Below are 513,529 nucleotides of genomic sequence, written 5' to 3' on the forward strand. Positions count from 1 at the left end.
GGAACACAATTCAAGTACACATGTTTGAGCCTGGCTCTCGCTGACAGCCAGGAGCTAATGACACTTGTGAGCAGAAGAAGTCAATTCAAACAAATCATGACCAGAGCTGACAGAAGGGTAAGCAGGACCCTGCGCAATGTGGCCAGCGGGTTTACTCAGGGGGAAGCCACAGCTAACGTGGCTTCAGGATGTCACCATACATTTGGTGAACTGATGGCAGGGGTTTCCTCGCAGTGGAGGGAAAAAAATCAACAGAGGTAGTCTAGATAGAATCCTTTATTATTCATTACCATGCCCCTAGCACGTGAAGCTGGGCTTACACTGAGGTCAGCTATGGAGAGGGGTGTGTTTACAATGAGAGCAGTTTCTCTATATGCAGTAGGTTAAGCCATCGTCTCTGTTTCTGGAATACTGTGATGACCCACATCCATGGGCCAGCTGGTTCCAGGAGCCCATCTGGCCTTGCTGACACTGGGCTGCCTGAAGGATTAGCCGCACTTGCACAGGGCGGGCTGGGGAAGGGGAGTCCCGGGTTTATAAGCAGGAGGAGGCAAGGCCCATGGGAGGCAGGGAGCATGGGCTGGGCCATGTGCTGAAGCAGGAAAAGGGAGGCAGGGCACAGCGGCTCATGCCTGTAACCCCAGCACTTTGGGAGGCTGAGGCAGGAGGATCACTTGAGCCCAGGAATCGGAGACCAGGCTGGGCAACATAGGGAGACGCTGTTTCTACAAAAAACTTTAAAAAAGTAGGAAAAGGGAGCAACAAGGATGTTGTCGTGCCTCTCCCAGGGCACATAGGAGGTGGTGGGAAAGCAGGCTGGGGAGTGTAATCTGTCTCCTTCCAGGAAGGGACCCAGCCACCGGGTCTCCTGGCCAAGGCCACAGACCATCCAAGAGCCGTCCAGGGCAGGGCAGGGCAGGGCAGGCGCCGCACAGATGCACAGTGCGAAGGCTTTCCTGGTCGGCTGTGAGCGACCATAGCGGCATGCTTCATCCCCAACCCCACGATGGAGGTAGGGGGACAGTTGCAGCTGGGCAGCCTGAGGGACTTTTAAACCCTGAGGGGGGTGGCAGTGTCCCTGGGGCGTGGTCTAAAGCAGTGGTTCTTAAAGTGTGGTTCCAGGGCCAGCAGCAGCCCCTGGGGACTTGTTAGAAATGCAAGTTATTTGCTCTGCTTCTCCTGATTAGAAACTCTGGTGGTGGAGGCAGCAATCTGGAAAAGCATCCCCCCCCAGGTGATGCTGACTCAAGTTTGATCACTCCTGGCTTAGACGCTTGGTCACGACGTTCTCAGCAGATGTAAGCACCACCCAGCGGCGGTACCAGAGACTGGTTGTCTCTGCAGCCAGTCAAAGCCCCTTTCCTTCCTCAGGCTCAGAGTGGCCAGTACACGGAGCATGTTTTCAAGGCAGGTCCTAGGGTGGGTGGTGGTGATGGTGACTGTTCCACCTCACTGCCCCTGCCTGAAATCCTTGAAGAGGGGCCCGGAGTGGCAGACTCTGAGACCAAAGCTGGCAACAGGGCTGGAGGGTCCCGGGCACATCATACTGACATACCATGGCCCCCCTGCCCCCAGGGCCACATTGGGCCCTTCTGGCTGTCAGGGCCTTTGGCCGTGCACAAGGTGAACTTCCCAAAACAGAAAGTAGTGTCCACCCCAGAGCCCCGGCAGCAGCAGGCGCTTCGTATAGCATGGAGAAAGAAGGCAGAGAGGGGTGTCGCCTGAGGGGGAGGTGGTCAACACACCCCCAGGCGTCCCCTCCCTGCCCAGGCTGGCTCTGGCAGGGGGCGTGACCTGAGGTTTTCTCCAACCCCCAGTGATCTCCACACGGGCATGAGATTCCACACCCTGTGTGAAGGCTCCGAGGGCTGAGGGCCAGTCCCTGCTCTCACTGCGGGGCCAGCATTGGCACCTGAGACGATGGGCCGGGCTGTTGCCAGGCTCGCTTGCTGCCTGAGCCCCTGCTCCAGGGGGGCCCGGCTGTCAGCCTGAAATAAGCTAGGCTTCTGCACCACGCACATGTGCAGGGCAGCTGGCACCTGGCCCAGATGCCAGATTCCGTTCAACCTGGTGGGAGGGGGTGCCGAAGCTGCTGCTATCGGATGGTGCCCTGAGGGACACTTTGTTTCTGAACCTCAGCCTGAGCACTTGTTACAGAGATGGAGAACCATGGGACGCGGAGGACAGGGGGCTCCCAGCTCAGCTTTGCTTCTTTCTACCCGGCTGGGGTGGCAAGACAACAGCCATTATTGCTGACCAGCAAGCCTCTTAACCCTGCTGAGCCTCAATTTCCTCACCTGTAAAATGGGGGAAATACCTTTTTGTTGGAGTAACTGCAAGCGAATGTACTGACGGCAAGTAGCACGTTCTAAGTGCACAGCAGGCCCTCAGTAAGTACAAGGCATTCGCCAGACACCCCGCAGGTGGCCCTGCCTGGAGGGCTCCCGGGGTTGAGGCTAGACTGTCGGGGAGTGTGGCGGGGGAAAGAGAGGAATGGGCACACACACTTCATCCCCTCCCCCAAGGCCAGGTTCCATCCCTGTCCACTCCCTGCCTCCCACCAACACTCGTCATGCGGGGGACACAGGGACGGACGTACCCTTCTGTCTTGGTGTCCGCCCCTTGGGGAATGGTGGCATGGCGTGTGCAGGGTGTGGACGTGCTGGCCTGAGCTGTGTGGGATCCCAGTACCTGTTGCTTCTCTGCCCAGGCCCTGGTGGGCAGGAGGCTTTTGCCCTATACAGGACTGGTGATGACTTTCCACAGGCATGTCCTCTCTCTCCAAGGAACTCAAGACTGCTGGCCTCCAAGCAGGGGCCCGGGAGGACCTGCCCTGGGCATCCATCTCCACCCTGGGCAGCAGGAGGGCTACACCCAGCTGGGGCTGCATCCTGGGCTCTGGACTCCAGCCATTGTGCATTCCTAGGCAGAACCTGCCCTGTCTTGGGCCTCTGTTTCCTCCAACCCTGTCTCATCTCCCAGGCTGCTGGCCTGGACATGGAGGTCGTATTTCCAAGAAGCTCTGGGCTGTCCTACCACTTTCTGCAGCTTGGACCAGCCAATCTCCCCAACGGAAATCTGGGCTGGACAACCGCCAGTGCAGGAATCACAGCTAATCCTGCCTCCAGTCAGGCTGGCCCAACCCAACACATGGGGCTGGGGCCGACGGGGCAGGCTCTCCTGGGCTGCCACCTTTGTCTCCCATCCCTGCCAGGGCAGACAGGTCAAACCATAGCCCTCCTACCCACTGCTGCCTCTCTTGGTGCCCCACCAGGAAGAACAAGACCCTGGCCCAGCACGCTCCCTCTTTCTCAGCCCTCAGTCTGTAGGTCTTGTCAGTTGATATGCAGCACTTCAGAGCTCTGGGGAGTCACGATCAGTTTTCGATGATCTGCACGAAGCCCAGCTTGGAGGGCAGCAAGGATAATCACGTCACACTGTTTCTCTTGGCCGTGGAGCAGTCATTTCTGGGAAAGCTGGTTTTCCTTTTAATGAGTTCACATTGGCCACCCCAGGCCTTTCTAGGCAGAGGAGATAAACCAGCCCAGCCTCTCGGTAGCCCCTGGAGAATCCTCACAGTAGAGGCGGCAATCTGCCCCGAGAGGCTGGCTTTCTCTCTGTCCACGTGGGCACTTCCCGCTCTGAGGATACAGTTTCTGGACAGTTTAGGGCTGTGTTTGTGACCACAGTGAGGGGCCTTCAGGTCACTCCTGTGTACGGGAGCAAGCACACCCCTCCTCAGGGCCAGCCCAGGTCAGCAAGGGCTGTGCTCAGCAGGCTGGGAGCTGGAACATGTGGAGAGACCAGGTGTGACCTCTCCCAGCCTCGGCCTTCGCATCACAAGGCGCTGTGCTTTAGGGGGAAGAGGGCCCACCTCTGGGGAGAAGTGCAGGACCTGGGAGGTATGGAGGCCAGGCGTGGGGTTCCCGTGTTATGCTCAAGGTGCCCACTTGTAATAGCCATTTAGGGGGGTACCTATGGTTGTCGCAAAAGTTGATACCTACCCTTCATGAGACTGCCAGCATGAATACTCTGTATTTCATAGGATTTCCTCTCTGTTCTCCCTTAGTATTTGGGAAAGTTCTTCCTGAAAACTCCCTGCCTAATTCAAGACAGATGCAAGACAGGACCAAAGGAAGGGACTCTATCCAGCCTGGGACGGGCGGAAAAAGGGAAGGAGAGCGAGACCCTCTGGAAGCAACACGGTGGTGGCCCCAGGGTTGGGGAGAGGGGCCCCAGGAAAAGTGAGGTTCGGGCAGATCCCCTGTATTCAGAGCTGCCCCTTCTCAGCCCTCCAACTCTGCAGGGCCTGTGATTTAGTCCACGCTGGGATGAGTTTTACACCCACCAACATTAAGAGCTGAAGATAGTTTTGAAACCAGGCATGCCTCAGCTGGGCGAAGTGGCTCACATCTGTAACCCCAGTACTATAGGAGGCCAGGGTGGGAGGATGGCTTGAGCCCAGGAATTTGAGGCCAGCCTGGGCAACATAGGGAGACCCCATCTCTACAAAAAGTTTAAAAAATTAGCCAGGTGTGGTGGTGCCTGCCTATCATCCCAGCTGGTCAGCAGGCTGAGCTGGGAGGATCGCTTGAGCCTGGGAGGTCAAGGCTGCAGTGAGCCCTGGTCACGCCACTACCCTCCAGCCTGGATGACAGAGCAAGACCCTGCCTCAAAAACAAAAACAAAAAACCCACTGGCATTCCTGAGAATCAGGCCCCAGACCAGGAGATCCCCGAGGGGCATATTACTATAGAGGCCGGGGCTTGGAGCCAGGGTCTCCCAGAGGGGTTTCTCTTGGGAAAGCCACTAGGCAGGGTGCAGGGCTCTGCTCCTGGTGCAGCATGTGCTAGTGTGGCCAGCATACCCCACATCCCTGCCCTGGCAGCTCCACCCAGCCTGTGACTGCCCTGCCTCTGGCCTCCCCACCTCCAGGCCCTGCAGGAAGGAGTGAGGCCAGCAGGACACGGCTTTCCAGGTGAGGCAGTGTGGGGAGTAGGCAGGTTGAAGGGCTAGCTAGGTCATCTAGGGGAAGAGCCACTCCTACCTGTCCCACCCCATGCATTTCCCAGAGGGGACAGCAAAGCGAGGGCTTCTGAGCACTGGTGGGGATCCTGCCCAGAATGCAGGCATCCCAGGGGACCCGGGTTTTCAGCCTTGTCCCAGGTTTGGGAGCTGGGAGGGAGCAGAGGGCCCAAATATCACCCTCCTGTGGTCCCCGGCACCCCCGTGCCTGGTGAGGGTCCTTCTCCTGCCAAGGCTCTGGCTGTGAGGGCTCAGAAATGGAGGGGAGGGGGCTGAGGGTCCCCGCCTAGGTGGGGAGCCATGGTCTAAGGCACTTGGTGCATTTGCAGGGGCTGGACACAGAGGAGGGGGCATCTGTGGCCCTAGTGGAGCTGGTGCTAATGCTGCAGGCCTGGCAGGTGGATGTGGCGCCTGTCCTTCGAAGGGCAGTTGGCAGGGGACGCAGTTGACCATGAGTAAAAATGTCGCTGGAGCCTCGGTGCAAGCAGCAGATGAGACCCATCCTGCAGGTGGAGAGGGCAAAGGAGCAAAGAGAGATCAGAACTCCCTGAGGCTGTCAGCCATCAGGGCTCTGGAGCAGTGCTGCTCATGCCCAGTGCACATGTGAGTCCCCTGGGGCCTGGAGAAAGGGCAGCTTCCCGCTTAGGTTGGGGTGGGGCCTGCGGTTCCACACTTCTAACAAGCTCCCAGGTGATGCCCGTGAAAGTGGGGGAGCCGCACTCCAAGAACTACTGTCCAAGAGCAGGGTGTCACACACTTTAATGGACATAAACCACCCGGGGACCCCCTTATTACAAGTTTGCAGGCCTGGGTGGGGGCCTAAGGGTCTTCGTTCCTAACAAGCTCCCCGTCGATGCTGTGGGTCTGTGGTCCTAGGGCTTCTCCAGAAATGGCCTAGTTTAATGAGATCCCGAGTGAGTATTTCTGCTCCCTCATCAGAGCTGTCTGAAGCCGCCTTCTTCTCTGGGAAACGGCCTGTATTTTGCTGCCCTCAGACTCCGGAACAAAACTCAGGTCCGTTATGGATGCTCTGCCATGTGCAAGAGCCATGGGGGAAACGGAGACTCTGGGAGGAGCCCCTAGAGCTGTCATCAGCTCTGACAGTGAGCACAGAAGGCAGCGCCAAGCCCAGCCGCAGGAGTCCCGCCTGCCAGCCCCTCTGTCGGCAACCAGGGGCCGAACAGGAAGGGGCTGGAGCATCCTACCCAAAGCACGCGCAGGCTTGGGAAGGTCGCTGTCCGCCCCGTCTCACTTCCCATTTCTAAAACACAGAGGACCTTTATTCTCCCACCTTGCTCTTCATGGACACCCCCTGCCCCCCGCCACCTTCTTCTTCCTCTCCTCCCTCCCACTCAAGGATGCACTGGGATAATGTCATCATGATCCTGATAATGATGATGACCTGTTGTCAGGTCTCGACTCTGTCTGCAGGAGAGGGGCACTGGGCTAGAGCAGCCCCGTGAATGTCCCGTGCCACCTGGGGTGACAGTAGATTCCCCTAAGTATAGAAACAACACCCCGACTTTCCCCAATGTTTCCAGCTGCTGCTGCCGCCCTGACCTTGCGAATCTGGATGTAGAGGGCAGGCTGGTGGAGGTGCCTGTGGGCCGTACCCACTTGTCTCTCAGCAAGGCTAGTGAAGAAGGTAGCTTCTTCCCCTCCTCTCTCCTCTCCATCCCTCCAAACCTGGAGGGCAGCAGGGAGTGTGACCACTGCCTTCAGCTTGGAGACTCGGTGCTGAGGGCTCTGTTAATCCACCTCGGGGCCTCAGGGTCACAGCTGAAATGTGGCTTAGGAGGTTATTTCATGTCCCACCAGCTTAAGCAAGTGGCTGTCACAGCCCCTCCACCCACGTAGGTGTTATGCGGCATGCCCTCTTCCCCTGTCCCCACCTCATGGGTTGATGATTTTCCTGTGCACTTTCTGGATCTTTCTGATCCATGCTAAGGGGGAGGCCAGAAGGGAGCTGTTAGGCCAGCACAGATTTGTGCTGTAAGCAAAATTCACGTCTCGTACAGTGTACATCTGATGCTGGGGGAGGACAGGAGGAGCTAGGCTCTCAAGAGACACACTTCTGCATGAGATGTGTGTTCCCAGGGTGCTCCCAGGAGAGGTCCAATAAGGGTGGAGGTGTATGGGCCAGACTCATCAATGTGGGTCCACATGCACACACACACGCGCACACCCCCACCCTGAATCGTGCAGAGGGCACAGGATACTGACCCGCCGGATCCCTGAGTAAGCATCAGCATCTCTCTCCTGACAGAAGACGCGAAGAAACCAGCACGGAATGGCTCCAGGCAGCCAGCAGGGGGCGAGCAGAGACAAGACAGGACAAGTTCCCTGCAGGTGCCGGAGAAGGCCAACCGGGTTGGGCCGGGCCCTGGGGCCCAGCTGCATGGTGTCTGGTGCTTTTTTTCGGCAGCTGCCTGGGTGTGGCACTCGGCCACACGTGGGACATTTTTTTTTTAACAGGGAAGTCGTCATGCCTTCAGCTTCTTATGAGGTTTCTGAGTCAGCTCCTGGCTGTCATCAGAGAACACGAAGGAGGGGCCAGGGAAGTTCCAGGAAGTCATTCCAAAGTGATTGCTTGGTTTCCCTTTTCACGACCTGCAGATCCCAACACTCCAGGATGGTGCAGGACATCAGTCTCAAGGTAATTGGTCACAGAGGTGAGAACCTTACTGAAAAATCAGAATGTGAACCCTGGAAGGTTCCTGAAAGATGAGCTAGACGGTTTTGAAACTGTATTGGGAATCCCAAGTGTAGCTCAAGGCTACTGGTCTTCGAGGTACCAGGCTGGGTATGTCGGGGAGGTAGGTGCCTGGTGTCTGCCTGCTGGCGACGATGACTGCGAGCCCTTTCTCAAGACTTCGGCCCACCTGGGTCTTGGGCAATGTAGTGCCCAGCATCGGCCGCGAGAGGGAGCTCTAACCTGAGACTTGGCGGCCGCAGGGCTGGCTCAGTGGACCGCAGGGGAGAAAACAGGGCAAGGGGTTGAGCGCCATCAGGAGCCATTCCACAGTGACCATGGAGGAGCAGAGACTGCATGGTGGGGGTTGTGAGTGGGGAGAAAGCGTCCACTCACCTGAAAGCCCAACGACCTGGTCTCCTCGGCATCAGACTTACACAGCAGTTCCATCCACCTTGACCTTAGGGCTCAGGGCATCTGCAGCCCTACTGCCGGCCCTCGGCCTCACTGCCCTCATCTGGCAGCTTCTATGTGCTCTCGGGGCTGGAGAGGTCAGGAAGAAATAGACAGAGTGGGCCAGGCTTGGTCGGAGTCCATACAGAGCAGGCCCCCTCTGCACGGGGAGTCACAGATTTCTGGAAACCTCAGCTGAGCCTGGTGCAGTGGCACAGAGCAGCCCTGCCCCAGTTCCCAGTGGTGACTCCTCTGGGGTTCAGCACATGGGACAGAAGACCTGCCCTGGGGAGGTGCAAAAGAGCGGCAATGCTAACGCCACCTGGGCTCCCTGGCCCTGCAGGTGAGTGAGGATGAAGGGGAGCAGGCTGGTCTGGCCAGGGAGAAACTGGGGCTTTTTTTTTTTTTTTTTTTTTTTTGAGAGACAGTGTGCCCTTGCAGAGAGAATACAAATGATGGTGTCACATGTTGAGCACCTGCTATCTGCTCAGCAGTGAGCCAGACACTTCCATGGGTGTTGCTAATTCCCATCACCAGCTACCAGATGAGGTCCGGTCAGCCCCATTTCACAAATCAGTGACTGAGGCTCAGAGATGAAATAAATGGCCCTAGGTCACACAACTTGCAGGTGGCAGAACCAAGGTGAGTGTCCCTCCAAAGGCTAGAGACCCTCCTCCCAGCATGTTAGGCTGTAGCTGGACCCTCCAGGCCCACAGACCATGTGGGTAGCTGGCACCATCATCTGAAAGGACCCTATGCTGGGAGTCTCTCCAAGCCAGCCAAGGCCACCATCCCTTGCTTCTCTTTCCCACAGACCTCTGAGTCGGGGTAGGGAGTTTGCGAAAGCGAAGGGCCAATATCAGGAGATCGGGGCGCCATTTCAGGGGGTGAGACCCTGGGCAAGTTGCCTCTCTGGGTCTCAACTTTCTGATCTGTAAAGTGAGAACGCTACTCGTTGTCTGGCCTGGGTCTCAGGTTGTTGTATGGACCCAGTGAGAGGAAGTATCGGAAATCCTCTGAAGTCTGCGGACAGCTGGATAAAGGCTTACGGAGGCTTTCATTTGTGCCATGTGCTGTAAGTGGGTCACAGGCATCACCTTATTCTTATTTAGACCTTAGGAGGTTGAAGAAATTATTCACATTTTGCAGATGAAGGGTTGAGGGATAGGGAAGTTAAGTAGCTCGAGGTCACACAGGAGCAAAGCCAGGACTGGACTCAGGTCTTCTGAGGCCTAAGCACTACTCTTCCTCTTCCCTAGACGGTGCTCATAGCACTGGACGGGGAAGGGCTGGGTAGGACAGCAGGACTGCTGGGCCCCTTCTAGAAGGACAGCCTACACTTGCGGGGGCTCTCACCTCTGAGGATTCCTTCCTGGCTCCCCTCCCTTGGACCCTTGACTACAGCAGCCTGAGAGAGTGACCTTGACTTCCTGGGTGGCAGCAGGGGGACTGGGTGGAAGGGAGAAATGGGAGCCAAGGGCATTGCTTATCCTCAGGGAGAGAGCTGGATGTACACAGGGGAATGTGTGTGCACAAGCACACGCACACGCACGCGCACGCACACACACGCACACGCGCACTTATATACAGTTGTTCTGGATTCCAAAATCCACTGATGCTCAAGTCCCTGATATAAAATGGTGCAGTATTTGCATGTGACGTCTGCACATCCTCCCACATTCTTTAAATCATCTCTAGATTACTTGTAATTCCTAATACAATCCACATGCTATGTAAATCGTTGTCACGCTGTATTGTTTAGGGGGTAATGACAAGGATGTTCAGTGCAGACATAACCATCCTTTTTGTTAGTACTTTTATTCCATGGTTGGTTGAATCCAAGGATACAGAACCTGTGGATATGGAGGGCTGATGGTACACACACACACACACACCCACACACACACACACACACACCCACAGACACAGACACACACACACAGACACAGACGCAGACACACACAGGAATGAATGCAGATATGTACACACTCACACATGCACAAGCACCCTAAACACACACAGTGCATACCACCCCACCCACATAGACCCGGGAACATGGGGACCCCCACGGACCCACACACACCACGGCAGGCTTGCACACTGACCCCCACATGCACACACTCAAGGTGCATGCCCGTACCTGAGCCCACATCCACACTCCTCCCAGGCCCCTGTTCCTGACAAGTTAATGTTGTCCCTCAGGCATCTTCCTTCATGTTCTCTGGGGGAGAGACTGACTGTGGGAATCAGCCTTGGTTGCAAAGGGAAGCTGAGAGAAGAGAGCAGCGCAGGGCACGGACATGCCAGCCCAGTTACTGGAGATATCTGCCGCTGGAGACGGGTTCAGAGCCTAGTTTAATATCCCGAGTGAGTATTTCCTCCTAATCTCCCAACTGCAACATACCTTCCTCCTAATCTCCCAACTGCAACTCACCTCCAGGCAGGCCACCCTGATGCCCATCGCCCCCATGAGTAGCAGGTAGCTTGGTGAGGCAGCCTCCCTGCAAGGGAAGGGCAGGTGTCATGGCTTTGGCTCAGAAGCAGGCACAGGTGGGGAGGAAGGGCTGGCCGTCCCGGTGCATATGGCAGAGGCAGAGGGTGGACCAGAGGACTCATGGGCTGGACCTGGCCTTGAGTGGCTCACAGGTTTCGTGGGTGGCCCCAGGAGCATGCCATGGTGCCCTGGACTCTCTCAGCAGGAGCTGCTTGTCCCAGGGCTTTGTAGAGCGTCTGAGGGGCCTGGCACTGTGGGCTCATGGCCAAGAATCATGTGTGCTCTGCTATTCCCACACCCATCTGCCTGACCCCAGCCCTTTGGGGGCTCCTGGAGGCCAGGCTGGGGCCCTTTCCTTGTCCCCAGCTTGCGCTGGGGCACTTACCACCCCCTTGCAGATGTTGGAGGGGTGGGCCGGCTGGCTGCAGAGCGCCACCACTGCCTTGCAGCCGCTGTCGGGCACTGGTGGCTCTCACCTCCCACGACAGCAGGTACGTGCTGCGCTGCCAGTCGCTGAGCTATTGCATCCGTAGCACTTGAACTGCAGGGGGAGGCAGAGGCTGGAGGTGAGAAGCCTGTGTGGGGTTCCAGGGCCGACGACACAGGATTCAAATACCCAACCCCTCTTTGCTCTCCCTGCGATTTCTGCCTTCCCTGTTTGAGCAGAGAGCTGGTCTCTGGGGGCCAGCACTGCCCGCAGGACACCTATCTGCTACCTGCAGTCACCCAGGTCCTTTAAGGAGATTATGCTGGGTGTCCTGGGGGCAGGGTAGGTCTGTGAGGTGGGCAAGATGGAGGGGGGGGTCCCCAGAGAGGGGGGCTGTGTACTGCTGCCTGACAGAACGCAGGCTGGTGACAAGCCACAAGGGGCAAGGAGGCCCTGGTCATCCAGGAGGCAGGACACGGGGACAGGGACCAGCCTTGCCAGGGGTTCCCAGGTGAAACCTCAGAGCCCCAGACATGCAGGGACACAAAGGGTGTCCCAGAGTCCACGGTGTGGGCAGGTCAGTGTTGGCCAGAGGGGCCGGTGTGAATGCTGAGTGAGGCCCGGGGTCGTCGGCACCACTCCAGGGCAGGAAAGTGCCAGCCAGGGTGGAAAGCAATTCAAAGGCAGCGGACTCAGGCCACTTCCTGCCCTTCTGAGTCAGGGCCCTGAGACTCCAAGTCCCTACACGGGCCACAGAACACAGCGGCTGGGAGGCTGTCTCTGGTGTGGGAATGGGGCTGGGTGGGCGGAGCGGTATTAGTTCATTAGTTCAGCTACCAGCGTTTTGCTAGGTTTGCCATGTGCCTGGAGTGAACAAACATGAGTCAGGCACCAGTCCTGCCCTGAAGTAGTGTAGCATTTACTGTAGTTTAGTAGAAGACAATGGAAGCTTGTGTGTGAACCCCAGAGAAGGAAGGGGTGAATCCTCTGTCCAGGGCTAGGAAACGTCCACAGGGATGGACGGGGGTGCTGGGCGTCCTGGCCGAACATAACTGCAGCAGACAGGGCAGGGACTGGCGCAGCGAGGGCAGGGAGTCACGCGGCCTCACACATCCCTGTGTCTCTGTCTGTGTGTGCTGGCGCCGCACGACTGCTGGGCCACTTGCTTGTAAAATGGGGCCAACAAAAGGACCTGCGCCCTGGGCCATCGTGCGGACTGAAAGAGGTGATTCATGGAAAGCAATTAGAAGAGAGCCTGGCGCAGCACCCGCAGTTAATGAGAGACACTTTTGTGATCATCGTCGTGTGAATGCAGGTGCGCGTGCCCGTGTCATTTACATCCATGGGGTGCTGCTGGGAGGCCTGACGCTAGCCCTGGCTCTGCAGCCACTGCTTTCTGGGGGTCGGTCTCCTGCCTGAGATGCAGGTTGGGGTTCTAACTGTTCCCGGCCTGTGTGAGGGCCTGCGTTCGCGTGCACTGGTGCCCTGCAGGTCTTGGTCGGTGACACCGCCTCTGCTCTTAGCGGTACCTTTCCTCGTGCCACTCCCACCCCTCCACCTAAGCAAACCCTGCCCCTGCCCCACGGAGCCCTCCCCCCCTCCCCTGCTCCCTATTCTGGGGGTGCCCCAGCCTCACACTGTCTGCACGTTGCCTGCTGTGTGTCTGGCTTTCTGAGCGAGCCCGCGGGTGGGATTCTGTCCTATTCTTGTCTCGCCCAGGTCCTCACAGGCGCGGCCCAGTGACTGCACACTTAGTCTTGCACAGGGCTGACCAGTGGTGTGTGCTGCCCCATCCCAGTCCAGGGCTAAGTCTGTGGGGTACACGTGTGCCTGTGGGTGTGCACCTGTGTATACACGTGTGCCCTAGGCCACTATTTCAGAAAAGAGACCCCTCTGCCAACTGGGAGCTGAGCCTGAGTCTTGGGGAGATGGGGTGAGGGCTTCCGCACTGAGCCATGATGCCCCTGGATCTTGGAGCTCATGACGTCTATGTCTTCCACTTGCCTGACGTTCCCTGGGCCAAGACCAAGGCCCCAGGCCCAGGGGGTGAGGGTGGGGAGTGGGGTGGCAGAGAGAGGGGGACCAGAGCAGGTGGGTAGAGCAGACTTGGATTTTCTGACACAAACCCATCAGGATCTGGAACAGTGGCGTCCAGGAGAACTTTCTGCGATGGAGGCAGCGTCCTGCATCTGTGCTGCCCAGCTCCGCGTTCACTCACCATCTGGGGCTCCTGAGTGCCTGAAATGTGGTTGGTGCGAGCAAGGAACTGGATTTTGTTTAATTTAACTGTAAATAGCCACATGTGGGCGGTGGCTGCCGTATTGGACAGCACAGCTCTGAGGTCCACTGCCCGCCCCCTATGTCTGGCAGGATGGTGGGCCTCGCTGGAGGGATCTGCCGCATCTTTTCTTGGAAAGGAGACCACCTTTCTGTCCCTCAGCATCCTGCCTGCTGGCTCACAACTGGGGAGTTCTGTTGGTGGCTTAGCTGAAATACCCCCGTCGGGTAGCGCTCCCTTTTATGGGGCTTCAGCTCCCCGCTCCCCAGGGAAGAAGGAAGGCAGCCTTACAGACAGGAGAAACCCGGAGAGAGGCTTCCTGGCCCAGATCCTGGCAGGAGATGGAGTTCTCCTGGTACTGCCAGCTTCCTGCCCACCAGGACCCAGAACGGGAAGACAGCAGGGGTGGGTTTGGAGGAGGGAGTCAAGGAGAGGGAGGGAGAGGAACCAGGCTTCAGCAGGCACTTCTCACGGTGGTAGGGACTTTACAGGTGTGACCGAATTTAATGCTCACATACCCTAAAGAGGCTTCATTTTAGGGATGTGGCAACCGAGGCTCAGAGAGGGTAAGTAACTTGCCAGGGCCACACAGACAGGAAAGAAGAGAGTCAGGATTTGAACCTGTGTCTGCTTGGCCTTCAAGGCCATAGGGCATGGTGTACCTCCTGCTGCAGCCGGTCTACTGAGGCGGGGATCTGTGTGGCTCTAGCCTGCCCGCAGTTCTTGGTCAGAGTCTGGCTCAAGTGCTGCTTCTGTTCATCACTCAGCTGAGGAGTGATAAGATGGCATCAGCGGGACCACCCCACCCTTGCCTACCACCCAGGCCTGCTGCCAGGCCTCCCCAGCTAACTCTAGAGCACTGTGGCCTGTGGATGGTGCGATGACTATCAGTGGGAAACAGGGCAGAAGATGGCCATAAAGAGGAGGTTACAGAAGCTGGGCCCTGATTCAGGGCGCAGGTGCACTGGGCAGAGCTGAGGGAGGCTGGGAGGCTCAGGTAAAGGGTGGCAGCCAGAGGTGGTGGGAGGCGGAGGTGAGGCTAGACACCAGAAACTGAAATGTCTATTGATCTTAATTTTGATTAAGAGGTGATATTCAAAATACTTACAATTGTTACCCTGTGAGCACCACTCCAGCATGGCTTAAACAGCCAGCAGGGTTGTGTTGTCTCTACCAGCTGAACGTTACCCTGGTCATGGCCTCAAACTCTCGATTCAGAGGGCAGCAGGGTGGGAGCAGATGGGACTGGTCACTGCGTCTCTGTTCAATCCAGGCAGGCAAGACCCGATCCTGTCTTCAGGGTCTTCCATGTGATCCTGGCCCAGGCCTTTCTTCTTGGATGCCTCTGACAGATGGATTCATTCTCTAGACCATCCTTGAAAGGGGAGAGGGATGACCTAAGCTCCCACGGGAAGCCCCCCTCCCCAACTCCCATGCAGAAGACATCAGCATCAGTGGAGTCAGGGAATTGCTGAAGCCAGGGCCAGCAGCTGGGATCCAGATGTGTGGAAGATTGCCAGGGTGGAAAGCGGGACCACCCCTGTGCCTGCCGCAGCTTCCCCCATCACCATGCACCCCCCTTATCCCCGCGCATGGCTTCATCGGGACACAGACAGAGAATGGAGGAGGAGGAAGCATCCACTCACCCTCTGGTAACACACATGGGCCGGGACTCCCGCCACCAGCTCAACCAGATAATAAGTGACAGGCAGAAATACTAGGAGCAAGGAGAGAAGAGGGTCACCACCAGGGATCAGGACACGCCTATGACCGATGTTTCCCCAACGTGGTGGGGGTGGTAGAGATAGCTGCTAGGGACCCCCATCACCTGTGCCATCTACCTTCTCTCGCCAGCAGCTCTGGACATCCCAGCCTTGCTGGCTGCTGGCAGCGAGTTTCCTACTCATCCCTTTGCTCATTGGACTGGCAGCAATTCAGTAATCCACCTACCCATCCAATATGTATAAATACCTGCTGTATGCCAGGTGCCAAGTAGCGTAAGACAACTATTGTCCTCAAAGTTATTAATGGTGGGGAGGACAGGTGAGTGATTACAATCAATGTAATTGCTATCAGTGTAACTGTGGGTTAAGCCCTAGAAATGATGGGAGGCTCCTGGCGGGGAGGGCAGTCAGAGAAGGCTTCCTGGAGGCGGTGACACCTGAGGGGCATCTCTAAGGACAAGCAGGCATTAGCCAAGCGAAGAAGGAGGGAAGTGCATTCCAGGCAGACGGGAGCGCACGTACAAAGCCTGGAGCCTGAGGAAAGCATGGGGCACTTGTGTTCAGGGAGCAGAGTGCGCCCACATGGCTGGAGTGCAGGGCTGGGCAGCAGCAACCAAGGCTCAGGAAAAAGCAAAGGCAGAAATCAGAAAGGTGATTCGTGTGTCCTCTTCCAGCCCCGATGCCCATTCCCTGTCCTGCGTGGCCCCGCAGGGGTTCTCAGTTCCTCTCACCGCTGCCTGGCCACCTCTAGGCTTGGGGTTGCCCTTCTTGCTTTATGGCCCCGCTGCAGCCACTGCCTGACTTCCTGGCCATGCACACACGCAGGGAAGGTGTGACCCTCCTCATTCCCAGCTGGCTTTCCACCTCAGGGAGGCTCGTGCTCCACCCTGACCCTGGCGTGTTCTTGCAGCAGCCAACAGGTCTGAAACGCATGTCAGTCCCACTTGGGCTGGAGGGGGCAGGGAGAGGGGGATGAAGCCAGATAAGTTCAGGCAACCGAGGAGCACTGGGCAGGAACAAGGGAAGAGAAGGGAGGAGAGAAGACGGGGGAGGACTGTTGATGGAAATTGGCCGTGCCCTGGGGGAGTTCAGCCGCACTCATGAGCACCTCCCCCCGAGCTGCCCCTGGGCACTGCCCACCCCTCTGGCCACAGCAGGGTAGCTGCCCATAGTCACTGGGATGGCTGGGTTCTAGGGAAGGCCCAGGCTATGGGTGACACCTGACGCTCTAGGGCTCACCCAGCAGGGAAAGGAGGGTGGGCTGGAGGGAGACAGTTGGGGGTGGGGGGCTCCTTAGGATGGACTGGGGCTGTGGCCAGTTTCAGAGGCAAGGCCAGTGCAGGGGCCCATGGGGCTTATCCAATCACCTCCTGCACCATTCGGCAAGGAGCCTGGTATGAGCAGGGCTTAAGGAACACAAGGAGAGGGGACATTTCTTCATACAGGGAAAGAGCCTCAGCCCAAGAATAAGGCTTTTAAATGAAGCGAGTTACTCGCCCCCTGCTCCAAGTTTACTGCGCCGTATTTGTTGTCTCCCAGCGTTGGAGCTGGCCAACAGTGGGGATAGCGGGGGAATTTTCCGTCTCGGAATAACGGTGTCAGGCCTGCCCCCATCACTTGAGGGCCTGAGGCAAAGCCTATGAAACAGGTCCCTACCTCACTCCTTTTCTACCCCAGGCTCTATGCTGCACCAGGAAAGGCCTCCTGTCCGCCCTCCCCCAGGGGGAGATGCCCCTTAGCCGAGCCCGTGGAGAGGGCTGGGTGTGGTGCTGTGTGGGTACAGGTGAGAGGGGCACGTCCCAGGGGTCCCGTCAGCTCCAGGACACCTGTGCAGATGCTGCATGCATAGGCTGAATGGACAGAGGATTCCAAGCTCCTGGGTTCCTGGGAGGAGGTCTAGAAGTGGGGAAAGGGAGCCGCAGGTTCCACAAAGGGACATCTCTCAGCCCCACAGACTTTCCGCTCCATGGGGAGAGGTGTGGAGGAAGGAGGGCTGAGTGCGGCCCAGGCAAAGGCCCCGCTTGCCTGGGTCTGTGGGTGGTATTGAGTGGTATCCCCAGGAAGCTGAGGCAGGAGGCTGACGAGGGTTTGTGGATGGTTCCTCTGCTGGGGGAGCCCCTGAAAAGTAGGGCCTGAATGCCAAGGGAGGCTGGCAGAGATGCCCATGAACTGGCCTTGGGTCTAGTCTCCACCATCTGCTGACTCCAGTCGGGTGGCTGCTAGTGCCTTGGTGTAAATTAGAAAAATGTGCTCCAATGAGAAAAAATGTGGCTCAGAAAGAGTCGAGTGGCCCGCATTTCAGCCTTCTCTGGTCCCCTTGCATAGGACGCAACGTTTAGGGCCATCCACGGTGGCCCTGACTGTGGGCTGTGCCTCCCTGTCCTCATCAGCAGATGGGGAAGATGTCTACTGCCGGTTCTGCCCACCCCAAGTGGATGGGGGCACCCAACAGGGAAGTGGTGGGAGGGACAGGCTTCAGTGGTCTGCCCTGCCTCCTGACTTCCCTGAAGTTGAGGTCCCATAGCATGAGGTGTGTGGTCCTTGTCAGCCAGTGGCAGGTGCGGTTGGTGCAGCCCAGCACTCACCCTCCTGGGAGCCGCCTGGCCCATCAGACAGAGTGTGGCTGCTTCCACCCGCACCCAGGGGCTCTCCCAGACCCCCGCACTGCTGGGCCCCACAGCTCCTCTCTGACATGGGTGCCTTTCCCGCTGGCTCCAAATTGCCCTCCCCTCCCACTGTGGTGCACAGGCCGACTCCCTGCTGCCGCCCAGAACCTAGAGGGAGTGAGGTGCTGCAGCGTCTGTAACTGAACGGGAGACCCAGGCCGCTGGCAGCAGGGAGGGCTGCATCCTGGCATCTCACCACCTTCCTTCTATTACCACCATGGGCTGGGAGTCAGGCCCAGAAGATAGTCCTGAAGAGGTGGCAGCGTCACGCTGCTCCCCTGGGAGTCCCTGCCCTGGTTGCTATTCAAGACAGGGTGGGGAACAGGGAGGATGGGAAGGGAGAGACACAACCTCACCGCTTAAGTTTAATGGCAGGCTGTTAGCACCCGCCAGTGCTGCAAAGTCCGGTCAGAGGCATCACACAGGCTACCGACCTGCTGGAGGGGTGAGGAGGAGGGGGGGGCGAGTGCTGGGCAGGGGTGAGGGGTGTGGGGACAGCCTCCCGAGTAAGGGGCTCCAGCATGTAAGGACACCTGGGAGGGGAGCGAGGGGCTGGCCTGGGACTTCAAGGGACTGAGGCTGGGTGGCCCCAGCTGCTGGCTCCAGGCAGCAGCTTCCGCAGCGGGAGGGCTGCAGGTGTGTGACTCACCTGGGTGGGGGAGGCCCTGAGTCACGGCTCCTGGTGTGACAGCCCCAGGAAGCAGGCCAAGAGCCCTGCTCATCTGGATCCCGCACTGAGGCTGGCTAGAACTCCCGGGCAGTGGGCCGGGCTGTTGGGCCTTTAGCTGTGTGACAGCACAGATGCCAACAAATCCACCTTTGCCCCGCTACCCTGCATTTACCCAGCGTTTCCCGGCTCCCTCCGTGCATCGGAATCATCTCAGGGCTCCCGCGGCACATGTTGGCTGTCTGCAAAGCGGAGAAACATCCCTCGTGTTGCTTTATGAAGCTCCTTTCATGCAGGCCAGGCATCTAGCCTTCAGGCCTTTGCTCTCTCCGTCCCCAACTGCCTGGAAAGCCGGTGCCTCCTTGTCCTTCAATACCCAGCTCAGCTCAGTCATGGCTCCACTAAGCCATGCCAGGTAGCAGCGATGGCTACTCCCTGCCCTCCAATGCCTGCAGCGTGTCATCTGCTGTCTCCTGACACCAGCACTTTCTGCTTTGCCCCTTCTCTCCTCAGCTAGGCGGGGCTCCGCCTCCGTGTCCCTCCGCATGCCTGCTGCATGATTCCTGGGTGTAGGTCTCCACTGGATGAACGGCACAACTTCCCCCACTGCCCTGTATCAGTTGCTTTTGTTTCAGGTGTTACCACTGTCCCCCCAGAATGACTGTGAGCTTCTGGGCATGGGGACCAGCACACTCCTCCACGGTGCCTGGTGCATGCTCAGTGTAGAGGCATGCTTGGTGAACATCCCCTGATTAAGGTGTGGGCGTGCGCTGTCTTACAAAGCACACCTGGGAGGCAGCAGGAACCCGTGGGAGCGTGCCAGCCCCACACTGAGGGCAGTAGTTTCATCTTTTTCTGGTACTTCCGAGAGTACCATAGAACAATTACCTTAGTTAAATTTATACCAGTGCTTCTCAACCTGGCTGGATTTGGCCCTCAGGGGACATTTGGCAATGTCTGGAGACTTTTGCTGTTGTCATTAGCTGGGGAAGGAGTATTACCAGTGGGTAGAGACCAGGGATGCTGCTGAGCGCCCTACAGCGCATGGGGCAGTCCCCTGCGGCAAAGAATCATCAGGCCCCAAATGTCGGTAGCGCCGAGGTTGAGAAACCCTGGGCCACACATTGACAGCTGACGCTGGGACTTGATTTGTTTATGTGCCCCTATACACTACGGGAGGCACAAATGGAAGATCCGAGGAGCCAGGAACGGAACACGGACAGAAGCATGCACGGCCTTGTGCGCTGTGCCTGCCTGGGAGGGCAGCTCTGTGGCAGGAGGCTGCTCACCTGGACACAGGAAGGATCAGGGAAGCCCGTACTGCTCCAGCTCACATCCTCACGGGACCTGGAGGCTGGAGAGGGAATTCCAGGAGTCCAGGTACATCCTGTCTGGTCCCAAGATCTCTGAAGGGTTCCCTGGGGACAGTCTGTTTCCTGAAGCAGCTGTGGAGTCCTCCAGCTTCCTTCGTGAGCTAGGGAGGGGGGTGCTGCCGTGATTCTGTAAGAGCTTGACTCCAGGAAGCACGAAGAAGGCTCCAGAGACAGCTTTTGCCTTGATTAAGTTTGATTTGATGTGTTTTTGAATTATTAAACAAAAGTCAGTAAGAAATTCTCAGGTGCCCTGTAATCTGGAGGAGTTCTATTTCCACACGGTTAGTATCACTGGACCCCATGCTGTCCTGCTTCTCCCAGCTCACCAGACCAAGGAGGGTCCATGCTGCACCAGCAGAGCCCCGCATTCTCTTCAGCGTCCCCACCCCCCCCCCCAGAATTGCTGGCCAGTGGCTTAGGAGGCAACACCCCAACTCAGGGTGTGCTGGTCTTGCTTCTCAAGCCTAGTAGGAGAAGAGCAGAGGGGCACGCAGTGTTTTCAGGGCGGGAGCAGCAGAAAGCATCCCTTTTCTTTCTCCAAAAGAAAAAAAAAGCACCCTTCCTTGGCAGAGTCAGCACCTTGCTCATGTGAGCAGCCCAGGAGCACCAAGCAGAGCCCGGCACACGGTGGTGCTCCATGACAGTGACAGCCAACATGTATGAGTGCTCCCAGGTGCCGGCCCCCTTGCAAACACTTTGCGTGTCTCTCCCATCCACCCTCAGAGATGAGTACTAGCATTACTCATCACATTGCCACGTGGGCACGAGCATCAGCCTCGTTTTCTAGATGAGCACACGTGCGTGGAGAAGCTAAGTAGCTTGCCTGAGGTCACACAGCAAATACGTGGCTGGGTGAGGCATGGAACCCAGGAATTCTGGCTGCAGAGCCTGTGCTCGGACCTGCTACGTGCTACTTTCCCCACTGAACAACGGATGCGCGGATGGATGGATGAGCACTGGGCTCATTTAGCGGGGATTCAGCACGTTAGGGCTGGTGTGGTTCAGGTGGACACAGGGGTGTTAGGTGCTCCCCCAAGGGACAGGGTGTCAGGAGGGGTGAGGGGTGAGAGGGTGAAGATGGAGAAAAAAAAGGGAAGCCCAGGGAAGCTTTCCCCAGGCACACGAGCATCCCTCACTGCCCTGCGCTCAGCCTCTTGCCAACTGTCCAGGGCACCAGCCTTCTGTGGTCCCCTTGCATAGGACACAACCTTTAGGGCCATCCATGGTGGCCCTGTGGGCTGAGCTTCTGTATCCTCGCCAGCAGATGGGGTAAGTCAGTGATGCTCCAGGCAGTACCCCCTTGGGCAGGCTGCCCTGCTCCTTGCCAGCAGTGGTGGAGCATCTCCTGCCTGCTCCTCCACCCCCGTGGCTTGTCCTGGGTTCAGGGCCACGGGCTGTAATGTGGGTCTCTGCCCCCTCCACCCTTCCCATTACTCAGCCCAGCCTACTCTGATCTCAGAAGCTAGTCACTGTCTCTACAGCCTGTGAAGCATTCCCTGTGTGTACACAGATCCTCACACAGCAAAGCTTCCAGCCTCCCTGCCTTTGCTCTCTGGCTGTTCCTCCTGCCTGGAATTCCCTGCCCTGGCCCCATCTGTGTTCCGTTTATTGGCTGCTCAGCCACCAATATTCAGCTCAGGCATGGCCTCCATAAAGCCTTGGGCCAGAAGCTTCTGACCCGTGAGCTCACTGCTGGCATCGTTGTTTCCGAGCCTCCTTCTGGCTCCAGGCCTCTCTGCTTGTCTTGCTCCCTGGGCTGTGTACACTTGGATCCCTGCTTGCCCTCCTGGCTCTCACCTGTGCCTTGTTGTGCCTTCGTGGACCCTGTGCACCAGGGTGTGAACTGAACCTACCCAATGAACTCCAGTCTGACCCCCAGCTCCACTCTGGTTTTTGTGACCGGTCTGCCCCCTGCAGACTCAGGGCTGCACCATCCTTCTAGAAGCAACCATCTAATGGCCTGGTCTGATGGAAACGGGTAATGAGAATCCCAAAGAAAGCTCCTCTAGCATCTGCCTTCCATAAGAACGACTCAATTTCAGGCTCAAAACATAGAGGGAACCAGTGTTTTAGGCACAGAATGGGACCCAAACGTTAATTCCCACCCCTTCCTCATACCATAGTGGGGTTTTTTCCATTAACTCTTTAACAGGGCAGCTTAAACTAGAAGCAGAGTTGGATACTTTCTAAAACTATAGATCCAAAGTGAAGCTGGAACAGCATAGCATTTTCTGAATCAAACCAATACTTTCTTTAATGAGACGCTTTGCAGGAAATATGCAGAAATATTTCTCATTGTGACATTGAGACGAGTAACTAGAAATGGAATCTTTGGAGGGACTTATACCACATGGGGGCAAACTGAGCCCCAGATAAGAGTTTCTGGGGCAGATGCACTGGTGCATAAGAGACAGGGCAACTGAGCTTCAGCTGGTGCCATCCTTGAGGTAAGTTTGAAGAACTTTGTAAAACTGGAATTTCAGAATTTCTCCATTGGACTGATTCTGCCACAAAGAGGGAGCTTCGTGGAAGCATTCATTTTCCTCTTTTGTCTCTCCAACCATCCTGTATGATTAGAGAGACACAGGGTTTGCAAAATTTCCTGCAAGTGATAGCCTGATGGTGGAGGCTCGGTGTCCAGGCAGGTCACGACAAGGTGGAGGGACTAGCCTATTCCCAGAACAGCCTCGCATCAGCACAACACAAGGATCAAGACGTCGCCAAGTTAAGCTGGAGGGAGAAGAGCCCAGCCTGAGGCTCCCAGCCGGCTGTGTTTGAGAGGATCACAGAAGCAGGTGGAGGGAGGGCCAGGGAGCCCAGAACGACCGGCCAAACAGGAAAAGACGAAGCCAGCTGTTTAAACGGCAATGACCTCAGGGCGAATTATTTTCTGGCAATTAACCATGGACTGGAGGCAGCTCAGAGGTGCAGCTGCCTGGCCTGTTTGTGCAAACCAGAGGATGTGAATTTGGAAGCCTCAAGCCATTCCTGTAACAAGATGTCATTGTCGGAAGGCTGAAGGTGACCTCTACCCCTCCTGGCCCCAGCCCAGGGCTCACACCCTGGGCTATCCAGCCGCAGCTATGGTGGAGGTTGGGACTCAGCCATTCCACTGGGAGCAGCTCTACAGTGAGGACAAGAGGATGAGCTCTGGCCAGTTTCTGATACTAACATACATTCCTGACCCGGGGGGCTGGGAGCAGAGAAGAGGACCAGGGCTGGGGTAAGGAGAGCTGTAGATGCGATGGAGTGAGGGTTAAGTTGGAAGAGGCAGGGAGGGAGCAAACTGGATGCTGGGGAAGCAGGAGGTATTCTACAAGCACATCAAGGAAATGCAGCTGAGCAGTTGCACTTGCTCACACCTGTAAGCCCAGCAACTTGGAGCTGAGGCAGGAGAACTGCTTGAGTCCAGGAGTTTGAGACCAGCCTGGACAATATAGCAAGACCTGTTTCTCAAAAAATAAAATAGGAAAAAAAGAGAAAATGTGGCTGAGGCCATCCAAAGCGCCAGCCCAAATGTTGGGGTCTAAGAGGAACGTGTGTGTGTGTGTGTGTGTGTGTGTGTGTGTGTGGTGGGGGGTGGGCCTGGAAGGAGAACAGAATTCCAGAACTACACGCCCAAGACAGGCGTCCACTGAGCTTCAAGCTGGGACTATTAAGAACTTAGTTGGAATGGGCTGAGTCAGGGCAGCACCCAGAGAGGGCAGCAGGGCCTGGCCAGCAGGCTGGGGGGATGGGGGCCAGGTGCCCCATGGGGAGACACAGAGCAGGGGACTCAGAGGATGCTCAGTGGATTCAGGTATAGGGAGGTGACCAATTGCCACTTCTTCCCAGCCCCCCCTGGAAAGCACTAGACATTCCCGTGGCTGTCTTCTTACAGGCTTTGGACAGAGATGGTGCAGCCTGCAGATACCTGTGCACACAGGTGGACAGAAGGGACTGTGCAGGTGGTGAAGGTGGGATAAGAGCAGTGGCAAGGGCCCCAGGGCAGGACTAGTGGTGTGTCCCTCGCAGTGATAATTCATCCTAGGACAAAAGTGGCTATGGGGGGTAGGGAAGGCTACCAAGAACAAGAGTGAGGAGATACCAAGAACAGGGCAGCCTAAAGGTTAGGAAAAGTCCTGAGGCCCAGAGAGGTCAGAGCCTCTGACCAAATCCAAACACAAATTCAAACCACCTGCACGGTCCTTTACCTTTTAATGCAGGCACCTGGTGTTCCTCGCTAGACTCCAAGCCTAGAACTGGGCCACAGTCCCGTTCTTCCTCTCCCCTTCTCACCCTGTGTTTTGCCCAGCAGAGCAGGAAAGCTGAGAATGTGCTGGAAATGCTTGTTGAGGCCGACGTGTCAGGCAGCCCATCAGTGCAGGATGGAGCCTCGGTTGCAGAGAACTGCAGGGAGGTGGTGTGGAAGCTCATTGGCTGTAAGAACTGCTCCGCTGCGACAGTGCTGCTGGAGGTGGTGGTGAACAGGTACACCCACTGCAGCCTGGAGAGGTGGATGTTGACGCAAAGTCTATGAGTCTCTTGTGCAGCCAGCTCAAGGCTGGCTCTTCAGGATGTTTGTGTCCTGCTTCCCAAAGAGCCTTCAGGCTTCAGAGGTCATCTTCTCCATTCCCCTGGCTCTACCACACAAGCCACCCTGGATGAGGAGAGGTTCATGCCAGAGAGGGGTCGGGATTCTCCAAGCCCTGGCTGCAGGAGAATTTTTGGAGCATGGGGGCTGTCATCTGACCAAAGATGAAAATACCACCTAACAGACGAGGCAAGGCCCACCGTGGGGCTGGGTGGCTGGTGGAGCAACAGAAAGGAACATGTGGGTGAGAAATGAGGGGAGGATGCAGTCCAGTTCCCGGGTCCAGGGACCCAGGTTCCCCCGAACTTCCCACCAGTCCCAGCTTCTTTAGAGGATGTGGCCCAGCCAAGGCTGTGGGGGTCTGGGGGCAGTGGGCCCAAGAATAACTCTTACTTATGTAGGTCTCTTCTCAAAGGAGCTTGGCCATGGTGACGGTGATGAGAATGTTCACCAGAGCCACATTTTTACAATCTTTATATAATGTGGTGACTCGTTTCCTAAGACCTGAAAATACTTCCTCCTTATCCTCACACCTCGTCCCAGATAAAATGGCAATGCCAAAGTGGCAAAGCAGAAAGCAGTGACTTACCTGAGGCCCCAGAGCAAGCTGGGCAAGCTCCATGAAAACCAGCTTTTCAGCCTGAGCCCAGATATTATCTTTGATCCTGGACCCCATTGCCCTGGCTGACCAAGCCTCGGCATATTTGATGGAAGTGTTGCAATTCTGGCTCCCCTCATTTTCAGAAATTAGTTTCTAGGACTTCTTACTTTTTAATCCATCCCCTGATAAAGACCCAGTTAAGTCTGAACCATCCATCATGATGTTCATTTGGCTTAAGATATAAAAGTTTTCAGAGCCCACATTCAAAACTCTAAAAATATCTTCCTCTTTTGATCTAGGTGGCATCTGTCCTGGTCATCGGCCTCGGGTCCAGATGGCCTGAATTATCTGTCTCTCTCATGCAGTCTTTGCTAAAAGAGAAGGTCTGGTGTAAATAATTTAAACCCCATTCCCTTCCCCTCTCTGCAGATTTCTGATGCCAAGCTGATCATCGTCTCAGCACCAGCAAAGACATGCTATTCCCGTCCCTGACGAGCATTTCCTTCTTGAGAAAGTGATTTTGAGGGGCTGCAGATGTACTTGGAGGAAGGTTTGGGCCGGGACAGATGACGTGCCCATGTGGGAGCTGGACGGCCCCTCTCTGGGTAGCTCCCTGGGAACTCCCATGTCCGCCTCCCGCTGCCTCCTGATCCAAGGTGGATGCACTTCATTTGAGGCCTGGTCTTTCGTCCTTCCCTCTCCTCTTCGGGGACCACTTTGTCTAGTGCTAGACTCATTGTGCTTCCCCCTTGGGGCTTCCTTCAGCCCTCAGCCGATTCAAGACTTCAAAAGGAAGTTGGACATGGAGAGGAAAAAAGAAATGAAACCAGGAAGGAACCGCCAAGAAGCACACAACGCGTTTATGCTGCCTTAACCACACGCTTGACTCTAAATGGGTTTAAAAATTCTTACTTGTGTTAGCCCAAGAAAGTTTCTGCAGCCGTCTTTTTGGTTTAAACAATCAAATACTCAATAATTCTGGGGCTGGTGGGCCAGGATATGGGTTACTCAGATCTTCTGCTTCACCCCATGCTCGGTCCCTGAGCCAGTTCTGTCATTGGTTCTTTCAGACCAGGGCAGGAAAAGTCAAGAAAGCAAAAGCGGATTCTAGGCTGTGGGGTTTGCTGTTTGCTAGCCCCCTGGCAGAGATGCCTGTCCTTGCAGTCCTGAACTGGTGGCCAAGTGTGCATGCATGCACGTGCAGGTGTGTGCATGTGCAGGTGTGCATGCGTGTATGTGCGCACACACATTCATGCTTGTACATGTTTGTGTACACGCACACTTTTTTCTGCTTTCAATTTCAAGCTGTTGCCTCCCTGATGTGTCTGTTTAGTGACTTGAGCCAGAAAGATTCCCGGTTCTATGTGGGATGAGAATGAACGCAGGCAGGTCTCCACAGAAGTGAGTAAAGTAGAGCTGAGAAGAAGGACATTGTCTCATGCCAGCCTGTCCAATAGCCACTTTGCCCCAGCCCTGCCTCAAGCCCCAGAGAGATGACAAGGCTCTCTCTGTTTGTCGACTCCTTGAAGCTCAGAAAGGTGGGTCAAGAGGTGCCCGTCAAGCGTTTAGGCAAGCACAGGACCCTGATCTTTACTAAGTCTCCACATCTCTCTTGCACAGCCCTGGGCTCAGGGCTTGGTCCCCTCTGGGCAGGCCATCCAGACTAAGTGACAGTCAGATTGTGTGTGGGGAGGCTAGAGACATCCATTCTTCATGGATCAGCCTGAATGGCTGGACAGATCTTGCAAATGGATTGTGTAAGACAGAGTGTGGAAGAGGAGGCTGTGATCAGTGGCTTGGAGAGCAGAGTGTGGTCAGGCGCTAAACCTAAGGCTTTTCTGGGAAGAGCTGTTAAGATTAGACTGTTCTCCCAAAAAGCCAATAATTCTGAGTGTCTCCATTAATGCCTAGGTAGCCCATACTCTCACCCAGCCGGTGCCCTTCAGCCTGGAACCTTTGGATGGAGGATTGGACCTTGTGACCTTCAAGTTCCCTTCCGAACCAAATATGCTCTAACCCAGGTATGCTGTTATTTTCTTATATAATGGGAGCAAGGAGGCACTGGGATGCCCAAGGCGTCTAGGGTCTCACCATGACACCCCTGGTCTCCTGCCCTAGTGGTCTGGCTGGGTCCTGCACAGAGCCCTCTCTTGTAATCAGCCAGATCTCCAAGAGCCACGGCTCCACACAGACCTACCCATAGATGGACGGCAGGGTGTGCCCTGCACACATTCATCCCTGCCCCGCTCAGCTTCCTGCCCCTCTGCCTTCGTTCAGCCTTGGTCCCCAGGAGAAGCAGACTCTTGGAGGCAATTCCAACAGGCTGCAATTCCCAGTCCAGCTCCGGCCCTTACTTCCTGCACGTCTCAGCCTGGCCTCCTCATCTGTAAAGCAGGGGTGAATACTACCTCTTTGGATGCAGTGGAGTGTGGTGGGTCATGGTGGATCAGAGCATGGGCTTGGAGCTAGACCACATGCCACTCGCCAGCAATGTGTGTCGCACATTTGAAAACTTCACATTTTCCTGCTGCCTCCACATCCCCAGACACAGGTGGTGTGCACCTGCCTGGGTGACCCAGTGCACTATTGTCACGGGGCCGGCCGTGCCACAAGTTCCCCTGACTGTGACCTAGTAACGTTCAAATGCACTGGTGGAATTCCCTCGTGTCTGTTTTTGGTGTGCTTCACTCTGATCCCCAATAAAAAAGCCTCACCCGCTCTCTGCCCCCCACCTGCTTGGTGGAGCCTGGGCCCTGGGTGCTCCTCCCATGCGACCCCTCCCAGCGGAGTGTGCAGTGACTCTGTGGGGCCTGTGAGTCTGGGAACACCTGTTGCCCTGCGCCTCTCCTGTGCCTCCTCTTGCGGCTGCCCCCGATTGACCATTACCTAAAATAATCACACACACAGTGTGGTTCTGGACAAATCACTTCCCTGCCCCTGCCCTCTGTTTCCTCCCCTGTCAATGCACATAGTAAGAATAAGCTGCTCTTTGGGGCACAGAGAGGACAGAGTTGATGTGTGAGTGTTGAGAATGGTGCTTGGCAGAGAGTTCAGATTATTGGGACTTTGCAGGTTGCTATAGTAAGGACAGAGGTAGGTGGCTCTCGGTGAACAGTGGCCATTTGTGTTCTAATCAGGCCCCAGGAGGAATGCAGGGGGCTGTTTCCCTGTGCTGCAGGGACTACTGGCCTTTAAGGGCTCCTCAGAACCAAGGGTCTGGGTCAGAAGAAAGGTTCCAGGTGAGGGCTTCTGCCTTCCCTCTTGTGCTGTCCAGAGGTGAGTCCTGTCCTCCCTCAACAAGATGACCTGGTGGAAGGAAGGAGGCAGCGGAGACCACGCGGCTTGGCTGCCTGCCTGTGGGCAGACCTGCAGGTGTGAGGGGCGGAAGCTTGGCCTGAAGCCTGAGGCCAAGCTGAAGGCCAAGCCTGCTGGGGGGCACAGAGCCAGACAGGACACAGTGGGCTCGCCAACACTGCAGAGGAAAGGGGTTCTCTCTCTGGGCCCAACAGCACTGGTCCCGCAAGCCTCAGGCCCCCTAAGGGCTGGTCGGTGCTGCACAGAGAGAGTGTCTCCACCCCAGGCCATGGTACGTGCCCGGTTCACTGTCCCACCACGTGCCTCCATCCAGCTACGTTGGTCAGGTCTAGGATGTGCCACTCGGCTCTCGGGGACCTCAGCTGAGCGACCGCATTGCCCAGGATGCTGGAAATCCTCACGATAGGCCCCAGGCCGGAGGGCTGGGTGGGGGTATGGCTGGCCCCCTGGCACACCAGTCCCCAGTGCTGGAAAAGAGCTCAAAGCCCATGCCCTGGGGCCTTCACCCTGCAGGCCTATCACATCCACTCTCCCAGCGCCCTGGCTGTAGGCTCTCCCTCTCTTCCAAACGGGAGGGCCGTCCTGCAGGCCCGTACACAGGCGCTTCATATCCACAGCTGGAAACTAGGTCGCTGCTGGTGAGAGGCAGCAGGGGACGGTCCACAGGCTTTCGCAGCACCCTTCCTCTGCCACTGGTTCCCTGGGTCACTGTGCAAAAGCAGAGGCTGCAAAGTCTGTGGTGGAACCCGGGAAGCCGGAGAAGGAACACGGGGGCCTTTGAGGCTTCTTCCCGCTGCCCGATTCCTTTCAGGCTCGGCCTGATTTCTCTTTGAGACTTGGGCTGGTTCTGCCCCTCACACTTCCTTGCTGGTCTGGACATTTTTCAGCCTCATCTGTCCTCTTCTTCTCTTCCCACACACTAGGCTTTGACCCTTGGGAGGGGCTGTGGGGTGAAGAGAGGCCCCAGGCAGCAGGGAGCTTGCCTCTGCCAAGAGGGCATGGAAGTTAGGGAGTTGGGGTCTGCCTGAGTCCTGAGCTGGGCTCCAGGCCTCTGGTCCTGCACATTCCACCCCAGCCTCCCCTCCTGACACTCTGGGCAGCTGCGGATCTTCCCAGCTTCCCAGGAAGAAGGCTGTCAAGGAGGCTCTGGTGCCTGTAACACCAGCCATGCACCAGGCGATCTCCAAACATTCAGATCAGTGGGATCTGATCAGGCCTCTAGATCTAACCACCAGGTGGGCATGTTAGACAACATCATGGGGGTGTCATCAGAAAATCCAGACTGGGAGAAACGTGACAGGACAAATGACGTGGTTCTTCAGCACATACATTGCAAGAGGAGAAAAAAGGAGAGAGAGAGATTGATGGTGGAACTTAGAGGCTACAGGAGACTTAGGAGACCAATTAACTGATTTTAACACATGGATGTAATTTAGATTCCGACCCCAAAAACTTTTTTAAAAAGAACAGTTTATGGGTCAGTTGGGGAGAGCTGAAACTGCCTGGTTATTTCGTGATATTAAGGAATCAACTGTTAATAGTTTTTAGGTATGATAATGGTAATGTTACTATGTTTTCTAAAAGAGGATCCTTAAGTTTTAGAGGTACATACTGAAATATTTGTTTTTTAAATGTTTTAAAAAGTTTATTGCTCTTTCAGAAATATGCTGACATATTGACAGATGATTTGATATCTGGGATTGCTTCAAAACCATCCTGGGGTGGGGAGAGGGAGGGATGGAGGGGAGGGTGCAGGCCAGCGAATGGAGATGGACTATGAAGTGGTAACTGTTGAGCCCTGGGTGATGGGAAGATGGAGGTTCATTAAAGCACTTTTTAAAATTTTTGCATATCTTTGAAAATTGCCATGATAAAATCTGGAAGGAGCAGGAAGAGAAACAGGAAGAGAAAGGATGAAAGAGAGGGAGAGGAGGACGAGGGGAAAAAAGAGGAGGAGGAGGAGGAGGAGGAAGAGAAGGCAGAGGAAAAGGGAGAAGGAGGAGAGGAAGGAGAAGGGAAGGGAGAAGGGGAAGGAGAGGAGGGAGAAGAAGGAAGGGGCAGAGGAGGAGGAGAGGGAGGAGGAGAGACAGATGAGAGGGAGCTACTACTGCAGCTGCCGAGGCTGGCCTCCTGGCCTGTGTCCTAAGATCCTGGAGAACACCAGGCTGGCGAGCAGCCACCCCCTCTCTGGCTGCCCCATGGCCTCAGCCGCTTCCCACTCCAGGACTGGAGCCCTTCTTCCTTGCTGGGGACCTCACTGGGAAATAGGGTGGTAGTGCAGGGTCCCCCTCCCTGCAGAGCATGGAGAGGCAGCCCTTCTGCTCCTAGGAGATGGTGCTGTTGCCCAGGAAGCCGGTCACCATGACGAGAGTACCCGCTCAGATGAGGATGCAGGCGGAGGCGGTGAAGGTGCTGGAGGCCAGGATGCTGAGGTAGCTGCTCCTCTCCACCAGGGTCCAGATGCCCATGGCCAGGACAGCTGCCCCCCTGACCTGCAGGAGACCACCAGGTTGGAGCAGGGGGTGGCGGGGGCCTCAGGAGCTGCCATTCCTTGAGTGCCCGCTGGGTACCAGGCACTTCTCGTGCATTGTCTTATTCAATTTAGGCCTCCTAAGAGCCTGTGAGAACAGTGTGGTGGCCTAGCTTTACAGATGAGGAAACGGAGGCTGAGAGAGGTTTGCAGGCTTGTCCAAGGTCACACATGTAAGCGAGCTGCAGATTTTGAATCTGGGTCTGACTTCTGATTCTGTGCATCTTACTATGGTTCCTACTGCATATGAGGCGGGGAGAAATGACTTCAGTTTTGGGGATGACTAATATACCTGAGTCCCTTCGCCTCCCCTCCCCTCAGAGCGCTCCCTCCCTCTGTCCACGTTTCCCTGATGGATGTGGAGGTGCCATTTTGAGCACCTCCCCTTGTTCAATCCTTATATTTGCCCATTGGGGAAGCACGGCTGGGCCCCTTATCCCTCCCTGTTCTACAGAGGAAGGAACTGAGGCCCATGGAGGAGAGGTAAATGGCCCGAGTTAGGGGCAGGGCCAGGACCAGGACTCAGAGCCCAGGGCCTGCTTGCTCAGTCTCGCTGCCTCCATGATGGAAGGGCCACTGTGCTGGACAAGTTGGAGCTCCCTGGGACCACAGGAGGAGGGAGGAGAGCCTTCTTTGCTGTCTGACTCCCTTTCAGTCCTGAGAGGGGGCAGGGACGGGACACTGCTGATTTGCAGGTCTGGGGGATGCCTTCTTGGAAATAGAGTACCTGGGAAATGTAGCTGGGGTGGTGGGGCTTGACTGTTCTTTCCTGCCATGAAGCTGAGGAGCCTTTTAGTGACTGTTATCCTCAGCAGAGCATAGTGGGTGGGTGCAAGTGTCCTCAAGGTGCCAGATGGGGGCTGTTTGGAGTGTTTTCCCAGGATTTGGGTCCTCTGGGACCTCTGACCATCTCTGTCATTTGCTCCTGGGAAGGTGGACTTCTGTCTCCCAGTCTCTCTGCCCGCCATTTAGGGACGGGTCCATTTCCTCTGATGGTCAGTAGATGCTTCCTCAAGGGGTCTTGGGTGTAGCCAAAGCTAGAGAAGCCCTCCCGGGCTCTGTTCACATCCCCTGATGCTTTTCCCTGCAAGTTGTCTCCCGTCTGCCCCAGGAAGACTCTCTGTATAACCTAACCTGTCACTTCCCAGTTCTCTGTTCCGGGGAGTCGCAGACCTTGGCTGAGTAAATGGAAGGTGGTTCTTAGCAATGAACAGGCACCTACATTACTCAACTCGCAAGTATTTTACCATTTTGCCATTTTCTCTTCTGAGCTTTGCAACAGCTCTGTGAGGATGGGGCCGGGCAGGAGGGGCCAGGCTATCCCTGTCTTGCAGATAAGAAAATTGAGGCTTGGAGAGAATAAGAATGTGCCCAAGATGACACCATCAGAGGGTCAGAATTGAGGTGCAAACCCAGTTATTTGAGGGCAAATCCAGGCCTCTGTCCTTGGATCCCCCAGAGTAGGCTGGGCCTGCTTCTCTCTTACTTCTACGTTTTTAATAGACATGATTTCTTCAAAGTGCCATTTTATCTCCATAGGTACCTCCAGACACCACCCAGGCTGCAGCAAATGGAATGGGAGAGGCTAACACACCATAATTTTTCAATTCCATGATGCCCATTTTTTCTCACATTTTAACGTCTCTAAAATTGGGGCACATCTTATGATTGATGGCATCTTACAATTACACTTGGCAGTACTTTTTCTTGGTGATACAAAAAAACAACAGTGTATCTTACAACTGATAGCTTAGATTCAGTGAAATCCTAGAATACAACAGGTTTGAAAATTCTCTGTGGGTGAGTGTTATCTGTGGCCCATACAACCTCCATGACCAGTGAGGGATTTCCTGAGTCTGGGTTCCAGCAAAATATCCTGGACAGAATTCTTTTTGACCCTCTACAGCATGCCTGGAAGGCTTGGGCACGGGTCCCAACTGTGTATAACTAGCTCCGTGACCTAAAGAGAGTCCCTGAACCTCTCCAGACCTCAGTTTCTTCACCTCTCGAAGAAGGGAGTGAGTTATATTAGACCAGTAGTTCCCAGCCTGTAACTACCAAGGACCGTTTGATTATTTTTTCCCATGGGTTTTATGTTTTGAGGGCTTTTGCCTATCAACGTGCATTAATTAAGTAATAATTCACTTCTCATTTTTTATTAATCAAAGGCACATATAGTGCCAGGAAGAGATTCTGAACAGCATGAGACAGTCAACTTGACCACACTGAGTTGATCTAACTCCAGCAAAAGGCCAAGAATCTTGGCTTTTCATGAGAATAGCCTCTTTATAGAAATATGCACATTATCTGTGATCTGTTAGGCTTCTTAAGCCTGTCCCTCAAACCAGAGTGGGGGCTGAGCATATGGCTCTGGGGCCACCAAAAGACATATGTTTGGACTGGTCTGGGGACCATCTGTTGGGAGACACAGAACCTCACTGAAAGCCTGATGAAAAGCTTTGCATCCTTTGCCCAGAGAAATGGTCATTCACACAAAACAATACCCTTGGGGCCAGGGGCTGAAGTCTATTTTGCACTACCTAATGACCTGTGGCCTTTATGGTCTGTAGGCCTCCTGCACCCCTATGGTGCCCTAAGACCTGGCTGTACAATCACCTGGGGAGCTTTGAAAAACCCAGGCCCCCCTGCAGGCCCATCCGTGTCTGTGGGAGTGGGACCCAGCCATGAATTTTTTATGAAGTTCCTGGGTGATCCCAGCTGAGAACCATTGCCCAGAATTAACGAATGGGGTCCAGGTGTCCTGCCCTCCTCTTCCCAGTTGGTGACGCTGTGCTGAGCCTCGCAGAACACAGCGGCTTCCCGGTCGCTCAGTCCCAGGAGGGGCCCCTTGAAGCTCCAGGTTCCCTCCCCTGGGAGGAGTTGCCTGGAGGGCTACTGAGATTTGTTCAGGACCTGAACCCCATCCTTTCCTTCCGTGTGTTTGTTAGGGTGTTTGCTTTGGCAGAAGCTTTAAGGTAGAAAGTGGGGTAATCCTGAGGAACAGAATTTTCATCTAAAGGGGCAAAAATCAGATTATGCAAGAAAGGAAAAAACCATGGCTCCCAGGGGAGTCGGAGGCTATGAGAAATGCAGCCCCGGAGAGGAGCAGTGTGGATCTGGCCGACGGAGGCCTGCTCTCTGCCAGGGCACCTGCAGGCCACACAAATGGGGCTGGGATCTTGCAAAGCTTGCAAAGTGACGCCGGATCCTGGGCCACGGGGCAGGGTCTGGAAGGGGTCTGGAGGGACACATTTCCCTGATTCAGGTCTAGAGAACAACAAATCCACATGCATTGCTGTCCAGAAGAAATCAGGAGATGAGTCTGGGTCAACGGGGCCTGGTTATACTTAGCCAGGGGTCTGCAGGAGCCAGAGTGCTGCAAGTCCTCCGGGAAGCTCCTGCCGGGGACGTGGTCAGCTCTTTAGAAAGCAAGCTTTCCTCTGAGCAAGGGAAGGAAAACTGCTCACTGTTGGAATGGGTCACCAGAGGGTGCCACGGGAGGGCGGAAGTCAGCAGGTCTGCATGCCAGTCCTGGCCGTGCCCTTGACTGGGTATGTGACTGTGGACAGACAGTTGGCCTCTCAAAGCCTTAGTTTCTTCATCTGCAAATTGGGGGCACTGGATGGGAATATCTCTGAGGTCCCTTCCACATGGTTAAACTGTCCCTGTTAGTATTGGGCAACAGTGTTCTGCCAAGACACCACCAGCAAGATGCTTCTGGACCAGCGGCTCATGGCTGTCACTCAAACCACTTGGAAACTGCCCAGTTCAACAGAAAGCAGTGGAAGACTGGTGGGGCAGGGAGAGCGCTGACCCCAGTGAGCGGTTTTAACAACCATTGGCGTAGAGTTGATTCAACAGTATTTGGCTCTTTGTAGAAACTGGGTTGGTTTTCTGTGGAGTATTAACTGCATTTCTCAAAACCATAGCCTGTGGCCGATTAGCCAGCAAACCCTGCATAGGGTGAAGTCAGGCAATGAGGACGTGAGCAGACCAGTAAGGGCAGAGCAGGTCACCCATGCCGTGTAATTTTAGGAACTTCTCATTTATAGGAGAGAAACATTGCCAAAGTGTGGCCCACGTCATCATGGGGAGAAGCGTTAGCTTGAACTGCCACACATGCCTGGGGCTGGATAGAAATAAGGCAGCAGGCTTGAAGGAAAGCAGGCAGTGGCGTAACAGTAAATGTAGGATTTTTCTTTGTCCTGCTAGCTAGGGCTTCTGTGTTGACAGCTGGGGGGAGGATGGGGTGGGGCAGGAGCCAGGACCATGGGACGCCCAGTAAAGAAGGATCCCCCGGGCAGGGGAGTTCTCTACCTTCGGTGCTGGGGTTGGGTGGGGGAGCCCATGGCATGGGAGGCAGAAATGCACTGGCTGACAGTATAGTTCATTTGTTTGATGTTTGCTACTAGGAACCAAGCATCACGCTGGACTGAAAAGGTTTTTGGCCTGGACAGGAGTTCCCCCACTGGGAACCACACACATCATCCGTGTCTCTCCTTCCAGGTCGGTCTGGTCAATGGCACCATCACCCACCCACCCTAGACCAGACTAGACACCTCAGGGTCATTATTGACTCCTTCCTCTCCGCTCAATGACAGCCAGTTCTCCTCTGCTCTCAAACCTGTCTCCATCTCCCCACCGTCAGCTCCCAGCTCCTGCTCTACCTGCAGGCTGGCAGGCTGTGCCCCAAGGCACTCCCTGCTGAGCAATCCCCACAGGCTCCAACAGCCAGAGCCCCAAGCCCAGACTCTTTTGCATGGCCTCAGGGCTCTTACGTGTCTGGCCTTAACCTATTTTTGGCTTTATCTTCTGCTACTTTCCTTCCTCCGTACCTGGGCTTTAATCACCATGAACAAAGTAGTTGCTTTTCTTGTAAACATTGTAGATACCCATTAACTATGGCAGCAATAGTAGAGTGGTAAAGAGGGTGAACTCTGGGGTGAAGTACCGGTGTCCGAGTCCAAGCCCCTCTGTTTACGGCTGTGTGGATTTGGATAGGTTACCAAACTCTGGGCCTCTGAGAGGCTCTCTCCTGTCCCTTCCCAACCTGCTCACATTGTTCTCTTTGCCGTTCCTTTTCCACTGAATTCCTACTCACCCATGAAGCCCCATCTCCAGTGCGGCACCTGCTCTGACTCTGCTGGGCAGGTGAGCTTGTCCCTCTCGTGCACACCTGTGGCACTGCTCCCCTCACAGCAGCCCTCGGCCCGGGGGTGGGAGACTCCCCCGACTCCCCTCAGAACCCCGGGCCCAGCAAACCACCTGGCACCTGGCAGCCGCCCACATGAGCATGGGACTCCACGAACGGGGCTTTGTAGGGGGCTTTGGAAATAGCGGCATCTGCTCCCCTCACCCGTCTGTCTGCTGAGCTCCTGAGGCAACAACGAGTATCCCCCTTCCCTGTTTTATGGCCGTTTTTATTTTTGGAGGGGCAGTCTGCAAAGTGCCAGCAGTCCCCGAGGGCAATGGACTTTCCTCCAGGTCATTAGGAAGAAGCCCCTGGAAAGGATCTTCATGCCAGACCAATGCTTGGCTATTCTCGTTCTTTCTTTCAACCCACACCCACTGTGCACTTGCTATGAGGACGCCAGGCTCTCAGGCCATAGTGGGGTCCACACCTGTCACTTCACCTGCCCTCATGTCGCAGGCCAGTGACTAGATGGGAAGGCCCAGCAATCACCAGGGTGATTTCCATTAGAAAGAGAGGAGAATGGGTCTAATTTCAGGGAGGGGGGCTGGCAAACACAGCCTGGGGGCTCAGGAGAGGACTGGGAGGCCATGTCTGAGCAAGGCTCGGTTGCTTGTAAAGAATGGTACCCCGTTCCCACATCAGAAGAGTCAGCTGAACCCCGGGCTGCAGTCCCAATAGTGCACTGCTGAGCCTGGCGCTCACCTGCAGGGTAGATGGCACCTCAGTGCCACACCTGAGCCTCTGAGCTCTCCAGGAGGGCATAGGCAGGCATGTATCAGGCACCACTGCTCACCCTGCTCGTGAGTGACGTTTTTCTGAGCACCAGGCAAGCACTTCTCCCCGGCTCTGTCCATGCTGCCATTGCCTTGGTTTGACTGAATCTTCAAGGACAGGCTTGTCATGCTAAGGGCCATTTTCCACTTTGAGGCATTCTTTTCTTGGTTCTCTGGTTTTAAAGAGCACTTGATAAAATAAATCAGAGCACTGCTTCCCCCTCTGTCTTCCCCATCCCATCTACCCTTATAACAAGAGCAGAATCTCATGGGGCATACCGAGGGGTGGAGCTGGAAAGGAACATAAAATCACCTTCCAAACCCAGCTCAGTATCCAAGGGAAACCTTCCTTGGAGCTGTCTCTCCCCACTCCTCAGCAAACCATTCTGTCCTCTGTACCAGCTCCATGTCTTGCCCATGTTTTTGTAATTATACTCATCACTGCCTATTTGTTTTATTTGCTACCTTGTGTGTCCTCTTTTAGCCTCTTGATAAAACCTTATTCATCTTGGTGTCTCCAATGGAGTCCTACATGTGGGAGGGAAGAAAGAAGGAAGAAAGGAAGGGAGGGAGGAAGGAAGGGAGGAGGGAATCGAGTTCAACCCCTTTTATATTCTGGAGGGAGAAACTAAGGCCCAGAGAAAAGTGACTTTTCCACAGTCACACAACTAGCCAGGGGAAGCATGGAGCTAGAACTCAAGAATCCTAATGCTCAGTTTAGTGTCCATTTTACCAATTGGGCTGCTGACCCACACGAAGCTGCTTGGCCCAGGAAGCAAGTTGTGCGGTGCCTGGGCTACAGTAGATCTAGAGTCCCTGAGCTGCAGATGGGCAGCTAGGAGGGGTGACCACAGCTTCATCCTGACTTGTCTCACTCACCATGGCCCCGAGCAGACCAAATGCACATCCCTCTTGATATGGTTTGGCTGTGTCCCCACCCAAATCTCATCTTGAATTGTAGTTCCCATAATCCCCACATGTCGTGGGTGGGACCTGGTGGGAGGTAATTGAATCATGGGGGCGGGTCCCCCATGCTGTTCTCATGAGTGAGTTCTCATGAGATCTGATGGTTTTGTAAGGGGCTTTCCCCCCTTTGCTTGGCACTTCTCTCTCTCCTGCCACCTTGTTTGCTTCCCCTTCCACCATGATTGTAAGTTTCCTGAGGCCTCACCAGCCATGCTGAACCATGAGTCAGTTAAACCTCTCTCCTTTATAAATAACCCAGTCTTGTGTATTTCTTCATAGCAGCATGAGAATGGACTAATACACCCCTCAGCCATGGCCCTGTCCCCCAGCAGATCCTGACAGCCAAGAGGGGTAGAGGTGCCCCGAAAGCCGTGGGGAGTCCCATGCCATTCAGCATCTCAAGAAGCGGTGCAGCAGAGAAACCAGCTACGAGGTCCCTCACCTGTTTTTCCTCAAATGGCAAGCCCAGGAAGGGGGCAGAGGCCACGTTCAGTGGGGTGATGCTGTCCGAGGTGAAGGGCTTTCTAGCTCTGGCAAAGAGGTGAGCAGAAGGCCCCACCAGGGCCTCCCTAGATCCTGAAGTGATGCTCCCAAGCCACCTCATTCCCCTGCCAGGCTCGGTCCTCCATCTTCTCTGCCACCTGTCTTGGTCCCATGCCTCCTTTAAGGGCTCCCAAGCTTCCCTGTAGGCTGAGCCCTCCTGGCGGCCTGGGAAGGAGCAAGGTCTCCGCTTCAGGAGCAGAGGCAGCCTCTCCAGTCACGGAGTGCTTCCCATTGCCTGGCAGAGCTCCTGGGAGGCTGGAAAAGTTTTGATTATGAACACAGCCAAGCAGCTAATTAAAATAATAAATTAGAGAAAAACATTGCAGGGGTAATGGTAGCTGCAGGGAGCCGTGGAGGAAAAGGGAGGGGAAAGAAACACATCTTCTAGGTGGCCGCCTAGGAAAGCCTGGGCCACATTTTCTTTTTAGGGCCATGAAAGAGGCATGAAAGTGTGGCATTTTGGTTCCTCCTCTGCTCAGCAGGATCATCCCATAATGATTATGGCTTAACTGAAACCCTAGGTGGGGTGGGGCGGTGGGAGTCAGAGATAGGGTGACGGGGAAGAATTGCCACCTGAATCCTGCTTCGTGTTTTGCAAACTTTGGAATGTGACCCATTTGGGTGATAAAATAAATTTAGTGGGTTGTAACCTGCACTAAAAAAAGTGAGCTAAAATAGTAGAGAAAATATCAGCATGCATCTGTATTAGGATTTTCTAGATGGGTAGAACTAATAGAATCTACGTATATATGAAAGGGTGTTTATTAAGGAGAATCGACTCACAGGATCACAAGGTAAAGTCCCACAATAGGTCGTCTGCAAGTTGAGGAGCAAGGAAGCCAGTGGTGGATCAGTCCGAGTCCCGAAACCTCAAAAGTAGGGAAGCCGACATTGCAGACTTCAGGCTGTGTCCAAAGGCCCAAAAGCCCCTGGCAAACTACTGGTGTAAGTCCAAGTGTCCAAAAGCTGAAGAACTTGGAGTCTCATGTTCGAGGGCAGGAAGCATCCAGCATGGAAGAAAGATGAAGGCCAGAAGACTCAGCAAGTCAAGTCCTTCCATGTTCTTCTGCCTGTTTTATTCTAGCCATGTTGGCTGCTGATTAGACGGTGCCCACCCACATTGAGGGTGGGTCTGCCTGCCCCAGTCCACTGACTCAAATGTTAATCTCCTTTGGCAACACCCTCACAGACGCACCCAGGAAAAATACTTCACATCCTTCAATCCAATCAAGTTGACACTCAGTGTTAACCATCACAGCATCATATACCGTAAGGGTAAGTTTAGTTTTCTGAATGTTTCGTGTGAGCATTTCTTATGCTTCCATGCATATCATGAGTCACCATCAGAAAAGTCTCAAAGTCAGCACTATGGACAGAGAAAGTCATTAAAGAGACCAGGCATGCCCATCAGTCTAATCATAATAGTTATGCATAATAGCTAAGCACTGAGTATGTGGCACAAATTGTGCTATTTTTCTAAATAGTAACCTCTAATTCTTACAGGTATTGGTATTCTCATGTAGCATATGAAAAAACTGAGGCTCAGTGAGATTAAGTGATTTGCCTAATGTCTTAGTTCAAGCTGCTGTAACAAAATGCCACAGTCTGGGTGGCTTAAACACCAGAAATTAATTGTCTCACAGTTCTGCAGGCTGGGAAGTCCAAGATCAAGGTGATCTGTTCTGGGTGGGGCTCTCTTCCTGGCTGGCCAATGGCCGCCTTCTTGCGGTGTTCTCACCTGGTGCTTGTCTATGGAGAAAAAGAGAGCTCTCCCTCTCTTCCTGTTCTTAGAAGACCATCAATCCTAGCAGAACAGAGCCATGCCCCTATGGACTCATTTAGCCTTACTTACCTCCCTGTCTCCAAATACAGGCACATTGCTGGTTAGGGCTTCAACATATAACTTTTGGGGGACACAATTCAATCTGTAGCACCCAATGTCCCAGGGCAAATAAATAATGGAGTCTGAATTTGAATCCAAACTTGAGTCTGAGCCTTCCCAGCATGCTGTGCTGCCTCGTTAATTCATGAATGCCCCGAGGACACTAGGAAAGTGTGCAATTTAGAGCTGGGGCTGCAAAGCGTGGTGACCAAGCACACAGGCCTGGGGCCAGGCAGCACTGGGCTACAGCTCCGGGACAAGGCACAGTGCTTCCCATTCCTAAAGCAGGGCTCTAAGAGAGCCATTCACAGCTTCAGGCAGGGCTGGGAGGATTAATGGGATGATGCACCTGCAAGGACAAGCACAGAGGCCCACCATAGTGAGTTCCAGGAACGCTGGGAACTTTGTTTACTGATAGACCCTATGGGCCTAGACCCATGCCTGGCACTTACTAGGTGCTTCATACAAATTGTGGACTGAGTTTTTAATTGTCATTTTCATCACTGACCTGGTATTAGAATACCTGGGTGCCAGTGTTAGCTTTAGCAACACTATCAGACCTTGGGTGAGATTCAGAACCGGGTGGCCTGTTCCCTGTCTGTAAAGTGAGGATAATAATGACAGTGACCATCCAACAGCTCCTGTCAAATGCTGGGCTCAGAACTGCATTGGGGCCAACCCAGGTTTCCCCTCTCTGTGCTGGGTTTCGATAAAGAGTGCAGGGTGATAGACTAGAGAGGACCTCGTTCTGGGGGAGAAAGGAAGCTTGTGTTTCCCCTGTGCTGTGCCTCATACCTCGGCAGGCTCAGGCAGGAGGACCGCGATTGGACGCTGGGGGTGTCTGTGTGGGAGGGAACCTTCTCTTGTTGGAAGGGATCCTCACTGGCCAACGCCCCCTCCTGGGGAATTCTGGTGAGTTCCTAGGGACTTGGTGCTCTGTCCCTAGGGACTGGGCCTGCAGGCTGCCCAGTGTCTACCCCGGAGGAGATTGCAGCAGGTCTTGGGGACCGGACGCCAGGAACCCCTGTGTTGGAGACTGAGGTCTGAACCTTCAAAATCCAACCATCCCCCACCAGGGAAAGAAGTCTGAGCTGAGCTGGTCCCTGGGAAGCTGGTCCACGGCCAGCCAGGCCCTCGGCAGGGGTATTTTTAACTGGAAGCAGGGAGCGCTGCATGAAGGAAGCTCCCCTTGCTGGCAACTGCACCAGTAACACACTTGCTGCGCAGCTGTGTGCACTGCCACCCACAGGCCCTTCTCCTTCCCTCCCCAAAAGGATGCACACACCCAACAGGCCCTGGGTCCTCCCCAACCGTGGTCACCATGTCTGCTGCCCACTCCCACCTACGGGACCTTGGCACAGGCAGGAGCGCAGGGTCCGAGGCCTTCCACAAATATTTGGGCAGAGCACCTCAAGACAGCCCTAGGGACTAAAGAGCCGATGACCCTCTGGCCCCATCTGCTACTGCCCAGCCCTCTCCTGGTGCCCGGCCGGTGGTGTCTACACGGAGTCCACCTCCTCTACCCTCCCGTCTCTGCACTTTCCTGAAAGTGCTTTCCCCACAGCTGCCCCTCTGTTGCTAAGCCCAGTGGCCTCTCACCGCTGACCTTCTCAGGCCCCTGGCTTCCCTCCCACCTCGCTGACTGTTCCGCCTCAGGCTCCCCTGATCAAACTGTAAGCACTGATCAGCTTGTCTGGGGCTCTCTTGGTTTTAGACTAAAAGTCTCACATCCTGGGAACTCCCTCAGTTCAGGGCAAACTGGGACTGTGGGTCACCCCAGACTCACCCTGACCTTGGGGACACCCCAGATCACCCTGACCTTGGGGACACCCTAGACTCACCCTGACCTGTGGGGACGCCCATGTCTCCTTCTTGCCTCTCGTTTCCTCTTGATCTCCATGCTCTCCCTAAGGGATCTCCTGTATTTCTGTGGCTGCAGCTGCCATTGGGGTGGGGATGATCCCCAAGTCTGGGGTGCCAGCCTAACTTTCTCCTGAGATCCAGACCTGTAAGCTAACTGCCTACAGGGCATCTCTGCTCAGAGGTCTCCTGGCACCTCGAAAAGTCACCATGTCTACATCTGACCTCACCATCTGACCCCAAACTTCTCTCTCCAGTCTCTGGTTTCAATGAAGAGCTCTACCATCCATCAGGAGATTCATATCCCAGGCACCTCTTCCAGCCAAAGGAATCTCTTCTTGTCAATTTCACCTCCTAAGTCCCTTGACTCCAAGTATTTCTGTCCCCGCTGTCATCCCCACAGTGCAGGTCATGACCATCTCTCACTTTGATCGGTGCGAAGTCTAGAGGAAGTGTCAACAGTGGCCATTCCTGGGATGGCCAGTGGTATGGGTTGGACTGTGTCCCCCCAAATATATGTTGAAATCCTAACCACCGGAACTGTGAACATGGCCTTATTTGGAAATAAGATCTTTGCAGATGTAGTCAAGTTACAATGAGGTCAGAAGGGTGGGCCCTAATCCAACATGACTGGCGTCCTTGGAAGAGGAAGACGTCACGCGAAGACAGAGACACACAGGAGAGCAGCATGTGACAGCAGAGGCCTTAGAGATTGGAGGGAGGCAGCTGCAAGTCAAGGAGTGCTGAGAATTGCCAGCCACTCTCAGAAGCTGGAAGAGGTGATAAAGGGTCCCTCCCCTAGAAGCTCCAGAGGAAGCACAGCCCTGCTGATGCCCTGATTTTGGACTTGTAGCCTCCAGAACTGTGAGAGAGTGAATTTCTGTTGCTTAAAGCTATCCAGTCTATGGCACTTTGCTACAGCAGCCCTGGGAAGCTAACATAGGGAGATAAGGACAATTTTCATTTTCTTAGCATACTTTTCAGTATTTTAGAGGTGATCTGTAGTGGATACACAAGACTTTTATGATTAGGAAAAACATAGTCATTCTTAAAAAGAAGTGCTCATCAGTAGGAATCCTAAGCGTCCTATTGGATTTGTCCCTGAGAATTGAAGCCATCTATGCCACACAGTTTACTGTCCTCATCAACACAGCTTTTTTATTCCACAGGAGACTCTTGCCCAGGAAGATAAAAGCTGAACATAATTTTATTGTTCATTTCGGGGACTTTGCAAATAACATTTACACAAACAGCAGATTGTACAACTTTTTAATAGCATCTAATGACTGTCTTTTCACCAAGACTCTTCAAAAACTCTTGCCTTGCCATGTCTTCCCATCCCAAACTCCTAGGTCATGGCTCTTCCCAATCTTAATCAAGTCCCTGCAGGAAAGATGCTCAAAACTCAGACATATCCCATTTGCATTTGGTTTTCTGAGATGATTCTAAGACTCTGTAAAGGGTCTTCTCCCTTACCATGGTAGCAGGAAACCTGGCTGCCTTATCTGAGGGTTGATTTGGTGGTATTTTCAGGCATTTGACATCTGATATTCAAAATATTGCATTTATGGAATGCAACCCCAATCATCCCTGAATTGTAGCCAGGGAAACAGGCTCCTCGAACTTCAGTTGCTCAAGGCCACACCATTAGTAGCTGGCAGAGCCTAGGTCCAGCTGCCTGCAAAGCCTGCACTCTTACCCTTCTCCTACTTTCCCAAATTTAGTGAGACTGTAATACAAAATACTTATATTCTGGTGTCTGGCTATTTTTGGGTGGTATTCGGCTCCCAATTGTCCAGATAATGGCCCCAAGCGGACAGGCTATGGTCCTCAGGAAGACATCACCCAGGCAGGTTTCCTGCGGGGAGTCACCATAGAGACCATTTCCATCACAGGCAGCAGCAGCCTGAGCTTCCGGGACTTCTGTTTCCCTGCCCTGGGCCTGGAGAATGTTAACCATGAAAGGCAAATGGGCTTCGGTTGGAAACAAGCCATTATTAGCCACTATTTCAGGCAGTCACATTTCCCACAAGGCACTTGTGCAACAAGTTAGCAGGGAAGAAAGAAGCCGAGCCTTTGTACGGCGGGGCCAGAACACAAAGCTCATTGTGATGTTTGTGCTTCTATTCAGACGCCACGTGGTACGGACTCCACGCCAACCTGCAGACTGGATTCTTTTCTTCCCCCTCAGTAACAAACATACACATTTGCTTTAAAGTAGGCAGAATTTGCCCATGGGTGGTCTTTGATTTGGAAGAAATCAACTTCAAAGTGGTGACTCACAAAAAACAAAGGTGGCTTGACTCATTCAGTGCTCGGGAAAGGGGATGTGTGTGCAGAATTCACTCATCCAGAAGCAGAAGTTGAAGACAAGGAGTAAATACTTCAGGTAGACAATCAGCCAGTCATCCTGCTTGGTCTTGTAATGGGCCATGGCTGCTGAGTCTAGAGAAGGCACACAGGCTGGGCTGGGGAATTACCGAGAGCCACCTCACCCCTCCAGGAGCCAGGGCGCCTCAGCCAGGTTCCCTTTGAAGGGCTTATTTGCCTGTCTTGCCAGGGATCTTTGAGGCTGTGGGTGTGCAGCATAGAGTAAAGATCAGGGAATCGCAAAGGCTACTGGATGCCTTAGTGGAGGTGAATTTGGGCAGAATTTTCCAGACCTTCAGGTGCCGGTTTTGTTCTCTTGACAAAGGTCTAACCCACAAATCTTCCACAGATTTCCCTGGCCTTGTTGTGTTCTTATTCTCTTTCCCTGTCTCATCAGGGTTGCAGGACACAAGTTTATCTGTCATAGACACACACTCTTTCTCTCTCTCTCTCTCTCTCTCTCACACACACACACACGTTCAGCATGGCTGCTTTGCAGTGGAAACCTGTACTGCACATCCACAGGTGTGGCAGGAGTCCCATATCAGAGCATCTGTGCCGGAAAGACCTCAATGATGACCCATTCTACCTTACCTGGCCTCTACACCCCTTGACTTCCCAGATGAGGAAGCAGGTCCAGACAGGCCCAGACTGTTTGGCAGAAGAAGTCTAAGAGCCTCTGGAGTCTTAACTCCTTGGGTTCAAACCCTGATCTGTCACAAGGTGTGTGACACTTTGGGCAAGTGACATGACTTCCCATCTCTCAGTGTTCTCATCTGTAAATGGGGATAATGATACCTACATCACAGGGTTGTTTTGAAGATTGAATGGGATAATCTATGTGACGTGTTTAGCATAGTCCTTGGCACATAGTAAGTATTTAATGTTAGCTTTTATTATTACATGCCATAGAGCTGGTACTAGAACCTACGACCCCAATCCTAAAACTCCACTCTTTGCCCCAGCACCATGCTCTGTCTCTTGTCCGGACACCCGTCAATGGACTTTCTAGGGAAAGTCAACATTGGTGATAAAGGCAGAGAAGGCCCACTGTACTCAGTAATCGCATTTGCTTCTTAGTCAGTCTGAACCTCAGTAAGTCTGAAGCCTCTATGGTTTCCTCTTCACCTGGACCTACTTGTACCCCTGGGCACCTGCACACTCACAGAGTAGTTGCTCTTTAAGAAATTGTCCCCATTTTGGGAAGCTCTTTTATTTCAGAACCATACGCAATGAGGCATTGGTTTTGCCCATGACCTTCTCTTCCTCTATCATTCCCAACCCCCCATCAGGCCCTCCTCCCCGCTTGCTCTTGCCTCTTTGGCTGGTGCTGGGCCAAAGCCCAAATTACTTCCCTGAGCCACTGCTCTGCCTTTTATTTCAAGCTTATGGGCTCATGGAGACAGGGAGAGAAGAGGAGAGAAAAGAAAAGGTGGCTGTCTTATTTGGGATTTCTATTTGCAGACCTTGAAGAAGGTAATTTAAGACTGTTAGTCTTCTCATTAAAAAAAGACAAAACCCATTTTTCTTCAATTTAGTTTGAGAGATAGGGTGGTGGAAGAGATATAGGAGAAAAAAAGGAAGCCTGTCAAGAATGGCGATGGATGGGGGTGGCCAGGCAATCGAGCAGAAGGTGTTTGGAGGTCATTCTGCAGTCGGCCCTGACAAGAGACTGGGTGCAGCGTCCTCTGGGTGCCATGGGTTTTTAGTAAGCTGAGGGATTTGTGGGGGCCTGGGCGCTACTGTCTGCAGTTTCCCTCCCTCTGCACGTCCCTCCCCTCCCAGCCAGGGCCCACTAGACTCCTAACACAGAACCTTCTCTCGATCTGCAGCAGAGGGGCACGATTCACTCACTCAAACCAAGGGGTCAGGGCCCCTGAAAGGAAAATTGTATTTTTTAAAAAGGACTTCAGGCAGAAGATAGGACTTAACAAAGAAAAACGTAATTCTAATGGTAAAATTTTAGCCATTATTGGTAGAGAAGATAGAACCACAGAATGTCAGGGTTAAGGGGAAACCTTGGGGCTCACTTAATTCAATCTTTTGCAGACAGAATGAGGAAATTTACCCATCGGAGCTAAAACGCACATCTTAAAATGACTTCTCTAGAAGTCTGTAATCGATGGTTGCAGTTTTCTATCCCCCACTATTCAAGGCTCCATCTCCTGTAATATCCCACCACACTTGGGTCCCTGTGCTGGGAGTGGCAAAGGCCCCAAAGAAACTTGGAGCCGGATGCCTGGATCTCAAAGCTAGCCTTGCCATTTTACTGGCTGTGTGACCTTGGGCAAGTTACTTAACCTCTCTGTGCAGGTCACATTTATGGAACACTTTCGCGTGCCAGATGCAGACCTAAGTGCTTTACGTGCATTATTCTGGTGCCTCTTTCCAATACCCCTATGAAGTAGGGCTAGTCCCATTTTGCAATATAACCGAGGTTCACACAGGTTAAATAACTTGTCCAAAGTCACACAGCAAGTAAATGGCAAAGCCAGAGTTGAATGAGGAATCCCTGGCTCTGGCCTCAAGCTCTTACCCACTGTGCAGTACTCTCAGGACCAGGGAACCCAGGGCAAGGCAGGAAGGGGTGGGGGGCAGAGACTGATGGTTTCCCTCATACCCACTGTGCAGTACTCTCAGGACCAGAGAACCCAGGGCAAGGCAGGAAGGGGTGGGGGGCAGAGACTGATGGTTTCCCTAATATTTGTTCTCCCCTTTTTCATTGGGAATAGAGCATCTCCATTTTAATTGGGTACTTGGTCACCTGGAGCAAAAGACATTTCCCAGCCTCTCTTCCGGCTAGGCATAGCCAGGATTCCCTGTTTGCCGGAGAGCGGTATGTAAGCAGAAATGGTATATGCGGCTTTTTAGAAGGATCGTTTTTTGGTATCTGTTTCATGTTCATTTACAAAGAATGTACATCCTGTCATTGTAGAGTACAGAATTCTGTATGTGTCGATTAGGTCAAATTTGTTAATTGCGCTTTTCACATCTTCTGTATCCTTACTGATCTGGTGTCTGATTGGTCTATTGGCTATTGAAAGATGCCTGTTACAGGCTCTCCCTACAAGTGTGAATTTGTCTATACCTTATTTAAGTCTCTTAAATTTTGCTTCGTATGTTTTGCAGATATTTTATGGAGTACAAACAGATTTGGAGTTAAGATATTATTCTGGCGGATTAATCCCTTTATCGCTAATAATGTCATTATCTGTCTTTTAACAGTTAGAAGTATATATATATATATTTTTTCTGAGACAGAGTTTCATTTCGCTCTTGTTGCCCAGGCTGGAGTGCAATGGCGCAATCTTGGCTCACCGCAATCTCTGCCTCCCAGGTTCAATCGATTCTCTTGTCTCAGCTTCCCGAGTAGCTGGGATTACAGGCATGCACCAACACACCCGGCTAATTTTTTGTATTTTTAGTAGAAACGGGGTTTCTCTATGTTGGTCAGGCTGGTCTCAAAGTCCTAACCTCAGGTGATCCACCCGCCTCGGCCTCCCAAAGTGCTGGGATTACAGGCATGAGCCACCGCACCCAGCCAGAAGTATCTTTAGAGTGGTGGGGGCATGTCTCTCTTCACCCTTTCCTTCTTCCTGTTGGTTGGAATGCTGATGTTGTGGCTGGAGCTGAAGCAGCTCTATTGAACCGTGAGCTGAAAACTATGGGTTGAAAAGGAGTAACAATTAGTTCAAAGATTCTGGGTCTCAGATGGTTTCAGAGCTGCCGTTCATCCCTGAGCTGCTTACCTCCAGACTTAGTTTACATTAGAGAACAACAAACTTGTAGCTTCTTTAAGCTACATGTTTGTGCCAGGGGCACTGCAGTGGGGGCAATAAGACCAGAGGCCCATGGCAGGCAGTGGTCGCCGAGCTCTTCTGACTGTACACCCCCTCAAATTTCTTATTTATAATTTTTATTCATGTACTATTGTCCATTTATATAGCAGGTATTCATCAAAACTTCATTTTGCAGTTTTGAAAGTTAAAAAATAATGAGGGATAGGGATTTCAGTAAGTTTTCCCTGTATCCCAGTATATTGTCTGTTGCCACCTTGGAGACCACTGGTGCAGAGTGTGCATGGAGTGGGTGAGAGCTGAAGGTTAGGTGGGGTCAGGTCAAGAGTGACCTTACATGTGAAGCTCGGGGACTTGAATTAATGTCCTGAAAGTGATGCTGACCCCAGGAAGGTGGTGCTTAAGTTCGAGAAAGAGATGGTGGAGGAATGGAGATAGGGGACAGACACCTGACTGGCGCAGAGGGAGGCCCCATCAGGCAGGCAGTGTGCTCCAGGAAGAGGCAGGAGAGGAAAGACCCCAGGAGTGGGCAGAGGAAGAAGCAGCCAGGTGGGAAGTTGAAACAGAGGCGGGGGTAGAAGGAGAACCAGGGGAGTGGGGGTCCAGGTAGCCAAGGAGGACAGGGTGGGCTGCAGTACTGCATGCTTGCTAAGAGGTCCAAGCAAGGGCTCACCTTTGTCCATGAAGGATACATGGGGATCATAGGGATGCACCATGAAGGGAGGGGAAACGGAGACCTGGAGGTGAATATTTTCAAATGAGAAGGCTGGGAGGGAAGCAGCTAGAAGGTCAGGGAAAGGAAGTGCTTTTGTGTGATGAGGGAGGGCGGCTCGGGCATGCCTAGTGCACTGGGAAAGGCTCCAAAGCCTGCTTAACTCTGCTGCCTCCGGGGAAGGGGACAGGGCTGAAGGAAGGTGAGTGGAAGAGCTCCAGCCACCACTTCCAGCCCTCCTCCTGACTGTCCCAGTGGATTCCCCTCTCTGGGACCTCATTGTACCCCAATTTCCTTTTCCCTGGAGAGTGATATATCAGGGGAGGTAGGTGGGGGAACATGGCAATGGCTGCAGCTGCCCCTGGAGAGGAGAAAAGCAAACATAAGCCACTTGATGTGAGCTTATCTGCCAGCGAATGGAGGGGCCAGGGCTTTGGATAATCCCCCAAATCATTTTTCATTGAGCTTTGAGTGTCTTATGATTGCTGGGAAGCCGACTGGCCTTCCTAAGTGGGTGTTATTTCTGTTCATAGCAGTTGGGAGCTGGGCTTGGGAACCAATTGAAGGAAGTGTTCCTGAGGGGCACCAGCTAGACAGCAGGGGGCAGGCAAGGCAGAGACTCCCACTACGGGTGTAACCAATGCTGGATGCAGAATCACGGACAAGCCTCTGAAGACAAAGGAGAGGGACCGTACCTCCCAGATCCCTGGCCTCGCGACGCTGATCTCTTCCTTGGCCTCTAAAAGGCACATCTGTGTCCTCCCTTTGGCCCTTTGTTCAGGCTGTGGCCTGAATCTGAAACCCCTGCTACTCTGTCCCAATGCTCCAGGGCTCAGGGGGACTCTACCCCTCCCTGAAGGTGGCTATTTCCACCTTCCCAGACCCCCAGGGCAAAGCCCAGCATCCACGGACTGCAGCAGTTGGCCTGGGTGCTTCTCAGCATCTTATTTAACAGACTGACTGATTTGGTTACCTTCCCGAGCTTGTGGACTGAGATGGGGACAGCGGTGCCACACAGTGGGGTCCAGACCCTCTTTCTGGCTCTGCCCTTTACTTGCTGCCTGTGCTTGGCGAGGCAAGCTACTTCCCTCCCTGAGTGTTTGGTTTCCCACCTGCAGGGAAAAGCAGCGGCTCTCCTGCTTAGGTCTTAGAATTACCTGGGGGACTCGTTAAAGTGAAGATCTCAGGGCCCACCCCCAGAGTTTCTGATTCATTAGGTTTAGTGTGAGACCCTGAAGGATTTGCTCCCAGGCAGGGTGACTGATAATCCCCATTTGCCCGGGACAGAGGGATTTCTTGGGATACAGGAGTGCTGTTCAGGGTTAAACCTGGGCAATCCTGGGAAACCAGGATGGCTAGTCACTGCTCCCAGGTGCTGCTGGTCTTGGGACCACACTTTGCATCAATGTTCTCTAAGGTCCCTTCCAACTCTGAAAGTCCCTGTGCCTGCAGTATAAGTACCCTTCACCTCTGAAACAGGCATAACTGGGTGGGACATGAGGGTGGGCCCGTCCTCTCATGCAAATTCACATTTAGGACACAGTTCCTGTTGAAATGATAAAGATCTCCCAGATTGCCCGGCAATGAGCCTCAAGGTGCCTTCCCCCCAGGAAGAGGTTCTGACTGTAGCACAAAGGTGGGATTCAGGGGCAGCCAGCAGGTGCGGGGGCGGTGAATGTCATTGTCAGGATCCATGCCATAGGACATCTCAGAAAGGCAACCACAGATGCCTTGAAGGTGAACTGATGCATTTTGGGGACTTTCATCAGGGCTGGATGTGTAATGGCATGGCTGTGAGACTTGAGGATCATTGTCCTCCTACTGCATCCCCCCGCTCTCCCAAGCAGATGAGGCTCAAAGCACAGAGATGCAGGATGTGTAGGAAGAGCCCAGCTGGCTGGCCAGATGTGCTGGGAGTCCTGGTGAGCAGGGCAGGCTCCAGCCGGGGCCAGTGCCCAGGAGCACAGGGTACCACAGGTGTTGGCTGGTGGGCAAGACCAAGTCCTTTAATAGTGATGGGGAGCAAGGGGTGGGAGCTGGCTGTATAGATCATACATAAACACATGGCGTTTTGAGGCCCTGGGTGAGCTGCATCCTTCACTCCCTCAACAAACATGTATTGAGTGCCTGCTATGTGCTATGTGCTGGTACTTGGAACAACTGGACTTGCTCCTTCAGGAGGTCACAGCAGTCGTGAGGGTGGGGCACATGCATGCAAACAACTTCCAGACACTGGAGAGCACTTTCAGAGATGCTGGCCCGTCCTGATGGGAGCGCAGAGGGACAGGCATTGATTCTGCCAGACGAGGGTGGTGGGGGTGGATGGCAAAAGAAAGGGGCATTTAATTTGGTCCTTAAAAACAGGCAGGGTTTCTGCGGGCAGAAAAGGAGGGAGGGCTGCCCAGGGAGAGGGGACAGTGTGAGCAAAGGCCTGGCGGCATGGCTGGGCAGGGTGGGCCGGCGGGGGCAGGAAGGGCTGGGAAGCCATGTCTGGGCCTGGAACAAACTTGGCCTCACTAAGTTGTGACTTTCCGCTTTCCCCCACATTCTCTACTCCTGGGATCTCACCAACCTCTTATTCTTTGTCTGCTCCCATTAGCAAAAGCTGAGGTTGGGAGGGACCTGACTCTCCGTTCCCTAAGGGAAGAGCACCCCATACCAGGGGAGGGCTTTTGGGGCGCCTGATGTTTCTGAAAACAAACAAGCAAACAAACAAAACTGGCATATTTCACTTAACATAACGTCCTCCAGGTTCATCCACATGTCACAGACAACAAGATTCCCTTCTTTTATAAGGCTAAATAGCATTCCATTGTATATATATGCCACATTTTCTTTACCCGTTCATCCCCTGATGGCCGCTTAAGTTGATTCTGTATCTTGGCTATTGTGAACAGTAATGAAATGAACATGGAATGCAGATAGCTCTTCAACATACTAATTTCATTTCCTTTGGATAAATACACAGTAGCATCTTATGTTAAGTGAAATAAGCCAGGCACAGAAAGACAAATACCACATGATCTCACTCATACGTGGAATCTAAAAAGTTGATCCCATAGAAATAGAGTGTAGAATGGTGGTGGGGGGAAGTGGGGAGGGGAAGAGATGTTGGTTAAAGGGTATAAAATTTCAGTTGGACAGGAGGAATAAGCTCAAGAGATCTATTGCATGTCGGGACTCTGTATGGTTAATAACATTGTATTTTTTTTTTTATACTTTAAGTTCTAGGGTACATGTGCACAACGTGCAGGTTTGTTACATACGTATACATGTGCCATGTTGGTGTGCTGCACCCACCAACTAGTCATCTACATTATGTATATCTCCTAATGCTATCCCTTCCCATGACAGGCCCCGGTGTGTGAAGCTCCCCACCCTGTGTCCAAGTGTTCTCATTGTTCAATTCCCACCCAATGTATTCTTTTTTTTTTTTTTTTTTTTGAGATGGAGTCTCACTCTGTCACCCAGGCTGGAGTGCAGTGGCACGATCTTGGCTCACCGCAAGCTCCGCCTCCCGGGTTCACGCCATTCTCCTGCCTCAGCCTCCCAAATAGCTGGGACTACAGGCGCCCACCACCACGCCCAGCTAATTTTGTTTTTGTATTTTTAGTAGAGATGGGGTTTCACCATGTTAGCCAGGATGGTCTCGATCTCCTGACCTCGTGATCCACTTGCCTCGGCCTCCCAAAGTGCTGGGATTACAGGCGTGAGCCACTGTGAACACATTGTATTCTTAAAAAATGCTGAGTGATGATATATGTTCTCACCCTAAAATGCTATTAGGTTGGTGCAAAAGTAATTGCAGTTTTTGCCATTAAAAGTAATACATGAAATACATATGTTAATTGGCTAGATTGTCACTCTATGATGTATATGTACTTCAAAATACCATGTTATACACAGTAAATACTTATAATTTGATCAGTCAATTTTTCAGAAAGCAAAAATAAAGATCCCCCCTCCCCCAACAAAACCAGTGGCCCCTCCCCCCGCCCAACACACACACACACCCGTGCCCCTTCAGTTAAATAAGTGTCAGTTTCCACCTTTGAGTTTCTGGCCAACAAGAGGCCACGCCTGCCTGATGGGCAAAAACAGTAGGAAAGGAAAAAAAAACAGTCTACGTGGTTGAATGTATGACTTCATTTCGGTTTTAATGAAACTTAGTGACAGTCCCCGCACGGTGGATTTCCTCTCTCCATCTAGACAGCCTCGCCCTTCTGTGCCTTTGCTTCCCTCTGGTTTCATTCCACTTGTCTGTGGTGGGTGTACAGTGCGACTATTCTTCTGAAGCGGAGAAGTAGGACTTCTTCAGACCCTTGAAATTGGGCAGCTGGAAGGAGCCAGAAGGATTCTGAGCTCAGTCCTTTTGAGAACTGAGGCAGCTGGGCCCTCGTGGGGTGGGAATTGGGGTGGGGGACCAGGAGGTCACACTGTGGTCAAAGCCACACTGCAGATCAGTGGCAGGGGAGGACCTGGTCTCCTGTCTCCCAGGCCAGTGTTTTTTCCATGGCCACCAACAAGATTTTGATTGGCTGATACAATAATAAACATTTACTAAATGCTAGCTCATGCTAGCCACTAACCTAAGTGCCAACCGTGCATTAGTTAATTTAATACTTATAATAATCCCACGATGGGATTATCTTCCCCTTTTACAGAAGAGAAAACTGAGGCACAGAACACTATTGGAGAGCCAGGCACATGAGTTATGTGCAGAACAGATATTTGACTTTTCCCAGCACAGGTCTAGTTTGGATTTCCTGTAGCTTGGGGATCTGTGGTGAAAACTAAGAGCTGGGGGATCTGTCCAGGGCAGAGACCCCAGTTGGGGGCTGGGAGGCACAAGGCCAGTATTTTCTGAAAGGATCCTGGGTCAGGAGGACCATGATGGCTGTCAGTACAAAGAGACCAACTGTTTGGAGAACCCTCTGGAGGGAACCATACCTTCTCCCTAGTCCTCTATCTCTCTGATTTTGAAGCTGGGGATCCAGTGGCTGCCAGTGCCACCACTGAGGCACAGGCTGGGCTGCGGTCTCTGGGCAACTGCCTTTCCTTCCTTCCTTCCTTCCTTCCTTCCTTCCTTCCTTCCTTCCTTCCTTCCTTCCCTCCCTCCCTCCCTCCCTCCCTCCCTCCCTCCCTCCCTCCCTCCCTCCCTCCTTCCTTCCTTCCTTCCTTCCTTCCTTCCTTCCTTCCTTCCTTCCTTCCAGGGTATACCCAGACTGGAGTGCAGTAGCGCAATCGTGGTTCACTGTAACCTCCGCCTCCCAGGTTCAAATGATTCTTGTGCCTCAGCCACCACAGTATCTGGGATTACAGGCAAATACCACCATGCCTGACTAATTTTTGTATTTTTAGTAGAGACAGGGTTCCACAATGTTGGCCAGGCTGTTCTTAAACTCCTGACCTCAAGTGATCCACCCGCCTTGGCCTCCCAAAGTGCTGGGATTACAGGCGTGAGCCACCTCGCCTGGCCGGCAACCGCCTTTTCTTTTCCATTACCGTGTTTGTTGTGTGCAGGTAAATGAGCACAGGCAACTCTTTTGGACTAAACTTAGGATTTGATTGCTAACTATAGAGTCATGTGGATGGTGCTGTAGGTGGAACTTGAATTAAAACCCTAGCACTAAGAATTCCTAGTCTTTATGCCCTGAGAGACATGGTTTCCTAAGTACATGACTATTTTTTACTTCATTTGCAAGTACCAGATTGCATTTTTGTATTAGTCAGGATTCTGCTCCTACTGTCAGGCAAGTGGTTCAGCTTCTCTCATCCTCTAGGTGTATACATACACAGGGAGTCTCTGGAGGTGCCTGTACGCAGGATCACAGTTTGCTGTTTTTCCTAGATCCTTTTTTTTTTTTTTAAATTCTGTCTGACCTATGAAATGAGGACTTCTCCAGCGCTTGTGACAAGAATCGGTGACCAAACAAACACAAACCCAGCGCTAGTCAGCAGGTTAGGGGATCTGGGTGTGAGTACCAGTTGCCACCTACAGCAGTGTGACCCTGGGCAAACCCTGTGACCTCTGGAGCCTTAGCTTCCTCCTCTGTAAGATAGAGATGACGCTGGGCTGGCTTTGTCTCCCTTGCATGGTGGCTGTGAGGACTAAATGGGATGGAGAGTTGCAAGAACTATGTATACTGCAATTTTACAGCTTCATTGCCAGACAAGGGTCATGATGAAACTCACATCTCTAAGAGCTTCCCAAATGAAGGACAACAGGCAAAGGTTGGGTAACCCTAAATAATACACCGGCCAGGCTCTGTGTCTGATGGTTATGGATGGAGTCTCAGGGCCTCTGCCCCTCAACCCTCTCGGCCCGCTTAGTGGACTCTATACAGATGATTGAGAGGGGACCCTGTCCCCAGGTGGCCGTGAAGAATTCACCTGCAGAAAACCAGGACCTCAATTTAACAAAGCAGATTGGTTCAGACAGGAAAGCCATTTTAAAAGAAGAGAAAAAAGGCCACGGCTGCAGTGAACATTACGCACCTCATCTCTATTCTCAACACGACAGCAAGGCACTGCAAAAGGACACCCTGGGTGGAGTGGGGGGGTGGGAAGAGGTGCCCCTCAGCTGGGGCTGCAGGTGGGGTGCCCTGTGGGTAGGGCTCCAGGAGGCAGCACCTGGGCCTCTGCCATCCCAGCAGGGCTAGTGAGGTCATCGAGTGCAGAAGGTGACAGCTGTCTTGGTGCTTGGGTCACCCCTACACATTCCTTCTCTTCTGATCAACCCTATCCCCAATTCTGCAATGTAAGGGGGGCTGAGCTTATATCTAGGAACCTGGGTTCTGGTCTCGCTTCCATTTCTAACCTGTTTGTGACTTTCGGCCTTGGCTCTTCTCATCCATAAAACTGGAATGACTATCTTCTTTACCAGGTTGGGTAAAGATACTTCCCACTCTAAGACTTACTGCAAGCGCAGGAGTTGTGGGCCATTGCTCTATCACTTAAATCTTTGCGCATTTCCTTGTGAGCCCGGGAATAACTGTGGTGTGTCAGGTATGGTTTTAGTACAGTTGTTCCTCGGCGTACATGGGGGATTGGTTCCAGGACCCCCTTGTAAATCAAAGTCCACACATGCTCAAGATCTGCAGCCAGCCCTGCAGAACCCACATACATGAAAAGCCGGCTCTCCATATAATTGGGTTTTGCATCCCGTGAATACTGTATTTTCCATCCATGTTTGGTTGAAAAATAGAAGTGGATCTGCACAGTTCAACAAGCCCGTGCTATTCAAGGATCAACTGTCCTTTGTAAGTAATATCTCTTTTAATCCTCACAACCCTTTAAGGTAGGCACATACATCTTCCCCACGTTACAGAAGGGGAAAGAGAGACAGAGATTAATCCTGCTTTGCACCTATTGTCAACATAATTAAGAGCAGTGCTCCAGTTCACTTCAAAAATGTCCCGGCTGGGTGTTAAGTCCTGGCTCTTCATCATGATGTTACACTGCTTGTCAACAACATTCTGAATCTTTCTGCCCCATCTCCTCCATATTCTAAAGGTATCTCCAACCCACTTCCTGCTCTTATACCCCATGGTCACCAACCCCCACGAATGAAGCCCAAGGCATGCCCCTTAACTACATTACTTGACAACATCTGAGCTAAGTTCTGGGGTCCTGAGCACCCAACACAGCACCCCATGTATTGGTGTCCGATGCTGAATGAATGAGTGAACGAATGAGCAAATGCACTGAAGAGCCACGTGAATGCTCATGAACTCTGGGAGAGCTACATAAATACCTCTCACCCCATCTTGCTCTCACCCGGTTCCTCAGGAGACCTGTCAAAGAAAACAGAAAGAGGAGCTTTCCCTGAGCTTTCTCTGCCTTCTTTGCATCTTCTTCTTTTTTCCCTGCTTCTTCCATGTCAGCCTCAGATGAGAAACACAGACCTATATCCATTGTACATCAAAGTAGAATATCTTTTTGAAAATAATCCAAACGAGGCACAAATGGGAACAAGACAGTTTCCTTGATGGGAAACACCTGAAGGCACAATCAGACACTTCCGTAGAGCAGTCAGACCTCAGAAGAAACCCACAGCAGGAGGGGACAGCTCTGAGAGGTATCGGAAATGAACATGCAGTGGACCCCCTTCTCCTAGCTCTACACCTTCTTTTCTTTGCCTTTGCTCCAGGTCTTAATGATGGACCCACAGCAGAGGCTGGGAAAGCCCAGTGCCCCTAAGGCCCACCAACAGTGAGATCTCAGTGTGGCAAACACAAGTGGCTTCCTTCTCCTGCTGCAGAACCCAGCATCACAGACAGCTGGTAGAGAGAGACAGTGTGCGTGTGTCGGATCTGAAAGTAGCTCATTAAGTAAACACATGCCAGATCCAAGGAAGGCAGGTCACCCTGCCTGTTCCAGAAATGTATGATTTCCTAGTCATGCAGACAAGGTGTTTTAGGGCCCCGAGAAGCCACCTTGACCCCCTGCACGTCCTCCAGACACTGGCCAGTAGTTGGAAAGCCCAGCCCCCTGCAGCTTCAGCCATAAATAGTGGTGGGGCCCTCATATGGGCCAAGTTTCTCATTTAACTGTTTCAATAACTCACTAAGGTAGTTGCTATTGCTTCTGTTTTATAAATGAGGAGCTGAGGCTCTGCTGGCAGACCCAGGAATCAAGCCCAGGTGTTGCTGATGCCAAGGTCAAGGCTTCTCAGGTTTGGGCTTTTAGTAGACTTGGAGGAGGGAAGAAAAGCTGCCCCCATGCAGAACTGATTTATCTGTCCAGGCTTGGTCCATGAAGCACTGAGACTCCTCCTGAGAAGCTGTTCAGAGGAAGGATGGAGGCTTCAGGAGTGGCCCATTCAGGGTGAGCCTGAGCTCACCCTGATCTGTAAGGCAATGAGCAGCAGCAACAGGAGTGCCCAAGACCCCAGCGTGCTGAGGTTCAGCAGAGGGTGGGACATGGCTGAGACACAGGTGCCTGCATCACCCTACTCCAGGGGGAGCTATCCACATCAGAGTGACTGTGAATGGCTGCCCCTGGAATTGTGCAGTGCACAGTCTGTGCAGGTGTGCATAAACGCCCAGCAAGTACCTAGCTGCTCACTGGACAAGCTGCTTATCTTCTTCTAGCTCTCATTTCCAGCAAACCAACACCTCTTTACCACCCATCCTTCCCTGCCAAGCCGGGGTGCCTTCTTTCGGATGGGGCCAGCTGGATGAAATCCTTTTATTGGATGTTTCCAACCAGGAACTGGGCAGCACAATGTGTCTCGGATGAGCAGGTAAGGTAGGTGACTAAGGGTTGGGCTGCTCATGTCCAGTGAGGGTTTGGAGGCTGGTACACCTGACAAGAAAACCCTCATGGATCCCTTTAAATAGATAGGCCTTAACTGTGATCTGTAGGTAGATCTCTTTCTTCCAAAGGATGGGAATTGGCATTAAACTTAACTTAAGTTTGATTCAAGTAGCCAAGACTGTTAGTGATCTCCCAAAATTTGTTCTTCTCTTCTTCCATTATAATGGAGCTGTAACTGGGTACATGGCCACCTAACCAGTGACTGCATTTCCCAACCCTTCAAGCAGCTAGATCTGGGCATATAGTAGTTCTTGACAATGGAATGTGAGTGGAAGTACGTCTCCATGCCTGGACCTTAAAACATTGTCCCTACACATCACCACAATCTTTTCCCTTCCTGAGAACTGCGACAGAGATATGTCTGAAATCCAGCTTCAACCATGCAGACAAGGACAGCACCTCAGAGAAGTGTTTCTAAGCTTAAGGGTACATTAGAATCACCTGAAGGACTTCTGAAACCGCAGCTGGCCCCACCCCCAGCGATTCTAATTCAGTAAGTCTGGGGTGGTGCCTGAAGTTTGCATTTATGACAAGTTTCTGGGTGACACTAGGGCTGCTTGTCTGGAGGCCACATTTGGAGACACACGCTGTCCTCGGGGATGGTACAGAAACAAGATGGCAGGATCCGGGATCCCTGTATGACTGTGTGGAGCAGAACAGCTTGCCTACCCTGACTGTAAGATGAGAGAGAGAGAGAGATAGAAAAACTTTGTTTTTTCTAAGCTACTGTTTTATTGGGTCTCCGAGTTAGTACCTTAGCCTTTGCTCTAAACTGACCCATACCCTTGGTGGTCAGAGTCTTCTCTGTATAAATGTTCCTCTCAGAAAAGAAAAAGAGCTCCTACTCTAGCTCCAGCTCTAGGAGCAACAAATTAGTCCTTAATCAGACTAGTACATAGAGCCGGGATAGAATCTCAGCTGTAAGACTGCAAAGCTCAGCCTCATCAGAATGCATGCTGTCTCTCAAGTCACCCACAGTTTCCTGGATCCTGTCTCCCTCTTGAGTTACTGCCAGATCTTTCTTCCTCTGAAGCTTTACTTCTTTGTCCAGTCATCCTGCACCCCACCACTGTCTGACCTCCGCGCCCACTCTACTCATCCCAAAGTTACTGTCATTGCCAGAGCCAAAGGTGGCTTTTCAAACCTCCTCCCGCTTCACCTCTGCTGAATTTGAAGCACTGATCACACCTTCCTTTTGAAGACCCTCTCTCCACTGCTGGTTTCGTGGTACATTCTCACCTCGTTCTTCTCCTGAGTTTCTAATTTGCCTTGATCTGAACATCATGACCTCCAAGTCTCCAGCTTTGTCCTCTCTTCCTTGGCCTCAACCACTCGTCTTCTTCCTGGCTTACCCCTTTAAGGCTGGCACTCCCTCCAGGGTGAGGTGGGGAACATTTTTTGTTCTTTGCCACCCCCATTCATGCCCAACCCCATCCACCTCCAGCAATCTGATGACTCAAAACCCTGCTGAGCTGCAGGCTCCCTCCCATGGCTGCAGGTCCCTCCCATTCAGCACGCCCAAAACGCAGTCAACAACATCTCCCTGCGACCCATTCATCCCCTATTCCTAATCTCAGTAAGTGACGCTCCATCGCCTGTGAAATGCTCACCCCTTTTTCTCAGTGTCACCACTTCCCTCCCCAACATGCAATGCTTTACCAAGACACCCCCTTCTGCAGCTCTCCTCAAAGAACACCCTGCAAATCTGCCTATTGCACTCTTCTCACTGCTGCCCTGCTTGCGTCTCCCCTCCTCATTCAGCATTGCAGAAGGTCTGCTGAAGGTTCATGTATCTGTTTTCCCCTCTGAGATTAACTAGTTAATTAATCTATTAATTTATTGAACATCCTAGGCCTCACTATGTGGCATAGGTCCTGGAGATGAAGAGAAGGGAATGAATGACGCTGTCTCTGAACTCCGATAGCTCACAGCTGGAAAAACGGACACGTCAACATCACAATGGATGAAGTTCAGGGGGAAACGTGTGCAGGAGGGATGAAGAGGGAACTATGGACGTAGGTTTTTAAGGATGAGCAGGAATTAGGCAAAGAAGGTGAAGGGAAGGTATGGTTCAGGCTCATGATCGTGGACTTTGTAAGCAAAAGGGGACCACCAGATTATGAGAATTAGAGTCACCAATTATGAGGTTAAATGAAAGAAATCCAAATGGCCCAGTGGGTTATAAACCAGAGTCTGGGGTTGGGGAATGAGCATTTATTTAAATGAATTCTAAAAATACACTTAGCAGCCCAGCTATCTGAAGGGAGAATTGGGCATGTATTAATCGATTTCCTGTAATTCTGCAAGACCACAGCGGAGGCCAAGTTGTCTAGGACAGTCAAGGGCTGTCCAGTCTGCCCTGCAGTCAGTCCATGGAAGCTGGCCCAGGCTGCCCACCTGCTGGGGTGGACCTAGCTAGAGGGGCAGAGGAAACCGATGGTGAGAAGACAGACCCTAAGCTCACTCATGAAAATCACTGGCTTTCTACACTAAGAGCACAGAGTTTTAATTCTGACACACTGGGTCTTCAAAACACCTTTCAGAAATATACTAATATGCTTACTGCTCCCTTGAATGAGCTTAAATATAGGGAAGGAAACAGTCTATAATTTTTCCCATACTTGGAGAATGGATCTACGATTTCCATAGAGAAGAGCCCATCTTTTCTTCACCCGTGCGGAGCCACATGTAAAGAGGCCCTGTCCATGTCCATGCGGGAGCTGCTTGCTCACCTCCCCTCCTCGCCCCCGAGTGAAGGCCAGTGCTTGGCAAGAGGGAATCTGGTTGGGGAAGAATGTGTGCTTCTGGATCCCAGGGGAGGGGCAGGGGCTGAGGAAGTCCTCACTTCCCATGATGATCAAAGAAAGGGGAATTGCCAAAGTGATGCTAGGGACAGGGCCGTCCGCTAACTGATGTGCTGTGTTTATAAAGGCAGAGGACACGATCGCAGGGGCAAGCAAAGGCCCAGGTGTTGGGGATGGGGTCTAGATTCAGGAGGCCTTCTCTACTTGCCAGCACCTTGAGCAAGTCACCACCTCCCTCTGTGCCTCAGTTTCTTTATCTGTACAATGAGAAAGTTGGTGTTCTAGTAGATTCTTTCAAATAAGTTTTTATGTAGAGCCTCGATATATCAAAAAGATAAAGCAGAGCCCCTCTGGTTGAAGGGGTGTGTTAAGCCCCTCTCCACTCATTTAAGCTCCTCTCCACTCATTTAAGCTCCTCTGACCACTGTCTCCCTCCGCCACCGACCCCAAAGCTGGGACCACAAAATTCCTGCTTGGACACTCTAGGAGACCAACAGGCAGCCAGCAGCTTTTCCATTCTTCAATTGCCTATCATCACTCCACACTTGTTTATGGTTAAAATGTGGGGAGAGTTGGGACCATATCACAGACTCACAAGACACTTTTAGAACTGAAGGTGGCCTCCAAGACCATGGAGAAGCCCTTCATTTCATAGACAATATTCAGCTTCTGCTGACCTCCAACCTGGTCCCAACCCCTTTCCATTTCTTTCTTTTTATTGGGATAAAATACACACAACATAAAAGTTACCATTGTAACCATTTTACAATGGGAGTCCTTTCAGATCAGCTCTGCTCTGCTCCTCAGACCTGGAGCTAGGACAGAAACATCTGAAGGGGGTCTTCCCTGTCACTCTGCTGTCCATCCAAGCTGGTCCAGCCAGTAGCCGGAGGCTGGTGCCTTGCAGAAACTCCAGAAGGCCAGAGGGCTGGGTAACCATGAGGCTGACAGCAACATCCACAGTCCCCCAGGAAGCCAGGCAGAAGCAGACAACACTGCAGGCCCAGCAGCCTCCCAGGCTTGGGTTTAGGACCCAGACTGGAGCTGGAGGCCCACATGCGTCTCTGTTCTCAGGGGCCAAGGTGAGTGTTCACTGCTGTGTACAGGGGTGAAGGGAAGGCACAGAGACCATGGATCCTCAAGGCTGTCTAGAGGATGTGGGAGGCACGTCCATGCCCCTGATCAACAATGATCCCAGCTTTCAGACTGGTCTGAACCAAGAGCTCTCCACTAGGCTTGATGCAGAGGACTCAGAGCCTAGGACAGGGGGCCCTCAATAACACTGCTGCCCCTTCTAGGGTGGGGTCTCCAGAGCAGCACCCCCCAGGTCCACAGCTGCAGCCACTGGGAAATGACTCTGGTTGGATGCTGCAGAGGACACCCACAAGCTTCAGGGAGAGGTCCTCTGTAGGGCAGCTCATACACCATCCTGAGCACAGGCAGAAGTGTGGCTTTTGTCCCCTTCCCCATCCCTGGTGCCAGGAGGTGGGTGAACATAAATGTGAGCCTGGCTCTCTGGTGTTTTCTTCAGGGGCTGGGATGTCACACACATGGAGGGAAAATTAATGTCACCCTTGCCAGCTGCAGGACCTTGGGCAGGTCTTCTGATCTACCTGAGCCAGTGTCTTCTGCCCAGTGGGGATCAAAGGCTGAGGATCCCCGAGAGAGTGACCGTGATGCCCCAGCCGGTGCCTGAATTCAGTAAGTACTGGCTGGATGTGCAGCTGCCCCTCCCCAGCACACAGCAGCAGCCCAGCAAGGGATAGTGGCAGTTTGGATGTTCTGTGGCTTTGGCAGGATGGGCCAGGCTGGAGAAGAGTTTACTGCGGGGTGGAAGGAGGAGCTCTCCCACAAAAGCCTTCCTCATGCACGACATTTCATGCTTAAGGATATTCATAACCTGCCCGCTGGGAATAGGAAAGGCAGCGACATTTCCTTCCTGGCAGCAGGAATTGAATAAACAATGTCCGAATAACTTAAAAACTCATCTTCTTTCCCAGACAGAAGGATTTGTACAATTTCTCATTTGCTTTCAAAATAGTGCCTGTCTTGTCTCTGGAACAGGATACCATGGCTTAGCAATGAGACTAAAAGACCATTCCTTGCAGGGAATTATAACTTCGGGGCCCCTGAGATGGTATGAAGAGTTTTACTATGTATGTGCTGCAGTTCCACAGGTTTTAGCAGATCTCCAAAGGGGTTTGTGACTCCCTCACTCAAAAAGGGTAAGAACCACTGATGTGGAACCCTTCTTTTTTTGTGTAGGCCTGAACTGTCAACTCCCAAGAGTAGACTATTTTCCTGGTGCAGGCTCAGAAACCCAGTGGGCTCCAGAGATGTTACTAGAGGCCGAGCTGGAGCTAGAAGCCAGGTAGCCCAGGTGTCCAGACTCCTGGCCCAGCCTGCCTTCTCCCACACCACTCTGGCTGATAAATCTGTGTTGAGGGTGAGGGAGAGAACACTGATGCATCCAGATTTGAATTCCAATGTTCACTTTGGGACTTGGATGTAAATCTGTTAGGTCTTAAGTCCGAAGGTGATGTGATTTATTGAAAAGAGCTTGGAAGTTGCTAAGCTCCCTGACAAATAAACCATGTCTCTCCATCTCAGGTCTGTGAAAACATGTATTTTAGGGACTTAGAAATCCCTTTGGAAAGCATTAGAATCTTCTGCTTGCAAGAGAGCCAAGCACACAGATACTTGTCTGGTAAAAAGATGCTTGACCTTTTTGGGCAAGGAAATAATGAACGCACATGGCGATTAACCAACGACTCCCACACTGTTACCCCAATTCTTTCCAAAAAAAGGAAGATTTTTAGTTCCATGAGTTGTTGAGGGAGGATGTTATAGAAACCAACTTGGCATCAGAATACCCTAGAGAGTGCCCAAATCAGCTCCTTCATCATGTACTCGTCACACCACCACCACCATCATCACTCACGCCCCATTGTTTCCAAGGTTTAGAAAGCTGCCTGCCTGTCTCACATGGAGAAGGAACCTTAGAAATCAGCCCACTCTCATATTTTGGCTAAAGAGACCAAGAGGGTGGATGTCATTTCTCCATTCTCAAGTCGATCAAGTCTGAGAAGAGTTGAGATGCAAATCCGTATCTCTGATTCTCAGCCCAGTGCTCCAGGCTAGGGAGGACTGTGGACTTACAGTGTTACCCCCCCGGGGTCATGGCCTTTGTGCTCCCATTGTCTGTGGCTGTAACCAAGGATAACGATACTAAGCCATCAGAAGCTAATGAGCACACAGCGCTTTGGAGACACGAAGATCTGAAAGGCTGCCTCATTATTATTGACGAGGATGATAATGTGTAATATTTATACACCACCTTGACTGCTAATTTCCAAAGTGAAGGAGGAATTTAAGGACCCAGTCAGCTCTGTTGGTAGCGATGGCATTCTAGACAACCTGGACAGAAGATCTCTGGTTGCTCCAAGTGCCTCTGGTCCCTGGATTCTAAGATGAGCACATCAGCAATCCAACCTTTGTATGGTGTGGACTCACTTCTTGCCAAGGAAACCCAGGAAAATGGGCAAGACTTGGGAGGGCTGGGAAAGATCACTTTGCGTATTCATAAACTCAACTAGTGTAGATTAACTGAAATGCCATATCACGCCTGATCACAGGCAAGCTTCCCTACCTCCAGTCCCGCCTATTTTGAGGCCAGACCTCCCTGGGTTTGAATCTCAGCTCTGCCATTTATTGGTTTTGGGATTTGGGGAAGGTCTTTAAGCTCTCTGTGCCTCAACATTCACAACTATAAAATGGGGATAATAACGCTGACTTTAGAGAGTTGTAATGATTACAGGAGATAATGTATGTTAACACCTCGTACTGTGCCTGGCACGTGGTAGGCCTTCAGTGTAATTCTTATTACATTCTTATAACTGCCCCACAGGCTACATCACTGGAGGGCAGGAAACTGGGGCCAAGTACCCTGTGGGAATCTGTCCTCCCATAGGGGGAGGTTAGGAGAACAGAATTCACCCATCAATTACGAGGTGAAAGTCAGCAGTCCAATTTTCCTACTTCCCAGGCATGTATAACATTTATTTAAATTATTTCAAGATAGTTCAAAGTTGTGTTTAAATCCTTGTTTACCAAGTGGGTACCTTCTGTAAATTAATATACTAACATTAAAAGATAAATATACATGTAATAATGAAAAATAGAGCCCAATGTTAAAAGTATTATAAATGATAATTTTCTAGGGAGGAATTCATTATTATCATTGGTGGAGTTATTTTGTCCCAAGCTTTGGTTCCTGCAGCTCACTTCACCTCCCAGGGCCTCAGTTATGTGTAAGAGAACAACTGTGGTTATTTCCAAGCTCAGACCTGAAGCCTTTCGGTTCCCCCTCGTCAGCTTCCGTGCTTTCAACCTGACCCATTCGTGAGGTTTGCCTGCCATGAGCAACCATGAGCACGGCCTTTAAGTTTGAAAGGCCAAGCCTTAGAGCAGTGTTCTCAAACTTGAACGTGCTTCAGAATCACCTGAATGCACACTGGTAGGTTGCTGGACCCCTCCCAAGAGTTACTGAGTCAGCAGGTTTGGGGTAGGGCCTGGGATTTTGCGTTTAACAAGCAATGTTGATGCTGCTGGTCCCAGACCTCACTTTGGGAACTACTGTATTAGAACTACTTTTGACCTCAGATGTCCACTAGAACCACCTGAGGGTTAAAAAAAATCAATTCCCAGGCTGCACCCCAGGCGAATTAAATTGGGACCTCAGAGGCTGGTACTCAGAGAGACAGCAGTGTCATGCACTGAACTGACTTAGGTGTTGATAACCCCAGGCTGATGCGGGAAAGATTAGGGGTCAGCAAACTTTTTCTATAAAGGACCTGTTAGTATATATTTTTGGCTTTGCAGGCCACATACGGTTTCTGCAGTATATTCTTCTTTGCTTTTTGTTTGTTTGTTTCAAATCTTCGAATATGTAAAAAATAATTCTTAGCTTTCAGGTCATAGCGTAAAAACAGTTTTGGAGCCCTGGAGAATTTGCATCAACCAGGCACGTATCTGTCAAATTTAATGGTGAAAATAGCTACTCACAATTAGCATTATTTATACAATAAATTAAAACCAAGGTGAATGTGGATAATTTAAACGAATTAAAGGTACAATGCAAATGTGGCTTCTCCTTACCAAACTTTTACTGTTACCCATCACTGCTCTTTCTAACCGAGTTCTCCTTTCTGAAAAAGAGGAGAGGGGTTTCCTTCTGCCTCCGCCCCCTTTCTGGTTCAGTGTACTAGCATTTGATTCCCTGTACTTGCGAGTTGAAAGCCCTTAGCTATCTGCTCAGTGCTGTCAGAAAGTGTTAATTGCCTTTCTAGGATTTCATTCTCTCCCAGTGCTTCCAGTTCTAACTTCCTGTCTCACCCTCTCTCTCCACACAGAGGAGTTTCTTTCTTCTGGAAAGCCTGGCTTAGAAGCCTCTGCATGTACAAAAAAGGATCCCCAAATGCGGAGTTATCTGGCACTTTCTCACATCCTCTTCCTTGTGCCTCTCTTCTCTCCCAAAGAGTACTCCCTCAATAACTAAGCCACTCCCTCCTTCCCTCCTGCCCTGCCTCATCCCAACCTATCTGCTCAGCTTTGGTATAAAAATGGTCATGCCTAGAACAGCAAGTGAGTATCTGAATGGGCCTAAGAACTCCTAGAAGTTTTTTACTTTTCAATCTGTTCCAAATCTCAGACAGACAAAATGGACAATTCCACCTCTACTCCGATCATTTGCTTTTAGAACCTGTTAGTAAAACACCTAAGCTCTTAAAAATGTAAATGACGTAAAGCAGGAGGGTGGAGATCTGGATATATTAATAGAAATGGAAGCCTCCATCATTTTCTAAACATACAAATGACTAACTTGAATCCTAGGGCCCTTGGATGGCCCACCTGTTGAAAGGACTTGTGTTGCCTTAACTGGGCCACCATTTAAAAATGTGACCACAAAGCCTTGAGGCAGGGCTGGCTTCATGGGTGTGCAACATGTGTGGGCTCACAGGCTCACATTTGGAAGGACCCTGCATTTGGTTTAATGTCCTGCTGTTGGCATCTTGAAATTCTTGATAATTTCAAATTTGAACTTGTGTCTCATAAGTGAAGTCCAGTGGGACAGTGGGACATGAACATTAGCTGAAGACATGTGCATATGTGTGTCCGTGCCTTCCTGCTCTCTATTTGCATATGGTGTTCACGATGCCTGTGAGCACAGAATTCCAGGGATCCACAGTGCATGGGAGCTCAGAGAACCTCAAAGTGAGCCCAAGACAAGATCTCTGCGACAGAGTAAACAGGTCGTTCACAGCACTGAAAAGCCACACTCTATGTTGGAATCAGAACTTTGTTCAAATGCAGAAAGATATACATTCTAAGAAACACGAACAACCGAGGAATCTTATGATATCCTATCCTTTCTCATTTGTGTTGCTTCCTGCTTTAACCAACCACTAACGCCAAAATGATGACATAGAAGGAAAAAAAAATAGGGTCATGGATAGTTCCCTTTTCCTTTCATCCCTCTTAACTTATTGTTAGGCATTTCAAGGAATTCTTTAAATTAGTTGGGCGTAGTGGCACATGCCTGTAGTCCCAGCCACTCTGGAGGCTGAGGTGGGAGGATGGCTTAAGCCTGGGAAGTTGAGGCTACAGTGAGCCATGATCAAGACACTGTGCTCCAGCCTGGGTGACAAAGTGAGACTCAAAAAAATTTTAAGAAAAAAAAAAAGGTTCAGAAGAAAAAAGTACAAAGGATAGAGGTGAGCTGTGTTGTCCTGTTTGTTTGAGGTCAGTTAGAAAAAAAAATTACATTATCTTATTTAACCACATAGCCGGTATGGTAGCTAGACTGTACAGCCTTTTTGGCAAGTAGAAGTTTAAGTTTCCATAAATATTCTTGAAATGCTATAAAGAGATTTCTCTTTCATAGCTGCCTTTCATAGATAAGTAGTAGGGTTTTGACCTTTGTCCTGTACCCTGGTTTTAGAATAATAGTCCTCAACACTACCTGAGAATAGAATTATGTTTCTTATTGTGGAGACGGGGCCTTGCTCTGTTGCCCAGGCTGGTCTTGAATTCCTGGGCTCAAGCGATCTTCCTGCTTCAGCCTCACAAAGTGTTAGGGTTACGGGCATGAGCCACTGCACCCGGCCCCTTTCTGAGCCTTTTAAACACACTGGAATTCTGTTAGTAAATGACCTAAACTGATGTTTTTAAAAATGTAAATGATATAAAGCAGAAAGCTAGACACTGGATAGTAAAACCAAACTATTAGTGATATGGCCTTTCATTAATATTTTAAAGATACAGAGTCAAATTCTCATTTATATGGAAGTCTGGCTGACAAAAGTCTTTCAAACGATGAAGTCCATGTTTAGCAATAGTAAATTGGAACGAGGCTGAGAGCCACTAGGGTTTATCCCACGCCACCATCAATGGGGGCCCCTACTCAATGCTTCAGAACAGACTGGGGAACCATCAAAGCAATTCTCCCGAACATTTCCTGAGCCTCTGTAACATCCTCAATTTTCGGCATTTCACAATAAGGACACTTCAGCTCTAAGCAGGGCCATGCGCTTGCACATGAGCGGTGAGGAAGGGAGAGGAGGCTGTTGGGGTGCAGACACTTTCCTTCCCATAGTTGTCTGTGGGGAGTAGCATGGAAGTAACAGTTGGAAAGGGAAGAAAGGGGGTGCCTGGTTGGCCTGGGGCCTAACCAGCAGGAGGTCACAGACCTCTGGACTACTGACAGAGGAGACCAGCATCAGACAATCCCATAGCGGTCACCATCTGAGAGCCCCCTCCTCACCATGGGCCCTTTTCCAAACCACTTCACTGTGGTCATCAGACACTTGGGTGCTCCATACCCTCTACTGAGTTCAGCTCAGGCAGGCATCCATGCACCTCACTAGGAGTTACAGGTCATTTTCTCCATTTACAGATGAGGAAACTGAAGCTTAGTGAGGTCACATAACACAGGGAAGTTCTCACGGAGAGGAAGGGGCATAGCCAGGATCCACGCCTGGACCATCTACCCCCACAGCTGAGCTCTCCTGCCACCCTTGCTGCCTGCTGCCTTCGCCTGCAGGCTCTGCCCACCTTTCCTTTTTGGGAGCTCCAGGTGTGGCCAGGTGGGTGCCACTCAATCTGCACTGGGCTGTTTTCTCACCTATTCTTGGGTGTAAGTTTAATCTCTTCAACAACTAGCACTCAGCATTCAGGGGCTGGGTCCTGATGCATTTCTTAGGGCCTGGAGGTTCAAGCTTATAGCAGACACTTGGTGAATATTTGTGCACAGTGTATATTTGTTGCCCCCTCTGCAACTCTATCTGTGCTGTGGTGTGTGAGTCCAGAAACACACCAAAGTCAGCCAGAGTGGGGACATGTACAAGAAGCAAAGGAGTGTCAAAAGGAGTGAACAGAGGGCCCAGTTCTTTGCTCCCATATTCTCTCCATTTGTCTCCACAATCTCCCTTAATAGCCCTCCTAAACCAACCAAACAAAACAATGATGCCCTCTTGTCTGTTGCGGGCATGGCCAGTAATGCTCCTCGCATGGGGCTTAGAAAAGGGAGAGGTAATGGCCAGGCGCGGTGGCTCACGCCTGTAATCCCAGCACTTTGGGAGGCCTAGACGGGTGGCTCACAAGGTCAGGAGATCGAGACCATCCTGGCTAACATGGTGAAACCCCGTCTCTACTAAAAAAATACAAATAAATTAGCCGGGCGTGGTGGCGGGCACCTGTAGTCCCAGCTACTCGGGAGGCTGAGGCAGGAGAATGGCGTGAACCCGGGAGGTGGAGTTTGCAGTGAGCCGAGGTCACACCACTGCACTCCAGCCTGGGCGACAGAGTGAGACTCTGTCAAAAAAAAAAAAAAGAAAAGAAGAAAAGGGAGAGGTAATCTAGGTTCTGTGCCCCAAACCTGGGCACAGTGTTGGACACAGCAGTTGCCCTACCATTTCCAAGTGTATTTATAGAAAAAAACAGCACGAGACAATGTTTTACATGGAGACGAGCTTGGAAACCCTAGGATGCATGGCTGCTGTAAATACAGGCCAAGGCTGGTGCACCACGTGGCTGTCCTGCAGGCTCAGCACTCGCCCAGAGAGCAGAGCTCCCCTGCACTGCCAACTACTCAAGCAAGACAATGCTGAGTGGGCATCTCCTGGGGATGAGGCACATCTGGGCAGGCTGCCTGGGAACATACCCAACAGAGGACGACGACAAACACAGTCACCTTAAATAAGGAGCTATCAAATATCCATGTGTGGTTTCTCCACCTTGCAGATGTTTTGTGTTTTTTCCCTGTCCAGGGCCTGTCTCTCCCATGGATCAGAGTTCCCACATAGCCCTTGCTACCGTATTGTATGCAAAATCGTTTTCATATTAACTCCAACCAAAAATTCAGGAAATTAAATCAGTTGCATAAAAATTGCTGTGGATCAATGCCATGGCCAAACCGAAATGAGCCGAGGAACAACCACTCTGTGTGCGTGAATCCTGCCTGTGACCCTCACAGAAGGCCAAGTGTGCATTACTTCCAGGTGCCGTACAACTGTTTCAACTTGGAGCTGAAAAGATGAAAAGACCCCTTGAAGTCTTCTGGTGCAATGGCTTTCTAGTTTTATTTTAGTGGGAGAACACTTTCTTCAAAGGAAATCCTACCTGGAAGCCGGCATGTAACTTAGATGAACCCCAAGCTGCTGGTGTGAGGGATCCAGGGCCATGGGGCTTGCTCTCCCCGTCCAAAGCTCCTAGGAGCACAGTTTGAAAAACAGGCATGCATCATCCCCAGCCCCTTGTTAACCTCTTTGTTCACTCATTCACACAACCATATTTCTTGAGCACCTACTGTGTCTAGGTGCTGGTGAGCCAGCAGGTGACAGGACAAACGCAGTCTCCGCTTTCATTAAGCTCACACTGTAGTAGGACGTGGCAAAGGGAAGTTCAGAAAGGGTGGCCCGTGCCACAGAGGAAACAGATCACGGAAGTGATGTGAACGTGACGAGGAGGTGGCCACTTTAGATGGGGATAAGGACAGGCCTCTCTGAGGAAGTGAAACACAAGCTGAGATCAGAATGACAATCTGGAAAGATGCCCTGTTTTGGACCAATGAGGAAGCAGACCCAGTGAGGCAAAGCAACCTTCCCCAGGACATGGCGGGCAGGGGCACAGCTGGGACCTGACTTGGGTTTCCAGCATCCTCCACCCAGGGCTCTTCGCTTTCACAGACATTACTAAACAGCTACCACATACAAAGATGTCTCAGTGGGCCCTGTGCAATGGTTCACACCTGTAATCCCAGCACTTTGGAAGGCTGAGGGAGGTGGATCGCCCGAGGTCAAGAGTTAGAGACCAGCCTGGCCAACATGGTGAAACTCTTTCTCTACTAAAAATACAAAAAGTAGCCAGGTGTGGTGGCGGGCGCCTGTAATCCCACTCCATCTCAAAAAAAAAAAAAAAATTATCAGTGACAGGTGACATCCAAGGGCAGATAAACCACCAAACCATGTCCTGCTGTTTGGTGCTGTCTGGCGTGACTCTTCCCTCCCCTCCCCTCCCCTCCTCAGCTGGGGCCAGGGCTGGCTCTGGATCTGAAGGCTCTATACCGCAAAAGACAGAGGCCTGCAGTTGACACCCTAGATCTGTGACCTTGGCTGGGAACGCTTCTTCATCTCCTATCTCTCCGGCTGCAAACAGGAGGGTGTTCCTTACTGCTTCATTTGGCATAAAGGTAAAAGCAAGATGGTGGGCATAAGCCCACTGGTTCATCTGGAGGATGGCTCTCTGGAAAGGCAAAGTGCTCCAGGGCGATTTAAAGACAGCAAAGCCAGTTTTCCTCCTGTGCTATAGAAGGCATTCATACAAGAACTATAAGAAACTACACAGGTCTATACATATTTTACACGCAAGAGTCAGACACTCCTGCTGTGCTGAATATGACAGGAAGCAGCCTGCAAATGGCTCGCCTACTATCCACAAACCAAACAGCTCCAGGCCACCCAAGCACTCCCCAGACCACCAATTCTGCACCTGTGGCCCAGCAGTGCCCCTGGCCCTGGGAACCTTACTGCTGCCAAAGCACTTTCAGGCATTGACCAATGGGAGCTTCCAGCCTCCTTGGGAGATAAGCCAGTGATTATCAGTCCCATTTTGCACACAGAGTAACTGAGCCCCAGACGACCTTTCCAGGCAACAAAGCGAATGACACAGTGACAACCACTAAGTTCCAATTCAAATCCAGGTCTCCAGACTCCAGCTGCTGCTTTCCACTACAAGCTGCCCCCAAATCGAACACACCCTGGCCTAATACCACCCTCATTCTCCTGCCACCCCACCCTCCGCCTGCATACACCCGATGCCCCAGAGTGCACTTAGGACTTTTTTCAGAAGCCGCCTCTTCTCACAACCCCACCTCAGAATACTTGCCACACACTGCAGACCCCTGGGACACTATTCCTGTACACACAGCAGCTGAGACCTATGTTAAGATGCTGTCCGGCCGAACCCAATTGAGCCGCCTCCCTTTCACACTTTCCAGCCAATGCACACGTTAACACTGCACATATCGCCTAGGAAAGCTATACACCCCAAAACCTCCAGACCCTCCTCCTTTCATAGGAGCCAGCCAGCTGCATGTGCAGGGATGGGCACACAAACAGGTGACAGGGCCTGCATAATCATGTTGCCACAAATGCACAGACGTGCCCAGGGAACACAGGACCTCCCTGTACAGGCAGCCTGACCCACTGGGAACAACGTGCACCACACACAGCAGGTGCCTGCATTTAGCAGACTCTGTGTTGCGTGGGGCAGGCAGCCACGACCTGTCCACATCTAGCTAAGCCGAGTTTGAGCCTGTCGGCTATGCTTGTGCACAAGAGGCAGCTACTGGAATTCAGGGTGGGCGAAGAGAGTGACATTTTGAAGAGGGACAGCCATGTCCCGGGAGGGCACACGGCCCCCAGAGGCCCAGAGCTCTTCCCAAGGCACAAGTGCAGAAGGCGGACTCAGGCGTGTGGTTAAGGACCCCCTGCTGCGGGCCCCTGCACACACCAACGCGTGCTCCCACGCGCCGCGACTCCCCCGGGATGCCTGCCCCACCCCTATCCGCAGCCAGCGTCCCCCTGCCCGCCGGCCCCGCCACGGTCCATCAGGGACTGCGGGCGGCGGAGGTGGCGGCGCCTTGCCGGGACCCCCAGCCTCCCTCCCCCGCCCCCGGCGCCCCACCCCACGCGGGCGCGCTTCTCCCGCCGCAGCCGCCCGCGCTCACCTGGCCCGGACACGGGCTCCGCCACGCGGTGATGGAAGCTGAGCCTAGAGAGGCGGAGAGCGGCGGCTCGCAGGGCCACCCAGCGGCACACGGCCCGCGCCTCGGCCCGCCCCTTCCTTGCCGGCCGGGGGAGTGTCCGCGCGCCTCCAGCCCGCCCCGCGCCCCGCTGCGGTGCCCAGTGCCCGCCGTCCTCACCTGGCCAGCGGGACGCGCCCGGGAACCCCGCACGCGGGCGGGCCGCCTCTTTGTTAGCAAGTTTGCCTTTCTGTGATTCAGAGCACGCGGAGCGAATTAAGTGGAGTGAGGGGTACTGTGCGACTGTCTGCGGGAAACCTGCGGGGAGCGCGGGAAGGGATGGACTTGATGAGCCGCGGCGCAGCGGCTTTCAAACCTCCCCGCGCTCCGCAGCCCCCAGCCCCCGCCCTACCCGCCCTCTCAGATCCCTCTGTCTCCTGCCTAGGTCGGCCCCTGGGAGAGGTTGGCTCCTGGGGGTTCCCAGGGACTTTAGGGACAAGGTTTGATGACATAGAGCTTCCCCACGCCCCCTTCCTCCCCTCCCCTCATCCTCCGCCCCGCGACTCCCATCACTGCCCTGTCCCTCTCAGGGTCCTGGGGACCATCGGCCCTGCATTCCCTGGGCTCAGGGAGAATCAAGATTCTTCCTAATCTGGAGCAAAAAGAGTAGACGGTAGGGCCCAGCTGTCCCTGCCTGCACCCAGTGGAGGTGCAAAGCTGTCCCTAAGTGGGTCTGTCCTAGCAGTGGGGCGTGCATTGTGGGTTATTTCCCAGAGCAACGGTGGCCTTGTGCTTATCCAACCATGTTCTTTTGAAACTTGACTGCAGCGAGCCGGGTTATCCATATACCAGGTTGCTAGGTCAGGGAGGCCGCTACTGGGGGGCAGGGAACGCGAAGCACGCCACTGTGCCCCAGAGCACCAGTGCTCTCAATGCCGCAGCTGACCGCTGGGAAAGGCTTCGCACAGGGCCATGCGGGAAGGAGATGACAGCCACAGTCCCCTGAGATGAAGACCTGAATGCAGAAGCTGCCGCGAAGGAGTCCCCAGAGCTTGCTGTGCGCGGTGCAGGAGGAGGAGTGTGCTGGGGGTGAGGGGGTAAAAACCTGAAGTCTGGAGGAGACCTGGAGTGATGTGAGGTTGAGTTTCGTGTGGGGCAAGCCGGGTTTGAGAAGCAGGCCACCTTCTTCCAGGGGCACACATCCAGCAAATGCAGTGGGAATGACCTGTGGTTCTTAGGAGAGAGGCTGAGGCAAGAGATGCGATTTTTGGAATCATCTGGAAAGAAGTTGGGCTGACAAGAGAAGAAATGGAGCGAGAGGGTAGAAAAGATAGAGAGAACAGGGCTGAAGACAGAAGCTGTCTAAGGAGGGGAAGGAGCCCATGAGAGAAACAATGTGGGAGGGTCGGGACTGTGCAGAGTGAAAGAACTCAGGAGAAGAGGGATGTTCAGTGGGGGCCTGGGCTACAGAGACACCAGGAAGGAGGTGCCCAAGAAAACAGGTTTAGATTTGGAAATCAGGAGATCTCTGGGGGCTTTCAAGAGAATTATTTGAGTGGTGGGTTGTGTAGACAAGATTGCCACTCCTTGGGGGGCATCAGGATCCTGGATCCAGTTGGTTGATCCAGGGACACAAAGGTTCATTTCTTTGATTTCCTTCACGGGGACTCCGAAGGGCCTCCCCAGAGCCACAGCTTCCAGAGGGATCTGACGAGGCCTCTGTGGAAAGCAACGCAGTTCAAGTTCAGTCTCTGCCTAATCCTGTTTTCCTCACTCTCTCAAGGTGAGTGAGGTCTATGGGGGTAAGCCCCCCCGCCTCCCCGTAGACCTCCTGGAATGCCTGGAACAGCTCAGCAACCTGGGCACAGGTGGCTTGAGACAACCTAGCCATTCGGGCCTGCTGCCAGAGTGAACGCCACAGGGAGGCCTGCCGGGTCTGGGGAGCATGAGCTGGTCAGGCCCCCAGTAGACCCCTTGCAGGCTGATCTCCATCTCCATGCAGAGTCTGTATCCTAGAAATCCAACCTGAGATCCTGCGGCACCGAGAAAGGGTGAGTGAAACAGAGAAAAGGTGGGATGGAGGGAAGAACAGAGGTGGGAACCACTCAGCAGGAGCAAGAAGGGGTGATGGTGGGAGACAGGCAGGAAGGAGTAGGCGTGTGATTTGATGCCTCTCCCCTCCACCTCCAAGGAAGCTGTTTCAAGAGATAGGAATTGTCAGAAAAAGCCGGAGAAGGTGGTGTTAAAGGAAAACATTGAGAATGGGGAGTGAAGACGAGGGTTTTTCGTAGCAGAAGATGGATCTTCGAAAGCCAGGAGGCAGAGGAGAGCAACGCTGTCGGTGAGATAAAGGTGAAGGGAAGCTGATATTCCCTGAAGTTAGTAATATTAAAACAGTACTGAAGAAAGAGAAAGTTGGAAAATGGTCTAGAGGGACCTTTTAGCAACATGAGAGGGCGAGGGATGAATGGAGCTCTGGACCAGGATATTCCCTCTGCAGCACCATCCCTGGGAACGTCAGACGTCTGGGGTAGTGAACCAACAAAAATAGAATATGCAATTAACAATTTCCCAGGAATCATGTTTACACACGTAAAAAAAAAGAGAAATAGGTGAAAGTAATTTCAATGATGTATTTTATTTAACACAATATATTTTAGATATGTTTTAAATAAAATATATCATTAAAATTGATGTGTCAATATACAAAATTAATAATGAGCCGTACATTTTTTTCCTTCTAAGTCTTCCAACTCTGGTGTGTATTTTACCTGTATTGCACATCTAAGTTCAGACACTAAATTTTCTTTGGAAATACCCGATCTGTACTTAGATTTCATAACATTGATGGTTGAAGAAGCTCATTTACAAACCTAAATTGCCCCATATATACCTATGCTTTCTAATAACAGAATAAAATGATCAGTCTTTAAGTTAATTAAAATGAAATGAAATAAAAAACCCCGCTCTTCAGTTGCATGGAGCACCTCTCCAGTGTTCAGTGGCCCCACATGTGGCTAGTGGCTACTAGATCGGACCACACAGGTCTAGAATTGGAATTCTGAGACTTTTGGATTTTGGCTTTTATTTTGTCCTGATTTTCTGTGAAGGAATGGGCTTGCCTGCCCCCAGTGCTGTACCACTAAAAAGATCCTCATCTGTTCCATCTCATTTCACAAAACTCACTTGAAGAAGACGAGGGAGAAGTCTGAGAGTCCATCTATGAATAGGGAAATGGGGCTTTGGCTTGGACTAGAAATGGTATGAAGGAGATGAGATATGAGTTGGAAGTATCCCGTTTTGATTTTTGTTCTATGTTCATAAGAGGAACGAGGTTTATTTGTCAGGTTGGGTGCCCCAAAGAGCGAACCGAGAGTGCGCTGTGATAATGCACGGGGCAACTCTTTCTTGCACAAACTCTCATCTTAGTAGTTTCCGTTGAGCTCTGGGCACTGGCTGCGTCACAAACAGGTGGACGCAGCTGCTATATCTAGGCCTCATTTTCTGCATCTGCAAACTGGGAGAGTAGTTCCTTATTTGGAAAAATAGGAGGGACCAGGGAAATCCCAGATTTGGAGACGGGTGCCTCTCAGCCAGGCCTGTAGCTCATCTGCTGTCCCTAGCTGGGTGCCAGCAGCTTCTGCATTCAGTCCACAGTCTGGTACCATTTGCCTGCCTTTATATCTGATGGGAGAGATCTGTCATGGGATGCAGGAGTGAGGGACGTTCTAGATACTCCTTTAGAAATGTAAAAATAATAATACTTAGGCATCCTTGCTTTTATCTGAAATGGCCTACATCTCTTGCTACTTGGAGGTTCAGGATAGATCTTGTGAGACCTCCTGCATGCCAGCACAGGGCCTGATAGCCTTACCATGCAGCAGCAGTATCTATAACCATCCCTAGAAGTGGAGTCACAGAAAATACCATGGTAATTGTGGCTTTGTTTTGAGGATGGTTACCACACACACACACACACACACACACACACACACACGTGCATGGCATGGAGGAGCCTGACCTGTTATTGTTGGCATCCCCAGGATACATGGCACATTAGCTTAGTGTTCAGGTTGTACATAAACCCTCAAGGTCAGGAGCTGTAACACTTGGATTTCTCCGTCCCCTGGGCATAAGCCTGTCTTTCAAAACAATTTCTGGCCACTGCCTAGAAGAGTTGCAAGATAACAAAATTTCCCTTGACAACCTCTACTCCTGCCTCCCTGACATCCCTGCTTGGTTAAGCTGCTGTCCTGATGTGGCCTTAATAAAAGTACTCTGTGTATAGACTCTTGACAGAGCCATTCCTGGGAAAAACAGCTCCGTTCTTGGAGACAGGAAACAATGCCCTCAGCATACAGATCAGAGACAGCTTGTCTGACTTGGCCCGCTTCCCCATCTTTAAAATGGGGAGGTCTTCCTGCCTCGGCTTACCAAAGCGCTGGGATTACACATGAGCCATGTGCCCAGGAGAGTCGCTTGAGCCCAGGAGTTCGACACCAGGCGGGGAAACACAGGGAGACCTCGTCTTTACCAAAACCAAATATATACATAAAATAAAATAAAGTAAAATACAATAAAATACAATAAAAAATGGGGAGAAACTCCTCCTAGGATTCTTTTTACAGTCTTAGAGAATGGAAACTGGCCTTGGTTTCTTCATCCATGTGAAAAATAGAGCTAAAAAGCCTCTCGTCAGCACCTTTCTCTCTTCTAGCAGGACTGAGGAATGACCAGAGGTTAAATGTTGATGAGCTGAATTAGCTTCAGTTCAATCTGCATTTGACTAGGAACTTGATGACTGAGGCTGCTCATTTTTGCAACAATACCTGGGGTAGAGAAATGACTGTAGAATTGAACCTCACAATCTCAGGTGTAATTCCCATGAGAAAGATATTACACCAGAAATAGGAGGTTTCCAGCTGTTCTCAGGCATGCTTTCAATGACACTAAGAACATCAGTTGCACTAATTGGTGCTTGAAATAATTATTGATCTTCATCAGGAGTGTCAAAAGCATTGCTCAAATGTCCAACTGCTTGTCATGCTCTCTTGGCATTCTACGCGAAGGACTTCACAGACTGTTTCTTTCCCAGGAGAGCATTAGCTAAGGCAAAACATAGAAAAACACATCTAGGATACAGATAACATAAGTACAGACAGCTGAGCAAATATATAAATAACACCCGAAATGACACTTAAATATTTACAGCTGGAGATTTCTGCTACGTGCAGCACATACTGCTAATCCTCTCTCATCTCCAGGAAGTTTTCAAAAACCTGCTTCTGTAACTAGTGGACAGGTCTTCTGGATCCAAGGTCACCTGCTGGGGAGAAAGAGAAGCCTTTGGATAAACATCACAAGTTTTCCTGGAACATGGATTTTATTTAAGATTTTTTGGAAAGAAGGGAATAAGGTTTTTACCTTTGTAATGTTTTTACAAATATTTTCAAAAGTGTAACATGTATATGTGCTCATTTTAGAAAATTTGATCAGTATAAAATATTAAAGAAGAAAGTAAAAGCTCATTTGGAATCTTATCTGTTGGAAGGAATCACTGTCTTGCTATATGTTGGTGAATATCCTTTTGATGATGTGTATGTGTGTCAGTGTGTGTTTGTAACTTGAATTTTTAAAGTTTGAGAATATATTCTAGTCGTCTTTTTATGTCAATGGATATAAGAATATATTACATCATTTTTGATGCAATATTTTGATATACCATGATTTGTTTAATCAATCCCCTATTAATGAATATTTAGGATGGTTTTAATTTTTAAAATATTTTACAATGTGGTTATGAAACATTCTTTCATATATATACTTGCCTACTTATTCAACTATTTCTTCAGGATACATTCAGAAACGGAGCCACAGAAAATATTTCTTTTGGTGGATGGACGCAAACACACACATACATATGTATAGGTGCATATGTACATACATTCACACATACATGCTACATACGTGTGTGCGTGTGTGTATATATACATAGAGGGAGAAAGAGAGAGAGGAGAGTCAGAAAATATATTTTAAACTTAAATATAGCCATTATCTCTTGAGAAGGGACTTGTATTGGGGATGTATTCAAAGAGGAATTTGACCACATTTGTAATGTTTAAGTTTTTTCACAAGTAGAAAATATATGTGTAACTTAAAGTTAGTCAAAATTAAAGGTAACACTAACAGAAAAGGACAAACTAAAATAGTTATCAACCAACAGTCACATATCATTGGAAATTATTTGCTTTCTTCTGCTGAAAAAAAGGTAACTATTAAAAGAATACAAATAGGATATATCAACGTTAAACTGCCAAAAGAAAAGAAAAGGAACCAGAACGCCGAAAGTCTTGATTAATCCAGCAAAAGTAAGGAGTGGAAAAAAAGAAAAGAAACAACAAGAAAGCACAGCAAATAAAAAGTACAAGGATATGAAAAAGTAAGTCCAAATATACCAATATTTAGAATTAATACGATTTGGTTAATATTTCCATTAAAAGATAGCAAGTCTCTAGGTAACAAAACAAAATGCAGTTATATGTTCTTCAAAAGGACACGTACAAAAAGAAAGTGATGGAAAGTTGCAAAACAAATTAATGAAAAATATATACACATTAACCCAGGAAATGCTAGCACCAAGAAAAAGTTGTGCCAATATTAATAGGAAATAAAATGCATTCAAAGCCAAAAAGAATTGATAGTCAAAGAAGACATTTTTTGTTTTGTTCTTGTCCATTCATGAACCTTTGTGTACAGCTTCAAAATGTATAAAGAAAAATGATAGCGCAAGTAGATAAAAAATAACCAAGGATTTACAGGTGCACTGTTGAATGTAGTAGCCACTAGCCACGTAGTACAGCCAATGGTCACTAGGTTATTGACCATTCAGAGATGGCTAGTCCAAATTGAAATGTGCTCTAAGTGTTAAACATACACTGGATTTCCAAGACTTGGTATGAAAAAATAAAGTCAAATAGCTCATTAATATTTTAAAATATTGATTACATGTTGAAAATATCATGTTTTAGATGAGTTAAATCTACTAAAATTAATCTTACCAGTTTCTTTTTACTTAAGGTGGATGCCAGAAAATTTTAAATAACACGTGGTTCTCATTATATTTTTATTGGACAGCACTGAAGAAGATTTAAATTAATACAAATAAAAATACGGACCAATAATTACATAAAAGAAACATTTTGACTTATCAGAGATTTTATGTTCTTTTCAATAATGCAACACTTATAAATTCATCAATTACCTGACCATAGGAAGAGCTCAAAAATGTTTAAAAACTAGCTATTGCAGAGGCTGTGATACCTAACTACAAAGCTTTTCCAGGACTCAAACGGAAATCCCTGTTGCCTATACCAGTTACTGTTGCTCTTCCCAGTGATTGTGGGGAAGTGCTTGTACAGGTGGGGTCTGTGTGTAGCATGACCCTGATGATGGGGACTATATCCTTCTTGGGAGCCCACGTCACCTGAGGTCCTACTCTGCCTGTTGGCCCCACCTCACAGGATTTGTTGAGTCAGAGCTCTCCTTTCAGAGAGCAGTGACAACAGCTTTAGCCTGGGAGGCTATCTACAAATTGCTCTGTGTTTATGGAGGTCTGGGAGGGGATAGACCTGACTGGCCCAGTGGTTCTGAACTATTCACCTGATAACACTGACGTCCCAGGCTCTTTCTTCCACATGGATTTTATCACTCATTACTTGGGGTGCTCTAGAGCTATTCTTGCCTTGTGTAGTTCATCCTACTTATTTTGGCTTGAGGGTTTTTTGTTTTTTACTTCTCTGTGTGTTTTTTTTTTAAATCAATTCAAACCTATTTCTAAAAAAAAAATCATCCTTAATATTTCTAGTCCACAGGTAGAATCCTTCCTTAATTTCCAGCAACAATATAACTCTATTTCTTTTTCAACAATTAATTTCTATTATTTGATGGGACTTTCAGTAGGTGGGGGTATGAAAGCTAGTATGCTATCTGACCCCTTGATCCATGATGAAATGTAAATTTTTGTATATTTATCTCAGAACCAGTCACCTTACTAATGATACTTTTCATACCAAAATAAACACTGATATATCATTAAGAAGAATGCATGCAAAATATGCAAGCATTTTTCAATGACATAGGAACTGAAACAAATTGGACAGTTGTGGAGGGCTGATATACTGCAGCTCCCTCTTGTTATTAGGGAAAGGTTGAGAGGACAACACTTTGGAAGTTCAGCTTCAAAAAGGATATCTTTACTGCCTTGAGTTGGCCTCTCACTCTCTCTCTCTGTCTGTCTTCCTTTTTCATCCAAATAAATCAATTCAATTCCAATAAAATGCTCTAATAAGGCCTCTTGGTTGCCCTCAACTATAGACAAGGCTGTTTGTGTGTGTGTCACACAAGGGCCTGCACTCAGATGGGCCCAGCCCTCATTTAATGCTCTGCTGTTGGTGTCTTGAAATTTTTAATTGCTTTTGACTAAGAGGCCCACATTTCCATTTTGTACTGGGTCACACAAACTAGGTAGCTGATCCTGAATACAGGCTTCTACTCAGCAGAACTTGGTCCTTGGTATTTCTGCCAAATACCTAGCTAGTGTAATGCATTTTCAACCCAAGCTAAAAGATTAAGGCTTGTGGCATTTTGCTGAGCCCAAAGAGGGCTCCATTACGTGTATCTTAGGAAAATTCTTACCCTTTCTTCTGGGTTGGTGGTGGTGGTGGTGGTGGTGGTGGTGGTGGTTTGAATCTGGGGGAAGGAATATAACCAGAGCCACATCGCTAAGATTCTTTTGTGAGCTGGCTTCACCTCACCTCGTGACACTCTGTTACTGATGGTTTCCTCTCCAGTCCGTATCAGGGCTTGCAGTGCAGTACACGAAACTTGTCCTTTCTTCCACACATCTGCCCAGTTGGTTCCCGTTGCTTGACATAATGCCCTTTCTCACCCTGGCTACTTGGTGAACTCCTACTCAATCGTCAAAATTTGCTTTAGTTATCACCTCCTTTAGGTGATAACTTGGCCTCCCTGGACTCTCTGGGTGGAGCTAAGTGACTTGTTCTTATTGATGTGACATCTCCAAGAATAACTTAATCATGGAGCAGAAATTATTTTTTGTATAAGTTGTATTATTGTATAAACCTCTTTTTCACTAGAACCACTAGACGGATGGTTCCCAACCTTTTTTTTTGTTTACTGATTTTTTTTTTTTGGGTGCACACATCAAGGCATGAAAATGCTAAAGCATATTAAACAAGTCAGGAGTCATCACAGTGCAATCACTGCTGCAGTATCACTGGGTCTCACAGCAACTATGAAAGCATCCACTGTGTCCATACTATCACTTGGTCTCCGTTTAATGCTGATTTTTCTGTTCTGAGTTTACGGTCTAGTATATCTCACATGCTACATTTTCTTATGTTGCAGTAAACACCAAGTTGGCTGGATTTTACATTTCTCACCTCATCTCATAGGCAGCTTACCCGGTTCTTCACTGTCATGTGACTCTTTGGGTCTGTGCTCCATTTGACAGACATTACTAACATCTATATCCCATTAGAACAAAAATATACATTAGACATTTATTGAAGTTTGGCAGCCCACCGTAATCACCAGAGTCAGCTGCATAGATTGCAGGCTACACCAGGGTACTCAGCTGAAAGGGCAAAGGGGACCGATGATCCGTTATAATGTGCACCAGGCTTTGTGTTCCCCAGATGGCATCTTCCCAGAAGGGGGGCCCTTTCCTAATTTGTACAAAAGTATCATCTGGACTAATGGTGGATGCTCTGACTGGGCGCATCCAGGGTCAGCTGGGAACTGCTGGAGACCAAGGGCTGGATTCTAGTCGTCTTTTCTTTCCTAGCACTTGCATAGTGCTAGAGAGTAACAGACTTAATAAATGTAGAATAAATATAAAATTATCAAGACACTCTGCTGTTGGTGCGCAGCATGACTTGGGCCTAGTCTGTAACATTGTTAACATGAGTTTCCCAATCTCATCTGCTGCTGGTGCAGATTTAAGTGGTTCTTAAATGTGGTGTTGGGTACAGTGGTGTGACATGGTAAAACTATAGCTGGCCCCCAACTCCCAACCTCCAGCCCCCAAGAATCATTCATAGCCCTGGATTCTTCACATCTGTGCTGAAGTCCAAAAATTTCCCTGGGAATACGTCAAGCTCTCAATCATCCTTCATCAAGTGAACTGCTGTTGAAAGATAGGGTGGGGTCTGCTGCCCTGACAGGCTTTCTTCTTTTCAAACTGGAACCCCTGTAGTCTCTCTCCCCACTCCCTTTCTTGCATAGCACAGATGTGAAGACCACACCTGTAGAAATTAGTACTCACTGAGAATTCAAAAATCCTAGAACTGGGTGATAGCTTAGAGGTCACCTTGTCTAATCTCATTACAATCAGGAGACTGAGAGTTGGGGAGGGAAGTATTGTCACAGGGTTGGTGTTGTCAGAACAGCATCTGGAGCCCAGGTTAAGACCGCCTCTCTCCTGCGCTCATGTGTGTGCCTTATTTTTTCCTTTCGTTCAGGTCTGAAGCAGTTTCCCTTCCCATCTGCCCCCTGAGCTGCTGATATGATTTGGCTCTGTGTCTCCACCCAAATCTCATCTTGAATTGTAGCTCCCACAATTCCCATGTGTTATGGGAGGGACCCAGTGGGAGGTAATTGAATCATGGGGACAGTTCTTTCCCACGCTGTTCTCATGATAGTGAATAAGTCTCATGAGATCTGATGGTTTTATAAAGGGGAGTTTCCCTGCACAAGTTCTCTTCTCTTGTCTGCCACCATGTGAGACGTGACTTTCACTTTCTGCCATGATTGTGAGGCCTCCAGAGCCATGTGGAACTGTGAGTCCATGAAACCTCTTTCTTTTGTAAATTGCCCAGTCCAGTGCAGCACCCAGAGGCCAAAGCCACATGCTTTCTTCAGTCACAGAGTTCCCGCCACGCCCCTCATTATGTCTCCAGCATTTGTTTCTGAAGCCTTGGGAGAGAGAGATGGGGCCAGACACAGGCTTTGCAAAGATGCCTTCTTGGAAGCTTGGTATGGGGTCTGACCCTGCCCCAGGCTCAGAGCCTACGGTTGGTCCTGAGGGTTAGGGGTTTTCTGTCATGCCCTCTGTCTCTCTGCTCCCAGGCTGGCCTGGGGGCCTGCCTGCCTGCTGTGGGACCCTCCAAGGATGTCTGGGCAGCAGAGTCAATCTCTGGGGACACATGTGGGGACTCCAAAGACTGTGTGCTTTGTTCTCCATGATAGATAGATACATGAGACTTCTGGAGAGAGGAGGCAGTGCCCAAGGTCACAACAGGACTGTGAGCCTGGACAAGGGTCAGACCAAGTTTTCGTGCTGCTCTTTGTCTGGGACTCAGGGCCGCCCTGGCTCTTGTCTCACTGTGATTGCACATACTGGATGCCAGGCTTATCTGCTTGCATTCAGGGTCACAGACAGTAGGGCTGAGCTTGGAGGGTGTGGGTGGGGAGGGAGGTATACCGAGGTAAGACAGTGAGTCCCTGGGCAAGTATTTGTCAGAGCAATAGGAGAAGAGAGTGAGGTGGGGGAGAAGTGGAAGAATGCAAATAGCTATTGTGGTCCTTGGCCACTTTAGAGACTTCATCAGGAAGGCCTACCCTGACCCTCATGCTCTAAATGAGACCCCCCCTCATTATTTTCTCTGTTCTTTTTTATTATAGTACATATTACAATGTTTGACTACTTCTTTGTATGTTTGTTCTTGTTTATATCTGTCCTGGCCACTAGACCATATAGTCATAAAGGCAGGAAAGACGCTGGCTTTCCCTTTGCCCAGGACCCAGCAGCGCCTGGCATATAGCAGGTGCTCAACAAATATGTGATAAGAAAATGCAGTGATGGGTTGATAGGTGCAGCAAACCACCATGGCACACATTTACCTATATAACAAACCAGCACATTCTGCACATGTATCCCAGAATGTAAAATAAAATAAAATGAAATAAAGAAAATGAAGGAAGTTTTTTTTAACTTTCCTGATTCAGTTTGGGCAATGATATAAACCAAAATACCACTGACCATTGAATAGCTGCAACTTATCTGTGAGTACTCACCATTAGGTGCAAGTTTAAACCCAAATATAAATTATATAAATGATAGAATATATTTTCTAATGGACATGAGTTAATTAAAAGTACAAGATTATTTTAGATTTTATTATTTCTCGTATTTACTTCATGGCGTAACCAATGATCAAGTCTTGGACATAATGATTTGTAATCTGTCTTACTTTGTGTAGAAAATAATGTTAAAGGGGTTTCTGTTTTGTTCCTTTGATATGAGTACATAGGGGTTGTAAGTATTTTTGAGCATCATAAGGGAACAAAAAAACCCTGACTCACTATGCACAGCCTCAGAGGGTGCTGTTCCTACTGCAGTTTATGTGCAAGGCACTCCTGCAGTTGGGCAGTGCACATCCTGCACAACCTTGCAGGAGCAGCCTTGTGAAAACCTAGGCTTGAGCAGTGCACATCCTGCACAGCCTTTCAGGAGCAGCCTCGTGAAAACCCAGGCTTGACAACTCATCTCTCTGCCTTTACTCTTGCCCTTCTTCTGTTCTTTTCACAGCATTTAGAATGATCTTTTCAAAGCTACAGTGAGAGCGTGGCACTTGTCACCTTAAAACCCTCCAGTGACTTTGTACTGAGAACAAAGTCAAAACCCCTCTCCTGGCCCACAGGACCCGGCAGGACCTGCCTTTTGCCTGCATTTCCTACCTGTTGCTTACCTTCCTTCTCTCCCTTGCTCACTGAACTCAGGTCCCACTATCCTTGTTTTCCTTCCTCATTTAGCCAAGCTCATACCTGACTCAGGGGCTTGCCCCTGCGTGCCCTTGGCCTGGACCAGTCTTCCTACCTGGCTTCTGACCTTCCACCGATCTTCACTGGCTGTTTTCTTCTCATCCTTTCAGGTCTCAGCTTCAATGTCACCCCTAGGACAGCGCTTTCCTGACCCCAATTCTAAAGTGCACTCCTCAGTCACCCTCCATGACATCTGTCTGTCTATTCCCTCCTCAGAACTCATTCCTATCTACTATGTCCTTGTTTCTCTGTATTTATGTACTTGTTATCTTCCTCTCCACTAGGCTATAAACCCCACAAAAGCCGAGATGTTATCTTGGTTGTTCTTTGCTGCACTTCCAGTGCTGAGAACAGTGCCCACAGTAAGTGTGCCAGAAATACTCGTTACATGAATGAGTGAAAATCCACAAGGGGACTTGGTCGTGGTGGCTCCCGATCTGGCTTGCTTATAGATTGGGATCTAGAAAACCAACAGGAGCCTGCTGTGCTGGAAAGAGCAGTGGCCCAGAAGTCTGCGTGCCTTTTCTTGCAGTGGCCTCTCTCTCTCGGGGTCTCCTGAGATTGGGGGTCTCTGAGTCAGGGGCCAGGAATCTTTGTGCCCTTCAACTACACAGTGAGGGCCTGCTTTTTCCTGAGGGCCAGAGGTTTTGGGTAGCCGTGATGACAACACCTCCACTTTCCATCGTCACAATGACTTTTCTATGGGATCCTGATGTTGGGGGAGATGCCTGACTCTTTTAGTCTGAAACTGAAAGTTAAACAGAAAGCAATACTTTTGGAGGCAAGGAGACATACTGGGAAGGGGACTGGCACCAGAACAACCTGGGCTGGGGACTCAGCCCCTCACTTACCAACCAGATGACCTTAAATATTTTCCTTATTTCTCTGAGATGTAGTTTTGGCAAATAGGAATGCTCACCCCTGCTCACATATTTGCAGTGAGGAGTACAGGAGTGGACATACCTGCAGCTGAAAGATGTCAGCTCCCCTCCCAATGCCTGAGCAAGCTCCAGCGTGCCCTCAGGAAAAGCCCTAAGTCCAGGTCACAGATCCCAGCCTGCAGGTGATTCCCATGGAGGCCATCAGGGGCTACAGGTGAGAGGTGGGCTTAGCTTGGTGGAGGGAAACCAAAAACAAGTCACTTGTGAGGAAAGCAAAACAGTTTGTTTATTTATTTTGCGCCAGAATCTTCGGTGCGTGACCCTACGGAAATGGCTCTGCAGAATTGGAAAGGATGGAAGCGTGTTTATCAACTTTCCTGGGTAAACTTCATTTGCATTCCTAGAGTTTTCGTGGTAGTTTTCCAAGAGACGAAGTGGTCTGTGGGCCGGCTTACCTCCTCCCCAAAACAAATCACTTGCACTTTTGCTTGCGTGTGGAGGTAGAGACTACTCTTTGTTGAGCTCTGCCATGAGCCAGAGATGGTGCCGAGTATTTTAAATACTATGTTAGACACAATACAGGGGCTTGCTCAGCAGCAAGCCTTGCCTCATGATTGCAACATAGTTGCTGCACCCTCCAGCATCACAACCACATTACAGGCAGGATGAGGAGGTAAGTAGGAAGGAGACAAAGACTTTTCTCTTCTTGAAACTTTGCCTTTTTAGTTCGGAAGAGGTGCCTTCTCTAAAAACTGTCACTTACATATTACTGGGTAGAACCATGTTACGTGGCCACCTCCAGAGTGCTGGGAAGTTGAGTGTTTAGACTTCCAGGCTCTCTAAAAGAGGACGTTGAGAACAGCAGGGGAATATTACATGAGATATGGGTCAAACGAATACATTAGAACATTATGGGTTTTTAGTGTGTGGTTTAAAGAATTCCTTGAAATGCCTAAGCAGCACATTAGGAAGGGAACTGCTCCTTTGGGAGTGACTCATGTAAAATGGGCCCGGTGCAGAAGCCAGGGTGTGCAGGGTAGAGCAGCTCTTTAAGGCGCCAGGCGGAGAGGCGGAGGCTTGGCTTAATGTAGGACCATGCGTGCTGGCGTTTCTCCTAGGACCTGGACTAAGGGAATTGGGGGTGGAGGGTGTGGTGGGGGCTTTGTGCCATCTCCTCTTCCCCCATCAGATGCAGGAGCAAAGTGGAAAAGTCCTCTGGGGATTTTCTTCTCTGATACAAGGGAAGCACACGCAAATGATCTTTTCCTGAGAAAACCCATTGAGAGCAGTTTCCCACACGCCCTGACACTCAAGTTCCAACCCAGTCCAGGCTGCTGGCTGGAGAAACGACCTTTAAAACTCTTGTTTATGTACAGCCACAACTTCAGCCCAACTCCAGCCTGGCCTGGCATGGAAAACCAGGAAGTTTCTGTAAGAAATATTTTTAAGGGTCTGTGTACCTCACAGGAAGCCTTCAGATTGCAAACATGTGTCCAAACTGCTGACTTGGAGTAAATGGATCAACTTACTCAGTCTGAATTGGAGAGCCTGATTTCTGCACCAGGGAGGCTTGCTGTTTGAATGTGTGCCAGGTTGAATGGAGTCTCTGGCTTCAGATGGATTCAAGCTGAAAGAGGTTTCTTCTGTAAGTCAGCTTGTATGGTAATTTCTTTCCTTTCTTCTTCCTGCAAGTGAAATAGTGCAATTTATCTTGACCCCGTGTGGGCTGTTGGCTTTTTTCCTCTTTGTCATCTGCAGAGCCTGCTCACGTCTCTGTTTCTAAGTTCATAACATGCTGCTCTGGGCTTTGCGGCTCCACAGTCTTGTTGACTGTACACTGGTGCTTTTGTTTCAATTAAACTTTTAATTTTGAGATAACTGTGGTTTCATTTGCAGGTGTAAGAAATAATTCAGAGAGATTCTGCTTACCCTTTACCCAGTTTTCCCTCACCTTGCAAGACTATAGCACAATATTGTAACCTGGAAATTGACCTTGAAGTAATCAAGATACAGAACATTCCATCAGAGGATCCCTCTGTTGCCCTTCATAGCCACGCCCACTTCCCTCCCACCTCCCTAAAAGAGGAGACTCCTTCTTTTATCTTTGGCAACCACTAATTCATTCTCTATTTCTGTAATTTTGTCATTTCAAGATAGCTACATAAATGGAATCATATAGTATGTAACCTTCTGGGATTGACTTTTTTGGTTTCACTCAGCATAATTCTCTGGAGATTCATCCAAGTTTTGCCTGTTATCAATAGTTCCTTTTGTTTAACTGTTGAGTGGTATTCCATCTTGCAGATGTACTATAGTTTGTTTAACCATTCACTCACTGAAGAGCATAAGGACTGTCTCCAGTTTTTGACTTTTAGGAATAAAGGTGCTATGAACAGTCGTGTACAGGTATTTGGGTGAACATGAGTTTTCATTTCTCTGGAATAAATGCCCAGGAGTGTAATTGTGGGGTCATATGGTTGTTGCATGTGTGGTTTTTTGAGGAACCACCAAACTGTTTTCCAGAGTGGCCGTACCATTTTACATTTTCACCAGCAATTTATGAGAGGCCCGGTTTCTCTGCGTCCTCACCTGCATTTGCTGGCCCTACCTTTTATTTTAGCCATTCTGTTAAGTGTGTAAGATAGCTTAACAGCTTAAATTTGCATTTTCCTAATCGCTAGTGATGTTGAATGTCTTTTCACCTTCTTATTTGCCATCTGTACGTCCTCTTTGGTGAAACGTTGGTTCATATCTTTTGCCCGTTTTCTAATTTTTTTAATGTTGAGTTTTAAGAGTTCTTATGTATTATAAATACTAGTTCTTCGTCAGATATGTGGTTTACAAATATTTTCTCCTTGTTTGTGGGTTATTTTTTTCATCCTTTTAACAGGATTTCTCACAGAACAAAAGTCTTAAATTTTAATGAAGTCCAGTTTATCAATTTTTCCTTTTATGAAACATGCTTTTGGTGTCAAATCTAAGATCTCTTGGCCTAACCCTAGATCATGAAAATTTTCTCCTGTGCCTTTTCTAAAAGTGTTATAGTTGTATATAACTCCATGATACATTTTGAGTTAATTTTTATATACCATGTAGGACTTAGGGGAAGGGAGCTTTTTTCTCTTGTAGGAATCCAATTGCTCCAGTACCATTTGATGAAAAGGTTCTCATTCCTCCATTGAATTACTTTTGTAGCTTTTCCAAAAAATCACTTATGCGTATTTGTGCAAGTCTATTTCTGGGCTCTCTATTCTGTTCCAGTGAGCTATGTGTCTATCCTTCCACCAGTACCATCTAGTCTTGGTAAGTGTAGCTGTATATTTTGATATAATAAGTCTTAAAATTGAGTAGACTAATTCCTCCCACTTTATTCTTCTATTTCAAAATTGTTTTAGCTATTCTAGTTCCTTTGCCTTTCCATATACATTTTAAAATAAGCTTGTCTATATCTATAAAAATCTTGCTGGGATTTTGATAGGACTTGTGTTAAATCCATATATACATTTGAGGGATAATTATCATCTTTCCTCTGTTGAGGCTTCTAAACCATGAACGCAATGTGTCTCTATTTTATTTAGAGCTTTGATTCTTTTAACAGTATTTTGTAGCTTTCAGCATAAAAGTCTGCTATGCGCTGAATGTGTCCCCTCAAAATTCATATGTAGTGGTATCCCCAGTGTGGTGGTATTAAGAGGTGGGGCCTCTGGGAGGCGGTTAGGTCATGAGGGCAGAGCCCTCATTAATGAGATTAGTGCCCTTATGAAAGAAGCTGAAAGAGTTTGTTCACTTGGACACAGTAAAAAGCTGCCATTTATGAAGCAGAAAAGGAGTGCTCACCAGACACTGAATCTGCTGGTACCTTGATCTTGAACTTCCCAGTCTCCAGAACTGTGAGAAATAAACTTTTGTTGTTTTAAACTTCTGTTGTTTTACCCGCTCTAGGGCATTTTGTTACAGCAGCCTGAATGGACTAAGACAAAGCCCTTGCACATGTTTTGTTGGATTCATATCCAAATGTTTCCTTTCTGTTTTGAGTGATTGTAAGTGGTATTGTATTTTTAATTTTTGTGTCTGTGTTCATGCTGGTATATGGTGATATACTTGATTTTTGTGTGTTTATTTTGTATCCTGCAACATTGCTGAAGTTACTTATTAGTTCTAGAAGCTTTTTCTGCATTCTTTGGAATTTTCTACATAGACAATCTTGTCATATGCAAGTGGGGAGAGTTTTATTCCATTCTTTCCAATTCACATACCTTTTATTTCCTATTCTTGTCTTATTGCACTGAATAGAACTTCCAGTACTACATTGAATAAGAGTGGTAAGAGAGGATAGTCTTGCCTTCCTTCTGATCCCAAGGAGGAAACAGTCAGTATTTCACCATTAAGTATAATGTGAGCTGTAAATATTTTTGGAGATGCATTTTATCAGGTTGAGCAAGTTCCCCTCTATTCCTTTTTTTTTTTTTCTGAGAGTTCCTCTTTAAAAAAATCAGAATGGGCATTGGATTTTGTCAAATGTTTTTCTGCTTCAATTGCTATGATCATGTTTTTGTTTTTGTTTTTTCACCTGCTTTAGGCCAAACAATATACTATTTACACTATTCTGAATACTTTGAACTGCAAATGATAGATTAAACCAGATTAAAATTTGATTAAATTAAAAGAAATGTATTTTTTTCTCTGAACAAGATATCTGGAGGCAGACAGTTCCAGGGTTGGCTAATTCAGCATCTCAGTATTGTCAGGGCTCTGGGTGTTCTCTGTGATTCTCTGGGCTTTCCCCTCGTGGTTGCAAGTCGGCTACAGAGGTCCCAGGTGCCGCTAGTAGGGGATGTTCTCCTTTTTTTTAATCACAAGGAAAATCTTTCTCAGAATCCTACAGGCTTTTATGTCTTGTTGGCCAAAGTGAGCCCATGTCCAAACCTAAACCAGTCTCGCAAAGAGAATGGAAACGGGAGTGGAGTCCCATGAATAGTTTAATCCAGTAGTTCTTACCAGGGGCCCTCCTGGTGTGTTGGATGACAATTTGTTGTTGTGCAGGATTGTCCTGCTCACTGAAGGACATTTAGCATCCCTGGCCTTCACCTATTAAGTGACAGTGGAGCCCTCCAGTCATGGAGACAACTTCTTTCAAACTTCCCCTGGGTGTGGCGGGTGGGGGGCGGGGGCTGGCAATAACACTTCTCATTGAGAGCCATTGGTTTAAACCAATTATGATTCACTCCAAGGTCAGCCAGTGGAGTGATCAAGCCAGGACTGGTTGAGTTTAATACTATATATTGAATTCCCAATTATCTGCTTTTATTTCTCATTGCTGTGACATCTAATAATTATTGTGTGTTTATTATGAGACACAGTGTGCTAATTGATTTATATCCTTTATCATTTTACTTTTTATAACAACTTTAGGGGATATGCATTCTTATTGTCCCCATTTTACTGATGAGGAAATTGAGGCCTACGAAGATTAAGGAAGTTGCCCAAGGTCTGATTCCAGAATCAGCATAAGCTGCTACACCATACCACTTCCCCAGGAAAGTAAGTCTTTGTTGTCTTTTGCTGTCATTTATTCTGAGTGGTAGCAAGACATTCTTCAAAAGCCAGGTGATTCCTCCCAGACTGTACCCACAATTTCAGTCCTTCAGTTGGAGGAATTACAGAGGGAAGATGAATGCATTTACTCCAGTTATGTATGGCAGAGAAGAGGTAAGAGATGAAAAGCATGATTTAGCCATATTATTTTGCTTTTTCTAAAAAGAAAACTCCTTATTAGATCAACACTTTATTAGGCTATGTCTTAATTATAACTTAGGCTTTACAGTTCTTAAGCAAAGATATGACTAGGGCAAAATTAAAATATGGCAACGAGTATACGTTGTCTCACTCAAGTACTGTTTTCAGTAACTCCTTATCTAAGCCTTGGCTTTCTTTACACTTTTACATATTCTAAGTGATTCCAGGCATTGCAAAGCTCTTTTGCCTGTGCAAGGCTTCCAGGAACCCAGCCACTGGCAGCTTTGGTGTAGGCACATTCTTAAGAAGGGACATTTTCTATTTTGCCTTCATTTGTAGCTATTCATGACTGACTCTCCGTTCTTTTGTCTACTTGTTCATCCGTCCATCCATCCATCCATCCATCCACTCAGCCATTCTTTTGTTCAACAGTGATTTACTGAATTCCTTACTATGACTCTTCTATATTTGACATGCCACACGATGTTCAGCAATGACTTCTACTCAAGAGCTAGTTTTTAGTTTCACACTGCTTTTCTCTTGTTCTTTATCTTTTGCTTTTGTAGCTCAGAACAGAAAAATCTATAGAAAAGATCTTGCTACCAGGCTATGGGACCCTCTTGTCCATGGCGATATCTTACTGTCTTTGTGTCTTTGGGCTGAGCAATCCTGCAGCATGGTGTATGCTCAATAATGCTCATGGAACAAAATGGTGTGGTTCCTCTTCCAGGAAGTGCTGCCATCTCTCTTTTGATTGAGAATAGGTTTACCTAGGTGATTACATCACTAACATTGTATTCCTGTGATTTCTTCCTCATGATAGGACAGATTTTACTAAAAAGTCAAAAATTATTTATTACATTATGCCGTTCCTCTTACTTTTCATGCCAGATTAAATTTTCTTGGTCCTTCAATGCCCACTTCTAATATCAATAAACAAGTAACCTTTCCCCAACCTACTGAAGTCGCCATGTGGAATTGGTCATTCTTTCTGTTGATTCCATATCATCCCCTTCATTCTTCTGTCTGCCCGTTTGTCCATCCATTTATCCATCCACTTAGCTATTCGTTCGTTCAACAATGATTTAGTGAATACCTACTTACTGTGACCCTATTAAGTTTTACAAGCCACACAGTGTTCATCAAGGTGTTCATATGCTTGTCTACCTTCTTTTTTTTTTCTTTCTTTCTTTTTTTATGGAGTCTTTCCCTGTCATCCAGGCTGGAGTGCAATGGCGCAATCGTGGCTCACTGCAACTTCTGTCTCCCGGGTTCAAACGATTCTCCTGCCTCAGCCTCCCGAGTAGCTGAGATTACAGGCGCCTGCCACCACGCCTGGCTAATTTTTGTATTTTCAGTAGAGACGGGGTTTCACCATGTTGGTCAGGCTGGTCTCGAACTCCTGACCTCATGATCCGCCCACCTTGGCCTCCCAAAGTGCTGGGATTACAGGCATGAGCCACCACGCCTGGCCTAATTTCTTGATTATGTGTTTGTTTCCTCCAATAGGCTATGAGCCCTTCAAGCAAAGACAAGAAATAATGTTATTGCTCTTTTTGCATCCCAAGTGCCTGACACAAAGGAAGGTGGAGGAAAGCATGCGGTCAATGTATGTAGAATTGCACTATACATGCAATAGGGCCTGCCTTCTCTTCAACAGGCATTGCTTTTCCTCTTTTAAGCTTCATAGAACATTTAAAAAGCACACAGCAACAATAATTTCATCAGCGGATGAAAGAGGATGTCAAAAGAGAAAAATAAACCAGGGTAACAAATAATCAGAGGATGTCCCCATTATAATTACAGCAACATGGATTGAGTTATGCCAGCTCCTGAGAGGAATTTGATTTCCTTATTATGTGTATACTTTATCATCCTCTCAGCATCCCTTTTTTCTTGGTATTTCACATATGGCTCTGATGTCTCCCTGCTTTGTAGATGGGAAAACTAAACTCCAGAATGGGCTAATGGCTTGAGCCATCTCACATAGCAAGGCAGACACTGAGAGGTGGGCATAAAATAAACATGTTTAGATTTTAATTATTTCAATCAAATCAAGAGATCACCATCACCAGAATATCCTATTAACTATTTATCGAATGCTTATTATGTGCCAAGAACTTTACATGCATTATCCTTTCTCCCCAATCTTTATTTTGAAAACATTAAAACCTGCAAACAGCTGGGAAGAATATACAATGAAACATCTAGTTTCACTAATTGATTTATTTCTTACACCTAGTTTCTTACACTTAGTTTCACATTTTTGTTTTATTTCTCTCTAAATATATTTGAATATATTGAATTACATGCAGACATTATGACTTAGCTCCTAAATATTCCAGCATACATCACTTCAGAAGAAGAGCATTCTCTTACGTAACTAAGATACAATAACCACACTCAGGAAAGTTAACATTAAAATAATTTCATTATCTATTACATAATCCTTATTCAAATTTGCCTTATTTCCTCAATAACTCCTCCCTTCCCTTCCTTTCTCCTTCTTTCCTTCCTTCCTCCCTCCCTCCCTCCCTGTCTGTCTGTCTTTCTCCCCTTTTTCTAAATTCAGGATCTAATTGAGGATCACACATTGCATTTACTTTTCATATTTCTTTAGTCATCTTTGATTAGAATCACTTCCCAGCCTTCCCCCTCAACCCCGTTTCATGACATTGACAGTTTTGAAGAGTTCAAGCTTCTTGTTTTGCAAAATCCCTTTAGTTTAGATTTGTGTGATGTTTCCTCATGGAAAGATTCAGGTTAAATATTGTTAGTAAGAATATTGCATAAGTGACATTGTGTCCTTCTCAATCATCCCATCGGGGGCATAAAATGTCAATGTGTCCCATCACTCACGATGCTATGATCACTTGGCTAAGGCAGTGTTTGCCAGGTTTCTACATTGCGGAAGTACCATTTTCCTTTGTAATTAACAAGTAATCTGTGGAGCGATACTTTGAGGTTGTGTGAATACCCCTCATCAGGTTTTGTCTAATGTTTTTAGTATCCACTGATGATGAGTGTTTATTATCATTTTAGAGTCTCACTATAACCCTGTGAGGTAGACACTATTATGACCCATATTTACAATGAAGAAACTGAGTTAGAGAGATGAAGAAACTTGCTCAATGTCTCACAGCTAATAAGGGACAGAGCTGAGATTTCAGCCCACATCAGGCTGTCTCTAAAGCCTGTGCTCTACCTACTACACTGCACTAGCTGAAAGTAGACTTTCTTATCTCGCTTGCTCCAGGCAAGACAAGAAAAAAGTGATAGTCAAGATCATATAGACACAATTTATTTCGTCTCTCAAGTCTCTTCCCTCTTATTTCCCAAGCACTTTTTTTCCCCAAAGCCTGATGCGTGTCAGTCACTCTTCTCTGACTGTTAACCTGGAATGTGGTGAATAAATTATATTTTATTCCAGTGAACCTTAGGCTGTGGAGTTCTGCTTTGATTCCATCCCACGGTGCCCAGGACCACCTGCTTGCCAGCACCACACTGGGAATGATGCCATTACATTCTGGAATCATCCATTCCAGTGTGAGAAAGACCACTACATACATTCATAGGGAGGATTACAGTGAATCCTTCTGGGTTCTTTCATAAAGGGGAACTTGGGGGTACCGAGAGATGGAGGTGGGGAATACATTTTTCTATTAGTTTCAAAGGAAGAGCTCACCTAGCCCAACTCCCTTCCTTTGTAGATGAAGAAACTGAGCCCTAGACTGGTAAGTGGACTGTCCAGGGTCAACGCTGGTGACAGACAGATCTGGGGCTGGAACGACAGATTCCATGCTTATCGCGCTGCAAAATCCCTAAGGTTACATTCTCGTCCAGCCCTGCTCGCCCAGCCCTTGGTCCTCTGCTACTCCTCCCCACCCTTCCCTTCTCAGACTTGCCCTTTGGAAGGCATTCGCTCATTCTTTCCTTCCTTCCTTCCTTCACTGGGTTGTTCATTCTTCAATAGCATTTGTTGTCCTCCTACCATATGCCAGATCCTGTGCTGGCCTTAATGGGTATGAAGCAAAAAGAAACACAGTGTCAGCCTTGAAGGAGGCCACTGTTTAGGTGAGTGGAGGGGAAGCGTATAATATGACACCATGATCGGATGTGCTAAGCACTAGAGCAACACTCATCTACTGCCCTGGGGACACAGAAAAGGGAAGGATGCTTTGAAATTATGCGGCTGCTTGGGAGTTTGCTGGGGAGCTACCCAAACATAGCTCCATTACTCAGAACACTCCTGGAATTCCCTTTCCGTCTGCTAGTCTTCCCAGAGGAAAGAGAGGGCAAGTATGGGAAGCAAGGGAAGGGCAGAACATGGCTGGTTGATGAGTTTGGGGGGATTCTAAAGGGACCCAGAAACATACCCGATCAGACTCAGGACTAATTGGTGCAGCTGGGTGGCTGCATCCGCTGCAGGCCCTTAGGAGCCTAACGCTGGTTATTGGCTTGGCTCAGTTAAGAGAGCTTGAGCCTCCTCCAAGGCTGCCCAGTGTCCAGAGCCGCCTGTGCTTCTGGGCATGGGGAGAGAGAGTGGGGAGAAGAAGTGGTGAGGATGCTGAGAATCCAGGACGCAATTGCCCTAGGGCACTAATTGCAGCTCCAGCTGCAGGAGGCCCTGTGATCTTCCCACTTGCTGCTCAGTACACTGCATAATGGGCTCTTAGTTATGGGATTTAAACTAAGCCTGAATCTTATTCTGCACAAGGGAATAATCACATCACAAGCTGGAAGGAAGGAGTATGCTGTACTGATTAGACCAACGCAGTGAAAAGTTCTGGCTGCTGTTTTCTGTTCCTCCTGCTGACCGATGGCACAATTCAGGCCAATTAGGAAACATCTGCTTACCTATCAGTGAACTGATGTAATGACTTCATACAGCATGGCTTTGGGCTATGCTGGACCTCCCAAGTGAGCCCTCCTTTCCTTAACAACTGTGACAATTGAATGACATTTTACTGTGCCAGTCTGTTTATGGATCACCTATTTAATCCTCACAGTAACCCTAATAGTAGCTACCATTACGATTCCTGTTCTGCACAGGAAGAAACAGAAGCTCAGAGAAGGTAAGTTACTTACCCAAGGTCACACAGCTAATATATATGGCACTATGACTGAATCAAGCAGTGTGATTTCTGAGCCCACACTCCTAGCCACTAAGGAAAATTGCCTCTTAGTCCCAGGAGGATGTGACTTGGGCAGGAGTTCTAGCACTCGTTACAATTCATGGTCATGTCATTCATTCCTTTTGCTGTTCGTTAGATTATAAGCTCCATAAGGTCAGGGAACAGGCAGACTTGTTCACCACTGAGCCTCCGGAGCCTAGCACCTCCTAGCACATAGTAGACGCATCATTCATGTTTTGGGCTGAGCGAATAGCTCTGGATCAGGCCATATAGCCTATTTAGTATTTTGCCAATTACACTAGTAGGAGAGGCCAATGGTATAGGCCATTCCCTGGGTCTGAATTGTTCAGTTATGGGAACTAACTGGGTTCTAAGGAGTGGGCTCTGAGGGGATTCACCAGAGTTGCTCCTTCTTTTGCCCTTGCTCCCATCTCCTATAGCATGCACTCATCCTGTGATTCATTTTTTTCGGTAGATCTTTAATGAGCACCTATTATGTGCCCGGTGCTGTTCCAGGTAGTTCACTGGAACAAAGCAGATAAAAATGCCTCTGACACAGAGCTTGCAATCCACTGGAGGGGAAAACCATGAGCAATAAATAGGCAAAACGCACAGTGCATACAACAGAATACATGCTTAGGAAGGTAGATATGAAGGATCAGGGAGGTGGGTGGCCACTAAAGCCCTCATTAAGAAGGTGGCATTTGACAAAAGGCTAGAAGGAAGTCAGGGGGCAGCCATACAAATGCCTCAGGGAGAGGGAACAGCCAGCACAAATGCCCTGGGGCAAAATCACTCTGTGTGTGGGACGAGCAGTGGGGAGGTCACTGGAGCGAGAGATGGGAGTGATGGGAGAAGAGTTTGGAGAAGTGACCAGAGCTAGGTTGTGTGAAATCTTTTAGGTAATAGCTGTAAACTTGGCTTTAAATCTGAGTGGAATGCGAAGCCACTAGAGGATTCGGGCGGAGGAGGGATGTGATCTGACTTTCCATGTTATCCTGTACCAAAGCTATTTGCATATCTGTCTCCCCCTCTAGTCTGTGAGGTTCTCAACACTGGGACCATGTATATATTCCCAGTGCCAACACAGTGATGGTACACGATAGATGTTTCAATACATGGCCATCAAATGAATGAGCACATGAAAAATGCAGAACCAGTGCAAAATGAAACCAACTGAACTAGGGTGCAGATGGGGACCCAGAGGGCAGATAAATGCACTCTGAATTGATGAATGAAGGGCATTTAATGGAGCAGGTGCCTTTTAATCTAGGACTAGAAGCAAGAGAAGCCTATCCACAAATAGAGAGAGGAGAAGGATATTGCTCCTGAGCAAGGAACAGGAGCAAAGGGTTGGAGGCATGAAAGTGCAGGGCAAATTAAGAAAATACCAAATAGACAAATGTTTCTGGTATGCAGGATGAGAGGAGGCACACAGTGGCATCAGAGGCCAGAATTACAGCCTGGGGCCAGATCACAGAATCACTTACACGTCAAGCTAAGAAATTTGGATTTTATTTTATTTTTTTATTTTTATTTTTTTAAATTTATTATTATTATACTTTAAGTTTTAGGGTATATGTGCACAATGTGCAGGTTAGTTACATATGTATACATGTGCCATGCTGGTGTGCTGCACCCGCTAACTCATCATCTAGCATTAGGTATATCTCCCAGTGCTATCCCTCCCCCCTCCCCCCACCCCACAACAGTCCCCAGAGTTTGATGTTCCCCTTCCTGTGTCCATGTGTTCTCATTGTTCAATTCCCACCTATGAGTGAGAATATGCGGTGTTTGGTTTTTTGTTCTTGTGATAGTTTACTGAGAATGATGATTTCCAGTTTCATCCATGTCCCTACAAAGGACATGAACTCATCATTTTTTATGGCTGCATAGTATTCCATGGTGTATATGTGCCACATTTTCTTAATCCAGTCTATCATTGTTGGACATTTGGGTTGGTTCCAAGTCTTTGCTATTGTGAATAATGCCGCAATAAACATACGTGTGCATGTGTCTTTAAAGCAGCATGATTTGTAATCCTTTGGGTATATACCCAGTAATGGGATGGCTGGGTCAAATGGTATTTCTAGTTCTAGATCCCTGAGGAATCGCCACACTGACTTCCACAATGGTTGAACTAGTTTACAGTCCCACCAACAGTGTAAAAGTGTTCCTATTTCTCCACATCCTCTCCAGCACTTGATGTTTCCTGACTTTTTAATGATCGCCATTCTAACTGGTGTGAGATGGTATCTCATTGTGGTTTTGATTTGCATGTCTCTGATGGCCAGTGATGGTGAGCATTTTTTCATGTGTTTTTTGGCTGCATAAATGTCTTCTTTTGAGAAGTGTCTGTTCATGTCCTTCACCCACTTTTTGATGGGGTTGTTTGTTTTTTTTCTTGTAAATTTGTTTCAGTTCATTATAGATTCTGGATATTAGCCATTTGTCAGATGAATAGGTTGTGAAAATTTTCTCCCATTTTGTAGGTTGCCTGTTCACTCTGATGGTAGTTTATTTTGCTGTGCAGAAGCTCTTTAGTTTAATTAGATCCCGTTTGTCAATTTTGGCTTTTGTTGCCATTGCTTTTGGTGTTTTAGACATGAAGTCCTTGCCCATGCCTATGTCCTGAATGGTAATGCCTAGGTTTTCTTCTAGGGTTTTTATGGTTTTAGGTATAACGTTTAAGTCTTTAATCCATCTTGAATTGATTTTTGTATAAGGTGTAAGGAAGGGATCCAGTTTCAGCTTTCTACATATGGCTAGCCAGTTTTCCCAGCACCATTTATTAAATAGGGAATCCTTTCCCCATTGCTTGTTTTTCTCAGGTTTGTCAAAGATCAGATAGTTGTAGACATGTGGTGTTATTTCTGAGGGCTCTGTTCTGTTCCATTGGTCTATATCTCTGTTTTGGTACCAGTACCATGCTGTTGTGGTTACTGTAGCCTTGTAGTATAGTTTGAAGTCAGGTAGTGTGATGCCTCCAGCTTTGTTCTTTTGGCTTAGGATTGACTTGGCGATGCGGGCTCTTTTTTGGTTCCATATGAACTTTAAAGTAGTTTTTTCCAATTCTGTGAAGAAAGTCATTGGTAGCTTGATGGGGATGGCATTGAATCTGTAAATTACCTTGGGCAGTATGGCCATTTTCACGATATTGATTCTTCCTACCCATGAGCATGGAATATTCTTCCATTTGTTTGTATCCTCTTTTATTTCCTTGAGCAGTGGTTTGTAGTTCTCCTTGAAGAGGTCCTTCACATCCCTTGTAAGTTGGATTCCTAGGTATTTTATTCTCTTTGAAGCAATTGTGAATGGGAGTTCACTCATGATTTGGCTCTCTGTCTGTTGTTGGTGTATAAGAATGCTTGTGATTTTTGTACATTGATTTTGTATCCTGAGACTTTGCTGAAGTTGCTTATCAGCTTAAGGAGATTTTGGGCTGAGACAATGGGGTTTTCTAGATATACAATCATGTCCTCTGCAAACAGGGACAATTTGACTTCCTCTTTTCCTAATTGAATACCCTTTATTTCCTTCTCCTGCCTAATTGCCCTGGCCAGAACTTCCAACACTATGTTGAATAGGAGTGGTGAGAGAGGGCATCCCTGTGTTGTGCCGGTTTTCAAAGGGAATGCTTCCAGTTTTTGCCCACTCAGTATGATATTGGCTGTGGGTTTGTCATAGATAGCTCTTATTATTTTGAAATACGTCCCATCAATACCTAATTTATTGAGAGTTTTTAGCATGAAGGGTTGTTGAATTTTGTCAAAGGACTTTTCTGCATCTATTGAGATAATCATGTGGTTTTTGTCTTTGGTTCTGTTTATATGCTGGATTACATTTATTGATTTGCGTATATTGAACCAGCCTTGCATCCCAGGGATGAAGCCCACTTGATCATGGTGGATAAGCTTTTTGATGTGCTGCTGGATTCATTCTGCCAGTATTTTATTGAGGATTTTTGCATCAATGTTCATCAAGGATATTGGTCTAAAATTCTCTTTTTTGGTTGTGTCTCTGCCCGGCTTTGGTATCAGGATGATGCTGGCCTCATAAAATGAGTTAGGGAGGATTCCCTCTTTTCCTATTGATTGGAATAGTTTCAGAAGGAATGGTACCAGTTCCTCCTTGTACCTCTGGTAGAATTCAGCTGTGAATCCATCTGGTCCTGGACTCTTTTTGGTTGGTAAGCTATTGATTATTGCCACAATTTCAGATCCTGTTATTGGTCTATTCAGAGATTCAACTTCTTCCTGGTTTAGTCTTGGGAGAGTGTATGTGTCGAGGAATTTATCCACTTCTTCTAGATTTTCTAGTTTATTTGCGTAGAGGTGTTTGTAGTATTCTCTGATGGTAGTTTGTATTTCTGTGGGATTGGTGGTGATATCCCCTTTATCATTTTTTATTGCGTCTATTTGATTCTTCTCGCTTTTTTTCTTTATTAGTCTTGCTAGCGGTCTATCAATTTTGTTGATCCTTTCAAAAAACCAGCTCCTGGATTCATTAATTTTTTGAAGGGTTTTTTGTGTCTCTATTTCCTTCAGTTCTGTTCTGATTTTAGTTATTTCTTGCCTTCTGCTAGCTTTTGAATGTGTTTGCTCTTGCTTTTCTAGTTCTTTTAATTGTGATGTTAGGGTGTCAATTTTAGATCTTTCCTGCTTTCTCTTGTGGGCATTTAGTGCTATAAATTTCCCTCTACACACTGCTTTGAATGTGTCCCAGAGATTCTGGTATGTTGTGTCTTTGTTCTTGTTGGTTTCAAAGAACATCTTTATTTCTGCCTTCATTTCGTTATGTACCCAGTAGTCATTCAGGAGCAGGTTGTTCAGTTTCCATGTAGTTGAGTGGTTTTGAGCGAGATTCTTAATCCTGAGTTCTAGTTTGATTGCACTGTGGTCTGAGAGATAGTTTGTTATAATTTCTGTTCTTTTACATTTGCTGAGGAGAGCTTTACTTCCAACTATGTGGTCAATTTTGGAATAGGTGTGGTGTGGTGCTGAAAAAAATGTATATTCTGTTGATTTGGGGTGGAGAGTTCTGTAGATGTCTATTAGGTCTGCTTGGTGCAGAGCTGAGTTCAATTCCTGGGTATCCTTGTTGACTTTCTGTCTCGTTGATCTGTCTAATGTTGACAGTGGGGTGTTAAAGTCTCCCATTACTAATGTGTGGGAGTCTAAGTCTCCTTGTAGGTCACTCAGGACTTGCTTTATGAATCTGGGTGCTCCTGTATTGAGTGCATATATATTTAGGATAGTTAGCTCTTCTTGTTGAATTGATCCCTTTACCATTATGTAATGGCCTTCTTTGTCTCTTTTGATCTTTGTTGGTTTAAAGTCTGTTTTATCAGAGACTAGGATTGCAACCCCTGCCTTTTTTCGTTTTCCATTTGCTTGGTAGATCTTCCTCCATCCTTTTATTTTGAGCCTATGTGTGTCTCTGCATGTGAGATGGGTTTCCTGAGTACAGCACACTGATGGGTCTTGACTCTTTATCCAATTTGCCAGTTTGTGTCTTTTAATTGGAGCATTTAGTCCATTTACATTTAAAGTTAATATTGTTATGTGTGAATTTGATCCTGTCATTATGATGTTAGCTGGTTATTTTGCTGGTTAGTTGATGCAGTTTCTTCCTAGTCTTGATGGTCTTTACATTTTGGCATGATTTTGCAGCGGCTGGTACCGGTTGTTCCTTTCCATGTTTAGCGCTTCCTTCAGGAGCTCTTTTAGGGCAGGCCTGGTGGTAACAAAATCTCTCAGCATTTGCTTGTCTGTAAAGTATTTTATTTCTCCTTCACTTATGAAGCTTAGTTTGGCTGGATATGAAATTCTGGGTTGAAAATTCTTTTCTTTGAGAACGTTGAATATTGGCCCTCACTCTCTTCTGGCTTGTAGAGTTTCTGCCGAAAGATCCACTGTTAGTCTGATGGGCTTCCCTTTGTGGGTAACCCGACCTTTCTCTCTGGCTGCCCTTAACATTTTTTCCTTCATTTCAACTTTGGTGAATCTGACAATTATGTGTCTTGGAGTTGCTCTTCTCGAGGAGTATCTTTGTGGCATTCTCTGTATTTCCTGAATCTGAATGTTGGCCTGCCTTGCTAGATTGGGGAAGTTCTCCTGGATAATATCCTGCAGAGTGTTTTCCAACTTGGTTCCATTCTCCCCGTCACTTTCAGGTACACCAATCAGACATAGATTTGGTCTTTTCACATAGTCCCATATTTCTTGGAGGCTTTGCTCATTTCTTTTTATTCTTTTTTCTCTAAACTTCCCTTCTCACTTCATTTCATTCATTTCATCTTCCATCGCTGATACCCTTTCTTCCAGTTGATCACACCGGCTCCTGAGGCTTCTGCATTCTTCACGTAGTTCTCGAGCCTTGGTTTTCAGCTCCATCAGCTCCTTTAAGCACTTCTCTGTATTGGTTATTCTAGTTATACATTCTTCTAAATTTTTTTCAAAGTTTTCAACTTCTTTGCCTTTGGTTTGAATGTCCTCCCATAGCTTGGAGTAATTTGATCGTCTGAAGCCTTCTTCTCAGCTCGTCAAAGTCATTCTCCGTCCAGCTTTGTTCCATTGCTGGTGAGGAACTGCGTTCCTTTGGAGGAGGAGAGGTGCTCTGCGTTTTAGAGTTTCCAGTTTTTCTGCTCTGTTTTTTCCCCATCTTTGTGGTTTTATCTACTTTTGGTCTTTGATGATGGTGATGTACTGATGGGTTTTTGGTGTGGATGTCCTTTCTGTTTGTTAGTTTTCCTTTTAACAGACAGGACCCTCAGCTGCAGGTCTGTTGGAGTACTGGGCCCTGTGAGGTGTCAGTCTGCCCCTGCTGGGGGGTGCCTCCCAGTTAGGCTGCTCGGGGGTCAGGGGTCAGGGACCCACTTGAGGAGGCAGTCTGCCCGTTCTCAGATCTCCAGCTGCGTGCTGGGAGAACCACTGCTCTCTTCAAAGCTGTCAGACAGGGACATTTAAGTCTGCAGAGGTTACTGCTGTCTTTTTGTTTGTCTGTGCCCTGCCCCCAGAGGTGGAGCCTACAGAGGCAGGCAGGCCTCCTTGAGCTGTGGTGGGCTCCCCCCAGTTCGTGCTTCCCGGCTGCTTTGTTTACCTCAGCAAGCCCGGGCAATGGCGGGCGCCCCTCCCCCAGCCTCGCTGCCGCCTTGCAGTTTGATCTCAGACTGCTGTGCTAGCAATCAGCGAGACTCCATGGGCGTAGGACCCTCCGAGCCAGGTGTGGGATGTAATCTCCTGGTGTGCCGTTTTTTAAGCCCGTCGGAAAAGCGCAGTATTCGGGTGGGAGTGGCCTGATTTTCCAGGTGCCGTCCATCACCCCTTTGACTAGGAAAGGGAACTCCCTGACCCCTTGCGCTTCCCGAGGAGGCAATGCCTCGCCCTGCTTCGGCTCGCGCACGGTGCGCGCACCCACTGACCTGCGCCCACTGTCTGGCACTCCCTAGTGAGATGAACCCGGTACCTCAGATGGAAATGCAGAAATCACCCGTTTTCTGCGTCGCTCATGCTGTGAGCTGTAGACTGGAGCTGTTCCTATTCGGCCATCTTGGCTCCTCCCTCGAAATTTGGATTTTATACTGCAGGTAATGGGGGGGCCTTTGCAGGATTTTACAGGTGTGGGGCCGTTTTCAAAGGTGGGATTCAGCCCATTAGGTTTTGGTTTGCAACCTGTGAGGACAGTGGAGAACGCCAAAAATGGTGCTGTGTATGGGAGGCAGTGCCTCACAGTGTGGCTACAACACAGCACTGTTTATTGTGTCAATTTAGTGTGTAGAAATACTGTCATGTTCAGAAAGAGAGTTGATCTCATACTTCACAGAAGCCTTTGGGGATTCCCCTTTGAGGAGCCCTCAGACATTGCACAGTGAAAGATTTAGTGGTTTCCTCAGGTGCATTCCAGTAGGAGCCTGCGTCCAGCTCAGGAGTGGTGATGACTTCACTATGCTGCTCATCCAACCATCCAGCCCTTATGTAAAATCAATCAGCCATAAGCTTCCCGGGCTCACTTCATTTTTTCTCCTGTGCTGGAGGAGACTGGTAGAGTCAAGACATGATGTGTTGTGCCCCTGGGTGGCATGTAGCTCCATTACTGTTTAGCCTGGAAGCCCAGGGTCAGTCATGATGACGTTAGGAGGCTCACCAGGCAGGGGGAATGCAAAGGCAGTCATCTGAGTTCATCTGATAGATCTGGCAATGAACCACACTGGGTTCTAAATATGCAGTGGGGCTGCTCATGGTGTGGGGGAATGGCCCTGGGAGGATGGAGATGAAAGTCCATGTCAAAGTGAAAGCTGTCAGCCATTCCTTTGAAGGAATGGGCTTGTTCCCAGGCTGGAGGTTAAGGTGTCTACTTTCCTGCCTTGACTCTGAACAGCTAAGACTGTCTCACCCTCTCACCTTTTCACTCTGACTTAGTCTAAGTTAACTGAAAGGGCTCGTTGGCTCTCCCCACCATACTTCTGTTGCTTCATTGTGGAGCAGGCCTGAGCACTGCTCACTAGTGTGTCTTCAACCTAGGGTTATGGTTACTGTAACTCACTCTAGATGGAACACTTAGGTATCATGAACCCACAGGACACAGATGCAGATGAGCAACCCTTTTACCAGCAAGTAGCTTTCAAAGTTGGCGACTGGGGAGCTGGAGAGGGGCAAAAATAGAGTGGTTCAGAGAATCCCCAGTGTCAAGCTTTCAGGGAGTTTAAGCAAGAAGGCTGCAGTTTGGGGACTGGAGGGAGAAACTTCTACCAGTATCCCCAGTTTTCTTTCAACTGCATTCAGGGGAGAATAACCAGTATTCCTCTGCTGAGATGCAGCAGGTTTGTCTATAATTTACTAAAATGATGTGGTGGAAGGGAGCCGGGCCCCAGAGACATCATGAGCCTCTTGTGTACAGAAAACCATATCAGGAATATAACTGTACCTGAAATGATGTCCTTGGAGGAGTCAATATCGTGAATTGTGCTCTCCCTCACAGTGAAGTTAGGGACAACCATTACAGCATCTCCTCCCTCATTCCTTTGGGAGGGCCCTCAATGACGTAGGCTTATTATCTACATGCAATTTTTATACTTTGGATATTAGTTTAAGTTGGACAACCAGTAGAACTTTCATCATGGATGCAGATTATAAAGATTATCTTCATAATAATACAAGGATTTGGGGAAGGGCATAGGCTAGAGTGAGCATGTGAGTCTGATTCTTAGTGGATCAATGACTATACCCCAAGGCCAGATAGAAGAAACTTTTTTTTGGCTTGGTTAATGAGTAACAGTGTTATGACAACTGTCAAAATCTATTGAAGGCTTTAAAAATGCTCATAACTTTTGACCTAAGAATCCAACATCTAGGAGGAAATTTATAGCACTAAATACCCACATTGAAAAGCTAGAAAGATCTCATTAACAACCTAACATCTCAACTAAAAGAACTAGAGAACCAAGAGCAAACAAATCCCAAAGCTAGCAGAAACCAAGAAATAACCAAGATCAGAGCTGAACTGAAGGAGATAAAGAGACGAAAAACCCTTCAAAAAATCAACAAATCCAAGAGCTCTTGTTTTGAAAAAAATTACTAAAATAGGTAGACCACTAGTTAGACTAATAAAGAAGAAAAGAGAGAAGAATCAAATAAACACAATCAGAAATGATAAGGAGGATATCACCATTGACCCCACAGAAATACAAACAACCATCAGAAAATATAAATACCTCTATGCACATAAACTAGAAAACCCAGAAGAAATGGATTAATTCCTGGACACATACACCCTCCCAAGACAGAACCAGGAAGAGATCGAGTCCTTGAAAAGACCAATCAGGAGTTCTAAAATTGAGGCAGTAATAAATAGCCTACCAACCAGAAAAAGCCCAGGACCAGAGGGATTCACAGCTGAATTCTACCAGAGGTACAAAGAAGAGCTAGTACCATTTTTACTGAAACTATTCCAAAATATTGAAAAGGAGGGACTCCTCGCTAACTCATTCTAGGAGGCCAACATTATCCTGATACCAAAACCTGGAAGAGATACAATAAAAAAGAAAACTTCAGGCCAATATCCTTGATGAACATCAGTGCAAAAATCCTCAATAAAATACTGACAAACTGAATCTAGCAGCATATCAAAAAGCTTATCCACCAGGATCAAGTTGGTTTCATCCCTGGGATGCAAGGTTGGTTCAAGATAGGCAAATTGGCCAAGTGTGGTGGCTCACGCCTGTAATCCCAGCATTTTGGGAGGCCGAGGTGGGTAGATCACCTGAGGTCAGGAGTTTGAGACCAGCCTCAACATGGAGAAACCCTGTCTCTACTAAAAATACAAAAAAAATTAGCTGGGCACAGTGGTGCATGCCTGTAATCCCAGCTACTTGGGATGCTGAGGCAGGAGAATTGCTTGAACCTGGGAGGTGGAGGTTGTGGTGAGCTGAGATCGCACCATTACACTCCAGCCTGGACAACAAGAGCGAAACTCCATCTCAAAAAAAAAAAAAAAAAAAAAAGATAGGCAAATCAATAAACATTATTCATCACATAAACAGAACTAAAGACAAAAACCACATGATTATCTCAATAGATGCAGAAAAGTCCTTTGATAAAATTCAACATCACTTCATGTTAAAAACTCTCAATAAACTAGGTATTGAGGAATATACCTCAAAATAATAAGAGCCATGTATGACCAACCCACAGCCAATGTCATACTGAATAAGCAAAAGCTGGAAGCATTCCACTTGAAAATCGGCACAAGAAAAGGATGCCCTCCTCTCACCACTCCTATTCAACATAGTATTGGCCAAGCAGTCAGGCAAGAGAAAGAAATAAAGAGTATTCAAATAGGAAGAGAGGAAGTTAAATTATCTCTATATTTCTTTGATACAGGATAACATGATCCTATATCTAGAAAACCTAATTGTTTCAGCTCAAAAGCTTCTTAAGCTGATAAGCAACTTCAGTGGAGTCTCAGGATATAAAATCAGTGTGCAAAAATTGCTAGCATTCTTATACGCCAACAACACGCAAGCAGAGAGCCAAATCATGAATGAACTCCCATTCACAATTGCTACAAAAAGAATAAAATACTTAGGAATAAATACAGCTAACAAAGGAAGTAATGGACCTCTTCAAGGAGAACTACAAACCGCTGCTCAAAGAAATCAGAGAGGACACAAACAAATGGAAAAACATTCCATGCTCATGGATAGGAGGAATCAATATCGTGAAAATGGCCATACTGCCCAAAGTAATTTATAGATTCAATAATATTCCCATTAAACTACCATTGACATTCTTCACAGAATTAGAAAAAACTATTTTAAAATTCATATGGAACCAAAAAAGAGCCCAAATAGCCAAGACAATCCTAAGCAAAAAGAACAAAGCTGGAGGCATCACCCTACCCAACTTCAAACTATACTACACAGCTACAGTAATTAAAACAGCATGATACTAGTACAAGAACAAACACTGACTAGTGGAACAGAATAGAGATCTCAGAAATAAGACTGCACTCCTACAACTATTTGATCTTTTACAAACCTGACAAAAACAAGCAATGGGGAAAGGATTTCCTAGTTAATAGGAACTGGGAGAACAGGCTAGCCATATGGCGAAAATTGAAACTGGACCCCTTCCTTACGTCATATACAAAAATTAACTCAAGATGGATTAAACACTTAAATGTAAAACCCAAAACTATGAAAGCCATAGGAGAGGATCTAGGCAATGCCATTCAGGACATAGGCAGGGGCAAAGATTTCATGATGAAAATGCCAAAAGCAATTGCAACAAAAGCAAAAATTGACAAGTGGGATCTAATTAAAGAGCTTCTGCACAGCAAAAGAAACTATCATCAGAGTGAACAGACATCCTACAGAATGGGAGAAAATGTTTGCAATCCATCCATCTGACAAAGGTCTAATATCCATAGTCTATAAGGAACTTAAACAAATTTACAAGAATAAAACAAACAACCCCATTAAAAAGTGGGCAAAGAACACAAACACTTCTCAAAAGAAGACATACATTTGGCCAACAAACATATGAGAAAAAGCTCAACATCCCTGATCATTAGAGAAATGCAAATCAAAACCACAATGAGATACCATCTCATGCCAGTCAGAACAGCTCTTATTAAAAAGTCAAAAAACAATAGATGCTGGTGAGGTTGTGGAGAAAAGGGAACACTTTTACACTGTTGGTCGAGTGTAAATTAGTTCAACCATTGTGGAAGATAGTGTGACAATTTCTCAAAGACCTAGAGGCAGAGATACCATTTGACCCAACAATCCCATTACTGGGTATATACCTGAAGGAATAGAAATCATTCTATTACAAAGATACATGCACATGTTTGTTCACTGCAGCACTATTTGCTAAAAGTGACATGGAATCCACCTAAATGCCCATCAGTGATAGACTGGATAAAGAAAATATGCTACAGATACACCATGGAATACTATGCAGCCTAAAAAAAAGAATTGAGATCTTGTCCTTTGCAGGGACATGGATGGAGGTGGAAGCCATTTTCCTCAGCAAACTAACACAGGAACAGAAAACCAAACACTGCATGTTCTCCCTTATAAGTGGGAGCTGAATGATGAGAACACATGGACACATGAGGGGAACAACACACACTGAGGCCTATGGGAGGGGTTGGGGGAAGGAGAGCATCAGGAAGAATAGCTAATGGATGCTGGGCTTAATACTTAGGTGACAGGATGATCTGTGCAGCAAACCACCAGGGCACACGTTTAACAATGTAACAAACCTGCACATCCTGCACATGTACCCCTGAACTTAAAATAAAAGTTGAAGAAAAAAAAAAAAGGATCCAGCATCTAGGAATTTCTCTGAAAAAAATACACATAGAATAAATAAGATAAGGATGTTTATCATGGTAATGTTTATAATAGAGAAATGCAGTCTTTAGGATGAGTGCGGTGGCTCACGACTGTAATCCCAGAACTTTGGGAGGCTGAGGCGGCAGATCACTTGAGCTCAGGAGCTTGAGACCAACCTAGCCAATATGGTGAAACCCCGTCTCTACTAAAAATACAAAAATTAGCCAGGCGTAGTGGCACGTCTGTAGTCCCAGCTACTCGGGAAGCTGAGGCAGGAGAATCACTTGAATTCGGGAGGTGGAGGTTGCAGTGAGCCAAGATCATGCCACTGCACTCCAGCCTGGGCAACAGAGCAAGACTCTGTCTCAAAAAAAAAAAAAAAAAAAAAAGAGAGAGAAAAAATGCTGTCTTTAAAAATTGCTATTTCAGGATATCTGGTGACATGAAAACATATTTGTAATTTTTTAAACTTAAAAATATGAAATATTTTCTATAGAAAATCACAGGAAATCAAACAAACATCCATACGTCCTTTAGCCAAATTCAACAAATGTTGACATTTTGTCATAGTTACTTAAGAATGTTTTAAGAAATGAAATGTTGTAGATACTGTTGAGGCCTCTTTTGTACTCCTCTCTTCCCTACCTTCCCATTGATAATTATTTTTCTGAAATTGGTATGTATACTTCCTGTTCAGAAGTTATACTTTTACTACACGTATGTATTTCCATAAAATATATATCATTTTTATAATTTACAAACATTTTAGCTTCCTTCAATGTGCTGTTTTCATTCAACAAAATTTCCAAGATTTTACCCAGTTTGATATACGTAGATAAAATAATTTTTCTTGCTATATGTAGTATTCTAACTAAAAAACATATTTAATACACTTTTAAAACTGAATTGTAATGGCTCAATGAGTTATCGCTAAGTGAACATACTCATCTAACTACCACCCAGGTCAAGAAATAGAACATTAGAGAATATCATCTGTACCCCAGAAACTCTCCATTATGCCCATTTCCAAAAACTATCCTTTTCCCGTACAAAAGTAGCCACTGTCATGATTTCTAATAACATCAATTTGCCTGTTTTTGAACATTATATAGTAGGAATCATGTGGTGCTCTACATTTGCCAATTAGTTCAATTGTTAATTAAGTTGTTCGGTTCTTCCCTTTCCTTATTGATTTTATTGGGTCCATTATCAGTGATTGAGAGAGATGTATTAAACTCTCTCTCTATGAGTAGGAATTTCTTGTTTCTCCTTTTAATTTTGTCAATTTTTGTTAAAATATATTAAAACTATGTAGTTGCATGCATATAGATTTATAATTGTGATAGCTTTCTGGTGAATTGACCACTTTATGATTATGAAATACCTCTCTTTATCCTGAGTAATGTTTTTGCCTGAAAGTCTATTTTTTCCCTCTATTAGGATAGCCATAGCAGTTTTCATTTGGTTAGCCTTGGATATCTTTTCCACTTTTTGATTTATGAAGTGTACTCTTCCATTTGCATGCTTCTAATGTAGATATACCCGAGACTGGGTAATTTATAAAGGAAAAAAACTTCAATTGAGTCACAGTTCAGCATGGCTGGGGAGGCCTCAGGAAGCTTACAATCATGGCAGAAGGGGAAGCAAACATGTCCTTCTTCACATGGTTGCAGGAAGAAGTGCCAAGCAAAGGGGGAAGCCCCTTATAAAACCATCAGATCTTGTGAAAACTCACTCACTACAACAAGACCAGCATGAGGGTAATCGCCCTCATGATTCAATTACCTCCCACCGGGTCCCTCCCATGACACATGGGGATTATGGGAATTACAATTCAAGATGAGATTTGGGTGGGGACACAGCCAAACCATGTCATTCCACCTCTGGCTCCTTCCAAATATCATGTCTTCACATTTCAAAATGCAATCATGCCCTTCTAACAGTCCCCCCAAATCTTAGCTCATTCTAGCATTAACTCAACAGTCCAAATCCAAAGTCTCATCTGAGACAAGGCAAGTCCCTTTCGCCTATAAAATCAAAAGCAAGTTAGTTACTTTGTAGATACAATGCAGGTACAGGCTTTGGGTAAATTCACCTGTTCCAAATGAGAGAAATTGGCCAAAAGAAAGGGGCCTCATAGAAGTCCAAAATCCAGTAGGGCAGTCATGAAGCCTTAAAGTTCCAAAATGATCTCCTTTGACACCATGTCTCACATCCAGGTCATGCTGATGCAAGAGGTGGGCTCCATAGCCTTGGGCAGCTCCACTCCTGTGGCTTTGCAGGGTATAGCTGCTTTCATGGCTGGCATTGAGTGTATGGTTTTTCCAGGCACACTGTGTAAGCTGTTGGTGAAGTACCATTCTGAGATCTGGAAGACACTGGCCCTCTTCTCACAGCTCCACTAGGCAGTGCCCAAGTGGGGACTCTGTGTGGGGGCTGCAACCCCCTATTTTCCTTCTGTACTGCCCTAGCAGAGGTTCTTGATGAGGGCTCCACCCCTGCAGCAGACTTCTGCCTGGACATTCAGGATTTCCATACATTTCTGAAATCTAAGCAGAGGTTCCCAAACTTCCATTCTTGTCTTCCACGTACCCACAGGAGCAACACCACCTGGAAGCTGCCAAGTCTTGGGACTTGCACCTTTTGAAGCAATGGCTTGAGCTGTACTTTGGCCCCTTTTAGCCAAGGATGGAGCAGCTGGGATTCAGGGGACAAGGTTCTGGGGCTACACACAGCAGGGGGCCCTGAACTTGGCCCACAAAACCATTTTTCCCTCCTTGGCCTCTTGGCCTGTGATGGGAGGGGCTGCTGTGAAGGTCTCTGACATTGCCCTGGAGACATTTTCCTCATTGTCTTGTTGATTAACATTTGGCTCCTCGTTACTTATGCAGATTTCTGTAGTGGACTTGAATTTTTTCCCAGAAAATTGATTTTTCTTTTTTATTGCATTGTCAGGCTGCAAAATTTCCAAACTTTTATGCTCTGCTTCCTCTTGAATGCTTTGCCACTTAGAAATTTCTTCTGTCAGATACCCTAAATCATCTCTCTCAAGTTCAAAGTTACACAGATCTCTAAGGCAGGGGCAAAATGCCACCAGCCTCTTTGCTAAAATGTAACAAGAGTCACCTTTGCTCCAGTTCCCAAGAAGTTCCTCATCTCCATCATAGACCACCTCAGCCTGGACTTCATTGTCTATATCACTATCAGCATTTCAGTCAAAGCTATTCAACAAATCTGTAGGAAGTTCCAAACTTTCCTACATCTTTCTGTCTTCTGAGCCCTCCAAGTCTCTAGGAAGTTCCAAACTTTCCCACATTTTCTTGTCTTCTTCTGAGACTTCCAAGCTGTTCCAACCTCTGCCTGTTACCCAGTTCCAAAGTCACTTCTTCGTTTTTGGGTATCTTTATAGCTGTGCCCCATTCTTGGTACCAATTACTGTATTAGTTTGTTCTCATGCTGCTAATAAAGACACACCCAAGACTGGGTAATTTATAAAGGAAAGAGGTTTAATTAACTCACAGTTCAGCATGCCTGGGGAGGATTCAGGAAACTTACAATCATGACAGAAAGGGAAGCAAACATGTCCTTCTTAATATGGTGGCAGGAAGGAGAAGTGCTGAGCAAAGGGGGAAAAGCCCCTTATTAAACCATCAGATCTCATGAGAACTCACTCACTATAACAAGACCAGCATGAGGGTAACCACCCTCATGATTTGATTACCTCCCACTGGGTCCCTCCCACAACACGTGGGGATTATGGGAATTACAATTCAAGATGAGATTTTGGTGGGGACACAGCCAAACCATATCATGAAGGATAGCTTTATTGGGTATAGCATTCTAGTATTCTTGGCTGACTTTTTTTTTTCTTTTAGCACTGTGAATATATCTCATCCTATTCTATCCTGCATATCTCATCCCATTCTATCCTGTCTTGCAACATTTCTCCTGAGAACTCTGTTGATGGTTCTAACTCTGTTAATGGTGATTCCCTTATATGCAACTTAATGCTTTTTTCTTGCTGCTTTTAAAATGCTCTCTTTGTCCTTGACTTTTGACTATTTGATTATAATATGCCTTGAAGAGGACCTCTTTGGGTTGAATCTGTCAGGGGGCCCTTTGAGCTTAATGGATCTGGATGTCTATGTCTCTCCCAAGACTTGGGAATTTTTCAGCAATTACTCCATTAAATAAGCTTTTTGTGCCTTTCTCTGTATCTTCTTCTGGAACTCCCATCATGCCAGAGTTTCATTGCTTAATGGTGCATCATAAGTCCTGTAGGCTGTGTTACTTTTTTCATTCTCTTTTCTTTTTTTCCCTCTGACTGGGTAATTTCAAAAAACTTATCTTCAAGTTCGCAAATTCTTTCTTCTGCTTGATCTAGTTTGCTTTTGAAGCTCTCCATTGTACTTTTCATTTCATTCACTGAATTCTTCAGTTTCAGGATTTCTGTTTGGTTGTTTGTTTTTCTTTGGTTCTGTTTTATGATATCTCTTTGTTGCATTTCTCACTCAGATCATGAATTGTTTCCTTGATTTTGTTGAATTACCTATCTGTAGCTTGAATCTCATATCTTGCTGAGTTTTCTTTTTTATCTTTATTTAATATTTCTACTTCCTTTTCCTCTCTCCCTCCCTCTCTTTCTCTTTCTTTCTTTCTTTCTTTCCTTCCTTCCTTCCTCCCTTCCTCCCTCCCTCCCTTCCTCTTTCCTATCCTCTCTTTTCTTTTCTTTTTTTTCTTTCTAGATCATGTCTAACTCTTTTGCCCAGGCTGGAGTGCAGTGGTGTGATTTCAGCTCACTGCAACCTCCACCTCCAGGGCTCAAGTGATCCTCCCATCTCAGCCTCTCAAGTAGCTAGGACTACAGGCACTCAACAATATCCTTGGCTAAATTAAAAAAAATTTTTTGTAGAAATGAGACTTCCCTATATTGCCTAGGCTGGTCTTAAACTCATGGACTCAAGCGATCTTCCTGCCTTGGCCTTCCAAAGTGCTGGGATTATAGGAGTGAACCACTGCACCCAACTGAGCTTTCTTAAGAACATTATTTTGAATTTCTTTTCAGGTGATTAATAGATTTTCTTTATTTTGAGGTCTGTTCCTTTGATGGTGTCATTTATTTTTTGCTTTTTCATGTTTCTTTTACCCCTGCATTAATATCTGTGCATCTGGTGGAACAGCTACCCCTTCAAAACCTTACAGAGTGGCTTTCATAGGGAAAGACTCACCTGCAGAGGGGTCTTCAGGTGCCGGTTGGGCAGGCTGTGGTGGCTCTGGATTGAAGTGGATGCAGTAGTATAGCCCCTGTGCAGTTTCTTCAGCTGTAATCAATGTCAGGGATGATTGTGAGTGCCTCAGTAGTCTAGGCTGCAGAAGTTTGTGGCAGCAGTGTATGCTGTTCTTAGTAGCAAGAGCTTTTGGGGTTTTCCTGTTCTCATTTTATCCACAAGGGTGAGTTTTAGATGAGGGTATCCTTCTTGGTGTTGGGTTAGACATGGCCCACGAGTGGCTGCAGTGGTGCTGGGTTCTGGGGTGCAGGTGCTCAGAGTGGCTGTAAAGCCCAAGTCCTGGGCCCAGGCTCTCACAAACCTACTGTGGCACCTGGGACTTGGGGTGAAGGTTCACTCTCTGTGAAGCATGGGTGAATGCAGATGGCCCACAAAGCTGGTGTCGGTGACTCTGAGGCACACTGCAGCAGCTCAGGCCCTGCTGGATTTTTAACTATGACCCTGACTCTGGGGTGCAGGGCACAGCACTGGCCCAGCTTCAGGGAAGAAGGGGTGCTGTGGAGTTTCGGGTCCAGTGAGCAGAACACAGCTGTAATTCAGGAGCTGGAGCCAATAGGTCACAGCAGCAACTCAGGCCCTGGGGAATAAGGCACCACGTAGTGGTGTCTCTAGACCTTGGGATGGTGGGACATGCCAGTATCTGAGGCTCGGCAAGATAGCAAGGACCCCTGGGTCCTTGGTGAAATTCAGCTGCAGCTTGGGCCTCAGGAAGCATGGAGCAGCACAGCAATGACTCTATTCATCGAGGAGGTGGGGTGCTTCAGCAGCTCCGAATCTGGGGTGGCTAGTCTAGTTCCAGGGAGGCAGGGTTTTCCACTTGTTTGGCCTGGGGGCGGGGGTGAGGTGTCCCATCTCAGTCAATGCTCTGTTTTCCTGGGATGTGGGATGCCACATCAGCTCAGCCCTGGAAGATGCAGCTGCTCAGCTCATCCAAGGCATTTATTTCCTGGGAGGTTGGGAGCCACTTCAGCTCAGGTGCTGGGGTTGTGACTGCTCTGGGTAGCTAAGGCAGGGATTCCCTGGGAATCCACAGTGCCTCATCAGCTTCAGCACCAGGGGGTGTGATTGTTCTGGGTAGCCAAGTCACTGATTCTTGATTTTCCCAGAGATGGGGTGCCGCTTCAGCTCAGGCCAAGAGAGGCAGGGTGTAGCAGCAACTGGGAGGCGTGGATGGAGTGGCTCTGGCCCTCTGGCAGCCTGTTACCTCTGGTTAGCTCCTGATCCTGTAACATATACCTTCAAGTTTTCCAAATGAATTTCTGGAATGTTCACCAAGACTCTTTTTTTTCTGGAAGGTCCTAAATTCTAATCTGTCTTCTCAGCACCATAAAACTGCCAAAATTCTCTCCTTGAAATTTGAGGCATCTGCCATGTGCAGTTACAGAATTTGGCAAACTTATTGAGGCAAAAACAAACCATGTTTTTTAGGTTTCTCAAGTTTTCAATTTTTATCACTTATACCTCATGAGATTTCTGAAGTTCTGATGGTTTCTCAGTCCCCTGGCAGTGACCCACTGCCTGGGCAAAGCTTTCTCAGCTTTTTACCTATTCACAGAATTGACAGAGGCTCCCAGCTTCCTCTCTGCAATTCCCCCTCCCCATAATCAAATCCTGTATAGGTCCCATTGACTCTCAAGATCTCTGATGCCTGTAACTATGACCCTTGCATTTTACTTGCTTTTCTTTGTTGTTGTTGTTGTTGGTTTTCTGTTTGTTTGTTTGTTTTTTTGAGACGGAGTCTTGCTCTGTCGCCCAGGCTGGAGTGCAGTGGCACGATCTCGGCTCACTGCAACCTCCGTCTACTGGATTCAAGCGATTCTGCTGCCTCAGCCTCCCACACAGCTGGGACTACAGGCACGCGCCACCATGCCCAGCTAATTTTTGTATTTTTAGTAGAAACAGGGTTTTACCATATTGGCCAGGCTGGTCTCGAACTCCTGACCTCGTGATCCACCCGCCTCGGCCTCCCAAAGTGCTGGGGTTACAGGCGTGAGCCACCGCACCCAGCTGCATTTTATTTGCTTTTCTAATTACATTCCATGGGGCATTGGTCTGCCATAGCAATCCTGGTAGTAAAAGCCCTCTAGGCTTCTTTATTTTACATTTTTAAGTTCTAAACATTGTGTCTGAAAAATATAGTAGTAATTTGAGGTTCTAGGTGATGTGATTTTCCTCCAGAAAGTACATATGCTTGCTTCTGGCTGTTAGCTAGTCCAAGGGTAGGCCACCTTAATTCAGCCAGGAATCGGCATGCTTTGAGGCTTGGCTTCAGTCTTTGGAGGGCTGGTTTACTCTTGTAACTAGAGCATAGCTCTTTGGGGTCCCAGCTGAATGCCTGGGGTGTTTGCCAGGCTTCCTCCTCCCTGGCAGAACCTGCCCTCCATTTTGGTTACAGCAGTTTGACAAGGCCGCTAAAAGCTCATTCACTTCTCAGCTCCTGATCCTCAGTCACTCTTCTTGCTTATAGAGTCTACCTGTTGCTTTGAGGGGTGGAGAGGCCTCAAATTCTGGGTTCATTTATCTTGATTTCCTTCCTCTTTCAGATTGTAGCACTACAAAATTTCATTGCTTTGATCATCTTTCAGTTGCCTTCAAACAAATATTGTTGTATGTTGTCCAGTTTTTCTAGTTCTCCAGGGAGTCAAGTTCAGCCCCAACCTAGCCAGTACATACTGGAGGTGGAACTTTCAACAATACAAAATTCTTCATGGGAAAAAACCCCTGTATGTGCTGTATGGTACTAGCTTGGTTAAAACTAAAAGCGTGTAATATGTGCTGTGGTTTGAATGTGTCCCCCACATTTCATGTTTCGGAAACTTGATCCCTGAATTCACATGTAGATGATATTTGGAGTTGGGGCCATTGGGAGATAACTAGAATTAGATAAGGTCATCTTATCTAATGGGTCAAGGGGCCCCATGATGAAACTGGTGGCTTAATAAGAGGAGAAAGAGAGATCTGAGCTGGCACGCTCTTGCCCTCTCACCATGCTGTGATGCAGGAAGGAGGCACACACAAGGTGCCAGAACCTTCATGTTAGACTTCCCAGACTCCAGAACTTAAGAAATAAATGTCTTTTCTTTATGAATGACCCGGTCTCAGCTATTCACTTATAGCAATAGAAAATGGACTAACTGTACAGTCAGCCCTCCCTAACCATGGGTTCCTCATTGGTGGGGTCAACCAATCAAAGATTGAAGATACAGGCATGCATTGTTTAACAATGGGGATATATTCTGAGAATTGTGTTGTTAGGTGATTTTATTGTTGTACTAACGTCATAGAGTGTACTCACACAAACCTAGATGCTATAACCGACTGCACACCTAGGCTATCCCTACTGCTCCTAGGCTACAAACCTCTACAGCATGTTACTGTTCTCAATACTGTGGGCAATTGTAACACAATGGTAAGTATTTGTGTATCAAAACATCAAAAAGGTACAGTGAAAATATGGTATAAAAAGTTAAAAATTGTACACCTGTACAGGGCACTTACCATGAATGGAGCTTACAGAACTAGAAGTTGTTCTGTGTGAGTCAGTGAGTGAATGGTGAGTAAATGTGAAGACCTAGAACTACTGTGAACTTTACAAACACTACACTTAGGCTACATTAAGTTTATAAAAAATGTTTTCTTTCTTCAACAAAAAATTAACTTTAGCTCACTGTAACTTTTATACTTTACAAACTTTAAATTCTTAAACACTTTTTGACTCTTTTGTAATATCACTTAGCTTAAAGCACACATTGTACATCTGTACAAAATATTTTCCTTTTTTATATCTTATTCTATAACCTTTTTCTATTTAAAAATTCTCTCTCTTTTTTTTACTTCTTAAACCTTTTTATTAAAAACTAAGAAGCTGATATGGTTTGGCTGTGTCCCCACCCAAATCTCACCTTGAATTGTAATAATCCCCATGTGTCAAGGGTGGGGCCATGTGGAGATAACTGAATTATGGATGCGTTCCCTTATACAAGATTTTTGTATTTTTAGTAGAAACAGGGTTTTACCATATTGGCCAGGCTGGTCTCGAACTCCTGACCTCATGATCCACCCACCTTGGCCGCCCAAAGTGCTGGGATTACAGGTGTGAGCCACCATGCCCAGCTGCATTTTATTTGCTTTTCTAATTACATTCCATGAGGCATTGGTCTGCCATAGCAATCCTGGTAGCAAAAGCCCTCTAGGCTTCTTTATTTTACATTTTTGAGTTCTAAACATTGTGTCTGAAAAATGTAGGGGTAATTTGAGGTTCTAGGTGATGTGATTTTCCTCCAGAAAGTATATACGCTTGCTTCTGGCTGTTAGCTAGTCCAAGGGTAGGCCACCTTAATTCAGCCAAGAATTGGCTGAATTGTTTGTATTTTTAGTAGAGATGGGGTTTTACCATATTGGTCAGGCTGTTCTCATGGTAGTGAATACGTCTCACAAGATCTGATGGTTTTATAAATGGGAGTTCCCGTGAACAAGCTCTCTTGCCTGCTGCCATATAGGATGTGTCTTGCCTCCCCTTTGTTTTCTGCCATGATGGTGAGGCCTCCCCAGCCATGTGGAACTGTGAGTCAATTAAACCTTTTTCTTTGATAAATTACCCAGTCCTGGGTATGTCTTTATTAGCAGTGTGAGAACAAATGAATACAGATGCAAACACGCATAGTATCCTAGGCCTACACAGGGTCAGGAGCATCGATATCACTATCTTCCACTTCCTCATCTTGTCCCACTGGAAGGTCTTCAGGGGCAATAACAGGCAACGAGCTGTTATCTCCTATGATAACAATGCCTTCTCCAGGACTACCACAAACCCATGAGTAATGCATTGTGCCACAATGTTACAATGGCTAAATGTCACTAGGAGATAGAAATTATTCAGTTCCATTGTAGTCTTGTGGGACTACCATTCCATATGCGGTGTGTCGTTGACCAAAGTGTCATGTGGTACATGACTGTATTCGGGGGAAAAAAAACCAATAAAAAATAATGCAAATTAAAAATACAGTATAACAACTATTTACATAAAATTTACATTACATTATATACTATAATCTAGAGATGATTTAAAGTATACGGGAAGATGTGTATAGGTTATATGCAAATACAACACCATTTTATATAAGGGACTTGAACAACGACAGATTTTGGTATTCACAGGTGTCCTGGGACCAAATCCCCCATAGATACAGAGGGATGACTGATTTATGTATCGAAAGACCAAAAAGACATAGGTCAAATTGTTAGTAGTGGTTCTCTTGAATGATTGGAATATAGGTGAGTTACTCATTGTCTCTGTGCTTCTTGTATTTTCTAAATTTTCTATAATAAATATGGATATTTTGTATTTTAAAAATGCTAATTTTGTAAAAGATGACTGCCAGGTAATAGTAGTCAATCAGGAAAGGCAGAAAAGGCAAGAAAGCTGGAGAAAAAGGTGATAATATGGGAATAACAAACCTGGATTCTTCCTGCTGCACTCCCCAAAAGTCTCACCGCACTTCTGACTCCAGATGTCTGGGTGTTTCTCCCCATCGACAAGCAAGCCATCCTCCAGAAGGGACACCTGCTGGTGTCCTCCAGTTCATTTCAATTCCGACACTATCTGAGATTCCCTTGACCTTGACACTCTTAGTGGTGGGAACTGGAGTGGCTTGTTTCACTCAGCCTGTCAATGGCTACTTTTCTTGAGAAGGAGCCTGCAAGCGAGTGTGGGAACCGGAGTGAATGGAATGATGGGACTGGTCAGTTGCTTCTCTCTGGCTGGAGCAGGCTCTGTTGAGGCCCCGCAGCAGCCTCCAAGCCCCTGCTCCCTCAATATCTGGGTTCTTGTCCGGCATCCAGAAAGAATCAGGTCACACAAATAGATTGAAGGGCAGTGTATGCAGAGGATGATATTGGGCGATAGAAGAGGCTCTTGGTGGGATGGGGAGTTGGAAAGGGGATGGTGTGGGAAGAAGGTGATCTTTTCCTGAAGCTGCACCATCCGAAGTTAGGTGAGTCTCTCCACAGTCTCTGATGCTCAGTTGTATCTCTGCTTGCTGCTCAGCCTCTTGTATCCCCACTGCTCAGTCGCTTGTGTTGCTCTACCAGCTGCAGTCTTTTTATGAGCACAGGATTTGGGCATGGCAGGCCAAAACAGCAACATTTGGGCAGAAAAACCAGGTCAGCTGTTTCACTTAGGGCCAAAGTTCCAGGCTTAAGGGTGGGGTTTAGCCAGCCCCCATTTCCAATGCCAAACCCAAGCCCCAGGTTGGTTTACCTGTGCTTCTGACCCACCGGCTATACATTGGGGTTTCCTCAGCCTCCTCCTTAGGTCTGATTAATTGGCTGGAGTGGCTCACAGAACTCAGGGAAACACTTACATTTGCCAGTGTATTGTAAGGGCTATCACAAAGGGTACAGATGAAGAGATGCATGGGGCGAGGCATGGGGAAGGGACATGGAGCTTCCACGCCTTTCCTGGGTGCCACTCTCCAGGTGCCTCCACTTGTTAAGCTTTCTGGAAGCCCCCCGAACCCAGTCCTGTTGAATTTTTATGGAGACTTCAATACATAGGCATGATTAACTAGATCATTGGCCATTGGTGATCAACTTAACCTTCAGCCCCTCTCCCTTCCCTAGAGTCATGAGGTGGGGCTGAAAGTCCGAACCCTCTAATCCTGTCTTGGTTTGAGTGACCAGCCCCATCCTGAAGCTACCTAGGGGCTGCCAGCCACCAGTCAATCATTAGCATACAAAAATACATCACTTTGGAGATTTCCAGGATTTTAGGAATTGCATGTCAGGAAACTGGATGAAGACCAAATAAATATTTCACACTATCACAATATACCAGAAACTGAAAAATTAGATCTCCCATGAGACCCATAGAACAGTGGAGGAAGGAAGGTGGGGCTACAGAGAGATGATTGCAAAATAACATCCAAGAGCTGGAAAGGAATCAGTACATCTTCTCCAAACCCCTCACTGTCGTTGTATGCATGCAGACACGCAGGCTCAGGAGGCCACATGGCTTGCCATCGAGTTAGTGACAGTGCTGGGTCAGGAGCCAGGTCTCCTGATTCCCAGGCCAGTGCTCTTTCCGGAGGAGCTTGTGGAGTAAATGTGAGCTGGGGTAATCACAGGGCTCTCCCCGCAGGACAGGGACAAACTAGGGCTGCCTGTGCAGGATCACTTGATCTAGCCGGACCTTCTCAGGTAGAGGAATTGCCAGAGACATGGCTGTTGGTGGGAGGTCCTCCATTTGGCTGGTGAGAGATGAGCTTCAACAGGGATGGCAGTGTCTATGACGCCTTTCTAGCATAGCACTCAAAAGCCTCCTCGGCCTGCCTAGGTCTCCTCGCTCCACGGGCCTCTCCTCTAACTCCTGTAACCCCCTACAACTCTGTTCTGGTGGCTTCATGCTGAGTTATGACCTTACTGCCCCTAAATAGGTTTGTGTCTTTGCTGACATCATCCCCTATCAAGAGATTTTTTTCCACTCCCTCTCTCCTACCTGAAATCTACCTACCCCTCAAGGTGTAATTCTAATCCTCACCATCTTCAGCTAGTGGAGCCCAAGTGTCTCATGTGGAGAGGATCCTCCAGGCTTTGCATTTTTCTTTGGCTGGTGTCAGTCTTCTTGCAGAGATGCTAAGGTCTGGAAGGCAGGAATCAATTCTCCATTTGGTGGCGTGCTCCCAGACATGGAGGAAAATGTCTTGTATGAGGCAGGCACTAAGTAAACACTTGTGGAGTCACTGGTGGGCTGTTGGAAAGAAATGTGTGAGAGGCTGGGGCACATCCAGAAGGAGCTGACAGAGGATTTTGAAGAGTAGTGGGCAGCACAGAGCTCTTTACAGGAGCCTGTTAAAGGCTTTCTGCTGACTGCTTTTCCTCCCTTGATTCTGATGTCAGTTTCAGAAAGACTTAGGACCCTGAGTCAGGAGAGAGCAGATATTAGAAGGAGAAAAACAAGTTGTGCTGTTGAGGAAAGACAATGTCAGGAGGAAGCACTGTAGTGGAAACCCAGGTCTGGAGAGATTAGAAACTGCCTGGATGGAGATTGCGCTGCTGCAGGCTTAAGTACATTTTCTCAGATGTGGGGCAGGCTGGCCTTGAGAACAAAGAACAGAAATATGAGTTTGGGCAGAGAACAAACAGTATGTGAGATTTTTGGTGGCAAATAATGATAAGCCAATGTGCTTGGGTTTGGAAAGAGGGGCAACTTCCTGTTTAGCAGAGGGAACCTTATTAAGGGAACTATTATACTGATCTGAAGCCAGAGTTTTTCAGGTTTTTGATGACTTCCATTAAGTGCCTGAGCAGAGGCGTGTAATAGAATGGGGAAGCCAAGGAGATTTATAAACCAAGGATGTTTGAATGAGAAATGTGGAGTTCGTAAATTTTGGAGTCTCTTGTTGCCACACAGAGGTTTATTTGGGGGAAAGGATTTGGAGTCTATCATATTAGAATTAGCTGCTGTTGTGATCAGATTTCAGACAGCAACACAGGGGTGGGGAGAGAGAACAAATCTTGCCTTCCCTGGCTGGGGGATTTTGGCAGATTCTCAGAGGCTGGGCTCATAGGAATTAATTTGTGGAAAAGGGAGCCATGCAACATGAATTAATTCAAGGAATTATTGAGAATGCAGAGGAGCGTCCAGCTCTCATGTTATTCACAAAAGAATGAGGACACCGTGGGTTTTGGAAGTAGCTTTTAAAAGGCATCCAAAGCATCTCATGTTGGTGATATAAATGTTTGGGGAGGGTGAGAAAGAGGAGCTGGGTAGGGCAGGAGGAGCTTTATGTATCACTGAAGCAGTGTAATATAATTTAAAGAGGGTTGGTAATTTGACCCCAGCTTAAAATATGACCTGTACTCAGGAACTCAGCTCCTGAAACTTCACCATCAGGTCTTCATTCCATATTGTCACTCGTACTTCACTCCAGTGAGGTTTATGGGATTATTTTTCCCATTATTGAAGGGACTTTGAATGGCACCTGGGAAGAGAAGAGATGAAGAAGAGACAAAAATCCCATGCACTCAACTTGTTTTGCCTTGAGAGTGACCTTGAATGTGCTCTATCTTCAGAGAGGCCTGATTTGAAGCCACCTGCCTGGTTTCATATCCCGGCTCTGCTCCTTACCAGTTGGGGAACTTGGGGCCAGCTATTTAACCTCTTTGTACTTGCATTTCCCCACTGGTAAAATGAAGAAAAATGGTCATACCTACTTCACAGGTTGTGAGGATTAAATGAGTTCATGCATGCAAGATACTTAGAACAGCTCCTGTTACATAGCAAGTACTCAATAAACATTCTCTATCATTCTTTCTAGCTTTCAGGATGGCAGCACCTGCTGTTCTGAAAGATTTTCCCATCTAGGCCCCAGCCAAGTGCAGAAGAGTTCGAGGCTGAGGTTGCCAGGGGAAGCAGACATTTCTGAGTTCTCCATTTCTCAACTGCAAACACCTTGAAAGCCTCTTCAGCCCTTTCCTTAGCAACCTTCACAGCTTATTCTAAGTCCCGTGTTTAAGAACTTGGAATTGCAAGGTGTTTTAGAGGCGGTTTTTTTGCTGAAAAAGAAAAGGGGGCATGGCCTGAGTGTGGCTAAGGCAAATGCTCTGGCAGGACAGTGCCAATCTTGGTTCTTGTCATTCTTTGATGAGCTTCTGCTCCACATGGGTGACAGGATGGGCTGGTCCTATCCTCCAAGCTGGTCCAGCCCATGGCTGCTGATGCCAGTGCTCTAGCCAATCATCAGAAAGGCTTGATACTGATGCTGCAAGGGGCATCCTGCTGCAATCTTCCCCCATTTTGTGGCTTCAGGCCCACTCCGTGTGTGGAGGCGGGGATTACTCTAGTTGTCAACTTTGACTCTAGCTACCTCACCCCACTTTACTGGGTCCTAACTTCCCCTCCCCACCTGAGATGCTCTGCCAGTTTCTCTTTCAGGTCATGGCTGGAGCAGACCCAGGAAAGCAGTGTCTTCGGTGGCTTTTGCCTCCTCTGGAGGAAGGGTGGGTGGGGCTGGGCTGGCTGCTTGAAGAGGAAAAGGATGAGGGTGTGTTGGGGAACAGGTGTGCAGAAATGGTGAAGTGGCATGGAAGATGGAGGATTTAAATGTTAAAGGGTGGGTAGAAAATGTACCAAGATATTTTGAGGGCTAAATTTGTTCTGGAAGTTAAATGTATAGAATGTGATGAATCAGAGGAACAAGAGGCACTTAAGATTTTTAAAGCCGTTGGGTTGCCCAGGCGATACACAGACGTTTTGTGGATGGTTTGTTATTAGCAGTAAACATTTACATAGCACTTCACCTCCTCAAATATTCGTCCATAAAACCCTGGAATGGTAGTGACGGCCAGAAAACCAAGACCCAGGGAGGAGGATTTGCTCAAGGTCACAAAGCTGGTTTACAGCTGAGCTGACGGGAGAGCCTCGGTGTCTTGGCTTTGTGCTGCTACCTGCCAGGGGCTTCCGCCTTGCTTAGATAGCTTGCTTTGCAATACCCAGTGAGGAAGGCGGAAGCAGACTGGCTACAGCCTTCAGCTGGAGGAACAGAGAGCAGGGAAGGGGAGTGATCTATTGACCAAGGAGAAAGCTGTATCTGACCTATCTGCTTCCAGACCTACCTTCTGAGCCCTCGAACCCTGAAGCTGCATGCTTTCTTTTACCTGCTCATCTACCTGGGCTGTCTCTCTTGGAAGATGACACTGCTGAGCTCCCAGCTTCCCAAGCGGCTTGACTTCTCCCCTTTGCCCCCTCGCCACCCACCCCTTGCCTAAGCAATCACCAAGACCTTGAATTCCTTCTGTTTAGTATTTGATTTGCTCACTATTCTCCATCCCCGCTACCACTCTCTGTCTACCACAGAGCCTACTAATTAGCCTCTTCACCTCCACTCTTTATTCCCTCCTATCCATTGTACTTCCAAATACCTAATCAGATCACTCTCCTGCTGAAAACCCTTCCAGGGCTCTCAATGGCCTCGAGTTAAATGAAGCCCAGACACCTCATCACAAGGCTCGCATCCTTTCTCCTGGCTTGTCCAGGGCATGGCCTCACACAGCACCCCAGCCAGAAGGATGCTCAGTTCCCTGACCTCATCATGCTGTGAGTATGTTGGTGATGGAGCCAGAGGGAGCCAAGAAAGATCACAGGAATGGGGGGGTGGTTTGAGGGGGAGAAAGAGGGAGAGGGGGAGAGGGGGAGAGGGGAGAGGGGGAGAGAGGGGAAAGAGAGAGAGAGAGACAGACAGAGAGAGAGAGAGAGAGAGAGAGAGAGAAGGGCTGAGCCTGGCTGTACTGAACCAGTGGCCAACATGGAGGAACCCACCTCATATGGGATGTTCTCAACTCAAGAGCATTGGCACGAGCCTCAGAGGTGGGTGTTGTCCATCAATGCAAGGCGGCAGACTCAAAACTCTCTCTCTCTCTCTCCAGACAGCTCATCCTGATTTGGTGACCAAAGCACAGCGACCCATAACAAGTGGGACATTTCTTACTGGCTGTGTGATACTGAGTGAGTCACTTAATGTAATGAAGCCATGGGCCTCAGTTTCCTCATCTGTGAAATGGGGATAATAGCTGACCTGCTGTGCAGATGTCTTTTTGTTTGTCTGTTTTGGTTGCACAGCCTATGAACCCCCTTCCATATTGGGGACCCCCTTTGTATGAGCCTCCATGGTGGGAGTGGACTGTTTCCCACTGAGAAGCTGAAAAAGCCAGACGCTGTGACAGCCTCCCAGCAGTGAGAGAGTTAGGTGTTCATGTCTAGGTCTTTGCAACTTAAGGGTAATACAAAGGTGCAGGCCCCACTGAGAATCATTCCAGTAGAGGCAGTGGGTTGGGAGGGTGGCAGTGACAATGACGGTGGAGGCGGTCACCACGGTGTCCAGCTCAGTCTCTTGCTGCAGCATGAGCTTGCTTGCTTTCTTCCATGCTTTCTAGTCATGTCTAGAACAGCCTGATTTCCTCCCAGTAAGTTCCATCTGTGCTCTTTAGCTGACCAGAGTCCGTTTCTGTGGATAGATGAAATCGAGTCTTGACTCAAATACTCACCTACTCACAGGGCAGTGAGGGAGAAGCAAAATGTGGAGCTGGGGCTGCTTCAGTGAATCTGGAGTGCAGTTCCGTGGGGAAGGGTGAAGCCCTGGGACGGGGAGCACAGCATCTACTGCATGTTTTCAGTCGAGCTGGAACCTGAGTCAAAAATCACATCAAATATCAGGCATTCCACTGGGAGGAGACGATATTGTGACTATGCTTTGGAAAGGACAAGGAAAATATAAGACTTTCTTACCAATAGAGAGCCCTCCCACTCCTCCTCCTCCATGTCTTAAATTTAGCTTAAAAACATAATTGTTTTTTTAAAATGAGGAAAGGCACATGTCCATTCCCATAGATCGTTAGCATCGAGGAGCAGACATTTATTTCTGTGCCGTGCCTGTCGGGTCTCAAATCTGGCTTTGGCAGCCTCCCAAGTCATTTTTATCTGGTGGGACAGAAGGACACTCCTGCAAGCCATGCTCCAGCCTCGGCTTCCTCTGGGTTAGGCACATTCCACGCTAAGGTCTGGGCTTCACTTGGCAGAGCAGCAGAAGCAGATTCCCTTGCTCTCCAGCCATCACCATCCTGCCGGGGGGTGGGGTGGTGGATCCAGGGGCTTATATCTGTTTGCTTAGATCCTGGGTCCTCAGGAGCTGGTGCCAGGACCGGTGGGAGACTGGGCTCCAGCCATCTGTCACGTGAAATGGTCTGGGCCACATATAAAAGACACGGTTTTCATATCCCATTACCCAAATGCTGTTGTTTTGGCCACTTTGGAAAACTTTGAGACACAAGAGCCTGATATGTGTCCCTGGGGACAAATAGGACTTGCTGTTGAGTCCTCACCCTGGCTCCCCTCCCGGTTGACTGCCATCTCTGGGAAACAGGCACTTTGATGACACCACATTTAATCGCAGCATTTTGGTTTTGTTTTAGTGTTTGAAAGAGCAGGTTGTCAGGCTGACTTATGCAAAAGCAGAACCATTAACCTCACAAAGAACTCAGAGCCATGAGCAACGGGATGGAGGCTGAGGCTGCTGAGGTAGTTTGCAAGGTCTCTCTCTGCTGCTGCAGGGAAACTCACCACTGCGCTGCTGGCCTGCTACTGGGGTGGGCTCCAGCTCTGGGCAGCATGGCCCCCCTCCTCAGTGCACTCCCAGGGGCCAGCCTACATGGAGGCTTCTGGTTCCAGGGGGCAGTGGGTGGGGTGGGGCCATAGGGAAAAGGCTCTGATCTGGGACACTGGAAGGGGTACATGTCCACCTGAGTTATGGAGCAGTCCAGCAGCCTGCATTCCCTTCAGCTCTTTGGGCCTCAGTTTTCTCACCTGTAAAATGATCCCCAAGTGCATTTCTAATTGTAGCTTTTCTTTGGTGCTTGTTATTTCCCACCAGCCTCTGAGGTGTCAGCTCCACCTGCCAACCTTCGTGGTTACCTGGACAGAACTTTGGTATCATGTAGGAGGACAAGCATGGGTTTTGGAATCAGGCAGGGATCTGTGCTTAAATTTTGGCTTTGCCTCAAATTTAATTTGTGTAGCCTCAGCTGTAGCAGCACAAGCTGCAGACAAGAACCCTTCAGACACCAAGTTGTAGAAGGAAAGGGCTTTATTCAGCTGGGAGTGTTGGCAGACTCACATATCCAAAAACCGAGCTCCCCGAGTGAGCAATTCCTGTCCCTTTTAAGGGCTTACAACTCTAAGGGGGTCCGCGTGAAAGGGTTGTGATTGATTGAGCAAGTGGAGATATATGACTGGGGGCTGCATGCACCAGTAATCAGGACGGAACAGAACAGAACAGAACAGAAGAGGGATTTTCACAAAGCTTTTCCATACAATGTCTGAAATCTATAGATAACACAAGCAGTTAGGTCAGGGGTTGATTTTTAACTCCCAGGCCCAGGGCGCAGTGCTGGGCTATCTGCCTGTGGATTCCATTTCTGCCTTTTAGTTTTTACTTCTTTCTTTGGAGGCAGAAATTTGGCATAAGACAGTATGAGGGGTGGTCTCCTCCCTTATTCTCTCCCTTTGAGAACCTCACTTATTAGTGGGAGTTTTCACTTTTATCACTACCCACGTCTTCTTGCAAGACAGATCAATAGTGATTCATATAGTACACTTGTGCTGAAGCATTTTGGTGAACTAAGGTAGCGATGAAGCTTTTTGTTATTTGAAGAAGTACAGGTAGCAAACAAGGGAGCAGTAAGCAGTTCTTATTACTATTATAACTTCTATTACAAGAGTTTTAAATCCTCCTAGCGCTGGGAACCATTTTTCAAACATGGCCCCAGGATCAAATCCATGCCACACTTGCACAGGCACATGTGCCAATTTTGTCATATCTCTAACTATGTCTTCAACTACTTGCCCTGGATCATCTATGTGTAGACAGCAATTAGTAAGGTTAAAATTCCCACAGACCCCTCCTTCAGCTGCAAGTAGTTGAGAGCCAATTTATTTTGATAGATAGCATTTCTCATTTGAGTTTCTTGCCGGGCCAGAATGGTCAAGGCTCTGCCGGTTTTATTAGTGATTATTTCTAAGACAGCTTGTAACCGTATGATTTGGTTGAGCATGTAAATGGGGGTCTGGTATCCCCATGAGCCATCTTGTGCTCAAGTAGCAGGCCCATAATATTGTATGATTTTCTCAGAGGGCCATTTTTCATCTTTCCAATTTCCTATAGCTGTGCTTTTCTTTCCGTGAGAAGCATAGACAGGAAGGCCCAGGAGTTCACCTGTCTTTATGGGCAGTAGGAAGAAAGATGGTTTAATAGTGCCAATAACACAACCACCTGCCCACTGGTCAGGTAATTTGGTGTAAGCTCTATGCCCACATATCCAGTATAATCCAGTGGGGGCCATCCAGTCCCAGTGGGACTCTGGGTGGGTCCACACGGTTTGTAACTTTGGGAATTTACCAAATGGATTCCTTTCTGTGTGATTTGAACTCCACCAAGTGACTGTTTTTGTGGTACCATTATACGGTTTCTGTCCCAGACAACTAAGTCATCCTATGGGGTGAGTGAATTCTTTTCCTTCTCTAGCTATGCAATATTGTCCAATAATTGAGGCTTTCAGGACCCAGAAATTATTAGGGTGATTTTTTTGAGCCGGGAATTCGTCAGGAACTGGGTCTGTAGGTACTAATTCTCAGGCTTCCCATGGCCATTGATTTCCCATTACAGGTTCTCCACATACATAACATGAAGTGACATTGAGAGACTGGGCTACATGCTTGGCTAATTGCAAAACAAATTTCTTATTTTTCCTGGAATTTCTGGTACTGGCACATTTAGTTCATCATAGAAAGTTTGAAACACTGGCTCAGGAGAGTGTTTGTAAACTTCTCCTCAAACTAAGATATTTACTCGAGGATCCAGTCTGGCCCCATCGATTCCTAAGGTCACACGCTCCCCTTTTTTCCAGCGAGGATTAAGGGGATTGGTTATTACTAGCTCTAAGGGGTTACATTGTCCCTTAGTACAGGAAGGGCTACTTGTTCCTTTCTGAAGGTGGACTGGATCCTTTTCATTTTTTATCCAAGTGGCGCAAATGACGCAAGACCAGCATCCACATTCATTTTTACAGAGTCCTAATTCGTGACAAATGTACTTATTTTCGGTCATATAGCCTTTTTTCCAATTAAAAGAGCCATATCCCCTTCCTAACTTACTGCTATTAATGATAGCACAGGCATCAAATTTCAAGATTATGCATTTGGGGACCCCTTTTTCTTCTGTTCTAGCTAATACTTTACTTGTATCATTTACGAGTCCCTACCAGTCTTCAGTCCTTGATCTTATTTTAAAAGCTGTGGACATGGGAGGCTCAGAGGGGTCATAACACACACTGGCCAGTTGTTTCCTGGGCTACATACCTTGTATAGCATTAAAGAAATAATTTCCTTTTAGGGTCCTTGTTCACTTATAATAACCATAAAATAATAGCACTGTAGCAACCTTTTGTCCTGCCTCAGTGACTTGATGTATATACTGGGAACAGTCCTAGATCAGTTGAAGTCCTTACTGTACAAGTCCAAATTTTAAGGAAAATGAGTCCCGCGATGAGTTTCCTCATGCTTTGGCCATGCGTGGACCAGTCAGCTTCCGGGTGTGACTGGAGCAGGGCTCATCATCTTCCTCAGAGTCACTTTGCAAGGGTTGGCGAAGCTGCTCCTGTCCACTTGCTGCTCCCAGTTTACTGATGTTCAAGGATGGTCTTGGAGGTTGGGCCTGCTAGAATAAGCTGGGTCCAACACCTCTACACAGTTATGTTCAACTGGGCTCTCTGATACCGGGAGCAAGGTGGCAGGGTTCAGAGTATTGCAAACTTCGATGGTTATGTGGGAATTTTCACATAGCAAGCTTTGGTATCTAGTTAGTCTAGTACTTGTTAGCCATTGATGTCCTTTGGTATTTATTAAAGTCACCACAGCATGGGGGGTCTTTATGTTTAGGTTTTGCCCAAGAGTTAGCTTATCCGCTTCTTGTGCTAGCAGGGCTATTGCTGGCAAGGCCCTCAAACATGGGGGCCAACCCTTAGAAACCCCGTCTAGTTGTTTAGAGAGGTAGGCCACTGGCCTCGGCCAGGGCCCCACAGTCTGGATTAAAACTCTAACTGCCATTTTTTAAAATTTTCTCTTTGACACAGATAGTGTAAAAGGTTTTGTCAGGTCAGGTAGCCCCAGGGCTGGGGCTGACATGAATTTGTCTTTTAACTCATGAAAAGCTCATTGCTGTTGGTTGTAATAGATGTAGTTTATTTAGTTTACATTTTATTAACTGTCACCTACCAAAATATTGACTTAAATTCTGCAGCTATTTGATTTTGGGCTTTAATTGATCAGGTATTTCCCATGGGACTCCAGCTGCATCTAAATAGATGTGAGTGTCGAAAGGCGAGCTTCTCTCGCTTTACAGTGTCTTGTTTTTCTCCCTCTGGTTGATGAAATGCCAGGGTGAAAGGGATAGCCAATTGGACTAAAGAACAAGTGCCACTCCAATTATTCGGCAGAGTGCCCAGTAAAGGCCTACCACACATCCGCTCAGGGATGAACAAGGGCTGACTGATTGATAAGCTCTTGAAAATTCTTAAGCTCACTGCATCCCTTCAGGTCTCCAAGGAACGTTAAGTTTCCTCCCTGTTGTGAGAGACATGAAGTGAACTTAATGTTGGGAGACGGAAGCTGGATGGCCCTCGGGGGCTGACCCGCAGGGTGCAGGATTTCGGGATATAGCAGAGAGAGAGCTTGGCAAGACTTGTTACCCTAGGCTGTAGAATCTTGGAAAAGAGCTACCATGCAGCCCATGCCTGGGTGACTGGAGGACCACCCTAGTGGAAAGGGGACAATGTGGGCCTCTGGCCTGCTGTGCGCACAAGTATAACAATTGCTTTTGCTTAATGTGTGGACAGAGTATTTGATCCATTCCAACCTGGCATTTGCATCTTGGTATCCTGTCTTAACTGCCAAAGTTTGTTTTAAGTCTTTAACTTCTATGATCCTCTAGTAAAATGAATGTATGATTTTAGGAAACTACAAAAAATGGTGGGGGCAGTCCATCCTTGCTCTTTAGTGGTCCACAGAACGTTGGACCAACTATGGCATAAAAGCTCTACATCTGGGGGCAAGACTACTGGTTGATATCGAGGTCTTTATTGAAATCTCCCTGGATTAAATGGTCCTAATTTACTAATGCCCAGTCTGAGGAGAGTCAGGAGGGATAGAGGTACTTTTCTGAAGTAGAGAGCTGTCTTTGACTTGGCAAGTCCCCACAGGATATAACAAGGCAAGCATTAAATGCAATAGTTTGAGGCGAAATTGACTTGGTTATGTTAATAACTAGATGGTCAGCAATAGAGTGAGGAAAGAAGAAACAATCATAGAATAGATGAAAGAGAGTTAAATTTTTCTTAGCTTTAATTTGGTAGGGTTTTCCCCTGAGACTATGCCCTACAACTCTAGAGGGGGTGGCGCTTTCTTGACTCGGTTGTGGTGAGTCTATCCCCTTTCTGCTGTATGAACAGCAGTCTCGGTGGTTAGCAGCACAAGGTAGGGTCCTTCCCAGGCTGGCTCGAGTTTTCCTTCTTTCCACCCTTTGATGAGAACGTGATCGTCAGGCTGGTGCTGGATTACCAGAAATTCTAGGGGTGGTGCATGTGCTAAACCAAGTATATAATTTTTAAGAAATTGACCTTTTGTTTTAAATGTGGGGACATCAGCAGTGGACTTTATAGTCCTTGGTGTCTTCTGACAAATTTCCTTTAGCACCTATTTTTATTAGTTTTTTAGACCAAAGAAAGCCAAACACCATTTTATATTTGACAATGTTTTCTGTATGATTTTTATACCAGATAAGCTGAATTTCACTTTTATATTAGTGTGTTATTAATGTTAAACTTAGTTTTAATAAAACCTTGTAGACATATTTATTTAATTTTTAATGTTTGACCATAAGGTAAAATTTTTATAGACTCTTTTTAACCTTTTATAATTTTTGTTAAAGAGCAGGTTAGTGCCTTAAGAAAAACCCATTGTGTTTTTATTTTAAAGTTCAGTTCACAGAAAAACTGGATGATACCCCTTTAACTTTAGTCAATATGTTTACACACAGAATTTTCTTTATAATTAACGTTTTAAAACTTGCTTAAACCTTCAAAACAAAATTTTTTAACCATTTAATGTAGGTAAAAATTCACATTCTTATGCCGTCTTGTAATTCTTTTACCAGAGGTATATTTTACTTTCCTTACACACCTTGCACATAAACTGTTTTTTTTTTCAATAGTTTTACATTCGGGAGGCCTAATTACTTTTAAATTATATAACATTTCTTGCATAAATTCTTTTTTTATAACTTTTTTTCACAACTTTTGCAGACAATTTTTTGACATGCCTCAATTTTCTGACTTATTACAAATATACATATTTTAAACAACTAGTTAATTTATTTCAGGACAAGAATTTACCATATAACTTTTTTTTACATAAATTCTGCTCCCCCTCTTTTTTTCCCTTTTTTCGAAGATAATCATTCTTTTCCAAAGTGAACTTCCTTTATGTCTGTGGACTAGACTGTCCAAAGCCACAAGATTAGAAGTTACTATAATACATGTTACATTGTTAACTTTTAGCAAATTTTACTTTTGTTGAAAACTTTGTAAGTTTGAGATTTCAATTATCCTTTGCTGTTAATAAGATCTTGTTTAGTCCAAATTAACTTAGAATTGGTATAGATGGCTTTTTAATTTTTCCCTTCAATTACCCTGGAGGAACCATCTATCATCCTGTCCTGAAGGGAGTTCCTCATAGGTCTGGTCGGACCTTTGTATGGTAATTAAGATTTAGATCTCCTGCTGGGAAACCTGCTGGGTTAAGGGAATTTTCAGTGGCTAATGTTATTAAATCATCTTTTTCTTTCTTTCTTTTTTTTTTTTAACACAATAGCCCTATACTTGAAGATTTTTAAGTTAGTAAGCTACCTTTTGTCCCCGCTTTTTTTTTCCCCTTAAGATACTTCTGAACTGGTGAGCTGTGCTGACAATGATGTTTCCTCTAAAAGTTATTTTTCTACTTTCTTCCGTTAGTGTAGCAGTTGCTTCTACAGACTGAATGTACTGGGGCCAGCTGCGGGTCACTGGGTTAAGGATTTTTGATAGGAAGGCTACAGGTTGTCAACGGCCTCAGTGCTTTCAGGCTATGCCCTTGTTTACACTGACAACAAGGTGGTATTGGAGTGTTATAGGGTCACGGAGAAGACCTTCAATGATCAATTATACGTTTTAAATTTACCCTGGCTTTTAAAGGAATAGGGTACACTTTTTTTTTTTCTTAACTACTTGTATATTTCTCTCTTTCTGTATTTCTTTCTCTCTTTGACTTTCTGTCTCTCTCTCTTTGACTTTCCTTTTGCCTCTGTCTCTTCCTCTCTCTCTGCCTCTCTCTTTCTCTCTCTCTCTCTTACCTTGACTCTGTCTTTGTCTCTCTGTCTCTTCCTCTCTCTCTGCCTCTCTCTATCTCTCTTACCTTGACTCTCTCTTTGTCTCTCTGTCTCTTACTCTCTCCGCCTGTCTCTCTCTATCTCTCTTTCCTTGACTCCATCTTTGTCTCTCTGTCTCTTCCTCTCTCCGCCTCTCTCTATCTCTTTCCTTGACTCCATCTTTGTCTCTCTGTCTCTTCCTCTCTCTCTGACTCTCTCTCTCTCTATCTCTCTTTCCTTGACCCCATCTTTGTCTCTATGTCTCTTCCTCTGTCTCTGCTGGTCTTTCCTTGCCTCTGTCAGCTGCTTATGCTGCTGTTCTCTCAACCACTGTGGGTGGGGCGGAGGGGGATGTCTAAAACCAGCTGTAACCAAGTGTCTATGTACAGGAACTGGTCTGGGTGCCCTGGCTTACAGGTTACCTTGTGCCATACCTTTGAAACAAGGGACCTGTTCAGGCTTCCTTCTGATGGCCAACCCACCTCTAATGCTGGCCAGCCTATTTCACACAAAGTTACTAAGTTTTCCTGGTGTCATGGTAACACCGTAATCTCCCTTAAATCCTTTCTTGAAATTTTTCAACATAGTTTCTAGTGGGGTGGGCCTACTTTGTGCCTGACCCATGCTTCCTTGAGACAAAACACCATGCTAACACCACACGCACACCACAAAACAAAGAACAGGTAAAAAGGGCACACACACACTTTTACAGTTTATACCAAATCTGAACCAAAACCATCAGAGTATCAAGAAATCCAAGCCAGGTCAAAACCAAAACCAAAGTATCAAGCAATCCAAGTCAAGTCACAAACAAAAACCAAAGTGACAGTACAGGCATGTCATGGGTGATCAGGCCACGCTTCCACTCAAATGGAGTGCACAAGTTCCAAAGACCAGTCTTACCAAGTTTCAGATGTCTGGACTCCCAAGTGCCAGTTCCTTCCCGGTGTTCAGCCACTGTGTTGATCTTCCGTGGGGGCCTCCCATGTGCTGCTCTGGTAAGGTGGTCCACCGGGGCAATTGCCTACCCAGGAGTGCTCTTTGGATCCGCATCACTCAGGCTGGTCAGAGTCCCCCACAGGGATGCTCCACAGGGCAGGCCTAAGCTGCCTAAGGGGCTGCCTCAACTGTCTGTTAATCACCTTGCTTCCAGGTCAGGGAACCAAGAAATGTAGCAGGATGAGCCACAGACAAGAACCCCTCAGACACCAAGTTGTAGAAGGAAAGGGCTTTATTCAGCTGGGAGCACCGGCAGACTCATGTCTCCAAAAACTGAGCTCTCTGAGTGAGCAGTTCCTGTCCCTTTTAAGGGCTTACAATTCTAAGAGGGTCAGTATGAAAGGGTCGTAATTGATTGAGCAAGTGGGGATATGTGACTGGGGGCTGCATGCACCAGTAATCAGAACTGAACAGAACAGGAAGGGATTTTCACGATGCTTTTCCATACAATGTCTGCAATCTATAGATAACACAAGCAGTTAGGTCAGGGGTTGATTTTTAACTACCAGGCCCAGGGCACAGTGCTGGGCTATCTGCCTGTGGATTCCATTTCTGCCTTTAGTTTTTACTTCTTCTTTCTTTGGAAGCAGAAATTGGGCATAAGACAATATGAGGGGTGGTCTCCTCCCTTACAACCAAGTTGATTGTTTCATATCTTGTTTCCAAATCTGTAAAATGAAGACAATATTGATTTCAGAGTATTCTTATGGTGATTAACTAAGATAACATTTAAAAAAATGCCTACCAGGAAACCATAAGTAGCTACCAAATAAACCTTAAGTCTCTTTCCCTTACCTTACTCCCTACCCATTTTAAAATTGTCAAGTGACGTAGTTTCACATCACTTAATTGTACTCATATTTTCTCAACCTTTCTAGTTTGGCAGCAAGAATTATTCATACTATAATATACTTGAGGCAGGGTTGACCCACAGAGTAGAACATTCATTCATTCATTTACTCGTCCATTCATTCATCCATCCAACATTTCTGGAGCAACTGCTAAGGCCCAGGCACTATGATAGTTGCTGGAAACACAGAAGCTAAAGACAGGGAGTTTATAGCCTAGTGGGGGACAATCTAATACAGCATCAGCAGGAGTAGAGATCAGTGAGCCTGGGGGACCTCTTGGAGCACTTGGGAAGAGTTTCAAGCCAGAAGCTGGGGCAGTGCCAGGCAGGTGTGCTGGAGGTGAGGCTGTTCGACTCTGGAGAGATGAGAGGAGTTAGCCAGGAGTTAGACATTTGAGGCTTTAGAGACAAGGAATATCCATATCCTGCAGGGCCTTGTGTGTCATGCTAAGGAATTTAGATTTGGTTTTGAAGGCAATGGCTAGCCCTTAGACAGAGGAGTGACATAGATTTTTGTTCTAGAAATACCCTTTTGCATTTCAGAGAATGGGCTGGGAGGAGGCAAGACTGAGACCAGTGAGAAAGTTACAGCAGTGGTTTGACTTGACCAGGGTGGGGGCCTGATCCAAAGCAGTGAGAGTGGGCACAGAGAGAGAGAGAGAGATCAGTAGCAGAGAGGGCACCAAACTGCAGTTACTAGCACTTGGGGACTATTTCAATGTGGGGCCGAAGGCAGAACAAAGATGCAGAATGACTTCCAGAAGGCAGAGGCCTCCAGATAGGCATGGCAGATGATGTTCACTGTGATGAGGAGCGTGGGAGGTCAGGATCAAGGAGTCAGAGGGGGAAGAGCCAAGTGTGAGACCTGGGGACATGCATGTTTCAGAGTTGGTGGAGGGGAGGGACCTGGAGAGGATGAAAAACCACAAGGGAATGGCATCCCAGAGATCAAGGAAAGATGGGATTCCAAGAAGGAGAGGTACGTAGTGTCAAAGGCTGCAGTCAAGCAAGGTAAGGGCTGAAAAATGTTACATATCAAAGGAGAAGCTCCCTTCTAGAGACATTGGCCAGAACTGTTTCCTCAGAGAGTCTGAGCCAAGGGTTGTGAACTGAATAGGGGGTGAGCAAATGGAGAAATGTATAGTGTAGTCTTCCAAGAAGCTTGTCTTGAAAGAGAAGGTGAGATATGGTGTGGCATCGCAGGGAGCTGGCTGAGGCTTGAGCATATTTACCTACTGGGAGGAACCTCGCTGGCAGCAGCAAGGAGGGGTAGAGAATGCTTTCGGCAGGCAGTGAGGGCATTAAAGGAGCAGGAATTTTTGCTTAAAGACAGAGGAGTTTGGAATAGACTGCAGAGTTTAAAGAATGCTGAAGCTTCTTTCTCAGCCTGTGGGGCAAGTGCCCCCAAGTCCCCCTAGAAGGGGTTGCGAGGAGACGTGGGATCCCTTCTCAGAGAAGGCCCGAGTTGAAGTGGAAGACCCAGATCAGAGGGGGTTTGGGCAGAGGCCTGGTGTGGCTGAGATGATGGTGATGGCAGGGAGAAGGCCACAATCTGACAGGGCTGCCCACAGCAGGCCTCACTGCAAGATGGAGATAGGGCTTTTTTTGGTTTCACTTTCCATTTTGCAGGAAGCAAGTCACCTTGCACTTCAGCCTGTGGAGGTGAACCCAGGACTGTGATTCTGCCATTCGGAGCATTGGCTGACTGCAGAGTAAGACACACGCTCAAGGAACTTAACTCTCTTGTTTGGGCAGAATGGAAACACTTTGAAATAATGGTTCAGGGAATTCCACCGGGGAAAGACAAAAGCAGGGTCAGAATGCAGAGGAGATGACATGCAAAGCATGTGATCCCAAGGCAGTGGGCAGTACCTGAGACTCCCGAGAGGGAAATCTGCCCAGCCCAGGCAGGAAGGGCTGGAGGGAGGAGACAGCTCAGGAGGCCGATGGGGCTGGAAAGCAGCAACAGGAGAGGTGAGAAAGGCTCTCTGGGCAAGAGGCTGCAGGTCTCGGTGCCTGCCTGGCCTTCCATTCTAGGTGCTCATCTTTATGGCCCGGTCATGTGACCCAAATTGTTCTCTAGCTCCAAGAAAAAATTCTTTTTTTGTGGTCTTCGTTTTGTTGGTTTTTGTTTTGTTTTGTTTTGAAAAAAGCAATGCAGTCACTTGGGACTCAACACATGAAATGAGGTGGTGAAAGTGTGGAAATGGATTAAAAATAGAGCAGGAACATTGAATCAACAGGTGAAAGGGATCGTCCTATTCCCAGAAGAAATGGCCATTCTCTTATAATCGTCCATAGATTTCTCTGGGACACAGACCTAGCAGTGGGATTGCTGATTTACAGAGTATGTAAATGGCTTCACAGGAAATGCCATACTGCTCTCCAGGATGTGCAATTTACAGCAGTCCCAGCGGCAGTCTTCAGAGATCCCACTCCCCACATCCTCTCCAATGCTTGGTGGTAGCTTACTTCCCACTGGCTGCTCATCTGATGGATGGAAAGTGGCCTCTTGTTTTGTGTTGTGTGTCTTTGATCAATAGTGAGGTTAGCATCCCTTCATGCATTAGTTAGCCTCCTGTGAATTCATATCCTTTGGACGATTATAAGAGGATGCCCATTGCAGTATTGTTTGCAGTAGCAGAGAGCTTTGACAGACATACCCTTCACCAGGGGAATGGAGAAGTAATGATAACAATGTCAGCTAGGGTTTTTCTTTTTTGAGCACTTATGTGCAAAGGATTTCTCAATGCTCTTCAGATACATACATTCAAAATTCATTTAATCCTCGTAACCACCCTGCAGTGTAGATACTCCTACTGTCTCATTTTATATATCAGGAATCTGAGGCACTGAGCAGTTACGTAATTTGCTCAAGATCACACAGCTGGTAAGTGGCAGAGTGGGATACAGTGGGGTGGACATAGTGGAAGTTAGAAACCATGAACTAGATTTAGTGACAAGATTTTTTTTTTTTTAGATGAAGTCTCGCTCTGTCACCCAGGCTGGAGTGCAGTGGCGCGATCTCGGCTCACTGCAACCTCGGCCTCCCGGGTTCAAGCAATTCTCCTGCCTCATTCTCCCGACTAGCTGGGGCTACAGGTGCATGCCGCCATGCCCAGCTAATTTTTGTATTTTTAGTAGAGATGGGGTTTTGCCGTGTTGGCCAGGCTGGTCTCGAACTCAGGTGATCCACCTGCCTCAGCCTCCCGAAGTGCTGGGATTACAGGCGTGAGCCACCATGCCCAGCCTAGTGACAAGATTTTTAAAAGATTTCATGTTGCATGAAAAAGTGAGATGCATAGCCCAACATTACTCTTATACGAGCACAGACATTCACAAAAAAACTGTTAGATGTTCTTCAGTGAAAAAACATTTGAGTGGGTCCCCATAGGCGGGAGCAGGAAGGGAGAATGAAAAGGAACGTGAAGAGCCTTGGACACAACAATGAAATTATTTGTTGTGACCTGGAGAGGATGATGAGCTTTGTGAACTCGAGGTCTAGTCATTAACAAGAAAGCACCACCATTAAAACCCTTTAGGGACTGTTGAGAAATCCGGGGTAAGGTAGCCCAGACAGGAGAAGGCTGAAGCTGAGGTGCTCCAGAGAAACCCCTGCATTGAGCTCGTTTTTCTGAGGGCTACTAGGCACAAGCAAGAAAAGATAGTAGGAAAATGCAGATTTTGTCAATTCCCATTCACTTTGTAGTCTATCCACATGCACAAAACTAAAAGCAGGCCACCGTTCTCCTTGCTATCTAAAAAAGGTTTCTGGGCCACCTTTCCTCATTGCTATTTCCTGAACATACTAATTTTAACATAACCCTAAGCAACATGAAATTAGGGAGCAAGAGCTATTTAAACACACACCATAAAATGGCACAGCGTCCAGATCCCCTACAGATTCATCAGTGTCTTTTCCCTCTCACAATGGGACATGGCTGACAGAGGAAGTTACAGAAGGAGCCCCCCAGAAAATGGAGCTGATGACAGGGCTGTTTTCAAACACTGGTGCCAAGGGCAGGTGTTCCGTGTGTGTTGGGGGTTGGTGGGTGTGTGTTGGAGGGGAGATGGTGAACATGAATGAAGCCCCATCTTTTTTTTTTTTAAACTCAGATTCCAGCTGGGACTCTCACAGGGTGCAAGAGTTTACATGAGGCTGCAATGAAAAGGCAAGATTGATCGAAGGGCCTCAGGAGGAAGTGTTCCCAACACAATGCTTGACTGCTTGTGGCTCCATAGACGCCCTCACTCTCAGGCCAGACAAAGATCTCAGAGGTAGAGGAGTCCCCAGTGAAGTTTGCTTTGCTTTGCTCTTTTTTTTTTTTTTTTTTCAGAAGGAGTCTTGCTCTGTCTCTCAGGCTGGAGTGCAGGGGCGCGATCTCGGCTCATTTCAACCTCTACCTCCTGGGTTCAAGCGATTCTCCTGCCTGAGCCTCCCAAGTATCTGGGACTACAGGCACCCACCACCACACCCGGCTAATTTTTGTATTTTTAGTAGAGATGGGGTTTCACCATGTTGGCCAGGCTGGTCTCAAACTCCTGACCTCAGGTGATCCGCCCACCTCTGCCTCCCAAAGTGCTGGGATTATAGGCATGAGCCACCCGGTCCAGCCTGCTTTGCTCTTTACACGCTGCAGAAAGGGCGTTGAGCTGGTGAGTTGAAGGGTTTCTAGTCTTGGCTCTGCCTGTTCCCAGCTGTTTGAGTCTCTCTGCATATCAGACAGGGATAATTAGACCACCTTGCCTCCTTCTCAAGGGAAAGGGGAAGAGGTTCATGCAGTTCATCCTGCAGAAATGCTTTCAAAACTGCCAAGTGCCATATGGCTGTAGAAATGACAACGTCATGTTTTTTTTTTTCTTCTTTTTTTTTCTTTTTTTTTTTTTGAGAGGGAGTCTCCCTTTGTCACCCAGGCTGGAGTGCAGTGGCGCAGTGTTGGCTCACTGCAAGCTCCGCCTCCCGGGTTCATGCCATTCTCCTGCCTCAGCCTCCTGAGTAGCTGGGACTACAGGCACCTGCCACCACACCCAGCTAATTTTTGTATTTTTAGCAGACACAGGGTTTCACCATCTTAGCCAGGATGGTCTCGATCTCCTGACCTCATGACCCACCGGCCTCGGCCTCCCAGAGTGCTGGGATTACAGGCGCGAGCCACCACGCCCGGCCAACGTCGTGTGTTTTGAACCCCACCTTCTCTGAACCGCTCAGGCTTGTGGGTCCTTTCCTAGTCCTAGGATGGCGAATTAAGCTTGATATATTTCATCTATAGGATACCGAGGGATTGGTCCCTGATGACACCCCGTGTCCGCAAGGAAACTGAGGCTTGATGTCCAATTTATTCCTCCTCAGGAGGGGTGATTTTAGCGGGCAAGGGGAGATGGTATGTGTTCAGGATGGAGAGTTCACACCTGTGGTGAGGTTGGGCAAAGGCTTGGCTCTGGTTGCCCTGTGACTTTGAGTGAAGGTTATTGGGTGCCTCAGGCCCTGCTTACCTGCTTATAAAAAAGTCAAGTCGTCCCCTCCCGTTTGTGACCTTGTGAGGATGGTTAGGATCCAATCACACACTAAGTTCGTGTCAGTCCTGGAGAAATATTTAGTTTTTCCTGTTGCATAGCTCCGTCACCTTCGTTTTTGACACTCACTTGCTTTTCAAACCTCTTAATACAGTTACCACAGACACAGTGAGTGACTTTCAAGTTCATGCCTTTGAAAGGCAAAAGCTCCTCATCTTTTCAGCACCAGCAGCCCCAGGTAAGCCAGGGGCTGAGCTACTGTGATAAAATTCTGGTTTTATCCCTCAGAACCCAGGTAGCTGCTTTCTTTCTTTCTTTTTTCTTTTTTTTTATGAGCTGCTATTGTCAGCGTGCAGAAGATCTCTATTAATAGAGTAAAGATTTCATGCCACCAGTAATTTTTCTAAGAGGAGGCAGGAATGCGGCCGACTGGGCTCCACTGTCCCCTTTTGCGTTGAGAAGTTTCAGCTGGGTGCATGGCCATAATTGGGTTACGGGGCTGCTAATATGATTGTGCTGCCTGGAAATGCAAAAGCCATGAGTCGGTTAAACATCAAGGTGAAGTTATTTCCAGCGGATCGATTGCAGCATCTCCCCGACAGCATGGAGGCCTGGGTGATGGGAGAAGCGGATCCAGCAGGCAAGGCTGCGATTTCTCTCTACTGATGCTGTGGCCTCTGTGGCAGGGCAAGCACAGGCTCTGCATTCCTGCTTCTGGGCAGCCTGCCCAGCTGGTGGGGTGTCCCAGTGGATGGCGAGAGTTTGGTAGGTTCAATTTGATTCAGTTTGGCAAACATTTACTCACCTTCTACTGTGTCCAAAGTACACAAAATAAGGGTCCTCTTTTACCTTTTAAGTCACGAAAATGAAATATTCCAGTTCTGACAATTCAAATGACAGCTGGAAGGCCACCCCTTACCCCTTCAACCCCACCCTCCTGGGGTATCCAACACTGAGTTTGCACTGTAGGCTTCCACAAGTTTTTGATGCTTCTAGAAACTTATCACATACACAGGGCTTTTTATAAAAGAAAAATATATATTTATATATATCTTCTGCAACTTCATTTTTCCCCCTCAACCATATGACATAGAAAGTTTCTAGGTTAATACAAGTAAATCTAGCTGATTTATTTATAATAGCTACATACAGTTACATAGTATGGGTATTGTACAATTTAGTTTTATATATTTTATTTTATTTTAAACTTTTATTTTAGGCTCAGGGGTACATGTGCAGGTTTGTTATATAGGTACATTGTGCGTCCTAGGGGTTTGGTGTACAGATCACTTTATCCCCCGGGTAAAAAGCATAGTGCTCGATAAGCAGTTTTTGAATCCTCATCGTCCTCCCACCCTCTACCCTCAAGTAGGCCTCAGTGTCTGTTCCCTTCTTTGTGTCCATGTGGGTATCTTAAAATTTATGTAATCATTCCCTTTCTGGTGTGCATTCAGGCTATATATATATATATATATATATATATATTGCATTCAGCTACTCTTTCTGGGAGTGTAGTATACCTAACACGGGGGCTTTTGGTGTAGGCAGACCTGGGCCTGAATCCCAGCTTGACCACTGACTGTGTGACCTTAGGGATGTTCTCTAAGGTCGTCTAGCCTCAAGGCCTTCAACTGCAAAATGAGAGCAGCAGACAGCTCACGGTGTCACATGCGGTGATGGAATGAGGTGATGTACAGTGTGTGCTTCTAACGCAGGGCCTGACACACGGCGAGGGCCCAGTTAGCTCGAGCAGTAACTTGGGGTTTGGGAGTCTTCATCTTGCCAGAATTCTCACTGCTGTAATTGAAGAACAGGACTCTTATGGGGTCTGGGGTCCCAAGGAGGAAGTCCTTGGAGAAATGCAGATCCAGCTTGCCCTGAGTCTACGATTCCTGCAGAAAAAGGCACAGCCACCTCCGAGTGGGGAGCCTGGGGAAGTCCTGGGCAGCCTCAGAGCCTCCTGCTTCTGCTCTGTGAGCTGCCAGCGCACCTGTGAGGCATCTGGCTTATCCTAGATGGGGGCATTGTGTTCAGAGAGGTGGAGGGAGGCTGCTCTGGTGGAGAGGGTCTTATGCAAGGTCCTCCTGCAAGGACCGTCTCCCGTTTAGTCATTCGCGGTTTCAGGGACCCTGCTGTCGCCCATGTGGCTGGTGGGCTGCAGCCACTGCCACAACCTGTGTGAAGTGACCAGAGCCACTGGCAGTTCTCCTTAGGGCACGTGGGGTCGGGCCGTCAGCCTTGACAGCTTGCTGCCCTCCAGGGCAGAGTGTTCTTCTCATGACACCTGCTTTCATGGGCAGCTTCCCTTCCCGCCATGATATCAACAAGGTCTTTTGATAGAGCCTCTTCGTCCTAGGGTCCAGAAGTGGGGCGGGTAGTCCCAATGTCTTCTGTTTCTCCCACGAGGCCTCAGAGCCACCAGACAAATGCACTGATGACAAATTCCTTTGCTATCCCAGCAATCCTGGGTGTTTATGTGGATTAGGACCCCTCCGTCCATTTGCACAGGTTTACTTATCTATGCACTCAGAACTTTCTAGGTCAGTAGTTCGAATAGTGACCCAGACTGACTTCAGTCACTGGTTAGCAGTGAAATGAGAAAAATAAGAACAGAGTGGTGAGTTTCATAGAGCTAAGTATATTCTATTTATGGGGATGTTCTTTGCCCTTTGGGATTCAGGGATTACTTTCTTGGCATTAAATGTCCTTTTAAAATTGATGGTCATTTCTTTTTATTTTTTCTTTCCTTTTTTACAAGGGGAACATTTAACTTTCAACAATATTTTAATTTCTGTGATTTTCTGTTCAAGAACACTGTCCACATTTCCACTGGATGTTAAAGTTTTTCACATAGATTTGCAAGATGTATTTTAAAAACATTAACCCCTAAGGAAAATATTTGCAAGAAAATCACAGTTGGCCACATGCCAGTTAATTTTATGTATCATGCATACCTTTGGATGTGTAGTTTACATTTCATTTATATTTTTTGTGACCTAGATAATAAAAGCAGTAAAAATAAATCTAACTCTGTTCTATATTTTATCTCAACTTTGTATGACTTGTTTTCACTTAAACTTGAATAAGTCTTGAATTCATTGGCTCCCTCCACCCATCTGTTTTAATGTTCTTATTTGCACAGATGACACTATTCTAGGTGGTCTCTTTCTCTCCCTGTCTCTCCTGGGTACCGGTGGTCTCAACAGAATGGGCTGTCAGTCATGTTACACCTTGGGAAAGCTTGAGAGATGTCACTGAGACACCTGGCTCTATTGTCTATTGTTCTGTAACCGTTAAAAACAAACTAAACAAACGTATTTTTAAATGACTCCCTTATTTCTCTGAAACCTCACCCTCTCCCTTTCTCAGCTTACATCCCAGTGACTTTCCTGATGGACTCAGCAGCAGAAAAACTCCTTTGCTGGCTCACTGTTACAGTGTTCACTATACAATGTACACTTTTCAAGAGTCAGGAGTTCAATGTTATAACTTCCATTCACAGCAACTGCTGTTGTTACTATTTGACTCAGAGGGGTTCACATGAGAAACAAAGGTGGGGGTGTCTCTAGGGGGCTCAACTTTAACCTAACGGGAACCACAGAGTGCCTGTATTGTCTCTGCTGTGGATAAATTTGTTCTCATCCACCCATTTGCTCTACTGTGTGTGAAAGTGTTGTCTTAATTTTGGAGGATTTATTGTTTTCAGTGAGAATTAGGGGTTTCAAACAGGGCCAGAAATGGAGAGGGTGGTCGTGGCAGAAGTATGAGTCGGGCACCACGGTAGTGTGGAGAGAGCACTGGGTGTTAGGACCTCGGGCTCCAATCCTGACTGTAATCTTTAATTACGGGAACTGGAGCAGGCTGCCACTTCTCTGTGCGTCATCTTTCTGCATCTGGAAAACAAATATAATGGTCTTTACATGGGGGTCCCCACACAGACCATTAAGGTGCAAAATGAAGATATTAGACCTTGATAATTGATGATTATATTATCTTTTAAAAAACCTATCTAGGCCGGGCGTGGTGGCTCACGCCTGTAATCCCAGCACTTTGGGAGGTTGAGGCGGGTGGATCATGAGGTCAGGAGATCGAGACCATCCTGGCTAACATGGTGAAACCCTGTCTCTACTAAATATACAAAAAAAATTAGCCAGGCATGGCAGCACGCGGCTGTAGTCCCAGCTACTTGGGAGGCAGAGGCAGGAGAATTGCTAGAACCTGGGAGGCAGAGGTTGCAGTGAGCCAAGATCGCGCCACTGCACTCCAGCCTGGGAGACAGAGCAAGACTCCGTCAAAACAAACAAAACAAAACAAAACAAAACAAAACCTATTTAGATAGTGACTGGTCACTATCCTTTCCCCAGTAACATACATGTGATGTCAGACAGTCACATCACAGCTATGTTACTGGGGAAAGGAGGAGGTTCATTATACAAAGGTGTGTACAGTGGCCTCCTGACTAGTTTGTTAGCTTTCATATTGCAGTGTTCCACAATCTGCCAATGCTCCATTACATTGTATTATTTAGTTTGAACCAAAGAAACTCTCAAGAAGTGAATGAGTGCTCTAAAGATTCCTGCAAAGAAATGGGGAGGTTGAAGAACAGTAATTATACCAGGACAAGAAAACAGCAAGAAAATGGCAGAATCAACCCTCCTTCTGTGCCTGGAATAATCTTTCCATCAGTGTCATCATGAGCTAAAAACAATGACGATCTAATTGGATCAGACAAGAACTTGCCTTAAACCCCCCAATTCTCTAAAGATAGGGATTTACTTCCTCTTGTTAACAATACTCTTTGTTCGGTGTGCCAATTGCGCCCTTGTGAGTTATCTTTTTCAGCTCTGACAATCATTATTAGCAAGCATGAACATAAATGGAACTTTTGAATTGATTATCAAAAGTTTGATATATGGGATATTTGAATTGATGTATCTCAAAGTATAACTCCAGCATGTAAAAAATGATGCAAATTCTACCACATTGCTCTCACAAATAATATGATTACAGATAATATTTTAACGAGGGCAGACATTTTTATATAATTAATCACTACAGTTATGTATTAAGAACTTTTTTTTACTTTTGTAGCATCTCTTTAAAAGTATTTTGTTTGTTTCATAATGAATGTATTAGTAAGTACATACAGAAAAACCAAGGTCTTTTCATTCTTTCTGAGAGAGTGGGGAAGACATATTTCTGATGAAATAAACAACTCACGTTTCCTCAACGCTGCCAGGGCTCCCCTTTTCCAGAGGAGCCAACCTCCCCTTCCTTTGCACTTGCTGTTCCTTCTGTTTCCAAAATGCCTTTGCTTACTGCCCGCGTGGCCATCACAAGGCCACCTGTAACCTTTGGGCCTCATACCCTGTGTCTCCCCAGTGCCCAGGAAAGGCCTGGCACACAGAGGGTGCTCCGTGCTCCACATGCCTGCAGAGGAATTCATGAGGGAATTAATGATGAGGGACAAAGCCAGCACTGGCCATCCCTGAGGAGTCACTCACAAAGCACTGCTGACGCAGCAGATGGTTCCATTAGGAGAGTTCAGAACTCCTGTGGATGTCGAATATTCGTGCAATGTAATTGGGAATATTTAACAAATGTTTAGCTTTGGGTGACCACATGCCATTCCCCAAAATTCACCCTTAAACTACAAAGAGGACCTAAAAATTGTTTGAAAAGTACAATTCTCTAATGGAGATCATTTTCTGTAATGACATTTCAGTACATTTAGAAACAGGTAACAGAAATTGAAGTAAAAACAGCAACTGTGGAAATCACAAACCTCCCGTCAATAAACTCTGGATCAGAGAATCATCAGAACCCAAACCGAACAACTATCCAGAAAATACTAACCATGAAAACACAACACATCCAAACTCATAGCAAATGCTATTCAAAGAGGAAAATGCATAGCACCGAATTCTTAACATAACTAAAAATGAAAGTGTGAAAACGGATTGGGCAACTCAGCATCAAGCTAAAAAAGCTAGAAATGGGACAAAAAGTAACTCAAGGAAAGCAGAACAACGGAAGTAATATTGGAACAAGATGTTTTGCAACTCAGAAAATCCAAAGGCTTGATAAAGTCAAAGAGCTAACGATAGGGTGGCTGTTATTTTTTCTTTTGAACCGAAAAAACAGAAATACAAGATTGAAAATGAGAAAGAATAAAAAAAAAACAAAGGCATGAAGGACAATGACTTTTCAGAGGCTGCCTCCCAGAACTCTGTGTAGGGAGGCAGAGAAAAGGGGAGCTGGCTGGGGCAGCTCTGCCTGGGCTCTTGGTGACATCTTTCCTGATCTGTCACCCCATGTGAACAGCCCAGTCCCTCCTGGTGCGGCTGCCTGTTCTCCTGGGATGGGAAACAGAAGCTTCCCATCTATGCTGCAAAGAGAATGGGGTACCAGGGCTTGGCCTGGAACGGGTATGAGGCTAGGGAGCCCAGGCCAGGGCCACCGCTTGGATGCATTTCCTAAACTAGGTGATGGCCTTATTTGTATATTTTTCAGATAGAGTCTCACTCTGTCACCCAGGCTGGAGTGCAATGGCATGGTCTTGGCTCACTGCAACCTCCACCTCCCGGATTCAAGTGATTCTCCTGCGTCAGCCTCCTGAGTAGCTGGGACTACAGGTGTGTGCCACCACACCTGGCTAATTTTTGTATTTTTAATAGAGATGGGGTTTCACTATGTTGGCCAGGCTGGTCTCGAACTCCTGACCTGGTGATCCACCCGCCTCGGCCTCCCAAAGTGCTGGGATTATAGGTGTGAGCCACCACGCCCGGCCTTATTTGTACTTTTCTATGTCCATATCTATTAAGAAAGATAATTTTTAAAAAAGTAAAATGATAGATTCTGAATCTAAAGTCCCCTATAGGTCATTTTTTAAATGGAGGGACTTTCTTTCTGGAATTAACACCTATGTGTTTGTGGGATGAATGGATGAATGAATGAGTGATCCTAAGACAACGCTATTGTCTACTGCCCTTGAGGATGACATCTCACACTGTGGATGCTGCCGATGTTTTTCCCAGTGGAACTTAACACCCCAGTGAAAAAGCCACAGTTCCTGGCAGGTGTTATGGATCCAGTGATAGCATTAAACTTTATAAGCTATTAATAACCAAATTCACTATGTCCAAAAACAGAGTTCTTAATGACGGTGCCTCCCCCATCCCCCAAACCGGCTTTGTCTCTCCCCTCCACCCGATTAATGGCCCCACCATTTGCCCAGTGTTGCTTAAGCCAAAACCTTAGAGGTTCATCCTTGATTCCCTTCTCCTGTCTAACTCACATCCAATTCACCATAAAGTCTTGCCAAGAGACCTCTAAAGCATTTTCCGAATGGATACACTTCCCTCCCTTTCCACTACGTCCAGCCTGGCCAAAGCCACCATCATTTCCTGCCTGGAGCACTACAACAGCCTCCTACTCAGTCTTCATGCCTGTGCTCTCTCCCCCTTCAGATGTTCTCCTTAGACCAGCTGGAGTTATCTTTATGAAGTAAATCGATCACATCATCCTCCTGGTTTAAACCTTCCAAGGCTTGTCAATCAGATTTGCAATGAAATTGAGACCCCTCTCCCTAGAGGCTGCACAGGCCTGGACCCTGCCAACCTTATCAGCACCTGGCCTTGCCAACCACCTCCAACCCCTGGACCCCATATGGTTCAGCCACGATTGCTTTTGTGTCTGTCCCCCAAGTTTGTTCCTGCCTTAGAGACTTGCATTAGCTCTCTCTCCTGTAATCCATGCCCCTCAAAAGACAAGGCATTTCTTTCGTCTAAGTTCGGCCTAAACATCATTGCTTTAAACTCGATGTAAGGCTCTCCCTGCCATTCACTCTATCACATCTCCCTGTTATATTTTCATTATATTATGTACAACACCATCTAAAAGTCTTCATGCATTTCTGTATATGTATAGAAATGGCCAGTGATGAGAGGTTCATTGTCCTATCTCCTCTTAGCCCAGAACCCAGACAAGGACTTGGGTTAATTTCCTTTCTCATCAGATGTGCTGTGGAGCTTTTTCCAGCGGTTCTGGATCAAGAAAAGTCCTCGTCCCAGATGCTTAGTAAACACTCCTGACCTGCATGCAGTGCCCTCCTGGCCTAGTGTTGACTTCATCTGACTCTGCCGCCTTGCTTTTAGTACTGTTTTGGCCTGCAGACCTCTAAGGCAAGCAGGAAGAAGGGGAAGGACACTTAGCCCAGGTAACAGCCTGGAGACCACTGTCCTAAGCAGCCCCAGAGCTAGACTTGCTAGGACAAAATCCTAGAGGGGCAAGGAGCTTTCCTCCGAAGTCACCCACTTTTAGTCTTTTTGCAAAACCTGACACTCTGGTCATATTCTGTTTCTTCTAGGCATGTTTTGTGATCAGCAAATGTTGAGCGAAGGTCTTGGTTAGAGGGGAAATTTAGAGGTCAAGTCTATATGACAGGTGAAGGGAAAGGCATCCAGGTCATGCCAGTTAGCACAATTTCTATTTAAGGAGTTAGGCTGGCACATTTAAGAGAATCTGTACAGGCCACTGGGCATCGTGGAGCAAGAGAGTCAAACAAGGAGAAAACCCAGCAGTTCCGTGGGAGATTGCCTTTGCCCAATGGCAAGAGTGGAAGGGACGAATATGGAGGGCCAAGCTGAGGAAAAGCTGCATTGGGGCTGCCCTGCACATGCCCCTTCGGGTGCCTGGCAGCAAACCCCACCCGGGGCTATGGCGTTGCAAGGAAAAGACAGTGGGTAGTGGAAGCCCATGGTCATCTGGAGCTCGACCACCTGTGATCCCCTCGTTCCCTTTAGGGAAGGTTAGGGGTGATGGGGAAGGGAGGGCTTTGTGCCAGAGAAAGGAATGACTGGTAGGAAGGGGAGATTTTGAGTGAAGCATAAAAGGTTATTTGGAGCTGTGGCTTGGAGACAGCCTCTAGTATGGAGACCGCTTGCTCCTGCTTTTAATCAGACCAAGTGTGTAAATAATGAATTCAGAGTTACATCCACATTGCCTCATGGGTTCTCCTCATTGTCGTCACTATTTAAACAAAACTAGCATGTAGAGAGGGAAATGCTAACCCTCCTGGTGCCCAGGGAAAGGTGGCCGGGGAGGAGTGATCCAGGTAGCCTGCAGCTTAGCCACTGCCTCCCCTGGGAGGGCTGGGCCTGCCCAGAGTGTGGTGTAATAGTGAGTTGATGCCATAACCTTTGTGTTTGATTAGTCGCCAAACACAGGTAATTCACTTTATTGATTTAAAGTTGCTTATAAAATGCCATATCAGCTACTGCTAATTAAATGAGTTAATATTTGTAAAACTTAGCCCAGTGCCTGGCACTCTTAGCTATTCCTCAAACAGCAATCGTTACTACTGCAGCTATGGTGTTTCAGCCACTGACTTCAGGTAGCCTGTGTAGACAAATAGCTCTCGGTGTTACTCCACAGGGATCAGGGCAATGCTGATCAGCTCCATTTGCTTGCCTGATGGGCTTAAAAGGCATGAAGAGAAAAGGTTGAAGGAACGGCTCTGCACACAGTCATTTGTTCTGACTAAATATTTCCGACGCTGGAGATTCTGAAAAGGAAATACTCTCCAGTGGCCCCACATACACATGCATGTGTCGTATAATGTGTGCAAGGTGCACATCTGTTGGTGAAACAGGAACCTACTTGTTTGCAATGGTGGAGTAAACACCAAGGCGATATTTACTGCGGTCAGCTGTGAGACCATCAGACTACTTAGGAGAGCCGTCCTGAGCCACCTACCTCCTGGCCCCATTGGTAGGGGGTACCCATATGATTCCACTGGGACTCAGAGACTAGATTGATAAGCCTTCACTATCAGGCCTCCTACAGCATCCTGGATCAGTGGAGAGGGACAGCCAAGGCCCTCCTGGGGAAATGTGGCCCACTCCCCCTCCCCACCCTCAGTTCCTTGGGCACATGCACTGCCCTCCTTGGCCCATAGATGTTCCTAAAGCCCATGAATGACACTAGACCACCAGATTACTGGCAAGAGGGGTTTAAGGCCAGGTCCCTAAGAATGAAATCCTTTATGTTAGGTGGCCTGTTGCTGAATTATTTTGCTTGGAAGGACAGACTCACCTCCTGTCTCTCCAGTCAAATCCTTATTCCTTTCCTGCTTGCCCCCAGTCTGCTCTGAGAGTCCCATCTCAACCTGCTCCTGTCTGTAGAATCCTCTCGACCTGCAGACTACTGTGAGCCGGCTCTCTCTGTGGGCACCGCCTCGGCCCCCAGCCTGACTGCCTGCAGAATCTTGCTCCAGCTGCAGCTGCGCTCCCTCAGCCACATGCTGTTCTGGTAAACACCAGCCGAGGTTGCCACCAACCTGCACAGGCCTTCTGAGGGACCCAAGTCCCTGGTCTGGGGACTTGTCTAGCCCTCTTTAATTCCAGGACTTTCCATCAGACTTCTATTGGAAACGGAGTCCCAGCTGTGTGTCATATAGGTTTCTTCTGCCATCCACCAATGCCTGTTGGAAAGGCCAACTTCTCCCTGGGGATCCCTGGGCAAATGCCGGAGTGTCTTTTGGGTCAGTTCAACCTTTGATGGAAGCTGTTGGTGGGAATAGGTGGGCACGGATTACCATCAGAAAATGTTCCCTTTCTCTTGCCTCTCCTCTTTTATTTGATGTACCACGCGGGGCCTCCCTTTGCCCCATGTGCTTTAGAAGAGCATACTGCTTTTTCAGAATGGTGTTGATCCGCTGCTTCCAAAATAAACATTCAACCACCTTGACTGACTCCTTTGCTGGGAAAAACAATTCCACATGTGTGGTATGAACTAACCATACATCCCCTTTATGAACCATGTGAAGTGAAGTCCTGGGGTCCATGCTGAGGAGCCCTGAGCGGGTGGGCTTTCCTCCTCCTCCCTTAGCTCCCAGGGACCTGTTCACCCACAGTGATCACTCTGGGCAGCCCTCGTGAGCCAGAGACAGAACCCGTGCAAAGACCGAAAAGCACCTGGAAGGGGAAGGGGTGGCAGGAGCATTTCCCTTTTTATCGAGATTCAAGAGCAGAGTCTCATTTTGCTTTCCAAAACAGGCGCTTGTATCTGTGCACCGAAGTTATGAAGCAGCTATTCTCTTCCAAAAACAGAGTAGATGTTTGATGTCAGCAGTGCTGCTCTTTCTTGATTTTCAAACAATCTTAATTTTATTGGGGACATTACATTTGTTTTGTTGGGGGTGCACTCCAGTCTGTTTTTTGTTTTCTCTATCTGCTTTCCTGTCTTCTTCAAATACTCCATGCTGGTTCTCACCTCTGGGCCTTTGCTTATGCTGTTCCCACAGCTGAGGCGCCCCCCTCTCCCGCAGTGCCTCTCGCACTCAGTCACCAAATTCCCACTCATCCTTCAAGACGCAGCACAGACATCTCTTTCTCAGGAAGCCTGTCTTGTCCCCTTGCCTCATCTCTAACCCAAGCCCCTGCCCACTGACCTCCTGTACCCGTGCATCCACCCCGCTTCTCCCTACCACATGTCAAGCAAAATCTCAGTTGTCTCTCTCTCCTTCTAGACAATAGCTTTTTTGGAATAATGAGGAATTTCAGTCATGATTACATTCCTTGTAGCCATCACAAACCCTGACACATCATCAAGGCTTAAATTGGTGTTCACCCCTGCACTGACCTCTTTACATTGCCTCATTTTAGACAATTCTTTTCTTAAGGAGAAAACTACATGTACTTGGGCACACCTGCCATGCTTCTGATTTTTATAGGGACGGATGTGCAGGGAGGCTTAGCACACTGACTTTTCTAATCTCTATGGTCGATTGTCTACATCTAGAGTTAAACGTTTTGGCCTCAGACTCCCTTTACAATTTTTTGTGAGACAGGTTCTTGCTCTGTTGCCCAAGCTGGAGTGCAGTGGTGTGATCGATCATATCTCACTTTATCCTTTAACTCCTGGGCTCAAGCGATCCTCCAGCCTCAGCCTCCTGAGCAGCTAGGACTACAGGCATGTGGCACTATGCCTGACTGATTTTTTCTTTTTTAAATTTTTTGTAGAGGTGGGGTCTTGTTATGTTGCCCAGGCTGGTCTCGAACTCCCAGCCTCAAGTGATCCTCCTGCCTTGGCCTCCCAAAGTGTTGGAATTACAGGCGTGAGCCACCATGCTTGGTTCCCCTTTATAATCTTAAGAATCATTGAGGGCACCAAAGAGCTTTTGTTTATGTGGGTTATATCTATTGATAGTTATTGTATTACAAATTTAAATAAGGAAAATTTAAAAATTAGTTCATTTAAAATAATAAGCTAACATACATATGTTCAAAACAAAAAATTTAGTGAGAAGAATGGCATTATTTTGTATCAGAATTCTCAACCTTGGAACTACTGAAATTTTGGACTAGATACTTCTTTGTTGTAGGAAGTTCTCCAGTGCATTGTAGACGGTGAGCAGCATCACTGGCCTCTACCCACTAGATGATAGTATCCCACTTTGATAACCAAAAAGTCGCCTGATATCCCCTGGACAGATGGAGAGAGAGAAAAACATCACCCTAAATGAAAACCACCGTTTTTTTATTTTGCAAATCTTTTTAAAAATTTTATTTTATTTTATTTTAAGTTCCAGGATACATGTGTAGGACATGCAGGTTTGTTACCTAGGTAAACATGTGCCATGGTGGTTTGCTGCATCTATCAACCCATCACCTAGGTATTAAGCCCCACATGCATTAGCTATTTATCCTGATGCACTCCTTCTCCTTGCACCCCCATAGGCCCCAGTGTGTGCTATTCCCCTCCCTGTGTCCATGTGTTCTCATTGTTCAGCTCCCACTTATAAGTGAGAACACGCGGTGTTTGGTTTTCTGTTCCTGCATTAGTTTGCTGAGGATAATGGCTTCCAGCTGCATCCATGTCCCTGCAAAGGACATTATCTCATTCCTTTTTATGGCTGCATAGTATTCTGTGGTGTATATGTACCACATTCTCTTTATGCAACCTATCACTAGTGGGCATTTGTGTTGATTCCATGTCTTTGCTATTGTGAATGGTGCTGCAGTGAATATACGTGTGCATGTATCTTTATAATAGAATGATTTATATTCCTTTGGGTATATACCCAGTAATGGGATTGCTGGTCAAATGGTATTTCTGGTTCTGGGTCTTTGAGGAATTGCCATACTGTCTTCCACAATGGTTGAATGAATTTACACTTCCACCAACAGTGTAAAAAAGTTCCTATTTCTCCACAGCCTCACCAGCATCTGTAGTTTCTTGACTTTTTAATAATTTCCATTCTGACTGGCTTGAGGTGGTATCTCATTGTGGTTTTGATTTGCATTTCTCTAATGATTAGTGATGTTGAGCTTTTTTTCATATGTTTGTTGGCTGCATAAATGTCTTCTTTTGAGAAATGTCTGTTCATGTCCTTTGGCCACTTTTTAATGGGGTTGTTTTTTTCTTGTAAATTTGTTTAAATTCCTTGTAGAATCTGGATATTAGACCTTGTCAGATGGATAGATTGCAAACTTTTTCTCCCATTCTTTATGAGATCTGTTCACTCTGATGATAGTTTCTTTTGCTGTGCAGAAGCTCTTTAATTAGATCCCACTTGTCAATTTTTGCTTTTGTTGCAATTGCTTTTGACGTTTTTGTCATGAAATCTTTGCCCCTGCCTGTGTCCTGAATGGTGTTGCCTAGATTTTCTTTTAGCCTTTTTATAGTTTTGGGTTTTACATTTAAGTGTTTAATCCATCTTGAGTTAATTGTTGTATAAGGTGTAAGGAAGGGGTCCAGTTTCAATTTTCTGCTTATGGCTAGCCAGTTCTCCCATCACCATTTATTAAATAGGAAATCCTTTTAAATGTCTTGATTAATAGAAGAGAGCTGGATTCTTATATCTCCTTTTGCATTTATTCTGTTGCCATATCTTGTTTTGGTTGAGGTGGATGGTGAAATTACAGCCTTACATAGATAGATAGTTGAAAGCGTATCTTAATAGCTTTTAAAGATAATAATAGTGGATATTCTTCTTTGATACTACACCAAAACTCAAAAAGTGGTGGTTTCTTAAATGTTTGTTGTAATGTGGAATCTGAAACCACATCAATACACTTTTCTTACTCTGTTACATTAAAATGTATTGGTTTATCTTGGATGTTGAATGGATCTTTTACCCATATGAGATTTTGTAACATCGTATACTAGTCATTTGGAAAATATTTATGCTGTTCTTTTAAATGTTGACAAGTCTCATTATACAAGAGAAATTACATTTGTTAACCTTAGAAATGTTTCTAAGTACTGAAAAGCTCTCAAGGACACAATAGCAGATGCAGGTTTTCCAAAATTCCAATTTCCTCTTGAAAGCTCAGGTTGTATCATTGGTCAAATTACTATCAGTTTTCTTTCTTGAAGTGAATGGCTCACTTAATTTTGAGAAAATGGCTATCAAACACCAAAGTCTATATAACCATAGATCATAAATTGTTAATTCAAGTAAAAATAATGTTCCATGTAAAAAGTGGCTAGTTTAGCCTGCAACTCAATTCCACACTGCTTTTCCTCAAGACAACTATCATGCTTTGATATGTTTTATGTGAACTTCTCTTATTGTCACAGAGACTATTTTAAAAAGTGTACTCCAAAGTTGAGATTTAATATAATTAAAATGTTTACTGTTTCATCAAGGACATTTCCAAGTGAAATTGGCTTTCTTTTGCTTCTGCAAGCACTCAGCTGTAAACACTATGATGACTAGAAACACAAGTACTGCCTAGATTTGTGCTAAGGCAAAGCAGTTTCACCACCACTGCTCTTGCAACTTTAGTGCAATGTCAACAAGGGACAAAGGCAAATCACATCTTAGTTTTATTATGAAAGCAGTTTTGATCTTGCTGACACCCCCCCCCCCCCCCCCCCCCCGCCGAAAGGTTTTGGGACCCCAGGGATGCCTAGAACACATTGCTGGTCTACGCCAATGTTGTTTTACTTTGATGGTGAACTAAAACTGCCACAAGAGTTAGAAATGAGGGCACAGGAGCTCTATTTATGTGATTGGCTCACAAACTGCCAAGGAAGTAGTCATGGATTCAAGATTTCAGGCTGGAAGGGCCCTTTGAGATGCTTTAATCTAGCTTCTTCAGCTTACAGATGAGCATATTTAGCCCAGAAAGCGGGAGTGACACACCCAAAGTCTTGCAGCTAGTTGTGGAAGAACAAGATCTAGAACTCAGGTCTTCTGATTCCCAGTGCAGTGCTCTACCACGTCCTGCTGTTTGCAAGCACTCTGTAGAGCGTCTAACACACGTTCATGTGCAGAAAAGATCCTTTTTATGCTCAGCTTGAACAATGTTTTATGATTGTTGGCATATTTGCTCTTGTTTTCTAAGTTGGCTTTTGCCCAGCCAACATTCAGGAGGCTGCCTATTTTCTCTGGTTGCTTGACCTACAAGGACTCAAACTGGCCATGAGGCATACATGGGTGCTTAGCTGTGCTTTCGTGCTCCAACAGTTAGACATCCTATAGAGTTGGTTAGCCGAGAGAGCTATGCATTTTCCCACCCGCTTAGGCCGCAGTGCTGTTGATGATGACGTGAGGACTCTACTTTTCCACCTACATGTTGATTCACTTAAAGGAAACCTCTGGAACATTTTCCATGGGAACTGCCTTAACTGGAGTGTCTTGACGTTGCTAATTTCCTTGATTCCAGTCATATCCTTGATCCATTGTGCCTCATGGTGTTTCAGAAGAAAACTGTGGCCATTTTTCTCTGCCTGGCAGTTGAGGAGTAGAGAAGATAGATGCGGCTTCTCCACATAAATAAGCTGTACAACACCCAGTCAAAAACTATTAGTGACTGTTAGGATGAAAAACGCCTCCCATGGCCTGCAATTTTCTTTAGGAAGAAAGTGCCTGGCCTGCTTGGCTTCCAGACAGCTGAGCTGAGAAAATGGGTACCCTCTTAGTTGCTTTCAAAGACCACAAAGATGGACACACAGAGGGGAAGAACACACACTGGGGCCTCCTTGAGGACAGAGGGTGGGAAGAGGGAGAGGACCAGGAAAAATAACTAATGGGTACTGGGCTTAATACCTGGGTGAGGAAATAAGTGTACAACAAACCCTTGTGATACAAGTTTACCTATTTAAGAAACCTGCACATGTGCCCCTGAACCTAAATTAAACACACACACACACACACATACACACACACACACCCCACAAGGAGACCACTTACTGGCAACATGCAAGAGCACAGGAAACTTTAGAAGTCTTCAATGGAACTTGAGAATTATTTCTAGCCACATTTTTCATACATTTTCCCACCAGATAGATCCGAGAATTAATGTCCTAAGCGGTCTCCTCGGAAGCTGCCCTGGGCTGGGGGATCACCTGTCCAGGGGCAGAACCTGGGTTAGGTGGCCTCTTTTGGTCCCTTCCAGGTCTCTAATCCCCTTGTGGTAACTAACAGCCTCACATCTCAGGATTGTCACCTGCAGGGCAGTTGTATAGCCCAGAAGCACGTTGCTTTATCCTAGGAACAGGGTCTGCTGTCTTCTGGGCCTCTTCCCAGGACTTCTGCCTCACCAGGTTGGGCTTCTCAGGTCAGGCCTCACCAGATGGTGAAGACCTGGACTGGGGAACGTTCAAGGCAGAGGAGAGGTAAAGCCACAGCTTAGGTCCTGCTGGGAAGTGCTGGCTGCCAGGAGGCTGCTGTGGAAATAACTGTAGGCCTGAGAAGTCAGCATCTTTAAGGGCGAGTGGGGTGGTGAGAGGACAATTCGGCAAGTCCCATTGACCGACAGGCAGAGTGGCAGCTTACTTGGCATTTCAAACAAACAAAAAATCCACACAAAGAAAACATTCCTGCCTATTCAGAGCTTACAGCCTAAGAGGGGAGGGAAGCTAAACCCTGGACTGGGATCACATGAAAGGAGATGAAATGAGGGATGCACAGAGGACACTGCACGGGGAATCAGGTAGGCTGGAGAGGAGAGGGGTCAGTCCGGGAGACCGTCCTGAAGAGTGGCCTGTGATGGAAAAGGCCAGCAAGAACCATGGAAGCTGCTGAAAGGGTGCAGGGAAGCCACGGTTCCTTCCCTCCCCACGCCCCTCGCTCACTCTAGTCCTGGCTCCCTTTACACAGGCCTAATATGACCAAACAGCACCCTTAGGACTCCTGGGCCTCGGGCCCCAGTGTTGAGTCTGGCAGCAGATCCCCAAGGGGTAGAGTTTGCACTGGTGGCTGGGTGTCGCCGTCAGCAGGTGAGGGAGCGCATGGGGAATGCAGATTCCCAGGCCAGCCCTGCCAAGTCTGAGTGAGTCCCCTGGAGGCTACTGCTGCTGGGACTGTGCGGTGCCGTAGGACATGATTTCTGACCTCAGAGGCCCTGCTTTCTCCTGGGGAAGCCAGACGCTGCATTCCGCATGCCATCGTGACCTTGAAGTAGGGCTGAGAATGAGGTGTCTGGGTCAGGAACTGGTGAGCGCGGTCAGGGGACACCCTTAGGAGAGGAGCTTGCCCTTCACAGCCAGGGCAAATGCTGGGGCGCAGCCATGCTGGCTGTCTCCTCGTCTGTTCTGCCCACACATCTCCTGCGGCACCCTGTGGTCTGTGTCCTGACGTGGCCCGACTGTGGACCCCCTTGTCCTCCTGCCCGCTGTGTCTATTTCTCAGCTCCTGCTATGCTAGGTCTGGGCTTCCGACGCCGGCCCTGCTCCGGCGATTGAAAATGACTGCAGCCTCGGGTGCAGCCTTGTCCTCAGCGTTCAACACGGGGTGCCTCGTGTGCTCCTCATGGCACATTTACCATGGGCTTTTTCAGGTTTCGAGAAGCAGCGACGTGCTCGGGTCACCTCAGGGCGGAGGGTTTGCAGGAAGGCCAGGCACAGCAATGCGGGCGTCAGCCTAGCCCAGCCTCTAGAGAACTGGAGCACCACGGGGCTCAAAGGGGCCTGGGGCCAAACACGGAGGCCCATCTGACTTGGCTCTGTCTCTGCTCCTAGCCCCTGCTGTCTCTTCACTCTCCTGCAGCTTAATGCCGCCCCCGCCCACCCCGCGCCCTGTGTCTTTTGGCTTCTGTTTTGCCTTCTCCTGAAGCCGCTTCTTCTGACTCCCTGACGGGGAGCCTGCGGATGGATTCCCAGGACCTGGTTCCTCAAGGCGGCTGCTGTTGGCTCAGACATCCCCGGCCAGGGTGTTGGTGCCACAGGGAGCAAGAGGGCAGGCAGCCACCTGGGCTCCCCTAAGAATCACTCACTCCAGAGGGAGAATATTTAAGGTTTGAATCACTGACGTTAATCAGAGGCCACGTGATGTAAAAGCACTCTAGGGGAGGGGGGTGTCTAGGAAGGAAGGGAAACTAAACCACAAAAGAAGCCCGTCATGCCCAGCCCTGGAGGAGAGAGGAGGAGCAGGGGCCAGGGAAGACGGGGCGGGCAAGAGCGGCATGTGGCATTTCTCAAGCGGGAGACCAAGTTCAAAGGGAGCACAGCACTCCCAGTGAAACCACCCCTATAAACTTCATAAAATGAATCAGGACAAAAGGAAGGGGAGGAGTGAAACCAAACCCAGCTTGCAGCGCACTTCGTGTTCACCGCGGGTCGGCCTGCGCTCCCACCTGCTTCCTCGTGTTGTTTGCTGCCTATTGACCTAGAATCCCACAGACCCCGCTACAAGGTTATAGTCACCCTAAGGGTCCTACAGATAACAACTGGAGCAGTACGAAATGTTAAGTCTTCCCTTTGAGATAGTCCTTCAGGTCCTACATACCTGTGAAATTACCACGTCAGCTGGTCTAAAGGACCCCATAGGAGCTGACGCACCAAAGAATGCAGTTTCTACATTCTGGTGAATTCATCCGCCTTACCCCAACCAATCAACAGCTCCAATTCTCCAGTCCCTTGTCCTCCACAGTCCCCTTAAAGACTCCAGCCCAGAAATCCTGGGGGAGATGGAGTTTGGGGGCTCCTCCTATCTCTTAGCTCAGTGCCCTGTGACCATTAAACTCTTTCTCTGCTGCAGCCCTAACTGGTAACTGGTCTGTTACTGTGCGGTGGGCATAACTGGTCTGTTACTGTGTAACTGGTCTGCTCCTGTGCAGTGGGCATACGAACCTGTTGGTCCTATAACACCAGTCCCTCACGAAAGCACCAGATTAATTTTCGCACCCTTTGTGGCTGCAGATTGGAAGTGGAGGATGAGGGTGAGGGGAGGTGCCTTCTAGCCTGGGCTTGGGGTGTGGAAGGCAAGAGGGGAAGAGAACCCACAGACAGGATGGAGGGAGGGGTGAGCTGCTTCAGGCGTCGATGCTGCCCTCACTTGTGCTCTGCCCTCCTTCTCCCTAAGGGGAATTGACTCACGCCCTTTCCCCTTGCCACCCTGAACAAAGAAATGCCACTCACTGCCCTGTGATGCAAGCTCTTCACACATGCATGGGAGTAGGTGTGTGCATGGAGGAGGCACCACGCTAGCCTGCTCTCTGGGCTCGGTCCTGGGAGACCTGGCCAAGGACCTTCACCTCCGAACCTTCTCCCGGAATTGGAGGGTCAGCGGGGGGTGGGGTTGAGCCTGCTACATTGAATTTGGCTTGGTCCTCTTGGCTCTCTTAATTGCTCTTTGACAAATAGCCAGAAAGTGGAGGGAAGGCAGGTGGACTTTATTTCCATTTTCGAAGTGTAAGAACTTGAAGCTCCAAGAGGTCAGGTGACATGTCTGTGCCAGTGCCCCCTACCACACCCCTCAGTGACACCATAGGTGGGACAGGGCCGCGTGATGCCGTGAAAACAGCACGTTCCTTTGACCACGTGGTCCTAGTTCTATATCTATCTCTGTCTCTTTGCTAGCTGTGTGACATAGGGCAAGTCCCTTAACTTCTCTGAGCCTGCGTTCTCATCTGTAAAATGAGGATAGTAAGTCACACCTCACAGGGAAACTGAGGCTGACGCAGGAAGACAAATACAAACTATTTAGCCCAACTCCTGGCCATGAGCTAGGTGCTAAGAGTGCTTTTCTTCCTCACTTAAACCACATTTCCGATGACCACATCCAAGTACGCCAGCGCTGGCACACCAAGCGCCACCTTTGAGCGGGAAATGGCAGCCTCCCCTTGCCTGCAGTTCTTCCGGCCTCACTGTTCTCCATGGCCCAAACTACAGTTCCTCTGGGGGTGGTTCATTTACAAAGTGGAGCTATTAAATAAATGTTCACGACATTTTTCTGGATCGTGGATCCCCTTCCCGAGGGAAAAACCCTAGCACCCACATATCCATCACCCACACTGTTTTCGACAGAATTTCAAGGAACTCCCAGAAACTCTGAAGCCACAAGCAAAACTCCTCTCCCAGGTGGGAGGGCAGGACCCACGAGCACACATTCGGCATCACGAGCGATCTGTTGTGCAGCCCGATCATCCCCCAATTCACCAACAGCCTTCTCCTCGCGAAACGCCCGGGACCATCCGTCTGAATTACCCACAGGGTGAGGATGAAAGGCGAGGGAATGAGTGGACAGTGGGGAAGCTGACCTTAAGCGGGAGGGTGCAGGGGTGAGCTAGTTTGGCCTGGAGGGGAGGGCAGTGAGGAACCCGTGAGAAGGGGCCAACGCCCGGAGCAGCCACCGTTTCTTACACCCTTGACTAAGATTGAACAAGAAAAAAAAAATGTCACCAAACAAAGAGAATCGAACCCCTCTAGCCAGGAAAGCAGATCAACAACAGAACAGCACCTGGGGCTCTCTTAAAGGCTTTAAACACAGAGGACAGGTGCGTCTTTTCTTGCTGTGGCTGACGTCCTAGCCGTGTTAAGGGGGTGGGGGCTCTGGCCTCGCTGACCTCGCCTGCCATGGCAACTGTAAGGCTGGAGAAATAGAGTTCCAGCGCCACCACTGGGACTATTGTGCCACCACTGATTTGAGTGAATAGAAGAGTGCTGTTGTTTTGTTTTGTTTTGTTTTGTTTGCAGAGGAGGCATCTCCTAAAGGGGAGGTGCTGTTTGGTGTCTGCAGCAGCAGTGTCTGAGTGAGCTCTGTGAGGGCAGGCTTGGTGTCCCTGAGCACTGCTGGGCTCTCAGAGCTGTGGAAGGGCAGAGGAAGGCCTATCTAGGCTGCCAGGCTTAGCCACAAGCTCTCAGTTCTCAACTGCTGTTCTGGGAGAATGTCCTGACTTTGCTAAGCATATTTTTTTTTCTGTCTTTTATAGACAGGGTCTCACTTTGTCACCCAGACTGGACTGCAGTAGAGGGATCATAGCTCACTGTAACCTTGAACTCTTGACTCAAGTGGTCCTCCTACCTCAGCCTCCTGAGTAACTGGGGCTACAGGTGCATGCGCCACCACATCCAGCTAATTTTTAATTTTTGTAGAGACGGGGTCTCCCTCTGTTTCCTAGGCTGGTCTCAAACTCCTGGCTTCAAGCAATCCTCCCACCTCAGCCTCGCAAAGAGCTGGGATTGCAGGCGTGAGCCACCATGGCTGACCTATGCACATCTTTGTATCTATAGTACCTTGACCTTGAGCTCATCCTTGCTGCATGAAAAACATTTTTTAAATATAGTTTCGAACCACACATAGTTGAAAATTTGGAGAATATAGAATACCATTATAGCGAAGAATAATGTAGGAAACCAATTCAAAAAAGAAGAAAATAAAGATCTGCAACCCCCCATCTGGATTTGGACATGATTAATTTTGCTTTAGGTCTTTCCAGTTTGCTTTTTTTTTTTTTTTTTTTTTTTTAAGACAGCGTTCTGTTGCCAGGCTGGAGTGCAGTGGTGTGATCTCAGCTCACTGCAACCTCCACCTCCCGGGTTCAAGTGATTCCCCTGCCTCAGCCTCCTGAGTAGCTGGGACTATAGGCATGTGCCATCATGCCCAGCTAATTTTTGTATTTTTAGTAGAGACGGGGTTTCACCACGTTGGCCAGGCTGGTCTCGATTTCTTGACCTCGTGATCCGCCCGCCTCGGCCTCCCAAAGCGCTGGGATTACAGGCGTGAGCATGCCTGGCCCAGTTTGCCTTTTGTTCCCCGCTATTCAGCAGTGTTTTAATCGTGTATCCTCCAACTTACTGGGGCGTGGCGCTCTGTGACTCAGTTTTCATGGTTAGAAAATATGATGGTCACATGCCAACAAAATTCTCCAACTGCTTTCATGAGGTTTCCTCATCCCTGTGGCCAGGAGGGCTGCATATCACTCCATCCTTGGCGGTGAGGACCAGAGAGCCAGGTGCTGATGGGCACAGAGCTGTGCAGCAGGTCCATGGGCCCCAGGGCTCCTCACTCTTAACCCAAGTGGGTGCCAGAGAAAACTCCCACCTTGACGAGAGGAGGCACAGACACCAGCCTGCCAGGGCCACGCACCACAGGTCAGACCCATCCAGGATCTCCTGTGAGCCGTGCTTGTTCCTCTGTGACACAAAATCAGAACAGCAGCCAGTCCCAAAAGAGTTTACATCTTGCTTTTTGAGCCAATCAGACCTTTGAACAAAACTTTACCACAGTATATCTGTCCTGTTCCACTTCAGTTTGGAGAGCTGCCCTGACCTTTCTTAATGAAATCAGACCCTCCTCTTCTTTGGCAAATAATAAACTCAATGTCTGCTCTAACTGGCTTTGGTGCACTTTGTGTTTTTTCTGTGGCATGGGTGTCACCCCAGTCATCACTGTGGCCAGTGGATAGACACTCCCTTCCGAGGGCTGTCACTAAGCCCCTCCTTCCTGTCTGTTCACCTGGGGAGGTTTTCCCAAGCCCCCCACTTCTCAGGGGGAGGCTGCTTTCTTTACCAAGTTGCTCAGAGGTCTCCACTCACAATTCAGTGGCCTCATCGGGTTGGCACTTGTCCACTTGCTTTTCTAGCTGGGACATTCTCTTCTCTGAAACTGTGGATATGACGAGTGGGCAGAGGAGTTTGTTCCTGTTAAGGTGTTGCTGATGGTGGGGCAATGGTTCCACCTCCCATTGTTCATCCAGATTCCTTCATCCCCCAAACTCTTCTGGATTTAACCTAATCTTGGAAATCAGAGCCCTGTTTGGCTAACTAGAAAAATCAGAACTTCTGGGTAAAGTTACCAGACTTTCACTATGGGGAGGAAACAGCTCCAGACTTGAGCTTGCCACTGTCCTTCCTTGACCCCTCTTGGATGGAATAGATGGGCCCTGTCCCCCTTCCCACCTCCCCAGTCTTCCCTCATGGTGAGAAGAGCTTTTTTTCTGCCTATTAGCCACGATTTGAAGCCAACATTGAAAAAGTTCCGATTTCCTCGATCGAGGGGAAGCTCCTGTCAGGGCATCCCAGCCTCACAAACTGAGTGCCTCTCCCAGCCCTGTGTAGCAAATCCAGTGTGCCCTCCTGAAAGCCTCCTTTGACTGCAAGTGCAGGCATGATTTTTTCTCTTACACCATCGGAGTCAGGGTCTCTGGAATCCTACCTGCAAATTTATGCAAACACTATGCCAAAATTTTTGACAAATTTGGCAAAGAAAGGTGTTTTACAGGTGAAGTGCAGCTAACATCTAAAGCGGAACAGAGGGCTGTTTGGGGTGGGGGCCCAGGAGAGAGTTGAAGCAGAGGAGCAGGGAGAAGGGCAGGGGGTTGGTTGGTGTCTGCAGCAGTGATGGAAGACGCTGGAGCCTTCCTCCTCCCCTGTCTTCCAAGGTGGGAGCAGAAAGTGTCAGGGACTCCCTGTCTCTTTCTCATGGTGGAGGCATCTTTAGAGCTGGGGTGAGGACGGAATCTCTTAGTCCCTCTTCAGATGCTCCAGGCACTACATCTGGTGCTGAGAATGAGGTTGAGAGGCCCCCGTGCCCTCCGACCCTCCTATGCCATTACGTTCACGTCAAACCCTACCACACCGTCATTCACTTCACATGAAAGCATTTTAATTGTCCCCTGGGAGGTTAAGCTGTGTGGATCTTACTTTTCTATGATCCCTCTCTATCAAAGAGCCATTTACCCTTGAAGTCTTAACATTGGAAGTTTCTTTACTGATCATCTGGTCCAATCCCTCTGTTTTACACATAAGCGAACTAAGACACGAAGTGGCTTACCCCAGTTCTCAGACCTGGACCCTAAACCAGTCACACCCACTTTTCCAGGTGGCATTACTTCTCGGACCACAGGCCCCCAGCAATCTAGGTGCCCCTTGGGATATCATGGGAGCAAAACATGGTTGTCTTCTTTTAAAGAGTCAAGAGTAACTTTGTGAATACACGTCCCTGTCATTCCTAGGAAATTCTGTGAGATCATGGACATCACCGGCTTCTAAGTTTGCTTTTCAGAAGACCAGGCAGCTGGGCAGACTGCAGTGGTTACTTGTAGACTTGTAAACAACTTCTGGGCTGTCCAAAACTGCCTAGTTTTGTGATTGTTTTACCTTTTGGCTGTTCATAGGCAATGATGAAGTTGGAGGTTTGCGGGAGGAAGAGAAAGAAGGGAATGGCAGAATGGGATGTGGGGGTAATAGAGATACATTTATTGAGCACTAATTATATCCCTGACATTAGGCTTAGTGTATTACCCAATATTATATCCCCATTTTACAGAGCGAGGAAATTAAGGTTAAGTAATTTGCCCAAGTCTCACAGCTAGCAAGTAAGAAGCTATAGGTTTCAAACTTGGGGCTGTCGGATTTCAGAGCCCAAGCTTGTCACCACCATGCTCGTGGGGCAATGGTCAAGAGAAAGCCAGGTTACCAGGAAACTTCTGAATGGCCACAGTGAAGAATGACCGTCTTACATCCTGCTGATTAGATGACCAGTCTTGAAGAGATTTTGAGCATCACAGTGGAAGAGAAGACAGAAGAGGAGGGCAGTTTCCTGTGTTGCTCCGGACTTACCTCAAGTTGCCCACATTTTTCTGGGGCTGACATATCTTTTTCCAGTAGGTGTGGCCTGAGGGTGTCAGGGCTTTACTTTTGTGCTGGTGCAGGCAGTTTTCAGGCTCATATAAACACCCACTCAGCTGTTTATTTATTCATCCAACAAGCATTTCTTAGATACCTCCTCTGTCAATTCTTGAGCTGGTAGGTAAGCATGGTCCCTGACCCAACACATGTAGTAGCTCAGGTTCAGAGATGCACAACCTAATTCTAGCAAAGCTCTTTGTAGATTATCTGGGGCAGCTCTTACAACCCTTGATCTTTCCCACTTCGCAGCTATTCCTGTAGCAGCAGGAAGCTCTACTTTGGAGGAATGGAGAAGAGATGGAAAAGTGAGGCTATGAGCTGGCCTGAAGATTTGGAAAAGGATGTGGAAACCAGAGACTAACAAGAGGATTTGGTGGTGTGTGTGATGTCCCTCTCCCTGCTGTGCCATTTCCTTGGGCACTTAAGTTGGGCTCATGATTTAAGGGCCAACTGCTCATGTAAAAATCCATCCCAGCATCCTCAGCTCAAATAACTGCCACTTGCCACTTGTCTGCCCCAGCGGAATTAACGGAAGCTGCCAACAGCCCTGCTGACCTCATTGGATGGAACTGTGTCCTCAGCAGACACAAGCTCCTTCTTCTGAGCGAGACTCCCTCCTATCTCAGAGCAGGAAGTCCTCTCAAGAGGAGTCCAAGCTTCAGACAGAGAAGCAGGGGCCATTCGTTTATTTACTCTGCTCAGTGTTAACCTAAAAGGAAGAGGCTGAGACACAAAGTATAATTTAAAGAGTTTACTTGAACCAAAACGAGGACAACTGCCTGAAAGACTCTGTCCCAGATACCCTTGGCTGTGAGCTTCCTACAGCCTTTGTTACAAGCAGGTTTTTTAAAAAACCAAAACAAAACAAAAATAACTTTTATTTTAGGTTCAGGATTACATGTGTAGGTTATACAGATAAACTCATGTCACGAGGGTTTATTGTACAGATTATTTCATCACTCAGGTACAAAGCCTAGTACCCAATAGAGTTTTTTCCTCCTCTCCCTCCTCCCAACCTCCATTCTCCGATAGGCCCCAGTGTGTGTTGTTCCTCTCTTTGTGTCCATGTGTTCTCATCATTTAGTGCCCACTTATAAGTGAGAACTTGCGGTATTTGGTTTTCTGTTCTTGTGTTAGTTTGCTAAGGATGATAACCTCCAGCTCCATCCATGCTCCTGCAAAAGACATGCTCTCATTCCTTTTTATGCCGTGAATGTTCATTGCAGCGCTATTTACAATAGCAAAGACATGGAATCAACCTAAATGCCCTTCAATGACAAATGGGATAAAGAAAATATGGTATATGTACAGCACAAGAAGGTTTTTAAAGGCAAAAGAAGGGGGCAGAGTGGGCTGGTACTGGGTTGTTCGTTAACCATCTTACTGATTTACAGAAATAACTTAGATGAATGACTTGCTACTCATTGTTAAACTATAGGTGATAGTGTCCAGTGTGGCATTATTAGAGCTATATGTGGCAATAGCAAGCAGTTTTAAAAAATGAATATATAGCTCAAAAGAAGGAGTGGGACATGATTGCTCTCATTTTACTGTCTCTCCAGGCCTGATGACTTAAAAGGACCCACCTTCCTCAGATGAAAGCTCTTTACTTTTTGCATCAGGAACTCCCTTTTCTGCTTTCGTTGAGTGTCAGGATGGGTCCCATGAAGAGCTGCTGGCAGGGACAGACAGAAGCCAAGGAAGTTGAAGTGCTTGGGAGGGGGCAATAGTCCCCTGCCTGCAACCAACATTTAAAAGCACTGTCACTTCAGGCTGAAAGTGGTAGAAACCAGTCTGTTAAGTCACACCAAAAAGTATGTGTTAGACAGACCTGGCTAGTCCTTTACCCAGAGATCTTGTAGCATAACTGCAGGCGGATGGAAAAGACATGGAAAGCATTAATCACTGCACAAGCTTAGGGCTCAGTCCCTTTTGGAGGGTGGTGAGCGGTAGAAGTGCCTGGAAAATATGTATAGAAACTGTGAAATTGGCAGAAGAAGGCCCTAGAACCTGGGGTTGGGTTACAGTGGGATCAGGGACATCTGGGAGGATGGAGACACAAACATCCAAATTATATCCCTGACATTATGCTTAGTGTGTTACCCAATATTATATCCCCATTTTACAGACTGAGGAAATTAAGGTTAAGTAATTTGCCCGAGTCTCACAGCTAGTCTCACTGATGCTGGAAGTGAGACTTCATGAGTGAAACAATTGTGTTACCCTGAGAATTTCTTTCTAATTCCTGGCTTCAGATTTAAGGTTATGGTTGATGGGGGAAAGTATACACATCCAGACCTGTCTGTCTTGGACTTTTGGAAGATTTTCTCTGGGCTGAAGTTTTTAGCTAGGTTAAATATCAAGAAAGGCTATAATTGCTTTTTCTCCCTATTGCTGGGAGGTTGGACTTGCATAAAACTCTAGTGGAGGTTCACTGCAGCATAGATGGAAAAGCACTGGATTTCCATTTTACTCTTGGCTCTGCTGAGCTGTGTACTCTAGGACAAGCCATTTAACTTTTCAGCTGTGCTCTAGAAAGATTTACACCCATCTTGCAGGACTCTTAAAATAATTAATTTTAGAGATAGGCTCTTGCTCTGTCACCCAGGCTGGAGTGCAGTGGTGTTGAGGTCATAGTTCACTGTAACCTCCACCTCCTCTCAAGCAATCCTCCTGCCTCAGCTTCTCCAAGCACTAGAATTACAGGCATGAGCCACTGCACCTGGCCACAAGACTCTCAATGATTAAGAGGGAGAATAACCAGGACAAAGATATGTGAACTGTAAAGAGCTGTCATCTTACAATGGTGATGGTGATGATCCCTATACTCCTGGGAGGGTTGATGCACATCCTCACCTACAGCATTTGTAAGCAGAGGATAATGCTTCCGTCTTGAGGATTCTCATAGCAAAGTTAAAGGTACCAATATTACCGGATGTTTAATATAACTGGACCCACTGTCTACTGCTTTATGCACAGAAGATACGGGGCGGAGGGAGCCTCTGTTAGCAGCACTGAGGATCTTGGTTACAAATGAGTGGAATGACTAAGCGGGGAGGGGATCTTTAGCGACCTTTGAGAGCAATGTGAACGGCACGTTATTTTTATTAAGGAACACAAAGCAAACATTAGCAGTGAAAGAAATGCAAACCACATCTTGCCTATTTAAAGCAATAAAGGAAGGGAACAAAGTTATACAGACAAAGAGGTGCTTTTGTTTCCCCAGTTATGAATCCTGGTAAAAAAAAAAAACAAACTGCACACAAACCACAAAGACAGTCAGGACCTTCACCTCAACTCCTAACGTGCTGTGTTTCCTTAAGAAAAAAAACAAAAACCCTGAAAATAAAGCAGTGTCACACTTTCTTCAACTTGCTATATAATTTGAGCTTCATGTTTATATTCTTTTGAGAAAATATCAAGACATTACTCGTTCTCTCCTCAGTAGTAGTTGGTTTTTTTCAGGCATGGAGTGGGGGAGGGTAAATGTAATTTTTCCAAGTACACATGCATTCATTTATTCAATATTTATTACTTATCCTGTGCCAAGCTGTCTGCTAGATGGGGTTAACAAAAATAAATCCCTGCCCTTAAGGGAAGAAAAGACCCATACCCCGGTATCTGTAGCCTCTACCCCTTAAAAGAAACATCTGACAGACTTCTGGTTTGGAGCTTGGATACTGACTAATCAGATCTCATCTGCCCTGGCCAACCAGGACTCAACTGTATCAACCAATCAGAACTAAGCAAGTTTCAATCTTTCATTCGCATAAACAGACCTCATGGGAAACCTGGGTAGGAAATTTTGCTATGAAACCTGACTCCTGCTCACACCTGTAATGTCAGCACTTTAGGAGGCCGAGGTGGGTGGATCACCTGAGGTCTGGAGTTCCAGACCAGCCTGACCAACATAGAGAAACCCTGTCTCTACTAAAAATGCAAAATTAGCCGGGCGTGGTGGTGCATGCCAGCTACTTGGGAGGCTGAGGCAGGAGAATCGCTTAAACCCAGGAGGCGGAGGTTGCAGTGAGCAGAGATTGCACCATGAGCCATTGCACTCCAGCCTGGGCAACGAGAGTGAAACTCTGTCTCAAAAAAAATATATATATATATATATAATTTTTTTATAAAAAAATATATATTTATATATATATTTTATAAATATAAATATATTTTTATATATATTTTATAAATATAAAATATATATATTTTTATATAAATATATTTTATAAATATTTATAAAAATAAAAAATATATAATATATAATAAAATATATATTATATATACATTAAATAAAAATAAAATAAACCCGACTCCTCTCTTTGTTCTCTGAACACACCTACATTTTAACACTGAAGGCGGGTTTCCCAAGTGTGCAAACTGTCCACTGGAATAAAGTCTCTTTGCTCCAAATTCCTTTTCTGGGAACTTTTGTTTGTGGGGTTTAGAAAGAGGAGCAGTTATTTCTAGGAAATCTGATGAGTGCCTGGAAAGGAAAGAGTGGGCAATTCTACTGGAAGCAGGTTTGAGCCAGATCACAAGTGGCCCTGGATGATGGGTTAGGGATTTGTGACTTTATTTTGAAGGCATAGGGAGTCATTGAGGCTTATTGAACAGGGGAGTGCCATGATCACCTGGCTGTAAACAGACGCTGAAATTTAGAATCTGATTTTTGAAAACGAACTTATAAGGTAATTACATGGGTGGGTTTGAGGACGACTTGAGGACCTTTCAGAGGGCATAGCCGTTTTGGCTTGCTGTCCTGCTAATAGCATTTGCTGCTTCTCACTCACACTTTATTTTGGATGGAGAACTCTGCACACATACGCAGGAGGGTTGATTTTTTCTAATTCATCTCTGTAGCCGGGATAGCTTCTGACGCCTAAGAAATGTAGTCAACACTCCTACCTAAAATGCCCAGAGAGAAACTCTACATAGCTGAAAGGGGGGAGCTAGCCACTCAGCCCAGAGGTTTCTTCCTAGGAGGAAGGGCACTGACGCAGAAAACTGTAACATGCTGTAGTGACCAGAAGGATGGACCCTCCCTGCACCTGCTGTGGAGGAGGAAGGTGACGCTGCACTGTGCCAAGCTCTGCCAATCTCGGTTTAAGTCTGGGCATTGCCACTAATTTGCTGTGTGAGCTTGAATAAGTCACATTTCTTTTCCAGGACTTAGTCTCTGGATCTGTAAACTGAGAGGTGAGACCGGATGGTGCTGACATCCTGTGGGCTCGTGGGACTGAGTGAGACCTCTGGGAGCTCTGGTGTGGCCGGTCTGATGATCCCCAAGTTTCTCTCCTTTGACTCTTTGGTGCTGAGGGAGGCAACACAATGAGATGTGCTTTTGTTCAGAACCCCGGCCAGGTCTCACAGTCTGAGTGGAGTCCTGGCCCTGTTGTAGGTTAGTAGTGTGAATCTGGGCAAGTCAGTTAACCTCTCTGAGCCTCTGTTTTCTTTTCTGAAAAATAATGAGTCAATGTTCTCTAGCCCAAGAAAAATGGAGGGATGGAAACCAAAATATTAGAGGGAGCTGGCTTCCAATAAGTATGACATTATCACTATCAGGCTAAATGGGTTCTTTTTGTGAAAAAAGAAAAGTTAGAGTAACAGATTTTGACAAATACGCTCAACAGCTAGTGACATTATCTTGTTTTGGACAATAGCTTGGGCCTTTGACAGTTTTATCAATCTGTCAAAACAGCAGCACTTACTAATCCCTGAGGTATAGAAACAAAGGAAAAAGTTTGTTTAATGTCTCCTGCATTAAACAAATCGATGTCTCTTTTCTACAAAACAAACTCTTCATGGAGCTCCTTCACTTATTGCTGTATGGAACCTCTCAAATGAACAATCTCATTCATGTGAAAATTCCCCAGAGTGGCCACTGTAATTTCAAATGGTCTCTTAAGAAATTGTGTCAGAGATGACTGGGCGCGGTAGCTCATGCCAGTAATCCCAGCACTTTGGGAGGCGGAGGCGGGTGGATCACGAGGTCAGGAGATCGAGACCATCTTGGCTAACACACGGGGAAACCCCGTCTCTACTAAAAATACAAAAAAATTAACCGGGCGTGGTGGCGGGTGCCTGTAGTCCCAGCTACTCGGGAGGCTGAGGCAGGAGAATGGCATGAACCTGGGAGGCGGAGCTTGCAGTGAGCCGAGATCGCACCACTGCACTCCAGCCTGGGCGACAGAGCAAGACTCCATCTCAAAAAAAAAAAAAAAAAAAAAAAAAGAAATGTGGCAGAAACATAAGATGAGTTCACACGGCAGTGAGGAAATCTGGAAGCAGCAGGTGTTTGGCCTGGGGAAAAGCCACTTCCGATGAAGAAGGTCGCACAGACACCCGAGCAGTCTGAGAAGAGACTTCTTGCTTCTGGAGCTTGGTCAGAGGCCACAGGCTGATTGTCCCCAATCCTGATTCCAGGCAGAGACAACTTTAAAGTGAGCCGTTCTCAGAAACCACAGAGACGAGGTTGAGGGGAGATCTACCCTTAGCTGTGGAAACCCTTTGGTGAACCTCCGCAAAGCTCATTCCAATGGATGCTGGTCTGAGGAGAGCTCCTGAGTGCTGTGGCCTCCAAGACCAGCTTAAGGACAGAATTCCCAGGCCCCTGTCGACTGTGGACTTTCCACTTAGAGACAACACTTACAACATTCAACCAGCAGATAGACGTAGGAGCATTTCTCAGAAGGCTAGAAAGCAGTTTCACCGAGGAGCAGGGCAAATCTGATCAGATCACCAGGAAAAGTCTCACAGGCACCTCATTCCTAGAACAGAACGCACCTGAAGCGAAGCGAAGGGACCTCAAGGGAACATCAGACTCCATTCAGCCTGAGCTGCCTCCCAGCTGTGGGCCACCTGGCACCTCAGACAGGCAGAGACAAGCTGTGTGTCTCAGTTGTGTCCACCCTAACTGAGGCGGGGGCTCTTGTCCAAGAAGGGAGGGCTTTGGCTGACTCAGGGAACCTCTATTTCTGCCAATCCTCCTGAATTAAAAACCATCAAGAACTCACCTGTGGCTGAACCAAGTTGGGTTTATTAACGTGTTGCACAAAGGAAGAATGTCCAGCAGTAAAGAGGGCCTTCGAAAGAACTTAGTATAGATGTGGGCTTGTGGCTGGTGAGTCTCAGGAGGGCTTAGGAAGCGGGACCTTCTCTGGGCTGGATATCGTGCGTAAGCAGGTGCACTACTGTGATCGTGTTTCCTAATGATTCTTACCTAGAAGACGAGAAAAAATGAAGCAAGACTGAAGATGTGGCTGGGAAAGAGGCAGCAGCCATTCCCATCGGCCAGGAGGAGGAGATGTTTGATAGTTCTGCGATGTGCACAGAGACCTTGTTTTTGTCTGTGCTTAGACAAGATTATAGTCTTGCTTTTTCTCTCACTTTGTCGTCACAGAGTGCCCATCTCTGATATGGGTCCCATGGGATTGTGTATGTGCAACAGAACACCAAGGTCCAGTACCCACGCCAGCTCCTCCCAACACTGAGGCCCAGTCGTTGGCATCAGGCCAATTCCTGGATGTTAGAGGCTGCTTTTCTCTTTCTTCCATACACCAACTCTTGAGTCCTGATGGGAGACTCAAAATAGAGAATAGTTATGAAAGTTGATTTGTAAAAATGTATAGCACAATGGAGATGAAATGAATGAGTCTCAGATTAATACTTATCTGGGGCCCACTTATCCAGAAACCTTAGCCATTGAGAAAATAGCCAAGAAATGGTCAGCAAGCAGGCAATGTCCCTGAAACACCTGAAATAAAAGTCCCCCAATGTCCCACATTTTTACAAGAACTGAAAGTTTTGCACAAGCTCTATGTATGCTGTTTTGCACGCACTTCTCGCGTGCCTTGTTATCCTGCTCATAGAACATTAGAAATAAAGGAAGGCTCCTCTCTCCAGTCCATGCCTCCAAGATGACAAAGAAAAGAAGGAACTAGCGTTATGCCAAAAAGGGCCATGGCCACGTGCTGTCTATTCACTGCATGAACTGTGCACAATGCGTGCCTGACAACAAGGCCATTAAGAAATTCATCATTTGAAACACAGTGGAGGCCGCAGCAGTCAGGGACATTTCTGAAGCCAGAGTCTTCCATGCCTATGTGCTTCCCAAGCTGTAAGTGAAGCTATATTCCTGTGTGAGTGTGCAATTCACAGCAAAGTAGTCAGGAACAGATCTAGTGAAGCCAGCAAGGACCAAACACCCCCATCCTGATTTAGACCTTCACGTGCTGCCTCACGACCCCCACCAAAGCCCATGTAAGGAGCTGAGTCCTTAAGATTGAAGGCAGTCTACTGGAGAAAGATAAAGTGGAAATTGTCCTTAGAAGTGAAGAAATGCTTAGGGGCAGGAGCAAAAAGAGCTTCCAGTGCTGGTTCACGCTACAGCACAGGTGCACCCTGCAGACATGATCCAAATGACAGAAGCCAGGTACAAGGGACCACATGGCCCAGGATTCCATTTCCATGAAAATGTGCAGAACAGGCAAATCCAGAGAGACAGAAGGTAGATTCATGGTTGCCGGGGGTTAGGGGAAGGGAGAGTAAGGAGTGACCGTTGGCCAGAAATTTCCTTTTGGAAGTGTTGAAAATGTTTAGAATGAGATAGTGGTAATGGATGCACAACTTTGTGAATATATACAAAAACCACCTTAAAAGGGTGATTTTTATGATAGGTGAATGATATCTCAATTTTTAAAAAGTGGAAAAAAGAAGAAGGGCCTCAGGATCTGGCAAGTTCATAGCCTGATAGCAAGAGAGGATCTGGAAGACACTAAGGAATGTGTATTCATCAAGCAGAGCCGCCTAGAGCAGCAGGGCTCTGTCGGCCTCCATGTCAGAGGCTCTGTGGGCTTCTGTCAGTGCCACCCCGCAGACACACACACAGCATCGCCACGTGCTGGCCAAGGTGCCGAGGAGCACACAGAGGACTGAGACGTGGTCCCTGCACTCTGGGGGGAATGACACCTCAACACAATAACGGTGTTCGTCATCAGGACCCCAAGTCATGATGGAAAGGTTAAATTATTTTCAAAACGCTCAATTATAAGAAGGCAGAGGAGCGGATTATAACGAATACACATAAAAAAAAATTTCAAAATTGCCAACCTTTTAAAGAAATATTGAAACCCCTGGTTTCAAATAGCAGGGAATGGGATGCTCTGTGTGTGTGGAGAGGCAAACATCCCCATAGTCCTCAGGATCCCCTGAGAGGGGCCGAGTCAGAGGGTGTCAAGGCCTCCAGTCCTCTGGGCATCCAGGGCCTCATGGCAACTGCAGCAATTGTTCTCACTTTGGTTGTTTTTCCATAGGACTCAATGTGCTCTTACACAGGGACTCAGGACAGTGCTGAGTCCAGGTGGAGGGAAGAGGTCGGATGGTAGGGGCTGGGCAGGGGATGTGGTGAGGGCTCTGTTTGAACCTGCCAACCTTCCCCAGGCTGTCTACCATGTTTTTCTCACTAAGTGGGAGGTCTGTGAGCTCCGTCCCTCCAGGGCCTCACTGTGAAGCCGTTGCTGGCGTGGTTCTGCCCACTGGAGTTTGCTGGGTGGGGGGCATGGGGCAGGTGTGGGGAAACCTCCTTCCTGGAACAGGGTCTCCAGAATACGCAGGAGTGAGGCTGGCACACAGCACTGCCTCTGTGGTCCCGGTGTCCAGGGCGGGGGGATGGGAGGGGCCTCAGGGATGGAGGGACAGAACCGGGGCCTGCTTTCAACTCCACACCAGCCTGGTGAATTCAGATTATCTCTTCAGCTGTACATCGCCACTTCCACACTCAGGCGATTTCACCTAAGGTCCCCACTTGCTGCAAGCTCTGGGACACAGGGCCTGCTTTGTAAAGTAAGTATTTTGGAGTTTTTAAAGATGACAATTCAAACCTGCTCCTGCAAAAGACAGGCTTAATGGGACGACTCCCACTCTGACAGTGGGGCTTTCCTTCAGGCCATCCTGGGCGGAAGCTGGGGGTTGAAAATGAAGAGATGGTGACACGTGTCTAAAGCTCTAGGGGCCTGGAACCAAGTGACGCAGCGCTCAGAGAAGCAGAAGGAGCGGTGGTTTCTTCATAGAGCAGCAAGTGGTAGTGACAGAGGTGCCTGTCTGAAGGCTGCACTTTAAGAGATTGGACTGAGACCCAAAGCCTTGACCCAGGGCTTCCTTCTGGGTGGGTGCAGTCTGTCACTGTGGCGGGAAGGAGAGGGGCAAGGTGGAATGAAAACAGGCAAGAGTGGGAGTGCGGTGGCTTGCTCTGCTCCCAGCTCTCCCCTACTCTCTCTGCAAACCCCAGGTGCTTAGAGCCTAAGTATCAGTCAGAATCCCTCAGGGCCACAGAGACCCTTCCAGGTTACTGTCAGCAATGGGGATTTATGGTAAGGATATTTCTGGAAATCAAAAGGCCACCAATCCTCAGGTTTCCATAAACACCAAGGGCAGATTTGTTTTCAGAGCCTGGACCAGGACTCTGGGTCTTCAGGGCTCCGAGGATCTGGTTGTCTCCCCATCTTCCCAGCACGATGCCTCCTCAGTCACCCCCCCTTGGCCCTGAGTCCCCCAACCCCTGGGCTCCCTCAACCAGCATGGGGCATCTGCTCACCCCAACTTCTGCTTGTTCATGGCTCTGCTCTGTGTGGCTTTTAGCCTCTAGTCACACGAGCAGCTGCCTTTTCTCTCACATTCACACTTACTGAGAGAATTTAATAAGGCTGATTGGTCACCATGGCCCTTGTAAGTACCCACTTCCATGCTGGGCCACCAAGACACAACTGGGCTGGAGGCAGGCGCCCGTCCCTGGTGGAATCAGCTGCAGCTGGGATGGTGGGCTTGCCAAAGATGGGCTTTTTTGCCCTGTGGAGGGGCTTTCTCTGCTTACATTGATGGTAAGGTAGCGGGGTGAGGGTAGGAGAATGTTGAATGAGGGAAGAGCGGGTCTCCCAAGACTTGGCCTCTCTGAACCTTTGTCCCAGCAACAGAAGTCATGATGCTCTCGGGTGGGGGCAGTGCTTTGAAAAGATTCCCAAGGCTTCTACAGAGTGCGTGGGCGGGGACATCAATGGCCATCGTACTGTTCCTTGAGTCAGATCTCCCCATCAGGTTGCAGCCAATGTCAGGCGGTTCTGTAACTGAGAACAAGAAAAGGTGATCGGAAAGGTGTGTGGTGTTCCTTCTGGCTACAGGAGGTGATCCACAGATTGCCCTGTGAAATGGCTTCCCCAGGGCCTCTGTTTGCTTGACATTCCGGCTGGCCTCAGCCTTTTCCTTGTTATGCTAAACTTTACATTTCTAAATTTCCAAGTGGTATTGTGAGCATAGTAAATGCTTAACTGTTTGATAAATGAATGAATGGATGGATGAATAAATGAAACATGAATTTGTCCGCAGCCCTTCACTGAAGGCAGGACAGGAGTGGGTAAAGGTGCTTGGCTTTGGTGTAAGAAAGGCCTCACTTTGAATCCCGGCTCTGCCGCTTGCAAGCTGTGTGACATTGGGACAAGTTACTTAACTTCTCTGAGCCTCCTTTCCCTCAACTGTAAGGCTAGGATAATGCCCACTTAGAAGTTCTTTGGGAAGTCCAAGTGACTCTGTGTTTTCTAGCACAGGGCCTGACCCAGTAAGCTTTGATGGCTGTAATCATTAGGCTGACTCAAAGGGATAGGAGGGTCAGAGCATCTCGGTCTCCATATGCAGGGTGCATGGAGAAGCCTGGGACACTTAGCTGCTTGACTGTGGTGGAGAGAGGGAAATGAATGGGAGGTCCAAAGCTCCATGTTTCTCTTCACCACCCAGGGAACTAGGGAGGCTGTGGAGCCACGGCCAGGCTAAAGTGTCTGGCAGGCAGGGGCTGTGTTCCAGAAGCCAGGTCTTGGGGAAGCGCTGGGAAGGACCAGGATCAAATATGAGGGGAATTCTACCAGTGGTGCCCAAACCAACCAGTTCTCGTATTTTATATCTCCCTTACCATGCCATTCCCACCCCACCTCCAGCTCTTCCCCACTGGCATTCAAACATGCCCCAGGCGCTTTCAATGGAATTATAACAAGACCTCCTCTCAGCCCTTTGTCCCTATGAAACTGTGGCCTCATCATCACTTCTATATACAGTAGAAAGTTCTTGAAAGCATCACCTGCATGCACTGTCTTTATGTTCCCCTCCCTCACTTCTCATCCCTCACAATCTGACTTTCACAGCTCCCCTCTCCCCAAGAACATTCCATGCAACCCCTTGGGCTGAAATCCCTGCTGACCTTTGGATCATAAAGCCCAACAGACACGGCTTCTCAGGCCTCACGGACCTCCAGGCTTCTCCATGGGATGCAGCTGATCGCTCCACCCAGAACGGTCTCCTGTTTCGACTTCCCCAATGGTGCTGCCTCTGGTTCTCCTCTGCCTCTCTAGCTGGTCTTCTTCAGCCTTCTTCCTGAGAGCCTCTACCTCTGCCCACCTCACTTAAAGATCGGAGTTTTCCAGAGTCCTGTGCTCTCTGCAGTTCCCAATCAATACTTTCTCCTTGGGTGAGCTGATTCTCTTCAAAGGCCCAACGACCCCTGTGTTGCTGACAACTCCCCACTGGGATCTAGAGCCCAGGTGTGTTTCCTAAGGACCAGGTCTGCACGGCCACCTGTCACCTGGGCATCTCCTCTTGGCCACCCCCACAACAAAGTTCCTTCTCTCACCCCCAAATCCTCTCCTTTATTCTGCTCCTTTATTGCCTATCTTGGTAAATATTGTCTCCAACCACCCAATTGGCCAAATAAATCATCCCATGAGCCCCAGCCCCGCCTTAGTTTAGCTGGGCGTATTCCCTGCTTCTCCCTCTCATCCTGGGCAGTTCCTTCTCCTTCAGGCCGACACCCCATCCTTGTGTCATTGTCCCGTCTGCCCACCTTCTCAATCTCTGTGGAGGTCACCCTTCTCTTCATCCCTGCTGCTCCCATCCACTCCAGACCCTGCCATTCCTTGCTGGGGTTAACACAATGGCCACTCAACTCTTCCTCTTCTGGGTTTGTGGATTCCCCCAGTCCATTCACACAGCTGCCTGAATGAGCTTCTACAAATGCAAATTGGCTCATGCCCTGCCCTCCTCCAGCTTGAGATTCTTCAGGGTAACCCCACTGCCTTCAGGATAAAGTCCACACTCCTTAGTGGGGCATCCAAGTCCCTTCACATCACACGGTGAGGGGCTTGCACTTGGAGAGAGGGGCTCAGATAGGCCCAGGTTCAGATCCTGGCAGCATTTTTGCTGTGTGACTTTGAGTAAGTTACTTAGCCTCTATAAGCTTCTGTGTTTTTTTGTGTATAATGGGGGTACCCTGCCTGCTTCACGAGTGTAAAGAGGATAAAATGCACACTTTTGCGCCTTTGTTCTTCCATTTGCCTTTTTCTCTGCTGCAGCCACCCAGCATGCGGGACCCATGGTTTCTGCTCCCAGCCCATCCCCCACCTGTCTCTTCCTGTTGGCTTTTCACCCGATGCTCTCTGCTCCAGTCATCCTGAGGGGCTTGTCCTCCCCAGAGAAGCTGTGCCTCATCTCCACCAGCTGACACTGTGCAGACTCCATGCTCTCCCCTGGCCTTCCTCCTCTTTGCTTGACTAACCCCTCACAGTCACTGAAGATTCCCTTCAGGAATGACCTGCTGGAAGCTTCTCCTAAGCAGCAAGATGAGCTGCTTCTCCTAAAGGTTCCAAAGCAGTCTGCTTGCCCCCATAAGGCCTTCACTTTCTCATCTTGCAATTGCCTTCCCTCTCATGTGCTCTTCCCCTTGCACGGAATCTCCTCAAGGGTAGGAATCATGTCTTATTTATCTTCATATCCCCAGCACCTAGCATGGGACCTGACATATTAGGCTGTCAGTGAACATTTGCTGGATGGACAAACAAACATGGAATTCAAATCCAGATGGCATTTAAATGCCCTTGCTCTCATTGTTTCTTGGTTATTGTTCTGCTCTTCTCAGGCACGGTGGCTGTCATCCAGCCCACCCTCACACTGTGAGGCTCCCTGAGGGCAGGCTCCTAGCAGCATGGTGACCTGTAGAATTAGCAGACAGGTGACTCTCATCATAGATCTCATGGCTGACTGCCTGGCCACTAAAAGAAGGGAAGTCTAACAGGAGGCGGCTGGGCCCTCACTTCGCCTAGTGCAAACCAAACCCAGTGGCCGTGGAACATCTTGGGTTGGCTTGGAGGTCCTGGAGTGGTGGCAGTCATGAAGGAGAGGGGGACATTGTGGGCAGGAGGCAGAGGAAGTTTGGGAGGGGAAGGGCAGAAAAAAGTCCCACAGGAAATGCACGATTTCTTATTCTGGCTAGCTGATAGAATCGTGGACATTTGCCCCAGGGACTGTCAGATAAGGACTGACTTTTACCACCAAACTGGTTTTAGGTTTTGTTTTTAAATCAGTTTTCAGGCAGGACAGAGAGTCTCAGAACATTACTTTCCAGCAGATCACAAGTGAGCCTGCCTGTTTTTAGTTAGAGGGAGCTCTGGGGACTTTTTCTGCCTCGGGATCCGGGTCAGGCTGGCTCACCAGCCCTCTGTCCGCAGCGTCCTTATGTCTAGAGAACGCTACCACCTCCTGAGTTGTTAGACATCACTGGGGTATTCGCCACTTTTGGTCTGTAACAGAAGTGGAGGCAGATTGCAAGGCCTCTGCAGATAGCTCCCCATTCCTTGTCCTGAAAGGGCCTGAGCAGGGCCTCCCTTCCAGTACCGTGGGGTGTGGAGGGGGAGGGTTGGGATGGGGGGCCTCGGCTGCTGATTCTTGGGGAGGGAGGGGGAAGGCGGCCTGGTGTCCCAGAACACTCTTGTTTGTTATGCTCATTCTCTTCTACATCCTGTGGGTGTATGATGTATGTGGAGAAGGGTCTGAGGAGTCAGGAATTCTATGCCTCCAATTCTGTTTATAGACACCTTTTCCATGTCAGAGCTTTCAAAGTTGCCTTTCTTATAATTTGCTAAGAAATAGCATTGGGCTGGAAACTCAGCAGAGCCTTTAGGATCTGGACACCTTTATAGAGGGACAATCTCATTTGAGTAACAGGTCCTAAGACTGATAATAAAAATGACTTCATTTTCCCTCTAAACACTGAGTTTCCAGAGCAGAGAGCCAGACACTTTCTAGCCCTACTGGGAACCAAGCAATCTGAAGGGAGCTTCAGCTCTAAGTGGGAGTGGTTTAGGCCAGACACACACCAACACTCCTTGCTAGAAGTCAAGATGTTTTTGGAAATCTGAGCGTTTGTAACCTTTCCGCAGAGGTCTTTAAAACAGGGTGAGTTCTCCTCTATGTAGGGTGCCAGACACGTGGGCTTGTTGGGTACTGGGAGCCTGCGTCTGCTGGTCTCAGACAGACCATTTCTTTCAAGGAATCTGATTTTCTGCTTGAATTAGGTTTTGTTATTGGCAGGTACATAAACAGTGAACCAGGGAAGTGCCTGCGAGCTGGTCTGCATCTGTCCAGAAGGCCCACAGGTGCTCTAGGCCTTTCAACAAGAGCCTCATCCCTGGCTCATTAGCAAGCATGTGTTCCCTCTCCCTCTCCCATCTCTCTCTCTTAGGATAGGAGTTTTGCTCGTCGCTCTGCAGAAAGGTCATGAGACAAGGTGGACTGGATGAGTCATTGCAAAAAAAGCTTTCTTAGGCAAAGTTCTCTTCAGGTTGGGCTAAATCAGAATAGCCAGTGGAAGGATGCCTTCCCTGGGAACTTCAACAGCAGCCTCTTGTATTCTTTCTCCTGTCTACCTGTCAAAGTGTCTGCAGCTACATTTGTGGGTTTGGATGTGAGCATCTATGCATGCAGCAAGACTGTGAGCTAAGTAGGCACTGGGCTTCGAGTCTGTCCACTTAGTGAGTGGTGGAGAGAGGAGAGCCCCTCAAGAGCTGGGCCCACAAGGTCCAGGCCATGGAGAAATTGGGAAGCATTTTAGAGAGAATCCGTATCCTGCACTGTTTTGTTTGGGAACTTCTATTTGTAGGGTCAGCCTGGAGTGTGATTGACTATAGGCGAGACCTCATTTTCTTTATCATTGTGATGGGAATGAGGAGAAGCTTAAAGTTGGGGTGATGAGAACTGGGGGGCTGCAGACCAACTGACGCTCTTGAAACTGTGGTCTAGTAACAAGGCTACCTAGTTCAAAAATTATTTTTAGAAACCTGTTTCCTGGTCATTCTCCAAAGTCATAAAAGCCAGTGGGACTAAAATATTAGAGGAAGGAATCAGAACTGAGAGGTGTTCATTCATTCGTTTATTCACTTAACGAGTGTGTAGGCACCTTCTAAGTGCTCCGCACTGGACTGGGCATTGAGAGGGAAATGAAACAGAAGGCATGGCCTGTCCTTTGGAGCTTACAGTGAGAAACCAAGAGGTATAACCTGAAATAGCCAAGCACCTGTACAGCAAGGAAGGGGGAGGTGGCTTGAGTTTTCTTTGTCTTGGCTTGGACGTGAGGTGTCCCAAGCACCTGGATTTTCTTGCATCATGTAGTCTTATTGACGTTGAGTTCTGAAACATTTTATTTGAACACTTCTGATAGAGATTTTTAAAAAGATACCCTCCTCTGCCTCCTAAAAAAGAATTCACAGAACACAATTTTATCTCTTTTTGATAGTGTGCGCCAAACTCGCCCTTCCTTGAATATCTCTCAACCTTTTCCGATTGTTGGTGCTTTTTCCTTCCAAACCACTGGCGGTCGTTTCTCATTACATAAAGTCCCCACTGCTCCTGTACCCGAATGGGCTGTAACCATTAAGACTGAAGATTGACTTGGAGGAACAAGAGAACTATTTTATGAGCAAGCTTAACTTTATATCCAGCTCAAAGTTAATAAGCTCTGGTTTGGTGGTTGGGTGTTGCATGAATAATGGAATAAATATTCTCCTACCTTTCTGAGGATGTTTTCCTTCCTTTCTCTTAGGTTGTATTCTGTATAATCACAGTAGCTGGATGTAACTGCTGGCTAGGGGAGGATGGTCCTCTATAAGATGAGGTGTCAGAATGGGTGGCATCATCTATAATGCTCTAAGAGTGTAAAGAAGAAAAAGAAGATTTCCTGTGGGTTGGGAGGCCCAGGAAAGGTTTGGAAACTTAATCGGACTTTGAGGACAGGACAGGGCCTGGGTGAGTTGAGAGGAAGTAGCCACATAATTAATGAAAAGGAGTAGACTGAACTCTCCAATGGAAAGAAATGGAGTCTTCATCCTATCCATCATATATTTATATCTATTGATCCACCTATCATCTATCTATCTATCTATCTATCTATCTATCTATCTATCTATCTATCTACCTACCTATCTATCTGTCTGTCTATCTAATCATGAGGTTATAGATGATACCCTGTGGTCCACCCTGCCAGGCCATGCAGGGATTTATTCTACAGAACCTTGGCTTGGGCCCCTCCACCTTCTGAAGGAAGCCATGGTTCATTTCTGGTTGTGACTGCTTCCTTGATAGTAAGGGTGAATTGCAGAAGAGAACCTTGTACCTTGGCTTTCCCTCAGATGACATGAAAGGAGACTATATATTCCTGAGCTTCTCTAGGTGCTTCTAAGGCAGCAGAGGAAGAAGATACACTTTCTTCTTGCACTGACAAAGGCCTATTCCATTCCCTAGAATCTGAATTTTCCTAATATTTCAGAAGGGTTAAAAAGTTGAAGTCAGGAGCTACCAATGGGTATTAGCTCATGTGGTCACCTGTTATTAATGGAAAATATTAGGGTCTCTCTCCAGCTTATCAATCCTCAGGGAATCTGAAGAAATAGAGAGGGGCAAGTGCAAGCTGCCCTCCTGGGGCCTGAGATCACCATCATGTCCCAAGGTTGGCATCTACTTGAAATCAGTCACTAGGTCAATGATTCCACAGTTAGTTTTAAAAAATAAAAGTTACAGGGAAGCATTAGGAAGAAAGTAACAGTTGCTGTTGGAGGCTGTACGTGCTGCTGTAAGCACCTGGGTAAGCTTCCTGGGTAGGTGTGAGAAAGAGGAGGCCAAGGGGCGGCCTCACGGGTGACCAGAGTCAGAGTCAGGGTACAGCAGGCTCTGACTGGGAAGTGGCCTGGATTCCCTGGCAGGCTTCTCCACAGAGGATAGTTTGGAGGCTCTTTAAAAATTCGTAGGTTATTAAAGTAATTCTTTCCCCTCAAATTTCTGTCCTCTGCCTAATTGGGTTTGAGAAAACCAAGTGGGACTAATGTTCCCAGGACAGGTTCATGCCTCCCAATGGCTTCCCCCCAGCTCTCACTTGGGCCTGGCCCTCCATGAAACAGAGCCCCCTCGATCTTCCTTCACCTGGGTGGGCATCTGTCTCTTGGCTTTTCCGCCATTGCCCCTTGGCTCTCCAGATAGGAAGGAGACTGGACACTGTGCCTAACTGATTGTGTTCAAAAAAGCCCCATGGACTTGGCTAATTTTTTTTAGTCCTTTTATTGTCATCATAGGATGTACAACCTAGAAGAAGCCCTTGAAGCTGTTATGTCCTGTCTCTTGGCACTGGAGAGGATGGAATTTGAACCAGTTTCCTCAGATAGCCATCGTCTCAATTTTTTAAGAAAAAAAAATACTCCCCTAAAGAAGCGGCTACTGTAGCATCTCTTGGGAAGGCTTTCCTGCATTTCTTGCTGTGGACCAAGAAGGGTTAAGTCACTCTTCTGCAGACCCACTATGACTTATGGAAAGGGCCAGCCTGAGAATTTTCCCCACCCCATAAAGAGCACTCAATGCCCTTGGCCTTATGCCATCTTTGCCTAGGAATAAGAAGGCCTCTTGGTTCTTGAACCTGCTGTAGAGAGTTTTTATTTGTTACATGTTAGTGTCAGTTTCTACTCTCAGATTTTTTTTTTTCATGCATCAGGCACTATATACCCACTTAAAACCAGCTGAGCAGAATGAGAGGAAACTATGGTAGAGGTAGAAAAGGTTAAAACGTGTGAGGGGGAGGATGGGAGAGGGACAGGCTGTTGTTCAGGGTCGCCTGGCAAAATGATACCCAGAAGTAGCAGTCCACAGATGCATTTCATCAGCAAGCCTCTTCCATGGACATGGATAATGGACAAACCCTGATGGGCATATTTCTTTAAAATTTCTATTTAGAAAGACCTTCTCTGCAAGTCTGGCTTGAATGCCATATTTTAAAACAGATGATTTCTGCCCAAAGACCATGAGCATTTGAGCTCTTCATGGGGAAAAGGCGGTATTTAAATTAAAGCTTAAAAAATGTTTTTTTAAAGAAAAACAACCTGGAAGGTAGGTAGGGTTGGTTATTCTTGAGGCCCAAGTGCCTGAGCCCCAGAGCACAGGCTTTCCCAGTACTTCTTCCTTCTTCCCCCTTGCTTGTTCCAAGAACTGGGGACAGTATCTGTACTCTGAATGCCAGTCACAGGGTTCACAATCTTAGAATGGAAGAGTTGAAAGTGACAAATTCAACTTGTCCAAACTTCTCACATTATAGAGGAAGAAATGAAAACCAGGAATACGAGGGACTTTAAGGGCAGAAGCATACCTTAACCACTCCCCACCCCCATTTCTCAGGGGTCTTTTTCTTGACACCCACCTTCCCTGAGGTCTCCAGTAACTTGTGGCAGAGCTGGGACTAGAATTTGATTCTCCTGACTTTAGTTCAGTGCTTCCTCCCCCCACCGCTTTCTTATAGCTTCATGCTTTCTCTGATGCCTATAGTCCACGGCATAACTTACTGGCAGGCAGAATTAAATACCAGTGTAACATGATTTTAAAGAGTGCAGGGTGAACTTCCACCCCCAAAATCATGCTCACACCAGCCTGTAACTGGTGCTTGACCTCCCACCATTAGAGATTCTTTCTCTTGTAACTTGAGCTTAGGAGGCTTTCTTCCAGAATCTCCTTTTGAAACAGAAGTCCCTCTGGGAAAGCTAAGTGTTGATAGCTAATAAACAGGAAAGGCTGTTCCTCTGAGAGCTGATATCCACAAGAGGTGGTGGCGGTCTAGAGGAGGGGCCAGGACAGGGAGTTCACATGGGAGGATGCATGTGAGACTGATTTGAAGGTGGGTCCACTCTTTTGTGGATATTTGATAAACGCTACTATCTGCCTGACCAAATGCAGAAGACAGACCATGGCCCAGGCACACTGCTGGGAAATCCCCTTCCCAGGGAAACCCAGAGGGAGAGGCAGGGCTGCCCACCCCACATACTATCTGAGAGCAGCCAGCCCAGTGCTTTCTCTGTAACAGGTGCCCTCTCTCCTCCCCCAAGGCTTCCCTTGCATGGATTGACCTTTATGGGCACTTTTGTCTATGGCTCAAGAGAGGACAAGTCTGTCTTATTATCCTGTGAGTGGAAGATGGGGCAAAAGACCTAGACAACAGAGGGGAAGGGGTGTCATCTGCACTCCACCCTGACACTGGCTTTTGTGCCCTTACAGAGGAATGGAAGAGTTAGGGCCAGAAACTGAAAGGGCGCTTCTCCAGGAGCCTTGGAACTCTGAACACAGGGAGTGGGGTTAGGGCTCATCTAATTCTGCACAACATCCAGCTCTGAGAGTACTGGGATGCAGCAGCCCTGGCATAGCCCTCGACCACCTCATGAGGGACACTGTTAATGTGAGCAACAGCAGGGCTTCTGAAAGCAACCTCGAGGTTATGGAGTATTGACTGAGGGCAGCCAGAGGTGAAGAAGACGTGAACCTATGATGTGGTCCTGCAGGGTCTCCTGGAAGTCCTTGGTGGCGGGGAGCTTTGTCTCAAGAGGGGCCCAGAAGAGGAACTTTGGACAATTGTTACATGGTGTGACACTAGCTGTCATGGCCTGGTGATACTTGAGCTCCTCTTAGATCCTTAGAAGCTCTCCTGAGATGCTGATGGACCAAAGTGGCCCAGAAGCTCACAGGCCCAAGCTCTTCCCTTCGAATGCAACCAAATTTAGGCTATGATTCTACATGACTAGAAAGTCTGTGCCAAAGTCTGTCTGCAAAAGGATAGTGATGAGAATGGCTTCAGGGACTCTGTTATCCAATCGGGGAAAGGAAGGGAGAGGCCCAATCTTTGTCTCAGCTAACTTGAGATAAAATGAGGCTGAAGGAAAAGGGCAAGATTTGCTCAGAGCCCTCCAGTCACAAACTCTGACTTGAATCTTCCAGGACTTGTTTTATGGGCCAGGAGGAAAAGGTACAGATGTTCAGTTTAAATTAATCCCAGTGTAGCATGGACTATCCTGCCCGAGATGACAATAGATTGGTTTTAAAAAAGAAGGCGAAAGGAAGAAAAGAAAAGACCATCTTTGTAGGTTGGAAAAGAGTTGGGGCATATATGCAAAGTTGTTCTGATACTATTCTCCTCCTCCTTCCTCCACCAGCCACTTGCCAAGGTGCTAGATCTTTCCTTCCTTCCTGTGATGAAGCCCACATTTGCTCAGGATGCACTAACTAAGTCCTGATGTCGTTGCATAGCAGATCTGGGCAGTATGTAAGCCCAGTTTTCTAGAAGTTAAAAAATAAAAAGCTATGTCTTCAACACCTGCAAATATGGTGTGCAAGCTGGAGTGACAGCACTTGGAGAAGTTACTAAGTGGATGTGAAAGAAAGAGCTGCAGCAAGAACACAGGTTGACAGGTGTCACTTAAGTGGAGTTGCCCTGTCAAGAGCCATTGTCAGGCTGACAGATACTCTGGCCTCTGGGGCTGGGGTGTCCTTTTTACACTTGTATGTGTGCCTGAGAGTTGAACAACAGATGCAGTTTTGCTGGGTTGAGCCTGTCACCTTCAGCCATACGCCACATGTCATCACTCCCATTTACTGAGGTCCACAATGAGCCTGGTTTTGGGTGAGGCAATTTACAGCAGCCCATAATAGTAGGTTTTACCAGGCCCATCTCTCTCGGCAAATGGGAATTTTGGGGGCTCAGAGTGGTTGAGCAACGTGTCCAAGATCATAGAGTCAGTTAACTGTCAGAGCCTGGATTTAAGGCCAGGTCTGTGTGGCTCTGAGGTCTGTGCCATCGCTGGTGTCAAGGAGACAAGGTTTTTAGGCAGGGTTCAGACCCACACCTTGCTGTGTGACCTGGACAAGTTCAGCAACCTTTCTGAGCCATCCTTCCGTGATCTGTAAAATGGGGGTAACCATGTAACTAATGCCTGGGGCTGCTGTGGGGATTGGTGGGTGTGCTCCACGGGAAGCACACAGCACAGCACCCGGTCCGCAGTGGGTACTTGGCCTGTGGTCACTCTCCTGATGATACCAGGCTCCCTCTCCCGTCTGCGAGGCCCTAGGCAGAAAGAAGCACAGCACAGGAGACAGTTCTCATACTTGCCTGCAGGGTTTCCATCCCTGGAGACGAAAGCCCTTCCCTCTGTAAATGACAGCTGTGTTGGAAATAAATGGATACCTGGAAGATCCAAGAAATGGAAACCACTCTTCTCTTGCTGTGTGATTTTAAAATGTCACTTAACCATGATAGTTTTTTTTTTCCTGTGGAATAACTTGAGTGGTCCTTAACCCCACTTTATTGAGACTTGAGGTTGAGAGGTACGCTGGGATAAACATGGGTTTTTGTTTCTCCATAGGTGAATAAGCCACAGAGTAGATTGTGTCTGGTAAGATGAGGACTCTGGCTGGCTTCTCCAGCAACCTGGCCCCCTGCTTTAAGGACTATGGTCTGTCGCCATCACTGCGTATGTCTGAGCAGCCCGTTAATTTGAATATATTTTGTAGTCAAGAATTGATAGACAGGTAGAAATTTTATTTGCATGTAAAAATACATAATACATACAATGAGTCAAAGAACAATTTTTTTTCAATAATCTGCGATTTGTGTCATTCATGTATTGACATGGATCATTGAGAGCTATGGGGTTATGCTGACTTACAGCCCAGTAGCCTGTATTGCTGAGAAATTCATTGACTTCCCCATCAAGCTCTGCCTCCTGACAAGTGATGAGGAAATCGAGTGATGACTACTTATAATGGCTGCTTGGCTACTACTATTGAGGCTGCTGGAGCCAAATGGGGCTCTTAAAAAATGGCACCTCTTTCGACCTCTGGAAAAGCTAAACTAGAGCCCAGTGCTGGAATGAACACAGTAATTAACATTACTTACAGGCCTCCTTTGTAAACCCCTGAACTGATGGCAGGCTGACTTCCCTTCCCATCAGTTTTACAGTGGGAAGGAGGGGGCGTTCTGCTCTTCAGCCTTTATTTTGGCCATCAGAGTTGAATTTTGATTTGAGATGCCTCTGACCAGTCTTTGCTGTCATTTGGAGGTGGTTAGCATCATAATCCACATCATGAATGAAATGGCAAACAGAAGGAGGATGCGGGGTTTGTCTCAGGCAAATCTCTTAAAGAGGAGGAAACAGGCCCAGAAAAGTTAAATGACTTTCCTAAGGCCACCTGGCTGCTAAATGACAGAGCTGGGACTAGTAGTGCACAGGCACGCTGACCCCTGCTGTCATGCTCTTTCTCCTTCTTACTCTGTGTCTCTGTCTGCTATGGTTAAATACGGTCTTTTAGGACGAGCTGAAGAAAAGGAAACTCACCTGTGTTAACAATACTATGTCCCAGGAACTGTGCCAGATGCTTCATCTGCATTGGCTCATTTTGTCCTCACAACCCCTTAGCCAGGCAGTGATCACCATTAAGCTGTTTGTACACAGATGGAGAGGTTAACTTACTGTTCTGTAAGACCACAAAGCTCTTTCTCCTAGGCTCTGTTAAACGCCTCCTTCATCTCACTTACTTCCTCTCTCAGCCTCCCTCACACTTTGAAGCACGCTTTGATAGGCTCCATTGGGAGGTTTTAAATGGCAAGGCTTCCTTAGGTTGAGGGCAATGGGTAAGTCACTTATTACAGGCAAGTCTGAATACAGAAAATGTTGGTTTAAAAGGGAGTCAAACAAGACCTTCTGGGGAGTGGGGAGTGTGGTTTCTGAGGGAGTGGGCTTCTACTAGGCACTGGTATGGGCAGGGGTGGCAGGCTGCTATCAATCCAGGCTCTCCTGCAGGCACAACCTCTGGAAGGAAAGGAAAGAGAGGGTGCACCTCAGGCCTGAGTGTCCTTTGTGGTAGTTCTACCTAAGAGACAGGTAACTGATGCCAATTAAGAAAATCTTAAGTTTTTCGGATCACAGTACTTCTTGGTAACATGAAATCCATGCTCTGTTGCCCAGCAATTGGAAGTGATCTGTTCTCTGTAAAGACCTCTCGGAAAGAATGCCCCAGGTCTCAGCATCTCTCATGAGCCTTTCCCCAGGCATTGGAAGACTCTTGCTATAGAAACACATTTAAAACAGGATTACGTCTTTTATTTCATGGATCTTCCTCCTCAAGTGCGTGATCCAGGGCGATGTTGGGTAGGAAAGGGAAAGATAATTAGATTTGCACCTTCTGATTGTTCCAGCTACAGTCTTAGAAATTACAATTTCATGAGGAACTGGCAATGGATATTAAGGTAATATCACTTTGGGGGAAACTATCATATGAAAATAAAAGCTTCTGTTCATAAGGGTATATTTAAAACTCATTTATTAAAATATTGCTTAGAACTTGAAAATTCATCAGTAGGTGAATTGTTTGGAAAGTATGGTTTATCCATACAGTGAGATGTTATACACTTTTAAAAATAACTTGGATCTACATGTAGTAACCTGGAAAGAGGCCCATTATACACTGTTTAATGAAGAAAGCAAGTTTCTGAGTAATGTATATAACATGATTCCATTTATATACAGCATACACCAACAGCACACACTTTTATATATATAACTTAGGTCTTATATATATTTGCATGAGCAAAAAATAGAGAAGAGTACACAGTAAAATGTTAATATTACCTTAAGGGGGTGAAGTTTTAAATGAAAGAAAAATCTAGCAAAGTTTAAATTAAAATAAAATCCCCTGAGAAGAAAGGGATCAGAATGGTTACATGGTCCAGAAAGGAAAAGGTGGACTCAATCACAGCTTTGTTTTACCACCTCCACTCATTATGCGTTTTCAGGTCGGGTTGCCCTGACGCACCAGAGGTCAGCCCTATGCTAAGGCAGATGACAATGTGTTATGCCACAAGTGACATTGGTAAATAGTGCATTTGGAGAGAAAAGGCTATAAAACTTCTCATCTGTAAAAGTTTCCAAGGCATACAAGAACTTTGGTATCTTGGTAAAAAGAATGTGTCTCCAGGCACACTTGGAATCTACCATGCTTCTGGTTGAGGCCCTACAGCCTCCAGGGTCTCCCGGTCCATATCAGTAGATACTTCTTGCAGGGCCTACCTGACTGTAAGCCATTGATTATATTATATATATATATTTAACCTATGAGAACCAATGCATAAGACCCCCGATGGTACCTAAATCTATTATAACAGTTAGTATATTAGAGTTAGTCATTTAACCAACTCTTCCTGGAAGATAAGGGTCACCAGTGCAGAGATAAGTCTCTTCACCTTTTAGTCCAGAATACTTAGCACTTGCTTGGCCCATAGTCATATAAAGTTAACAGAAAAAAATATGTATTAAGTTATTGCACTGGAAAGACTGAATGGCTTCCAGTTGGCTTTCAGGGATTCCAGAGAGATTTCCCATAAAAAGGTGAGCCTTAATGAAAGATTTAAAAAGGAGGAAAGGAGTAGAGTATACAACGTCCACCCAGTAGAAAAAGCTAATTCTGTTGTGGCAGCACAACAGAATCTTTTGGGTCTTTCTCATCCTTAGAGAAAGGTAGGTAACAAGAGTATTCAACTTTTTAGAATAAAACAGCAGGATTAAGCTATAAATGCAGAAGTATTATACTAAGAAAATGCCTCCCAGATATTGTTAAAGCAAATAGTATCATATCCAGCACAAAACCGCAGTGAATTGATTTAATCAGACATTATCAGAGCAAGGAAGAAATAACATTCTGGTTTTAATGGCAAAAGAAAAATCCCACCTCATATTGCTTTGCAGGTATTGGTGGCACTCAGCGAGTTGTTCTTTGGAATGCAGTTTAAAAATATTGGGCCTTGGGTTAGGGAGGAATAGGACCACAGAGGCTTTTGTGTAGGAGAACGGCCCAGGTGTGGGGCTGCCTGGAGGCTCAGCCAGGTAGCTGGCTGCTGCAGCCTTGGCTTGGCTCCCATCTGGCCCAGAAGACACTAAGAACACTGCTGGGGTAGCTGCCATGAGGTGGTGATGGATCATGGCTCTGGCCTGATTCTCGAGGAGTCGTGGATTCACTGCAGTGTGCTGTGGCCATATGTGAACCCTGGCCATGTGTGAGGTCCCCTGGGAGGAGGAGGAGAAAACCACATAATATGTCGCCCCTTTCAGCAGCAACGACCATTGGAACAAGCTAGAGCCTGAGATTTCCCAGGCAGCATGGTCCGCAGTTAAAATGCTGCTTCCTGATTCTAGGGGCCTGGGATTTTGGGCAGCAGCAAAAGGAAGTGTTGGTTGGCCCCTGGAGATGAAGTATGGTACAGTCTTCACCTTCTGGGGTTCCAGCATGGGCTCAGAGTTGACAGGAGACAGAATTACAGAGTCCCAGCACAAGGCAGGTGGAACCTCAGAGGGCTTGCTCAACCTTCTGGCGTTTGTGGGGCCTCTACATCATTTACGCCAACAATTAATCTAACTGAGCCTTTCCAGTAATAGGAAACTCACTTCTTCTGCAGCATCTCACAAAGCTGGATAACCTTTGTAATTGTAACCCTCCCCAAGGGTCTCATCCCAACCATCAACACAGCTTTCCTCCAGTCCAGGCCTCTCAAGAACCTGTGAGTTAGAGATAGACCTCCTTACAGTGTGGGGTTCTTGTTTTGGATCTTCTGTAACTTAGGGATCTTCTTCCTCTGCAGGTGTTTTTGTCTCCAGATATTCTTGTCCAGTTGTCCTCCAATCATCACTGTCCCTTAGAATTAGAGGCTTAAAGAATCCTGATGCCCAAACCTCACTAAATCATACTCTCTGGGGGTAGAACTAAAGCACTGGTATTTTTAAAGCTCTCCAGATGATTCCACTGTATAGCCAAGGTTGAGAACCACTGTCTTGCTCCCTGAACCTGGTCAACTTCTTGAGGTTTATGCTATGGAATCAGGTATCTTAGATTTGAATCTTGCCTCTACCACTTGGGCAATTCCTTGTGTTTTTGTTTTCTCATCTGTTATATGGGGATAATTGTATCTACCTCAAAAAGCTGTTGAACGGGCTACATGAGAACACAGGTAGGTCAAGAATAATCTCTGGCATATAGTAAGTGTTCTATAAGACTTAGCAAGTGTTCTATAAAATTTAACTCATGTGCCTAGGACAGGGCCTAGCGAATGTTGACATAATATTTGTGCACTTGCCATGAGATAGGCATTGTTCTAAGCACTCTACTTTTGTTGTGTTGAAGATCTAGTATAAGAAAAATTACATAAATAAAATGCGTCTTCAGAACCTCTTTACCTGGTAGGGTCTATTGTTTCAAACTACCCATTTGACTCACACACTAGTGAACTCTCTGAACCCCTTATCATCCCACATGTTTTCTTGCCTCCCATGAAAATCTCCTTAAGAGTTCTACAGAAGATCTGTACCTGTAAAAGCATCCAACATGACTACATTAAGAGCTCATCAATGGTCAATTCAATATGTTTTGTTGCCTCTTGTTAAGGCTAGTGCCTATTAATGAGCTGGGCATTTAAGAGATGCCTAGTAAATTATTTGTGGGATGACTAAACTAATTAACCTGGTGAAAGACTATGCTAATATATTTTTGCAAAAGAGATAGAGAAAGACTGAATTCACAGGAATGGTAGGGATGCTGAGAAAATAGTTCTACAAAGTACCTACTATGTGCTAGGCACTTTTCACAATCATAAGATGTGAATGTTCAGGTCATCTCTTGGTGTATAACAAATCACCCCAAACTTCGTCTCTTAAAGTAATAATTAGCTTGCTTGTGAATTTGTTCTTAGGTGGTTACATAGCAGGAACAGCACCTCTTTGTTCTAAGACAGCTCAACAGGGGGCTAGAGTATCCACTTTCAAAACAGTTCACTCCTGTACTCCAGCCTTTATGGAACCACCCTAGTGGCATAGGCTCCTCACTCACAGCCCCAGGCTGGCTCTGGGTTGGATGGGTTGGGACAGAAAACTCTTGCCATGAAAATATAGCTCTCCATCTCAGCCTCTCCACTCCCCATTCCAAAGGGAGACGTGTCTGTGCTTGGGGAGAAGCCAAGCAAAGCAAAAGATTTCAACAGCGAAAGGAGGAAACACACCCACTGAGGTTCTCATAGCAACATAATCACGCACAGGCAGCAGCCTATTTCGGTGGGAGCTTGTTTCAGCTCCCCTCCTCCCTGGTTAGTCACAGAAGGCATGCACAAGCAGAAGCAGTGTTGGGTGGGGGCAGAGTGTCGGACTGAAAGTCAGGAGGCTGGGGAGCTGGGTCCTCTGCTTGCTGATGGACCATGGGCAAATGTCCTCCTCTCTCCAATCTTGGGGTCCTTATTTGTAAAATGAGAGGATTGGACCACAGAGCGGTGAGGATCATTTCTTTTCTGATTTCCTTTGATTGCACAAACACTGAGACACTTTTGGTAGGGAATTAGATGTCTCTCAGAATCTTTTGTCTCTGAGAAGATGCCTAGAGAAAAGGGAATTCAATAGGATAAAAGTCATTCTCCAGATTCACATTTATTTTCCTACCACTTTCTGCATGTTGACAGAACGGGAGGAACGACTGGGTGTTGTCAAGGATTCTGCTCACTCACCCCCAACTCTAACCCAGGTCTGTGTTCTGAGAAGGGAAAAGGTTAAGGAGGTTAAGGTCATCTTTTTATTCAAGTTTTCACACACACACACACACACACACACACGCGCGCACACACACACACACACACTCAAGCCTCTTGCTACATTTTCATCCTTCTCATTCTTCATCCTCTCCTGTCTCTATCCCTCACTTCTCACCTCTACTTAGTGCAATGTATCCTCTCTTTGCCCGAGGACCAGATGATGGAGGCATGTTTCCTACTGAGAATGATTCTAGACCTTTTCTTCAATGGACTCTGGGGTTAGTTGAGGACAGTCAGGCTCACACTTCCCAGTTATCGAAGGTGATGATAAAAAGCAAATAGGGCATTTGGGAGGGACCTCCCCAAACAAGTACAGAGATGAAGTGAAGACAGCCGGGTGCTCAGGGAGCATCTTATAGGTCTCAGTCCTTGACTCGTAGGTTGAAAGCTTAAAAGTACAGCTGTTTTAAGGAGTCAGCCTGAGTGTCCTGTTGCAAAGGGAGAGGCAGAATGGGGTCCCCCGCTTTTGTTCTATCTCCCACTGCCCGACAGATGGCCAGTAAAACAGAGAAAAAGAAGCTCTCAAAGTGAAGACAGGAATGCATTGTATAAAAATTCACACCCCCTGCTGCCGCCCAAACTCCCTTAAAAAAGGATCAAGAGAATCCTGACGGGTACGTGACATCCTCCCTCTCTCCCATAAAAGGGACTTCAAAATCTGGCGATGGTGGGGGAAGGGTGAGGAGGGAGAAGAGAAATGCGTGGGCAGGGGGCTGCCAGGGAAGACTGGAGTGGGGGGGGGGGCACTGCAGTCTCGCATTTGACTTTCTCCCACCCTCTTTCCCAAGCCACTCTGGCCGCCACCTTTGCCCCTCCCTCTCAGCCTGAAAGGGGCTTGGAGTCCCAAGGGCTTTGGGTACAAAGAGAGAGAGAGAGAGAGAGAGAGAGAGAGAGAGAGAGAGAGAGAAAAGGATAAAGAATGACACCACACTTACCCCTAGAGTTGAAGGAGTTAAGGACCCTCCCCCATCCAGACACCCACCCCTTCGTTCCCCAAATCGTAATTCGCCGAGGAAGGATCCAGGAACTGGCAGAGGAGCGGGAGAGCTGGGGTGGGCCGGGGTGGGGAGGGTGCGAGTTAACTGTGGCCCGGTCTCGCCCGGACCTCGCCCTAGGTGGGAGCACGCGCACCGGGTCTGAGAACCTGCAAGAGCCTCGCCCGGCGCCGGCTTTCTCTGGGCCCCCCGCGCGGGCCTGGCCTCCACGTAAGTTGTGTGCAGCGCCAGGGAGTGGAGGCGGCCGAGACCCTCGGAGACTAGGGGAGGGGGCGGGCCCGGGGGCGCTGGGGGCCCTCGGTCTGCGCCCAGCCGCCGCCGGCTCCAGCGAACCTCCTACCCCGCCCCCACTCACCCGGCTCAGCCCCTAGGAGAGACGCGCAGGAAGCGTGTTGCTTCGCCCAGCGGATCGGCAGAAGTTGAGAGGAGTTGGCGGCTGCCTCCGGCCGGCCGGACTTTGCGAGCAGCCTGGAGAGGATCCGCGACCGCCGCCGCCGCCGCCGCGGAGGCTTCGGGGCTGCTTCCCTCGAGCTTAGCCCGCAGCGCGGGTGGAGAGGGGCGGGGAGGGGGTCGGGGGCACGAGAAGAACTTGAAACCGTGTGAAGGAATCCGGAGCAGATGAGAAGGGAGGAAAATAAAAGAAAGTGGAGACTGCAGAACAGACTCCGCTGTGGCTGACTGTGCCGGCCGACGCTCCAGCTGAGGGGCTGGGTTGGATTTTTTTTTTTCTCCCATCCTCTCGCTCTCTCTTTTAAAGCGACACCAGCTCTCTCTCCTCCTCTACTATCTCGGTATCACCAAACCCTTGCCGGCTCTTATGGGCATGAAACACTCCTCCCGCTGCCTGCTCCTGAGGAGGAAAATGGCGGAGAACGCGGCCGAGAGCACCGAGGTAAGGAGGCGAGCGAGCAGGGGCTCTCGGAGACCCCGCCGCCCACCCGGACCACCGCGCCGCCGCCGCCGCTCAGCGCCGAGTGCCAAACTTTCCCCAGTTTCATCCCGCTCGCTTCTGCCGGCCTCCTCCTGTGTGTGTGTGTGTGTGTGTGTGTGTGTGTGTGTGTGTGTGTGTGTGTGTGTGTGTTGGTGGGGGGTGGGGGGGAAGTTCATGTCTCAGGTCCCCTCCCTCTTGAAAATGCAAAACAGTCACTCTCACCCCATCACCCTCTCCTGCCACCCGCTGCTCCCTTCTCCCGCCCCCAAGTCCCAAACCCCGGGCAGCCGCGCTCCCCTGCCCTCTCCTCTGGGCTCCGTGAGGGCTCCCGGGTCCCGGCTTTGTGCAGAGCTGGGGTGGGTAATCCTGGGGCCAGGTCTGCCCCCTGCAGTGCCTTGACCGTCTCCTGCCGCTGCCTCAGCTTTACCCTTCAAGCTCGAGTCGGTTCCCGAGCTCTCCGTCCCCGCAGCCGCGCGGAGAGCCCCCGGCCGCGGGGGCCGAGCCGGCAGGAGGACTCGGGCACCTCCTACAGACCCTCCGGCCCAGATCTGGGCCAGAGAGAAGTCTGCAATCCTCAGATATCAGAGCCGCCTCTGGGTAGCTAAACCCGGCAGGGCACACGGGCCGCGGCCACCTTCAGCACCAGGGACAGCGTCCGCCCCTGCAGCAGCCGAGCCTGCGCGGACTGTGGGGGCTGCGCGCCGCCGGCTGCAGTGAGAAATGGGTCTGCAGCCACCCGTCCCGCAAGGGCTTTTGAGGAGGTCGCTCTAGCTCCGCAAATTGTGTTCTCGGCCCCCGCCTTCGGCAGCCTTTTTCTCTACTCTCCAGCTGGCCCTGAGCCGCAGAGAGCCCTGCTGGGCTTTGCGTCCCGAGACTCGAGGCTGTGATCCCTCGCCTCCCTCTGACCCCGCTGTCATTACAACAACCGGACTATTCCGTAGGCTCTGGGCACCTGTAGTCACGAAGGGGATCAGCGTGGGCAGCCCCCTTACCTTCCTGGAGAAACGGTGCGCCGAGATGGGGGCGGAGTGGGGCATGTGTGTGAAGATCATCCCTTACTCAGTGGCAGGAAAAAGACACAGAGAGCAAACTCCCAGGCTCTATTAATAGCTGGGTGTCTGGTGGGGCTGCCGCACATTTCACATATGGTTACCCATATGCAGCGGGGGGCGGGGATGGGGGTGTGGCGCGGGGATTGTCCCTCTGTCTTGCCGGAATGCAAAAAGGTAGAGAGACCCTTCCTGGTCTTCTTCCCTCGAGTTCTTAACTCTGCGCTAAAACCCCTACCCCACGGCGTAGGCAGCAAAGCTTTATAAATCCCCCTTCTCTGAGAGACTAGAAGCAGCATGCATCTGACAATTGTCAATTTCAAAACAAACACGCTCCGGGACTTGAACGCAGCGGGGCATTCAGTAGCGAATGCTGTCTCCTTGAGTTAGGGCAAAGCCTGCGTGCCCGCCGTCCCCTCACCACTTCCTCTTCCCCAGCCCCCACCTGAGAGCAGACATTCGGAATGATGTGTAGTGCGAGGCGGCTAGCCTCCCAGCAGAAAGCCATCCTTACCATTCCCCTCACCCTCCGCCCTCTGATCGCCCACCCGCCGAAAGGGTTTCTAAAAATAGCCCAGGGCTTCAAGGCCGCGCTTCTGTGAAGTGTGGAGCGAGCGGGCACGTAGCGGTCTCTGCCAGGTGGCTGGAGCCCTGGAAGCGAGAAGGCGCTTCCTCCCTGCATTTCCACCTCACCCCACCCCCGGCTCATTTTTCTAAGAAAAAGTTTTTGCGGTTCCCTTTGCCTCCTACCCCCGCTGCCGCGCGGGGTCTGGGTGCAGACCCCTGCCAGGTTCCGCAGTGTGCAGCGGCGGCTGCTGCGCTCTCCCAGCCTCGGCGAGGGTTAAAGGCGTCCGGAGCAGGCAGAGCGCCGCGCGCCAGTCTATTTTTACTTGCTTCCCCCGCCGCTCCGCGCTCCCCCTTCTCAGCAGTTGCACATGCCAGCTCTGCTGAAGGCATCAATGAAAACAGCAGTAGGGGCGGCCGGGCTCCTGCGAACAACAACAAAACAAACAAACAAAAAACCACGTCGCGTGCGGGGCACCAAGGCGGTGCGGGGAGGGACAGACCCAGCTGGGGCTCCTTGGAGGGGTGTGAGCCAGGTTGGCGGATCGGTTCTTAGCAACTTCCCTGGAGAAGGGGTAGAACCCAGACTTGGTCAAACGTGCCTAGCGGAGGCATCCAGGCAGCGTGACAATCACTTGGTTTCCCTCCAGGAACTGGCTGTTTTTGGAATAAGCCAGGACTAGAGCAGCACTTCCAAAAGTGGGGTGTTGTGGACTTGCCTGCATTTATGGTAGATGAGAGCGGCAGGAGCACGCCTCCACGTGTGTCAGTGGGTGGTGGGGAGCGTGGTAGTGGTCCTAGTTCTGAATTCCACACCTCTTTGTCAAGCACCGGCTCTGTACCAGGAAAGCTAGGTACCCAAGTTCCAAACATGAGGACCACCTGGTCCCTCCTCTGGAGGGGCTCACAGTCTCATGGACAACTATGATGGATAATCCTGTAGCCACCTTTTCCTGCTTTTTGTTGTTTATCTCATTCCATCCTCACAACAATCCTGTGAGATAAGCAAAGATTAGTATTCATTTCTTATACCCATTTTATAGTTGAGGACACCGAGGCTGAGGTCAAGCAATTGCTGAAAGTCTTCTGGTGGGTTAAGTCAGCCCTGAAACACAGACTGCCCCCACTTCTGATTCATTGCTGTTTGCCCTGCCCTTGCTATTTCTAACAAGATGCCATGTGTGAATGGGAGTAGATGAGGAGTGGGCAGAGAGGAATACTTTGGAAGGGAGAGATGCAGTGATGGAGGTGGGCAAGGATGGGAGAAAGTGTTCGTTCAAAAGCTAAAGCTACGGAGAGATACTCTAACCATTGGGCAGGAAGGGAGCAAGTGAAGAATAAAACTACTTACATTTTGACCAAAGCCTCCCTCCACAAAGCGAAGTACCCAGCTAGGGTACGAGAGCATCAACATCACGTGCTTGCTGGACACTGTTGGCAATGGGTGGCCCTGGGGGCACTCTTCAACCGCTCTGACCTCAGTTCCCTTCTCTGTTAACTTGAGCTGATTCTCCTCATGGAATAGGGCAGGTATGGGTATAAGGAAATGCCAGGACAGCCCCTGGCACATGGCAAACACGCAATAGTGTTAGTTCCATGTACGCTTTCTCCTGATCACTCAGCTATGCTTCTCTTCCTCGGCTAAGGGAATCACCATTCTGCCAGCCTCTTCTCCCTCTCCCCTGTTCCCTAGGTGTCATGAGAAACCTCCTCTGTGGCCTTCTGGAACATTTGCAAAGCCTCCAGTCCCACTCTCCTCTTCAGCCCATTGTCAGTGCCCAAGACACATCATCTCACCTCTGCCCTCACTAAGGCACTTTCCTCTGAACTGTTTGTCCTCTTCTCTAATCAAGCCTCATAATCCTACTGTACTGGATCAGCTTTCTGAAGCACAAATCTGCTCATGATCAGGCATCTCTTTAAAAACTTAGGATGCTGTCCTATTGCCTACAGGACGCTAGATAAAGCCCAGTTTCCTTAGCATGGTGTGCAAAGCCCATCAATACCTGCATCATGCAATTCTTGGAAAAGACCTCCGACTGCATATGTGAATGCTTCTGTGCATACTCTTCCCTCTGCCTGTGCCGGTCTTTCCTCCTTCTTCTCTCTGGAAAACAATCTTTTTCAACCTGCAAGACCCAGCTCAAACGTTACCTCCTCTGGGCAGGCTTCCCAGATCTGCCATTTATCCTCTCTCCCCAGGGAGGGGCATTACCCTTTCTTATGTGTTCCTAACGCCTGTCTCTCACTTTTCCTATTGCAAGATAATTGGCTTTTTGTGTGTCTATTTATATGTCTATTAGATAATGCACTTTTTTTTGAATTTGTGGGCCTGACACACAATAAGTAATAAATGTTAATAAATGTTGACTGAATTGATGTATGTGATTGTGAACAAACTCTTGAGCCTAATGGGCTTTAGTCACTCATGGCTTCCTGGAAATTGGGATTCCTATCTCCCACCCCACCTGTCTGCTGTACTTAGTTGCTGTGAACCTTTGAAACTCAAAATGGGTAAATATTCTGGGAATCAAGGTGCTGAAGCCAGTCAAATCATGGGTACATTTTGGTTATTCATGTACTTATTCAATATTCAGTAATTATCGACTCTTACTATGGAGTGCTCATCTGAATAGCAGATAAATGGATTAATCACAATGCCCAATTATGAACCATGGGGGATAATGGACCCTCCTGAGCTACTGCTTGCTTTACTGATACTTGGTGAAAGTCTGATGCATGATGCATTATTTATGGCGATGACTCCCTGATTAGGGTTTTATCACCTCAAAGGAGAGCCCCCAGGAGTTGGGAAACAGTTTTAGCAAAGAGTCACTTTGGAAACTGATATATATATATATATTTTTTTTTTTTTTTTTTTTTTTTTTGAATGTTCTGTTGACTTGCTGGCCCAGGGAGAGGGAATAATTACAGGTTGGAAAAAATCCTACAATGTGACAATGAGATTAGGGGTTGCAGTGAGTTATGGGGATAACTGAGCTGACTTCTTGCATGGTGTATCTTGGTGGTTTTGGCTAATAGATCTTTCTCCTCAGGAAGTTACTTTCAGCTGAAGAATGTGGTCCCATTATTACAGGGGTTAGGGAATTGAGGAAGAGGAGGAACCAGGCATAGTTCTCTGAGGATGGTCTTCATCTATGTCTGTTTCTGCAGAGTGTGTACACTAACTAGTAGGCTATGGAGACAGACTTCCTGGTTTTCAATCCAGTTCTGGACCTAGTAGATGTGTTGCTACATTGAGCAAGTTGCTTAATGTCTCTGGGCCTTTTAAGATTGTTGTGAAGATGAAAAGGGTTAATTTATGCAAAGGAATTAGAACATTGCCTTATACATGGTGAGTTCTCAATAAGCGTTTATGATTATTATCCTGCTAGCTTTTAGGAGTCTTGCCAAAAAAGTGCAAACTGAAAGTATTCTCCCACTTTCTCATTTCTGTAGCTGAAATGATCCATAAAACCATAGTCCATGTGACTTTTTCCTCCCTCCGCAAACACTGATTTCAGTCCTTAAGTGAGCTCAGGAGAATTAAGAAGATACCCAATTTTTTTTTTTTTTTTTTTGCCTGGCTAATTTGGCTTTTCAGAGTCCTAAATTGGCTTTTGGCTGTCAAAGACAGTGAAACACAACACTCCTGTCTCCAATTCAGGAGTGGGTTTCATTTCCTCCTCTTTGCTAACTGCAATGTGAAGTGATTATCACATACCAGTGTGGAACATGCAAAAATCTGTAAAAACAGTCCTTACACCTTGGAGTCTACTCTGCCAGCAGGGGGAAAATGGGCAGCCTGAAAATATGTGAACAGCCAAGGTAACTGAAAGCAGCCTCTGTGTGTGAGAAGCAAGCAGGTGGTGCTGTTGTGAACTGGCTTAGTAACAAGATAGAGTGAGCACAGGCAAGAAGGGACCTCTGAAAGGTCATTCTGTCCATGCCTCTGTCCCTGAGAACCACCTAACCGAAGATGCATTGTTGGCCACTTGGTCTCTTGTTAAAAAGCTTCAGAGAAGGGAATTTCCCCAAACTCCTCGAGTGTCTCAGTAGTCGGAAGTTCTCCCTGAAGTCTGAGCTCAACCTCTTCGATTGCAATCTGAGTCACCTTCGTTTATGTTATTCTAAAAAGAGATGAAAACTGGCTGCTACCTTTTCATTTGGGGTTGTCTCACCATTTTTACTAGTTTTTGTTCCAATTGATTCCAATCCCTTTTTCTGATATTCTGGTATTAGACTTCTAATAGGAATAGCTAGGAGAGGAGTGTTTGAGATTTGCCTCTCCAGTATTATCCAGCCAAAATAGCCACTGGATATTTCACACATCAAATGTCTTTTCTTACTTCACTTGTTATAAGAATTCCCTCAAGCATCACAGTTTTTCCCATATTTGTAATGAGTGGCCCATAAGTAAAGATCTCTTTTTAAAGTGTAATTTTATATTGAGCAAACAGCTTGATGTGCGTATTTTCATAAAGTCATAGAATGTTAAAGTTGGGTGGAAACTCAAATCACTTAAGTCAGGAGATAGGAACTACTTGTCCAATATCACAGAGCTCTTCCGTGTTGGGGTCAAGATCCTGTGGACTCCTGGGTCTGTGCTCTTTATACCTCCTTTAAACGTAGCATCTCATTTATTGTTTTTATTTTTTGTGCCAACTTTCTGGTATATCCTGATCTGTACTGTCTAAGACCAGTGTTTCTCTGCATAAGGTCTAGGAATTGTGCATAGTGAGAGCTCTGACCTTCTTGTAGAACTTAAAATGCTCGCTTATTACATTGCATTGTGTGCAATGCTGTGAATTACATATATCCCCATTGTATGGATTAATAAACTGAAGCACAGAGAGTTACTGTTATTTGCTCAAAATCCCACAGCTGGTAAGTGATGAGGCTAGAGCTCAAAGTCTGGTTTTCTAATCACCAAAATGCTTTTTCTAGTCCGCTAGGCTGCGAAGGCATGAGAAGAACCAGAGTACAAACTTAAAATGTGAAGAGAAAGGGTGGAGAAATTAACAGCAGGAATGTGGAATGGTGAATTTGGAAGAAGCCTAGGAAGAGACACCAGCCCAGCTTTCCTTTTTCCAGGACGTCTTTTCTTGCTTCCACCGCCATCTTGCCATCCTCACTTTCACAGTCTCCAGTACTGTGCCGTGTGAGTGACAGGGGCCTGACATAATTGTGGCAGGGACAGCCATCACCTCACTCTCCCTGCGCATCTAAACTATCCCTAGGCGTGGGTTCCTAGCTGGACCCAGTAGACAATGTACTTGTCTAACAAAGTATAGCTCTTCGGAAGCTTGACCCTAGGCCATCAATATTAGATCTGGACTCTCATCCAGCTACTTTATTGGGATAAAATGAATACTAAAGTCTCCAGGACAGGAACTTTGTTTCTTAAAATTTATCTTTGTAGTTTCATCACCTGTATTACCCTCCTAGGTCTGCTGTAATAAAGTACCACAAACTGGGTGGCTTTAAAACAACGAGATGTCTTCTTCCACAGTTCTGGAAGCCAGAAGTCTGAAATCCAGATGCCAGCAGGGTTGGTTCCTCTTGAAGTCTTCATGGAGAATCTGTTCCTTGCCTTTCTTCTGGTTTCCCGTGGTGGCCAACGATGCTCAGCCTTCCTTGGCTATAGACACATCATCTGGTCTCTGCCTTCATCTTCACAGGGCATTCTTTCCTGTGTGTGTCTATACGTCTTCTTATAAGGACAACAGTCTTGTTGGATTAGGGGCCACTCTAATCCAATATGACTTCATCTTAACTTGATAACATCTGCAAAGACCCTATTTTTATTTTTATTTATTTATTTATTTTTTTTTTCCTTTCTTTTTTTTTTTTTTTATTATACTCTAAGTTTTAGGGTACATGTGCACATTGTGCAGGTTAGTTACATATGTATACATGTGCCATGCTGGTGCACTGCACCCACTAATGTGTCATCTAGCATTAGGTATATCTCCCAATGCTATCCCTCCCCCCTCCCCCCGACCCCACCACAGTCCCCAGAGTGTGATATTCCCCTTCCTGTGTCCATGTGATCTCATTGTTCAATTCCCACCTATGAGTGAGAATATGCGGTGTTAGGTTTTTTGTTCTTGCGATAGTTTACTGAGAATGATGGTTTCCAATTTCATCCATGTCCCTACAAAGGATATGAACTCATCATTTTTTATGGCTGCATAGTATTCCATGGTGTATATGTGCCACATTTTCTTAATCCAGTCTATCATTGTTGGACATTTGGGTTGGTTCCAAGTCTTTGCTATTGTGAATAGTGCCGCAATAAACATACGTGTGCATGTGTCTTTATAGCAGCATGATTTATAGTCCTTTGGGTATATACCCAGTAATGGGATGGCTGGGTCAAATGGTATTTCTAGTTCTAGATCCCTGAGGAATCGCCACACTGACTTCCACAATGGTTGAACTAGTTTACAGTCCCACCAACAGTGTAAAAGTGTTCCTATTTCTCCACATCCTCTCCAGCACCTGTTGTTTCCTGACTTTTTAATGATTGCCATTCTAACTGGTGTGAGATGATATCTCATAGTGGTTTTGATTTGCATTTCTCTGATGGCCAGTGATGATGAGCATTTCTTCATGTGTTTTTTGGCTGCATAAATGTCTTCTTTTGAGAAGTGTCTGTTCATGTCCTTCGCCCACTTTTTGATGGGGTTGTTTGTTTTTTTCTTGTAAATTTGTTTGAGTTCATTGTAGATTCTGGATATTAGCCCTTTGTCAGATGAGTAGGTTGCGAAAATTTTCTCCCATGTTGTAGGTTGCCTGTTCACTCTGATGGTAGTTTCTTTTGCTGTGCAGAAGCTCTTTAGTTTAATTAGATCCCATTTGTCAATTTTGGCTTTTGTTGCCATTGCTTTTGGTGTTTTGGACATGAAGTCCTTGCCCACGCCTATGTCCTGAATGGTAATGCCTAGGTTTTCTTCTAGGGTTTTTATGGTTTTAGGTCTAACGTTTAAATCTTTAATCCATCTTGAATTGATTTTTGTATAAGGTGTAAGGAAGGGATCCAGTTTCAGCTTTCTACATATGGCTAGCCAGTTTTCCCAGCACCATTTATTAAATAGGGAATCCTTTCCCCATTGCTTGTTTTTCTCAGGTTTGTCAAAGATCAGATAGTTGTAGATATGCGGCATTATTTCTGAGGGCTCTGTTCTGTTCCATTGATCTATATCTCTGTTTTGGTACCAGTACCATGCTGTTTTGGTTACTGTAGCCTTGTAGTATAGTTTGAAGTCAGGTAGTGTGATGCCTCCAGCTTTGTTCTTTTGGCTTAGGATTGACTTGGCGATGCGGGCTCTTTTTTGGTTCCATATGAACTTTAAAGTAGTTTTTTCCAATTCTGTGAAGAAAGTCATTGGTAGCTTGATGGGGATGGCATTGAATCTGTAAATTACCTTGGGCAGTATGGCCATTTTCACGATATTGATTCTTCCTACCCATGAGCATGGAATGTTCTTCCATTTGTTTGTGTCCTCTTTTATTTCCTTGAGCAGTGGTTTGTAGTTCTCCTTGAAGAGGTCCTTCACATCCCTTGTAAGTTGGATTCCTAGGTATTTTATTCTCTTTGAAGCAATTGTGAATGGGAGTTCACCCATGATTTGGCTCTCTGTTTGTCTGTTGTTGGTGTATAAGAATGCTTGTGATTTTTGTACATTGATTTTGTATCCTGAGACTTTGCTGAAGTTGCTTATCAGCTTAAGGAGATTTTGGGCTGAGACGATGGGGTTTTCTAGATAAACAATCATGTCGTCTGCAAACAGGGACAATTTGACTTCCTCTTTTCCTAATTGAATACCCTTTATTTCCTTCTCCTGCCTGATTGCCCTGGCCAGAACTTCCAACACTATGTTGAATAGGAGCGGTGAGAGAGGGCATCCCTGTCTTGTGCCAGTTTTCAAAGGGAATGCTTCCAGTTTTTGCCCATTCAGTATGATATTGGCTGTGGGTTTGTCATAGATAGCTCTTATTATTTTGAAATACGTCCCATCAATACCTAATTTATTGAGAGTTTTTAGCATGAAGGGTTGTTGAATTTTGTCAAAGGCTTTTTCTGCATCTATTGAGATAATCATGTGGTTTTTGTCTTTGGCTCTGTTTATATGCTGGATTACATTTATTGATTTGCGTATATTGAACCAGCCTTGCATCCCAGGGATGAAGCCCACTTGATCATGGTGGATAAGCTTTTTGATGTGCTGCTGGATTCGGTTTGCCAGTATTTTATTGAGGATTTTTGCATCAATGTTCATCAAGGATATTGGTCTAAAATTCTCTTTTTTGGTTGTGTCTCTGCCCGGCTTTGGTGTCAGAATGATGCTGGCCTCATAAAATGAGTTAGGGAGGATTCCCTCTTTTCCTATTGATTGGAATAGTTTCAGAAGGAATGGTACCAGTTCCTCCTTGTACCTCTGGTAGAATTCGGCTGTGAATCCATCTGGTCCTGGACTCTTTTTGGTTGGTAAACTATTGATTATTGCCACAATTTCAGAGCCTGTTATTGGTCTATTCAGAGATTCAACTTCTTCCTGGTTTAGTCTTGGGAGAGTGTATGTGTCGAGGAATGTATCCATTTCTTCTAGATTTTCTAGTTTATTTGCGTAGAGGTGTTTGTAGTATTCTCTGATGGTAGTTTGTATTTCTGTGGGATCGGTGGTGATATCCCCTTTATCATTTTTTATTGTGTCTATTTGATTCTTCTCTCTTTTTTTCTTTATTAGTCTTGCTAGTGGTCTATCAATTTTGTTGATCCTTTCAAAAAACCAGCTCCTGGATTCATTGATTTTTTGAAGGGTTTTTTGTGTCTCTATTTCCTTCAGTTCTGCTCTGATTTTAGTTATTTCTTGCCTTCTGCTAGCTTTTGAATGTGTTTGCTCTTGCTTTTCTAGTTCTTTTAATTGTGATGTTAGGCTGTCAATTTTGGATCTTTCCTGCTTTCTCTTGTAGGCATTTAGTGCTATAAATTTCCCTCTACACACTGCTTTGAATGCGTCCCAGAGATTCTGGTATGTGGTGTCTTTGTTCTCGTTGGTTTCAAAGAACATCTTTATTTCTGCCTTCATTTCGTTATGTACCCAGTAGTCATTCAGGAGCAGGTTGTTCAGTTTCCATGTAGTTGAGTGGCTTTGAGTGAGATTCTTAATCCTGATTTCTAGTTTGATTGCACTGTGGTCTGAGAGATAGTTTGTTATAATTTCTGTTCTTTTACATTTGCTGAGGAGAGCTTTACTTCCAACTATGTGGTCAATTTTGGAATAGGTGTGGTGTGGTGCTGAAAAAAATGTATATTCTGTTGATTTGGGGTGGAGAGTTCTGTAGATGTCTATTAGGTCTGCTTGGTGCAGAGCTGAGTTCAATTCCTGGGTATCCTTGTTGACTTTCTGTCTCGTTGATCTGTCTAATGTTGACAGTGGGGTGTTAAAGTCTCCCATTATTAATGTGTGGGAGTCTAAGTCTCTTTGTAGGTCACTGAGGACTTGCTTTATGAATCTGGGTGCTCCTGTATTGGGTGCATAAATATTTAGGATAGTTAGCTCCTCTTGTTGAATTGATCCCTTTACCATTATGTAATGGCCTTCTTTGTCTCTTTTGATCTTTGTTGGTTTAAAGTCTGTTTTATCAGAGACTAGGATTGCAACCCCTGCCTTTTTTTGTTTTCCATTTGCTTGGTAGATCTTCCTCCATCCTGTTATTTTGAGCCTATGTGTGTCTCTGCACGTGAGATGGGTTTCCTGAATACAGCACACTGATGGGTCTTGACTCTTTATCCAACTTGCCAGTCTGTGTCTTTTAATTGCAGAATTTAGTCCATTTATATTTAAAGTTAATATTGTTATGTGTGAATTTGATCCTGTCATTATGATGTTAGCTGGTGATTTTGCTCATTAGTTGATGCAGTTTCTTCCTAGTCTCGATGGTCTTTACATTTTGGCATGATTTTGCAGCGGCTGGTACCGGTTGTTCCTTTCCATGTTTAGCGCTTCCTTCAGGAGCTCTTTTAGGGCAGGCCTGGTGGTGACAAAATCTCTCAGCATTTGCTTGTCTATAAAGTATTTTATTTCTCCTTCACTTATGAAGCTTAGTTTGGCTGGATATGAAATTCTGGGTTGAAAATTCTTTTCTTTAAGAATGTTGAATATTGGCCCCCACTCTCTTCTGGCTTGTAGGGTTTCTGCCAAGAGATCCGCTGTTAGTCTGATGGGCTTTCCTTTGAGGGTAACCCGACCTTTCTCTCTGGCTGCCCTTAACATTTTTTCCTTCATTTCAACTTTGGTGAATCTGACAATTATGTGTCTTGGAGTTGCTCTTCTCGAGGAGTATCTTTGTGGCGTTCTCTGTATTTCCTGAATCTGAACGTTGGCCTGCCTTGCTAGATTGGGGAAGTTCTCCTGGATAATATCCTGCAGAGTGTTTTCCAACTTGGTTCCATTCTCCACATCACTTTCAGGTACACCAATCAGACGTAGATTTGGTCTTTTCACATAGTCCCATATTTCTTGGAGGCTTTGCTCATTTCTTTTTATTCTTTTTTCTCTAAACTTCCCTTCTCGCTTCATTTCATTCATTTCATCTTCCATTGCTGATACCCTTTCTTCCAGTTGATCGCATCGGCTCCTGAGGCTTCTGCATTCTTCACGTAGTTCTCGAGCCTTGGTTTTCAGCTCCATCAGCTCCTTTAAGCACTTCTCTGTATTGGTTATTCTAGTTATACATTCTTCTAAATTTTTTTCAAAGTTTTCAACTTCTTTGCCTTTGGTTTGAATGTCCTCCCGTAGCTCAGAGTAATTTGATCGTCTGAAGCCTTCTTCTCTCAGCTCGTCAAAATCATTCTCCATCCAGCTTTGTTCTGTTGCTGGTGAGGAACTGCGTTCCTTTGGAGGAGGAGAGACGCTCTGCGTTTTAGAGTTTCCAGTTTTTCTGTTCTGTTTTTTCCCCATCTTTGTGGTTTTATCTACTTTTGGTCTTTGATGATGGTGATGTACAGATGGGTTTTCGGTGTAGATGTCCTTTCTGGTTGTTAGTTTTCCTTCTAACAGACAGGACCCTCAGCTGCAGGTCTGCTGGAATACCCTGCCGTGTGAGGTGTCAGTGTGCCCCTGGTGGGGGGTGCCTCCCAGTTAGGCTGCTCGGGGGTCAGGGGTCAGGGACCCACTTGAGGAGGCAGTCTGCCCGTTCTCAGATCTCCAGCTGTGTGCTGGGAGAACCACTGCTCTCTTCAAAGCTGTCAGACAGGGACACTTAAGTCTGCAGAGGTTACTGCTGTCTTTTTGTTTGTCTGTGCCCTGCCCCCAGAGGTGGAGCCTACAGAGGCAGGCAGGCCTCCTTGAGCTGTGGTGGGCTCCACCCAGTTCGAGCTTCCCGGCTGCTTTGTTTACCTAAGCAAGCCTGGGCAATGGCGGGCGCCCCTCCCCCAGCCTCGTTGCCGCCTTGCAGTTTGATCTCAGACTGCTGTGCTAGCAATCAGCGAGATTCCGTGGGCGTAGGACCCTCTGAGCCAGGTGTGGGATATAGTCTCGTGGTGCGCCGTTTCTTAAGCCGGTCTGAAAAGCGCAATATTCGGGTGGGAGTGACCCGATTTTCCAGGTGCGTCCGTCACCCCTTTCTTTGACTCGGAAAGGGAACTCCCTGACCCCTTGCGCTTCCCAGGTGAGGCAATGCCTCGCCCTGCTTCGGCTCGCGCACGGTGCGCACACACACTGGCCTGCGCCCACTGTCTGGCACTCCCTAGTGAGATGAACCCGGTACCTCAGATGGAAATGCAGAAATCACCCGTCTTCTGCGTTGCTCACGCTGGGAGCTGTAGACCGGAGCTGTTCCTATTCGGCCATCTTGGCTCCTCCTCCCCAAGACCCTATTTTTAAATGAGCTCACTGTCACAGGTACTGGGGGTTTAGGACTTCGACACATGTTTTTGGATGACACAATTCAACCCATGATGTTACTCAACACGGTGCCCGCCATATAGCAAATGGCTGATGAATGGCCTCAGAATAGTTGCAAGTCCGAGAAAGTGGTCTCTCTCCCTTATCTCTTTCCTGCTTCTCACTCAGCTGCACACTGCACCCACTGGCTTCCCAGGGTCTTTATCATGGCTTTTTCCTTGTGCAGTAGCAATCACTATAGCAAGAGCTACCATTTTAGCATACATATTATGGGTTGGGTGCTGTGTCAGTCACTTTGTAAACATTGCCTTATTTAATTTACTCAACAACATTGCAAAGCAACTCTTATTAATTCTGTTTTGCAATTAAGGAAACTGAAATTTGCAGAGTTTCATTATCCTGATCAACATTATGGAGCCAGTAAGTAGCAGAGCTGGAATGCTCTCTGCTGTTGACATGGCCTCCTTCCTCTCTTTTGTCCACACTCCCAACCCCAGGCTTGTCCTAACCTTTGCTCCACACCAGCTCCTACCCACCTGGAGATTTGGAAGATACACTTCCACGTGTGGAAACGAGCCTATAACTGATTGGAGCTTGTGGCCCTGTAATAGGCTCCCTGGGTTAGATCCCCTCATCTTCCTAGCGGTTTTGCTTTGTAGTTGTCAGAGGAATTACTTTAGTGGTAAACTTGGGCGCTGATCAGCAGCTTATTTGAAGGGCTCTTCTGGAGGGCAGGAAGGACAATAAATAACTAAAACATGTAGGCCCACCGACTTCTCAGCCTGTAGCAGTTCTGTGTGGGGGTTAATTGTGCAGGCTCTGGGGTTAGTGTGGGGCTGCTAGCTGGGTTCAAGCTCAGCTCTGCTGCTTCCTAGCTTGCATCGCTTACTGCAGTTATCTGTGTGTGGGATTCATCCTCTATGATATGTATGGGTAGTGGTGCATTATCCCATAGGGTTATCATAGGGACTAAGTGAGTTATTTCACATAAAGCACATGTCTGGCACATGGTAAATACTCAAGAAAGATTAGCTTTATTAGTAATCTGGGCTTACCCAACAGTATATGAAAGGAGAACAGATAAGTACAGGGCCTTGTTTGTGACAGTGTGGAATCGGCACTGGAAGAGACGGGAGCAGAACAGTTGAGGGAAGGCACCTTTGATTCAGGCAATTCATCCTCAGGTTAGCCAGGTGGAGTCAAGAAAGCAGCTGAAGACAGTGCTCTTTAGCTTCCCTGCCCAGAGGTCCACTGTGCCATGTGAAGGGCCCATTACAGGAGGAACAGGGAGCCTCGTGACCCACAGGCTGCCTACCGCACTCCAGGCTCACTCCCAGCTTTGGGATGTAGAACTCAGGTGTTTGTCCACATCTATCAAATGAAAATGAAGCCTCATGGAGTTCCTACAGGTGTGAGGGAATGGGGGCACGGAAGAGAAGTGGTCATTCTCTACGGGAGGCTCCCTCGAGATAGACACGCTGTCTCAGGCTTCTCTCAGGCTTGACACACCACTCAAGCCTTGCTCAATTCCTACATGTTGATTACTGGACTGATTGGTGACTTTCCCCTGTGCTCCTACCGAGAGAAACTGAGGCATGGATAGGAGGTAGGAGAGAGAGATACACAGGCTGACATGACAATTTGGAGGTTTAATTATTGAGTTAAATTCCCCGTCTTCTTGGCGCTAAATCCTGCAGAATATAAGCTGTGTGAGTGGTACAGCTAAGGCCAAATTGGGCTAATGCCACTATAAGGGGAAGGGCTGTTAACAAATTCCTCAATTAGGGCCCCATTTGTCACTGTATTGTGAAATATCATCTCTTGTTAGCTAAAGTAAAGCGGTGGCCTTTCTTTTTTTTTTTTTTTTTTTTTGAGACGGAGTCTCGCTCTTTCACCCAGGCTGGAGTGCAGTGGCGCCATCTCAGCTTACTGCAAGCTCCGCCTCCCGGGTTCACGCCATTCTCCTGCCTCAGCCTCCCGAGTAGCTGAGACTCCAGGTGCCCGCCACTGCGCCCGGCTAATTTTTTGTATTTTTAGTAGAGATGGCGTTTCACCGTGTTAGCCAGGATGGTCTCGATCTCCTGACCTCGTGATCCGCCCGCCTCGGCCTCCCAAAACGCTGGGATTACAGGCGTGAACCACCGCGCCCAGCCAAGTGGTGGCCTTTCAAGCCTGGGTCTCCCAGAAAATGAAAGACTATAATTCCCATAGTCACATTAAATTCAAGGACTTCCTCTCTCTCTGACAAGCAGTTATGACAGTAATTCTCTGGGGAGGCTCAGTCAAAGGATTCCACAAATGATTATAGCCCATCAGAAGTGTAGATAGGGCCCTAATTAAGGCATGTTCTCTATTAACATGCATTAGTTCAGTTTTCGCCCACAGGTACATAGTAGAAAATTGACGACTACTCTTATTGAATGAGTAAAGAAAATAAACCTGTATATAGCACATACTATTCCTTTTGTTAGAATTCTTTTTCTTCTCCTTCTTTTTTTTTTTTTTTTTTGAGATAGAGTCTTGCTCTGTCACCCAGGCTGGAGTGCAGTGGTGCGATCTCGGATCACTGCAACCTCTGCCTCCCGGGTTCATGCAGTTCCCCTGCCTCAGCCTCCTGAGTACCTGGGATTATAGGTGTGTGCCACCACGCCCTGCTAATTTTTGTATTCTTTCCCCTTTTTTCCCACATTAAAGCTGTTGACCCAGTATGGTGTAGGGGAGAGTATAATAGTCAGATCTGATTTTGGATCTCACTTTCATCCCTGTGGGATTATAAATCCCATTTTATAGGCTGGCCATGAGGATTACATTTGATAATGGGATACGACATAAAGCTGGTAGATGTTTTCTTCTTTTTCTTACTGTTACAACTTTAAGATTTTTTTCTGCCCAGTTGTTGTTTCACTTTTAGGAGAAAATTTATAGTTCATAATGGGAATAGTCAATTCTGATGTTCACCGAAAGTAGATATAAATGACCTATTCCAGACAGACTGCAGGGTGTCGGGATGTTTCTGTGTGGGGATATGTACACGCTTCTGAGTCAGTAGGTGCGTCATGCAGGAGAACATGCTCATATACAAACATACATATCCTGTGTGATTTGTAGTTCATAATATGTGAGACATGAGGTACAAGTTTAATTACCGGCCTGGAGCTTCTGAGCTACACACAGGGTCTGACATCTGAACGCGGGAGAGTGTGTTTCCTGTGAGAAACATGTTAAGGTGAGGCCGGGCGTGGGAATAGTTGAGGGAGAGTCTTGTAAAGATAGATCCGAGTTTTAGGGTCAGAGACGTTATGCAGCCCTGACTTTGCAGCTGATGTGCTTCGTTGATTCTGTGAGTTGTGGTGCTGTGGGCTTGTTCCAGGCAGGGTTCTGGTCACCTTCTCTGCCTGCTGTCTCCGGGTGACCCCATCCACTCTCTCAGCGTCATGACCAGTTCCCATTCTCAGACTGCAGCCCACATCTCTCCTCTGAGATACGCGAGGCATAGCTGCCTGCCTGCGGGACATCTTCACTGAGATGTCTCATAGGCACCTCAGGTTCGCTGGGTTGCCTCCGGAGTCCTGCCCTCTTCCCAGCTCCTGCCATTCTCACTTTTCTTGGTAATAAGTCACCAAAATCACAAGCCTGAACTCTGCTCTCTCCTTTCTCCATAACAAGACCTGGCGATTCTACATCTGAAATGTTTCTCCTCTTTGTCCTGAATCTGTCCTCCCCATTCCAGGCCCACTGTGGCCGTCCCTGTTCGTGTCTCTTCACCTCTGGCCTGGATCTCTGCAGTGATCTTTTAGATGTTGTCTTGGTTCTCCTATCACAGCAGTGTGAGTGCATATTCTAGAATAGAAACCTGATTATGCTTCTCCCTTCCTTAAACCCCATCAGTGGCTTTTCCATTATTCTTAGGATCATGACCCACTCCTCACCCGGGCTCAGGAGCCCCTGTGTAATCATGCCCCTGAGTCCTCTTCCATCCCCATTTCTTACAAGCCCTTCCCTCTGCTCCAGCCACACTCAGCTGCCTACCTCCCTTCCTCGACTCGTTGCTCCTACTCTCTCTTCAGGTCTCAGTGTGGATGTCGCTTCTTCCAAGAAGGCTTTCCTGCTACCACCTTCAGATCCAAGTCTCCTCCTATGTTATCCTATAGTACCAGTTCCTGCTGTCTCAGCGCATATCGCCTTGTGCTTTATTTCCCTATTTCCTCATCTAGAAGTCAACCATCAACTTTGTGAGAGTAGACACTGTTTATGCTCTTTACCACTGAACCCCAGCATCTACCACGATAGCTGGTGCCTGCTAGAGACTTAAAACTATTTGTTCAATGAACTATCATTGGCCACATGTACCTTTCCTGTATGAAAAAAAATGTTCTATGGATGCTAGCAATTAAATGAATATTTGTTGGTCCCGTTCTTAATTCAGTGATTGAGGCTGTATCAGTCACAGAGGATCCCACTAGAAGAGTATACCTCTGAGGTCAAAGCCACCATCCATCTGACCTAAAGCAAGTCCGCAGTTAAGCTGTCCCAGTTAGATGTTCACTGCTGAAGAGCAAAGTCAGGCAAAGTCAGAGTTGCAGAGAGGTTTTTAATCAATGCAAACTGAGTAACAGATTTTCGCATAGACAAGTGTAACCGGCACGGCATAAGTCTCAGAAAGGGCTAGGGGAGTGAGGGCTTTGCCTGAGACAATCAAGAATGCCCTGTGCTTAGGCAGTGGCAGCAGAGAGACTGTAGGGAGCCCCTGAAAAACCTTGCTTGAGGCAGGAGTATTTTAGGGTTTGGAGGAGCCAATATATTTTCTCCCTTGACCTTATCCACCATTACTGGCTGCTCTGAGCAGAAGATGCAGTGGGGGATGTTCTCAGACCAGAGATCTGAACTGTCCTGAGGCCAAGGCTCCTAATTGCGGGCACTCAGGGCCTGGGGTCCTGCTCTGGGGTGGGGCGGCTCTGCAGAGTGGACATGACCCCTGCTCCCAGCGTGGTCCAGGTCCCTTTACTCATGTGTGCTGTGGGTCCGACACAACCATGAACTTTTCTCTTTATAATAAGGTCTAGGGTTCTATATATTGCACTGTAGGATGACTGCAGTAAACAATAATATACTATACAGTTTCAAATAAATAGATGGAAGATATTGAATGTTCCCAACACAAAGCAATGACAACTGTTTGAGTTAATGGATGTACTAATTATCCTGACCTGATCACTATACATCCTATGTATTCAAATATTACTATATTCCCTATGAATATGTACAGTTATGATTTGTCAATGAAAAAATTAAATTGAATTTTAAAAATAGATCAAAATAAGTTGCTCCCTACTCGAAGATGTAAAGAAAACCAAACTAATGGCTTGGACTGCCAGTACTGCAGGGCCTGGGGCCTTGTCCACAAGGCCAGCTCCAGTGGCTTTTCTTGGAGGCTTAACCAAACTGCTGCCAGCCTGTACCCCACCCCACTTTCTTCTTACAGCTTTGCCTCAGCGGCAGAAATCAGAGTTTTCAGAGGTCTTCAGGTCCACCTCCACCTCGGGAGTGCACTCCACGTAATCCAGTCAAGGCAGCAGGGACCTATCCTGAGCCCCAAGGAGTAGCTGCCTCAACTTTCCTTACACATTCACTCCAGTTCCTCGGGCCCTCAGCTGATACCAAGTAACATAGAAAAAGTCAAGAATCAAGAGCCAGAACCCGTGATCCTGACCCTGCTGCAGAGAGTTACACATCTGAAAAGTGGATGAAATGATCCCCATCTATCTCAGTCTGTAGGCTTACCCCTTAAATAAATGGAGACAATGGGCATGAGGACTTTAAGAGGTAAGAGGTTGTGTGCAGATCTTACATTTTGCTCTTATAACCTCACACTTTGCCTGTTATAACCTTGCTCTCTCAGGGGCCTCCAGGGTAGCTCCATGCCTGTCTTCCCTTATCATGCTGTTGATGGAGCTGGATGCCAGCTCCACATGGCTGCCCCTTCCAGACATGCCCATGGGTGCTGAATTCGTGCTGTTGAAAATGGAGAGATGTTTTTCCCTTAGGCAGCAAATGGCATAGAAGGTGGAGGTTTGGGGAGCAGCAGGAAGACTTGGACAAAGAACGTAAGGGGCTGTGACTTGGATAAAGGACTTGGACAATCTGAACTTTCTGGGTCTGTGACTTGGACAAAGGACGTGACTCACTGCAGGCAGCCTGCTGGCAATTATTTGTCTGGGGAAGAAACCTTGCTCCAGAAACCTCTGCCTTCACTTTTGTTTCTCACCTGCTGGCTCAGTCTTCTTTTTCTCTTCCCTTCCCAGGCCTGGGTTTCTATGCATCTAAGTGCAAGAGCTCTTTCTTTTCCAACAGGAGAGACTGTGAGGGGCTCACTATCCAAGTGGCAGCCCCAGTTTTTCGGCTCTGGGCTGTGTGGGCCTGGGTGTTGGAGAGAATCCAGTCCCAGGCAGCTGTTCTATTGGTGCCTGCTTCACTGGGCAGTTGATGCATAACCTTACATAGGTGTCAAGGATCTAGACTGTTCTGAATATGAAAAGAGCTAAAGGGGAAAAAAAAGCAAAGATTTGAGTTTCAAATCCATTAAAGCCATCCTTCTTTGGCTTCCTAAGTGTGTAGTGCTGGACCATTATTTCTAAAGTGCTGGGGCTGGCTTATCTCCCAGGACATAGGCCTGAGCCAGGATGCTGTGTTCCTTTGGGTACCATGGCTGGTGCCAGCAGCTGAACTTCACACTGGGGCCTTGGGAGTGTGGGGGGCAGTGGGAAGTGATTCCATGGCCATCCCTGCAGTTACTTTCCTTTGATGTGGCTCTTGACAGTGGCCTTGGAGACCCCCTTGTGACTCACTGCAGTGGACTCTCCTTGGTCTCATCTCACCTGGCCAATCAGCCAGCTACACTAGACACTGTTGCTTGTTGCGTTTGACTTGATACCCACTGCTCTGTGGGCTTCTAAGCTCTGCTTTCTCCTGCGTCTCCCACCTCCCTGACTGTTCTCTCTCAAGCTTTCCTGTGGATTCTTCTTTCTCGCCCAGGGATGTTGCCTCCAGCCTACTGTCCCTGGGTGATCTCATCCTCTTCTACATCTTGGGACATCCAGATCTGCACTTCTGGCTGGATTTCTCTTGCTTTGTGTTTTGCAGGCACTTTAAATTCAACATGACCCAAACTGAGTTCCTCACCTTTCCTTCCAATTTGCTCATCTGCTTCTCTCCTTGTCTGCCTGTCTCATGGAGGGCACTGCCATTCTCCCCTTCACCCCAGCCAGAAGTCAGGAATCAGACCAGAGGCCTCCCTTACTCTCAACTCCCCTGCCCCAATCTCAGATGATTTATGACAAAATCCTGCTAATTCTACTTTCTTAACACTGTTTACGTCCATCTCCTTCTCTCTATCCACATTGCCCTAGATCAGCACTCATTAACTCTTCTTCCCAGCTCTTGCTCCGTGCCTGTCTCGTCTCCGCACTGCAGCACAATGCCTGGCCAACAGGATGACTTAGTGGATGTTGGTGGAATGAATGAATGAATAAGTAAATGAACTATGGGTAGAGATTGCCTGCTCAGGGGAGTAATGCAGGGTGGTTGTTCCACAGCTGGGTGGCATTGTGAGTAACCACCAGGCATCACCATTCTTCATCTCATTTGCCCTCAGTGAGCTGCTTGTGAATGAACCCACTTTAGAACGAGGTTTGTGGGATTCAGGAGACTGGGGCTGTTGTCCAGGCTCTGTAACTTGCTCATCATGTGACAGGTCCTTTTTGAGACTATTTTTGTCCCTGAGAGAACTGCAACACCGGGGATCAAAGGGTTTGAGTGTCTCAGTTGCTCTGCGTCTACCATGCAGCACTCTCCTTGGAAAGGAAGAAGGACAAAGATAGAGATAGAGTGAAGCTGGAAAAGCGGCGGAATCTGTAAGGAGGTATCTTGCTAGTTTCTTAACGCAAAACATTGTTCAATCCCCCATCATCACCCAGTCGTCTCAGAAAGTTCTCTGTTCCTCTTTCCCTCAGGACAAAGAGGGCTTGGTCTTGGGGATTCTGGAAGCCTCTTTGCAGACCCCTGACACCTAAACTAAATATACGATGTACCTACTGAACAGATAACTCCTATTTCAGTTTCCCTTATATTTTGGCTTGAACAGGGATTTTATATCTAGTTTGAGTAGCTGACTGTGTGGGTCCCAGTAAGTCCCTTAGACCCTTTGAGCCTGCGTAATGACATCTTACCTGAAGACAGAGGCTGGGGCCCATGATTCTAGCACATCTTGGAATGTGTTCCTTTCTGTGTTTCCTTCTGTTACTTCTACTCTTCCAATTGCAGTTTTTAGGGAATGCGTGCGCTCCGTGAGAGTGCAGTCTTCTCTGTCCATGGTGAGTTCCCTGCCGAATTTTCTCTACTTCATTGTATCTGGATCCTTTTGGAAAGCCAGCTATGTGGTTCTTTCATGTCACTTTTCCTGTCCTCAGCCCCTTTCAAGTGTTCTGGAGATGAGAGCCAGAATATGGGTATAGAGAGCATCATAAGTTACCAGTCTTGGAAAAATGTTTAATAACAACTATTTTAGTTCAGTTCATTGCCTCAGCAGATCCATTCCCTACAGTATGTTATTTTGTGGTACTTTATCCTGTTCGATTTTAGATAATGAATAATCACAATTATACCAGGTACTGCTCTAGTGATTTCCTCCTAGGAGCCTATGGTGACTTAGCACATCTTGGAATCCTTCTTGAGCCCCCGGATACTGAAGGATCAGGCAGATCCGGGCAGAGGCAGGGGGCAGGGGCAGGATTTATTGTGATTGTCCTTTGGAGAGGGAAGCTCCAAGGAGGGGACTTTGTCAGGGTCAAAGAGTTGGCCGCAGGGCCAAAGTCAGGCTGTGAGCCCTGACTGTTCCATGTGTCAGGCTGCCGTGCAGATGTTCTAGCCTCTCTGAATTCATCCTGCCTTTTTTTTTTTTTTCTGTTACCCCTAAGGTGCTCTTTTGTTCACCACAGAATACTGAGCACTTCTGGTTCCTCTGAGGTTGGTATCCGGTTGGCTCAGTGTCAGAGCCCTGGCTGGGCTGGCACCAGGACCCTCTGGCTCACCTTGTGGGGGATGCCAGCACCAGATTGCTGTTGGGGTGTGGCTGGCATTCGGGCTGCAAGACGTGGTTTAGAGAGGGGTTGCTCACCCAGGCCTGCAGAGCCTCTCCAAATCCATCCGTACTTCCACTGAAGATGTCCAATATAAGCGGGTCAGGGTCACCCTGCCTCCAAGTGGAATGTAAATACATAACACGTGGAGCCTTTTTTCTGAGTGTGCCAGCATCCCACATGTGCCCTTCCAGTTCACTCTGCACCTGTCTGCACCCTGCTCTGGAGAGGTTTCCTTGCAAAGCTGACCTTTCCGGCTGGGTTCTGCCTGTGGGCGACAGGAGCACCAGTGGGAGGGCAACAGGAGCACCAGTGGGAGGGTGGGGGAGGGAGGGGCATTGATTCCCTCGGCCCCTCCCTATGGGGGTCACTGTCGACCTGCTCTTTCCCCGACCTGAAACTTTCGTGTAGCAGACCCCATACTCCTTCATGGCTTCTGGGTTCCAGTAACTTCTCCCCTCTTGCCTCCTACATCTAGGGGTCATCCTGGAGCTCCTCTCTTACCAATCCCAGGCAACTGCCACTTTGCTTCCTCTAAGCTATGTTGACAAACAGAAATTATGGATGCCATTCATCCAGCACTTGCTATGTGCCAGGCACTTTTCGAAGCTTTCTACATGAATTCTGTCTTTTAAATCCTAAAAAAATCCTCTAAGGATATACTAATGTCTCCAATTTACAACAGGGAAACTAAGACACAAATGGGTTCAGTAAATTTCCCAGGATAACAAGGTTTCAAACAAAAGCAGTCCTATTCCAGCGTGCACTCAGCATAGGGTCTGGTCAACAGGTGCTGGCTGTGGTTTTGATTGTGGTGGCGGCTGCTCATTAGGATTGCTAGCTGCTCACATGTTTTGGATGAATTCAGAAAAGCAGACCTGGTTTGCAAAGTTAGGTCCACCCTCCACCTGCTCACTGGTGTGGTCCCTGGGCCAGTAGCATCAGCGTCACCTGGGAACTTGTTAGAAATGCAAATTGTCAGAGGGATAGCCTTAGGAGATATACCTAATGCTAAATGACGAGTTAATGGGTGCAGCACACCAACATGGCACATGTATACATACATAACAAACCTGCACGTTGTGCACATGTACCCTAAAACTTAAAGTATAATAATAATAAAATAAAAAAAAAGAAATGCAAATTGCCTCCCCATCCCAGACCTGCTAAATCAGAACCTCTGGGGACGGGGCCAGCAATCTGTTGTCCAGGTGATTGTGGACATGCTGGCTTGACAGCCACCACACTGCACAGAACCCACCCACATGCTCTGTGAGTAGAAGCACATTGCTTTCCTGCAGGGGTATTTACGGTCTCTGCACTCTGAGCCTGGTGTGGTTGAACTAGCAGGGCGGGCCCCATTCTCTAGCTTGCTCTGCGAAACAGGCTGCCTTGACACCCATGCATTGTCGTTAGTGCTGGCAGTTCCTATTTCCCATCTTCTGGTGACTGTGGCCAGCCAGAAGCCCAGGCTTCCCTGGTGGTTGGTTTCTCAGGTCTGTGTACCTATTTGTCCTGGCTCTGTCTTTTGCTGCTCTTCTCCCTGATGAATTTAACTTTACCTGTAAGGTCTCTGGTAGCTCCAGCTTATAGTTTGGCCTTGTGTATAAAGTATCCGCCAATAGTTGACCCAGCTTTCTTGGGCTCTGGAGTGCCCAACCTCCTTCTGAGATAAAGCAAGGCAGGGTGGGCCATTCACATGGTGGAGCATCTCAGAGCAGCATTGAGTGGGGCCAGGGCCATGCTTGGGCAGTTGAGGAAGCACTTTTCTTTACCATAGGCCCTAGGGCTCTCTGGTATGGAGCTACCTGGCATGTGGCAGACTGGGTCTCCAGGATTGGCTTCAGCTGCTCTGTCACTGTGCTTCTCTGCTGTTTTCTTTGCCTGGTCCCCTCTTGGTGATTTGTTAAGGGGTTCATTCATTCATTCATTCATTCATTCGTTTGTTCATTTACTCATGCATTGCATTCAACAAATATTTATTGAATGTTCACTCAGCGTAAGAGACAGTTCTATAAACTGGGATTATAGTACAGAGGAGCCTGATGCTGCCAGCATTTACAGAGCTTTCATTTTATGGGGGAAACAGACAATAAGCAAATATATGAAGTGGTGTCCGGTGCTGAAGAAAGTTCTGAAGAAAACTAAAGCAAGTAAGAAAATAGAATGTGATGGAGGTGGCAGTGTTTGCAGAGAGGGTAATCTGGAGAGGGCATTCTGAAAAGGTGACATTTGAATAAAGACTTGAGTGAGGTTAAAGGAAATAATGTATACAGTGGTCCATTTCCAAGACAAAGGGCCTTGATTTGGCCTAGGTCAGCAAACTACAGAAGAAACAGGATATACTAGGCCCCTGCTTCGATAGCCGATGCTTGTTTGTTGGCCTCCCCCTCCCCACCTTCCCCCTCGCCCCTTAGTTGCGCTCATCCAAACCAAAAAACTTTCATCTAAAATAAGAATTTACCAGTCTGCAAAATAGCTCACTTTTGTCCATTCTTATCAGCCTGCCCAGCTACTTAGGTCATATGTCAAATACTTTAAGAGCCCCTGAGCTAACTAGGATTGCAATGCATTGTGGGCTGCAACAAAATGCAGCAAGACAACCTAAAAACAACAACAGCAACAACAAAAACAAAACAATAAAACACCTAAAGCCCCTACCCAACAATCAATAGGCAACGTCCAGGAAAATTGTAACCCCATAGTACCCAGCCTGTGAGGAACTGGGGGAGGGACCTGTGCACCAGGGGATCAGTTGCTTGTTGAAACTGTTCTGGGTGTGCCCGCTCATCAGACACCCGATCTTGTAAAATCGTCATTAAAAGTCTCACTTTCGCTGTTCTCCGGGTCTCTGAGTCCATTCCTTGGGTTTGGATGGGTGACTTTGTTTCTCACAACCTGGTGGCCCGTACAGAGATCTCTGTGCCCGCGTGGAGTGAGTCTCTGGCCGAGAGGGGAGACACATCCCACTTGATTTATGTGGCCCGCTCTGTCCAGGTGTCCTGGCTCCCCACAGAAGCCATAGACAAACCCAACACTGTTATTCAGGAGACAGCGAAAGTGACACAGGGAGAAAAGCAGGCACTGCAGCAACCAGGCAAGCTCATGCATGAGCTAAGGTAGGAAAATTGAACTATAAGTACTGCCTTGGTGGTTGGGCATCTTTGGAGGTCTTGGGGGTGGAAGAAACCTCCGGTAAGCGGGGCTGAGTACACAGAGGTGTGCAAGAAACCTCCATTGAGGGAGGCTGAGTACACAGGGAAAAGCTCAAACACAGAAACCAGCTGAAAATGAGAAACTGAAATTCTAGGCCTAGGGAACAAGGGAAAGAGGGAACTTAAAAACCCCTTCTAACATTCTCCCAGATAGTCCGCTGGGGAGAATGTTGCAGGTTTAAAGGGATAATCCTCAAACCAGGGAAAAGGAAAAGCAAAAAATAATAAAGTATTGCTGTTTTGTCTGGCCTAAAGAGCCTATTTGTCAGCCTTCAGTCTTTTGGTCTAAGTTTGGCTCAGATAAGGATTGAGTGTGCGAAGCTTTAATTTTCTATGTGAATAATAAAATCCCATCCCCACAAGAGGAGATGGGTTATGCTCTTTGTTGGATTAGTGAACTAACCCACATGTTTCCCCTTAAAGAGAAAAAAAAAAAAGCATAGTAAACAGCCCTTGCCCAGTGAAAAGCCCTGGGATTCCCCAACACGCTTGCCCCCCTCACCATACATGTCACAAAGTAGAGGACAGGGAGACTGGGGGCAACAGGAAAGTCGGAGGAAGAGGAATCTGGGGGTCAAGAAGAAGCTAAACCCAATGCTCCCTTAAATCCTTACCTAAACTTGAGGGAAGAATTAGAACAACGTGAGAAGGACATTAAGAATTTCCCTCTTCCTTGTAAACAGCAGGCATCTAATGTGCGCCCTCCTAGAGAAGCCTCTATGGGACAGGGAAGAGTTAAATTTGTGAGTGTACCTCTAACAAGTACTAGAGTTAGGAATTCTTTTTTTTTTTTAAAAAAAAGGCCACTCTTGGAAAATCCCCTCAGTTTAACAAAGCAGCTAAATCAATTTTTAAAACCCAATTTTTGTACCTGGGCTAAGGTAATGTCAATCGTGAATATTTTGTTTACTGGGGAAGAGAGGGGAATAATGAAAAGGGCAGCCATAACCATTTGGGAAAAACGGCATCCTCCCAGGCAAGGACTCCTGCCAGCTGAGCAGAAATTCCCAAATGCAAATCCCAGATGGGATAACAATAACCCCAGAAATCGGGCCCAAATGCAAGACCCTAGAAAGCTAATAATAATTAAAGGGATTCAAGAGTCCACTCCTAAAACACAGAATGTCTCAAAAGCATTCAAAATCCAACAAGAAAAAGAGGAGACTCCCTCTGTGTTTCTGCAAAGGCTCTTGGGGACCAAATAAGAAAATACTCAGGGTTAAATCCAGAAACCCAGTAGGGCAAGGCCTTTTAAAGGTTAATTTTGTGACTAAAAGCTGGGCTGATATTACTAAGAAACTGCAAAAAATTAACAAATAAAGTTTTAAAAAATTAAAAATTACTAAAGGAAGCTCAAAAGGCTTTTGTAAGAAGAGAAAAAAAGTTTAGCTGCTGACCCTGAAGGCAGGGGAGAGCCGGCCACACAGCTATATGTGGAAGCTGGCTGCTAGAAAGCTGTTAATAGAAGTGACTGCTAAATCTTTGTCATTTTGGCAGAACTGTCCGTCTTTGCAGACGGACAGAGGGGAGCCAGGGCCCAGCACGGCTCAGCTCGTGGCCAGAGAGAGAAAGAAGAAAAAACTAAGTGTAAGGGAAAAAGGAAACAGGGAATGACAGAGAGAGAGAGAGAAAAAGAAAATAAGCGAGATAGAGACTGGAAATAACAGAGACCAAAGGGAGACACTGAAGATGAGACTGGGGAGAAAAATAATGGAAAAGGAAGAAAGAGTACAAGAGGAAGTGAGAGGATGCGGAGAGGTTGGCAGGGCTGGGGGAAGGTTCTAGAGGCTCAAGCAACAAAGAGGTGCCGGGAAAGGATGCAGTGTGGCCACTGAGGCGGGACAGGGCCCAGGAACTGGGGGATGCAAGTGAGAAAGGGATGTGGAGGAGAGTTTAGGATCAGGCTGTTTGAGGAACAGTGGGTTGCCTATGGCAAAGGGTAGATGGCTGTTTGTGAGGTGGGGGTAGAAAGCATTGAGGATGTGGAAGGGTAAATGGATGAGATGACTATTAAGGTTTTGTTGTTTTACTGAGAAGCTGTGAGTCCACCAGGGGCAGCTGTCAGTAAGGCTGCAGAAAGGCTGGGGGGCTACATAAGGAAGATCCAAATTAGGGTTGTAAACTCCAAGGACTACAGGGCCAGCAAATGGTGAGAAAAAGGGCTGCAGGGTTGGATGGGGACTGTGACTAACTCAAGAGGGCACACCCTGTTAAAGGGGCCATGGTTGCTCGGCTGCTCTTACAGTGCCAGCCCTGTGTTGCCAAATTGTCAACAAAATTTGGGAAACATCTAATTTTTTAATGTAAAATATAAGTTTTAAATGCTGGTGATCAGTTCAAAAATCTTAAAAACCCAATACAGGCGAAAGAGGATGCCACTTTGCCATCTCTGAAATAGAGAGATCTCATGCTGGGGAAAAGTCTGCCGAGACGCTTTGAGGTGGGTTGTATGAAAGTTTCCCAGAGCCAGGCTGGGCCAGGGGAGGATCCTTGCAGCTGAGGAGGAGGAAAAGCCACTGAGTCCCCTCCCAGAGTGGGGACAAACCGGAGACCCTTTGCAGTTGCTGGGTCACCAGAAGGGGCGATGTAAAATACAAACAGTGCATCTCTCGGCCTGTCGGGAAAACCAACGGTGCCTTCAAAGCAAAGAAAAGGAAAGGAGAGTGAAGCCAGGGATGCCTTTGCTCATGAGAGTGCCCATCAGGGAAGGAGCCACAGGCTGACAGCTCTTCAAACCAGCGGCTCTTGGCCCAAAGCCAGACCTAGCAGGACCCAGCCAAAGGCACCCTGGGAGCCCAGCTGTTCAGTCCCTTGCCTCCCCACGTTTCCCAGTGCACCCTGGAAAGGTGCCTAACCTAACTCCAGCCAGTTTCTTATAAAAAGGAGAGGAGAATAAAAAGGCATCAAACTGTAACTGTTTAAATATCATAAAATATCAAACTAAAGTTAAACCAAACCTTAAAAAACTCCACTACATAATGGAATAAGGCTGTTTGTAAGTGGGTCATCCCAAGTAATAGATGGTAAAAAAACACAATAACTATGCTGTCATCAATGAAAACAAACAATCCTTATGTAAAAAAGGTAAATTACTCAATAATTGTTCAGCCCAAATCTGTAAATTATATGCTCTTAGCCAGGCCCTGAAGCTCCTATAAGGCCACAATGACACTATATATATTAATTCCAAATATGCCTATGGAGTAATACACACCTTTGGAAAAATCTGGACAAAGCAAGGCCTAATAAATAGCAGGTGGAAAGATTTGGTATGTGGGGAACTGGTCAAACAAGTTGTAAAAAGCCACCTGCTCCCAGCAAAGATAGCCATAGTTCATGTAAACTGCCATCAGAAAGGAAACACTATAGAAGCTTTAGGGAACAGGCTTGTGGATAAAGCTGCTAAGCAAGTCTCCCTGGAGGAAGAAGTTAAACTCCGGCCTAATCCCAGATATCCCAAGGTGGTATTAAAACCCCAATTTTCTAAAGAGAAAAAGGAAAAGCTGGGCAAAATCAGGGCCACTCAAACTGAGGATGGGACATGGGTGCTCCCTGATGGGAGAGAACTAATAAGCAAACCCATAATAAGAGAACTAACAAACATCCACTCTGCATAAGGGAAGTCACTGGGGTCGCCCAGGCCATGTGTGATCCAATACTCAAGAATTATGGGTGGGCCAGGCATGGTGGCTCATGCTTGTAATCCCAGCACTTTGGGAGGCCGAGGCAGGCGGATCACTTGAGGTCAGGAGTACGAGACCAGCCTGGCCAACATGACGAAACCCCGTCTCTACTAAAAATACAAAAATTAGCTGGGCATGGTGGCAGGCACCTGTAATCCCAGCTACTCAGGAGGCTGAGGCAGGAGAATCACTTGAACCCGGAAGGTAGAGGTTGCAGTCAGCTGAGATCTCACCATTGCACTCCAGCCTGGGCAGCAAGAGCGAAACTCCGTCTCAAAAAAAACAAAAACAAGAATTACGGGTGTACGGGAATTGATACCCTTGCTAAACAAGCGTGTGAAAATTGTGTAACCTGACAAAAAGTAAACGAAAAAATGGTCAGAAAACAAACTACTGGAGAAAGACCTCCTGAGTTAAGGCCATTTCAAATCATTCAAGTAAATTTTACAAAAATGCTCAAAATAGGGAGACTAAAGTATCTGCTGGTAATGGTAGGCCACCTCTTCAGCTGGATGGAGGCCTTCTCCCTCCCAACTGCCACTGCCCTGAATGCGGTCAAAATAATCTTAAAACAAATTATACCTAAATTTGGCCTGGTAGAAGGTATTAATTCAAACAATGGGAGCGACTTTAACCTCAAGAGCACTAAGGGGAATTACGGAAAGTTTACACATTAAATGGGATTACCACACCCCTTGGCATCCCTCTTCCTTTGAAAAAGTAAAAAGAATAAATCAAAGTCTCAGAAAGTATATTACTAAACTAATCTTAGAAACTAAAATGCCTTTGACCAAATGTCTCCCAATAGCACTCCTTAGGATTAAGACAGCCCCCACAAAAAACTGGAAATTGTCCCCTTACAAGTTGTTATATGGACTCCCGTATTTAGGTAGGACCACTAACTTTCCTACTATAAAACTCAAAAACCAATTTAAAAAAAAATTGTATACTGGCCATATCCTCCACCCTGTCATTCCTTAGGTTAAAAGGACTTCTAACTCAAACCCTGTCTCTGAAGTTCACAGTTCACCACTTCCAGCCTGGCAGCTCAGTGCTAATTACCACTTAAAGAAAAACAAGCTCAGGCCGGGCGCGGTGGCTCACACCTGTAATCCCAGCTCTTTGGGAGGCCGAGGTGGGAGGATCACAAGGTCAGGAGTTCGAGACCAGCCTGGCCAAGATGGTGAAAACACATCTCTACTAAAAATACAAAAATTAGCTGGGCGTGGTGGTGGGTGCCTGTAATCCCAGTTACTTGAGAGGCTGAGGCAGAGAATTGCTTGAACCCAGGAGGCGGAGCTTGCAGTGAGCAGAGATTGCACCACTGCACTCCAGCCTGAGACTCCATTAAAAAAAAAAAAAAAAAAAACAAGCTCCACCCAAACTGGGAAGGTCCCCATCAGGTGCTCCTAACCACCAAACCACCGTGCAAATAGCTAAACAAGGGTAAATACATTACACTAGGGTCAAAAAACTGGAAAACAAACAAACAAAAAACAAACAAACAAAAAAAAACAGAAAAAAATGAAACAAAGGGAAAAGGGTAAATGGGAAGTGTATAAATCACCTAAGAAACCCTTAAAGCTAACTCTAAGGAAAACCTAAAAGGAAGCTATAAGCAGGCTCCGTCATTGGGGGTGGATGCGGTTAGAATTAATTCTACTACCAGGGGTAAGGGGGTTCACAATTATTAAATGGAGCCTGATAGAAAAAAAAAATCCCATCAAACTAATAGTCAGCAGAATTAAAACCTCCACCCCCCAAACCATAAAGTTCAATGCCTGCCAAGTCTTACAGTGTGAAAATTTAGGAAACCAAAGGCAGCTGTCACAAGCGAACAAATATCTATGTCCTAAAACAGGTTGCTATTGGGAAAAGCCCTGTGCTAGCTGAAATGGGGTCTGGTAAACCACCCAATTTCAAGGCTGGGTGAGTCACTCTTCCAAAAACAAACCCTTAAAAAAGAAAATACATTTGTATAAGGGCCCTACGCCACCTAACTGTAAAAATTTAGAATGCAATCCTATATTAATTACCATAAACAACCCAGCTACTCTAAACCAGGAAGCTTGGAGGTATGGATTAGGAATAAATATCTCAGGAAGGGATCCTGTAGGACGGTTAGCTTTTAGGCAAGTCACCATCTCCACCCCAAGCCCACCCAGGATTACTGTCACTCCCCATCCCACTACTTCCTTTAACCCACCAGACAACCCTAAGAGAGTAAAAATAATTAAAATAACTAACTTAAGGCAAATTTAAAAAGTTAAGACTGAATATGGGGGTGTAAATGCCTGGGTTAAATGGGTCAAATTTTCAATACTAGCTCTTAATAAGAGCGACTGTTACGCATGGTCTGCTGGGCGGCCTCAGGCACAGGGTAGTTCTGTTTCCCCTGAAATGGAATACCAATCCCAAAGGCAGGCATTGCATGTTGGCTCTGTACTAAAACAGAAATGCATGGGGAAATAAGACTTACAAAAGCCTATCATTGCTCTTTCCTGCCTTACGAAGGTCAAGTTCTAGAGCAATCCCCTTGTTCTCCATAGGGAATATAAACCACTCCTTCTGCCTCTCTATGCAGGGGCAAAGTTCAATAAGCCTATGGGAAAACTCCCAACTTGTACACACATCCTAAACGTTACTGATGAGTCAAACAAAGGCGACTACTCGGCTCTTCATATGCCCTGGGCTAATGTCTGGTGGTACTGTGGGAAGAGAAACCTCAGTAACCTGTTAGTATCCAATTGCACCGGAACTTGTGCCTTACTTAGTTCAACTGGCCATTCCATTCACCTTGACATTCCATAAAAATCCCCAAGAATCCACATGGCCACCAAAGGTGGAAAAATTTAATAAGTTCTTTTAATTCCAACATTTATGGTAACTCAATAGGAGTTCCTAATGGAGTATCTAATAAATTTAAAAACGAAAGAATACAAAAATAAATGTGGAAATGGGAACAATAAGAGTAAAAAGAAAAAGAAGAAGGAATTAAAGGAAACAACGCATACAGTGGTCCATTTCCAAGACAAAGTGCCTTAAATTGGCTTAGGTCAGCAAACTACAGAAGAAACAGGAAATACTAGGCCCCTGCTTCGATAGCTGATGCCTGCTTGTCAGCCTCCCCACCTTCCCCCTCTTCCCCGCCCCTTAGTTGCCCTCACCCGAACCAAAGAAGTTTAGTCTAAGATGAGTTTACTAGCCTACAGAATAGCTTGTTTTGTGGGTTCTTATCAGCCTGCCCAGCTACTTAGGTCATAAATCAAATACTTGAAGAGCCCCTGAGCTAACTAGAATTGCAATGCATTGTGGGCTGCAACAAAATGCAGCAAGACAATCTAAAAAAAAAAAAAAAAAAAAGCACCTGAAGCCCCTACCCAACAATCAATAGGCGACATTTGGGAAAATTGTGACCCCATGTGTCCAGTCTATAAGGAAACGGGAGAGGGACCTGCCCACTAGGGGATAAATTGCTTGTTAAAACTGTGCTGGATGTGCTTGCCTATCAAACACCCAATCTTGCAAAACCATCATTGAAAGTCTCGCTTTCACTGTTCTCCAAGTCTCTGAGTCCATTGTTTGGGTTTAAATGGGTAAGTTTGTTTCTCAGAAGGTGAAAGAGTGAACTATTCAAATATGGCCAGGTGCAGTGCCTCATGCCTGTAATCCCAGCACTTTGGGAGACCGAGGCGGGTGGATCACCTGAGGTAGGAGTTCGACACCAGCCTGGCCAAAATGGAGAAACCCCATCACTACTAAAAATACAAAAATTAGCTGGGTGTGGTGGTGCATGCCTGTAATCCCAGCCACTTAGGGGACTGAGGCATGAGAATGGCTTGAACCTGGGAGGCAGAGATTGCAGTGAGCCAAGACCATGCCCTCGCACTCCGGCCTGGGTGGCAGAGTGAGACTCTGTCTCAAAAAAAAAGAGAACTATTCAAATATAAGGGAAACAGCTGGTGCATAGTCTCTAGGTGGAAACCCTTAGTTTGTGGGTGTCAGATAGCAGAATAAAGATCAGGGTGACAGAGGCTGAAGAGCAGGAGGGGGCTGGGAAAGTTGCAGGGCCTTGTGGGTATGCAGAGGATACAGGAGTTTGAGGATCAAAGTTTAGAACTCTGGAGCACTGAGGGGATGGCCATTGCATTCTGAATCTTCCTACTTCTCCATTTAGCATATGGCCTTCCTTTGCTTCTAGAGATTGCCTTTTCTAGGCTTCAGGACCCACAGATATTCCTTGGGAAAATGGTCTTTTAGACTTGTTCTTCTCTCTTTCCCATCATTATTGGAATATGCTTTCCCCCTCCTTTTAGGAGTGAAGAAACCTCATGAGTGAGTTCACACTTAGATGTTTATATGACAAGTAAATGCTTAAAAGTCTTTGATTTGAGAGTTTGGGAAGTGATAGAAATGATAGAAAGGGAAAGGCTGTGTCTAGATTTCACAGGCCTTAAGTCTAAGGATTGCTGATTTCGGTGGTTTAAAACCACCAAAATAAATACATTTGTCTATTTCTCCTTGTGATTCTATCAGATTTTTTTCTCCAATTGTTTTATTTTGATAAAATACACATAACATAAAATTTACCATCTTAACCATTTTTAAATACACTGTTCAGTGGTGATAAGTACATTCACATTGCAGTGCAACCATCACCACCACCCATCTCCAGAACTCTTTTCGTCTTGCAAAACTGAAATTCTACCCATCAAACACCACCAACCCCCATTCCCTCTTCCAGCCCCTGGCAACTACTGTTCTGCTTTCTGTCTGTATAATTCTGACGATGCTACCTTTTATAGGTATAGTCTTACCGTTTTTGTCTTTTCGTGTCTGGCTTATTTCACTTAGCATATGTCCTCAAGGCTCATTCATTTGTAGCATATGTCAGATTTTTCTTCCTTTTTAAGGAAGAATAATATTAAAGTGTGTGTGTATACCATATTTTATCTATTCACCTATCAATGGACACTTGGTTTGCTTTCCCATTTTAGCTATTGTGAGAAATGCTATGTGAACGTGGGTGTACAAATATCTCTTTAAGCATGTGCTTTCAATTATTTTGAGTATATATCTAGAAATGGAATTATGGGATCACATGGTAATACTATACTTAATTTTTTGAGGAACGGTCATACTGTTTTCCACAGCAGCTGTGCCATTTTACACTCTCACCAATGGTGCACAAGAGTTCCAATTTTCCACTCTCTTACAAACACTTGTCATTGTCTTTCTTTTAAAAAATATATATTAGCCAACTTCTGGGTGTGAAGTGGTATCTCATTGAAGTTTGGATTTGCATTTCCCTAATTATTGGTTCTATCAGTTTTTGTTTCATATATTTTGTGGCTCTTTCATTAGATGAATAAGCATAATTCCAAACATAACAATTGGAATTGTTATGTCCTCTTGATTGACTCCTTTATCATTATGAAATGATCTTTTTCTCAGTGATAGTATTTGTTCTGAAATATACATTGTTTGATATTAATATAGCTATTCTAGGTTTCCTTTCATCAGAATTAACATGGTATATATCTTTTGTCATCTTTTTACTTTTAAGCTTTTATTATGTTAAAGTAAGTTTTAAATAGAATGGCATATGGCTGTTTGTAAAATCTAAAGTGATAACCTCTAACCTCTGCCTTTTAATTGAAGTGTATAGACCATTTACATTTAATGTAATTATTGGTGCAGTTGGGTTCAAACCTACCATCTTGCTATTTGTTTCTCTATTACTTATCTGTTCTTTGTTATGCTTATCTTCTTTTTCTGCATTTTGGGGGCAATCTATAACTTTTTGTACTTTTACAAAGTGGCCACATTAGGGTTTATGGTATATGTATTGAACTTATCATCATCTACCTTCAAGTAATATTATAGCACCTTATATATAGTAATCCCTCTTAGCTGCAGGAGATATAATCCAAGACCTCTAGTGGATCCCTGAAATCAAAGATAGCACTGAACCATATATGTACTATTTTTTTTAATCTGATAACCAAGACAGTTAAGCTACTAAGTGACTAATGGGCGGGCAGCATATACAGCATGAATATGCTGGACAAAGGGATGATTCATTTCCTCGGTAGGTGGAAAGTGAGATGATGCAAGATTTCATCTTACTACTCAGAATACTGTGTAATTTAAAACTTATGAATTGCCTACTTCCGGAATTTTCCATTTAATATTTTCAGACAATGGTTGATATCTGGTAACTGAAACCATGAAGAGCAAAGCCATAGATAAAGGGAGACTACTGTATAGAAACCTTCAACGATATATCACCATTCCTCCCCTTTTGGCCTTTGTGCTATTGCTGTCATTGATTTTATTCCTATGTATTTATAATTCTTACAAGATTTTTAAAAAATTTAAATAGTTAATGATCTTCTAAAGGGATTTAAATAATAAGAAAAAAAGCCTTTTATATTTACACATAGAGTTACCATTTCCAGAGCACTTCATTCTTGGTGCATACCCAGATTTCCACATGGTATTGTTTTCCTTCTGTAGTATGCGCCTGTGAATGATAAAATCTTTCAGTTTTTGTATGTCTCTAAAAGACTTTACTTTACCGTCATTTCTGAAAGATATTTTCACTGGGTATAGAATTCTAAGTTGACAGTTTTTTCTTTTATCTTTTTGGTCCTCTGAAGATGTTGCTACCTTATCTTCTAGCTTGTGTTGTTTCTTATGGGAAGCTGGCTGTCATTCTTATCTTAGTTCCTTTGTAATATATCTCCCCATCCCCCTCTACCCCTGCCACTTTTAAGATTTTCCATTTATCAGTGGTGTAGAGCAATTTGATTATGTACCTTGGTATAGTTTTTTTACTCCCTCACGATTCTTGTGTTCAGGGTTTGTTGGGGTTTTCAGATCTGTGGGTTTATGATTTTCATCAATTTGGAAGATGAAACTCTAAAGCCGTATTTCTTTAAATATTTTTGTGTCTCCTCTTCCTTCAGGTGCTACAATTACGTTCATATTAGGCTATGTGAAGTTGTCCCACAGCTCAATGATATTCTGTTTAACTTTTGTTCAGTATTTTTTTCTCTGTGGGTTTTTTGGATGATCTTTATTGCCTTGTGTCAAGTTCACTAATATTTTCTTCTGTAATGTCTAATCTGCTATTAACCTCAATCAGTGTATTTCCTTTTTATTTCACATAGTTTTTATCTCTAGAAGTTCAATTTCGGTCGTTTAAATATCTTCCATATCTCTACTTAACATGCTCAATCTTTCCTCCAGCTTCCTGGAGGAAATAGAATACAGTTTAATAAGTACTTTAATGTCTTATATACTAATTTCATCATTTGTATCATTTCTCGGTTCAGTTTTGTATGATTGATTTTTTTTCTTCTTTATAGGTAGTATTTTCTTGCTTCTTTGCAAGCCTAGTAATTTTTGACTAGATGCCAGACATTGTAAATTTTACCTCATTGGGTGATGGATATTTTTAGATATTTTATGCTTCTAAGCTTTGTTTTGAGATGCAGTTAATTTAGTTTAATCCTTTTAGATCTTGCTTTTAAGCTTTGGTGGGATTTGAACTATCTTTGGAGCTAATTTTCCACTATTCAGGGGAACAACAACAAAACACCTCTTCTGAGTATTCATGAATTATGAAGTTTTTACTCTGGCTGGGGAGAGCAAGAACTATTTCTGGCTCTGTGAGCCCCACAGAGAAGTCCCTGTGTCTTTTCAGTAGTTCTTTTCCGAGGCTGTGGTAGTTTTTTCACATCCATGGTTTGATCAGTCTCAGCTGAAGGCTTGCAGGGAACTCTTTACAGATCTCTGAAGGCTCTTCTCTGTATAGTATTTTAATCTACAAGACTCTGCATTGCAAACTTTATCTGTCTTGCTGTCCCCAGATTCCCACCTTCAACTGAGAGAGATTACTGGGTCTGCCTGGGTTCCTGTTCTCTGTATGGTAGGCTGGATAATCCTTCTAGGCAGTAAGCTGGGGTAATCTTAGGGTTTACCTCATTTATTTGTCATCTCTCAGGGATCATGGTTTTCTATTGCCTAATGTTCAATATCTCAAAACCTATTATTTCTTATCTTTTATCTGTTTTTTTAACTCATTGTTGGGTTGCTTGGGAGTGCTTTAAAAAATCCAGTTTCTTGGAATCTGTATTGGCTAATATGAGGCCACCTTTGGAGCAGACCCGCATATTACCCAGTGGCTGACGTTATTCCCTCTCTAGCCAGAATGCCAGTATTTTCAGTGAGTGTGTACATTGGAATTTCTGGTTAAAGAAGTCAGTCACTTCTTCTAAAAATATGAGTGGAAATATAATCATTTGGAGTAGATGGGTTTGCTAGAATTAGGTGGAAGATGTCTAGAAAGAGTCTATGGAAACCAGGTGAGAATCTAGATTAAGTTGGTATGGCTATGATTTTGGCCAGCAACTTGTGATTTTCTTTCTCTCTTATAACATGATTTTGTAGTTCATTTTTCTCCACCTTCAGCTCAATGGCCAGATGATGGAGCCTGAGAATCTATGAGGAGTCAGCTCCTGGATCCTCACCAGTTATGCTCTATGGGCTGAATCAGTCAGTCAGCGTCTCTGAACCATGGCATCATTACCTGCAGAGAGGGCTTGTACTACACGGGTGCAAAGAGATGGTTGGAAAATGTCTAACAAATACACTTAGATCTGTATTTGAAGCCACTTGTAGTGTGTGGAATTATGGATGCTTAATAAATGCATTCTATGTTTGCAAGATATGTTCTTCTCCTAGAAATCTCCTTATCTCCCAGGAGATAAGACACTTCTTGGTAAAGACATTTTGAGTACCACTGAACCCTCCAAAGAGTATTGAGTATTATTGAGATTCTGATGATTATTATTCCCAATTTTGCTTTTCTTCTGCCACCTCTCTGCCCTCTCAAGGGAAGTGAATGCTCTCTGATCACATGGTGGGAAAGGGCCTCCTTCACTCGACTATAATAATAAATTTATGAAGGGCAACATTCACCCAGTTGAAGTGTAAGTGTACCATTATCACATCTTTCTTATCTAGCTTTATACTAAGTATTAAGAGGGAAACACAGACATATAAAATCTGGTTACTAGTCTGAAAGAATTTACTTCTTGTTGTAGAAGTAACACCTACAATTGTGAGATAATCTTCAGGAGACAATTTGCCAGCAAAATAAATAGGAACATAGCCCATAGTTTCAGATAAGCAGATGCCATAGGAGGTCAAAATAGGAGCAGGAGAGACCCAAGCATCAGCGGCTGGAGAAAATGACTGATTTTCAATGATGGCTACCTTCCTAAAGATATCAATCCCATAATGCCCAGAAAGCTCAGAGGACGAAGGGCAGAACCAAAGGCTTGAGAGTGCACAATGTGTAAGGGAGGGGCCAGGGCCAAGCAGCCAGCAGAACAGGGCTCTACGGGCAGCCAAAGCCACTGTGTCCTGTGCCACGAAAGGCCCAGAGAGCATCTAAAGATAGCACCCTGGCACAGAGTCATACGGCGAGAGCGGGAAGCCTGGTACTCCTGTACCACACGCTCGAATTTCCTCTGAATATTTACACGCTCAGCGTCTTCCAGTCATCACCATAGCCCCACAAAAGAGGCGGGACAGAAAATCATTGCCATTTGGAGAAGAGGAAACCGAGGATAGGGAAGGCTCAATGGCCTTTGCACAGTGACATGAACAGGGAAGGAGAGAAGCAAGTCCAGAACCCACCGGTGCTGTTTCTGGCTGTGTGCCTACGAAGCGGGTACAGGGAAAACTCCTCTGAGGACTCCAGCCTGGGGTAAAGAGAGTCATGAACATAGCATAGGTCCCACAGGGATGATTTGACCCAAATCTGGAACTAAAAGTGTAGTCTAACTCCAGGCAAGGTGAGGGTAAGAGAGGACACTGGCTGTGTGTTTCTACACATCTGCCCATAAAAGAGAGTGGAGAGGGAAGCCAGGGCTCCGTAACCCCCTTCAAGTCAAAGGAGGGGAGGAGGCTCCCTTGCCTTGGGGAGGGAAGAGGGAGGAAGAGGAGGGGAATGCATAGGGAAGTCTGCTTTTAAGCCCATTAATGAGGAAGAGCCAAGCATCCAATTAACTTGACATCTCTTGCAGCCAAAATATCTGAGGATATAAGAAGCGAATTTAATATGTGGAGGCTTGGGAGACAAGTGACTAATAGTGGAAAACAGCCCCAGTTTATTTAAAAAATAGGTCAGGCCCAACAAATCCAATAGATTCCCTCTCAGCACTTACGGATCCAGGAGACAGAGGGAGTGCTGTGTGGGTGCAATGCCATTTTGATTTGAAGCAGACATTGTTGTTGTACCACCAAGAGACAGCCAGGGCTGGCAGGAGGCGCCTGTGCACAGCATGCAGCTGCTGAGGGCGGCCTTCGCGTCAAGCGTCTCAGTGACCCTGGTCAGGACAGCGAGTCCCTACCAGTGACCGGCCCAAGGTCACGAAGCCTGAAGGTGGCGGCGCCCACACCCAATCCCAGCCCCTCTACTCTCAGAGCTAAAGTGCTCTCTGTGGCCTTGGGTGCCTCTCTTCCAGATGTCCTTGGCCCGGCTCTGGGAATCTTGGTTGGCTCTGAGATGGCAGCACCAGGCTGCCATCTGAGAGCTATGGCAGAGCTCAGGGCTTCAGCGAGGAAGAGAGAAGGCCTGAAGCTGTCCTCGGCACTGTCAGGACAGGGTTCCTAGGCACCAGCTGGAGAGCCTGTTAACATGCCCAGTGTTGGGTCTCAGTCCCACCCTGATTTCATTGGTCTGCGGTGGGCTGGAGATCCACCAGCGACGGCCGACATGGATTATAAAACAGAAACACTGTTTGAAGTCGGAGCCCAGGTTGTTTCTTTCAGAACGTTAATTTCTAGAGATGTTTATAGATCTCAGGAAAAAGTGTGTCACAGCCATAAATGTGATAGTAGTAGATGCCCTAATTCCTCTTAGAAATTTATATTATATAATATTTATATAATATATTTAATACATATACTATAATAAAATCATTTATTTTAGCATTTTAAAGGCTTAAAAGTATTGCAATTAAGAATTCTCTTTATGTAATCCCAGCGCTTTGGGAGGCCGAGGCAGGTGGATCACCTGAGGTCAGGAGTTCGAGACCAGCCTGGCCAACATGGTGAAACCCCGTCTCTACTAAAAATACAAAAAAATTAGCCTGGCATGGTGGCGGGTGCCTGTAGTCCCAGCTACTTGGGAGGCTAAGGCAGGAGACTGGCATGAACCCGGGAGGCAGAGCTTGCAGTGAGCTGAGATCACGCCACTGCACTCCAGCCTGGGCGACAGAGTAAGACTCCGTCTCAAAAAAAAAAAAAAAAAAAAAAAAAAAAAAGAGCTCTCTCTTTAGCTTATCTGCCCAAACCTACTTGCCATGGAACCTTTTTCTAGGAGTACCAATTATACAGTATACAATGTGGGAAAATGTTACTCTAGACCAGTGGTTTTCAAACTTTATGGTGTATCAGAATCACCTGCTGGGACCCGTCCCAAAATTTCTGATTCATTGGTTTCTGTCCTTCAAGGCCTGGGAATCTGCATTTCTTACCAGTCCCCAGGTGATGCTGGTGGTCTGGAGACCACACTTCAAGAACCACTGCCGTAGACCCCTCTGCAAGCCCTGGCTCAGCCGAGGGTCCTGGGAGGCCTCCCAGAGTGGGAGGGTGGAGACTGAGAGCAGTGGGCAGCAGGAGCTAAGAGAAGGGGTTTCCAGGAAACACAGCCTTGAGAAGGCTTGACTCTAAGGTAAGAAAACCCTATGTAGGGATGGGCTCTGCCAAGATCCCAGAGTTAGAGTCAGAGATTCTATAAAACAGGGGGTTCCAAATGGGGGACAGCCGACCCTCTGTGACAGGCATCAGTGGCTTGCCCCCAACATCCAGGCCTGGAAAAGGCAGATCTGGAGAGCGTCTGTGCCTACGAAGCCAAGTCTTGTGAAGGGCATGAGGCAGACGACTGAAGAATAAACCAGAGCAAGCTGGGGAGCCCGGGAGGCCACATGCAGAAGACAACACCGTCTCGCAGGACTGGCAACACCTAGATCAAGCTTGTCCAACCTGCAGCCTGCACACCGCCCAGGATGGCTTTGAATGTGGCCCAACACAAATCCACAGACTTTCTTAAAATACTATGAGATTTTGTTTGGATTTTTATTTTTTAGCTCATCAGCAATCGTTAGTGTATTTTATGGGTGGCCCAAGACCATTCTTCTTCTTCTAATGTGGCCCAGGGAAGCCTGGACAACCCTGACCCTCCTCCCCTTTGCCCCCAGACTCTGGGCTTCCAGCCCCGAGGGTAAGAAGCAGCAAGCTAGAGCTACCTACCCTAGCACAGTACACCCCTCTGAGGGGGCTGACTTCATCTGCCAGCCCCGATGATAAGACAGGGGTGCAGGAGAGTAGAGAGAGGGTGCATGTAGGGCTGTCTTGGCCAAAGGCAGGCAATAAAGCTGTACTTTTGCTTTCTTAGGTGATAGGAGAGGTCCCAATGCCCAGCAGAGCCCTTGCTTGTCTTGCTGCTGCCTGACATTTCACATAAGAATGTTCTTTTTTTCTGCAAACCTCTGGTCCCTATCTAAAGGCAGGCAGATGGTTCTGGAAGAGCTAACCCTTTGTGTAATTATGCAGAACGGGAGCCACAGCTTAGATCACAGCCTGGTGAGTAAACACAGGTTGAAGAGAGGTGTGGTGAGTGTCTAAGGGCGACACTGGGCAGAGGGGCTGGCACGAAGGTGGGCAAGGAGGGAAGAAGGTGAAGGCGGTGGGCAAAAGAGTGGGGTGAGGCCCAGGCTGGAAGCCTCCTGCCACCCCTACTCTGTCCCCTCCCACTGCGATCCTCTTTCTTCCCTCCGTGGGCCCTCCAGGCCAGGCAGGCGGCTGCTGAGGACAGACGACTCAGGTTAGAAAAAGCTCTCTTGACATTTGGAGAACAGAGCAGGATTTGGCTCCTCTAGTGGAGCCTCTTGTTCTCAGGGAAATCATTTTAAAGCTTGGGCTGGTGCCAGCAGGAGCCATTTATAGCCCAAAGGGCTTAGGTTCACTTTGGCTGCCTGGTGCAGAGAGTGCTGGCTTCCCTCTCCCCTCTGCAGGCTGCCTTCCCCCTTCAGATGTCCAGCACCTTCACTCTCCTTCCTTAAAGCTTCTTTTTCCTCTCCTCTACCACCTCTTTCCTATTCTCTTGGAGGTTCCAGTTCCAGATCCACCTCCGGACCTAGATTCCCCTAGGTGAGCCTAAACAAATTCCTTTCCTTCTGTGGGCCTCAGTCTCTCCATCTGCACCCTGACACCTATTGTCTGCTCTCTTTAAACTCTGTCACCTTGGAGAGGTGCCTGCCTGTGCCTACCTCCACTGAAGCGCTCTCCTCTGTCTAGTTATTGCCTGTTGACTCTCTTTCTGCCCTCAACACTGGGCTTCCTGCCTGGGCCAGCTGTGTTACCCTTTTCTGAGCACAGGGCCTGGCTCCTGGCAGTAGCTCAGTTAAGCTTGGTTGGGCCGAACTGAGCTAACCATGGCATCAGTTTCAAGAGCACAGGTTTTGGCATAAAACAGATACTGGTTGACATCTTGGCTGTGCTGCTTGCTATCTCTGGGCCCTGGCAAATGACTGGACTTTGTGAGCTTTAGTTTCCTCATCTGTAAATGTCAGTTACTATGAGGATTTCACGAGATGGTGTCTATCTATAAAGTGCTTGGCGCAGCGCCTGGGGCGCAGTGGGCCCTTAGTCAATGTTAGGTCTCATCACCATCATCATCCTCTGCCATCTACCTGCATTTTCAAGGGATGTGGGTTAGGTCAAACATGCTCCCCCAAATCCCCACCCCTGCTTGTGGAAATCCGACCCACCCTTCAAGGACGAGCTCACAAGCTCACATGCCCCTTCTTCAGGAAGCCAGCTTCCTCCTGTCTCCAGCTCTGCTGCGTCCATAACCTTTCATCTCTGCATTTAGTGGGCCCGAGGCCTGTTCACCCCAGTAGAGTGGGTAGACTAAGACAATCGCACTTTATTTATTAGGGAGAAAAACTGTGCTGAAGCTGCCCTGGGTAAGGCCAGTCTGGGGGCGGAACACTGTGTTGGGGGAGTCCTGATCAGCCGCTGGCGTGGTGAGTCGAAGGCAAATCACAAGTATTGACAGTGGAGGGTGATTCTCACCATATCAGGGAGGCAGACAACATCGGGAGACCTCCAGCAAGTAACAGGGCCCTGGGCCTGGGCCTTTGGACGGAGGTGGGGAAAGAGCAAGGCAGGGTGCTTTCTCTGCCCTGGGGCCCAAGAACCCAACAGGACAAGGCTGGAGGCGATGGTGCAGAAACAGGTACCAGAACCGACTCCAGGGCAGAGCAGGCAGGGCCAGACCTCCAGGGTGATGTGGGCACAGGAACCCTGGAAGGGACTGGGGGCACTGGAATGTCCAGTGGGGAGGGACTTGGGCACAGGGAGCAAATTGGAGGTGAGAAAGCTGCAGCCATGAGCAGACCAAGACGCTGATGTTGAGAGTCCAGCTGCCCATCCGAGTGTGATTCCAAATCCTTTTGCTGACTTCTCAGACTATGTATACAAGATTGGAGTTTGAAAGTCACCTTCACTCAGAGACTCTGCTTGCCTGGTGTGGCTTAGGGAGGAGTTGAGCCTTCTGACTTTACAGAGGAGACCACTGTCATCCCCCAAGACCTATCCCCTGTGCTCCTCAAGTCTCAAGAGCCTTCAGTTGTGGCTGAACAATCATGTATATCTCTTGGAGATGCATCTGGATTCCTATAAGTGTTCCAATTTGCCTGCATAGGATCCATAGAATACCCATATGTCTCTTGTTTCTTTCACAGGGCTGGCACAGTGCCTTGCTGTTGTAGAAGTTCAGCAGGTAGTTGTAGAATTTAAAAGCATCACCCCATGTAGCTGAATGTTCAGGGATCACAGGCCACGGCTGCTTCCCACCCACTCCCAGCCTTCAGGGAGAGGGTATGCCTGTCAGCCAATGGGCAGAGTGCCAGGCTGCAGACCAGGGTCTGGGCCAGTCATTTATTTGTCCCCATGACCTGTGGCTATTGAAATGAATGCCCCCAAATCCATGCATCCTTTTGCCTCCTGCATGGCACACGGCAGACACTTCATAAGCTGGCTGTTGGGGAGAGTCTCAGGGAGCCCCATGGAAAAGAGAACCTTGGAATCAGAGTTGAATGACAGCTTATGGGTGCTGGAGGCCCCTGTGACCTTGACCGTGCACAATGCCCAGGCCAGCTAGGACTTTTTCCTCTCCTTAATATATTTAAATGGAGTCAATACTGGGGTCAGCTTCATGCACACAGCCTTCTTCAGCCCTAGAGGTGAGGTGATCTGCACAGCTTCCTGAGCAGGGTCCTCCCTGGTGGCTGAGGTGTGGAGGGCCCCAGCCAGGCTGGATGGAGGTTGACTTTGTTTCGGAGCCCTTGCTTGGACACCGGAGTGCAATGCTCGGGCCACACATCCTTGGAGGAAGGGCAGCCTGGAAGTGGTGGAACAATCTGTCATGATCATATTTTTGTGTAATCAAACACTCTTCCCATAATACCTTTAATGGCCGCATAGTGTTCTATTGTGTGGCTACACCACAGTTTAATGTCTCACTTTGTGGAACATTTCAGTTGACTCCTACCTTTTGTCACTAAGGACAGCATTGTCATGAAATTCTCAACAGCTACATCATTATGATGATCCATGATTCTCTTCTTATGGTAAAGTCCACAGAACTTCAATTGCTGGGTTAACGGATTTGTGCTCTTTAACACTTCAAGTACATTTTACCAAACGGCCTTTCTAAAAGTCTTGACCTATTTTCATTCCCACTAGAAATGTGTGAAAGGACCTATCTCTCTGCAACTCTTACATATGCAGAGCTGTGGTTGTTTTGGTGGGAGAAGAGCTTATCTGGTATTTAAAAGCTGTAAGTTTTCTATTTGAATTTGAATTTACCTGATTTCTAATGAGGTTAAACATTTTTGTTGCACATCAACCTGCCATTTGTATTTCACATGTACTTGCCTCATGTGGACAGATTATCCAATCCTTTCCCCAATATTACATTGTGGGTGTTCATCTATTTTTGTATTGGCTTGTAAGAGCTCTCTACGTATTAAGGGCATTAACCTTTGTCTGCCACATATGTTAAAACGTACTTCTCGGTTTATCATTTGCCTTTTAATTTTGTTTATGATATTTATTGTCTGGAACTGCATTAATGTCTTCTTGCTAGACATCTTCTCTTATATGACTCAATGACATTTCAAACTCTGCATATCCAAATTGAAATTCATTATTTCCCCCCACCCCAACCTGCTCTGCCTGCTGACTGGCTTATTTTTGTTAATGTCACCACCATTTCCCTAGTCACCCAGGCTTGAAATGTTGAAGTCATCTTTGATTCCAGCTCCTCTCTCTTCCCCTACATTTTGTCAGTTGCCAAAGCCTGTAGAGTCTATTTCTGCACTTTCTCTGGCAGGCAGCCCCTCGGACACCCCAGTAGTTCAGGCTCTCATTATTTCTTGACTGGACTTTGAACATAGCCTCCAAAGTTCATACTTTGCCTCTCTTCCATTCCCTTCTTTTCCTTGGCCCCTCCTGTGTGCTGCTACCACATCTATCTTCCTAAAGAGGAGCCCAAACACAGAAGTCACTGCTTCCCTGGTTACAAACCGGCAATAGCTCCCCGTTGTCTTTTGTATTTAATTACGACCTCTTAGCCTGGCCATAATTTCCTTTCAACTGAATCTCTCACTGTCTCAGCCAAGCTGCTCCCAAACAAACTCACTGCTCTCCCGCCTTTTGGTTGCTCAAGCCGTCTCTTCCTCCACCTGCCAAAATCCGTTCAAAAAGCTCCCACCTCACCCCACCTCCTGCTATCCCAGGGCTTCCTGACTCTCTGCATTAAAGTGAATTCTCTTTCCTGTGAACCTCCAGAACAATTTGCTTGAACTTCTCTTGTAGAACAAACCTTATTCCAGCATCTATCAGAGACAATAAGGGTCTTAGAATCTAGAAAACAGGGTCCTGGGAGGGCACAGTTCCCACACGTCTATTTCTTCCACAGGACCTGCACGCTGCCTTGCTGTTGGAGATCTGTGCAGTAGGCAGTTGTGGAATTAAAAGCAACACCCCATGTCGCTGAATGTTCAGGGATCACAGGCCACTGCCGTTTCCCACCCACTCCCAGCCTCCGGGGAGTCTTAGCCTGTGGAGTCCCAGGAAGCACATGGAAAAGAGAGCCTTGGAACCAGAGTGGAGTGACAGCTAAGGGGTGCTGGAGGCCCCTGTGACCTTGACCATGCACAATGCCCAGACCAGCTCCGACTTTTTCCTCTCCTTCACATATTTAAATGGAGTCGATATTGGGGTCAGCTTCATGCACGGAGCCTTCTTCAGCTTTAGAGGTGATTCTGCAGCCTGCACAGGAGTGTGCACTTGACACAGTCTATTTTTAGCCTCCCAGAGACCGTGACCAACATCCCAAGCTGAGAGTGGGCACACCTGCTGCATTCTAATGAGGCAGCCCCACTCGCCTTTGCCAGCCCGCCCGGGATCTCACCGACGTGAAATCTGATGTTGCTAAACTGGGAAGTCTGCTTATTTCCCAAGGGCGGTAGCCTAGGTACACTGGGAAGATGGGACCATCCCACTGCCCCCAGCTCACTCCCCTGCAGCCCTGGACACAGAACAGTCTTGGGACTGCGCGGAGTGATTCCACGGAGGGGTTGAAATAACTTGGCTTTCTTGATCTTGCTGTGTCCTAGGATTCCCCTGTTTCTCTTGCTAGAAAGGAGACAGTAAGTCTGAGCTGACCCAGCTCACAGACAAGAAAATCGAGACATAGAACAAGGACATGATGTATGTAATAATCATAAGCACTTACTATGTGCCAGCCTGTTCTAAAGTCTTTCCATATATCAACTCCTCCAAACTTTTGGACAAATTTTTCAGGTAGGTTTTATTATGATTTGTGTTCTATAGAGGAGGAAAAGCTGAGGCACAGTGATGACAAATTATTTCCCAAGGTCACACAGCCAACAAGCGCTGGGTTTCAGAGTCAGGCACTGTGGCTCCAGGGTTTGTACTTTCAGCCAGTTCGCTATCTGCCTCCTAGTATCTATTTTTAATTTTACTAGAGCCAGGATAGGACCCAGGAGCCTGGATTCCCAGCCCTAGAGGACTGACTACTAGATAATACTCCTTTTTTTATTTTTCTAGTTCAGCCCTGCTTTGAGGCCTTTACTGTGCCTTGTACATCTGGGTCTCCTGCACTCCAGGCAGAGGAGGTCTCCTGGCATAACTGCTTCTGTTGCAGTGTTTGAGCTTCTGGGCTCCAATTGCTGTCTCTGGGCTCCAGAAGCTCTGTGGACCCCCATCTCCTTCTCCCTGCTCCGCCTAGCCTGTGGAGGACCAGGGAGCAGACAGTGATGGGCAGCAGCAGTGGGTGTAGAGCTGGGCTGGGCCTCAGGATTGGGGCACCCAGAAATAGCAATAATTGGTTGTGTGGAGGCCATCAGTGTGGGTATCCACAGTGCTGAATTCAGGGTAGAACTGTGAATCAGAAACTAGGGGGCAAGACAACAGGTAGGAGACACCAGAACCTAAGACATCTGCATTTTGGGGGCCGTATCCTCTTCTAGCTTGATGCTGCCTGTTGAGTGGAGAGAAGCCCATGGGTTCACGTTCCTGAGGATGCAGGTGGGACTTCGTTTCCTCTAACAAACTCTTACTATATGCCTGGCCCTTTTCTAAGCACTTTGAAATACAAACTTGTCTAATCCTCAGGACAACTCTAGGAGGCAGGGACCATTTTATTCCCATTTTAGAGAAAAGGAAACTGAGGCACTGAGAAGTTCATAAGTTTGCCCAAAGTTGTATAGCTGGGAAATGGCAGAGCTGGGATTCAGCTCCGGAATCTACACTCTCAGGCACCATGCTGTGCTATGCATCTTTCCCTTTATTGAATGTTTCCTATTTGCCTTCAAAGGAAGATACTATTTTCCCCATTTCACAGATACAGAAACTGAGGCCTGCATTGCTCAGGTCACCTAGCTAATAAGAGCTGAAGGTGGGTGAAATCTAGGTGTGTGTGGCTCCTCGGTGGACTGCCATCTCTGGACAGATCACAGCCATGAGCCCAACTGCTGGGAGCTGGAAGGGCTCACCTACCTCCCTTTCAGGAAGGGCTGCTGTGGCTGCTTGAGGCCGGGCTCAGGGAGGGGGAAGGAAAGAGGACCGCAAGCCTCCGAGGGCGGGACCCCGTTGTCTCTCCTAACACCCGACCCCCTTCTCTTCCCCTCAGGTGAACAGCCCCCCCTCCCAGCCCCCCCAGCCCGTCGTCCCTGCTAAGCCCGTGCAATGCGTCCATCATGTGTCCACTCAACCCAGCTGCCCAGGACGGGGCAAGATGTCCAAGCTGCTGAACCCAGAGGAGATGACCTCGAGAGATTATTACTTCGACTCCTATGCCCACTTTGGGATCCACGAGGTAAAGTGTCCCGAGTGGGTGGCTAATGGGGCGAGGCTGACTCTGCTGTTCTGTTGTTTTCAGAGGCAGCATAGTGTGTTCAACTCCTTACCATGGTAAAGGGAGTGCTCCCAGTGTTCCTGAGTCCTCTGACCCTTTCTCCAATCCGGGGGGCCCCTCTGGGAGGGGGCCAGGCCAGGCCTGGAGCAGGGGAGCAGGTGAAAGTGTGTGTCTGTATACTCCACAGCCAGAGAGAGCACACAAGGTGCTTACGGTCCATTTGTTTTACATTCCAGCTCCCGTGTCTCTCCCCAGCCATAAACCCAGCTCATCCATTGTGGGCTGGATAGCGCTGGTCTTTGGACCAGGAGCTCAAATGCTGCAGTCAGAGTCCTGAGGCAGCAAGGACCTTTCAGAGGTCATGATGTGCATTCTTTTGACCAATGAGCACCTCCGGGGGAAGAGCTGCAGGAAGCTTTCTTGGGAGCTTGGCCCAGGTCTGACACCCTGATTGATTGTCTGGAAATTCTTATGTCTAAATGCCAGTTTACCCCATAGCAGGGAAGACTAATGTTGACTATGGAACAGAACAGAACCTCCTAACAAGAGGCATCCTGGCCATAGTGGGGGCCTAATGGTGCCCCTACTGTATATCTTTCATTATAATCTCCAGCACTCTCTCCAGCCACCCCAAATAAACAAGTAGGATTTACTGAGTGCTTGCTAAGTGACAGGCACAGTTCTAAGCACATTATACGTATCATTTCATTTAAACTCTATGAAGAAAATATGTCCGTGATCCTCTTACAGCATAAGAAAAAATTGAAAAAGGAACAAAAGTTTGCTTGCTGTGCAAATCGGTTTTCAAAACAAGTCTTGAAGATCTTCCTTCCACGTACTCACTGCTGTAAACTCTTCCTATGTGGAAATGATGACCCTGCCATTGCCGGAAGGGTGTTTAGTAATAATAGCCAGCTCTTTTGTTTGTTTGTTTCGTTTTAGTGCTTACTACGTGCTGGTGTTGTTCCAAGCATTTTATATTATTGGTTCATTTATTCTTCAGGTCAATCCTGCAAGGTTGGTGTTATTGCTTGTCCCCATTCTCCAGATGATTTAGGCCCTTAAGAATCAAATCAACCCTCATTCATCCTTGACGGTTTTTTTGTGTGCGTGTGTGCGTGTGTGAAAGGCCACAAGCTAGTAGATGGCACAGCTAGCAATCAAACCTTCACCTTTTGTTCCTAACCATCATGCCATACAGCCCTTAAAACAAGTTTCCTTTCTTTCCATCTGGAAACTGTAAAAATTAAATTGCCATATTTGTTCCTGCTGGTTCTTCTGCAGCCCTACATGGAGGTAGAGGGTGGAAGGAGGCCCCCCAGTTACTTCTAGACTCAGGGGCTCAGCCTCATTTAATCCAGGGAGGCTCAAGGTTTGGGTCCCTGAGAACTGTTCACCATGTAAAACCATTAAGCCTGGACCTGCAGGGGAGGAGGACTGGGGCCTGTGTTCGGTCCAGAAGGTCCTGGCCCAGGAGGGCCTGGACAGCTGAGCCTGCAGCTTCTGGGAGATAAAATGCCATCTCAGGGCAGATGGATGAACTCTTACCCCTTCCTTGACCCTGCTCTCCACTGGGCTAGGGATTCCTGGAGCCCCATCCTTGGCCTGTGAGAGGCTCTTGGGGGCAAAAGAGACTCTGCGAAGGCCCCTTCCTCAAGACCTTGTCCCTAATTAAAAGTCATGTTCTCCATGTGACAAGTTCTAACAGGCCTGTGGCTCTGGGTACCCATTTCAGGACAGATTCTTGGGAAAAGAGAGCAGTTCCAGGGACCCCAAAATGTCTCCTCTTGGGCCTGCCCAGAACTCCCCCATTAGAAACCAAACAACCATGAGGTGCACCTCAAGCTGGGTCTGCAGTCTCCCCTCCCCACTCGGAGCCTCCGTGATCGGCTTCTTGGACACCTCCCTCTGAGTTGCTAGGTTCCTGCTGAGCCACACCTTTGGCGTTTAGAGTGTGCTCCACTAGGCTATTACCGATCTCTATAATTCCTTTGGGACTTGGTGTCCCCAGCCTGTTACCTACAGCTTGGCACATTGTCTGGAGAGCAAAGGCTTGTTGACATGGCTGCTAATCCAGTCATTCAGGCGATGCCTGGTCAGCACCATGACCCAGCACCCAGGGGAGAGGACATCAAGTTTCACCAAATAAATACTAGACCAGTTTCCCTCAATTGTGTGTACTTATGGAAAAGTCAAGCTTGTGCATACGTATATATAAACATAGTGCGGGCTGAGCAGGGGACTTAGAGTATAAGACCTGTGAGTCATAGATCACATTCCTGTCCTGGGAGAGTGCTTAGCAGCCTTCCCATTGGGAAATACTTCTGGACATCTAGCTTAAATCCCTCCTGCTGCTGCTATAGACCATCTCATAGGTCCTTTAATGCAGGAACAGCTAGGTAACCTTCCTTCCCCCCGAGGTCTCCTTTTACCCTGTTTTCAGTTTCCCAGATCATCTGCATGAAAGGAGGTGGGGGGCACGTGGAAGAACTTTTAACACCATTCTTCGCAGAGAGAAGGCCTACCCAGTTCTTGTTATCAAGCACCAGGGATCTCTGTTCCATGCCAGATGGATCGTGGTGATGCCCTTGCCTCCTTGGTCTGGGCAAGACCCATATTTCTGCATCCATCTGGAGCCACGCTGGCCATTTGGCAGTCTTCTCCCCATCATTAACAAGACCCTCACACGGTGGGGAGCAGCCCCACCGGCCTGCTGATTAATAGCCATCAGTGAGTGTTGAGGAAACGTGGTGCGGATAGACTGGGTTTGATTGATCTGTAAATACAAACAAGAAATGCTGAGTACAGGGGACTATTGGGGCTGGAGAGCACAGCAGGGGGTGACTCTGGACACTTCTGTTCTCATCCCATGCTCCATTCAGAGACAACTCTATCCCCAGCCTCCAGAGGGCAGGGGCTAGCGAGAGGAAGACCCTAGCCTTCCAATTTAGGCCTCTCTGGGAAACATGGAATCTTGAACAGGAGCTGAAGTGGAAGATGTGTGCTTCCTGAGGCCGCCACCTAGAGAGGAGGTGGTAGGCTCCATGACCTCCCAGACCCCAGCTCTGAAATCTCAGCGTCTCTAACAGTCGGCACTGGGCTTGGTGCCTCAGCCACGAGAAGAATCTTTGCCAATGCGGCTGTCCCTCCAGCACCCTGAGCTCTGGGTGCCAATCCCACTCCCGGCCAGCTCCCTTCCTTTGACACTCTCGCTGCAGGTTCTGTTGAAACAGACTCTTTGGGGCCTTATAGTCCAACAATTTGTCAATGGGCAGTCATATATTTAATAGGCAGGAAAGCCAGGACACAAGTGAATCCACAGCTAGAGGCTGGGAACTGTTTTCCACAGGGTGGCATGTTCCTTCCTGAAATGTCTTGGGAGTTCTTTGGGCTCTTCTCCCAGGAAGGGGATAGAGGACCTCTTCTTTTGGCAAGTCAGGTAGGGGAAGCCTTGCTAAGTCACAACTTCTGTTCTCCCAGAACTTGTACCTTCCAACCTAACTCCTGGGGCCTGGGACCTCCAGGAAAGGAGACTTGGCCAAAAAAGCGACAAAGGCAATGAACTAAAGGGTGACCACTGGGGGGTCTCCCCATTAGCAAACATACTCTCTGTTAGGTTTTGAAGGGAAGGCAAGGGTTAAAGAAAGACACGCCCACAGAAAGAGTGCAGCTCGACAGCAAATACAGGCTTCATGTCCAGCATAAAACCTACAGAAGTGGGGGACCGCCTAATGCCAGAGCCCCCTGCTACTTACAGGCTGGGGGTACTTATAGGTATGGGCGGGAGGGGTCTGGGCAGTGTGGCTCGCTGCCTGGCAGGATATTAAGATGTTCCCGTGATGAGGCGGTTCTGGCCCTTGTTCCGGCAGGATGTCGTCATGGTGTTCCTTGGACTTTTGTCCCCAGCAAGATACCATACGGATGTTTCTTTAGTTGGGCCTTTGTTTGCCTTGCGGTCAAGTGGTTAGGCAGGATGTCTCTCATGGCCTGAACCCCCGTGAAATGCTTCACTTTGACCAAGGTCTGCACAATAGCTGGGAGCTTACAAAATGGTGCAGTTTGGACGAACAGGCTCTCCGGGGGTACTCAGCCAATCCACTTCCATCTACTAAAGGCACTTCAGACTTTTAACTGTGGTTATGATTGAAACATTTCTGCAGCCTTTGTCGTTATTTTGCCTCCATTCCCTGCTCATCTCAGCTATTTCCTTGCATGGATGAAGGAAAGGGTTGTAGTTATCACTAAGAGCCAGAACTAGCATTTTCGTGAAACTTACTACATTTGTGTAATCATCATAACAAACCCTAGGAAGTAGGTGATGTTATTACCAGTTTCCAGATGAGGGAACTGAGGCACAGACAGCTGAAAGCTGGTCTGGGTCAGAGAGCTCACAAACAGTGGAGGTATGATCTGAATGCGGGAATTTGGGATTTGAATGCTCTAGAGTCTGTGTACTTAACCACTGTGCTGTATGGTTTTCCGGCTTACTGAGCACCTGCTATGCGCCATGCCCCATGCCTGGTTCTAGATATACCATCTGTCTTGTTGTCTTTGGTCCGAGATCTCCTAAAGCGAAAGGCTTCAGCTCACCTTCAAAGTATTTAAAGCCAGAATTGAACTGAATCCAACCAAACCCCCACCTTATTCAACTTCTAATAAGATCAAAGATATCAGCCCTGGGGCAGCACAGGAAGTGATGGCTGGGCTTCAGAATGGTTCTTGCCTCCTTTTCACCTTCTGTATCTCACCTGAATCTCCTCTGTGACTCACCCTAACTGGAAACATAACAGAAAGAGAAGTTGGGAAATGTAGCACCACCTGGCTGAGGTGACACGTTACAAAGCCTCCCAACGTGGTACCCAGAACTCCAGAAAACATGGAGCCAAACCTACAGAACTAAAGGAAGAAAAAGGGAAATCTCCAGTCATAGTTAAATATTTTTAACACTTCTGTCTTGGTAAGTGATCACACAAATGCACAAAAAAAATCGGTAAGAATGTAGAAAATTTGAATAATACAATCAAACAACATGAGCTAATTGACATTTTTAGAACATTTCATCCCCAAACTACAGAAGACATGTTATTTTCAAGTGCACGTGGGAACATTCACTAAGATAGATCCTCTGCTGGGTCACAAAACAAAGATTAAAGTCATGCAGAGTATGTTTTTTGATCACAATGAATTGAATTAGAAACTGAGAACAATAAACTATCCAGAAAATCTCCAAATAATTGGAAAGTAGGCAGCACTCTGCTAAATAGCCCATGGGTCACAGAAGAAGTCACAGAAGGAAAGAGAGACTATCCCAAACTAAATGATAGTGAAAATACAACATATTAAAATTTGGAGACGGAAATTCAAGCAATATTTAGAGGGAAATTTACAGCTTCAAATGCTTATGGGGAAAAAAAGTCATAAAATCAATGACCAAAACTTCTACCTTATGAAGCTAGAGAAAGAACAAATAAAACTCAAGTAAGTTGAAGAAAGGAAATAATTAAGATGAAAGCAGAAGTCAATGAAATAGAAACCAAGCAGTGGAGAAAACCAACAAAGCCAAAAGTTGCCTTTTGAAAAGGCTAATTAAATTGATAATATCTAGTTAGATTAATCAAGAAAAAAAGAGAAAACACAAATTAAAATAACATAAATGGAGGCAAGGACCTCCTGACGATCACACAGATACTCAACAGGCAATGGGAGAATATTATGACAATGTCGTGCTGATAAATTTGACATTTTACATAAAATGGATACATGCCTTGAAAAAATACCTTGTCAAAACTGACATAAAATGCATTGAAAGCTAAAATAACCCTTTCCTAATTAGAGAAATTGAATTCATATGAAACTTCCTATAAGAGAACTCCAGGCATATATGGTTTTACTGGTGAATTATAATAAACATTTAAAGAAGAACTATACCTAACACAAACTTTTGCAGAAAATATATGAGCAGAGAACACTTCCTAACTTATGTAATGAGCCCAGTATAACTTTGATTACCGAAGAAAAGGTAAGACAAAGTTACAGATCAATGTTTCTCATAATTATGAATATGCAACAAAATATTAGCAAAAAACACCCAGCAATATTTTAAAAGGGTAATACATCATGACAAAGTGTTCATTTAACATTAAAAACCAATCTGTGAAGTTCACCCCATTAACAAAATAAAGGAGAAAAGTCATATACCATCTCAATAAATGAAAAAGCATGTGACAAAATTAAATACCAATTCATGATAAAATCTCTCACCAAGTTAAAAATGGAAGGGAACTTCTTCAGCCTGATAAAAGACATTTATAGAAAGCCTAAATTATACTTAATGGATATATTATTGGAACAAAGGAAGGATGTCTGTCCTCTGTAATTCTATTCAACATTTTACTGGCAGTCTTTGCCAGGGCAATAAAGCAAGAGGAAAGAACCAAAAAATAAAAGGCATACAGATAGGAAAAAAGAAGTAAAATTGTCTTTATTCACAAGCGACAGGATTTTTCACACAGAAAAATAAAGAAATCTAAAAAAAAAACCCTACTGGAATTAATATGTGAAGAGAGAAAGGCTGCAAAATACAAGGTCATGTATACACCAACCCATTGCAAAATGAAAAATTTTAAACACCATATACAGTATCACAAAATAAAATAGTTGAATGGGGCCAGGCATGGTGGCTCACATCTGTAACCGCAGCACCTTGGGAGGCCAAGGTGGGCAGATTACTTGAGCCCCGGCATTCAAGACCATCCTGGGCAACATGGTAGAACACCATCTCTACCCCCAAAATACAAAAATTAGCCAGTCTCATAACCCAGCCTCAAAATAAATAAAAAGATAAATTTTTTTGAAAAACTAAATAAAATAGTTGAATGGAAATGTAAGACCTTTATATAAAAATCTATACAACATTCCAGAGATAAATGAAAGATCTACATAAATGGAGAGCTGCAAAGTGTTCTTGGATTATAAAACTCAAAATTGCTAAAATGTCAGTTCTCCCCAAATTGATCTATAGATTTAATACAAGTCTGATAGATGCCAGGAGCCTATTCTGTATGAATTAATAAGTTGATTCTAAAATTTATATAGAAATGCAAAGGGCCTAGAAAAATCAAAATAATCTTGTTAAAGAAGTACGTTGGCAGACTCTCACTACGTTATTTCAAAGTTAATATAAAGGTGCAGCAGTCAAGTCAGTGTTGACTTTGTTTATCAGTGGAATAGATCAGAGAGGCCACACATGTAGAGTCAATTGATTTTTGGTAAAGGTGACAAGGTGATTAATGGAGGAAATGTTTCTTGGACCATTTATTTGCAAGAAAAAATGAGCTCACACCCCTAACTTACACTATACACAAAAATTAATTTGACATGTAAAAGCCACAGCCATAAAGACTCTGGTAAAAAACAAAGGAGAGTGTCTTTGTGACTTGGGGCAGACAAAGATCAGACAGGGCACAAAAAGCACCTATCATAAGTGAAAAAAATGGAAAAACTGGTCTTTATCAAAATTAAAAACTGCTTTAAAAAAAGAAAAAAGAAAATGAAAAGGCAAATCACAGATTGGGAGAAGACATTCACAATATATATGCAGTATATCTGATGAAGGACTAGCTTCCAGAATGTATAAACTGCAATTCAGTAAGAACAAGACAAACAGTTCAAGACAAAAATGAACAGAGGACTTGAATAGGCACTTCACAAAAGATGATACATGTGAATAGCCAATAAGCACATGAAAAAAAAGATCTACTTCAGTAACCATCAGGGAAATACAATTAAAACTGCAATGAGGCATCAAATCAGTTTACATCCACTAGGATGGCTAAATTAAAAGATCAGTAATGCTAAGGTGTCTGGCTGTGAAGCACCTTGAACTCTCACATTGCTGGTTGGAGTGTAAAATGGTACAACTAGTCTGGAAAACTCTTTGGCAATTTCTTATGAAGTTGAACATGTACCTACCCTAAGACCCAGGAAACTTACTTCTAGGTATCTACCCAAGGGAAATGAAAACATATCCTTTGCTATTATGAATAAATAGCAAAAAACTGGAAAGAATCCTAATATCCCACAAACAAGTGAATGGATAAATACATTGTGGTATAGTCATAGAAGGGAATACCATACAACAACAACAACAAAAGAACAAACCTCGGATCTGTGTAATAACATACATGAATCTCAAAAACTTTATGTTGCACAATTTATATAAAGTTCTAAAATAGGCAGAAGGAAGCTTTGGTGATAGAAATCAGATCATTTGTCATCTTGGGAGAGGCTGAAGATTGACTACAAAAGGGCATGAAGGACTTTCTGGGGTGATAGAAATGTTCTAGATTTTGGTTATGGTGGTGCTTACACAGGTATACATTTGTCAAAGCCCTTTTACTGAACCAGAAGCTTAAAACCTGGGCTTTTTGTTGCATGCAAATTATACCTTAATAGTGTTGATTTCTAAAAAAAAATTCACCCCAATACTTTTGATGATGAATTAGGTAAAAGCGTTTGCTAATACCTTGAATGGCCAAAGATCCCTACCTCACTACCATACACAGAATTAACATGTTCTCCTTGGGTCAGAGTCCACTGTAACAAGTAATCTTGTTTCTCTCTCACTGCAAAGCCAATATGCTGGACAGAGAAACACATTTTCTAGTCTTTTTTTTTTTTTAAAAAAAAGGCAAACAAAACAAAATATACACTCACAAAAACCTCTTTGAATGACGTGTTCAATGACAATTCTCTCACCATGACAGAAAGTTCTGCTTCGTGTTTAACTTAAATCTCTTATGCTATGTTGTACTGATCTTTCCTTTGGTCCTTTAGTAAATCAGAGCTTTCCCAGGTCTGAACATGAGTTTCTCTTCTGATGGTGAATAGCTATCTTTCTGAGTAGAGTTTTAAGGCAGGGGAAGTTTGGAATGATGCTGTTAGCACATGGCCCAGCTACCCCAGTTTTGTCCTCTGTGGCTCTGCCTGATGATATTATCGGGTCTCCTGAAGGGTCACCTGGGGTGGTCCAGGGGCTCATAGCCATGGTGTACACCCAGGTGTCTTGAATTCACTGACATTTCCTTTCTTTTCCCTCCATCACAGGAAATGCTGAAGGATGAGGTGCGGACTCTCACTTACCGGAACTCCATGTACCACAACAAGCACGTGTTCAAGGACAAAGTGGTACTGGATGTGGGGAGTGGTACTGGGATCCTTTCCATGTTCGCTGCCAAGGCAGGGGCCAAGAAGGTGTTTGGGGTGAGCACGCCGCTTCCTCCTGCATGCTGGCTTCCACAGAGCCAGCCTCTTGCCCTCTGCCTCCACCCGCCCTTCTAGAAGTACAAAATTTGGTCCATCTCTTTTGCTGGGGTCACACCTTCGAGGAGTAGAAGAAATCAGGTGTGACTCTCAGGAAGGGGAGCAGGCTGCCTGTCCCCTGTGCATGGCTCCTGGATCCTTACAACCACTGACATTTGCGGAGGAACTGTGGCTTTCCTGAGACCATTCCAATGTCATCATGACCTTTCAGTGCTTAGCCCCAAGGTCAGCTTCAGAGGCAGTGCAGGTGGTTACTCGGGGGAGCTCTGGTTTGAATCTCTGCATTTCCATTCACTAGGCATGTGACCTTGGACTATTCACTTCCCTGCACCTCACTTTTTCTCCATCTATAAAATGAGCTTAATAGCAGTCCCTTGCCCATAGGGTGATTGTGAGGATTAAATGAGTATAATACATATGTAAAGTGCTTAAAACAGTGCCCAGCATATGGCAAATGCTCGGCGTCTATTATTATAGTTGAGATGGGGCCCTAGAGATAATGGGAACATCTCCTTCTTGTTTTCTTTAGAGGGCAAGTCGGTCAACTTAAATTCTGTTGCTTTGGCTGTGGCAGCGTTTCCAGGCTAGATGTGGAGGCTGACCCTCTGGGAAGCCTCCTACCTATCCCCTGGCTCTCCCAAGGCAGCTTTGCCCAGCCTGATGACAGAGGGCCTGGGAAGGTCCAGAGCTGGAAAGAAACTAAAAAGAAGAGCTGCGAGATGCTGGCTGATATTTGAAAAATGCAGTGGGCCCAGGGCTGGAGCACAAGCATTCATCTTGGTCAAAATGAAAGGCAAACCACAATGAGATTCCCAGTCTGCATGTGAGCCGGCCCATTTGCAGAGGCCTCAGCGACCTGAGCAGCATTCAGTGGGTCTTTGCTCCCATGCATTTGGTTGGGCCATCCCATAGCCAGCCCTGGGGACCCCCCCCCGCCCACTGACTCCCAGGTTGACTAGATCCCCCTAGATCCTCCTGGCCACCTGCTGCCTCCAGAGGTCTGCTCCTAAGTCACCCAGCAGGGCAGCATTCCTCCTCCAAGCCTGACTTGGAAAACCCTTGGGCCATGGCTGCCGAGGGTCTTCTGGAAGCTTGGGCTGCCCTCAAGCTGCCTCAGGTGCAGCTTTGACCAGGAAAAGCTGTGACGTTCTCAGCCGAGGCACTTGCTGAGGGCAGGGGCCCATCCGGAGGCCCAAGGGCAGGTCATGTCATCATCACTGGTATAACTGCTGGTTCTCCAGGATGGAGACCTCAGGCAAGGGTCTTAGTGAGGTCACAGGGCATCAGAGCTGGACTTGAGTCCTCTGGTGACCCCCACGTGCTTTCTTTCCCAGCACCGAGGCCCCGTCTCAGTGCCGGCCTTGGTGGGGGACAGGGCTGAGCATGGTGTCCCTGGCGCCTGAGTCATCCGGGGGCTCCAGCCAAGGAGCTGTCAGGAGGAGGCTCCCACTTGGCGCCTTCCAGCTGCGGTGACTTGGCGCGATCTGTCTGCCTCCCGCCCTTTTCTCTAACAGCTCTTTTATAAATGGCTCCACCACATTTAGCTGGGCTCCTTTCCGGATGGCTCATTTCACAGTTTCTCCTGTTCCAGACCCCCTTCCACCCACTGCTGTCCTCCAGTGGGGAGACGAGATGGCGGGAGAGAGAGACAGAGAGAGAGGGAGGGAGGAAGACCATCGTCCCAGAGTGGAGACAGGCACAGAGAAAGAGACAGATGTGACAAGAGCAATGGAGAGGAGACAGAGACAGAGAAAGGTGCAGAGAAAAGCTAGAGAAATGGGAGAGGGGCCTGGAAAAGCAGAAAGAAGACAAAGTAGAAAGCACAAAAGAAAAGAATCGGCAGAGGCTGGTGGATCACCTGAGGTCAGGAGTTCAAGACCAGCCTGGCCAACATGGCGAAACCCTGTCTCTACTAAAAATACAAAAATTAGCCGGGCATGGTGGCGGGTGCCTGTAATTCCAGCTACTTGGAGACTGAGGCTGGAGAATCGCTTGAACCCGGGAGGCGGAGGTTGCAGTGAGTCCAGATCGCGCCATTGCACTCCAGCCTGGGCGACAAAGTGAGATTTTGTCTCAAAAAATAAGAATCAGAAAAGTGAAGACAGGTGGTAAAGAGAGAAGAGGGAAGAAATGGAAGAGGAGAAGATGGAAGAAAGGAAAATGAGGAGGGAAGGACACCGCCCCGCACTCTGAGTGTTGAGCAAGCTTCGGCTGAGTTTACCCTCACACACTCACGTGCATTGGGGGCTTCGACTTCTCTCGGGAGGACACTGAGGCGCAGTTAGGAAGGGCAGTGGCCAGGCATAAATCCAGGCCTGGCTCCGGGTCGCATGCTCCTCATCACTCAACATGGTCGCCTCTTGCAGATCAGATGATGACATGGCCAGAGGGGGAGAAGAAGAGGAGGGAATCACACCCCACAGACAGTGCAGCCTGAAGGCCAGGGACCTGGCAGCCCAGGAAAGGGCTGGTTCTCCTGGGACCTGCACCCTGGCTGGAGTCGGCCTCCTTGGATGCAGCTCTAACCAAGTGACCCCTTCTGACCCCGTAGGTGCCCTCACCCTTCCTCAAGGCGTGGCCAGAGGCGTCAGAAACTCCCTCAGTGCCCCTTTGCGAGTACTTCTCAAGGGAATGGTCCCTGCCCGAGGCCTGGGGGTAGTCTGAGGGGCCCCCAAGTGTGGAGGTGAGTAGAGCCCAGGGCCTTAGCACAGGCCAGCCTCTGTAAGAGAGCCGGCTCCGGAGGTGAGGACGGCTCTTGGCAGCTGCCCCTCCATGTCCAGAACCCCTGGCAGTGTGCCTGAGACGCTAACCCTGGGCTGGAGCTTGGCTTCCAACCATTCCCATGAGGGCCTGCTCTCAGGGAAGGTCCACTCATCTCTCAAATACCTTGGCCCTTTGCTTAGGAGGTCTGGAGAGCCTGGAAAGACGTCTGAATTAAAAGGAATAATTTCTTTCAAAGATGAAGCGGCGAGAGCTAACGTGGGGGGTGGGAGGGGAAGAGAAAGATCTTAAACCAGCCCTGAGGTCTTGACCTGGCTTTTTCCAGATGGTCCCATCCTGGCACGCGGCTCGTTTACCCTGGAAGGGCTGGGCTGCGGTGGGGAGGATCATGTCGAGGGAGGCTCGCAACTCTGGCTTGGATCTGCCTTCCCGCGTCCCCCACGGTGGGGAGGACGTACTGCCTCCTGCCATTCTCTGCTGGCCAGGAGCATGAGGTCTGCCAGCCCCTTTTGAGTCTCCAGCACAGAGATCAATCCCTCCATCACGGGTGGTGACTAGACATCAGTCTTTTCGCAAAGGCAGCCCAATTTCGTGGAAGGCCGCTGGCCTTGAGGTGGGGGGGCTGGGTTTCGGTTTTCAGTCTGCCACAAAGTTGTGATGCAGCCGTGGGCAAGTCACCACCCCTGTCTGGGCCTCAGCGTCTCTATCCATTGAATCGGTGTGGGTCTTGCTGTGATTTTTTTTGACGCCTTGCTCCTTTGTCCTATGCCCTTTCCAGATCGAATGCTCCAGTATTTCTGACTACTCAGAGAAGATCATTAAGGCCAACCACTTGGACAACAGTAAGACATACCTCTGAGTGTTTTCTCCTGGATGGAGGGGACGGGAAGCTCACACTTTCTTGTTGGGATGGCATAGCGGGAGGAGCGCAGAGCACTTGGACTTGGGGAGGTGGTGCACCCAGCTGAGGCCCCCGCCAGCAAGACTGCGGCCATGGGTACTGATGTTCCCCCCGACACCAGGCCAGCTGAGGATCACAGCCACCCCCTCTCCGCTTTTGGCAAGCCCTGCTTGTAGCTAAATCCCGAGTTGCCAGACCCTTTGCTTGTCCCCAGCTGTGGGCAACCTATTGCCTTCTGCAAAATGGCCACATTCCTCCTCCTCCTCCTCTTCCTCCTCTTCCCTCCCTCTCCATGAGCCCCGACCCAATGTTTCCCCACCACCTGCCCAGGGGCATCATGGCAGACCCCAGGCTGTGGTCCTCCACTGCCCACGAGCCCTGTCACTGCTGGGCTGTTTTGGGAATGAGGCTGCTTTTGGGAGTGGGCCCTTCTTCAGCTGGAGTCTGATTATAGAGAGGGGCGTCCCTTCCCTTCCTCCCCTCTCACCTTTCCCATGGACAGCGACATTTCCCAGTCCCTCCTCTCTGGAGCCCATCTTGGAAACAGACCCGCAAGGGTCCCTGATCAGGAGACGTCCTTGGAGCTTGCATCTGACAGCAGGATTAGATGCAGTCCCGAGCCCTGTGCTCAGTGCTGGGGAGAACATCAGAAAGGCAGACAGGGCACTAGCCCCCTGTAGGCATCCTGTCCTACTGCGCCGGGGCTGCAGTGAGGCCGAGAGAGGAACTGGTAGACAGGAAGTTGCAATACAGACAGGGAGGTGAGCCACAGTGAGACAGAGGCCGCCTGCAGCAGAGGGCTGCAAAGGGTCAGCTCCAAAAGGCAGAGCTCACTGCAGAGTTCCAAAAGGTGGGAAGGCTGGAGCTGGGAGGGAAGGACGTTCCCTTGAGGGGTCTGGGGCAGGGGGAAAAAGAGGCCAGGTTGGGAAGGAATCTGATTTCAGTGTCCCTCCTGAGGGAGCCTGGGCAGGGAGTTCTGGCAGGTGGGCTTTGTCAAGTCCGAGGCACCGAGGAGTCAGCTCAGCCTCCCCTCTCTGTGCTGTGCGACCCTTTGCTCTATGGATGCAGCCCTTGCCATGCTCCCTGCTGACCTGCCAGAATTCCTCTGCCCTCCTAGAGGGTGCCTGCTGCCCTGTCACCCCTCTGGGTCTGACCTGAGTCCCCAGGCCCAGGTGGTACCTGCCTGCACACAACACTACAAACCTGTGTCCATGTGGCTTCAGCCCTGCCACCTGTCCTCTCTGGTGCTTGACCTACTTGCTGCAGACTCTTTGCAAGGGCAGGAGCATTACTGACTCAACAAACTTCTCTGCAAACCACCATGAGCCAGGCTCTGGGGACAGAGCAGGGAACAAGACAGGTAAAGTCCCTGACCTCATGGAATCCACATTCCATTTAGGGGTAGGGGTTACAGATAATAAATAAAGAAGCAGACACTCAAAGAAAAATATCAGGTGGTGATAAGTGCTTTGCAGATCACAAAGTCAGCTGACAGGACGGAGAGAGACCCCATGGCTGCGTTAGGTTAGCTGCTCTCTGAGCAGGTCACAGTGAAGCTCAAATTTGAATGACAGAAAGGAGCCAGGCTGACAAAGGTGAGGGGAAGAGCATCTCAGACAGAAGTTACAGCCAGTACAAAGGCCTCTGGGATGGACTGAGCTTGGCATGCCCAGAAACACAAAGAAGATCATGCCGTGTGGCCAGGGCATGGAAAGCACAGGGATCAGAGAGGGAGGAGGGGACCAGATCACACAGGATTTGTAACCAGGAAAACAAGGTTAGATTTTATTCTCCAGGTGCTGCAGTCTGTTGGAGGATTTCAAGCAAGGGAGGTGGCTTCTCTATGGAGGATGGGTTGGAATAAGTCGCAAGCAAGAAGGGTGTGAGCAGACACACGGGAAGAAGCTATTGCAGTGCTCCAGTGAGAGGGGCTGCAGCAGGAACTGAGGCAGCAGTGGAGCTGGAGAGAAGTAATCCCTGTGGGACATGCTTGGAGATGGAGGCACAGGACCTGAGGGTGCATTGAGTGTGGGGATGAGAAAAAAGAGAGAAGCAAGGATTCTTTTTGACTTGGGCAACTGGGTGGATGGGACCTGAGGATGCATTGAGTGTGGGGATGAGAAAAAAGAGAGAAGCAAGGATTCTTTTTGACTTGGGAAACTGGGTGGATGGGACCTGAGGATGCATTGAGTGTGGGGATGAGAAAAAAGAGAGAAGCAAGGATTCTTTTTGACTTGGGCAACTGGGTGGATGGTGGTTGGCTGGAGGTGAAGTACTCATGGGGGTGGCAGGAGTGAGAAGGAAATCAAGAGCTCCTTTTTGCATGTGTTAGGTTTGAGATGCCCATCAGACATCCAGGTAGGTGCGCTGAGTCAGACTTGGATACGTGCGTCCAGAATTTCAGGAAGAGCCAGACCAGGAGACTTCCACTTGGGAGTCATCAACCTATAGGTGGTATTTAAAGCCAGAGGATGAGGTCACTTAGGGATGGTGTGTAGCTAGAAGAAAGAAATGGGCCAAAGATGGGGCTCTAGGGCACTACACTGCAACATTCGGAGGTCAAGCAGGGGAGAAGGGCAGCAAAGAGGTAGAGAAGATGCAGTCGGTTGAAGGGCATTCAGGAGAGAGGAGGACCATGAAGCCCAGGGAGGGGGGCTTGCTCAACTGTAGGGAATGTGGAGGGATCTGGTCCGGTAAGAACAGAGAAGTGACCACCATTGACTTTGGCCACATGGAGGTTACCAGCGCTCTTAACAAGCACAGGCTCAATGTGGGGCTGGGAGAGAAATCCAGTTAGAATAGGTTCAGGAAAGACTGTGAGGCAAGGACCAGAAATGATGGAATAGAAAAATGGAACAGTAGCTGTAAAGGAAGGTGGCATTAAGGGAAGAAGTTTTTTTAAAAAAAAAATAGGAGATATGAAAACGTGTATGTGATTCACTGGTGTAGTAGAGGGACAGAGAAAGATTGCAGGTGCAGGAAAAAGTAAATTCAGCAGCAAAGACCTTGAGAAGGTAAGGTGTGTGTGTCAGGGGTGGCTTTTGCCCTGCCCAGTGGAGGGGTGGTCTTTGCCTTGCACAGGTGGAGGGGTGGTCTTTGCCTTGCACAGGTGGTGGGGTGGTCTTTGCCTTGCACAGGTGGAGAGGCGGCCTTTGCCTTGGGGCAGGGACAGTTCAGCCATAGAAGTGGGGGAAAGTGGGGAGTGTGGGTCCAGATGGAGGTGCCAGTGGTGGGAAGCCCTTGTTTTGCTGCTTTCATTTGCTTAGTGAAGAATGAGACAGTTGCATGCCAAAAAGAGAGAAGGTGAAGGGAGGTGAGTCCTGGAATGAGAGGGAAGGAGGGAGGGCAGCAGATAGGCTGGGGGAGTGAGGATTGCTGCGATGTGTCTGATGCCTGTAGAGATGTGTGACCATAGAGGCTCAGTGAGTCCCATCCTTGCTGTTGTGTGATCTTTCTCTTACCACTCTCAGGAGCTCGAGTGCGATTGGAGTAGAAGGTTGCCGGGATCAGGGCTTTGCTGGGAGCATGCAGCAGAGGGAGGGGGAGCTGGAAGTTGATGACAGTGATGGGCCGTGGGATCTAAGCTGGGCCAGGAAGGAAGCGGAGAAGGATGGTGGTGGTTGTGACAAAGGCTGGGGCGAGGGGCGGGCAGCATGTCTAGTGGCCACAAGTGGAGCTGCGATCCTGAGGCCCAAGTAGGGGGATGCTGCTCAGACCCCTTGGCCTCTGGCTTGGTGTCCAGCCTTTCTTGGCTCACCCAGCGGAGCTGGGTCTCTTCTGTGCCCTCCTCAGAGAAGTGCTTGACCCGGGCTCCCTATCTGCTTACTAAAGACAGATAAAGAAAACTGGTCGATTCTTTCTCTGGGAGGGTGACACAGCCTGGCCTCCTTCTCCCCAACCTGTGAAATAGGGCAGATGGTTTTCCCCATTAACAGGTGTGGAAACTGAGGCTAGGAGAGGTGGGTGACTGAGCCCTTTGCTAAGGTGTGTTTGTGTGGATGCAGAAGCACCAGGAGTGCTGCTGAGCCTGAAAGCCTGTTGGGAGGGGAGGCAGTGTGTGGGCACAGCAGGATCAGATGTCCTCTCAGTGGTCCTGAGTCTCATCCCTGAGCCCTGAGAGGCTTCCAAACAGCACCTAGACCATTCCCCTCCCTCTGCACAGGTTTCACCTGTGCCGTAATTCCTGACCTCTGACCCAGCCCCTGACTCTTCGTCTCCCTCTCAGTGCCAGCCCACCCCCAGTAAATGTCTGGGGCTCTGGAAACACAGCCTCCCTGGTCTCCCTCCTCCCTAGGCTTGCAGGGGCTACTGCCCTGCAGCCATTCATAGCAGAGTGTGGGGTGGGCCGGCAGGGGAGGTGGCTAACTTCCCCTGAGGCATCTCTGTCCTGCTTGCCAGGAAAGGAACCACACAGCCCCCTCATCATCCTGCTCTGTCTCACACCATAGGGCTCTCCCCTTCCTCCCCTTCCTCCCCTTCCTTCTCCTCCCCTTTCCCTTCTTTATTTTAACCTTTGAAATACTCAATATACAGAAAAGGTGCGCACACAGCCGGGTTTTTATGGAATCCTTTGAGAGTAAGTGGTTGATGCAATGCTCCGTCATCCCTGAATACATTAGTGTGCATTTCAAACCAACGAGGACATTTTCTACAAGCCACATGCAACCATCAAAGTCAGGAAATTAAAACGTCATCATTACCTAATGCCCAGATCCTTTTCATGTTTTGTCAATTGTCTGAGTAACATCATTTGTAGCAAAAGGATTTCGTTCAGAATGACACGTTGCATTTAGTTGTCATGACTGGTTCCCTTCAAGCTGGCCTGCTCAGACTTTCCTTGACTTTCATGGTCTTGACACATTGGAAGAGCACAGGCCAGTGTTTTGTAGGATGTCCCCCAGTTTGGGATTGTGCGCTGGTTCCTCGTGATTGGATTCAGGTTCTGCATCTTGGGTAGAAATCTCACAGACAGGATGCTGTGTTCTCATTGCGTACAATTTCGGCTTGTCTCATTACTGACAGCATCACTTAGGCCACTTGGGGAAGGCAGTGTCTGCTGCCAGCCTTCGCCATGGGAAAGCTGCTCTTTTCCCTTTGTAATTAGTAAGATTTTCTGGGGGAGGTACTTTGAGAGCATGTAAATATTTCATTATTCACCAAACTAACATTTATCTGTCTATCTATCTACCTATCTATCTATCTATCTATCTATCTATCTGTCTATCTATCCTGTCTATCTAATCTATCTAATCTAGCTGTCTATCTGTCCATCCATCCAGCCAGCCAGCCAGCCAGACAGCCAGCGTTCATCCATCTACTGATCTGTCCATTCATTTCACTATAGATTCCTATTTTATGTAATAGGTTACAGCTGTTATCACTACTTGCTTCGATACTCAAATTGTCCCTGATTTGGTCACTGATGCCATTCCAGCTGGCTTCTGTATCCCTTTGAAATGCCGTTTTCCCTTTTCCCGAGCCTTCTTACTTTCCAGCACAAGACATTCCAGGCTTGTCTTGTGCCTCCATGCCTCTGTTCTGGAATCAGTCATTTCTCCCTGATTCCAATTAGTGGACCACAGCATTTAGAAACTAAGGTCGGGGCTAGATGCTCGTTGATTTTAGAACGTTGATGCTCCCAGGCTGTTTCACTGGGGAGAGCTGGGGATTGTGTGTCTCTGAGTGAGTGGACACATTTACACAAACTTTATTACTGTATCTATTTATATGTATTGTCAAGTAGGAGCTCACATGATACTTCAGTGTTAACCAATACCATGGAGTTTCCTCTCATTTCCTCCCTTTCCATATTTCTACCTCCTTTCTCTACCAGAAAAACCAGACTCTTATTATTGGTAATATGTTTGCTTACTACTCACTTATAATATGTTTACATACCCCTGAATGTAACCAATCTCCCATTGTCACCACCTCCTGCCCCAGGCAGATGTCTGTCACCCCATGCTGGGATCTGACACCCTTGCTGGGCAGCGTCCCACATGGGCACCCTCCTCTGCTTGAGCCGGGCTGCTGTGGTCCATGCTGACCCGTTGTGGCATCCGCACCCCTACCATTTCCTGGGTTTGCTCAGCCCCACCTCATGGCTTTAGCATGGAATCGTTTATGCTCTGGGTTTTGATGGCTCAGACTTGATTCTATGCTACCGAGGCAAAGGCTTGAAGAGTGCAAACCTTTGTCCCCAAGGGAATAGCTGCCCTCGTGCCCATTCCTCCCTTCACACACCTGTTCCAGGGAGGAGGGACCTCCAGGTCCAGGGACCTCCATAAAGCTGAGTGGTCTTTACTTTTTCCTCCCAGGGTTTGCAACAGGTGGGTAGAGCCAGCGAGGCCACGCAGGGCCCTGGCTGCTGCACCTGCTCACTCACTTAGCCTTGGTGTGTGTACTCAGAGGAGGACAGCTTGGCTGCACGGATGCTTCCATGGAAATGCTTTTGAAATGCTGCAACAGCCAGCCATGTGGGTCTCAGGAGCGTAGGTGTAGAGACATAAATAACAACACGGGGCATAGAATACCTGCTTCCCAGAAGCAATCAGCCTCTCTCCCTCTCCACCTCCGTACAGCTCCCGTGATGGAGTTATTCACATGTAGACACACACCCACAGGAAGCCACCTGCGGCAGGCACGCAGCCTTCACATGGCTTCTTCCACATGTGTGGCCCACACGCGCGCTTCAGTGACTCCTCTTTGACTTAAGCACTAACAACTATTATTTCCTCCCCATCTGATGAGGAAACCAGTGGGCTGCCGAGATGCTTAAAAAGGTAGATTCATTTGTGAAGGTTGACATAGGAGCTCAGAGGTTGATTGCATTGGTTTAACTCTAGAAACAAAAAATGTATAACCCGTTTACTTCCCAGAAAACTCAAGGAAAAAAGCATGCCCCTCCTTGTCCTTCTCCTACTTTTGCATGACCTAAAGCATAAATGTCATAGCTACAAGAAACTTTAAGGTAGCATGACATGAGGTAGTGGCAAGGGACAGCTGGGCCTCTGCAACTTAATGGTAGGGAGGACTTTGTCAAATCTCTTCCCCCTTCTGAGCCTCTATTTGCCCCCTTTAGAGGAGATAGGCCAGTGCACAGCTCGTAAGGTTATTAGGGGCTCAGAGACTGTGGAGGTCAAGTGCCTGATATAGGGCCTCACATACAGTAGGTGCTCAAATGTCAGCTACAGGTCATTTCAGGTGTAAGGTTCTGCACCTTGATGATTCTTGGCCACACACTCCCAGCCTTATATAAGTGCTCTGACAGTAATCCTCTGTGCTTTGCAACCACCCAGTCCTGGGATGATTCTCCTGGTGGGGATTCCACAAGTGCTACACATCCCCAGTTCCTTCCTCTTTTGCTTAGGAGGGCAGTGGTTGGAACATTCTCCTCTGGCCATGTTTTAGCAGCTCTTTCACCAACAGAGGGTCGTGCTAAGAATTAAACACAGCCAGTCAATGGGAGGGGCCCAGATGCTGCACTTGTGGCAATGCACCTCCAGTTTCTGCCTGCCAGCGGTTGTGGAAAACACCATGTCACACTGTTCCTAGCTGGAGACCAAATACAATCTGTTGTCTATTCACATACTGCTGCCAAGCGATACCTCCTAACCTATATCTGGTTGGTGGATGTTTTGAATCAATCCAAACCAAGAGTCACATGTTTTTATTCATATTCAACACCAAGTTGTTAGAGTTGGTCTTCTATCACAAATGACTAAGACGCCCTGCAGATGATCACTCTCCTGGGGTCACTGCTCCCGGTTTGTGATGGGTGTCCTACGGTGAGGGTGGAAGCTCCTACAGGCTGCTCTACATTAGGCTCTTAACCAGCTCCTTGGAATAGGGTCATGCAGCCAAGTCATGAATCCACACAGTACTTTGTCATCTTCTCCCTTAGGATGCCATGGCGGTGGGGCCTTGTAAACGTCCTTGTTGAAGTCCCACATGATATACTGCAAGCATGGGCTCTGGAATCAGACTTTCTGGCTCACACCCAGCTCTGCCAGAATTAGGCTGTGCTCTTGGATGACTTAGTTTATGTGCCTTAGTTTCCTCATCTATGAGACAGGAATTAGTGGTCATACATTCCAGGGCCATTGTGGGGATCGCATAGTTGCTGTTTGTATAACTGTGGCACTCTGGAGTCAGCACCTTACAGGATCCTGAGAGCTGACTGTGAAAGTTTCAGTAAATTTGCAGAATGGATGCCATCATTGGCCATGGTGGAAGTATCTATACCACAGAATTCAGCAAAGGCGACAAACCAGGGCTTCTATCTCCTGGAGAGCCGGTTGTTAAGTATCTCCAGCACACCACTGTATAAAACACAACAGCATCCGGTGGGCACTAAGCAACCAATAAACATTAGCGGTTGTTATGATTATTCCGTTTATTAACTTGACTAATAACCATATCAAAAAAAGAAATGAGACCAATCATATGTAATTATTTTTAATGAGCCTGTAGTAGTGACTGCTGGCAACTGCTACTTCCTTCCCTAACAGCTCGAGAAACAACCCATTAATAATCTTCAAAGTGAGTTTCATGTATTCATCCTTTCGAGTATTATTGAGCCACGTACTAGGTCCTGTGTCGGGCATAGGGGAGTTCGTGGTGTGACTAGCACAGACAACATCTTTGCTCTCATAAAGCTTACAGTCTCGGGGGAAGACAGACATGAAGGCAAGCGAACAAACAAAATCACAACATCATCACAAACTGTGAACGTGCTTAGAAAAAAACAGCATGGAATAATTGAGAAAATGGGGATGTGTTTTTTCCAATTGGGTGGTTGCAGGGGCATGCTGGCTGTCACACACTGCCTGCCAAGAGCCAATTGCGTGCGCTCATCTCTTCTCAACTCTGCCTTGAATGACATCATCTGTGTCGTTAGCTTGAAATTGGCTATGGTGGAAGTATTTACACCACGGACATTGGCGGATGCTACAAACCGGAGCTGTTTTGTTTTCCCTTCTGGAGACCTAAAGGTGAAGATGGGGCCATGCTGAGAGCAGTGGGAAGAGCGTTTTACCTGCCTGTATACATTCCCTCAGGTGGGAGATACTTTCTGTCCCATGGAAGCTTCTGCTGCAGGGAGAGAGTGAAACCATTCCAGATAGAGAAACTTGGAATGGTTTTCTGAATACCTGAGCCCTGGGGAAGCTTTGGTTGCCCTTTACATTCCCATTGATTTCAACCACTCTACCCAGTACCAGTGCCTTCTTGATAACCCCTGCTCCCCTTTGGCCAAGCCCACATGATCATCTGCTTGTGGCCATGGTGCTGGGTATCTGCCAGGCTGGACCACAGGTGGGGTTCTAAGTGGTGGGTGATGATCTCGGGTGGGAAGAGTCCTGGTATTGTTCTGATTCACTGAGTACTCCAGCCACTGCCTAAGGGAGGAGAGAAACCAGGCAGGGTCTCTGGCCAGGGAATGGCTCTGGCAAAGCTAGCAGGGCTTTAGAGCTCCAGCCAAGCACGTTGGGCCCTGAGCCCTCAAGAGAGCCAGAGCGGGCTAGAACATGAAGCCAAGCAGATTACACAGTGAGGACAAAGCAGACCCTCGAGTCCTATGTTCTCGGGTGAGTGGGGGATTTGGGCAGGGAGAGGGGTACTATATTGTGGAAGCGACCACCCTGAGGCTTCATGACACCGGGGGCTCCCTTATGCCACTGCAGCAATAGGGTCAGTTTGCTGCAGGACATAGTCCCAGTCCCACCATTCATGGAGGGTAGAGATATCGACATCCTTTTTCCCATCACTCCTGACCAGCCGCAGGAGAAGGGTAGGTTAGTCCTTTGCCTTCTCTGATTTCTTTTCTCTCAACATCCCAAGCAGTTGCTCCATGTCCACAAGAATCCCAGGTGGTAGGGAGGTCAGATATACACCCATTTGCCGGGTGAGGAAAGGAACCACGGAGAGGCACAAACATGCACAACAGGCCTAGGTTCAGCCCCCACAACTTGACTTCTCTAAACTCCAGTTCACTCCTTAGGCAAAAATAATAATAAAACCAAGCACACAAGTTCCTAGGAGGATTACTGAAGTAACATACGGAAAATCACTCTGCAAGCTGCTATTCAAATGCTAGTAATTTTTTACTGTCACAATTAGGACTAGTTTGAATATCTTTTGTCTCTTAACCCAATGCCCCCCACCTTTTTTCCTTCAACATTGCTCATTCATCCATCCATTCATTGAGTAATGATTCTGAATGTTTGTGAGGAGTCAAATGCTCCGCTATATCCTGGAAATAGGAAGCTAAAATAGACAACGAAGAGAAGGAATGCATACGCTGGAGGTGAGCCGGGCCCTCCGCAGGTGCAAGGCAGCCAGCATGGGTGTCACCAAAATAGGTGTATGAGCAAGGACCAAGGGAGTGGGGAGGGCGAGCGAAGGGCTTTGCTGCAGTGGGGTTGGCAGGGGGGTCAGGGGGCTTCATAGGCTCATAATATGTTCCCATGCCTGTGACCCTCATGCCTCCTCTTGTGTGGCACAGGACCTGCTCTCTGAAAGAGTGAGGACCTAAAAATGATCACTAACTTCAGATCCTACGGGCATCAGCTGACCCTGATGGATGCACTGGAGGCTCAAATGAGGTTGAGCTGGCCTGATTTGTTTAAAAACAAAAATGACCATTAATGAGAATGACTAGATTTCTGTAAGAACCACTCAAACCAAAAAGAAAAAATTCCACTCAAAACCATTTTTAAAAATCTGGATGTCTCACTTACAAACTTGAAGCTACAGGAGAAGTTTTCCCAATTTAGAGTCTATTGCTCCCTGCTGTGCATTTAGTTCTGATTAATCATTCTGTAATTTACCAGCCAGAGTCCTGTCATAGTTCGTTGAACAAACTTTCCATCATCCTTCTGGAATAAAAACATGGATCCGGACGGTGACCTCAGTGCAACCTTGAGTTGATGCAGTTTTAGTGACTTGGGGTCCAGATTGGGCATGGAGCTCTGCAGCCTACGGCTGCTCGGAATCTTAATATCAATAGCTTAGACCCCCTTGAAAATCCTTTGCATGGAGGAGAAGGGAAGACTGCTGCTGTGTGTGCCCACACACTTCCTTGAGCCAGCCTAATGCCCTATGTTGGCCAATAGCCCCTAGTAAGTTGGCATATGCCCCACCATGACAGGTAGCATTTTGTAGATTGGAAAATTGAATCTGGAAGTTTAAGTGGTTGCTGGTGGTGACTACAGACTGCAGGAAGAATATTCATGGTGATTCAGCTGGACAGTTGTATTTGGCTGCACAGAAAGAATGTGACCTCTTAAAAATAAAAAATAAAAGGACCCAGGAAGTGTTGAAAATGACAGTCAAACTGGAACTTGGAGGCACCATCTTTTTTTATTGATGCCAGCTGTCTCCACCAGTGAATCTTGCAGAATGCCTTACACATAACAAGTGCTCAGTACACATTTGAAGAACCGCAGCTTTCTGGCACTGCAAAGAATTTCAGATTCAACCTCCCTTCTTTTTTTTTTTCCTAATGAGGAAAATAAAAGAGAGGAGATGTTTGATTGAGATTAGCTGTCACCTGGAACAAGAGCGTAAGTTGCTGCCTTTTAGGATTCCAGCATAAAGTTGTGCAGGTTGAGCACAAAAGCACCGGAGAAAGGGGATAAATGGAGTCTAAAAGCCAGTCCAGCACTGGATTGAAGGGAGATGGGTCCTTTTCCTTTGACAAAGGGCTCATCTCCTCACCAAGCCAACTGTGGGGCCATGTCCACACTGAGAAATGTCTGCACTTGAATAGATGTAGAAGGGTGATGTTAAGAGAACAGAAGTCCAGACTGTTGAGGATTTTATAGGGTTAACTGATTCCTTCTGCCTTTTTGCAAGCAGAGATTGTGATTTTTGCTATTCTGTGACCCCCTATATCTAGCTATCATCTATCTGTCTTCTATATCGTCTGTCTATCTATCAATCATCTCTTGTAATCCATATTGATGAGGTTACAGCAACTAATTGATAAGAGGGCTAACACAGAGAACATGAGCAGCAGTAACTCTCTTTGGGGGACACCTGAGGAATATTTCATACATACCTGTTTGTTAGACTTGATGATGGATTACTCCTTGTCTGTTTCCTGCAGCTCCTAATAGAGTCCTGTCCACAAAAATTGTCATGGGTGGAGCCTTGTACTAAACACTCAGGGTAGAGGTCATGAGGCCCCGGAGGCAGGAGAAAACATCTTCTAGGGCTACAGAGAGGTCATGATATAAATGCAGGAGGAGGAACTGACCCATAGCCACACAGACACAGGCAGACATTAGGGAAGAACCTTCAAGAAACGTGCAAAGAAAAAAAAGTAAGGGAGGCCATTAAAGACAATTTTTAAGTTTACAAAACTAAGGCAAGCCAGGCTTTGCATGCAAATGATTAGGCAGGTGAGTCATGCATATATTTGTCAGTTCTCTTTCAAAATAAGAAATAAATTAGGCACAATGTTTGCATTTTAAAAAATCCTTTACTTTGCCACTCTATGAATTTTCTTAGTGCACCCTGGGCCCTGCTCTCAGTTGAGTTCCTGCCCTGGGGTCTCTGAGACCCAGAGAAACTTCAACACCTACCCCTCCCACTCCCACCAAAACTTTTGGAGAATAGCTCTTCCTGCTCATACTTTTTAATGGTAGGGGCTTTTGAGCAGTAACCAGTCAGGAGGGCCACCCAAGACTGAACCTCACTGTAGAGTGACCAGGGTCAATGCATGTGTACAAAGTGTCTTACTCCTTGTAGAGCAGGCTGTATCCAATTAAAGCTTGATTAAATACCACATAGTGGAGAGTAAACTGTTATTAGAAGCTGCTAATGGACACTCCATCACCTGCATTATTCACTGTGAAGAAACTAAATAAAGCCAGCAAACGGTGTGCTCTTTGCCATCCAGGAGCCTCAGTCCAAATTAATTTTCATGAAACTCAGATTCTAGGCAGATGTGGTTCTTTTGATTTTTACTCCTAAGTACAGGCCATTGTTTGTTTTTCCCAGCAAAGCTCAGGCATTGTGTGAGTTTTTTTCAGAGGATATTGCAGAATGAGAGTTTCAGAGCATGAATATATGTAACCTTTCAAAGGAAATGTTCAGAAAGAACAAACCAACCAATACATCAGCCTGCCAATTTAACAGTGGTATCTAAACTAGCTTGCTCAGATCTTTACAGCAACAAATACAAAAAGGGACTCCAAAATTATGTGTATGTCTATGTCAGTTTATCAAAAACTCAACTAAGAAGTGTCTCCTCCCACAGAGGAAACTGAAGTTCTTGAAGGTGACTCATAAGAAGAAGCCACTGGGGACAGGGGCTTTGACCCTGGCCCTATCTGCTTCCCCTCTCCATCTGTGGATCAACAAGCAGGAATATGTCAGATAATGTCCACCTTCTGTTGAGCTTTAGCTATGGGCCTGGCACTCCACATGTGTTATTTCATTTGATCAATACAATCACCCTCTAAATTGATATTGCTTTTCATGGTTGTTCACTTGGGAATTGGAGTTTAGTTAGGTCAAGTAACTTGTCTAAAGTCGTACAGCTAATGGTGAGAAGATCTGGCACTTAAACCTAGGTTTCCCTGACTGCAGAGCCCATGCTCTCATCAAAATATCAATTTCCTCCCTCACAAACACTAGAAGGGCACCCATTTGGTATTGAGCCTGGCTGTGAACAAATGCAAAAGCAATAGAGGAGGCATCTATGCTTTCTTTGAGTTTGAATTGTCATGGTAACCTAACATAGGGGTGGGGGCCTTGAGAAGAGTTTTAGAGTCATGTCATATCAGATCTGGGCTCTGTTTCCACTGCTGCTACTCAACCTCTCTAAGCCTCGGTTTCCTTAGTTGTAAACAAAAATAACAGTTGACCCCGACTACCACAGGGGTTAGGGGTGCCAATCCCCCACACAGTTGAAAATCCAAGCATAATTTTTGACTCCCACAAAAGTAAGCTACTATCAGCCTACTGTTGACCAGCAGTCTTGCTGATAACTTGGTCAATTAACACACATTGGCTGGCTGTGGTGGCTCATGCCTGTAATCCCAGCACTTTGGGAGGCCGAGGCGGGTAGATCACCTGAGGTCAGGAGTTTGAGACCACTCTGGCCAACATGGTGAAACCCCGTCTCTACTAAAAATACAAAATTAGCCGGGCGTGGTGGCACATGCCTGTAATCCCAGCTACTTGGAGGCTGAGGCAGGAGAATCGCTTGAACCTGGGAGGCGGAGGTTGTGGTGAGCAGAGATCACGCCACTGCACTCCAGCCTGGGCAACAAGAGTGAAACTCCGTCTCAAAAAAAAAAAAAAAATTAACACATATCTGGTATATGTATTATATACTATATTCTTACCATAAAGTAATCCAGAGAAAAGGAAATTGTTAAGAAAATCCTAAGGAAGAGGAAATATATTTACCACTCACTGAGTGGAGTGGATCAGCATGAAGGTCTCTGTCCTCATTGCCTTCACATGGAATAGGCTGAGGAGGAGGGAGAGGAAGGGCTGGCCTTGCTGTCTCAGGGGTGGCTGGAAGAGGTGGAAGGGGAGGCAGGCACACTTGGTGTAAATAAAAAAAAAAAATCTGCGTGTTCGTGGACCTGTGCAGTTCAAAGCCAGGTTGTTAAGGGTCAGTTGTAATGTGCTTACCTCACAGGGCTGTTGGAAGGATGACGTGATACCACGCATATAACGGGCTTAGCGCTATGCCAGGCACATAGTAATGGCTCAATTTATTTTACAGGGAAAACATGCAGGTAGTTTTCAATTATGTTGGTATAAACTAGTTTGGTAAAGGGTGAGCTACATCATATCCTAAAAGTAGAATCAGAATAGGGCTGAAACCTGGAGATCTGGCCCTGAAGTGAGGTGCTTGTGGTTCCTGGGTGGGGTCCCTGCAAAGTATGGCCCTGGGGTTCTTATTTTCCAGTCATCACCATATTTAAGGGTAAAGTGGAAGAGGTGGAGCTGCCTGTGGAGAAGGTGGACATCATCATCAGCGAGTGGATGGGCTACTGTCTGTTCTATGAGTCCATGCTCAACACGGTGATCTTTGCCAGGGACAAGTGGCTGGTAAGTGTCCTGCATGCTGTCCCCGCGTTGGCCGGCTGGCTGTCCTGCTCCTCTACCCAAGGCCTGCAGCCTAGGAGGCATACGAAGACTTCAGAGAAGACTGAGGCCAGGAGGTCACTGCCCCAAGCCCCTCTCTCTAGAGCAGATCTGTATCAGGGAACAGAATGGTTGCCCCGGGTCCAGCATGTGTAACCATCAGAGTGGACTTCCGTGGGTCTCACCGCAGCCTCTTTTGCAATAACAGACATCCGTTCTCTCTTGTCGAGTTAAAGGTCCGTTTCGGTCAGCAAGTACTTAGGACTTGCATGGCTGCCAGAGCCAGGTGTGCTATTCATCTGGGCTTCTCCAGGCCAAAGTCGTAACATCTCTCACTGCTCCTCACTGGATTTACCTTCACCTCACCTCATTTGTCCTATTGACTCCACCTAGGTCCCTTAAATTTTCCTTGCTCCAAAATAAAAATTGAGCACTGCTGTCCTAGCCCTCACCCCAGACAAGGTGACAGTCCACTGCATGAGAGATGGTGGCAAGGGGGTGCTTGTCTGGTGACTCTATGTGCAGTTCAAAATGTGATGTCTTTGTCAGGTGAATAGATTACGAGACCCATTTCCCCACAATTCATCAACAGAAACCTGGAGGGCTTATGTTTCCAGACCGGGCAGCTTTGTACGTGGTAGCGATTGAAGACAGACAGTACAAGGACTTCAAAATCCACTGTAAGTCCCCTCTTGCTTCTCCGGTGGACTTCCACTGCACAATTGGGGTGGGAGGCACTCCAGTGGGCCCGAGATGAGCAGGCAGTGACATGAACACCATTGCTGTCCCTGAAGAGGAGCTTATCTGGGACCCTTTCTGGAGTCTGCTCTCTAAATGTTTCTATCTAGTCCCAAGGGTGTTAGGTCTACAGACAGAAAATAAGCCATATGGCTGGGATGAGAGAAATGTCCTGGGGTGAAAGAATGAATGCAATGTGAATTAAAAATTGGACTGAGGCAGCAGAAGCTGAGTTTTTGCAGAGATCAGCAGGGCAAGTGGCTTGAAACCTGTCAAGGTTCAGTTAGCCCAAAAGTCCACCGCAGGGGTCTGAAGTAGCAGGTCTCTTGCCAGGCCAATTGTTTTGAATCCTGCCTCCATTCCATTCAAACTTATCAAAATAATATTGATTCTCTTATGCAAATACATATTATTTGAGGTTCTTTTGAGGAATAGATAGCAGAGGGGGTGGGAAAGAGTGGAGATTTTGCTTTGAACAATCAAACGAAAGGCGAGTGTGCATGTGTGCATGAGGCAGGGGCTCGTATCTAAACATGTATTCTTAATGCCTTATCAGCTAGGCGTGTGTGGTTCTCTGAGAACAATAAAGCCAAAAAACTTCTCCTCCCCCGCAATGTTTTACCTGGTCTGAAAAGGGCTGTTATCCTATTTCTCGTAAAGGGTGACACTTCTCTGTGACACAGGCCTGATCCTTAATGAGATTATACCAAACATGTTTTTGTAAAGTTGAACATGGCTGTGTCTCCTCAACCAGAACCAAATACAACAAAGGAGCAAAGAACCCCTCAAACAGGCAAACACCCAAAAATCCAAATTAAAGCAAGAGGCAGAAGCTCCAACCTATCCATCAGACTGGGCACATCTGCGGTTCCTGCCCCAACAGGGTGGTCCATTCCTACTTGGCAAGATTACTGTGGAGGGGTTCACAGATTGAGTAGAAGAATAAATGCCTCCAAGAGGCTAAGACTCCATCCACAGTTCAACAAATTGTGGCTCTGTGGATTTAAACAATTGCCATCTAATCGTCGTTAGTGGCACTGATGAAAACTCGGCTGGACTCTGCTATGGATGTGTGTATTTGTGTGGGTTCATGCCTTTCTGGAAATATAAACTCAAAGTGTGAAGTTCAGAGCCAGGTTCAGAAGAAGACAAAAGTGGGACAGCTGTTTGAAGCTCTGTGCCCTGGAAACCGTCTCTGGTTGCTGTCTGCCTCCAGCCAATCTGGTGTGATTTCCACTATTTGACCTCCTGGGGGAAGGAGGCAAAATACCAAATGAGGACAGTGAGAGGCAGGGGGGCCCAGGTTAAATGCTTTGCACACTGCCAGCCCTGGGTTTAAATCTTGGCTTTGCCATGTCCTAACTGGGTAACCTTGAGCAAATTATCTAATACCTTTGGGCCTCAGTTAAGGGATAATTTTCTCAATCCCACAGACTTGTCATGAGGATTAAGTGAGATGACATATATTAAAGGACGTGACAGTTCTTGGTCCTATAATGGGACTAGATGGGAACTAGTTTCTGACTGTGTAGCTAAGCCCCTTTCTGCCCCTGGCTCTGGCAAGTGAGCCTGACTGCCAAGCCCCTGGTGGCTCAGAATCTAGGACAGATGTACTCTCATGGAAGATTGCAGACACAACTCCACAGTGAGTGTTGATCAAATGCATGTATAAATAGGACATATTTTGCCCTGGAGCTGCATTTTGGAGTTCTTGCTGTGCAATTGTACTGAATAGTGTTTTGAGGAGGAAAGCTTCTAGGTACATTCTTCATTGTCAAGTTCACTTAGATATTTATTGAGCTCCAACCCGAGGCACACCTCTTTAAGAAACTTTCTCATGGTTTCCACAACAAAGATACCTGTGTCAGGAGCCTTTGCAGGTATGCACATTGCAATGAGCCAGCCTGGGGCAGGGAGGGGCTCCTAAGGCACTGGCCCCAGACTGGAGATCATGTGATTTCTTTGATTCTCATTGCAGTGTTCATACCTTTTGGAAAAGGAAAAAAAAAAATCTGAAAGTTAGCACCATGTTATCTTGTGCTTGTTCTAGAGTCTCTGAAAAATACCCCAACCTCCTCCCCACCCCAAAAGAACACCAAGAAACAGACACTTAAAATGTATTTAAAATACATTTTCTATTTACATTTTTGAAAATAATCTATTTTTTTGTAAAGGAAGCAAACCCACTTAGAAATTCATTTCAAATAAATGGAGACTTTGGTTACTATGAGTTCTAAATCAGAAGTAAAGCACAAAGGTTGCTGGTTGCTAAGGCAACAATTGTAAGCAATTTTCTATTGGCTCAAGAACCAGCTAAGAAGGAAAAATTTTGAAATGAGGCAGGAGAGTGAGACATGTTCAGCCCCTTTCAGAAAGTAAGTTGTTAGAGGGAGAGCTTTCTTTCCTTTCCTCTCCTTTCCTTTTCTTTTATTTCCTTCCCTCTCCTTCCCTTCCCTCCCCTCCTTTCTTCTTCTTTCTCAACCACACACAGCAACATGGGAGTGCAAGAATGAGGTCAGTGCAGAACCTGCCCTCCATTTGCTCACCAATGAATAGAGACCACATAGAGACAGAGATAAATATCTGGCATATACTAGGCTCACAATACATAATTTTAACGAAGGAAGGAAGGAAGGAAGGAAAGTGAACCAGCAGAGGGATGTGCAAGGTGTAGTATTTAACTCTTAGAGAGGAGCAATCATTTTACACACATTTTCTACTATAAAGGAAATACACAGAATTTCAAAAATGGAAGGAAACTCGGTGGATGTTCTATTCAATTTCATGCACAACCCATGAATTGTACCCAGTGCATGAATCTACACCCTGCTGAGAATGAGAGAGATGGGCACCAGTTTCTTGGCTGATGAGAAGACTGAAAGAAAGACCTCATGCAGAGGTGGCAGTGCTTATAGCTTGATGGTTGAAGGGCGGCCCTCTTGGATGGCTCAGCTGCTGTCTGTGGGCTTCACTTCCACTCATGACATCCAGAGTTTCCTCTGGTTCCAGCCCATTTTATGCAAGGATTCCACTTTCTTCATGAGAGCCTAAAATGTGTCAATCTAGTGTAAACACTTTCCCTTCTGCACAGAGGAGAATCTGTAAGTAGCATCTGGTGGCACTTGTTCTATTTTTCTCTGACCTCATTCTGAGGCAGTCCCATTAGCCTCATCAGAGAAACTCAGATGGTTGGGGCTGGGGTGGTGAGGGAGGATGTAGCTACAGCTCTCTGCAATCAGAAATCACATTTCTCCCCTGGTACTTAATTTTCTTTCCTCAGACTGTTTTTGAGATTTCTGTCTTTATTGATTTTCTGCAGTTTGATTCTGATGTGTCTAGGTGTGTTTTTCTTTTTATTTATCCTGCTTGGGGTTACATGGAATTCTTGGAACTGTGGATGGATTGTTTCGTTAGTTTAGAAAAATTTCAGCCAGTATCTCTACAAATATTTTTTTCTGCCTGATTATCTTTCTCCCCTTCTTCAGGAACTCCCATTATATGAAATAATGTTTGATATTGTCCTATGGAGCTTGGATCCTCTATTTTTTTCACCCCTTTTTTCTCTTTGTGTTTAAGTTTGGATCATTTTTATTGCCCCGTTTTCAACTTTATTGGTTATTCCCTGATATATTCATTCTGTTAATAAGTTCATTTTAAAAAGTCTTCTTTCCTTATATTGTTATTTCGATTTCTAACATTTCCACTGGCTTTTTTAAAAAGTTTCCATCTCGCTAATGAAATTCTCCATTCATTGATGCACACTGTCCACCTTTTCCACTAGCTTCTTTAACATACTTAGTATAGATACTTTAAAGTCTTGTTGGATAATTCTAACATCTGAGCATCTCTAAATTTGGTTCTATGACTTTTTTCTTATGATGATAAGTCATATTTTTCCCTTTCTCATGTGTCTTATAATTTTTCATTAATGCTGGGCATTGTGAGTAAAAGGACCAGTAGAGACAGGTGAATCACACCTATGTCCAGAAAAGAGCATTGCCTCTGCCAGGCTATTAGAATGAGGGTGTGTGTGAGTCAATCTAGTCTGTATTAATAGTAGATTTGGGCTTTGTTGTTGCTTTAATTACATACATTATGCCATAGTATAGTCCTTTTTAGGAGTCTGTTTTCATCCATTAACAAAAGCTTCACAGGCCTCTCTGATATTATTTTTTAATTTCTAGATAATCATGATATTTCTTGATGACCAATGGCTCTTACCCCACATACACTTATTTGGCATACAGCATACAAATAATTATTGCAACAAATAATTAATGTGATTTATTTGTATCCTACTCCATCTCTGCTCCACTTCTGATAAAAAGGGCTACTGGGAAATAAATGGCCAGCAGAAAGAAGAAAAAAAAATCTAATCCCTTGGGTGATCTGTGCTCTGAATGATTGAAGGTGGGGCAGTCCAGCTGAGGAGATAAGACCCAAATTAACCCATATAAAGGTAACTAAAACACCAGGCATTGCAAAACAGTGCAGGCATTAAATGTTTGGGAATGAATCTCAATTCAAAAAACATTATCTGTGAGCCTATTCTGTGCTAAATGCTGTACTATGGGTGTTGAGGGTACAGGAGAGGTTATATGGTCAGGAGCGTTTAGAGAAGGTCTCACAAAGGCCATGAGACATTAAGATCACCATTTTTGGGACTTGAAGACAGTAAAGATCATGTACCCCAAAGGTTTCCAAATGGTTGGAATTGTCTGTATAGATTTGTAAAACTCCAGCTCCCTGGCTCTCAAATCTGGAGATTCTGATTCAGTAGGTCTGGCGTGGGCCCTGGAGTCTGCATTTTAAAAACTGTTCCAAGTGATTCGAGAACACAGAACCACTGAACCAAAATCCTTATAAGTAAGCCCAGAAAAAAGGATTGATTTGCACATGGCCGCACAGCTTGCATGGCAGCAAAGCCAGAGCTCAAACCACATAATGATAACCACTTTTATGTATCAAGTGCTTTCTGTGTGCCAGGCAATGTCTTATGCACTTTACGTATAATCACATTTAATCCTCATAGCAATCGTATGGGATTACCATCTTTATCATCATTTCCATTTTACAGAATCCTTAGAAACCAAGGCTTAGAAAGGTTATATTCGTGCCTAAGATTACACAGCAAATACGTGGCAGAGCTCAGATTTGAACTCCAAAGCCTAGGCCTTTAACCATTACATGCATTGACTCTCAGGCTTTTGCTTAGCACTAGCAGTGAACTCAAACTCCCGGCAGAGTCCAGGGAGAAAAGAGCAGGTGCATAGCTGCAAGTCTCTTGAGAAAGACACAGAAGGCAATGTGTTTTGGCGTGTACGTTTTATCTGGGGAGAGGGTGGATAGCTATTTCCACATTCTAGAGGGGAGTCTTCTCTGAAACCTGCCCTGTTGCCAACTAAGCAGCCTCCTCCCCACGAAGTAGGTTTTAATTGGGAGTTTGGCACCAGCCTCGGGTGATTTAATGGGATTTGATGGGCATCTTTTCCTCAAACTGGAATTTCACAAGCACTCATCCTCTGGGATTACCTTCTCTGCCTTCTTTTCGCAAGAAAGAAGCTCTTTGTGTGCCTTATAAAAGAATCAGAGTCAAAGGAGAAAAGCTGTCGCTGACCGTTCACACCTCCTGCCGCACACACCCACTCTCCTAAACACACACAGGAACATACGTTCCCTAAGGTCCTGTTTGTTTGGTGAATGTTTTAAAATAAAATTTAATCCTGTAAGATTTTAGAGAAAAGCATTTCTACTTCAAGGCATTTTGAAACCCATTGAAAAAACAGATGAATGAGATTCAGGTGCCCGGAAACTAAAGAGTCTGCTAAAGCTGTCCTCTCTGCACTGTAGGGAGAGAAATCTTGCATTCCTGGTTGCTGTCACGGCTGGGCCATGGCAGGTGAAGGATTTAGGGGACATGCTGGGCTTGAGCCCTCGCCCCCCTGTTTCCCTGATGTGTGATCATGGGCCAGATATTATATGAGAGCCAGATGCCAACTTCTCCCAGCCACAGTTTTCTCATCTGCAGCATAGCAATATCCTCATGTGGTTGCTGGGTAGATTAAATGAAGAGTCTGGCCTGGACTGACTGATCAATCAATGACTGCAATTATTGGCCAGGCATGGTGACTCATGCCTGTTATCCCAGCACTTTGGGAGGCCTAGGTGGGCAGATCACCTGAGGTCAGGAGTTCAAGACCAGCCTGGCCAACATGGCGAAACCCCATCTCTACTAAAAATACAAAAATTAACCCGGCATGGTGGCGGGTGCCTGTAATCCCAGCTACTCGGGAGGCTGAGGCAGGAAAACCACTTGAGCCCAGGAGGCGGAGGTTGCAGTGAGCCCAGATTAGGCCTCTGGGCGATGGAGCCAGTCTCTGTCTCCAAAAAAAGAAAAAGATAGCAATTATTACCATATTAAGGGTGATCCTGGGCCATCAGACTTGAATTAATTTCTCACCAACCCCCTAGATCTTTCTCCCTCCCATACAAAGTATCTTATGAGTAGCCCAAAGGGGACAAGGAGCACGGCTGACAAGGAGAGGGTTTGTGCTCCACTTGGGGGTAGTTCCTAATGGGGTGGATCCTTAGTGAGTGCATCTTGGCATACAAGGAAGGCAGAGATGCTCCTGGACCCACCCAGGTGAGAAAACTGAGGTTCAGAGAGGTTAGGTCATTTGTACAAAGGCTGACCAGTAAGTGGTGGTGCTGGAATTTAAACTGTAGTTGATTTCACGTTAAAAGCCCATGATTCTCTGTGCTGCATTAAAGGTTCAGTGGATGGGGACAGGAAAAGGGAGAGAGATGGGCCTTCTAGGTCTTCTAGGTGTGGAGAACAGCTCGAGACAGCATAGGAATGGGAACGTAGAAGACAGATAAGGGAGTTCATAGGAGACGCTGCTGGCTTGGGGAGGGGACAGGAAGGAAGAGTCAGCTAGCCTGGGTTCTAGTCTTTGCCCTGCTGCACTCTAGCTATAGGAGCTTGGAGCAGTTTCCCAGCCTCTCTGAGCTCTAGTTTACCTAACAACAAAGTGGGACTTACCTTTTCCCGAGGTAGAAATGGAAATGGGAGTGAGCATTTGGCACATTGCAAAGTGCCCCCAGGTGAGCAGTTCTGCCTCTATTTCGATGCAAGGGAACTCGAGCTGCCACTCAGCCCTCAGGCACGCTGTGCTCTAGGACTCAGGAGGGTTGGGTGAGCTTCTGGGGGTCCTGCGCCTGCCTTCACGTCTTGCTCTGCTCCCACAGGGTGGGAGAATGTCTATGGCTTTGACATGACCTGCATCCGGGACGTGGCCATGAAGGAGCCTCTAGTGGACATCGTGGATCCAAAGCAAGTGGTGACCAATGCCTGTTTGATAAAGGTCTGGACACTCATCCGGGGTGGACCTGGGTGTGCTGGGAGCCCCGCTGTGCCACCCTGGAGTCCAGGCAATGCCGGCTCCTGCACAGCCCCCACCTGGTGAGGCAAGGCTGCCTTGGCCAGAGCCTGTGATGCTCCCTAAGCTCAAGTCAAAAGCTGGCAGTCCGCCTGGACACAGCCACTGAGAGAGTGGCTCCATGGTGGCACGGATGTGGGAGGGCCCCAGCACAGGGGCCCTGGTGGCGTGCAGAAGGGTGGGGGTGCAGGGAAGAGAGGGGCATTGCAGGAGAGGACACCTGGAAGAGGAGAGCGTGCTCAGGTTTGGGGCAGTTGGTCCATTCAGAGGTAGACGTCTCTCTTAGGGAAGAAATCCAGGACCTCAGTATGCTGTGTAATCATCATCATGCTCTTGCCTCCACACACACCTTTGCCCCAGCGGCCTGCCAGATAGAGCTTCCAGCTGCCCCTTCCTGAGCGTCCCTGTTCATGCTCTCGCCTCCACATACACCTTTGCCCCAGCGGCCTGCCAGATAGAGCTTCCAGCTGCCCCTTCCTGAGCGTCCCTGTTTGTACATGCTCTAAACCAAGTGTGTCCAACCTGCATCCTCTGGGCCACATGTGGTCCAGGATGGCTTTGAATGCAACCCAACACAAATTCGTAAACTTAAAACATTAAGAGACTTTTTTGTGGGATTTTTTTTTTAGCTCATTAGCTATCATTAGTGTTAGTGTATTTTATGTGTGGCCCAAGACAGTTCTTCTTCTAATGTGACCCACGGTAGCCAAAAGATTAGACACGCCTGCTCTAAACACCTTTGCCCGAGGCTTCCTTCAGTGCAGATGAAGAACAGCTGCTCAGCGTCTTTGCCACACCAATCCCTAGTATATTCTTATTATTAAAAATTCAAACATGTCCAGTTAGATAGAATAAAGGTGAAAGGTGCCCTCCGCCTCCCTCCAGCCCCATCCTCCTCCAGAGGTAACCACTGTTCACAGGCTGGGTTGCCTCTTCCAGTCCTTTTTGTATGCATTTGCATTATATATGCTAATATATTATGTTGAACCATATAAAACTATTGATATTTGACAGTTTTTTAAAATAGAGACATCAATTTCATATAATTCAAGCCAAAAAAATTTTTTTTGAGACAGAATCTCACTCTGTCACCCAGACTGGAGTGCAGTGGCACAATCACAGCTCACTGCAATCTCGACTAACTGAACAGTTTCATGTACCACAAGCTATTTTTTTTTTGAGACAGGATCTCTTTCTCTCTCTGTCACCCAGGTTGAAGTGCAGTGGTGTGATAATAGCTCACTGCAGCCTCACTGAGGCTCAGGTGATTTTCCTGTCTTAGCCTCCTGAGTAGCTGAAACTACGGCTACGTGCCACCAGGCATGGCTAATTTTTTTTTTTTTGTATTAATGGGGTTTGGCCATGTTGCCCAGGCTGGTCTCAAACTCCTGGGCTTAAGTGATCCACCCACCTCAGCTTCCCAAGTGCTGGGATGACAGACATGTGCTACCACGCCCAGCCCAGGTTAATTTTTAAATTCAAAAATCAGCCCACCTGAGTCTCATCTTGCTAACATGCCGGCCTACTGTGCTCCTGCACGCATCATTCTTTTTCTGAAAGTATCGGGGCAGGGTACTGGACTGGAATATTTATAGTAGGATAAAGGGATTGGAGTTCAGGGCCACTAAGGACGGGGGTGGGGGAGGTTTCTGAAAGACTGACACAACTGCTGCTTTGCCCATGTGAGAACTGTCCTTTGTCCTGGACACAAGCCTTGCTAGGAAGAACTGCACCCGTTGGGCTGGAGTATCACTGTGGACTTTAGAAAGGTCCTCACAGGGCAAATAAACCTAGAATGAACCTCATCAGACCCCATCAGATGCCCCCTCTCTTTAGTAGCATCCTGCCTGAGAGGTTTGGCTTTGAGTCTAAGCCTCAGACTCTCCATTCACAGGGTTCTCACTACTTCATTCAGCCTTTTCTGGGTCCAGGCAGGATTAATTGTGAGCAAATGTGTCCTTTTGTTTCTTTCTACCAGTCCCTCTGTCCCTGAAGCCTCTTCCTCCTTGCCATCCTAAACAAGAACAAGGAAAGTATGCCCCCAGCAAGAAGCTCACCCATAGTACAAGGCACTTCTGTAAATGTAGAATAGATAGAAGTCCACTAGTGCAACTGAATTTGCCAAAATGACATGTGGCAGTGATATTTACCATTAGGCATCTGCACGTACTGGCTTCAGCTTGGGGATAAAATTCCTTCAATATTCTTGGACCCCAGGTTGCTCTCTGCCCCTGACCCAGGCCCCATTGGCAGGTGTAGCCACTGCATTTCTGTTTGCACTGCCGGACACGTCAGCCACTGTCCTGGCCCTCTCCACTCCCCAGGCAAGAACTAGCAGGGGCCTTTCAGTTGGTTAGACCTGAGCATATCCAGGGGCAAAGCAGCCAAGGAGCGGCTGGAGGGGTGTGTGTTCCGTACACTCCTTATGAAAACTCCCGGGGCTCTGGTTCTGTCTCAGGACTCGTGACCTGTGATGATTTTCTGTCCCACGCTGGTCCCTTTCTTCCTCTGTGTTCCTGAGAAGGATGACGATTGTCTGTGTTTGCTTCTGCTTCCAGGAGAGCCCTTCCGCCAGCTCTCTCCTGCTGATGTGCTAGGCAACATCTTGCCGAGCCTGTTGGGAAAACACTTGCCCTTCTTCACACACTTAATTGCTATTTTCATCGCTATTAACATTGCAGAGTGTGACACTTTATTATAATTAAGGTTCTATTTTAACCAGACTTCTGCTCCGAGACATCCATTTCTAACATTGTTTAACGGTGGGGATCGCAGCGGCCAGGGGCACTTCTGAGTAATTTATGCTGGTGAAGCCCTCTGCTTCAAGCGGGTCACCTGAGGCCAAGTCAGTGGGTCTCCCTGGGGTCTCAGAGCTGCTGTTTCTGCTGCAGAAAAGAGGAAGCCTCCTAGTCGAGGGGCTGGGCTCTGGGGAGTCAGGGTAACTGGGGCTGATTTGGTTGGGGGTTGGGGAACCTGAGCCCAGAGGACCTTTGTGTTTTTGAAGCCTAGCTACAGCTGATCCCATCCTCACAGATGGCCTGGACCCCCATTCCAAAAGACCACCTGCCCTTATTGTTGCCATTATAATGTGCGGCTTCAATACTTTTGGTCCTAAAGGCTTTTGTTCTATCAGAGGCCTCTATTAAGATGCAAATGTCTCAGGGATCTATTGAAAGCTGTCAGCTACAAGAGTTGATAGCTGACATTTTGTTGATGGACATCTGACAGCAAGATCCTTTAGAGGTGGAATTCCTGCCAGATGGGGGGTGCGTGTGCGTGTGTGTGTGTGTGTGTGTGTGTGTGTGTACGCGTGCGCATGCGGGATAGAAGGAGAAAGTAACCACGTCTAGATTGTAAGCCATAAGGAATCATTGAAGGTTATAGATCCAGAGACTGACACAGTCTGGATGAACCTGAGTTACGAAAGAGGGGCCTAGGCAAAGAAGTAAGTCTTCAAGCAGGGAGACCTGTTCTGAGAAGAAGATTGATGAGTCAACACATATTGCTGTGTATTAGGTGCTGCTGTGCACTGAGGATACACAGGACAATGAGGTGTAACTTCTGCCACTGAAGGCTTCAGTGTATCGGCCAGGGCAAGGGCGAAGGTGGTGAGACTGCGATATGAGCCAGAAGTGAGATTGGAAGGCCATGCTACACTGGTGACGGAGGGAACCAAGAAAGAAAGATACCAGGGACCTTGGAAAGAGCCTGGAGCCTGGCTGATTGGCCCTGAGAAGGTGATGGAAAAGTCAGTAAGGGTAGACACTGTGATGCCATTAACAACAATACAGGCAACCAAGGCTTGTCCGAAGAGTTTTTGAGCTGGAGGACACCTGTGGACAGCATGTGGCCATGTGGCTGGGAGGGATAATGAGCATTATGAAGGCTGACATATACTCAGTCTAAAACGTTTCCTAGATTTGAGCAATGGCCCACGCTAACAGATGACATGTAATGAAGGACCCCTCCCCTTGAGGGATGTGGTGGAGGAAGGGGCTTGGCCGACCTAAATGCAAGCTGAACCAGCAGTGTGCTCCTTGGGAACACAGGCTGCTATAAGTATGTGCCAATGGAAGGACGTGGAGGACCTGATGTGGTCAGTATAACTCTCAGTTTTGCAAGTGGCAGGACCCACCCAGAGGAGAAAGGCCAGGGTGATGAGCGGTCAGACATCACGACTTATGAGGAATGAATAAAAAGCCAGAGATAGCTTGCATTGGAGAAGAAAAGGTTTAAGGGACCTGTGTGAATTGGAACACACATTTGGCTTCTTCTGTGGGTGGAAGTTACAGAGGGATGAGTGTGAACTTTCTTCATTAGTTTTGAAGAAGGACCTAATGACTGGAGATGCCAGGACGTGGACTGATCTGCCTGGCAGATGGTGAATTCTCCATCCCTAAAGGTGTTCAGCAAGCACTAGGTGGGTGCTCAGCAAGCACTAGATGGCCACTAAAGAGGAGGTTCTTGCCTTGGATAAAAGGCTCAGCTTAAGAAGATGGGCTTTATAATCCCATCAAATTCTGCATGCTTGACCAAGGGCTCACCATTCAATTAGTTCTTGTTCCCCTTCTCTGGGCTCTAGAAACACAGTGTAATTGGCATTTGAATGTGACCTCACCAAGGGCCTCCCACATTCCCCTAAACCTACAATCTCACCTTCTTCCCAATCAACAGTCAGAGAGCTTCAGCTTCCACAGAAGATGTCATGGCTACACACCCCAGATCCTAGGAGGACTCTGATCTCATTGGTTCCCTTAACCACTTTTTCTCTGTCCATCCCTGTGGAGTTAGGACTTCTCTTTGAAGGCCCCAGGATAGTTTGCGTCTGTTTTTCCTTTATTTATCCTGGAAATACATTGAGACAAAAGCCATTTCATCGCTTTGCTGGTCTTGTTTTCCTACCCTCTGGTCCCTCTCTCCTAATTCCTACTAATAATTCCATCTTCCAGGCCTCAGGAGGTCCCTGTGGAACCAACCAGGCATACAGATGGCCTTCTGGCTCTTACAGAGTTTTCAGGACAGAGGTCCTTGCTGCGCAACCTTGACTAATGGGAAGTTCTTCCTTGGGCCTCACTAGAATCTGTCAGGATGCCTCTTGGGCCCTAGTAGGTTTGCCCTGCCTCACGGGGCCAGCAAGCAGCAGGCCAGCATTCTTCCATAGAAAAGAACAGCACAGTGCAGACGTCTTTCAATTCCACCTGCTCCCCATGCGAGATTGATTTTCAGCCACTTTCCAGTTGAAATTCTTAAGAGTTATTAGTTCTTCATGTTCCACGTTCCCCAGCCAGAACTGAAAATTCTCACTTCTTATTTTCCCCTTTTATTTATTTTTGAAAACAGTCCAGCCTTGTTAAAAATGGCCAGCAGAACTTTCCTAAGCTCTGTCTGTGACTTTGTGGGCTCAGGTCCTTACTCCTAATGTCATCCTTGATGCCTCCTATTGCTGGGAACTTGCGTATCAAAAAATTGGGGAAGGAGTAGTCTGGTTCATCTACATCACTGGAGGGCCTGATAAAACACAGATTGCTGTTTTGGTCCAGCAGGTCTGCCCCCCTCAGAATTTGCCCCCAGGTACTGTTGATGCTGATATTTCAGGGACCACATTTTAAGAGCGATGGATGGAGCAGTGCCTGGGTGGACCACTCGAGGCTGCTCTGACAGGTGAAGGGATGCATTGTCTAATTAACCCTCCTGTTCTCTCCCTTCCCCATCATCCCCCTGTAGCCCCAAACCCTGGAAGATTTATCTTCCGAATTCTGCTCCCCTCAGGTTTTGATTCAAATCCATTTGCACCATTGCTTGAGCACACTCCACCCTAGAAAGGATGGAGGAGGTGATTGGGAGGGCGGTGGGGAGCCTGGGAAATCACCCCAAGAATAAAGATATCCCTCAGAGAGCTGACAGACCACAGTCTCTCACAGAACGAGGCTGCTGACCGGGACCCAGACTTGGTGGAGGCGATAAGTTCCCGGCATTCTCTCTTCTCTGGGCTGCAGGAGGTGGACATTTACACAGTGAAGACGGAAGAGCTATCGTTCACATCTGCATTCTGCCTGCAGATACAGCGCAACGACTACGTCCACGCCCTGGTCACCTATTTTAATATTGAATTTACCAAGTGCCACAAGAAAATGGGGTTTTCCACAGGTGAGCTGTTTGTTGCTTCCCAGAGCCTCCTCCCTCTCCCATGCTTCCTCAAGTCTTTGTGGGGTGACCAGAGCTGGCCTTGACTTGGGGAGAAGGGGCTGGGTGTTAGCTGGGTGACACCTATCAACCCTCTCCAGCCATGGAGGAACCATGCATCCCTATATTTGTGCTGTCCAAGGAGAAGGTAAATAATGTTGTGGTTGTTACAGCACAAGTTGAGAGTGTGTTGGATGAGGGAGAGGCAGGAGGTAGGGCTCATGGAGGGGCCCCAAGCCCTTTCAAAGGCATATTTGTTCAGGTAGCATTTTCTGAGCACATTCTGTGTGGTGGGTATGGATGGAGTTGAATAAGCCTAGTCTGCACTGCCATGCCTCTGTGCAGGACACAGCCTGTCTTGCAGCAGCCTGCACACTGGTCTCTATGTCTCCTTCCCTTCTCCCTTACTTTCACACCAACCCATCCTTCATTAAATCTCTGTTGGTGTTCCCCCAAGATCACCCCACTGCTACTCCCACTCCCAAATCCCAGCCCCGCTTACGAGGTGCCTCGCTGCCTGCAGTAGATAAGCCTGGCAAATGGGGATCCCATGGCCTGGCCCTGGCCCACTCTCCAGCCTCATTCCTCACCACCCCTCTTGGCCGAGCCCTGTCCCGTCGCTGCTACCCCACAGGTGGCCCAGCTACACCGAGCTCCTTGCTGACTTCTAAACTCAGTGAGGCCTCTTCATTCTCTGGGCCATGGCTTCTACACACACCAGCCCTTGCCTATCCAGGTGTGCCCTGGAGGTGGGAGGGGCCTTAGTCAGAGGCTCTCATCATCCCCTCTTCTCCTGTATCAGTCTGTGAGGGCAGCCATAACAAAATACCCAGGCTTGGGGGCTTAACCACACATGCAGTTCTGGAGGCTGGAAGTCCAAAGGCAAGGTGTCAGCAGGGTGGATTTCTGGTGAGGGATCTCCTCTTGCCTTGTAGTTGTCCACCTTCTCACTGTGTCCTCACGTGGTCTTTCCTCTGTGCTCATGAGCCCTTGGTGGCTCTATGTGTGTCCTAATTGCCTCTTCTAAGGACACCAGTCAGATTGGATGAAGTTAATCACCTCTTTTAAAGCCCTTTTCCCAAATACAGTCACATTCTCAGGTACTGGGGATTAGGACTTCAACATGAATTTGGAGGGGGGGACAATTCAGGTGGTAACACCACCCCTGAGCCATCTCTTCACCTGGTTTCCTGTCTCAGCTCAGGGGTTACCTGATCCCCGCTTTCCCTTTGGGTCAAGGTTCGATGTCCTCAGGGTGAACCTAACATCTCGTGCATGTGCCTGGCATGGTGATGTTTCAAGTGAGACACATGCACAACAGCAAGAAGAAATCAGGACAAAAGAGTATAAAAAGTCAAAGAAAGCATTCTCACCCCCAACCCATCCCACTCCCACTCTTCAGAGGCAAATATTATTATTAATGATTTCTTTTGTATCATTCCACCAAATTTCAGTGAGTGCACAAGCACATGCATATCCATAGATGCCTCTTTTTTGGCTTTTTATTTTGAAATAATTATAGATTCACAGGAAGTTGTAAAAATAGTACACAGAGTTGTGTGAACCCTTTGCCCAGCTGCCCCATTGATGGTGTCTTACGTAAGCATAGTACAATATCAAAACTACACCTTTTTAAAAAAACTTAGGTTGGATCCTACCCTCCACACTGCCCTCAGCTACCTTTTCTTTATTTAACAACGTTATCTTGGTGATACTCTCATAGCCTCACAGAGATACCTAGCTTCTTTTTTTAAACAACCACACAGGATTCCAACACAGGGCTTGCCATTATTTATTCAGCATTTTCACCCTTTCTTGCAACTGTCAGTCTCCTGCATGAGTAGGGATCATATCTCAGTGATCTCTGCATTCCTGTCTTCTAAAGCACAGTTCTAAACAAATTGCTCTAAGAAGTGTATGATGATATGACCCCTGCCCTTAAGAATGTGTTCCTATTGAGTCTTCCTGGGAATTGGGAGCATGTCATCAGGGGGTGAGGAGGTGAGTAGTTGTATGTCTAGTAGGGGGAGTGGGAAGGTGAGTTCTACCAGAAATCGAGGACATGATTCTTTACTTCCAGAAGCCATGAAGAAAATGATGCTTTTTTTTTTTTTTTTTTTTTTTTTTTCTCAGAGACAAGGTCTCACTCTGTCTCCCAGGCTGGAGTGCAGTGGCACAATCATAGCTCACTGCAGCCTTGACCTCCTGGGCTCAAGCGATCCTCCTGCCTTAGCCACCCAAGTAGCTGGGACTACAGGCACATGCCACCATGCCTGGATACTTTTTAATTTTTTTTTTTTTTTGGTAGAGATGGGGTCTTGCCTCATTGCCCAGGCTGGTCTCAATGATTCTCTTTTACCTATGGAAAGAGAGGGCAAGAGACAGATTTATCTCTTCATAGAAAGGCTTTTCCCAGAACCAGTGCCTCCTGATTACTAAGATTGGGACTTTTGGTCTCCGTCAGCCAGGCAGTGCTGGTGCTTTCCTGCCCTGATCTGGGTCATTATCAGCTGCTGCCCTCCTCACAGGAGCAGTACATGTCTTCCCAGTGGGCAGGAGCAGCCAGGAGGGGGAAGGTGGATTTTACTTTGATCTTGAAGGATTGGGAAGACTGTGCCTAGCAATGGTGAGAGTAGGGGTAGTGAGGGAGCTGGGGAGGAGCCTTCTTGGGGACAGTGGCTGTGATTGGAAGCTAAGGATGAAGTCATAGGAGCTGGCTCTGCCTATTCCATCACCAGGATGATGTCTAACCCAGAGCCTGCCCTGCTGATGAGAAAGTCCATGGGCAAGGATGCTCTGGGAAAAGTTCTAAGTTTCCAAACCCCAGGCTCTATCCCTGCAGCTCTCAGCCATAGTTTTATTTTCCTTGAGATGATCTATTAATATTTCTAGTCTCCAAAGTCAAGCAGACAGCCTGCTGGACCCTGTCTAGAGATGGCTCCCTGGCTCTGGGGTGTTAGGGATGACATTCTTCATGGTCCCATGTGGAGGAGCCTGGATTAAGCTCACATCCAGAATCAAGACATCGGCTCTGGGCTGCCTGAAAGATGGCGAGGATTTGCCCTGAGTGTTGAAGGCTCTAACCCAGTGGCTTTCCTTCCTAGTCTTTGGTCACACCCCCACCACAGTCCTACGTGGCTCAAAGACCAAGGATCTAAACCCAGTTGTGAGCCTACTCCTCTTTTTGCAATTATAGTGTTATGCCTCCTCCCTTTTGCACAGAATTCTACAAACTTAGGTTCTGAAAGACATTTGGAGGTCCTACAGTCTCCAGTTTGTCATGCCTTGGGGAAGTGGTTCTCAAAGTGTGGTTCCTGGACGGGTAACACCAGTATCACCTGGGAAATTGTTAGAATTGCAAATTCTTGAGCCTCACCCTGGACCTCCTGAATCAGAAACTCTGGGGGTGGGGGCCAGCCGTCTGTGTCTTAACAAGACCTCCAGGTGATTGCGATGCATGCTCCAGCTTAAGGACCACTGCCTCTGTGCAAGACTGCCCTGAACCAGAGGGTTGAGAATTTGACCAATGTTGACTTTCTTCTGGAAAGGCTATTCCATCTCCTCACTCAGGTATACCCTCAGGCCTCACCAAGACTCTTTGCTTTCTGGCTGACGTAGATCCCTCTTCTTGGCACATGCCTATATGGGTAGCAATGGGGGTGGGAGAATACTTTGTTGAGTTGCTTTCTCAGCCACCTTCGCGTGTCAGCGTGGGGGCTCTGTTTCTAGCAGGTAGCAAACTTCTTTCCCAGTTCATGTGGGTTAGCAGTGGGGTATACTCAGACCATCTATATTCTGACAACTGACCGAGTAACCCTTTCTGTTTTTATGGATCTCAGATGCACAGACTTAGATTAATCCTAATTCTTGGCTCATGCCATATGTCATTATTGGACCATTCATGGTTCACTTTTTTTGCTAATTTATATATTAATTATATATAATTATATTATATATTAATATAATGAATATCCATGAACTCACCACATAACTCAGCAACTAGAATATAAATTAATTACTATTAACTAGAATGTAAATAGTAACTAGAATGAATTAATAAATACTAACAAAATAAATTAATAAATACTAATAAATTTATTAGTATTACTATTAGAAGGTAAATACATTAGTTAATATTAAAAATAAATTGTTTTTAACTAAAATATAAATATTGACTAGAAAGACATGGTAATAACTGTAATATAATTATAATTAAATGTAAATCAATTAATGCATATTTGCATTAATTTGCTTACACTTATTGATTCGAGCTATGCCCTGACTCAATGACTGAAATGCTGCCAACACCTCTGCATCTTCCTGGATGCCCCACCCCATCCCACCTCCCGTATCGCCTCCAGATGAACATTATCCTGAATTTTGTGTTCCTTATTCCCTTGCTATTTATGAAAAGTTTTATCACATGGATGTGTGTGCCTAAACAAGGTATTGTTTGGTCTCAGCTGTTTTTGAACTTGATGCAAAGTGTAGCCTGCTGTGTGTGGTCCCTCTGCATCAACCCCCAACTGAGTCTTCTGTTCTCAGCCCAGTGGTAGCGCGCTCTGCGGGCCACTTAGAAACACATCCCATACCGCACAGCCTGAAAAATGATCCCTTCTAATGACTCTGACGTCTCTGCAGCTCCAGGCAGAAGCTGTCACAAATAGGCACAGACAGCCAGGGTTCCAGGCTGTGGCAGCCAGTGGGCACGGTGCCCCCCCCACCACAACACATCCTCAGTGGGGTGGGGGTAGAAGTGGGAACTGGGGCCCCTGGGGCTGCTGTGTAATCCAGGAAAGCCAGGTAGCAGGTGGAAGGGCAGGAGCCCCAGCAGAAGCAGGCCTGGGTGCAAGCCCTGGTTTTTTCAGGTATCAGCAAGGTAGGCAGATCAGACATTGGAAAGGACTTTGGGCAAGTTTACTTTCTGCGCCTTGGGCTCAGGCAGCTCCTTTCTGCCATTGACATCCTGTGACATTGAGTCATTTTCCCACATTAAAGAAGCTTCTTGGTGCATAGTCCTCAATTCTCCAAAAGGCCTATGAATTCTCTAGAGAATATAATTCCAAACTTACAGCTAGAAAAATTATATCCCAGAAAGGACGACCAGCCACTTAGCCATTGGTCAGTGAGATGGGAAGCAGGATTCCATTCCCTTTCCAAAAGCACCAGGAAAACTCTGGTGAGAGGCCAGTCCCTGCCATTTGTACCCTCAGCTCCCTGTGTTCCCAAGCCCCATCCTTGGTCATAGTGCCCACCCTACTTCTCACTATTTGCCTGAATGTCTTCTCACTGAGGCTGTATGATCGGGGGAGGAGGGGACAAAGTGGTGTTCATCCCGTTTGCTGTTCCCCAATTCTACAGCCATACCCGGCCTGTGGCAGGCATCCTAAGTGGAAGTCTGTGGAATGGTGAATGAATGCACTGCACTAGGAATGCTGCAGGCAGTACTGGTCATGCTCACTTCAAAATGTAGAAGAAAAGCTGCCTAAAGCCTAGAATCAGAGAGACTGTGATGGGGAAGGGAACTGTGGGAGGGAGAAAAGGGGTATGTGGGGCCAGAATGCTAAGAGCAGGGAGGCATCTTCAGAATGGGGAAGGCTGAAAGCCAGTTGTACAATCTGGATGGTCATAGATGGGGTTGGGGCAGGGGAAGGGAAAGCTTTCCTCCCTGACAAGGAGAACTCTAGATGTTGTCCACAACCCTTTCCTGAGCGCCCACCCTTGTGCACGGTGACATTCTGGATGTTTTCCAAGACATTCTCCACCAGTAGAGAGAGGCGGCATATCTTTGCAGACCAGAGCCATAGTTGATGGACTAATAAAATCATATACCACTCTAATGACCAAAGACTTGCCTGATGCAATGGCTTAGTAAGTCCCTAACATGGGCCTAATATGTTTTAGGTAGGGTGGCCATGTAACGCATCTTTCCATTAAGGACACGTATGCAGGTGAAAGGGAGACCTATTAATCATTATGCCAGGAAAACAGATGTGAACTGGAACTGTCCCAGGCACAGCAGGAGGTTTGATCACCCTTAGTCTATGATCCTTTCCCTTTCTCATCTCATCTCATCCTCACAATACGTCAGGAGGTGAATATCATGAGCCATATTCTGCAGATGTGGAAAAGGAGCCCCAGGTCACATCGCATGTCAGTGGCAAAGTGGACACTGGACACGGGGCTATTGTCACCTAATTAATGTCTTTCCCACTCTACCTTCCCAAAGGAGGTCAGGAGATGCACTGCGATTCAGCCATGGCTGTGTGTCTACGTCACCTGCCCCTCCACGCCCCCCAGAATTACTGACTTCAAATCTCTTGGAGTAGAATCAAAACATTGACTTTTACTCAGCTTCTCCTGGGCACTTTGATGGAGAATCAGGATTGGGAAAACTGGTTTAGACAATTACTCCATGGCTAATGGGCCCATCATGGAAACGAGATGTTTATGGATGTTCTTAACCCTTTGATGTTGATATCAAGGAAAATAATCATCTTCCTCCAACTCAAAGTCGGCATGTTTTGGGGACTACCATCAGAGGCAGACCCCATGGCTGACAAATCTGGGCCAGGAAGTCTCTGGGGGTCTCATAAGGCATCGGATTAGGTGACAGAAGGAGGCTGCTTGAAATCCCTTTGCCTGAAGGTCTTTAGGAACAGGAGAGAGACACCTGTCTGAGCTGGTGTAGGTGGAAGTGGGGGCGAGAGTGCTGTCAGTCATACACTGACAGTCTCCACACATAACCAGGAACTATCTTTTGACTATTTAGAGGTAGCTGGGAGAGATGGTTGTTGGGAGCAGGTGGACTTTGTCTGCAGACAGCAGTATGCCCTGAAGGCCAGAAAGGCTGGATGTGTTCAGGAACCCAGGCAGGGTCTGAAAGGGATAGACTGCACATTCATGATCCTCCTTCCCTTTCCAAATGTGCAGGCTGCACTTTCTCCCCATGACCTTGAGTTTGCATCGATTTCCCAAATGCACACACGGAGGGCTACTTGAGTCTCTCTCCAAACCACTGACATTTGATCAAGCCAGTTCATTGTGAAGGGCAGAGAAAGACAGACTCTTCAGTGCTGTTAAAATTGGCCTTGGGGTTTTGAAAGCTCTTAGAGGTCACCTGGTCTGAGTCAGTGCATGATCAAGCCCCAGTTGGCGCTGTGTGAACACCTGCCAGGGTGGACCTCAGGTGGCTCATATGATTGTGGGACAGCTCTAATTCTTGGTAAATTAAAAATCTGCCTTCTAATCATGCCTAGTGACTAGCCTTTGTTCTGCCCCCAAAGCCATGATAAGGCCACATGTAAGTCTTTCCATGTGACAGCTTTTGAAGTGTTTTGAAGACCCTTATCTTATCCCCAAGTCTTCTCATCTTTATCCTTAGTCCTAAAAAAAAAAAAAAAAGAAATCCTGGTAGAGGAATGCAACAGCCCAAACCAAGAGGAACTTCCTGTAATAAGATGGGTTCTTCTGCAGTCTGTAGATTCCAAAGGCCCCCAGGGTAACTGGAGTACATTGAACTCCAGTACGAGTACATTGAAGCACTACAGACATTTGCTCTTTGGGTTCTTACCATCATTCATTTATTCAATACTCGTAGATCTACCAAGCACAGAGGCAGGCACCGAGGAAGCAAGGCTGGCCCGGTCCCTGCCCTCATGGAGCTTGCAGTCCATGGAGGATGCAGACAAACGGGGATGGGGGGAAGGCATTTATCTTGTGTGACAGGCACCGCAATAACAGGAGCTCAGGGTGCCTTGGGAGCTCTCAGTCCAGGTTTTGCGGGTCAGGCAAGGCTTCCCAGAGGAAGGATGAGGAAGAGAGAGGCTGGAAAGGAGGGAGAGGAAGGATTTCAGAGACAGCTGCTGGCAAGGACGGTGGCCTCTGAGGCAGAACTCCTCACATTTAACTGGAGAATATATCGTGTGCTGAGAGGGGAGGGAAGAGACTCAATGGCAGATATGGGGGAGGCGCAAGTACCACTATGGCTTTGGGTCATACAGGATGAATGAGCTGTGGGCCAGCATTAGGGCTGTGGAACAAGAACCATCCCTCATTTCTTTCTGATCTGGTTAGGAAGATACACCTGAAACCCTACAGCAGGTCTGGGCCAAGGTGCTAGGTTTAGTTCCCCGTGCACAGAGAAGCAGGCAGGGAAAGCTCTTTTTTTTTTTTTTTTTTTTTGAGACAGGGTCTCACTCACTGGTTTGCACCCAGGCTAGAGTGCAGTGGTATAGTCACAGCTCACTGCAACCTTGAACTCCCAGGCTCAATGCATCCTCCTGCTTCAGCCTCCTGAGTAGCTGGGACCACAGATGTGTGCTACCACACTCGCCTAGTTTTCTCATTATGTTGCCCAGGCTGGTCTTGAACTCCTGGGCTCAACCAGTCCTCCTGCCTCAGCTTCCTGAGTAGCTGAGGTTACAGCTATGAGCCACTATGTGTGCCCAGCAGGAAAAGCTAGTTGTAAGATTGAGGACCAAGTACCTGCCATATCAGTGGATCTGGGGAAACTGGTTTAGCTGTGGAGTTTGCATGAATGATGTCATTTAAGGGGAGATAGGAGGGCCTACTCTACAAATCTCTTCCCCATACTGTCTGAAGATCTTCATTCTGTTGAACTAATTAAAAACAGCAGCATGTTCAGATGCATGTATGTCCATGCATTTAGTGGGTGACAGGGTATTCCTCATCCATCCCTTGCTATGAACTTGTAGTATCGGGTTGTTTGTCTTCTGATCCCCAGCACTGAGGAGATGGGGATGTGATGGGAGGAGAGGCCACTGGGACTGAGAGGGAGTTCTGATGGGGCTTGGAGGAAGGCTATAAGGACTATGCACCTGACCCAACAAGAGTACTGGGGTGGGTGGTTTCAGTGAGTCCCAGGGGAAGCCCAGCAACTTCTATGCAGGGTCCCAGCCTCATCCCTTTGGAGACTTCGTCTCTGACTCTTTCTTCCCACCTCCCCTGTTCTCTCACCCCTCAGCCCCTGATGCTCCCTACACCCACTGGAAGCAGACCGTCTTCTACTTGGAAGATTACCTCACTGTCCGGAGGGGGGAGGAAATCTACGGGACCATATCCATGAAGCCAAATGCCAAAAATGTGGTAAGTGCCGAGGGACATAAGGACATAAGGGAGAAGGGCCCCACAGAGCTGGCTCGCTCAGGACCCACTTGCCCGGGTTCTTAAGTGTCTCATGAACAGTCAGAAACTTACTGAGGCAGGCAGTCGGTAGCCACATGTGGACATGACTAGGCCTAATTGAGGGACTCAGGCTTGACCCCTCAAAACTCCGCAAATAGAGGTTTTCCCTGGGTCCAATTCTGGACTGCCTTGGCTTTGAAGACAGCTTCCAGCTCTTCCTGTGAGGGGCTTTCAAATAAATGGGTCCTACCTCATTTAGTAAGAGCTGGGCCAGGAGATAAGCTCCTGGTGGCTGGAGGATGTTTGGCGTGCATTTCTTCAGCTGGCCTGGTGCGAGGGAGACTTGCTGGCACTTTCGGGGCAGCCCCAGGTGTGGGCATGAGCGCTAAAAACGTCTGCAGAGTGCTCTGAAGGTCACCTCACAGAACACTTAACCACCCCAATCAGTTTACTTCCAGGACGAACTCGGAACGTTTTGTTATTAGAGCAGGAAGGATTTAGGGAGAAATGGAAGAACTTCCTGTGAGGACAAGGAGGCAGCAGAATGGATTCCTGTGGGCTGTTCAGGGGAACCCCTTAGCCAGAAAGCCTTAAGACGCTGGTGCTACCCATCCCTGTGGTTCCAGGAGCAGGTGGTGCCAGAGAGTGGGGCTGTGGCTTCATACCCAGACGGCCGCCTGACCCTTCGCTCTCTCTCTGCCTTGCAGCGAGACCTCGATTTCACAGTAGACTTGGATTTTAAGGGACAGCTGTGTGAAACATCTGTATCTAATGACTACAAAATGCGTTAGCACACGTGGGAAGCTGCAGAGAGCAACGAGAAAAGGAACTCTCACCTCGATCTGCCGTGCCGTCCCAAAGAATACCGTTTGCAGGACTACACACTTGAAAACCAGAGTTTTCAACTCTGCCTTGAAGATTGGTGAACTCCCCAGGGCTCCCGTGGGCTCTGCCACTGGACAGAAGGCCTCCAGCTCCTCCGCTCTGCCCTGGTAGCCCTTCACGAAGGCTTTGTGTTGCCAACAAAGAGCGACCTGGCGTGCTGTGGCTGGGCCCCGAGGGTGGAAACGTATTCGCGTCTCCCCGTCTCCTCCTTAACTGTGACTCTCCGGGTCTTCTGAGTTTTGCATGCTGCGGGTGTCTAGGACAGATTGCTTCCACTAGAACCTGGAGACATAGCATCTTTGATAGCATAAGCCAGATTATCTGTGTGTGCGGTGGTGTGCGTGTGCGTGCATGTGTGAATGTGAGCAGCATAGTTGATATTTACCCACAAACACCTGTATATGCGTGCATATACAACCAAGTGGGTAGACCTAGGTGTTCTCTCAGAGGGGTGTGTGTGTGTGTGCGTGCGCGTGTGCCTAGAATATATATTACTCTCAGAGGAGATTCTGTTGCTTTTGAATAGGAATTTGTTTTGTGATTAGTTCGCCCCTTCCCCACCCCTTACCAGATGTTAAGCAGCTATGAAACATTCTCTGTACTAGTTCTGGTCTCCTTTTGACTGGACTGTGGCTCTGAACCTTGAGCATAGTACCACGGACTCCGTGGGCGCTCAATAAACACACATGAGAACAAACTGGTGGGATGGCTGGTTCCTGGTGCTGTGAAGTGGGAGGGCTGGGGGGAAGCCAGAGGCCATGATGGAGTGGAGACTCAAGGGCAGCAGCACCTACGTGGGTTCACGTTTGCTCCCCAGCAGGGAGGTCAGGGCTGGTCTAAGAGCATCTCCCCCATGGACTCTGAGGGGTCCTACCTTAGAGGGTAAGGAGGTCATGGAGCTGGGGTGGGGGACAGGAGCTAACCAAGAGTGTGCCAGAATGGCAGGCCATGCATAGCCTGGAGACTGCTTAGGATAATGTCCAGCCTTGGTCCGGGCGTGGTAACAGCGGAATCTGTGAAGGATGGAAATGCAATGTACTTTGCAGGGCGTGGTGGAGTGTTTTGATTTGGTCTGGTCTTGGGCTATGCTTTAGCTTCCAAGACCATGATTCTCATCTATGTCACCTACCTGGGAAGAGACATTCCAGGTGGGGGAAGGAAGAGGGGCCATTTAGAGATGATGGGTGGAGCTGATGGGATCCAGGAAGAAGGAAGATGCAGGGGAGACCTCGGGCCTGGCTTTGCGTGGTTGGGGAGTGCTGGTGATGGCAGAGCCCCTGGATAATGATAACTGAACCCAATAGCAATGGCCTCTGCACTTCCATAAACTTCTGATGTCCATGGACTCTGTCAATTCCATGAAGCCTTGGGAGTTACACGCAGAGGCCTTACCCCAGCCATTTGCTAGCTGAGGTGGGCCAAGGTCTCAAGTCCCAGTTAATGTGCCCTCCCCTGCCCTGCACTGATTCTTCCAAGCCTCAGGCCCAGAGGCTAAGACTGTCTTTTTTATACCTAGAGAAAAACACAGTGAAAATTATTTAATGCTTTTTGTGTACATGTATTGGGAAGAAAAATAGAGAAACTTAAGAGGGCACAGAAGCAAGTGTATTAGAGGAGAGAGGAGATTGAAGGAGGACATTGGAGTGGGGACTCCCTCGGGGGCATTCGAGAACTCAGGAGTTGGTTTCCATTGTAGTGAGAGTTGGGGTCCCCTGGATTCTGCCTACTGACCTGGTTTAACTTTGGGCAGGAAGCTCATTCAACCTGGTGTAGGATCCCATCCATGGTCAACCAGCAAAATCCCACATTGTCAGGAGCCCAGTGGAGCGGTCAAGATGATGGCCTCCTGGGAGCTCCAGGCATTTGGGTCCTGCAGGCATCCCTGACACTCTGGGACCTGGGGAGGCTGCTGGGGCAGGAGGCTTAGGGGAGGACCAGAATGAGCAAAGGCCCAGCAATCTTTCGGGCCTCTCTGACCATCAGAGGAGAAGAGGGCCATCCCAGGGGCCTATCCTGCACCCACCCCCATCTTTAGCTTTCTGGAGTGGTACAAGCCCTGGGCTGCCCCACCACCACCCCTCCCTGCCCCTGGGCTGCAGAAGGGAAGCCTGTAATGCATAAGGGATCAATTCCACAGCAGCCTCCTCCCACCTGCTCAGGCGAATGCTCCAGTGGGAATTATTTCCCTCCGATTCAGTGGGAAATAAGCAATCTCTGCTTTGAACAGCCTCTGAATGGAAGTCAGTGCATGAGATGCGGTCTCGAATGACAACAGAGATGCTATAAAGATGACTTCACTGATAAAACCTGTTTTTTCCTCGACTCTTTGCCTCTTTTACATTTTTGAGGCTGTACAAAACCCTTTAGAGACTTTCTCGCCTGTCACTCTTCCCCTGCTCTGGGGAACTTTGCCCTTCTATTCCCAACTCCCTTCTCCCAAAATGTGGTCCTCTTTTGTGATTGCATCTGGGCTTGTCTGTACAGAGGCCACTCTGTGCTTGTTCCGAAGTCCACGGAGGCATGGTTTCTCTCCCCTCCTAAACCACAAGCTCCAAGGGCGGAGACCTGCCTGGAGAGAGCAGGGTGCGGGTGGCTGGTAACAGAGTGGCAGCTGACCCAGCACTTGCTTGATCCCATGGAATGTGCCCATGAGCACCTGCCCCCCACCCAGGACCTGCAGGCTCCAGCCTCTTCTATTTGTGCTCCTTGGGAGATGCCAATATTTTTTTTACTTTCATAAAAACCACCCCATGGAGGCCATCTACCCTAGATACACCCAAGCCTCTGTCAACTCTGTGGGCGGAAATGAGGCCTTAGCCAGGCCCTCCATGGACCCATCTCCGAAGGCTCCCTCTCCCCTTGACGTCATACCTGCAATCCCACCTATAGACTCCACCTCACTTCAGACCTCAGTAGTGGCATGAAATTAAGCCAGACATCTTGGCCCGTCTCTGCACCGTGTTCACCTGGCCTGGAATCTGTCCCTGGCCTAGGGGCAGTTCTGATCACCCGGCATGTGCCCTGCCTTGATCTCCTTGATCTCACATAGTATGGGGACTCTGTCTTGTTTTTGCAAATCCCCTCACTACCACACTGACGGCCCCAGCCTGGTTTTAGGAGCCCTCTTCCTGAAGAAACATTTTTCAGGACCCCTGCTACCTGCCTGGGTTCCTGACTAGCATCTCTTTAGATATCTTGTTTCTGAGTACAGCTCTACCTGGGGGCACCTAGATTTCCCTAGACCGCCAGGCTGTGGCATATTATACCCAGACTCCTATTTTGTTGTCTGGTGACTTCCAACATAAGTCTGACTTCCCGAGGACAGGTGATCTCCTCAGTACGTGTCTAACCGTAGTGGATGTGCTGAGCTCCAGGCCTGGAGCCTCCAATGTCCCCGTCCCATTGGAAGCAATTAGTCCATATTCAGCAAAGGCTCAGACACAACACATTCCAGTATTGGATACTTAATAGGCTCCAGGCACTGAACTAGGTAGCAGCAGTATAGCAGAGACAGCAGGCATCATGGAACTCTGTGGTTATTAGTGTCTAGCTAGGCTGGGCCTGCTCTTGCCTAAATTTCAAGAAAGTAAGTTCCCTCTGCCATTGCCTACCAGCTCCAGCTCTACCCATCTCATCCCGAGGGCCAGCCACAGTTCTTAGCCCAGCTCTGCAACACAACCTCTGTCAGAGGGGGTGGTGAGCCATGTTGCTTGTTGGCTTATCTCAGTCACTAAGCCCTAGAAACAGAAAGAGAACGTGCTTGAATTTCCTGCTATCTGTGAATTCCATGGTGGGGTGGGGGGCAGCCTGTCATTTTCAGAGAATGACAGTGCTCCGGGAGGCCCAGGGCCCTTTTTAAAGCTGGCAGTAAGTCATTTCTCACAACAGAAGTGCCAAAGAGAGTGTGCCAACCATTAGCTGACACTTAAGGCTAGAGAGCAGCTGGAGCAAACGGGGCAGAGAAAGCCCTAGCATGCGGGTCACCAGACCCAGGCTCCTGCTGTCCCCATTTCCAAAGGCAACCATCAGCCGCCACACAGCTCTGCTGCATGACATGAGTTTTGGAGCCAAAGAACCTAGTCAACTCCTGGCACTGCTGCTTACTAACGACGTGATCTTGGGCAAGTCACTGTGAGACTCTATATCTTCTTCTGCTGAAAAGGAGACAACTCAGAATGAAATGAAATCAATATAAAATGTGTTTAAAAAAACAAAGCACAGTGAAATTCTAGTGATAACTGCTGCTTCAATAGCCATTCTGCTCTGGATTGCAATTCTGTTCTTGAGAAGCACATTTAGATGACGAAGTGGAGGCCCATGGGTCTGCAAAGGCCCTGAGGGCAGCAGGCACCACAGTTGGAGCCAAGGGCAGCAGCGGCCCAGGCTCCTGGGCTGCAGGGCCTGGCCCAGAGTTTGGGGCAGCACTTCAGGTGACTCACTTGCAGAGCTTTCCAAAAGCCCTGGGCAGAAGTGGCCTGCTTCAGGGCTCTGGTTCATTGACTCAGGGCTTCAAAAGTGGCTTGTGGAGATCTTAAAGCCCATCTCGTAGCCCTCTGGCATGCTGTGACTAACTGGCACCCATGTATGTCCTTCCATGGCACCAATAGGTGTATGTCTTTCCATTGGAATGAAAAGATCCTCAGTTGGAGAGAAGCCACAGACCCACCTGGGGCACTCGGGCAGGGCTTCACCTTCTGGCTGCCTCCGCATCCATTTCAAATCACAAGAACTTGCTGGTGACCTTGAAACCGTGCCTAGCGTGCTAGGCCCAGTGCCTGCTTTGCATACCAGGGAGAAGAGCAGAAGATAATCCAAAGTGTTATTTTACTTTGGAATTCAACACATGCTGCTTTTCCTGGGAGAATTATTCCTTTAGTCATATTTAGTTTCAGTTAATAATATATTGAATTTGTATTCTTGGAGAACCTATTCTCTTTGATGACCGGAGTTAGTGGCTTGGAAGCACATTCTGGGGACCGGCCAGGGGAATGGGGTGGGGACTAGGCTGAGAACCTAATCTTGATGGCAATAACAGCCGCATCAATGCTTAAGACTTGTTTGGCTACATTTATCGGGAAATTACCAACCAAATCCCCACTGTCAGAAATTGCCATTAATATGTCAGAGGCATGCACCACTATGGCATTATGAGTCAGAAGGCAACAGGAGAACAGAACTGTAGGGGTCCTTCTCTGTGCTCAGGGAAGGACTGGGCCTCCCAAGAAAACATCTGTGCAGGAATGAGGAGCAAAACCTAGAGATGTGGAAATAGTGTGTTGCACACACAGCTGTATGGTCTGTATGGTCTGTATAGTGTGTTGCACACACAGCTGTATGCGTGTCACCACGAAACATGGAAGATCTGTTTGGAGGCAGGAGGGAGGTACACTCACTCAGCGCCTGTTACCTGCATGCTGGGCACGGCGCGCAGATGATGCTACTTCTTTTTCAGCATGAGGCCAGGTTCTGGACCCAGTTGGAACCAGGAGTGCTACATGAGTGGTCTCTCCTGACTTCCTCCATGTCATGCATATTTCTTGGGTGCCTCCTGTGTAGCAGACTTCTTGCTAGGTGCTGGGAACGCAGCACTGAACAAAAGAGATGCCAGCCTACTGTCTTGGAATTTACTGGCTGCTGGGGAAGCAGACACTAAACAAGAGGGATAAATATTATGAAAAGGAAGCAGAGGCTGAGGGAGTAAGAGACTGTTATTTAGAGACTGAGAACAAGAGAGCTTCCCTGAAGAGAGGACTTTAAACAGAGCCTTGAAAAACTGGAAGAGGAGGGGAGGGAGAGATGGAGGGAGGATCCGGCAAAAACAGCCAGTGTCAGGGCCCAGCCCGAAGGAGTCCAGAGAGCTTGGCACAGCTGAAAAAGAGGAGCCCGCAGAGGACCAGGGGAGAACCCAGAGAAGGGAGGCCTGAGATACAGTCTGGGTTCCATGGTCAAGGGCCTTGCAAACTATGTCAAGGACACATTTTCCTTAGGCAATGAGAAAACACTGAAGGATTTTAATCAGGAAAGTGACAAGACAAGATTTGCATGCCACACATGCTCACCAGCTAACGAGCTCAATTTGGCAGTTGTTTCCCTTGAAAAATGGTAATACGCTTAACCCACTGCCTACTTCAGAAAATCAACCGCAGAACAGGTCATCCGTAGCAGCGGCAGAACCTCTAGGAACCATGAGTGAAGGATGGGGACTGAGGCTTCTTTTGGTTGCTGTTGTTGACAATGGCTTGAATAGATTGCTGCGTTTTAGGATTGCCTTGTTCACCCGGAGGAAATCTGCAACCGGCCAATTTGTGCAACTCTGAGATCATTTGCATCGTCCTTTCTGGTGTCATGTCATACTGTTCTTCCCAGGAGGACAGCCTCCTCCTGGCTCAGAGTATGTCATCGCCTGGGAGGGGGAAGGCAGTTGGAAGGGTTGGTGCAAGGCTGGATCTGCGTTTGGGGATTGTTCTTGCTGCTTCAAGCGCTGGGCAGCTGTTTCCAGGGGAGCAGAATGCTTGGCATCACTTTCAACTCACGGAACATATTCTTGAAGCACCTTTCAGAGGCTCCGTGGGTTGTAATGGGTTTCTGATATCATGACAACTGCTTTTTGGCCATGGTTGGTTAGCTCCGTTGGATAGAGCATCGAACTTCAAGCCAAAGTCACAGGCTACATAGACACGCAGCTCTGTTTCATGGGCATGGATGATGCCTTGAACTCCAGACAGCCATGGAGATAAACAGGCCTGGGGTTGAGCCTGGCTCCTCCAGTGAGTAGCTGAGACTGGCAGGGAGTTACTGGAATTGTCTGCTTCTGAGTGAATTCTTTCCCTGTTAGATGGGGAGGATAATAACACCTTTCTCCCAGGGTTGTTGCAAGTGTCAAATGACACTGAAGGATTTAAATGAGATCATGTGAGATCACATGGTAATGCACCCCGGGGCACAGGCAGCTGCTTATCAACGGCAGCTCTTTCTCTTCTTGGAACTGAGGGCTCCAGACAAGAACATGCAGATGACTCCGGGCTCTCCCAGGGAGAGAGGGAAAAACAAGTCCAAGTACAGTCTCTCTCCACAATGGGTCAGAGTGCTGGCTTCACGTGGCCAAAGAGAGAAGGCACAGGATCCTGTGTTGCTTGGGAATAATTCCAAAGGTGGCTTCGGAGATACCTAGATTAGAAATGCCAGGGGAATTCAGAGCAGGGCCAGGACTTCCAGGCATCTGAGGTCATTAAACGTGACTCGGGGCCTGAGGCTGCACGTTGCAGAGTGTGGAACGGGCCAGTCGGCAGGAGGTTCCCCATGGTGTCCTAGACTGAGGACCCGGAATGACCTGAGATAAGAATAAGCACAGGACCCTGGAGCCGGAGGAACATATTCAAACCCCGATTCTCCCACTTCTGGCTGCGTAACCTTGAGCAAGTCATTCAGCCTCTCTCTGCCTCAGTTTCCTTTCTTACAAATGATGGTAGTCGTATTATCTACCCGGTGGCATTGTGGTAAGAGTTAAATGAGAAGCATGCCAGGTATGTGATGCATAGGTATAGAATAGCTGCTCCTCCTAGGAATTATGCCAGGCTTTGCACACCTCCGGGACTTGGGCACATCGGCCCTTCTGAGCCCCACAACCTGGCTCCCGTGCTCTCTGGAGGTGAGCAAAGCCCACCGTCTGTGCCCTACCCTCACCATGCTGCATTTCCAGCATCTGTTTTTGTGTCTATCTGTCTCCCCAGCAGACTGTGATCTCCTTGAGGGCAGGCTCTGCATCCCACTTATGCTGCGTGTCAGTGGCAAGTACAAGTCCCTAGCCCATCACAGGTGCTTAGTAAATCTTTGCTAAATGAGCGAATGCTGACTTGATGCCATGGCACCCACGGCAGTCTCCAACCTGCCTGCTGCTCCTAATCTCCGAACCTACTCTCTCCCCCGCCCTGGGCCTCGGTGTTCTCATTTATGGGAGGAAGGTATTCGCCTAGAATTAACTTCAGGTCCTCACCCAGCTTAAAGAAACTGTGATTTTTGTGATTCTACAGCTCTTATTTTGTGACCCTGGGCTCAGAGCTTTCTAAGAAGATCCCGCCCCCAACTGTGTAGTGGAGGAGAGTAGAATGGCTTATTTTTGGTGGAAGTTGGGGGTAGGAGTGAGAAGTAAACGCTCCAGGAGGAAAAGAATTTCCTGCCCGGGCTGCAGAAAGACACCGTGGAGGCTTTGCCAGTGAGTAGCCGGAGGAATGGAGGGTTGAACCACCAAGATGTGAGGTTTCTCAGTTGCTTGACTGCCGTTCATTAGCGTGCGACTACAGAGATGGGCCATTTCTTGGAAAACCATTTTAATAACTGAGAGCAAATGGGATTAAGGATGCTGGCTGGCATCTGGCCAGGACCGCGTGGCTCTCATCCACACGGGGAGTTAATTTGTCTCTGCTAATGTTGCCTATTGATTATCGCTCACAATATTTTCTTTCAGGTGTTTCTCTGCAAAGTGTTTCTATTGAGTGGGCCTCTGGCAATGTGGTTTCTGGGGGCTCTGTGAGGGGAGAAGAGTGGGGAGCAGAGCCGGGTAATGTCTAGGATCAAGGGAGGCCTGGGGAGCGATGGCCAGTCGAGAAGGCAAACCTCGTGCCGCGTCCACACAAAGTGACTATGGTCCTGAATCCGGGGGTCCTGGGGCCAGATAAGCCCTGGCCCTGCCACCCCCAACCGTGACTATAGCCCTGAAGCCGGGGGTCCTGGGGCCAGATAAGCCCTGGCCCTCCCACCCCCAACTTCGCCCTGGTCGCCAGTCTCCCTGGCTCTGTTTCCACAGGGCGTGCTGCGGAAGTGACTTGTGAACTCTACACAGCTGTACACACGTAGCTTTTTATGTTACTCCCTCCCAGTCCACAAGCCACAGCTGGCTTTGAATATTCACATTCATGGAGAAGACTATGACCTGCAGAATTTCAAGTAATGGATAATCCAAAAATGTAATTTGACTTGAAGCTTGTAGTGTGCAATCCCCATGCCCTCACCTCATTCTGAGAAATCCTATTTTGAGAAATCAGAGGCTGTCTGGATTTAAGTTTTAAAAACTCAGTGTTTGAGATTTAATGACTTGAAGTCTGGGATGGGGGAAGTACAATTGGGTAGCCTGGAAGCACGCCGGACTCTGGGAAGACTGAGATTAAAGGTATGGCCTGGCTGGTAGAATAAACACGTAACACATTAGAGCTGAGGTTGTTGCTTATGCGGTTTCTTGCTTTACCTCCATCCTCACGCACCCTGGCCACCCCCACTACTCTGTGCTGGCCTGAGGAAGCTGGCCAGAGGGTGATGCTCGAAGTGCCTCCGGCCTTACCTCCCACCCCATCCTTCTACTCTTTCTTCAGGCACAACTGCAAATCTGCTCCTGTCGCTTTCCTGTTTAAACCCCACCCCCGATCCCCCCACCACCAGTGGCTCTCTGTTACCTACAGGCTGATACTGAAACTCCTGCTTGCCCAGGGTAGGCTGTCTGGCTCTGATCTCCCATCTCCCATTCACTGTCGAAGCCCCAGCTCTGTCCCCCATCCCCGGAGTCCTCATCCTGTGCACCGCCCTGGCCATACAAACCGTGTGTCCCGCATGCCTGGGCCCCGTCAGCTGTCACTCTCCTGCTTCCCTGATTTCCTTCTGTTATTTCCCCCCACCAATCATGAACCCCTTTGTTGGAACTAGCAGTCCCCCCCACCCCCATTCCTCCACCCAGAGGCAACTGGGTGTCCAGTTCTCAATGTCCATAGCACAGAGTGAATATTCCTGATCTAAAATGCTTGCAACCAGAAGCATTTTAGGTTTCGGATTTTTTTTTGGATTTTGGATTTTTTTGGATTTTGGAATATTCGCATACACATAATGAGATATCTTGGGGATGGGACCTAAGTCTAAAAATGAAATTTATTTATGTTTCCTATATACTTTACACACAGAGCCGGAAGGTGATTTTATGTAGATTGATAATTGTGTGCACGAAACAAATTTTTGGCTGTGTTTTGACTGTGGTTCATCACATGAGGTCAGGTGTGGAATTTCCACCTGTGGCGTCATGCCAATGCTCAAAACATTTCAGACTTTGGAGGATTATGGATTTTCCAACTAGGGATGCTCATCCTGTATTCTGCATCATCCCTCTCTCATTGTTTTCTACCTGTTTGCTGATATAGATCTTTCACCAACTTGGAGCTCCTTGATTCTTGATTTCTTTATTTTCATATTCTAAGAGCATAGGGTATGGCATGGTACCTCAGCACGTATTGAAACTTGGGTGGGAAGTATTTCAGGCCATTAACAAAAGGACTAAAGAGGAGAGAGTTAGGGATGAAATCAGAATGGGTAGTGTGCGTGGTTTCATCTGTGTGTGTGTGTGTGTGTGTGTGTGTGTGTTGTACACCCACAGACACAGGATGAGTCAGTGTAGCCCCTGAGCCCACCTCCTTCCTGGGTGTAGACAATCAGCACTGACCGCTGTCCGGGCCACTGAGAGGGTCTGGCAGTACTCGGGAGGCCTCAGCACCCTGTTGGGATCTCTGCTTTACTAATGACCTGCCGTGTGGCACTAAGCAAGTCATCAACATCCTCTTAAAGAATTCAGAGAGCGCAGGCAGTGTGGTCAAAGAGGAAGAGGCATCAAAGAGTGGATCTAAGGTCAAGAAAATGCTTGCAAGCTTCTGAGATTTTTCGCTTTCTATTATTCCATTTCATTACTGTTGGTGCTAATAATAGTAATGTTAAACAATTGAAAAATAAAGATCTTCCAGCTTCTAATTAAATCAGAATTTCCAGCAGCAGTTGCGGGGCGGGGGGGTGCAAGAGTTGATATTACTATTTTTAGGGACAGGATCTTGCTCTGTCACCCAGGCTGGAGTGCAATGGTGCAATCATAGCTTACTGCAGCCTTGAACTCCTGGCCTCAAGTGATCCTCCCACCTGGGCCAGGAATTACAAGTGTGAGCCACTGCACCTGACCTATTTTTAAAAAATAAAATAAACTACCAAAAATAAAGAAAAGCCCCGCAGGTGATTTGAACCTGCATCCACTGTTGAGAACCCGAAGTAGCCCCTTCACCTGGGCTCATGTGGTCTGGGACACAGTGCAGTCCGGCCAGGGCAGTACTGCCAGGTCTGGGGGGCTGATCTCCTGATTCCAGCGACTGCAGTGCTGGCCAGGCAGCCGGCCACCTGCCAGGAGATGGGGCATATGAGAGACCACTTAGCAAGTCTCAAAGGAATGATGCCCAGGGATTAGAGGGGATGTGGCTTAATTTACAGCAGGAGAAGATTGGGTTAGATCAAAGCCCCAGAAGGGTTCCCAGTGAATATCCGTCCTTTGTGATGTGGGGAACCCTGCTGCCATGGAAGCTGTGAGACTCTCACAGATGCCTTACTGGAGTTGTAGGGTTCTGGGTGCAGTGAACCCCCTTCCCAGCACTGAGTGGGAAGAAGTTGCAAGGCTTGTGTGGAGCCAGCTGTGGATAGCAAGGGCAATGGGCCAGGGACCAGCTTGGCTGCTCACTGACCTCAAACCCTGGGCACGTCCCTCCTCCTGCCTGGGCCACAGTCTCCTTCCTGTCTATGATTTGAGGAGGGAGCATAGTGAGCGTAATGAGCCAATTCTCAGCCAGCCTGGGGCTTGTTTGTACACACTAGTCAATGCAGAAGACCCCGTTGGCCGGGGGTGGGGGTGAGGGGAGGATTGGCTAGAGTGAGGGCACCCAGCATTCACCCTGGGGGGTGGAGCAGAGGTTAGGGGTACTTACTGGTCTCTGGCAGAGTTGAGGGAAGCCAGACCCCTGTGCTGCCAGCCACTGCTCAGACTAAAGGCTTCCTGTGCCACCGAGTGGGCTGGAGGGAAGGGGAGAGCAGGGGAGATGGGCCTTATGAATGAAAGTTGCTTTGGGAGGGGGAAGGAGAGAAGGGAAAGGAAGGGGAGAGGGAGCGGGGAGAGCACAGAGGAAGGAAAAATGCAGTTTCATCTGCTTGTTTGTGTTTCTTGTATTTAAGATGCCGACTCCTAGCATATTTTTAAATCCATCAGACATGAAAGGCTGATTTAAATAGACCCGCAGTGTGAAGCTGATGATTTCACTTGCCACAATAGGGAAGCTGGCAGGGCTCTGGCCAGGATCCAGCACCTCCCTCCTCGCCAGGGAAGCTGCCGAGCAAATCGCTCTGGGCTAGATAGACTTCCAAGCCAGGTGCTTTCCCCTCCCTGATGGGGACGTAGAAAGAGGAGGAGGGATGGTGGGGAAGAGGAGGAAGAAGTAGGACAGGGAGGAAAGTGAAGAAGAGACGGGTTAAAGGAGGGAAACTGAACTTGAGAAATGAACTAGCCCCCCGTCCTCCTGGGCCTGGAAATCTTCCTAGCTCAGGTCATCCTGACTCCCTGTACCACCTGTGCTATATCCTCTCACTTCACCCTCAGATCCAGGACTGTGGGGTGTAGATGGGGGCCTTGTAATCCTTTGTACCTAATTTCCCAACTGCATTTCTAAGAGCAGAGCTTCAGAAAGTTCACCCTGTGAGGCAGCCTGTTTCCTTGCTAGACAGCACTGTTGGAGATAAACTCCTCCGTTGGGATAAATTGAAATCCTTTCGCTCTGCCATCACCAGTTCTAATCCGGCCCTCCTGAGTCCCTCAGAATAAGCTTAAAGCCAAAGTCAGCCCTTCATCCCCGAACTGCATACTCAGGTTCCCTCTCCAGCGCCAATCCTTCTATGCTGATTTCTAGTCTTTACCGTAAATTATTACAATGCAAATCTCTGCAAAACCAACATATTTCTGGGTGTTAATTAATGTATCTCCTGCTATAGTCAATGCAACAAAATTCCAGGAACCACACAAGATTTTTGCCACTTGTTTCTGTTGTTGTTGTCATTCAACACACTCTGACGATCTACTCTGGAGCTAGGCGAGGGGCTCCTGTTGGCATACAGGATATGAAGGTCTGTCGACCAGAAGCTTGTCTACAGGGTGCGGGGCCACACTCAACAGAGAAGCATGTTCGTGGGCAGGGGTAGAAGGTCGAGGAGCACTGAGCACCCTCCCACTGCGGAGCTGAGAGTCGGGTGAGGTGGGGTGAGGCCCTCAGGGGAAGGAGGGTGGGAGTTATGGTAGAGGCATTTGTACGGCATGTTAATTTCTGCTTGTGCATTTCTAGCTGTTTCCTCCCCTGAAGCACAGTGAAGCACCAAATCCTGTACGTGAGCTTGTCTTCCTTTCCAGCTCTCTCATCTCTTAATATAACCTGAGACCAACACTGAGCGTCTTACAGCTTCAGTTGCTGGGGATCAAAGAGAATTGAATCCTTCCTTCATTCATGGAACACAAATGTTGTGACAGTGTTTCTTCTTAAAATTTTTTATTGTGGTAAAATATACATACCATAAAATTTACAATTTTAACCATTTAAAAATGTACAATTCAACGTCATTAAGTATATTCCCAATAGTGTGTGCAACCATCACCACCATCCATCTCCAGAACTCTGTCATCATCCCAGTGTGAAAGTGTTTTAGAAACCATATATGTAAAGGCAGGTCAATTAGGAATGTGCTAGCTGAAGTCTTGACCGGACAGCAAATTCATCCATCCACCTACCTACTGTGTTTATGTACCAGGCTTGATAAATACAGAAACAAATGAGACCAGAACTACAAGGTAAGAACCTTGTCGTCTGTGATGCTGGGCCCCCTGTCCTACTTCAAAACAGAGTGGGAAGATAGAAAGGATTCTTAGATGAGTCTCTAATTGAAGGAATTCAAGTTTTACTTATTCTCCTTTCCCAGGGAAATGGGAGGTGCTCTCACCCATGGCCTCAGCCTTTCCAGTTACCAAGAGGTGTGGGATTTTCTCTCTCTTTTGTATATTGTTTTGTTCTGGTCTCTTGCATGGGGAGACAGAGGACGATGTAATAACTATCATTTGTTTAGAGCCTTTCAGCTGACTAAGCTCTTTCCCAGGAGTTCTCTTTTGACCTTCACACGAGCCTGCGAGGGAGTAAGGCAGAGAGCACTATTTTGCAGATTTGAAAGCAGGCTCAGAACATCAAGCAGCTCCAGGTTTTGCCCAGGGCCACACAACTTGTGTGCAGGTCCTTATTCTGAGCAGGCCTTTGGGGCTAGAGGAAGCCGCTGAGAGAGCCACAGCTGGGTAAGGGCAAGGGAGGCTGCTTTCACAACAGGAAGGAGGAGAACAGGGCAGGGAAGCATCTTTTGTGTAGAGGCGTGGAGCCCAAGTCACATTGAGTTGTTGAGCTGCCTGTGGGTAATGGATTGCTACTAGTGGCAGCTGGGGAGGCCGCGGGGTGTTGAGACGGATGCTTTGTTGGGCACCACACTGTCTGAAAGGCAATTGAATCGCAGCAGCTGGAACATGCCAACACTTTGTTTCAAAAGTAAGCAGCAGCAACTCATTGGCATCAGTGAGGCAAATCCTAAGGTCTACCTAGGCCACAGGTTAGGGACCTGGGACTCCAGTGGAGCAGCTCACCAGGGGATGGGCCTTGTTCCTGAGAAAGGATGCTCTGCTCTCACTTGTTCCTACAAGTTGAATGTTATTTGTCAGACACTGGACCAAACATGTGGCCACAGAGATGAATGCTCCTGCCCTCAGGAGCTCAGTCCAGTGCCTCTAAATTATTAGAGCCCTGTGGGCAGTGTGTATGAACAAGCACCATACAGAATGGCGCAATTTGCTTCAGTGCAGAGTGGCCTGGAGAGCCCATGCGCCTGATGTTGGGCCACACCCTGACACTCTGCCCTTGACCTAGTGCAGCACGTGCTCAGTGAATCCCAGTTCCCATCATGTTTCCCAAATTCATTCTGAGCTTCACATGTTTTGATTTCTATTTATAAATGTTTCTTTAAAAATCCCATTCTCTCTGTCTATGGTCTTCAGGCATTTTTGCTTAGCACCGCAGTGTTGTTTATGGGTGGTATTTGTTATAGGTCAGATGGATCCACTCATAATTCATTATGATAGCACAGGCCTCACTGGTCCTAGGAGTCCTGAGTTGCTGGGAGAGGAGTCTCCCGGTGCTACGACAAGAGCCTGCAAGTACCACGTTCAAACCAGAGCCAAAGCCTTGATGAAGTCCCAGCTCTGAGAGGGGGTCAGTTCTTGGACCTGACTCAGCCCTAGCCCCAGAACGATAAATGACACACTTTGCCCAAGCTCCTCAGTTTCTACATTGGTTTCGGGTCCTCTGCCAAGCACCATATGGTTTCCCAATCCCTGTCATTTCTAGCAATGTTCTCCCTAAGTAGGGCACTTTGATTAAATTGGTTCCACTGAATTGTAGAAAAGGTGGAGTTATGATGTTCTTTGTCACTGCTATTGTTAGTAATTAATATGTCTATTAATAGAAACATCAACAGAGTTAGGAAGTGGGGGAGGAGATTTAGAAGGTGGTTGTATCCTGTTAACCCTCTCCCCTGCCAGATAAGAAGGGACAGAATAACCAATAAAGTAAAAATCCCATGGCTTTTGACTAAACTTTGTTGGAATTTGTGCAGCCTCTTTCTGCTCCCCAGAGGAAGGGAGGAGAGGTGGCAGTGCTCCTAGGGCCAGCTCAGAAACCAAGCTCGGGCTTTGATCACAACCAGCAACAACAGGCTACTTAAGTCTTGGGTTTTGTATGCATGTGTACCCATAATTTCATTATTTTGAAGTAATTAAGCTGGCTTTTTTAAAGAAAAGCTTCAGATTTGCCCTGATTTGCAGTCTTCCCCTGCAATCCCTTTTGAGTAAAGCTTTGCAGGATGACTGAATTCTTAGAAGGACAGGGAAGATTGTCTGAGCACGTCTGGCCTCTCTTTACTTCCCCTGAGAGACCGGATAACTCCTTGGGCAGCTCACCTCCTCCAGAAGGGCAATAGAAGCTCAGGAAGAGGGGAGGCGTTCTCAGACCTGAAGGGCCTCCTCCTTCTTAGAATCCAGAAGAAACGAGAGACCTTAGAGAGGAGGGTAGAGGTCAAGCTAAAGAAAAAGGCCAGAGTCCTAGCTGGGTTGTGTGAAGTAGGAGAAAGAAAGCAGAGATCGGCAAGCAGAATTTGGTTTGTGCACAGGACAGGTGGCTACCAATCTTACTCTTTGAGACTTTAAGCTATTTTAAATATGTGTAAAGACCTAAAGTAAATCATGTCTAAAGAACTAAAGGCAAGTGTGAGGATAATGTCTCACCAAATAGAGAATACTGATGAAGACAGAGAAATTATAATAAGGAACCAAATTCTGGAAATGAAAAGTACAATAATGGAAAAGAAAAATTCACTAGACAGGCCCAACAGCATATCTGAACAGGCAGAAGAAAGAACTAGTGAGCCTAAAGATCAGTCAATTGAGATTACCCAATCTGAGGAACATAAAGAAAAAAGAATGAATAATAATAAACAGAGCCTCAGAAACCTGTGAGACACCATCAAGCATGTCAAACGCACATAACGGGAACCCCAGAAGGAAAGGAGAGAAAGAAGTAGAAAGAATATTTGAAGAAATAAGGACCAAAATCTCCCCCAATTTCATGAAAACTATTAATCTGCACATTCAAGAAGCTCAACAATCTCCAAGTGGGATAAACTTAAAAAGATCCATAGCTGCACATGTCAAAATGAAACCATTGAAAAACAAAGACAAAGAATTTTGAAAGCACAAAGAGAGAAACAATTCATCAAATAGAAGGGTTCCTCAATGATACCAACAGCTAATTTTACATCAGAAACCATGAAGGCTGGAAACAGTGGGATGACACAGTCAAAGTTCTTTAAAAAAAAAAAAAAGCTGTCAATCAAAAATTCTATATCTGGCAAAACTATCCTTCAAAAATGAAGGATAAATTAAGACATTTCCAGATAAACTGAGAAACTTTATCTCTAACAAGAGAGTTTGTCTCTAACAAGCCTGCCCTACAAAAAATAGTAAAAGCAATCCTTCAGGCTGAAATGCAAAGGCACAAGATAGTAATGTGGATCAACATGAAGAAATAAAGAGTGCTAGGAAAAGAAATTATGAAGTCAGATATAAAACAATACAAATTTATTTTTTGTTGGTAACTCTTTTTTTCTGATTTAAATAAAATGTGTATGGCAATAATTATAAATGTATGTTGATGGGCACAAAATGTATTAAGATGAAATTTGTGACAATAATAGCATATGGGAGGGGAAAACAGGACCACTTTAGAGCAACATTTTTGTATACTTGAAATTAAGCTGGTATTAACATGAACAGATGGTTATAAATTCAGATATTAATGGTAATCCCCAGGGCAACTACCAAGAGAATAATTCAAAAATATATAGTAAATGAAACAAGAGAATGAAAGAAAATATCTATTTAACATAAAAGAAGGCAGTAATGAAAGAACATGAGATTTAAAAAGACATATGATGTATAGAAAATAAATAGCAAAGTGGCAGACAAATCTTACTTTTTCAATTATATTAAATGCACATAAATTAAACTTTCCAATTAAGAGATTGGAAGAATAGATTTAAAAAACATGATCCAACTATACGCTGTCTCCAAGAGACTCACTTTAGATTTAAAAGTACAACTAGATTGAAATTAAAAGGATGTAAAAGATAAAGATATACAATGCAAACAGCAATAAAAAGAGAGCTGAAGTGGCTACACTAATATCAGACAAAATTGGCACGGTGGCTCACACCTGTAATCCCAGCACTTTGGGAGGCCGAGGCAGGCAGATCACCTGAGGTCAGGAGCTCAAGACCAGCCTGGCCAACATGGTGAAACCCCATCTCTACTAAAAATACAAAAAAATTAGCCAGGCGTGGTGGTGGGTGCCTGTAGTCTCAGCAACTCGGGAGGCTGAGGCAGGAGAATCGCTTGAACCTGGGAGGTGGAGGTTGTGGCGAGCCGAGATCACGCCACTGCACTCCAGCCTGGGCAACAAGAGGGAAATTGCATCTCAAAAAAAATAAAATAAAATAAATCAAGTTTGAGACAAAAATTGTTACCAAAGACAAACAAGGACACTTTATAATGATAAAGGGTCAATCCATCCAGAAGAAATCACTATTATAAATATATTTCAACCTAGCAATAAAGCCCCAAAATACATGAAGCAAACTGAGGTCTTTGAGAATAGAGAAGGCAGCTTTGTCCTAAATATTTGACTGCCATAACCTATTATAGTGGTTAATATCCAATAACTAGGGACTCATTCCTTGGAGTTAAAGGTTTGCCTCCCCTACAGTTCTTCGTTAAAGTATAAATATGTCCCTGGAAGCCACCAATTGTGTTGCAATTCCATTTAGCTGAAGTTGGTTTAAGCTCCGTTGGAGCAGTGACTGCTAGTGACAGAGACAAACGGTTGAGCCATTTTTGATAGATTATATAGGTATGGCCTGGCCTGGGCCCAGGAGGAAAGCAGGGAGAAGAAGCATCTCAGAGTGGGTAGAAGTATTAAGAATAGAGAAAGAGTATAGGATGAGGAGCAGGGAGAAAGCTAAGGTATCACAGGGGCACAAAAAAAGTATCGCAGGGGAACAAAAAAAGTCCCACAGAGAGTGTGGGAAACAAATGCTAGACAAGGAGCAAAGCAACTGGGGCACTGCGTTGTGATGAGGTTCTTGGTTTGGCAACTCAGCACTGAGGGCAGCATCAGCCCCTAGAAGAAGCAAAAGGTATAAGAACAGGGAAGCAGGCAAGAGCCGGGGATGGCAATGAGCACAGGCCATTCATTGGTAAATACCCAGGAGTTGTGACCAGGTCTGAGCTGCCGAGTGATTCCTGGACTACCACAGAGAGGGAGGGAGAGAGGGCTGGGTGCTGAGATCAGGCAACAGGCACTGGAAGGCATAGGCACTGATAGAAAAACCAGGAAACTAGGAAACTCATAGGAACAAAGAACAGCAAGAGGCAAGCCAGATATGAGCTCAGAACTCAGGCAAACGGGCTGGGCAAACAGATGCTCAAATGAGGTTGTGTTTGTGAAAGTGCCCAGTTCTGGGCAGATGCTTAGTAACTGTTAGCTGGTTCTAAATATAAAACTGAAGCAAGGCAAGTGGCCAGGACAGCAACTCAATGTTGACAACAAAAATAGCCCCTACGTATTAACACCTCTTATATTCTGGGCACGTTGCTAGGTACTTTACATACATTACCTCATCTAATACTAAAATGACCCTGTGAGGTACACATCGAAAATTCCAGTCTATAGATGAATGTGGATCCTGGTTAAGTGACTTGCTCAAGGCCATTACAACGATGTGAATGACACAGAGCCAGAAGTTTCCTCTGGCAGCCTCTGGGCCACAGTGACAGCCCAGGGTGGCTCTGATCAACATGGTGGCTTAAAAGGAATGGGAGGAGGGGAGCTGAGAGCTGGGGACAAGGAACTTCTCAGAGTTCCTCTGGAGTCCCAATCCTCCACTTTTTTTAAAGACAGAACCTCACTCTGTCCCTCAGGCTGGAGTGCAGTGGCACCATCATAGCTCACTTTAACCTCAAACTCCTGGGCTCAGGTGATCCTCCTGGCTCAGCCTCCTGAGTAGCTAAAGCTACAGGCTCACGCCACCATGCTCTGCTAATTTTCTATTTATTTATTTATTTATTTATTTATTTATTTATTTATTTATTTATTTATTGTAGTGGTCGGGTCTTGCTGTGTTACTCAGGCTGGTGTCAAACTTCTGGTCTCAAATGATCCTCTGACTCAGCTGGGATTACAGGTGTGAGCCACCACACTCGGCCCCCTCCTCTTTTTAAAAGGGGGGTTGGGGAAGAGAGCATCAGAGGCCTGAAGACCCTCCCTGCTCCTTTCTCTCTCCTTTGAAGAATCGTGGTGATTTATCCCACATGCCAGAAGGCCAGGCACTAGGTCACTAGGGCCACCCTTCCCTGCCTTAAACCTTGCATGGCCTGTTTCTAAATGGAAGAATGCAGTGGAAAGCAGGGGCAAGGAATTAGGAATAAAGACACTTGTGGGGTTAGGGAACCCCAGGAATGGTCTGTTTGCCCCATAAATCCCAATAGCTATATCTGCTTTCTGTCAAAAGCAGAAGAGTGAGCTTACTTCCTCCATGGCCACCATGATCTTCTATCCTTCCTTTCCCTTCCCGCACATGACACACACAACACACACGTGCATGCGCGCACACACACACACACACACACACACACATTGGAGGGCCACCTCTGGGTGACCCATGCATCCCCTCTCCCTGCCTCATCCTATTAGTGGGACCACCACCACTGCTCTTCCCTAGGGGAAGGGAGTTTCCTGTGAATTCTCTTTAACCTTGGACTGGGGTCCAGGGCCAGCCTATGATGGAAAATAAATATGTCATCCTGTGCATCTGAGCAAGAGCTCAAAGCATCGGATACCCCATCCCCTCATTTTACTGATGTGGTGAGGACCAAGGAGGGAGCGGGCTTGCTTAGGATCACGGAGCGCCTTCTGGTACCCAGTCCTCATTTTTGTTCCGCACCCTCCACGGGCTCTCTGGTTCCTGCAAGTGCTCAGTGAAAGACAGAAGTCTGCAAAAAAGAGGTAGGTACTTGCCTGGTGACCCAGAGAGCCTCTGACTGTTTTGGGAGTCTGGAAGGAGGCTATTGGAACGCCTTGAGAACTCTGGCCAGTGGCCTCTCCCCCATCCACGTGGCTGTGTGGGGTTGTCTTCAACTATCTTGTTGGAAGCCTGTGGACACTTTCTGCCCCTCTCCCTCTCTGTGTGCCCCACTTGGGTGTGGACCACCCACTTTCCTGTGGGGGCCTGGGTCTGCAGGCCCAGTGATTGGCAGTTGTCTTTGTAATAACTTTCATTCGACTTCCTACTCAGGGCAAGAGTGCTGTAACAGCTGGCTAGTGATGCCGGAGCTGGCTGGGAACCCACCACCACCCAGCTGCAGGAATCTCACGGGGCCCAGATCATTCCCCCAGTCCAAATGCCCTGTGCTATTGCAATCGGGGGTGCTGAAGCCAGCAGCTACATTCTGTTCACTTCTCAAACACCAGCAAAATGTCAACATCACAGCCACACTGAAAAAAAAATACAGTGTTCTGAAATAAAGTAAAAGAAAATAAAATGAAGTCAGTAACTATGGCCCTCGCGCTGGGCCCCACTGCCTGCATGTCAGTCTACCCTGTTAATCATCACGTATGATTTTTCAAAGATCTATTTTGAGAAACATTTAGAAAATGGCTTGTATATAGCTATATATGCCTCATTTATACCCTCCAGAAATGGTCGCTCTGTTTAGCGGCAGATGGCTTTTCTTCCACTAGTTCTCTTTTCATTTCTCAGTCAAAGTTAAGTAGGAAGTCAACCTACTCCCTAACCCCAGGCACACACTTATCACCCACAGTCCACCCTGGAGTCAGGGTTGTAGGTGGGGGGTGAGAAGGAAAGGCTGTGGGTTCTCCCTAAGGCACTGTTCCACAAAACCCAAGGGGACAAAGGCAGCGGGCATGGTGCTGAGAGGGAAGGCTCAAAGCTGGGATTAAGGAAAGAGCAGAGCCCCTGGGTAGGGGGTAGAATAGGATGTGGCTGCCCTGGTTTGCTGCAGTCAACAACTCGGGTATCTCAAGGTCCACGAAGCATGTATAAGACTATCCCTTTGGCCGCCGCAGAACAGGGGCCAAGAAAGATTAACTACCCCGGTGGCACCTGAGTGCTGTACCTTTGGCCTGCAGGAAGCCGCAAGTCGAGCCCTGCATAGTTGTCACGGCAACAGCAGTGCTGAGGCTCCTAAGGGCAAGGGGAGGAGAAGGGGGCGTGGAGAAGGCACGTGGTGGCTTTTCTGGAAAAGCCCATCTGTTTCTTTCCCCTAGGAAACTAAGTCGGGGAAAACAACAACAACAACAAAGCAGGGACAGGCATCTGGGGTCTAGAAAGAGAAAGGAGAGAAAAGACTCTGAGATGCTCCAAGAGCAGCTCTCCTGATGGGATGTGCTTCCCTTCCTTTTGGGGGAGGTGAGTGACTGACAAAGAAAAGGACTGGGCGGGCCCCGGTGGGTGGCATCTGTGCAGGAGCCGTGTGCAGGATCAGGGCAGGCTCTGTGACCTCAGGTTTGCTGGGGGCAGTCCTTGTAGGACCCTATCAGCCACAGCAGGATTTCTTCTTAGCAGGGTGGCCGACCTGAATGGTGTCCTCTCTCACTGTGTCTTCTTGCTCCTTGAGGAACCTGGGAGAGGGGAAGAGATCGTGTCAGTGATGGAGAAGTTGATAGGCCCAGGGGCTGGCAACCTGGACAAGCTACCCTCAGGTTACAGGTCATCTGGGCCATATGGAGAGAACCCACCCTCACCACGGCATCAGAGAGAGTCCTGAACATCCCCCCCTGGACAGTACAGGTGCACAGCTGTAATTGTAAAGCCAGAGAGTTTAGTTGACATGGATCCTTCAAGACACCTCCTCCAGGAAGCCTCTCCTGATCCTCTAGGTAAGCCTAAGTGCCCCTGACAGCATCTGACCCTTCCTCTGTCATGACCCCATCACCCAGTGTCACAATGCGTGACTTCCCTGGCTGTCTCCCTCGGCAGAAAATGAGTTGCTTGGGACTGAGACTTATCTTTTGTCTCTGTGCCTCTGCAGCTTATCACAGTAACCAGCACACAGGTGAGGCTCCAAAATATACTGATGGGTCGTAACCTCTGCAGTAGGGCTGTGCCATGTGGCCACAGCTCCAGATTAATTGTAGGAGGTGAGGAATTAAAAATAATGGTAAACACCTGTCTCTTCTCTATACTTTCCAAACGCTTTTGCGTTACGCACCTCCTTTGATTCTCTCAACAACCTGTGAGTGGGCAGGAAAGGAAGGTGTGATTGATGTTCCTACCTTCCTGACAAAGCTCAGAGAGGCAGGGCATTTGCCCAGGGAGTCAGGGGCAGAGAAAAGCCTAGAATGTTTCCTTGTGATACTCCATAACCCTATAACCTCGCCAATGCATAGAGGAGTTGTTCTGGGCTCTTAATTACTCAAAGAAAAATATTTTTAAGTGCCCCAGAATGAGTGCTGAGCACAAAATGGGCTCTGTTAAGTATTTGCTGGACGGATGAATAGATGGAATGAAATGAAGGCCTAGATGGATGAATGAATGAGTGAATTCTTAAGTATCAGAAATGAGTCCCAGCATGGTTTTGTTGTTTAAATTTTTGGTGTAGGCAGGGCCTTAAGGAACCAGTCTTTTCATGCTACCAGCACCATTACCTTGGTTACCTCCCATTGATTTCCCATCACAGCCCCTCTTCTTTCTGGTTTCTACACCCACTCCTTCCTCCCACACCCAGGAACTCATATTATAACCCATTCTTGCCTCCAGCTGGCTTCCAGCTAGTCCCTGCTAAGACATCAGCCAGTGCTGAGGGGCCTCTGATCTGGCCTTCCCCCAGAAGGATTGGCATTTAAAAAGAGCATCCCTAGGAAAAGGCAGCCTTTAAGACTAAGAAGAAGACTGCAATGGGGGTGACAGGTAGGGATGCTTTCTTTCCCAACATCATTGTTTCAGAAAGCTGCTCCTGATGTTGCAATCCCATACAAAGGCCCAGGACCCCGTTGCCTATACTCAGAGGGCTCTGGCCAATAGGGAGGAAGGGGGGTCAGAGGTGTGGCCTGGGTGGAGGGAAACACGGTGCCTCCCTGAAGGCAGACACAGCTGGACACAGCAGTTACTGCACCTGGGGAGCACATCTCTTTACCTGGCCAGATGGAGCAGGGACTCTTTGGTGTTGTGACCAGAGTAGGCGCTGCATTCATAGAAGATCAGATTGTTCTCCTAGAATCATAAAACAGAGCGAATACAAGAGTATTGGAGTGAGAGGGGATTGTGGGGGGTGGTGGGAGAGCCCCCTTGTGCATCTACCTACAGCCTTCACTTCCTCTCGCAGCCCCTTGACCTTCCTCATAATCCTTCCCCACTCTGTACATGGCTGATTTCTGTCTCCACAGCCTCCCTGACAATGCAAGCTCTGTAACCATCTCCCAGGTGAGCTATAACAATTGTAAAACAATGAAACCATACGCTGTCTTAGTTCCTCTTTACACTTTCCCAAATTCCTCTCAAGTACACACATGCTCATTCCAGGTTACACCAGCCCTGTGATTCAGGCAAAGACACAAAGGCCAGGGTGGGCAATATTCTTCCCCCTTTCACAGGCAGATAAGCTGTAGTGAGAGAGGGCACTTGGCTGGCTTGTTCAGTCCCACATTGAGTTAATGGCAGAGCTCCTTGCAGCATGCTTTTCCCAAGACAGTGGCATTCCATAGGCCTTGGGGACAGGTGTCATGAGGCACTCCGGTAGGAATTCTCTTTCGCACCAGTTAATTAATACTCTAGCTGCCCTGGCTGTCAGCACTGGTGCACCAGACTGGCCGTCAGCTCATTAGGATGAGGTTGTGCTGCCTGCATGGTGCGGGAGCCCTTGGTTAAGGCTCATCATATTCCATTGATCACTCCCATTAATAGATTACTGGTGTCATTATGACAATGCTGATGGCACAGGGCCCTGGCTTTTAGATGGCCTGTTCTTGGAGGCTGATGCCCTGAGGGGATGCAGGCCAGTTGAGTGAGGACAGTTCTGTGGCTGTAGCTCAGGAGGCTCTGCCATGCTCCCAGTGCAGCTTTCCCCATCTACACCCACAGGCCAGCTCGACCCTCTGCCCTTTTCACCCAGCCCCATGGGCTCTATTTCTCCTTGTCTGCATTTCTCTCAGATCTGCAATCTCTTGGGTCAGTCTGTCAAAGAGTAGAAGTTCCATGGGGTGGGAATAGTGGGGAGGGGAGAGAAGGACATAGGACTTAGAACTGGAAGACATGATTTGCCTTCCTGCTTTGAGTTCTGACCCCACCTCGGGTGAGCTGTGATAATACGAATGTATCACTTAACTCCCGAGTCTTAGTTTTTTTTTCACTAACAAAAAAAAAAAAGAAAAGAAAAGAGAATGGATAGAATCTTTGGGTCCAGGTATATTTTGAAATCCAGAATTTTCTGAATCTTAGAAAGGTAATACATGTATATACCATATATTATATAATACCCTCAGTGGATTTCAGACAGCACTCTATAATCAAATATATTACTATTTCTTCAGTGAAACCTTTGACTATTCACTCAAAGTGAGGTTACAACCATGAATAGCCTCGTGTCATTTCTGGTCAGATTTTTCTGCCAGATAAAATACAAAACAACCCTTTCTGTTTTCAGAGCTTTTTGGATTTCGGAATTGTGGACATGTAACTGTCTAGTGACCCTCCATGTAGATACCTGCCAGGCCCTTCCTCCTCCTTTTTCCTTGAGTCTTACCATCTGTGCTCGTTCTCCCAGGCTCTGAACTCATGAAACGCTGTTTAGGATGAGCATGCAAAGAATTACAGAATCATGGGGCTGGTAAGCACCCCAACCTCCCAGACACACAGTTCCATGAAAACAAACTCTGAGGCAGTAAAAGAAGCCAAGGAACCACATTTTGTTGCCTGATTTCCATTAAGCCCCATTGATTCCATTTTTGAGCAAGGGGCTCCATGCTTTTTAATGGTAGGTTTTCCAGTGTGTCTCCTGAGTTTATCTTGAGTTCATGACTTTGAGGCTCAATCCTGACAAAAAGGATGAACTCTCTAACACAGTGGTCTGCAGAAGAATACACTGCTTTGCAGAGAGTGAGTTTTTCATCCCTGGGGGTGATCAAGTGGAAATGCAGATTGGAGGGGGATTGAAATAAGTAAACTATTGCTATCTTAGAATGTATACTTCTGAGTTACAAGGAAGGGACTTTAGGATAATTCCCCATGCCCTAGTGGTCCCTAACCAACTCCATCTTGCAACCTGTGGCTTTCTATGCAAAGTTCTACATGCACAGGAGCTGAGCCATTCCCAGGATACCAAGACACCCATGTTTTCCAGTTGCTTCCTTCCCATGGCACTTCCAGAGAAAGTCCCCACCAAGGCTCTTGGGCACTTGCCCAACTTCCCTCGGGGTCACACTCTGTCCAGAGAGATGGAAATGCTTGCTCTTTACCGTGGCAAGCTGCTCTCCGAGGCCCCGGGGGACTTCCCGCTCCTTCTCGTTGTCAAGCTTATTACCCAGCAGAAGAACAGGCACCCGGTCTCCCACAGCTTCCTGCAGAACAGAAAATGTTTTCAACTGAGAGGGGTGTCATAGGATTGCCCAGAGGGCAGGCTAACAATGCCGGCTGGACAGATGGGACCTCGCTTGAGAATCCCCTGCTGCCATAAAAGGTGAGGCCGTAACAGAGTCATCCTGAAAGCAGAAAACAGCCGCCTTCTCCAAGAGCCTCAGTTTATCATGCTTTTGCAAGGTGCCTGAGGCCTGCCTGTGGTGTCTCCTAGTCCCTGTGTGTGCAATGACCGCTCCCCCTTCACGATGCTCCTTGGATCTTAGATGGAACAGCAGGCCCCCCAAGGTGTGCTGGATGAGGGGACAGTTGATGCCAACAGGCTGCATGCCTCCTTCCAGAGCTTACAGCACCCTGAGGGCGTGCCTAATTGGCCAGGCTTAGTCCGATGGACCAAGGCCATGAATGCCCCATGGTTTGGAGTTGTTCTGGAGGCTGCTTTGATTAGAAACTGCATCACTAGAGGCCTCCTGATTGCACATAAGCTTCTGAGGGTTGGATCCAAATCTGCCTCATGGTCTTGCGCCCACAAGGCTCCATAAATGACTGCCATGTGCCTTGCTGGAGGCTGGCACCACAGACCCCTGTCACTGGGCGCTTTGGCTCTGAAGAAAGCCCTGTGTAAGAAGGAACACTGTGGCCATAGCAGCTGCACTGCTTGGGCCAGAAGTCACAGGTTTATTCAAGGTATCACATTGTTTACTTCCCCAATGGCTGTGGCTTACCAGCCAGGGGCCTGCTTCCCGGGTCTCCACCTCCTCCCTGGTGAAAGGGGCACCGTGTGTGTCTCTCCTGAGGGCGCCCAAAGGGCCCGGGACCACCGACTGCCATTCAGTGAGTAAATGTGGTAATGTGCACATTGAAGAAGGTTGTTATTTTTACTTAAATATTTAATTAGGGGCTTTTAATCATAATTTAGTAACAAATAGTTATTCATTGTAGCTAAATGTTTTACTAAATAGAGGGACCTGTGGGATAACAGAAGCTAATAAGCAGTTACAGTTTTGCCAATACTTTAGCTGTTTTACTTGAGCATTTCAAATAAATGTCCAAAGTCCATCTTACAGATATACCAATTTTAAATTTAAATGCTATTATGTTTGAAATTAAGCCTCAATGTTTCCTTAATCTGTGCATTCGTTTTTACTGCCATTTAATAGGGGAAAAAAATTCTTATTTAACAAATGAGAAAGTTAAGGCTCAGAGAATCAAAAAGAACATTCAACACCATAAGCACTGAATTATGAGAACTCTTTAGTATATGGGTCCTCACTTCTCCAACCTTTTCCTCTAGATTCTTATTTCCAATCAAGTCTCTGCTACTTAGTATCTTATTAACTGGAACCCTCTAAAAATGGTATCTATTGGTCAGATGGTAACTTGTGTTTGCAATGATGACTCAAAGGCGCTACAAGATCTTACAGTGTCTTCTGACCCATCAAAAATAGATTAAATTCTGGACACTGCAGTTGATGTCCTAAGTGGATTGTACATATTCCAACTACTTGAAAGTGAGAAAGCCACTGATGGCATATATGGAACCCTGTGGCCCCCTATTAGCTAGAGCGTTCACTAATGGGAACACCCCCTCCTCTGACCGTGCTGTGCCACGGGATACTTGTGCGAAGAGCTTTTCACGGAAAGGGAAGAAAGGAGGAGGAAGCAGGGAAATGGGCCAAGCGGCTTGCTGTTTAGAGCACATGGGAGAGAGATATTTGTAGATTTATGTGTGAGGAATGATTAAGGCTTGTGGGATTTCTTGACATGGAAACTCTGAAAATATGAGCATCAGACTTGAAATCCCAGGGCAGAATTCTACCCCAGGTTTTGGTATTATTTGGAATGGGCACTGGCTTCTGTTTCCTCGCTTGCAGAGGGGATGATGGATACTGAATGACCCAATAGGATGGGGTAGGGAATGGGTCATAAGCCCAACATCTGGGTCCTATGCACCATAAACAGCAATGGTGCCTCTTGCGTCCTGGGAAAAGAAAGGGCAGGTTTCTTCTTTTTTTTTTTTTTTGGGAGGCCGAGGTGGGTGGATCATGAGGTCAGGAGTTCAAGACCAGCCTGGCCAAGATGGTGAAACCCTGTCTCTACTAAAAATACAAAATTTAGCCAGGTGTGGTGGTGGGCACCTGTAGTCCCAGCTACTTGGGAGGCTGAGGCAGAGAATTGCTTCAACCTGGGAGGCGGAGCTTGCAGTGAGCCAAGATTGTGCCACTGCACTCCAGCCTCAGTGACAGAGAGAGACTCTGTCAAAAAAAAAAAAAAAAAAAAAAAAAAAAAAAAACCAAAGCAATTCCTGGATATAAAAATAAAGGAGCTTAGAAGGAGCAGAAAAAAAAAATTTAAAAGCAAAGCACTCAGCAGGAGCTGCGGTTTCTGTTCTTTGTATTGTTCCTCTCTTACACAGCCACTCTGGACAACTGGCTTCCCTGCAGGGACCCTGGCCTGCCACCGATAAAGGAGAAACAGACTCATCTCCAAATATTTGGCAAAAATAAATGAGAATACCCATAAGACCAGGGAGTGTGCTAACTATCACAGTCAGTCACCATCACCCTGGCCCAAGGTCATCAGTCTCTGGCACAGGGGCAGGGAGAGGAGCTGGTATTGGGGTAGGTGTCTCATGGTCCTCTCTGACTTTGACCCCAAAAGTCTGGAACTATCTGTCTAAACTTTACACCTTTCTCATACCTAACTAGGTTTTCAGCCTGCATACCACTCAGCACAAGATGTTCAAAATTACCTCCTAGATGAAGCAACACCTCCTTCAAGCCCCTAGGGCTTTGGTGAACAGGTCTCAGGTCTACTCAAACTCTGTTGTCTTGAGACTGTGAGAGATGTTGGTAAAAATCCCATCAGCATGACAGGTTGGAGTGAAGTCATCTTAGCTCCTTCATCAGGCACACAATCTCTCTTTAGGAGATGTGGGTTCTGCCCTAGCTCTGTCACCATCTCTCCATGTGACTCATCTGAGTCTCTCCTCTTTTCTGTGTCTCTCTGTTCCAAAGCCAGGTTCTGTTCTATGACCCTCTAACAGAGAGCCTTCCCTCCACCTTCAGTTATTTCAGCTGCCTTTCTGTGAACTTGAGCTTGTTGGAAGACAGACTTGTTGAAATTCAAAAGATCACCCATCTCTGACTTTAAATAACAAGAGCTGTCAACTTGGAGCAGTGGATTGGCATTCAGCTCAGAATGTGCAGCTGCTGGGTTTGGTTGGTTGTTGCCTATGTGCATGTGTGTGTGTGTGTGTGCGTGCGTTTTAATATCTATTTGCTAGGAGGCATGAAAAAGCACTTAGCTGGGATAGTGCTGCTATTTCTCTGGAGCTAGAGCAAAAATTTTTTCAGCACATTAAAGCATGCAGTTATGCTAAGAAAAAAAATGCCTGCAAAATTATATCTTGGGGGTTTCCATATTTATCCATCCCCTGGACTATGAGTCAAAACAAGATTTATTTGTGTGGTTCATTTTAAACTGCCAGCACTTCAAGCTCAACTTGGAACGTGGAGAAAAAAAAATCAAACTGCTATTTTTTGCACCATGCTGTACATTGTCACCAATGACAAAGATCGCAGAATGAGGTTTAGCTAGCAGCCCAGGAAGGGAGAGGGAAGTGGGCCAGGACCCCTTGAGCTGAAGAACTGTTCTGCTTTGAGAGAGAAGCAAGAAGGACTGAAAAGTAAATGAACACCTGCTTTTCAGGAGCAGATTTCAGCCATGGACCACAGGACAAGAGAGAAGCAGTGCAGTGTGGCAAAGCCCTCGCTTCTAGATCGGGTGGTGCTGCTGACAAGTGTGGGCGCCTTTGGGAAAGTCACTTCCTCTTTTTGGATCATAGTTTTTCTTACTTATAAAACAAGAGGTTGCATTAGATTAATCTCCACGTTTTTTTCCAGCTCGGAAACACTGGTCTATTCGGCTTAACTCCGCCAATTCTATTTCACTTCCTCGACTCACATGCCCAGGAATCTAGTGCCATCAGAACGACAAGAGGCTCTAAACAAGAAGCTCAGCATCCCAGGACTGCAGACACTGGGGGCCAGCAATCCGGCTCTGGGGGAAATACCAGCCCATACAGGCTTGTACAGGCTGGCGTTCTAATTTCTATTTTCTCTACCCGACACAGGCCCCAGAGTCTTCTGATGTCCAGTTTGTCCCATGGCCACACGTGGGGCCTTAGAGCCTGACTAGTTTCTTTTCCAGATTGGAATGGTTAAACCAATTCTACCCAATTGAGATAAGAAATTGGGGGTGGGTTGGAAATGCCGAGTTGGCCGAAAGACTGCCTGCGGTGACTTCCTATAAGGCACTCAGGAGAATCGGCACAGAGGGCATCTGCTGGGCCTCTTCTGCAGAAGGCCTGCAGGCAAGGTAAAGTTGCCTAGACTGGGTGAAATAGCAGAACAAGGGCAAGGCCACAGTCTTCCCATCTCATCAAGCAGTGCTGGTGCTCTCTTGCACCAAAGGATTTTGGTTCCCTCTGGGCTGGAAGGACCCTCCAGAATCTCCTCATCCACACACATTCCTGCTCCGTCTTGGCCTCCCAGAGAGATAGTCAAATGCCATCATACACTGTAGAAATTTAGGGGCCAGGAGGGAGCATTTGGTCTGCTGCCTTGTTGAATGATTGGCCAAAGTTTCATGGCCAGGAAGTGATCAAGATGGGATAGTAAGAACTTCCTTTCAGGGAACTCCACTACCTCCCCCGAGCATCTGTTCCCACCCCACACAACCTCTTCCAAGAGTCTTTCCCATGCAGGCATGTACAGCAACTGAAGCCCTTTTTTCTTGTATGCTTTTCAGGTTGAGGGAGGAAGGGGGACTGTGAACAGCTGGCCACCATTCACTTACTAATAAGGCTTCAGAACCTTGAAGACTGTTATTAAAGCTCCCCCTCCACCCTCCCTTCTCCAGGCGAGGGAGTTGGTAAAGTGCTCAGAGCTCTTTGGAAAAATAAGGTGCTCCACAAATATAAGGTACTTATTATTTTCAGTTCCCCTCAGATCAAATTAGGTGTCAAGTTTTAATCTATCACCTGACACCTCTGATTGCTGGTTGCCAAGGCAGAATGACTTAGCTTTTCAAGAATCTAGAGAATAATTGCATTTATGATGCCACCGTTCCACACCTTCAACACACACTCTGCCATTTGACACAGCCTCCTGCACTTGTTTCTGAAACTCTGTGCTGCTGAACTGAACGCATTGCCTGGTCTATCATACTGAGTCCCAGAGCTCCTAGTGTGTGCTGGACATGCCGCAGATGTGTAGTAAAACCTTGGTGAGGGGTCACAGGCATCTTCGGAAATGACTTAGAGCTCTTCTACTCACAGGGTCATCCCTGGACCACCAGCATCAGCCTCACATGAGAACTTGCTAGAAACACAGAATCTCAGACCCCAGTCCCGACCTGCTGAAGCAGAGACTGCATTTTAAGAAGTTCCCCAGGAGAGTCCTATATATGTTAGGGTTCAAGGAGCGCTTGTTTAGCCGGGAACAGTGGTGGCTGAGAATCAAAATTCCCTGGGGAGCTGTTCGTTTTATTTTTTATTTGCAGGCTCTGAACCACTCTGGGAGAGAAGGCCCTGGCCCCTGGCCTCTGTTCCCTTTAAAAGCTCCACGTGTGATCCTGATGTTCACCCAGGTTTAGAATAATCAATTAGAGCTTAAATGTACCTTTGGCTAATATCTTAAAAAAAAGGAAAAACTCAAACTAGAAATCATATAGAAAAGCCCTGTTTACACATAAGCAATTCTGATTTAACTATGTATAGATTTGCCATCTCAGCCAGGCTTCCCGAGCCCACAGACACACCAAGGCTTCCGTGGGCCTCTTAGCAGCCACACGCCGCTGATGATTTCAGCCCCGTCCCACAAAGCAACGTCTCTGGAGGATGACTAAACTGATGCTTCAAGCTGTGATGATGGTCTTCTGAGATGTCTTCACCTCCACCACCAAACTGTTCCACCTCTTCTTCTAGATCCCAGGCTCTGTGCAAAACAGGAGCCTTAGAAACGACACCCCCTAATGACAGCAGAGAGCGTAGTTCCCCAAATTTGTCACCATCCATTCCCATTAATCCCAGACCACCTGGAGGCTTAGCCCTAGCACACACCAAAATTTAGATACTGGGGGACAACTAAATGTCTGTGAAAAGGACAGGTGACCCTGGAGAAGTTAGGCCTTCCCTTTCTTCACTTTTGAATGAGATGGCCATACTAGATGGGAGATTTTCAAAGGGAAACTCTTTTGTCTAACAAAATTGTAGCTGACCTCCAATATGCTGAAAAAGGCAAGGCAGCTCTGACGGAGATGGGGGATGAGGGACCTGGATCCGTGACCACTAAACCTTCCCTTGCCGCTCCCCAATCTCTGGGGAATGTCAGTCTGATTCCAGGGCTCCAAGGAAGAGAGTCTGGAAACCCCTGGATTAGGTAATCCCTAACATCCCTCCTGGTGCTTAACTTCTGCAAAGAAGATAAATCTGCTTGGTGCTGCCAACAACAACAACAAAAGTAAAAAAAAGAACAGAAGAGAAAGATCGTGTCGTAAACTCCAAAGTTTAGAAAGGAATTACTGCTGGATTCACCCATACCATTTGCTTCCATTATTAGTTTGGTGTACAGGCAATCTACTACCTACATTTCAAAACTTGCATTTTCTCATTTGTAAGTGCGTCAGGCACAGTAATTTTGAGAAATAACAGGTAGTAGGCAAATTCTTGAGAAACCCTTGAATCTGGCTTCCATTTTGTTCCTTATTTTTCTTGGTAATCAGAAGGATGCAGATTAACAAAAGACAGACGGGTGACCCAGACATGCAAAACTACAGAGAAACAGATTTGGGTGAAAGGGATCATGGATCTTAGGGCCAAAAGGGTCAAAGAAATGGACAACTCCAAGAGTCTGCCTTCATAGCAATGTGGTATCCATTCATTCATCCAGGAGTTGTTGGTCTCATGCAAAGCATCCAGGTTATAGCAACGAAGATGCAGCTTCTGTTCTTAGGCAGCACGGAGTCCAGTGGGAGACACAGGCCAGTAAATAAGCAATTTGTTGCAGCATGATAAATATGTGATGGGATATGCAAGGTTTTATGGGCTTGGAGCAGAGAGCTGAACATAAGCTTCATGAGGGCAGGAGCTTTGTCTCTTTTATTCACTGCTAGGATTCCCAGGCTCTAGAATAGTGCCTGCCGGTGTTTTGAACAAATACGTGAACAAACCATGAATCCTGCTGGTGGAAGGGGCGGGACATCCTGCTTGGCTGTTCTGTGAAGGAATCAGCCGAGGCCTGGCAAAAAGCAATTTGTAGCTTGTCCACACTGGCAGTGGCCTTGAGAAGCCTGCACTGGGGTGGTGGAAACACTAATGAAAAAAGCATGTACAAAACGACATACTGCAAGTAGGAATCATAAACATAGAGTCTCCCAGATAATTCAGAATGCAAAGATAACACAGTTGCTCTTGGGCCCTGCCAAGACTCTTGATTTTGAGGTGAGCCTGGAGCCCTCACATTCTGGATCAACCTCCCCTTGTGTGAAGAGCTGTGACAGAGGCCCCCAAACATTGCATGGTGTGGCTCCCGGGCAGGGCATAGCTGGGCCTACTGGAGCTGGAAAGACTCAGGGGATGGGGAGAGACGCTGGTGAGAATGAGGGAAGAATCTGGTTGTGACTCAAACACTGATTTCTCCAGGACCCTTCCTTGACACTCCACTGTGTCCCCTCCCCCAATCCAGTCCCACTCAATCATGGCCCAGCAATGACACAGCTACTGGCATAATCTGGATTTTCAGTGTCCCTCTCTCCATGAGGGCAGGGACTGTGTCTGTCTTGTTCACTTCTGGGTCCCCAGGAACTGGCCTGGTACTGGGAACCCAGACGAACAGAGGAACACATGCCTGCATCAGTTTGTTCCTGGAAAAGGCAAGTTCCGAATCAGATTTTGAAAATGCAGAGGCCCACGTGGGAGATGGACAGAGAAGAAAAAAGAAGCCACAGTCAAGCCTAAATGCTCCTAGGAAGGTCGCCAGCTCACCTCCACGCTGCTCAGCCACCGCCGGACCGACAGGAACGACTGCTTGTCTGTGAGATCGTACATGACGATGACACCATCTGCCTTTCTGAAGAACTGCTGGGTGATGCACCGGTACCTGCCACAGAAGGGCCACGGGTCAGGCATGCACGGCCTTCCCTCTGGAGCCCAGAACTTCGGGCAGCTCCTCACCTCTCCTGCCCAGCCGTGTCCCACAGCTGCAGGGCCACCTGAGAGTTGTCCACATTCAACGTCTTCACACGGTAATCAATGCCTGCAGGGTGAAATGGGCCTGTCAGGGCTGCCCTGGGCCAGGGGCACCTCACTTCCAAATCAGGAAACAATGCTTCCAACATCTGAAATCACATCAGGCCCAAGGTGACAACCCTCCATGTGCAGCTCGTGGGAGGCAAAATGGAGAAAAGAACAGAGCACTGGATGGGGAGGCATGGGACCTCAGCTCTGGTCCTGTCTCTGCCACTTATTAGCTGTGGAACATTGATCAAATCACTTAACCACTCTGAACTGTGGGCTCTTCACTGTAATACAAGCCATACACTCTTTCTTTCCCTCCCTCCCTCCCTCCCTCTCTCCTTCCCTCCCTCTCTCCTTCCCTCTCTCTCTCTTTCCCTCCCTCTCTCCCTCTCTCCTTCCCTCCCTCTCTCCTTCCCTCTCTCTTTCCCTCCCTCCCTCCCTTCCTTCACCCTTCCTCCCTCCCTCTCCCCCAACTCTCTCTTTCTTTCTCTCTTTCTTTCTCTCTCTCTCTTTCTCTCTTCCTCTCTTCCTTCCTTTCTCTCTTTCTTTCTTTCTTTCCTTCTTTCCTAAAATTCTTTCAGAGGCCCCCTAGTAAAATTCAAATGTCCTAGGGGTATGGCCTCCATCAACCAATCCAAAGGTATGTGGAGGAGGAGGAAGAAGAAGGAGAGGAGGAGGAATAGGAGGAGGAGGGTAGGAACTGGCAGGTAGAGGAAAGGACAGAACAGAAGGGGTAAGAGAAAAAATCACAGGCAACTTTCACCCTTGAGATGGATTAGAGCTCCTAATCCTACCACTGGGCTGTTCACAACCATCTCTCCAGGGGTGTGACCCTACCTGGGGTCCTCAACCCCAGAGAGAGGGGGCAAGGTCAGTGAAGTGCATTCTGCATCCCACAGCAGCCCTCATAGGTCAGGACCTCAACACAGGTGTTTTGATACAGGTATTCCCCACTCCTGCATCCTGTAAGAATGTTTGCAAAGGCATAAAGAGGTTCGAAAGTACATCCCCCCACCACCACCATAAGTTCCAGATCTTAGAACTTTAGGGCATCTCCCGCAACCTTCAGAAAGGCCTCTGGAGGGCTCAGGAAGACAAACAGCAACAGCAGCTTGGACAGATAGAGACAGAAGAGACCAAACAGATAACAAAGAGGCAGTAAATGGAAACGGTCATCCCAGCCACTGCCGCTGGGCAAAGGCTAGTGCATTAAGACCCACGAGTGAGGAGACGTGGGAGGACCATCCACTTCCAGAGTGTCAGGGGCAGCAGGGAGTCTAGAGGCCCTCTGCTTCACAGATGAGGGCCAGAGAGGAGTGCAATCGTCTGCGCTGAGAAAGTGATTTCTCCCATTAATAGAATGCTTTCTATTTCCAGCATTTCTATGTGCTCCCTCTTCACCTTCACAGAGTCCCACTGTGACATCCATGTGAGTTATCTGCACACACATGCACACATATGCATATGTACTCATACATACACATTCACACACACACCGAGAGATGAAGCAGGAGTCACGAGCCGTCGTGCCTTGCCCGAGCTGGTCGGAAGCAAGGTGAGCTGCAATCCCAGCTCTGAGGCTCACTGCTCCTCCTGTAGCCAGACTCAGGGCACAGGACACAGGCAGCTTTGTTTCACCTAGAAGGCCCAGGGCTAAGTGCTCCCAGCAAAACAGATTACAGTGGCTGGGAGGTGAATCCAAGGGTGAGTTTTCTTCCTGGCTAGAAGTGGAGGGGCTGTCCCGGTCTGTGCTCTGGGAGACAGAAGGGGCTGCCTGCTTTCTGGTAACAACTCAGGGGAAAGGCCTCCATGGTCATACAGCTTCAGGGCCAGATCCGAAACCAGCCAGTGCTGCCCGAGGACAGAGGCCTCTGCCTGCTGGTAAGGCTTGCAGGTAGACGGGCAGGGAGTTTGCTGGGGCAGCTGGGTCCTGGCTGCCCTCAGCTCCTGGTGCTTTGCTGGAGGACAGGCAGCTGCCTCTGGCAGGGAGTGAGATGGGCAAAAGAGTGTGCTGGAAAAATGTTCTGTGCTGTGGTGAGCTTGGTGAGACTCCCTGCTGGACACGCGACGTGTTTCTCTCTGCAGCCTCAGACAGGCAGGCCGAGGAAGCAGATAAACAGGCTCTTGGGGGCTGGGTGTGAAGGACACAAGGAAAAGACAAGGGGGGGGGGGGATGAAGAGGTGGCATGTGCAAACATGAAGCCAGAGAACACAAGTCCAACGGGATAGACAACACGGAATAACTGGGGACCAGAGGGCCTGGATGAAACTGATTTTAAGACTACCACCAGTTCTGAAATCCCAGGAGTCAGGAGACCCGTGTTGTGCGTTCCTGTCTCAGCTCTGCCACTGACCAGCAACGTGACCTTGATGGCATTGCTGCAGCTCATTTTGGGGGGTTCTCTCTCCTCATCGGTAGACGGCAGTGAGATGGAGGTATGACGGGATGAAGGGGCTAAGTTGGATGCTGACAATCTTTAAGTGCAGCTGGAGCATTCGACCCTCACATCGAGGTGACCCTTGATTGCAAATGAATTGCTTCCCGAAGGATGGCTCAAGTCAGGAGCCTCCTGGCACCTTGAAAGGTGCTGTGGAGATGGTGTGGGTTAGCGCTGGGCTGACGGTTGCCAGGAGGGTGACCTTAACCTTTCTCGAGGTGACAGCCCTGAGCTGTCATAAGGCAGGAGTGATGGGGAGCAGGGGCAGCAAGTTGCTCTGGAGAAATACCCTAGGGGGCTGCTGCAGGGATTTCTCTGTACAGATGTGCAGTGGGACAGAACCTGGACCGGTGGCCAAGAAAGGGCAGGGGCATTCTTCCAGAAACAGCTTCTGGAAGAAACACCTTGGATTCTGGCCTGTGATTTAACACAGGGAGGTTGTGAACCAAAGTGGAGAAGTGGGAAGAATGCTGGACTCGGAGTCCTGGGTTCCAGGGAGATCCTCTATTGTGGATCTCAATTTTCTCACTTAAACATGAGAGGATGTAATTAGACCATTCCCAAGGTTCCTTCCAAACCTCGCATTCTGCTAAAACCATCCGTGCTGCCTCCAGGATGCCCGCAGGGCTCAAGCACCTGCTCTTGAAGGAGCAGGCTGGGCCCTAGGTGGGGCAGGCAGGACGCCCCAGTCACCAGTTGCACTGGAGCAACTGGCATTTCACACAAGCCACTGGTGCAGTACAAAACATGCTCTTATGAGGGAGTGGGAGACCAGGAAGTTGGAGGACCCCTCGGAGGATGGAGGTGAGCTGGAAGAACAACCAAAGCCCTGCCACTGTGCTGTAGCCGCTGCCCTTGACAGGAGATGGGCTGGAGCCCTGTTCTGGGGTTGGATAGCTTTGGCCCGAGAGGCTGTGACTCTGTGGCTGTTATATCTCTTTAAAGGGGGCAGCCTGCAGGTGGCTGGTGTGACATCTGCTTCCTGACATGTGTCCCAGAGCAGGGCCTGCAGTGTGGCAGGGAAACTAATTTGAGCTGCTGCTCGAGCATGTGTGGAGTGGTGTGATGAAGGGCATCCTGATTTGGAACTTTTGATATTTTTTCCCCTTCCTAAATTGGAGGGTGTTTCCATAATTGGCCTCCTGGGAAGTGCAAATGAGTCTGATTTTCTATTTTTCAGAGCCTACCATCTCAGGGCCACAAGTCGAAAATGTAAACGGATCCTGATTTTGTTGTCAGGAGAGGCAGGCCACATGCACACTGCTCAGGGCACATGGCTCTGAGGCCTGCAGGCTGGGCACCCTCTCCCTGCCTCCCCCAGACCTGTGCCAGAGCCGAGACTGTAGGGCCTCCCCCATGGAATGCCCTCCGGGAGGGCAAGTCGACCTCCCAGGCGCTGTCTCCTGTGTTACCACGCTCAGCACACTCCCAGCTGCCCCTCCCTCAAGGCCAGACAAGGCCAGGCTCTTCTGAGCTTGGTTTGCAGGCTCTGCACTTCTTCCCATCTGGGTCCCAATTTTTGTCTTGGGATGCTCTCAGTCTCTGGGTGAAGTTGAGCAGAAGGAAAGGCATGGGAAGATATTCCAGGTGTGATAACAGTGTAAGAAAAGGCCCAGCAGTAAGGATGGGACACCTGAAGCACCTAGGCAGGGACCCCTCTCTGGGAGAAATGTTAGAAGGGCCAGTTTAGGGTAGGAGAAAGAAAATGGAGTCTCCCCAGGCAGGACTCTGGACCACTCAAAGTTGGTCTTGTAGAACCAGCTTGTCACACAGCCAAAGGTTGAAGATGGTTGAGTCAGAGACCCAGGCTTGGAGGCAGTCTTAGGGTGCTGACGTAGTTTGGATTTGTATCCCCACCCAGACCTCATGCTCAATTATAATCCCCAGTGTTGGAGGTGGGGCCTGGAGGGAGGTGACTGGATCATGGGGGTGGATCCTTCATGAATGGTTTAGCACCTTCCCTTTGGTGCTGTCCTCATGAAGGAGTTCTCACGAGATCTGGTTGTTTAGAAGTTTGTAGTACCTCCCCTGTCCTCTCTTCCTCCTGCTCTGGCCATGTAAGATGTGCCTGCTTTCCCTTTACCTTCCGCCATAACTGTAAGTTTCCCAAGGCCTCCCCAGCCATGCTTCCTGTACAGCCTGCAGAACCATGAGCCAATTAAACCTCTTTTCTTTATAAATTACCCAGTCTCAGGTATTTCTTTATAGCAGTGCAAGAATAGACTAATACAGGTACCCAGTTACAACCTCTCATTTTTCAAATGAGAGAAAACTGAAGCCCTAAGAGGCACCACATCCTCTTGAGGTCACACAGCTTGTCAGTGGCGGGGCCCAGATGAGGACTCAGGACTTCTGATGTCTCACTGAACCTCCACAGCCCCTCCTGTCTGCACCAACCTCTGCCCACCTCCAGAGGCAGAAAAGCATCTTCACCTCTCATGGGGTGCTAAGTGCATACAACTCAATTTAGGGACACTATGGCATGGAAGAGAAGGTAGTTGAGGGGAAGGTATCAGCACCAACCAACTGAAGGGAATGTGAACAAGCCTCTAACCTCTCTGGACCTCAGTTTCCTGATCTGTCGACTGTGCTGAACAGTACCTGTCCCCCAGGGTTGTCGTGGACATAGATGGAAAGGATGACTATAAAAGCTTCTGGTAAATATTCAGGTCATACAAATACATTTTCAAGTACAGTTGACTTATCAGCTCAGTGAAATAGGCATGCAATGTATTTGTTTTTTGTTGAGTGATTCACCCTTCTGTTGAGTGATTCAAGCTGAAAGGTCCATATGCCCTTGGGTCTCACCACATATTCCAATGCAACCCTCAACTGTGGGTGAAGGGATTAAAGGCCTCTATTTAAATAAAATATCACCCAGAGTGGGAATACATTAAGCCATGATCATCCATTAATAGCTGAGCCTAATGAGCTTCCACATTTAAGTCCAGCTGTCGCCCAGCAGGCTGGGGACTTAGGACAGATACAATGCGATGGGTAAAAGAAGCCATCCAGGAGCAAGGCCAGGATGTAGCAGGCCCTCAGGAAGACAGGGGGAGGTGTGGCAGGATGTGGGTCTCGGGAGGAGTCCTGGTCAGTTCAGGGGGAGCAGGAAGACCCAGGACCCTGCTGACAGTGGGGAGGAGTGGTCAAAAGGAGGGGGTACTCATTGAAGAGGGGAAGGGGACCCAAATCTACCTTTACCAAATTTAGTTCCATAAACCCAAGGTTGGACTTACAAAGTACTCAGGGGTCCCATCACACACAGGATGAGCTTAGCAGCTAGCAGCGTGAGGGGAGGTGGCTTCATCTTGCCCCTCCCAGCCTGTCTGTTGAACAGAGCAGACACCAGTATCCCTACTGGCCAATCCCCATGGCCCTTCCCATGGGCTTCTAACGCTCCCTGCCCCGGGCCCCCTTCTCACAAACTCCCTTCCCAAAGATGGGCCTAGGACCCACCTCAGGGATGAGAACTCACCCACAGTGGCCGCCATGCCTGGGGAGAACCGGTCCTCACAGAATCTCCTCAGGAAGGATGTCTTCCCCACCGCGGAATTGCCCACGAACACAATCTTGAAGAGCCGGTCAGGGGCAGAGGGAGAGCTTTCCTCCTGTGGATGGCACACAATCTGACCAACTGCAGGGAATAGTCTTGCCAGCCCCTGCCCCTGCCACCAGAGGCCCTTTACCCATCCCTACAGTGGCCCTCAGGAGGTGCAGACCGGCCTCTAGACCTGCACCAGGAGGCTGCCACAGCCTCAGAATGCAGTGAGCATAGTCGGTCTTGGGGCATGGAGGCTTTTTCCAGCATCCGCAGGAGGAAGGAGAAACAGCCACCCAAGCGACATTTGCTGTCTGCCTCCTGTGGCAGGGAGGCAGAGGCCAACCCTGGATTCCAGTGGGGTGGAGGAGGCAGCACGCTCACGGATAAGGACAACTCGGTGCTCCAAGTGTGACGGGGCACAGAGGAGGGGATCTGAGCGGTGGCTTCAAGAGGGGGCAGGAATTCTTTCTGTGGGGAAGGACAAGGTGGGGCGTTTGCACGGAGAAGGAGAGAAGGACGAAAGAAGGCTTATCCACATCACAGGGACAGAGACGTCCCAGGTTGGGACAGGGAGCTCCTTATTTCTGCCCTATCCTCGGAAGCCTGGACTAAATGGAGGATGCTTTTGCCTCCCTCTCCGTCCATCTTATCGGTTCCCATCGAGGCACTGCCATCTTCCTTGGGTAACTGAGGCACGAGGGTCTCCACTTAGGAAGCTGGGAAATGCTAGGCTGCTGGGCAAAGCTTCCCAGAGTCAGCCAGTCACTGCTGCCCTGTCTCTTGGGCCCAGCAGAGGGAAACGGCTGGGACAGGAAAGCCCAGAGGGGAGTGAACTTGCTCTAGGACAAAAAGCAAGCAGGAGGTAGAGTAAGGAGCCACCTTCCAGCACAGCGTCCTTCTGAGGAATGATCATTCATTCCAGGAGCTGCCGCTCAAACGCAGGCATCTTGCCTTCAGGCCCAGCTCAGCGTTGCCTGGTCACATGGGGAGGCTCTTTTGAATCTATTTAAAAGTGAATTTGGGGGAATTAGCTCCTCTCATTGAGCAAATACTATAATGTAGTGGCAGGTGTATTAGCAGTACTTGAGTTTCAGATAAAAAGCCATTAACTGCCTTTTGGAGAGAAATCAATTCCATGCAGTATTTAGGAGAGAATTCAAGGTCATCTACAAAAATTTAAACTAAAAGTTAAAAAAAAAATAACAACCAACCTGCACTCAAAAACTATGCCTCCTGCCCCATTTTCTTTATTCATGCAATGCACAAGGGCACCAACTCTCTGCTGGTCCCTGTACTTTTAATTGTTATTTATTTGAGACTAAAACTCAATGTATCAATCTAATACACCCAAGCACAGTACAGGATAGGGAAGGTAAAACCCAGGATGGCAGGCAATGGTCCTGGTGGTAGAGGTGTTGCCTGATCCTTAGCCCTGTGACCACTGCCCCTCCCCAGGCAGAGCACTTTGATTTTGCAGGCAAAAGCCCATAGACACAGCAATGGCTCAGTGTCAGGCAGGACTCACCTCACAGGGGCAGCAAACTCTCAGGTATGTTCATGCACTTAACCCACTGTCCCCTCTGGGGGACAGGCCACCTGCCACAGGACAATAAGATGGCTGGATTGCGGGGAGGGGGCTGGAGAAGGAGTACCTGGCTGGCAAATCAGAAGATCTCTTCTCACCCTCCCTCCCTTCATGCTTTTTAATTTAAAAAATAAGGCTTTAAGAAATAAAATGTATGCTAATTTTTAAAATTAGGAAATACACAAAAGTAGAGAGGAAATTAATTCTTCATAGTCTACCCTACCATCCTGAAATGGTCACTATTCATATCTTTTTATTTTTATTTTTTAAGAGACAGGGTCACATTCTGTTGCCCAGGCTGGAGTGCAGTGGTGTAATCATAGCTCACTGCAGCCTTGAACTCCTGGGCTCAGAACTCCTCCTGCCTCAGCCCCTGGAGTAGCTATGACTACAGGTATGCATCAACACGCCTGGCTAATTTTCTTATTTTTTGTAAAGACTGGGTCTTCCCATGTTGCTTAGGCTGGTCTTGAACTCCTGGCCTCAAGCTATCCTCTCAACATGGCCTCCCAAAGTGCTGGAATTACCACCATGGCCTCCCAAAGTGCTGGGATTACCACCATGGCCTCCCAAAGTGCTGGGATTACCACCATTTTACCAATTCATATCTTGATGCATTCCTTCCAACTTTTCTTTATATCATCTTTGTTTTATTTACAGAAATTTGAGATATATAAAATTTTATCCTACTTTATCATATATTATTAACTTACAAATTTTTTTAGTCATTAAAGAGTTTTGAAAATACTTTTAACAGCCGTATAATATTCTAGTGAATTAATATACTATGCCTTATGTCCCTATTATTGGACATTTTTTTTAAAATTGTTTGCTATTATAAATAACTCTTGCATTCTTGAGTTAAATCTTTGTCTGATTTTGGTTATTTCCTTATGAAGAATTCCCAGCAATAGAAGTGCTGGTTCAAAGGATATGGTATTTTTAAGTTTTTGATTCATATTACCAAATGGGTTTCCAGAAGGGTTGTACCAATTTACACCTCACCAGCCTTGTATGGCACGGCCTGCCTTGCAGTAGCCTTCAAACGAGCGTACCTTCTCTTGCTGGAGCTGTTATGTGGCTGCTAGTGAATCATACTTCTTCCCTGCTGCAGTTCCTGTTCCCAGCAAAACGGCAGCAGGACCTCGTGGAGTGGGCACAGAAGTGAGAGAGCTCAGTGAGGAGGGCTGGACTCCCCATCACTGTGGGGCTGGCCTCTCTCCCCTCTGAGCTCTGACTTTCCCATCTGTCAATGGGGAGAATAAATTTCTGATCTGACTCATCAGATAGCGGTGAGGATAAAATGCCATAGCAGATGTCTGAGCAGACGCTTAAGCCTTTTTCTTCAACCCCAGCTCCTACTGACCTCTTCTTTCACATTTTACGGGGACATCTTGGAGTTATATAAGACCCTATTTGTACCCACTGCCAGCAAGTGTAGGTCTGTGCATTGAAGGGGATGTGGAAGGGCATGCAGGAGGGAGGGGGACCCCACATTGGTGCCACCCAGCTCTCCACTCTCCCCTGCACCAGGGCCCTTGAGGAGTGATCTGCAGGCATGAGTCTTAATCCTGGCCTGAGAATGGTAACCTATGCCGGGAAGTCCATTAGGTAGCTCACACCCTACTGCAGCCACTGGGAAAAGTTCAAGGCGGCAAAGGCTCAGTTCTCAATGGCTGCCGCGGCGTGCAGGGCGGAGCCTCTTTCACACTGCCGTGGATCGTTCTAAACTGTTTCAGAAGGCGGAGTGCAGGATGAGGGCTCGAGGGGCCTATTCCGAGGCCTGGGTCCCAAACGAGGCAAAGAGCATCTATCACCATGAGCCAGAGGAGCCGCTTTTCATATGGTCTCCCTTTTCCTACAGAATTTAGCAGGAAGACCTGGTGGGCAGTACAGGGTCACACTGAAGGGAGGAGCAGGCAGGGAATGTCGGGATGAAAGTGTGATTCGCTGATTAAGAACCAAGAGAAAAATGATGGTATGCAAACTTTCTAAAGCAGAACCTGCCTCTGCTAAGAGCAGTTACAAAGCCTGCAACTTTAAAAGTGTAGGAAATTGTATGCGAGGAGCTTGGCATACAGTCTAGCTTAAGTAGGTGCCCAGTTAATGCTTTTGAATCTGAATCGGAAGAGAGAGCACAGGGTCGGGAAGGGGGCAAACAACGGTGGGATGTGATGAGGTTTCTCTTCAAATAATCTGATCAATCTTTTCTTCTTTAATTCAATTTTCTCAATCCCCAATTTTCTCCTTTTTTTCCTTCTTGCCTTTGTTAAATGCCCAGGCACGCCACAGTACCAAGCGTTATCAGTACCAGCTCACATTTCTTTCCTTATTTGGAAAGGGGACTCACTTTCTGGCTCATTACACACACCCCTTCCCCTTTCCCTCCACTTTCTTTTACGTGCCCACCCTATCTAAAAAAAAAAATCAAATGTTTAGCCAGCCAGGATTAGTTTAGATTGTATGACCCGACCCCGGCCAATGGGGAAGGACTTGCGTCAGAAATAAAGGCTCTCGTGCCCCTTTGTTGAGGTGTGCTCTCATGGTAACTGGCCAAGAAGGCACCCCTCTGCGAAGAAGTAGAACTGCTTTGCTAAGAATCCTTTGTTCAAATGTTCAGTTTCCTTAGGATTTTGAGCGTTATTACAAACACAACAGAGGTCTAAGGAGAATTTATCAGGACCCCTGAGTCTCCCCGCATGACACTCAGCTAAGCAGGGGAAAGTGGTATTTGGAGGACACATATGTGGTGAATCATAAGACCTGCAGCATCTGACCTCCTGAGCTGCCTCTCCGGGCGCTTGGCCTCAAATGCAAGAGACAGATCATAGAAGTGATGTGCATGAACCAAGGTAGGCTGTGCCCTTACCTTACACAGGGCTTCTTTTCCAACAGGCTGCCCTCGGGGGGATGTGGGGGTGAGTTTCAAGGGTGGGGCCTCCGGGATTTGTCCCTGTACCCCCTGGTCAGAGACCTCTTCCTCTTCTGAGCATTTGCTCAGGGGTTGCTCAAAGCCACCATCCAGGAGCTGGGGCAGGGGGTCTTCTTCAACGGAGATGATTCTGCGGAGCGGCCGGGGGTACGGACCCCCAGGCCCTGGCTCCCCGGTTCCTGGCTCCTCTTCTGTTAGGGGATATCCACTCAGGCCCAGGGAGCTTCTCCTTGGGATGCCAAACACCTCCTCCTCCTCCTCTGACTGGCTACTGGGGCGGGGAAGAGAGAAGAGTTGGGAGGATTTCACAAAATATTTCAATACGGGCTGCATAACAGCTTTTGTGACGAACAGATACCCAAGGAGCATCACACCTTTGGACAAGAGCAGTCCGGGAGAGGGAAAAACAAACCAGCCAGCATTCTGCAGCTCATTCATTCAACACGCTTCCACTAAGTGCCTGCTGCCACTGCTGTGGCAGATGATGACAAAGATGATGATGATGATGACCAAGTATTAAGTAAAGATGCCATTTACAGATGGACATAATCCCTGTCCTCACAGAATACTTGATTTAGTGGGGGACTAAAGCAATAATGACACAAATAAATACATCCTTTACAAATTGTGAGACTGCTGTGAAGGAGAAGGAAAGGTTGTGAAGAAACGTGTCTCAGACTCAGATTTTAATAAAGCGCCCCCGATTAACATTAGCAGATGACCTTGGCTCTGCCCCCAGCGCCAGCCCTTACTCACTGTGTGTCCTTAGGTAGGACACTCCAACTCTTCAGACCTTGCTGTAAAACGTGGCCCATCTGCTCTATTCCCAAATAAGTCAATGCATAAAAACAGACATGTTTGCAAAACATCCTCAGCAGTGTGAGGGGTGCTGTTGCTTTGGGAGGGCCCCCCACCTCCAGACATAGCAGGTCTGCTGGCTCACAGGCAGCTTCCCCCTAGACAAGAGGCTTTGGGTCAGAAGAAAGCCAGGCAGAGCATCTCCATCCACCTCTCCTTCCTCTCCCTTTCTCTTCCCCTTTCTGTATCCCTAGAAGTCACAATCAGGAGTAAGTGGCTCAGAGGCCTAAATATCTTCTAGAAGCATTTGAGCACTAAGGGCAAGGAGAAGCTGTAGGCAGTGCAGGGAATCGGGGAACTGGATGTGGGGGTCAATGCAGGGTCTGTATTTTCAGTAGGTTTTGAGAGCAAAGGCCTCACAGAAATTGTCTTAAAGGAAGTTTGACAGGGAGGACCTTAAGTCCAGAATTGAAACACACACACACACACACACGCATGCAAGCATGCACACAGACTAGAAAAGAAAATGGAATGGGGATGAAGCAGTGGGGTGATAGAGCCAAAGGAGAAAGGAACTAAATGAAGGACACAGAATATGCAGAACAGAGAAATACACTTTCTTTTGCTCCCTAATTTAAAATATGTATTACTCTTAAAGATCAACAGTAGAAAGGAAAAAGAAAAAAAAATGCAGGTATCACCATCCTGAAATTAACTGCGATTCTGCAAGATAAATTACGATATAGTGCTTGCTTGAAGAAAGGGTGAATTAGTTTGGATTCCTTGATATGAAAAATAAAGGATTTGCAGCAATTAAAGCACCTTTCCTTTGACTTATAAAAACAGTTTTAAAAAAGCCAAATGTCTTCTTTCCAGCAAACTTCCTATATATTGCATCAAGCTTATTAAGTGCTTATTTGTTTAAGAACACAATTGGTATTCCCATCTACTTTTACTCTGCTTACACACACACAAGTGACTATTTGTATGTACACATGAGCAACTACGCATACACACACACAGAGCATGTTTTTTCAAAGGCTTTGCAACCAGAAAAGAAATAGTCACTTAAACAGGCATTAAAACAAAGCATTTCTTGGAAAAAGCTTTCTGTCTGGGAAATTCTCAAGCACTACTGCCATTCTGTAATACCTGCATCACGGCATGACTGAGTTCATTTTTGGTTTTACCACCAAGTGCTCTCTGCCATCCGTAGGGACAGCAGCTACTTTTGTCAAAGTCTGCATTAGAATTCAGGGCTCACAATTTGTTGCTTACTTGATTATTGTCTGCTTCTTCCACTCAACCAGAAATTCAATGACACAGAGGTAGGTCCATTTGGCTCACTACTGTATATCCAGCAAAGAGCACAGGACCTCACACATAGTAGACACTCAATAAATATTTATTAAGTGAGCATTTAATAATGGAGATTAATGGTAGGACCTCATGTCTAATTTATTTTTGGAGGCTTTACAGAACTCAAAAGAATGTCTGGTACACAGTAGGTAATCAGTAAACGTCTGCTGAATCAATCAATCAATCCATTCCATTCTGAGGAACCAACAGGCCAACCACTATTGCAGAGATTTGGCTCCCAAATTGTATCTCATTATTCAGCTATTTAGAACAAGAATTCATGATGATCAGGCCCAAAGGTTTTACTGATGAGCTGATTTACATCTCCAGAGTCACTTCCGCTTTGCATATCTTTTTCATTTCATGCTTGCAGTCTTCAAGGTCTCTCTGGGTCTGATACTGAAGAGTCGGGATGCCTCTATCTCTCTGTGGCCATCTATGTGGACACAGCACATGCCAAAATGAAGAGTGGGCAGGGGACTGGTTTGTCTCTCAATGAGCAATGAGCCAACCCTTGGGTACTCAAGCTCAATCATGTGCTGCCCAAGAGCAACAAAATGTGTTATGTTTGAGTTAATTAAATATAGGTCATGGAAACGATCTGTCAAGCACAAGCCCTAGCCTTGTCTGTAAAAGGAGTTAACTATTGGAGATTCTATTTGACAGTTTAATTAACCTTCATAGCCAATATAGTCATGTTCCTAAAAAACCAAGTGCATTGGCCGGGCACGGTGGCTCACACCTGTAATCCTAGCACTTTGGGAGGCCGAGGCGGGCAGATCACGAGGGCAGGAGTTCAAGACCAGCCTGGCCAACATGGAGAAATCCCATCTTTACTAAAAATACAAAAATTAGATGGGCGTGGTGGCGCACCTCTGTAATCCCAGCTACTTGGGAGGCTGAGGCAGGAGAATCGCTTGAACCTGGGAGGCAAAGGTTGCAGTGAGCCGAGATTGCACCACTGCACTCCAGCCTGGGCAACAAAGCAAGACTCTGTCTCAAAAAACAACAACAACAAAAACCCCGAAACCAAGTGCATCCATTCTGCTCAGCAGACAGCAGTGTAGTGCTACCCAGCTACACACTCCCTCCCTCTCCCTTGACCCCTCTCCTCTGCTGCTCTGCAGTCCCTCTCTGCAAACACACAGTAGGGTGGGGCAGCCTCAGAAGACAATGGTCTGTCCTGTGGGGTTTGCTCTGCACATTCCCCCTCTGGCTTAGATGTCAGAACAGGGAGGGGCATGTGTTCCAAGATTTGAGGGGAGTGAGTGCAGCTGACCTCAGTTTCCGCACCTCTCAAGGGGTCAGCAGGCACTGAGTATGGGCCCAGAGCCAGCTCCCAATGAGCCTGAGAGGAATGAAGGGATGAGCAAGTGGAGATGACTTACCTCCTAAGAATCCCTCTGCTGTCCACATATTTGCCTATCACAGAGCCAGATCTCTTTTTCCAACTTGCCCTGGAAGCAGCTGTGTTTGCCTTGGCTGCCTTATTTTTCTGTAGAAACACAAAATGTCCTCAGATCCATGCCTATTTGCTCCGATGTTTGAACAGAAAAGGGCTCATGGTTCCCACCTCATAGACTAGGCTCTACACAAAACTCTGAAAGGAGTAGGCAGTGTTCTGGTCTCCCTGTTAGCGTCTAGCCACTCTTCCCTTTTGCCATCATCCCCTACCAGAATCCCTCCATCTCCTTTCCAGTCAGCTAATCAAATGAACAAGTGCACAGTTTACAGCCTGGGGCCCATCATGCTATTCACAGGAGCACTGATGATTTGTAAAAGGAAAAGAAGAGATAAGTGTTTAATGCATATTTTCTATACATATTTCTAATGCATCTAGAAAATATACATTAAACACTTATCTCTTCTGAAAAAATATATCTATATTTTTGAAACAGGGTCTTGCTCTGTCTTCCAGGTCAGAGTGCAATGGCATGATCACAGCGCACTGCAGCCTCAAACTCCTGCACTCAAGCAATCCTCTAGCCTCAGCCTCCTGGGTAGCTAGGATTATAGGCGCCCTACCATGCCTGGCTAATTTTCTCATTTTTTGTGGAGATGGACTCTTGCTATGTTGTCCAGGCTGGTCTTGAATTCTTGGCCTTAAGTGATCCTCCTGTCTCACTCTCCCAAAGTATTGGGATTACAGGAGTGAGCCACCACGCCTGGTCAGATAGAAAAAAGAAAAAATATTTACAGGCATAAAAAACTCTGTGAATCTTTAATTCACACTCTTCTGTCTGGCTCCAATCCCTTTTTATTTCTAAAGCCTCAGATGTAATGAGAAAGTAACTAGCCAGGAGGATCAATTAACTCAGTGTTCTGTCCTGAGCTAGCATAAGGTAGTTCAGCTCTTTGGTGGAAGTAGGCTGGGTGTAGATAAACTACTAACATCTGTAACACAGGACCTGGGTGGAGCAGGGGTTTACAACCCCCTTTGCCTATGCTCCCTGACAGATGTCTTCCAGGAGATGAGGCGGGGGAGTTAGACTGCAGGAAATCTCTCTCGTTAATTAGCCATCCCATGATTCCCAGTGATCCTTAATGAGAGGAGGGGCTGCAATGCTCCCAGAGCCCCTGAAGGTATGGCTATGCTGATTCTAAATCAATCTTCAATTCTTATTGAATTTATCCCTTTCTTTGATTCCCCACAGAAGTTCTTAATTCCATACCCCTTTCAAAGCAGAATGAGTTTGGCAGGTAAAGGGAAGGGAGGTGAAGGGATTCGGGTGACATTTGGTTGGAAGTTTTAAAATAAATTCAGTGTTACTTCTAAAACAATTATAACCATTATCATCATCAAACAAACATGTGTAGGCTCAAGTCTTGCTCTAATAGTACACACAGGTGGGTGGCAGAGATGTTTGCTGCCAGTCAGCAATGGAAAAGAAACTGTGGCGTAATGCAGTCCCTCAGGGATTTGCAATTATAAAGCAGGTCAGATCTAATTTAGGGCAAACCAATTGCCTTCTGCTGACCATATCTAGGTCACCGTTCAGCTAAGGGTGCAATCCACATCATCCCCTTTCCAAGAATCTTTCTCAAAGATTCCTGTTGTATGGAGGGGGGATGGGAATTCACTTTCCTCGCGTGACAGCGGAGGTCATGGTCCAAGGCAGTAAATGACTTGCCCAGGGACCCACATGAAATTCATAGGATGGTAACCCTGATAATTAGGAAGTCACATCAATCAATTTGGCCTTCATTTTTCTTCCCTTCAAAGCACCCAGTGGCTCCTGTCTAAAGGGAAAGATGAGTAAGAACATGGAATCCTAGGTTTTGGCCAATGTGGTCCACAGTGAAGACCTTCAAATAAATATAGGATTTCATGTCGTTTAGGAAAGTGTGTGTGTGTATATATATATATGTACATACATATACACACACATATACACATACATACATATATATGCACACAGACTATATATATATAGTTTATATATATATTTATATAATATATATTATATATATATTTATATTATATATAAATATATATAATATATATTATATATTTATATTATATATATTATATATATTTATATTAATATATAATATATATTATATATATTTATATTATATATATATATATAAACTGCAGAATGCACTTTGGGGTTCACAGCTGGGAATTTCATCCGTTAATACTAGAGGTGGAGAGGGCAGTCCAGATGACCTCAAAGTGCTTAGCAGTTTTGTGATTCTACGACTCATATATATATATATATATGCACACACTACATATATATAGAGAGAGAGACATGGTACTCAGGTATGGAAGAGTAGGGGTCCCTATAGGATAGAGAAAAATTGTTCATAAAATCAAGTATGAAAACAGTGAAATACACATTTCTAATGTGGTCTATGACAGTATAAAATGCAAAATTTTCATCGAGATAAAAATTTAAATGAAGAAGAACGGTGTGAGCATTTTGGTTTAGAAGTGATAATGACATTTCAACTGCGCCATCTCATGGATAGAACTATCATTTCTGCATCCAAGAAATGTGCGACCCTCCCAAATATTTCAGTCTTGTTGTGCCAAGAGGAAACTGCATTACTCTGTGGAAAATTAACACGTTGTTACCCAGTAGGCCACCCTGAATTTTTATTATTTGCAAAACGTTTTCATGCCGTCATCCTGCCAAATAGATCCCGAGTGTCAGGACATTGCTGGGCCAGTCTCGACATGGATCTGGCTGTCCAGTGGACCACAGCCCTTGGTCCCCCACAGGTAAGGGAGAACTGGCCAATTACCTGAAAACATATGTCCCGTTCATCCCGAAGGTGCTTGTTCCTTTCCCTGTGGATGGTAAAGGGGAATCTATTCAAACATGGAGTTTGCAGTTGACAGATCCAACGGCAGCCAATTTGCTATTCAGATGGGTGCAGGGGAAGGTGTGGTATGGAAGACAGGGGAGTCTGTGGAATCTCCTTCCATAGGGATGTGATTAATGGTAGAGGATAGTTTTTGTGTACAGATAGGTACACACAGATGTGGGGGATAGACTGAATGCCCTTGAGACACCCGTGGCCCATCAGGATTATGCATGGCCTCTCTTATTATTAGGGGCACTGCCTACAGAGGGGACCTCAGCATTCCAGCTCCACCTGGGAGCTTCCTGTTGGGCTCCCTCTTTCTTTCTCTCTGTGCACCATTCATTCATTCATTCACTCATGCATGCATGCACGCATTCACTCAAATGTCTCCTGAGCACCCACTGCATGTCAGGCACTCTTCTAGCCATCAAGGTCACACCAATGACCAAAACAAAAAGTTCCTGCCTCACAGAACTTGTATTTTAGTGGAGGTATAACTGTTATTGAGAAAATAAAGCAGGAAAGTGGAGTAAAAGAAGCCAGAGTGTGGAGTAGTATTTCAACTACAGTGGTCAGTGACGCCCTCACTAATAAGACAGCATTTGCATAGAGCCTTGAAGGAGCGGGAGAAGCATTCCAGGCAGAGGAGAGGCTAGGGCAAAGCCTTGTGCTGGGATACACCTAGTGTGAGCAAGAAATAGGAGGAAGTAGAGTGCCCAAAGGGAGAGTAGTTAGGAGATGAAGCGAGAGAAAAAGTGGATGGTGGTCAGGACCTGTCTCTTCACAGCCCTGTGGGACACTGTACGAACTTTGATTTTTACTCCAAATGAGATATGAAGCCAAGGGGCTGGGGGTGGTGGGGGTGAAGCAGATGGCAAAGAAGTGTCAAGATCTGGCTTCAGTTTTCAAAGGATCCCTCTGGATGGGTGCTAAGAACAGATTGCTGGGGGCAAGCGTGGGGTCCTGACACTTGACGAATATTTTTAGCAACATGGAGGTCATTGGCAACCTGGGTAAGAACCGTTTTTTTGGAACAGCACGGGGAAAAGGCCTGATTGGTGGGTTGAGAATGTGAAGAAAAGGAGTGGAGACAGTGAATGTGAACAACTCTTCTGAAAGTTTTGTTGTAAAGGGGTTGAAGAAATGGCAAAGCAAGTAGCTGGGTGGGGAAGTGAGGACAAGAGTTGTTAGACAAGAAACATTAGAGTACATTTGTAGGTATCTTCAAAAGAGATAAAACTGACAATGGAGGAGAGAAAGAACAAATGCTGGACTAGTCCTTGAGGAGCCAGGAAGGGACAGGCTCTAATTCTAGAGTGTGAGTTGGGCACGGGGGTAGGGGGTGGCCTCTGTGACGAGTATGGGGAGTACATCCACCGTAACAGAGAAGAAGGCAGAGACATGGGCATGGGAGGAAGCTCTTATTGCATGGTTCCAGCTGTGAAACAGGAGCAAGCGTGAGGATGGAAAAGGAGGAGTCTTTTTTCCAGGACTTAAAGTAGGAGCAGTTGGGAAAGTGAGTTGACTGGGTCGCAGCGCGACTGCAGAATGCACTTGGGGATCACAGTGGAGAATTTCATCCGTTAACACAAGAGGTGGAGAGGGCAGGCCAGATGACCTCAACGTGCTTAGCAGTTTTGTGATTCTATGACTCTTCTGGCCAGTGGCCTCTGAACAAACCCACACTTTTGAAGGGCAAGGGAGGGCACAGCCATGGTTAGGCCCTGATCATCATAATGCAGCCATTTATGGAGCACTTATTGTGGGCCAGGCGCTCCGCTAAGTGTGTTGTAAACTATAGAAAGAGATTTTAGGTGGGGCCTGAGGTGTCACCACCTGGGCAACTGACTTCCAATTCCACCAGTCTTGCAGAAAACATTAGGAATGTGCCAGGGTTGTTTTCAGTTACCTGCATGAGGTGAGCAGGCAGGCACACAGCCAGGGCCTTCAGAATAAGTCAGGAGGGACATGGAGGTTATTTCACAAGTCCTGAGAATGGCAAAGTGAGCTGCTCATGCCAGAGGGATCCTCGCTCCGCGCGGAGCTGTGAGTTAGCACCCTTGCACATGAGCAAGGACCTTGGGAGACCTGGAAAGTCCCACCGTTTTTTGGAAAGCAGGCTGCATTGTTTCCTGCTTTGTGGCTTCCTGCTTTATGGGGATGTAGCCATCCCCATACAGAAGCCTCAGTATTTAAAGAAACATATCTGCTTTTGTTTGCATCGCTGCTCTACTGTGATTCCTACTCACATGTATCATCTAATTCTCAAAAGAAGCCTGTCAGCTAGGCATGGGAAAATTAAGACTCGGGTTGGTTAAGTCAACTGCCCAAGGTCACACAAGCTAATGAGAGGAAGTGCTGGGTTTTGAATCAGATCCAGCTTCAAAGTGCATGTTCCTAATCAAGTGCCCTGAAATTGCTTGCGTTTGTACCCAATGTCCTTCGGATGGCAGCCCTTCTCACCCCGTCACACCCCAGCTGTTGTCCTGATTCCACCACCGTCCCACCCCTACCCTCCCCTGACATTCCCGCTGTCCCCCACCCCCACCTCAGCATTATCTCTCCCTTGATTCCTGGTGGTTTCACTGTGAAGGGGAGATCTGCCATAAGGCCTTCCCTCCACCTCTCAGCTTTCATTAGCCATTGGGGCTTAAGCTTGGTAACCCTGGATCGATGGCACAGAAAGGCCTCAGGCCTTTTGTGATTCTGCACAAATGCTAGCCTCCATTAAAAAGACCCATAAGTATTTGTAGAGAGCTGCCTTGTCATTCTCCCCTGCTCATTCTCTTTGAATCTACCCTTTCATTTTTTTCTAAATGCAATAGAAAAAAAAGACCCCAAACTTGTCCTTATACGTTTTGTTCTCTTCCTTTTACTAAAGTCTTCCTAAGAATCAAGACCTTCGCGCAAATGGATTATAGCCTGGTCACCTAAGAACCCCTTTACATGTTCCCTGGCTCTGGAGGCTGAATCATGTACTGAGCACAATCAATCTGAAACGCATTCAGGTTAAAGCACTTTTCCATTTGGTAGCATCATAGATGCCAGACACAGTGAGCTTCCCTTGCTTTCACAAAAACAAAAACCTTCATAACATAACTAGGAAGTGATTCAAAACCACTTGCACTTCAAAAATCAGAACCCAAAGTCCTTCTGTTTCCTCACCATTCCCCAAGAGGTGCTCAGCAGGCAGTGACTTAGAAACTTCATGGGCAACATCAAAAATTCCATCTTTCCCCACACGGGTTTGTCTTTCTGAGGAGGGGAGGGTGGTGCACATTCCAGACCAGTAAACTTTGAGTTTATTGCTGGGGGTCTTTGAAGGCTGAGAAAGCTTTTTCTTGGTGCTCTGTTTGTGATTCATTTACTCATTCAACAAACATGAACAGAACACAGCCGAGTTACGGATTTCCATTCTGGCCCCATCAGAGAGTAGCTGTGTCGCCTGTGGTAAATTACTTCTTTCCTCTAATATCAACTTCCCATCAGTAAATTCCTGTGAATGAACTGCCCTACTCACCTAACAGTTTTGCTGACAATGAACGAGATAATATTTCTAGCATAGATTAAATGCTCATTAAACCCAGCTCTGCTCGCATGAGATCAAGTACCAAGCACAGTCCTGTGAGGGACTCAGAGGAGTGGGGCAGAGCCTCCCCACCAGGAGGAATAAACTGGATGTGGGCGCATGTGTAAACGGACCAAACATAATAGAGTGGCTACTTGGTGGTCCAAACACTGCACTGGGGACCAAGGGAATTGAGGGCACTCTCTCAGCAGGCACGTTTTTCCAGCACGTAGGCAAGGATGACCCTCAGACTGGTCCTTCCGACCCCAGGCTTCTGGGAGGTGCTCTCAGCACAGGCCAGTGCCCACCGACGCACCTTAGGAAATCCAGCTGCTTGAGGAGCCCGGCCTTCTCACGCTGTAGACTCTCCGTCACACGGTACACTTCCCTGAGGAGGAGGCAAACACATGGCAGTGAGCTCCCAGGTGGAAGCCGGATGCCCGGACCCCTCATGCTGGAGACCAGCAGGTGATGCCGTGCTGGGGATGGAGGGCATTGGAGGAACGTGGCCTCCTCCTGGAGAGCTCCTACAGTATGCAAGTGCTTTGGGCATCACACATGGCCAATTTGGGAGGTGAACTTATCCTCATTTCACAGACTCTGACCATCAAAGAAGTCTGCTAAGTCTTTCCAGTTCACACAGACAATCCGCGACTGAACCAGGGTCCCCTCCTAACCCCAGACCCAGCTCATTCCACAGCCACTTCACATGCCACCTGTGAATAGGCTGGATGGTCACTAAAGAGTTGGTCCAGGCTCAAAAACCAAACACCACATGTTCTCACTCATAGGTGGGAATTGAACAATGAGAACACGGACACAGGAAGGGGAACATCACACACCAGGGACTGTTGTGGGGTGGGGGAAGGGGGGAGGGATAGCATTAGGAGATATACCTAATGCTAAATGACGAGTTAATGGGTGCAGCACACCAACATGGCACATGTATACATATGTAACAAACCTGCACGTTGTGCACATGTACCCTAAAACTTAAAGTATAACAATAATAAGATAAATAAATAAATAAATAAATAAATAAAAAAGAGTTTGTCCAGGCTCCAAACTGCCCTATCCTATCCAGACTTCAGGGAATTCAAATCAATATTCTTCTCCAGCCAGATCTTGAAGGGTGAGAGCAGAATTTGTATTACCTTCCCTCCCATTCTCACCCCACCCAGAGGCTGGTTCAGTATGTTTTTAGGAGCTCTGGAAGAATCACCTTCTCTTTCCCACCCTCCTCCCAAAGTCTCCAGATATCTGGGCTTTTCACTATTGGGCACTCATTTCTCTGACTTATGATCCAGCTGTAATGCAGAGATTGAATGTATCTATTATAATCATTGATATCACTGTGCAAACGTGTTAATTATAACAGGAGTTGTGAGGAAAGGAAGAGAGAGGCAGGGAGGCTGTGAATCAGGGCAACTAGAGGGCAACTCAGGTGGGGAGGTAAGGGCTGTGTCTGGTTTGTTTACATCGATACCCTCAACACAGTGCCTGGCATGGAGGTGTAATCAGCAAATAGTTGTAGGAAGAAAGAAAAGAGAGAGAGTAAAAGAGGTGAGGGGGAGCAAAGAAGGAAGAAAGGGAGGGAAGGAGGAAGAGAGGAAGGAAGGAATGAAGGAAGGAGAAAAAGGAAGAAAAAAGAGGAAGGAAAGATGGGGTAATTGGGGAGGTCTTCAGCATCACTCAGGGAAGAAAGGAAAGAAAAAAATAAGCACTTAGGTGATAATGGGAAACTGGCTTAACTTCACAATTCTGTCTTCATTTTTCCTTCTGTGTTCTATACCATGCTTTAGACATTTTTTAATCACCCTCCGATCTTACTACAAGGGTTCATAGTTTCACGTTTCCAAACTGCAGCACAGCTTTTCATGTAGGGAGCATCTCGCAAGTTGATACAGGCGTCACTTTCCATGGGCTGTCAGGGCTGCCAGGCTGTGCACACACTGGGCTGGGCAAGGACCCCACTGCCACCCCATCAGTATCATTACTGAGCTGGCAAAAACTGCACCAACATGCTGGCCCACAGGACTCTCCTGCCAAGCTCCTATTAACCTGATTCCTTAAGCACGATGTTTCTTTTTTTCCCCACTTTATAGAATAATTGCAAAGTTAATTTACAGCAATAACAGGCTGAATGAAATTCTAAGTTCAACTCAGACAATTCCAATTGAGCAACAAACTTTCTCTGGCTCCTGCAGAGATGCAAATTCCTGACATTTTATTACCAATTATATTTAATTTCAACTTGAAGTAAAACAATGTATTTCCCATTATCCAAACTGGGTCTCTAAACCCCTGTCTGGGACTCTGCTGTGATGAGTGCTCCGTGAGCAGAGCTGCCCGCTCCCGACTCTGAGCCCTGGGAGCTGAAGATCCTGGTGCTGTGCTTTAGGGTCCCCCCACCCCACCCTGTGTCCTGCCTCTCTCCAGGGGTGGCCAGGAGCTCACAGCTTTTTCCTCTGCTCAGGAAAATCATTCACCAGGGACTTAAGGTCTGGGTTCTCACGGAGCGTTTTACCAAATAGCCAGTTCCCAAATTCTAAGTCTTCTCTGGCTCTGCATACACAGCACCAGTGACCACTGGAGCTACATATCCATACATATGTATTAGAAATACATGTGAATACAGGTACTGTTCTATTTGTCTAGTAAACATATATCTGCTTGGATATTTGTACATCCATATATACACACATATATTCAGAAATATATTTTTGTGTCAACAAAAGAAAGGCACTTCTGAAAAAAGAAAGACACTTAGATATTTGACTAAATGACCTCTAAAGTCCTTCTAACCTAGAGGTTCTAAAAGTGTATACATGGGTAATATGTAAACTGAAAGGGAAAGAACCTGCGTTTGTTTGGAGTGGTAATTGGTGAGGCGTTTATGGTTACCCTTAGGGAACTGCTATTGGCTGTTTTAGGGGAGGGATGCGCTATGGAGCACTTCACAAGCCATACTGTCAAGTGAAAAATGCAATGCTAATGCAGAACAGTATGCTTAGTATGCTACTGATTTATAAAGGAAAAGTGTGTGTGTATGCATGCGTGTGCACGTGTGTGCACGCACATATATGTGCCTGTGCCTGCATATACAGAGCATACTCTCAAAGGATCCACAAGAAACCATGGCCAGTGGATCTGATGACTGCAGATCGGGGCTATGTGGGGGACACAGACTTCTTTTTGAACGTATAACCTTTTGTGCCTTTTGAATTTCCTGCCTTGTCATAATTACTTACTCAAAATAAAAGTTAATTAAAAAACAGAGTTGCTGCTTCTCAGCTGACCTTCATCTTTACATTATCTCTCTGCTTGATAGTTCTTTCTTTATCTCATTTTAAAATCTACTTCTGCTACCTTGAGCATCTTCAGAGATCAGCAAAATTAATTTTGCCTGTTCAGAATTCTTGCTGATCAGTGACTAAGCCTGTTTACCTCCCAGCTCCACCCTTTCCTCTCCCAGCTGCTCTGCAGTAGCACGGGGCAGCAAGACCCTGTCAGAGAGCATGGGACTATCAGGAGAACTGGGCTCTGTCCTTGTTATCCGGCACTAGCTAGCTGCATGGCTTTGGGCAGGTCACTACACCTCTCTGAGCCTCAGAATCTTCATGTATGAAATGAAGGAAGTGACCCAGAGCATCAAAGCCCTCTCCATCTGCCGGTCTGCAACCCCACTCTATGGAGAACAAGCTAATCCTCTTGCTGCACTGCTCTCCTGGCCTCCCTGGACGGGACATGCTCTCCGGGCCCCAGCATGCTCACCGGCTGCACAAGAAACTGCAAGCTTCTTGAAAACAAGTTTGTGAAGGTTCTGGAGTCATATTTCTCTCTTCCTCCCAACCCTCCCTCCCTCCCTCTTTTTCAATTCCCAGCCTCCAGAGATTGTGTCTCTGGCTTGGTTAATTAAGATAAGACTTCAGAAAGCTTTGAATCCTCATGCTGTGATGTGATGCTCCAGCACTGGGTGTTTATTTCCATTTGCTGTTCTAATGCTTGTGCCTTCAGATGTTTGTTGCTTTTAGAGCTTGATTGAATTTCAAGAGCCTGCATCCTTAATTCTGTTTGTAAAGCTAAATGCCTGTACCTTGTTGACCTGTTCTCAATGAGGAGGAACTGATTTTGCTTGTTCACAATGAAATATGTTGTCCTTCCACAATTGGTCATCCAAGAATTGGAATGGAGGGGCTTATTTTAAGTCAGCTACTTGGGAGTTTTTTTGTTTTTGCTTTTTTTTTAACTAGGGCTATCTTACTAGGGTGAAATTCCCAGCTCAAACATGTCTCCTTCCTTTTACCCCAGGCAATTAGTGCCAAATGGTACAGGATTCCGCACATAAGTCAAACCAGCAGAGCAGTTTTATTTAGGCCTATGGACCAAAATCCTGCCAGCAGTCAGACAGAGTGAGCACCTTCACTTTTGAACAAGGGGAGTTAACATCTATAAAACAAGTTCCGGTAAGTAGCACTGCCCTTTTCCCTAAAATCAGACTTTCAGTACTACCTGGTACCTTTCAGGATCAGACACACAACTACTTTTTTCAGAATAAATGAATGAATGAAGAGTGCATAAACGAATGCGTGAGTAAATGATAGCAAGTCCAACTCTTGTAAGAATATTTTCTGCAGGCTTGTTATTCTCTAGGGAAAATCAGCAAGACGTGCCTAACTCTTAGCATCTTGGGAGAGTTACTTAAACCTCTGAACCTCAGTTTCCTCCTCGATAATAGCAGAACCTGCTATACCAGGATAATTTTTTTTTTTTGAGACGGGGAGTCTCACTCTGTCACCCAAGCTGGAGTGCAGTGGCACGATCTTGGCTCACTGTAACCTCTGCCTCCCAGGTTCAAGCCATTCTCCTGCCTCAGCCTCCCGAGTAGCTGAGATTACAGGCGTGCGCCATCATGCCTGGCTAATTTTTGTATTTTTAGTAGAGATGGGGTTTCACCGTGTTGGTCAGGCTGGTCTTGAACTCCTGACCTTGTAATCTGCCCACCTTGGCCTCCCAAAGTGCTGGGATTACAGGCGTGAGCCACCGCGCCTGGCCCAGGATGATTTAAAGATCAAACGAGAGGATGTCAAATTATCGACATAAGTGAGATATATTGAATGCCCAGCACGGTACCTAGCACAAAATAAATGTTTGCCAAATGAATAAGTCATTGACTATATGGATACATGAATATACAAATAAACAAATGAGAGTCCTCTGCCCTGAGCCTCAGAGTACATTTGTTCTAAAACCTAATACTCCCAAGACAAGATAAATGACTGACTCTTCAGGGACTCCTCCAGCTTAAGGTGCAGACCCAGGCTTGATTCTGCCTCAGGTGTGCCTCTGCCTAGTAAACTAACCCCCATGGCTGGACGATATTGGCAGGTCGGGCCCTGAGAGATGTGGGGTTTCCCCCTACTGGGACCACACAGTTGAATCTGAGGAACATGGTGAAAAAAATGGGCAGAGATGGAGAGGCGAGTCCAGGGCAGTGACACATGCTCCATCAGATCATATGCTGATCCTGGAAGCCTCCCTGCTTCCCTCTGGTCCCTCTTGGCCTCCCAGGTCTCTACACGACCACAGTCACTTAGGATCTGTCTGCTCACTCAGCATTTGCCCACATACTATATAAAACAAGTTCTGGTAAGTACTTGTTTTATATAGTCATAAAGTAACATATGAGTACATATGAGTAACCTCATATTTGTTTGCGGAATAACATGTCTTTGTAATCACAGAATGCATTTTCTGAGAACAGGGCTGTACATTTCTTGTCAATCCTAGGCAATGCTGGACACAGAACTGGTCTGCTTAATAGTGTCAGAATCCTAGAGGAGTGTTAGAAGAGTCTCAGGGAGCAACAAGCCCAAATCCTCTTTTCACAGGCAAGGAGACAGGGTCTCTGAGCGGCGAGGGGACATGCCCATAGTGGGGAGTGGTGCGGGAAGACAGCAGAGGAGTGGACAAAGGCTGGACTCACATCTCCTTCTCTTGGTGGAGTTTGCAGGCCTCTTGCTGGAGGCTTTCCAACTGCTGCTGAGCATCCTGGAGCTCCCAGGAAGTCCGCTCCAGCTCCCGGGCCAGCTCCTGGTTAGTGAGTTTCAGCTTGGTATTCTCAGCCTTGGTCTCATGCTTGTCATGATGCAGGGCTGTGCACTGACCTTCCAGCTGCAAAGGAATGGGGAGCAGAGGGGAATGAGGAGTGACCACCATTTTCAGGAGGGCCTGCCCTGGCCTCACCTTGTTTTCTCTGCTTGGCAGGCAGGAACCGTCACTGCCACCCCTCACTGGCCTCAAGCCTAAATCAGCATTGTCCTCTCCTCAGTTCACACGTACACACTCCTCTAGGCAAGAAGGAGCTTTCAGACACATCTTGTCTCTCCCCTGTCTCCACATAGGACCACTAAATAGTCCAGGAGGAGCTGCTCCACTCAAAAAGACCACTAGCAAAGGAACTTCCACAATCCGTCTGTGTGAATGGCCTTGAGATCTAACCTAAATCCATCTTGTTGTCCTTTAAGCCAATTTCTTTCCCTTGGTCCTTGATGGAGAAGGGGAACAGCTAAATGGCCTGCTTCATAAAACCATCCTTCCCAATTTTGCACGCTGATAGCAAATCTATATATTCCCTTTTCTCCTCTCAACTCCAATTCCATTAATCTAGAGAAGCTTTTAAGGGTAGCCAGAAGCCCTGAAAATTCTTAGGAAATAACTAAAACAGTTCAAACAGAACATAGACCTTTTCTATGTCCCTAAAGCAACTAAAAACCCTGCATTTTTATAGCTTCAGCTTTTCTTGGCTGTTGATTATGCTTTGCAGAGCTTCCAATCCTCTCACCAGAGGAAGAATCAAACCAAGGTACATATATCATAATAAATTTAGTTTAATGAATATGGCCGGCAAGGGGAGGAAGAAGTAACAACAAGGAATTTGGCGTGATTCTCAAGAGGCTCCTGTGTAATCAGGCAAGCATGCAGTAATTAAATCGAGTGGCAATCATTCATTTGAGGGATAAATGTAATTGCTAGGAACTTAATGCATAATAGAGAGGAAGAGAAAGAGTAGGAGAAGCAAGGTACAACTGTGGATGGGGAAATGGGGAGGCAGCTGGCAGTTCCCGGAGTAGAAATCATCTTGCTGCAGAAGGAAAGAGACCTAAATTCATAGCTTGGGTAGCAGCAGCAGTGGAATAGTCTCTAGTCTTAGCAGGGCTGTCTTCAAGTAGATTTTGATGTGCTGCTAAAAATAGCCCTCTCTATTGAAACGGAAGCAATGTGTCTTGGTCTGTCCAGAGCTGGATTCCTTCCAGCACCAGGCACAACAAAACAGGAGGCCAGTGGCACCCTAGCCTGTCTCCCTCAGGAGCCCTTGCTAAGCAGTGGAGGCCACTAAGTAGGAGGCTTGCCTAGGTAGTCAGTCTTTCTGGGGTCGTTAGCCAGGTACTCCCAGCCATAGAGACACAGCCATATAGACACTGCCCTGCAGAGGGCACCACCCAGCCTGCCTCCTGGAGGCTCGGGTACATCAGAGAGGAGTGTCTGGTGTCTGCATCCTTCCTGCAGGGATGGAAGCAGCCACAAAAGATGCCAATGAACCAGTCCAGGCACCACACAGCCAGGGAAGAGACAGGCTGACCTTGGAAGAACCTGTTCCAGCAGAGGTATCCATGGCCATATTCTAGAGGGAAGAAACTTATCTGCAGCCTCCCCCCAGATATAGTGGTAGACAGTGTCTCTTGTACCTCAGCATTCCCCTCTTTTCTTATACAGGAGGCAGGAAACAAATTCAAATTTTGGCATTCTCGTGGCTCCTGGGTATAATTATAGGAACATGTCTGCAGATACCTCGTGGGGGAATGCTCGGCAACTTTTCCAAGTGAAACACCTGGTATTGGAGAAGTAAAGGTTTTATGTTGGGATCACCTGTGATTTTAAATGCTATCTTTTGCGCGACTAAATAGTTCTTCTCAGGTTAAAAACTCAAAAGTCCTTAAGTGAATGGCAGGGAAAGTGGGCAAGAGGCAGAGAAAAGGAGAGAGTGAAGAGCCAGGTACTCTGGGGCCATGGATGGCAACATACCCTTTTCTGCTTCTGGGTGAGCTGCTCCAGCTCCTGCTCCTTACATAACAGTTTCTGCTCCAGCTCTTGACTGCGGGCTTGAAACCTCTCTGTGTCCTGCCAAGCCAGAAAGAGGGACACACAGGACCCAAATGTAGCACACCCGGGTTATAGATTTTTTTTTTCCCACCTTGAACCTACTCAACATCAGGGCCCATCCTATTAGACCATGGGGCTTTTCCCACAGCACTGCAGGGCTCTGGTAACCTGCCTGCCCCATCAGGGAGGACCAAATGAGACAGAGATAGTGCAAGCGCTTAGTGAGGCAGGATGCAAACTCCCAGCAAGCGTGGCCATGTTCAATGACTGTGCACCACCACCCTCCTCTCCGCCAAAAAAGGGGCAGTGTCAGCCAGTTGTGGTACACTGAATGGGGAGAATTGGGGCTGAGTTCAAACATCAGGCCTTGGTCTCCTCATGTGCAAATTGGGGGTGACTGGGGGAGGCAGATGACCCCTCGGACACCTTCCGACCTGGATATTCTGTTCCAGGTTGGGCATTGGCATCGGATCCCTTAAATTGGCCTCACTCTGGAAACACAGGGCCATTTCCTCTTCCTCTTGAGGGTCTAAGTGTTCATATTTGCCCACTGTGACTGAAGTCTCCCAAGCCCTGCTCCTCAGGATGTTTTAATATCTGCTCCTTCCCTAGGCTGGGCTTCCCCCACAGAGAGGTGCTGAAGCAGGTGAGAAGGGGCCTGGCTATGGGACGAGGAGGAAAGTGTGTGGGCTATCAGGTGCCTGATGCTCTCAGCAGAGCCAGATCTGTGGTGTAAGGCCCCTGAGCCGAGCGGGACACAACTTGGGTTCCAGCCCTGGCTTCATCCAACCAACTTGCTTCATTCTTTTGGATCACTGTTTGTTCACAGAATAGAAACAAAAATACCCATGCCATCTGCAGCACTCCACTTGCCTGAAGGCGGAATGGAGGTACAAAATGTGCAGGAAGAGAAGAAACCATTGTAACTGCCATATAACTCACTACCGGAGCCCCCTGGGGTTCCTGTCATATGGAAGGACTCTTTCCCAAGGAGGACAGCGTGGGATGCTGCACTAGACGGGTGTCCTGGCATGACAGCAGCAGCAGCGCGGTGGGGGAACACGGCCCCCTCGGGCCAGAGGCCTTTGGACACCTCCATTCAAAGGCGCAGGATGCTTCCTTGCGCATCCTCTATGGATGTTACCAGGTTCTTCTGCCCATTTCTAGGCTGGTAAATGGGCAGAAGAACCACTGGGACAGCCTGTGATTATCCTCATGTTAACCACATGAATGGCAGAGGTACGATCTGACCAGACAGCACCTGCTCCCAACATTTGCTTCCAGAGAATCAGCCCCAGGGAATTTGCCTCCTTCAGCTTGGCTGCTGCTCTCTGTGAAAAATGCTGGGAGCAGCGAGCGGCTCCAGAATCCCCATGATGATGTGGCTGTACCCACAATGGGCCTACAGAGCATCCTCACAATGCGCCAGGACAGGGCGTTCAGGGGGTGTAGCATCACATCCTGGGGTTGGAAGGTGCAAGTGATTAGGTACTTCCTTCACGGTCAAACAAACTGGTAAGGGTCAAGCCAGGATCCAAATTCCGGTCCGAGGGTCCAGCCTTTTCCATGATGTCAGAAACTGTAGCACCACTATCCTTGATCTATCTCCAGGCAAAAGCCTTTGTATCTAATGGCTTAATAGTGCTGCAAAAACATCTGAGCAGTTTCCATGTTCACCCAGAAGGCATAAATCTAAGCACTGAGCTTTAAAGGCATTTGGTGTCAAGAAGGGAGAAGGAGGGAGCAGAAGGGGAGAGGGAGGCTGGGTCACCTACAGTGATGCAAACTTGTCCTTGAATTTTTTTCCTCTGACCTCTGCCCTCGCCCATTCCCCATGCCCTGGCCCAGCATTTACTTCCAAAATCACGTCTTTTCCTTTAGCTAGGACCTCTGACCTATAGTCATGGCCCAGGCAGAGGGGACAAGATGCCCCATGGAGCTCAGCCTCTCTGTGCAGGATGTCATTCGGGATAAAGGGGGTGGCTGTCCGATGGCGGGGAGGTGGGGTGGGGAGCTGCTGTTCTCAGGAACTATTTTGGGATCTGCTGATGAGAAGTGTGTGAGTTCTGTCTGCCGTCAACTAGGTTGAGGGGCAGGAGCAGCCAGAATGCTTTCAGGCGCTACAAGAGGGAGGAGGCCTGGAAATGCTGACAAGCCTCCAGAGGGCGCTAATTGGAGGACACGACCAGATTTTCTTGAAAAGCACTCCGATTCCCTCAGTTTGAATGACATCTGTGATAATAAATGCAGCAGTGGTGTCGATAATCTGAGGCAGCATAAAACTTAAAATTGGCTCAAGAGAAGGGGTTGTGAGAATAGCCGGGCTTAGTGCTGAGCGGCAAGGGAGGCTGCCATCTAAGATCAAAGCCTTTTCTGCAGAGAACTCACCAAGTAGATAGTCCAAAAATGGGTACTAGAGAGTTCTCTGAAGCTTTTTTTTTTTTAAATTAGTTTTATGAACATGTTTCCAGAAGGATCCTGCTTACCTTGGCAAAGAAGAGGATTTCGCCAATCCTGACCTCTTGAGACAAATGGCAGGGCTTGGGAAGGGGCTGATAAGGGTCAGACCAGGAAGAGGGAAGGGAGTTACCACTTCCTCCGTGGTATCTGTGGAAGGTGGGATTTGTTTTTTCTTGGCTATTAAATTTTCCATGTGTCTAAGGGTAAAGGATAGGTAGCACAGGCTCTAATGCTTGTCCACTTAGGGGAGCTGCTGGGCACAGGGTGAACTGGGCTGGTGCATTTGGGTGCATTTGCCATATAAATCTAGGAAGTCAATGTCAGATCCAATTTAACAGGGAAAGCATGAGCCTCCATCCTTTCATTCATTCACTCATTCACTTGTTCATTCATTCATTCATTTAACAAACACTTGTTGAGCACCTAGTATGTTCCAGGCATTGTCTATGTGCTGAGGATACCTTAGTTAATAAAAGATAAAATCTCTGCTCTTTTGCAACTTATATGCTAGCAGGAGGAGATAGACACTCAATAAAAATAAACAAGGATATTACATGTCCTGTGTGAAGGTGATAAATGCCTTGAAAAAAAAATACAGCAGAGAAAGAGGGAATCAATAGTGCATGGATGGGGGCACCAAAATCTTAAACCTGGGGGAGACAGAGCAGATATGTCAAGCTGGCCTCAGAGCCAAGCCTGGGGAGCGTACACTTACCTTCAGGAGAAACTGCTCCTTCTCACTTTTGATTTGTTGTTCCATCTCCTCATAGAGATGCTGGATTTCTTCATCATAAGCAGCAATTTTCCTACAGAGGTGGCAAAAGGAGAGTCTCATTGAGGTTCCCCTACTCCACAGCGGTAGCTCCTGGAGCTCAGACACCAGTTCCCCAACTCTGGAGCTGTGGGTGTGGGGGTGACAGCATAGGTCAGGTCAGCCAACGCTATAAGATCAGTCCCTCATGATCAGCTAACCCGACAAGGGATGCAGACCACAGAGGCCTTGCGAGACCTGCCCCTGCAACTGTTAGGTTTCATGTGGCCTCTCCTCCTTCTGTCCCCCAGCCATCACTCCTAGATGATCCCTATGCTCCTCGGTGAAGCTTCCCTGGACCATCTCCCTTTATTTTACTTTATTTCAACACAAGCCCACAGGCCTCTGCCAGACGTATCATCCCTGTTCCCGCTGATCTCCACGCTCATAGACTATATGAAGTTGCATTGTGTGGGTTTCTTTCCTGTTCCGTTTCCTGGTTTATCTTGTCCCTGTTTGCATGCTTTCTCTCTGCCTGTCCACATCAGGACCCTCTGACCCTGCACTCTCAGGGGACTCTCCCTGTATGCCTGAGTTTGTGTGATCCATGTTTCTCATGAGATTCTCAAGAGATTCCATGATGATGACAACAAGAGCTACCACACCCCCCACCACAAAGCAAAAGCGACAATGTCTAGTGCCTGTGCCATCTCAGGCTCCAGGGCACAGGCAGACAGTGTGAGACAGGCGAGGCTGGTTGGAGGATGGCGATGACAATGAGATGTCCTCATCCCCACTCTCCTTCTCAGCATCCTTTTCCCACTCTTTCCTCTCCCCCGTCAGAAAGTAAGTACCTAGAGAGATGAAGACAAACACACAGCCTATAGAGAGATGAAGACAAACACACAGCCATGGGGACAAGTTTTGTAGGTCATCCCCACGGATGACCCTTTTCTGCTTCCCCCCTCTCCCCATGATACATCCAACTTCAATGCCCCTCCAAATTCAAACAGGAAAGATCTGGTAGTAGCATTGGAACTGAAACTGGGAGTTACCACACTGAATTATTAACATTCCCAGATAGTTGCATTTTCATACCTTTTTTGCTGACCATGCAGTGAAAGACCCTCTCTGTGGCCCTTACTCCCTATCCTCTCCCCATCCTGTTAAGGAAACTTCAGGCTCTGTGAACAGGCTAATGTGGCTATCAAGGCCTGTTCTGAACATGCAACACACACACACACACACACACACACACACACACACACACACACACACACACACACACAATTTTGGCCCCTGCCATTCTAACTTAAATGATGGCAAGCCCACTGTGCCCTTTATTTAAGGGACTTCAATAATTGAGGAAACAGCCCTGGTTCTCAGTTTTAAGAGGTACTAGGAAGATTTCTGAACTGAACATAAAGGATGGGAATATATTTATTCCCCTGAGCCCTCCATCATTTTAACCCCTAACTCCCATGTCCACTTGGGCCTCCAATCCAGGACCAGACCTTCTCTGCTGTCCAAGGCTTTGCCACAGCCCAATTTCTGTCCCTTTCTCACCTGCCACCTGTTGGGAGAGCATTTTCACCATGTGCACAGGTGAACAATGAACAGGAGTCATTTTGATTGGCATCCTTCCAGCTTTACAGAAACCACAAATCTGACCCAGACAAAGGAACAGTGTGTGAGACTCCATGGTCAGGGGCATTGATCACAGAGCACAGCCTTGGAGTTCCCTTGCTTGGCTGCAACCCCAAGACCAGAAACTTGATTTTGAGTGACTGTACAGTAACGGTCCAGGGTGGGCTCAGCAAGAGATGACAGTCCTCCCAGACCTCCACAAGCTGGGACCCCGTCTTCATGGATACGTCCTGCATCCCTTACTCTTTTTGGCTAAGAGTAAGAAATCTCTTCTTGTTAAATGACCAATGTTTGGGATTGTTACTTTTGCTCTGAGCTAACTCATAAGAATTAAAATAAAATCTTGGAGGGAAAGTAAGGAAAAAGGCTCATGCTATTGACCCTGATACTTCAGTGACAGAAGCAGATACAGTTTGAAGGAACTTTCAGAAAGCAAGATGTTTTCTCTTGGTCCCTGGAATGACCTTCCTGTGTTTGAAGAAACTCAGATGCTAGATGGTAAATGATATCAAGGAAAACTTTAGACAGAGATTCCAGCTATATAAATACGGTAAAACTAATAAAGTAAGATGAGAGAAACTTAAACATTGATTTGGCTCTGCTAAAGCAATTCATATAAAGTTATTCATATAAACGGCTTACTATTTATTTCTAATAACCATGCGGGGCATTAATTCTATAATATAATTAAATGTGCTATAGTAACTTTGATCTACTTTTTATTTGATTAAATTAACACACTCTAAGTTTTTCATGCTCACATACCAGCTTGCTGGTATGTGAATTAAGTTATTTTACAAACCACTAAAAAATAACTGGCAGGAAGATAGATACAGGGTTTGAAGAGTGCCTCCTCCTAGCCCTCACTCACAAAGGCTAGGCCTACCACAGAGAAGCCCTAGGATTCCAGGTGGGCATCAGAGATCCTGGGCCCAACCAGACTCATATATGGAAGCAAGCTTTTGGAAAGTTGGTCTGCTGTGAGACTCTCCAGGCTTGAATGACTATGAGAAGCCTCGGTTAGAACACACTAATCCCAGGAATGGGGAAGATTAAGGTGCTGTGCATACCAGTCATGTCACTAAACCAGCGCAGGGACGAGAAGACTTGCATTCTGATCCCAGAACCAGCTCCTTTCCTCAGTGTGACCTTGGGTAAGTGCTCTGACCTCCTCACATCCTGAGGCGGTACCTGCCCTATGTTCCTCCCTACATTGTCATAAAGAACAAATGAGAGTGGATGTGAAAAGCGTCAGAACCACAGAGCCCTCAGTAAATGTAAGGGATTATTTACTCCTGTCATTTTAATCATGGACTGTGGAGGACAAAGGGCAGTGCTCCCCAGGGGGAAGAGAGTCTTGGTTTCAAGGATAAAAGGCCTGCTGGGTTTGGAAAGGCTGATGCAATTGGGAAGATGAAGAAGAAATAACTCAGTCAATAAAAGTGCCTGTCAGACCAATCCATTGGAGACCCAGGCTGTGTGTGAGCAGGAGCTGCAGAGCCAGGAGCCTGTGTCTGCAGGAGCCCCGCAGTGGCTGCGCGGGCAGTGGCAGCAAGAGACACTAAAAAGATGTGCACATATGGTGAGTCACATTCAGCAAGGCTCGCCATATTCTGCCATCAGGGGAAAGAGACAACTCATCATGTTTGCTTATCATATACATCCTCGTTGCCACAATTTCTAAAACCACTTCTATTGCCTAATGCATATAAATGGACTTTGAAGTCTTCTCTGTGAAGATTTTGCCATCTATTCCAACCCTCATGACCCCTTCTCTGAACTCAGATGACAGCATATGTCTTCATTTGATCATTTAACAATTAATCTTAAATAGTCCTGAACAACTGTTTCATTTGGGTTCATGTTGTCTCAATTAGGTTATAAACACGCAGGCATTTATGTCACCCACAGGGCCTGAACTCAAAATGTTAATGCCAAAAACCTGTAAAAACTCAATTTACAATTTTGGGTACCGAACTCAGAAGCTCATGGACCATTTCGAGGGAATACTAGATACCATGGGAGTTAAAGAACTTCAGATTTGGAAGGTTTGTCTGATCTAACTACCTGTTTTTCCAGTGTTAAAATTCTTGCGACAATACCACGTCAAGGACTTACCCAGACTAGGTTAGAATACCCCCAGTGACAGAGAACTTGCTGTTTCTCTAAGCAGTTATTTCATCTTTGGGATATTCTGGCTCACAGAAATCTGTCTTTCCATGACCTTACTCTTCTTCTGCATAAAAGCCTTTCATGTATTTCAGAATGGCATCAAGACTTCAAGGAGTTGCCTTGGGTTCCGGTCAAGCCTCTCCACTTCCTCCAACTGTGTCTCACATGGATTTTTTACAAATCCCTTTACAATTCCCTTCATGCTTCTTCAGATGGGCCGTAATGATCTTTCTCAAGCCACGGCAGTGCCAAACTGAATGCCCAGTGTATGAGTTGGACTTGTGCAGATTAGAGCTGACTATTACCTCTCTTGTTCTAGATGCTGCATATCTATTCATACAGCCTAAAACCTCATTAACTTTTCTTGGCAGCCACATTACAGTTGACGTATGTGGAACCCATTCGTCAACTAAAATCTCTAAATTTTATGTCTGTGTGATCATTTTTGTTTTAAAGATAGTACTACTGAATCATATCTCCTCCACTTTGTGCTTCTGCCATTGGCGTTTTGAACACACAGCAACATCTCAAATGTAATGCTGTTAGATTTTGTGTTTGCTATTTCTAGTCCATCTTTCCAGCCTGTCACTATGCTAATAGGTTTCAGTTGGTCATGCAGTGTTTCAATGACCTTCCAAGTTTCATTGACATTTTAAATCTTCAATCAGGATGTAGGCTAAATAATCTATAATGTTGGTTTTTATAATTTAATGCATCTGAGAGTTATTTAAAAGACAGTTTATTAAAAGGTACAAACTATTGGTTTCTAGTTTTATTATATTATAGTAAGAAATGGTTTTGGAATCTATTGGTTATCTTTCCTCTGTAGCCACAAACATGATCAATTTTTGTACAACTTCTATGAGAGGGATATATATTCTATTTGTAAGGCACACAATTCTATATTCGTCTCTAAAGTGTATTCATTGATGGCTTCAAATACTTTATATCCTTCTTGTACTTTTGCCTGACTAATGTGTCAAATCTGAAGCAAATTTGTTAAAGTCTAAAGTCTTTTTTTTTATTAAGTTTTCTTTATTTTTTCTAAAAGCTTCTGCCTTATGTGTCTTCCTGTTGTGTTGTTTGGTGCACAAAGCTTAATACATGTTGTTCTTCTTTATGGATGGAATTTTTTTATTACTTCAAAACATTCCCCGTTTATCTTCCTATACTCATGCCATTGGAAAAATATTAGACAAAATGAGGACGACAACCTGTAGCAGAGATCTCTGAGATGTTAATTAGTGACATGTAGGCATAGCTATTCAACCTATCTTCTCTTAGCCATTCTCAAAACACTCCTTCTGGCCGGGCACAGTGGCTCACGCTTGTAATCCCAGCACTTTGAGAGGCCAAGGTGGGCAGATCACCTGAGGTCAGGAGTTCAAAACCAGCCTGACCAACATGGCGAAATCCCCTCTCTGCTAAAAATACAAAAAGTAGCCAGGTGTGGTGGTACACGTCTGTAGCCCCAGCTACTCAGGAGGCTGGAGCAGGAGAATCACTTGAGCCCAGAAGGCGGAGGTTGCAGTGCGCCAAGATCAGGCCACTGCACTCCAACCTGGGTAACAGAGTGAGACTCCGTCTCAAAAACAAACAAACACTTCTTCACCTGGCTCCCAGAACTCAAATGGTATCTATTTAATTATTTCATTTTCTACCATCTGACCCTAATCATTTTGAGTTATGTAACGCAGAAGAGACGAAGAAGAGGTAGATGAAAGAAGAGTGAGGGCAAGAGACATGAGTTCTCAGTGGAAGAGAAGGACAAAGATGTGGAGGACCAGAGTTAGCAACAGTCATGAGCACTAATATTTATCCTCCCCGTCCTTTTCTTTCCCCATGATAGCTGGGTAGTTCTTCTGGCATGTTTCAGGGTAGTCTAGGTCACAGACCGTTTGCTGACACAGGTATGGTTGCCTCAAAGTTCATTAGATCCAGAAACAGAAGGTCTGGGTTCAAGTCTTGGTTCTGACATTTACAAACTTTCTGGCCTTGGATAAGTCACATTACCTCAGTAAGCCTGAAGTGTCCTATATCTGAAAAATCAGTTGGTAATACCTACTTCAGATAGAAGTTGTGAAGATTAAAAAAGATAATGCATGTGGAAGTGTCTAGCACAATAAGATGCATTTAACAAATTCTAATTAAATAAGTTTTCTGATTCTCCAGAGGCCAAGGACCCCATTCTGAGAGCCACTGCTCTATAGCTCCTTCAGATGTCAGCCAAGGGTCAAGTAGAAACTGGGGGGTGGAGGATCAAGTGGCAGCTTGTTGTATGTGGTGTGAAGAAATGTGTGCAGGAATGGTGAAGGAGTTGGGGACAGAAGACACAGGGTGGATAAAACCTGACGAGGCTCAATAGAGAAGACTAAATGTGGAGAGAGAAGTCCATACATCCCACCAACATTGAAAAGTGTTGATGAAGCCCTTCTTACAGTATGACTCTGGGCAAAATATTTTCGACTGAAGTTATACTCTCTGTGTAATTTAGCATCTAAGAGTACTGAGCCCAGTGCTATAGTGGCAGGGAGGAAAGGAACTGATAGAAGAAGCCATGCACTATGAGGCAGACCCAAAAGAACCCTCCTAGGTTCTGGCTGATGGTCATCTGTGACCTCAGAGCCCTGCTAGGGGGAAGTAAAGGAAGCTACCTGCTCTGGTGGTGGGGAGGAGGGGGGAGTTATCAGGGGAAAAGCTAAGAAGAGGTGAGTTCAGAATAGGGAGATTCTCAACAGCAGAGGGGAGAGAGTACCAGTGAGATACTGCGGATGCCATAAGGGCAACAGTGGATTGGAAAGAATGAGTCCTACTGAAAACCCAGATGAAAACCCAGGTCCAGCTCAGGGCATTAAACATCTTCACCCAAGATATCTGGTTCTGGCAAATGTCCCTCCCTAAAGGACGGCTGCGTGTGTGTGTGTGTGTGTGTGTGTGCGTGCGTGTGCGCGTGCGCGCGCACGCGCGCACACGCTCATGTGTACATCTGGTGCTGGGTTACTGGGGAGCTAAGGATGGGAGGCAGATGGGATATGAAACAAGGATATAGGGGTGAAGAATTCATTATTCTAATGTAAATACAAAGCGTAGCTTCTGAGAGGCCTTTAGAGATAATTTGCAGGGAACTACAAGGTGAGATGTAGTTAGCGTTAACTTATCCTGCCAGCCTCCCACAGGAACTGTGAAAATTAATTAACCTTCACAAAGTGTTTTGCACATGGCAAGTTAAGGTGCTACGCCGGAGCGAGGCATTAATACTCAACATCACTGGAGCTCCAGCTAACGGCACATAGGCCAAGGCCTTCCTGCTGTGGAATACTGCTTGGTCAAAAGATTTTTTTCCTGCTTTTTCTCTCCTTTGTCCTCCCTTTTAAATAAAATCTGTTGGGATTTCAGAGGGTCTTAGAAAGTCGTCCATTCCCCTGCCTAGGCTGTAGGCAGGGGTGTGCTGAAATCATTCCAAGAAAAATGTAGCTTCTGCCTTTTGTAAATGAAAGCGTAGGCTTGGCCTTGGAGAGAGGAAATGGCATTTCTCTACAATTTAGGTACATTTCAGGAGCTTGAACTCAAGGCAGAGTTTCAGAAATGGCCCCTGGCCTTGGAGAGTTGCCATTCTGATTGCATGTGTCTTTGGGGCTGTGGTTTGATCAATTATGTCTCCCGGTTTGCAAAGTTAGATGCAAAGAGAAGGAGAATCCCTCCTCCCCATCACAGAATGAAAGCTTATAAAGCTCATGTATTCCCTATGCCTTTGGTTTTCAAGTGAAGAAAATGAGGGTCAAAACAGTGAAGTAACCAAATTTCCAAGGGTCAGAGTAGCAGGCAGAACCCAGGCCTTGACTTGGGTCCCATGGTTCCATTCACATCACTACGATGTCTGGCCCAGCAGCCTAGGTTGTAAAATAGATAACTCCATACATTTGCATTTAGAATTGTCAGTCTTCCAAATTACACCTGGAATCTGTCAACTGGGGAGTGAGCACGAACTGGAGCAAGGTTATGGGGCCAACAGTCCACACTGCCATGGCCAAAGAGAGGCAAGATTATGGGAGGGGCTTGACTCCCATTCCCCCATGTTACCCACATTCCCTCCCACCCCCTGCCTCAACGTGCTGATCACAGAATGAAGACCCTCAACTGCAGAAGTCTCAAGAAGTCTGCTCTTTGCAAGAGAAGAACATGGAAGCAAATTCAGCCTCAGCCAGTTTTGTGCTTGGAATGGGAATGGTAAACAGGGTTTTAGACTCCCCACTGCCCTCTGCCACCTTCTTCAGGCAGCTGCAGTCCTCTGACAGCTAAGAAGCTCTCACTAGAAAAATCCTGTTTAGAGTTTTGTTCCCCTGAAATCAGTCTCTCTCAGTCTCTGTAATTATCTGCTTATCTCTGTCTCTCTCCATCTCCATCTCTCTCACACACACGTGGGCGCATGCACGTGCACACACATACATGCATGATTAGAGTAGAGCTGAATGAAAGGAAAACGTAAGAGTTTGTAGAAAATTCTGCAAAGGCTGTGAAATTGCCGATTGGATTTTCAAGATGGATGGTTTCTTCCAAATTAGATTCTGCTGCCTGTATAAACCAACTTTGCAGCTTTATCCTATTCTATAAAGCAAACCATTTTTTATTAGTCAGGTTTACAAATCATGCCCATGGTGTACACAGAGCACAAACCGTCCTCACTTTTCAATTTGCTCTCAGGGCAATGTTAACAATATGCTCAACATAATAATATACCCACAGAAGACATGCATTAGATTAAGTCACAACCTCGTCACCTAGAGTCCTCGCCGAGAACTTCACCCTAAGAATAGGACTAGCATTCCAGATTGGAAGGGCACCATGGGATATACCTTTTGCTGGCTGACTGATTCTGGAAGAACTGGCTAAAGCAGCATTTCTCAGAGTGTGGTCTACAGCCTGCCTGTATCAGAACCGCCTGGGATGTGTGTTATGGTGCACGTTCCTGGGCCCCTTCCCTGAGACGCACCGATTTAGACTCCCTAGGGGAGGGGGAACTACCTTTTAATTTAAAAATCCTCTGGTAAATCTAAGCAACCTACCATTCAAGAACTATGCAGCTGAGGCCTTCCCCAAGGTCACTAAGAACTCTGTGGAATGTAAGGACCACCTGCCAGGAATATGAGGCTTTATTTGCTGCCCTATCTGGAGGCAGGGCCAGTGACATGATGACATCTCTTCCCTGAAAAGCTTTGGGGACAGTTTCCTTGTCCTCGAGGCTCCACAACACAGGCTGCCGATCCTTAGGCTTGTGTGGGTGTGCAGGCCATCATAGCTGGGGCTGCCTGTCAGTCTGTAAGGTGCACTCCCTCCTGGACTGGACACCTTCCCAGAGCACAGGGAATCACCATGGACCGGAAGTGGCTCAATAGCAGCTGGTAGGGGCTGCAACTTAAGGGCCTGTGAGCTCCTAAGAAAGTGCCTGAGGTCTGATTCAGATGGACCAGGGAACACTGTGCAGATAAGGAGCTGATTCCAAAGAGGGCATGAGGACTGCTGCTAAGCTTGTCAAGGCCGATGCCAAACAGGCAACAACCAATGATGCCAAACAGGCAGCCAGCTGGTATTCCCAGGCTACAGAGCTGCAGAGGATTGAGCAGGAGCCCTCCCAGAGCACAGCCTAGGGCTGGCCTTTGATCTAGAAAACACTTTCCTTCAGAGCTCAAAGCACCCCACTCAGAAGCTGCCTAATTTATCCTTGCCCCCATACATTACAAATACAGACGTTAAGCCCCCACCTCAGACAAGTGAACTGGTGCCCCTGGGGTGGGACCTCTGGCATCCCAAAATGGTTCTGGTGAAAAGTCTGGATCTACTGCTGCCTCCAGACAGCACTGCTCTATGTGCCCTGGAGAGCTCAAGCTTTTGTTCCAGAAAAAGGTAAATGCAGGGGATGCTTTCCATGGCAAAGAAATTCCCAATTCTAAGTTCTCCCCAATGTCTACACTATATCCCTCATGCTAAAGTGTGAAGACCTCCGCACATCTGCACTGTGAATGCTGAAGGGACTTGCTGAGTGGAAGTCTCACCTCCCTTCCTTGGAGAGAAGTAGAGGCCCACAAGGGGCTCAAATCCGAAATTTCTTCAACCTCTGTGCAAAAGGACAAGGGTGTGGGAGACTGAATGCTCCCAGACTCCTTTCCTGCTCCTATTTCTGATATGCAGGTTAAAAAAAATTCATGGCTGTGAGTGAGGACTCTGGGTTGTTTCTAACAATGCTCCAGGACACTCTGAGGGGTTCTCCTGGCCTTAGCTATTGAGGGCTTGCCTAGCACTCAGCCACCTCAGTTGCCACGTCCTCCCTCCCAGGAAGTGGAGTAAATGTGAGGAGGAAGCTGGGGTGGGCCTTTTCCACTCACAGCCACCGTGCGACCTGGGGGATATGGCCCAGCCTGGGAGGCTGGGGACAGGGAGTGTGTGTCCTGCCTAACCTGCATAAGGCCAGACTCCCCCAGAGGTCAGCCTCATTTTCTCTGGCCCTGTGGGAGAAAGGTGTGTGGTCTGCACAAGGAGAAAAATTAGAGGCTATGCTGCCCATGGCAACGCTGTCTAATGTTTCATTTGCAGGAGGATTTTCTGGTCTGTCTTGTGCAGAATTTCCAGGCATCTAAGCGCTATCTCCTTGGTGTGATCATGAACTCCTCAAGGAGAGGGACTCTATGTTCCCTTTGCTTAACTCAGAGCCTGGCATGGAGGGAGTGCTGGTTCGATGCTAGCTACTGGTTACACACAGACTGTGTTCCGCCTGGTGCCTGGCCTGGGGCAGACATGCAGCAGTCGTGACTTGAGCTGTCATCCCCAGCTTCTGGGATAGGCATTCATTGAAATGTCATCCACTGTAATGAAAAGTGAGTGTGTGGAGGCGCCTGGGAGATATTCTCACAGCTCACCAGAACCCGCTCTTCTTGGGATTCCTCTAGGCTCCCTCCCAAATCAGGCCATCCCCAAGAGATTCCTCCCACTTCCTCTCTAAAACCTGAAAATGTCCCTCCCACAAACAACCTCACACCTCCAAACTCACTTTCTAGATGTCTCAGAATCACTAACCTCACCCTGAGTCATTTGCAAAGAATCCCATTTTCATATCCTATACCCTATTGGGATTTCCAGTCTCTTGTTTGATGTCTGAGTTACAAGTGCCTTTATACATAGGTCCACCAGCAAGGTGTGACCCACCTTTTTTTAAAAAATAGAAGAGACTAAAAGAGGCTCTAGTAGAAAACATCCGATGTTGCCAATAAGGAAACTGATGCCCAGAGAGGTAATGCAAGTTGCCTGAGGTTACACAGCTGGTAAGTGCCAGTGGCTGGGCAAGAGCTCCAGTCCTTCCTGCCTCCTATTTCAGTGCCCTGCTCAAAACAGTCTGCAGTTCTCTGGTTCTGCATCCAGAGAATACCTCTGGAATGGGACTGGCCAAAGAGTTCAGTGAGTCCCCAATCCCAACACAGTTCCCTAGCAGGGAGTGGGCCTTGATCAGCTGACCCCAGAGCAAGCATGGCTGGCAGGGATACTGACTGAGGATGGGCATGGAGAGGCTGGAACCTTTGGCTGAGCTGGTTTTGCACATGCAGCCAAGAGTGGCTTGACTTTTATCTCAACAACGTTTCGAGCACAATTACTAAATGAGGACAAACCACTAATACAGGCCCTTAAAGATGGATGCCAGGGCTAAGCAGCTCTCCAGCAAGTCAGGGGTACTTGTTTCTTCCTGCAGAAATGCAGGCCAGCAGAGGAGGTCCTGCAGATGAGATGCCAGGCTAAGGCTGGGTAATTGCCCACTGTTTCAGACTGCAATTATCTCCTTAGAGAACAGAAGAATGCCTTCCTCTCTGGGAGAGACCACTTAACTTTTGCTGAGGCTCCTCCAGGTGATCAGTGCTGGGGTCAGAGAGGAGAAAGGGTGAAGTGGGGTCAGCCACTAATCTAGCCCCCTTATTTTATAGATAGGAAAACCAAGGCTCAAGAGAAGCCAAGAAATGTGAGCAGTCACAGAGCTAGCTGGTTGCAAAGCCACACATGACTCAAAACCAGAAACTCCTGATTCCGAGCCTCCCACTTCCCAAAGTTACACACTAAGCACCTGGACACCCTGCTAAAATGCAGATTCGGTGGGGCTGGGGGCAAGACTCTGCATTCCTAAGATGTTTCCAGGTGACGCCAATGTTGCGGGTCCATGGACTACACTTTCAACAGCAAGTCTCTACACTGTTGTCTGGAAGGATACAGGGATCCTTAAACTTAGCCTCTGATTATATTCAGGCTCAAACTCTCCACTTCAGCCAGACAAATCCTCTAAGATTAACAAAGATACTTATTTAAAATACTAATAATTATTATTTTGACATTCATTGAATACTTATGTGCCAGCACTGTTCCAAATACTTACATGCATTATTTCATTTAATACTGAAAACTCTGTGAGATGGATACTGTCCCTATCTTACAGATAAGGAAGCTGAGACTCAGAGAGGTTAGGTAACTTGTCCTAAGTTGCACAGCTAGTAAATGGCAGACTCAAGAATCAAATTCAGTTCTGTCTGATTCTTAATTAGGTAATGGCTACATAAAAATATACCCTTTAATCCTTCCCTTCTCTGAGCTTTGGGAGCCTCTCCCCAGAATGTTCTTAACAGTTCTCCAGCCAAACTATGTTTCCTCCAGTGATACTTGTCCTCAGCTTCCTCATAATGCAGAGTCCTAAAAGTCCTTTCTCCCCAGATCTGTGTATACCCAATGGACCTCAACAAGTTATTTTTAGAGTTAAGGTCAGGGAGACACAAGACGAAAAGGAGCCGGGACTCAGAATAATGTGTAAATAGATGATCTACACAGCAAGACACATGGTGATCTTGCTCAATTAGAGGCTGCATGTTTGCTCTAAGACTATTTCAGCACAAACTCTGAAACTGCCTTCCAGGCTTTGCTGGAAGTATCTGAATGGAGGAGCAGGTGGTCTGTGGAACTGCATAGCCAAGGGATTGTTGAGGCTTCCTACAGAAAATGAGCAAATCTCTGGGTGTGTACAAGATTTCATGGCAGAAGCATGGGGCAGGGCCTCCTCTGTATATGCTTCCAAGCTCTACTCAAACCCAGCCCTGTGTTGTAGCCTCACCTTCAGGGTTATGAACCATCCCTAGTCATACCACATCTAAGTCCATGTTCATAAAATGCGAGCTCATGGCTGTAAATGTTTGTTAAAGGACTATGAACAGCACAGTGCCCATAACCATGCATTAATTCTCATGAAGGGACTGGTGTCTAGTGGGCTTGCCCCAGTTTTGTGATATACCTGCCTGTTCTGACTCTGGTTCAGTTCTTCAGCAGCTTCTTCAGGGCTGTGAGTGAGGAGGACTCTGGGTTGTTTCTAACAATGCTTGGTCCTGTCTCCTGGAGAGGTCTTGGAGGCAAATAGGGTAGACGAAGAGACATGAGGCCGTGACGGGAGAGAGCGGCCAGGAGGAGGGACATTCAGCAGGGCTATAGGTCACCTTACCAAACACGCCACCTCTGCAAAGTGGGCTGATCTGGCCCTGGGGGATGGCCCAGTATGCTGGGGTCTTACTGCCTGGAGGCAAGCAGAGTGATTTTTCTTCTGGTCACAGGCACCTGGCTAGCTCACTCCCAGTCCTGGCTCTACTGTTCACAAGCTATGCCTTCTGGGGTGTACTACTTAACCTTTCTGGGTTTCCAACCCTCCGCCTGCAAAATGTGCAGATAATAAATGTGCAAAATGATAACCAGTCCCTCCTTCAAAGCGTTGTGGTGAGAACTAAATAAGCTAGTGTATAAAAAGTATTTAGAATAGTGCCTACCATATAGCTTAAAAAGGTGACGGAGAGCTTAAAAATACATATATCGTGACAGACACAGGGCCTGGTCCCCACTTTGGCAGACAGCAAAAGGAGGCATTGCACGATGTTTTGGCAGAAGATCTAAGAGAAAGTGCACCGTGTGTCTCTCTTTTTCACACATAGTTACAGAAAGCGGCTGACACTGGGGTACCCACCTTTTTAGGGCACACTCCAGTTCATTCTTCTCCTCATGGGCTTCTTGGAGCTGGGAGATGATTCTGGTCAGGAAGTCTTCAAAGTTGGACAGTAAATGAGGTTCCTCCTTCTTCAGCTGCAACCAGAGCTGCTTGACATCACTTTCACTGCAAGAGAAGGGACGCTCATGTGGAAGTGTGGAGATGAGGCTTCACGGGAAATACAGAGGTTCCCAGACAGGAAACTGACAGCCAGAAACAGTACCGTCAGAATCATTATAAAGATGACAGTAGCTAACGTGGACCGAATGCTTGCTGCATGTGAGGAGCTTCAAGGATATCAGCTCATTTCGTCCTCACAATAACCCTACAAGGCAGGAGCTGCAATTACCCCATTTACAGATGACGAAGCAGGTGAAGAGAGGTGGAGTGAGCTGTCTAAGATCACCCAGCAGTCACTGATGGAGTCAGGGGTCCAGCTCAGGGCTGTCTGACTCCGGTGTTGGCCTCCTTCCCCACCTCGCTCTGCTGCTTCTGTTCTCCCGTGGCCTTCACGACGGGCTCGTGGGGCTGGGCGTGCACAGCAACATGCTCTGGTGCATCTCCAAATGCCAGGAAGAAGACAGGAGGACAGGAGCCCAGTGCGTTTAAGGACACACACTATGGAGCTAAAGCAGAGAGCTCGTTGCCCCCAGGAAGGATGGTCCTCACTGCTGAGAGGTAAAGACGTGCCATGTGATGGATGGCAGAAAGCAATTGTCACTGCAGGAAGGGAAGAGAATATGCAGCACCCCACTGTGGCCTAGTGGCACTAGGGATGACTGACAGGCAAAAAGAAGGGAAGGAGCAAGTCTGAAAGATGCGCACACACAGAAAGACAAGGCGAGAGAGACTTGGGAGACCCAGAGGCCAATAGACAAAGGCACAGAGGCACGTGTGTACACAGCTCAGTGACAGAGATACAGGGGCTCAGGCTGACACCCAGGGAGGGAATGAGGAGGAGACACACATGGTGGACCCTGTTCTCCCTTTCTGGGGAAACTAAAAAATCTGTGGCCAATGATCAAGCTAAGTTAAACATAAATCTGAAAGAGGATAGGTTTTAATTCAATAAAAGTTAATAATTTCTCACAGCTAGCAGACAGTAGAGTGTTATAGCATCAAGTTTGAAAGTTATATAATAATAAACAGTAGAGTTCAAGTGAAATTTCACAGGCTAGTTTATTATAAATTATCAATTAAACTTTATTCTAGCAAAGTAGAGAATAAATATAAATCTTATCCCGCAAACAATCAGGCTTTTGATTTTTTTAAATTAATGGGCACATATGTATTTTCCAACACTTTTTTCACATCTATATAACAAGATGTAATAACTAGCTCAGTTCATTGTCTTCTCAAAGTCTTTTGTTACTTAAATATTCACTCTGTGTCTTAATCTTTCAAGTTTCCAGCTATTGAAAATATAAGTCCTTCACCTCCTTCCATCCTTTCAACATAATTACATTTTGATTTTTTACTCTGTTAAACTTTGAGACTTTATGTAATGTATATTTCACATTTAATTAATTTAACCTGATTATGGAAAATCGCTTATGACCCTCGTTTTATGAGGATAAAGTTATCTGTATGCCTATACTTCTCTTGAGCTCTTTCCAAAATTTGCTTGTCCATTACAGTCATCTGCACCTTGACAATCTGCCACCAACAGATTCCTGTTGGCTCCCCAGGAATCCTCAGGATAAAGAATAAAATTATCTGTGCTTGTATAACAAGCATTATATTTTAGAAATTTTCTTCGGAAGTGATATTTGTTAGTGTCATGCTAGCAATGCCCCTGTGGTATAGACATTACTCTCTGCACCCTGCAGAGAAGAGGCCCACTGAGAAATGGGTGGTGACCTCCCATCCCTGTGGCAGCTTGCTCCCTGCTGTGGTGTGAATGTTTATATCTCCTACAAATTCATATGTTTAAATCCTAACCCCCAACATGATGGCATCAGTAGGTGAGGCCTTTGAGAGGTGATTAGATCATGAAGGCAGAGCCCTCACAAATGGGACTAGTGCCATTGACACTGTGTTCTATAATTAGTATTGTTTTAAAACTCTGTATGCTAACTCCCAAATATGATATTAAATAAATGTTTATACTATTATGACTACATAAATAATACCCCTGGAGAACCAGGACTCTTCCTAAAATTACGCCATTATTTGTTTTACTTCCTTTCCCTGTCCCACTTCCCCAAATCCCTTGCCAGTTTCTTCTGGGAGTACCTCACTAATAAATCACTTTAAGACAAAAACCACAAAAACAGAAACGTAAATGTGACTTGTCTTCCATTAAATTCCAGAAACAGAAGATCTGAGGATAGCTCTGACAAGGAACCCTCAGGAGAAGGAATAAAATCCTTTGTGCTTGCGTTATTAAGCATTATATTTTAGAAACCTTATTCAGAAGGGATATTCAATAGTGCCATGCTAGCAACGCTCTTGGGAAATGGACATGACTCTCTGCACCCAGCAGAGAAGAGGACCACTGAGAAATAGGCCCACCTCTGATCAGTTATCTGGTCATCTCTAACACTTCATCCCTCTCTCCCTCCTTTCCTTGCTCCATCACTTCCACCAATTCTTTCTTCTATCCCATCCAAACATCCGCGTACTTATTTAGACCATCCATCCATCCATCCATCCACCCACCCATTTCCTTATTAACTCAACAAGTATTTATTATGATCTGTTGTAAACCTTGCACTGTACTGGATGTCATGGGTGAATCTGGGAAATGGGAGAAAAGGAGGTAAGGAACCTCTCTGTTTCTCAGAATGAGTTCCATTCCTCCCAGCCCCACAACACACACACAGCATGTTGTGGGGGTCTTATTTCATCCTATAGGTAAAATTTAGATGTGGCAAAGGGTTCAGAGATAAGAGGGTCTCAGAGAGACACCATGGTGACCTCCCATCCCTGTTATAGGTTGTTCCCTGCTGTGGTGTGAATGTTTATATCTCCTACAAATTCATATGTTTAAATCCTAACCCCAACATGATGGTGCCAGAAGATGAGGACTTTGAGAGGTGATTAGATCATGAAGGCAGAGCCCTCACGAATGGCACTAGTGCCCTTATAAAAGAGGCCAGAGGAAGCTCATTCACCCTTCCTGCCATATGAGGACACAGTGAGAAGACAACTGTCTGTGAATGAGGGAATGTGACCTCATCAGAGAGCAAATCTGCTGGCACCTTGATCTTGAACTTCCTAGCTTCCAGAACTGCCAGAAATAAATTTTGGTTATTTATATAAAGTACCACATCTATGGCAGGTATTACAGCAAACCAAATGGACTGAGACACGCCACCATGAAGTAAATGCATTGTAAAATCAAGGTTCACCTTGCCAGCCCAGGTCTGTCTGTCCACACCTGCCAGGTTCCTGATGGAGCCAACTGAGCTCAAGTCCCCAGTGAGATTTGCAGACCCACCTGCTCCTCTTCCAACACTCTTTGAACTACTTAGTCATGGCAACAACAACTTGCCCCAGATTTCTGGAGAAGGGACAAGTCTTTCAACTTTTGATGAAAAACAAGCCAAAGCTCACTAAGCTGCCAAATCGCTTAGCCAATCGGACCACCAAGAAAAGTCAAAGTGCAGATGCCCAGTCTCGAACTTCTAGAACACACCAAGGCCACCCCTCCTGGGAGGATATGGGAGTATAGGCTAGAAAGGATTCTGGGAGGTTTATCAATCCATTTCACTGCTTCCAGAACAACACACAAATCATTTTGGTGAGCAAAATCTTTAAAGAGCCCTCAAATATTCATAGCCTTTTCTATTTCCCTATCTGAGGTCTCACAGCCGTGAATGTTTCCCTCATGCTGCAATCTAAGCCCACTTCAGTGAGGATGGAAGTGGCTGGTCACCATCTTCTGTGTATCATCTTTTACAGACCACTCTTGAAACCTCCACAAAACCTCCTCTTCTTCGGGACATCTCATTTTGGCTCAGTTCTGCACTGCCTTACTATAGGTCCTCAGAGTCACGTCTGGTGGACTCTAATTGAGAACCTTGCCAGTAAGGCTGCTACCCTGCAGTGAGGGCTGGGCAGAGAGGCCCCTTCCTTCCGTTACGGTGCCTCAGCTCACCTGCACTGCCTTCTCCTTCCCCCTTCTCCAGGAGGAGGTGTCACACTGTCACCAGGAATGGTCTCTGTGCTCTGGCCTGTTGTCCTTGGAGAAGCTGGGTCAGGTGTATGACTAATGAGCTTCCCACCCACCTGTGCCCCTTCCACCTGCCAGCTACACCTTCTGTGGTCGACACCTGCTGCAGCCCCTTCCAGGCCTTCAGCAAACCTGCTACTGCTGCTGGTCTTGAGTTCCACTTCCTGTGTAGCGCCCCCACCAGGATCTTCCCCAGGCACTTGCCTATCCCTTTCTTGCCTGGAACACACTTTCGCCAGCCTTTCCCAGTTCTGCCACAGTCTACCAAATTGTTTGCTGAAAAATTCACAGAGCTTCGGCCTGCAAATCGTATATAGGCCTCTTCTCTCTTGTCTCCTTTTTATCATTTTCCACCCTAGCCCCTTCTCTTCCCAAGCTCAGGAAATGTCAGCTGTAATCAGTAGGGCATTCCCACACTACAGGAAACATACATCTAACCCAAGACCTAAGGACCCCAAAACAAAAAGGCCAAAGGCAAAGGCTAAAGGGGCAGAAGGTATTACATGCTTTTCAGGCCCTCTGTTTGGTTTCTACTAGCTGTAACACCACATTTTCCTTATTTTATTTTACTTTACTTCAATGTCAGGGCTTAGATCCCTGTGTCTATTCCAAAGCACATTTTAGGAAAAAAAATGGTGGAGGGGTAGTTATGTTTTGTTTGAGATCTCAGCCATCTACAATTTTCCAAGTAGTGGCCTGCTAAAAACTGCTTCATTTCCCACCTTGGCTTCCTGCACAAGCCTGGTTTGCCGAGGATACCGTGTGCAAATGCTTCCACATGATGGGTTTTGGCCAGGAAGGCACCCACAGCTGGGGCAGCTGGGAGGCACCGTAGCTCTAGAGACCCAGGAGAGGTAAAGATGCTGGGGAGCTGATGGTGATAGGAAGCCTTAGGGAGAACTCCATGAAAAACCCTGAGAGCATGGTACAGACCTCTGATGTGTGAGTGCCTCATGAGGAGCAAGGCTGAGCCAAGGACTGGGGGATAATGCATGGCCAGGAGTGAGGAAGGTAGAGGGGGTGGGAGAGAAGGAGAATAGGAATGATTCCTAAAGAAAAAAAAATGTAAACAGCAGAGACAGAGCCCAACACACAGCCAGGTCATCACAAAGGACAGGCCCCCACTGGCAGAACCAGCGGGCCTTTACCTGCACTGCATTCCAGTGCAGGGACCAGCACCACATGGTTAACAAATGTTAATTGTTGAATGGACACAGGAAGAGGTTCCTACCAGGCTGGTCTCCGTTCTACAAATCACTGTCACCACTTACTCTTCCAACACCTTTTGGGCTCCAAGTCTGTCCATCAGCATCCGGAACTGGGCTTCCTCATCTTCGCCCATGTCGCCCAGATCCTCATCCCCTCTGGACAGATACACCTTCTCTTCATGGCGCTGGGCCACCTGTTCACCTGCATCTTCCTGACTTGGGTTATTCTGGCTGAAGAAGAAGTGACCTGGGGGGTGCAGGGCACAAGGATCCGAATTAGACCATACCCATCCAGGAAGAGCTCAGCTTTCTCACCTGCCAGGAATCATTGAAGGTTCATCTGAGAGAAGGAAAGGGAAGGGAAAGCCCCTCCAGCAAAGATCCATGGACATGGGTCCGTGGACACGTTCCAGATTCTGTGACTTTTCCACTTCCACAAACACCCCATCAGTGATGCTAGAATCTGGGAATGGCAGAATGTAAGACGGATACGGTGTCTCCTTTGTGGTTCTCAGTCCCTTAACATCTGGCTTAGAACGCATCTCCGTTGATTTCTTCTTTAAGCAACAAGGCCTTTCCCTGCACTGCATTCCAGCACCCTGACTGCAGAGGCTCCTATTGTCATCCTAGTCATCCTCCCGCTAGCATCACTAGACTTCACATCTACAAGCTCCTTAACAGTTTCCAGTGTACTTCCTCCATACTCATACTGTCCAGTGTTACAGCAGTCTGTCTTATCCTCCCAAGTCAATTAGAAGCTCCTGAAGGTCAGGAAAGGCATCAGATACTTACAAGAAAATTATATGGCCCCACACATAAGGCAGATATATGGCTTTTGATGTATCTGATAGGATAGTGTGTCTGGTTTCTTTATATTGTTCATAGATCTCGATTCTTCTTCCTCCTGGTTACCTTGAGAATGTCTAGTCTGTTCAAACCTTCTAGAAATTCCTCTGATAGCTGTTATCCCTCAACCTGGAAAATTCAGCCAGACTTGGGTTGGAATGAGCCATCCAGTTGTCCCACCTTTTGGCCATTTTTCTATGAAGGCAGAAAAGGAGAGGCTGCAAATCTCATCACAGCTCCCCCTTTTATGCTATGGCTTCTGCAGAGCTTCCGTCCATCTCCCTTGCCAGTCCCAGTGGGAGGGAGCTTGGTAATGGCAGTGCAGTGGGCACTGAGCAAGCGGCAATGTAAGCAGTTGAGACGGGCATGTGAGGAGGCCCAAGCAATCTAGAGCCTGGAGACCTTGAGCTCCAGGTCCCTGAAAGGAGGGCAGGAAAGCTTTACTACCTGCCCCCCAGGTCTACAAGGGACAGGAATGCACCTTATACAGTGTTAGGTAGACCCATAACCCTGAGGTCCCCAGCACCCATCAGAACTTACTAAATCCAGTAGTGAACTCCTGTGGGGTCAGATAGCCATTGCCATCAGCATCCAGGGCATCAAACACATCCTCCAGTTCCTCCAGGCTGAGCGGTAGCTCCTTATGCAGCCTCTGAAAACAACCCAGAGTGTACTGGTTAACACTGACACTCACTGGTGGGGGAGGTGACCTGGGACTGCAGAGCCTTCTGCCAGAAAGTGTCTAGAGTTCGGCCCAGTCCTACAAAAGCCAGTAGAAAGCTTCTGCATCCAGACTGCTTCACCATCCCTCTCCTCCTTTGCATGTTAGCACAACTACCATTGATTGGGTGCCTACGAATGTACTAGGCCATTTGCTAGGTGATTTATAAATAAACAAATATGTAAATATGCATTTATTTATCTATCTGCATTTAATTCCCATGACAACACTCTGAGCTAGGCACTATTATCTCTGTTTTACAGATGAAGTTTGAGGTGAAATTACCTGCTCCAAAGTCACATGGCTAGTAATGACATAGCCAGGAGTCAAATCCAGCTCTGATTCCAAAGCCAGCACTCTCAACATCTGTAAAGGACTCAAACTGTACAGGACCAAATACTTTCAGGATAATACTCACACAGCATGGTGCTGTAAAGTTGAATGCAATCATGAATGTAAAGCATATAACAGTGCCTGCATACAGAAAGCATTCAATATAAAGTAGTAGGGAGGCAGAGAGAGAGAGAGACTCATGGCCCACTGAGGCCCCTCAAGGAAGTACGTGGCAGAGCCAGGCTTCAAACCCTGTCTTCCCTGCTCTCCCTAAGCCCCCTTTCCTCTCCCGTACCACGATGCGGGTGCGGGTCACTTACTTGAGGCCTCTCCTGCTGGAGGCCCCTGGTGTCCCATTGCCTCAGCACTGCATTTGTAAGTGTCTGTGGACACACATTTTGGTGCTTGAGCTCTGAGGGGATATGGGATAATCCCCCTTCCTACCTCTGAGTGACCCACACCCAGGCCCCGAGTCCAGGTTCCACTCCAGCTCCCTGCTGACTGGTAAGGAATTCCTAATAAGATCTCAACTGCCATTGGCTTAAGGTATCAAGGCCCCAAGAGTATTTGTGTGTTAAAGGGGGACTGGACAAGATAGTGTGAGGAGGTTATCGCTGGATTTGAGTCTAGAGCAGACTCAGACCTCATAAGGAGGGAAGGGCAGAGAACAATTAATAGGCCCAAGAGCAAAGCAGCTGAGCTGTTGCTGCTCCCTTCTGGCCTTCTGCCCGATGTGCAATGGCCCCAAGCCAAGGCTAACTTGCATAGATGAAGCAAGTGTACCCTCATACCCAAATAATCTAGGTCTCCAAATGAGAACTCCCCAGAGAGTTATATCTCAGCCGATCCTCTCCCTTCCTCCCAGTTACCTAAGCGGTAACCGTGCGAAATTGCCAGTGTGGAAGTGACTGACAGCTGAAAACAATGAATGCGGGGCTTTGTAAGAAGAAAGGTATATACCAACCTCAACAATAAAAAAGAGCTGGCAGGTGTGAAAGCCCATAACATAATTGGCAAGAATACTTGGCTTGATCCTATGGCAGTTCTAGCTGATAAGCCATAAAGCTTAATTTGGCAGGTACATGCATTAAGGGAGACTATGATGCATTATAAAGTGGGAAGACAGGCTGATGTGGAAGCCATTTAGAAGAATTGAATTAAATATGAATGGGCTTTTCAGAAAAGGAAGGAGAGTGAGAGAGAGTGTGCAAAGATTCTGGAAGTATATCTGCTTAGCATTCAGCAGAATCTCTGACTTATCAACAATCCATAAACCAGCTGTCTCAAAAGCTACAGTAGGAGAACACGGGTGAGGAGAGAGTCAATTTTGCAAGCAGGGATTTTATTAGCATCATTGGAAATAAGAAGCATCACACCTGAGGTAGGGTAAAAGCGCAAGCTCCTGTCACGCTCACATTCCAGTCCTTCCTTTGGATTATCCTTCCTCCTTCCCCACCCTCAGACTAGGATTGCTGGATCTGATTCAAAATGTGGTCTCTCGCACTGGGCTGGAGCAAGAAATGAGCTGCAAGAAAATTCCAGAGATCAACGGGACCCTCAACATGCCTTTCACTCAAACACCCCACACACTTTTCTCATGTTAGCATGAACCAGGAGAGGCTAGTTCACAGCTCACCTTAGGCACCATTCCTGAATCCAGCAGCACTTCGAACCCCAAATCCCCCTGTTGTCTAATCCCAGTTCTTGTCTACATCTCAAGTCAGTTTCCTCCTCCCATTGTCAGCAAAGATGGGGAAAGCAATATTATAGGTTCCAAGTAATTCTTACTACTCAAGTGCTGGCAAGTCAGCGCTGAGTGCTTCTTCAGCCTTCTCTGCAACTGATTCTATACCTGATTCTTCACTACACCTGATTCTTTCACCTTGTTTTGTTGGCCCTCCTTGAAAAATCTTTTAGTCTTAATAACCATAATTATCTCTTATTTATCGCTCTGCTCAGGGCCTACAGAGCCACAGAAAACCAGCTTATTCTGGTATGGTCCCCTGGTACTGTTTACATTATTTTTATTATTTTTATTATTACTTTTTTTTTTTTTGAGACAGAGTCTCGCTCTGTCACCCAGCAGAGTAATGTGATCTCAGCTCACTGCAACCTCCGCCTCCCGGGTTCAAGTGATTCTCCTGCCACAGCCTCCTGGGTAGCTGGGACTACAAACGCCCACCACCACACCCAGTTAATTTTTGTATTTTTAGTAGAGACAGGGTTTCACCATCTTGGCCAGGCTGGTCTTGAACTCCTGACCTTGTGATCCACCTGCCTTGGCCTCGCCTCCCAAAGTGCTGGGATTACAGGCTTGAGCCACTGGACCTGGCCTACATTTTTAACTAAGTGAGATAAGCAGGGTGGAGGGGAGCAAGATTATTTATTCCACTGTGCAATAGGCCTGTGAGGCTCTGAGATTAGCCTAAAGTCACAGTGCAGACCACAGCTGGGAAAAGAACTGATTTTCCATCCAGGGCTTGAGCAACTGTCTAATAGTTCTCCAGGGCATTCATTCTGTTATTCCCTCACCTTCATTACCTCCCACACCTACCCACCTACCAGCACCACCAAAATCAGAACACAAAGTCTCTCTTGCCAGCACCAAGACCCAGCCTTCCAGAGATCCTGTGGCACGCACAGCTTTTCACACACCTGGAAGGGTGGGCCAGGGAAAAAGAGAGGCATGAGGAGGAACTCAGCTTCCTATTCGTACTGCCCATGGCCCTGGGAGCTCTTGAGAACTCCTTGGCTCCTTTAAACACCAGCCTCACTCTTTCTTCACTCTCAGCTCCTGCGTCACTTCCTCCGTAAGGCCTTTGCACCTCCCCAGGTTAGGTCAGGTTATACAAGCTCCCCAAACTACCTTTCTCTCATTCATAAATCTTTCCCAATTAGCATTTTATATACTGATAGATGTGACTCATTGATGAACGTCTGCTCCCTCAGTGCTCTGAGAACAGGGACCTCATTCGTTAGGCACTGTTGTGTCCCCAGGATCTAGCCCAATGCTGACAAACATGGACTATTTAGATAAGTGTTGAAGGAAGGCATAGATAAGCGCTTGACTAAGAGCAATGGCAGGAGACCCTGAGCTCCTATGTACAGAGTGCTGGTCTAGACCTCACACACTCCAGAACCTGACCAGCCCAACTGCTAATTCTCAGCAAGACTCATAGTGACTGGCAACCTTCCAGAACCTAGAACATGAGGCATCTACAGCAGCAGTACTGAGAGTTCATGCCCCAGAGCCACGGGAAAGTGATGTCTTTTGTTGCACTCCAGCCAGGCTCCTTTACCTTCCTAGTCACCAGCCCAGTAACATACCCCATGTAGCTTAAAGTGTATGGTTGCACAGCTTCAAACATGCTTCCATGACATTTTTATTGAGGAAAAAATCAGAGGATATCCATTTTTTATGTCCAGAATTACACTGTCCCTCCTTTTGGGGCAATCACAGCATTCTTTTCAGACCCCCATTCCAGCACCAACCACCCTCTTCCCTGTGGTACAGTTCAGCTATACCAAATCTCTCTAGGACGAGAGTGGGAGGTGGGAGGGCAGGATCAACCTTTATCCTGCTTTGCACCTTGATGTGCTTGGCTTGGGCTGATTACGTGGTATAGGCCACAGTTTCTCAACCTTGGCACTACCGACATTTTGGAATGGACAATTTTTGGTTAAGGGGGTAGTGGAGGGGAAGGCAGGGGAGGGACCATCCTGTGTATTACAGGATATGTAGCAGCATCCCTAGCCTTTGCCTGCTAAACGCCAGCAGCACTTCCCTCACCAGTCGTTTCAATAAAAAATGCCTCCATACATTGTGTAAGGAATATGGCTGTGCTTTGGTCAAAGATAGACCGAGGTAGAATGTTTACATCCTGCGTGAGTCAGCAAGTTTAGAGTGCAGGCGTATAATTCCACTTGTTATCACAGCCATGTAGCCATAACATGAGAAGGCCATCACTTGGCTGTACACCACTATTGTCTGTAAAAGATATAATTGTCCTGTTGACACTGTGCAGGCATGCTTGCGCTTGTGCCCAGAGAAAGAGAGAGAGTCAGAGCTGCCTGTCATTGCAGACAGACTGCGGGGAGCCAGGACACATGCCCAAAGAAAGAATTAAGCTGCTGACCCTGAAGGCAAGGGAGAGCGGGCCACGCAGCTGTGTGTGGGAGCCGCCAGATTAAGTAGCCAAGACAGGGCGGACAGTGTGAGAAAGCTGTTGATGAAAGCTGCTGCTGAATAAAACCATATTCACCTGCCTACGGCCCCCTGAGTATTGTTTCTGCTCATCCACTCATTCCCTCCGGACCTCAGCATGGGCTGGAACCTATCCCCAAGCATGACAATTGGTGTAGTTGTGAACATGACACATTGCCATATGTCCTCCAGGAGGCAAAATTGCCGCCACTCATGTAGATTGGACACAAAGAATAACAGCAGCTGGATACGAGTGGAAGGTTCCCTTTTCAGCAGAAATGCCCGTTTCTTTTCTCTAAGACAGGACAGACAACTTGCACCTTAAAATTACAATGTGATGGTGCAGCTATTGTATAAAATGGTATGGTGTCTCCTCAAAAAATTTACAAAATAGAATTATCCTATAATCCAGCAATTCCACTTCTGGGTATACACACCAAAGAATAAAAAGCAAGGTCTTGAACAGATATTTGCCCATCCATGTCCATATCAGCATTATTCACATATAGCCAACAGGCGGAAGCTACCCAAGTATCTACTGACAAAGGAATGGAGAAACAAAATGTGGTATATACATACAATGGAATATTATTCAGCCTTTAAAAATATTCTGACACATGCTACGATACAGATGAACCTTGAGGACATTATACTAAGTGAAATAAGCCAGTCTCAAAAGGACAAATATTATATAAGTCCACCTATATACGATACCTTGAGTAGTCCAATTCAGAGAGACAGAAAATAGAATGCTGGTTGCCAGGGGCTGGGAGTGGGCGAAATGAGGACATTGTTTTACGGGTACAGAGTTTCTGTTTTGCATGATAAAAAGAGTTCTGGAGATAAATGATAATGGTGGTTGCAGAAGAAAGTGAATGTACTTAATGTCACTGAACTGCACACATAAAAAATGGTTACAATGGTAAATTGTGTGTTATCTGTATCTTACCACAATTAAACACAATCACAATGCAGAGGACATCAGGTACTGGGCTAAGATGTGGCACATACACAGTGCATTTCCAGGGATTTCCAGGTCCCAGTCTCAGGGCTGAGTGTGCTACATGCTTAAGCTCATTCAATTATCTTTTAATGCTGGGAGGTAGCTATAAATAATTCACAGCTGAGAAACTGTAGCCTAGAGGGGTTAAGAGACACAAATTCGTATTACTAGCAAGTTGCAGATTGAGGATTAAAACCCAAGTTAATTTACTATAAAAATCTTTTAAAGTTTTCTAGTTAACCTAAATCAGGAGATAGCTGGCTTTTTCTGAAAACAGCCAGGGAGTGCATATTCTAGGTTTTGTGGACCATTCGGTCTTTGTCACATCTACTTCCCTCTGCCACTGCAGTGTGAAAGTAGCCACGGAAAACACATAAAAGAATGAGCACATCTGTGTTCCAAGAAAACTTTACTTACAAAAACAGGTAGTGGCCCAGATTTGGTTAGTTTGCCAACTCCTAAATGAGTCTTAAGTTTGGCATAGCCAAGAATTCTGGGCAGTGTTGGGGAGGCAGGTGCTTGGTGTTGGTAGACAATCCTTTTACTCCTCCAAAAAATCAGGGAAACAGGGCTTTTGAGGCTCTAGGTTTTCTCAGAGAGATCTCCTGCCCATCCTCTCTCCCTCTCCCTCTCCCAGCTGATGGAGTCTCTTCATGCTCTCTGTAGCCTTTTCCTCTCTGTCCTTTCCTCTGAGGCAGGACTGACTCAGCCCCCCGTGAAGCTTCTAGGGTATTGCACCAGACCTAACCCTGCAAAGCAACATCTACCCCAATTCTGTCTGGAGAGATCCCCAGGAAACCCAGAGAGATTCCTCAAGAAGGACAGTGTGACACCTGAGGAGTCATAAGGGAGGCTGAGGACTCTCTAAACTTGGTTCATGCAGGTCAACGTCCATCATCTGCTACCCCTAGAGCAGAACACATGCATTTCACATGCCCGAGCAGAGGGCAGCTTGTGCTCCTAGCTTGAGTGTAGCACACATTGGGCTCATCCTGGGTTTCTCCAGGTTTCTCAGGGACCCTGATTAAAAACAGCTTAAGCACCCTGCCCTTTCTCCCTGTGGTCCCTGCTCTATCTGGGTGAGCTGGCTACTTACTGGTGGGCTCCGATCACATGGCAGTCTCCCCACCCCTTGACAATTGTAAAGCCAATCTCACAATCCATTTTTAATAAGAAGAAAGAAGAAAAACAGCCCTGGAGGAGGGGCTTGCTCCTCTCATCCCATTTTCTTTTTTTTTTTTTTTAACTTTTAAGTTCAAGGATATATGTGCAGGTTTGTTATATAGGTAAACTTGTGTCATGGGGGTTTGTTGTACATATTATTTCATCACCCAGGTATTAAGACTAGTACCCATTAGTTATTTTTCCGGATCCTCTCCCTTCTTCCATCCTCCACTGTCCAACCAGCCCCAGTGTGTGTTGTCCCCCTCCACCATGTGTCCATGTGTTCTCATCCTTTAGCTCCCACTTATAAGTAGGAACATGTGGTATTTGATTTTCTGTTCCTGAATTAGTTTGCTATGGATAATGGCCTCCAGCTCCATCCAAGTTGCTGCAAAAGATATGATCTTGTTCTTTTTATGGCTGCATAGTATTCCATGGTGTATATGTATCAGATTTTCTTTATCCAGTCTACCATTGATGGGCATTTAGGTTGATTCCATGTCTTTGCTCCTGTGAATGGTGCTACAATGGACACATACATGTGTCTTTGTGTCAGAATGATTTCTATTCCTTTGGGTATATACCCAGTAATGGGATTGCTGGGTCCATGGTAGTTCTGTTTCTAGGTTTTTGAGGAATTGCACACTGCTTTCCACAATGGTTGAACGAATTTACACTCCCACCAACAGTGTGTAAGTGTTCCTTTATCTCTGCAACCTTGCCAGCACCTGTTATTTTTTGGCTTTTTAGTAATAGCCATTCTGACTAGTGTGAGATGGTATCTCATTGTGGTTTTGATTTGCGTTTCTCTAGTGATCAGTGATGACCTTTTTTTCATATGCTTGTTGGACACATGTATGTCTTCTTTTGAAAAGTTTCTATTCATGTCTTTTGCCCACTTTTTTATGGGATTGCTTGTTTCTTTCTTATAAATTTGTGTAAGTTCCTTGTAGATGCTGTATATTAGACCTTTGTCAGTGCATAGTTTGCAAAACTTTTCTCCCATTCTGTAGGTTGTCTGTTTACTCTGTTGATAGTTTCTTTTGCTGTGCAGAAGCTCTTTAGTTTAATTAGATTCCATTTGTCAATTTTTGCTTTTGTTACAATTGCTTTTGGCATCTTCCTCATGAAATCCTTGCCCACTCTTATGTCCAGAATTGTATTGCCTAAGTTGTCTTCCAGGGTTTTTATAGTTTTGGGCTTTACATTTAAGTCTGTAATCCATTTTGAGTTTTGTTTTGTATATTGTAAGGAAGGGGTCCAGTTTTGATATATTCTGCATATGACTAGCCAGTTATCCCAGCACCATTTATTGAATAGGGAGTCCTTTCCCCATTGCTTGTTTTTGTTAGCTTTGTCAAAGATCAGATGGTTGTGGGTGTGCAGCCTTATTTCTGGGCTCTCTATTCTGTTCCATTTGTCTATGTGTCTGTTTTTGTGTCAGTACCATGCTGTTTTGGTTACTATAGCCCTGTCGTATAGTTTGAAGTTGGGTAATGTTATGCCTCCAGCTTTGTTCTTTCTGCTTAGGATTGTCTTGGCTATTTGAGCTCTTTTGGTTCCATATGAATTTTAAAATAGTTTTTTCTAGTTCTGTGAATAATGTCCTTGGTAGTTTGACATGAATGGCATTGAATGTATAAATCGCTTTAGGCAGTATGGCCATTTTAGTGATACTGATTCTTCTGATGCATGAGCATAGAATGTTTTTCCCTTTGTTTGTGTCATCTCTGATTTCTCTGAGCAGTGTTTTTAGTTCTCCTTATACAGATCTTTCACCTTCCTGGTTAGCTGTATTCCTAGCTGTATTCCTTAGCTGTATTTTATTGTTTTTGTGGCAATTGTGAATGGGAATATCTTCCTGATTTGGCTCTTGGTTTGGCTGTTGTTGGTGTATAGGAATGCTAATGATTTTGTACAAAGTACTGAGACTTTGTTGAAGTTGTTTATCAGCTTAGGGAGCTTTTGGGCTGAGACTATGGGGTTTTTTAGATGTAGAATCATGTCTTCTGCAAACAGGGATAGCTTGACTTCCTCTCTTCCTAAATGGATGTGCTTTATTTCTTTCTTTTGCCTGATTGCTCTAGCCAGGACTTCCTATAGTATGTTGAATAGGAGTGGTGAGAGAGGGCATCCTTGTCTTGTGCTGGTTTTCAAGGGGAATGCTTCCAGCTTTTGACCATTCAGTATGATGTTGGCTGTTGGTTTGCCATAGATGGCTCTTATTATTTTGAGGTATGTTCCTTCAATACCTAGTTTGTTGAGAGTTTTTAACATGAGGTGCTGTTGAATCTTATCAAAAGTCTTTTCTGCATCTATTGAGATAATCATGTGGTTTTGCCTTTAGTTTTGTTTATGTGATGAATTACATTTATTGATTTGTGTATGTTGAACCAACCTTGCATCCCAGGGATAAAGCTTACTTGATCATGGTGAGTAAGCTTTTTGGTGTGCTGTTGGATTTGGTTTGCCAGTATTTTGTTGAGGAATTTTGCATCAATGTTCATCAAGGATATTGGCCTGAAGTTTTCTTTTTTTGTTGTGTCTCTGCCAGGTTTTGATATCAGGATGATGCTGGCCTCATAGAGTGAGTTAGAGAGGAATCTCTCCTCCTCAATTTTTTTTAATAGTTTCGGTAGGAATGGTACCAGCTTTTCTTTTTTTTTTTGGTTGGTAGGCTATTTATTACTGATTCAGTTTCAGAGCTCATAATTTGTCTGTTCAGGGATTCAATTTCTTCCTGGCTCAGTCTTGGAAGGGTGTATATGTCCAGGAATTTATCAACTTCTTCTAGATTTTCTAATTTGTGTGCATAGAGGTGTCCATAATATTCTTTGATGGTTATTTGTATTTTTGTGTAGTCAGTAGTAATATTGCCTTTGCCATTACTAATTGTGTTTATTTGGAGCTTCTCTCTTTTCTTCTTTATTAGTTTTTCTAATGATCTATCTATTTTATTAACTTTTTTTTTCAAAAAAAGAAAAAACCTCCTGGATTCATTGATCTTTCTAATGGTTTTTCGTGTTCCAATCTCCTTGAGTTCAGCTCTGATTATGGTTATTTCTTGTCTTCTGCCAGCTTTAGGATTGGTTTGCTCTTGGTTCTCTAGTTCTTTTAATTGTGATATTAGGTTGCTAAATTGAGAACTTTCTAACTTTTTAATGTGAGCATTTAGTGCTATAAATTTACCTCTTAACACTGCCTTAGGTGTGTCCCAGATATTCTGGTATGTTGTATCTTTGTTTTCATTAGTTTCAAAGAATTTCTTGATTTCTGTCTTAGTTTCTTTAATTACCCCAAAGTCATTCATGAGCAGGTTATTCAATTTCCATGTAATTGTATGGTTTTTAGTAAATTTCTTAGTCTTCATTTCTAATCCGATTGTGCTGTGGTCTGACAGAGTGGTTGTTATGATTTCAGTTCTTTTGTATTTGCTGAGGAGTGTTTTATGTCCAATTATGTGGCCAAATTAAGAGTATGTGCCATGTGGTGATGAGAAGAATGTATGTTCTGTTGTTTGGGGGTGGAGAGTTCTGTAGATGTCTATCAGGTCCATTTGGTCCATTGCTGGGTTCAGGTCCTGAATATCCTTGTTAATTTTCTGCCTCATTGATCTGTCTAATACTGTCAGTGGGGTGTTGAAGTCTTCCACTATTATAGTGTGGGAGTCTAAGTCTCTTTGAAGGTCTCTAAGAACTTGCTTTATGAATCTGGGTGCTCCTGTGTTGGGTACATATATATTGAAGATAGTTAGGTCTTCTTATTGAATTGAATCCTTTACCATTATGTAATGCCCTTCTTTGTCTTTCTTGGTTTAAAGTCTGTTTTGTCTGAAATCAGGATTGCAACCCCTGCTTTTTTTCTGTTTTCCATTCGCCTGCTAGATTTTTCTCCATCCCTATATTTTGAGCCTATGTGTGTCACTGCAAGTGAGATGGGTCTCTTGAAGATAGCATACCAATGGGTCTTGGTTCTTTATCCAGCTTGTCACTCTCTGCCTTTTAATTGGGGGCATTTAGCCTGTTTATATTCAAGGTTATTATTAACATGTGGATGTGATCTTGTCATGTTGTAAGCTGGTTATGCAGACTTGTTTGTGTGGTTGCTGTATAGTTTCACTGGTCTGCGTACTTAAGTGTGTTTTTGTAGTGGCTGGTAACAGTCTCTCCTTTCATATTTAGTGCTTCCTTCAGGAGCTCTTGTAAAGCAGGTCAGTGGTAACAAATTCCCTCAGGATTTGCTTGTCTGAAAGGTATCTTAATTCTCCTTCACTTACAAAGCTTAGTTTGGCTGGATATGAAATTCTGGGTTGAAGTTTCTTTTATTTATGTATGTTGAATACTGGTCCCCAATCTCTTCTGGCTTGCAGGGTTTCTACCGAGAAGTCTGCTGTTAGTCTGATGGGCTTCCCTTTGTAGGTGACCTGACCTTTATAGCTGCCTTTAACATTTTTTCTTTCATTTCAATCTTGGAAAATCTGATTATTATGTGTTTTGAGGATTGAGGATGATCTTCTTGTGAAGTATCTTACTGGGGTTCTCTGCATTTCCTGAATTTGAATGTTGGCCTCTCTAGCTAGGTTGGGGAAGTTCTCATGGATGATATCCTGAAATATGTTTCCAAAGTGCTTACATTCTCCCTATCTCTTTCAGGGACACCAGTAAGTCATAGATTTTGTCTCTTTACATAATCCCATATTTCTCAGAGGTTTTATTCATTGATTCTCATTCTTTTTTCTCTATTCTTGTCTGACTGTCTTATTTCAGAAAGCCAGTCTTCAAGCTCTGAGATTCCTTCCTCTGTTTGGTCTATTCTGCTATTAATACTTGTGATTGAATCATGAAATTCTTGTAGTGTAGTTTTTCAGATCTATCTGGTCAGTTACATTGTTTTCTATACTGGCTATTTTGTCTGTCAGCTGCTATATCATTTTATTGTGATTCTTAGCTTCCTTGGATTGGGTTTCAATGTATGCCTGCATCTCAATGATCCTCATTCCTACTCATATGCCAAATTTTCTTTTTGTCACATCAGCCATCTCAGCCCAGTTCAGAACCCTTTCTGGAGAGGTAGTGCTATTGAAGGCACTCTGGCTTTTTGAGTTGTCAGAGTTCTTGCACTGATCCTTTCTCATCTTTGTGGGCTGATGTTTCTTTAGTCTTTGAAGTTGCTGACCTTTGGATTTTTTTTTCCTTTTATCCTATTCGATGACCTGGAGGGTTTGATTGTGGTATGAGGTGGGTTCAGCTGACTGGCTTCATTTCTGGAAGATTTTAGGGGGCCAATGCTCAGCTCCCAACTCCTGGACTGTGTGCTCTAACTCTAGGGGACCTGTATCAGGCCCTGGTTTTTTTTCTCTGGCTCCTCAAGGTTAGGAATCCACGCTGGGGGTGGGGGTGGGGTTGGGGGTGAGGTGCTTCTGGACCATTGGTCACTATGTTCCAGTGGGTGGTGTCAGCCAGCCAAAGCATTTTGTAGTGTGGTGGCAGTGGGATCTGTCCTTCTTTGTACGTGCCAACAGCAGCAGTGGCAGCAGCATGGTGGGGTGCACACTTATTGGCTGCAGCAGGGTGCCAGTGGGTGCTAGAGTGCCTGCCTCTGTGTGGGTGTTCAGTACAGTAATGAAGGCAGCATGGCTTGGGGGCCAGAGGCCCCTGTGGGCAACTGTGTGCATAGTTGTGCTGGTGGTGGTGGTAGCATGGGGGTGAGGCACTGGCTAGTGCAAGTCTACGTGCACTCTCTCCATCACCACAGTCATGGGTGATCACTCAGGGCAGGGAAAGGTTTTGCTGTTCTCTGTGCCTAGTTTCACTTCTGTGGCAGTGTTGGCATCAGAGTGGGGCACTGGTGAGGGTGTGGCTGGCTGGCTCTGTGCCCCCCAACGCTCCAACTGCAATGGTGGTCCAGCAGAAGAGGGAGGCAGAGTGCACTCTGGCCACAGCAGTGGCAGAACAGGGTGCATGCACACGTGCGTGCTGGCAGGGCAAGGAAGGCAAAACCTGCCTGCACACACATGCACCGGCAAAGCAATGCGGGGGCTGCCGTGGGCCTGGGGGAAGCTGCAACGTGAGGAGGGAGCAGGCAGGCTGGCACATGGCCTTACGGGCTGCCCTACTGGAGCTCTCTGCCAGTCAGCCACAAGTCTACCAGCACAGGAGCTATGATGCGGGCCCCCAGGACACCTGCGGCTGCTCCACAAGCAAGCGCATCCAGGCTGGGTCCCTCAGAGAGGCCAGCAGACCAAGGGGTGCTCAGGTCAGACCAGCCCTGTCTGATGGACAAGACCGCCCTGCAGAGTTCAGGTCTGACAGTTCCTCTAGGACTAAAGTCTCCTGTGGGAGTAAGTCGAGCCTAGGGAGATGGGTTTCTTGTAAAACAGGTCAGTGCTAACAAATTCCCTCAGCATTTGCTTGCCTAAAAAGGATCTTATTTCTCCGCTTATGAAGCTCAGTTTGGCTGGATATGAAATTCTGGGTTAGAATTTCTTCTCTTACGGTATGTTGAATATTGGCCCCCAATCTCTTCTGGCTTGTAGGGTTTCTACTGAGAAGTCTGCTGTTAGTCTGATGGGCTTCCCTTTGTAGGTGACCTGACCTTTCTCCATAGCTACCTTTAACATTTTTTCTTTCATTTCAGTCTTGGAGAATCTGATTATTATGTGTCTTGAGGATGATCTTCTTGTGAAGTATCTTACTGGGGTTCTTTGCATCTGGCTGTGCTCTCCTACAGACGCTCCCACATCAAACCCTCTGGGCTCTGCATCAGCTGGCGTGGCGCCTCTACTTCTCTAAGCACTTCTCCCTGCCAAATCGAGTGTCCATGGTGGTTGAGGGGTCTCCTCCTGCTGGGTTCCAGGGGCCCGTGGAGAGAGTGGGTTGCTCATTGCCAGTTCAACTCAGCCATTCCCCTGGAGTTGTTGGGGGCTGGGAATGAGTCCCCGTGCATGGTAGCCCCATGCAGGATTCCCAGCTTCCTCCCCTTTCAGCCCAGATTCTGTGTCTTCCCTCCAACCACTCTCAGTGTCTTCCCTCTGAAGATCTGTTAGGAGTGCACCAGTCATCTTGTTCCTTTGGTGGCAGCTGTTCCACCTGGCTGCGTCTAGTTGGCCATGTTGGCCAGCACCCCATTCCATTTTCAAAACAAATGCAAGCTGTCTGTGACTTTCTTCCCACTTGGCTTCTCCACTAGCTCCTCAGCCTCCTGTGTTCTCCCTCCCACATGGCCTGCAGCCTCTCCTTCCTTGAAGACCACTCTCTGCTGTCAAGGACCTTTCCTGCTTTCTGAATTTGTGTGTATATGAAAAATGTGAGTTCTTTCCCTTCCAGTTCCCATGAGGCTGTGCTGGGAGCCTAAAGTAAAAAAGGCGGTGGTGGCCAGGCCCAGGAAGCTGGACACCAACCAAAGGGGGTGACTGTATGCACACCGCAGCCCCATGTGGAAGTGACAAGCCAACAACACAGATGCCTGGAGGACCTGCTCCAGGAGAACCGGGGGGCATGGGGACTTTCTGCAGAGAGCCACAGCTGACCATGAGAAGCCTGTTGTTCTTCTTCTTCATGCATCTCCCCCAGCCCATCTTCCTTCAGAGGTGGCCAGCCGAAGCAGCCAGAGATGGTGCTTAAATGACACGCTCAGTTCCCTCTCTTGACAGCACTTGCCAGCCTGAAGAACTAAGCATTTCAAGTGCTTCACTGACCACAGGTTCAGAAAAACTTCAGAAAATTAAGTAGACAGCAGAAATAAATGCTGTGGATGCCAAGTTATCGGCTTGGTGGCTTGTTGATTCAGGTGTTCTCCTGCCTGGATCAGGAGTGAGGACTGGGGAGGAAGGTTGAGTCAGTATTTCTGGGACTTAATGTTTCTGACTATATTTCAAGTCAAATACAAGCGATTTCTTTAAAACTTTATACCTAGTTTCAATTCTCCATGCCTCCTCATCCCTTCATTAAAGAGTGGAGCTCAATGAGAGTTAATTAGGTTATATACAGCAAGAGTGCTGAGTTGCACAGTACTTGTGGCCCAGAGTTGACCTCCATAAACATGAATTTCCTTTTCTTTCTGTCTAGAGGGAATAATCAAAAGTTAAGCCTGATTTTGAAACTACTAACACCAACCACCGCTACTGCAGACCTGTGAATGCCAATTATGAAGTTCACAGACAGGGGTTTGTCAAAGGTTTCCTCAAAACACACTGAATCTGGCCTTCCACATGGAGTGAGCCTTTGAGGACTGGGTTTTGGTGACAGAAACTTACTGGGGGAGTCATCACTGCAAAGAAGGGTAGGTTGGGCTCAATTGTGGGCTGAGCTGGTGTTCCCCAGGTCTTTTCCCTCAATTTGTGCAACAGTTAGAGAGTGGAATAGCTCCAGGAGAAGCATAAGAACACCACCACATGGGGCCAGGGAAAGAACTGCCACACTTCACCTTGGGTCACACAGCTCCTTTCACAGCCTCCACACCTCGGAGCTCACATGCATGAGCAGAGATGGGGCTGAGCCTAATGAGGGTCCCCATTTCATTGCCCAACTTTGGTATATTCTGAAAAACTAGACTTAAAGAAAGAGAGCCTAGCCATTGTGCTTCCTCCAACAGCACAGGGATGCGTCCCTTCAAAAACTACTCTGATGGAGTGAGTGACACAAAGACTCAGGGGAAAAGAGCTGCTTTCAAAGTACTCTAGTGAAGTCTGTATTTTATTCACCCATGTTCAAGTGAAATCTTGACTGCAGCATAAGAGACTTCAGTCAGACACTGAGAAGTTTTTGAAACTAAAGAAAGAAAGGCATCAAACCAGGAGTGGGCAAACTCTGCCCCTGGGCTAAACCAGCAATCCCCTATTTTGGTGTGGCTAGTGAGTTAAGCCTGGTTTTTACATTTTTAAATGGTCAAAAAGAAATATCAAAAGAATAACAGTACTTGGTGACACATGGAAATTATATAAAATTCAAACTTCCTTGTCCATAAATAAAGTTTTATTGGAACACGGCACCCTCATTTGTTCACATATTGCCTATGGATGCTTTTGTGCTGCAACAGCAGAGATGAGTAGTTGTGATAGAGACTGTAAGGTCCACAAAGTGGAAAATATTTATTCTCTGGACCTTTATGAAAAGGCTGCCGGGCCCTGCACTAGGCAATGGTGTGCACTGATGCTCTGCATACCATCTCTCTGGAGAATCTCTTCAGGAGATTGCAGTGTATTTGGGTTTGAAGGCGAGACATGGGTAAAATGACCTCAGAAATGCCTTCCTCTCATGTTGTGGGAGAGGCTGTACCTATTCCTAAGGTACAGACAGCAGGAACGACTTTGTTATAACTCAAGTTGATGCCTTTCTACTTTTAGTTTCAGAAGGTTCTTCTCGTGTCTTACTTAAGTCCCTTACGTTACTGTTATCATTTCCCACAATCCTGGAGAGCTACTGAGGCAGAGAGGAAATAGCCCTGGAATCTGACAGCAAGTAAAGGCCAGAAATAGAATGAACTCAGGAGGTCCGGCTCCTAGTAGAGTTTGGGCAGATCCTTCCTTCCAAGACAGAACTGGTGGCATCTTTTCTGTTAAGGATGTCACCTCCCACGGGGCAAGCTCTAACCCAAGACAGGAAGACATCTGGCATTCTCAGTGGGCAGGCCTACCTGGGACCCCACTTACCTGCATATCCTTCCTGGCGATGAAGCCCTTGCCTTCAGCATCACAGGTCTGAAAGAACTCCTGTGCCTTCCTCAGCATGACTAGCTGGCCCGACGTTTGCTCCTGAGTCTCCTTCTGCTCCAGGCTGTCCAGGGGATGCAGGCAGGCTCCACTCCCCTTTGGCCCCTGGCCAGACCCCTGACCAAGTCTCTGGGGTCTGGAGACTACCCTCCCGTCAGGGGCAGCCATCGCGATTAGTCAGTTTCTTGAAGTCTTTTTCAGAACCTGAACATAGAAAATGGGAGAGAGAAGTGGGTGTGGTGGGTTGGAGTGAGGCTGAAAAAGAACAAGAGGGGATGAGAAGGAAGCACAGAGCCATACACCAGTGTGTCCAGGAATCTCTTAGCAACTACCTCTTAATTAGCAAAAGCTCAGGACAAGGGGAAAATATTCCATGATCACTAATAGATCAGCAAGCCCATCAAAGGGAGGAGGGAAGAGTGCGGAAAGAAGACAGACATCTCCAGATTGAAAGGAGATGGAATAGGGGAAGCCCAAAAATAATTTCTTCCCATTTAAACAACCAAACAACAACAAAACAGATCCTGATAGACCAGCTGCCATTTATAGAGCGTTTACTTAGACACCATGCCATGGCCTCTATATACATTTTTTTCATGTAATTCTCACATCTCTCTGACATAGCCATTATCATCTTCATTTTAGCAGTGTGAAAACTGAGGCTCAGAGAGGTTGCGTGACTTGCCCAATATCACACAGCAAATTACTACAAAAGCTGAGATTGAAATCCAAGCCTGTACAACTTGTATGATCTCAGTCCCACCCTGTCCTGACTCCTCAGCATTGCTGAGGGTGGAAAGCTCTCCTCAGGTGGATGCACTTGCTCCTACATCATTCACAGTCAACAAGTTCTTGGTGAGCTCTTGCCCAATGTCATAGACCTCGGCCACAGCTGTGAGCTCTGCAGTTTATTTACGTAGGAGAAAATGTGCCCCATTCTCAAGGAGCTTCATGTTGTAGAGGACTTGCCAGGCCTGGTTTGGTGACACCCAAGGCTGTTTTCAGCCCAAACCGAATCACAAATCATACACTTCAATCAGACTTTTAAAGACCCTGAAGGAGTGTTTTCAGAGGGTGTCTTGCAATGTGATGTGGAAGAGGGCATACGGAAACCTGGCTTCTGGACTCCACTGCTGCTTATATGACCTTGAACAAGTCGGTACCTGTCTGGGCCTCAGTTTCCTTATCTGTATGAGGAGAACACTGGACCTGTTTGTCTTTAAGGTCCCTTCTAGTTCTGAGCATCTGTAAGTCTGTGAAATCGCCACATCATAAAATGTTATGAATTATAAATGTTATTAATACAAAACTAAGTTCATGGGATAAAAGGAAATAATAACATCCTTGGATTTTTTTTTCCATCTGAAGACTTTTTGGAAGTAGAATAGGTCCACATTTTAAATACACGATGACATTTGGGTTTAAAAATAGAGATATGCACTGTCATGCATTTTGTGGCGAGCTGGAGAATGTGATGCTCTGGATCATATTTCCTGTGTCCATGTGAGTAAGAAAGGAGGAAAAGAAGTGAATCACCAGGCAGGTTTCTCTGATTACCAGGCCCTGGGCCTCAGGCTCAGCTATACCATGTCCAGAGCAATGTAAAATCTGTTGATTTCAGTGATGATCTTCCACTTAACCAGATTTGTCAAGAGCTGTGGGCCAGAGCTGGAAGAGCTCCTGGCCTCAGGAATGAACTTCATGTAATAAGGCCTTGACATTGCAGATCAGGCTACACCCTTTGCTCCGTGTGGCTGAACATGTAATTCCCACACTGACCCATCTGACCAGCCCCATCCTCAGGAAATGTTCTTTCTCGTCATCTCTGTGTGTGAACTGACCATCACCTAATCCTAAGCAGATTTAACATTTTCATTCTGTCTTCCCCAGAGGGAGCTGCCTTGGATGGAAGCCTGAGGGGGCAGGGCTGTGTCTCCATGGCTTTTATGTGCATTGTTCAGCCCGCCTGCATGAAGTGCTGGCTTTGGAAGGGCTTTTGGATAATGATGGTGGTAACGTGAGCTTCTGTAAATATACCACATGAGCAGAACAGGCTGTTGTCTTCCTGGTACCTTGCCGGGACTCTGTCTGCAAGGTCTCTGCACCCAAGAGGCCCCACCCTACTCCCACCTGCTGCTCCCAGGAGATGAGGTTAATAATATCTGTCATTCCTTGAGTGCTTTCTCTTGCCAGGCCCCTAGCATACTTCATCTTATTGAACCTGACATCCTCCCATATGGTAAGTATAATTAGGATTCCCATTATACAGATGAGGAAACTGAATTTTGGAGAGGTTAATTTGTATCAGGGTCTAGCACAGTCAGAGACCTCTTCTGCTATACACATTGCCTTCCTGAGACCCAGTTGTGGGCTTGCTCTTAACAGTGTACTCATCCCCAACTGATCTAAATCACCTCCCAGAGGCATATTCATCATTTTAACGGGAACGTCTTTAATTCATTCATTCATTCATCCATTCATTTATTTCCATCTACTGATTACCATGCAGCAAGCTCTGAGCTAACACTGTGAAATAGTGTTAGGTGAAATAGTGAATAGGACATGGTCCCTGCCCTTAATGAATGAGTCTCTGAGAGTCCCTAATGGTGGGATTTCAATAATGGTGACTGATAGTTGGGGAAGATGTTTTAGATTGAGTCCTATATAGACTCTGTAGTAATCAACTACTATTAAATAGCTGTGTGACCTTAAGTGAGCCCTCAAGTCACTCTGGGCCTGAGAAATAGTAGAGAGGATTTCTTAGTTCCAGATCTGATGTTTGCTGGCTTTCTAACTTCCCTAGACCACTTTCCCTCTACCTCTGCCCACCTGGTAACAACAGGTGATGCATGACATGAAAGAATCAACTAGTAGTTCTAGAGAAGTCAGCTATGAGCAACCAGTAGACAGGCACCATGTCTTATTCGATTTTACCGCCAGTTTCTAGCCTAGAATATGGTACATAGTAGTACTCACTGATCATTGCATGAAGGAAGATCAATCTTTTGCTGAAGTCTTCAGAGGAGGGCCTGCAAGCATTTTTATTTCAGGCAGGTAGCTCTATATGTGGAATTTTTATCTTATAATGAGTAAGTCTAGACTTCTGTTTCCAGAAAAGATGTAGTATCAGAGGCTGGATTTACCCTCCCAATTGAAATAACCAAAATTCCAGAGAGAATATAACTTTAAAAATGGTTTTCAAGACACTAGACACCAGGAATGAAGGATGGTGATCCTTAAGCAGGGGCAGGACTATATTGAGCTGAGTGAAGCCCCTACCGAACAGGATTTAAAAAGACATCTACTCTCAGGAGCTAACCCTGCACTTACACAACCCTGAGAATTAGTATCTTCCTAAGAGTCAGCTGCTTAGGGTACAAAAATCTAAGGAGGCTTTCACTTGCAAAATTGTGCATCTGACAGTGATTTCTGCCTTAAATTTTTTTTGTCATAGGGGCTTCACTTATCTTACTCTAGTTCAAGCTCTGTTCCTGAGACATAGGAAAGAAACAAAATGAACCCCAAGTGTGCCCTGTCTTATTATCTAAAGAGTTTTTAGGTCATGGCACGGGGAGGGGAAACACAGGCACAGCTTGGTAGACTACCTATGTTGAGGAAACCCAACTATATCCTGCCTACAAGAAATGTGCTTTACACATAAAGACACAAACTGTTAAAAGTAAAAGGCTGGAAAAAGATATAACACATTAACATTAGTTAAGAGAATACTGCATATTAATATCAGGCAAAATGGATTACAGAAGGAAGGATATTAGCGGGAATTAAAAAGTCATTTCGTATTGATAAAAGGTCAATCCATCAATATGCTATAATAATGCTAAACACTTATGTGTCTAATAGCAGAGCTTCAAAATACACAAAGCACAAACTGATTGAACTCCAAGGAAAAATAGCAAAGTCACAATGATATCCAAAGATTTCAATAACTTTCTCTCTCAATAATTTATAAAACAAGTAGACAGAAATCCGTAAGGATACAGATGATTTGAATACTATCAACCATCTTGACTTAATTGACATTTATAGAACACTCCACCCAATGACAGCTAAATATACTTTTCAAATACACATGGAATACTGACCAAGATAATCCATATTCTGGGTCATAAAATGAGTCTTAATAAATTTAAAAGAATTCAGTTTGTACAAAGTATGTACTCTGACCACAATGGAATTACATTAGAAACCAATAACAGAGAGACCTCTGGAAAATGTCCAAGTATTTGGAAAGACAGTAACACACTTCTAAACAACTCATGGGCCAAAGAAAAAAAGGAAAGGGGAAATGAAAAAATATATTGAACTAAATGGAAAAAAAAAAGCACAATATATCAAATGTTGTGGGATACTGCTAAAGCAGTACTAAGGAAAAAATTTATAGCGCTAATCATATATACTTGGAAAGAAGAAAGGGCTCAAATCAATGACCTCAGATTTTACCTTGAGAAACAAGAAAAATAAATACAAATTAAACCCAACGTAAGGAGAAAAAAATAATAAGGATCGGAGAAGAAAAAATGAAATAGAAAGCAGAAAAGCAATGGAGAAAATCAACAAAACTAAAAGCTGGTTCTTTGAGAAGATTAATAAAGAGACAAGACACAAATTACAATAGTAGCAATGTGAGGTGATATCATTACAGATACTATAGACATTAAAAGGCTAATAAGAGAATATTATGAATAACTTTATGCCAACAAACTTGACAATTTAGATTAGATGAACTGATTCCTTGAAAAACACTAAATACCACAGCTCACTCAAGGAGAGATAGATTACATGAATAATTCTATATCTGCCAAAGAAATTGACCTGATAGTTAAACAAAAAATCTTCCCACAAGAAAACTTCAGGTCCGCATAGCTAAATTGATGAATTCTATCAAATATTTAAAGAATAAGTAATACCAATTCTATACCGACTCTTTCAGAAAATTGAAGACTAGGAAATACTTCCTAACATATTATATGAGGCTAGCATTACCCTGATACCAAAACTGAATGAAGATATTACAGAAAAAAAATAGGCCAATATCCCTTATGAACACAGATGTAATCATTCTTCAGGAAATTGTAACAGATTGAGTTCAACACCATATAAAAAGATGATAATCCTGACCAACCAGGGTTTATCTGAGAAATGCAAGAATGGTTTAACATTTGAAAATCAATAATGTAATTTACCATATTAACAAATTTTAAAAGATAAACCTTTTGATCATCTCAATAGATACAGAAAACGCATCTGACAAAAGCTACTCCTGATAAAAACTAAGAGAACTAGGAATAGGAAGGAACTGGCCCAACACGAAAATGGGCATCTACGAAAACAACAGCTAACATCATACTTAAGGGTGAAAGACCAAATGTTTTGCTCCTGGGGTCAAGAAAAAGACAAGAATATCTGTTCTTACCACTTCTATTCAACATTGTGTTGGAGATTTTAGCTAGCTCAATGGAGCAAGAAAAAGAAATAAAATACATTCAGATTGGAAAGGAAAAAGTTAAATTGTCTTTATTCCCAGACAGCAGGAGTGCTTATATAAAAAAAATCTGATGAAATTCACAAAAAGCTACTTATAAAATAAGTGAATTTGACAAGGTTGCAGGACACACACTCAGTATATGATAATCAATTGTATTTATCTATACTAACAAAAAAAAATTAAAATTGAAATAAAAATATCATTTGCAATTGTATAAAAATATGAGATATGAATATATCTGACAAAGGATGTCTAATACTTATACACTGAAAGCTATAAAATATCAATGAGAATACAAAGAAGACCTAAAACAAATGGAGAGATATGCCATGTTCATGGGATCGAGAGACTCAATATTATTAAGATGTCATTTCTTCCTAAGTCCAATAGATTCATCTCAATTCCAGTCAAAATCCCACCAGGCTTATTTGTAGAAACTGATAACCTGATTTAGAATTCACACAAAAATGAGAAAAACCTAGAATAGCCAAAACAACTTTGAAAAAGAAGAACAAAATTGGAAGACAAACACTACCTGATTTCAAGACTTATTATAAAGCTATAGTAGGCAAGACAGTGCTACTGGCATAAAGACACACAAACAGATAAATGGAACAGAATATAGAACAGAGAAGCCAAAAATAGACCCATGTATATAAATGATTTTTTGGCAAAGATGCAAGGCAATTCAGAGGATAAAGCATAGATTTTTCCAACAAATGATACTGAAACAATTGAATATCCATTTGCAAAAACAGCTTTTTTGTTTTTTGTTTTGAGACAGAGTCTTGCTCAGGCTGGAGTGCAGTGGCGCGATCTCTGGCTTACTGCAAGCTCCACCTCCCAGGTTACGCCATTCTCCTGCCTCAGCCTCCCGAGTACCTGGGACTACAGGCGCCCGCCACCACGCCCAGCTAATTTTTTATATTTTTAGTAGAGATGGGGTTTCACCATAGCCAGGATGGTCTTGATCTCCTGACTTCATGATCCGCCCACCTTGGCCTCCCAAAGTGCTGGGATTACAGGCATGAGCCACCGCACCCAGCTGCAAAAAGAATTTTAATTCGCACTTTGTACCATATACAAAAAATAACTACAATGTATCATGGACCTAAATGTAAAACCTGTAAACATAAAACTTCAAGAAGGAAACATCTTTGTGACCTTAGCTTTGGCAAAAGTTTCTTGGGTATAACAACAAAAGTGCAATTCATTTGAAAAAAATACGACAAATTGGTCTTCATCAAAATTTGAAACATCTGCTCTTTGAAAGATACAATTTAAGTGAATGAAAAGCAAGCCACAGACTGAGAAAAAGTATTTACAAAACACATATCTAATACAGGGTTTTTATCTAGAACACATAAAGAACTTTCAAAACTCATTAATAAGAAAACAAACAACCCACTTTTTAAAATGGGCAAAACATTTGAACAGGCACTTCACCAAACAAGATATAGGGATATCAAACAACTACATAAAAAGATATTCACCCTCATTACTTATAAGAGACATGCAACTGAAAACCACAATGAAATACCACTACACACCTATTGGAATGGCTAACATTATGAAGATTGACTGTACCAACTCTTGGCAAAGATGTGGAGCACCTGGAACTCTCATATATTGCTAGTAAAAATGTAAAGCAGTACCATTCCTTTGGAAAACATTTGACAGTTTCTTAGAAAGTCAAACAAGTGTTTAATCCAGCCATCCTAGTCCTAAATATTTACTCAAGAGAAGAAAAGCATGTGTACATACAAAGACTTGTACATGACTGTTCATAGCACTTTTATTTGTAATAGCAAAAAACAATGACCCAAATGTTCGTTGACAGGTAAATGGATAGACAAATTATGGAATGCCATTCTTAATTAAAGGGAATGAACTGTTGATCCAAAGCACCAAAATGAACAAATCTCAAAATAATCATGTGAGTGACAGAAGCCAGACAAGAAAGGCACATTTCATTTATATAAAACTCTAAAAAATGAAAACATTTGTTAGAAGAAAAGAAGTGACAGTAGGCAGGAGTGAGAAGGAGGGATTACCAAGGGGCAACAGGAAATTTTGGGGGGTGTGGATATGTCTGCTACCTTAAGTTCATGAATATGATATATGATTCCATGATAGTTTCCTGGACTTATTTATTCATACACACACACATATACACATATACAAATGTATATTAAAACTGATCAAATGGTACACTTTACATATAATGCAGTCTATTATATGTCAATAGCTGAACACATCTATTAAAAAATAGAAAAGAAGAATGGGTCTGGGTCAGAACCTTCTTCTGTCTCCCAGGCCTTGCAAATCTAGTCCAGTCCATTGTACTTATCCCAGGAGCCTGATTCTGTCTTTTACATTCAACTCTGGCAAGCAGGAAATGGCTGAAAATTAAGCAATTTCCCTGTGAAAACTTTCAGTCTGTTTGTGGAGGGAGCTAAATAAACCCTACAAATAAAGAAGCAGGCAGAGCCCCTTGTGAAGACCACTGATCTAACACGACTTCAGCCTCTTCTCTCTTAACCCTGTGTCCCCTGGCTAGACCTGCAGTCTTTGCTGAGCGTCTGTGGCTTTCTCAAGACCAGTGGAAAACAAAACAGCAGAAGTGCTTCTACTTTCATTTCCAAATAAAGTGGAAGCCCTGCATGAGCTCGGCTGTCTCCCATTTGGATGAAGCCCAAGGATGCCTTAATCTCAGGGCTAGACATAGCTTTTTGTCTCAGAGATTTGCCATTAGACCAACAGACAGTAAGCACATCCATAAAGGAGGAAATGGTGGAGTATATTCTAAAGGCAAAGGGAAAAGACCACCACAAGGAGAAAAGAGAAAATACTTTTTATCTGCCTGACTCTGTGAGAGTTTCCAGGCCACTCTCCTCCCTCCAGAATGATTCCATAAAAGCCGTTATAAACAGATGGGAATTATCCAGTCCTTAAATATATCCAGGAAGATTTCCCAGATATCCAAGGTAATTCTAGCAGCTTAGTAACTGCTACAATCAGAAAGTTCGTAGATCAAACCTAAATCCCTCCTAAGGGTTCTAAGCTAATTTTCCCCTTAATCTAGAGAACAGCTGGTATCTCCTTCCACACCACACCAGTGGCAAACCTGAAAGCAGCCGCTAAGTCATCCAGATTTCCCTTGAATGTCTCCTGCAGCACAGAGTTAGGAAACTGAAAGGCCAAAAAGCATCTCCAGGATCCATTGACATCTCTTTAACCACCCAGGCTTCAGTGGGAGGGATCCTCCATAAACAGCAGTACCTGGAAGCCCCAGTGATTAACTCGGAGCTGGCGATGCCTGATAAAGGCAAAGAGATAGGTGGGTCTCTTCAAACTGCAGAGAGGAGGAGGACTTGGGATTAGTATCTGATGTGAGTGCCGTCTTGTGGAACAGACCCCTTAAACTGTGGGGTCCGCACTAACTGGATAATGTCGGAATTGAATTGACTTATAGGATACACATTTGGTGTCAGAAAAAAAGACACTACAATATTTAACAATCAATTTTCTGGGTTGGTGTAGGGGGCATCCCTAATTTGTAGCATCTGCCTATCTCTGTGGTGTCAATATTCCCACTGTGACCAATTTCAACCTACCAACAATCTATCAGCTCTCACCAAGAAAGAGATTGAGTGGCTGATGTTTCTGGAAAAGGGAATCAGCATCCCTAGCACTGTTTGCACAGGTGATAGTAGCTGATACCTCTTTAGAAAGTATCCCCTCAACCCTAAACGTATAGGGCAGGACCCATTATTAAATGTCTTAGTACTTGGGGGGAAACGTGGGGTTTCACAGGGGGATCACCAGTTCTTCATGCCTGTGCCTCTTCTATACACCCCATGACCTGGGCAGGCCCTTGAGTGGGGGCAGGAGACAAGGCAGATGCAGGGACCCTGATGGCGAGGAACAGAGATGCTGAGCTGCGTCTCACAGGGCTGCTCTCTCCACCCCCGTGCAGGAGGAAAGCACTTGGCACAGGAGCCAAACCCAGCCAGAAATGAGACTTGTCCCTGTTCCATAGGAGAGTGTTATTTATTTCTTTGACACATAGTGAAGTAGGGGGCTTTGGACAAATACCACCCCTTCTCTGATAGGCCTCCTGCTGTGGTGGATAAGAACATAAATTCCAAGGCCAGAGTGCCTGAGTTAGCTGTATGACTCTGGCAAGTTTCTTAAGCTCTCTGAACTTCATTTTCCTCATCTGTAAAATGAAGGGCCAGGGTAGCAACTTACATGTGTCAGCTATTACTTATTTATTTAGAGACGGAGTCTCACTCTGTTGCCCGGGCTGAAGTGCAGTGGCATGATCTCAGCTCACGGCAACCTCTGGCCCCTGGATTCAAGCAAGTCTCCTGCCTCAGTTTCCCAAGTAGCTGTGATTACAGGTGTGTGCCACCACGCCCAGCTAATTTTTTTATCACTTTTAGTAGAGTCGGGGTTTCACCACGTTGGCCAGGCTGGTCTTGAACTCCTGACCTCAAGTGGTCCACCTGCCTCAGCCTCCCAAAGTGCTGGGATTACAGGCATGAGCCACCACACCCAGTCTGTCAGCTATTATTACTACATTGAAATCAAATTGGCTTCCTCCACCTCAGATTATATTATAATAAAATGAACTAATAAAAGAACGAAAAACAAAACAAAACAAAATTACATGAAGAGAAACAACCAAGAGGTCCAAAAATCTACCCTTGACTCCCCCAGCTGGACAGGATTTCCTGGTGTGATTTTCCCTACCCCAGGCCACCAAGAAGGTGAATATGCCCCACCAGCCATATAAAGGGGCAGGTGGATGGAGGTGCATTTGACTGCCTTTGAAATGCGCAGTCTTTCCACTCTGCAGCCTGCTGTAGCTTCTGCCATGCTCTATCCAGCATCCCTTCTCCTCAAATTAGGTCCAATTTTCTTGTTCTAGTCTCAAGGGAGACAGGGAACAGCTGTCTCCTACCTCTGTAAAATACTCTTCCAGGTCTGGACAACTATCATTAAACAGCCCCCTTCACACTTCTCTTGCTCTATTATAAGATACATTAAAAGCCTTGATAATGATTTGAGGTCTCTGTGAGATGGTTGCTGTTCACCCTAATTCCTTCAATAATTAGTGGTTGTAAACCACTTTGAAGATAAAAGGCATTTTATAAGAACTAAGCCCTATTATGATTAGCTTTCCAATATTTCCTTGCTAAAGCCAATGAGAACATCAAAGCCAAACATAGCCACAGCATGGTATCTGGTGGTTAATTAGATGTATTTCAAGGCGTCTGGTATATATTAAAGAAACTGCTACAAAATTTATCAACATTAAAAAAGTGTCTGCTTTCTTCCCATGAACAAGCTTTTTTCAAAGGCTGTCAGTGCTGATGCCTGCAAGACAAGTGCCTGAAGAGGACAAATTGCTCATGTATTCCCTGGGCCCGGAAGAGAGAGATGTAATAATAACACCTGGCTTGGTATAACATCCTTTCTTATCGTTGTCTATACAATTCTATATATACCAGATCTCCTTTTGTTTTGTTTTTGCAATTATGCTGTAATATAAGCAAGTAAAGTAACACTATCCCCACTTTACAGGTAAGGAAGTTGCATATGATGATGAAGTTTAGAAGCAGATCAGTGTGATGTATCTGGACAAAGTCGGGGCTGCAGATCCGTTATCAAGGTGGTATTATCGATGCTCCATTCAGATACCCTTGAATACTTTTTGTGGACCCTCCCTCAGCATCCGTGTGCTTTCGCTTCTATCTTTCTGAACCTGTAACTCTTAGAAGGTGGACCCTTGAGCTATTGATTGACCCACTTTGTCCACATGGACAGAGCCAGAAGTGCCTGGAAGTTTCCCCCACCCCTCTAAAGAGCCCTTATCCAACGACTGACAGGCGTGGAATTATGAAAGCCCGGTCCTCCTGCCTCCAGAGGGGACAAACTCTAGTTGTGATTTACACTTTAGAACACTTTTCTGGGGACAGAGGCTGGAACTTTGCTGAGATCTCACTATGTGTGGCTTTCTCCTACCTCCCATCCTGCTTCCCCATCCCTTATCAGGTTCCCCTGGAAGCATTTTCTTTTCTTTTCTTTTCTTTTTTTGAGACGGAGTCTCACTCAGTCGCCCAGGCTGGAGTGCAGTGGCGCCATCTCGGCTCACTACAAGCTCCGCCTCCCGGGTTCGCGCCATTCTCCTGCCTCAGCCTCCCGAGTAGCTGGGACTACAGGTGCCCGCCACCACGCCCGGCTAATTTTTTGTATTTTTTAGTAGAGACGGGGTTTCACCGTGTTAGCCAGGATGGTCTCGTTCTCCTGACCTCGTGATCCGCCGGCCTCGGCCTCCCAAAGTGCTGGGATTACAGGCGTGAGCCATCATGCCCGGCCAGCATTTTCTTAATAAATCACCTGAATATGACTCTTCCTCTCAAGGTTGGCTTCTGGGAGCCCAATCTAAGATAATTCTTTTGACCCAACATTAATGACAACATTTTGTATATTTTCTATGCGATATATTCTCCCAGTTCCAAACCTTCAAGTCTCCAGACCTAAATATCTATGTTTTCTGTGTCTGCTCCTAGGCCCTTAACTCTTAGCACTCTATTCTCAAAGCCTCTCTTTCTCTTGGATTATGATGTTCCAACTCTTTCTGGAAAAATGGTTGCAATTTCTCCAGCTACGTGGAAGGCACTGAACCTGGCAGCTGATGTGGGAGATACAGATTTGTATTGTCTTTCACAATGCACTGACAATCTAGCAGGGGACAACGTACAAACAGCAGAGGTAGAGGAGGTGAGAAGAGCCACTTGTGTGTGCAATAAAAACTGTAGGCACAAACAACTCTCAGAGCGGTCCCCAAAAATAAAACTACTCTCCAGTAATTTTCTACACCATACAATTCTGACTCATTTTACTTAATTTTTGAAGCAGAAGCTTCTCTCAAATGTTTAAGGAAATGAAAGTCAGCTATGGTAGAGATAATCCAAATGAGTGGATAATCCAATAAAGAGGAGGTTTTCTTTAAATCTGCTTTGCATTATTCTTTATAGTAGCACCACAGGAAGCTGTTTCAGAAAAGTTAAGTAATTTATTGTAGGAAAACAGCTAATTCATGAATTCAATCTTAAGTCTGCCTGACTCTTTACAACCTCAGTTTCTGGCTGGGCGCAGTGGCTCACGCCTGTAATCCCAGCACTTTGGGAGGCTGAGGTGGATGGATCACTTGAGGTCAGGAGTTCACAACCAGCCTGGCCAACATGGTGAAACTCCGTCTCTACTAAAAATAAAAAATTAGCCGGGCATGGTGGCACATGCCTGTAATTCCAGTTACTCAGGAGGCTGAGGCAGGAGAATCGCTTGAACCCGGGAGGTGGAAGTTGCAGTGAGCCAAGACTGTGCCACTGCACTCTGGCCTGGGCGACAGAGCGAGACTCCGTCTCAAGAAAAAAAATTAGAAAGTAAATAAAACCTTGGTTTCTTTATCTGTACAATGAGGCTAATGATTCTTACTTGCAGAATTGTTGTAAGGATTAAACAAAAATAATGCACCCAGCATATCGAAAATACCTGATACAATATGGACTACATGGTAGCTGATTGTTATTATTATCATTCCCAGATATAATATGATTGAACCAGAGGCATTTTGTATGCACATATTAAAGGCTCCTAATGTGTATTACTAAACTGCTTTCCAGAAAACAGTTAAACAAAGCCCTAAGAACACTGCTAGGAAGACCTGTCTAAAATGCAGACCTGATCATGCCTCCCTGTTGTTTTCAGTGTCAATCTTAAACACACAGGACCACTACTACTTCTTTGGAGTCATCTCCCTCTTCTCCTACCACGTTCACTTCCTTCCAAAGTATTTCCTGTTCTCTCAGCTTTTTTGTGCCTCAGCATCTTCAAATATATAGCTCAGTCATCTGGCATGCCCTTTCTGTTTGTCTGTGCTAAGTCTTACCAGTATTTAATATCTCACTCTATTCCAGCTAATATAACAAAATACCATAGACTGGATGGCCTATAAACAATAGACATTTATTTCTCCCAGTTCTGGAGGCTGGAAGTCTGAGATCAGGTGCCAGCATGGTTGGGTTCTGGTGAGGGCCCTCTTCTGAGTTGCAGATTGCAACTTCTCACAGTGTTCTCACATGGTAAGAAAGATGGGAAGTTGGCCGGGCGCAGTGGCTCAAGCCTATAATTGCAGCACTTTGGGAGACCAAGGTGGGTGGATCACAAGGTCAAGAGATGGAGACCATCCTGGCCAACATGGTGAAACCCCGTCTCTACTAAAAATACAAAAATTAGCTGGGCATAGTGATGCGTGCCTGTAATCCCAGCTACTCGGGAGGCTGAGGCAGGAGAATCGCTTGAACCCAGGAGGCGGAGGTTGCAGTGAGCCAAGATTGTGCCACTGCACTCCAGCCTGGCGACAGAGCGAGGCTCCACCGCAAAAAAAAAAAAAAGAAAGAAAGAAAGAAAGAAAGATGGGACGTTTACTAGGTCCTCTTTTATTAGGGCACTAATCCCATTAGAGTCCTCAAAGGCCCCATTTCCTACTATCATCCACTTGGGAGGTTAAGTTTCAACATAATGAGTTTTAAAGTGACACAGTTATTCAGTCCGTAGCATTCCAAGCCTGATTTCCCCAACTCATGTCCTTCTCACATGCAAAATACACTCGTTCCATTCCAACAGCCTCAAAAGTCTCAACTCGTTCTAGCATAAACTCAAAGGCAGAAAGTCCAAAATCTCATGTAAATATCATGTAAATTAGATATGGTTGAGACTCGGTATTATTCATTCTAAGACAAATTCCTCACCAGCTGTGAACCTGTGAAATCAAACAAGTTAGGTGCTTCCAAAAACAATGATGGGACAGGGGCACGACAGATGTTCCATCTCTAAAGGGATAGGCTGAGAATGTTCCAAGTCTTTAAGTTCTCTGCCTTTGACTCGCAATTTCATCTTAAGTCATAGTCCTCCTCTCAAATTTTACTTTAAGCAGTCGAGAGAAACTAGGCCACTCCTTTAAACTTTGCTTAGATATTTCCTCAGTCAAATATCCAATTTCATCACTTGCAGGTTCTACCTTCTACAAAACACTGATGTGAGCACAACTTAGCCAAGTTCTTTGCCACTTTATAACAAGACTGGCCTTTCCTCTAGTGTCTAATAACATGTTCTTCATTTTCATCCGAGACCTCATCAGAATGGCTTTTATCATCCATATTCCCACCAGTGTACTGTTCAGGATGACTTACATCTTCTTTAAGATTGAGGCCTTCTCTACAGCTCTTCTCTTCTTCTGAGCCCTCACCAGAACCACCTTTAAAAGTCAGGTCATGGCAATGTAGGCTTTTTCTAGCATGTACCTCAAAATTCTTTCAGCCTCTGTCTATTACCCATTCCACAGCCACATCCACATTTTTAGGTATTTATTACAGTGGCACTTGGTAACAAATTCAGTATTAGTTAGAGTTTAACATACAAGATGCTATACTGAGGTGGAATAAAAGGCCATCCAAAGGGCTAAATTTTGACATTTTCTCCAAACCATAGTCTTTCTTGTATGAATCACTATGAGTTTGGATAGCATATTATTATCATGGATTTTAGTGGCTGGTTGAAAATGAGAGGAAAACAAAGACAACAATGAATCTAGCCTGCAGAGATAACCCCACTTGGTATCTTAGCCAACAGTTCCCAATTATTTCCCCATCAAACCCCTAGTCTTCATTCCCTCTGCCTTCCCTATTCTCATCCTGTCTCAACCCCATCTGTCAAGAGGCTAGCAGAACCATAGTATCATAGAAAGGTTCAGGCATCAAAAATAAAGTTCAAGTGTGAACTTTGCCACCCTGTGACCTTGGGAAGTTGGCCATTTTTTTTTTTAAAGTGGGGATAACAGTTTCCTCCCTGCCTATCTGTATTAGGTCATTCTTGCATTGCTATAAAGAAATACTCGAGACTGGGTAATTTAAGAAGAAAAGAAGTTTAATTGGCTTATGGTTCTGCAAGCTATGCAAGCATGGTGCGAACATCTGCTTGGTTACTGGGGAAGCCCCAGGGAGCTCTTACTCATGGCAGAAGGTGAAGCAGGAGCTTGCATGTCAGATGGCAAAGCAGGAGCAACAGAGAGAGACACAGTTGGGGGTGAGGTACCACACACTTTTAAATGACCAGATATCATGAGAACTCACTCACTATGGTAAGTACAGCACCAAGCCATGAGGGATAGTGCTAAGCCATTCATGAGGATTCACCCCCATAATCCAATCACCTCCCACCAGGCCCACCTCCAAAACTAGGGATTACAATTCAACATGAGATTTGGGCAGTGACAAATATCCAAACTATTACTATATTACTATCCCATGGGAAGTGGCTGAAATGAGACAGCAGATGTGAAAGTGAACAGTGATGCTGTACACCAAAGTAAACACACCCTCCTCATTGCCAAGGGAGGCTGGACAGCAGGGAAATCAGGATTGGACAGGCTCCACAGTGGAACTGGCTCTGTGAGTGACCAGTGGCTGAGGAGCAGCTCTTTGCAGAGAGGGGCTAGCAGACCCTCTCTGGAGGCTTCCAGACCCTCGTGCCCACATGTAAAAGAGCTGGGCAAAGTGACAAAACCCCCTCTCCCAGAGGCCTCCCTTAAATGAACTTAAGTGATACTCCAACAAGGTGGAATAGACCCTCCATCATCTAGTATTTTTAAAACTGTCCTCAAGAAGGCTGACGAATTGTTTCTCAAATCTAAGGGCCCACTGCTGATCCTCATGAATATTAAAAAACAGCTACAATAGTGCTAACAAGGCAGGGCCTGAAGTTGGGGTCTGGGGTGGGGGCAGATCTAGTACTCTGCAACCTGTCGCCTTTTGTTCGCTCACTCACCTTGCAGCTCCCGGCTCCTCGGAGGACCTGCAACTCTTCACACCTGGAGGGTACTTTGGCCACTGGTGACTTGAATTCCACCTAGGAAACACACAAGAGATGAATCACACCTTATTTTCCACTGAGGGTTACAACAGAAGTGGCTTTATAGCAATTTTGGAAAAACTTGGGAGGAAACATTGCTCCTACCGCATTGCAGTGTTCTGGAAGAAAACAGGCCTAATTCATCCTCTTCCAGGTTTTGGAGAAGAGGAGGGAAGATGAAGGAATAGCGATGATAAGTCTGCTTAGTGACCCTGAATCCAGAGATTATGTCCAGCCTGATGGGAGCAGGCCCTTGTGCATGAGAAGGGGGTAGCCTCAGGGTTAATTGGACACTGCCCCCCTGCCCCCAGCAGAGCTCCAGCTCTCAGCAAGTGCTCTTGAAATTCTTTCCACCCAATCCACAGACGCTGTCTACACCACAGGAGCTCACCTTTGAAGATAGCGATGTAAGCATTGTGGCAAGAATCACTGCCTTCCCTGAGAAGGAAATGCAGTAGGATGTACAAGAAAGCCTAGGGGCTACATAAGGAGGGAAAGCTGAAAAACGATGGAGGAGGGACAGGCTTAGGGACAGGGAGAGGATGGGCTTCCTTGCACAGGACAGTTTGGGAGTGTTACGACTGAACCTGGAGAGCAATTTTACAGAATGCTTTGGCCACATGCTGCGTAGCATGGTCTGAGAGCATGCTTGAAATGACTGAAGGGAGCAGTAGTGATTACAAAAAGGGGATTGGGATTATCTATTGTATAATGCCAAAGCTCAAACCACAGCTAGACCTGAAGTCCAGATGTATATCACCAAGGAGGCTGGCCTCTGTGCCTCTCATATGCACAATTCATGGGAGGCAAATATTCATCAGCTGTTTCCTGTTCTATATGAGGTAACACAGCGCTCATGTTCATTCATTTGTTCAATGAATATTCACTCTGTGCAGGCACTTTTTTTAGGTGCCAAAGGCAGCAACAGGCAAATCCAGCAAGGTATTGTCCTTGTGGAGCTTATATTCCAGTGGGCAGAGACAAATAAAAATACACAGACCAAATAAGCACTTTTAGATAATGAAAAGTGCTGGAGCAAGATAACCCCCTCTCTAAGCCACCTGTTGGCACCCCTGTCCCCTGCTCCACTGGCATTGCTACCAGGATGCTGGAAGCAAACAAATGGGGAGACTTCACTCTCTGGTGTTTTCCCAGGCAGCAGCCCTCAGCAAAGCCAGTGCAGTGGGAAAACAGGAGAGGAAAGCTGCCCTGTCTTGCCCCCACTGCTGACACCTGAGAAACTCACTTAGAAAAAAATTGTTTAGACTATAAATAAGATATGAACAGTGTTATTTCTAGATGGTAACCTTAAGAGATGATTTTTATTTTCTTCTGAATTTTCTGATATTTTTATTACTACAATGCATTATTTTGCAATAAGGAGAGAAAAATATTTTTTAATGAGAAGATTGGCCTACCTACATTAAATTAATAAGAAATACATTTGGACAAATAGACAGGGGCCAGATCTTAGGGTGATGAACAACATCTTACCATATCACTTTATGGTTTACAAAGCAATTTCACAAAAACATCTCCTTCAACCCTTATAAGGCTTTCTCGAGGTTACATAGAAAATGCAGTAGAATGCCTGACCCTCAGGTCCCTGACTTCTAGGCCAATGTATTTTCCATTATTCCACTGCCCATCTGTAGCAGACCTTACTTCTCTTTACAGCTGAGGGATTCAGAAAGCCACTGAGCCCCAGATCTGAACTCTCTTGTCCCAAACCTTGCCATCTCCTAGAGTGACCATGCTAATTAATTCATGCATTTATTGATCTAGTCTTTACAGACCCCCTACCAGGTTCCAGGCACTGGGTGCATGGGATATGGCGAAGAAGCAAATAGGTCTCCCAGTGGGTTGGGGGAAAGGCTTTAACAAATGAGTGAATATATGATATAAATCATGGTAACTGCAGTACAAGGAAAGTAAAGAGTATTCTGTGAGTGGCTAGTATGAGAGGGAGCTAATTTGGACGGTGGCACTAGCCCTTCACTCAATATCCCAGCAATATGCTGTCACTGAGTACAACCAAGGTAAGTAAGACAGCTATTCTAAGATGGAGGCTGAGATTACAAGAGACCAACCTGAGTCTCAAAGGGTGTATGTTTTGGATGCCTAGAGAGCTTGCAAAGCCACATGAAAAGTTAGTTAAGAACATCACACGTACTTATAATAATGAAACAGCTCCCTTAAACCCAGCCTGAAACAAGGTACAGTTTACCAACCAGATAGGTCATCAGAGATGTCCCAAGTCCACATATGATTGTCACTGGGAGAGGTCACTGAAGGCCAGGAATGTGAAAGTAAAGGTTAAACCAGACAACAATATGTAGCTAACAATAAAAGGGGACTTCAAAAAGTTCATAAAAATGGAATTAAAAGATGAAAATTACAAATATAAACTTGATTTCCCAACATAAGTTCCATCATGTTTGATACACTTTTTTAAGCAATGACAACAGCCATATAGTCCATCCCTAAAGAAATGAGGGTCCTGGGAACTTAATCATGTCAATGCAGTCTTTTTTGCATTATTAACTGAAGAAAAATGAGTGCCCTTTAAAGATTTAAGATTAGAAAACAAAAAGAAGTCAGAAGGAGCAAAATCAGAACTGTACAGTGGATGCCTGATGATTTCCCACCAAACCTCTCTTGAAATTGCCCTTGTCTGAAGAGAAGAAGGAGCGGGAGCATCATCCTGGTGGAGGACTCTCTGGTGACACTCTCCCAGGCTTTTTTTTTTTTTCTTTTTAGGTGTTTTTCTTCTAATGCTTTGGCTTTCTCATAATAAATGCTCTCATAATAAGCAGATGTTATTGTTCTTTGGCTCTTCAGAAAGTCAACAAGCAAAATGCCTTGAGCATTCCAAAAGACCATTGCCATGACCTCTGCTCTTGACTGGTCCACATTTGCTTTAACTGGGCCACTTCCACCTCTTGGTTTGATTGTGCTTTGTTTTCAGGATCATACTGAAAAAGCCCTGTTTCATCCCCTGTTACAGTTCTTCAAAGAAGTCCTTCAGGGTCTTGATCCCACTTGTTTGAAAGTTCCATTGAAAGCTCTGCTCTTGTCTGCAGCTGATCTGGGCACAAGGGTTTTGTCAAACACTGAGTGGAAAGTTTGCTCAGTTTTAATGTTTCAGTCAATATTATGTAAGCTAAACCAGTTGAGATGTCTATGGTGTTGGCCATCGTTAGTTCTGTTAAACACTGGTCCTTTTTAGTTAGGGCACAAACAAGATGTATCTTTTCCTTGCAAATTGATGTGGATGGTCTGCTGCTATGGGCTTCATCTTCAATACCATCTCATCCCTTCTTAAAATGAGCTGTCCATTTGTAAATGCTGATTTTTGGGGGGCATTGTCCCCATGAACTTCTTGTAAAGCATCAATAATTTCACAATTCTCCTGCCCAAGCTTCTCTACAAATTTGTTGTTTGTTTTTGCTTCAATTTTAGCAGAATTTGTGTTGCTTTGATAGGGGCTCTTTTCAAACTGATGTCTTTTCCTTCTTAGTGACTCAAACTAGATCCTGTTCAGATGTTATACCAAGTTAGTATGAGTTTATTTTGGTGCTAAAACAATTTTGAAATTCTTGTATTTTTTTTAATAATATGCATTTTCCATGAACTTTTGGAAGACGCTTTGTACAAGCCAGGACACTTCAGTGTCTAAGTGGATGGCACAGGCATTCGATACCACAGGACTTTAGATGGGGAGAGGACAGGAGCTGACATGTCAGGAAAGGCTTCTGTGGAGCGAGTGGGATTTAAACTGGGCTTAGAGAGTGAATAGGGTTTGGATGCTCTTCAGGATAATCCCATTTAGCAAGGTCACGAGAAATGCCCAGGAAACCCGCAGCAGTCGATGGGCCTTCTCTTCCAGATGCTAGAGGCTGGCTTCCTGGCCTCTAGCCTATCCTGGGACTTCAGAGTGAGGCTGTACCCCCTCCATCATGTCTGCTGGTTTCTAAGTGTCTCTCTAACAATGCTCTGAAGAGCCAGGAGTGCTGCTGGCCACCAAAGCTGAACATGAAGACTGATTTCAGCACTGGGCAAGCCGGCAAATGCTTGCATATATCCATACGCACAACTCAAATACTTCCAAGTGCTGGGACCCAGTGGCCACAAAACATTCAAGTCAGGTTATGTTCTCAGCTGCCACTTGATATTGCAGGCCTACCACTGCGATCCGGGCTAGGGTAAGCTCCCTGGACACACCACCGACTGAACGATAACAACAGCAATAACCATAAAATGATGAGAGCACACTTTTATATGGTGCTTCAGAGTACACAAAGGATTTTGTCATTTATGCCTCTCATTTATGAGTCACTATCTTATTTGTAATACACCTACATTATTATACGGCTTTCAAAGATTACGCTATCTTATTTGTAATAAGAACATGCCAGCAGTTATGGATCCTGGTTGACAGCTGTGGAGGGCTGGGCCTGGGGATGCCAGATGTCTCCCATATACTCCTCCATGTGACACTTAGTCATCTTCAATGACACCTTCATCTCCAAAGCATTCCAACTCGGTGGTGTGGCCTTTGAATGGATGAAGAGAGCCTTAGATGAGGCTCAGGATCCTGTGCTCAGTTCCCATGTGACCCTAGATGGATCTCACTCTGTCTTAAGAACACTAGGCTTTGGTTTTAGACAGCCCTGGGTTCAAGTCCCAGCTCTGCCACTTCCTACCTGTGATCCTCAGGAAGTTATTTATCTTCTCTGAGCCAATTTCTCCTGTGTTAAACATGGATGATAACAGCACCTCTCATAAAGTTTTTGTGAAGATGATAAGATACACAGCACACAGAAAGTGCTTAGCACAGGGTATGACCCATACTTAGTGCTTTAAGTGCTAATTATATTATTACTATTATCATCATAGGGAAGATAGTACAGTGTTGTTCCCTCGCCTGAACCCACAGACTAGGTCAGGACCCAGGGGCGTGGGCATCCTTCCTCTTTTTGCATGAGCTCAGCATGCTCCAGTGGGTGGAACCGAGGGCCCTGGGTGAAGACACCTTTGTGGAGCAGGCAGCATTCTCTCTCAAGCAGCCGGGCTTGCAGGGATGCTCTTCTCCCAGTTTCCATGCCTTGGGGGGATGGCAGAGTCTTGATCCCAAGCCATAGACCTGTACTGTCCAATACAGTAGCCACAAGCCACATATGAAGGTGAGCACTTGAACTGTGGACAGTCTAAAGTGAGATGTAAGAGCAAAAGAGATTTCAAAGACTGAGTTCAAAAGAAAGGAATGTAAAAGATCTCGTTAATAATTTTTAGAGTGACTGCATGCTGAAATGATTATATGTTGCATGTATTAGGTTAAACAAAATGTTATTACAATGAATTTCATCTGTTTCTTTTACTTTTTTAAAACAATGTGGCCAAAATGGAAAATTATACAAGTGGCTCATGTTGCATTTCTGATGTGCAGCGCTGGTCTGGAGTGTAAGCTCCATGAAGGCAGGTGTCTCTTTGGTTCACAGCTGTATCCCTGGCATCCAGAAAAGCACCTGAATGGATGAGTGAGCCAGTGAGTGTGTGAGGCTGGAGGAGAGTTTACAAGAAGCTGGAGGTCCTACTTGAGCAGACAGGAACAACTCCTGGACTCCTTGAGTTAGGGTTGAAAGTAGGAATAACACAGGCTCCTTTCCAAAAACTTCAGGGTGGGGAGACTGGGACCAGGTCAGGAGGGGAATTTGCTCAGGAGGCCACAGGTTAAAGCAAAGTAGAGCACCCAAGAGAGAATGTTTTGGGGGAGTTAACACAGCAGATGTTATGATTAACACAGCCTCGGTTATGTGCAGATGAGGAAATGGAGGCTGGATTCCAACCAAGCACATCTCAAACCCATGCTCTTTCTACTGAATCCCTTACCTCCCACAGGCAATGTAGAGGTGCAGAAAGAAAACCAGACTTGGGATTTTTTTTAAAAAAAGCATATTCCCCCATGTCACCGCTGATGTCCTAACCTCAGGAAAGTCACTTGGCCTCCTTGGGCCTCGGGCTCCTCTTGTCCTCCTCCATAGTAGGTAAATCACCAGATCCTGTCCATTTCATTTCTTTCTAATGGTGTGCAGAGATAGGAAATCCTATCCCGGAATGTAGTCTCAAAGGCTGAGCCCTGCATAGTTCCCCTCCTTTCATGCTCCAAAAGAGGCTCTCTGACTGAGGTTTCTTTGCATCACCCAAATCAATGATTTGTTTAAGGGTTCTCTTTGATTTAACTTGGTTTTAGATGCTTTTCATCAGAAGCCAAAACCGTGCAGACTCTTTCCTTGATCTGGTAATGAAATTCCCTCTGAGATATTTAATACTAGAAACAGCCTCTGCTATACCATATTCTTTCAAGAAAAAAGACATCTAAATAACAAAAATCCTGCCATATCCAAATAAAAATCTCAGATTGTGAATGGACTTATCTCTCTTATATCTGCTTTCATTGTCCTGCTGCCATCCACACCAATGAATTTCCTACATTTTTTATAAAAATGGAAGGTGGCCAGGTACAGTGGCTCACGCCTATAATCCCAGCACTTTGGGAGGCTGAGGCAGGTGGGTCAACTGAGGTCAGGAGTTCAAGACCAGCCTGGCCAACATGGTGAAACCCCATCTCTACTAAAAACACAAAAAATTAGCTGGGCGTGGTGGCGGGCGCCTGTAATCCCAGTTACTGAAGAAGCTGAGGCAGGAGAATCGCTTGAACCCAGGAGGCAGAAGTTGCAGTGAGCTGAGATCGTGCCATTGCAATGCAGTCTAGGCAAGAATAGCGAAACTCTATCTCAAGAAAGAAAGAAAGAAAAAGAAAAGAAAGAAAGAAAGAGAGAGAGAGAAAGGAAGGGAGGGCGGGAGGGAGGGGGAGGGAGGGAGGGAGAGAGAAGAAGAAAGAAAAAGAAAGAAAGAAAGAAAGAAAGAAAGAGGGAAGGAAAGAAAGAAAGAGAGAGAGAAAGAAAGAAAGAAAAAGAAAGAAAGAAGGAAAGAAAGAGAGACAGAAAGAAAAGAAAGAAAGAAAGAAAAAGGAAAGAAAGAGAGAGAGAAACGAAGGAAGGGGGAGGGGGGGAGGGACGGAGTGAGAGAGAGGAAGAAAGAAAGAAAGAAAGAAAGAAAGAAAGAAAGAAAGAAAGAAAGAAAGCAAAAGAAAAAAAGAAACAAATAAAAATGGAGGGTACTTAATACACCGCCAGGCTCTTGTGCCTGCCACAGGTCTCGACGGGATCCTGATGCTCTAACGTTTTCTACTGTGTTAATCCCTCACAACATTCTCTCTCGTGTGCTCTGCTTTGCATTGACCTGTGGCGTGCTGAGTGAATTCTCCTCCTGACCTGGTCCCAGCCTCCCTACCCCGAGCTTTTTGGAAGAGAGCCTGTGTTATTCCCACTTCCAATCCTCGCTCAAGAGCCTCTTACATTTTAATCTAACCAGAGTATTTTAGAGCCAAAACTGACTTCTTAGAGAAGAAAATCTCACCCACTCCCACCCAGGTGAAACGCCAACATTATTTTTGATCAGAAGGGATAAAGAAAGATTTGCCAGTATCAACTGTGTCATTCTAAAGCAAGACAAAGTCGAATCATGGTGGGCAGAGCTGCTTTCCAACACAACCCCATGCAGGATGCAGAACTCACTTTATTACCCGCCTGTGGCTCAGCCACTTGTTGAATTATTATGGATTTTTAGTCTCTTCCCTCACCCACTCAGCAGAGTGGTTGACTGGCCAGCACTTTCTAGTGCTCATGAGAATGCCTGAGTTTTAAATAAGCAGCACGCACCAGCACAGCAAAGCTGCTTTCTCAACAATGATTACATGCAGAATTCCAAAGCCAAACAAATTCACCTAGCGGCTCTATTCAGCTAACATTTACAGAGTGACTCCTAGTAAAAGATGCTGTGTTAGGAACGGGGTAAAAAGCAAGTGAGGCCAGCCATGATGACTCACACCTGTAATCCCAGCACTTTGGGAGGCTGAGGCAAGAGGGTCGCTTGAGCCCAGGAATTTGAGACCAGCCTGGGCAACATAGCAAGACCCCGTCTCTACAAAAAAAAAAAAGAAAGAAAGAAAAGAAAGAAAGAAGGAAAGAAAGAAAAAGAGAGAGAGAGCAAAAGAAAAAACTAGCCAAGTGCAGTGGTACATGCCTGTAGTCCTAGCTACTTGGGAGGCTCTCTTGAACCTAGGAGTTTGAGGTTGCAGTAAGTGAGCCATGATCACACCACTGTACTCCAGTCTGGGCAACAGAGTCTCAATCATGTCTCAAAAAAAAAAAAAAAAAGTGAGTGAAACGTTATTCTTCTCCTCAAATAGCTTATAGTCTAGTGGAGATAAATGCATGTGAAAAACTAAAATGTAAGGCAGAATGAGAAAAGGGCAATAAGAAAAGACATGTACACTGAAAAAAGACTAGAAGGAAATGTACCACAATATCAATGGTGGTTATCTTGTTTATTGGGTTTATGGGTGATTTTTATGATGTTCTTTAGTATTTCCTATATTCTCTGTGTTTATGTTAACCCCCAGGGCTGTGGGGAGGGGAAGGGAGATGGAAGACGTCCAGCACGTGTTTGGAAAAATGTGAGTAGGGAACAGGGTGCACTGGCACAAGGACAGAGTAAGAGATAGGACAGGAGGGCTAGAAAGCCTTGAATGTCATGCCAAATTGACTCAGTTGCTCACTGTCAGTGTTTCAATGGCCTTTTGTGATTGTTGCTGATGCATCACCCATCACACTGGATTAGACTTGTGTACATGTCTACCCCCATACATTTTTAGCTCCCTGAAGTCAGGGATCATGGCTTATTCATTCTGTAACCATACTACCCAGCACAATGACTAGCACATAACAGGAGTCAACAAAATCTTCTTGGATGTGTTGGATTCTAACAGGGTTATTCCTTATTTTGCAGGTTATAAGGAGTCATCAAGGGTTCCAGGACCTGACATATTTTAGGGAGTTCATATGGAATATATACCAGGCACTATGCTGGGAGCCTTAATTGTCTTAATTGACCCTACCTATAACCCTCATTGTCCACATTCATTTACACATGAGGTTCAGAAAGTTTAGGTAACCCACCTAAGGTCATACAGTCTGAAGACAGTGTGGGTGCTAAAGTCAAACAGAAAGAAGTAAGGAGACTAGACCCATGAGAGGCCGTGGGGACCTGGAATGGCACAGCCACTCGAGAACGAAGTGTGGAGCGAGGCTGGCATCTGGGAGGCCGTATGGAGGTAGCACTTACAGCTGAGGGGTGATGAACTCCGTGGCTCCTGCATCAGGCACATTTATCATTTCTGATGTCAGCACAGGACACACAGTACCAACAGGGACTCATCCTTGCCTTATTAGAATAGCTACCAGAAGTAGGATTTGTGCAAACAGCCCCTAACCATGCTGTGAATAGTCCCCCTCCACTCTCTCATCCACTGGCTTTTTCATGAAATTCCTAGACCCAGACACTTTCATGAAAATGTTGATACAACTGGCTCTGACTACAAATGTAAATCAATTTCCCTAGCCTAAACAAAAACAGAATTGGGAATCAGAAATGCTTTCTCATCCCATCTCAGTCACTGACTAAATAGGTACTCTTCATCTATTTCCTTACCCTCTCTGAGCCTCAGTTTCCTTATCTGTGGATTGATTGGGCTGGACAAGATGATCTTTAAGATCCTTCAGACTACATCCAAAACTGTATGTTCTCAGGAACTTTGTACTCCTCCTTAGCATTTATGACCATTGTAACTAAACAATTCCTGGTGTAACTAGTGAACATCTATTACTCCTGCTGGACTGCGAGCTCCTTGAGCCCGGGGACTATCTGTCTTGTTCCCAGTAATACTTGCAGCCTTGACTAGAGTGCTGAGCATGGAGTAGCATGCCATGTCTGCAGCACAGACACATGGCTGCTCCCTTTCTCTGGGTTGGAGCTATGTGTGGACCGCAACCAGCCTTAGGCCTTCTCACCATGATAGGGCTTCTCTAATGGTGCTTGCTCTCTGGAGGACACTGTTTCTCTCCATGGTTCAGGTGGCCAGTTAGTGTCAGATTTATCCACCCTTCCAGCCAACCCTGGAAAACTCTTTTGGATTTTCTAATAAATAAGAGGAGGTCAGTGGTGGGGGGTTTGGAAACTGTGTGTGTTTGCATTCAAAATACCCTACTGCTCAACTGGAAACGTTTTCACACGTCTCTGACTCAGTGGCACAGAGAGATGCCTAGGGATGCCCCTAGGTGTCCCTAGGGGCAGCTCAGTGCCCCAGTGAGACTTAGCAACTCCAGCCATGGTCCTCCATCCTGCTCCCTAACCTCAGCCCCACATCTCACGTTAAGAGGCCAGGCCTTTCTCTCTCAAGCCCATAGTAGGCAAGGATGCTGGGGTTCTTGTAGGCAGGAGGATGCCTGGAATGACCTCCACCAGGGCCTCTTATCCAGGGGATCCCAAAGCTGCTCCTTGGAGCCAACAGCTGCATTTTGGCCTGTGCTTACCATTCTGCAGTCTCTCTCTCAACATTAAATCAGTAGCCACTGACATTACAGTGTCAGTCATATGACGGTGTCCATAGAAGGAAGAGATCTCCTTCCTTTAAAGATGTTTATTTCCAGAAAATGAAATGAAGGCACTCCTATGCCCTTCCTTCGTTTCTAGGACAATGGGTAACGTCAAATCCCCAATAGAGCTGGCAATCAAAGACTAAGAATAATCATGCATCAGTTGTTCCCATCTGTTTCCTCCTGTCTCCTTCCAATCCAGGCCCCCAGCACCCGGCCCTAGTGCTCAGTGCATCACAGTCCCTAGATTCTTCTTGTCAGGCGGCGTTTAATTGCTTTTCTCTACCCTTAAGGCCGTATTATACTCAGGGTGAGCTCTCTGCTCCCAGAGTATTGGCCCTTTCTGAGTTCACTGTTCAAAACAACACCTGGGAAATGCACGCACAAGATCCAGAAATGAGATTGGTGTGTTCTTGCACAAGCCCTCTCACACCCTCTAGGCTCCTGCTGAGCCAGCCAGAGAAGTCAGCGAGGACTCTGCTTTCATGGGCATTGTTAATGAAAGTTTCACTTGCTTAAGTTTGCAGAAAGTAGGGCATGGATCTGCGCTTCATCATGCAGTGCCCCGCGAGACGCCTCCCCAAGATAGCTGGCTGGTTATTAACTAAGCACAGCTGGCATTGTGTGTGCTCTGAGGCTGGCTGCTCTCATTCCAGCTTGGTGGTCTAAGCATAGGAGAAAATGGTCCCTTAGGAGAAGCTTGTCAGAAGTGATGTGACTTAGTTTAGATATCTGCAGGTAGGACTGACTTCTAAGACATTGGCAGGGCCATCCAATGATGTCAGCAATATCACCCAGACCGTCTGGGGCTGCAAAACAAATAGCTTTGCTGGGATTCATAAAGCCACCATCGTAAAGTGGAACTGCTGGTGTTGGGGAGGGGTGGAGTGCACCCTGGAGGGAGTGACCCTTACATTGATGGACAACAGAACACTAAGTGTTCAGACATCCGACCTCACCCTTCACTGGTTCCCACTGCTATGGAATGGAGTGTGAACTCGCTTCCTGGGCTGCTTGGGCTCTTTTGGTCTAAGGAGGCGCAGCAAGCACTATTTTCCAAAATAGGACAGGAGAGAATGGAGAAGAAGAATGGAGAGGAATTCATCTTTCCTAGAAAAAGGAAATATTCTCTGGTTGGTTCTCCACAGAATCAGTGCCCGCTCCCCCTGGACAGTCGCTGTCCTATAATAGTGGTCCTGCCTCCCATTTTCCCTCCAGCCAGGCCTCCCTGCTTTCACTCACTTTGCTTCCATATGAGAAAGGCTCTCCCACATCTCTTCCATCTCACCAAATCTCCTCCACCCGTTAGGCAGGGTTTTAATCTATAAGGGTTGCCAATGAATTATCAAAAACCAGGTGTCTTAAAACAACAGATTTCTTCTCTCACAGTTCTGGAGGCCAGAAGTCCTAAATCAAGGTGACTGCGGCGCTGTGTCCCCTCTAAAGGCTCCTGCAGAGAATCTGCTCCTTGCTTCTTCCGGCTCTGGTACCTCCAGGTGTTCCTTGGCTTGAGGCTATATCACTCCAGCTCTGCCTCTGTCCTCATTTGGCCTTCTTCTCTCTATGTCCCTCCTCTGTGTGTCTCTTTATGAAGACACTTGCCACTGAATTCAGGGCCCACCCAGATAACCCAGGATGATCTCATCTAAAGATCCCTCACTTCATTACATCTGCAAAGACTCTTTTTTCCAAATAAGGTCATATTCACCAGTTCTGGCAGTTAGGACATGGGCCTATCTTTTTACCATTCGCCCCTCTGCAGGCACTGATTCTCAACCCTCAGAGTACATCAGATCCTCTGGGGAGATTTTTAAACACTCCAGATGCGTGGGCCTCACTCCAGAAATTTGTTTTCACATGATCCTGGATGGGAAATTAAATAAGTATTTTCTTTTCTTCAATTCCCCAGTTTCTCAAGCGCAGCCAGGATGGTGGGGCAGGGGCAAGGAGCACCACATCTCCCGGACAGTACTTCATTGAAGAAGACATTGTAAAGAATCCCAGCTTTCACTGATCACTTTCTCCTCCAGGATTTTTTTTTTTCTGACTGAGTCATGAATCAGGCTGTCATCCATTGTTTTGTAAATGTTGCACAAAGAATGTCAGAGACCTTGGAGATCATTTAACCCAGTGGTGCTCCACCCTATCCAATCAATGCCCTATTTTTGTAACAAATATTTAGAAACACCATCTTTACCACCTGAAATACAATTCCTAGAAAAGTCGGTCGACCCAAACGCATAAAGTAGCCCTAATTTTAATAAAAGGATAAAAAGGAAATGTGATTAATATATATAAATACATACTATATGTATATTTTATATATATACGTATATACACAGAGAGAGAGAGAGCGAGCACACACTTGGCATGTCATCTTGTGCAGGAGCCATGCTAATCTTCTTTGTATCATTCCAATTTTAGTATACGTGCTGCCAAAGTGAGCACAGAAATGTGATTCTTAATAAAATAATATGTCTGTCAATATGTACGTGCTCATGCATGCCTGCACTGGAACACATAATGAAGTAGTCAACACTTCCACCTACCTATAATGGTTAAGTTTAGATTTAACAGAAGACAAATAGAAGCCACTTCATATAAGAAGTACAAGGAAATAAAAGATCAGAGGGATATAGGAGGACAATAGAATAAAGAAGTGTTACAATGAGTTACCCCCCTTTCCTGGCCGTATATGATAACAGGAAGAAGGAAATAACCTTCACTGAGGTACAGATAACAAGCCAAATCAAATTACAAATGTGCAAGCAGAGGAAACAAGGAAGCACAGGATCCTGTCTCGTGAGCTCAGTCTTACGTATAAGTGTAGCGTCATGATAATTTATTACGCTGTGATATGGGGCAGGATAGTGACAAAGTGTCACAGAAAACATGTTTCCAGTCTGGAAATCCCACCCACTGTGTTGAGGCATATATTCGGTCTTTAGCAGTAAAGAAAAAAAAAAGAAAGAAAAGAAAGAAAGAAAAAAAAAAGTGGCTGGGCGTGGTGGCTCACACTTGCAATCCCAGCACTTTGGGAGGCCAATGCGGGTGGATCACAAGGTCAAGAGATTGAGACCATCCTGGCCAACATGGTGAAACCCCGTCTCTACTAAAAATACAAAAATTAGCCGGGCGTGGTGGCACACCCTGTAGTCCCAGCTACTCGGGAGGCTAAGGTGGGAGAATTCCTTGAACCCGGGAGGCAGAGGTTGCAGTGACCTGAGATCGCACCACTGCACTCCAGCCTGGCAACAGAGTGAGACTCTGTCTCAAAAAAAAAAAAAAAAAAAAGCTTTTAAAATGACATCCTTATAGTATGGGCGGTGAGAAGAAGAGGATGGATTGGGAAAAGTTGTTGGGTAAATCTTGAAGGAGAATATCAGAGTAAGAAGGAAGAACAAAAGGCAACCCCAAAGAAGTAACCATGATAGCTAATTTTTGCAAGAGATTTCTTATCATTGTACTACAAATATAAATATATGTGATAAGAATATTATTTTTAAAACAGCTTTTATAAACAAGTTTGAGGCGCCTCTGCTAATTTAAACTAGTATCTAATTCTACATCGGCTGGATGAAGTCTCAGATTTCCTGTTACAGACCTGCGCATGGGTTCCTTGCTTTGCGGTCACTGCATATTGTACTGTGCCCTTTTCAGTTCAGTGTATATTTGGAAATGCTCTGATCTAGACAGAATGCATGAAGCAGGGAGATCATCTCGTCATTTCGAGGTTTTGTCTTTATTCCATTTAGGCTTCTCTTCCTAAAACAACCATTTCCTAAATACCGGGCTTTTGGCTTAACTTCTTTGAAAGTGTGAGAGGCATTACTCTAGGGGACAGCCTGACCCCATTAGAAACACTCGCCAAACAAGGGCTGAAAAACTACCTATTGCATACTATGTTCGTTATTTGGGTGATGGGTTAATTAGAACCCCAAACCTCGGCATTATGCAATATCTCCATGTAACAGACTTGCAGGTGTACCTCCTGAATCTAAAAAAAAAATAAAATAAAATAAGGAATACTGATCAAGTGTAACCTCATTCATTTCTGTAATGAGGAAACAGGCCCAAGAGGGTAGGCCAACTGTAAATTTTGCTCTCCTTCCTGTCACTAAGTTCCTTGAGGGCAAGGAGGGTATGGGATACTTCTTTTGTATCTGCACACAGCTGCCAGCACAGAGCAGCACACATACCTGTCTGTGGCCCTAGACGTGCCTGCTGTCTGTATTCCATCAGGACTCTGGAGTCTCCTTTTCAACCTGAAAACCACTCGTTTCTAATTACTCATCCATAGGAAACACAGGCAACGGATCCCCAGAAGTCACTTGGGACTGAGTTTCAACACTTTTGTTTCACACAGTTTCAGCACTCACACCAGCTGCAGCTGAAGACCATAGCACTTCAATGAAAAGCAACTGACTCCCTCCCCAACCCCTCTGCCCGTAGGCTGCTGTGGTTAGCACTGCACTCAGAGAAAGAATAAATAAAAAGCAAAAGCCCCAGTTGTTCTAAGATAACCACAGAGATGACAGATGCTGTTGCATGCAAACTTGCGGGAGAAGAGAGATAAACAGCACATTACAAATCCAACAAAGCATGGTGACGAGAAGCCTTGGCGGGCAAGTCCCGTTGCTGAGGTGTGACTTCAGAGATCAAGTGGAATGTGCCCTCTTGGTCCCATCCTCCCCTCACCCCTGCACTCTTCCTCTTTCAGCTGGCTGGGTTTAGAATTTCTTCAGTAGGGAAGAGGATTTTGCCCCGCTGGAAGAATGCTAACTCTCAGGATGAGTGATACTTTGGGAGACCCCCAGCCCCCAGCTTACAGGATAAACAAATGGCCAGGAATGAGAAAAGCTGAGGTGGAGCAGCAAAGGGAGGGAGGGTTCCTTTGGCCCACCTTTCAACCCCGAGTGGCCTCCAGAGAGCTGCCAGTTGTGGTCATGTTCATCCTGGGCTGCGGGCAGAAGGATGGCTCAATACCTTAGCTCATAGCCACCACTTCTGGGTCCCACTTCCTTCCTTCATCAAGTAGTGTAAAATGACGAGGACCCAAGACAGCTGGAAGCCACTCGCCTTGTTGTCCATGGTTGCTCCATGGCGTATTTGTCTCTTTTGTCACATTCTGGACACAACCCAACGCATCCATGTCACCAATACCACATGTAGCTGGTGGCACTGCAGCTTTCTGTTGACCTGCCTGAACTAGCCTCCAGGCACCAGGCTTGTCACTCACACCGAGCGCAGTGCCTGGCATTCAGAAGGTGCTCAATACATGTTCTTGGATTGAAAGAGCAAAAGGGCAGGGGAGCCAATTCCACTCTATGAAATGGGAAAAGCTGTCAAGGAACAGCCGTCACGTTAGTTATGAGACCACAGACGCATTGTCACCCACCTTTTTTGCAGTATGTAGCCATCTGGCCCATTTTCAGAGCTGCTCTTATCTTTGTCACGACTATCATCTCCACAGCATCAGTAATGACAGACTTAGAAGGTGAGAGGCTTAACTGTAAACCACTCCTTATTTAAAAAGACTTTGGGGCCGGGTAAGCTGGCTCATGCATGTAATTCCAGCACTTTGGGAGGACGAGGCAGGCAGGTCATGAGGTCAAGAGATCAAGACCATCCTGGCCAATATAGTGAAACCCCATCTGTACTAAAAATACAAAAGTTAGCTGGATGTGGTGGTGTGCACCTGTAGTCGCAGCTACTTGGGAGGCTGAGGCAGAAGAATCACCTGAACCCGGGAGGCAGAGGTTGCAGTGAGCCAAGATTGCATCACTGCATTCCAGCCTGGGTGACAGAGCGAGACTCTGTCTCAAGAAAAAACAAAAAGACTTTGGGAGCAGCATGATAGATTGGCTAAAATGTCAGGTTCTAGTGACAGAAAAACCTGGGTTCTGATCCTAGTTCTTCTGTGTGCGAGTTATGAGTCTTGGTGAAGCCACTTCACTCTGCTACTGTTTCCTTGTCTGGAAAAGTGAGCTAGTGCTACCACTGCCTTGGGGGGTCTGCTGAGAGAATCCATGTAATGGAGCAACACTTCTGACTGTCTTGTATTTCATTTTTATTGCTGGTCTCCATGCAATTACTCAGATAGTGCACAAAAGCAAGAAGAGAGCAGAGTTCTTTCCCTTCCACTTTTCAGCTCCCGAGATGAAAGCCTGGACATGGCAAGGCAGGGGCTGCAATCTCAAGCATACAGAAGATTAACAGAAATGGGCCGAGTGGGCAGGGGCCGATGAAGAAGAATCGCTTTCATATTAAGTCTGCCCTCCTCCCTCTGCTGGAAAAAGACAGCCTCCTTGGTTTTCAGTTTCCCCCTTGAAGAGACATGAGTACATGAGTGATTTCCCTTCCTCCTTAATACTCTATGAGAGAAACAGCACAATGTTGCTAGATGGCAGTCAACGCTCAGGCTGAACGCAAGAGGGTCAGCAAGAGGTGGTGGGGAAGATGCCAGAGCGGGGCAGGGAGGTCTCTTTAAAAGGACAGCTGCTACCCAACCCAACCAGTTGTCCACATACTAGAACTGAGTGTTTCCAGTTCTGTTGATTATTCAAAGATTTTTCAGAATTTTTAAATGTTACACACGTTCAGGGTCAACATGAAATGGCAGGTTTATTCCGTGCAGTGTTTCTTGTAATATTAACAGCAAATGACTAAAAACAACCTGTGTTCATCAGTAGGGGATTGCTAAATTATGGTAAATCCATACAATGGGATACTATGCCCCTGTAAAAAAAGAATGAGGAAGCTCTCCACATACTGAGAGGGAAAGATCACCAAGATAAATCGAGTGAAAAAGGCAAGGTTAAAAATAGTGTGTAGAGTCTGTTATAATTATGTAAGAAGTAGAGGGATGAGGCAGATATATATTTGTACTGACTTTTATCTGCAAAAAGAAATCCTGGAAGGTTGTATAGGAAACTAATAAAAGTGGTTACAAGGGAGGGGCAGGGCAGGACTGGCCAATGGAGGCAGGGATAAGATTTCGCCGAATACCTTTCTATAGCGCTTTAATTTTTGAACCACACAAATGTATTGCTTATTTGAAAAATAATACAAAAACACTGTATACACCAGCTACTGGGAAGAAAACACATCTACAGGCTACGAACAGCCTGCAGGCTTCTGGGTTGCACCTTCACATTAAGGGCTCCAAAACTGGAGAGGCAGAAAAGTTGGCAGCATTGGATCCAAGCTTTACTAGGTGTGGAGACAAGTAGGTTGTTCAGTATCTGGTGTCTGGAACTCTCTCTGGATTGCCTGGCAATGAGCTAGTTGGGCCCAGCAGCCTCCGCCACCTCCAGGGGGAAAGTGATGCACTCCCAGCCTCTCTGGAAGAGACTGCTCCAAAACTCAACTTCCCGGGAAACTGAGGAGCTCCAGGGTCACCAGGTGCTGGGCAGACAGAATTTCCTGCCATTCCTCGATAGTTAAGGCTGCCTGGAACCCCAGTGGTGTGTTCCCCCCATCAAGGCTCTGTCCCACTTGTCCCATACAAAGGAGAGCGATAGGTGAGTGCAGTTCCTCCTCTGGAGCACAGCATCCAATGTGTCCAGCTGGGCCCCAGCTCAGCACACCTCTCTAGTGAATGCTGAGAACAGAGGACATGCTCCCCTGCTGACACTGCTGCCAGTCACTTTCAGGCAGCACCATGGAACACCATTCATATTCACCCCGGCCCTTTGTATGTCCCTAGTCTTGTCACTGTGAATGAGCTCACTTAGTGTGGCAGCTTGAACTGTGATCTCCACATTGAAGTCCTAACCCCTAGTACCTCAGAATGTGACCTTCTTTGGAAACGGGGTTGCTGAAGATGTAATGAGTTAAGATGAGGTCATACTGGAGTAGGGCGGTTCCTAATATGGCTGGTGTCCTTATAAAAATGGGAAAATTTGGAAACACACACACACAGGGAGAATGCCATGTGATGATAAAGGCAGGGATTGGAGTGACGCAGCTGCAAGCCAAGGAAGACCACAGTCGGCCGGCAAATCGTCAGAAGCCAGGGCGAGGCAAGGAGGGGCCTCCTATACACCACAGAGGGGTCAGGCCCTGCTGATACCTTGGTTGCAGACCTCTCGCCTCTAGAACTGGGAGACCTGACATTTCTGTTAATCACCCAGTTGGTGGCACTTTGTTAAGGCAGCCCTAGGAAACTCATACACTCAGCAACCTCAGGCCAACTCGGGTGGCAAAAGTACCCGCCATTGCTCCTTCTCAGCAGGTGCCCAACAGATACTGGTGACAACACTGCTCCTATGAATGAAGATCCCAGGACCTGGCCCGGTCAAGTGTATTGTGTCGGAATGCATCAAATAGTCAACCAATAAACAATGGCTGAGTACCCGACCTTGTGAAGAATGCAAAAGACATAAAATATTCCATTACTACCCTCAAGGAGTTGACAATCTGATTGAAGATTCAAGAAAGACATGTGTAATAATGGCCAAATTAGTATTATCTTCCCCCAGCCCTCACCCACGACCAGCAGATGCCACAGAAGTCACTCTTAACTAAATTGCACTGTGCTCCCAGCTGGATTCAACCTTCTACTGCATCTCATTTCGCTGCTCCCTGCATGTGTCTGGAAGAACCGCTTTTCCAGCTCTCCAGGACATTCTTTAGGATGTCAGGCTACTAGACAATTTCTAGAAGCTGTCGCCACTGCTCCTGGCATGGAGCCCACACTTCTTGCCCACTGCGGACACCCACTCCTGGCCAGAATTGTCTGCCACCCCTGGTGAAGCCGCTCCCATCAGTTTCTTATGAGCGCTTTTGTCCCAGTCAGAGAAGCAGACCCTGTGGGATGTTGAGCCTATTCTGCAGCAATCAATGAATCTGACAAGCAAAAAACATGAGATCCAGGTGGTTTGAGAGTCCACTTTGCTAAGCTGACAGTTTTCAAGCCAGGGGCAGGCTACAGAAAATCAGAGACCCTCAGGAGAAATGCTGTTTTCTTATCCTCATTCAGAACATTTGTTTGTTTGGCCCAGCCTTCTCACAGGCGGCTGCTCCCAGTACCCCCTGAATCCAGGAACTCCGATTCTTACCATCAGCAAGACTCCTGTGCAGCCACACACCTGGCAGGAGAGGAGGCAGCACACCTGTGTTGAATTCTCCTGGCACTCCTGCTGAATCCCAGCGCTCTGGATCCGGCTCCTGCAGGGTTTTTCTTGTGCTAAGTGCCCAGTGGAGGCTCTGGCTGGGCTCATGGAGGAAGAGTGGCAAGTTGCTGCTGCCCCACCCTTGACAAACAGCCCAATGGCCCCAGGTGGCTCCGTGCCAGCCTCCTGAAGGGCAGCTGTGGTCAGGGCATGACCTGTGGGTAGAACAGAGAGAGGAAAGGGTTCCTCACTTTGACTTCAAGCAATTCATTTTAGATTATCTGGGTTGGGCTTTGAGGCAGACACTGTGGCTTGCTGAAGCAGCATCCATTTATCCTTTCCTCCTTTCTAGCAGAACTCCATTTCTGTTCACTCAGGACAGTGACCTCCTCCCCAGCTCAGAGGCCTCATCCAGCCAAAACAATGCAAGCTTCTTGCCAATGGGTAGGTTGGGGTGGACTCTACTCCGTCTCTGGTTGTTAAGACGTGAGAGGAGCCCTGCTAGGGGTGCTCGGAGAAGTGTTTTCCTGGCTCTTTTCCTCTGCTGGATGCTGTGCCATCTGATGTGTTGACTGCAACTTCTGCAGCCACTTTGTGACCATGAGGAGGAAGCCTGAGGCAGAACAGAAGGACTGAATCCGGGCCCTTGATGACATCGTTGACCACTGGATCAGACAACACCAATGTCACCCTTCCTCCAGACTTCTTATTACACATGCGATAAATATCCTTGTTTAAATCCATCGAGTTGTGGGTTTTTGCTACTCATAGCTAAGATTATCTGAGGTGATGTGCACTGAGATGTTCCTGAGACCACAAGACCACATTCTAGAATCCAATCCCACTATCCTAACCACAACATTCCCAAATTTTCAGGACACACACACACACACACACACACACACACACACACACACTTTTCTCTCCACCTTTTCTTGGTATTCAGTCCTTTTCCTAGACTGGACACATTTTGCCTTATTTTTTTTTTTTTTTGAGATGGAGTCTCGCTCTGTCGCCCAGGCTGGAGTGCAGTGGCATGATCTTGGCTCACTGCAAGCTCTGCCTCTCGGGTTCACGCCATTCTCCTGCCTCAGCCTCCTGAGTAGCTGGGACTACAGGCGCCCGCCACCACACCCGGCTAATTTTTTTTAAAAAATATTTTTAGTAGAGACGGGGTTTCACCATGTTAGCCAGGATGGTCTCTATCTCCTGACCTCGTGATCTGCCCGCCTCAGCCTCCCAAAGTGCTGGGATTACAGGTATGAGCCACCCCACCCGGCCTGTATTTTCAATAAATTCTGCAACATATGCCAATTCCATCATTTAATTAAGAAACATTTTTTACCCCCACTGATGTACCAGACACTTTGCTGGGCTCCCGGGACTCAAAACTGAAGTCAGGGACTAAACCCTGAAAATGGCATGGAAGTTCCTCAAAAAACTAAAAATAGAACTAGCATATGATCCAACAATCCCACTTCTAGGTATATGTCCGAAGGAAACACGATCAGTAGCTCAAAGTCATCTCCGCACTCCCGTGTTCACAGCAGCAGTATTCACAATCACCAAGACATGGAAACAACCTAAGTGTCCATCAACAGACGAATGGATAAAGAAACTGTGAGGTGTGTGTATGTGTGTGTGTGTGTGTGTGTGTGCATATACATAATAGAATATAATTTATCCATAAAAAGAAGAAAACCCTACCATTTGCGACAGCAGGGGTGAACCTCGAACCTTGAGGGCATTATGCTAAGTGAGGTAAGCCAGACAGAGAAAGGCAAATTTATGATGTCACTTATATGAGGAATCCAAAACAATTGAACTCAGAGAAACAGAGGGCAGAACGGTGGTTGCAAGGGGCTGTAGGTGGCGAGAGAGGGGAAATGTTGGTCCAAGGGTACAAAATTGCAGTTACAATGTGGATAAGCGGGTAAGTTCTAGAGATCTAATGTACAGCATGATGACTTAATACTGTATTGTATACTTGAAATTTGCTAAGAGGGTAGATTTTAAATGCTCCTACCACATACACAAAAATGGTAACTAGGTGGGGTGATGAATGTATTAACTAACTTTATAAAAAAAATTTTCTCTTTGAATTCTATGTTAACCAACTTGATTGGGCTATCATTTCATAATATACACATATATATCAAATCATCAGGTTGTACACCTTAAATTTATAGAATTTTATCTTTCAGTTACACCTCAATAAAGCTGGAAGAAAATGAAGCCCTGCGGAGATAGAGCAAGTGAGCCCAACTCCTGGAAAAGAGGTGAGTGCAGGGAGGCAAATCCTAGGACAGGGTGCACGCAAGCCTGTGTGGGCACAAAGAAGGGTGCGGGGAGACCTGGCGCTGGGAGAGTGTTAGCAAAATGCTCCTCAGAAAAGAAATGAATTCTTGAAGGGAGACAAGAAAACTGCAAGCAATAGAGGCAGGCAGACATTCACAACTGAGTAAGTAAATAGTAATAAAATAACAACCAACAATGGTGGCAACTAACAGTTCCTGACACAATGACCCAGGCAGTGTTTGAAAGTTTTCTGGGTACTAACCCATTTAATCCTCCTCCAAAGCCTGTAAGGTAGTTCAAGGATTAGCCCCATTTTATGGATCAGTAAACTGAGGCATGGAGAGGTTAAGTGATACAGGAAGTGGGTAGCAGAGGCAGGACTTGGACCCAGGCCGTGGAGCTCCGAGGCTCACATGCTTTATAGGCTACACTGGTGGTTCTCACAGTGGCCGTCAGGAGAGAAGCCCCCGCAGCCCCTGGAAACTTGTTACCAATTCAGATCTTGGGCCTCATCTCAGACCCACAGAGTTAGAACCTCCGCAGGTGAGGCCCAGCATGCCACGTTTTCACAGCAGGCCTTCCTTGTGATTCTGATATTTGAGAACCCTGCTTGACACTATAAGCCTGTACTGAGAAGGGATGGCATGCTCAGAGGACCATGAATGCTGCAAAGAGAAGCAAAAGCCAGAGGGCAAGACAAGTAAGCTGTGAAGAAGCCCATCAGGAGGGTGGGCTTTACTGTATGGGCATGAGGGAGAAAGGTATGGGGTGAGGCAGGGAGGTGGCTTGATTGGGCTTTGTTCTCTGTGACAAGATCTCTGGCATGAGTGCTAGTAATAGACTAGATGGGGAAGAAGATGGAAGGAGGGGGGCCAGGTAAGAGGCTGATGCTATGACCCCAACAAGTACAGCAGGGGCTGCACTAAGGCGGTGGCAGTGCAGAGAGAGGAGGGATAGGGACAGATTCAAGAGACAGAGTGTGATGACAGCTGAACATGGGTACTGAGCTGGTAGAGGTATCTAGGATGACTCCATGACATCTAGCTTCAGAGGTTAGGTAGATGGGTGACATTATTTAGCCAGATTGGAAATTCTACAGGAAGGACAAGTTTGGCAAGGAAGAGAATTAGTTCCACTTGGAAATGTTAAGCTTGAGGCTTCCATGGGACATTGGAGTGGAGGCATTTAGGATGCAGTGAGAGAAAGATCTGGTGTGCAGGAGTGGGGACAGGGCTAGACATGTAGGTGTGGGATTCGCCAGTTGAAATATATGAGGGTTGAAGCTGCAGACATAATGAAGGCTGCTCACAGACTGTGCAGAGGGAGCAGAAAAAAACTGAGGGCTGGAATCATGCAGGACACTAACATTTAAGGGACACTCAGAACACGTCAGCCAAGGAGGCTCAGAAGCAGTGCTTAGAGAGGAAGCAAAGGAAATAATGTTGTCTCAAAACCCAAAGATGAGAAAAGATGGAGAACGTTTAACGAACTAGAGGCTGACAGCAGGTTCAAATGTTGTAGACACGTCAGACATTCCAGAGAAGAAACCCTGGACTTATCAATGAGGAGGCCACCGGTGAACTCAGTAATAGCAGTCCCAGTGGAGGGATGGAAGCAGAAGCCAGATTCATTCACAGATGCATTCTCCAATAAGCAACAGCTATCATGTGCCAGGCTTTGTGCTTTGTGCTGGGATAGGGTGATGAACTCAGCCCTTACCAAGTAGTGGACAGGGGAGAAAGTGGACAGAAATTACAATGATTACAGGATCACAACTGGGGTAAGTGTTCTGATGAAGACATGAAGACACACAAAGGGCTTGCTATAGGGAGCCCAAATTAACAAGACCAACACAGAAGATGAGAGAAAGGAAATTACATTTCTGTTGGGTCCACGGGGTGAATAGGAGCAACCCAAGGAAAGGTGGGTGGGAAGCCTGTTAAGGAGGGAGGACAGTGGGCATAAATACCCTCAGGTAGAACACGCTTTTTGTGTGTTCAAGAAATGGAAGGAAACCAGGGTGGCTAGAACAATCCTAATGTGGAAGAGAGTGGTAGGAGATGAGGCTGAAGAGTAGGACTTGATGGGCAGGTTAGAGATTTGGGACATTACCCCAACAAGCCAGAGGAAATCACTAAAGTTAAAATCTAAAAGGTTGGGAGAGACATGATCTGATTTGCATTTTTAAAAAGATGACTTTGGCTGCTTGTGGGGAATGAAATTGGAAGAGGAGGGATATGGAGTGGATACATGGAGGCTGGTTGGGGGAATCACTACAGCCCAGGCAAGAGATGGCAACATCTTGGACCAGGGCAATGGCAGCAGAAGTAGGTGCAGGTAAAGAGATTCTAGAGCTATTTAGAGGTGGAATCAAGAGGACTGGGTGGCCAATGGGATGTAGTAAGTGGGGGGAAGGAGCAGTTGAGGCCAGCATGGACTCTGTGGTCCCATCTACATCTATTCTTGGATACTCCCACAAGGCCACTGGGATGGAAGAACACATATCCTTTGAATTCCAAGGCATCAAGTCCTACTGGCTTTTGTAGGGCTCAGATCAGAACTAGAGGACAAGTCCTACCAAGCCTTCCTCTCCTAAAGGAGCCTCTCATCGATAAAATGATGTCTTCTAAATAGGCCTCCTGAAAATCTCCTCACCTTGTTTGGTGACACTCCTTCTGGTGTCATGTCCTGTGGGGTGGGGTGCCAGGCTGGCCAAGCCCCATGGCGAGTGGCTTCTCATCACAACACCCTATGCACTCTTTAGGGTATTCATAAAGTGCATTCAGTACATGTGGGCAATTCTAGGCTCCTAATGCCAATCTCCATCTGATCAGTTTTCCCTCTCCTAATTTTGTCAATTTTCCAACAACATGCTAGATTTCTATTTTCATCATTATGGCAGGCTAAGTACCTAGATGGACCTTACCACTAGAAACTACTAAAAAGTCTTATATAAATTTTTTTTTAATTTCCAAAAGCACTGATGGACTGACAAGAAAGGAAGGAATTCACGGGCCAGGGGCTTCTTTAGATAATATATATCCAGATACTGACCATAAAAATGACTGTAATGTATTCAAAGAAATTAAAGCCAAGCTTGAAGATTATGTGCAGGAGACAAAAAGTCATGAGGAATAACCAAGAAGTTTTGAAGAATGAACCAAAGAGAATGTTTAGAAATAAAAAAATAAATAATTGAAATTTCAAACTGTGGATAGACTTAAGAGCAGATTAAATACAGTTTGAGAAACAGACAGTAAACTGGAAGCTGGGTCAATAATAAATTAACCAAAATGCAGCACAAAAAGACAAAGACACTGAAAATATGAAAGAGAACTTAAGAGACATGAAAAAGAGTCTAACATACATCTGTTTGGAGTTTCAGAAGGAGAAGGAAAAGAATATTTAAACAGGTAATGACTAAGAATTTTCTAAAGTGATGAAAGATACCAAGACACATATTCAAGAATCCCAAGAAGAATAAATAAAAAGAAATCCATAAGCAGACACATGTCAGTGAGGCTTTAGACCACCAAAGACAAAGAGAGTGTCTTAAAAGCAGCACAGAGAAAAGAGAAATTACCTTCAAGGGATTAACAGGTTATTTCTCATCAGTGATGAACAAGACAGAAGGCAGTGGTAAAATACCTTCAACATGCTAAAATCATGTCACTGTCTTCTGAGAATTCTATACTTAAAAAGATATCCTTTAAGAACAAGAGAAATAAAGACATTATCTGACAAAAAAAAAACCTGGGAGTTGGCCACATGGAGACTCTCACTGAAAATGAAAATTTTAAAAGATAGACATCAAACAGAAAAAGACAGAATCTAGGTGAAAGATCTGAGATTAAGGAAGAAATGAAAAACAAAGAAGCTGAAAATGGATTTTCTCAGTGTGTTGTTGAAAAAGTTACAGATTGGTAGTCAGACATGCTTATACTGGTATCTTGCTGCCATCTCTTGCTATCTGAGAAACTTCAATCAAATTACTTAATCTGTCAGAGTCTTGATTTCTTCATCTTAAAAATTCATCTAACAGTGTCACTTATATGAGCATTTTTTTGAGGAATAAATGAGCAAATACCTACGAATGCTCCCAGCATAGCTTCTGTATCTGGAAGGTGTAAAGTAAATGTTAATTTCTTATCCCTTTTAAAATTAATGAATACATTTTAAAAATAAGACATTGCTAACAACAACGAATGACTCCCTTTGCTTCAGTTCTAAGATAAAATTCTGGCACTGTTTCAAATTGTACAAATATGAACTCGTGTTCAGCAGTTATTTTCATCTTTCCAGTATCAGGCCTAAGATATTTTGAACAAAATATTTATGATCTCTTTATTTAAGAAATACTGGCTGAGCACGGTGGCTCATGCCTGTAATCCCAGCACTTTGGGAGGCCGAGGCGGGTGGATCATGAAGTCAGGAGATTGAGACCAGCCTGGTCAACATGGTGAAACCCCGTTTCTACTAAAAATACAAAAATCAGCCGGACATGGTGGTGCGTACCTGTAATCCCAGCTACTCAGGAGGCTGAGGCAGGAGAATCGCTTGAACCAGGGAGTTGGAGGTTGCAGTGAGCCGAGATCACGCTACAGCACTCCAGCCTGGCGACAGAGCGACTCCGTCTCAAAAAAAAAAAAAATTATTGCATGCATAGACACAAGCCCCAGGGATATACCCCAGATTCTAGATGAACTCACAATTTTAAAATAATTTGTGGTCACAGTGTTATGAGGTTATAAAATAGATGCTGGTCCATCCGTACTGCAAAACGACATATCCTGCTCATCCTCTTTCCTCACATCCTTGCCCAGGGCTCTCCTTTCAACTAGGAGATCCCTGGAGATCAAAAATGATCCCTCTGCAGCTTCTGCTACCCCAACCCCCATGCTGGAGAGCCCCCCAGCTTCTTCCATGACCCTACTCTCAGTTTGATTAGGGAATGAAAAAGGAGAGGAAAGCCAAAGTTAATAAAAGGTAGCTAAGAAAAGTTAGCTTATTCTTTAGGGTCTCTGCCCAATTTTTATTTGGCAACACTTCCGGGGAAACAGATAAAGTCAGAGTGAATCTTTCCTTGATGGTGTCAAGGAAACAAAAAGCACTGGTCCTGAAGTTCTAAGTTCTACGTCCTGGGGTGGCGTCCTTACTCGGCATTTGCAACTTACATGTCCTTGGGCAAGCCACTTAACCCCTCTTATTTTATTTATGAGGCAATAATTATATCATATTTGTAGAGCATTTTACAATGTATTAAGTGCCTCCACAGTCATAATTTTATTTAATATGCTTGGCCAAGTGTATAATACTCAGTACTAATACCTTACTGCATTGCTGTACACATTTGAAAGCAGAGTCTGTGGGTTGCTGTGTGAATTGCAAACACCTTCATCAACAGAGAGATCATCTCCGTGTACATAATTTAACCCATTATGGTTATTGAGTGGGCTCTGCAGTCAAGTGCCTGGATTTGAATTCTGGTTTTACACTTACTAGCCATGTGACCTCGAGCAAGTTGCTTAGCTACTTTATAAGCCTCAGTTTCCTCACCTTTAAGTTAAGGAAAATAATAATTGTACCAGCTTGTAGTGCAGAGCTTTGCATATGGTGGGCTCTCAGTGAGAAGTGACTTGAATTTACACCAAGTTGAGTTGACAGCTGTCTGACCACACATATGTCCTCAAGAACACCCACCCTCCTTCTTCCTTTCTTCTCCATGGTTGCCTCCACCCTCTACATCCCTAGGCAAATATTTGCAAAGGGAAGGCAGAAGCTCCAGATAGCAGGACACACCCAGAATGACTTTCTTAAAAGTAACAAAGCCTCATTTTTCCATTTTCCACTTTCTGTAGGCTTTAGTTCCCACTCTATTTCAGGGGGGTCTCCATGCTATTTTGGTTGGAAACATAGCCCAGATTTCTGAGGGTCCCAGTCAGCCTGGACCCCTTCCTACTTCCTCCTGAGGGTCTTGATGTGACAGGCCGGAGAGCTCTGGGCTATGGGGCACCGGCTGAGCCTCAATCACCTAACTGAATTGTGCAGTTCACCTGTTTGATAAAAAACACTGATGACTGAGCCAAGGCTAAATGGATCTATTATAATGATATAAGAAGCAAAGGTTAATTTCAGCCAAACTGATGAATGAATGGAAAATACTTTGCTGCACAAAAATAAGCAACGCCCATTTAAAAGGCTTTCTGTTCATAAACGACTTTCATATTTTCACTGTTTAATTCCATCCTTATAAATTCCCTAAGGAACATGAAGGGCAGCTCTTTTATAGATGAGGCAACTGAGGCCCACAGAGAGCAAGTGGTGAAGCTGAACATAAAACACGCTCTTCCTCCCTCACACCCAATGCTGCTGCCTAGCATGGCTTCCCCACCTGAGCTTTCTGACTTTCCTGTCTGCCCGCTTCCAGCTTCTGTGGACCAGTTCCTAAAGGAACAGCATTAGGAGTCACATCACATCGGCATTTGCATTCAGAATGGGACAGGGCAGGAGGATAGGAGACATGGCTTACATCTTAGTCCACAAAAAGAAAACACATCCTCAAGAGCTCCAATTAGGCCCAATCAGCCTGGAGTTCACAGGCTAACTGCCTGCAGTAATGAAGTGGGCACATGTGTCCTCTCAGTGAGGGCAAGAGAGTCACCCATGACTGTCACTCTGCTAGTTAACATTTCTCTCCAAAGCACCTCTGAGACAGCCCAGCCATTTCACAGGTTGCAGACAGGCTGTGTGGCTGCTGGGGTTGAATGCACATCTGAGGTTAGGACAGGGAGGGCTGGACTAACCACCGTTACCCAGGCCTAGGACATGGGCAAATCATGAACAGCTGCCTTTGGCTCTATAACCAGGACTGAAAAGAAATCAGGCAGCAGGCATGAAAGAATTCAATAGTGGGCCTGTTGGTAAAAGACTTACCATCTGGGCATTGCTCATTCGGTTTTGGTTGGCTTTTCCTGGTGGATAACTGTATAAGGAGAGGGTGAGTCTCTGAGGGTGGTCCCATCTTCTTCCACTCTATAGCTCTCTGGCACCTTCTACAGGGTTCCGAATACCATCTCCATCCTAATGGGACATAGTCCACATCATACATGCCCAAATCTGTGGTGATTCTAGAGACCTTCCAGAGCACATGCAGAGGCGGGGCCAGCTGTGCTAGGTTCTATTTGACAACATCCCCGTCTAGACGAAGGAGGAAGGATCAAAAAGTCCAGAATTGAATCCTGGCTCCCTGCTGGGAGAAATCTCACTTCCTTCTAGATTATGAACTAGTCAGTGAAGGCCAGCAGGAGGAGAGTGTGACCCTTACAAATATTGGTAGGCACATTCTACAGCCTGGCCAGAACGTCACTGGTTTAATTTCCATAAGAATGACCCTCAGACACTGTCTATAAGATGGACAGAAGGACACTCATGGAACAGTCCTCCCAGGACCTCCTGTCACCACTTACCTGCTGAATTCTACCATCTTTGAAGACAAAGCTCAGTTCCCACCTACTTGGCTAAGCCCTCTCCAAGGCCCAGTTTCTTTCCAGAGCACATTCATTCTGTCCCATCTCCTTGGCAAAAGTTATACATGCTATCTGGGGAGGTCAGCTCTCTCTGCGCTTGTGTCTGGTCAAAAGAAATACTGTGTCCCTTTTTCTTTTTCCTAGTACAAAGCACTTCATACAGTAGGTGTTCAACAAGTACATATTAATCCATTTTGTTTTTTGTTTTATTGGCACTAAATCACTACAATGTAACCCCTAAAGTGTCAGAAAATTCAGATGTGGTGTGTGTTACAATCTAACTGCTATTGAGTACAAATTAGAACTTTTCATTCTATTTCAAACTTCTGTAAATAGGGCTTGTACATTTTTTAAAAATACGTTTAGTTTGCGATGTGTGACTACGTAATGGAAGCTGAGTAACTTTTCTTTTTTCATTGACACTCATTTTACCTGGCAGTTCCTTTTTGTGTCTCTGGTTCCACTTCAAGCTGCAGTTCAATGTACTAAAACTGCATTCCTTAAAACGAAGTACTATATCAGACTTTTAAACTGGCCTTTTCCATCCCTATATCTCTGGATGGCCTGTGCCTGGGGCAGCTCACCTGATACGGCGTCGGCGGCTTCTGCCTCCCATTTTACAGGCGTGTGGAGAGAGCTCTGTTATGAAGCAGACCCTGCAACCCAAGGGGTCGGCCCTTTGTAGGAAGCCAGTCAGGCACAGGGGGATCAACAGCCTGGGGGAGGTGTCCACGGTGCAGGTGTCTATACCGGGACTAGGTGTCTGGTGTGAACCCACACAAGTTGTTGAACCTGTCTGAGCCTCAGTTTCCTCAACTGTAAAAAGGACATGGTAAGACCTATATCAGAAAATGCCTGGCACATGGCAGGCATTTGACAAATTATCTTATTATGAAGCATGCAGCCCACCCAGAAGTTTGTTGAATGCTTTGCTGTTTCCCCAGCTGACTTCATTCCCAGAGTTAAGCCACATCAGAACCCTGTGCCCTAAAGAAAGTTCAACCCAAAAATCTGAGTTCTGAGACACACAGTAGGGGCTTGCAGTCCATGGGGAGGGTAATGACGAGCAATAGGAAATGTGCCAGAGGACACGTCGCAGAAGATGTGTCAGATGCCAGAAAGAATGCTCGCTGGGGAAATAGCAAATACACTCTGTAGTATCTGTGGCCAGGACAACCACAGCCTAGGAACAAACTGTGTCCTGAGTAAATGCAGAATCAAGCTGTGGTGAGATACCAAGAGGGGACAGGAAAGCAAAACAGATCATGACCAAGAACAGGAGCTGAGATGGTGACCAAACCCCTGCTAGCCAGAGAACGTGCACCAATTCTCTGCCTTGGGAGGAATCCACGGTCAAAGCTAAACTCACACTTTCATAGTATGTGTGTAATTAGTTGAAAAGCTTAATTTAACAGTTTGGTAAATTCCATTAGCAGTTTATCTGTGGTATGTAATGAAGCTATTTTTAAGTGAATCCTTTTTGGCTAAAGGCCCCAGTGAAGAATCCTAATGGAACATGGTTCACATAATACAAACCCAGATCCGTGCAGATGCTAGAAACCTTCTCGAGTAGACACTAATGTGCCCAGACAGGGAAGCTGTGCTTGACTCTGTACAATGACACCCCTGTCTAGATGAAGCAGGAAGAATCAGAGAGTCCAGAATCAAGTCCCAGCTCTGAAATTACACTGCCTCGGGTATGTTACTTACATCTGTGGTGCTCACTTTCCTCATCTGGAAAGGGTGGGTGATCATACTACCTTACAGGACCCTGGGGAGAAATATGCAAGGTTCTGTACAAAGTACTTAGCCCACAGGAGGGCAGTCTCACAGAAGTGCTTTTGATTGAAGCAGATAATTTTTTTTTTAAACCCAAACAAACAGAAAGGAATAAGAGAGAAATGGCAGCAGAAAGATTACCCAAGTCGACAGGACATCTGATGGTGAGGCCATTGTGCAGAGAGCGAACTGAGACGGTATCACTGTATGACTTCCTGGAGCCACAGTTAAAACCAAACCTTCTCCAACCCCATCAGTTTGAGAAGAGGAAACAATTCACAATGTGAATATACTTACTGCCACTGCGCAGTATACTTAAAATGGTTAAAATGATACATTTTATGTTATGTATATTTTATCACAATGAAACAGTGAAGATCCAAAAACAAACAAACAAAAAACCCTAAACCTCAACTCTCTGCCCACTGAAGACAGTCCAATAAAAATAACATAAAGAAGAGTTGGATGGCCTTCCCTCTGTGGGATTCTGTAGGGAAGGCTGTGTCCATGCACCCAGATGCCACACCAAAGGCCCTGTGAGTCAAGATCTCCATCCTGTGGATGATCTGTATCCGGGGTGTCTGTTCAATCCAAACTCCCAGAAGACCCGAAAACCAAAAAGCTACCGCAGGCCATGGCACCACTGAAAGATCTAGAGGTTCTTCTGCTGAACAATGTGTTATCCCTGATGGTATCTCCCCAATGGCAATTTCTGACCGTGATTCAGATGACACTACCCACAGAAATGAACTTCCAAGAACTCCTCCTCCCTCAATCCCACCGTGTCCTCCTCTGGGGATGGTGGCGCTGCTGCTGTCTTGCTCACAAAACCTGCCTTGGGAAGAAAGCCCCTAAAATTTCAGCCCTGCTCAGGTTAAGAAATAGTAGCTTTAGGCCAGGTGCAGTGGCTCACACCTGTAATCTCAGCACTTTGGGAGGCCAAGGCAGGCAGATCATTTGAGGTCTGGAGTTTGAGACCATCCTGGCCAAGATGGAGAAACCCCGTCTCTACTAAAAATACAAAAATTAGCCAGGCATGGTGGTGCATGCCTGTAATCCCAGCTACTTGGGAGGCTGAGGCAGGAGAATCGCTTGAACCCAGGAGGTGTAGGTAGGTTGCAGTGAGCCAAGATCATGCCATTGCGCTCCAGCCTGGGCAACAAGAACAAAACTTCGTCTCAAAAAATAAAATAAAATAAAATAAAATAAAATAAAATAAAATAAAATAAAGAAAGAAAAGAGAAGAGAAAAGAAAAAAGAAATAGTATCTTTGACAAACCATCTCCTTCCCTACAGAAAAACAAAACCTGGCTGAAGGCAGGAGGTGTCTCTCTGGCCAGTGTCTCTCATCTCCCTCCCGCTGACCTCCCTGACCCCATTCATGTCTTCAGAAGGGCATGGCCCTGTCGAGGGGGTGAAGGGCTGTTCCTGTGCCTCAGGGCCCTGTGCTGTAAATGCTTCCCAGCCTGGGCTGTACTTCTAGGTGCAGCTCAAATCCTACCTCCTCTCTAAAGCCATGAGAAATATACTTTACTTACTTGCCTATAAACACTAACATCATTGGTTATTTTTCATATCATCTCCTGCTATGAGCTAAATTATGTCCCCCCGACAATTCATATGTTGAAGCCCTAACTCTCAATGTGATGGTATTTGGAGGTGAGGACTTTAGGAGGTGATTAGGTTTAGATGAGGTCATGAGGGTGGGGCCCTCATGATGGGATTAGTGCCCATCATGAAGAGACACCAGAGAGCTCTCTCTCTCTCTCTCTCTCCCCATCTCTCTCTCCTCCCTCTTCCCCACCCTTCCTCCACCCTCCCTCTCCCTTCTTCCTCTCCCATTCTCTCCCTCTCTGTGCCATGTGAGGACACAAAAAGAAAGTGGCTTTCTGCAAGCCAAGGAGAGAACCTTCACCCACCAAACTGGCACCATGATGTTAGACTTCCAGCCTCCAGAACTGTGAGAAAATAAATTTCGGTTGTCTGTGATATTTTGTTCTGTCTGCCAGAACAAAGACATCCCCTCAAAGGGAGTATGCATGCCTACTACAGGGACCACCCCTCTCTTCTTAGACCAGACCCCCTGCAGGACCCTTTGCTGGCACAGCAGGGACTTAGCATGCATGGAAGCTAATTAGGTGAGAGACTCTGCTTCTGCCTCCTGGAGAATTTCAATCCAAGACAAGCACAACAAGTTGTGAAGGACCAACAAGGGGAGGAGTACATCTCAACAAGTTGGTTGAGAAGGACCAACAAGGGGAGGAGTACACCCTTAGCATGGAACTCAACCACAAGCTCTCAAAACAGGTAATGTCACCATGACCCATGGGATCACATGTGCGTGGACCACGTGCTTCCTCACATCCCTTAACTCACCTGACATGGATCAACAGGTAACTCCTGTATTCTCACTTGAATGAAGAGAAGAGAAACTCAGGTTTAGAGGCTAATCCCAAAGACATATGACTGGTTAGAGTAGAACCCAGACTCTGCACTAAGCATTCAGAGGCGGCAGGCTGTGGAACGCTTGAGGACTTGGCCCTAGAGCCAGACTGCCTGGGTTCAAATCCCAGCTCGGCCTCTTATCAGCTGTGTGACCCTGGAAAAGTTACTCAGCCTCTTGAAACAGATGAGGAAGATGGCTTCCTCATCTGTAAAATGGGGAGGATGATCATAACAGTGCCTATTTCATAAAACGGTTACAAAGATGAGTTCATTTATGCCAAACTCTCAGCCATGCCCAGTGTGTTTCTGTGCATCAACCTTGAGGTGCAGTGGAAAGAGAGTCCCTGGAGTTCCGTCTTTGGTCAAGGTGGGGCTGCAGGAAGCTGGCCTCCCTCCCGCATCAGCACCAATCCAACCCTCTATCCCAGTGGGTGAAGGTATGTGGTTATGTGCAGCGGACAATGTGGCAAAGCTGCATCCATTTACCAAGAGAACTCTGATGGACTACAAATCCTGGACCTCAATGCTGAGCAATCTCTAAAGTAAACAAAGTGAAAATAAACCAATCACCCAGGTAATAGAAGATTTTCCTCTTGTCTGCACTGGTAATTGGGTCATGGTAGCCAACCTCCCACGTCCCCTGGTGCTGCTGTGAGTTTAAAAGAGAGTAAAGGAAGCTGTCTGGCCAGAAACACGAGTGCAGGTTCCGGGAGGAGGGCAGCCACACCCGCTGGTTCCAGCTTGTCCTGGTGCACCTGTAGCACGTGTGCTACGTCTCACCCTTCTCACCTTTCCTCTAACTAAGCCCAGAAGGGCACAGAGCTCCACAGGCTCAGGGGTGCACCCAGAAGGGCACAGAGTTCCACAGGCTCAGGGGTACACCCAGAAGGGCACAGAGCTCCACAGGCTCAGGGGTGCACCCAGAAGGGCACAGAGTTCCACAGGCTCAGGGGTACACCCAGAAGGGCACAGAGTTCCACAGGCTCAGGGGTGCACCCAGAAGGGCACAGAGTTCCACAGGCTCAGGGGTACACTACGAGCACAGGACTGGGTGTTAAGCCTATCCAACCTCACTGCTGGGACTTGCTTGGGTAAAACACGGTTTCCACTTTCCCACAAGTTCTCAGGCCCAGCCTCACATTTTTCCACCCCCAGGCAGGGCAGCTCTATTGTGTGAATAAGGGATCTTCAGCACAGATGGGGTGGGGACAGAGGCCCTTGGAATCTGAACCACAGGGGAAGCTTGCCTGCTCCTACCTCCATGCATCTTCTAGAAACACCTGGAGCATCACCCAGAGTCAGACTCCACCCACCATAGAGCCTGCTGCCCCATAAATGCCTCCCTTGGCCAGCCCCATCCAGGATGTGTCAACAAACAGACAAGGGAAGAAAGTGTCCCGCTGGCATTCCGAGAAAGCCAGGGCTGGGAGCCAAAACACACCGACAAGGGGGATGCTCTGTCTCCTGAAGAATCTGTCACAAAAGAAAATTCTATAGCCCTCAAGCTGGAAGAGGCCCTGGAGATAACTTTGTCATCACAGGGTGGCACCCTCTAGTTGCCCCAGGCAGATGAGGTCCTAGAGGAACCCGTCCCTAATATTGAACTTCAAGAGGTCCTTCCTGTATCTAACTCAGCCTTCAGAGAAAGGGCAGAGCAGTTACAAGGCAAGGATGACTGAGAACTCCAACACCTGAGGCCAAGACTCAGCACTGTGTACAAGGTGTGGAGCCTGTAGAGGACAAACCTGACTGAGGGTTGTCCTCCCCCTCACCTCAGCCTGACTGCAAATTTGTTTATGTCATCCGGATGACGTCATGCTAACTTGACCAGTTGGAGCAGCTGTGAGGGAAAACAGACCCCAAAGGTCCCTCTCCTGAGTCCTGTGAGGGGAAGGGGGTGTCTTTGTGTGGATGCTGTTGGTGAGTAGAGAGCCAATGGAGCATAACGCTTACAGTGCAGGCTCTGAAATAGCCAAGCTGCCTGAGTTCAAATCCTGCCTCTACCGTGTATCGGCTGTGTGACCATAGACATGATACTGTGCCTCTCTCTTCCTCAGTTAACTTTTCTATAAAATGGGCATGATGGCAGTGCCTAGCCAATTGGGTTGTAGTGAGGCTTCCATAAGGGAATACATGGACAGCCCTTGGGCCATGCCTGGCACTTTCTTTGCATTGCTCTTGTGAAGGTGACCAGTTTGCCTGGAACATCCTGGCTATGCTTGTGGTCCCAGCATTGCTATGAATATTCCCCCTTTCACTCCCGGCAGTGCCCGAGGTTGGATGATGTATTATAAGAGTGACTCCCTTTGGCTTCTTCATGTCCACCTGGTTATCTCCCTGCTTCATGCTGCCTCTGAGTACTGGGGAGCCAGGTTCCCAAAATATAGGTCCCCAAAGTAGGTTCTGCCCATGCCACTGAGCTGTCTGCTCCACAAACTCAGCTCTTCCTCTTTTCCTTCTTCTCTGCACTTTGTCTCTTCTCCTTCCTTGATCCTTACAGCCATCCTCTCCTTTCCTGCTTCCCTGTCCGTGCCTTAGGATTCTGCTGGTGCACACAGGTACCGTCTGGCTTTATTGGGACTTCCCCCTGACCCTGTACTTGGACGGAACCCTTTATGGCTCTAACTAAACTGTGCCTTATCAAATTTCTCTCAGAGGAAAGGAAGCGATTTGAAAAGGCAAAGAAATGACCAATAGATGGATGAGTGGAACAATGTGCTGGTTTTTGTTGTTGTTGTTGTTGCTGTTTCTTTGTGTGTGTGTGTGTGTGTGTGTGTGTGTGTGTGTGTGTGTGTGTGTTGTGTTGGTAGGAACAAAAAGTGTACCAGTTTGAAATGGTCCATTGAATGCTAGACCTGTCTATAGAACTGTCCCCAGGGCTATTTTTTTTATTTTTTATTTTTATTTTTTGAGACGGAGTATCGCTCTTGTCACTCAGGCTGGAGTGCAATGGCGCAATCTCAGCTCACTGCAAACACCGCCTCCCGGGTTCAACCAATTCTCCTGCTTGGCCTCCTGAATAGCTGGGATTACAGGTGCCTGCCACCAAGCCCAGCTAATTTCTGTATTTTTAGTAGAAATGAGGTTTTGCCACGTTGGCCAGGCTGGTCTCGAACTTCTGACCTCAGGTGATCCACCCGCCTCAGCTTCCAAAGTGCTGGGATTACAGGTGTGAGCCACCAAGCCTGGCCCCCAGGGCTATTTTACAGGAAACCCTGGAGGCTCCTCTGCAAGACAGCGGCCTCCATGTGTGTCAGTGCAGAAAGCAAAACCTCTGGAGCCCAAGGGCCTGGACCCATTTCTGCCACTCACTAACAGCTGACAAAGGACCATGATTTCGCAAAGACTCAGTTTCTCCATCCGTAAAATAGGGCAGACTTGTCTCTAGAACACCGTGATTCTATGACATTGTAAGAGGCCGTGGACCTGCTCTTAAGATCCTGAATTCTGCAATATTCTGCAATATTTGGCAATTACATCTTTTAGCTCTTCTCTAGGGGAAACATACGAGGGAAACAGGGCCTTGGAAAATATAAAATCTGAACTAATTCTCACCTAAGGTATCATGGCAAGTGCCTGAGTCCTCTGTGCATTGCAACAAAATAGACACTATTTTGTGTGGAAGAAAAGCAAGAGAGAGATGTGAACTCAGTGGGTGATTAGCCTGTCCCTGAGGAATCCCTCACTAGCTCTCCCCTAGCTTCTCTCAGCTGCATTGCCAGTACCCAGGCAGCCTGCAGATTCAACCCTCCCTCCCCACAACAGGTTCAGCAAACCATTGCAACAAGGAGCCCCAAGGCAGAATGGATGGCTACTGCGGCCACTGCCCCAGTGCTGGGGCCTGCCTTCTGCAGGCTCACCACAGCGTGACGCATCTCCAATCACCCCCCACACCTGGGGTTCCATCTCTGTCAGTGGCATCACCAGCCACTCTAACTCTGGAATCCAAATCGCCATCATCTTGGTCTCTTCTGCTCTGGTCCCTGACATTTATTCAGTTACCAGATTGCATCTACTCCATTGTTCTCTGGGTTAAAATCCCCATCCCACCACTTATTTTCTGTATGACCTTGGATAAACCACCTAACCTCTCTCTCAGTTTCCTCCTCTACAATATGGAACAATCATAGCAATCTCCTCATGAGGTTGTCAGGAGGATTAAATGAGATTAAACATGAAAATCTCCTACCACAGGCCCTGGCACATGGCAGATGACTTTTCCCCTACCCCCAAGCCTTTTAGCCCCTTCCTGTCCATTCCCACCAGCCCTGTTCAACCCCTCATGGTGACTGCAATGGGCTTCTTCCCAGGTTCTCTTCCCACAGCTTCCTCCACTGCAGTACATCCCATACCCAGGTGCAGATGACATGTTCTTCTGAACCCAGCTCCAGGAACAACACTTCCCTTCTTAGAAACCATCAAAATATCCCTAGGCTTAATAATGAAGTTTCTAGACTCGTAACACTCCAAGCCTCTGCCATCTCTCCCAGGCAGCACTCCTCACCGGATTGTCCACTACATTACTCCTTGCTCCTCAGGTACAACCCACCTTCACGGCTTTGCTCAGCCGTCCTTCCCCAAGATGCCCAGACCCAGCCTCCTATTCAAGGCCCGGCCTCAGTGCCACATCCAGGACGCCCTCTGCGAGTCACTCCTTCCAGAAGTAACCTCCCTCCTCCAAACTCCCTCTACACACTTTATAGTATAGAACCGAGAGGTGACAGGACCTCGGAAGCCGTACCTGAAGCCTCTCACTTATAGAACCGAGAGGTGACAGGACCTCGGAAGCCATACCTGAAGCCTCTCACTTATCACTTAAAAACTGCGCATGAAGTAGCTCTTATGGGCAAATACTAAACCATGAGGTTGTACATATTCATTTCACCTGAAAAGGGGCATGAACTCTGGACCCTTCAACAAAAATGCTGATTCCACGTGGAGCAAACTGCTCTGATTTCATATCCCTATGCCCACATCCTTGATAAAAAGACTCTTCGGTACATGCTGCTTTCTTCCAGAGACAAGGAACCCATCACCTCATGAGTTAGGTTCTTCCTCCTGACCCTCTGACCACCCTGGGGACTCCCACGGATTGGCTCTTTCTGTCCTCTTGAGTCACACAGAACGAATTCCTTTGAGACTCCTGGTGTCCTCCACAGAGCCAAACAGGGCAGGTTCCTAAGCACACTGTGTAAACAGATAAATGAACTCAGAGGGCTTTCCCACGTGGCAGGGTACATTCGCTGCATCCCGTGCATGCATGGGTGCACAGACACACACTCGCACACACACGGACACACACACACACACACGGACACACACACACAGACACACACACACACGGACACACACACACACGGACAGAGTCAGCACAACGCCTCTGAGCCACACAGCCAGGCCAGCACACGCGGGGGCCAGGGCGGAAGCCAAGCCCCAGCAGCCGCCCACTTCCTGACCTCCTTCCTTTGCTCTGGGAGGTTCTCTCTCTGTGTCTTTCTGACTGTCTGTCTCGGTTCTTTGTTTCTCGGCATGGCAACAGTTGTGGATGCTGCCTGCGTGGCCAGGGCTCCTAGTAGCACTGACCTGCAAGGTAGGAGTTTTGGTTCTTAGACTTGAGACCTTGGGCAAGTCACTTTACCATTCTGAGCCTCAGTTTCCTCATCTGTGAAATGAAGAGGCTGGATGAGGCTGGAGGGTTCCTAAGGTCCTTTCCTGACCAAAACCCTAGTGCTTCTCGGCTCTCCTCCAGTCCCGTTACCGAGTGACAGGGAGGGGAGCAAGGGCCAGGCCAGGCCTGGGGGTGGCAGGGGAGCCAGCTGTTCCCCCCCAAGGGCACACAGCCTCCATCCAGGCCCTCTGCGAGTTCCATGTGCGGCAGACACGCGCTCACACTTCGCAGCCGGAGGAGCAGGCAGGAAGCGCCGCCCCCCGGCCGCCCCGGCCGCCCACCCTCAACCTTCCTCCACGTTACCTTGGGCGTGTAGGCTTCCCGTGGACCTGCCCGCGCCGCCCGCTCGGCTCTCAGCTGTCAAGCAGCCGCCTGCTCCGCCCGACTCTTTCCGCTCCGAGCCGCGCGGGCTGGACCAGCCCCTCAGCGGAGCTGAACGGGAAGCGGCGCCCCCTGGACGCCCTCCGGGACGTGCGCGCGCCAAGCGGTGGGGTCCGGGCCTGCAGGCGCGACCTGAGGCCGCCAGGGAGGCTGGGTGGCGAGGGCGGGGCGGCTGCCGACTTAGCCGGCCTGACTGGTCGGGCTTCCGGGGTCCCGCTGCTCCCTAGGCCCCTTGCCCCGATTCAGGCTCCCAAGGTGGGGCATCAGTCCGGCCCTCGCTGGCTCACTGGAGAGGTGGTGTCTGGGAGTGCACCCCCGAAAACCCGGCAGCAGCCCGGCGTCACTCCGGCTGTTACCTCTGGGAGCAGAAACTAAAGGGGATCCTTATTCTTTATACTTTTCTGACTCTTCTATATATTCTACTGTGGGCATGAATCGTTAAAAACAAAACAAAACACCAAAAACCCAATACGTATTTGTTAATAAAGCACTGAGTAAATCTTCAAAGGCCTCCCGAGGTGCTCCGGCTGCAGGATAACCCCTCAGCTTAGCGCACAAGGCAAGGCCCACCCTGCCCTCTCCGGCCACAACCTAATTTTCCAGCCTCACCCTCTCTCCCTCACACACACACAACACTTTCGCTCTGGACACACTAGCTGTTGCCAAACACCAGCTGTTCTTCATGGCTGCTGGGAGTTCTTCTTTTTGCCTGGAACACCCTCCCCTTTCATCTCTGCCTGTTGAAATCCTACTCATCCATCCAGGCCCCTCTGAAATGTCACCTTTTTGGAGAACCCTTCCCCAGACACTGCCCCTGCAGAGTGCCCCAGTTCTTTCCTGGCAAGCCCATCTTTCTGGTACTGGTTTATGTAGTAGCATCCCCCTCTCACACGCGCTAAGTCCTATTCCAAGGTGGAGAGAAACAAATTAGCACTTACTGAGCAGCTGTTATAAATTACTCTGTGGAGTCCTTTCTTCTCCTTGCAGCCCAGCCAGCCACTAGCCCACAACCTCCCTCCACCCTGCCAGAGTTTCAGAAGGCTGTCAGGGGCTCTGAGGCCTGCCCTCTGGTGTGTCCCTACTGCGTGCCTTGGCTTTTCTGGCTCTGTCCTGGGTATGCTTCCCTGTGTCAACTCCCAAGGTCTGCAAGCTGGTGGCTTGACCTTCTCTCAGCCTTATGTGAGGAAAGAAGGACATTTCATTATCAGAATCTGAGAAGTGGAAGGGGCCTCAGAGATTATCCAGTGTAAAGCCTGCCCACCCATTTTACAGAGCAGAAAACTGTGACCAGAGAGATAAGGTCAGAGGCATCGGAGGTACCTACCATTGTTATTGTTGTTTTTAATAGTGTTAATACTTGCACGTTTAGATCGCCTTTCACTTCTAAATCAATGCGTTGTCATTCATTTGCCCCTTACAGTCTCAGAGGTATTACAGTGGTTAGTGCACAGACTCTGGAGGCCAAAGCCCTGGGTTTGAATCTCAGTGCTCCAACTTGCCAGCTACGTCCTTGGCAAGTTACTGGAACTTTCTCCATCAGTACAATGTGGATAGTAACAGCTCCTGCATCATGGGGTGTTCTATGAATCGAAATAAATGTGTATCTTTAAAGGGCTTAGAATAGTAGTAGGTTCATTAAAAATGCCAAATGTATTTGCTCTTATCAAATTTTTGTTATTGTTAATTGTATCACTTCACAGTTGGAATAACAGAGGCTCAGAAAGGCTGAGACTCATCCAAAAAATTGCTGCTTTGAGGATGGTTTCTCACCAAACTCCATGCAGTCATCTTTGTCTCTGATGCCATTCTGCTTCCTGTTCCCTTGTGTCTGAGTCTAACCACCTATTTAATAGGGAAGAAAAGCAACTGTCCTTTAGCCCACCTCAGAACACCTAGACATTTCATGTTGCAAACATTAACCACATCTTCTGGCTTCTATGGGGATGTCTCTAATTTGCTGGCGTTTTCTTTAACAGAACACCACGCCTCATGGTGCCCTTCAGAATCACAGAGCCATCACATTAACTGCTGCAAGTTCAGCTTGTACATTCGTGCCTCTTTTACTCTTGGCCCGTGGCAGAAAAGCGACAGGGAAAAGATGGTTCTTCCAATGTATGGATGTAGGAAACTGAGGCACAGTTGATACTCACTGATTGGCCCCAGGCTATGGAGCTAGCCTGGACCATGGGAAGGATGAGGATCTCCACCTCCTCTTTCCCCATGATTACATGATTCAGTGTTGCAGGAGAAACCCAAACTCGTTTATTCAATGAGGATTTATTGAGCTCTCTCTAGGTGACGAATAAGACCGAGGCAAGGCTGGCTTCCTGGGCATATGACCTATGAAGTCACATAGGCCAGAGGTCCCCAACCTTTTTGGAACCAGGAACCTGTTTCGTGGAAGACAATTTTTCCATGGACCAGGGGTGGGAGTGGGGGGTGGGAATGGTTTCAGGATAAAACTGTTCCACCTCAGATCATCAGGCATTAGTTAGATTCTCATAAGGAGTGTGCAAACTAGATCCCTCACATGCACAGTTCTCAATAGGGTTCACGGACCAGTACCCCATTACCGGTTTGTGGCCTGGGGTTGGGGACCCCTGACATAGGCCACTCACTTAGAAGGGCTTCATACAGAGTTTAATGCTGTCCTGCCACCTTCTTGAAATCTTAACAATTTTTGAACAAGGGGCCATATAAGTTGTATTTTACACTGGACCATTCAAGTTGTACAGCTGGTCTGGACCTAGGCTCTTCCCTAGGAGCTCTGTTTCACAGGGAATCAGCCAGGGAGTTGACAACTGCAGTTCAGTACGATGGGGGTTGTGACAGAAGCAGGGTAGCCGTGAAAGAAGAACAGGACCTTGGCCAGTATTCAGCTCACTTGGGTCATCCTCCCCAGCTGTGCAACCTGCCCAGCTGCCAATGACTTACCACTGTGCTCCTTGGTGGGAGGATGGCCTTGGTTTAGCACCAGGGCCTGTAGCCCCAGACAGCAGCTGCAAACCCTGCCACCCTAAGAGGCCACTGCTAGGTCATGTCAACACCAGGAAATGTGTGTCATTGGAGCCCTAAGCTGTTCTCATGTCCTCCAACCCAGGACTCATGTCCCTGATCTCATGTCCCCGATCACCAGACTGCCAGTGGACTCTACTTTCTGCTGCCTGCCCAGACCCAGTCAACTTCCAGAAAAGGGCACATAAAGTGATCCACACTGAAAAGCAATTGGCAGACAAAACCTAATGGGCTATTCATCCAAAGGAAACTTGGGTTTTATTAGGGGTATCTGGTGTCCTCCTGGCCTGCATTCTGACATATAATAAGCATCTAAGTCATGACAATTGAGTGAACATACAAAAGGTAAATACATATGGCAAAGCCTAGAATTGGAATTGGCAGTTTGAAGGCCATTGGCCCAAGAACAGGGTATTTTCGGTTGTGTTCTCTTTTCTTTCTTTTTTTTGGATGAGTGCTGGAAGCCCCAACACAATTGTTTGGGAATAAATGGAAGTGAGGAATGGAGAAGTAAGGAGGTACCACTCTCAAGGAGGCTGTCAGTAGAGGGGACAAAGAGTGTGAGAGAGGAACAGAAGAACCAAGCAGGAGACTGGAAGAGGTTTGTAGACTGAGGTTAAGAATCTGATGAAGAGAGAAAGGATGAAGAGTGAGGAGGGGTCAATGGCCCTGGTATAAGAAGAGGCAGGAAGGACTGGCGAGGACAAGGGCTTAGGAGGAGCCCAGAAGTCTCAGAAGCAGGGGGAGGAGGTAAAGATGAGTGAGGATGGGAGCAAGGTGGTGGGAGGAAAGTGGATGCAGAGCTCCCAGATCATAGTCCCTGTTTCATCTATGAACCAAGAAAATAGGTAATGGCTGGAGGGTCTGGGCTGATTGGTGGGGTAAGTAACATTTAGATGCTTGTGCTGTGAGTTGCTGCCTCCTCTGGGGTGGGGCAGGGAAGAGCCAGTGTCAGGGGTCGGGGGAGTAGAAAATTGGCTTGAAGGGCACAGGGACACTTCCAATGAGGCGTGCTACCCTCTTCCAGAGTCACCTTGATGCTCTATGGCATCCTTCCTCCTGTCATCTGTAACTTCTTTGTTTTTTCTTGTTCACTTGCTGCTTTCAACTCTAACTTAAGCCCAGTTCCTATTATTGGTCCCCTTAGAGGAACAATGAAAACATTCACTGTTCTAATACAGGAATCCCTCTATTGTTCCTTCTTCCTTATTGTGAATGGCAACAATTACAGAGTTTCCAACAGGTGGAGGCCAAAAACCAAACAGATTTTTCAATGTTGACTTTCTCAGGCTGCATACAGAAGGGCAGCATCTGCCCCACCTCCCAGAGCTTCGCCAGCAAAGGCCAAATCAAACAGCGGCCCAGAGCAGAGGGCTGGCCAGCTCTACAGAGCCAGCAAACACCAGAGGGAAATCACCCTGGATCCATATCTTCTAACCTTTGCCTCTGTGAGCATGTTTGGGAAGGAGACATCTATGAGATTGCAGGAGCCAATTCAGGCTACATGCTTATAGCTGCAATTGAAAAATTAGGCTAGAATGCAGGGCCTCCCTGAAGATATTTCTGAAAATCATGTACTTCCTTTAAGGGATTTACAAATCTGGAGTCCTTCCAAAACAGGACAAGTAAGACATGAGCAGTGACTTTCTACTCTCCATCCAGCAGCCAACAATAGACTTCGTCATTCAGATGGAGCTGCAGAGGTACAGACCTGAGAGAGCTGGAAGTCATAGAGCCAATCCCATGTATTACTGACGAGGTAACTATGGCTCAGGGTGACTTGACCTGTAAGCCACAAGCTTGTGGGTGACCACTCCAGGCCCTGAATGGAGGATTTCACTCCATCCCCCTGCCCCACAAGTGGCCTCTGAGAGACAGAGTACCTGATGCCACCTTATGTGGGATATTGTTTTTGCTGTCACGAATTTCTGAATCCCCTCTTTGTGGAATAGAGAAATCAAAGCCACCATACGTTCAAGGGTATCCACTAAAGAAGCCACATGGTTACTTCAGCTAAAAATAAATTAAAGACCTAACAATGAATTATCATTTATCTAATCATCTGGGAATGATGAAATTAATGTTTCGTATCTACTATTTTACAGTTATAAATTGCTTAGAAAGTATAGATATTTTTCCCTCATAATTCTGCTTTCCCATGAGTGCACATGCATACACACAAGACCCAACCACAGTATCTTGACCGTGAATATAATAAATAAGGAAATAACAAATGTAGTAAGGTGAAGGAGGGGGTTCTGTCAGCCCAAGAATGTTCTAGGCCTAGTGTTTGGTGGAGCCAACCAGCTCCTACAAGCCAGCGAAAACAAAGAAAAGTGCCTGGCCATTTCATTACAGAGTGCTTCCCAATAATCTAATTCCTCCACCATCAAAATTTGGTCAGGGAACATCACCATTTTTAGAGAGATGCTTTGTTTTGATAAAACAACCCTTCTGTATTAGTCTCTTCTCATGCTGCTGATCAAGACTTACCTGAGACTGGGTAATTTATAAACGAAAAGAGGTTTAGTGGACTCACAGTTCCATGTGGCTGGGGAGGCCTCACAATCATGGTGGAGGGCAAAAGGCACGTCTTATATGGTGGCAGACAAGAGAGAGCTTGGGCAGGGAAACTCCCCTTTATCAAACCATCAAATCTCGTGAGACTTATTCACTATCACAAGAACAGCACAGGAAAGACCCACCCCTATGATTCAATTACCTCCCACCAGGTCCCTCCCATGACAAATGGGAATTGTGGGAGCTACAATTCAAGAGGAGATTTGAGTGGGGACACAGCCAAACTATATCACCTTCTAAGCTTATGTCTCACTATTCACCCACAAATAGGCTGTAAAGAGCCCAGCATTTGCTTTCTAGCAATGGTGTCATACCAGCTTTGCTTTCCCTGCCTGCAGGGCCCTCCATGCATCTCTGTTTAAAGTCTAAAGCCAGATCCAGCTTTCATGCTGCCTACTGCAGAAAGACACCTCTGGTGTTTCTCAACCAGAGGAGCCTCCCCACCTCTCAATTCCGGACCACTTCTCTTAAAAACATGACCAATGATGCCAAAAGTCTAATTTATGTGTAGAGTTGGTGTTGCAGAGTAGAAGGGGATTGAGAGGTTGAGACTAAATAACTACTCAGCTTTGAACATGTCAGGAAGTTTATCTGTTCTTCGGCTTCCTAATCTGTAAAATGTAGTTAGGGACAGGATCTACCTGATGAGGTTGTTGTGAGACGTAAATGAAATAATTCACATAAAAAGCAACTAGTACAGTGCCTGGTACATAGTCAAGGCTTACAGTGTCAGGAAAGGAAAAAGGAAGGGAGGGAGGGAGGGAGGAAGGAGAGGAAGAGGGAAAAGCAAAGCAAAGAGAATGACACCAGCCTAGGCAACACAGTGACACCCCATCTCTACAAAAAATTATAAATTAAAAAAAAATTAGCCAGGCATGGTGGCTGATATGGTTTGGATTTGTGTCCCCACCCAAATCTCATGTCGAATTGTAATCCCTAATGTTGGAGGAGGAGCCTGGTGGGAGGTGACTGGATCATGGGGAAGGATTTTCCCCCTTGCTATTCTCATGATAGTGAGTGAGTTCTCACAAGATCTGGTTGTTTAAAAGTTGATATGGTTTGGCTGTGTGCCCACTCAAATCTCAACTTGAACTGTATCTCCCAGAATTCCCACGTGTTATGGGAGGGACCCAGGGGGAGGTAGTTGAATCATGGGGGCCAGTGTTTCTTGTGCTATTATCATGATAGTAAGTCTCACAAGATCTGATGGGTTTATCAGGAGTTTCTGCTTTTGCTTCTCTCTCATTCTCTCCTGCCACACTATGTAAGAAGTGCCTTTCCCCCCCCACCATGATTCTGAGGCCTCCCTAGCCATGTGGAACTGTAAGTCCAATTAAACCTCTTTCTTTCCCCAGTCTCGGGTATGTCTTATCAGCAGCATGAAAAGGGACTAATGAAACGTGTATAGCACTTCCCTTTTTGCTCTCTTCCTCAAGCTCCAGCCATGTAGGATGTGCCTGTTCCACCTTCACCTTCTGCCATGATTGTAAATTTCCTGAGGTCTCCCCAGACATGCTTCCTGGAACCATGAGCCAACTAAATCTCTTTTCTTTATAAATTACCCAGTCTCAGGTAGTTCTTTATAACCATGTGAGAATGGACTAATACAGTGGCACACACCTGTAGTGAGCTATGATAACGCCACTGCACTCCAACCTAGGCAACAGAGCAAGACCCTGTCTCTGAAAAGAAAGAAAGAAAAGAAAAAGAGAGAGAGAGAAAGAAAGAAAGAAAGAGAGAGAGAGAGATAGAAAGGAGGGAGGGAGGGAGGGGGAGGGGAGGGGAGGGAAAAGAAAAGAAAAGAAGCAAGCAAGAAGAGAAGGAAGAAGGAAGGAAGGAGGGAAAAAATATCCTCCTCTCTCTACTGAAGTCAAAAGCACCATTGCCTCTTCTTAGATGAAATACATATATGACCTCCTTGGAGGCACAATTTTATGTAACAATGACACCAAAGATCATGGAAAGGGTGAGATCAATTAATTTTTTAGATCTCCTATGTAAAGACATTGGCTGAATTCTGAATTCCATTAGAAACTGAATATTTTCAGGATGGAAGGAAATGCAGCAAGTCACCCTGTCCAACGCCCATTGATTTTCAGCTAAGGGAACTGAGATCTGCAAAGGGTAAGAGCCCACTGGCTGCAGCTGAGTCCAGATTGGAAAGCTTCCAGCCCAGACCTCCTCCCCTCCTGCACATCCCCTCTCCCAGCTGGGGAGAGACACCATAAAAACCTGATGTCCAGAGAAGAACTTCTGGCATAAGAGTGTGAAGAGGTCGATAATCTATTTCCTCAAAAAGCAACTATAGTCCCCACTCAAAACTGTCAAAAACAACCATTTCATTTCCCAAAAATGACTGGAGGCGTGCAACAAACTGAGAAGTGCTTATATTCGTGAAAACTACTAAACTTACAGCAACATCAGCGTGAATCTGTGGTGATTTGTATGAGTCCTGCACCCCTGCCCCGCCACCAGAGTGCTGTTGTTTGATAGTTCAATGAGGGCAAGCCAGATCTTACAAACTAGCATTTTTTTGTCACTGCCAGAGGGGGTTCCCTTGACTTGAAGCAGTATTATTTAAGCGATGATCTCAGAGGCAAGTAATCAGAAAGGACCAGAAGCTCTTCTGGCCTGAAACTGCAGAGCAAGCAATGGGCTAGTGACTAGCTGGGTACTTAACAGGGAGTTCCAGGAGGTGAAGCAGATATGAGGGGATTAGTAAACTCTCCCCATATTATGAGTTAAACAGAGGTCGTATGCATATGCTGCAGAAACGGGAACATCCTAAGCCACCCACACATTCCTGGCCAGTGGAGTCTTCCCCATGTACAGTGGAGATGCAAGGGCTCAGGGGAAAAGAGAAGCCTCGGCAGACTTGGGGGGAAAATGCCTGAAATTTTGATGCACTCTCCAGCTGACTCACAAATCTGCCAGCAGAAAGTAGAAATCTCACTGGCTCGAGATATTTGAGCATAACCTCTGACCAATCTTTGGCTGAACGCTAATCTAGGCAGACACATGGGCAACTCTAGGAAGCCAGGCTTAAGAATAAGAAACAAGGCCAGCTGGCCGGGCACGGTGGCTCATGCCTGTAATCCCAGCACTTTGGGAGGCCGAGGTGAGCGGATCACGAGGTCAGGAGTTCGAGACCAGCCTGACCAACATGGTGAAACCCCGTCTCTACTAAAAATACAAAAATTAACCAGGCGTGGTGGCGCGCACTTGTAATCCCAGTTACTCAGGAGGTTGAGGCAGGAGAACTGCTTGAACCCAGGAGGTGAAGGTTGCAGTGAACCAAAATTATGCCACAGCACTCCAGCCTGGGCGATAAAGTGAGACTCGGTCTCAAAAAAAAAAAAAAAGAAACAAGGCCAGGAGTGGTGGCTCACGCCTGTAATCCCAGCATTTTGGGAGGCCGAGGCGGGTGGATCATGAGGTCAGGAGATTGAGACCATCCTGGCTTACACAGTGAAACCCTGTCTCTACTAAAAATACCAAAAAAAAAATTAGCGGGGTGTGATGGCATGCTCTTATAGTCCCAGCTACTCAGGAGGCTGAGGCAAGAGAATCATTTGAACCCAGGAGGCAGAGGTTGCAGTGAGCCGAGATCACACCACTGCACTCCAGCCTGGACAACAGAGCAAGACTCTGTCTCAAAAACAAACAAACAAAAAAGAATAAGAAACAAGAAAAACAGTAGCAGAGACAGTCATAGATGTACGCTGCAGAGGCAAGCTTCACAGATTTCTTCCAGACAAGTTATTAAATAAACATACAAAACAATAACAATAGCAACACTCAAATTAAAATTAAAATCCAAAGTTGCTACAATATACTATGTAAAATATCCAGTTTTCAACAAAAAAATGATAAGGCAGGCAAAGCAACACAAAGGTATGACCATATTCAGGAAAAAAAAAAAGGAGTCAGTTGAAATTGTCTCTGAATGTCCCTGGATGTTGGGTCTAGCAGACAGTTTTTAAAGCAGTTATTAGAAATATGTTCAAGGAACTACAGGAAACCATGTTTAAAATTTTAAGGAAAGTATGACAACAATAAATAAACAATATCAACAAAAGAAATTACACGAATGAATCAATTCTAAAACAATGGATGTCACAAGGCAGTGAAATGACATATTCGAAATGGTGAAAAATATCTGTCAACAAATTACTTACATCCATCAAAACTATCCTTCACAAATGAAGGCAAAGTAAAGACATTCCCAGGTAACCAAAGAGTGAGACAATGTTTTGCTAGCAAATGTACCTCACGATAAATACTAATGGAAGTCCTTTAGGCTTAAAGAAAGTAACACCATAAGATACTCAAATCCACAGAAAGAAAGGAAGCAGTTCAGAAATTATAAATATGTGGGTAAATATAAAAGACTCCATAAATATAGTTTTTCCAATTTTTTTCTCTTCTTTAAAAGACATAAAATTGTATAAAGCAAAACTTATAACACTGTATTGTTGGGTATATAACACACATAGAAATTGATACGATAATGATGGAACAAAGGAGGGTAGGGAAAAGAAATAAATATTGCAGCAATATTTTTAGAATTAATGTAGTATTATTCTGAATTAGATTGCAAGAAGTTGAGATGCACATTGTAATTCCTAAAACACCTAAGAATATAACTCAAAAATACAGCAGAAAAATCAACAGAGGAATTAAAATGCTACACTAAAAATATTCATTTAACATGAAAGACGGAGATAAAAGAGGAGCAAAGGAATAATAACAAAAAAATGAGAAAAATAGAAAACACACAGAAAAATAACAAATATCAATCCATACCAACAATTACACAAAATATAAATGGACTAAATGCCCTACTCAAAAGGAACAGGTTTTCAGACTGGATAAAAAAGAACAAGACCAAATTTTTGTATGTTTGTATATGCTGTCTACGAGAAACATAGCTTAGCTTCAAAGAAACAAGAAACACAGCTTAGCTTCAAAGAAACAAAGAAAATTAAATGTAAAAGGATGGAGGACTTCCAGTTTCAGCTATGACATGTGAAGAGCTTAGAAGTTATCACTTCCATTCTTACAAGATAAAAGCTGCACAAATGGAAAACAAACTTTTCTTAGAGCCATCAGAAAATTGAGATCGCAGGGCAAAGAAGCACCCTGAAATCTAGAGAGACAAGTGAATACAGAGAACCACAGCCTAGGTCAGCTCTTGTAAAGCAGAAGCCACGACAGCCGTAAATGGACAGAAACACTTACAGTAATTCTGATGGATTGCTGGGGGTCGAGTATGGATTTGCTTGAGAGAGTAATTCCTGGAGATGCAGTGTTAGTGTGCTTCCCCCACTACACTTTGATGGATTTTACCTTCAGGAGCCTCACCAGATTCTCACAGTGAATATCCAACAAAAAAATCCCTTATGTTTCAGGCAGGGGTGAGGGGAAAAGTAACCATTTAAAATGCCAAAGCATTCTCCATTTCAAGGGCCTACTCTCCGAGGGAACCAACTTTACCAGAGCCTTATCTACCTGAGAGAAGGACGATTAGCCAACTTCAGCTCCTTCTAGCTTTCCTGTCTCACTTGAAGGAAGGGAAAAACAAAACGAAACAAAAAACATCTGAAGGTTATAGCCCAGAGACTCAGGAAAAAAAAAAAAAAAAGGAGTCAATTGAAATTGTCTCTGAATGTCCCTGGATGTTGGGTCTAGGAGACAGTTTTTAAAGCAGTTATTAGAAATATGTTCTACTAAAATAAAATAAGCCTGAGATTTAATCATAAAATTATAGATCATTTCACCTCACCAACACCTTTTGTATTAGGGTTCTCTAGAGGGACAGGACTAATAGGATAGATGCATATATGAAAGGGAGTTTATTAAGGAGTATTGACTCACAAGATCAGAAGATGAAGTCCCACAATAGACCGTCTGGAAGCTAGGGAGCAAGGAAGCCAGTCTGAATCCCAAAACCTCAAAAATAGAGAACGCGACAGGGCAGTCTTCAGTTTGTGGCCAAAGGCCCAAGAACCCCTGGCAAACCACTGGTGGAGGTCCAAGAGTCCAAAAGCTGAGGAATTTAGAGTCCGCTGTTCCAGGGCAGGAAGCATCCAGCACGGGAGAAAGATGGAGGCCAGAAGACTTAGCTAGTCTAGTCCTTACACCTTCCTCTCCCTGCTTTTATCCTAGCCACGCTGGCAGCTGATTCGATGATAACTACCCAGATTGAGGGTGGGTCTGCCTCTACTAGTCCACTGACTCAAATGTTAATCTCCTTTGGCAACACCCTCACAGCCACACCCAGGAACAATACTTTTCGTCCTTCAGTCTAATAAAATTGACACTCGGTATTAACCATCACACCTTATTATATCAACAGAGCTCTAGTATAGCAGATTACATCTGAAAGACCTGAAAAACACAAGTTCTATTTAAGAAAGGGTTCTGGCCAGATGCGGTGTCTCACGCCTCTAATCCCAGCACTTTGGGAGGCCGAGGCGGGCGGATCACGAGGTCAGGAGATCGAGACCATCCTGACTAACACGGTGAAACCCCGTCTCTACTAAAAATATAAAAAATTAGCCGGGCATGGTGGCAGGTGCATGTAGTTCCAGCTACTCGGGAGGCTGAGGCAGGAGAATGGCGTGAACCCGGGAGGCGGAGCTTGCAGTGAGCCGAGAGCATGCCACTGCACTCCAGCCTGGGCGACAGAGTGAGACTCTGACTCAAAAAAAAGAAAAGAAGGGATTCTTATGGGAACCCAATGACAACAGGACAGAGGGAGGAAAGCAAGGATGCTGCAGGTAACTAAACTCTCTGGCACCTACAGCTATGGTAAACATTAAACATAGCCCAGCTTGTAGCCAGATTAACATAAAACCTCACACAACGGCCTCTTTATCTTAGTTTCTACTACCCAATACACCATGTCTGCTTTCAATAGAAAATTACAAAGCATGCTAAAAGGCAAGAAAAAACAACCTGAGGAGACAAGCATTAGAACCAGACTCACATATAACACAGACTATGGAATTATCAGGTAAGAAAATTAAAAATAATTATGATTAATATATTAAGGGCTGTAATGGAAAAAGTAGACAATATGTAAGAACAGATAGATCATGAGCAGAGAGGTGGAAATTCTAAGAAATAATTGAAAGAAAGTGCTAGAAATCAAATATACTGTAGAATAAATAATGTCTTTGACAGGCTCATCAGTAGACTGGAAACAGCTGAGGAAAGTGTCAGTGAGGCTGAAGATATGGCAGTAGAAACTTCCCAAACTGAAATGCAAAGAGGAAAAAAAAAAAGAAAAAACAGAATATCCAAGAACTGTGGGATGATCACAAAAGGTAAAACATATGTGTAATGGGACTATCAAAAGGAAAAGAAAGAGAGAAAGAAGCAGGAGAAATTTGAGTAACAAACGCTGAGAAGTTTCCAAAATTAATAATAGAAACCAAACTTCAGGAAGCTCAGAGAACATCAATCAGGATAAAATTTAAAAATCTACAACTAGGCATATCATATTCAAACTTCAGAAAACCAAAGACCAAGAAAATCCTGAAAGAAGCCATGAGGGGCGGAGGTGAGGGGAGGACATCTCGCCTATAGAGGAACAGAGATAAAAATTACAGTGAACTTTTTATTAGTCTGGGTTCTCCAGGGAAACAGAACCAATAGAATACACACACACACACACACACACACACACACACACACACACACACCCCACCACATCTCTCTCTCACTCTTTCTCTCTCTTTTTCACACACACACACACACCTCTCACTCTTTCTCTTTTTCACACACACACACACCTCTCTCACTTTCTTTTTCACACACACACACACCTCTCTCTCTCTTTCTTTTTCACACACACACACATCTCTCTCTCTGTCTCTCATGCATACACACGCACACACACGTCACATCACATCTCTCTTTACACAAACACACACATATGTGTGTATGGGTGGGGAGAGAGAGGTGGGAAGGATAAGGAATTAACTCATGCAACTATGGAGGCTAAGTCCCAAGATCTGCCATCAGCAAGCTGGAGACCCAGGAGAGCTCATGGTACACTTGCAGCCTGAGTCTGAAGAACTGAGAACGAGGAGAGCCAATAGCATAACTTCTAGCCTGAGTCCAAGGTTGAAGGCCGTAGAAGAAAAACGTCCCAACTCTAAGACAGGCAGAGAGAGGGAATTCTCTTACTCCAACTCTTTGTTCTATTTAGGCCTTCAACGGATTGGATGAAGTCCACCCATACTGGGGAGGGCAATCTGCTTTACGCAGTCTACCGATTCAGATGTTAACCTCATCAGAAGCACTCTCACAGACACACTCAGAACAATGTTTAACAAAATATATGAACACCCTATGGCCCCGTCAACATATCAAATTAACCGTCACAGACTTCTCGTCAGAGAGTTAAGTGAAACATTTGAAGTGTTGAAAGGAAAAACCTCTAACCTAGAATTCTATACTCAGCAAAATTATCCTTTAAAAGTGAAGGCACAATAAACAAAACAAACAAAAACAAAAACTAAGAAAACTCTGACAAACAAAAACTGAGAAAAACTCATCATCAGTAGATCTGCCTTACAAGAAATATTAAAAGAAATTCTTTTTTTTTTTTTTTTTTTTTTTTTTGAGACAGCATCTGGCTCTGTCGCCCAGGCTGGAGTGCAGTGGCGCGATCTCTGCTCACTGCAAGCTCCGCCTCCTGGGTTCACGCCATTCTCCTGCCTCAGCCTCTCAAGTAGCTGGGACTACAGGAGCCCGCCACCGCTCCCGGCTAATTTTTTGTATTTTTAGTAGAGACGGGGTTTCACTGTGTTAGCCAGGATGGTCTCGATCTCCTGACCTCATGATCCACCCGCCTCGGCCTCCCAAAGTGCTGGGATTACAGGTGTGAGCCACCACGCCCGGCCAAGAAATTCTTTAGAGAGAAGGAAATATGATAGGAAAAGTATTGAAGAAGGAATTATTAAAATAAAATACAATCCTTTACTATTCTTATTCTTAATTGATGTAATGGATAATAACTTGTTCAAAGAAATAATAATAACAATGTATTAGGTGATTATAACATATAGATAAATGAGTGACAGCAATGCAATAAGGAACAAGAGGGAGAAATTAAGAATATATAATTATAGATAAATATTTGAAAGTGGACTTAGATTAGTTGTAAACACACATTATACACACTAGGGCAACCACTCAATATTTTTTACAATGTAATTGATATGCAGAAAGGAAAGAAAATGGAATCGTACAAAATGCTCAATAAAACTCAGAGAAGGTGGGGAAAGGGGAAAATTTGAAAAGGAAACAAAGAATAAGTACAAAAAAAAAGAAGATAGTTAGAAGTGTGATAGACAGTAATCCAACTATATCAAAAATCACTTTAAATGTGTGTTCTAGGCCGGGAAGCCTAGGAAGCCAGGCTTAAGAATAAGAAACAAGGCCAAGTGTGGTGGATCACACCTATAATCCCAGCACTTTGGGAGGCCGAGGCGGGTGGATCACCCAAGGTCGGGAGTTCGAGACCAGCCTCACCAACATGGAGAAACCTCGTCTCTACTAAAAATACAAAATTAGCCGGGTGTAATGGCACATGCCTGTAATCCCAGCACTTTGGGAGGCCGAGGTGGGCGGATCACCCAAGGTCGGGAGTTCAAGACCGGCCTGACCAACATGGAGAACCCTCGTCTCCACTAAAAACACAAAATTAGCTGGGCGTAGTGGCGCACACCTGTAATCCCAGCACTTTGGGAGGCCGAGGTGGGCAGATCACCCAAGGTCGGGAGTTCGAGACCAGCCTGACCAACATGGAGAAACCTCGTCTCTACTAAAAATACAAAATTAGCCAAGCGTAGTGGTGCACGCCTGTAATCCCAGCTACTCGGGAGGCTGAGGCAGGAGAATCACTTGAGCCTGGGAGGCGGAGGTTGCGATGAGCCAAGGTCGCACCATTGCACTCCAGCCTGGGCAACAAGAGCAAAACTCCGTCTCAGAAAAAAAAAAAAAAAGTGTGGTCTAAGTAAACAAAAGACAGAGATTGTCACAATGGATTTAAAAAACAAGACTGAACTAAATGCTGTTTATAAGAAACTCACTTTAAATAAAAAGACACAGATAGAATAAATTAAAGGGGTGGAGGAAAAGATGCCATGATGACATTACTCAAAATAAATCTATAATAACCATATTAATTTCAGACAAAGCAGACTTCAGAACAAGAAAAATTGACAGGGATAAAGAGGGGCATTACATAGTGGTAAAGGGACCAGTTCTCAAAGAGGACTACCATACTTGACACGTATGCGTCTAACAAGAGAGAGTCAAAATGTGTGAGGCAAAAACTGATGGAACTGCAAGGAGAAACAGACAAATCCACTAACATAGCTGGAGATTTCAACATCCTCTTTCAGTGACTGACTGATAGATTCAGCAGGCAGAAAATCAATAAGCATAGAGTTGAACCGGATAGCAGCACTAAACAACTGGATCTAATAGAGATTTATAGAATGTTTCATCCAACAAAAGTAAAGTACACATTCCTATCAAGCTCACATGAACATTCAACAAGATAGACCACATTCCAGGCCATTAAGCAAACCTTAACAAATTTAGAAGAATAGAAATCATTCAAAGTATGTTCTCACCACAATGGAGTTAAATGAGGAATCAATAACATAAGACAGCTAGAAAATCTCAAAATATGTTTCTAAAAAATACATGGGCCAAAGAAGTTCAATAGAAATTTAAAAATAGTGTGAACTAAGTGAAAATTAAATAAAACATAAAAATTTGTGGGAGGCAGTGAAACTAGTGCTTAGAGAGAAATTTATAGCATTGAATGAATGTATTAGAAAAGGAGAAGATCTAAAACCAACAACCTAAGTTTCCACTATAGGAAACTAGAAAAAGAAAAAGAATAGCAAACTAAGTCCAAACTGAGATCTTTATAAATGAAGATGAAATGTTTCTGGACTGGAAGATGCAACATTGTTAAGATATCACTTCTCCTTAAATTGATCCATAGAATCAACATAGTAGAATCCCATCAGGATTTCTGGTAGAAATTGACAAGTTGATCCTAAAATTTATACGAAAATGCAAAAGACCTAGAATAGCCAAGACAATTTTATAAAAGGCGAAAAAAGTTGGATGATTTGCAATGCCCAAAACTTATTCTGTAATAAAGGCAATGTGGTATTGGCATAAAGACAAGCATACAGATTTTTTAAATGGAATTTAGAATCCAGAAACAAAAGCTTACATTTATGGTCCATTGATTTTTAATGAAGGACAAGACAATTCGATTTGGAAAGGATAGTCTGTTCCACAGTAGGGGCTTGGGTAGGGATATCTATATGAAATAAAATGAACTTAGACCCTTCTCTTACATTCTCCTTAAACTCAAAGGGGTCACAGTCTTAAGTAGAAGAGCTACAACTATAAAACTTTTAAATGAAAATATAGGAGAAAAATATTTTTGAGAAATCTTCTGCAAATCTTTATGACTCCAGAAGGATCCATAAAAGAAACAATTGGTAAATTGCACCTTATTAAATTTAAAAACCTTTGTGCTTCAAAAAATAACCCTAATAAAATTAAAAGACCAGCACAAACTGGGATGAAATATTTGCAAAACATATATCTAATAAAGGTCTAGTATCCAGAATATAAAAGGTAGCTTTACAATTCAGTAATTATAGTAATTTTAATTACAACTGATTAAAAAATGATAGAAGACTTGAATAAATATTTCACCAAAGAAGACATATTAATAGCAAATAAACACATGAAAAGGCACCCAGCATCATTAGTCATAAGGAAATGCAAACTAAAATCATAATGTGGGTTGGGCGCGGTGGCTCACGCCTGTAATCCCAGCACTTTGGGAGGTCAAGGCAGGTGGATCATGAGGTCAGGAGATCGAGACCATCCTGGCTAACATGGTGAAACCCCGTCTCTACTAAAAATACAAAAAATTAGCCGGGTGTGGTGGCAGGTGCCTGTAGTCCCAGCTACTCGGGAGGCTAAGGCAGGAGAATGGCATGAGCCCGGGAGGCGGAGCTTGCAGTGAGCTGAGATCGCACCACTGCACTCCAGCCTGGGGGACAGAACGAGACTCTATCTCAAAAAAAAAAACATAATGTGATACTCTTATATGCTCAGTAGAGTGCTATATTCAAAGACAGGTAATACTAAGTATTAGTGAGGGTGTGGAGAAACTGGAATGCTTGCATGTTCCTGGAAGAAATGAAAATGGTACAGCTACTTTGGAAAATTCTTTGGTTCTTTCTTAAGTTAAACAAAAACTTACCCAAGACTCAGTGGCTTCACTCTGAGGAATCTATCCAAGAGAAATGAAAACATCTCCATACAATGACTCATAATTGAATGTGCATAGCAGCATTATTTGTACTAGCCAAAACCTGGAAAAAATCCAAATGTCTACCAGTTGGTGAGTGGATAAACCCAATATGGTATACTCATTCAATGGAATACTACTCAGCAATACGAAGGAGTAAAATACTGGTACATATTACAACATGAATGAACCTAATAAAAAGTATGCCTAAAAAAGACAGATGTAGGCCAGGCGCAGTGGCTCACGCCTGTAATCTCAGCACTTTGGGAGGCTGAGGCAGGCGGATCACGAGGTCATGAGATCAAGACCATCCTGGCTAACACGGTGAACCCAGTCTCTACTAAAAAAAAATACCAAAAAATTAGCCAGGCGTGGTGGCGGGCGCCTGCAGTCCCAGCTACTCTGGAGGCTGAGGCAGGAGAATGGTGTAAATCCAGGAGGTGGGGCTTGCAGTGAGCCGAGATCGTGCCACTGCACTGCAGCCTGGGCGACAGAGCGAAACTCTGTCTCAAAAAAAAAAAAGGAAGAGAGATGCAAAGAGTATATATTAGATGATTTCGTTTATAGTAAGTGTCCAGAAGAGGCAAATTATAGAGACAGAAAGCAGATTAATGATTATCCTGGGGAGGTGGGGTAGAAGTTGGTTTGGGCTGCAAATGAGCTTAATAAAATGTTTAGGATTATGACAATGTAATAAAACTGGATTGTGATGATGGTCATACAACTCTATACCTTTATTAAAAATCATTAAGTTGTATACTTGCAATGGGTATAAGGTATATAAATGACACCTCAAAAAGGCTGTGAAAACAAAAAAAAACACACAAAAACAAGACAAAACAAAGCAACCTGACTCTCAATACTGACTCAGCAATGGAGGTGTGAACTCTGGACATGCAATGACCAGCTCCTCAACTGTGTAGGTGACATCTTGTTGTGACATAAATTTTCTCTCCTTCCTTCTGACCTACACTGATTGCATGTAGCCCCAGTCAAAGCCAACCCTGCTCGGGCCATGCCCTGTCTAGCTATCCAATGTCCCTGTGCACTCTCAGAGTTTGCTGCCAGGATCTCTGGGACAGTGTGCCAGGTTTCCAGCCACCTGCTCAGTACTTTTCAGCATCACTAAAATGGAGTTATTTTTGATACCAGTAATGGCAGAAATCCAACTAAAATGAATTTTTATCTACAATCTTGGCCTTTACCAAAAAAGAACTGAAACACTGCACACACATATTGCTATCCCCATTTTCCCAGCATATAGTACCTGAGGAGAGAATTCTGGATGACACTTTCTGCCCTACCAAGAATACCTACCAAAATTCTAAAACATATTTGCTGTCTGTCCCCTAGGCATGAGTGTGTGTGTTTTGAGAAAGCTAGGTGGAGGATGAGGGGTGAAGATGTAGTAATTTGGTGTTTGAGCTATTGAGTTTAATTGAGTGATACATCTGTGCAGAAACGGAATGTTGACGTCATCACTTCCTCTGCCAACTTTGTTTGCTGTTTTTGTTTTTTTAAACGAAATAGATTTCTTTGGGGCTGCAGCTGGCTGCCTCCAAAGAGGGATCAAACCAGCTCACTTCCTGCTCATGCTCTTCTCTTTTACTCGGGACCCAGTCACCAGCTGAGTTTTTCAGGATTCTAAAATTCCTTAACTACTCATTTCATGTTTCCTTAACTACTCATTATGTGATTCTCATTCATTTCCCAACAGATGTTTGTTGAGCTCCTATTAAGTGCAAAAGGCTGTCTTAGAGGCTGTGGGGGATACAGAGATTAAAAAGAATGACCCTGTCCTCAGAGAGTTTACAGTCTAACTAAAGCAGGAGGTAGGGAAGGTGAGTATACAATAACTAAGCTATAAGGTAAGGTGATAACAGACAGACAAACTGAGATATCAGAGTTTCGAGGAAGGAGAGAGGCCTTTTAGCTAGAACGATCAGGAAAGCCTTTCTGGAGAAGGCGTGATTTGAATCAGATCTTAGGGATGGATATAATTTTGATTGACAGATTGCAGGAATGTGAGAAATATAGATGGAAGGAAATAACATGTGCCTGGAGAAAGAAGTTTTTAGAAATGGAAACGCACAAGGTGAATTTGAGAGAAAAATAATATTATTTTGCTAAAATACAGAAATTGGATTGAGAAGCAGAAGCAGATAAGTCTATAAATACATGCTGGAGTAAATTATGTAGACACTGAATGCCAGTTATAACTTGGACTTATCTCCAGACAGCCAGTGTTAACCTTTCCTTGACTCAAAAGGCATTTAAATAATAGGGACACAGACTCAGGCTCTATCTTGGCAAGATCCATAAGTTACACATGGAGAACCTTCCAGTGTGATCACAAGAATATAAATGGTTGTACTGCATGACCTTTGGGCCCCATTCTGTCCTGAGACTAAAGTTTAGGGGCTGTGAACAGAAAATGAACTCTCTCTTTTGGTGTCCTGGGTGGCCAGAGCTATGTATGGGTTATGGGGGAAAGATCTGTCCACCTGCAGAGGTGCCAAGGGCGTGCCTTGCTTAGAAGGCAGTTTCTTTGGAAGCTTAGAGAATGAGGACAGCTTTTTGTACAATGCATGGTCCCTTCAGATGGGTGGTTCTGCTTAGTGTTTTAAATACTGGGTGGGCTGGTTCTGCTGTTAGCACAACGATAGACAAACAGGGGGTGTGCACCTGTGCTGCATTAGGATCTGTCTCATCACTGCTTACTCCGCTGTATAGACAAAGATTCTTAAGTAATACCCCATGAAGGAACAATGAAGCCCCCGGCAGACTGTCGGAAGACCTTGAGAAGGCTGACAAATATGCAAAATCTTTATCAGCTTTTCCTTCCCTAGACTACTTGGGCTGGCTGGTGCAATGAATACAAACACCCACTTGGGCCAAAAGTCCTTCAATGGAAGCAGAAAAGAAAAGAAGAGAGAGGTGTGTATTTCAGAAAGAAGAACACAGAGATGGGGATAAATATAATCAGTCAGACTTAAGACTGTCATTAAAAAAAAACAGACATATTTTGCTAAATGCAGTCATTTCTCCATAAATCCAAAGGCAGCAGTTGGAACAGCTCTGCAATGGAAAAGGATGAGGTTTGGTGCTGCCTGTGATAGTCAGAAATGTCAAATGAACTGGGCCGGGCACGGTGGCTCACGCCCGTAATCCCAGCACTTTGGGAGGCCGTGGCAGGCGGATCTCGAGGTCAGAGATCGAGACCATCCTGGCTAACACAGTGAAACCCCATCTCTACTAAAAATACACACAAAAAAAAAACTTAGCTGGGCATGGTGGCGGGCACCTGCAGTCCCAGCTACTTGGGAGGCTGAGGCAGGAGAATGGCATGAACCCGGGAGGCAGAGCTTGCAGTGAGCCGAGGTCGTGCCACTGCACCAGCCTGGGTGACAGAGTGAGATTCCGTCTCAAAAAAAAAAAAAAAAAGTCAACTGAACTAATGTGTGGAGAAAAGAGCAGCACAAACATACCACCAGCGTTCTGAAGACTTCTTCCATTGCAATCAGGAGCTGAGGTTCAAATTCAGTGCTGCTCAATGGATTTGATGAAATATCCCTTGAGTTCTTTTCCTAGTTCAGCCACTTGGCAAGCTATATTTAACTTGGGACTTTTCTTCTCCTCAGCTGAACTAAATGACCTCTTGATATGGTTTGGCTCTGTGTTCCCACCCAAATCTCATCTCGAATCCTAATCCCCATGTGTCGAGGGAGGGACCTGGCAGGAGGTGATTGGATCATGGGGGCAGTTTCCCCTATGCTATTCTCGTGATAGTGAGGGAGTTCTCACTATCATGATGGTTTTTAAGTGTGATGGTTTAAGCTGATGGTTTTAAGTGTGGCACCTCCTTGCTCTTTTGCTCTCTCTCTCTCTCTCTCTCTCCTGCTGACTTGTGAAGAAGGTGCCTGCTTCCTCTTCACGTTCCACCATGATTGTAAGTTTCCTAAGGCCCCCCAGCCAAGCAGAACTGTGAGTCAATTAAACGTCTTTTCCTTATAAATTACCCAGTCTCAGGTATTCTTTATAGCAGTGTGGGAACTGACTAATATACCTCTGAAGCCCATCCACCTCTAATACTCTCCATTTCTTTGATTCAGTGAATTTCACTAACTGGGCTCAAAGTATGTTTAGGATGTGAAAAGTCAAGTGGTTCAGGAGACTTTAAATGTTTCAAACAACTTTATATTGGAAATATGGGGAAAATGCAAAATCTTGATCAGACCATTAAACCGTGATATTGACTTTACGGCATTTTATTTGATTGTATCAGATCAAACACTTTTCTAAAGGTAAGAGAGGAAACAGAGAATTGGAAATAGAATTAGAGAAAGCAACTAGACTCAGAAATAATGTCTTAAAATATGCCTAAATTTCAAAAACGTAGATGTCAAATGAAAATATCTACAATCTAATTCTACTTGCAAAGTGTTCTTAGAACCCTAGCCAGCTCTACAGATCAAGTTATTGTCATGCTTAACTCTCCCTAGCCTCACTGCTCTTGCACTCCCCCTTGCTTTATCCTGCTCCTCTCCCTGAATGTCGCATCACATCAGTGGCATGCTTATGCATCTAGCCAAGAAATACCTTTTACTGCTTTTCCTCATCCTCACACTCATTCAGTCACCAGGTCCTACTGACTCAATCTTCTACATGTTCATGGAAACCTCCTCTGCTTCCCATCCTGACATCATTTCACTGAAGCCCTCATAATCACTCATTTGAACTACCATCACAGCCCCTACATGAACTATGTCATCCATGACGTGAATTTTGTACCACGGTCTCTTTCAGGTTCTGAGGACACTGTGGTGAGTGAGAGAGAAGTTGCTAGAGTCATGGGGCTTATACTGTAGTAGGAGAGCCAGAAAATAAAACAACTAAGATGATTATAAATTGTCATGTTTTCTAGGAAGAAAATAAGCAGAGTGATGTGAGAAAGAGTAACTGAGCACGGAGGGCCCACAGAGACAGGCTGGCTCTAGAGGAGGGAGCTGAGGTCTGAAGGAGGAGAAGCAAGCATCCAGCCTTGCCCAGAGCATGCCAGGAAGAGGGAAGGATTAGTGCACAGTGATGGAGGGACTGAAAGAACAATGAGGCTGGAGTGTAATGAGCAAGAGAGAGCGATCTAGGTGAGGATGGGTAGACCAAATAATGGAGAAGCCTTTGGTTCTCAGATTGGAGTTGGGAACTTTTTAAAGTGCAATGGGTACTAACTGATAGGCTGTAAGCATGGGAGTGATATAATCCAAGTTATGTTTAAGAAATCACTCTGGTTGGTGTATGGTCAAAAGGAAAGTAGGGATCACAGTTAGAAAGCTACTCCAATAGTGCAAATGAAAGATCATGTTGGCTTGGGTGAAGGTAATAGTGGAGATGAGGAGAAGTGGATGGAGTCAGGATATGTTTTAGAGACAGCCCAGATGTGATGGATTGGTGTGGGGCATGAAGAAAGAAGAGGATGTCTAATGGGGAGTGGTTTGGATAACTAAAGGGATGGATGATGGTGACACTTACTATGCTGGAAAAGACAAGGGAAAGAACAAGTTTTAGACAGCCAAATGAAGACTGAGAAGGCTTTTAAATATAGGATGCAGTGGGTCAGAGGGGAGGTCTGGGCTGGAGATATAAAATTGGGAGTCATCACTCAACAGATCCTGTTTAAAGCAGCAGGACTAGGTGACATCACCTCTCATAGCAGCACAAGGGGGTATAGCTAGAAAAGGAAAGAGAAGAGAAAGGGAGAGAAGAGGTCAGGAAAACAGAGAGTCGGCAAAGGAGGCTCTAGTCTTCACAGCTCTAATCCATCCTTCGTATTGAGGCCAGAGTGATGTCTCCAACACCCAGCTCTGATCATGACTCCTCCCTGCCTAAAGCACTCCGAGGTTCTCTATTGCCCTCTCAAGAAAGTCCAAACCCTTAGCATGATATACAAACCCCTTCATGATCTAGACCTAACTTAACTTTGCAAGTTCATCTTCCTTGCCCTTTATCATAGCACTCCAACATTGTGTTATGATTATCTGAGTACATATCTGTTTGTGTTGTTAGATGTAACTTAAGAAAGACTATGTCGTTATTACCTTTACATTTCCAATGCCTAGCATAGAGTAGATAGTAACATTTGTAGGAATGGAGGGAGGGAAGGAGGGAGGGAGGGAAAGGACAGAGGGAAGGAAGGAGGGAAGGAAGGAGGGAAGGAAGGGACTATTTGTCATGTGAGAACCTTCATAAAAAGAAGAAAGCATGACAATTAGCACCTGTGCCATCTTCTTCCCTGGCATTTCTGGAGACTGTGAAATCAGGATGAAATGAGAAGAGCCCCATCTAGAGGTAGAAAGGTGCAGGAATGGACTCATGCATCAGAAGATTTTCTAGAAACAAACCGCTGACCAGGCAAAGCTGGAACTTACCTAAGCCAAACTAAACTTTTGTAGAAGCCAATTAATAGTAACAATATCTAGAAATCAATTCACAATAAAAGCTATTTCTCAAATACTCTATGGAGAAATCAGAACCAAAAAACACTGAGTGATCTGATCAATGAACGTATAATCTGCCGTTCCTCTTTGACAGTAAAGCCCTGACATTTGTGACTTCATACAACTGGATGTTATGAACTTACTAGGAGGTTCTAGCTATTTCATATCATAGTGTTTCCATGATAAAATGATGCTTTTGTGCTTGAGGAAATCAACTGCTTCCACTATGACTGCACTTTTAGGAGAAACATCCATTAGAAAGGAAGAAGACCCTGAGTGCACTAACACTCCTGCAGTAACGGGTGACTGATGTCTCAGACAAAACAGCTTCACATCTATCTGAACTTCATAACAAACTCACATGTACAACAACTCTGCTGATTAATTGTAAGTTGTCAGCCAGAATTGCTGTTACTGAGTGGTTTTCCTTTACAGTTTAACACAGGGTGGTGTAAATGATGGGATATGGATTGCAATATAAACACTGTGCCATGCCCATGTGAGATATCACTGCAGAGGATATTTTTATGTTCCTGTTTTTATTTGGGTCCCACTGCTTCAGAAAACATACAGGTTTGCTTTGACTATAGAACATCACATTCCATTCACTTATTTACAAAAGACCACATATATTGTGTTCATGGTTCAGTTTAAACCACTAAATAGTACATTCAATAGAAAGAAGAGTGGAACAGGAGCAAAAGACTGAATTCTTATCCCAGATGTGTGATCTCAGGCAAGTCATATAATTGACTCAAACATTGAATTTCTGAACAGGGAGAGTTTTTGCTGCATTCCTCTCTCTCAAGTTACTGTGACAAACAAAATGGTGCATATGAAAGCATTTCTTTAAATTTTAAATAAAATTTTATTGAGGTATAAATTCACAGATCTTAAGTGAAAATTCACAGGTTTCATAATGAAATTCACAGATCTTGAGTGTACAGTTCAATGAGTCTTGGCAAATGCATATACCTGTGTAACTCACGCTCCAGTCAACATAAAGAATATTACCACCATCCCAGAAAATTACCACAGGCCTCTTCTCAGCCAATACTCCCCACTCCTGCTTCAGATGCAACCATATCTCTGATTTTTTCAATGCAGATTAATTTTTTTTGCTTCTAGAAATTCAAATAAACAGAAGAATAAGAGTATGTATTCTTGTGTCTGGCTTCATTCACTCAACATGTCTGTGAGATTTATTCACATTGTTACATGTATCAGTAGTTTGTACCTTTTTGTTGTTGTCAATATTCCATTATTTATCCATTCTGCATTTTAAGAGTGAAGTTTGATGAGTTTTGACAAATGTTTACACTTTGTAACCACGACAAAGCAAGATAGTAGATTTTCATTCCCCCTAGAAGTCTCTTGTACCCTTTTACCATCAGTCTCTCCTCTCACCCATGACTCCAGGCACTACTGATCTCCTTTTTATCATGATAGTCTTGCCTCTTCTAGAATTTCATGCGAATGGAAACATACACTTCTGTGTCTGCTTTTACCTAGCATAATATTTCTGAATTCACCCATGCTGTAATATGATTGAATGAGTAGTATTCCAATGAATAAATATATCCATTATATTTATTATTATGTATCCATTAACTAGTTTGTGGTACTTCGGTTGTTTCCAGCTTGAAGCTATTATAAATAAAACTGCTAAGAAAACTCAGGCATGTCATTCTGCAGACACACATTTTCATTTCTGTTGGGTAAATCTGCAAGAATGGGACTGTTCAGTCATAAAGCAACTATATGAGAAACTACCAAACTGTTTTCCAAAGTGGCTGTTTCATATCTGCATTCCTCCCAGCAATGAATTAAAGTTCCAGCTGCTCCACATCATTGTCAACACTTGGTACTGCCAGTCTTTATAATTTTGGCCATTCCAGTGGGTATGTAATGGCATCTCACTGCAGCTTTAATTTGCGTTTCCCTAAAAACTAAATAATGTTGAGCATCTTTTCGTGTGCTTATTTGTCATTTGTATATTTTCTTTACTAAGTATCTGTTTAGATCATTTGCACTTAAAAACATCAGGTTGGGCCGGGCGCGGTGGCTCACACCTATAATCCCAGCACTTTGGGAGGCCAAGACGGGTGAATCACGAGGTCAGGAGTTCGAGACCAGCCTGGCCAACATGGCCATAACATTGAACAAAATATTTATTATTTCTTTATTTAAGAAATATTGGCTGGGCGCAGTGGCTCATGCCTGTAATCCCAGAACTTTGGGAGGCCAAGGCGGGTGAATCACAAGGTCAGGAGTTCGAGACCAGTCTGGCCAACATGGTGAAATCCCGTCTCTACTAAAAATATAAAAAATTAGTTGGGCATGGTGGCAGGCGCCTGTAATCCCAGCTACTCAGGAGGCCAAGGCAGGAGAATTGCTTGAATCTGGGAGGCAGAAGTTGCAGTGAGCCGAGATCATGCCACTGCACTCCAGCCCAGGCGACAGTGAGAGACTCCGTCTCAAAATAAATAAATAAATAAAAATCAGGTCATTTTTCTTACTGAGTTGTAAGAGTCCTTTTTATATTCTGGATACAAGTCCTTTATCAGATACATACTTTTCCAATCCCCTTACCTGGGCTATAACTGCATTTTTATTTTCTTTTGCACTGTCTTTTGAAGAGCAAAAATCTTTAATTTTAATAGTTTAATTCATCAGTACTTTGGGTTTGTACTTTTTGTGTCATATCCATGAAATCTTTGCCTAATCCAAGGTCATAAAATTTTTCTCCAAAAGTTTATTCTAGAGTTTTACAATTTTAGCTCTATGTTTGGGTATATCATCTGTGTTTTTTTTTTTTCTTTTATGAATAGTGTGACATAAGGGTTAAAGTTCATTTTTTTCTATATGGCTATCCAATTGTTCCAATACTATTTGCTTAAAAGACTATCACTTCTCCCATTGAACTGGCACCTTTGACCCAAATCGACTCCATATGTAAGAATCTATTTCCAATTTGCTTGTCCATCTTTATTCCAATATGATATTGTCTTCATTACTGTAGTTTTTAATATGTCTTGAAAACAAGTAGCATAAGCCCATCTAAATTTTCTTTTTCAACACTGTCTTGTCTGTTCTAAGAACTTTGAGTTTCCATATAATGTAAGAATCAGCTTATTATGTGATTCTATAGAACAATTTGAGGACAACTGACATCTTAACAATATTGAGTCTTATGATTCATAAGCATAGAGTTTTTCACATAAAGGTCTTACATGTATCTTGGTAAACTTACTCCTTTTATTTATTTTTTTGAAACAGAGTCTTGCTGTCTCATCTAGGCTGGAGTGTAGTGGCGATCTTGGCTCACTGCAACCTCTGCTTCCTGGGCTCAAGTGATCCTCTCACCTCAGCCTCCCGGGTAGCTGGGATTACAAGCTCGTGCCACCACATCCATCTAATTTTTGTAGTTTTTGTATTTTTCACCATATTGCTAAGGCTAGTAAACTTATTCCTAAGTATTTCATGTTGTTGAACACTATTGTAAATGATATTGCGTTATTTAAATTTCTAATTATTTGTTGCTGGTATATTGAAATACAATTGCTTTTTTTGGTATATTGGCTTTATATTGTGCAATCTTGAAAAACTCTATTCACTTTTTTGTAGGTCCTTTAAGATTTTCTACAGACGAGATCATGGTGACTGTAAAGACCATTTTACTTCTTCCTTTCCATTATTTCCTTTTCTTTCTTTACTGCATTGCCAAGAACCTCCAGTATAATGCTGAGTAGAAGGGGAGGGAACAGACATCTTTGCTTTCTTTCCAATCGTAAGGAGAAAGCATACAGTTTTCACTAATAAGCATGATGTTAGTTGTTGGTTCCTCAAAGATTCCATTTATTGAGCTTGAAAAGTTCCACTCTGTTCCAAGTTGGCTAAGAGTTTTTATCATGAATGAGTTTTTTTTCTAATGCTTTTTCTTCATCTATTGAGATGATCATATAGTTTGTCTTTTTGTCTATTAGTGTGGTGAATTACATTACTTGATTTTCAAAAGTTAAATTAATATTGCACTCCTGAAATAAACCCCACTTTGTCATGAAGTTTATTCTTTTATATATTGCTGGGTTTAATTTGCTAATATTTTTGTCAATGATTTTTGCATCTATCATCATAAGGGACTGATATGGTTTGGCTCTGTGTCCCCACTCAAACCTCATATTGAACTGTGATCCCCAGTGTTGGACGTGGGGCCTGGTGGGAGGTAACTGGATCATTGGGATGGTTTCTAATGGTTTAGTACCATCCCCCAAGGGCTGTCTTGTGATAGAGTTCTCACGAGATTTGGCTGTTTGAAAGTGTGTAGCACCTCCTCCTTCTCTCTCTCTCTGACTCCTGCTGGCCATGTGAAATATGCCTGCTTCCCCTTCACCTTCCACCATGACTGTAAGTTTCCTGAGGCCTCCCCAAACATGCCTCCTGTACAGCCTGCAGAACCATGAGCCAATTAAATCTCCTTTATTTATAAATTACTAGTCTCAGATAGTTCTTTATAGCATTGTGAGAATGGACTGATACAGGACACTGATAAATTTCCAGTAATAATTCTCTTTGGTTTGAGTATTAGGAAAATGCTGGATTCATAAAATGTGTTAGAAAGCATCATTTCTCTTCTACTTTATAAAAACATATGTAGAATCAGTATTATTTCTTCCTTAAAAATTTGATAGAATTCACCAGTGGTCTTTTGGGTCTGAAGTTTGTTGGTAGGTTTTAAATTAAAGATTTGATTTTTTTTTTTTTTTTTTTTTTAATGAGATGGAGTCTTGCTCTGTCACCAGGCTAGAGTGCAATGGCACCATCTCGGCTCACTGAAACCTCCACCTCCCGGGTTCAAGTGATTCTCCTACCTCAGCCTCCCGAGTAGCTGGGATTATAAGCAACTGCCACCACAAACAGCTAATTTTATTTTGTATTTTTAGTAGAGACAGAGTTTCACCATGTTGGCCAGGCTGGTCTTGAACTCCTGACCTTAAGTGATCCGCCCACTTCAGCCTCCCAAAGTGTTGGGATTACAGGCGTGAGCCACTGCGCCTGGCCCAGATTTGAAATTTTAAATAGATATAGGGCTCTTCAGTTTATGTATTCTTGTTTGGGCTTTTTTAGTTTGTGATTTTCAAGGAATTTTTCATTTTATTTGTCAAATCTATTGGCCTAAAATTGTTCATAATATTTCCTGATTTTTTTTAACATCTGTAGAATCTGTAGTGATATCCCCTTTTTCACTCCTGATATTGGTGATTCGTGTCTTCGCTCCCTTCACCATATCAGGCTACCTAGAGGCATATCAATATTATTGATTTATTTAGCAAATCTGCTCTTGGTTTCATTGGTTTTTCTGTACTGCTTTTCTGTTTCCTGCATCTTTGGCTTATACTCTTATCTTTTATTATTTCCTTCCTTCTGCTTACTTCAGGTTTAATTTGCTCTTCTTTTTGTGGTTTTGTAAGGTGAAAAATAAGATTATTAACTTAAAATTTTTTTCTTTCCTTTTTTTTCTTTTTGAGACAGTTTTCCTCTTGTTGCCCAGGCTGGAGTACAATGGCATGATCTCGGCTCACTGCAGCCTCCGCCTCCCAGGTTCAAGCAATTTTCCTGCCTCAGCCTCCCGAGTAGCTGGGATTACAGGCGTGTGTGCCACCATGCCCAGCTAATTTTTTTGTGTTTTTACTAGAGACAGGGTTTCACCATGTTGGCCAGGCTGGTCTCGAACTCCTGGCCTCAGGTGATCCACCTGCTTCAGCCTCCCAAAGTGCTGGGATTACAGGCGTCAGCCACCACACCTGGCCAAAATATTTTTTATTTTCTATTATGATAATTCAAGGCAACAAATTTTTCTGTAAGCACTATTTTAGCTGCCTCTTAAAATGACTTTTTTTTTTAAATTTTTTATTTATTTATTTATTTACTTTTGTGGGGGGCAGATTCTCACTATGTTGCCCAGACTGAACTCAAACTCCTGGGCCCGGGTGATCTTCCTGCCTCAGTCTCCTGAGTAGCTAGGACTATATAGACACTCATCACCATGCCCGGCTTGCATCTCACAGATTTTAACATGTGCATTTTCATTTTAATTCCATTCAAAGTATTTTTATATATTTTTATTTGTTTTTGACCATGAGCTATTTAACAGTGTGATAATTTCCAAATATTTGGGGATTTTCTGGAAATATTTATGTTATTATTTCTGTTGTAGACAAAGAACATATTGTGTATGATTTAAATATTTTAAATGTATTGCAACTAATTTTATGGCCTGGTATATGGTCTATCTCGGCGTATGTTCTATGTAGACATGAATAAAATGTGTATTATGCTCTTACTGTATGGAATGTTCTATAAATATCAATGAGGTCATGCTGGTTGATAGTGTTCTTTGAGTCTTCTATTGCACTATGGTTGTCTTCTATTTCATTCATCAGTTATTGGGGAGAATAATAATGAGGTTTCCAACTCTAATTGTGTACTTGCCTATTTCTCCTTTCAGTTCTATCAAATATTGCTTCATGTATTGCATTCTTTTGTCTTCTTGATGAATTCACCCCTTTATCACTATAAAATGTCCCTCTTTATCTCTGCAAATAGTCCTGGTTCTGAATCTACATTGTCTAACATGAATATAGCCATTCTAGCTTTCTTTTAATAAGTGTTTGTGTGGTATTTCTTTTTCCACCACTTTTAACCTATCAGTATCACTCAATAAATCATATATACATATATATGTATATACATGGTTTCATATATATATGTGTGTATATATAGTTTCTTGAATATAGCTTATAGTTGAGACTTGCTTTTTTTAATCCAATCTTACAATTTCTGGCTTTGAACTGCGTTCCTTAGTTTAAATTTGCCATCTTACTACCAGCTTCTATTTGTCCCATCTATTCTTTGCTCCGTTTTTGCTCTTTTCCCTTTGAGTTAATTGAATATTTTTTATAATTCCATTTTATTTCCGTCATTGGATTATTATTTCTCTTTCTTTTAAGGAGTTGCTCTAGGGTTTACAGTATCTATCTTTAGTTTTTCACAGTCTACCTTCCCATAGTATCGTTCCTCTTCCTCTGTAACATAAGAAACATACAACGCTATACCTTCATCCATGCCTTCTGTCCTCTGTGTTATTGCTGTCATATATTTTACTGCTACATATTTTATAAACTTCATGATACATTGTTTTTATTTTTGCTTTAAACAGTCAGTAGTCTTTATACGAATTTTTTTTTTTTTTTTTTTTTTTTTTTGAGAGGGAGTCACTCTGTGGCCCAGGCTGGAGTACAGTGGTGCAATCTCGGCTCACTGCAAGCTCTGCCTCCCGTGTTCACACCATTCTCCTGCCTCAGCCTCCCGAGTAGCTGAGACTACAGGTGCCCGCTACCACGCCCGGCTAATTTTTTTGTGTTTTTAGTAGAGACGGGGTTTCACCGTATTAGCCAGGATGGTCTCGATCTCCTGAACTCATAATCCGCCCGCCTTGGCCTCCCAAAGTGCTGGCATTACAGGCGTAAGCCACCACGCCTGGCCTATAGGACATTTTAAAATATGAGAAAAGATATCTTTTTTAGCCCCCATGTTTTCCATCTTCGGCATTCTTCACTTCTTTTTATAGATCCAGATTTCCATTTCCTATCACTTTCCTCACTTTCCTTTTGCTTGAGGAATTTAAATATTTATTTTAGTGCAGGTCTACTGGCAATGGGTTCTTTTTGATTTTTAATCATCTGAAAAAGACTTTTTTTTAGGTAACAACACTTAACATAAGATCTACCCTCTTAACCAATTTCAAATGCACAATACCATATTAACTGTAGACACAATGTTGTGAAGATCTTTCAAACTTAACCATCTTGCATGACTGAAACGTTATGCTCACTGAATAGCAACTTGCCATTTCCCCTCCCCCAGCCCTTGGCAACCACTATTCTACTCTCTGCTTCCATGTATTTATTTTATACACTTTATATATGAATTATCAGGTAGTAGTTGTATTTCTGTGACTATGCTTCATTTCACTTAGCATAATTTCTTCAAGGTCCATTAACATTGTCACATATGGTAGGATGTTCTCCTTTTTTATGGCTGAATAATATTTCATTGTATGTATATAGCACATTTTCTTTATCCACTCATCTGTCAAAGGACATTTAGGTTGTTGCCACATCTTAGCTATTGAACATGAGAGTGTTAATATATCTGAGACCCAGATTTCAACTCTTCTGGTAAATACCCAGAAGTGGGAATGCTGGATCATTTGTTATTTATATATTTATTTTTTTGAGGAACCTCTATACTGTTTTCATAATGGCTGCACTATTTTACATTCCCAACAATAGTGTACAAGGATCCCAATGTCTCCATTTCTTCACCAACACTTATCTTTTTGTTTTTGATAACAGTCATCCTAACAAGTGTGAAGTAATATCTCATTGTGATTTTGATTTGCATTTCCCTGATGATTAGTGATGTTAAACATCTTTTCATATACTTGTTGGTCATTTGTATGTCATTTTCGAGAAATTTCCATTCAATTCCTTTGCCTAAATTTTGTTATTTGTTTTTTGTTCGTGAGTTAAAGGAGTTCCTTATATTTTTGGATATTAACCACTTATCACATATATTATTTGCAAATATGTTCTTCCATTTCATAGGCTGCCTTTTCACTTTGTTTCCTTGCTGTACAGAGGCTCTTTAGTTTGATGTAGTCCAACTTGCCTATTTTTGCTTTTATTGCCTGTGCTTTTGATGCTATATTCAAGAAATCATTGCCAAATGGATAGATTGCAAAAATTTTCTCCCATTCTGTAGGTTGCCTATTCACTCTGATGATAGTTTCTTTTGCTGTGCAGAAGCTCTTTAGTTTAGTCAGATCCGATTTGTCTATTCTGGCTTTTGTTGCCATTGCTTTTGGTGTTTTAGTCATGAAGTCTTTGCCCATGCCTATATCCTGAATGGTATTGCCTAGGTTTTCTTCTAGGGTTTTTATGGTTTTAGGTCTTACGTTTAAGTCTTTAATCCATCTTGAGTAAATTTTTGTATAAGGTGTAAGGAAGGGATCCATTTTCAGCTTTCTGCATATGGCTAGCCAGTTTTCCCAACACCGTTTATTAAATAGGGAATCCTTTCCCCATTGCTTGTTTTTGTCAGGTTTGTCAAAGATCAGATGGTGGTAGATGTGTGGCGTTATTTCTGAGGCCTCTGTTCTGTTCCATTGGTTCCAATGGTACTGTTCCAATGGTACTGTACCAGTACCATTATAGTTTGAAGTCAGGTAGCGTGATGCCTCCAGCTTTGTTCTTTTTGCTTAGGATTGTCTTGGCTATGTGGGCTCTTTTTTGGTTCCACATGAAATTTAAAGTAGTTTTTTCCAATTCTGTGAAGAAAGTCAATGGTAGCTTAATCGGGATAGCATTGAATCTATAAATTACTTTGGGCAGTATGGTCATTTTGATGATATTGATTCTTCCTATCCATGATCATGGAATGTTTTTCCATCTGTTTGTGTCCTCTCTTATTTCCTTGAGCAGTGGTTTATAGGTCTCCTTGAAGAGGTCCTTCACATCCCTTGTAAGTTGTATTCCTAGATATTTTATTCTCTTAGTAGCAATTGTGAATGGGAGTTCACTCATGATTTGGCTCTTTGTCTGTTATTGGTGTATAGGAATGCTTGTGATTTTTGCACACTGATTTTGTATCCTGAGACTTTGCTGAAGTTGCTAATCAGCTTAAGGAGGTTTGGGGCTGAGACCATGGGGTTTTCTAAAATACAATCATGTCATCTGCAAACAGAAACAATTTGACTTCCTCTTTTCCTAATTGAATACCCTTTAACTTTTTCTCTTGCCTGATTGCCCTGGCCAGAACTTCCAGTACTATGTTGAATAGGAGTGGTGAGAGAGGGCATCCTTGCCTTGTGCCGGTTTTCAAAGGAAGTGCTTCCAGTTTTTGCCCATTCATTATGATATTGGCTGTGGGTTTGTCATAAATAGCTCTTATTATTTTGAGATATGTTCCATCAATGCCTCCAGAATCTACAAAGAACTTTACAAGAAAACAAATCTTTAAACAAATTTACAAGAAAAAAACAAACAACCTCATCAAAAAGTGGGCAAAGGATATGAACAGACACTTCTCAAAAGAAGACATTTATGCAGCCAACAAACATATGAAAAAAAAGCTCATCATCACTGGCCATTAGAGAAATGCAAATCAAAACCACAATGACATACCATCTCACTCCAGTTAGAATGGTGATCATTAAAAAGTCAGGAAACAACAGGTGCTGGAGAGGATGTGGAGAAATAGGAATGCTTTTACACTGTTGGTGGGAGTGTAAATTAGTTCAACCATTGTGGAAGACAGTGTGGCGATTCCTCAAGGATCTAGAACTAGAAATACCATTTGACCCAGCAATCCCATTACTGGGTATATACCCAAAGGATTATAAATCATTCTACTATAAAGACACATGCACATGTATGTTTATTGTGGCACTGTTCACAATAGCAAAGACTTGGAACCAACTGAAATGCCCATCAATGATAGACTGGATAAAGAAAATGTGGCACATATATATCATGGAATACTATGCAGCCATAAAAAAGGATGTGTTTATGTCCTTTTGCAGGGACATGGATGATGCTGGAAACCATCATTCTCAGCAAACTAACACAAGAACATAAAACCAAACACCGTATGTTCTCACTTATAAGTGGGACTTGAACAATGAGAACATATGGACACAGGGAGGGGAACATCACACACCGGCGCTCATTGCGGGGTGGGGGTCTAGGGGAGGGATAGCATTAGGAGAAATACCTAATGTAGATGACAGCTGATGGGTGCATAAAACCACCATGGCATGTGTATGCCTATGTAACAAACCTGAACATTCTGCACATGTACCCCAGAACTTAAAGTAGATATATAAAAAAAGAAAGAAATCATTGCCAAGATCAATGTCATAAAGCTTTCACCCTATATTTTCTTCTATAAAGTTTCAGGTCTTATGTTTAAGTCTTTAATCCCTTTATGAGTTGATTTTTTTGCATGGTGTAAGGTAGCAGCCCAATTTATTTTCTTGCATGTGGATATCCAGTTTTCCCAACACCATTTGTTGAAGTGACTATCCTTTCCCCATTGTATATTCTTGGCACCCGTCAAAGATTAGTTGACTGTATATGCTTGGGTTTATGCTGGCCTCTCTATTCTGTTTCATTAGTCTACATGTCTGTCTTTATGCCAATAGCATACTGTTCTAATTAATGTAGCTTTGTGATATATTTTGAAACCAGAAGTATGATGCCCCCCAACTTTCTTTCTCAAGATTGTTTTGGCTATTCAGGGTACTTTGTAACTCCAAGTGAATTTGGGGGTTGTTATATTTTTGTAAAAAAAAATGCCACTGGTATTTTGATAAGCATTGTATTTAATCTGTACATTGCTTTGGGTAGTGTGGACATTTTAACAATATTAAGTCCTCTGATCCATGAACACATGATGTCTTTCCATTTATTTGTATCTCCTTTAATTCATCAGTGTTTTAGTTTTCAGTGTATAATGATTTCACTTCCTTAGTTTTTTCCTAAGTATTTTATTCTTTTTGATGTTTTTATAAATAAGTTGTTTTCTTAGCTTCTTTTTAGAAAAGCTCACTTTTCTAAGATGCAACTGATTTTTGTTTGCTGATTTTGTATCCTGCAACTTTATTAAATTTATTAGTTCTAATAGTGTGTGTGTGTGCACGCGTGTGCACATGTGTGTAGAATTCTGGCACAAAGCTTATTGTCAGCTTTCAGGCCAGATATTTGTTGGTTTTGATGGGTCTCTAAACGACCCACTGGTGTGAGAGAATTCCATTCCTAGCTCCTTCTAAATGCCTGTCTGCAAACTTCTCTTTGTGTTAACATCTTCCTTTCTTTGAAATAAAACCATCCATCATCAAGAGTCCTAGCAAAAATCTTGCTGTCAGCTTTCAGGACTCGATATTTGTAGGTTTTGCTGGGTCCGTAAAAGGGCCACTGTTGAGAGAGAATTCCCTCCTCGCTCTTTCTAAATCCCAGCCTGCAAATGTCTCTTGGTTCCCTTTAGATTTCCTTGCCCTGCACTGCAGTCTATAAACTGCCTCCAGTCAGTAAGGTGAGAAAATCATAGGGCTCACATAGTTTGTTTCTCGTCTTTCAAGGGATCAAGGTCCTATACTGCCTGTTGTCCGATGTCTTCTAATTCTGTGTCACAAGAGGGCAACTGCCAAAGTAGTTGATCCTATTCTAGGTCTCTTATGTGCACACTAATTCTCATTATAGCCCATCAAAATGGAAGCTTATAGTCATGGCAGAAGGCAAAGGGGAGCCAGTGTGTCATACAGCAAGAGAGGAAGCAAGAGAGATGCCAGGCTCTTTTAAACAACTAGCTCTCACATGAACTGATAGAGTGAAAACTCACTCATTACCATGGGGCGGGCACCAAGCCATTCTTGAGGAATCCACTCCCCTGACCCAAACACCTCCCACCAGGCCCCACCTCCAACACTGGGGATCACATTTCAACATGAGATTTGGAGGGGACAAATACCCAAACCATATCACCTGGGGATTTGAATGCAGGAAGTCTGGCCCATGGTTTTAATCACTCTACTGTATGGACTCTCAAGGAAGTAGTAGAAATATAAAAATATCTAAAGCATACTAAGATATTTAAAAATCTCTAAAGATACTAAGATATTTAAGATATTTAGGAGTAAGATGTAGCCCTGATCTCAAATTTAAGTAAGAGGATGAATGCAAAGCTCTGGGCTGTAGATAGGAGTTACTTTCATGTCTACAGAATGGTCTGGGCTTTTATTCAATCAATGCAGAATAGGTGCAGGGTGGGGGGCAGGTGTTCCATAAATACTAAGAGACATCATTGATAGGGGAGGCAGGAGGGTGAAACATGCTTCCAATAAAAAGAAGAGTGCCCCCTGAACTAACCTTGACAACATCAATATTCCAAAGAGTGATGTGTTCAATTTGCCCAGCAAGGCTGAGAGTCAGCAGTTTGCAGGACAGACCTGATTGTCTAAAGAGCAAATCAGAGAGGATACTTTGCAATTAGAGAAGCTGCTATGAAGGCAGGAAAGTCAGGGTTCTATAGAAAAATAAGTAACTGCTGACTATATAGAATGGCTACTGTCTCACAACGAAAAGTAACAGGCTTGATGTCTGATGTATTCTTTACATTGAAGAAACTGTCTCTATTAATCGTCCTCTTAGAATTATTCCCTCTGGCAGTGAATGGGGTCTTCACAGTTCATTGAATCAATGCACTTGCCTGAAAAACATCACTCTTAGATGCTCCAGAAATGCCAAGAGTTCAGGGGGTAAATGCTATTTTACATTGTAAATGTTTTATCACTATCCTTTTGAAAGTAATAACTAAGGAGGCTCCATAAAGGGTGACTTATCCTTTTGTGGCTGGTTGTTGTCTTTTTTTTTTTTGACTCAACTTGTTACAGGATGAATTTCTCAGCTATATTAACGCTGTACCAGGCATTCATTTATTCGGTTGAAAACCTCTCAGTCTTCTGTATATATTTACACAATAGGCTTTATAACACCTTGTCTTGCTTATCCAATACCTTGGAGGTAGGCTGCTCTACTCCAAGAGATGTGTCCCTGTAAACCTTCAGTATTTTATTTTTTTAATGTAAATGCCTCTCTCAGCCAATCTGTCTTCCTTTTGTGTGATGATGTTTGGGGCTTCTTTCTATCCTTGGGTTGAAAAATGTACTTTCCATCTGTATCAGTTATTAATTTATTGTCTTTCAGCTCCAATCCCAGTTTCTTCATCCTGCTTTGTAATACTGGGGCTGAACTCTACAGGCCACACTTTTCCTTTGCCAGCTGGCTCCATGTTAGGCTTTGACAATAAGGAGTGTGGAAGGAACAATGCATGGCTGGAAGACAGAGGCCTTTTTCTTCTTCATCTAGTTTTCTGTTTTCCCATATAGTGGCAGGCAGATCGGCACGCGGTTATCCCGGTCAGGGTTTACAGCAGTGGCAGGCTGCCCTATGCAGTTTAACAGCGGGTACCCTTCAGCAAGTTTCCTTGGCACCAGGACTACAGGCAGCATGTTCCTGTAACAACCAGGAACTCTCCTCAGAGGTCTGAATCCAGCCTTGCAGGGACCTTTTCCAATAGTTTGTAAGTTCCTTCCTTGTTCATTTTTCCCTTAGTCTTAGGTGTAGAAGCCACTTTCTGCAGTTAACTGCCTTGCTGCTTCTTAGAGTTCTTTTTCCCCTTTCAGTAGTTAACAGAACTTTACATAGTCAACAATTCTTTATATTAAATTTTCCCTGTCCAAATTTCTGCGGTGATTTCTGTCCCTTGCTTGAACTCTGATACAACATCTAAGGACGCTTTGGTCTTTGATTCTTATCTTTGAAAGACGATGGCAAGGATAAAGGAGTTGTGTGTGTGCGCGTGCGCGCGTGCTTGCCATTAATACAGACTTAAAAGCAGCAGAGTAGCAGAGTGGCTAGTACAGGGTACTCCAGCCAGATTGGCTTTGCCACTTCCTAGCTATGTGCCCTGGGGTGAGGGGAGTTGCCTCAGTGTCCTCATCTGTAAAATGGAGATAGAGTGGCTAGAATATACCCAGTTAAGTTTGAATTTCAGAAAAATCACAAATAATTTCTTAATATAAGTATATCCTAAATATTATACGGGTATCCTTCCTGTATTCTTATTTGCGAAATCTGACAAGACTAGTATTACATCATAAAAGGTTAAATTAAGGCCGGGCGCAGTGGCTCACGCCTGTCATCCCATCACTTTGGGAGGCTGAGGTGGGTGGATCACCTGAGGACAAGAGTTCGAGACCAGCCTGGCCAACATGGTGAAACCCTGTCTCTACTAAAAATACAAAAAATTAGCTGGGCATGATGGCAGGCGCCTGTAATCCCAGCTACTCAGGAGGCTGAGAAAGGAGAACCGCGTGAACCTGGGAGGTGGAGGTTGCAGTGAGCCGAGATCGCGCCATTGCACTCCAGCCTGGGCGACAGAGTGAGACTCCGCATACCTCCCCCGCTGCCCCCCACCAAAAAAAAAAAAAAAAAGGTTAAATTAGTTAACATATGTGAAGGGCTTGGTAACAATCACCCAGTAGTTAGTAGCCCTTTTGTTTCTTTGCTACAGTGTACTAGCACCGTTTTTTTCAGGGACACTCTGCCATGAATTATAATGCTCTTGCATCATCTATTGATCCCTCTAACTGCATTTCCCACAGCTCCCCGCCAACCCCCATCCTTCAAAGTAGCAAGGCCAGGCAGTCTTTTCAGGCAGGAGTGGTTACTGATTAGACTGGAATATGCATCTGACCCAAGGTAGCTCAATCATAGACTGGGATTCAACCCATGAGGCAGCCCAACAAGAAGGATGTTGTCCAATAAATGTAGTAGGATTCTACATTAAGCAGTCAGAATTTAGGTTGGGGAATACGGAGGGAATGGATCAATGAGTACCAAAGGAAAGAAGGGCAGATACGCAGAGATAAGAAAATTCGTCACGTGAGATAGTTTCAAAGGGAGAGAAAGCGGGCAGGTTTTGAAATCCTGATTTTTTTTTTCCAGTTCCAGTTCTTATGTAGTCCTACAATAAACTCCTTTTTCTGCTCTTTGCAAACAAAACACATACACACACACACAAACACACAAACAATCGAGTAAATAAGCATTCCTACTTCATCTACCAAATTGTGTGCTGGGCACTATTAGAGAAGGTGGGGATAGACTTGAGAAGCAGCACCTCTCTCCGAAGATCTTGGAGTCTAGACAGTGGGGAATGCAAGGAAGACTTGTGTATAATAAGGGACAATATAAATGTTCTCATGCTAGGAAACTATGAAATGGAGGCAAATCTCTCCTTTTCTTGCTCTGACTTCTAGGCATTGAACTACACCTAACATTTGGTGTCATGTGAATGTTCTGAGATTACAATTATGGAAAAGTAGAAGGAACACAGGAAGCAGAAAGCCTTCAGTACCAGGAAAAGCAAGATATTTTATAGCTTAGGGCCATGTGAGTACAAACACCATATTTTTTTAACGTATAGATGTGTAATTTGATGTGTGTGTGTGCACATGTATACATGCACACATATATATTACAGACATAGTAAAGCCAAATGGATCTGCCACATCTGTAATGTTTACGAGACAACCAGACAACGCTCCTCTGCTGGATCACACTCATGTTTTCTATGATTTCTAAGTTTTGTGAATGGCTGAATTATTCTTTAACCAAAGGCTTGGGGGGGTCACAAAAGCGGACAAAGAAGGATGGGGAGAGGTGGCACTGATGGTGTAAGAAGCAGGCACCAGGAGGTAAAAATGCAACAGAGGCCAAGAATCATACTTGGGAGACTCAGCTGCAAGATTGCCTAGAAGTGGGTGAAGCTAGCAAACCTACTGGAAAGGTTTTGCGTATCCTTTAGCTCTGGATATGTCAATCTCACTGCCAACAAATAAGCAGAAACTTAGCTGTGCCCCTACTGGAACTCGGTGGCATATTTACAAAATAGACCGGCACACTGCAAATCTACGTGCTATGATGTATGATCTATGTGAGCAGAGGACAACTGTTTTCTCTTGTTTGAAGAATTTGCAGTGCCATTTTCTCTCTAGAGGCCTCCAACTCCTTGTTAATATGCAGGACTATACATGGGAATCCTGACTGAGGAGAGTCAATATGTTCATAAGAACCTCCCCCAAAATATTTCACTCCCTCCTTGGTCAATCATTCCAACTATCTACAACGTTTTTTCCTCCAGAAATTTATCCCTACCTTTTTGATCTAGTAGTGATGATACCACAAAGAGATTATTACAGGTGAATGATGGAATGCTGCTATTCCTTCGCAGACATTTATTAAGCCTACTCAGTGCCAGACTATACAGTTAGATATACAGTACTTATTATAGCCCAGGCTGCGTCCTGTGCCCTCTACATAGGTTAACTCACTTCACCATCACAACAGCTCTGAGAGACAGGTACTTTTACTGATAAGGAAACTGAAGTACAGAGAGGTCACAGCCAGCTAGTGCTCGAGGCAGGATTGAAACTCAGGCTGTCTGGCTTCAGAGTCTATATTGCTAATCATTATGCCGTGCTACCTTGAATACAAATGTCTAGCATAGGTCTCATCCTCAAAGAATTTAAAAGTCTAGTGGGTGTAGGCCGGGCGTGGTGGCTCACGCCTGTAATCCCAGCACTTTGGGAGGCTGAGCTGGACGGATCACGAGGTCAAGAGATCGAGACCATCCTGGCTAACACGGTGAAACCCCATCTCTACTAAAAATACAAAAAATTAGCCGGGCATGGTGGCAGGCACCTGTAGTCCCAGTTACTCGGGAGGCTGAGGCAGGAGAATGGTGTGAGCCCAGAAAGCAGAGCTTGCAGTGAGCCGAGATTGCACCAATGCACTCCAGCCTGGGCGACAGAGTGAGACTCCATCTCAAAAAAAACAAAAACAAAAAACAAAAAAAGTCTAGTGGATGTATCCCTAGAGTCTATCATCCTTTCAAAATGACAGTTCCAAGTTCCAGCTCCTCCTGCCCTCTTTAAGCATGGAGGATGGCAGTGGTTGGACACCAAGATAAGGGCCACTGAAAATAAAACTGCATTTCCTTTTCAGCTTCCTACTGTAGAACAGGCTGATAACCACTCTAAATGATAATTGGACGATCTTCTCGGGCTTTGTAATAACAAAACTTCAACTGAAGATTGCTTTAGGGTGATTCATTTGATCCAAGAAAATGATGCACAAATTAAACCACACTTTCCCAGTGAATTACACTATAATTGCAGGGAGGGAATTTACTACTTTCTTTAAAAGGAGTCTGGGCAGATGAACACATTTGGTAGAAAAACAACTCAATGCAGACAGCCTATAGGCAGTGTCTTACAGGTTTAAGTATTTGCTATTACTGAAATAGCAGCTAAATACACCACAGCGTTGGTCCTCTAGGATCCAAGTCTGATCAAAATTTCCACACCGTGGGTTAATGATCCAAGCTGAGAACAAAATGCAACTGGAGAAGTGGAAAATAAACAGTCAAAGGCACTGTTGACAGAGAGATCCTATTTCCAGTGGTTCAGAGGCCAGAAAGGGAGGGATGAAAATTAACTCTTCAGGTAGATGAAATGCTAGAGTCCCCAGGTTGCAGAGCAGTAACATAAGCTCAGATATCCGGGCCCTAAGTGCCTCTATAGATTCTGGCACCTGACAACCTCCCACCCTAACAGACAACCTGGGGAACTGCCTGCGTTTTGCAGGCACTAAGCAGTAGTTGGGATCGAGGCAGGGAGGACTAAGCAGCTGGGATGCCAGGGCTGATCTTACATGTAGCTGAGGTTTTCAGTTCCTCATACAGCCCAATTTATGTCTCACTCATTCCAGTAGCAGGGCTTGCTATTCTCTTTTTGGATACTAATGTCTTTGGGCTCTCCTCCTTAGAATCTTTTTTAAGTTTTGTATTTTCCTGAGTAAGAAAACCCACTGTGTCTAGGTGCTGGGCTTTGGGGTCAGACAGATGTGAGTTTACATCCTTCTTTGCTATTTAAGCTTCGACAGGTCACAATCTTAGCTTTAGACTGCTTATTTGCAAACTTCGGTTGATGACGCCCAGTCCACTGATGGACACCAGTCCATTATTTCAGTGTTAATTGAAATAATGTATATAATTAGAAATCATTATTCTGTTATTAAGGAACATTCGTGTGTGACTCATAAGACCTATCTTTCTAAAGAAAGGTAAAAATGGTATACTAACAACATAAGTAAACCCAGACTACTAAAATTTCTGAGTTGGAAGAGACTTTGGAGATCACCTGGGATAGAAAGGGTGCTGAATAAAAAAGAGGGTGGAAAAGAGGAAGGTGAGGAATTGAGGTATTTCAAAGACAAATATCATCTTAATTCATTCTCACACATGCAAAAAATCTTTCTTGAACGTCAATTGTGTGCAAGGCACCATGCTAGACATTGTCATTGCCTAAAGATTGCTAGAGTCTAGTAGGGCAGATAAGGTACGAACCCATCTTGTGCTAAGACTTATGAGAGAGTGGTTCTAAGGACAAGCACATGTACTCCTGGAGGGAGATCAAAAAGGTAGTTTCTATGTCACACCTACCCTGGCAGGTTGCCTCATCCATCTGCCAGTCTTTCCTTCATTAAAAGTCCCCAAGAAAAGCAGTTTCATAGCTGTCCCTGGTCACCAATTCCATGCCTCAAACTGTGACAGGCAATTCTTTCTAATGTCTAACTGACACATCTTGTGCCATGGTTTAAATCCAATTCCTCTTGTCTGTTCTCAAAGAAGATGGAGAGCAGCTGGCCCCCAACTTCTGCATAATAACCCTCTCAGGGGTTGGACACTGTCATTAAGTTGCCCTTGAGGTCTGGATTCATTATCCATTGTGGGCTGACTGAAAAAACAAAAGATGCAGACATTGTATTTCATTTTCCCAGCAAATGGGTTCCTGTGGGAATGTGGTGACACAGAGGACCGTGAAGTTGCCTTTGGCCATGGACAAGATGTTGGGGTAGGCAGCTGCAAGGCAGTCAGTGATTTTCTCCCAAGGACAGTAAATAGAGTATGATGCATCCTGGGAACACGACATCACTACCGTCACCCACAGGCGTTCATCCCAAAACTTCAGTTGCAGAGGACAAGAGAAATTTGTGCCCTATCCAGACAGTGATCTTCTTAGGGAGAATCAGGCGGCAAAATGAGGAGTAAAGTGAGAAATAAAGACTGTATTTTAGTTCAGTCCTAACTAATTTTATCTCATTTTGTCAGTTATTTAAAAAGATACACTTATTTATGTATTAATCATACTTTTTATTTTCTAAATTTTGTAGTGCTCTGTTGGCCAGGGACAGACTGGCCCTCCCAGGGCCGGCTAATTCCTAGACAGCAAAGGACTCTGCTGAGGGTGTCTTTCATACGCACACCAAACAATCCAAAGGCCGTATCTCCAACCACAACTTTATCTAACTCTCATACAGCAAGCCAGTATTTCCCCTGACCTAAATCACCCCAGGACCAGGTGTCAAACAACCAGAGACCACCTTTATAATCCAGGGCCTGCTGAAATTACCAGAACTACTATCCAACCCCCAAACTTCCTCATATTTGCCTTTCTTGTCTCATCCATTACTTCCCTGGAAAACCACAATAAATGCTCTGGGCCATGCTTTCCCCTCTCACCTCCTTCTGCCTCCTGACTGACCCTGATACTTCCCCCATGTGGCCCTGCAAGGGCATGGCATGGATCCTTCTCTTAAGTATAAGAAAGAAAACTTCTTTCAAACTCTGTGTCTGTCACCTTATCGTACCTGATTAAAACAAATCCTGAGTATCTTAGCCTGTTTTGTGCTGCTATTAAAAACAAAACAAAACAAACAACAACAACAACAAACCTGACAGTTCTCTCACAGTTCTGGAAGCTGGAAATTCCAAGATCAAGGTGCCAGCATCCGGTAGGGGCCTTCTTGCTGTGTCCTCACATAGCAGAAGGTAGAAGAACAGGAGAGAGCAAACCCACTACCTAGAGTGCTTTTTATAGCAGTATTAATCCTAAACACCTTCCGAAAGGTCCTACCTCCCAACTGTTGTATTGATGATGAAGTTTCCAACATGTGAATTTTGGAGGGCACAGAAACATTCAAACCACAGCACTGGGTAAAAATCTGGAAACAATTAATCACATCTTAAATCATTTAGATAATATGCCTCAAATTGTAGTAATATTAAACCACACAGTACTTAATATTGTTGGGGTAATATTGCCCATTGCTAAGGTAGTAACTTCCAATCTAAGGAGTACTTTGTTATTTGCAAATATTGACCATTGAGCTTCCTTGTATTTTGTTATACTTCTCTCCCAGAAGTTCAACATTTGACAGACATCAGCTTTCAAGAGGTATTCAGTGGTAACTCATTCATCATTTACCTGTCTAATGGTGTTCAGACAGATAAATATTTTCTGTCCTTTAAGAACTCTATGAAAGGAAACTAGATTTTTGTTAAGTACAAACAATACTTACATTGTTATGCAAATATATCACTCTTTTGCTATCATCAAAACAAAAAACATCCATGGACATGCATCTTAATTTCCTTGTCAGAATTTCCATCTTCCTTTTTTTCTTTTCTCTCTTATTTTCCACATCGTGCTGTCAGTACTCCTTGATTTCCATCAGAGGTTCTTTCCATGCACTTAACCTTTAAGATTAAAAAGGCCTTTGTTCTAATCGACCTTCACATACAGCAAATCCCATTTTTGTTTGTGTTGTAGCTTGTCTCCTCAGACCAGACTGACATGGGGACCTTCATGTACAGCAAATCTCATTTTGCTGATAAGGAAAGCAAGAGTCTTGGCTAAGTTTCTTGGTCAAAATCATATACCAAGGTACACAATGAATTCAGGACTTTTGACTTTTGGCAACCGATGGGAATCTTGGGCAATAACATTTGTTACAGGCTAAATGCCCCCAAATTCCTATGTTGAAATCTTATCCCCCATGTGACAGTATTTGGAGGTGAAACTTTTGGGAGGTAATCACATCTGCAGGCACCTTGATTTGGGACTTCCCAGCCTCCAGGTCTGTGAGAAATAACTTTCCATTTAAGCTGCCCAGTCTGTGGTATTCTGTTACAGTGGCCCAAACTAGGACAATGTTCTTCCTAAAAAAATATAATACCAAATCTGAATAGAGGTGTGGAGATGGGATGAAATGATCTTTTAAGAAGCCTTTCAGTCTGAATGTATTTTCTAATAATATCCTGCTAAAGAGTAATCTAGTGATTAAATAATATATCCAGGTATGGTTACTGTAACCCAAAATTCAAGTGCATCCCTGGATATTTACTGCAGACCTCTATACTTGCCCAATAGTATAAACACTTTTATGTCCTGTTTGGTAGACCAATTTTTGGACAGCACAAAGGAGAGAGGAATGACTAATAATTAGGTAATAGAATTAAGATAAAAAATTTTTTTTGAAGCTGGGATAACGGGTTAATACCAATAAGATAAAATTTAACAGGGACATTGCTTCTGTTATGTCTGAGTCACACTCCCTTTCCCAGTGAAAAGACTTTTGCAATTTATTACATATGGTTTAAACCCTGCAACTTTCTTAACATTATACCCTAAGCACTTTCTCATGTCACTAAATATTCTTCACAAAGATAATTTTCACAGACACATGATATTCCATCTTGTGTTTATATTTAATATTACCTTATTTTTGGCCAGGTATGTTGCTTCTAATTATTTACACACATGTTAGGCTACAGTAATTATCCTTTTGTATAAAAAATAATTTAACAGGGACAAATGTAAAGGCCTTTGTTTAGGCTCAAAACTTCAATCATATAATTATAGATTCTATTTTTCTGGGCTTCTAGAAATTTTTAGAAAAAAATCTGTGATTTTTTTGTTAGTGACAAGTGCAATATTCCTCAATAGTGCAACCAGTATGAGGTTAATATCAGGAAGACACATTAGTTCCACTGTACTCTGTGATAGTCACATTACAGCTCAAATACAGTATCTGTTTCAGATTTCACCCTTCATAAGCAACATGGAGAGATATTTAAAAGACATCAATACAATTTGACAATTTATCAGACGAGGGATGGCTGAAAGAAGGGAGGGATTTAATACTGAAGAAGAGAAGACATTTGGTTATAAGATCTTAGATTTTAAATACAGGAAGGAATATGTTGGGGAAGCTTATATTTACTCCAATGACTGAGAGCTATATGAGGCAGATTTCAGATGTGGCCTAGAGCAGTTTAAAAAAAAAAAAAAAAACTCCCAAAGCTAGGGACACGATAATGAATTCTAATAGACTACCTTTTTCCCACTGAGGGCTGTAAGATTGGAAGGGCTGGCTAACATCAGAAATGGTACGAGTTAGAAACAGCTGCTTCCTCCTCTTCTGCATATTCTTGGATATTAGCATTCTTCAAGGTTCCATCCTTGGCCTCTCAACACTTTCCACACTTATCCTGGGTGAACTTCTATAGCTTTATAGAAGCCACTTCTATAGCTTTAACAACCACTTATCTAAAGGTGGCTTTTACATCTATATTTCTAGCCATGATTTTTCTCTTGAGCTCCTTGCCATCTAGAGAAGTCTTTTCAAATGTAATATATCAAAATCAGAGTTAATTATCTTCCTGTTGTCATTAGTCAGGACTAATGTGTCAGAAACACTAGCCAGCAAAGGCAAAAAGAGTAATTTATTGGCTTATGTTAACCAAACCATGGCAGGAATTAAGCCAGCTTCAGGATGCTTGAAATCAGAAACCAAAAGGCCACCAGAACTCTCCTATCTCTCATATTTGCTTCTCTCTGTGTTAGTTTCACTTTTCCCTACTGAATACCAGCTTCTTACGCCCATGAAAGACAAAACCACTAGCATCACTGGAGTTGCAACTTCCCAGATCCATCACCAGATTTCCCTTAGTGACAATTCAAAATTCAAAAATACCAGGGAAGGGGTCAGACTGGGTCATGCACCCCTACTTAGGCCAAACACTGTGGACCAGCGTAGAGTACAAGACACTATGACTGAACCAGCTTGCATCTGGTATCCACCCCAAGAACAATCACTATAGATAAGGAGATAGCGTCTTGTATTCTAAAAGGTGGGAACAGGGGCAGGGGTAGAAAGCAGCTCTTCTTAGGTTCACATGTACAAGTTGAAGCAGGGGAGAACAACAGGCTACCACTGCTGTTCCAGGAAAAAGGAGCAGTGCCCACCACACTCTCCAACGACGTTCTGTCTTCCACATTGTTAATCTCCACTAATGACATCTCTGCGTACCCAGTCTTACAAACTGTGCCCCAACTTCTTAAAAACTCTGGTCAGTTCCTCAAACAAAACCCAAACTCCTTAACTTAAAATACAAATCCCTTTCCAACCATGCTTAACATTTTTTTTGTCTCCCCAAATTATTCTGTTCCATTCCCACTCCCTGCTTTCCCCACACGACCATGTGTTGCTGCTGCACACGCTTCAGACACGCAGGGCCCTTTCCTGGCTCTACACACTGGTCCGTGATTTGTAGGGATTGGATTGTCCTTTTTCACTTCTGTCACACGCTATTTTCCTACAAGATTCAGGTAAAACGTTGCCTTATTACCCTTAGGTTACACCTACCCTACTCTCCAGGAATAGCTGATCCCTTGGCTTTCTGCATTTCCCATGATAGGGAATTCATGTCTCTGACCAGCACTTAGCACATGGAATTATTTGTTTGATTACATAACTATCTCCTCAGTAGGCCAAGAGCTTCTGGAAGGTAAGGACCACACCTTGTTCATCTTGGATGTTAATCCAGCACAGGGCCTGGCATATAACTGCTGGCACATAGTGGATAGTAAATAAATATTTAATGACCAAAGCAACAATTTGAAACTTCTAATTTTAAGATTTGTTTGGTAGTTTTAACACCTGCAACCACATAATAACAAAACTAAGACTTTCTTCCTCTTTCTTCCTTCCTTCCAGAAATGAGAGTGAATTAATGGATAATGAATGTTTCCTTTGTTTTCATTATTTCTATCCAAAGTATTTCAAATTTATCCAATTTTATTGCAGCACCCGCCACCAGTATTGTCATCAACTTCTGAACCATTTTCCCTGTCATTAGTCCAAAATGGTGATATATTTTATTTTCCTTGAGTTTGAAAATATACACTAAATCTATGACCATCTAGATATTATAAAAGTATCAGGTGACTATTGCTGCTTCTGTTGAAGTTGGCAATGAAAAGTATAAGAGATATACAAAATCATACTATCCTTATCCATAAACCTGTCTGGCCCCCTGGCCCACTAACGGTTTTCTGGAATGGATGAGAAACAGATATGCCTGGAAGCCAAGGGAAATGGACATTAATAACTCAAAATCACAGATTTGTTCTCATTTATGTTGCCTGGCCTTTCTGTGGCTTGTTTTTTCTCCCCTGCATGCCAAGTTCCTTACTTATGTTTCTTGAGAGGCGAAGGATAGGGTGAGATCTGACACCATGCCACTGCAGTGTGACTTCTCCCAGACTAGCAGGGGTTTACTCATGGCCCCACAGAGGCCCTTCTCCTGGAACACGGCAGCCAGCAGTGATTATTGTATCTAAGTCTTGAGCAACTAGCATATGTCAGACACTGTGCTAAGTGCTCCATATACTCACACAGCCTCAGGTAATTCTCACAACAGCATTAAACTGTGAGGAAAGAGCAGTTCTGAGAAGCCGGTCAACTTCTGCAAGGCTACACGGCTAGAAAGCAGCAAATCTGGGTCTGTTGCCAGGATCACCTGACTCTAAAACCTGTGTTTTATTAGAACACATTGCTTTTCAAACACAAAATCCTGACACACACCTTTCACAATACTACTCTCCTGCTACAAAAATTCTTTAAATGAACAATATCAGTGCCAAGATCTTGCATATATGGCGGCAGCACAACACGATTACACTGGAAGATAGATCACTAGACTGGGAATCACACTGCCTGGGGTCTCTGCCTGGTTCTGACATGGAAACGTGATCGCAGGCATTCAGTTCTTCCTGTCTTCCACAGTCACAAATTGGCCTCACCTCAATTTTGTAGGAAGAGTATAAAAATTATACCTTTAAAATATTTGTGGTATACCATTTCAAGTCCTAAGACTTTGAGAGAAGGACTTCAGAAACATCTGGAGTTGATACGCCCCCTGTTTCAATTTGAAGCTAAGTTTATGGCCCATCTTTTCTGACACACATTTTTTTAAAAAGAGCATAGAATATCATATCTCAGAGGGCATATTGTGTTCTGAGGTGTTAACTTTACAATGTTAAGAACCCGAGTTCTTAACCCGAACCCCCAAGGAAGACAAAACTTGGGGGCTCCATAACTCAAGCATGATGGAGAACACAGCCAGGAGGTAGTGCCAGAGGTAAATAAGAAGCTGGGGAGTACAGCCAGAAGCACGTTAGGGGATTCAGAATCTTTCTGGCAAGGTGAGGGATGGGTGGATGGGTGAGCTGAAGGAGTAAGGTTGACAGGGAACTCACTGGTAACAGTCTTTCTGCGCACGGCCTCAGAAAATGGCCAACGATCTTTTTCTAAATTAACTTAAATTAATGCGACTTCACCTGAAGAAAGAAGGAAAACAGATTAGATGACAGTATGTGGCACGGTTATTTAGGAAGAATTTTCACCAGGCAAAATTCTAAAATAATAGACTAGGTTCCTATTGGGAAGATGTGTCCTTTTCCTAGCAGTTACTATAAACGGGATAAATACCTATGTCGGTGGATTTGACCAGGGGTTGTCCCACCTGGTGGCAGGGACTAGATAACTTCTGGAAGGTCCTTTGACCCTGCTCTCTAAAATGCAGCTATGAACTCAGCGCCCAGTTTGTTGTGCCAGTTCCGAAGCAAGATGCTGCCACCTAGCGTCTGCTGTTCTCACACGCAGTAGCACCTAACTGCCTACATACACTTTCATTAGAAAAGCCCTGATAATGTAGTCTGTCCTTCAGTCGGACAAAACAGGCCTAAACACTAAATCCATGTGGAAAATGGAATCAACATTAAATTATTTGTTAAACTAAAATATTCTTTTGAGAAGAATGTAAGAGCAGTCAGCACAGCAAGGAATCATGAAAATCCAGAGTTCACCTACATTGCCCGTGGGTCAACTACGTAAACAGCTAGAGAACATGCAGGGAACTCGTTCTGAGTGTCTTTAATGTATAGATATAGACCCAAGCAGTGGAATATACGAGGAAAGAAATTATAGATCAAGGCCGGGCGCGGTGGCTCAAGCCTGTAATCCCAGCACTTTGGGAGGCCAAGGTGGGCGGACCATGAGGTCAGGAGATAGAGACCATCCTGGCTAACACGGTGAAACCCCGTCTCTACTAAAAATACAAAAAAATTAGCCAGGTGGTGACAGGCGCCTGTAGTCCCAGCTACTCAGGAGGCTGAGGCAGGAGAATGGCGTGAACCCAGGAGGCGAAGGTTGCAGTGAGCCGAGATCGCACCACTGCACTCCAGCCTGGGTGACAGAGCGAGACTCCGTTTCACAAAAAAAAAAAAAAAAAAAGAAAGAAAAGAAAAGAAAAAGAAATTATAGATCAAGGTAAGAACCAATTTTCTAGCATTCAGAATTGTCTACAGCATGTAGTATTTCCTAATCATTGAAAGTATCCAGTACAAGCTGGAATACTTGTGGGAAAGCTGAAGAAGGCATTTAAACTAGCAAAACGGTTAACTGAAACACAATTTTATCCAAGACTTCTTATCCAAGACTTGGAGAACCTTGAAGGCAGAGATTTCACTACTGTGTCCTGTGTTTAGGATCGTGCCTGGTATGGAGTACAGGTACCCACTTGCTGGTTTGTTGAATGAGTAAATACATTCTCTTACAATTTCCCAGGAGGAAGAAAAGTAGCCCAAACAAAAGTTAGACAAGTTGAGAACAAAAAGAACAGCCTCTGACATTTAGAAACTGGCCTGGTACTCACAGCTAAGGCATGTTATTCTGATGAACCTAAACTATCTCACAGAAAACCAACCTCTGACAAGGTTATTCTGAGACCACAATAAAATGAGACAAAACAAGGTCATTTCATAATTGTGTCTAAGAACAGACAAAAATAAGGTCACTGTGCCACCCACAGAATACCAACCACTTCTCTCAGCCAGATGAGCAACTGCTTCTGCTTTGCTAATTACAGCTTATCCTCAGCTAGACTTCCCTCTCTATAGATAAGATTTATGAACATGCCAAATCATAGAATTGCCCCTGCTTTCTGACGGCATCCAATTAGAGTGAAATCCTAACTCCTCAGACCCTTCCCCATATCCCCAAAGCCCAAACCCTACAAAAGCTTTTCTTGCACCCTCCTACCGGGACACCCCATAGTTCCTCAGGGTGTGTGTGCTCTCTGGCTGCCATGAGTAATAAACCTAATTTGTTTAACTTACAGGGTTGCTCCTGGTGGTCTTTGGCCAAAGGGCACTGACCAAGTAAATGCTAAGAAAAAAAAAAGTTATGTCCCTACTTCCAAGTACACTATAAATACTGTATGAATCCTAGCTTGTGAGGGTTGTATTAGGTATAGAAGACTTCTTGAAAGACGAGGGGCCTTACGTATTAATACCCACCAGCATTTACTGAGGCTTCGTGCCGGGCATCATCCCAAACACTTCACAAGTATTACTTCATCCAGTTCTCACAACAACCCTCTAGGGTAGACACTATTATTATCACCACTTTATAGATGAGGAAACAGCAGCACAGAGAGCTTAAGCAACCTGCTCAAGTGAAACAGGTGGTAAAGGGTGGCGCCAGGAATCAACGTGGACGTCTGACTCCAGAGCCCATGCTTCAAATAGAGTTTTCAAGAGGGAGGAATATGACTGTGTGTTCTAGGGAGAGGCAAAAAGGCATAAGCAAAGGCATGGGGGCCAAGAAGGAACTCCTTTACCCAACAAGCTTCTTGATTCCCTTAAACTGTATAAAATCTTCACAATCCCTTCTCCACATACCCCTTACTGCTGGGTCCTGGTTCCCTTAAGGCTGACCCCAGGACCAGGCGCAGGGGTTTGGGGCAACACAATTTGAATGGTTTTGATTCTGTCAT

The 513,529-nt window shown here is 46.4% G+C and overlaps 2 protein-coding genes, 7 long non-coding RNA genes and 3 pseudogenes across 33 annotated transcripts, besides 19 other annotated features; 6 read left to right on the forward strand and 6 right to left on the reverse strand.

Moving 5' to 3' along the window:
* Positions 1-5,781: 5,781 nt before the first annotated feature.
* LOC100128253 (uncharacterized) lies at positions 5,782-73,390 on the reverse strand. Its single transcript, NR_148995.1, has 12 exons — positions 73,327-73,390; positions 15,016-15,086; positions 14,478-14,744; positions 14,032-14,136; positions 13,218-13,329; positions 11,050-11,205; positions 10,605-10,671; positions 8,114-8,260; positions 7,850-7,982; positions 7,249-7,709; positions 6,586-6,804; positions 5,782-5,919 (listed from the first exon to the last, which is right to left on the reverse strand). It is a non-coding gene; the product is annotated as an uncharacterized LOC100128253 (long non-coding RNA).
* Positions 7,211-7,430: an enhancer, noted in NCBI's record as "active region_5817". NCBI's record gives its function as "activates an Ori minimal core promoter by ATAC-STARR-seq in GM12878 lymphoblastoid cells {active_cell/tissue: GM12878}" and the evidence as "EXISTENCE:reporter gene assay evidence [ECO:0000049][PMID:35858748]".
* On the forward strand, positions 7,631-45,930 carry LINC02827 (long intergenic non-protein coding RNA 2827). Of its 3 annotated transcripts, NR_187482.1 has the most exons (6): positions 7,631-7,681; positions 10,373-10,537; positions 24,097-24,269; positions 25,403-26,511; positions 26,885-26,994; positions 30,617-45,930. It is a non-coding gene; the product is annotated as a long intergenic non-protein coding RNA 2827 (long non-coding RNA). The 3 variants fall into 3 exon arrangements; NR_187483.1 differs by having other exon boundaries at positions 25,403-26,994; NR_187484.1 differs by lacking the exons at positions 24,097-24,269; positions 30,617-45,930 and having other exon boundaries at positions 25,403-30,138.
* Positions 8,031-8,325: a silencer, noted in NCBI's record as "tiled region #1542; K562 Repressive non-DNase unmatched - State 13:Ctcf". NCBI's record gives its function as "represses a minimal TATA promoter and a strong SV40 promoter by Sharpr-MPRA in K562 cells {active_cell/tissue: K562}" and the evidence as "EXISTENCE:reporter gene assay evidence [ECO:0000049][PMID:27701403]".
* Positions 19,859-21,058: an enhancer, noted in NCBI's record as "BRD4-independent group 4 enhancer chr12:3421757-3422956 (GRCh37/hg19 assembly coordinates)". NCBI's record gives its function as "activates an origin of replication core promoter dependent on BRD2, P300/CBP, MED14 and CDK7 cofactors, and independent of BRD4, by STARR-seq in HCT116 cells {active_cell/tissue: HCT116}" and the evidence as "EXISTENCE:reporter gene assay evidence [ECO:0000049][PMID:35650434]".
* Positions 21,087-21,136: a silencer, noted in NCBI's record as "silent region_4140". NCBI's record gives its function as "represses an Ori minimal core promoter by ATAC-STARR-seq in GM12878 lymphoblastoid cells {active_cell/tissue: GM12878}" and the evidence as "EXISTENCE:reporter gene assay evidence [ECO:0000049][PMID:35858748]".
* LOC100418939 (tetraspanin 11 pseudogene) lies at positions 30,592-44,470 on the reverse strand (annotated as a pseudogene).
* Positions 33,817-34,316: an enhancer, noted in NCBI's record as "H3K4me1 hESC enhancer chr12:3435715-3436214 (GRCh37/hg19 assembly coordinates)". NCBI's record gives its function as "activates a minimal SCP1, AML or CMV promoter by ChIP-STARR-seq in primed H9 embryonic stem cells {active_cell/tissue: H9 hESC(primed)}" and the evidence as "EXISTENCE:reporter gene assay evidence [ECO:0000049][PMID:30033119]".
* Positions 41,969-43,168: an enhancer, noted in NCBI's record as "BRD4-independent group 4 enhancer chr12:3443867-3445066 (GRCh37/hg19 assembly coordinates)". NCBI's record gives its function as "activates an origin of replication core promoter dependent on BRD2, P300/CBP, MED14 and CDK7 cofactors, and independent of BRD4, by STARR-seq in HCT116 cells {active_cell/tissue: HCT116}" and the evidence as "EXISTENCE:reporter gene assay evidence [ECO:0000049][PMID:35650434]".
* Positions 72,338-72,890: an enhancer, noted in NCBI's record as "H3K4me1 hESC enhancer chr12:3474236-3474788 (GRCh37/hg19 assembly coordinates)". NCBI's record gives its function as "activates a minimal SCP1, AML or CMV promoter by ChIP-STARR-seq in primed H9 embryonic stem cells {active_cell/tissue: H9 hESC(primed)}" and the evidence as "EXISTENCE:reporter gene assay evidence [ECO:0000049][PMID:30033119]".
* Positions 72,891-73,441: an enhancer, noted in NCBI's record as "H3K4me1 hESC enhancer chr12:3474789-3475339 (GRCh37/hg19 assembly coordinates)". NCBI's record gives its function as "activates a minimal SCP1, AML or CMV promoter by ChIP-STARR-seq in primed H9 embryonic stem cells {active_cell/tissue: H9 hESC(primed)}" and the evidence as "EXISTENCE:reporter gene assay evidence [ECO:0000049][PMID:30033119]".
* On the forward strand, positions 75,376-78,869 carry LINC02417 (long intergenic non-protein coding RNA 2417). The gene is made up of 3 exons (NR_146865.1): positions 75,376-75,392; positions 75,533-75,693; positions 78,553-78,869. It is a non-coding gene; the product is annotated as a long intergenic non-protein coding RNA 2417 (long non-coding RNA).
* A 9,747-nt stretch (positions 78,870-88,616) lies between these two features.
* Positions 88,617-301,241, forward strand: PRMT8 (protein arginine methyltransferase 8). Of its 7 annotated transcripts, none has more exons than NM_001256536.1 (10): positions 88,617-88,710; positions 247,874-248,059; positions 257,204-257,359; positions 260,919-260,982; positions 275,974-276,116; positions 276,745-276,832; positions 284,139-284,254; positions 290,326-290,476; positions 299,499-299,620; positions 300,367-301,241. In NM_001256536.1, the coding sequence occupies exons 1-10, from the start codon at positions 88,663-88,665 to the stop codon at positions 300,448-300,450; spliced, it is 1,158 nt and encodes a 385-aa protein (NP_001243465.1). In that variant the 5' UTR covers positions 88,617-88,662; the 3' UTR covers positions 300,451-301,241. The 7 variants fall into 7 exon arrangements, with proteins under 7 accessions (NP_001243465.1, NP_062828.3, XP_016875133.1 ...); NM_019854.5 differs by lacking the exon at positions 88,617-88,710 and adding an exon at positions 198,471-198,968; XM_017019644.2 differs by lacking the exon at positions 88,617-88,710 and adding an exon at positions 198,471-198,968 and having other exon boundaries at positions 257,204-257,284.
* Positions 105,223-105,766: an enhancer, noted in NCBI's record as "NANOG-H3K27ac-H3K4me1 hESC enhancer chr12:3507121-3507664 (GRCh37/hg19 assembly coordinates)". NCBI's record gives its function as "activates a minimal SCP1, AML or CMV promoter by ChIP-STARR-seq in naive H9 embryonic stem cells {active_cell/tissue: H9 hESC(naive)}" and the evidence as "EXISTENCE:reporter gene assay evidence [ECO:0000049][PMID:30033119]".
* LOC105369607 (uncharacterized) lies at positions 126,350-140,310 on the forward strand. Its single transcript, XR_931556.3, has 3 exons — positions 126,350-127,160; positions 127,490-127,568; positions 139,550-140,310. It is a non-coding gene; the product is annotated as an uncharacterized LOC105369607 (long non-coding RNA).
* Positions 128,473-129,108: an enhancer, noted in NCBI's record as "NANOG-H3K4me1 hESC enhancer chr12:3530371-3531006 (GRCh37/hg19 assembly coordinates)". NCBI's record gives its function as "activates a minimal SCP1, AML or CMV promoter by ChIP-STARR-seq in naive H9 embryonic stem cells {active_cell/tissue: H9 hESC(naive)}" and the evidence as "EXISTENCE:reporter gene assay evidence [ECO:0000049][PMID:30033119]".
* On the reverse strand, positions 147,113-168,758 carry LOC124902862 (uncharacterized). Its single transcript, XR_007063166.1, has 2 exons — positions 168,230-168,758; positions 147,113-147,327 (listed from the first exon to the last, which is right to left on the reverse strand). It is a non-coding gene; the product is annotated as an uncharacterized LOC124902862 (long non-coding RNA).
* On the forward strand, positions 176,191-176,627 carry RPS26P44 (ribosomal protein S26 pseudogene 44; annotated as a pseudogene).
* Positions 190,980-200,087, reverse strand: THCAT155 (thyroid cancer-associated transcript 155). Its single transcript, NR_126055.1, has 2 exons — positions 200,000-200,087; positions 190,980-196,870 (listed from the first exon to the last, which is right to left on the reverse strand). It is a non-coding gene; the product is annotated as a thyroid cancer-associated transcript 155 (long non-coding RNA).
* Positions 286,773-287,272: an enhancer, noted in NCBI's record as "H3K27ac hESC enhancer chr12:3688671-3689170 (GRCh37/hg19 assembly coordinates)". NCBI's record gives its function as "activates a minimal SCP1, AML or CMV promoter by ChIP-STARR-seq in naive H9 embryonic stem cells {active_cell/tissue: H9 hESC(naive)}" and the evidence as "EXISTENCE:reporter gene assay evidence [ECO:0000049][PMID:30033119]".
* Positions 307,199-308,024: an enhancer, noted in NCBI's record as "H3K27ac-H3K4me1 hESC enhancer chr12:3709097-3709922 (GRCh37/hg19 assembly coordinates)". NCBI's record gives its function as "activates a minimal SCP1, AML or CMV promoter by ChIP-STARR-seq in primed H9 embryonic stem cells {active_cell/tissue: H9 hESC(primed)}" and the evidence as "EXISTENCE:reporter gene assay evidence [ECO:0000049][PMID:30033119]".
* Positions 314,337-314,838: an enhancer, noted in NCBI's record as "H3K4me1 hESC enhancer chr12:3716235-3716736 (GRCh37/hg19 assembly coordinates)". NCBI's record gives its function as "activates a minimal SCP1, AML or CMV promoter by ChIP-STARR-seq in primed H9 embryonic stem cells {active_cell/tissue: H9 hESC(primed)}" and the evidence as "EXISTENCE:reporter gene assay evidence [ECO:0000049][PMID:30033119]".
* Positions 314,839-315,338: an enhancer, noted in NCBI's record as "H3K4me1 hESC enhancer chr12:3716737-3717236 (GRCh37/hg19 assembly coordinates)". NCBI's record gives its function as "activates a minimal SCP1, AML or CMV promoter by ChIP-STARR-seq in naive and primed H9 embryonic stem cells {active_cell/tissue: H9 hESC(naive and primed)}" and the evidence as "EXISTENCE:reporter gene assay evidence [ECO:0000049][PMID:30033119]".
* On the reverse strand, positions 322,596-460,377 carry CRACR2A (calcium release activated channel regulator 2A). 16 transcript variants are annotated; one of them, NM_001144958.2, is made up of 20 exons: positions 460,283-460,377; positions 440,210-440,478; positions 420,505-420,585; positions 404,040-404,303; positions 387,506-387,617; positions 386,183-386,366; positions 380,714-380,860; positions 366,832-366,922; positions 363,579-363,674; positions 361,480-361,667; positions 355,810-355,881; positions 351,863-351,908; positions 349,000-349,106; positions 345,392-345,722; positions 340,872-341,004; positions 334,893-334,974; positions 334,704-334,818; positions 326,539-326,640; positions 324,222-324,298; positions 322,596-322,707 (listed from the first exon to the last, which is right to left on the reverse strand). In NM_001144958.2, exons 4-20 carry the CDS (start codon positions 404,265-404,267, stop codon positions 322,623-322,625), a joined length of 2,196 nt encoding a protein of 731 aa, NP_001138430.1. In that variant the 5' UTR covers positions 404,268-404,303; positions 420,505-420,585; positions 440,210-440,478; positions 460,283-460,377; the 3' UTR covers positions 322,596-322,622. The 16 variants fall into 16 exon arrangements, with proteins under 16 accessions (NP_001138430.1, XP_006719084.1, XP_011519336.1 ...); XM_006719021.4 differs by having other exon boundaries at positions 345,392-345,725; XM_011521034.4 differs by lacking the exon at positions 440,210-440,478 and having other exon boundaries at positions 345,392-345,725.
* Positions 336,276-336,907: an enhancer, noted in NCBI's record as "H3K27ac-H3K4me1 hESC enhancer chr12:3738174-3738805 (GRCh37/hg19 assembly coordinates)". NCBI's record gives its function as "activates a minimal SCP1, AML or CMV promoter by ChIP-STARR-seq in primed H9 embryonic stem cells {active_cell/tissue: H9 hESC(primed)}" and the evidence as "EXISTENCE:reporter gene assay evidence [ECO:0000049][PMID:30033119]".
* Positions 399,694-400,320: an enhancer, noted in NCBI's record as "H3K4me1 hESC enhancer chr12:3801592-3802218 (GRCh37/hg19 assembly coordinates)". NCBI's record gives its function as "activates a minimal SCP1, AML or CMV promoter by ChIP-STARR-seq in primed H9 embryonic stem cells {active_cell/tissue: H9 hESC(primed)}" and the evidence as "EXISTENCE:reporter gene assay evidence [ECO:0000049][PMID:30033119]".
* Positions 433,490-433,595, reverse strand: RNU6-174P (RNA, U6 small nuclear 174, pseudogene; annotated as a pseudogene).
* Positions 436,105-436,204: a silencer, noted in NCBI's record as "silent region_4141". NCBI's record gives its function as "represses an Ori minimal core promoter by ATAC-STARR-seq in GM12878 lymphoblastoid cells {active_cell/tissue: GM12878}" and the evidence as "EXISTENCE:reporter gene assay evidence [ECO:0000049][PMID:35858748]".
* Positions 440,504-441,132: an enhancer, noted in NCBI's record as "H3K27ac-H3K4me1 hESC enhancer chr12:3842402-3843030 (GRCh37/hg19 assembly coordinates)". NCBI's record gives its function as "activates a minimal SCP1, AML or CMV promoter by ChIP-STARR-seq in naive H9 embryonic stem cells {active_cell/tissue: H9 hESC(naive)}" and the evidence as "EXISTENCE:reporter gene assay evidence [ECO:0000049][PMID:30033119]".
* Positions 460,112-460,611: a silencer, noted in NCBI's record as "silent region_4142". NCBI's record gives its function as "represses an Ori minimal core promoter by ATAC-STARR-seq in GM12878 lymphoblastoid cells {active_cell/tissue: GM12878}" and the evidence as "EXISTENCE:reporter gene assay evidence [ECO:0000049][PMID:35858748]".
* LOC107984495 (uncharacterized) lies at positions 463,831-465,433 on the forward strand. Of its 2 annotated transcripts, none has more exons than XR_001748963.2 (2): positions 463,831-463,976; positions 464,665-465,433. It is a non-coding gene; the product is annotated as an uncharacterized LOC107984495 (long non-coding RNA). The 2 variants fall into 2 exon arrangements; XR_001748964.2 differs by having other exon boundaries at positions 464,964-465,433.
* The last annotated feature ends 48,096 nt before the right edge of the window (positions 465,434-513,529 follow it).

This window comes from Homo sapiens, chromosome 12 (assembly GCF_000001405.40).
Source record: "Homo sapiens chromosome 12, GRCh38.p14 Primary Assembly".
Classification (NCBI taxonomy): domain Eukaryota; kingdom Metazoa; phylum Chordata; class Mammalia; order Primates; family Hominidae; genus Homo; species Homo sapiens.

Bases quoted from the DNA above. Each gene is read 5' to 3' on its own strand.
- PRMT8 (NM_019854.5), top strand. From the start codon at position 198,894: ATGGGCATGAAACACTCCTCCCGCTGCCTGCTCCTGAGGAGGAAAATG. The intron at 276,117-276,744 runs GTAAGTGTCCTG...ATTCATCAACAG, and splicing joins TTGCCAGGGACAAGTGGCTG to AAACCTGGAGGGCTTATGTT. The intron at 299,621-300,366 runs GTAAGTGCCGAG...TCTGCCTTGCAG, and splicing joins AGCCAAATGCCAAAAATGTG to CGAGACCTCGATTTCACAGT.
- CRACR2A (XM_011521034.4), bottom strand. From the start codon at position 404,267: ATGGCTGCCCCTGACGGGAGGGTAGTCTCCAGACCCCAGAGACTTGGT. The intron at 386,367-387,505 runs GTAAGTTCTGAT...TGCACCCCCCAG, and splicing joins GGAGTTCACTACTGGATTTA to GTCACTTCTTCTTCAGCCAG. The intron at 351,909-355,809 runs GTGCGTCGGTGG...TACCATCCACAG, and splicing joins AAGCAGCTGGATTTCCTAAG to GGAAAGGAACAAGCACCTTC.